Genomic DNA, 576,716 nt, shown 5'->3' with positions numbered 1-576,716 from the left:
TTTATTTCAGTTTCGCTTCAACTAAGGCAACCATTATGTTACCATCTTGTACGTCTATCTCACTAGAGATTCATGAATGTAAAAATTGGAGAGCATTTCTTCACACAAGCCATTCGCGACTGGAACAGCGAAAAAGGGAAATGGCAGTGGTGCACAAAGTATCCTCCGCCAAACATCAGGCAAGAAAGTGTGTTAATATTGCAATGTCATCTATTTCTGAGCTATGTTGAAAGTTTCAAGTCGCTAGCTCATTGAGAAATAGCACTGGTAAGCAAAGTACTCTCCTCGACACAACAGACAAGAAACTAAGTTAATACTACATTGGCATCTAGTTCAGAGCTATGTTAAAAGTGTCAAGTCCCTAGCTCATTGGGAAGTTAATTTGAAATCAATAAAAAAAAATTGTACTAAACAGACAATCAAGAAAATGACCTAATAAGAAAGTTATTAAAAATTAACCGAATGTCGAATGTGAACGTATTAGCAGAGCCAGAATGTAAAAGGTCCACTTTAATTGACAAACACCAGTAATTTGTCGGCTTAATTCTGAGAACCATGTTAAGGTTATTAAACACACTATGTGCTTTTTTACTCTTTTGTTTTTGGTCATTTTCGTGTGTCGTAGTCACTAGCAGCCCTAAATACAAAAACTCGCCGGCTGGTTATATGCTTCGTTGTTAATTTGTACCTATCAATGACTTGAATTTTTTTATAGCTGACTTTTCAGGGCTACGTATATAGTACTTCCTGTACCTGAAGAATTTTACAAGCAATAGAGGTAAACGGCACACTGTTATCAGAAACACTGTGGTTGCCCACATATGTTCAGTTAATCCATGCACCTACCTTATTTCCCATATTCGGGAGGACGACGGTTCAAGCCCGTCTTCGGCCATCCTGATTTAGGTTTTCCGTGATTTACCTAAATCGTTTCAGGCAAATGCCAGGATGGTTCCTTTGAAAGGGCTCGGCCGGTTTCCTTCCAAATCCTTCCCTAATCCGAGCTTTTGCTCAGTCTCTAATGGCCTCGTTGTTGACGAGACGTTAAACACTAATCTCCTCCTCACTCCTCCTTATTTCCCAGTTTAAGAGCCGGAAAACTCTCTACTGCGCTGCCGAGAATAGTTTTTGAGGTATGCAGTCTCCTTTCCCAACTTTTTTCAATTCCGAATTTCCCGGTATCCTAATGAACTCTACTGGAAGCTGTTACATTTATGTACATAAGCTTCGGAATATCATTGTAGGTTGAATCTGTGCCTGTTTCTTAAGGATTGTTAATTGAGATTTAGTTTAAACTGACGTACATACTCTTGTACCATATACACTTATGAAACTAATTTTTTCCTTAGTGTGATTAAATTGTTTTGATATGGTTGGCGATGGTTTTATAATTTATACAGAGGAAGCTAATATGTTTATAGTTTTATGTCTTATCTGTCTATTTGCTTGTGAAACAGAACAGCATAGTTTCAGTTCTGTGGTATTCTATTTCTCCTTAAATAAATTTGTAAGTTCCTTTTCAGTTTATTGACTATTTGTGTTGAACAGCATAATATTTTTGCCTTATTCATACCTCGAATGGCTTCATACAACTTAGCTGGCATTGCTTCCAGCAAGTCATTATTTTCATTGTTAATTTTCTGATGTTCTGAGTTGCTTCTTTAACTATACAATAACTGAAGAATTCTTTAAGTCCTTGTACAGTTTTTCTCTTAGCTCATAAGCTTATAGCCTAATTACTACCCTTTTACTATTTCGTGTTGGCACGAAACGCCTGTAAAAGGCTTTATATCTTCTAAATATCACGTCGTCCATAAAGAGCCCCAGGCATGTTCGATAGGGTTCATGTCTGAGAACATGCTGGCCACTCTAGTCAAGCGATGTCGTTATCCTGAAGGAACCCATTCACAAGATGTGCACGATGGGGCTCCAATTGTCGTCCATGAAGACGAATGCCTCGCCAATATGCTGCCAATATGGTAGCACTATCGGTCGGGGGATAGCATTCACGTATTGTACAGCCGTTACGGCGCCTTCTATGACCACCAGCAGCGTACGTCGGTCCCACATAATGCCACCCCAAAACAGCAGGGAACCCCCACCGTGCTGCACTCGCTGGACAGTGTGTACAAGGCGTTCAGCCTGGTCAGTTTGCCTCAAAACACGTCTCCGACGATTGTCTGGTTGAAGGCATATGCGACACTCATCGGTGAAGAGAACGTAATGCCAATCCTGAGCGGTCCATTCGGCATGTTGTTGGGCCCATCTGTACCGCGCTGCATGGTATTGTGATTGCAAAGATGGACCTCGCCATGTACGTCGGGAGTGAATTTGCGCAACCTGCAGCCTATTGCGCAGAGTTTGAGTCGTAACACGACGTCCTGTGGCTGCACGAAAAGCATTATTCAACATGGTGGCGTCGCTGTCAGGGTTCCTCCGAGTCATAATCTGTAGGTAGCAATCATCCACTGCAGTAGTGGTATCCTCTGGGCGCCCTTAGCGAGGCATGTCATCGACAGCTCCTGTCTCTCAGTATCTCCGCCATGTCCGAACAACATCGATTTGGTTCACTCCAAGACGACCGTACACTTCCCCTGTTGACAGCCCTTCCTGGCACAAGGTGACAATGGGGGCGCAATCGAACCGCGGTATTGACCGTCTAGTCATGGTTGAACTGCATACAAACACGAGCCATGTACCTCCTTCCTGGTGGAACGACTGGAACTGATCGGCTGTCGAACCCCCTCCGTGCAATAGGCGCTGCTCATGCATGGTTGTTTACATTTTTGGGCGGGATTAGTGACATCTCTGAACAGTCAAAGGTACTGTGTCTGTGATGCAATATCCACAGTTCTGGGAACCGGGGTGATGCAAAACCTTTTGTGATGTGTATAGATTGAATCACCCAAGTAGTAATTCTACTTCATTTTTCGAGTCTGTATCTTTTAATAAATCTACATTGAAATCTCCACAAACTACCAACAGTTTCCTCTTATCTGACAGCTAGTTCATTAATGCATCTGGGTTTCTCATTTGTAGCTGGAAGTTTTCTAGAGGGGATCTGTAGACAGTTACAATTATCAGTGACGTAATCTGCAGTAGCAACTCACTAATATACAATTATAGCTTCTGATCAACACAACAATTATTTGATTCAATATTTCTGACTTTTGTCTCCAGGTGCAAGTCTATTATTCTTGATATTTAAGTTATCTATCTCAGTGGTTAAACTTTGATGAGACACGGACAGAGCATCTATCACTTCAAAATTTCTATGCATCTTCCAGGCCCACAAGAAGTTCATCTATCTTGTTTTTCAACCCTCTAACGTTCTGATGAAACAAATCAATTTTATTCTTGTGGAAACTGTTAACATACATTATGATCATGTTCTGCACTATTTTCTGTCAATACTGCCTGTCTTTAACATGATGATAACGTAGAAAGTGACTCTTTTCACTCCAGCAATCACAGGGATTTTGCGTTGTGTGCTTGTGGACCCCCACTACACTTTCTGCAAGATGCTCAGCCAGTCTTTCCTTCCCCTGCTATCCACCTGCAAAGGATGAATACAGTTAGCAGTTCAAATATATGTAGATTGCAATAGTTATTCGGAGATGAAGAGCCTGCGCAGGATAGAGTAACGTGGAGAGCTGCAGCAAACCAGTATTCAGACTGAAGGCAATAACAACGATAACAACAACAACGATTTTACTTGCAGAAAGTATGATTTATAAAATTCTGTGCGATTGTAGACGCAAGGTAACAGAAAATAATTAAAATATGGATTCAGGTGTAAGTACTCGTAAATCTATGAATGGAAACATCTTAGAAGACATTAAAAATGAGACTGGGCAAGAAACATGTGTTATTCGACAATTAAACTCAATTCTTGGGAGTATATTGGCCATAAATAAAACGAAAACAACGTTAGAATGAATACGTGTATATATGGATGAGAAGTTTGGGCAAAAAGAAAGAGACAGAAAGATCAACTGCTATCCGTTGAAATGGATTACTAGAGAGAGAGCTCTGGAATCTCATGTTAGACCACATCAGAAATGAAGAAATCAGAAAAATTACAGAAGTGGAGGAAAATGAAGTGAACGCTATTCACAGGAAGAGGTTATTTAAAATAAGTGGATGATGATATATGGCCAGAAAACGTAAGCATAAGGATCCGAGAGGGCAAAAAGAAAATTTCGTCTACCGGCTCGAAGATGGGTGACAGTTGTTGAAGAAGTTATAGACGCAGGGAATCTCCAAGAAGGGACTGGGAAGACCACAAATAATGGGGACTGAAAACAAGAAACGGCATTAACTGTAAACAGCTCGAAAAAATGTATAAAGTATATGAGTAACAGCGGTCGTCAGGGAATTGCTTCTACCGCCTTTCTTGGTCTAGAGGATGATGTTGTCAGCTAGTACCTTAAGGGTTCCATTATTTAAATTTATTACAGTATATCAAATTTTTACTCTTTGTGGTAGAATCCGACTGCAAATTCCAGTGCTGGTACTTGCACTTTGACAACATAGAGCTTGTGCACTAGGAAGCAAAGTCCATTAGTGACTATTCAACGCTCGGTAATTTTCCACACATCATATACAGACAGTACCCAAAATGTATATAAATATGTCCAGCTTAGTACGGTCTGAATGTTTAAATTAACCGGAGACTATGGAGATAGGACAAGGCTCTAACGGTTCACGTTTCATCGTTTACCGAGACTGTGAAATAACGTAGAATATAACGTAGGATGATTAACAGCTACACATACTAAGAGTTTCTATCGTTTTGCACAGCATGATGTCTCAGTGAATTATAGTCGCTTCATTATCATATGTTCACTGTCTTAAATGAGTCTCTTCAGAGGATTAATCAGTAAAATGCTTGTGTACAAATAGATAAAGACATAAAATAAAATAAAAAGTAAACATTCTAACGCATAAGTATTTCTCATTGTGATAAAACTTCTCTATTACACCATAGATGTACGAAAAATAAAAGAAGCAAACCGATGGATCTATTGTGAAAACACATACAGTTAATTCAGCTGCTGCTGTTAACAAGTGATTTGCTTGAATGCGAAATGTAACTGTGCACCAAGGATGTGGGAATTTTTCGCATGGTGAGAAAAACCTAAAAGTAACGGACGTGACTCCTGTACAGATCAGATTGAGATAACAATAAGAGAATCTCTTTGTCTGCGCCTCGTCTTCAGAGACATTTATTTAGTGTGTAACAGGGAGATATTAGTATTCACATGATAATACAAACAACTAATAACTTAATATTGTGTATATGATGCTGAAGGATTTTGTTTCTAAGTTTTATTTCAAATCGCAGCCATAAAAATGAGCAGATTAAATTTTTCTCCTTCACGGAAGACTCAGAGGCAAAGTAATTCACTCATTTCTTGAGAAATTCGTCCAAGAAAAGATATGGACCGGAAGAACGTAATCAGTGGGAACGATAATTAGCATCACCAATAGAACATCAATAAAAATTTTCTGTTACGCTCAGTAGTCATACGTAATTGCACCTAGAGATTAATCAGCGTATTATCAATACGAATATTTCAGTGCACAATTATATTATAGCTACTTTACAGCTATATGAAGAAGAGACCATGAATCATTTATTTCACTGAAAAAATACGGCAACCAGCCACTTTTTAATGCGTTTTTTATTTACGCCAATATGCATTTCGGGTTTGTACCCATCTTCAGCTGGCAAATTACATGGATCTTCAGTTACTACAGTAGTACAATCTCGACAGCAGTTTGGATGCTGCAGCAGGCCTGTGCAAAAGCAACAACTCCAATCATTTACTTCAATTTCGCGAGTTTAAAGTCACACACTATCAGCTGTTCATTTTACTTACATTCTCCTCTCCTTGTTTTTTCCTGGCTTTTCTTCTTTTTTGCAACAACACAAACACTTTTTATCACGTATTTTGCACATCCGCACTGCGTTATCCGCCATGTTGTCGACTGACAGTTTTTGTTTACATACAAATGGTTTATCTATGGACAGAGTTATATTTTTACGAAAGTTTTGAGGTTCTAAGATAAGCTATTGTTTTCTAAATATTGACTTGGCTGATAGAAGTATTCTAACATAACACATTTATGCAAAGCAGTAATTCATACATTTACAATATAAAAAGATAGAATTAAGATATTAGAATTAAGATTTTTATGTTTTATATTATTACATGCATTTGTTGGGTTTATAATAGATTATGTTATTTCTTGATTGTGCTTAGTAAGTGGTTTGATAAGTAGAGTGTGGAAGTTTTTTAGAAATATTCGGTTTGGCAGCTCTGTTTGGTCGTTAAGTATGTCAGAAGGGGATGCATGTTTATGTGAATAAATTTCGATTTCTTCTAGGAGGTTCATTCTTTTTCCTTTGTTGGAAAACTTGTAGGTTATGGGATATGTCTGTTACTTGATGTTCTTCTTCTGCTACATGTTGGGCGAATGTGGATTTATTTAAGTTTTTTAAACGAAGAGCACCCATGTGTTCTCGAAACCGTATGCTGAAGTTTCGCATCCAAACTGCTGTCGAGATTGTACTACTGTAGTAACTGAAGATCCATGTAATTTGCCAGCTGAAGATGGGTGCAAACCCGAAATGCATATTGGCGTAAATAAAAAACGCATTAAAAAGTGGCTGGTTGCCGTATTTTTTCAGTGAAATATCATTATCCACGGCCACGGAGCTCAACAGTCCAAATAAAATGGACAAATTGTTATGAATCATTTAAAAAAAGATGAACGGCTGTTAATATTTGAAAACGGATTCTTTGATTTTAGGACTGTTGCGTGGTTGCTTGATACGGAGAAAGAATCAAGGGTTCTGTGGCATGCTTAATCGTCCACAAAATGTACAAAGAGACCAAACAGCATAAGCGACATTTCGCGCTTTGATTTTAAAGACTGATAAGTCCAAGAGGTCGAACAAAGAAAAGGTAACAGGATCGTATTCTGGAAAACCTGGCACTGTTTGTCTGCGAAAACCGATTAGAAGCAGCACAATTTCGTGGTTGCCGTTGACCAAATTTTAAAGTGGCCGTTTGATATACAGGGACGTTGATAATCAGACGTGTACGTTTGTGGGCAAGCAGTTAGTTGAAATTCGATACTGCCTCCCTCGCAAGACTAAAGCTGAGTTGAGACCTGAATTGCTTCCAAAACACGCATTATACAGTAGCAGGAACACCATGAAAGAAGTATCCTTGAAGGACACTGTACTAACGCGCACATAAAAACATGGCGTTTTCGAGCTGCATTATTTACGCTGGAAGTACAGTAACCATAGCGAGAGTCTAGAGGTATTCGTGTTATGAGAAAACTAAGTTGGATATTTAACAGAAGTGTTAATTTGTTGGAATAGTCCATTTGTACTTTTACCACTTAATATTAGAAAGGCGACGTGTGGAACTCGCAGGTTTCCATTCGCTGGCTAATTTCCGTAACATTCGCAACGCTTTTAGAAATTACGCGCCACATTAAGAAACAGCTTCCGTTCTGCGATCGTAACTTCGGTGGGTCATACTCCCCCCACCATACGAGGTTACGCCTCACACACATAGCCGAAAACTTGTTGAAAGAAGAAAGAAGGGGAATAAATTACTGTCATTGCAGCGAAAAAGTGTTCATCACAAAGACGCTCCCAGAGGAAATATGAGACTAACTGGAGACCACGTAATATTGTTCATAATGTTTTAGAGATAGTTGGATCCGAGATACTAAATGCTCACATCCTTTAGTATTAATAGTAGGATGTAACACCACCGCTTAAAATACAATCGGCGGACACGAATATCTGGGAGTAATTCAGAAAATGGAATATCAGAACGCTGGGAGTTTGAGGCTCCCTTGTTACGCGACCGCCTCAATGTAGAATTTTGTCCAAATGTGGTAGCTCAAAATAATATGGTCGCCGTGATACAAAGATCTCATTTCCGTATCTTATACGCTAACTTTTGTAACGCATTTCCGATACCTTTTGGTTTTCACTTGCAATATACCATTTCTGGAAATATTATGATCCACATCTAGGATTCTCACCATTTTGATGTCGTGGTGGTAACGTCACGTCGCACCTCACAGAATATTTAGCGAGGCAAACTGCAGGTGCCCATTTAGTTGATTCATCACTGATAAAATGCGAAATCCAATAATAGCATCTAGATCAGTTCTATGTCTAGTGCAATGATACCACACCTTGCTCAGAACTGTCTCTTCTAATTTCAGTACCGATACTGGAACTAAGTTTATCGACAGTGCCAGAAGAACATTAGGCTCTGTAACCATTAGCAGCCCACTGACACTAAAATGACCACAAGGATTAATACGGGTCTCGAGAACAGATTGTTAACGAAAACCGTTTAACAGAAATGGCAGAATAAATTTTTTTTCTTGGCACGTTGCTACTGTAGAACTTCAGGTGAATGCAAAAAACAGGCTTCAGTTCTCCAAGGAGTGTTTAACATGGAGCACTGACAAAAGAAATCATTTAATGTGAATCGGAGAATCTACCTTCACGCTGTCCCTTTCCTTAGATAGTGGTTACGGATGGAACACAAACGTAAGAGTACCATTCAGACTGCCTTTCTGGAAACTCTCAAACATTGTAGTAGTTCTGTAGTATTTGACGTTGTGTGTCGAGGTTTTCAGTAGTCCATATGGTGACTACTTATTTCGGAGAAACAGTTTCAGGTGAAAACGTGTTTTCAATGGCTCAGCAGTTGCCTGCTGCAGTCGATTGTGTGTACTTTCCAAGATGATGATGTCTCCCTTCAGACAACTGTAAATGCCCAAGACTGGCTTGATAGCTTGAGACTGAAACAATACTTCTTTGATATCCACAATCACCATATGGAACCATATGTAGCAGGAGAAGGCCTTCTGCGACAGGCCGGCTTGTCAACACTTTGAAGTAGTGAACATAAAGGCCATTAAAGTTGCCACAACAGAGGGTGAAATTGATATCACAAATGTGGGTTTTTATATTTAGTACAGAATCGTTGCCATATCGTATTTTCAGAAGCTAGTGTGAGATTTTGGTCGGAACTCTACACATTGTTAGATTCACGTCCAAGTCTTGCATACCACGCTGGTTTACATCAGTCTTACAACTGAAAACCTGTTACTAACGGGAAAGACTGACCGTTTAGGTAATCATAAACTGTACGTCCATGTAATAATATTCCTGGGTAAACACTTGGGCCAAGAGAAAAGTATTTCCTAAAAGGCTATGGAAAAAAACTTGGGCATATCTAGCACCCCGGGGTTGAGCTCTAGCTTGTTGGAATATGGCGCTAAACAAGCTATGAAAGGCGTGATGGGCACGACTCACAAGGGGAAGGCCTGAGACACGGCCAGCCGATTCGGCTCAGATTTGGAAGGTCACTTGTGTACAACATAAAATGAAGGACTCTAACATATTTTGGCTCAACACTCCAACGTTTTTGTGAAAATTACCCATAAGGGTTGTGATGAGCGATCGATTCAAAATTGGTAGGATCGACAAATAATTGTAATTAAGCACTTTTCATCATCAGGGATGGCGTCCGCAAACGCATACTTTTCCAGAAATCGTGGAAAGAAACTTTTACAACTGCCGCTTATGTACCCACAGGGTAAACGCTTTTCGCCGAGAGCGCCGATAGCACAACACCCAAGGTAACGTCGGCTCCCGTCCGAGTTGTGAAGAGGACGTGCGCGGGGCTCTGTGCGGCGCTCCGCAAGCGGGCCATTGTTTACTCGCACGAGTAGTGGTATTGCAGTGCAAACAGATCGCCTCGAACGGCGATGACGATTTTTTTTTTTTTTACACTATGGGACTTAACATCTGTGGTCATCAGTCCCCTGACTACTTAAACCTAACTAACCTAAGGACATCACACACATCCATGCCCGAGGCAGGATTCGAACCTGCTACCGTAGCGGTCGCGCGGTTCCAGGCTGTAGCGCCTAGAACCTCTCGGCCACCCGGGCCGGCCAGGTTTCCGCGCCCAGGACGACGCTTCCTCCATCGGAACCATTGCCGTGCGCGACAGCAGCGACCACGTCTGCACCCCAGCCGTGTGAGGAAGGAGAGCATCAGCAAATCGATACGAGCTGGGGCACAGTCTGTCGTGATCTACAGGACGAGGACACTCGTTCTCGCAAGCGGAAGTCGCCCAAGCCACGAAAGAAGAGGAGGCTGTCTGCAAGAAATGATTCGAAAGATGGTGACACGTTGCAGGAGAATGAGGAAAATCCATCTGCGGCCAGAGCTGTGGACCTCACACCAACGGTTCGTAGTTCGCTGCTGGCAACGTCCGCTCAAGGACAAAGGCAAGTTGACGATACTCAGCTCACCGACGAGCCCCCTAACCGCCGCCTAACGTACCACATCTCCAGTGATTGGGCGTCCGAGACAAAAAGAATTATATTAGACTCGAGTGACAACCAGATGCCCGCCACCGGCGGATTGTCGACGGACATCTTGTCTCAGACGATCAATAACATACAAGGTGCAGGTGACAGGGACGGTCGGACGGACGAGGTGGTGCATACTGGCTTAAATGACTGCAGGATACGTCATAGTACTATCAGATGACCCAGGTGTATCGGATAGGTACAGTAAATGTCAACGGCATTAGTTCCAATATCAAAACTCAGTTGATAAAGGACATGATTCGGACGGCGGACATTGATTTCGCGTTTCTTCAAGAGGTACGGGCTAATCTGCGCCTGGATATTTATGGATACGTGTCTTACGTCATCCCAACTTGCGACGGTGGTGGTGGTACGTCCATGCTACTACACGATGGCATCGAACGAACGGATATTCAGTTTTTGCCATCAGCGAGAGACATTGCGCTCACCATCGGCGCAGTCCGCCTTGTGAATCTGTATTCCCCGTCTGGTACTGCGAAGCGTCGAGAGCGAACACACTATTACTCCACTGAGGTAGCTCCATTGTTTCAAGGTTCTACAGATCACCTAGTGGTGGGCGTGGACTTTGACAGGGTCTTACGCCATGAGGATCAGATCCCTCACCATGCCCCATGTTCAGCCCTTCGTGCTATGGTCAGAGATCTCGCTTTGCATGATACGTGGACGCAAATCGACGGTGACCGACGCGGATATACACATTTCACCAGCCACTTGGCCAGCATGTTGGACAGAATTCATGTAAAAACAGAAAAAGGTTCAAATGGCTCTAAGCACTATGGGACTTAACATCTGTGGTTCAAATGGCTCTGAGCACTATGGGACTTAACATCTGTGGTTCAAATGGCTCTGAGCACCATGGGACTCAACTTCTGAGGTCATCAGTCCCCTTGAACTTAGAACTACTTAAACCTAACTATCCTAAGGACATCATGCCCGAGGCAGGATTAGAACTTCCGACCGTAGCAGCAGCGCGATCTGGACTGAAGTAGCTAGAACCGCTCGGCCACAACGACCGGTTCGATTTATATCTCCCGGGGCCTTCGGGCAGCAACTGTCGGTGCTGAGCTGTGGCCCACTGTATTCACCAACCATCAAGCCTTCACATGCGCCGTGACTCTGCCACAACAGACGAGCAGTAGTAGAGGACCTTGGACTCTTAACGTTAACATTCTTTGGGAAGAGGCTTGCCGTGTAGCCGTCAATGATACCTGGCATAAATGTGAGAGACGGCGTCATACTGCACCAAACCAGCTCTTCGCCGCACGCTCATGGCGTATGGACGAGACAGGGCGCTTTGGCTCCGATCCACCTCTGAGTTTTACTACGCGGTCTTACGGGAACTAGCGTCGCAACAACCTTCGCCAGAGCGCCAAATACATCTACATCTACATGACTACTCTGCAATTCACATTTAAGTGCTTGGCAGAGGGTTCATCGAACCACAATCATACTATCTCTCTACTATTCCACTCCCGAACAGCGAGCGGGAAAAACGAACACCTAAACCTTTCTGTTCGAGCTCTGATTTCTCTTATTTTATTTTGATGATCATTCCTACCTGTGTAGGTTGGGCTCAACAAAATATTTTCGCATTCGGAAGAGAAAGTTGGTGACTGAAATTTCGTAAAAAGGTCTCGCCGCGACGAAAAACGTCTATGCTGTAATGACTTCCATCCCAACTCGTGTATCATATCTGCCACACTCTCTCCCCTATAACGCGATAATACAAAACGAGCTGCCCTTCTTTGCACCCTCTCGATGGCCTCCGTCAATCCCACCTGGTAAGGATCCCACACCGCGCAGCAATATTCTAACAGAGGACGAACGAGTGTAGTGTAAGCTGTCTCTTTAGTGGACTTGTTGCATCTTCTAAGTGTCCTGCCAATGAAACGCAACCTCTGGCTCGCCTTCCCGACAATATTATCTATGTGGTCCTTCCAACTGAAGTTGTTTGTAATTTTAACACCCAGGTACTTAGTTGAATTGACAGCCTTGAGAATTGTACTATTTATCGAGTAATCGAATTCCAACGGATTTCTTTTGGAACTCATGTGGATCATCTCACACTTTTCGTTATTTAGCGTCAACTGCCACCTGACACACCATACAGCAATCTTTTCTAAATCGCTTTGTAGCTGATACTGGTCTTCGGATGACATAACTAGACGGTAAATTACAGCATCATCTGCGAACAACCTAAGAGAACTGCTCAGATTGTCACCCAGGTCATTTATATAGATCAGGAACAGTAGAGGTCCCAGGACGCTTCCCTGGGGAACACCTGATATCACTTCAGTTTTACTCGATGATTTGCCGTCTATTACTACGAACTGCGACCTTCCTGACAGGAAATCACGAATCCAGTCGCACAACTGAGACGATACCCCATAGCTCCGCAGCTTGATTAGAAGTCGCTTGTGAGGAACGGTGTCAAAAGCTTTCCGGAAATCTAGAAATACGGAATCAACTTGAGATCCCCTGTCGATAGCGGCCATTACTTCGTGCGAATAAAGAGCTAGCTGCGTTGCACAAGAGCGATGTTTTCTGAAGCCATGCTGATTACGTGTCAATAGAACGTTCCCTTCGAGGTGATTCATAATGTTTGAATACAGTATATGCTCCAAAACCCTACTGCAAACCGACGTCAATGATATAGGTCTGTAGTTAAATGGATTACTCCTACTACCCTTCTTGAACACTGGTGCGACCTGCGCAGTTTTCCAATCTGTAGGTACAGATCTATCGGTGAGCGAGCGGTTGTATATGAGTGCTAAGTAGGGAGCTATAGTATCAGCGTAATCTGAAAGGAACCTAATCGGTATACAATCTGGACCTGAAGACTTGCCCGTATCAAGCGATTTGAGTTGCTTCGCAACCCCTAAGGTATCTACTTCTAAGAAACTCATGCTAGCAGATGTTCGTGTTTCAAATTCTGGAATATTCCATTCGTCTTCCCTGGTGAAGGAATTTCGGAAAACTGCGTTCAATAACTCCGCTTTAGCGGCGCAGTCGTCGATAACGGTACCATCGGCACTGCGCAGCGAAGGTATTGACTGCGTCTTGCCGCTTGTGTACTTTACATACGACCAGAATTTCTTCGGATTTTCTACCAAATTTCGAGACAATGTTTCGTTGTGGAACCTATTAAAGGCATCTCGCATCGAAGTACGTGCCAAATTTCGCGCGTCTGTAAATTTTAGCCCATCTTCAGGATTTCGCGTTCTTCTGAACTTCGCATGCTTTTTCCGTTGCCTCTGCAACAGCGTTCGGACCTTTTTTGTGTACCACGGGGGATCCGTTCCATCTCTTACCAATTTATGAGGTATAAATATCTCAATTGCTGTTGCTACTATATCTTTGAATTTGAGCCACATCTCGTCTACATTCGCATAGTCAGTTCGGAAGGAATGGAAATTGTCTTTTAGGAAGGCTTCTAGTGGTACTTTATCCGCTTTTTTAAATAAAATTATTTTGCGTTTGTTTCTGATGGATTTGGAAGAAATGGTATTGAGCCTAGCTACAATGACCTTGTGATCACTAATCCCTGTAACAGTCATGATGCTCTCTATCAGCTCTGGATTGTTTGTGGCCAAGAGGTCAAGTGTGTTTTCGCAACCATTTACAATTCGCGTGGGTTCGTGGACTAACTGCTCTAAATAATTTTCGGAGAATGCATTTAGGACAATCTCGGAAGACGTTTTGTGCCTACCACCGGTTTTGAACAAGTATTTTTGCCAACATACCGAGGGTAGGTTGAAGTCCCCACCAACTATAACCGTATGAGTGGGGTATTTATTTGTTACGAGACTCAAACTTTCTCTGAACTGTTCCGCAACTGTATCATCGGAGTCTGGGGGTCGGTAGAAGGAGCCAATTATTAACTTAATTCGGCTGTTAAGTATAACCTCCACCCACACCAATTCGCACAGAGTATCTACTTCGACTTCACTACAAGATAAACCACTACTGACAGACACCAACACTCCACCACCAATTCTGCCTAATCTATCTTTCCTGAACACCGTCTGAGACTTAGTAAAAATTTCTGCAGAACTTATTTCAGGCTTTAGCCAGCTTTCTGTACCTATAACGATATCCGCTTCTGTGCTTTCTATTAGCGCTTGAAGCTCAGGGACTTTTCCAGCGCAACTACAACAGTTTACAACTATAATTCCGACTGTTCCTTGATAGCCGTCCACAGAACGCAGGCACGGCTTTTGCAGATCACGACTGACAGATTGGACGCCACGCGGGTTCGATTGAGACTGCAAGATTCCATCCTAGAGGAACGTGTCTCTCTTTATCACATCGTCGGAGAACGGAGACACCGTAAGAGACGACTCCTCGCGGCAATTATTTCTGCGGACGGGCAACGCGCAGAGACAAACAACGCCATCTCCAATGCCCTCACAGATTATTATTGCACTCTCTATCTTGCAGAACAACGGCGTGACAATGACATTGAGGACGTCCTGTGACCTTCGGGTAGGGCGCAAGGTGGCGCCACATTCTTGGGGGATGTCACGCGGAAAGAAATACTCATGGCCCTCTCGCGGGGCGCTTCAATTTTATAGCACCTTTCCTGACCTGATGGGGGAAAATTGGCGGCAGATGTGCTGCTAACTCCTGGATCCGGACATCTGCGTCCCTCCCCCCCCCCCCCCCTCCCGAAATTTTGGAGGGCATGATCATCCTTGTGCCAAAACCAAACCGGAGGGGGGGGGGGGGTGCATGCTTACGGCCGTTGACGTTATTGAATTCGGATTACAGGCTGTTCGCTCGCATTCTTCGTGCTCTTCTCCTCGCTATTGTCAAAGATGCCATTCATGCCGACCAAACATATCTGGGAGGTGGCGATAATATACACACGGCGTTAAGCTCTCATAGAAATGTGGTGGCGCTCATGTCGGCATGCCGCTTAGAAGGCACCCTCGTGGGCGTTGACTTAGACCACGCATTTGACCGAGTTGAGCACCATTTCTTGCAGGCTGTCTTAGAGAAGATGGAACTGTCTCCAATATCGGCAGGTGTGGTTCTCTGCCTCATCCACGGAGCCCCTTCCACAGTGCTGGTCAATGGCTACCGCTCGCCATTGTTTTCTATTGAGCGCTCAGTGCGACAAGGATGTCCCCTGCCAGCCTTTCACTTCGATGTCGCCCTCGAGCCTGCTCTTCATGGTCTACGACAGCGTTTGGAGGGCATTCGCCTCCGCGATGTGCATTTTAAATGTTGTGCCTGTGCGGACGATGTAGTATTCATGGCGAGGTCAGCAGAAGATATATGTACGACGATCGCGTGGCTTCAGCAATACGGAGAGGTGGCCGGGAGCCGTATCAACCTGCGAAAGTCGCACTACATGGATGTGGACAGACGATTGCATAAGAGTACGCCAGAGCCCATTACCAGAATCCTGGCGATGAAGTGTTTGGGAGTGACGTTCCATGGGAACGTGCAGCGTACAGCAGCAGCAACGTATCGCAGACTACGTAATGTGATCCGCACGCAAGTTCGTCTCCATAACTTTCGAACACTCGACTTGATCATGCGGGTACATTTTGTCAACGTCTACCTCTCTCCGAAACTTAATCATTACACACACGTTCTTCCGATGGCCGCTACGCTAACAGCCAAGTTCCAGGCGGCCTTCGGTTATTTTGTCAGCGAGAATAGGGTGTTCAAGAACCGTTACGAGACGCTAACGTTGCCCTCATATGCAGGTGGCATTGGAATGATAAACGTGTACAACAGGGCGCGCGCTCTCTTTCTGCGGATGATGCATCGCCTGCGTACTTCGGACAAGGACACCCTCCCTGGTACACTGATTCAGAAGGTGTTGCCTCAGTCCCTCCGGTCGCACTGTGTCACATTCGCACCTACCTGTTCGAAATGAGTTATCTGTTGAATGTCTTACCGACCACGCGGGATCCTAGAACCAAGGACTTCTACCGCTACTCTCAACGGACGCTGCCTGCTAATGTGGTTGAACGCCGACATCCAGCCGTTGGCTGGAGGCAGGTGTGAAGTAACATACACTCGCCTTTCCTTCCCACCACGGTCAGGGCGCTGTGGTATGTGATAACGACGGAAATTCCCCACCCGACAACGTTTACACATGATCCATCTTGCCGAGGATCCTCTCTGCCCCAGATGCGTCGCTGTCGACACCGACATGCATCGTTTCATTTGTGGTAAGGCTATCGACTGCTGGCTCCTGACACGGCGCATGTTGGCATTGTTGCTGCGACGGACGCCTCAGTCAGCAGAGCCCACCGAACTGATCCATCCCGACGTCACTTACTTCCCTGATACTCGTCATAGCGCCACGGTGTGGTTAAGGGCATGGCATTGTCATACTTTTTTTAATGAGAGCGTTGCAGGTTTGTTAGATTACCTACATTATTGAACGAGTAACTACACGATTTTACGGCTCAAAGTGTCGTATGGTACGCTCTTTGGGAATTACTAGGCGTCGTTCTTATGCGCTCTCCAGACAATTGGGGTGTACCGGGTGTGAGAAGAGACTGAGATATTGCACATGATGGACTGAAGAGAAACATAAACAGTAATTATAGGGTGTTTCCCCCTCGCTGAACGAGAAGACGACCAGGACGTCCCGTCGTCTGGCTGCTGTGGAGACCCCAGAGAAAACAACAGGATGGAAAAAAAGAAATACAAATAAAACATAAGAACAAAATGAACAACAAATGCCGGCCGGTGTGACTGTACGGTTCTAGGCACTTCAGTCTGTAACCGCGTGACCGCTACAGTCGCAGGTTCGAATCCTGCCTCGGGTATGGATGTGTGTGATGTCCTTAGGTTAGTTAGGTTTAAGTAGTTCTAAGTTCTAGGGGACTGATGACCACAGATTTCAAGTCCCATAGTGCTCAGAGCCATTTGAACCATTTTTTTGAACAACAAATAACATATAATAAAATATTGTGCCCCTTCCTTTATCCTTTTTTTATTAAAATGGCATATTTAATTTTTGTTCGTGGGCGGAGCCTGTAGTGGTGGAGTATGACCGTCCTACTTAGCTTTAGGGCGAAAGTGGCGGTGGCACTAGCGTTGTTTTTGTTTTTAGGTTAGATAGGTTTTTGGGAGTAGTATGGGTGACAGGGGCCAACACCTGAAGTGGAGGAGGTCTAAACAGCGCATTAAAATCTAATAAGTTTTAAAAAAGAAGAAACACAAAAGAAAAATAATAATTTTTCTTACTTAAAAAAAGTGGTCAGCGCATCTCCCTAAAAAGCAGGAGATGCGGGTTCCAAAAAAAAAAAATAATAATAATAAAAAGGTAAGTGGCTGGGAAGCTGAGCAACCGGGTTCGAACCTCGAGAAAATTGTACGGTTTTCATTTTTTAAATTGTAGTTTTTCGTATCAGATGACGTAGGAATAGGAGGGTTAATAAGGTACGCAACTCAACACGAAATAGTAATAGTAATGAGGTAGGCAAACTGATTTTCCAAACGACGTGATTTAGTAAAGAATTAAACTTTTAACCTTTGTCACATGAAAACAACTCCGAGTAAGAGTGCTGCGAATTCCTCACGAGGGACCACAGATCATCACCCGCGTGAAGATTGTTTACAGCGAAGCACGGGACAGGATGCAAGCGGGGAGAGTTATGTTGCCCCGGCTGCCTCTTCGTCGTATCATAGTGGTGTGTCCAGCAAGAACCTTAAAGAAGTCAATCGGAAAGAGTTGTGTTTCCGTCATTAGGCTGTCGCGAACCTCGCGGGTACATGTAATGATATTTCATCGTTAATCCGCCGAATAAAATATGTTTTGTGAAAGAATACAGTGATCTTCCGTAAGTAACATATGTCTTGTACTGTATGTAGTTTGTAGTAATTAGCTTCTCTCTTTATACTGCAGTAGCTAGCTGCTGTTTGTTGTCTTATAACTTTCAGTTGCATAATCTGAATAATGGAGGATGGACACCCTTCGACCAGCGCTGAAATAGATACATAGAAGCCTGTAGCAGACGACGGCAAGCGGGAAGTTACCGATTTTGCGTTTTGGTTTGTAAAACTGTTGCAAGAAAGATGTATTATCATTGCACTACCGGAAGCAGACAGTTCTTTCTCGACGTTCCAGATTGATAGGAGCGGCTATCGCCAAGCGATTTGTGGACTGACGAACGAAATGACTTTTGTTGATACTGAAGAATTGTACCGTGAAGGCAAAGCAGAAGGTGATTCAGTGGTAGATATCATGACTGTCGGCCGGTGTGATCGAGCGGTTCTAGGCGCTTCAGTCCGGAACCACGCGACTGCTACGGTCGCAGGTTCGAATCCTGCTTCAGGAATGAATGTGTTTGATGTCCTTAGTTAGGTTTACGTAGTTCTGAGTTCTAGGGGTCTGATGACCTCAGATGTTAAGTCCCATAGTGCTCAGAGCCATTTGAACCATTTTTTGATATCATGACTAGTGAAACGCAAAATGGTCGTAATACTTGGGAAATGTCCACATCGCAGGCAGTCTGTGCTTCATCTGTTTCCCTATGAATATTACGGACCGGTTACTAAATGACTCAACTACGGCGCTATACCGCTTGAAGTAAAAATAAATGCGGTAGCGTTAGACAGGAATCATCCAAACTGGAGCCCATAAACACTGCAAAAGAATGGAGCAACAACAGCTCTGAGAAGGAAGATGGGCTTAAATTATGGAAAAATGATATCGTTAAAGGAGGGACAAGATACGACAATTACTACGCGGTAAATAAGTGGACATTCGACCGATTTGTCGAATCTCTTCGTCGTAACGAGACTGTAACAACAAGAATACTCCAAAGTGGGCTGCAGGTGCAGCGCTTCAGCATACGACGATCAAGGATTTTACGTTTGCTGCATCATTATCTTGGGCAAGGAATTGCAAATCGCAATATAATATTGGTCAACGGCACGTCACTAAATACGTCTCCACAAGGAGGTAAATAATATAGAAGACATACAGAAAGTGGCGGCTCTTTTCAGCACGCAAACGGTGTCACTTATGAGCGGTTGTAATCGTAATTACGTGATCATCAAACAGGATGCGAGTATCGGGTGAACATTCGACGCACGTTATCGCATAAAGGAGAAAAAAAACCTAACACATTCGTACACGGCGCAATAAGCCATCACAACCTCCGGAAAAGTGTTGCCTAAGGTTTTCCTTTGTTTACAAGAAACGAATGTTCATTTTGTCCTCGGGTTATAGAAGAGGTCAATCGCTTAGCCGACTCGTTGAAAACTGTTTACACTACTTTGCTCCAAATCAGGGAATTTGGCAGATGCGATTTACAGAACTTTTCTTGAGAATGTTTTAAAACCATACGTTGCTGATAACAAATTTTGTGTAATATTGGATTCCTGGGGTGGACAAACCAATACTCTAAAGTATCACACGATGTTTATAGATGACGAGGATCAACCGACGTGAACAGCAAAATTAATACAGCAAAACTGCACACCTGTGTGCCAGTCGTGTGATGCTTATTTCTGTCGCCAGGTTAAAAACTTTGTTTCGAGGCTTCAGAATAACAGTGTGCTTCTGGAAGCCCAGCGGTAATTACGCAACCGCACGGATGAAATAGCTATTCACGGCATAATTCAGTACCAACTTTCAGCGTCGATTTTTGAGACAATGATATCGTAAGCGTGGTACACATCAAAATTAATTCCCGAAAGAGACATATTTTAAAATGTAAACCAAGTCTGTTTTCCGCCGACTCTTCGGAAGGTACAGTGTACACAGCTGTCGAAAGATTGCATTCATTAGATGTTCTTGGTGCCGCGAGTATATTTATTTCGAATGTTTGTATGACAAGACCGTCCATCTAGTAGTCCGAAGAAAAGTGAGGAGACGTGACAGTGACTGGAAGAACCATTGTAAAGTGACTTGGAGTAACATTTTAGTTGTTTACTATCCCAAATGGTTTGAGAAATTTATTTCCCTACCTTTTTATCATCCCTTATTGATTTACTTACCTGATTAACCCCTCTACCCCTATCAGTTAAGATATGGGAAAATACGAATAATAAAATCCACTAGGCTTCCTCAAGAGTCGAACCCGGGTTATCCGCTTCCCAGCATGTTACATTTTATTAAATCTCATTTTGTTCGTTATAGTTCGTTGCATTTGTTCAGGACGGACGTCCCATGACACCCCTGGAAGTTCATTTTAGATCTATTCACTCAGTTTTCTTTGTTATAGAGGGGAACTAATACTCTGACCGAACACGCTGAGCTACCGTGTCGGTGTTACCTTGGCCGTTGCGCTATCGGCGCTCTCGGTGAAAAGCTTTTACCATGTGGGCAGTTGTAAAAGATTTTTCCTCAATTAATGGAAAAGTATGTATTTGTTGACCCTGTGCCTGATGACGAAAAATGCTCTGTTTACACTTATCTGTCGACCCTGCCAATTTTGCGTCTATTACTCGTCATAAACTTTAGAGATAATTAGGCTGTACACCAGCGGCGAGCCAAATTGGAGACGAACCGGTTGGCCGCGCCTGATGCCTTCCCCTTGTCAGCCTCTCCCGGTTCCCGGAAGTAGGGGTGACGGGTGGGGGTACTCGCACTTCGCACCACTCACGACAGTCCACGATAACCCATTGTTCGCCTAGCGTTAAGTACGACGCTGCCCGATAGGTGGTTACTCTTATCCTTCAGCGCCTACAGCGTGTCTTATCGACTCAGGAACGAGTAAACGGCCGACCACACTATTAAGTTACGAGTTGGCAACGTCGCTGAACAGTACTTTCTTCCCAGACCAGCCGTCCGTGACACAAAGTGCGCGCCGTAGTCACCCCTACAGCATTCCGCCACATTTTTAGAATTTAACCGAGCCTGAAGATACTTTAAACTTTTTAAGGTTGTCTCCTGATCTAATAGACTGACATATGATGAACTGAACAATGCAAATGTAAGTGTCGTGTGGGACACGATGTGGGTTCACCGCTTGTCGGAAAGGCTGTTCTTGTGCCGCGCACGTTAGGCCCCTTTTCTTGCGGGTTTGTGACAGTTGTGTCCTATGTGTATTTGTAGAGTGTGGATGAGTGCAATAGCTGCACGTATAGCGTTATGTTACCTCCCAGTTCAGTGGCGCCCGGGCAGGGGGCGGTCCCATGTGAGCTGCCCCTACTGTGAATTCATTTAGTTTACGAATATGAAGCGGACCTGTAACTGCAGGACCTGGATTTTTATGACCTAATAAACCGAAAATTATCAATAAAATGACCTGAAAATATCTATACAATGGCGTAAAAATTATATGGTAAATATGTAATCTGAGTTATAAAACAGAGTAATTATAAGATTTAAAGGAGTTTGGAACCGAAATTACAGAAAGAATAATTGGTTTAAAATTACACTTAATGAATTTCATTCGTCGCAGATGTGCGAATATTGTTGTAGAGCCACCTTTAGAGTTACTGCAATGTATGGTAGTCAGCATGCAGAGGTCATCGAAAGTGAGGGAATTTGTCGTCATATAACTTTCAACATTTTTTAAAACAACTGAATCTTGCATTTTCATATTTTCCTTTAATTTCGAATATGCATGTAAAATATCGATATTTCAGAAATAGATATTCTGTTTGATAAAGTACCAATATAATACACTCCTGGAAATGGAAAAAAGAACACATTGACACCGGTGTGTCAGACCCACCATACTTGCTCCGGACGCTGCGAGAGGGCTGTACAAGCAATGATCACACGCACGGCACAGCGGACACACCAGGAACCGCGGTCTTGGCCGTCGAATGGCGCTAGCTGCGCAGCATTTGTGCACCGCCGCCGTCAGTGTCAGCCAGTTTGCCGTGGCATACGGAGCTCCATCGCAGTCTTTAACACTGGTAGCATGCCACGACAGCGTGGACGTGAACCGTATGTGCAGTTGACGGACTTTGAGCTAGGGCGTATAGTGGGCATGCGAGAGGCCGGGTGGACGTACCGCCGAAATGCTCAACACGTGGGGCGTGAGGTCTCCACAATACATCGATGTTGTCGCCAGTGGTCGGCGGAAGGTGCACGTGCCCGTCGACCTGGGACCGGACGGCAGCGACGCACGGATGCACGCCAAGACCGTAGGATCCTACGCAGTGCCGTAGGGGACCGCACCGCCACTTCCCAACAAATTAGGGACACTGTTGCTCCTGGAGTATCGGCGAGGACCATTCGCAACCGTCTCCATGAAGCTGGGCTACGGTCCCGCACACTGTTAGGCCGTCTTCCGCTCACGCCCCAACATCGTGCAGCCCGCCTCCAGTGGTGTCGCGACAGGCGTGAATGGAGGGACGAATGGAGACGTGTCGTCTTCAGCGATGAGAGTCGCTTCTGCCTTGGTGCCAATGATGGTCGTATGTGTGTTTGGCGCCGTTCAGGTGAGCGCCACAATCAGGACTGCATACGACCGAGGCACACAGGGCCAACACCCGGCATCATGGTGTGGGGAGCGATCTCCTACACTGGCCGTACACCTCTGGTGATCGTCGAGGGGACACTGAATAGTGCACGGTACATCCAAACCGTCATCGAACCCATCGTTCTACCATTCCTAGACCGGCAAGGGAACTTGCTGTTCCAACAGGACAATGCACGTCCGCATGTATCCCGTGCCACCCAACGTGCTGTAGAAGGTGTCTACGATCGTCTCCATGGGAGAATAGCAGCCTGCATTGCTGCGAAAGGTGGATATACACTGTACTAGTGCCGACATTGTGCATGCTCTGTTGCCTGTGTCTATGTGCCTGTGGTTCTGTCATTGTGATCATGTGATGTATCTGACCCCAGGAATGTGTCAATAAAGTTTCCCCTTCCTGGGACAATGAATTCACGGTGTTCTTATTTCAATTTCCAGGAGTGTATATCGATAATTAGTTTATATACTCATATCTGGTACTAATATAGAAAATAAGCAGATTAACTACCTATTTATTTTCAACGTGCACAAATGCATTCTTGGGCAACATTGTTGCCTTTTTCCTAGAGGCACAAGCATGTTCGTTCTTTCCGACGTTAAAAGAATGAATTGTTGTGCCATAAATGGATGTTAAACACAAACATGCAAAAAATAGAAAAGAATCTTAAAAATGACGTCTTTGAAAAATTAAGTACAGTATGATACCTATAGAACGAAAACTTCAAAATTCAATTTGCACTTTATAGTCTAGAACTGCTGAACAGTGCGTAGCTCATATGGAAAGAAGGATTACATGTCAACAAACTCACTATAAGCTATAATAAAATGTAAAGAAGCTGGCGATCGATTGAGTGACGAAACTACTGCATGTGTCCTATGGAGCCAGGTGACACTTTTGATGACCAGAAGTAAGATTTTTCCCATGGTTTATTTCGTATTGCCAGTGAACGCATTTGAGGTCGATGTAGCGGCGGCAGAATACCACACACAGTGTGACACAGTCACTTTTTATGACACTGTCCTTACCGGTTTCGGTCTGGATTGGTCCACTCCATGAAGATGGCCAGTGTGGACCTAAACCGGTTACTACTGTGTTACAAAATGTGACTGTGCCAGAAATAAGAAGGAATTCATACACAGTGCGACAGTTCTATGTGTCAGTGCCGTTGCATCATCAGTGGATTTGTTTTACATACTTTAAGAACATAAGTTACACTGAGGAACAAGTACATATGTAAGTCCATATAGGAGTTCATTTCACCGCAAATAATCACATTTCTTTATTGTGTCTCTAGAATATGCCTACCAGCTTAACTTAGAGTTTTTAGTTCATGAGATTCTGAAGACACTAGAACACGTTTGGAGTGACAGAAAGGTAAAAACTGTCATTTGGACCGGATCCTTAAGTACTCTACACTTATTCAGGCGAAAAATAAAGACTAACAGAGAAACACCTTTCTTCGCGCGACTGAATGGAAGTAAAGTCAAGAGCCCAAATCTTAATCCCTGTTTACTTTTTAGTTTTCAAAAAAATTATGTTGGTAGATGTTAACTTTCGAACTCGTACTGCTAAACAGCGGTACAATCATCAGAATTATAACACAGGCAAACGCTGGCAATCTATTCAGTCACTTCACTGCTGTGTAAAAGGGCTAACTGAGTGGCTGGAAGTACAGAACAACAGTGTAGCGGTGTGCACATTCAGGACACGGTGTGAAATTGACAGGAGTATGTGTTACGGAATTGATATAAGAATGTTACATTAGTTTTACATTAATGAGTCATTGAATTTACAAGAGCATCAATACTTTGGATGTCTTGCATAGTGCATATTTATAGCAAAATTGGCGTCAACTAAGAAGAACATTTTCTGTTGCAGTATGGATAGGAGATTAAGGAAAACGTTGGTTAAGGGTTTCGTCTGGAACTTCCTAATATATAACGACGAAAGTTGGATTATGTGGAAGAAAGACAGGAAGTTGTTTGACACTTTCTGAATTGTCGACATAGCAGGAAACTGATGCTGAAAATCTATATATACAATTTTTACCTACATCTCTATATCGTCGAATATAAGCGTGGAGGATAAGGTCACAAACGACGTAAAAAACATTAAAATCAATTTCGGATTCGTGATGAAAAAAATTCTATAAGCTGGAAATACCTTGGAAAAACTTCGAAGGCTTCGCTGATATTATGCCGTGACAAAAAGATGGTACTTTTGCAACTCAGATTTGAGACCAATTTTGTCAGTTACAATAATCCGAAATTTCGGTAGTTAATATTTGTCACTAACCGGAAATTGTGGCATGCATTTTATACATTGCTAGAAAGTCATTTAATTGCCAGCTTTTCTTTTTTATCGTTCTTATCCAGCTGTGTAGGAAATAGAGACGTGGCCTGGAGAAAACAAGAGGCAGAAATACTATAGCAGAAGAAAGTGAATTATGTAAGTTAGGAAACAAGCTGATTTATGGGACCGCAGCTGACAGAGAAGAAGAACATAGATAAAAATACAAAGGAACACGCTGTTGAAAATAAAGGCGTTTAACTCGAAACGCGACTGCGAAGATGTTGGCATGTAAATGGAGCATGAAGCCGAGGGCAAGCTACTTAGCTGATAGTTTTTCACCACCGATAGCGATTTCCACTTAAAAATATTGAATATAAACTGATAACGATTCTTCTTCACTCAGGTGCATGTCACGTCTACTAGGGTCACTCACGCTGATGGTTTATACGTGAGGTGACGAGAGTCACGGGGTACTTCCTAATACAGCGTGTGATCTCCATCTGCCCTGTTTAATGCAGCAACCCGACATGGCATGGACTCGAAAGTCGTTGGAAGTCCTTTGTAGAAATATCGATCCATGCTTCGCCTATAGCCGACTTAAACTGCGAAAGTCTTGCCGGTGTTGGATGTGCATTCTCACGACTTGTACAGAATGTCCTTCAAATCAATGTGAACTGTTGTGGCCCGGTGACATGCCATCTTCAATTGGGCACATGAATTTCTGCAAATCGTCTCCAAGTAGACAAACATAACCATTTCTAGTCAATGTTTGATTCAGTTGGAGTAGAGGACCCATTCCATTCCTCGTAAACACAGCCCACAACATTATGGAGCCACCGCCAGCTTGCACATTGCCTTGTTGACTAATTGGATCCATAGTTTCATGGGATCTGTGCCACACTCGAACCTTACCATCAGCTCTTACGAACTGAAAACGGGGCTCATATGATCAGACCATGGTTTTCCAGTCGCCTAGGGTCAAACAGATATGGTTATGAGCGCAGAAGAGGCACTGCAGGCGATGTCGAGCTGTTAGAAAAGGTAACCGCGTCGGTCGTCTGCTGCCATAATCCATTAACGATAAATTTCGCTTCACTCTTATAGCAGATACGTTCGTTGTACGTCCAACATTGATTTGTGCGGTTATTTCACGCATTGTTGTTTATGTGTTAGCACTGACGTCTGTAAGCAAACGCCGCTGCTCTCGGTCGTTAAGTGAATACCATCTGCCACTGCGTTGTCCATGGTAAGGGGTAATGACTAAAATGAATTTCGGATTACTGAATTCCCTAACGATCTCCGAAATGGAATGTCCCAAGCGTCTCCTATTCCGCGACGAAAATTTGTTAATTTCCTCAGTGCTGTTACAACCACATCGGAAACCTTTCCACACGAATCTCCTTTTATACCTTGTGTACGTGATACTACCGCCACATGTATGATGTATGTGTGCATATCGGTATACCATGACTTTTGTCACCTCGTTGTCGTTTAGTATAAAGCGAATGATCTGACATGGACATAGCCATGCGTAGGCTATCGTATGCTATAGAACCGTTATCCGTATCCATAACCCATCCGTACTACGAGAGGTGCTAATAAGTAATGCAACACTTTTTTTCAGAAAGCAGGTCGGTTTTATTAGGGATTCCAATACATCATATTATTCACCACTCTTTTGGCTACGTAATGCTATTTTTCAAAATAATCTCCACTCAATGAGGACATTAGGCCACCTTACTGGGAGGACACGTATGCCGCGTGGTGCCACTCTGCTGGTCGACTTTAGAGCGAACGTCTTGCTGCATCAACAACCTCCCCATCATCCACGTTCTGCTTCCGAGGAGTCCATTCTTCATTGGGACAAACTGATGGATGTCGGAAGGCGTGAGATTCGGGCTGTAGGGCGACTGAGGAACAACTGTTCAATGTTGTTGTCAGGAGTTTGAATGTGAGCCGTCGATCACTTTAATGAGAGTGTCCGTACGTTCAAAGACTGCTGGAGTCACAGCTGTGTGCTGGCCGGCACGCGGGAAATGGGACATCTTTGCACCACCTTGTTGCGATGAAGATAGATGCCTCGCCTAACGACTCACCGTGTTTCTGCTCACTGCTAGGTCTCCATAGACATTCTGGAAGCGGCTGAGAATATTTATGATGATACGGTTTTCCGCCAAAAGAAGCTCAATGACAGTTTTCTGCGTGGAACACACCTCTGTTACAGATGCCAGTCTACGTATAGCGCCGCCACGTAACGGAACTTCATGAAACTAAACGGACTGAAGGAGGAATATTCCTCGATGCCCCACAACAACTTCCAAATTTTCTCAACGGAAATTGGCCGAGAAAAAAAATTCGGCTGTAGACCATGTGTAGGCTATCTTATGCTACAGAATCATTATCCGTATTCAATACCCATCCAAACTACAAGGGGCGTTCAATAAGTAATGCAACACTTTTTTCTGAGAGCAGGTTACATTACTTATTGAACGTCGGTGGTATATTCGATACCAAAGATTGTCCCGTCATTTACCATGCTAGATGCTGATACAGCAAGATGTTAGGGCGAGATTTATCTGGAAAATTTCTTTACCTTTCTTGTCGTTCCTATATGCAGAAACCATAAACCTGTCCTCCTGTTCTGCACGCTAAAACGTTATTTCTTAGAAACGCGGTATATTTCTATTATCCATGAGTGTACAGTTACTGAATTTTTTTCTTCTGACTACGTTTCCTCTAATTTGTTTCTGTTTGGTCAAATTTATTGGCATTGTGCTGTAATGTTGTCTGTTGTTATTTCTTAAAACTTTAGAACGAGCCTGCTTTATTGATTGTCGAAGTGTATAATTGAGCACACAGTCACCCAAAACGTTGCTGTGAGTAACGTGATAATTGTATGGTTGGCAAAGGATGTATATCCATAATACGACCACTCCGCGTTTTCCTCACGTACACTTTTTTCATTAACATTGATAGATTTGTCGTATCCCCTGTGTACAGTCTACCCGTTCACGACAAAGCACACTGAAAATTTCTTTTTCAACAAAAACTTCGCTGAGTGACCACGACTGAACAACATACGCAATGACGTAGATTTAATAAAAGCGTTTCTTGTGGCTTGTTTACGAGAGGTTGTCATAGAGTTTTCATTACCTCATCGAAGAAATGAGGCTACGAATTCATCTTTATTTTGTTTTTAGGTAAATGTCCGGATTTATAGAATCCCACTCTACAGCAGGGTGGCATACCGCTACACGAACTGAAAAAAATGACATTCTACGTCTTTATTCTTCATGTTTATACATTTGTAGCCCCTAAAGGGCTCCAAACTGTAACATGTAGCACGGCAGTGTATAACGTAACTGCGCTTGTGTGTGAGAAACAGCGCCGTGTAACCGAATGCACGAAGTCGAAGAGTTCGTCCACACGTGGCGCACCCTCTCCTTAAGCAGGACGATGCCAGACCACACACAGGCGCTGCGACATCTGCGACAACCCGCACCTTGGCTTCACAGTCATCGATCATCCTCCATACAGTTCCGACTTGGCCACAACCGATTTTCATCTGTTCCAAAACTTAAAGAACATCGTCGAGGACTTCACTTTGATAGTGATGAAGCGGACCAAGCAGAGGTGTGGTTGTGGCTCCGTCATGTAAGTCAAACACTATACAGTGACGGTATCAACAAACTGGTCTCTCGCTGGGGGAAATGCGTTCGTCGCCAGGGTGACTATGTCGACAAATAAATATGTAAACATGAAGAATAAATATGTAGAACGTTTATAACGTTTGTTTTGTTTAAAAAGCTTTAAGAGTTCTTATATAAAAAATGGAGCCATTACTTTTCAGCAGGCCCTCGGGGTTCAATACGTAAGTCACAGTCACTGCTCAAGAGACGGAGAAGTACAGGATACAATTCACTGATGACACGAACTTTAACAGCTTGAAATGTAAGACTGAAATACTTTCAAGTGAGCTGAAGTTATCGAGTTTTGTCGAAAAACCCTACACGGAAATGGTAGAGTCTACACAGGATGACAGCTGAACGACATGCACAGAAGAAAGATCTTCTGGAACTTACCAAAAACGATAAGAAGTGTAAGTAATAAATAATCCGAAGAATTCCAGACAGTTACTTGGGGTATGCCGAGGGCAAGAAAACGGTTGAAAAGTTGTGCAATTCACTAACTCAAACTTTTTAGCGGAAAGGTACAGCTAATGAATTTTTGTCATGAAAGACTGAGTTGCCATGAAGTTTAACGTGAATGACGATAGTCTTGAAAATCTGTTTTTGACGCCTAATAAGTCAATATTTGAGTTGAAAGCATCGGATGCTAATATTAAAGAAACTGATACGGCGTGCAGTTTGTTACTAACAATGCCTCTAGCATACGAAGTTTTCGCTGCTCTGGAACTTGTCTGGTGAGCAACAGAAACTTAATTTTGTAAATCGTAGGCTATTAGATGAAGAAAGAAAAGTAATAATTCTAAAGGTCACAAAAGGATAGTAAATGAACCGTCTTCGTCGACAACATTTGTCTCGCAGCAAGATGAAAGGAAATATCAAGTAACAAACAGGTCTCAATGTCTGTATGATAACAAACCTCGATATATCACCACACCATGTTAGGGCACAATGCAAAGTTAAATAGTTACGAAAGCATAAAAGTGACAGTTCTACAACAGTAACGAAAAAATTGTAACAAACAGATGTAATTTTTGAAGAAGATAAGTTAATGTTTGAAGTAGTGATGATTGGATCTGGAAGAAGAGTATTCAAATGGACAACATAATGCACAACATAGCATAAAATTAAGGACATCAGAATAAAAGTAACTTAGACAAAACCGAACAGAGTGTTGAAGATAACCCAGAGCCCGTGACTTCAGAAGAAATGAAGGAAGCAGGACCCCTGCGGAAAAACAGTAGAATAAAAAGAAAACCTAGTCACTTGGAGGATTATGCATTGTTAGCCTTGAATTCAGAACCATTTGTGGAAAACTTCCCCAGATTTTTGAAGATGTGAAGGGTTGGAATGATAATGAAGAATGAACAAAAGAAATAAAGGGAGAACTGGACTCTCTGTCAGTAATAGGGCTTGCATCTGTGCACTGCTTCCAGCAAATAATAGAGCTATTGACAGTAATTGGGTGTTCAAAGTAAAAAGGGATGCATCTGGAAATAATGAAAAGTATAAGCCACATTTAGTTATTAAAGGTTGTGTTCAGGTAAAACGATATAACTATGAGGAAACGTATGCCCCGGTTCCTTGACTCGCCACATTGAGAACTCTTCGTAGTGTGGTGAATGAACACGATGTATTTATGGAATAAAATGATGTACAAAATGCATTCGTGCATGGAAAACTGGTTGAAAGAATTTATATGAAAGCAGAGGTGAAAAGATTCAGAAAGGACTTGTATACAGACTTAATGATGATATAAGGACTAGAGCAGGCTTCGAACTCTACATTTTACATTTTTATGAAGGAAATCGGATTTCGACAATCCGAAGTTGATGAATGTGTCTATTTCTAAAGCACTGATGATTGTAATACTGATTTGACACTGTATGTAGGTGGTATACTAATTACTGCTAACCATAAAACAAAATCACCAATATTAAGAAGAAATTAAAATTAAAATTTCAAATGCGAGAACTTGTAGAAACTAAATCATTCCTTAGAATAAATATACAGAGGACTAAAGTCAAAATTTTTCTTAGTCAACGCGATTGTCTTGAAAACTTATTGAAAAAATTGAAGGCGGAAAATTGTAAAGTCTTTGGAACGCAGATGGAAGTTAGACCCAGTGAAGACGGTTGTGGTGACACGATGGAAATAAACCATACAGAGAGGCCGGCCGGAGTGACCAAGCGGTTCTAGGCGCTTCAGTCTGGAACCGCGCGTCCGCTTGGGTCGCAGGTTCGAATCCTGCCTCGGGCAGGGATGTGTGTGATGTCCTTAGGTTAGCTAGGTTTAAGTAGTTCTAAGTTCTAGGGGACTGATGACCTCAGATGTTAAGTCCCATAGTGCTCACAGCCATTTGAACCAAGCCATACAGAGAATTAATAGGCAGTTGAATGTATGTAATTACAGCTGTAAGACCAGACATAAGTGCATCAGTTAACTATTTTAGTAGACATCAAAGTAAACCAAGAGAATTCTACTGTGATATTTCTGTGGGTTTCTGGTCATGTCGGTCTGCCAGGAAATGAGACTGCAGACGCTGCTGCCAAAGCTGCAGTCCTCCTACCTCAGCCCGCTAGTTCCTATATTCCCTCCGATGATCTCTATGTTACCGTCTGTCAGGAGGTAGTATCACTTTGGCATCGCCATTGGTCCTCCCTTCATGGGAAGAAGCTCCGGATTATTAAGCGTCTCCCAGGGGCTTGGACGACCTCCTTTCGGCCCTCCCGCCGGGAGGGGGTCATTCTAACTAGGCTGCATATTGAGCACTGAATTTTTAACCATAGCCATTTGCTAAGTGACGCTCCTCCACCACTTTGCACCCAAATTCTAACTGTCCGCCACATCCTGACGGAATGCCCATTTTTTAACCGTTTACGTTCGCACTTGGGTTTGCCGTCTGAGTTATCAGCCATTTTAACAAATGACGCGCAGGCTGTCGACCCTGTTTTACTTTTTATCCGCCAAAGCAAAATGGCGAAGGCCATTGTATTTTAGTTTTTGACCTCCGTTTCTGTATGGTGTCTTTTTTACCCCTTTCTCCATGTCCCTGTTTTAGCTGTCTTCTCTTATGTCAGTTGGGACTGACGTAGTCTTTTTTTAACTCCTCTCTGTATTCGTGTTCTATAGTTTTGATATGCGGCGTTTAACGTCCCGTCGACAACGAGGTCGTTAAGGATGAAGCTCAAACTCGGGCAATGCAGAGCTCTTGCTCTAACATACACTGGACATCTCTGCATGTACTATCTGGGTGACGAGGAAGTATACTGCATGACTTAGGGTTTTACTTCACAGTACGTCCAAGCCGTGAGTCTTAGCAAGGATCTGGGTACCACATAAACGTGCACTTAAAATGATGTGGAAAACCGCATAAACACTGGTACAACATCGTCCCCTACAGGCTTTCGACCCGTGACTTGAGTAAGCACGTGCCATCAGGGAAAATAATTCTCGTCTCACCCCAGACCAGCCACGTGTGGCGTATTTCGTGCCGTACTGTATTAAACAGCAGGCTCGGGTTCGATTCCCCGCCGGGTTGCAGATTTTCTCCTCTCGTGGACGACGTTGTGTTATCATCATCCTTTCATCATCACCACCGACACGCAAGCCGCCCAATGTGGCGTCGCCTGAAATAAGGGTTGCAACACGGCGGGCGAACTTCCCCGAATGTGGCCTGCCAGCCAAACGATCATTTCATTATTTTTTTTCTTTTGTATTAAACATCGACGCAATCAGGGAACAGCTGAAGTTGTGACATGTCATGTGACTTCTAGATACGAGTAGTTTATTTCATGTTCCGGTTATCATTTCGACGTTTAATCATAATGATGTGGAACACATCATTTCATATTCACATTATACGTTCATATATAAATATGGCTACATGCTGACCATTCACAAACTTCTTTATTTTTATGCAGATATAAACTTAATTCCTACTCTGCACCTTGTACGTATTATAAATACAGAATTTCTTCTACGGAATATGAGAAATTCTCAACGAGAAACTTTTTCACTTCGTCTTCAAATTTAACTTGGGTGTCTATCACACGTTTCATATCATTGTGTAGGTTATCAGAACTTCGCATGGCAGCATTGTGCCTTCCTTTATGGTTAAAGTCAACGCTAATGAGACATGTGGAATATAATTTTTGTTCCTGGTATTGTAATTATGTGCACCTTTGTTATTCACAACAAACTTATTCAGGAAATACCTATATACACTATGAAGCGAGTAAATAAATCACATAGATTTTATTATTTCTTCCATTTCCGCTTAATACTATCGAATATTTGGCATTACGTTACAATAATTTTATTCCTTGGATCCTATAGGTTGGTATTTTCGGCATATGGAATGGACTTACGCTCTGAGCACTATGGGACTCAACATCTTAGGTCATAAGTCCCCTAGAACTTAGAACTAATTAAACCTAACTAACCTAAGGACATCACACACACCCATGCCCGAGGCAGGATTCGAACCTGCGACCGTAGCAGCCCCGCGGTTCCGGACTGCAGCGCCAGAACCGCACGGCCACCGCGGCCGGCGAATGGACTTAGAATGTACGCTTCATTTAAGAATGAAACAATGAAATGGCTTAGCATTGTGAACCATCACTATATTAAAATGTTAATTTTAGGTATAGTCACGTAATGAAACCAAATACGTTAATTTTAAGAGTTCCTGGGAATATATTCTTCAACGGGCTAGAAGACGGTGTTACTTTTTAAATTTATTCTTAGTGCTCATTGTATTATTTGCAAGAAATTCAATACGCTCTTATGAGTTAGTGAATACAAGGGTATCCATATATTTACATTCCGTACCAACGTTGAGCCTTGAAGACTTCGTAGATGTCGCATTTGGTCCTATAATGATATTAATGCTTTGCTCTGTTTTTTGAGAAAAGAGAAATATTCACAGTGACGAAGAACATTAAGGAATTTATGTAATGTGAAATACTTGTTAGAATGTCAAGTTTTTTGTATTGGTCTATGCAGAATGTCCTAATACAAAGACCAATGTGTGGATTTTCAAAATGTCTGTGGCGTATGTGTAGTCTCGAGAATGTTCCACACTGTTTCATGTATTTTGTTGGTACGGTGTACTATTTTAAGTGGTTGTAGATTTCTATGGGAAGTACTGAACTACGTTTACTGAGTCTTGCCAAAATTTAGTAATAATTCATTTGGCTTAAATATCTTCTGATTCATTAGAATATTTTCAGTAAGAGAAATGCTGCTACATTTAATTCCTAAACCTATACCATCGCATAAAAGCCTTTAATAGACTTGTCATTTGTTATCAGTACGTGCTCGTTTGTGCAGAGTTCCGCCATTTTTAACAATTAGCGGATGTTAATTATTCTATGTTTTTCTACAGGACATACTATATAATCTTATTAAGGACTGAATTCCCATAGCCATAGTTCTATATTGAGCTTGTATTTCGTGATTCCACTGCGAAGTTGAACGGCAGAGGGACGATACGCCGTTGGTTCGCTGCTCTCCTCCTCCGAAATCTTTTAGCTTAGTAAAACTTTCCAGAGGCGTTGTTCTTAGCGAAACTCTTCAACCTGCTGTTGTTTAGTTAATGACTACATAGACGGTGTCAAGTAGAGGAGCGTAGGAAATCTTTACTATCCTGTTACTGTGCAGATCGCAATTATCATGTACTTAACTACGTCAAGCATCTGAAAATGGCTTTCATTAAGATGTAGGTGGACAAGCGCTTAAGAGGACCTGCACGCCGTGGCCTGTGGTCTTTACTGGTATTTTGAAATTTAATAGCTCATAAATTTTAAGAGACACTGGAGTCAAACTTTAACCAAATATTTAGCGTATTGTGACCTTAATGTGAAACGAATTTTAACAGTGGAAAATATACCAGAGTGAATATTTATTTTTATCTTACATATTGAATTCCACGTAATTTTTATTTTAGGTACACTGTACTTCCATACTATTCAAAATCAAAAATCAAAACAAATTTTATTCCTTTCATTACTAACTTGTTGAAACAATAAATAAGTAATATGTATCAATTTTGGTGTTTTGTGTATTTTTAAAAAGAATGTTTTCACAAGTAAATTTTTTCTCCTTATAATTTAAGAATATATGACATGCTTCAGCTTAAAATATTTGATACATTGCAGATTAATGTGGTTCTCTGCGTAGACAAAAAGTATATTACTGTTCAAGCAAAATTTTGTTTTTGTAGCTTTAATACTGGATGAGATAATGATACCTAAGTAGGCAAAAACGTTGATTGCTGGAAACAGAAACTCAAGATTTGCATGTCATTTTCTTCTCGATGATAACATGTCAAAACATTCCAGATCTATAATCTTGTTGATTCTGGGTGACCTTTCCATCTTCTTTAGTTTCTTTTCTTTTCTTTGTCATTCTGGCTGGCCTCCTTTGTCACGCTTTCAGCAGCCTGCCCGTCCTCCCGCAGCAGCCCACTCCTCGCGTTGCCGCCAGGTTTGATGCCTAGTCTGCTTATGGTTTTTAATCTGGTAGTTACTCCATTATTGAAACATATTATTGCATCAATCACACCAATCTGGAAAGCGTTCCCAAATAGCAGCTATTGAAGCTTTAATTCAGATTCTGTATTTTCCATGTAAACATTTTTCCAGAAGTTTAGAATCTGAAAAATCTATATATTGCCTTTAGTTCTACCATAACATTTTCTGTCATGGGGTGTGCATGTGTATGTTCTTATCCATTAGCTTCACACCTATTGTACTTGCACCATGAAGTATTTCCTTTTGGGCAGAGGCCCTGCTATGGATGCTCAACAGTGGATGTTCTGTGAAAGGGCGTTGGCCAAACTACATTTCTCGTCTTACTGACATTTTCGCTGTTTCTCCCAATGGTTAGACCGCATATTTTGTGAGGTTTTCTATTTCTAATTTGGTGACTGCCTTGTCCACCAATTCCTTTGCCATCTTAGAGTTTCTTCCTGTCATATCCTTGCAGAGTTTCGTAAGTCTTGTCCCCATTCTCTTCTGCACATACCCTATACATATAATTTCTTTTTTAAAAAAAATTTCAGTTTCTCTGTATGATTTAGCAACCACAATACTTCTGAAGCCTCTATAGTCACAATCACCAAGTTAGCGAGTGTATCGTACACTACATCTAGCAATTAACCTACTAAAAGTAGAGACTGTCCTCTTGTTTTCCTTACCACCACTGACACCTTCAAAGTTTTTATCTCATTTGTGTTCATTTGCCTTATTGGAACAACCTAGGCAGTGTTCTGTCAGACATTCACAGTCCAGCACCATCCCTGTATCTACAGAGGCAACTATGACAACTCCATTGAACGATATATGGTCTCTGTTCTACTGGAAACCGTCCAATGCAGCAACATTATCAGCATTTTAACAAATATCTACAGCGTCTATCGCTGTCATCTGCATAGATGATTCACTGACTTCTGTTAGGGCAGTACGCGAACGTTTACAGTGCCTCTCAAATCCCACAGGTGGCGGCGGGAGATCCATCATAACACAGAATAGCTGGGCTGCTTTTCTTCCCTTTCCAGTACACCTTATAGCATAAGCAAGGCGAATATTCACTTCACTATATTTTGTGCATTTTAGAAGGGATGTCATTGTACATTTCGTTCGTTTGCAAACCTGACATTGTCCCACAATTTTGCTGTATAGGCCTCTTCTCCTACGTATGTCCTCAGTAAATTAAAGGCTTTTTCACAATTACAGCATTTACATTTGCAATAGACAAAAGCGATCCTAAAAGCTTGAATTTACTAATTAAAATGTAACCGTTTATTTCACCATTTACAACACCAATATCTTCTGACTTTCGGTAAGATGTTTTGAAGCACTGCCTGGCGAACACTTATACTCACTTGGCTGCGGCGTAACAATGTCTTCATTTTTACAATATCCAATATCATACCTGTGTTGATCACCATAAAATTTACTACTGCAATTAAATTTCTTCTTTTTGGCATTTTGTGGTGTAAAATTGTTGAAATGTGCAGTCAGAGCAACAAATTTATAATACAAACTCCGGCTAAAAACATAAGTAAACTCATACGATATCGCAGTGAAAGATTTACCCGAACTGCGATGTAAAGTTCCTCCGAACACGCATGTCGGAAGAAACTATGCATCGTAATTCGGAATAACACTTTCAGTGCAATATCGTATTTATCCGCCGACACCTGGCAAGCGACTTTCAAGTAAAATATTTCTCCTGTGTAGGAGTTTGCATAATGGAAGTACGAGTACAAGTTGTAGACACATGGTTGACGACATATGGAAGTTTGGATGTGGTATGAGTCGCGCTCGGATAGCCTAATGGTAAGGCGACCGCTCGCGATAAGCGGGAAATCCGGGTTTGAGTCCCACTCAGGTACAAGTTTTCATTGTCGTCATTCGATTGTACAGCTGATGAGTGCCGATATTCGCAACTGTGAATACGTTTCTTATAAGTAAACTAAATCTACATGTATCGACAGAAAGATCGATTGCAATTAATCCCTGCTCTTAGTACAGTCGATGTGTTCTTCAAGGATATTTCACAAACGACATGCAGTGGAAATAGTGGTGCTAAAATTAACTATGAGATACTGTAGGCAAGGTTTCTGTTTGGCAGTAGTGTGACAGCTAGGCATTTAAACACGAAAATACGTAAAGTATATATTTTTAGATTCTGGAAGAACTACAGAATTTTATTAAATAAAAAACATTTCTGTTTTTGGGCCCTCATGACGTCCAGGACTCCTTAAATTTTATTTATACTGCTGGTTCCACTGACTGATTGCTGTGAAAGCAATTCGATTGAAAGTACGTCTTTCATACAAGGAAGCTTATGATACTCAAAAGCAGTAAAGGTTGCCATACAACAAATGTCAAACAATTTCAACTAAACGTATCTGCTAAAATGCCGTGCTACACACAATAATGTAGGGATATGTTGCATCAAGAATTTCAATTACCATTTGCACAAATTTTTCGACAGATTGACACAAATATTAGAAAATAATGGAACAAAAATGGGTTAAGCTGAATGTAGCATCTATTTAATTTGTCAGCATCTGTTTAATTTGTGATTCACAGTGGTGTGAAACTGTGGTTTTTAAAATTGTGTAGACAGTAATACTGAAACGATTAAGCTTAGTTAGCTTTCATGTGATTTATATGAATTTGTCTTACATATATGAATTTAGTTTACGTATAAAACAGTGACACTACAAATATCTTTGTTGATATCTTCTAGTCCTTTACTAAGTGCTAGAGATATACTACATCTTTCCGCCCATTATGTTGCCCCAGATATCGCCAGAGTTTTCAAATGGTAGTTCACGAAATATATTTTGTGTATGACTAATTATATGTGAATGAAAACAGAATTTTAGTAAATAAAAAGATTCAATATTTGTGCCCAGATGGGTTCTAGGCGCTTCAGTCCAGAAGGACTGGAACGGGGTGCACTCAGACTCGTGATGACAATAAAGGAGCTGCTTGAGTGAGAAGTAGCAGCTCCAAGGTCTGAGAAACCGACAACGGCCGGGACAGCCGTGTGCTGACCCAATACCCCTTCACACAGCATATATTTCGAGCAGTTAATTCATGAGCCCACGCGAATAGTAAACGGTTGTGAAAACACACTTGACCTCTTAGCAACAAATAATCCTGGGCTAATATCAAGCATCAAAACGGATACAGGTATTAGTGACCACAGGGATGTTGTAGCGAGACTGAATATTGTAATCCCAAAATCCTCCAAAAATAAACGAAAGACATACCTATTCAAAAAAGCAGGTAAAGATTCACTTGACTCCTTCCTGAGAGACAATCCAAACTCATTCCAAATTAACAAAATAAGTTTAAACCAGATGTGGCTTGAATTCAAAGAAACAGTATCAGCATTTATTGAGAGATTTATACCAAAAAAATTAACAAACGACGGAGCTGATCCTATTTGGTACACGAAACAGGTCAGAACGCTGTTGCAGAAACAACGAAAAATAGATACCGAATTTAAACAGACGTAAAATATCCAAGATTGGCAATCTTTTACAGAAGCCCGAAATTTAGCGTGGACTTCAATGCGAGATGCTTATAATAGTTTCCACAACGAAACTTTGTCTCGAAACCGGCCAGAAAATCCAAAGAAATTCTGGTCGTGTGTGAAGTATGCTAGCGGCAAGAAACAATCAATGTTTTCTCTGCGGCCGGCCGGTGTGACCGAGCGGTTCGAGGCGCTTCAGTCTGGAACCGCGCGACTGCTACGGTCGCAGGTTCGAATCCTGCCTCGGGCACGGATGTGTGCGATGTCCTTAGGCTAGTTAGGTTTAAGTAGTTATAAGTTCTAGTGGACTGATGACCTCAGATGTTAAGTCCCATAGTGCTCAGAACCATTTGAACCATTTGCTTTCTCTGCGCGATAGCGATGGAAATACTACAGACGACAGTGCTGCCAGAGCAGAGTTACTAAACACAGCCTTCCGAAATTCCTTCACCAAAGAAGTCAGAGTAAATATTCCAGAATTCGAATCAAGATCAGGTGCCAACATGAGTAACCTAGAAGGTAGATCTCATCGGAGTAGTGAAGCAACGTAAATCATTTTACAAAAGCAAGTCTTTAGGTCCAGAGTGTATACCAGTTAGGTTCCCTTCAGAGTACGCTGATACTAAAGCTGCATACTCAACAATGGTATATAACCACTCGCTCGACGAATCATACGTACCCAAAGACTGGAAAGCTGCACAGGTCAGACCAGTATTCAAGAAAAGTAGTAGGAGTAATCCACTAAATTACAGGTCCATATCATTAAAATCTATATGCAGCAGGATTTTGTAACATATATTGTGTTCGAACATTATGAATAAAATTACAAGATACATTGTGTAAAGTTTAACGTCTAGATGTTGTTCCTGCTGCTACTGGTGGACACACAGAGAGTTTGTAATAGCATAGCTAAAACTATAAGATTTTGTGTTTTGCAATCAATCCCGTGTTTGTAGTATGTTTTTATCAATAAATATGGAGTTCTGAAAGTACGTCATTCGTTTCGAAACACCCTATATATGCGCAATTAATCTCAAAGCGTCGACAGTACGATGAGTTTCCTTTATTCACCTCTGTTCTTATTTACTGCAACGTCGCAGCGCATTTCCGATAACAGTCAAGTGCAATGATATCGTGGTTAAGTAGTGTAATACCTTTTGTATTGGCGCGTGCGGCTAACATATCAGTTGGATATTCATGGTGCATCGGGTGGAGGGTATATTGAACGCTATTTTGTGAAAGGGTAACTTTTATCTTAATCATAACTGTAAAATCTGACGGTTCTTTTGAAAATAAAAACTTCGTATTCCTTCCACGTAAGTTAAAAATTCACTTCAAGTTGATGTTTTCATTTATGTTGAAGATACAGTCTTGTGAAATTGGAGAAATCTTTTTGAAGCACCTTGTACAGGGTGTTTCAAAATGAATGTACGGGTTTTAAGGCTTTGTGGCACATATTACATTAACCTTACAATTATAAACAATACACTGAATGAAAGAGAAACACAAAGTTTTGCTTACAATTATTCATTGTCAACACCGATCAAACATCGAGTTGGTGGGCGAGTTGTTTCGAAACCTTGATCAGTGTGTTAGGAGTAACTGTTGCAATAACACTGTTTCTAAACTCGGGTAGATCAGCTGGTATCGGAGGCACATACGCATGATCGCGTCAGATCGTGTATGAGCGTGGAGGTCATGCACAAAGTGCTGTGGCAACCGGCCCTTTGCGCCAAATCCACCGTCGGAGTACAACGTCGTTTAAACAGTCGCGTACTGAGTTATGCCAGCGAGGCGGCGCACCATCTTGCTCCCAAATAAAGATGTGTTGTTCAGCTTCTTTCCATTGAGGCACGGGTCATAGCTGTAGAACATTAAGATAAGAAACATTACAGTTGAATCCTCGAAAAAGAAAGGCCCATAAACTCTCTGCGGGGATTTTTCTTGGGTATAGGAGTGGAAGACTCGCACCCGTTCAACACGTTTTTCGTCATTCCATACTCTTCCCATTGCGCACAGGTATACTAAGAAAACAGTCTGAGCTGCTCTTTCATTTGGTGTATTGTTTACAATTGTAAGTTGAACGTAATAAATGCTACAACGCCTTAAAACCGATATGTTCATTTTGAAACACCCTGTATTTCCCGAAAGCACTGAAGAGAGACTGGTATCTTAAAAGAGCATCAACGGGGATGAGGGGTGCTCTTGCAGCTGCCAAGACGCAGCGAATCAGAGGGTATTCCGCGGCACAGCCTTGGCGCGCTCTCCGCTTTCCCGTGACTCAGCCCCTTCTGCGAGGTACGGCGCGCTCCGGCCGCCTCTGCCAGCAGTGAATGAAGGCGCCGTGCCAGCGTTACGTCACACACAGCCACTTTGCCGCGCCGGTGTAGCTGTTCGCGGGTTGCGGACCATCCAGCTTCCCGCTGTTGCCTGCAGCGGAGCAATAACCTGCCGCTCGTATCTACGGCCCACGCACGCGAGGCCGGTCCATCGGCAGCCCGGCCGCCACACCACAACCTGCGAGACCACGCAGCCACCTACATAACCGGATCGAACGAGGGGCGCACTGATCTCTCAAGTTGGAGGACAGAGACTCAAATCCTCGTGCGAACATCTACACTGTGCAACACAATTAAAAGATCGCTTTTTTGAAATTGTCTCCCATTGCGGCGTAATAGTTGAAATTTGGCTCAAAAATAGCTACAATTTTTCTCTGTAATGATGCAAAGGCGTGGCGTCATGTGAAGTCACTCCCGGACTTTGCGACGCTTCAAACAGCAAGGTGTCGAAATGTACGCACACCGCACGTAAGGGTTGTCAAACCGTCAGGCACTAGACCATCAGCGAGGCTATATTGGTGCCGTTGTTTCTGGCACGCACATTTTTAAAATGCTCATCAAAGATGTGTGGCTGGCATAAAGGGTATTTCTGAACTGTGGGTGCTTAGAGGAACCCTTTGTCGTTTTACTCACGCGTATGCTAATATTGAATCCTCCCCCCCACCCCGACCTCGCAGGTCCCCGCCCCCAAGTGATCACACCACAGAACTCAAAACGGGAGAGCTGAAAAAGAATGAACACCTTTGCTGCGTCGGATCTCGCTAAAATTTTGTCGAATGGTTTTGAATGGTGCCTAGTGGATCCACCTGCAAACCAGAGAAAAAACTGCAGTACCACTACACTCCAAACAGCTCATATCACGGTTGAAAGCCCCAGAAGATGGCAGCATTGTCGAACCTTGTGCCGCACTTTGTCCTGTTGTTCATCGCACCGCGAACTTTCGGTTTCGAACGATAAGTGTGTGGGAATCCACGCCCCAAGGGAAGGAGTGGTTTCATTGACGGTGTGTGTGATTCCTCTTAAGGGATTTTCGCGTCGATTCTGAGCAGGGGTGTGTTTTAAATGCCTGGGGCCGCGATTCTGATCTCAATAGACGTTAAAGTAACCTCTGGCGTGCCACAGGGGAGCGTTATGAGATCATTGCTTTCCACAATATATATACATGACCTAGTAGATAGTGTCGGAAGTTCCATGCAGCTTCTCGCGGATGATGCTGTAGTATACAGACAAGTTGCAGCATTAGAAAATTGTAGCGAAATGCAGGAAGATCTGCAGCGGATAGGCACTTGGTGCAGGGAGTGGCAACTAACCCTTAACACAGACAAATGTAATGTATTGCGAATACATAGAAAGAAGGATCTCTTATTGTATGATTATATGATAGCGGAACAAACACTGGTAGCAGTTACTTCTGTAAAATATCTGGGAGTATGCGTACGGAACGATTATAAGTGGAATGATCATATAAAATCAATTGTTGGTAAGGCGTGTGCGAGGTTGAGATTCATTGGGACAGTCCTTAGAAAATGTAGTCCATCAACAAAGGAGGTGGCTTACAAAACACTCGTTCGACCTATACTTGAGTATTGCTCATTAGTGTGGGATCTGTACCAGGTCGGGTTGACAGAGGAGATAGAGAAGATCCAAAGAAGAGAGGCGCATTTTATCACAGGGTTATTTGGTAAGCGTGATAGCGTTACGGAGATGTTTAGCAAACTCAAGTGGCAGACTCTGCAAGAGAGGCGCTCTGCATCGCGGTGAAGCTTGCTGCCCAGGTTTCGAGAGGGTGCGTTTCTGAATGAGGTATCGAGTATATTTCTTCGCCCTACTTACACGTCCCGAGGAGATCGCGATGTAACATTAGAGAGATTCGAGAGCGCACGGGCGTTTCTGAATGAGGTATCGAGTATATTTCTTCGCCCTACTTACACGTCTCGAGGAGATCGCGATGTAACATTAGAGAGATTCGAGAGCGCACGGAGGCTTTCAGACAGTCGTTCTTCCCGCGAACCATACGTGACTGGAACAGGAAAGGGAGGTAATGATGACAGTGGCACGTAAAGTGCCCTCCGCCACACACCGTTGGCTGGCTTGCGGAGTATAAATGTAGATGTAAAATAGCAGACGCGTCAAAAGAAGGTGTGAAATGTGGGTAAGGGAGGGTGTGACAACCCACCCATCGGGTGACAACTCCACGGTGGCATTGGGCAGAATTGTGATGAAATTTGGTGGCAATTTGACATCCAATGACCAGCGAGGACGTATTTGGAGACGTTCCGGACGGCAGCGGAACAGCGATCTGACTTTCGGCCACCATACGGCCCCATAACCAGAAGTGAGGTTCTGGCGTGCCGTTTCTTTTCATAGCAGGACCCGTTTGGTCTTTATCCGCGGTATCTTACAGCGCAGCATTACGTCTACGATATTATAAGCGCCGTTTCATTGACCTTCATGGTAAGCCATCCTCGGGTTACATTTCAGCAAGTAATGCCCGCCCGCATAAGGCGAGAGTTTCTAATGCTAGTCTTCGTGCTTGCCAAGCCCTAGCTGGCCGTCCAACGTCCCCGGATCTATCTCCAATTGAGAACTTCTGGAGCATTATGGCCAGGGCTCTCCCACCATCTCGGTATTTTGACTATATAATGCGCCAAATGGACAGAATTTGGCACAATAGCCCTCAGGACATCCAACAACTCTATCAATCAATGCCAAACCGAATAACTGCTTGCATAAAGGCCAGAGGTGGACCAAAGTGTATTTTACTTACTCTCTTTGTAAAGCTCATTCTCTTGAATAAATCATCCGAAATAATTGAAATTTCAGTCATTTGTTTCTCTGTACATGTACATCACACCTACTCATGTCCTTCCCATTAGGATATTTCCTTCATGGTGCGTCGTTTTGTTTGTGTTAGATTGTATGTTACACGGAAACACGGCAACTGATGAAGCCCGCGGAGGAGCACATGCTGTAAACATATCTGCCGGCCGGAGTGGCCGTGCGGTTCTAGGCGCTACAGTCTGGAACCGAGCGACCGCTACGGTCGCAGGATCGAACCCTGCCTCGGGCATGGATGTGTGTGATGTCCTTAGGTTAGTTAGGTTTAATTAGTTTTAAGTTCTAGCCGACTGATGACCTCAGAAGTCGCACAGTTCTCAGAGCCATTTGAACCATTTTTTTTTTTTTTTTTGTACACATATCTGCGCTCTGGTTGTTGAGAATGAGGACTGCAGTTGACTATGTGGTAATGAAAAGTTGTTGGGGTTCGTGAAAGATATGTTTGGTTCCATCCAAAAATGCAACTCACTCTTCTCTGGTGAGCCTATCCTCTGTTTTGATGTGGGAGTCCACCTCAGCTTGCTGTCGGCTTTTGAACTACGTTATGGACGAAACGTTGTCTACCTGCCTTGGCTACAATATGAGAACGCAGGCATGCGCACGCCAGTTGCATTCCAGTTTTCTCAAACGGTTTTAGAGACTATTCGGTGAAAACATTTGATCCTCTTGCATCACGTAGCTTTATTTCTCAGCTTCGTGATTAAGTGCCTGTCATTTCTTTACTGGTTATAGTTACTGCGACAGTCCTGCAAGATACCATGGGCAATCGGAATAGTTAGCAATGAAATATAAGGGTTCCTATGATAAGGTGTTTGTTGGATGTTAGAGCACTCACTGGTACGAACGAAATGTTGGAAATTTGAGGTAAGGTCTTATGGGACCAAACTGCAGAGGTCATTTGTCCCTAAGCCTACACACTACTTAATCTAACTTAAACTAACTTACACTATGGACAACACACATACCCATGTCCGTTGGAGGACTCGAACCTCCGACGGGGGGAGCCGCACGGACCGTGACAAGGCGCCCAAGACCGGGCGGCTACCCGGCGCTGCACGAAATGTTGATAATATATTAAATTTTTCTTTAAACTTGAGACGAGATGTATAACTTAGTCTCGATAATATAGACTGTATGCTGTGCTCCCACTTATGATCACGCCCACAAATGATAAAGTGGAACTTTAATATTCATAACATTCCTCATGTCTCATAAAAGGCTCGAGATATCAAAAAGAGTCTTTGGAGAATGAAAGCAAGCGAAGAAAAGAGTATTTTGCGTTATAGGTAACATGTAAAACTTTCTCATCTACAGCAGTATATGAGTAACTATAGATGTTTCAATGAAATACTGAAATCATTTTAATGACCATCGGTAATTGATAACATGGCAGTATTTCTAATAAGATAAAGGAAAAATCAGACGTTTATTTTAATACTTATCATGAGGTTTTCGTAAGCTATCGACTTGACTTGTCCTCAGGTGTTTATTTAGTAATAGACTGTGCAGTTGCAAATGCATTAGCGATAGTGAGGTGAAATCACGCTTTATTTTGCCAAAGAAGCTAATTTTAACATACTAACAAGAGAAAGTCAGCAGGAAATAATTCGTTTTTTTGTTGCGATTTCGGCATAATCCTGTGCACAATGTGTTTTAATAATAAACGATTTCTCGAATTGTTTGTCATCCTGGCATGACATGTTAATACAATTGCTTGCAGACTCTCCAGCTGTAGCCTAGAAGTTCCGCTAGGTAGGCGTTTGTGTTGAGGGTTATGCCGTACAACTACACCTCTCCTACCACGCTGGATTGGCTAAACACAGCTGGTGGTGGCGTCTTTGTTGCTGTTGGAAGTAGTTTGTCTTGTAGCGAAATTGAAGTAGGTAGTTCTTATGAGTAGGTATGAGTAGATGCCGTTCGTGGCAACTGGAATAAAATAATAATTGAATACTTTTACCGACCTCCCAACTAGGATGATACAGTTGTCGAAAGGTTCAAATAACTCTATATCTAACTACAAACACGTACTCTACTCATAGAATTGTAGTTGGTGGTGACTTCAGTTTACCCTCCATATTTTTGTGAAAATACATGTTTAAGTTCGGAAGTACGCATAAAACAACAATAGAAATTGTGCTTAACGCATTCTATGAAAATAATTTCTAGCAATTAGTTCACGACCCCACTCGAATAGTAAACGGCTGTGAAAAACACATGACTCCTTGGTAACAAATAATCCTGAGCTAATAACGAGCATCAAAACCGATACAGGGTTTAATGAACACAGGATTGTCGTAGAAAAACTGAATACCGTAAATTCCGAATCCTCCAAAAATAAACGAAAACGTACCTATTCAAAAATGGAGATAAAAAGTCGTTTGAATCCTTCCTAAGAGACGATGTCCATGCCTTCAAAATTAACAATATAAGTGTAGACCAGATGTGGCTTGAATTCAAAGAAGTAATACTGACAACAATTTAGAGATTTCTACCAAATAAATTAAAAAACGACGGAGCTGATCCCCCTTGGCACATAAAACAAGTCAGAATACTGTTTCAGAAAGAACGAAAGAAAGCATGCCGAATTTAAATGGAAGCAAAATCCCCAAGAATTTCGATCCTTCACAGAGTCTCGAAATTTAGCGCGGACTTCAATATACGAAATGCTTATAATAGTTTCCATAACGAAACTTTGTCTCGAAACCTGGGAGAAAATCCAAGGAGATTCTGGTCGTATGTAAAGTACGTTAGCGGCAAGACACAATCAATGCCTTTTATGCACGACAACAGTGGAAATACTATCGATGAAATTGCTGCTACAGCAGATTTACTATACGCAGCCACCTGAAATTCTTTCACCAAAGACGACGACGTAAATATTGCAGGATTCGAATCATGAACAACTACCAACATGAGTAACTTGGACGAGAGTATCCTCGGAGCAGTGAAGCAACTTAAATCATTTAATAAAAGTAAGTCTTCCGGTACAGACGTATATAAATTAGGTTCCTTTCAGAGTATGCTGATGCAATAACTCCATACTTTTAACAATCAAATACAATCTCTCGCTCGACGAATAAGTCATACCCAGAGACTGGAAAGTTGTACAGGTCGCACCAGCATTCAAGAAAGGCAGTGAGAATAACTGACTAACTTACAGACCCATATCATTGTGCCGATATGCATCAGGATTTTGGAACATATGTTGTATTCGAACGTTACGAGTGAGGCCAACCTCGAAAAGAACGGTCCTCTGACACACAGTCAATACCGATTTAGAAAACATCGTTCTTGTGAAACACAACTAGCTCCTTACTCAGACGAAGTGTTGAGTACTATTGACAACGGATATGAAATTGATTCCGTAATTCTAGATTTCCAAAAAGCTTTTGACATTGTGCCCCTTAAGTGGCTTGTAATCAAATTGCGTGCTTACGGAATATCGTCTCTTATATGCGACTGGATTCGTGACTTCCTGTCAGGGAGGTGACAGTTCTTAGTAAACGAAGGGAAGTCATCAAGGTCAACAGAAGTGATTTCCGATGTTCCGCATGGTAGTGTTATCTATATAAAAGATTTAGGAGACAATGTGAGCAGTCTTCTTAGGTTGTTAGCAGACAATGCTCACGCTTATCATCTAGTAAAGTCGTCAGAAGATCAAGACAAAGTTGCAAAAAGATTTAGAAAATATATCTGTGTGGTGCGAAAACTGGTAACGGGCCCTAAATAATAAAGAATGTGAGAACCACTAGAGTGCTAAAAGAAATTCCTTAAACTTCGGTTACAAATAAATTAATCAAATCTCTCTTTTCTATGTCCGTCGCTTTCTCCCTCCTCTCTCTGCCCATCTCCTCCTTTACCCTGCCTTAATCATCTTCTCCCACTCTCTCTGTCCATCTCCTCCTCCCTCACTCTCTGTCCACCTCCTCCTACCCCAGTCTGTGTCCACCACCTCCTACCCCAGTCTTTGTCCATCTCCTCCCCCCCCCCCCCCCCATCTCTGTCTTACTCCCCCTATCACTGACCATAAACTCCTATAGCAGTCACTCTCCTCCTCCCCCAGTCTGTGTCCACCACCTCTTACCCCAATCTCTGTCCAGCTCCTCATCCCCCAGTCTGTACCCACCACCTCATCCCCCAGCCCTTTATCCACCACCTCCTTCCCCACCCTCTGTACATCCTGCTCCCCAAGGCTCCACCAATCTCCTCCTCCGCCAGTCTGTCCATCTCCTCCTCCTACAGCAACTGCCCATCTCCTCCTCCCCAAGTCTCTGTCCACCACCTACTCCCTTGTCCCCTCCTCACCCAGTCTCTGTCAACCACCTTCTCCCCCAGTCCCTGTCCACCAACTAACCCCCAGGCCCTGACCTCCACCTCGCCCCAGGCTCTGTCCACCACCACCTCCCCCAGTTCGTTACCTCCTGCCCAAGGCTCTGTCCACCTCCTCCTCCCTCAGTCTCTGTCCATCTCCTCCTGCCCCAGTCTGTCCATTTCCTCCTCCTACAATCTCTACCCATCTCCTCCTCCCCCAGTCTTTGTCAACCACCTCCTCCCTGGGCTGTGTCCAACACCTTCTACCCCAGTCTGTAACATTCACCTCCTTCCCCAGTCTCTGTCCACCACATCCTCACCGAGTCTCTGTCCTTCTCCTCCTTACCCAGTCTCTGACCACCTCTTCCTCCCCCAGTCTCGGTCCATCTCCTCCTGCCCCAGTCTCGGTCCACCTCCTCCTCCCTCAGTCTCTGTCCATCTCCTCCTGCCCCAGTCTGTCCATTTCTTCCTCCTACAATCTTTGCCCATCTCCTCCTCCCCCAGTCTTTGTCAACCACCTCCTCCCAAGGCTGTGTCCAACACCTTCTACCCTAGTCTGTGACATTCACCTCCTTCCCCAGTCTCTGTCCACCACATCCTCACCCAGTCTCTGTCCTTCTCCTCCTTACCCAGTCTCCTTCCATTTCCTCCTCCACCAGTCTCTGACCACCTCTTCCACATCTCTCCATCTCCCAGTCTATCTTCTCCTTCCCCACCATCCTCTGTTGATCACCTCCATCCCAATTGGAAGTTGCTGGTTCTTAGCCCCATAGTATTATTTCCAGACTGTAAGTAACATGTGTACCAAGTTTGGTTGAAACAGATCCAGGGGTCACCCAAATACGCACTTATCACATATATTTCACATATTTCACACACTTGCGCACATATTTCATCTGTACCTATAGCGAATTTTGCCTTGCCGTTTTGATTTCAAGCAGCTCGATGTTTGCAACGTCCTATCTGTTGAACTATGTGTCGTACAATGATATAATTTTGCATGTACATCGAGTATCAGTCTGTATAATGTGTCGCGAATATAGTTAGTACATAGTAGAGAAGTAATAAATTAAACCATCACGCTTGCTGCGGCAGCTTTGCTGTGTGAACAGCGAAAATTTATTTTTCCACTCATCATTTTGTGGGGAGAAAACTTTCGTCAAGGTTAGAAATTGTGTGTAAAGTTTATTGCAAATGACGAAGTGTTCTCGTTCTCAAACACTGATAAATAAATGCTGAGTAATTGCGTTTCGCGGGATAAACTTCTTTTTCATACCCAATCTCAGCCCTTTAATATCAAGGCTGTTCTCATTCTCGCAGTGTTTCTTGCCAGATGGTAAATGATATATGTACCATGTTTGATTCAAATTGATCTTGTAGTCCAGAAGAAGATGTGGAACATACATATGTACATAAATTCATAGATATATACATAAATATGTACATCACTATAGTCTGAGGTGATAAAAGTCATGGGATAGCGATTTGCACATATACAAATGACGGTAGTATAGCGTACACAAGGTATAAAATGGCAGTGCATTGGCCAAACTGTCATTTGTACTGAGTTGGTTCATATGAATAGGTTACCGGCATGATTATGGCCGCACGACATGAATGAATAGACTTTGGACGCAGAAATGTAGTTGCAGCTAGACGTATGGGACATTCCATCTCGGAAATCGTTAGGGAATTCAACACTCCAATATGAACAGTGTTAAGAGTGTGCCGAGAATACCAAATTTCAGGCATTACCTCTCGCCACCGATGATGCATTGGATGACAGCCTTCACTCGACGAATCAGAGCACAGACGTTTGCATAGAGTTGCCATTGCTAACAGACAAGGAACACTGCGCGAAATGCACCAGAAATCAATGTGGGACTACGACGAACGTATCAGTTAGGAAAGTACGTCGAAATTTGGCGTTAATGAGCTGTGGCAGCAAGCGACCGTCGCGAGTGACTATCCTAACAGCTCGACTTCGCCGGCACCCGCCTCTCCTGGGCTCGTGACCATATATGATGCGTGGAATACCGTGGTCTGGTCAGATGGTGCGTCGACCATATATCACAAAACCGTTGTCTGGTTAGATGGTGCGTGCTCTGGTCCAACAGAACCGACCGTTGACTGGAAATGGTTATAGTCGTCTAGCTGAAGAACATTTGCAGCCATTCATGGACTTGATGTTTCCCAACAATGACTGAATTTTTATTGACGACAATGTGTCATAGTTCGCGATTGGTTTGAAGAACATTCTGGGCAATTCAAGCGAATGACTTGATCACCCACATCACCTGACGTGAATCCTATCGAATATTTGTGGGAGATAATCGAGAGATCAGTTGATGCACAAAATCCTGCGCTTGCAACACTTTCGCAATTATGGACGTCTATAGAGACAGCATGGCTCAATATTTCTGCAGTGGACTCCTAACGACTTGTTGAGTCTATGCCACGTCGGGCTGCTGCACTACGGCGTGCAAAACAAGGGTCGAGACGATCCTAGGAGGTATGCAATGAGTTTTGTCAGTCCAGTGTACGTCGGTTTTGGCAGTGTTAGTGGCCCGAGGCCAACACTCCGCCTGGAAAGGAATTCGCGTGCCCCACCTGTCTGTGTCTAATGTAGATCTCACTTTCAAGTGTGGCACTGTTTTTAAATGATTGCGTAGTGTGTATCTAAAAGCATGGGAACCAACCCCCTTATTTGGCTAGCTGGATGTGGGAAATCGCCTAAGAACCACATCCAGGGCGGCGCTGGCTTCGTCATTAATCAGTGAGGCAGTTTCGATCCTGGGTAGGCTGACTTGGCTGTCCATAACCCAGAAGCATGCAAATTAGCGCTCTCGGACATCCGGCCTATGTTGGCAAATTTATCATTTTTTTAGCTTTGTGGCAAGTCATTGTTATCGCCATGGTCGTCAGAGAGAATTCGTGTTCACCATCTGTCTGTGAATCGTGTAAACGTCGTTCTGTGTTTGATCGTTTTCCTACTTTGTCTTTTGAGCTGGAGATTGGCACCAGCCCAGCTTTTTCCTAAACACTGGTTGAAACCTGAATGAAAACAACGCATTGGCCGTTAATGCCCCTCGTGGATCCGACCTGTGTCTGGCTGACATCCCCGTTTCATAAGTCAGCGCGCTGCTCTTTAAGCTATGCCAGCAAGTCGCTTGTTCAAAATTGGTACAGGCAAAAAAGACTAACGGGTTTTAAATACATTCATCAATTTGGTAGCTTGTGGATGTTTCGCAACAAATATACCTTAACCTACACCTACCGCTATGCTGTTCACAATAGGGAGACATAGGCCCAAGTTAAAATATCTCTGAATAGACATGAAAAAAAAAATTAGATAAGACTGTTAATAATGAAGATACATACAAACCGCAACGCAGATAACAACGATAACTCTGTAAACCAGTTTACTAATGTGAAGCGCAATATAGTGAGGTGATGCAGGGAGACCTGCCAATGACCGACGTCTGGCGTAAGAAAGAGAACAAAGGGGAATATAGTCCGCGTCAGCAGTTGGCAAGATCCCGTATTTTCCGTCTACCTCGCCACTAAGCATCACAGAAATCCTTCACGGTGGTTTAGTAACGTATTCGAAGAGATTTCAGGTGAAAAGGTCACAGAAAGTATACCCAAAAGAACTCGCTTATAAAACACTAGTCTTGTTATTTTTTGGGAACTTATATTTTGAAGCCATCGCGATTTTCAACTACTATTCCGCAAGGGGTTTTGTTTGATCAAAGTTACAGTTTAGATTTTGAACATAAATGACCACATTTGGCGGCCGAAGGCTTCCTACGTAAAGAGTCATCTTCTCTACTATAACAGTGGCGCAAACAGAGGTTCAAGGCATTCTGTAGCCCTGAAGAGCAAGGGGAGGGGGGGGGGGGGACCTCTAATGGCAGACGAATGAGAATGACTGCGACTGTTGATCAGAATGAAATGAGTAAATTTTTCTGGGTCAGTCATGAAGTTTTACTGTATCCACTGTGCATATCGATGGTTAACCATCATCATTTCTAAGGTGTCCTTCATACGTTTGCACAAAATCGCCAATGCTTACCACTAATAACGATGTAAAGGACGCCGTCCATTTGACAATGATGGTTAACCATGGGAACGCGTAGTGTATGAGACGGAACTCCATGACGAACGTGGAAGTACCTTTATACTGCACTTCTTTCATTCATCACTTATTTTATTTAAGTCAAAATGTTGCCCTGAAAGGAATGCCATTCACTTCTTTTATTGAGCTCGTAAGTTCGCGACATAGGCTGTACCCAACCACTCTCCTATTAGCACTTAAGTATAGATTTAGTTCTGCTTCCACGCTGGTTTTTGCGTTACTGTATTGTTTTTGCGGGTTGAGTTATCACACTATGAAAATTCATGGCAGTCTCAATAAACTGTTCTAATAATACAGCCCACCAATGGCTACTACTGACTAAGAATCACGATTTGTCGACTATTTTCGTGTGTTATTAGGCTCCCTTCATAAATAAACTGATTTATCACTCACTATTGCCCTACCACTCGACAGAAAACTCCCAAACTAGTACATCAACAACAACTGCAAATTGTTCACATTTTTTGGTGAAACTCGACAGCATTCGACCGTTCCACGCGAAAGACGGACAACGACATCCGGCCGCGGTGGCCGAGCGGTTTTAGGCGCTTGAGTCTCGAACCGCGTGGCTGCTACGGTCGCAGGTTCGAATCCTGCCTCGGGCATGGATGTGTGTGATGTCCTTAGGTTAGTTAGGTTTAAGTAGTTCTAAGTTCTAGGGGACTGATGACCTCAGATGTTGTCCCATAGTGCTAAGAGCCGTTTTTAAACGAACAACGACTGTCTTCGTCTAGCGTAAAGGTTCGTCTTGGGGATTGTTGAATGAAACCACAAGACGATGACGCCTCCTGCCAGGAAAAACGCGCTCAGTTCTGCATGTTCCAGAGAACCAGCGATTCGTAATGGGTACTACTGACCACGTCGTGCCACCAAAATACAACATACATCCTTCTTTATCGACACATTACGTTTTAATTATTCCCAGCCATGAATAAGAAAAATGACAATAGCGCTGTTTTCCATAAGCACTTAGTCTCTCTTCTCGAACCACTTCTTCCCTCTCTCTCTCTCTTTATCGCATCTCGACACCACCGAGACAAATTCTCAGGTGGTTCCTGTGAAAACGACCCAGCCGATTGCCTTCGGTGTCCTTGTCCTGTTGTAGGTTTCGCGTTATGTACTTTCTCCAATGTCTGTGTTACTTTTAAGCAGTAGATTTCGTGTGTGTTTGATGACTGCTGTTGATATACATTTTATTCTGTAAGTTTAACTCAGATCGTATTAGTGTTACCCTAAAACTCGCACACGTTTCCATTAGCTACGTCTGTAGCGGCAATGTAGAAATGTAAATCAAACACATGGGCACTCACACTTTGATGCAGTATTAATACCTGGACTTTCCTGCATCTGATAGTCTGTTTCCACCAGACAATGGTTAACCAGACGCTATGATTTGGATTTCATGTGTACATTAGTGAAACAAGTAAATATTTTTGCGACGTGGGGGTACCGTGTTTACGGTTCACATGCACAAAGGATAAACAACAGAAGATTCACAGCCAAGTCTGCAGCAATGTGTGCATAAGATTGTTGTAAGATGCTCCCTAAATAGAGTGTAGTCTAGTCTCGCGTTTCAGGTGGATCAATGTACGTATCTTGGTTTGAAATGCCTGGCCCGTCCGTGTCGAAGTACATCTTATCATCTTATCGCCTTATTTGCCGAGATTAAATTTCCTTATTGTTACTGAGTGTCTGTTTAATTTTAACGCGAAAAACGAAAGTTTTACGGTAATATTGAATACGATGCAATGAATGACAGCCCTTGAGGAAGACACGTTGAATATTTCTTAAAGCTGCGTGTCCTCCACATGATTTAAGTGCATTACCTAACGTAATGTGCTATCCGTGACTCAGTGTGTGGAGTCACCACAACTTCTGTATGATTGCCTTGGGAACTGACGTCGGTATACGAAGCTTCGCTGCGATATTCCTAGTCTGGGTCCATGATTGCGCCGATTATGAGCATCCGTACAAGCTGCAGACGCCAAGTGATTCGGGCACAAAAGACTATAAAACCTTTTCGCTCTCTTTCAGTTCGTCGTAGACAGTTTTCCAGACGAGACATCTGTGTTACGTATGAGCGAGTTACATACTCTGTTACTTCTTAGTAAAGACGATAATTTTGTCAAAACACTGCAGGCAAGAAGAACGAAAAGTTAACGAGGTAGGGTAGCGGTAATGATAACTACTTCTACAAAATGCTCGTGACATTGAAGGTTACCTCTTTTAGGTTATATTAATACACAGAAGGTAGTTAGTACTTGTATTTAGTTTTACTGAAAACAGAATTTCTTAGGTTAGTTTTGAAACCGGAATTTCTTAGGTTAGTTTTGAAACCGCAAAGCTGTTTAATTCTCAACGAGTAAGACCACTGAACCATCTCCACTACATCTTCAGGTGCAAATGTGGCCAATAGGAGAGAAAAACTTCTTTAGTAGAATGTATATAATACCATGAAGTCAGGAAGCAGTACCCTACAACGGAACAAGCAACGAAAGCTGAGACAGAAAGGATTAATGTGTCTATTATTGAAGCAATACGCTATGAAACCGTAAGCATAGCACCGATTAGCTGAGAGACTGCTATGTACAGCTGGAATCGGCAATAAATGCACGTGAGTGCCAGAAGGCGTACCTTAATTTCCTGTGTGAGGTGGAACTTAAGTCATGACTTTCTTGATACTTTGATTCCATTAAGGGGTAACATCACACGTAATGGCCAAAAAAGCGTTTTTTGAGAATTTTTTAATTTACTATTATTATTATTATTATGAAATGGTCATTATCATTATTATTGGTGAGAGGGAAGGTGATAGAGCAATAATTCTTGAGGTTGATATTGAGCATATATTTAAGCATATTACAAAAAAAAAAAAAAAAAGAAAAAGAAAATTCATCGGTAAATATTGCAGAATGGCAACACTGCAGCAAGCCTCCCGAGACAAATTGAATTTGAGATTATCTATGACACGTGCTGTAACTGCTGTCAGTTTGAATCTGGAAAAATGAAAAATCTATGTAACGTACATGAGTGTAGCTAGTGAACCACATAGGGGATTTACGAAATATTGATTTTTGTGTAATTAGCGAGTATTTGAATAAAGTCATCCAATTTGCACCAAAAAAGGACAGTCCTTTGTTAATAAATACTGTCTAAAGTAACTAATGGAAAATCCTCTAATTGATTCACTTTGAAATGTTATTTCAAAGTTGTTGTCAAATTAAAAATTGTGGTTCAATTTCCAATTAAAAATACTGAAAATTGTTGGAGCTATGATGCATGCCGTTCCAATAATTAATATTCCGAGAAAAATAATTCTACTTGTACAAAGCTCTTAGCAGTAATCTGCTATCGCAGGACAAGGCCCGTCGTACTGATGCCGTTGCAATCGAAATCATATCCGCTAGTTTATCATAGAACGATTGAAATATCGGTAGTGGTAATTCCATGAACTCACAAAACTTTACAATTCTGTTTAGCCATACCCCAAGCAGGCACGTTGCTAGAACGATTCGACGCTTGATTTAATATAATGGTATAACAAATTCTGGGCAGGTCGGACAAGCAATAAGTAACGTGAAACCTAAGCCTCGGGGACTTAGTTATTGCAACGTGATGTCTACATTGCACGTTTTACATTTTGTCTGTTGAGAAGTAACAAAGCAAACGGCACGAAAATTTATAATCCTATAGTTCAATCCGTAATTCACTTCAGAATCCTGTTCACCGTCTTTTAATTTCTTAGCAGAGTCATTGACTCGTTTCTAAATGCTCTCAGACTCATATATGGATGCTTTGTGACGTAGTACTTCGTCGCTGGGTTTGATACGATGTTTCCGTACCTTTTGTGCCAGCGTACACTACCTACCGCGCATTCTTACTTGAAAGACGAAACTGTATATTATAAGATCACAAACTATGAAAAATCAGTAATGCACACAAAAATCAATATTCGACACGCAAAGATTTTCTTTCTTGTACACGTACTGACGCTTGCAGACGCCAAACTAACGTTTTATTGTTTTGAAATGCTTCTGTACCTAGACGGTTCAGCCAATATCGAGTTAGTGAAGGTACACTGCTTCAGGTCATCTGAAGCGCTAGAGAAGGAGCCTGGAATTCCATAGAATATTCTTTTTACGGATTAGACTTTTTTCTTCATATTTTAAAACTTTCAAAGCATCTTTTAAGACAACAAAAATTATTTTTTGAAAATTCTACAGCAATGTTACCCCTTAAGTCGACAGCTGTAGACCATAGCGGTCAGGAGAGGTAGTTTTAAATTGCGGAGAATTAGAGTGTAACAACAACAACAACGTTCTCTTGGGAGGGCCAGAGTGTTTTGGTGTGGTCTAGGAGGTATTATCAGTCGTCGGCGTTCTTGTGTTTAGTTTTTGTCTTAATAACGAACTGGAAAAGGTTTTGTTGAAAGAAGATAAACCGAATATTTTTATGCAAACGAAAATATTTGACTGCGTCTAAAACTCGTATTTTCTGCTATCATCCAGAGACTACGTCTATGACATTTGAAGAACGCTGCAAATATTCAAACTATTGTTTTCAAACCTGTAGTCTGATCTTGAAGTTTACTGAGTGGCGAAAGACTAAAATCAGTGTTGTAGTTGTTGGGTCTAACCCATATTTAATCAAGTTTACATGTATAAGAGTGTGAAGTCAACCGTGGTCCAACGATAAGCGTTTTCTTTTTCGTGAGCGGCGAAATTAGTTACTACGTCGTGAAGTGAATTCGATTGCGTCACTCATCGCGTATTTGTGACGTCACTATGGTTGCACAATGGCCTCTTAAAAGCTAACTAAAGAAGGTCCAAATCACAGGAGCTGTATTTGCTTCTTTAACGAGATTCGTAGTTATCGATGCGCAAGGGCAGATACCATGCAACGGTCGGGATACAAGTAGTTTATTGAAAGATAGGAAAAGCTTACTGTTTCCACGTCAATTAATCGTGAAAGACACCAGACATTCCGTCTCTCATATAATTTTGGTCGCTTTTGGCTATTGAGTTCGGCAATGTATCTTTTGTCTGCCTACATTTGGTCGTATTTTCCATGCTCATACTTTCCATGCCAGGGAGGAATATCACGCTGGGAAACTGAATTTTTGTGTCTTCATTCTCATTTTAATAACAGTTGAGACTCAGCTCAACATACACAATCTTTGACATTAAACCTGGCCGGCGATAGTCCAACGAGATCTGAAACCAACAACAGATCACGAGACGAGACGATCATGGCACCACGGAACAAACATGACACTGCTTTCTTTACCTCTTTGTCGTTGCTTTGGTGGTGGGTAGTGCAGATATGTTACAACATCATATAAAAAACCATTTGAAATTTGAGCGTAGAATATTATTCCAAGGACTGCAAAACTAAATTTACGATCTCGAAGTCACATAAACGCTATGGTTATTCTGACTACTTCATCAATATGAAAAGAGAATATTACGAGTATTTAGCAGGATCCCTCAGCACCAAACCCGAAAGTTAGTGAACGATCACAAGGTGCTAAATATCGTCAGCGGTACTGCCAAGTCTCAACTCCACGGGTAGCTCACAGTGTCCTCAGTGCTACGCAGAGCCTGTTCCAGGCAGCAGTCAGTGGAGCTGCGCTAGTACGCTACCAGATGCCGGTCTGCGGGTAGGCTTCAAACCGACAGCAGCAGATAACACCATAACAAAAAGAAATTGGTTGCAGACTTACTCTGTTTGGCTTGCAATGAAAGATTATTGCAACAAAACTTAAAAATGTGCGCAAAACGATCTTGTCTAGAATGTTTACAAACACCAAGGTACAACGCACTTCTGACCTCAAACGGACTGTATCTACATCCTGTATTGTGTCATAAGTAACTAATTTCAGCAATACCACCAGCATGTGGAGATATTATGGAGGACAGATTAATTAATTGGTGTCATAGAGTAATAAATCGTTTCATGCATCAGCTATCCCTACTCTCACGTTTCACGTTGCAAGCTATGTGCCTCAGCTACAATTACGGCGATGAGAGTTTTACTGCAGATGTGCCTTCTCCACATAGTTGCAAACCGCTCACTTTCTAAGACGGTAGCGACTTTCAAAATCAGTTCCAATTTTACTGAGAAAGCTGTATTTTATCAATTCCTTTCACTACTACTTTAAGTGAGCTCGTAACTGTCACAAGTAAGTGACAAATTTTAACCGTCCATGTAACATGTCTCCTGGCAACCCCATAGGAGTAGCCGCAGTCGTCTGCTTCGCGAATACCAACTTACATCACCAACGAAATGAGAGAAAATCGCTGCACAGATTCGAAGCAACTGTTACTGACAACAATCTGCATTTTGTTCATAACCTCGGTGTCAAACAAGACGGAATAAATCATTGAATCAATGAACGAAGTTGTCAGTGTGCGTTGCTTGTCGTAGGGGTGGACGGGTAAAACCTGTGAAAGCTTCAGACAGGAGGAATTCAAGATTAAATCCAGTTGAATATCTTAAATACAGATAGCCTGAAAGGTGATGTTACTTAGTATCAGGAGATAACACTACACAAAAATCAAATGCGCTCACGTGGAGAGCCCATATGAGACGGGAACAACAAGTATTTCGGTATACTGCTGCACCTTCCACACCTAAGACGTCGCAACGTAGATGCAAATACTCGGCAACTGTGTGACAGAGCATTTATTTTCGCATGTGGTCCTGAACCGTTCCGCTATATTCACTTGGTATTCTCTTTCCTCTTCGATGACTTATGCTACTTAATATTCATGTAGGAAGAGACGCTGAGACAGAAATTTTAAATTTTGGGTTATAGGAATGCTGTACTTCACGTAAGTAACATTTGTTCTAATCTTTAACTTCGCGTTATAAGGCTCACCGTCCAATATTACGATGAGGAAAATCAGCTCTCAGCAGCAATGTTTCGTTAGCGATGTGGTTCCACACATGTTTTGTGATGCATGTGGGAAAGGAGGGGAGGAGGGGGGGGGAGAATCTTCAGTTCTGATCGAGGTGTAGTGGAGGTGCAAATTGTTAGAATAAATTCTGTAACAAAATCTGAAGAAAACCTTCACATATTAAGTATTTTTACAAGTTTGACTAGGTAGGCTGTGTTAATGGTCAAAGACATCTGACATATGTATACCACGCTTCTTCAGAATATGACTTTCTCTGAAGAACTTCGACTCGACCGCCAGCGACACAAATTTGAGTTTCATTCGTCATATGCTACCCGTATGTATGAATGTAGTTCCTCCATGTTAAATCCGTTTAATGTCAATAAGGCACTCTTGTAGACGTTTGCCGACACTCCTTCCAGTCTGGATAGCTTAAAAAAGGAACAGTTTGGTGGTTAATTCTAATTCATTACCTTAAATATCACTTTCCATCAGCATTAAGTTATCCACGAATCCATACATGGGCCTCAAAATCTGCAGTCTGTCTGTATTGCTGTAAAGCATGGGAAATCAAACAAAGAGAGTAAAACTCATTACGATAAGGTTACTCATTGCGGTTTGAAGAAAACATACGAATTCCTCACGAAAAATTGCATGAAGAATCGCCTCTAAAAGGAAAGGAATCGATATACGAAGCATTGATAATACACACATCAAACAAGTTTTGAATCATGCCGATTCCCAGAACTCCTGAAGATAGACGTTGACTGTGGATGTTCTATCACAGACTCAGTCTCTTTGACTGTTCAGAGATGTCATTAAATCCGCCCAAAGACGTAAACAACCGTGAATGAGCAGCGCGTATGAGACGGAGGGGGTTCGACAGTCGATCAATTCCAGTCATTCCACAAGGAAGGGAGGTACACGGCTTGTGTTGCCTGTAGTTCAACCATGCCTAGACGGTCAATACCGCGGTTCGATCGCGTCCGCATTGTTACTTGGTGCCAGGAAGGGCTCTCAACAACGCGTCTCGGTGCGATCCAAAGCGATGTTGTTCGGACATGGAGGAGATACAGAGAGACAGACAGAATTGTCGATGACATGCCTCGCTGACGCCGCCCAAGGGCTACTACTGCAGTAGACGACCGCTACCTACGGATTATGGCTCGGAAGAACCCCGACACCAACACCTCCGTGTTGAATAATGATTTTCATGCAGGACATCGTGTCACGACTCAAACTGCGCGCAATAGGCTGCAAGATGCACAACTTCCCTCCTGACGTCAACGGCGAGGTCCATCTTTGCAACCACGACACCATGCGGCGCGGTAGAGATGGGCCCAACAACATGCCGAATGGACCGCTCAGGATTGGCATCACGTTCTCTCCACCGATGAGTGTCGCATATGCTTTCAACCAAACAATAGTCGGAGACGTGTTTGGCGGCAACCCGGTCAAGCTGAACGCCTTAGACAGTAAGGTCGAGGTTGTTGTTTGTAGGTGGCATTTTGTGGGGACAACGTACGCCGTTGGTGGTCATGGAAGGCGCCTTAACGGCTGTACGATGAATGCCGTCCCCCTACCGATAGTGCAACCATATCGGTAGCATACTGGCGAGGCATTTGTCTTCATGGACGACAATTCGCGCCCCTATCGTGCACATCTCGTGAATGACTTCCATCAGGATAACGACATCGCTCGACTAGAGTGACCAGCATGTTCTCCAGACATGAATCCTATTGAATATGCCTGAGATGGATTGAAAGGGCTATTTATGGACGATGTGTCCCACCAACCATTGTGAGAGATCTACGACGTATCGCCGTTTAGGAGTGGTACTAACAGTGCCTTGATGAACTTGTGGATAGTATGACACGACGAATACAGGCAGGCATCAATGCAAGAGGACCTGCTACTGGGTATTAGAGGTACCGGTGTGTAAAGCAATCTGGACCACCACCTCTAAAGGTCTCCCTGTATGGTGGTACAACATGCAATGTGTGGTTTTCGCGGATCACAAACTATATAATTAATTTTGAGCCATACTCATGTCTTACATATTAGTCTAATAAAGCACTCGTAAAATAAAAATGGGTCGTCTGCCTCCGTTTGCTATCGAGCGTGAAATGCAGATCATATCCATTTTCTGTGGAGCGTCACTCAGCAACAGTAAAGCAATTTATACTCTCCAAAGTGATGAGCTGTAGCCGACGCTTTCGACACAGTGAGGGAGCGCAGCTCCACCGCCTCAGCCGCTGCCGGCTGCTAGCATGTTAGCCCTGGAGAGACCTGGCATATGTTGCTTTCAGAGGCAGACAACCTGCCGAGAAATCTGTCGCAAAAATGTTATTGGACGGAACTGTTATTACCGGTGTGTAAGAAAGTGGACGTTCTGCTTACTGCTAGACCACGTGCGGAGACCCAGTATAGTACCTCGAACACGAGACAAGACTTTCTCCAGGACCAGCCGCAGCCTACAGAGTTGCCAGATTGTGCAGATAGCCAGACTTTCGAGTACTAACAGCGTGACCACATAATATGTCCCATGTTGTGATCGGCGCGAACTTAGACTTTGCAGTAGCCGGCAGCCGTCGAGATTTTATGTAAAAGAATGTATCTACAACTGCCTGTCCCAAACATGGATGCTCACTCATTTTCTGTGAATGTGGGAGTACTAACAAACGTATGTAAGCATGGGAATTCAGATGGGCTATTGGTTTGGCATTGCAGTAGCAGTCCGGGAAGGCAGTTGAACGGTATTTTCGAAGCTTGAAACACCCCTCTTTCTAAAAGAAGCGTTTGGCGGATGCAGAGGCGACGCAGTTTAAATTAATGGGGCGTAGCAGCGCAACAAGCAGTCGCTGCTCCATAATCACATAACTGGTGATGTTGAATGGTAATTTACTTTAGATTTCAAGTTCGGTTTCTCTAGACGACGCAATACTCGCGACTGACGATTTCAGTGTCGTTTTACATCAATTCAGATGGAACCGAATTCGTTGTCTGGTCAGTCATGAAGTACTACGTGCAATGTACTCGTGTCCAGTTGACAATCGTCATTCTTTCCGCTGTGAGTCACAAGCTGGCTTTGATAGTTCAGTAAGTATGGAAAGTGATGAATTTTGCTTTCGAAACTTTATGTGTGAGTAACTGCGCGTCCGTATTGCACTCCCTTTATCCGCTCACCTCTTGCCTGATAAATGATTGGTTTGTTAGAATTACTTGCTGGTATGGAAACATAGGTTTACTATTTTTATATATGTTCCATATAAATTTAATCTCAGTAGAACGTTGGTTGGTTGGTTTAAAAATGTGGGAGGGGGGTGGGGGAGGAACCAAACTGCTAGGTAATCGGTCCCTCATTCCGATTAAAATAATTCCACAATAATGACAGGAGGGCAACAAATGGACAAAATCAGACAAGAAAACCACAGAGAGACGCGAGAAACGTGTAGAAGAGATCAAAACAAGAGAGCAGATTTCCATGGCTGACTCACCATAAGAAAAAAACAAGGAGAAGCCAGCCACTCTGCAACACATTAAAACCTCCACTCTAAAAGCACTGGGGTGGAGGACATAGAGGGACAAAGGACATGCGCTAAAGCTTAGATCAAATGATAAAACCCACCCTCAGGAAAAAAAGTATAACTAAAGCTGCTGTTGAGGCATTGTCGCCCATCACCGAAGGTAGGGTGCTGAGAAAGTTAAAAGTTCGTCACAGAGTGGCTGAAAGTTGGCATTACAGCAAGAGGTGAACGACCGTCATTGGTGAGCCACAGCGACACCGAGGTGGGTCCTCGTAACGGAGGTTATAACCTTGCGTTAGCCACGTATGGCCAATGCGGGGCCGGCAGAGGACAACTGATTCCCTGCGAGAGAACCGTATGGAACACTTCCACACATTCGTAGTCTCCGTAATTACACGCAATTTGTTGTGCGTACTGCTATCCTATTCCGTCTCCCAAAGCCGAAAAACCCTGCAGTGTAAGACAGAATAAAGGTCAGTTTCGGAGATGCCCATCGCCAGAAGCAGTTTCTGCGTAGCCTGTTTGGCAAACCTGTCGGCAAGTTCGTTGCCTGCGATTACGTGTCCTGGGGTCCACACGAACATCACTGAACGATGGGACCGTTCCAGGGCATAGATGAACTCCTGAATGGACGGTACCAAAGGATGGCGAGGGTAGCACTGGCCGATAGCTTGTAGATTGCTCAAGGTGTCAGTACACAGGAGAAATGATTCGCCAGGGCATGAGTAGATGTGCTCAAGAGCACGAGATACGGCCGCCAGCTCTGCAGTGAAAACACTGCAGCCATCTTGCAAGGAGTGCTGTTGAATATGTGCTCCATGAACATACGCAAAGCCTACGTGACCATCAGCCATCTAGCCGTAGGAGTAAACCACTTCATGGCCCTGGTACATGCCAAGGATCGAGAGGAAGTGATAGCAGAGAGCCGCAGTGTTAACGGATTCCTTAGGGCCATGCGAAAGGTCCAGAAGAATCATTGGCCTAGGTGTACACAATGGAGGTGTACTTGAATGGATTTCGAAGAGAGGTGGTAACTGGAAGGACTCCAATCAGAATGGATCGGACGCGAACCTCAATCGTAAGCCCTGACCCGGGCCGCCGATGCGGGAGATGAATCGCCGTGGGTGGCAAAAGGTGACGGTAATTCGGATGCGCAGGAAAACTACGAACTTGTGCTACGTAACTGGCCAGCAGTTGGGCACGCCCAACCTTCAATGGAGGGTCTTCGGCCTCCTCCAGGACACTGGTCACTGGACTCGTTCTAAAAGCTCCCGTCGCTAGGCGAGCGCCACAGTGGTGCACAAGGTCGAGTAAACGCAACGCTGAGGGCGCCACCGAACCCTAAACCAGATTCCCATAGTCAAGGAGGGATTGAACAAGGACTATGTAGAGCTGCAGCAGCGTAGAGTGATCTGCACCCCAGTTGGAGTTGCTCAGGCAGCAGAGGGCACTGAGGTGCTGCCAGCAATTCGGCTTAAGCTGATGAAGGTGAGGTAGCCAAGTCAATCGGGTGTCAAAAATCAATCCTAAGAATCGATATGTCCACTACAGTGAATGGATCGTCAATAAGGTAAAGTTCTGGTTCTGGATGAACGGTGCTACGCCGACAGAAATGCATGACGCACGACTTTCCAGCTGAAAACTGGAAGCCGTGGGCTAGAGCCCATGACTGCGCCTTGTGAATGGCTCCCTGTAGGCACCGCTCAGCAACACCAGTACTGGAGGAGCATTACGAAATGCAGAAGTCATCCGCATACAGAGAAGGTGAGACTGACGTCCCTGCAGCTGCTGCTAGACCGTTAATAGCCACTAAAAGTAGAGGGGTACTATGGGAGGCACCGACGTCGACATGGAAAGTACGGAGCGACAGGAAGTTCTGGAAAAAATTTGAAGCGGGCCCAGAGGCTTCACTCATATAGTGTGGCAAGGATATGATGTCGCCAGGTCGTGTCGTATGCTTTATGTAAGTCAAACTAGACGACAACCAGAAGTTGGCGTCTGTAAAAGGCTGTTCTGATGGAAGACTCGAGGGACACAAGACTATCAGTGGTAAAGCGACCCTGGCGGAAGCCGCCCTGACATGGAGCCAGTAGGCCACGTGACTCCAGGATCCAACACAACTGCCGACGCACCATACGTTCCAGCAGCTTACAAAGAAAATTGGTGAGGCTGATGGGCCGGTAGCTATCCACATCAAGCGGGTTTTGAGCGGGTCTGAGCACTGGAATGATAGTGCTCTCCCACCACTGCGATGGGAAAACGCCATCGCACCAGATCCGGTTGAAGATGACGAGGAGATGTCGCTTGTAGTCAGACGAGAGATGTTTAATCATCTGACTGTGGATCCGATCTGGCCCAGGAGCTATGTCAGGGCAATGTGCAAGGGCACTGAGATGCTCCCACCCTGAAAATGTGGCGTTATAGGTTTCACTGCGGCATGTGGTGAACGAGAGGACTTTCCATCCGCCGTTTGCGGGTGCGAAAGGCTGGGGTGTAGTTCTCCGACGCAGAAGCTCGAGCATAGCTCTCAGCAAAGTGCTCGGCAATTTCTTTTGCGTCTGTAGCTAACACACCATTGATGTTAATACGAGGGACACCTGTTGGAGTCTCGTACAAAAAAGACGTCTGATCTTCGCCCAGACTTGGGAAGCTGACGTATGGTACCCAATGGTCGACACGTACCTCTCACAACACTCCTGTTTCCGTCGCTTTGTGAGCTGGTAATGAGGGCACGGAGGCTATTATTGCTCTAGGGAAGGTGCCGCTTATGTCGCTATAGAGCTCACCGACGCTCTTTAATTGCCTCAGTGACTTCCGGCGACCACCAAGGGACTGTCTTTTGCTGGGGGCACCCTAAAGAATGAGGGATCGCATTTTCGGTCGTTGTGGTGACCTGCTCAACTACAATATCGGTGACACTATGTGGGGGAGATTCACAGGTGACAGCAGAAGTAAAGGATTCCCAGTATATCTTGTTTAAAGCCCATCTGGGTAGGCATCCGTGAGGATGGCGTGGGGGAGTGACAGAAAGGTGGGGAAGTGGTCACTACCACACAGGTTGTCGTGTGCTCTCCAGTGGATAGGTGGGAGAAGGCCAGGGCTGCAAACTGTGGGATCAATGGCCGAATATGTTCCATATGCCACACTGAAATGTGTGGGGGCTCCTGTATTGAAGAGACAGAGGTCGAGTTGTGACAGTAAGTTTTCGACCTCCCTACCTCGGCCACTAAGCATGGCGCCACCCCACGTGTGTTGAAATCTCCCAATAGTAGGAAAGGTTTTGGGAGTTGATCAATCAGTGCAGCCAATACGTTCAAGGGTACTGCACCATCTGGAGGAAGATATACATTGCAGACAGTTATTTCCTGCATCGTCCTTATCCTGACAGCCACGGCTTCAGGAGGGGTTTGAAGGGGCACAAATTCACTACATACTGAGTTCAAAATGGTTCAAATGGCTCTGAGCACTATGTGACTTAACATCTTAGGTCATCAGTCCCCTAGAACTTAGAACTACTTAAACCTAACTAACCTAAGGACATCACACACATCCATGCCCGAGGCAGGATTCGAACCTGTGACCGTAGCAGTTCCGCGGTTCCGGACTGCAGCGCCTAGAACCGCACGGCCACCGCGGCCGGCTACTGAGTTCAGGTCATAGACACAAACTCCACCTGACACTCTATGATAGTCGCTCCAGTTCCTGTAATATCCCTTATAGCTGGTGAGGGCAAGGGGCTGCATTACCGGGAACCAAGTTTCCTGAAGGGCAATGTAGAGGGCAGGTGTAAAGCTTAACAGTGGTGAGAAAAACCACCGCAATTCCACTGGAGGATTATGTGATCGTGAGACTGGGAAGGAATGATACACTCAATGAGGCAGTCTACGCCTCATGGTCACCTGCTCCCACCAATTGAATACCTGTGTGATCGACGTCCATAGCGCCCGAGGACCCAGCGATTTCTAGGTCCTCAGCGGACAACAGAATCTCCACCTCATTCTCAGACACAGAGCTTGTAGGTAGTGGTGGTGTGGGTGCCACCGCCGTACCTTGGTTCTTGGGGGTCTTTTTCTTTTTATGGTTCTCTCGCTTCTCCTTAGGTTTGTCCAGCTGGGTAGGCTTCACTGATTCAATCTCAGGGACTGAGGAGGACCATGGAGCCATACGACCAGCTACCTGTGGTTGCTTCACCACTTGTGGGTGTCAGCGTTGTCACTGGTAGGAACCTGGGAAGGGAGTGACCCAAGGGACCCCTTCCTGGTGAGAGGATCCAAAGAAGACTGATGCTTCTCCGACTGAGAAGTGGGAAATGACACTCCCTGATGGTTGGAGGGTTGTTGCTCCTGAAGTAGTTTGTGCAGGAGAAACAGGGAGGGAAGTGCCCCCACCATCAAGTGGGCAGGTGGAGTCTGACAGCTCTGAGAGCCAACTGTACATGGTGGAACGGAAGATGGTAGAACCATTGTCGTAGCGGCAGCATGGGTTGAGGTCAAAGGCATAGGATGTAGCCTTTCATATTTTCTCTTAGCCTCAGTGTAGGTCAGTCGGTCCAGGGTCTTGTATACAATTATTTTTCTTTGTTTCTGGAGAATCCTGCAGCCTGGCGAGCAAGTTGAATGGTGCTCCATCTCTGTGTTCGGTGACCTCGTTGCCGCCGGCCGGAGTGGCCGAGCGGTTCTAGGCGCTACAGTCCGGAACCGCGCGACCGCTACGGTCGCTGGTTCGAATCCTGCCTCGGGCATGGATGTGTGTGATGCCCTTAGGTTAGTTAGGTTTAAGTAGTTCTAAGTTCTAAGGAACTGATGACCTCAGCAGTTAAGACCCATAGAGCTCAGAGCCATTTGAACCATTTTTGAACCTCGTTGCCAGAGTGGATTTGTTTCCACCCAGTAGTGTGCGTTTTGGAGATTGACTCCTCCCATTTTGTCGAAGTTTGCCTCGTCTGTAAAGAGAGTGCGTGCGAAGAAACAGGGATCACGACGTATTTGCGTATCGGCCTTTCGACTAAATGCTAGGCATCTGTCAGGAACCCTAGGCTCAATTGCGTGGGTGATATGTAAGCGGTACGGGTGGAATTTAAAATATCTTAAAACACGAGATACCGTTGATCGAGGCACGCCATGCATTCGCTGAATCTGACGAGTCGAAAGGTGTGGTTCTTCAGCGACGACAGCATGAACTCTCACAGCAATCGCCTCTCTCGGGCCCGTCTTTCGTCTCTGCTGTTTCAAGGTCCCTCATTCAGCTCTTCTTACTAGAGACCTAACTGCAAAATTCGTGGCGTGGCGGGCATCGGGATACCTCTTGGCATACAATCTTTGCGCGGCTGCATAATTGTCACGACACTCGCCAACAATTTTTATCATTCTAACTACTTCTAACGACGTGTAATCAGCCATTTCGGACATAATAGAGTCGAAAATAAATTGTACTGGTTACTTTTACTATTATTGGTTTTCTTAAGTTTTCCTTCTACGAAACATCCGGCCAGTGTGTTGACTTATTACAGTGTAGCGACCCGTTTGTTTACAAATGCTTGCTGTTGTTTACGCCACAACTTGAAGCCAAAACATATAGTATTCAAGTGCGCTCCTTCATAAAATTACTTAGGTGTCTAGCGGATGTGTGTCTTTCAAGAGGGCATATTTACACATCTCGATATTGACGTACATAATAAAGTAATGATATACCCCATGGTAATGCATCTTTTCAAATATGGAGAGAAGGTAGAAAGGAAAGACGGGCCCGAGATAGTCGACTGCGGGACAAGGTGACTCAGATAAATTTTTCTCTTATGGGCTCGAAACATTCGCGTTGAGACTAATTTTGCTTGTACGGATTTGGAAAAATTTCACTTCGTAGGAATTCATTAGCGTCTCGCGAGACGATATTGTTCTGAGTACCAAGAGGCGAAATTCATGAGTTCGACGAGCTGAAATTGTTTTAAATCTCTTGACACACATTTTTTCTAAGTCCATAAGGGAAAATCTAATGAGAGTCGCCCCATTCAAGAATAATTCTAAGTGAGCACAGCCGAGAAATTTTCAGAGTCTCCAAAGATAAAATTTCTCTGAACCTCAGTCATGACTTCAAATTCCCCGACAATGACGCCTGTTAGCCTCAAAGCTCCACCCTTCTCTTCTCTGATTGTGCCGGCACAAGCACAATGCTGGTCTCTGATTCGGCACCCTCCAAGTGGTTCAAAATGGTTCAAATGGCTCTGAGCACTATGGGACTTAACATCTGTAGTCATCAGTCCCCTAGAACTTAGTACTACTTAAACCTAAGTAACCTAAGGACATCACACACATCCATGCCCGAGACAGGATTCGAACCCGCGACCGTAGCGGTCACGCGGTTCCAGACTGAAGCACCTAGAACCGCTTGGTCACACCGGCCGGCTCCTCCAAGTGGTGCACATTGGTTTCTGCTAATGTCGATGGTATTTGCATTCAGGTTAATCTCTACTGAAGAATTTCAAGGCCATTTGAAATTCAGAAACCATACAAGATTTTCAATGAAAATTTTTCCCGATCTCACTTGGTTCTCGGAATACTGGTAACCTGTGAAAGTTACAATGAAGTCCCCCCTGGAGAAAATACAACTGGTTTTTCGAAAAGAATGTTCCCTACAAACAATGTTTTTTTTTCAAATAGAATACGAATATGGAGTTAAAAAATAGGGGTTACCATTTTGCAAAAATGAATTTGACCTTGGTTTGACCTTGAAAACAAGGTTCAATGTCCTTTCGAGGTAAGCATTCCATGACCCCCTTCAAACCTTCCAACTTTTACTAGAGATTTTTTTTGCAGAATTGTGCTGCTCCAGAGATATAGGCCCGTATAGATTAAAATGGGGCACCCTATATATGTATATAAAAAATATCGTTTATCAAATAAAGTTATTTAATCAGCAACTGTTTACGGTCCTCACACATGACTTTTACAAATACCGACGGGTTGAGGGGTACTACGCCCACAAAATACATTGAGACTGACGGTTTACAAGTTTATGGACACCAACTAAACAGTGAGCAACGAAATCTGCTGTTGACACCTAACGAAGGCAACCAGGAAAGTTGAAAAAATATCGTACAAAAATTCAATGACCACTGCAAATCGAAGAAGTCTTTTACTTTTATAAATCAACTTTTCCTTAAAGTTAAAATGTTCCCTAGTGTACTGCAGCAGTCTGACGTCAGAAATAAACCAGTAATGAAGAAAACTAATTCTAGGTATGGTAGTGTGGCGTAAACAAAAATAAAACGAAATGCAGATGAGAAGAAATTTGCATATACTACCAACAGAAACACAACGTAGCTCCACCTACATGAAAACAGAACTCTCGAAACAAATATCTGACACGTTGTTTTGTTTCGAAAGTTTAGTGTGCTGGTGAGTGAAATCATATATTATCTCTTTTGTTAGTGCATGTGGTTTACTTCTAACTTTTACTTCCTTTTGTTGTGTCTACAGTATCCAATGAAGGTAGCGCATCTCATATGAAATGTCAAGCGATCTAATCGGTAACAATTTATTTTCCCAGAAAGGTGACACAGATTGCTCGTATCTGTTCATTTCAGTCTTCTTATAAATGTAAGGAACATTGATACAAGGGCGTGCTGAAAGGTAATGACTCCGGAAAAAAAATGTTGTTAACACTCTACTTCTTTATTCTTCACGTCTATGTATCTAGTCATCCGACGCCAGAGGGCTTCGAATTGTAACGTGCGACATGGCGGTGTGTAACGTTACTATGTAGGTGCGTGAGAAACAGCATGCTGTAATCGAGTATGTAACCGCAGAAAGAGTACGTCCAGACATGGAGCAGCCTCTCCTCCTTCAGTATGACAACACCAGACCACACACGAGCGTTGCGATATGTGAAACAATCCGACGCCTTGGGCTCACTGTCATGGATCATCCTCCATGTAGTCCCGACTTGGCCCCATCCGATTTTCGCATTTTTCCAAGACTTAAATAACACGTTCAAGGGCTTCACTTTGACAGTGGTGAAGTGGCGCAAGCAGAAGTTACGTTGCGTCTCCCCCAACAAGTAAGCATTCTGCAGTGACGTTATCAACAGACTGGTCTCTCGGTGGGAGAAATGTGATCAGGGGTGACTATGTTGAGAAATATATACTAGGGATGAAGATCAAATACGTAGAATGTTGATAAAGTTCGTCAATTTAAAAAGCGCTGAGAATTTTCACATAAAATCGGAGGCATCACATTTCAGCACGCCTTCGCATTCTGTGTCACCTGCTTCTCCTTTCTAAGCTAGCGATTACCAATAACTTTTAGCAGATAAACGATCCAGCTCCGCAGTGCTAGAATCTAAAAGTAAAATATCAATACTCCAGTGTATAGCACTGTACGAAAGAATGATATTGGATCTAACATATTTCTATGTTGTTAATGATGGTCATTACAGGCCTATGGAGTAATTCAATTCCTTAGGCTTCCAACAGTTGAAAGTGAGCCAGTTTGGCATGTGTTGTCATTTAAGCTGTCCGATGTCAGCGGTGCGAGCAGGTTGATTTTGTTGACTGCAGAACGGTGCTGAGGAGTAACTTTCGTGTCGGGCTGACCGCCGACCCTCGGACTGGCTGTTGCTTGATAGCGTGGGTGGAGGGGGGGGGGGGCTACGGAAGAGGGGTCGCCGGCGGTCCCGTATTGATCACCCCTGGCTCTGGCCGCAGACGCGCCGAGCTTCGCCCCAGTTTGGATACCGTAGCGCAGCCGCTCACCCAAAGCAGTTCACTACACGGCAATCTGACCTCAGTAAACACTTAGCTGTGGAGTTCCAAACAAGACGTCTTGCAGTTAGTTAAAGTTACGAACTTCGTACAACTCTTCGAAACTTTCTGTTAGCAAATTAATTAATTTAGTGCATAAAAATGCATTTTTTTATTTAGGCACACTAAACTTCCGAGAGGGGCTGTTTATTAAACGACGCCGTGACTGCTTGCGACTCGGAATTATAATTTCTAGTTGACAGCTGATAATTTTTGTTGATAGTTACCGTCGGGTTTGGAGTTACTTTAAATATTTCTAGCAATTGTAGACCCACGATTAAAGAAAAATAATTGTCATTAAGGTAAAAAAAGTCTGCCAGCATTCCAAAGCAAATTAACGTATACATAACTAATTGGATTTTATTTACTTAGTTGCTGATTTATTTATACGTTTATTTGAAGTCGCAAATCAGGTCTTTTAGTAACTTTCTCATAAAATAACATCAGTGTCAAATGGGTATATGCTACGGTCGCAGGTTCGAATCCTGCCTCGGGCATGGATGTGTGTGATGTCCTTAGGTTAGTTAGGTCACTCCGGCCGGTACGTATGCTGAGGGTTATAAATAAAGCTTTAGTATCCTCTTTAATCCAACGAGCTTTTTGGACATCGTCCTCTTTAATGCAACGAGCTTTTTTGGACATCGTATATTTAATGAGCGAGGTGACGCAGTTGATAAGGAATTGGGCTGAGATTTGGAAGGTCCTGTATCAAACCCCGTGCGACTGCACAGGAATAAATTTGGTGTGTTTTCCCTAAATCACTATCGCGATGGTGAAAGACAACCCAAAGGGCACACTATTGTTATTTTGTCGCTTGGTAACTGACAGTTCTGACGAACATTTATTGCTCGCTTCAAAGGCTTCAAATAGCAGAGTTATTAGCTACGACCAACATTTCTATTTTTGTGAATCTCACTTTATTTAAGACATAATCACATTCTATGACACAGTCGTAATCGGTTTCGGCCTACAATGGTCATCTTCAGATGCTACTGTTCATGGGCGACATTTGCGCTGTCGGACTAAACTTGAAGTCGAAACCGGTTATCGGTGAGTCTTGCAATAGGATTCCGCCACAAATAAAACAAGTTTATGACACGTCAATCAATGATTTCCTTCGAGGAAATGTCTTTTTTTAAATATCTTTCTTTCAAAGCAGGCAACCTAGACTAAACCTTATACTTTGCTGCAGAATGTGGTCTCAAAGCAGTAAAATCTTTATGTCGAATCCAGGCACAAATCTTTGTTTTTCCGATTACGGTCTGAGATCTGTGCCATCATGACCCTGTTCGCGACACGGCGGCATATTTCGGCCTGGTGTAACGATACAAAGACTAACAAGAGTCAGATAAGATTCGAGTGAGCTTTAATAAAAGACATGCAAGTTCATGAAGAAAGCACAAGATCATTAAAAATAATAAAGTTCATGCTTTCTATCTGCGACAGAAAACAGCATTTTTTATATAAAAACGAGAGCTTATTTTCAATCTGCAAGGCAGAAAAGGGGAAGAAAAAAGCTGAATTTATGTTTTCTCCCTGAAACTTGACACCTCTTCTGTGATACCATTTTCTTCCGTTTGAGCGAATCTTCTTTTCAGTAATTAGTTTCAAATCTTACCCAATGTGGATGTCAATAATTAAGTATCTGAGAAGCGACCTGTTTCCCTTCACGATGGTTTATAGCTGCTCGCTCTGATAAGTGCATCCAAATATGATTACCATATCATATGACAATTTTCTGATATATTCAAACCTGGCAGACAAACGTGTGTAAAATACAGGTACACCTATTACACTGTATTTACAATTCATCTCTGAATCACACTGACTCTCCTACTTTTATTTGCATTTGATTTGATATCAGTTCAACATTTACTGAAAAAGCTGATGTAATGAAAGAAACCTTGCCTTCCAAATTTTTAAATCTGCGGATCTTGCGTTAAAGTTAGGCTTACAAATCTTTCACCTTATTTATAATACAATACAGATTCACTTGAAGTGGATTTATTTGTGTTATACATCTGCGTCAAATATTCATTCTTGGAATATTTTTCCCAAAGAACTAGTTCATTTCTGAATGCCACAGTTTGTTGACACATGTTCTAAATATTCTGATCTTTTCCTTACAGTTTATATTTTTTTTTAGTTTAGTGGTAAGTACTATGGTACCAAACTGCTGAGTTCATCGGTCCCTAAGCACTACTTCATCTAACTTAAACTAACTCACGCTAAAGACAACACACACCCATGTCCGAGGGAGGACTCGAACCTCCGACGAGGGGAGCCGCGCGAACTGTAACAAGGCGCCCTCGACCGCACACCTATCCCGCGCGGCTTTAAATTTAAATTGCGCAAGATAATTTGAGATATTAATCGTGAAGAATAAATATTTCAACCCTAAATAGTATAAAATCCTTTGTCTTCAGGTTTTCATTATTAAGAAACGAATCATTTCTTCTTTCTAATCCCAAAAAACGCATCGCTTGTCGACTGCATGGCAGGGCCATAAAAATATTATTCGCGTATCGCATGCGGCACAAGGGCAGCAAGTTTGGCACCCACGGTCTTTAAGTAAGTGTCTAGTCCTTATCGAAATTCGAGAGAGGCTATCTTGCACACTTTGGTCAACTAGCACGTCTCTAACAAACGATATGACAAAGAATTGCTTCGCTGTAATATTTGCTGACAGGATCAAAATTCACTCTACCGTGGAGTTGCACTGAGACTACAAATAGGTTACAAAAGTGTCTCAGAGAATAATTCGAAACTTGAATATCAGTTTTCGCTTTTGATCGGCCTGTGTTACACAGTCCAATTGCTTCCATAATGGAAAGGCCAATTTATGAATTCAATTTTAAATTTGGCACACAGTTCTAAATTGTTTCGGCGTTTAACGAGAGAAGTCTTTGGCTTACATTTAACTTGAGAAAATAATTACATTAACTGCAATTACTAATTGCTTCCACTTTGCGTGAGAATCCCAACACTTAGTGGCATGTCCGGTTTTAGGATCCTGGATGCACCCTTGTTGCCTCATAGCATATTCACGAGTTCCAACACGCAAAAGAAATTCATATGAGGTTTGTTCTTGAAAAGTGTGAACACGCCGACCGAACTGGCGATGCCTCCTTGCTGTCACAATGATATGCATCGGCTGGACTTTCCGAGAGCAGGATCGCCCCCGTTGAATCAGATGCGGTAATGAATACTGCCATGCATTAGAATAACGAGATGAAAAGGTGTCTTGACACATGGTTATTTCAAAAAGCATTAATAATCTCAATAAAAGAGGGTTCATCAATCTGCTGAAATAAAGTGTCGGTTCAAAATTGACCCCAGTTTATTACAAAATCTCTATGCCAAGTACATAACACGAATTTTCATACTAAATTATACCGAGAGTGATACACAGTCCACTCACATTAATATGGGCATCGCCCGTTCGAAATGGTTCAAATGGCTCTGAGCACTATGGGACTTAACATCTGTGCTCATCAGTCCCCTAGAACTTAGAACTACTTAAACCTAACTAACCTAAGGACATCACACAACACCCAGCCACCACGAGGCAGAGAAAAATCCCTGACCCCGCCGGGAATCGAACCCGGGAACCCGGGCGTCGGTAGCGAGAGCGTTACCGCACGACCACGAGATGCGGGCGGCAGCGCCCGTGTTCGACGTCAAGATGCCTTAACCACTCACAGACGGCAGGTGGAACAGACGGCAGGTGGGAGCACTAACAGTGTAGCGTATGTGAAGCGTGCCGGGGAGACTCGGAAAACAGTGGAGCCGTCGTCGTAATGCGGAAACGGAGCGATTGTTTTGACGCCCGAAAGGGCATGATTATTAAGCTTTTGGATCAAGCATGGAAGCATTTTCGATTCAATTTGTACGCTGATTGTGTGAAACTGTGGTTAAAGTCACTTTTTCTGGCAAAATGGCACTAACCAAAACCAGACCCGAGGAAACTGTCGTCCACCACAGGCCGTAGATCACGCAGGTGAATGACGACGGCTTTAGAGATGTGTACGGGCGAATAGACGTGCAGATGTTGACCAACTGTCCACCTAGGTGAACCAAGAGGCTGCCAACAGTGTCTCAACGACCGTTCAGCGAATGAATGTTGCTGCATATGGACCTCCACAGCAGGCGTCTGGTTCATGCACCTGTGTTATCGTTCATCGGCGACGAAGGCTGGAATTTGCACGCGAGTGCCATAACGGACGTCCACGGAGTGACGACAGGTGGCCTGTTCAGATCTGAATCACGTTTTCTGCTCCATCTGACCGCTGGCCGGTGACATCCACGGCGCGGAACGTCTGAAATCAAACGAACTGCAACAAGGGCGAAGCCTTATGGGCTGGGGAATGTTTTCGTAGTATTCCCTGGGTGATATCGTTATTCTGGAAGGCGAAATGGATTAATACAAGTATGCATCTATCCTTTATGACCGTGTACACTCCTACATTCCTTTTACCTCGGAACATTGGCACCTACCAGTAGGAAAATGCAACCTGTGACAAAGCTCGCAGTGTACATGAGTGGTTGGAAGAGCAGCAGGATGAGTTAATCGTCTCCTCAGATTTAAATCCAATCTAGAATCGGGCTGTTCTTGCCAGGGATCCTCAACCGGAAAACCTTGGCACAGCTGACCGTGTCACGAAACTTGGCATTGCTCCTGAGCCCCGGTGCTTATTCAGGCTTTTGGGAGGTGGTCACATTAAAGTGGCTGGATAGTGTACTCGTAGAAGGAAGGGTAACACGTGGTCGCTGAGGACATTGAAATAACATCCGCTTTTATGTTCACAATGAGCGGACCAAGTCACGGTGTCAAATACAAACCCCAAAACATTACACAAGCATCTTCAGCCTGAATTATACCCTCCATATGCTCTGTATTAAACGCCTCATTGGGCAGCACACACCTTGCATCACTGGCCGGCCGCGGTAGTCTCGCGGCTCTAGGCGCGCAGTCCGGAACCGTGTGACTGCTACGGTCGCAGGTTCGATCCTGCCTCGGGCATGGATGTGTGTGATGTCCTTAGGTTAGTTAGGTTTAAGTAGTTCTAAGTTATAGGGGACTGATGACCACAGCAGTTGAGTCCCATAGTGCTCAGAGCAATTTGAACCATTTTGCATCACTGGAAAGAAGCGAATACAACACCTTATTTTACATGCGACGCATCTAATGATTAAAAGAAATTAAGCAAAGACGTGCACAAAACATAACAACACACATCATGATAACAGAAAAAAATCAATCCTTCTAGGTTATTGAAAGAAATAAGGTAACGAATAGCACGTATACACCAATTTCTTTCGGAAATGAAATTGCTACACAACGCAGCAATAGTCCAAATGGCAGCTTTTACGTTAAGATTACAGCAATAACTTGAGTTGCTATCACCTGATATTTTGGAAGAAAGACGTAGGCACTGACAATTCAATTCATGTACGAGGAGCGTTCAGTAAGCAAAGCAACACATTTATTCCTCTGTCAGTTTCGGTTGAAAAAAAAGTGAAATTTCTTGTGTGACATCGAGGAATATTCCCGCCTCACTCCATACAGTTGTATGAAGTTCCGATCGGTCGCGGCGCTACGTGTAGCCTTGAACATGGGGTCAGTAGTCGAGGTGTGCACCAATCAGAAAGCTGTCATTGACATTCCTTTGGCTGAAAGAGCAGAACATCGCGGATGTTCATAGGCGCTTGCAGCATGTCTACGGCAGTGAACAAAAGCATGGTGAGTCGTTGGGCGCAGTGGCTGTCATAATCGAACAAGGTCGCGCACACCTGTGTGATCTTCTGCCTCACACAGATGTGGCACCTGCATTTTTGGAACGTGCGAACACTCTCATTCTAGGTGATCGACGGAACACAATTGGATACCTCGGTGCTCAGATGGACATCTCTGTTGGTAGTGCTGACGCTCTCTCCCACCAGCTGGAGTACTCAAAGGTGTGTAGCCGCTGGATTCCTCATTCACCCTAGCGCTCAGATCTCGCACCTTCCGACTTCCATCTGTTTGTCCCGAAGGATGCACTCCGCGGGAAACAGTATGTGGATGATGGGGACGTTATTCATGCATGAAGACATTGGTTCCGACGTCGACCTGTAGAGTGGTACCATGCAGGTCCTCCCAGTACGGTGGCGTAAGGCCGTTGCAGTGAATGGAGATTACATTGAAAACCAGGGCTTTGTTGCCAAAAGTGTGGGGAATAATATAGAGATTGGAATCTCGAATAAAACCAACCTGCTTTAAGGGGGAAAAATGTCTTACATTACTTATTGGACCCCCCTCGTATGATTCACTGCGGTGCAGTGCGGTAGACGATATGTATTTACCTGGTTTTTGGAACTCACTATACACAGCAATTTTTAACTTTGATGTGCAACATCAAGGGTTGGAACGATTGAAACGAAGCTAACAGGAAGCTGAATACTAGTCTAGATCTATGTGAAAAGCTGCTAATAACAAAATTCAACAATCCTTGACATCTGCGTCTAATTACACTGCGGTGACGAAAGCCATGGGATAGTGATATGCACATACACATAAGGCGGTGGTATTGAGTATGCAAGGTATAAAAAGTCAGTGCATTGCCGGAACGGTCATTAGTACTCCGGCGATGCATGTCAGAAGGTTTTAGAAGTGATTATGGCCACACGACGGGAATTAACAGACTTTGAACACGGAATTGTGATTGGAGTTAGACACATGTAACATCCCATATCGCAAATCGTTAGGGAATTCACCCCTATTCCGAGATCCACAGCCTCAATAGTCTGCCAAGAGTAGCATATCCGAGGCGTTATCTCTCACCACTTTCAACTCAGTGGCCGATGGTCTTCTCTTAACGACCGAAAACAACGGCGTTTGCGTAGAGTTGTCAGTGCTAACAGACAAGCAACACTGCGTGAAATGCTACGTTGTGGTCTTCAGTCCAAAGACTGGTTTGATGCTACTGTATCCCGTGCTAGCCTCTTCATCTCCAAAGAACTACTGCAACCCACATCCTTCTGAATCTGCCTACTGTATTCATTTCATATACTACCCATACTTCCCTCCCAGCACTAAATTGTCTTATCAACTGAGCCCTTGTTTTGGTCAAGTTGTGCCACAAAATTCTTGTCTCCCCAATCCTATTCAGTACCTTTTAATTAGTTACACGATCGACCAATGTAATGTTCAACATTCTTCTGTAGCAACACATTTCACAAGCTTCTGTTCTCTTTTTGTCTGAACTCTTTGTCGTCCACGATTCATTTCCATACATGTCTACACTATAGACAAATACCTTTCTAACACGTAAATCTATACTCGATGTTAACAAATTTCTCTTATTAAGCAGTGCTTGTCTTACCATTGGCAATCTACATTTTATATTGTCTATCCTTCGGCCATCAGTTATTTTGCTGCCCAAATAACAAAACTCATCTACCGCTTTAAATATCTCGTTTCCTAATCTGTTTACCTTAGCATCACCTGATTTAATTCGACTCCATTATCCTCGTTTTCCTTCTTTTATGTTCATTCTTTATCCTTCTTCCAAGACACTGCCCATTCCGTTCAAGTGGAGTAAATACTAATGGAAGGCAAAAGCCCCAGTTACAAGTCCCAGCCCGGCACACACTCTTAATCTGCCAGGATGTTTCAATTCGAATTTAATTACTGTACTCGGCTGTTGGCCTCCCTCTACAACTTTCATCCCTCCTTCCAATCCGTCTAGTACCAAACTGATTATTCTTTTATGTCTCAGAGTGCGTCCTATCAACCGATCACTTCACTTAGCCAAGTTACGCAACAAACTTCTTTTCTCCCCATTTCTAATCAGTACTTCCTCATTAGTTAATCGATCCACCCATATAATAGTCAGCATTTTTCTGTAGCACCTCATTTCAAAAGTTTTATTCTCTTCTTGTTTGAATTGTCTGCGTTTCATTTCCTTACAAGGCTACACTCCAGGCAGATGCCGTCAGAAAAGACTTCCTAACACTTACATTTACATTCGGTGTTAACAAATTTCTCTCCTTCACAAACATTTTTCTTGTCATTCCCGGTCAATATTTTATATCCATTCTACTTCGGCCGTTATCAGTTACTTTACTGCCCAAGTAACAAGCCTCATCTACAGCTTTTAGTGCCTCATTTGTTGAGCTAATTCCCTCAACATCGTCTGATTTCATTACATTTTTTCCATTCCACTCAAGTACTCTTCCAAGTCCCTTGCCGTCTCTGACAGAACTACAGTGTCATCGGCAAATCTCAGAGTTGGTGGTTTTTTTTTTTTTTTTTGTTCCTCCCGGACTTTAATTCCTACTCCAAATTTTTCTTTTGTTTCCTCTACTTCTTGCTCAATATACAGATTGAATAACATCGGGGATAAGCTACAACCCTGTCTTACTCCCTTCTTGACCACTGCTTCCATTTCACGCCCCTCGACGCTTATAACTCTCATCTGGTTTCTGTACAAGTTGCAAATACATTTTCGCTCTCGACATTTTAACCCTGCTACCTACAGAGTTTCAAAGAGAGTATTCCATTCAACATTCTCAAAAGTTTGCTCTATGTCTACAAATGCTATAAACATAGCTTTGCTTTCCCTTACCTATCTTCCATGAAAACCGTTCAGTGTTGCTTCGTGTGTTCCTACTTTCCTCTTGAATCCAAACTGATGTTCCCCAATGTTGGCTTCTATGAGTTTTTCCATTCTTCTGTAAGGAACTCATGTTGTTATTTTCCAGCCCTGACTTATTAAACTGATATTTCTGTAATTTTCACACCTGTCAGCATCTGCTTTCTTTGAAATTGGAATTATTATATTCTTCTTGAAGTCTGAGGATATTTCGCCTGTCTCATACATCTTGCACACCTGATGGAGAGTTTTGTCGTGGCTGGCTCTCCCAAGGCTGTCAGTAGTTGCGAAGGAATATTGTCTACCCCTGGAGTCTTGTTTCCACTTAGATCTTTCAGAGCTTCGTCAAATTCTTCTCGCAATATCATATCTCACATCTCATCTTCACTTACGTCCACTTTCCTTTCTAAAATAATGCTTTCAAGTTCATCACCCTTGCATAGACTCTATATACTCCTTCCATTTTTCAGCTTTCCCTTATTTGCTTAGGGCTGGTATACCATCTGAGCTGCTGATGTTCGTATAAATGCTTCTTTTTTTCTGTAGGCGGTATCTATCTTTCCCCTAATGGAATATGCTTCTAAGTCCTTACATTTTTCCTCTAGCCGTTCTTGCTTAGCAATTTTGCATATCCTTTCAATCTCATTTGTTAAACGTTTGTATTCCCTTTCGCCTGCTTCATTTGCTGCATTTTTTAATTTTCTCCCTTCATCAATTAAATGCAATGTATGTTGTGTTATCCAAGAGTTTTTACTTATCCTTATCTTTTTACCTATATGGTCCTCTGCCTTCAGTATTCCTTTCCCCTGTTCCAGTGAACCGTTGCCAAATGCTGCCTCTGAAACTCTCAGCAACCCCCGCTTCTTACAATTTATCCAGGTCCCAACTCCCTAGTTTCCTACTTTTTCCAATTTCTTCAGTTTTTATCTACAGTTCATAACCAATAAATTGAGGTCAGAGTCCACATCTGCTCTTGGATATGTCTTACAATTTAAAATATGGCTTCTAAATCAAAGTCTAATAATTATGTATTCATTCTGAAACGTTCCGGTGTCTCCAGGTCTGTTCCACGTATACAACCTTCTTTTATGATTCTTAAACCAAGTGTTACTAATGACTAAATTATGATCTGTGCAGAATTCTACCAGCCGGCTGGGTTCCTCTTTCATTCCTTTCCCAGAGTCCATATTCACATACTATTTTTCCTTCTTTTCCTTTCCCTAATATCTACTTCCAGTCTTTCATCGCAATTAAATTTTCGTGCCCTTAACTCTCTGAATAATTTCTTTCATCTCATTATATGTTTCTTCAATCTCTTCATCATCTGAGAATCTAGTTGGCATGTAAACTTGTGCTACTGTGGCAGGCGTAGTCTTAGAGTCTATCTTGGCTACGATAATGCGTTCACTATCCTGTTCATAGTAGCTTACCCCGCATTCCTATTTTCTTATTCATTATAAAACCCATTCCTGCATTACTCCTATTTGACCTTGTATTTATAACCTTGTATTTACCTGACCAGAAGTCCTGCTCCTCATCCCACCGAACTTCTCTAATTCCCACTATATCTAACTTTAACCTATCCATTTCCCTTTTTAAATTTTCTAACATATCTACTTGATTAAGGGATCCACCATTCTACTCTCCGATCCGTAGAATGTCAGTTTAGTTTCTCCTGATGACGACATCCTCCTGAGTAGGCCCCACCCAGAGATCCGAATGGGGGATTACTTTACCTCTGAAATATTTTACTCAATAGGACAGTAGGTCTGCAGCTCCTCGGGAAATAACGGCTGCAGTTTCCCCTTACTTTCAGCCGTTCGCAGAACCAGCACACCAAGATCGTTTTTGTTGATGTTACATTGCCATATCTGTCAATCATCCATACTGTTGCCTCTGCAACTATTGAAAAGGCTGCTGCCCCTCTTCAGGAACCACACGTTTATCTGGCGACTCAACAGATACCCCTCCGCCGTGGTTGTACCTACGATAAGGCTATCTGTATCGCTGAGGCACTCAACCGCACCACCGATGGCAGGGTCCTCGGTTCAAGGGGGGAGAATGGGGAGGGGGAGGACTGCGTGAAATAATTATCGCAGAAATGAATGTGAGACGTCCGACGAAAGTAACCGGTAGGATAGTGTGGTGCCATTTGGCGTTAATGGGCCACAGCAGCAGGCAATCAACCGAGGTGTCTTTTCTAACAGCACGACATGACCTGCAACGTTTCTCCTGGGCTCATGACCATATCGATTGGATAGTAGACGACTGGAAAACCGTGGCCGTGTCGTATGAGTCTCGATTACAGTCGGTAAGAGTTGATGGTAGTTTCAAGTGTGGCACAGACCCCACGAAGCCATGGACACAAGTTGGGTCAACAAGGCACCTTGCAAGTTGGTGGCACCTCCATAGCGTTGCGGGCTGTGTTTAAATGGTATTGACTGGGTCATCTGGTCCAACTGAACCGATCATTGACTGGAAATGGTTATATTCGGCTACCTGAAAACCCATTTGCAGTCATTCGTGGAGTAAATTTTCCCAAATAACAAAGGAATTTTTATGGATGACAGTGTACCTCGTCACCGGTCCACAACTGCTCGCTATTGGTCTGACGAAAATTCTGGACAGTTCGAGCCAATGATTTGGCTACTCAGATCGCCCAATACGAATCCCATCGAACACATGTGGGACATATTCGAGAGGTCTGTTGGCGCACCAAATGATTCACCGGCAACACTTTCGCAGTTATAGTCGGCTAGAAAGGCAGCATGGCTCAATATTTCCGTAGGGGACTTCCAGGGACTTCTTGAGTACATGTCACATCGAGCCGCTACACTACGCCGCGCAATCGAAGGTCCGACACGATGTTAGGAAGTCTCCCATGACTTCCGTGTCGTCAGTGTAATGTGGTCTATAGCTGCACCGAAACATAAAAAACTGATGCAGTTAGACGAATCTGTCCAAAAGGTAAAAAAAGGGGAACATAAAGCTTTAAAAAGCAACATACACGCACGGTATGTTTGCCAAACATTTTCGGAATTTTCTGGAGAAACTCTCCCTGTGACCTCCACATGAGCGATAAAAGAGCAGTAGTTTTTGGTACCTTCCTTCATCAAGCTTTTAACCATGAAGATAGGCTCGAGTGTTCGAATTATTTCTCAATCTCTGACTGCCCGACGCAACTTGACCTACCGAAGACTCTGTCATCTACATGTACTCCTTGGTCTTCAGCCTTGTCTTCATGACCTGTTAAAATGTGGTAATTTAGGAATTCGAACCAAGATTCATTCGATAATTTCTACTGATGTTTAATTTGATCAGCTGTGGAATACGTTCATTGGTTTGTACTTTTCATGCAGAAGGCTGACACAGCTCCTGATCCAAGATATTTCCGAACCGGGGAAAAACTTGATAGTGAACCCCCCCTCCCACTCGAGGGTTTGAGATACATCAAAAACTTTTAAAAAATCGATTTTTCAAAAATTTGTTCATTTTATAGTGCACATCTTTCTGAAGAGTTTCGTACGTAAAATACATATCTTCGAGGAAATGTAAGACATGTTATTTGGTCTTAAGTGTGTCAAAGCGTAGAGCCATGCATCTTCACACAGCTTTCTTCTATCACACGTCACTTTATTGCGCCCTGTGGAGTTCAAATGTGTTTATTTTGTAATCATCATTCCTATATTCAGGACAGTGGAAATCAAAATGTCCTGTGGCCTTCTCCCACTCCCACTCGGCCGGTTTGACATCCTACCCACCTAAAAAAAATATTTTTTTTTAAAAAAACCTGACAATACTGAGTGGGAATATTTGTGATCGGGAGAAGCAGAATTCTTCAGAAAATCTGAACTCTTTATTGCTAATAACTTTTTGTGTGAGATAAAATTAAATATAGGAAACATAAAACCAGTAAACACAAGAGGCATGCAAGACATTACACATTTCTTCACTTCTAGGTCACAACATTTTTTTCTCTCTAATCTTGCTACTGTTTTAAATGGCGTGTTTTCCTTTCTCCGAAAGAATCTATTGTCTCATCAAACGTTTTGCTACACGAGGAATCAAATAGTCGTTGTCTACTACTGAAGAAGCTATTAATACGAATCGTACACAAGAGTCGTGGTGTTTCTCGATTTGATTACGTCTATTTTGTCCCTGTCTGCTACGTAAAACGAACAGTTCCTTATGATATTGCAGCAATTGTAACATACACGAAATAAGCGAGACTGTTTTGGCACAAATTATCATTTTTATCTACCTCATTTACATAAATAACACGAAAGAATATAAATCAAGAAGTACCAATATCTAATGCCTATTAGGCCTACTACAAGCAAATAGTTTCATTTTAGGAAATAGTTTCACGTTTAATACATATGTTCCAGTTCCTCAAGCGTGGGATCGAAACGCAGTTGTAGTACGAAATTTTTGTATAAATTTGGAATCGCCACATTCTTCCATATAATTTGTGTGATGTCTCCGTTTCTTCTCGTTTGTCGTTCCAACAATCTCGACTCACAAATTCTGTAAATGTTCCTGACGTTGTCGAAACTTAATCTCCGGTTAACTTCACTAACCCTACCAGAATCACCGGTTTAGTTATCCAGCGTTTACTCTCCGATTAGGTGTTATTACGTGTACGAACAACCCGTTTTCCTCTCTATTCCGAGAATAGAACGTAAGCGGATATTAACCAGCGACTGTACAACTAGCCCTTAGTAGGCTAGCGATCTGGCAAAAATTTTCTGTCGAGATCACCGGGAAGATAATGTGTAATCTTTCGTACCTGGAGGAGGAGGACATTAGTGTTTAACGTCCCGTCGACAACGAGGTCATTAGAGACGGAGCGCAAGCTCGGGTGAGGGAAGGATGGGGAAGGAAATCGGCCGTGCCCTTTCAAAGGAACCATCCCGGCATTTGCCTGAAGCGATTTAGGGAAATCACGGAAAACCTAAATCAGGATGGCCGGAGACGGGAGTGAACCGTCGTCCTCCCGAATGCGAGTCCAGTGTGCTAACCACTGCGCCACCTCGCTCGGTTTTCGTACCTGCTGTTCCTATTAGTCGTTTATTTCCACTCTGGTAGTCTGACTATGGATTTCGCTAATAATTATAACAACGCTTATCATTCGCACACCCAGTCAACCACATAAACGAACAACGATTCTTATTCATCCGTTCGGGTTTTTTCGTCTCAGCTCGTACAGCCCCGTCCCCTTTTGTCTGCAGCACAGTATTTTATTTCTTGATGCGGCGGGGATTCCGCTGGCACAGACATAATGTACACTGTGATAGCATTCAAAAATCAAGTTATGATTCCTTCAGAAATCAACATACAATGCGTTCAAAAATGTTCAGAAACCACCAGGGGTGCGTTTCAAAACTATTCGACTATTCGATAGACTAACATGCACTGCATGCCACGCGCTTCAAGAATATGAATTTGGCGGCCTCTGACACGACCGAGGCAGACACTCTAGTTTGCCCTCCCAGCCCGCCGCTCCCTCGCTAGATCTGTGTCTGGACCGCCATAACGAAGATTCGGATTAAACTGCCGGTGCTGCCAGGACTTTTTCCTTGTGGGAAGAGCAGAAAGGCCCCTACTCAGCCTCGTGGTGCCGGCTGAGAACTTACCTGAATGAGAAGTAGCTGTTACAAGGTCTGCAAAGTCGGAAATGGCCGAGAGAGCGGTGTTTTCACCTCGCGTCCCTACATACCGCATCCAAATGACACCACTAGCCGCGGATGAAACGGCTGTCGCTCGGTCCTGATTGGCCCGTCTGCGGCCAGAGCGGTGGAGCTATGCTTTTTGACGTGTTTCTACTAGTTAGATTTCTTGTCTCTCTGTGCGGTAGAAACTTTGCTGTTGATTTTAAACTAACACTCAGATGAGACAGACACATGAAACTTTTAACGTAGCTCAGAATTGGATGATATTACAATATTAACTCACTTTCGTGCCTGGTGTGTGGCGGAGGGTACTTCGTTTCTCTGTCCGACTGCCAGTTCGGTATAAATTTTGGGGATTACAGATGCGTCCCATTCCATCCGGCCGCTTTGACCCATGATGTCCTCAATATGGCGGAAATGGCCATTCTGAGCGTCTCCAATATGTCGCCTATGACGCCACTACACACACTAGGCAACAAACACGAAAATACTTATAAATAAGTCTGTAAGATCTCCCTCCAAAAATACAATCAAACTAACGGGACAACTGCGAGAAATTGGGGCTGCTAGGGTGGGAACAAGCTAAATATAACAGTAAAAAAAACACACACCATGATCCCAAAACACACAAAAATGACGAAAAAAATAACATTCCGTTACACCGACAAAATCTACAGGAATCGGACACTTCCATTGACCTAGCTCAATCGCAGCTGTGGATACCACAGAAACAACACCTACAACTATGAAAGTCGGAATCGGGCATTTCTCTTGACCTATATATAGGCCAACCACAGCTGGCGATAGCAAAACACCAACGCCCACAACTAAAACGACGGAAATTGGAATCGGACATTTACTTTGGCCTAGGTCAACCACAACTATTGATATAAAAAAAAACATCACCGAGTACGAAAAATAAAATCAAAAGTACAACACCTCAAAAACCCAAAAATCAAATACCCTTACATGAATTAAAGCACAATCAATACACAGTAAGTACACAAAACATCGCAAGCCGAGAAGAATAGACCAAAAAAAAAAAAAAAAACAATTACTTACCACCAACAAATTCCGGCGCTGCAAACTAGGTCGGCCGCCCTCTATAATGGTTTCGTGTAGCAAATAGTGAACATAAAAGCCCATCGACCTTCTGTATATTTATTTTTAGGTTTTACTTCCGATACTTTTCGGAAATGAAATCTAAAAACCGAAATATCGACATCCAATGGTCGTAATTCATAAAACATACTTACTTCATAGTTACGTGTTAAGAAAATCCTGCCTACATCTAAACCCTCTGCTATTAAGAGCAAAGTGCAGGGCTTTTTTTTACAGGTCGAACACTAGCTAAATCCTTCATTTCTAATGTGTTTGTTGTTGAATTTATTGGACGATGTGCGCCATCCCCATGTCTAGTCTATTACTTTAAATCAGAAACGATTTTCTTTGATTTACTTGTCATACTTTATGCTACATATGTAAATAGATTAATAAGGTTTACGTGAACGTCTTTCTTTATTTTTCTTTGCCATTACTTCTTCAGTCAACTATAACTCACGTTGCAGGATGCAGGAATCGTTTTAGTTCATAACTGAGAAGATACAACGGCACTCAATCTGAGGTCCTCTTAACTTCTGTCAGTACCTAAAAATCGTCATGTTGATAGCAGTCTCTTTTCGCAGCTTACAGCAAACTTTTTCGTTAAGAATAGTTTAATGATCTTCAGCAGATCCTAAGTTCATGACACATCCGTTCTTAGATAATTACCGAAATCATCGGCTCCCAGCTGCTTACGGGGATGAATTTCTTTTTTTGTATTAGCCACTTCTTTGCCCACTGCTTTTTCTCGGCTTTTTTGTGGCCTTGTTACCTCTAAAACAGGCAAGCGAATCCCCAGTTTTTGTTTCTGCGTAAAACTAAGCGTAGAATATAAACTCAATGAATCGGAGATAAACAAGTTATAACAACTGAGCGGGAGTAATCGCTGAGTGCTGTATCTCGGGACGTGTGCAGGCCGGTCGGTCGGCCGAGAAATTGGTGTATATTTAGGGGCTTTAAATACTTCCCATGTAGCTCAGGGATATCGAAATCTACTAGCGATCGGTCTGAAAATATACCAAAGGACATTCCCGTAATCAGCACGGAAAAATACGTAATCCAAATGAAGGATGACTGAATCCACAAATACTTTTCAAAATTAACAAAAGTATGTCTATTACAGACTCCTGCATACAAAACTGGGGAACCTTTTATAAATATTTTTAGAACCAAAGTTTTCAATTACTTTTCATAAATGTTTACCCTCCTCCGGACTCTCAACAGTTGCCCATATGGTAATGAAACTCATACAATATTTTTGTAAGCTTGTCTGGAATTACTGGACTTGCTATACGGAGTCACAGTTGGAAGGGCAGGCACATAGGCGGGGTCTTTCTCAAAACCTACAGAAAAATGTCGCATATCGTGAGATCAGGTGATGTAGGCGGCCAACGATGCAGTGCTAAGTCTGTACTCCCCTCACGGCCGATCCATCCTTTAAGCAGCTCACTGTTGGAAAGTGCGGTTGCTAGGGAGGTGGCATTCTGTCCTGTCGAAAAATTAAATTTTCAGCGTTTTCTAGCTAATGAGTTATCGCTTTCTAGACCCGATACGCACTGGGTAATGAATGAGCGGGAGACTTAGTTTCACCAGGAGGTTCCCCTACCAGCATCTTGCCACTGGCGTCACTGTAAACTTTGTAATTTCGGGACGTAAGTTAAAAGTCTCACCAAGTTTCTATCTACTTGAAGCTGAATGAATTTTTGTTAACATTCCGTTTTTGTATACCGCTCTTCCATGATACATGATTAGCCTACTAGTAAGTTGGAACCTTAACACGGTGACTCATCTATATAAGTGAGCCTGAAATGTACGTATTGGAATACGTCGAACGCTGTCTGGTACTCCTGTGGGTAATTACAGGGTATAGGTTCTTGTAGACTTCTATTTATTTACTCGATGGGCATTTACGAGGCGAAATATTAATCTAGGACATTGCACCATTAAAATGACACATTCAGCATTACTTAATTACATAATACAAAATACAAAATTTTATACAATATGATTTAACGTTTTAAACCATTCAATGACATTGTCCGTAAGGTCATGTGTATCCTCCAGTTCACCATAAAAGCCATACACACAACACTCGATCAAGTGGGCCATTGACTGGTTGACTCCACATTCGCACTGACGGTGGTCGTTCACGAGGCCCCATGTTTCCATCATCTCCATGAATCTTCCGACACCCGCCCTCACACGGTTCAGCGTAGTCCACACTCTTCTGGAAAGCTTTAAGCCCTCTACTGGTCTGCTTGTGTCAGTAACCAGTTTTCTGTTCTTTACTGTGCTTCTACTCCACAAACTTTTCCATTCATTTCCTGGGTCGAAGGGAAACACCTCTTCACCTTTTTGGCATAGAGGTTCAAAAATGGCTCTGAGCACTATGGGACTTAACTTCTGCGCTCATCAGTCCCCTAGTACTTAGAACTACTTAAACCTAACTAACCTAAGGACTTCACACACATCCATGCCCTAGGCAGGATTCGAACCTGCGACCGTAGCAGTCCCGCGGTTCCGGACTGCACACCTAGAACCACTAGACCACCGCGGCCGGCGCATAGAGGTGACGATCTCAGGCTTTTTTTTTTGTTAGGTCCTGGTGTATGGGAAGATTTGGGTCTGCCAGTATTTTGTAATATTGTGTTCATAGTAGCTGATTTCTTCTGATTTTAGGTGGGTAGCCCATCTATAGGTGTAAGTTTAAGTGCTCCCAATATTATTCTCATTGCTTCTCTTAGCTGGATATCGATTTTTGAAATGTATGCACACTTCTGGCCCATACAGCAGCACAACACTCGGCCACGCTCTGTACCATTGCCAGGGCTAAAGTTCTCAAGGTATTTGCATCACATAGCCAGGTGGTTCCGGTGAGTGTGGCAAGAATGGCATTTCCAGATTTCAGTTATTGTTTTGTATCCTTTAAATGGGCTCTCTACATTGGGGTGGTGCGGGGTGGCCGCGCGGGTAGAGGCGCCATGTCGCTGACTGCGCGGCCCCTCCTGCCGGAGGTTCGAGTCCTCCCTCGAGTATGGGTGTGTGTGTTGTTCTTAGCACGAGTTAGTTTAAGTAGTATAAGTCTAGGGACCGATGACCTCAGCAGTTTGGTCCCTTAGAAATTCACACACATTTGAACATTTCTGTACATTAGGGTCCGTCTCCGTAGGGCAGCGGTGGCGTTGCCGCCTACCACGCAAGGGGGCTTGGGTTCGATTTCCGGCAGGGGACTGGGTGTTGTGTGTCATTCATTGACACGCAAGTCGCCGAAGTGGCGTCAACTAAAAAGACTTGCAATACGGCGGCCGAACCCCGAAGGGGATATCCCGCCAGTAAATGCCATACGATCATTTCATTTCATTTGTACATTAGGGACCGGAGATTATTTTCGTGTTTAGTGGTCTGGTTATTCATGCATATGTTCAGCTTTCTCTTAGCTTCTCTGTTATTGAGATGAATGTTTGCACTTACTGCCATGTCTGGATTCGGTTGTAGATGCCATTTGGTGATGTATAGATGCACCAGATTTAAGTGTTCATTCAATTTCTGCTCTATTAAAAAAAAATGCTTTGATAAGCTATTGCCATATCGTCAGCGTGTATAAACTTACCGGACATTGTTCTTGGGATATCCGCAGTGTACAAGTTAAACAATAAGGGGGCAAGTACCGTGCCTTGTGGGAGTCCGTTGTTGAGCGCTATGCATCTGCTGGTTTTGCCATTAAGAGTTACTCTAATTTTTCTTCTGGTTAAAATGTTATTCATAAGTTTATAGGTCTGGCTGCTCTGAGTTTTTTCTATCAATTTATAAAATAGGCCATCCTTCTATACTGTAATATGCTGAAGTTAGGTCCAACCGAGCAACGCCAATTTCCTTCTTATCCTGACAGCAATTTTCGCTAAAGATTCTGAGGGCAAGGACTTAATCACAGCAATTTCGTTTGGGCCTAAAACCTGCTTGCTCCATTGATAGGGAGGGTTCTATACATGGGGAGAGTCTGGTCATCAGAATTCTCTCAAATAATTTATACACAGCGTATAAAAGAGAAACTGGTCTAAAATGTTTGCAGTTGTCCCCATCTTACTGGGTTTCAGGACAGCGACTACCCTGGCTTCTTTCCATATAGTAGATTTTTTTCCTGCTTGGTGCATTCAGAGAAAAGTTTTGCTAGCCAGTTTATTCCTACCAGTTCTAGATTTTTAAGGAATTCTGGTAGGATATCAAAAAAGTTTATGTAAGTTCCAGTGCAGAAGAACTTGCTTTTTGTTAACAGCACAAATACATGTCGATATATTGAAAGGAACTGTATCTTCATCCTTTCATGACGAGTGTGTATCAAATGCAAAAATACACATTTAAAGAAACGATTGAGATGCAATACAACTGATCGTTCATTGTGTATTCAAATTGCTATAACGGAATAATAAGTTTCACGACTCGAAAAATAGTTGCAACGCTATGAACAAATTGGGACGAAGCATAAAGTTTCTGATGCAGATTGCAAATCAGAATGTAGCTAACCAAGTAGAGTTTCATAATATTGGAGTTACAAAGCTACCAAGAAAGATGCTCAATCATCCCCAGCTGCTTCATCCCTTGTTAAGATACAGTTTGTGTTCGTGGGATGTTACGTAACGTCTTAATTAGATGAAAGGGTTAATTTTAATAGTAATAATTTCTCCAGTGCTTTAAACATGTACCAGAGCACCCTAGCTGGTAAGTATTCGGTTCACGACATACTTGTTCAATAGGTGAAACACATAAGAAACGGTATTTTCTTTGCAGAGAGGGAGGCTTCATCATTTTCGGTAATACTTAGTTTACGTCAGTGATGAGGTGGTTGCACTATGATGATGGAATTGTAGCCTACGATTGTCCATGTAATTAGCCCTGTTAAAACATTCAGGCACCAACCCGTCCCAGTACACGAGAAAAACGAAAAAAAATGTAATTTAAATAATTTTGATAATTGTTCGTGGAGAGGTGCAATAGAATTCTATCCAACCTCTCAGAAGCACACAGATTCCTAAAAACACTGCACGAGCTACTATGTGAGCAGTAGATAACCGCATGCTTGATAAAATTGGTAATTCTACCTCCCAGAACTTTAGCACCCTTTTCATTAAATGGACCACTCGAGAGGACCATCAACATTCAACAGAGCGAATGCACAAGCCAACTCACTGCTAATGAAGCGTCTTTCTTGTAAAGAATTCTCGCAGTATATGTATAATATGTGTACTTAAGTTAGCAATAACTAAAATACTTCGTCTCGCATTAATATACGATCTTCAGTGACGGTTAAGACTTAAATATTTATATACTATCAATTACTTACAAATCCCAAAAGTGTTGATAAGTGACACAAGTAAAATATTTTCGTAATTGAATCTGACATCTAAATCCAGAAATATAAACTGTTACTAAGACAACGTAAATAAACTTCTTTAAACATCACCTCTGATTATCTGTCCCGGTACTAAAGAATATTTAGCATTAATCGTAATGTTTCCATGCCAACCTCTTACGAAATTGTTTTAATGTCTTAAGCTTTAAGCCACTAGTTTTTGAAAATGATCATCTTTGGTTTTAACGATTCTCTGGCTTGATCGTGCGTATGCTACTTTCAAAATGTCAGCACTGTAACTTTTATTTCCTTTTTAAACTCTTTCCTTTCTTACAATCATTTATTGAAAGTTCGTTGTGGATAAATAAAAACTCTGGGAGTAAAAGTTATTTTTACGAATGAAGGTCTATTTTCCTTCCTTTTTTAAATGGAAATGCTTTACAATGATCAAGTGTCAATTGTGATGAGTGACTGCAGAAAACTAATAACTTCACACTAAACGAGATGAACAATACGAAAAAGACTCAAAATAAATCCTAGGTGGCACCAACTCTTTATATCTGAACTTAAAGTTAAGATTTTCCAAATATAAGCCTCTTCAGGCATTGGCCTCCCGCGTAATTGTCACTCATCACTCTACTACAGAAATAATGGTAGCAGTTGGAATTTCCGCTTTGAAATGGTTCAACTATGGCAGTTTAGTCTCAATGGTTACGTCACTAACAATACGTCCGGGCAAAATACGCTATCTGTAATAATTTATCTCCTATCCGTATGTTACTATACTTGATTCGCCAATCAAGAAAAGTTGGGGGAATAACGCTCGATAAGCATTTACTCAACATACACAATAACGTTACTACCGCGCAGTACAACTCTATATTCAAAAAATTACACCCACGACTGACACTCAACTACCTTAGTGTGTGCCTTCGTAAATCTACGTTAACCATTTGCTACATCCAAATCAAACAGCGTGTGCACCAACTAATATGACGGGCAACACAACACGGATCACTTCAGACAAAATAACTGAAATCTAAACGTTAGTGTCGTTGTATTTTATAGACTCTCGAATTCTACTATCAAGTACTGTCACAGCATATAAACCACTCTTAACTAAGGCCGTATCAGCTTAAAATAACTTGACCTTTCCTAAAATGTCACACAAAATACTTTCCTGACTCTGACAAGATTCAGAAAATGAGTATACGAGTACTCATCATGCCCTAGATTCGTTACTGTATTCTTCAGACCTCGCATTCCAAACACAACTCAGCCATAGAACAACTTCCTATACTTTTTCAACAAACTCGCCGAAAACTTCACATTGCTCCAGGCTGATATCGATCACGACATTTGTAAACGTGGCCTAACTCACAAACAGTAACACATATGTCGTCTTACTGACTCAAGCTCACTATCTTCTCAGCTCTTCAATCGTTACTGAACCATTAATTAAGACCAATGTATGGCATTACCATTCTTCCTTAACAATTAAAATAGAGAATCCCATGGCCGCCGAGGATGATCGCTGACTCGGCCAAACTCTGCTGCTGGCTAACAATGCTTGGATGATCTACGCCGTGGCTGTACAACTACTTGCATGGCTGAACACACTACAGATTTTTTCTAGAACATTTTCAACAACATAAGACTTCATTTGCAATAAAATAATAAATATCACATCCTTTTCCTTGACTTTCACACTTTTTGACTGTTATTACAGCAGATTGAAACGATATATTTAAATCGTGACGACACAAAAATCGATAAAATAACTTTGATCAGTCATATGCTGTTGCCGTGCGGATTAGATTAGGGTTCATAGGTCACGGTACTGACTTCTCTGTGAGCTTTTGAAAGTGTTGATAAGTAAGATTGTCCATACATTTCTAATCGGAGAAATCTTAGTCCAGACAGAAACCATGGAAGGAAAGGAATCTGTTGAGTAACGAAAAATGTTTGGAAATTTCGGGCAACAGGGGTCGAAAGTTTTCGTGTCTATAAACATGTTATAGGATGAAAGTGAGTTTGCGATCTATGACTTCTCTGGCGTTGCAACAGAAGGTTTTACTGTTCCACAAAGTGGGTTGTATGAGTGTAGTTTTCAGGTGCCAATCTGCAGCCCTTATTATTAATGTGGGTGTCTTAATATTATGGCACTGCAAATGCGTTGTGGTGTGTTAAGTATGAAGAAGAGAAGTGGTGAGACAACAACAGTGAAGTGTTAATAATTACTGTTATATCTCGCATGCCGAGATGACAACATCCATGAAAATGCTCGGACGAGCGCGAAGCAGAAGGACGCGGGGCGCCCGCAATGAACACCGAGTGTCAACCCAACCGGCGAGCGGAGGGTCCGAAAGCAGTCACGGACAAACTCGGAGTTACTGCCTCACCGTGACATTACTGCGCTTTGTCTCCTCTGTCCGTAATCGGTAACGTTACAGTAAACAAGCACGGTGGTGAGTGAGGAAAACACATGGCACTGTGAATGCTTTCAGGACAGTTGTGGATATACTATCAATGTTTCAGCGTGGTCTCGTTAAATATCATGATAAAAAAAAACACGTGATAAACCGACCGAAGCGCCCCGACTCTAAGGTGCAATAACATCGTGGTCACTTATGAGAGCGCGACAACCGAAGAATTCGCTACATGACTGCAAGCTTGTGAAAGCCAAATAAACAAGAATCCGAGATACCGACTTCGGAATGCACGTGGTCTCACGAGGAAGGCTATGATTCCAAAGGCAGTACCCGATGTACGAGATGCTCACGGCTCTAACGCTGGAATCACGACACACTCCGATTCTCGACCGCGCACAACTCCTCGTTTGACATACAGGAGTCTGGTGGGGACACCCAAATACTGTACACAAATGATAAACTTCTCAGCTGCGATAAGCCTAAAGATAATTACAGCGTGTTGTAGTAACTTGGGTCAGAAACTTCTCTTAATCAATAAAACTAAAAATCACTCCAAGTTGCAAATATTTTATTTTTCATTCGATGATTAGTTTCAGACCAAGACCCATTTTCAAATAAACATAAAAAAGTCGAAAATGGCATTTACGAAGATGTCAAAAATGTGTAATGTACATTTACAGTCCATACAGTTATCTGTATGAATAGTAAATGTACATCACACATTTTTTGACGCTTTCGGAAATGCCATTTTCGACTTTTTATGTTGATTTGAAAATGGGTCTCGGTCCGAAATTTGTCATCGAATGTACATGATTGCTGGGAATGGTGACCACGAGAACGTACGATCGCAAAAAGACCGAGCTCCGGACGGACACGCGGGGCTACCGAGAGGGAAGACCATCGTGTTCGGAGTATGGTTCTGGCGCATCGTACTGCATCTGCAGCTGCAATTTGAGCACCAGTTGGCACCACAGTGACACAACGAACTCTAAAAAATCGGTTACTTCAAGGATAGCTCCGAGGCAGACACACTGTAACGTGTGCTCCACTGCCACCAAACCACCATTATTTGCGACTTTAGCAGTGTCAGGCGAAAGCTCAATAGTATCAAACGAGAGCTCGTTGTGTTTTTTTTTTATGAAAGCTGTTGCTGCTTCTGTGGTAATGATGCCTGTGTGTTGGTTAGAAGGAGACCAGTGTAGAGCTTGCAACTATCCTGTCTGTGTGCTAGACAGACTGGACCTACATATGGAGTTATGGTCTGAGGTGCGATTTCGTGTGACAGAAGGAGCACTCTTAGGGATATTCCACTTTAAATTTGTACGTCAATCTGACAGTTCGACCTGTCATGCTACCATTAATGAACAGCATTCCACGGGGAGTTTTCCAACAGGATAACGCTTGCCCACATACCGCTGTTGTAATCCAACATGCTCTACAGAGTGTCCTTATGTTGCCTTGCCGTGATCGATCACCAGATCTGCCTCCAATCGAGCACATATGGGATATCATCGGGCGACACTTACCGCGTCATCCAGACACAGCGTTAACCATAGCTGTATTGACTGACGAAGTGCAACGGACATGGAAGATCAACTGACAAACTGACATCCGGCGCCTGTTCAACACAAGGCATGTACGTTTGCATGCTTGCATTGAATATTCTGGCGGTTAAACATGTTACGAATCAATTAGAATTTCACATTTGCCTGGGCACATCCTCGCGCTTACATTATCCTGTGATCTTACAATGTTAATGATTTATACTGGGTGGTCCATTGATAGTGACCAGGCCAAATATCTCACTAAATAAGCGTGAAACTAGAAAACTACAAAGAACGAAACTCGTCTAGCTTGAAGGGGGAAACCAGATGGCGTTACAGTTCGCCCGCTAGATGGCGCTGCCATAGGTCAAATAGATATCAACTGGGTTTTTTAAAATATGAACCCCCATTTTTATTACACATTCTTGTAGTACGTAAAGAAATATGGATGTTTTAGTTGGACCACTTTTATCGTTTTGTGACAGATGGCGCTGTAGTAGTCACAAACGTACAAGTACGTGGTATCACGTAACATTCCGCCAGTGCGGACGGTATTTGCTTCGGGATACATTACCCATGTTAAAATGGACCGTTTACCAATTGCGGAAAAGGTCGATATCGTGTTGATGTATGGCTATTGTGATGAAAATGGCCAACGGGCGTGTGATATGTATGCTGCTCGGTATCCTGGACGACATCCTCCAAGTGTCCGGACCGTTCGCCGGATAGTTACGTTATTTAAGGAAACAGGAAGTGTTCAGCCACATGTGAAACGTCAATCACGACCTGCAACAAATGTTTTAGCTGCTGTCGTAGCTAATCCGCACATCTTTAACAGACAAATTGCGCGAGAATCGGGAATCTCAAAAACGTCGGTGTTGAGAATGCTACATCAACATCGATTGCACCCGTACCATATTTCTATGCACCTGGAATTGCATGGTGACGACTCTGAACGTCGTGTACAGCTCTGTCACTGGGCACAAGAAAAATTACGGGACGATGAAAGATTTTTTGCACGCGTTCTATTTATCGACAAAGCATCATTCACCAACAGCGGTAACGTAACCGGCATAATATGCACTATTGGGCAACGGAAAATCCACGGTGGCTGCGACAAGTGGAACATCAGCGAGCTTGACGGGTTAATGTATGGTGGGGCATTATGGGAGGAATGATAACTGGCTCCCATTTTATCGATGACAATCTAAATGATGCCATGTATGCTGATTTCCTACGTAATGTTCTATCGATGTAACTACAACACGTTTCACTGCATGACAGAATGGCGATGTACTTGCAACATGATGGATGTCGCGTGCGGTAGAAGCGGTATTGAATAGCATATATTTCATGAGAGGTGGATTGGTCGTCGAAGCACGTTCACCGGATTTCTTTCTGTGGCGAAAATTGAAGGATATTTGCTATCGTGATCCACTGACAACACCTGACTACATGCGTCAGCGCATTGTCAATACATGTGAGAACATTACGGAAGGCGAACTAGTCGCTATTGAGAGGAATGTCGTTACACGTATTGCCAAATGCATTGAGATTGACGGACATCATTTTGGGCATTTATTGCATTAATGTGGTATTTAGAGGTAATCACGCTGTAACAGCATGCGTTCTCAGAAACGATAAGTTCACAAAGGTACATGTATCACATTGGAAAAACCGAAATAAAATGTTCAAACATACCTACGTTCTGTATTTTAATTTAAAAAACCTACCTGTTAGCAACTGTTCATCTAAAATTGTGAGCCATATGTATGTGGCTACTACAGCGCCATCTATCACAAAGCGAAAAAAGTGGTCCAACTAAAACATTCATATTTCTGTACGTACTACACGAAGATGTAATAAAAATGGGGGTTCCCATTTTGAAAACCGCAGTTGATATCCGTTTGACCTATGGCAGCGCCATCTAGCGGACCAACCATAGCGCCATCTGGTTTCTCCGTTGAAGCTAGACAAGTTTCGTTCTTTGAAGTTTTTTCGACTGACGCTAATTTCGTGAGATATTTGGCCGGTCACGATCAATGGACCACCCTGTATATGTTAACTGGATAAATGTACTCCGGAAATTTCATTAGTCTACATTAAGTACTTTTGGTGTTGGGATTTTCTTCCGTCAGTATATTTTTGCTAAGTCTTTACGTAAATATACCGCGTGATAAAAATGTCAGTATAAATTTGAAAACTTAATAAACCACGGAATAATGTAGATAGAGAGGTAAAAATTGACACACATGCTTGGAATGACATGGGGTTTTATTAGAACCAAAAAAAGTATTGTGAGACGCGTGAAAGCTCTCATGCGCGCGTCGTTTGGTGATGATCGTGTGCTCAGCCGCCACTTTCGTCATTCTTGGCCTCCTAGGTCCCCAGACCTCAGTCCGTGCGATTATTGGCTTTGGAGTTACCTGAAGTCACAAGTGTATCGTGATCGACCTACATCTCTAGGGATGCTGAAAGACAACATCCGACGCCAATGCCGCACCATAACATCGGACATGCTTTACAGTGCGGTTCACAACATTCCTCGACTACAGCTATTGTTCAGGAATGATAGTAGACATATCGAGTATTTCCTGTAAAGAACATCATCTTTGTTTTGTATTACTTTCGTATGCTAATTATTGCTGTTCTGATCAGATGAAGCGCCATCTGTCGGCCATTTTTTGAACATTTTTGTTTTTTGGTTCTAATAAAACCTCATGTCATTCCAAGCATGCGTGTCAATTTGTACCTCTCTATCTACATTATTCCGTGATTTATTCAGTTTTCAAATTTACACTGACTTTTTGACCACCCGGTAGATGAAATCGGTGATGACGAACAGACGCAGTCCACTTGTAAGAGAGTTTCATTTTAAGATGTACACAGTCGACCTGCCAGATATGAGCGGAATCGGTGGGCCGTGCGTCAAGCCTAGAGAGTGATGCACCTGCGAGGAAGCCCGACAGATCGTTTGACCTACTTAACGGAGAGGCAATAGGCCCCGCGAGCGCGCGGGCAGCCGTTGCTGCCTCGCCGCCGACGTAAACAGTGGCTCGCAGCCCTTCCGGTAGGCTGACCGCGGCGGCGAGGGGTCGGCCGAGTATCGATTACGGCGTCGCGGCGTCGCGTGGCGTCCCACCCCCGGCGGCGGCGCCAGCGTCGGAGGTGGAGGTGGAGGCGGCGGCGGTGGTGGGGGCTGCGTGTCCGGCGCCTCCGCCGCACTCGAGCCGCGGCGCCGCAGCCCGACGGTCGCTCCGGCGCAGCTCCCGCCAGCCTCTACAGGTACGTGCGCTGCTCGCCGCTCGCCGCTCGCAGCTGGCCGGCGCGCAGCACCTGGAGCTCCACCTCTTCTGCAGACCTCTATTCCGCACTCTAAGAGTTTTATTGGTGAGGTTCGGCACGACAAGCCGGCTACCGCTCGCGACGGCAGCGGACGCGGCAGGCGGCACAGGTCCTGCGCGGTGCGCGGCCGGCATTAGCACACAATGCGAGCGGCCACGCCTTCCACTCAGCTGGCGGTCTGGCCCGGACAGCGCCGGCGAGCGGTGGCGCCTGGCGTCTCCGCAAAGTGGCCGACACGGCGCCGGCACGCGGCACAGCGAACAACAGTACACGCCGCCGGAACTGTCGCAACTGTTGCCGCACGCACCCCGTCGCGTTTTCCCTTTCGATTGTGCTCCCACGTTTAATTCCAGCCTCGCAACACTCGTACGCTCTGTACTGTGGACGCGTTTACACAGTCGTTCTGACACCCATTCCCTTTCGGTGACCATCTCCGCATGCTGCGTACACTTCCTCGCTTCGCGTGTGGCTTCAGTTGTACGAACGGTTCGCAGTGTCGACTATGGATGTCATTACAGCGAGTTCCTGTGGCAGTTTCTCTGACGACAACTTGATAAGGAATTCCGTGTACCATTTTTATTGTCCCCGTGTACATTTGCAAGCAATAGCTTCATCATCAGGGCTCTCTACTGGTATGTAAGAACCCTTCATGGGAATGTGAACACTCCAAAAAGGCATATATATGAATTTTGTTGTTTCCTTTTGTTTCTGACCGCAGTGACATCCTCAGATACGCGTTTCTAGTGTGGTGACATCATAAATAAAAGATCATATCTGTAGTACATATATTACGATGCGTTATCTAGCTAATAAAGAACAGACCTTACAACTGAATTTTAACATAACAACTCTATGCTTTTGTGGCTTAGATTTACTGTTAGAACCACTTTTATTGATACAGTTAACCCCCTCTTACAAGCCCTTATAATTTTAATTAATATTGTGTTTATACTGGTTGCTGGTGACGAGGAAAGTTAGTTATTAGTGTTTTATTAATGATCTCATTCATAAGCAGCCATGTCACAGTCATCACAGTCGCTCAACAAAATTATAATTAAGCTTCACTTGTTTAATCAGAATCGGACGATGACTCTCGTTGTCGGCAGTCTCGATGATTCGAAGCGATCTGCAATCCTGTGTAAATAAAATGTCTTGGTTTTCTTGCGTTGCGTAGTCAATCGGGAAACCTCAGATAGAGCGGAAAGTTTGTTTTGATAGAATTTAAGTATCCGATGAAATAATGGAGTTCTTGGATCTAATAATTGCAGGTTCGTTTCCAGTTCATCGGAAGTTCCTTTCTGATTACCAACGAAACGACACCTCAGTGCAAATTTCCAATTAGAGAATACATATATAATGAAATTCCTTACACACCTTTGATGTAAATGCTCAGTATATATTTTCTTGAGTAGCATACAACATATTTTCAATCTCTTTCTTCCAGGAATCTCGATAGCAAAATTACAATTATTCAATGCGGCTGTTCGGCACGGAGAAGATCCTAGAAGTCCCCTCAACACACCAGAGAGAATATTACAAAGAGTAATTATGCACTCATGGAATAGTAATAGTACTGTACTACTTTGCGCATCGATTCTGCGACTATATAGATGGTCAAGTAGGAAACGTAATTCACTCTTAGAATTGTGCACGGATAATTAGTAGAATATAAGGAGATATTACACCCTCTGTAGGGGCGCCAGTACCCTTCCCTAACTACGGCGAAGTGGACAGCTTTTACTATCAGCGAAACCACTCGTTAATGCCAAAATTTGTCATAAGTTTTATTCCAAGTACAAATGAACACAATAATTACTGTACAGGTAAAACATGCCTACAAAAGCCCTTCTTTAAGTGCATCGTCCTCCATGATCAGCAGCGAGACCTGCTGTTTGTCCACGGCTTTTCTGAACGCCGATTCTGTGCTCAGTCTATCCACTGACTTAACTTCCTTAGCCAGGATGATCTTATACGTCGTGGACCAAGTCTGCCTAGAAGTATTAATTGCAACAGGTGGTACCTGTCGCTACGCATTATGTGGCCAAAGTATTCGCGTTATTTTCTTTTGGTGGTAATGAGAATTTCTAAATCTGTGTTCATACGCTGCAGTAGTGACACATTTGTGACTTTATCTGTAAGTGGTATCCTTAATGTTTCCGCCTCCTTAATTGAGTGCTCAGCTCGTCTGACAGGGATGGAGCGGGCCCGGGTTCAATTCCGGGACGGCTCGGAGATTTTCTCCGCTCGGTAACTGAATGTTGTGTTGCCTTCATCATCATTTCAGTATCATCGCTACGTTAGTGGTCCAATGTGGTGTCACGTGGAAAGTCCAATCTCTTGCCTACAATTATCATAGGTGTCAACAACTCAGTTGCATAGAGTTGCACACTAAATATGTAGAATTGAAGTAGCTTAATGCAAAATGTAATGCTTATGTCACGAATAGTCAGAACTTTCTTCATTCCTCTTTAAAGAACTTCTGGACTGTCAAAATCTTCAGAGAATTTCTTGAGAGAACTCGCAGTTATCGTTGATTTGACACCCCAAATACTTTTATGGCACAATACTTTCGATATTACTATTAATAAGTCAGTAATTCCATGGACGTGAGATGACTGGACATCTCGTTTAAACTTAGCAACACAACAAAAGCTGTAGACCAAATTTATTATTACGTTTTTAATTTACTTCACTCATTCACTTTGCCACAAATAGCCACTGTTGCTATAATGGAAAAAATAATATTCCGAATGACGTTATTTTCGACGTGTACTGTTATTAACTGTGTTCATTTTCGACCGTTCACATGTGTACAATGTCCTCTCACGAAGAGCTAACATGCACTGATGTACTTCATAGTGAGCTATTAAGGCTCTTCCAGAGTGGTAAAATAGTCAAAATCGTGCGAGTCTCTTTGTGACGTTTCCCTTTTTATGACAAACGTCATAAGCTACGCAAGCTTTCTTCCTTTGCTTGTGTTTTCAGTTGTTTGCATAGTCCGGAGCTTCGAATTTTGGCCACGATTACAGAGAGCTTTTCACACACTTTCTCTTTCGGTCATAAATTACTAGTCTGTGCACGATTATCAATCTGCGAATGGCTTGATCTACTGTTTCAACAGTGCATCTTTTGCAACTCTTCGGGAGTTTTGGCCATATTATTGCAATATCACAATATTTTCCGCCTGGACCTTTAGTATTAATTTCCTTATTGACGGTGTTCTCTTATGAGGGATGAACTCAACCATTGATGCGCTTCATACCGTGTTATCGTGGCTCTTTGAGAGTGGCGCAATAATCAACATCGCAGTCGTAAATGAATACGTTGAATACCATTCCAGGCGTCATTTTCAAAACACTGCAGGGCTGTGAGCACAAGTTAACATAAAATAATTTTACTGGAAATTTATTTGCGCATGATACGAGAGGTTGTATCTACGTAAGTGTGTACTGCGTTGCAAGTAAAGCGAAAAATAAGATCATAAAGTTGTCTCCAACTTACAGAGACGTCCTACACGGCCTTTTTGGCAACTAAAAATCTACTATTCGTTTCTAGGTAAGAGGATCACTCAAATCAGCAATTATTAAAAATGCTGATGTGCAGCATTTTGCTCAGTTATTTACAATTTACACGTTATGATTATTACTTATGTCTCGGATGATAACCATGTATGACATGCTACTTAAAGCAATCAATTAAAAGTTAAAGAACGTAGGGACACACATCGAGAAGAGAGTGAGTTAGATGTTCCCATTATTATTAGTCGATACTAAACGTTAGATTTTAGAATTCATCATTTTCTGTGGAATTAAAGCACCGTTTTTCAGAATCGTATTTAGTCAGTTCTTGCATGCTTAAAGTACGGTTTTGAATTCGTCTATGTCCGTATGTACACAAATATCTGAGCAAAAAGAGTGCACCAACAAAAACGGGAAATTTATTTCTGATAGGTGGAGGGTCCTATATGAAGTTATGTCCAGCGTGCTAACTACGTATTTACATAAAATGATTTTGAAAACGACCGTTCTGAAAGCGGTTCCAGTGTTAATGTGTTGATAGCTTTGAGCAGCATCATGTTCTTGGTAGAAACTGACACCATGTGTTACTTTCGATGGCTGTTGCTGGATGAGTTTCACGTAATCTTTTCATTGTGCTTTATGCGGTCACGGTTTTACTTTCATCCTCTAGAGAAGCAGTAGGAGCCGAGTTTGTTCCCTGCACTATTTATGCAGTTGTTTTAACTATTGTGCAGTTACTTTTTCATTTGCGGCTTGAGGTGCACCATATTATTACTTTTGCTTGCAGTGTGCAGATGAACTGTCATAATGGACTACTGGAGGAATCTAATTTATAGAGAATAGAGCTGAAGTACTTTCAAAGAGACAGCGTTAATTTATTTCATATTGAGTATTATTCACACGACAATAATCTTCATTCATTTGCCATTGATGACGTTCCTCCTTCCAAGACATAACACAATCATTATTTCGTTAAGTCTGCTGCGAATAAATTCTACTTCAGATATCCATTTTCTTTTTGGTCATTTCAGTGACCAAATAAAATATATCTGGTAGAGTAGTCTATTAAGAGCATCACTAGCGTTCAGCATCCATAGCACTCCTATCCATGTTTCGTTGAAATGTTCGGTGTAAATTATTTCACCGATAGTACAAAACTAAAACTATAACAGAAACATGTTGGTGGGTAGAAAAAGCTGAACTAGTAGCTAGGAATTTCTAGTTCTTTCTAGATAAAGTTATTTCTATTACTTGCTCTCCTACGTGGTGATTCGGACATTGTCTTAACGCTCACCGCTGTTTAAGTTGATCATTCACAAATTAATTCGCATTTTTGGAAGTAAGGACGATATCAGCGTTATTGATTATCGCATTTATACCAGTAAGAGGGAACCGACATTTGCTAACAAAAGGAATAAAGGTAAGGATTTAACGTCTCGTCGAGGATGACGCAATTAGTGATGGGTCATGAACTACTATAGGACAAAGATGAGAGAAGAAATCAACTGTGCCCTTCTCAAAGGCACAACACCGGCATTAGCCTTGACAGATATCGTTAAAACATTGAAAACCTAAATCTGGATCTTGAGATGGAGTGTTGTATGCCATTCCTAGATGCGAGTGCAGTGCCGTGCTCATTGAGCGACCTTGGATTAGTTTGTTTATGAACTTAATCTACCTACGACGAGAAACATAAATCAAAATGACTGAACATGGAGTACAGACTAACCCTGCACCACACATCTTATGTGATGGCGTTTGCGCCAGCTTGCTACGTTTGGTTAAACAAACATACAGCGTCATTTTGTCGACAGAAACGTGGGTGATACTCAAATGGTTCAAATGGCTCTGAGCACTATGGGACTTAACTTCTGAGGTCATCAGTCCCCTATAACTTAGAACTACTTAAACCTAACTACTCTAAGGACATCACACACATCCATGCCCGCGGCAGGATTCGAACCTGCGACCGTAGTGGTCGCGCGGTTCCAGACTGAAGCGCCTAGAACCGCTTGGCCACACCGGCCGGCGCGGTGATACTCCCTCTTGCATGTACTGCCTATGTTCTCGCAGTTTGGCGTATCCGTGCCACAAGGGTTCGACGGTCATTTACGGTTTTTTTTTTATTTATACAGATTGGTCCATTGATAGTGACGGGCGAAATATCTCACGCAATAATCATTAAATGAAAAAACTACAAAGAACGAAACTTGTCTAGCTTGAAGGGGGAAACCAGATGGCGCTACGGTTGGCCCGATAAATGGCGCTGCCACAGGTCAAACGGATATCAACTGCGTTTTTTTAAAATAGGAACCCCCATTTTTTATTACATATTCGTGTAGTACGTAAAGAAATATGAATGTTTTAGTTGGTCCACTTTTTTCGCTTTGTGGTAGATGGCGCTGTAATAGTCACAAACTTATAAGTATGTGGTATCACGTAATATTCCGCCAGTTCGGACGGTATTTGCTTCGTGATACATCACCCGTGTAAAAATGGACCGTTTACCAATTGCGAAAAAGGTCGATACCGTGTTGATGTATGCCTATTGTGATCAAAGTGCCCAACTGGTTTGTGCTATGTATGCTGCTCGGTATCCTGGACGACATCATCCAAGTGTCCGGACCTTTCGCCGGATAGTTACGTTATTTAAGGAAACAGAAAGTGTTAGATCACATGTGAAACGTCAACCACGACCTGCAACAAATGATGATGCCCAAGTAGGTGTTTTAGCTGCTGTCGCGGCTAACCTGCACATCAGTAGCAGACAAATTGCGCGACAAAGGGAAAACTCAAAAACGTCGGTGTTGAGAATGCTACATCAACATCGATTGCACCCGTACCATTTTTCTATGAACCAGGAATTGCATGGCGACGACTTTGAACGTCGTGTACAGTTGTGCCACTGGGGACAGGAGAAATTACGGGAAGATGACAGATTTTTTGCACGCGTTCTATTTAGCGACGAAGCGTCATTCACCAACAGCGGTAACGTAAACTGTCTTAATATGCACTATTGGGCAACGGAAAATCCACGATGGCTGCGACAAGTGGAACATCAGCGACCTTGACGGGTTAATGTATGGTGCGGCATTATGGGAGGAATGATAATTGGCTCCAATTTTATCGATGGCAAACTAAATGGTGCAATGTATGCTGATTTCCTACGTAATATTCTACCGATATTACTACAAGATGTTTCACTGCATGACTTAATGGCGATGTACTTCCAACATGATGGATGCCCGGCGGTTGAAGCTGTACTGAAAACTATATTTCATGACAGGTGGATTGGTCGTCGAAGAACCATACCATGGCCAGCACGTTCACCGGATCTGACGTCCCCGGATTTCTTTCTGTGGGGAAAGTTGAAGGATATTTGCTATCGTGATCCACCGACAACGCCTGACAACATGCGTCAGCGCATTTTCAATGCATGTGTGAACATTACGGAAGGCGAACTACTCACTGTTGAGAGGAATGTCGTTACACGTATTGCCAAATGCATTGAGGTTGACGGACATCATTTTGAGCATTTATTGCATGAATGTGGTATTTACAGGTAATCACGATGTAACAGCATTCGTTCTTAGAAATGATAAGTTCACAAAAGTACATGTATCACTTTGAAACAACCGAAATAAAATGTTCATACGTACCAACGTTCTGTATTTTAATTTAAAAAACCTACCTGTTAGCAACTATTTGTCTAAAACTGTGAGCCATATGTTTGTGACTACTACAGCGCCATCTATCACAAAGCGAAAAAAGTGGTCCAACCAAAACATTACTATTTCTGTACGTACTACACGAATATGTAATAAAAATGGGGGTTCTCATTTTAAAAAACGCAGTTGATATACGGTCGACCTATGGCAGCGCTATGTAGCGGGCCAACCATAGCGCCATCTGGTTTCCCCCTTCATGCTAGACAAGTTTCGTTCTTTGTAGCTTTTTCGTTTGACGCTTATTTCGTGAGATATTTGGCCCGGTCACGATCAAGGCACCACCCTGTGTATCGTGTATGTCTTGCTTACATTCTCTTCTAGAAAGTATGTTACCACTGTTCACTCTAATAACTGTGATATCCCTTAAACTAAAGAGCTGGCATAGAAAATGTCTAAATAGTCTTTTATGTCGTAAAGAAGGTGAGCGTTGTCGTCGCTATAAAACGTTTCCTAAAGAACTGTATACTGGTAACTTTCTCGTTTTACTCACGCTCTGAAACGTCAATGAAACTAAGACGAATTATTCTACTGGAATTAAATGTGTTGTCGGTAATATGTATGAGCTAATCTGACGACCAAATTATTTTTATTTATCTATGTTGCATGATTTCTGGTATCTGTTTTGTAACGCTGTGTTCTTTTCGTGGAGTCGGTTACGAAGCCATTTGTTTATTCCAATGAAAGGAAATTTCCTACCAGCTGAATTTTTTATTTTTTTATGTTTATCTCATGTATGTACAGCCGACTTCAAAACAATGCTGTCTACTCTTCAGGTACCAGTTAGGCGTGCTTGATGTGTCGAATGCCGTAAGTACCGTAACTGTTGTTCCGTCAAGGAAGGCATCCATAATTCGTCTCCCACACAGTTTGGTGAGTCATGTCGAATGCCGTCCACTCTGACACAGAGTTTTATTTCCATTCGGATAAAGACATTTCCTTTATTTGGGGATACGCTTTTCCGATTACTTACTACTAATTGTGTTTTTCGTTGTGTAGTTGAGGTAAATTGGCACTGGAAGCCATTTAGCGTGACATAAATCGAGAAGACAAACAATGCACTTTTGTTCAACGTGAATCTACGTTTGATTTCGTATAAGTACGGCTCGCACAGCAGTGTCCATTAAGTCATGTGCAGTTTTTCCTTTTTTCTGTTTTGTGTTGGGATGATCGATTTATGTTCCTCATCCTATATATTAATATTTACACGGATTCTTGTCTACCTGTCTATTTACCTATCAATGTAACCATCAGTCTACCATTTGCCAGGCACTTAATTGTGAATTACAGAGTAGCCGCGCAGATTTAGATGTTTCCTTATACTCAATTAATTCTAGCAGCCTTTTGGCTACTACATGTGTTTTTTTGTCATTTTATTATAATAAATCATACCTAGAGTAGCTTATATCCGTATCACGCACTCTACAAAGTGTATAAAAACAACCAAATACGGAGTTTAGCTCAGTAGGGCGTAATAAAAGTTCTGGCGATACAAACCTGATGTTGCATCTCATTGGCCACATTCCTTTCCACGAGACAAAAACCTGACGTGGCATATCTTCCTTTCACCCCTCGCATTGTAATGGAACGTGGTTACCCACGCTGTGACTTCACCAGCTCCTCGTCCATCAACGTTTTCACATCGCTTGGGAGGACGCTTTTAGTGATCTCGGCTGCACAGGCAGGTTGACGAGAAATGTTTAGACTCACCGCTTGTCAGTAACTTGTCTTGTTGAGTCGACGGATCCGAAACGAGTTGCAGCAGATCACGTATGAGCAGATACTATTTATTGCTGTCAAGGTCAGTGTTCTATCTACCAGACCGAAAACGACTTGTCGAATTAAACACATGTCAAACTACCTTCGACCCAGAAAGTTATTTCACGTGACTTTCCACCGTCCTCTGTGTTAATCTTGGGCGACATCCAAGTTTCTTCTCGACTAGTGCAAAGTCGAATACGAGCAACAAGCGTTTTGCTTCAGCTAAGCTTAAACCTTCCTCTGCTATCATGCGTGACACTTTGCAGTGGCAGCGTGTAGAATAAGTTAGACACAAACTAAAGCCGCCGCTGACAACTCGGTGTAACGTGATGTCAAACACACAAAACAAAATGAAGTGAGGACCGGAGTAAACGAAGCCTTCTGCTTTTAAACTTAATCATAGTCAATATTCACTTTTCTGACTACCTACAGGGGAAGATGTAGATTTCTAACATATTATTCCCTCACCTGTGGAAGCCCAGTAACGACAATTTAAAAAGAAGGATAGCAGTAAGAACAAGTCTATGGCTAAAATATTCTCGGGACGAGAAGAAGATAGTCTTACATTTTAACGGCTCAGCTATGTTAAAGTCTCTTTTAATTAATAGAGGAAACAGCCGCTTCCATTATCAGTAGCTTGTCTCCTTAACGCCTCAATAATGAAACCAAAAAAAGATAAAAGTAACAATAATCTCCATCATGGACTAATCTGGTGTCATAATAGTGATGAAAGGAAAAAGACAGCTGTAGGCATTAAAAAACCAGCAAATTGAATGTATTTATTTACACTCGAAGGCCACGATACGAGAAATAACCAAACACTTGGTCGCTGTTATAAGAAAAACACGTAGAGCAGAACGTCTATGGATTGAGCATCCCGTATCATGCACGTATTCAACATCGAACTGGGATTGTTACATGACTTTCGTGTTACGCTGTTTGCTTACATTTTGTGGTACAACCGAAACTGTAGTGTTGCGCGCACTTTTCATGTTCGTACATAATTATTTATTAGTATCAGCAACGGTGAATAAATGCAGTTGCTATGGTTGCAAAGCGAAATAGGTCAAACGAGGAAAAGTGAGTTGCCGCAGGTACAAAAGTGTAATTCCAGTTTTCAAATCACAAGGAGACGATGTGGTGAAATTATTGGCAATAATTGTAATGAAGAGATTATATCGTAGGTCTAATTTACGACTATATGGTTATATGATTATGAGACGAGGGTTAGATAACTTTGGTTTTGTTTGCTGTCAGCCAATCCGTTGAAAGTACACTTAGATCGAGTAATCTTCACTTCCAGATAACATTTATGACGACAGATTGAGTCGTTATCTTCCGGTTTCACAGGTCTCCAACACTTTTTGCTTATTTTAAAGTACTCATTATAGGAAGCCATTGTACTCGTACGTGGGTCACGGACGATGAATGTGCACGATTAATTATTTAGTTCCCGAAAAATCGAAAAAAACAGAAGAATTCGTCCCTAAAAGTATTTCAGTGCATGATAAATCGCCAATTGTCACAGGTCATAGCTCAAAATACTATTTTTTCGGATGATTCTCTTTTTGTTACGCAAGGAAGCCATTTCACAATGTTAGTGAAACATAATTTACGAAAATGGAGACTCGGAAATACGGTGAAGTGCAATACCAAACGTAAAAAAATATCGGTGGGTCTTTTACTCCAACAACAACAATAATAATAACATATGATCTTTGACGCTGAGTAGCGATTTGTTCCTGCACTTTCCCTTCAATGTTTTGAGCCACGTTCATCCCAGATATCAAGTGCACAACGTTAAGATGCCTATAAAACTCGTTAAAAAGTCCACGTTATTTTGAGCTCTACCTGTGTGAGCTAGCAATGTAATAGCGTTCAAAATTTGCCGAGTGCGCTTGAGCAAACCATACTCCACAACATAGTTCCTTGACTTTTTGTTCCTCACGCTTGAATTCTCACTCCGTATATTTTCTAATATTGCGTTTACCCTACTAATGACGTTTAAGTTGAAAGAATCGTCAGATGCTGGGGAGATCCTGTTTATTCTACGTCGCCTGTCTTGTCATTTCAACATAATTCATTCTTGACCAGCAGTACATCAGTAAAATGGCGGCCTATGTTAATTAATATTGTTGCTCTATTTGCTTTGTTTCTCCATTGCTCTTTCTACAATTATTTAGATAAGTGGACAACACGGAAACAATAAATAGTACAGTACGAAAGAAGACGATCAATAATCATACGACAATGTACGGCTTCATTTGTATATCATTACATGTCAAAAAAAATTGATCAGAATTTCGAAACGTTTTGGTACGATCGACTTTCATACGTAATGTGGGACTTCTCTTATATACAGGGCGTCACAGGAGGAATGGTAATTAATCAACGCTGTGACGGAAACGATCATTCGAAGCATGTTAGAACATATTAGAGCCCATATTCATTTTTTTTTTTCGTCCAAACTACCACCTCCCAAAATATGGAAAGCAAAGGGCGTGCAGTACAAGAGATTTGTTTCACAATATCGAAGAAGAAGAAGTGCTTGTAGTCCTTAAGCTGTGTATTTTAGAATCCATGTTTGCTGGACGTTTTTGCTTCGAACGATGGTTCCTGTCATATCTCTGAATACTGACAATTACTCTGGGTGCACACTGTATTTTGCATCAATGATAAGACGACTTTGTCACGAAATTATTGTTTGATAAATTTTGAGTTTATAGTTTGTGTAATTGTTTTTAATAACACGCAAGGAAAATATGATCGATTTGGCTGAAGAAGACAGCATGCGTCACGAGGGACAGACAGCGACGCCTCCCACTAGAGGGTGTTTTCCGTTAAGATCGGTTTTCTTATCGCTAATACACTTTGCTTCCCAGTTACGCTTCTCTGAAACGTACAACTCTTTCAAACACTCTGAATCGCTCTATGATACTGTTAAACGCCTGCAGAAAGCTTGAAACGTGATACAGATTGACTGAGATTTTTTCTGTTTCTGCAAAGATTCCATGCGTCGTTTCTCTGAAGATCTTGTTGAAATGTGAGAACGTCTGCTGTTGCAATTATTTATAGCAACCATCCCATTCTCATTTTCATGTTGAAACGAAACAGAAATTCGGACACCAGACGCTATCGGGCATTTAACTGATTTCAGTGGCGACAACTGGAAATTTTTGCCAGACCTTCACGCGAACCCGGAATTTTCGCTTCAGAGTGGACAAGGCTAGAAACCCGAGGCCTGGTCACAGTGTCCACCTCACCACCACCGAGTGCATGGGCCACAGAAAAGTGAGACACACAGGAATCAACAGAAGCGGAAGGCTTTGATGTTGTTTATTTATTTTTGTTTCTTTTGTTGTGGTTTTTACTATTATTAGGAAGTTATTTGGAACAGGCATCATCCACACGGAAAAAAGTGACTGGGAGAAAGGAAAGAAAAATATGTAAAATCTACGTATTTACGGCGCGCTCTCCCATCCGCGGAGGTTGGAGGTAGAATCGATCATAGGCGGCTTAAACTCAGACACCGTCGGGATGGGGGGGGGGGGGGGGGGGAGGGAGGGAGGTGCCCTCAGCTCCAGGGACTCCCTAACTACGTGGAGATCTAACAAAGACCCCTTGAAGATCGTTGGCAAATAATGTTCGGTAACGTGGCGTATTTTCGAGCGCTGCGTGTGCTGTTTGTGAACAGGAGCAGAAGTGGAGGCGAGATTTTGGTTCCTCGCATCGGCTGTTAGAGCACGTTTCTTGTCCAACCCAAATTCCAAACTTGTCACACACTACTTATACAGCGTCCCCTGTCAACCTCACTCATTGCTCGCAACCTCACGCTGATATCCAGAAGAGTTCGGGAGAAGAGTGCACCCGCACGGAAATGATATTAATTGCCGCCAAGGCGTATATTCTTATACAGAGTGTTAGGGGTATAAGAGCAGATGTTTCTTTTGATGACTGAGGACAATTTACTGAATAACAATGCGTCAGTATTTACTACAATTGCAGAATAATAATTATAGCTATTACGAGTAGCGTGTTCTTAAGTTGGTTAGTATCTCAAAGTACGCGTGATCCAGGAAAGCCATTAATATTGATTTTCTCCTGGGCACGAAGTCGGGTATTGAAGTAAGGATGTGTAGAAACGAAACTCATAGTCTGCACTAGCAGGGATAGTCCTCTTGGCGGTGCATTTACTACCTTGCAGAAAACATCAGTCAGTAAGTTATGTGATGCGTTTGCGGTAAGACTGTTCGACGCAGAGAAAAAAATGACTAACGCTGGAGTGATTACATATTAAGGCACCAATCTTCACAATATCTGTACCTATATCATCTATATGTGCGATACCTGGTCTTTCAGACATGTCAGAAAGAACAAGCATCACACACATGTAAATTCTCATTTTCATAGTTTATAGGCCCATTCGACACAGTAATTGTTACTGTATGAACGGAATTTCGCTTACCCTGTAAGTGTGGAGGATTCGAGTAACAGAACCCTGACTCGTTTTAAATTCAAGAATCGGTATTGATGTTACCACCATTCAAATTATAAGGTCATCTTCTAGACGTTTTGGAAACGCTTGTGGGCGAATAGGGGGCTGTTTGTCACCTCTATATGATCCATTTCTACATAAGGGGACTGGCGTAGTCGTTAGTTAATCCTGATTAAACAGCACCTTTAACAATATTTGGGCTGATTAGCGAATTCCGAGACGAATTAATCAAGAACCGAATGACGACATTTAACTGGATAAAGTCGTCTTTTATTCTCACACAGCTACGATCAGGGATCTCATAAATCACACAGAACTTTGCGATGTTCATCCTATATTATGTGGTTGAAATAGGTGTCTCTGAAAAAAAAAGGTTGGCAATGGGCATACAGTTGTCGCGGTAACGTCTACTTTTCTAATACTAGTAACATCTTTTCATGATAGTTATAAACCTGCCGAGACCTATCAAATATTAATAGTTGTCCCATTGCTGTCGTCATAGTATGCGCAAAAATAAACTCATGTAAATGAAATAAATCCGATGACGCTACAATACACATCGGAGTAATTATCGAAAAACGTTTTACATTTTTGAAGGAAAAGACGATGTTCCGAAAATATATAAATGTCAGAATAATATTGACAGCATAACAAAAAAAAATGTTACTAAATGAGTTTTCTATTTTAAATTTTACTGAAATGTGAGACTCTGCGATGTAATTAAAATTATAGGGTAATAGGAATCACTCGACACTAAATAACGTGTGATTTGTATTAAAAAATGATCATTTCGATCATAGTATGGAAATGCGTTTAATCTGGGAACGAGATAAACATAAACAACAGAAACTTCACACTGGCTATGTGTGGGAGCATAGAATACTCGTAAATATGCTATTGCTGTTGTGAGGACAAACCGGAAGTTAAAACAATGGGTCGGTAGAGAAGAGTGGAAATGGGACACCCTAGAGATTTAAGTTTTTCCGTGTTAGAAGTCACTTCGTTTATGCTCTTTCTTATTATGGAAAGATGAATATCAAACAAATAATTTCAGTTTGGTGAAGAGTAATGGAACTGTGAATTACTAAAGAAAGCGGTTGTCATGGTGTCTACAAGTAGCGCTTACTTATGAACGTAAATATAAGCGTAACTGAGACAAAGCCGAATGCATACATGGTTTCATCATCGTTACATGACCTGATTTGTAGTAATTCAGCTTTCCACGACGCTTTGCAAGAATGCCATTGCATTTGCGTTTTCCTTTTTTATAACAGGAAATGCCGGCCGCTGTGGCCTAGCGGTTCTAGGCGCTTCAGTCCGGAACCGCGCGACTGCTACGGTCGCAGGTTCGAATCCTGCTCGGGCATGGATGTGTGTGATGTCCTTAGGTTAGTTAGGTTTAAGTAGTTCTAAGTTCTAGGCGACTGATGACCTCCCACGTTAAGTCCCATAGTGCTCAGAGCCATTTGAACCATATAACAGGAAATGGCATTACATAAGTAACACGTATTATGGAGTAAAATTAGATATAATTGTCAACTAAGCAGATCCATCTGAAGAGGACCGGACTACCTTTAGCCGGGATACACGACGCTAAATGAAAGTCACAGAGTGACTGCTGCGGTCCTTTTAGTATATTCCCAGTGTTATGTCATTCAGTGTTGTGAATAATTGTTTATAGCCCAAACTAGGTTGACGTCAGCGAGAACAAGGAAATTCGACATGTGGAATGTAAACGTACCACCCAGGAAGCGTGTTAGGCAAGGGAGGAGTGGAACCGTTTATCGTCGAGATAAGCAGAGTTCGTTGTTACCGGCCAGAAGGAACAGGGCTTGCTGTCGCAGGCCGGTAGGGAGACGGGTGGCCACGCCGGCGACGGAAGACGTACAACCGCGGGCGGTCGCGCCGGCTCATTAGCCAGCCTGCCGGCACTCCTGTTCAATCCGTCGGAGCACCGCGGGCAACACGACATCCCATCTGTTCTTCAGGACAAACGGCAGGAGGCTCTTTTTAATTTTAATGCGTGAGGCGTTCGCCGTCATATTCTCGGCGCGCTCATGTCAATTAATTACAAAAATAACAGTAAGTCTGGTGACCATTCAGCAGTTGTTAGAATCGCGTTTTTTTAAAAAATTTTAAGTCTTTTAAGTTATCGTTACATTATAAAATAAATACATAAATGATTTGACGGACACGTGGAGCAGCAATCTGCGGCTGTTTGCTGATGATACTGCGGTGTACGGGACGATGTCGGCGTTGAGTGGCTACAGCAGGATACAAGATGACTTAGACAAAGTTTGTAGTTGATATGAAATTGGCAGCTGGCTCGAATATAGCACTAGTAATGTCTTAGTTGACACAGTCAGGTCCATTCAATACGATCGGCGTTCTATACTAAATCAAAACATTGTTTTTGAAAGTAGGTTGGTTTTATTAATGACTCTAATAGACAATATTATGCCCCAATCTTTTAGCTACAGTCGTTTTTCCCTTGTACTGCTTGCGATCGGAACAGGGAGGGAAATGATTAGTAGCGGTACAACACACCCTCCGCCGTGAACCGTACTGTGGCTTGCGATTTATGTATGTAGATGTTGATGTAGATGTAGAATTGCAAATGTAATATATTATTCGTTATTCTTCACATCTATCTACTAACATACTTGGAAAACCATTGATGCGCATCACAGAAGATGTCTATCGTTGTAAAACTGGTTAGAATTTCTTCCCACTCCAATTGTTTATGGAGAGCTTAACAACGACTGATTAAAGGTCTCAGTGCACTCTGTAATTAGCATGGAAGTATAATAAGGGGAGCTGCGATGACGTCACACACTTGAAGCCTATGTCCGGCATGTTAGTAGTGCCAAACACTAGCTTATGGTGTAAGAGTATTGGTAAAAAATGCCAGCTTGCTCCATTTAAAGGTGTAGTAATCGTTCTGATTATAATCTGAAGTGTAAAGGAATCGTATTGCATTCATAAGTGTACTCACTCAAGCGAAATTTTCTTTATAAACACGAATTTTTGTTGCGCTGGTTACTTTTAGTATAGTGGTTTTATTTCCATCATTTGATTTTAAGCTTTCTATCAGTACTACTCGAAGAGCGCCAAAATATGTTCTCATCATTTTGGGAAGAACACATAGACAGAGTATTAGTTGTTAAGGAAAGTGCTGGTTTATAATAGTGGCCTTTTCACATCACATACTTCGCTTCTTGGCTATTTGAAACACGTAATAAAAAATAAAGTAACAATAATGTGGCCGAATGCGTTGTGTAACTGGATGCCTTTATGACCAGAAAAACATCTGAGAATGCCTTCCTCACGCCGTGTTACTCACGAAGGCACTGTAATTTTTTTCCGTTTAAAACAACTGTTGTATGAACACGAAAGACATCAAGAAGAGGAAGCAGTTGTGAACAGTAACCTGCTAATGCTTGGGGGCTACTAATATGGCGGCGCAAGCTTCAAAGCAATGCACAACGATAAGTGTGTAGTGCCAGCTCCCCTTATTATACGTCGACGGTAATTAGCCTACTCTTACCTTCGCGGTCCTTTGGGGAGCGGTACATACGGGGCTGAAGCGTGCCAGGCAGCACTTCTGCCTAGCGCTCCGAGAGCTGCGGGCTGACGACGGACAGGAAAATGAAGGCTGCAGCGGACGCCGCTCCACCGAGACCGCCTTGTCTGGCGCCGAGCAGTTTTCTGACGCCACTACTTGAATTAAACTAGATCTGCGTTCTGTATTAGGAATACGAGTACTATGACCTCTACGTACTTGTCCAAAAAAGAAAAAGTGGAAAAGCCACATCCTTTGATGTCGGATGGGAATTATATTACTTTTCATAGCGTTTAAGAGGCACGCAAAGTGCTGAGTATACCATCGCACTAATGTACTGTAACCTCATTACACCACCAGCCGCGAAGACAAATATGATGCACTTGTTTTCTGACAGACGACAGTGAATAACGGAATAACGGAAAAACAGATTTAAGAGTAAGCAGAGTGGTGATAAAATCTCTTATGGTCGACGTCACCAATTCTCTGAGTTCATTAAATACCTTATTCTAAGGAGACAATCATTTGGTAAGAGCTATGGCAGACAAGATTTATGCTATGAAACAAAAAGTAATCCTTTGGAAACATCAGATTCAAGCCCATGTCATGCAGCATCTACATCGTACTCGACAAGCAACCTAACGGTGTGCCATAAAGGGTATTTTTGGTACCTCTAACTGATCCCCTGCTCGCTGTTCCACTCCACTCGCGAATGGCGCGTGGAAAGGCGCCTTGCCACGGCTCGCTCGGCTACCCCCGTCGCAGGTTTGAGTCCTCCCTCGGGCATGGGTGTGTGTGTGGTGTCGTTAGCGTAAGTTAGTTTAAATTAGATTAACTAGTGTATAAGCCTAGGGACCGATGACCTTACCAGTTTGGTCCCATAGGAACTTACCACAAATTTCCAAATTTCTAATATATTGTCGACTCTTCCTGGAAAGTGCTCACTCAAAAAGTCAGTATTAAACCTCTCTGTGAGTCCCAGCGCCCCTCTCGTAACGCCTACCACTAGAGTTCGTTGGGCATCTCCGTAACGCTTGTACTGTTTCTCCTGGGTGGATATGAATGTGAAATGTATAGATTACATGTTTTTACGATAAGTATTGTATGAGTAACTTGCGAGTTTTACCAAGGAACAATATATTATGCTACAATGTATGCCTATTCCATGGAAATGAGATTCCGCGTTTGAGCTCTGACCTCTTTTGTCGTTACTATACTTCCTCTTGTCTTACGATCTGGACGCGAACCGTAAGGAGCGTTTAACGAAGGTTCATTTTGCTGTATCAGCCAATGTAAGTTATTAACAAAACTGAAAATACAGTTGTTTGTGACTTAAAAATTGTGTCCGTGTTGAAATCATTTGTAATCCTAAATCCTTGCTTGTCTAGAGTAGACACTAGCCTTAACAGAAATTCTTCATTGTTAGGCGCCATCTTAAAAAATAATTAAGAACTTTCTTTTAGCTCATCGTCGAGACGTGTCGCCGGATGGAGAACTAAACCTTTCTCTCAGATTCCTCGAGCCTGGCGGCCGCTGCAAATAATTTAGTAAGATTCACTTTCAGATATTCTCAAAGTTTCTAGATAACATCCCAAGCAGCAAGGCATGGTCATAGGATTCTAATCCTGGTATAAGATTTCATTTGCAAAAGCTACGCTTGTCATCTTATATTGGGAATCAAGACGAAACCTCGATTTTGAGTTACGGAATTTATTGTTGTACAGTGAACGGACTGGTGAAATATTCTTTGGTGCTATAAGCACATGACTTTTAACTTCACGTCGACTAGGCATATTGAAGAATATCTGCGTTGTTTTAATAGTTAAACAAATGAGTATTTACAATTCTGTAACCCTCTGAGAAATTAGCTACTTTATTGAGTGCTTATACGCGTCGGGCTAAATTAAACAACATATTACACTGTTAATAATATTGCTACATTAGTTATTTCTCTTTCTTGGTAAGCCATTGCATTAATGTGTGTTTCTTTTTTATATAAGTCACGGCTCATATTCACTCTATTACATTACACAGATAGTAAAGAAAAAGAGTCACAACTATCACAACTATTTTTATTTTATTACATTACACGCTGTCGTGCCGACTAAACGATCCCATGACGAAAAGTGCTGCTCTTCGTTGTATCTTCTCTATCTCTTCTACTAGTCTTATCTGGTAGGGGACCCAGACTCAAGACTCAGTCGAAAACGTGCCTTGTAAGCCACGTCTTTCGTGAATGAGTCACACTACCAGAAGATTCTTCCTATGAATCTCAGTCTCACATCTGCGTTTCCTACCATTTGCTTTATGTGGTCATTCCGCTTCAGACGGCTTTGGATAGTTTCTCCTAGATATTCTACGGTAGAAACTGTTTCTAGCATTTTGTCATCAATAGTGTAGTTGTGCAGTAGTGGGCTTTTTTCCTGTGTACGCGCAATATGTTACATTTATTTACGTTCGAGGACAACTGCCAGAGCCCCCATCTTTCAGCAATCCTCTGCAGGTCACTCTGCAAATCGACACTGTTTTCTCGCGTTGCTACTTTCTTACAGGTAACCACAACATCTACGAACAGTCGCTTCTTTGCGGACCAGATATAACTGTGTTTTAGTAATTGAAGCATTTTATATGAGTTCTCATAGAGATTCCAAGACGGTGCACAACTGAACACGGATGGTCAGACCATTCGCCCTTTTGGCTGCTAATGCATCTCATTACTTGCAGATTGAGCTGATAGACGTGCTGTGTAGCACCCTGCTCGACCATCTATTTGTCCAATCCAGGAATTTACAATAAATACATAAAAGTTATCTCAACAGCAGTATCCTCGACTGCACAGGCAAACTGCTAAAGCTGGTTGAATGTTTGATTCAATACACATGTGCGAAGGGTTTTTCTGTTACGAATTTGACGAAGTCTCGCCAACGTTCAGATTTAACATATTTTAATCTGCGTAATTCCATGCGTCTGATCTCATCGCGAACCATAGTCACAGATATATTACATACTCTAAAATCGGAACCAGCATAAGTCAATTACCATCACATCTTAATGTAAAACGTCTATACGTAAAACGTTTTATATTTCTGCTCGCCGTATTAGCGCTATTTAATCTATCTATTTTACCGAGTCATAAAAGTTATTACTTTGCCAGAAAAGTAAAAAGCTGGAAATAAACACACTTGTTAAACTTTTTCTTATAATAGTACGCTGCAATATTTCCTTGTGTAATGTGTCCCTCAAAAAAATAGTCATTGTGAAAGAAAATAATTGAAATTCAATCCTCCGAAAGCTAATTATTCAGATTCGGGATACATCACACAGTTATCACAGGAGGAATACAATAAAGAAATATATAACACTAGAATATGAGTGTTCATTAATGTCAAACATCCTACTCTTCCAAAACGGATCTGTTACCTGCTATTATAATTTTTTCTTTGGTATCAGGTGCACAGTCGTCCCTGGGGAGTAGAAAAGCTTGACGACGGCGCGCTTGATAATATGACGTATAATGTACAACTGTGTTTAGCATTAGACAAAAATCAGTAATCGGACTTCGTGACAAGAAAGTTAGAGTGCAAGGTTAGACTTACAAAGAATGCAAATACCCTAATAGCGTGCGTATGACGCGAAATCGACACATAACCAAACCATTCGCTTCCCAACGTTACTGAAGTGCTGAAACATATACAAAGCCTTTACATATTATTACTAGAGGATATTAGCACCTTTTCTAAAACACAACACATATCTCAGCTTAATTATCATTATTATTATTATACAAAAATTACATAGAGCAAGGAAAATGGCTTGCTTACATGCTATAAGGCGTAAGGGAAAGGGTGAAGAGCACGAGATGTTTTGTGCTCTGTTATTTAAAGAAAAATGAGAGACGAAATTACTCAAACGATTATATGCATTAGTAGTAGTATAGGTTACAACTCGATCTCTGATTTTGAAGAGACGTTAACTGTTACACCTCTTAGAAGTAGTTTCGCTGTTTTGCAAACACTTCTTCCTAAGTTTCCCACAGTGCAGCCTTTGCACGTAACCGTCTCTTTGGCGAACCTGCTCTGAATAGCGCAGTGGTGGGGGAATCCAAAGCCTAAGCAGACTCCGCTGCGCTCTGGGAGCGCGTGTCTTGGCCAGGTGTTATCCTGATTCTCTGCTTAATACTAGTTATTGAAACTTTGTAAGTAGCTTTCTCAGTGATAACTGGAGGTCTATCTTCAAGCATCTACCAATTCAGGATTTTCAGCATCTCCGTGGCACTCTCATGTGAACCAAACAAAGCTGTGACCATTCCTGCTGCCCTTCTTTGTGTACGTTCAAAGTTCCCCGTTAGATCTGTTTGTTATAGCTCCCACACACTTGAGATGCGACGCAAAGGGGTTTTGTTAGCAATCTCCTTTGTAACTTCCCAGCATTCTGTAAATGAATCGACGTCTGCCACCTACTTTACTGACGACTGTGTTTATGTGATCACTCCATATTTATATGAATTCATCTACTCCAACAGTGACTAGTTAATGTTACAGTCATAGAATACAACTGATTTTCTGTATTTGTAAAGTGGTCAGTTTCACATTTTTGTACATCTAAATCAAAAGTTTTGTACAACTTTGAAATCTTACCAAGATCTGATTGGTTAGTTGTGAAGCTTTAATCAAAAAGCACTACGTTACAGGCAATATGATTATCTACAAAACGCCTCAGGTTATCCTGAATATTGTCTGCTAAATCATTAATATAACACATGAACATCAGAGTTCCTAAACACTTCCACGGGGCACACCTTAAGTTATTTCCATTGACTCCAATAAAGAAGCACTCTGCCTCCTCCTTACCAAGAAATTCTTTCAATTCAATCATGAATTTCGTCTCCTACACCATATAATTGCACTTTTGTTAACGAACGTTCGTGTGGTACCGACACAAAAGCTTTTCGGAAGTCAAGAAATGCTGCTTTTACCTCTCTGATTTGACCCGTGATTTTCAGGCTGTAGTCTGAGAAAAGCGCGACTTGCGTTTGGTATGACCACTGTTGCCATGGAAGAGATTTTTTTGTCCTAGATATCTAATTAAGATTGAGTCCACGCGTGTTCTGGGATTCTACAACACAACAGACAGTCGTTGACTTTTGTCAAATATTTATCGTTTCTTACGTAAGTACAATACATTTCGGAGATAAAACTCCATTTACAACGTCTACACTCTGGTTGGAGGGAAGAAATGCAAAATGACTGTCTACGAAAGGCTGTGATTGATTATACATACAGCTGATTAAAAATTTTATATTAGTTTGATCGAATATTAGTACCGTCTTTTTCCGCTGCTGCTGCCTTACAAATTAACCCATTGTTCGAAGTTAGGCCTGACCTTTTGTACACTATTTAGATGCAGAAATTATCGATGAAAATTCTGGATGAAAACTATAAATACTATATTAATATTTATTCTGTGGATTCAGTTAATATTAGAACGGCAATATTAGCAGCGCAAACGCGGTGAAAAAACTGTCGTGACTTACTAAACCTCATGAGCGAAACAGAATTACACGAAATGAGGACCCAACGTCCTCATACGAGCAGTCTTTTACGGGAAGTAAATGAATCTGATACCATAAAGATTAGCTAAGATAAACAATAATGTGAAACCAAAGTTTGTATATAAGTCGCGTTTCAGTTACGAATTTTCAAAGTACGTCAAATTTTGTCTCCTGTTTGTCTGCTCCACAGGTATGGCAGTGAATAAAAATATGCTAGGTTTATATTATTACCATGCCATTAAGATGAATAAGTAGTTCCGCTCTTACTTTCGTCATAATATAACATCGTACATTAGAAGCGACTATCCATCTCACATCACATTTGCAGTCTGCGTCTACAACGAGACTTTAGACTTTATTCTAAACTTTAATTCAAAGACGTATTAGAGAAAATTATCCTGCCCTGAATAATAAACATGAATTACGAAGTCATTGTTCTTGCGAAACTCATTTTCTGCTCTTCAAACATTATGTCAGAAAAGCAAAGGGACAAAGTACTTCCATGGTATTTCAGTTTCGAAAAAGCTTCTATCTAGTAAGACAACCGACAGCTATTACTGGCGTATTTAGTGTATGTACGACGTGCGCCCAGGAAGTAAGTTCCGTTTGGCAACAAAAACAAAACGAGTACAGACAAAATACGAATCTTAAACTATCTTTCTACTTGAGTCCTACTGCTCTGTGCGCCCTTATCATAGCTTGACACGAGTTTTTCTATGCCTCCCGCGTAGAACGTAGCCTCTCTTACGTCAACCACTTACGGTTACCCTTTACGAGTTCTTCATCTGGACAAGGCAGCTCTTCATTAATCATCAAATGGTTCAAATGGCTGTGTGCACTATGGGACTTAACATCTCAGGTCATCAGTCCCCTAGAATTTAGAAATGCTTAAACCTAACTAACCTAAGGACATTACACACATCCATGCCCGAGGCAGGATTCTAACCTGCGATCGTAGTGGTCGCACGGTTCCGAACTGAAGCGCCTAGAACCGCTCGGCCACACCGTCCGGCTGATTAACCACCATTCATTGACTACTTCGCTCGTCGTCGTACAATTTATCGCGTCATGAAATGTTGTACACCTCTCCTTACCACTGAATGACTAATCGCATTTTCTCCGCCAGCCTCGCAAATCAGTTGATGAATACTGACTGGTTTATTGTTCTTCACGTTCATGAAACTTATTACAAGTTTAATCTCAGAGGTGACAGGATTTTCAGTCAGTTTCGCCATTATAAAAAGCACTATGCAACATAAAAGACACACAGAGAACTCAAAAAGGTTTGGCCTCCCACGCCTTGAGTAATAGAAACTGTCGCGTATGCTCCGAACTGCGACTGTAGCGCTGCCACGGAAATAAAAACGAACGGAACTTCCCGCTCCCTGTATTAGGTTGAAGATTTCTCGAAAGAAAAAAAGTGGCTCTTTATGTTGTGAAGAGACGCATGAACAAAATACCATCTTTGGATGTCCCTCAGCGAACTATTAAGATAATTTCTCTTCATGTTATACGCTAACGAATTGTCGGAGACATTAGGTGTAGCCTCAGATATTCCACTGGTCATGCTTATCCAACAAAAGCGGAGTATTCAGTGTCATTCGTGAGTCACGGCTGAAACTATTGCGTTACTTTCGCAATAGAACCCTTGTCGCCAATATTGCCAGTCATGCAGCAAGTAAATCTAAATGTGCTGAACAACAGACGTAAGCCTAGTGTAACAGCGACCGCAACAGCTGTGTTGTCAGCCAGAGCTGAGGAGTGGCGGTGCTCAGTCCTCAGTGGATGTCCTCTGGCTAGGCGAACCACGGCAGCCGCTGCTCGCCTGCCTCGTGAACAATGGTCTTGGGAAGCATTCAGCCCAGTAATTGCGCCCGCCTTGAACTTCGCAGTGCACACGTTCACCTTCACCCCATTGGTGGGCTGGCACCGGATGCCGGCGACAGTTGGGTGCGCTGCTCTCAGGCCCAGACTGGCGCGACTGCTTTTGGGTCGCCCTGTCCACATCCCGGAGCTGCAACTCCGAAAACAAGTTTAATCATTTCCTACCATTACCATAAATGATAGAGGTGAAATATATCAAGTGCAAGACGCGGTAAATCTATTCAGATTAACCTTCATCTCCTCTTCTTAATGAATCTGACTCGTAATTGGTGACAGCTTTGTTTTCAAAAAGAATTTTAACCCATGTAGTTTTCAGAATGAATCTTTGATTCTGCAGCGTAATGTGAACTGTACTGAAATTTCCTGGCACATTCAAACAGCGTATCGGATTAGGACTCGAACCCGGAGCCTTGAAGTTTTGTCGGTAGGAGAGAATTACTGGGGGAAGAAAAGCTGTGACGCCAGGAGTCGAGTCGTGCCTATACAGCTCAGTGGCGAAGAGTAGTTCTCGGTAAAGTCATGGTCCCGTGTTAGACTACTGGTCTGGCACACAGTTTTAATCTGCCAGCAGGTTTCAATGCAACAACTCGTTCAGGTTGTCTAGGAAATATCTTCTGTAAATTCACTGCCAGGCTTTTTTGCGACGTATAATTCTACACCGATAGTGCAGCGTTCCATCAGCATAACATGCCCCTCTTCCTGGTGATGTTCTATGTACAGGGATTGGACAAAAATGAGAAATTCATGCTTGAGCATAGACGCAAGTGCTAGCCAGATCTGTAGGTTGCGGTCTTGTATTTGACCAAGCACGGCACATTTTCAGTGTCTTTAACAGCGTCAGTCATGGCCAGAAACAGTGTTCTGTGTAGTTGAGGGTGCATTGTATCGGAGTTAACTGAATTCTAAAGTAATAAAATTGTTGGTGCTCTTATGGTGGCAGCTTTAGTAATCAAGGTAGCCGAAGTGTTTGGTTTTCCAAGAGCTCACTATAGTGAAGATTTATATCCCTTACAGAGAAAGCAGAAAAACATCATCCGCTAGGTCACAACCTGGACGAAAGTGTGTGTTGAGTGATCGTGACAGAGAGTCATTAAAGAGAATTATGACGCAAAGTAAGAGGACGACAACTGAAAAAGTTACTGCAGAAGTGAATGTCGCCCTAGTGAATCCTGTCAGCGCCCAACAATACGAAGCGAGTTCGGTAAGCAGGTCATTGCACAGAATGCTGGAATTGCAAAACCATTCATCAGCGATGCAAATGCCAGTCACAGGAAAACGTGGTACTGAAGATATACAACCTGGGCTGTGGAGCAATGAAAGAAAGTCATCTGGTCGGATGTGTCTTGTTTCACAATGTTCCCAATTTCTGACCGAGTGGAACATGGCAGAGTATTCTATTGGCCCCGTGGTTACTCTGCAACGTTACATTATTGCCAAGGATTATGTGAACATTTTGTTTGATCATGTCTATCCTGTGATAGTAAAATGTTTGTTCTCCAGCGGCGAAGCTCGATTCCAAGACGGCAGGGCTCCTGTTAATACAGCTCGCATCATCGAGGACAGGTTTTGTGGGGACGAGGATGGACTGATCCTGGCAACCAGTCAGCAGATCTTAATATTACTGAATCCTCCTGGTGTATTATGGAGAAGAGGTGGGTGATCACTATCTACCTACATCCTCATTACCTGAACGTGCCACTATTTTGGTGGAAGAATGGTTGAAAACCAAATAGAGCTTCCATTTATCCATTCCGAGACGACTGAGAGGTGTTTTGAATGCCAACGGTTTTCCTGTACGGTATCAGGCGTGGTAATGTACTGTCTTTTAGGTGTTTATATATCTGTGTCCACAACTATATATCCATTATCTTTATAAGTCGTTGGAGCTAGCTACTGTTACTAAGGAAGAAGAACAACCTCAGTTGAAATACACTATGTGATCAAAAATATCAGGACACACAGCTGAAAATCACTTAGAAATTCGTGGCGTCCTCCATCGCTAATGGTGGAATTCAATATGGTATTAGCCCAACCTTAGCCTCGATGACAGCTTCCACTCTCGCAGGCACACGTTCAATCAGGTGCTGGAAGGTTTCTTGGGGAATGGCAGCCCATTCTTCACGGAGTGCTGCACAGCGGCGAGGTATCGATTTCGGTCGGTGAAGCCTGGCACGGATTCGGAGTCTCAAAACATCCCAAAGGTGGTCTATAGGATTCAGGTCAGGACTCTGTACAGGCCAGTCCATTACAGAGATGTTATTGTTGTGTAACCACTTCGCCACAGGCTGTGAATTATGAACAGGTGCACGATCGTGTTGAAAGATGCAATCGCGATCCCCGAGTTGCTCTTCAACAGTGTGAAGCAAGAAGGTGCTTAAAACATCAATGTATGCCTGTGTAGTGATAGTGCCAGGTTAAACAACAAGGGGAACAAGCCCATTCCATGAAGAACACGACCACACCATGACACCACCGCCTCCGAATTTTACTGTTGGCACTACACACGCTGACACATGACGTTCACCGGGCATTCGCCATACACACACACTGTCACTGGATCGCCACATTGTGTACCGTCATTCGTCACTCCACACAACGTTTTCCACAGTTCAGTCATCCAATGTTTAGGCTCCTTACACCAAGCGAGGCGTCGTTTGGCATTTACCGGCATGATGTGTGGCTTATGAGCAGCCGCTCGACCATGAAATCCAAGTTTTCTCACCTCCTGCCTAACTGTCATAATACTTGCAGTGGATCATGATGAACGTAATACTTGCAGTGGATCATGATGAAATCTGGAATTCGTGTGTGATGGTCTGGATAGAAGTCTGCCTACTGCACATTACGACCCTCTTCAAATGTCGGCGGTCCCTGCCAGTCAACAGACGAGGTCGGCCTGTACGCTTTTGTGCTGTACGTGCCCCTTCACTTCACTATCACATCGGAAGCAGTGGACCTAGGGATGTTTAGGAGTGTGGAAATCGCATATAGGGACGTATGACACAAGTGGCACCCAATCACCTGACCACGTTCGAAGTCCGTGAGTTCCGCAGAGCGCCCCATCCTGCTCTCTCACGATGTTTAATGACTACTGACGTCGCTGATGTGGAGTACCTGGCAGTATGTGGCAGAACAATGCACCTAATATGAAAAACGTATGTTTTTGGGGTGTCCGGTTACTTTTGATCACGTAGTCTATATTGGAACAATTATCAATCTGGTCTGAAATAGTAACTTTCTCCCGGCCGGAGACGGTCGCTTCAACTCTTAAGACCTAATGTGCTACGTGCTCTGGCGTACGCTATGGGGCCCGTATACCTCGTTGTCCCCGTCTGTGAGCGAGGCCTACGAGGAAGACAGACCCCGGCGCGTACAGCGCGAATGTAGAGCATGAAAACTGCGTTTCTACACCTGTTAAACGAGACTTGCCTCTGCTACTGGAATCCATTATTATGGAATCTTACTGTTTTTAGTCCTACAATGATGGAAAGTACCTATGCCCGCTAATAATTTGTTACGGCTGTACTGGGGTACAATAAAATTAAAATCATATCGGAATGATTATCATTTGCATAAGGCACTGTATCTTGTATTAAATGAGTACTGTTACGCAGAAAAGACTACATGCTACAAACAAGCCCTTATACCACTTACGTCGAGAACTGGCCTTAAATTTCGTTGCACGACTAGTAATCAGTAAGACTTCACTGTACCATGTTACAGTAGAAGACGCAATTCTCGTTAGTATGTACACACCCAGTTGCGAGTTAGAAACTGATGTTGTCTGCTGAGTTTAAAGCGAGCGAGCGAGCTCAGGCCTACCTTCGTGACGTACGCGCCGTGACCTGTCTTTCTCGTGGACCTCGGTCTATGAGGGATTGACGTCACATTCGTCCATCACACACTTGTGGTCGCCCTGTGCGGCGGTTTACCCGTGTGGAAGCACTGTTCAAATGGTTCAAATGGCTCTGAGCACTAGGGGACTTAACATCTGATGTCATCAGTCCCCTAGAAGTTAGAACTACTTAAACCTAACTAACCTAAGGACATCACACGCATCCATGACCGAGGCAGGATTCGAACCTGCGACCGTAGCAGCAGCTCGGTTCCAGACTAAAGCGATTAACACCGCTCGGCCACAGATGCCGGCTCAGATAAATGTCTAAGAAACGATTGTACTTCTAGGGTCGACGAGGACTTTGCAAATAAGTTTCCAGATCGGCCCATCGGCCGCTGGGGAGAACAGCCACGGCGCTCGTTCGCCTGCTAGCTATGAAATAATAAAAGTATCTAATTTTTTATAAGAAGCTGTCGTGTATCCTTTGCAATCCCTTCCTGGAAATTTACTTTCGATTCCAAATTTTGCTTTGCCTTTCATTTTCATGCCTTTTATGCAACTATTAATAAATACATTGAGCAGTACCTCGGTTTACTTGCGGTGCAAGTAATCTAAAAATTGAAAATACAAAATGGAAAAAGAAACTTTTGCGTGGGGGACTCGATCCCACGACCCACGAATTATCATTATACACTGTTCCTGAAGCGCCAAGCGCGGACTGGAAACTAGGTTAATGTAAGTGACTCATGTCTCGCACGACCAGCGCCAGAAATGCTGTTTTTTTTCTTTTTTTGACCATCTGGAGTTTCCACTTCTGTCACTTCCATTTATGGACAAGCCCCGCCTACACTCCAAATTTGGACGAAACAGGTGATGACTAGTAGACGCCGTTCCCTTGTCAGTTTCTGGCGGAATTTTCCTTGTATGTTTATTTTTTCTTTATACGAGGGTGAGCCAAATGAAAACCTTAAATTTGTAAAAACAAATAGAAATTTCACGATGTTATCCTGTAAGTTGGTAAGCGTGCTACAAACAGCTTTCAGAATGGCCTGTAGGTGGTAGCATAGTGCAGATGCACACATGCCGTCGCAGTATCAGTGTAAAGATGGCCGACCCACTTGTGACTTGCACCAGGGAAGAACAGCGTTCTGTTATTCGGTTTTTGCGTAGTTAAGGTGTGAAACCTATTGAAATTCATCGACGAATGAAGGTTCAGTACTTTTATGCATGTTTGTCACAGCAGCAAGTCTACGAATGGATGCTCCTTGTCCAGGTGAGTCACAACAAACTGTGACACCGCAGAACATTGCAGTAGTTGAAGCCATAGTAAAGAAAAACAGCCGAGTGACATTGCAGCATGTTTACAGATTAGTCATGGGTCAGCACACCACATTGTGCATGATGTTCTCCAGTTTTTCTATTATGTTGAAAAGTGATACAGCTTTGTACCACTTCTGCACAATAAATAATATTTTAAAAAATATTTAAGGTTTTCATTTGACTCACCCTCGTATTTATAATTGATATTATTTACGTTACCTGAATTGTGTGAATTTGCTTATGTCTAGATGTTCTACATGTATATTTTCTGTTGTACGGGCTGAGAGGTTTAAATGCGTGTAAAATCAGAGGTACAGACAGTTGAAGAACAGTGATTAGAGAGACAGCAATGGTGTTAGATTCTCTGGACGTTAAATGTAAGAAAAATAAAAATATGAGCGACTGAAGGACAAACAGTTAGTTAAATAGGTGTATAAGGTACGTGTGATTCAAAGTGATTAAAACTGTTGAAGGTCTCCAAGCAAATTATTAACATAGATAAACAGATGTATGAGCTATACATGACGTAAGAAAGTAGACTTTTACTGAATACCGGCGAGGAACGATTGATTTCTTAAGGACAGTTTTGTGAAGGCGCAGCACGTATAATTGGTTCATGTATCTTTTCTGTATATTAAAGGATCACGCTCGTCCAAGCTCTAAATCGGCCGTGTGATCAAATATTGAAAATTGGAGATTGATTTACTCACAAAGATATTAGTTCTATGTGGATGTTCGCCGGCCATGGTGGACGAGCGGTTCTAGGCGCTACAGTCTGGAACCGCGCGACCGCTACGGTCGCAGGTTCGAATCCTGCCTCGGGCATGGATGTGTGTGATGTCCTTAGGTTAGTTAGGTTTACGTAGTTCTAAGTTCTAGGGTTACTGATGACCTCAGAAGTTAAGTCCCATAATGCTCAGAGCCATTTGAATTTTTATGTGGATGTTCCTTCAGATAAACTACTGCTCCGAATTTATTTGTAGTTTCAAGAAAAGTTGTTTGACTCAGATCATTTCGTCGTCCAAGAATGTGAAGAATCATTTTAATGCACGAGTATATTCACATTACATCAAGAAACGCTCCACGCCACGTTACCAATATCAGCGAAGGCAGAGACTGTAGCATCAATCGCCGTCGTCTTTCTACGTTTGGAGGTAGGAGAGACTTTCTGTATAAATTTTTTGAGCATTTATCAAAGAAAAAAAAAACGAAAGTTCCTACTGTTATGTAAGAAAAAAAGTGTTATTTAGAAACAATCTCGCAGACAAATATAACTAGGCATCTGACATATTCGTATTTAATAGGTAAGTAATAATCTGAGTTAAAAATTACCATGGTGCCTTGAATTTATTTATTAGGTTTTGATGGGGGGCAGGTGTTTGATAAGCAACAATCAGATTTAATAACTGCACAACACTTCGTAGCTAGCGATGTGTTAAAGGATAAAATATTTTGTCCCTAGTAATAAAGTTATTAGAAAGTATAGCATATCAGTTCTACTGGTAAAACTGTTCAATATTATGAATATGCTATAAATTTTGAAATTGTGTATTTGCTAATATATCGGGTGGTTATAATTAAACTTTCCGTATTTAACACGTTATAACACGGAGTACTAAACTTTGTAGCATTAATGTCAAGGACATGGGGAAGAGAAATAATGCAAAATCAATTCAACTGAAACACTTTTAATGTGCTGCTACGGTACTTCATACCATTATGTACCGGTACCATTACTGCTACAAAAGGGGCTCAATATGGCGTCCATCAGTGTCCAGAAGGGTCTGAAAGCTCAGAATTCCATTCTGCATAGCCGAACGAAGCACGTTCGTAGGTAAGCTGGCTACCTCTCTTGATATGCTGCGCTCCACATCAGCACATGAGTATATGTTCCCCTGGTAAACCTTGTCCTTCAGGTAGCCCCACAAGTAGAACTCACAGGGAGTGAGATCAGATGATCGCGCCGGAGAAGCATCTGGAAACTTTCGGCTGATAATCTGAACATTTCCAAATGTGTTTCGGTGAAGCATGTGAACTTCACGAGCGATGTGCGGTGGGGCCCCATCTTGCATGAAAACTGTTGAGTTCAATGCGTCTCTCTCTGTAGGGCGGGTATGACATGCTGGTGAAGCATATCGCAGTGACGCTGGTCAGTCACACTGCACATCTTTGGTGCTTGAGTGCCAACCTGTTCAGAAAAGAATGGGACAATGATGAACGTAGCCGTGAAGCCACACCATACCGTGACACATTCACCGTACAGAGGAACTTCATGCACAGTGACTGGAGGTGAAGATCCCTACACTCGGCAATTCTGTGTGTTCACCTCACCCGTCAGAGAAAAATCGTCTGTGCACAAGATGGTCCAGGGCGAGCTCTCGCCAACTTCAGTCCTCGAGGGAAAGTGGAGAGCGAAGTCAGCACGTCGCTGTGCGTCCTGTGGCACAAGCTGCTGTACGATATGGATCTTGCACGGATACCATTTGAGAACGGTTCGAAGCACCTTCCGTACAGTAGTACAGTGGATGTTCAACTGTCGTGACACAGCACGCGCACTGCCTGACAATTGGGAATTGCGCGCAGTGTGGTCTGCCACAGCAACAGCGACTTCATCAACAACCGGTGGTGCAATCCGTTGTCGACCTCTTTCCGGAGCGACGTCCAATTCTGCAGTTGATTTGATCTTCATCATGGTTCCACGCAGAACAGGGGGGGGGGGGGGGGGGGAGGAGGAGGACACTTCCATAATCCCTTCAGCCGGCGATATTCTCGAAGTACAGCTGCAGCATTACTGTTGTTTCGATAATAGAGTTTCATCAGTCATGCCCCGTTCCTTTTGTCGAAGCTCATGTTGACAAGTCGACAATTGCACTGCGGCTGGTCAGGTGTGTGAGGCAATGAATCAGTACGACTGATCACGGCACCCGATGACCACAGTTGGAACTTGACGGTGGAGCTGTGACGCATGGAAGTCATGCACAGCATACTCTGATATTAACAGTACCAACTATGGTATTCGTATGGTAATTAGTTTCCGTGTTGGAACGTGTTAAGGAGGCTAGGACATCAAACGGGCTGACTTGGAGCAGGAGAGGCATCACAGAACATTTTAATAACTAGTGTCTAAACTTTTACAAATAAATTCATAAAACTTTTAAAGCCTCACCAGGAAGGATTCACGATTCACACTCATTGCAGAGGAAGGTCGAAAATATAACAAAATAATTTTTTTACGTGTGAAATTTCATCATTTTTCTAATTTTTTTACGTGTGAAATTTCATCATTTTTCTCACTTACTAATGGCAGCATTTGTTGCTATAGGTACACTTTTCTTCATAAGTTAGAGAGATTCTTCGATGAATTTTGCACAGCATACATACCATATTTACAGGTGTATGAAACTCTAGAATTTATTTAATTCATGAAAAAACGAATGAGCTGTTATATTTTAAACTTCATGATTAGAAAAAACACATTTTATAGGTATTTACCTCAATTTTTACCACAGTTTTTAATAGATTTGGAAAATTCTAGAGTTTCATACACCTTAAAGTATGGTTTGTATGCTGTGCAAAATTCATCGAAGGATATCTCTTACTTATGAAGAAAAGTGTACCTATAGCAACAAAGTTTAATTACAGCCACCCGGCATGTGTTTTGAATACAATCTTTCCACCGGAATTAAGCTGAATATAGCGAGACTATTACTAAGAAAATAAAATGAAGAAAAAGACCGATATAGTCATAAGTTTACTTTGCAAACGCTGGCTTGTGTAATGCAGTGATCGTCACTCTTTCATAAGGCGTAAAGTCTTAACGCTAGGTTGAAATATATGTGTGCTGATTGTGGACGGAAAAAAAACTAGAAAGATTCGTGGTTGACTTGAAAGGTAACAGCGTGGCCTAAAAACAATTGCCGTGTGGGAAAACTAATAAAAGTAAGAGAAACTAGTTGCGCGTTTCGTCGTAACGTCCAGCGACACTGTCACTCTAGTTGTGAACCAATTTAATGATGTTAATAGGTAATCGTCGAAGTAGGGAGGATATAAAATGTAGACTGGCAATGGCAAGGAAAGCGTTTCTGAAGAAGAGAAATTTGTTAACATCGAATATAGATTAAAGTGTCAGTAAGTCGTTTCTGAAAGTATTTGTATGGAGTGTAGCCAGGTATGGAAGTGAAACGTGGACGATAAATAGTTTGGACAAGAAGAGAATAGAAGCTTTCGAAATGTGGTGCTACAGAAGGATGCTGAAGATTAGGTGGGTAGATCACATAACTAATGAGGAGGTATTGAATAGGATTGGGGAGGAGTTTGTGCCACAACTTGACTAGAAGAAGGGACCGGGTGGTAGGACATGTACTGAGGCATCAAGGGATCACCAATTTAGCATTGGAGGGCAGTGTGGAGGGTAAAAATCGTAGAGGGAGACCAAGAGATGAATACACTAAGTAGATTCAAGAGGATGTAGGTCGCAGTAAGTAGTGGGAGCTGAAGAAGATTGCACAGGATGAGCTGCATCAAACCAGTCTCAGGACTGAAGACAACAACAACAACAACAACAGGTAATCGTGAACATTTGCGCAACCATTTCAACTGGAAAGTGTGTGCGCCTAGCGACGTGACTAGGTGAATGATGGAGCAGCAAGTAGAAGCCACCTCTGGAGCCATTCTGCGCTACACAGAAGAGGAGCGCGCGCGTGCCTCCTTTGCGCCGAGCGGGTCACGGCGGGCGGCGAGGGTGGGGCGCCGGCTGTACGTAGCGTGGCGGCCGTACTCGCGGGCGGCGGGCCGCGACCGGCCTTGCGCGCCGCCGATCAAGCGGGCAGCCTCCGTACAGCCTCCAGAGGCCCCTCCCGAGCTGCGCCGCACATCGCGAGCAGTACTCAGACATCTGCACTACTAAACGGCTAACCCGAATAATGGCAAGCGATTCCAGCTGCAGCCTGCCTATCTAAACCAATTTAAAACGCTGTTATAATCTACTCGTTAAGAGGTATAATCTTATACACTACTGGCCATTAAAATTGCTACACCAACAAGAAATGCAGATGATAAACGGGTATTCATTGGACAAATGTATTGTACTAGAACCGACATGTGATTACATTTTCAAGCAATTTGGGTGCACAGATCCTGAGAAATCAGTACCCAGAACAACCACCTCTGGCCGTAATAACGGCCTTAATACGCCTGGGCATTGAGTCAAACAGAGCTTGGATGGCGTGTACAGGTACAGCTGCCCATGCAGCTTCAACACTATACCACAGTTCATCAAGACTAGTGACTGGTGTATTGTGACGAACCAGTTGCTCGGCCACCATTGACCAGACGTTTTCAGTTGGTGAGAGATCTGGAGATTGTGGTGGCCAGGGCAGCAGTCGAACATTTTCTGTATCGAGGAAGGCCCGTACAGGACCTGCAACATGTGGTCGTGCATTATCCTGCTGAAATGTAGGGTTTAGCACGGATCGAATGAAGGGTAGAGCCACGGGTCGTAACACATCTGAAATGTAACTCCACTGTTCAAAGTGCCGACAGTGCGAACAAGAGGTGGCCGAGACGTGTAACCAATGGCCCTCCATACCATCACGCAGGGTGATACGCCAGTATGACGGTGACGAATACACGCTTCCAATGTGGGTCCACCGCGATGTCGCCAAACACGGAAGCGACCATCATGATGCTGTAAACAGAACCTGGATTCATCCGAAAAAATGACGTTTTGCCATTCGTGCAGCCAGGTTCGTCGTTGAGTACACCATCGCAGGTCCTCCTGTAAGTGTTGCAGCGTCAAGGGTAACCACAGCCATGGTCTCCGAGCTGATAGTCCATGCTGCTGCAAACGTCGTCGAACTGTTCGTGCAGATGGTTGTTGTCTTGCAAACGTCCCCATTGCGGATAAGATGACTGTCATCTCGACTGCTAGTGATACGACACCCTTGGTATCCAGCACGGTGTTCCGTATTACCCTCGTGAACCCACCGATTCCATATTCTTCTAACAGTCATTGGATCTCGACCAACGCGAGCAGCAATGTCGCGATACGATAAACCGCAATCGCAATAGGCTACAATCCCACCTTTATCAAAGTCGGAAACGTGATGGTACACATTTCTTCTCCTTACACGAGGCATCATAACAACGTTTCACCGGGCAACGCCGGTCAACTGCTGTTTGTGTAAGAGAAATCGGTTGGAAACTTTCCTCATGTCAGAGCGTTGTAGCTGTCGGCACCGGCGCCAACCTTGTGTGAATGCTCAGAAAAGCTAATCATGTGCATATTACAGCATCTTCTTGCTGTCGGTTAAATTTCGCGTCTGAAGCACGTCATCTTCGTGGTGTAGCAATTTTAATGGCCAGCAGTGTATGTTAAGTACTGAATACAGTTAGATAAATATTACAGTTAGAAACTGAGTTTATGTCTTGAGGCAGAGCAACTTACGGTGCGCACATATCCGGACGTTACTCATACAGTATTTGAGAATGAGACCACTTAGCGACTTCCAATAAACATCACACAAAAATAACTTCAAACCTTCAAGAAACATTTTCCAGCTCAGCTGTCCTCAAACTGGGAGACTGGGGGAGCGGCTTTACCCCCTGGGGGGAGAATAATGGCGTGGGGGCCCCAACTTTAAAACTGAAAAATTAGTATTTAATATTATGTAAGAAAAAGAGTTCCGGTCAACAAATGTTGCTAGCCTCAGATTCTTATTTCCACGAAAAAAGTTAAGAAACTCCCAATCATTAATTTGCTGTCTTATTTCACAAGAACTAACCGCCTGATCCTGTCAGCAGGAATGCAGAAAAATACAATAATAATAATATCATCACGCGGCTCCTGTTAGCCATCACCAGCAGTCTTAGCTACTTACCAATCATTTAACTACTAATAATCAACACAAGTCAATTTTTTCCGCAACGGCTTCAACCAAGGCGAAACATGGGTCTTAACTGCAGCTGGGAAAGAGTCTCATAGTCGATGTTTCAAAGATACTACCAAGAACGGATCTGTTGTCTTCACAAATTAAAGCACTCGCATCACACAAAGTGTAGAAAATGTAAGAATATTTCCGAATTTTGAACCGTGTGCATTTTTATTCTTGTTTATTTCTTTCTTGAATGATCAGTTTGAAAATAACGATTTTCAAATTGGCATTTAAATGTTGGCTATCGTTCTTCCGTCATTTGTACGTTGTGAACTGAAAGGAATATAGATTGAAACAGTTAAATTTTAACTAACTAATTTGCGAACTAATTTCTAAAAAATATATATATGTAGTGAAATACACATACATGCTTAGTTTCAATGATTGCACTAGTTGTATTTTTTACCTTTCACTACCTTTGAAAAAATGTTTACCTCCTATGTGCTCAAAGGATAATCTTTAATTGTTGCTATTGTTGTAACTAATAGTTGCAATTGAAGCACTACCGTGAGTACGCTTCATGAACGCAAATCATACCTCAGTTGAATAAATCCCAGTAGAGGGACATCGGAAGTCAATCAGCTGATTGCAGCCCGACCACATGATCCTCATTCGTAAGTCTATAATCCAACCAATGGACACGGAGAAAGGCTGCTAAGTGTCTTATTGCGATTACTTTTTCAGTGTGTCACACTTTTCCATCCTCTGCGTATTTTTCCAATATGTATGAGGGGATGCGGTGTAAACGCGTTCGACTTAGAAAAGAGAAGGGCTGTTTAAAAGAGTGTCAGAAGATGCAGTAGGGCTTCTCAAAAGAGAAACTAGGGCGGTTACACACAGGGATTGCTTGAAAGAATTCAGAAAGATCGTTTCAAAGGAGTGTAGAGGGCAGAAGCTGGCCTTCAGCCGTTAGGAAAGTGATAATGCGAACAAGGGCCGGGTGTGGTGGGTCGGTAGCGTGGGTTGGGGTTGGTAGCAGTAACGTGTTGAGGTGAGCACACAGTTTGGAGGTGCTCCGTCTAGAAGGTGGTAAGATGTGAAATGCAATATATCGTGGTAGGTACAGTTCGCGAACCAACAATTATATGCTCAGGCATCTCTGTGGGTAGCTTCCCAGCCCTGTACGATTGCTCTTTTGCATTAATTTATGTAATAGTGGCATCTTGCGTAGTGCTTTGCGGTGTATGGTACTTCAGCGCGTCGGCCCACGGAATGGTTGTGGCCTAGTGTGTGATAATGAATTCCCTTTGGCCTCTCTACAGTGTGACAATTAATAGGTTAATGATACGAGACCAATTAGATATTTCAGTACTTACCAGCACCGATAGAACTGCAGGCCAATGGTTCCAGATTATGTTAAACTATGCCATCTTAATTGGTAACAAAATTTCCGTCACGTGAAATCAGTGTTGGAATTTCCAGGCGATTACTTCCCGTATCTCAATTGATTATTATCAAGGTCAAATTCATAATTATTAAAGAGTAAGAACCCCCTTATTACTTTATTAAATAGTGCCAAATCAACTAGCCTTCCCCCCTCTTGATAACCCAGCAGGAATATGAGCGTAGGCCTGAATAATGCTAGAGGTTACCGCCTACGTTAACGAGTGCGTTGGTTTTACATGTGTGTCGCGTTAGCCGTTGGGTGCAGTAGTGTTTTGTCAATAATTAAAAATCAGGATCTTGTTAGTAATCACACGACGAAATTCTCACGCCCACTCAACCACAGCACACAGTAGAGAAGAAATATATACAAGAATACAGTGGCATACTAGTGAATGTGCACCAAAAAAGCAGTCAAGCAACACAGGCAAGCACGTACGAAAAGACAGTCACCACGCACCATAATTATATAGAAGTAAATAGATTTCGTGGGACGTTTTTGTAGCAAGTATGAGAAGTGCCGAGGAAGGAAAGTATAGGGGTTGGCAAAACAATATATGTTTCAGAAAGTGGTCGCAACGGAAAAGCTTTCAGGACCTCTGTGGTTGGTAATATCCCCCACTGAAACGATGAAAGGAAAAAAAGTTGATCGCTTGGTACATTTTCGCTGTCCATGCAATGAAACTTCAGCAACAGGGCCAATGCTTTAAACTATTCCTTCTTTACTAGTAACTGTATTCGTAGCACATTTTGCAGACAGTATACACAATACACTACTTAATGCAGCTCCAAAATTTTATCACCGCGCGACCACGCTTCAGATGTGACCTCGTAAACACTGAGATGCGTGGAAAACTAGCTTTTGCTTAAAACGGACCGCAAATTATCCCTCTATATTCATCCTGCGTTTGATAATGAAAGCACTTAGCGATTTCCAAAAAACTTTAAAAATAATCCTAAGACTTTTCTAAGCTTTTTTTCACTTACATGCCTAAGGTCAACTATTTAACACAGTAAATCATTTGCAAAGTAATCAAAATTTGGAAGCTGTTTTACATGGGAGAATTCGATTCTTCAAAGTTCGATTCTGGGTTTATTGGTTCTACCTAAACTTGTAATGACATTGGCTCTGACGAGATTAAACTTCACGCCTTTTTACTCAAGAACTCTAAGTATGCTGAGTAAACTAATGAACTTTAACAATGAATGTGCCTACATATTTTACCCGGAACTGTAATGAATTAATATTGATTCACTTGAGAACTGGAATAACCCATTGCTACACCGAAGTTACTGAACATGTCACAAACACAATAAGTAAACAATACCACCCAAAAAAATTAAATCACCGAAATCCCATGTGCACCTGATGTTTACAGCACAGCTACCTCAGAAAACAGCCAATCAGAGAAAGCGTTTGTTCTCACCTTCTGTGTTGCGCACATTTACTACGGGTAGCTGCTCTGCTGTTTCAGCTGTCGGTTACCAGTTAGAGGGGCACAACTGCCGTCTATAAGGGAATTATTGTCACTTGTTCTTAAATCCTACCGTCCTCAGTGCGTTATCTTCTTTCATAGGGTCTCCGAATATAATTGTGAAACTGCGGAAGAAATTGATAAAATTATTCTGTTCTGCAAAGCGAACTCAATACTACACTTTAACGGGGAACGTATTCAGCAATACGGAACCGTACAAGTTTGCATTCTCGTTTGCATTTGCACTGCGGTAACAATTGTGTCACGTTATACAATTACTACGCTCAAGTTTTTAAAGTGTTTAGAATGTTGTCAACTACCACGTTCTACTTTTCTGGAGGAGAGAAAACTGTACTGTGTCTCAACAAGCCCAAGAAAACTTTCTCAGTTTCCCTATATCTTCTAAAAACTCTAATGTGACAGCCTAATCAGGACATTGATTACGATTTATTTCAACTTTGCTTTACTCGTTCACGTCGTCATCGTGCAAAACGACGTGCGAGATGCAATAAAGCCTGATAAACTTGGTATTAACGAAACCTTTAAGTAATAGCAAGTGTGCCAAACAATGCAGACGACTATAGAATAAAGTGTAAATCGTTCGCTCAGCTACGCTACTACTTTTAATACAAACTGCAATTGAACCACTGCAGGACGTAGAAGTCGATTTAACATGTTAAAGGGGCCTATTTCACACTCTTCCTATTAAAGTGATACATTGCTTGCTAGCATTTACGTAGACATTCAGTGTCATAGATATACGTCAGCAGCTGTAAGCATTTCTCTCAAACGGAAATTAAATGGTGCGAGAGAGAAGTCTCTATCAGGCTGCATATAACGAATTTCTGGAACAGTGTTACTAATTCTTGTCAATGTTCTCAAGGATACACACAGTTAATGCCCCTCGCCACTTTAATTTAACTAGTTTGTCGTAATTTTCTATTTCCAGTATTTAGAAGAAAATCACAGGAGTGTTAGTAAAGTTCTGAGCATATGTGAAGGAACAAATGGTTCTGGGTATTTGGCGGATATACGGTACGTAGACTATGTGATCAGAAGTATTCGGACAAACACAAAAACATATGTTTTTCATATTAGGTGCGTTGTGCTGCCACCTACTGCCAGGTACTCCATATCAGCCTCAGTAGTCATTAGACATCGTGAGAGAGCAGAATGGGGCGCTCTGTGGAACTCACGGACGTCGAACGTGGTCAGGTGATTGGATGTCACTTGTGTCATACGTCTATACGCTGTATTTCCACACTCCTAAACATTCCAGGGTCCACTGTTTCCGATGTGAAAGTGAAGTGGAAACGTGAAGGGACACCACAGGACAAAAGCGTACAGAGCGACCTCGTCTGTTGACTGATACAGATAGCCGACAGTTGAAGAGGGTAGCACTGTGTAATAGGCAGAAATCTATCCAGACCATCACACAGGAATTCCAGACTGCATCAGGATACACTGCAAGTATTATGACAGTTAGCAGGGAGGTGAGAAAACTTGGATTTCACGGTCGAGCTGCTGCCCGTAAGCCACAAATCACGCCGATAAATGCCAAAAGACGCCTCGCTTGGTGTAAGGAGTGTAAAAATTAGACGATTGAACAGTGGATAAACTTTGTGTGGAATGACGAATCACGGTACACAATGTGGCGTTCTGATGTCAGAGTGTGTGTATGGCGAATGCCCGGTGAAAGTCATCTGCCAACGTGTGTAGTGCCAACAGAAAAATTCGGATGCGGTGGTGTTATGGTGTGGTCGTGTTTTTCATGGAGGGGGCTTGCACCCTTTGTTGTTTTGCGTGGCACTATCACAGCACTGACCTACATTGATGTTTTAAGCACCTTCTTGCTTTCCCCTGTAGAAGAGCAATTCGGGGGTGGCGATTGAATCTTTCAATACGATCGAGCACCTGTTCGTAATACACAGCCTGTGGCGAAGTGGTTACACGAGAATAACATCCCTATAATGGACTGGCCTCACAGAGACCTGACCTGAATCCTATAGAATACCTTTGGGATGTTTTGGAAAGCCAACTTCGTGGCAGGCCTCAGCGACCGACATCGATACCTGTCCTCAATGCAGCACTCCGTGAAGAATGGGTCGCCATTCCCCAAGAAACCTTCCAGCACCTGACTGAAGGTATGCCTGCATGAGTGGAAGTTTTATCAAGGCTAAGGGTGGGCCAACACCACACTGATTTCCAGCATTAGCGATGGAGGGCGCCACGAACTTGTAAGTCATTTTCAGACAGGTGTCCGGATACTTCATATAGTGTATAATGAAGCATTGGAATCTTTTGCTGCTCTAGCAGTTCCCTGCTTCAGATTTATAGCCAGTCACTTAAGTAAAAAAGTCCGGTTAACTGCCAGAGGATTCGGCTACCGAGGGTTCCGTAAAAGCTTAATTATGAATACAGATAGTTCATCGATCCCTGTATCAGTGGATCTCGACAATTTTCGCCTGTTATCGATATCAATACTGGCAAGGTAACGTTCTCGGAATTTGAAGACTTTAGAGAATGACAAAAAAATTTTTATATAAATACAAATTAGCTATTTCCGAATTTTTTCCTTTACTTTCCCTGTAAATCCTTGCTTCTTGACAAATTTCATGTTTCTTGGTCAGCGAGAAGTACCCCACAGCTTTCATAGGAGAGTTTGTGAGTATCGAAATGAGTGAGTTAAATGGCCGTGTCTTTTCATTACACTGACTTAGAAGCTTAAATTTTTAACATCCCCAAGGGACAATATACCTAGTTATGTGACACAAACTTCAGTTTGGTACGTCTAGGTCAACGGGAAGTAGCCTGTGAGTTTGAATGTGTGAGTTTGCGAGAGCTAAACTATGTGACACAAGTGGCCGTACCTTTTGATAGCATTGACTTAGGAACCTACGATTTTTACACCATCAAGGGGCGATAGACATTAGTATGTGACATAAATCTCAGCTTCATACGCCTACCTGTTCCTGAGAAACGATTTTTAACAGACAGACAAGCAGACAGACAAAAAGTAATCCTATAAGGGTTCCGTTTCCACCGATTGAGGTACAGCACCGTAAAACATCTTTAATACATACAGATGACTGGAACTTTTTACCTTAAAAGTAATATCGTCGGCCTTGCAGACAGGTATGTGCAGACAGACGGAAGTTATTACTCCAACAGCGGAGTTGTCCGTCTGGTCTTTGGAGGCATTGCTGGTCATACCGCACAAGTTGCGCTGATTTCTTCCTATGATGCTGTCCTTGGTCTCGTTACACGACGGGAAGCGTGTTCCGCCAGCTACCGTCACCTCGCACATCGTTTCCGTTGCTGACCCTGGCTTGTTAGCCCTTAGCAGTGGTCGCTGTCAATGTTAGCACGAACTGGAACTCGGTTACCGGCCTTCGGATGCGGCAGCTGACAGGAAATTTTGTAAATCAAGTTCTGTGCACATGTGCACGCGTACCCAGTTGACATATAAATGTTCTGAGTCAAGAACTTCGTCATTGTCTAAGACGTACTAACGATTCGATCAGTACTGCAAGTGGCGCTCCTGAAGATGTATCATGTAGTGACAGAAACTGAGAAGACCAGTTCCAGTAAATACCGAACCGATGGTTTGTTTTAGAGCTTGAAGCGGCAACGGGTCCAGAAGTATTTGCCAGCAACATATTCTGTACAGTTTCATATCGGTTTGTTTCTCAATGGTTAAAAGAGCGAAATTAGCAGAGCACCAGTGCGGCTGGAGCGGGTGCTAAGCCCGTTGGTTTGTTTCTGCAGTGTGTAACTGAATATATTTGAAAAACTAATGTATAAAGAAGTCACAAGAACGTTGCCTATATCATATGATATATTTGAAAAAACTAGATGTTTCATAGTGTTATTGGCTGTAAAACCCCTTGGAGGTTATCCGTCTTAATGGAAAGATTTTCTTTTTTCGCCTGTACTGTCATCATTTCATTTTTATCCATGTTTCGAGTGTAACTGTTTCCTGTACGTAACAGGTTGTGATACAGCAATCATACCGTGACCAAGCTGCAGACGTTCTGAAAGAACGCAGAGACCAATATGTGAAGACCTGGAAGGTATGGCAAATCGCTGCCATGTGCAAACAGGCATCAGTATCTCTTCATGTCCTACAAAAACATAAAAAGCTCTTTCCTCTTGACCTGAAAAAGAAACTTGTACAAACACTTACACTTTCAGTTATTCCTTACAGCGATGTTATCCTGCAAGGTCTTTCTCCAGTAAGCTCACGGCGTCTGGAAGTAGTTATGAATTCCTGTGTTCGTTATATCTGTGTTGTTTGACTGTTTAATCATATTTCACCATCATATGCACAGCTGCCGTGGCTGAGTGCAAGTAAGCGCGGAGATTTCCATTCCCTCTGCCTTCTCTACCGTCTTATCAACGTATACTGTCCCGCCCATCTCTCCTCGACCTTAATGCCCTTGTCTAAACAACTTGACAGAAACACTTGCTCCCATTACAGTAAAATCCTTTTTGTCCCACTTTCTCGAAGTCCTTCTCAGCAGCAGGTATCCGACTCTGGAATATACTCCCGCAGTATACTGAAGAACTGGATAACATTTCAAGCTTCAGAAGACAGTTAATAACATACCTGCTAAAGCAACACAAGGATTACCATTATTCCTGTACACACTCGTTACCCTTGTGCATCCTCTTTCCAACCAGATCTTCTTCATTTCCCGGTATCCCTATCCTGTAGTCTCACCAAATTTCCTTTTTCTGGAACTCGCTGTATCAGAAAACATTTACTCTGTACACCTATAAATTCTTTTCATGTCTGCCACTGTCATTATTATTATTGTCACCACTAATAGCAGCAGTAGTACATATACTACAAGTATTATTTTTATTAGTTCATTGCCACTTTTACCTGCTCACATTTTCACTGTAGACTCTCAAATAGTTTTAATAGCATTTGCCATGTTAGAATTGTTATTTCTTAGGTAAATATGATGTAAAAAAAGGTACTGTGTAGGTGAAACCTTGGTACAGTGTAAGAGAGGGCCTGATGGCAGTAATAAGATCGAGTTAAATAAATACATAAAAGCGTTTGTTGTAGGGCCAACGTGAGAACAATGTAGAACCATAGATGGAGCACAGCCTGCCTCTGGAGTGATTCGTTAACACAGAGAGCGATGACTACCTGTGAAAGGGATCTCCGACTAAGTGAACCACCAGGGAGTTGGCAGCAAAGTTCTTGTACTTGTCAGATGTTAGAGTTGTGAATCCATGGGCTGCCAAATTTTCTATATGGTGTGATAGACTTGGAGATACACTTGCATTCACTGTCAAAGGGGCTGCTCGTGGCCAATAATCGGTATCTGATTCAGCCAGTGCTATGACCCTTGCATTAAAACTAGTAGTATCATATTCAAGGTTAGCTGATCTTGTGTTATTAATACAATATCCTGGCTCCAGTATTCCGCTCCAGTCGTTACAGTTGGGCAATTAATAATTCTGGTTCTGTGGCACGACTCAGCTCCCTATGGATTTTCGTTTCTACATTTGATATCTCGAAACGAATAATTTTTTGGTTGCCAACAGGAGCTACGGTACACCTTTGAATGGGAGACTGTAATGCTTTCTGATGACGATCAGGATGCAAGCCCTGAGCTAGTACTCAGACGGGAAAGTGAAAAGTATTCAGACTCAAACATAGCTTGCAATCTTCCATTAATTCTTTCCATTAAGCCGGCCGCGGTGGTCTAGCGGTTCAGGCGCTCAGTCCGGAACCGCGAGACTGCTACGGTCGCAGGTTCGAATCCTGCCTCGGGCATGGATGTGTGTGATGTCCTTAGGTTAGTTAGGTTTAAGTAGTTCTAAGTTCTAGGGGACTGATGACCACAGATGTTAAGTCCCTCAGAGCCATTTGAACCATTTTTTTCTTTCCATTAACGAAATATTTAGTTTTACGCTATTTTATTTTCTGAAGTTAAGTGAGTAATATAGGAATTGGCGTGCACTGGCCACTCCAAATATTATGCACTGCCCACGACGAGGCCGACTGCCAGCTTGTTGTAGCGTTGTGAGCATGTGGAGCGGTAAGGAGAGTACACTGGTGTGCGACCCTCAAGGGCGAAAGTAACTTTTGCATGATGTGTCACTGTCAAGTGACATGGCTCGATGAAATTTGGACCACACGTAGACAGAACTGCTGTAGTATAGTAAAGAAGGAAACTGTAAGAAATACTCAACGAGGTGATAAGAAATGACACTCTAACTCAAAGTCAATAACTACACTGATGCCACTGTGATCCATGATGATCCTAGACGTTACAGAAGGCGAGACATGGTTCGTAATATTATGTATGAATTCCACGGATGTCCGTGCATGTCAGGTAATGTCCTCCCATGCTGGCTACGAGGTTGATAAGGAGTTCTTGTGGTAGGGCGTTCCATTCCTGCACCAGAGCAGGTGGCAGCTGTTGGAACGATCGTTGGTGCACGTGAACGTCCTTCAGTACGTGTGCCCAACGCATCTCACTCGTGCTTATCTACATCTACATCTACATCTACATTTATACTCCGCAAGCCACCCAACGGTGTGTGGCGGAGGGCACTTTACGTGCCACTGTCATTACCTCCCTTTCCTGTTCCAGTCGCGTATGGTTCGCGGGAAGAACGACTGTCTGAAAGCCTCCGTGCGCGCTCGAATCTCTCTAATTTTACATTCGTGATCTCCACGGGAGGTATAAGTAGGGGGAAGCAACATATTCGATACCTCATCTAGAGACGCACCCTCTCGAAACCTGGCTACACCGCGATGCAGAGCGCCTCTCTTGCAGAGTCTGCCACTTGAGTTTGTTAAGCATCTCCGTAACTCTATCACGGTTACTAAATAACCCTGTGACGAAACGCGCCGCTCTTCTTTGGATCTTCTCTATCTCCTCCGTCAACCCGATCTTGTACGGATCCCACACTGATTAGCAATACTCAAGTGTAGGTCGAACGAGTGTTTTGTAAGCCACCTCCTTCGTTGATGGACTACATTTTCTAAGGACTCTCCCAAAGAATCTCAACCTGGTACCCGTCTTACCAACAATTAATTTTATATGATCATTCCAAATCGTTCCGCACGCATACTCCCAGATATTTTACAGAAGTAACTGCTACCAGTGTTTGTTCCGCTATCATATAATCATACAGTAAAGGATCCTTCTTTCTATGTATTCGCAATACATTACATTTGTCTATCTCAATTCTACAACAGATCGACGTCAGAGATATAGGTCTCTAGTTTTGCGCATCTGCTCAACGACTCTTCTTGAAGACTGGGACTACCTGTGCTCTTTTCCAATCATTTCGAACCTTCCGTTCCTCTACAGACTTGCGGTACACGGCTGTTAGAAGGCGGGCAAGTTCTTTCCCGTACTCTGTGTAGAATCGAATTGGTATCCCGTCAGGTCCAGTGGACGTTCCTCTGTTGAGTGATTCCAGTTCCTTTTCTATTCCTTAGACACTTATTTCGATGTCAGCCATTTTTTCGTTTGTGCGAGGATTTAGAGAAGGAACGGCAATGTGGTCTTCCTCTGTGAAACAGCTTTGGAAAAAGGTGTTTAGTATTTCAGCTTTACGCCTGTCACCCTCTGTTTCAATGCCATCATCATCCCGGTGTATCTGGATATGCTGTTTCGAGCCACTTACTGATTTAACGTAAGACCAGAACTTTCTAGGATTTTCTGTCAAGTCGCTACATAGAATTTTACTCAGTGGAATTTAATTCGGAAGAACGGAGAGCCCAATCAGTTCGACGAAGACCCTCTCGTCCCAAGAGCTCCTCCACTTGCTTTTTTTGAGGTCGCCCGTTGTCGTCTACACAAATAGGACAGGAGCGAGCAGCACTCGCGCTCTGAGGATTTCGTACAAACATAACTGTGTGTATAGATATTTCGTCTACAGTTTTAACAAGATAGTTTGGAGTGTCAAAATACGTGATATAAATAACCGTACCTTTTGATTGATATTGACTTAAAAGCTTAATTTTTTCACATCGCTAATTAACCGCAGGCCTTAGTATTTGACATAAATTTCAACTTGATACCTTTACCTGTTGCTCAGATAAAGAGATCTTAACAGACGGACGCACAACAAAGTGATCCTGCGAAGGTTCCGCATTTTCCTCCCCACACCTTAACACCTGGACCAGCAAAACGAACATATTCGACAGTGTTTCTGGGTGCATTACATCTTCGCACCTCTCGCCATATAACGATCCGTAATGCATCCAGGAACATTATGAGGCGTGATCGTTTTGATACTCCAGATATGCGGAGTGGCATAATGTTGCATGGGCGTATTGACTTCCAAACCTTTGAACCGGTCAGCGCTCTTTCTGACCCGGTACTCCTCTCCTGTGTTTTTTCATTTAGGGGTGTATTCGGCCCTGTGTTCATTTTTATCGATGGCAATGCGTGTTGAACAATGCAGGTGGAGGTTTTCTTCGCGGCGAATGCATTGGGCTGCCCGTTCTCCCTGTTTAAATCCCATCGAGCGGCTTTGGGAAGCGTTGAGCGGACGTATTGATGCGTGTCCACACGCACCAACGACCATCCGCCTGTTGTCAACCGCGCAGGTGGAGGAATGGAACGGCCTGCCACAAGAATTCACAAGAACTCTTTATCAACCTCGTAGCCAGCATGGGAGCACGTTGCGAAGTATATGTTGTCATCCGTGGTGATCACAGATCCTATTACAAACCGTGTCCCGCCTTCTACAACGTCCAGACGACCATAATGGATCACAGTGACTTCGGTGCATTATTGTCTTTGAATAGAAATGTCATTTCTGTTCGTCTCATTACGTATTTCTTTCAGTTACATTCTGTTGCTTTCATCGCATGCTGAGACAATGGCGTTGTCAATTACAATTAGGCGCGAAGGAAAGTATGTAAGCGGAGAAGAGACGAACTGAAAATAATTCGTTCGTAGATACGGGCCGAAATCCACTGACATACTCGATTTTCACAAAGGACAGATTGTTATGACCCTGCACCTGGGAACGAGCATCTCGGAAACATCGAAAATGGACATTGTATCGGTGGAAACGTGACGCCTGCTCAGATGAAAAACGTTTCTGATAAAAATACATGGTCGATGGCCGTGTCCGGACCTTTTGTGATTAAATCACATCTGCTGGATACATGAGCCGCGCCGCGGATGCAGGGCGGTGGGAGAATGCTATGGTGTACGTTCATCTGGTCCTTCATGGGACCTATGGTAGTAATCTGAGCACGGCGATGGCTATGGACAACGTGTACGTTATTACAGACCATCTGTTTCTGTCCACGTTTCACATCTTCCCGGAAGGCGATGGCATGTTCCAGCGAGATACCTCCTCGTATCACAAGGCCAGAATCGTGCTACGGTTGATTGAGGGGCTTGACAATGAAGTTACGTTGTTATCTTGGCCACTACATTCGCCTGATGTGAACCTGATGGAACACAGTGTCCGTAGACCACTAGCCTGTAATTTATGGAATTGCGTGACCTATGCGTAGACATGTCGAGCAACATAACTCCGGAAATCGACCAAGAACATGTCGAATCTATGCCACACGGAATCGCTACTCTGTTGCATTCGAGGAATGGACCAAGACGCTATTAAGCAGGCGATCATCAGCGAGTGTAAAAATATAGACGCTTGTAGAAAAACGCCCCTCATGACACCTCCAGTTCCTCTAACCCGACCAACGTCACCAGACCGCGCCTGCGAGTAATGTAAGAAGAGAGCGGAGAGCAGCGGGCGAGGCTTCACTGCCAGCACGTGCGGGAGAACGGCCTCTCTCGGCGCCGCCAGCTGGTGAGTGAGCCGGCGGCACGCACGACCCACGCGAACCGCACGACCGGTCTGCGCGAGCCCACCTGATGCTACGACCTGGGGTCGAGGTTAACGCGCTGAGCCAGCGAGCTGTGCGGACCGGCCAGCTGTTAGCGGCGCCGACGGGTCACCGCTAGCCGCAGTACCTTCTTGCGCGTAGAGGGTCAAGGTGTTAGTTACAGAGGTTTACCGACAATCATTCTTCTCTCGCGTCATTCGTGAATGGAACAGGTAAGACGAAGTGCGGATCAGTTAGTGTTACCAGAGTTATTCTTCGCCACGCACCGTCAGGTGGTTTGCGAGTTGTCGATGTAGGCGTTAGCACTAGCACGTGGTATTGCCATGTCTACAGTCGAGGTAGTTTCAACGGGATTCGTACCAACACTACATACGCTAACGGAAATGTAAAGTGTTAGAGGAGAGTCGTGCATTATCGGCCAGCCTACGTTTTTTGACTTCACTGCGTAAGTATGACGGTTAACTGAAATACTGATATACTTTTCTCTTACCTCAAGAGGTGTTCTATAAATACATTTTATAATGATTTTTATTTGTAGTATTTAATTACATGGAAAGTGAAAGAGCTACAATTACAGAGCTCCTGGAAAGTGCCTTGCAGTGTCCGCCAATGTCTTTTCTATGATAATAACGCTTGTTAATCATATGCAGCTTTAATACGTATTCAATAATAACACAACACATGAGTACGAGAATTTATTGTTACTACACATATCAAAATAAGTTTTGCATCACCTCGGTTCCGAAATTTCCGGAACCTGTACAGAAAATTGGAATAGAGATCAACATAAACCATATGGCGAGACCTTCAGAGATGGTGGTCCTGGTTCCTGTACATACCGGCACCTCTAATACTCAGTAGCACGTCCTCTTGCATTGATGTATGCCTGTATTCGTCGTGGCATACTGTACACAAGTTCATCAAGGCACTGTTGGTCCAGATTGCCCCATTGCTCAACGACGATTCGGCGTAGATCCCTCACAGTCGTTGGTGGGTCGCGTCGTCTATAAACAGCCCTTTTCAGTCTATCCCACGCATGTTCGATAGGGTTCATGTATGGACGAACGATGTCGTTATCCTGAAGGAAGTCATTCACAAGATGTGTACGATGGGGGCGTGAATTGTCGTCCATGAAGGCGAATGCCTCGCCGATATACTGCCAATATGGTTGCACTATCGGTCGGAGGGTGGCATTCACGTATCGTACAGCCGTTAAGGCGCGTTCCATGACCACCAGCGGCGTATGACGGCCCCACATAATGCCACCCTAAACAGCAGTGAACCTCCACCTTGCTGCACTCGCTGGATATTGTGTCTAAGGCCTTCAGCCTGACTAGGTTGGCTCCAAACACGTGTCCAACGATTGTCTGGTTTCACTCATCGGTGAAAAATGTTCAAATGTTTATGAATTCCTAAGGGAGCAAACTGCTGAGGTCATCGGTCGCGAGACTTACACACTACTTAAACTAACTCATCCTAAGAACAACACACACACCCATGCCCAAGAGAGGACTCGAACCTCCGGCGGGAGGGGCCGCGCAGTCCGTGACATGACGCCTCAAACCGCACGGCCACACCGCGCGGCCTCATCGGTGAAGATAACGTGAGCCAATTCTGAGCAGTCCATTCGGCATATTGTTGGTCCCATTTGTACAGCGATGCATGCTGTCGTGGTTGCAAAGATGGACCTCGCCATGAACGTCCGGAGTGAAGTTGCGGATCATGCAGCCTATTGCGCAGTTTGAGTCGTGACACGACGTCGTGTGGCTGCACGAAAAGCTTTATTCAACGTGGTGGCGTTGCTCTCAGGGATCGTCCGAGCCATAATCCGTAGGTAGCGGTCATCCACTGCAGTAGTCCTTGAGCTGGCTGAGCGAGGCATGTAATGCGAAACTTTCATTGATGTGTATATTTTAGCTCAGCCGCTTGTCAATGTTTAGCTCTTTGTTTGACTGAGATTGCGTTTAAAATACACAATATTCTTATGATCCACACATCCAACATAAGCCCAGCCTCTGTTCTTGGTACACGGCACCCACTCTTCTTCAAATGACCCTAAACACATTGTATACTTTTCAGTTTCGCCTGTTAAACCTTTATTTTCAGTAAATCCCAATTTATTCTTTACATTACAAGCCACCCTTTACGTTTTTATTATGTTTTGAATCGTCTGACTTAAATTTAGTTTTCTTCAACTTTCTTTCAGACTTAATTTTTTCTGCTTTTAATCTCTTCTCTTCGGTGGCGATCTTTTTCTTTTCTAATTGTTAGATATAGCCTGATTCACAGGCATTTTCATACACTCCTCATTTCACTTTCATCTTACTTTCTTCTCATTTTCTGCTATTTCAGTCTGAAAACAAGTAACAAGAAGAACATATAATACAAAAATTAATGTTATTTACTGAAAGACAATCAAGTGGCCGGTACTGCACGACAAACACGCAGTAGTATCCAGTCATATTATATGTTCTTTTAACGAAACTATCGTACGTAAGAATTGATACCACAGGCCTCAAAATATCTTCCCTGCGGTAAGAGCTACACCAACATCATCAAGCATTCAGAGCAGACAGAACACTGGAGAGAGGAAGAAGACATCCGACTCCAGTCCACATGGATCCACAAGCTTGCTTCTACTAACTATACACTTCTGAAACAGCGTCCGCAGCTCGTGGTCTTGGGGTAGCGTTCTCGCTTGCAGCGCACGGGGCCCCGGGTTCGATTCCCGGCGGGGTCAGGGATTTTTCTCTCCATCGTGATGACTGGGTGTGTCTTTCATCATCATTTCATCATCATTGACGCGCAAGTCGCCGAAGTGGCGTCAACTAAAGAGGACTTGAAATACGGCGGCCGAACTTCCCCGCATGGGGCCTCCCGGCCAACAGTGACATAAAAAAAAAAAAAACACCTTCTGAAATAGCAATGCATGTTTCCCACACACCGATAGTGATGGAGTGGAGATCCGGCGGATCCAATGATGCGAGTCCACCATGCCATGCCTTCAGTGGTTCCGACTACGAGAGTCCTCTGCCCCCGCGATGTAGGATGGCAGGCGGCAGCTACACGGCCCCGTCTCAGTCGCAATCTTCAGCCTTACAAGGAGAGGTTCCCAGTAGTGGAATCAACTTTTTTTAAACCTTCTATACTGTTATGTAGTTTAAAAATTCGAGAATCTGTCTCAGACTCAACAGTGTTAAAAAACTTGCAACAAGTAGTCTGGTTGCGTGGTGTCATGGATGGGATAGTAGCTTTACATGAAAGAGGTCATGGGTTAGAATCTCGTGAGGTGTAATATTTTCTTTTAATTTTTAAATCTTTATCAAAACGACTTTGATCATCACTTTATTCAGTTAATTGATTTAAATGTAATTTTCTATTTCTATCTCTTTGTCACATCATGTTAATCATAATATCAACTTCTTCACTTGCTCTCATTTTTCTTCCTATCATTTTTGCACTTGAAATCTTTGTTCGTGTGTTTGTAATTAATTTTATTTATTAATTTCAATTTAAGTTCCTTTGTTTTATCACCATGTCTTTTAGTTCACATTAGTGCGATCATTATCTCTACTTATCATTTTGTTTGGAATTCGTCATACTTATAATCCATTCTTTCATTAAATCTTCATCTGCTTTATTTTGTCTATAGTGCAATACGAATTTAGGTTATGTTCTAAACGTCTGCATGACGATACCATGCAAAAAAATTGAGCACCTGGTAACGAAAAATACATTTTTCTCACCACTGCACAGTCAATATAAAAGATTATATGGTCTGTTGCTTTTTAACTGATAGGTCAGAATTTTCAAACAATTGAATATTTTGATAGGTAAATATAATTAAATTTATATTCACGAAAATTACGACTGGAAAAAGATTGATATAAATTTTTTTTAATGAAAATAAGTTCATGCTGTGATTAAAATAATGTGACAAAGGAATAGAAATAAAAAATTACATTTAAACCAATTAATCGAAGAAAAATAATGATCAAACTTATTTCGATGTAGATTGAAAACTAAAAAAAAATTACTTCGTCAGAAGAGATTCGAATCCACAATCTCTTGCATGTGGAGTTATTATCCTAGCCACTACACCACGTAACCAGGCAACGGGATTCGAATTTTTAATATTATTGAGCATCACGCCAAATTCCGAATTTTTTTCGTCAGTTATCCGAAAAACGAGGGTAAACGAGAGCGAATAGCTGCAGGGTGTGATAACTGGGGTTTTAATGTACTTCACCGTACATCTGGTTTCAAAAAGTCGATCCTAGCGCTGGGGAGCTCTCCTTGTTAGTCGGCCTTCGATATCTTGCTCGTCCATTAGTAGCTGAGTAGCTGAAGCCACACACTACACGTGATGACTGGGTGTTGTGTTATGTCCTTAGGTTAGTTAGGTTTAAGTAGTTCTAACCTTCTAGGGGACTGATGACCATAGATGTTAAGTCCCATAGTGCTCAGAGTCATTTGAACCATTTGAACCACACACTACACGACGCTTTAGTTGCTTCTTGTAACAGCTGTATTGCTTTTTGTTCTGCTGTCAAGTTTTTTCGCAATGCTCGGAGACAACTACAAGTTAAGTAAAATTTGTGTTTGCTGTATTTGCGTGTTCGCTAAACATTGCTGCTCCTGTCCAGCTTCCCTACGATGCCAGCTGCTGCACCACTCTGCGGCCCACGTCTGTTTACAGTTGTGTACGAAGTAGTGCACAACAAAGAGATTCTGATGGTCAGCAGTAATTTTCGCCTAGTCCACAGCAGTCATTGCACCCTCATTTATTCATTAATTTTCTTTATTGTTTATTATCTTGACTGGATTAGAGCTCTGTCTTACATCATACTGGGGACAGCACAGACCAAAAAAGATTACAAAATATATCTCAATTTCTGTTTACACTTGTGTGTCATTTAAGTACATCTGTCAAATTATTATGAGACCAATTATAATTACCAATACAAATAATAACAGTGTGAGTAATAATTCGCACAAATAATAATACAGGGCATTCAGAGTAACAACAATGTTGATTAGTTTATCACATTTGAATCTGTGTTTAGTATCATGAGAAGCAGAAGGGATAATGGAGTCCGATGTCCACATTCCCCATGAAAGCCGGGACGAATGTCTCCCTCCCATAGCATAATACTGCGTCTATGATGAGGTGCATCTTCCGAACATCCTTTCCTCTCAATGACGGCGCATCTGGACACGATCATCGACCTGATGTAACCAGAAATGCGATTCATCCCGCCAGCAGTCACGTTTCCATTGATCCACGGTAGTCCCATGTCACTGCAGTTATAATTTGAAGATGTCGTTGGGTCAAAATGGGAACATTAAGGGTCGTCTGGTGCCGAACCATATGTTCACATTGTGCACCGGATGATGGGCTCTGACTTGCGCATACAATTTCCTTAGGTTTTATATAAAATAAACTTAATTTAATTTACAGCAGTAATAACAAAAAAGGTAAGCGAAAACAATAAGAATACATTTAAAACATTTAAAAGAAGATGCAGAACACTAATCTTAAAATGAATCACTTCGTGTCACAAAAACTTGGTGAACCTACGCTAGGAAAGCCTGTTGTTGAGAGGGGAAAAAGATAGGTGTTGAGTAGGATAGGAGGGTGGGGGTATAAGTATGTAGGATGTAGTATCGATGGAGAAGACTTGGATGCTGGGAGAAAGGAAGGGAGAATTAGTTAGGGTGTGGGTAAGGCCATAATGTGTCGGGGAAACTGGTTAGGGAAAGAGGGGCAAGGGGTGGAAGAGGTTACGGATGCCTGGGCATGGAAAAAAACCACGATGAGCTGGAATGGATGGGGTGGATTATAGTTGGTTAGTTGGGTGTAAGGGCGGAGTTCGTGATCTTGGAGAGGGAGACGACTGAAATTTTGTTGAGAGTGTGGAGGTGAATGGTTGGTAGGACAGGTTGGTAGAGGAGCAGCAGCGTACTGTACCTGGAAGTTAGGGGACACACAATAGGAATATTGGAGTTGAGTTTGCGGATGATTTAGGTTGTTCGAAAGCATTCATTCTAGGTGAGGAGAGGTGAGAATCTGACGAGATGGCAGAACATTCCATGTGGGGGGAAGGTAAACAGATGTGGAAACCGAGTTAGAGTGTATGGCGTTTAAACAACGTGGTGGACTTATAGAACGTAGTTGAAGCGGATATCCGTGCAACTTTTGCATAGGAGAGGATGGGTGAGATCAAGATTTTGTATATGTGGAGGACAACGTAAGGGTGCAATTCGCAAGAGTGGCCAGTTAGAAGTTCAGTCTATTATGAGCTTTCTGTTAGGTTGTTAGTAGATGGTTCTGGTCGATATTTAGTCCAAAATATTTTAATGTGTAAGCTATTTGGACAGGACAATCGTGAATGGTAAGGTATAAAACATGGAGGCCGATGGTGCGGTTGGTTCAGTCTATAATTACTGGTTGGGTTTTGGAGCAAGTTATTTTGAGGAGCCATTGATCACGCCAGGAGGTAAACTACTGAGGTGGAGTTCGAGGGATCTTGGGGATTTCTGGAGCGTAGGACAGAGAGCGAGGAAGTGCGTGTAACAACTTGTCAATTGCTCGTGGTTTTAGCGACCTTCAGTTACTTCCTATAGATCCTCATGACAGTAACAAGCGAACAGCCGACCACCTCCGCCGTTTTAGATGTGCTCGTCCCTGGCGCCGTGCCCTAAGAATCGTCGAGTTACCTGCACGTCGACGAGGCACTAGACTATTACATTACTTCACAGATGACAAAGGGAAGGAAGAATGAAAGGAGTGTCGTCGCGGCGCTGTAAAACAAAACAGAAATATTCGTCAATCCCATAAGAATGTTTTTATCACGTCGCTGGGAAGGAGAACATCAGCGTTCGCAGCTCGCCTGGGTATCTGCCACTGGCGCGGCGCCGCAGATTGTAAGCGGCGTCGCGGGCTGCCGGCAGCGGCGCCTTACAAGGCAGGCGGCTGGGCTTTCTCCTCGGGCCGCTGGCTGGCTAATTACGCCGGAAGCTGGACCGACAGGTCGGGTTCTGCTTTTGGCGTCCACTGCACGGCAGCCCATCATGTATGCGGTGAGGCATGCGCTCATCCGCTGCCTATTATGAAGAAGCGAGATCGGTCTCTAGCTACTGGGCCGTGAAATTAAAAATTACATTATTCACTTAGTGAGCGTCCTAATAATCTTGAACACCCCAAATAACTTTTTGTCCAGAAGCAAAATAAAAAAAAATATGTATCAAGTGAATAAAGTTTAGCTACATGGGTGACATCAACAAGCAAAATTGCTTTCTTGTAATTTTTTTTGTTACGGAGATATGAACAGCAGTACATAATTTTTTGATTCGATAATGCAGTTCCTTCCTCAAGACCTGTTAAAAACATACCACAGTGTACCATTCAAGTAATCATGACATTATTAAAAGTGTAACACAAAACTGTCTTTGATCCTCCTTCAGTAGTACATAGTACCCAGTGTAACGTAACACGTCCACTTGCTGGAATTGATGGTTAACAAATAAAAATACAGGGATATTCATACCGGTCATGGAATCGACCCTCTTCAATTGAATAGTTGTGTCGGAACAATCCACACCAATGAACAAAAGGCAGAAATGCTCATCTATGAAAAAAAAGTTTGCAGAACAGTAATTGAGTTTTCACATTTGACCACAGCTTATATTCGACGTCAACGTGCAATATCCAGTCAGAGACGGCATTTGGCAGCACTAGCTATGGAAAAAAAAAATGTTCAAATGTGTGTGAAATCTTAGTGTGAACTGTAAGTTGATCAGTCCCTAAGCTTACACACTACTTAACCTAAATTATCCTAAGGACAAACACACACACCCAGGCCAGAGGGAGGTCTCGAACCTCCGCCGGGACCAGCCGCACAGTCCACGACTGCAGCGCCTAAGACCGCTCGGCTAATCCCGCGCGGCCTAGCTATAGAGACGGTGTGATTTATCTGACGCAAAAAAAGGCATGATCATTGCTTTTCGGGGTAAGAGTGGAAGCATTTCTGACAGGGTTAAGTTTTCAAGCTGTCCGAGTACCGCCATGGTTGAAGTATACCATGGATAACAAAACGACGGTATCCAAAACCAGTGCCGAGGAAACAGTGGTGCACCAGGGGCCATAGATGATATGAGTGAACGACGGCTGCGGAGACGTGTACAGGCGAACAGACGTACAGCTGTTGAGCAACTGACTGACCAGATGAACCAAGGGGCTGCCAACAGTGACTCCTCAGCCACCATTCAGCGAACGTTGCTGCGTACCTCCGCAGCAGGCCCATAGTTCATGCACCAATGCTAACTGCTGTTTGCTAGCGAGAAACGCTGGAATTTGCACACCAGTACCGCAACTGGATGTCCACTGACAGACAAGAGGTGGCCTTTTCAGATGACAGATGCCTGTTGGCGTATACGACGTGAAACGTCTGTAAGAAAACACCCTGCAACAGTTGCTGAAAGGGCCCAGATCGCAGGAGGAAGTGTCATGGTTAGTAATTTTTTCGTAGCATTTCCCGGGTGATCTCATCATTGTGGAAGGCACAATGGATCAAGAAAAGTACGCTCGTACCCTTGTGGTCCATGTTCACTTCACATGCAGTGTGTCTTTCCTCGGCACAGTGGCATCTACCAGCAGGACAATGGAACGTGTCACACAGATTGAAGCTCCCATGCGTTCTTGTAAGAGCGCCAGGATGCGTTTACTGTACTATCCTGGCCACCAACCGAGACTCTGTGGGACCACCTCGATCAGGTTTTCAAGAAACCTAGACCAGCTGGCCACGCCTCTGAATTCGGCGAGGTTCTACATCCCTGTCAATACCCTCCAGAACCTCACAGACTCTCTTCCTTTACGTTTGGCCGCGGTCCGCACTGTAAAAGCACATGTGGACACTGTAATTTGCAATTACAAAATGCGTGTTATCACTTACTTTGATGTTTCCTATTCTTTTGGTATGCTTATTGGTTCTCGTGTAGGTACTAGATGAATACTAGTTTTTAATTAATTTGTTGTTACAATTAGGCAATTCATTGAACGTAGCCTTGGCTGCTCTTACTCTCGAGTCACTACTTATCGTTACGTAAAAATAATTTGGAAATAACTTGGATCTGAATTCAACAAAAAGTGTGAACAAAATTTACTTGATTCCAAGAGCTGAAAGGTTATGTAACAGTAAGAAGTTTCTTGCAATCTGAGAGATCTTCCTTCTCCGTGCTGAAAACAGCACGTGACAGTTATGTGATTACATTACCAGCCTTAGCCCAGCTTCAGTCTGTTTGAGTCCATCTGGTGTGTGTATGGCATAAGGGTTTCCTATTTTCTAAATAAGTTAGTAATTACTTAGAAATACATTTGTAATGGAAACGTAACGTATCGCCGAAGATGATTTTATTATTATCCACTTGTTGCTGCGTCATAATGCATTCAACAAATGTCCTCCGAGCAAATGGACAAACATGGTCAAAAATCGCAGCTATTCAAACTGCATAGAGCGACATTATTTCGACTGCAGAGGTTTCACTGCTATTGGGATCATCCACAAGGTTGACCACAAACCAAAAATTGCGTAGAAATTTTTCGGAGGGCTTCTGAAGCTCACTATAGAACCCGTTTCTTCATATCAATAAATCATGTTAGGCGAAATTGCCTCATATGTTGATCAAAGCACGAAGACATCACATTTAGTCTGTGTGTTCTTGTAATGGTCTGGTACGTAGCCAAGGTCGCTAACGGCGCTTGTGCGCTGGGGTAGCCGTTTGAATCCTGATTGTGGACGAAATTTATGTGGACAGTATTTCCTCGGCAAGAGGGGGAGAGATGGTGGCGTAACGTTCCTGGGCTCTCTGTACTGTCTCATGGATTCAGGGCGTGTGATATTGTTGATAGTGCTATTTAATAGTAGGTAACAGGTTTTAACTTGCCATTCCCCATAATAACTCAAATTGATAACAGTACAAGAAATAATCACAGTTCTCCACACGACACAGAATACGCGACACTTCATAACAGGTCGGAAGAAGGAAACAGAAAAACACCTCCACCTTCCACAAGATAGCAGTGCGGGAATCCCGAATCTGCCTGCATCCCTAATTTTCTTAACGTGGAGCTGACTAAATTTTTTGAGTTTATTCTTGTTATGCGTGTTCAGTATCAACACTCGTCTCATAGCTGTAATTCATGCTATCTAATAAACTTTCATTTACTGCTATGTTATTATCCAATTGCTGTCTTATTATCCAGTTGATATGAGTCCACTAAATCATTTCTAAGCGTTTATTTATTGTCTACAGCTAAGATATTTTAATAAATAAATCACTAACGTATTAAAACTAAGTATCAGATACTGTAATGTAACTTTACCTAGTTGTGCCGTTTTGCATAGGAATTCTGAGAAAGTGTTTCTGAAACTTCTGATGCTCCGACAGACACAGCGTATAGTAAATCATTCAGAGATAACAAATGATGACTATAAGAGCGTAGAACTTTGCAGCCACAATGTACTTAACAACATTCTTCTGTGCGTGTGTCTATATGTATGTATGTGTGTGTGTGTGTGTGTGTGTGTGTGTGTGTTTGTGTGTGTGTGCGTGTGTGTATGACCGTGGCTTGATATGATGCAGCTAGCGACTCTTTGGCTGCTATTACAGACACCGTGATTAAATTGCCTGCAATTGTAGCCAAAACGTCGGTAGTTGTACCACATCAAACGTCGGTTGTTGTATCACATAATGATGCGGTCACACATCTAGAAGTATTTTAATGGAAAAAATATCAGTACTCTCTGCAACTATAGACTACGTTACTACAGTGACATTAATGTCGAATTCTTTGATCAGTGTTACATTATCCAAACTGTGTCGTTAGAAAACTGTCGCATAGAATGTATCATGTGGGTGCCCCTACACCATCGAGTGCACATTTGTTTCACAACTGCGTGGTGCTGGCATCCAACACCGCATTATTACTGGACCTGTCAGCAGATATTTCATCTGGGATCTCCAAGGAGAACATGGAAGCCGACGCCCCGTTGCTCTTCCTTAAAGAGACTCTCAGAAATCCTCTACTATGAAGATTTATTTGTCCCTGTTATTCCGTTAATCCTAGGCTATTGGCATCGTTTAAAGCACCACTTACTGGTCGTGTCATAAAACCTATTCATGCAGCTCATTATTGGCGGTCTGTCTTTCCTAATGAACTCTTTCGACTACTATTGATTTTTACCCTCTTGCCAAAGATATTTTGCATTTTGTTACTCTGATAATTTAGCCTTACATACCGGTAGCTCAGTGGGCAATCCAAACTACAATGTGATTTGGTGTGCCCGTTGAACTTTAGGTCCCCTGTAATTGCCTGGATAAGTTAGTTCAAAGGTCGGAAGGTAGAAAAGGCGTACCCGCTATAATAGGACCACGCCTGGCAAATAATTGCGGTTTTCAAAGCAACTTACGGACTGAAAAGCTGCCAATTTTCCTCACTGCAAAACCTCACGATACACGCTATAGAACCCCCATCCTTCCTGGAGTTGTAAGTACAAAGTTTGTCAAAGTTAATCAGGAACAACTTTAAGTTCCCAAGCTCTATTAATTTCACTCTGTTTGTGGATTTCACCCAGATCACAGAGCAGTCGGTGCTGCCATCACACTTTATCTTCTTTCATAACTGACATAAATTAATTGTAGAAATATTTTATTTCTCACTCTATCGTAATATAGTACACCCAAACAAATCAAGAATCGGGCTTCCATTGAGGTGTCTAGATGCGTACCCCGTCATTCGTTCGAAAGTGTTTTGAAACACTAATACCTTTAGTTTTGCCCGCTTGTAAACGTTACTCGTCTGCAAAGGGAACTGGAAACATGCGTCCGTCGTATCTGTTACCAAGGAAAGCGTGTGATTTACGACCTGTGGAAGAATGTCCGGTTTTATGAGTCAGGCAACACGAAATACGACGGACGACTTTTTGTCCTTCACAACAAAAACGATAAGGACACTCCAGTGTCACACCGTTCTTTTTTACAGGCGTCTAGGGTGACGACATGTTTTCCCCGTATTGTTCGCGGTGGTGTTTACAACTTCCGTAGCAGGTAGCCGCCCAACCGCTGTCAGTGAACAAACATCGATGCCTCATATGGTGTTCATATACAGAGTGAAACTGAGAAACGAGGGAAACAGTTTCAGTAAGAACATGCATTACGTGATAATTATGTCCGAAGATACGTGATATTTCAGGACGAAAATATTGTTTGTAGGGCTGAGTATGAAAAATTTCTTTTGTAAATATGGCTTCACTAATCCATAAACGCTATGAAGTATTGATGTATAATTGTCCAGAAAAAAAATGGCTTCACCAAAGCCCTCGCTTTACAGATAAGTGGACATATTGTCTATTCACAAGTGCACATGACGTATTGTGTCCACAATGACTGTCTAAAAACCGTGTGTGAACGAGTACATTACGATGCTCAGAGTTCACAATGAAAAGTATAGAAAGTAATCACGGGAGAGAACGCAGGAAATGTAATCAAATCGCTAATCAATTTATATTTAAAGAGCGGAATACTTTGCTTCAGATCTGAAGGTTTATTAGAGAGAATTTACTTCATTTACGTTCATTTACGTTCGTTATAACTATGACTATTTCGCACATAATTCATATTATCTCCTTTATTCAATTTCTCTGTGATTTATTACCGTTTGTATACCTTAAAATCTTCTTACTACAAGACAGCCGCCTAATTTTCTTTTACGAACTACACTCTGTAACGCAGAAAGTTGAACACACCTGAAGGTCGCTGATACTTTAAATATGTAGGATCTCTTTTTATAAAAGAAATACAGTGTGTTAGAAACGACTGGTAATTTAATAGTCGTGATTGACAGAATGAGTGAGTCCATCACAGCAAACAGGACTGATTGGTTTACTGAACATAATAATTTAATTTAGAGAGAATATCCTGCTGTCAAAAACAGGCTGCATTCTGTCGGGCGTAACAGTACGCGATATCCTGGAGGCGGGAAATCGTAGTGGTCCGAGTATTACAGGTGCATTGTCTGAAAAATAAGTGACATCCTTGACAAGCGCGGTTGTGAGGGCAGCGTCAGGTATGTTAACGTATTCAGACTTATTAGAAAAGATCTCGGAACTGTCTACATCTACATCTTCACAGATGCTCGGCAAGCCACCGTATAATACGTGGCGGAGAGTAACTTGTACCACTAACATACATGTAACACGTTGAGTTTACATAGGAAAAGAAATCCACTACTGTGCAACTACACTATTCATGACAAAGTGCTAAAAACAATATCTACCGTAAAATATCTAGAAGTAACTATCCGGAGCAGCCTTACGTGAAATGACTAAATAAAACAAATAGTGGAAAAACCACAAGCCAGACGGATTTATGGGAAGAACCTTAAGGATATATAATTCACCTGCGAAAGAAGCGGTTTAAAAGGCGTTTGACCGACTCTAGAGTAATGTTCATCAATATGGGACTCTTACTAGACAGGACTAATAGAAGAGAGAGAGGTACAACGAAGAGCGGAGCGTTTCGCTAAGGGATCATTTAATCGGCATGAGAGCGTTACAGAGATGATCAGCAAACTCCAGTGGCATGCGCTGCAAGAGAGGCGTTGATAATGACCAAAGGGTTTACTATTGAATTTCCTGGCGGGTATTTACCGGAAAAGTGTGGGGGCAACCTCTTCATAACTCTCTCCAAATGACCACAAGGAGGGAATCTTTTACCGACAATCACTCTTTTCACGATCGCGAATTGAACAGGCAAAGGCGGCATCAATTAGTACTACCAGAGGTATCCAGTGTCACACACCCAAGGTGGACTTCGGAGCACAGATGGAGATTTGGAGAGAAGCCCTATCTCGCAGTGCTGGCGGCGAATAAGTTGTTGCTATTTCGCGGACCTGGAATTAGCGGAGCGTGCCCTCCCGCACGCTGGGCCTCGCCCCACGCTGACGCACGCGAATAAACCCGCGCGAAAGCGGCAATAAATAGCCGCGCCGCGCCACGCCGGCGCCTGTACCGGGCGACCCGGCGCGCTCTTCCGTGCGGCTGGTTGCCTACAGAGGCTAGCTGCAGCGGGAGGCGGCCGACTGCTTTGACGCGAGGCGCGACGCGCAAACACAGAGCACACTAGGCGCACGCTGCCGATAACGCAGCTCAGCATCCCAGCTGCAACAACAGGAAAAGTGTTCGCACCCGACGATGTCCATTGGCCACAGCGAAATCACGAGTTTCATTGTAGAATCATGTTACTCCAACTTGGTACTTCTTTCCTGGGGTCTCCACAAAAATCGTAGTCGCTCTTTGGCCTTGCCAATCATCCTTCACCGTCTTTTTAGGCCCACGTGTTTTTCTCCAGCTTGTTCCGTAGTTCTCATAACCTCTGTAATCCCTTCAATTCATCTCAACCGTGACTGTAACATCTGACATCTTCCTTCATCGCCTGCCTGGTGATCTGCCTTTCTTTGACCCATTACTTGCCCATATCACCTCAGTTCTCCTGTGTTTAATAACAAACGCGCTTTGTACAACTCCTTTAGTTCCTCCGGCCTCTATCCTTCACTGCTCCAAAAATGTGTCTCAGAACTTTCTATCTATCTGTTGGATCGGAGTCCAGGTCTCTGCTCCTTATAGGGCCTGGGTTCTATTATAATCTTGTAGATTCTAATCTTCGTGTATCTCGATGGAATCCGGAACTTTAGTAGTTTTCCGAGTGTAAACAGTGATCTGTTTCCTGCTTCAATCTTGGCCATTCTTTCCTGGCCTGGCTCATTCCTTTCGCTGATTACTGCCCCAAGATGTATGACCTCGATATATGCTCATAAGGTGGTGTACCACAGCTCGTAAATATTTGGAGAACGCTATGATTACCGCCAGAAGTTGCTCATGAAATTACTTTATTTAACAAGAATTTTCGGTCCACGGACCATCATCAGGCCCATAAAAGCTTTTACATCATATCACGCGATAAAATACCATTGGCAGCAGCTAATAAAAACCACGAATTCGTCACTGCTGTCACATAGTAACATTTTATTGGTGGTTGCAATATCCGTGTTTATACAGTGTCTGTTTCTTCACATTACAATGCCCTTCAGACGTGAATGCACGTCTGAACGAACAGACTCTGTTCTGACGAATTCTTGTGAATTAGACCACTTACGTAAATACAGTCACGTGTACGTAACTCGAACACACATGCCCACTGCCTCCCGCCGCTGAAGCCAGACAGTATGGCTTCAGCAGCCAGAGACAGTCGTCATGGGTGTGTAAGTTGTGTTTGCGTGAATCTTTGTATGTGTGTGTATGGGGTATAATTCAGAAGAAGGCCTTTTGGCCGAAAGCTTACGTGTTTGGTAGTCTTTTTGCTGTGCCTGTCTTCGACTCGGCATCTCCACCATGTGATGAGTAGCGGTCTACCATTTTCAAAATACTGTCATATTTTAACGTCTCTATGATTTTATTTCATAACATGCAGAAACTTTTGATACAGCCTATTGTGTCTTCATGAACTACTGCCTGAGATGTGGTTGGATTCATCTGAAACTTGAGTAAGATACCTATATCGATGTTAGTCATTTATGCCACTGTTTTCATACTTTACCGTCTCTTCGTGTTGCTGCTGACTTTGTTTCAGCTACGTAATGAATGCTGAATGCCTGTCGTTGCACAAACTAAGTGCTTACAGAAAATACTTATTATTATGACGTGAAAATCATCACGGACGAATTTGTAGCAGTTCTGAAGCGAATGCCCTGAAGTGTTTCCTTCAGTTTAGAAATCGACTTGAACTCACGCGGGCTTAATTCAGGGGAGTGCAGTAGGTGGTACAGCACTTAGCAGACACATCAGTCAAACAAATCAGTTATAGCTTACACTGTACATACTTGAATATTGTCCTGCAAAATGATGGTCGGGTCCTGCAGAAAGTGTCATCACTTCACTCTCTGTAAGGTTCATTTTTAGAATACAACCTACGACCAGCTTAGAAGTGATGACACTTTCTGCAGGACCCGACCATCATTTTGCAGGACAATTTTCAAGCACGTACAGCGCAAGCTATAGCTGATTTGTTTGACTGATGGGGCTGCTTAGTGCTGTACCACCTACTGCACTCCCCTTAATTAAGCCGTCGTACGTTCAACTCGATTTCTAAACTGAAGGAAACACTTCACGGCATTCGCTTTAGAACTACTACAAAATTCATCGGGCAATAGACTGCGCCGCTCGAACTGTCAACACAACTGGCACTTCTAAGAGTATCCTACGAATTCCACATCGCTGGCAACGGATTGTACACAATGCTGGTGACTACTTTTGAAGGTCAGTAAAGCTTTGAAACACGTACATATTTTGTACATATAGATGTCACCATTAAAGTTCCTACCCTCGAATATCACTGTTCATACGTTTACTTTCCAGTAACTTCCATAATTTTTTTATTTCCTTTTCATTACTGTTACCATACAAAGCTACGCTCTTCAGTATCTACTGCAGACGTTGTGTTCTGTTTGAGCTTGTGTACCCTTCCTTTCCGCTGACCTTTTCATCGTACTAGAGGGAGCTGTAGAGGAAGACAGAGATTTGAATACATACAGCAAATAGTTAAAGGTGTAGGTTTCAAGAGCTACTCTGAGATGAAGATGTTGGAACAGGAGAGGAATTCGGGGCGGGCCGCATCAAACCAGTCAGAAGACTGATAACTCAAAAAAAGGAAAAGAAAAAGAGAGAGAGAGAGAATCTGAGACTCTGATGTTCTGGTGTTCTGTATAGCACCTGCAGTCATGTTTATTCATGAAAACTCAATGGGTATAATTCTTTACCTATCACAGTTCGAGCTCAAACATACCATGACTGTATAATCCGAAGATAATACTGACGAGTGCACGGATTATAAATTACACTCACTTAAGTAGCTACTATATCCCTAAACACACAGCTCTTCTCGGTTAGAAAATAAATGAAGCACAGAACATTTCCTTTTTCTATAACCGTCTTCGTTCTGTCATACCGTGCACACAGAGTCTTTAAGATCGTACTTGTTGCAACTGTTTCCACTCTTCACTCGTTGCACATACTGTTCTTGGGAGGCAGCTGTGTGAAACGTGATAAACATTCGCAGAACTACCAAGTGTCTTGGAAAGATCTTCTTGTTCCTCTTTAGTGACATTGCTTCTCCTTTCACCAGTTTGTGAAATTGCTGTCAAGTGTACAGGTATTGCATTTGGCAGTAGTAGTGATTCGTTATCGCTTACGTGCGACGTAGTAACGCTATCGTGTTTATGCTTAACTTTCACGCAATGTTCAGATAATAACGATCCCGACAGTTTCGTGAATCAGATCGTCTGCTATACGCTTAGGAACCACGTTACTGAGACGTGGGTGGAACTCTGTGTTAAAGTAACTGCCTGTCAATACAGTGTACGAAGTCAAGCTAAGGAAAGAATGGAAGAATGGCAGCCATATAGTTGTGATCCTGTCGGTCGTCTACAAACCACAACGGCTTCCTGTGAGAGCTTATTCAATTAGCATGCTGTTGTAACGACTAGGATAACCCATAGAATGGACGAACAAGTTTAAAGACAGACACTCTATAGCAGTTTTTTAACTATTCGACTCATAAACAAATAAAATACACAGTAATTTTCATTAAAAACAGGTGAAAGATAGAATTATCAAACTACGCTACTGCAGACTAATATCACGCAACTACAGCTGCGCTCGGAATCGCAAGCAGAGGAGCTCCTCCTGTGCAAGATGCAGAGCATAGCAGACAACCCACTAGATGCTGTATGGTCTGTAGTTCTCCACAGTCGCAGTTGCGGGTATCCATAGGGAAGTGCCATTTCTAGAGATTATTCCTGGATCTTCCAACTCCAGAACGAAGACGGTTGAGTGACCTCCACACCATCCAATACTGTTCATAACCAGGTGAGACTGTTCCCGACTGGAGAGGCGAAGGAGAGCCGAGACGATTCAAGTTGCGTACTCAATGCCCAAAACTCTGTCGTACACGAGGAACATGTAGCTTTAGTTCGATCTGAGAGGAATTCGGTTGGTTCCGTCACTACCCAGAGTCTAAACGGCCCGTAATATATGTTGGTAATCAATAAGTGAGTCATTAGTCATGTCTATAGGCAGATCCACAAACCGCCTCAGAAACTAGTCTATTCCACCTGCTGTGCAAGATAAATATGACAGGCGAAATAACCACTGACTTCAAGAAGCATGTAATAGCCCCTACTCTACAGAAGGCAGCTGCTGGCATATGTGAATATTAGGAACCATCAACTTAATGAGTCATGGTAGAAAAATACTGTGACGAATTATCTGCAGAAGAGTGTATAAAATGTAGGAGCCAATCTCAGGGAAGATAAGTTGAGGTTCCAATGAAATGTAGGAACACGTGAAGCAGTAACGCCATTACGTCTAATAAAACAGGTTGAAAAAAAGTAAACCCACTTTTTTAGTATTCGTAAATTTAAAGTTAACTTCTGAGGATGGCGACTGGACTACATTCTTTGAAATTCTGAAGGTAACGACTACAAAATACAGGGAGCGAAAGGTTTTCCACAACTTGTGCAGAAACAAGACTTCAGTTATAATACTCGAGGCACGTAAAAAGAAAACAGTAATTGAGAAGAGAATAAGACAAGATTTAGTCTATCCCCAATGTTATTTAATCTCATCATTGAACAAGCAGTAAAGGAAACCAAGGAGAAAATTGCAAGGGGATTTCCAGTTCAGGGAGAAGAAATAAAAACCTTGAGATTTTCCGTTGACGAAAAAAGACGTAGAAGAGCAACTGAATGGAATGGATAATGAAAGTTATTGTAAGGAAGCATCAACAAAAGTAAAACAAGGGTAATGGAATTTAGTGGAATTATTTCAGCCGATGCTGATAGATGAAATTTGCTATCTGGGAACCAAAGTAACTGACGATGACTGAATTAAGGAGAATGTAATGGAAGGAAACAGTCTCTAAAAAAAAAAGTTGAAGACGAATGTTATTTAAAATGTTAATAAGTCTCTTCTGAAGGTGTTTGTGTGGAGTGTAGGATGGTGTGAAAGTGAAATGTGGACTATTAACAACGATGTGGTGCTACAGAAGAATGCTGAAGATTAAGTGGGTACATCGAATAACTACACTACTGGCCACTAGAATTGCTACACCAACAATAAATGCAGATGATAAACGGATATTCATTGGACAAATATATTACACTGGAACTGACATGTGATTACATTTTCACGCAATTTGGGTGCATAGATCCTGAGAAATCAGTACTCAGAACAACCACCTGTAGCCGTAATAACGGTCTTAATACCCCTGGGCATTGAGTCGAACAGAGTTTGGATGGCGTGTACAGGTAAAGCTGCCCAAGCAGCTTCAACACGATACCACAGTTCATCAAGAGTAGCGACAGGCGTATTGTGACGAGCCAGTTGCTCGGCCACCATTGACCAGACGTCCTCAATTGGTGAGATAACTGGAGAATGTTCTGGCCAGGGCAGCAGTCGAACATTTTCTGTATCCAGAAAGGCCCGTACAGGACCTGCAATTTGCGGTCGTGCACTATCCTGCTGAAATGTAGGGTTTCGCAGGGATCGAATGAAGTGTAGAGTCACGGGTGGTAACACATCTGAAACGTAACGTCCACTGTACAAAGTGCCGTCAATGCGAACAAGAGGTGCCCGAAACTTGTAAACAATGTCACCCCATACCATCACACCGTGTTATACGCCAGTATGGCGATGACGAATACACGCTTCCAATGTGCGTCCACCGCGATGTCATTAAACACGTATGCGACCATCATGATACTGTAAACAGAACCTGGATTCATCCGAAAAATGACGTTTTGCCATTCGTGCACCCAGGTTCGTCGTTGAGTACACCATCGCAGGCGCTCCTGTCTGTGATGCAGTGTCAAGGGTAAAAGCAGCCATGGTCTCTGAGCTGATAGTACATGCTTCTGCAAACGGCGTCGAACTATTCGTGGAGATGGTTGTTGTCTTGCAAACATCCTCAAATGCTGACTCATGGACCGAGACGTGGGTGCACGATCCGTTACAGTCATGCGGATAAGATGCCTATCATCTCGACTGCTAGTGATACGAGGCCGTTGGGATCCAGCACGGCGTTCCGTATTAGCCTCCTGAACCCACCGATTCCATATTCTGCTAACAGTCATTGGATCTCGACGAACGCGACCAGCAATGTAGCGATACGATAAACCGCAATCGCGATAGGCTACAATCCGACCTTTATCAAAGTCGGAAACGTGATGGTAAGCATTTCTCCTCCTTACATGAGGCATCACAACAATGTTTACTCAGGCAACGCCGGTCAACTGCTGTTTATGTATGAGAAATCGGTTGTAAACTTTCGTCATATCAGCACGTTGTAGGTGTCGCCACCGGCGCCAACCTTGTGTGAATACTCTGAAAAGCTAATCTTTTTCATATGACAGCATCTTCTTTCTGTCGGTTAAATTTCGCGTCTGTAGCACGTAATGGCCAGTAGTCTAACAACGATGTGTTGAATTGAATTGGGGAAAACAGAAATTTATTGCTCAATTTTACAAAAATTAGGAATCAATTGATAGGACACCTACAGAGATATCAAGAAATATTCAATTTGGCAATGGAAGGAAGTGTGGGGAGCAAAGATTGTACAGGAAGACCGAGATCTGAATACAGTAAGCAGGCTCAAATGGAGTTAGGTCGCAGCAGTTATTCAGAGATGAAGCGGCTTGCACCGAATAGGTTAATGCGGGCTTCAAATCAGTCTTTACACTGAAGACTACAGCTACACAATTTCGACGTAGTACAAATCAAGCACCCATGAAGCGAATTAAGAGTACTCCCTCGTCGTAGGATGACGTTACTGAAAATAACATCATAAGAATCCACTGACTTGTAGAAGCAATCACTTAATACACAACGTCAGGGAGTGATATTTAGAACGTTACAGTTAGAGGCAAGGCGTGCAGCAGTCCAGTAGCATTGCAGATGCCGTGGATGGAATGTCCAGAGTCCACAGCCTGGGTGGCGAGTTGTCACGCTTGGCGTTTTGACCTGCTAGAACAGCCCCTCTGTCTTTGGTGCGGTGGGTTGCACTCATTGTCAGCTCCCAGGCCTGCTGGACAGCTGCCTGAGGCCATACGGGCCAGCGAGCGACACAGGGGCTGTGTGGTCCGAAACCTGCCCCGTGCATAACTACATCTACATCTACATAGATACTCCGCTAACCACCGTTTGGCTGGTGGCGGAGGATATCCCGTACAACTACTAGTCATTTCCTTTCTTGTTCCACTCTCAGATTGACCTACAGAAAAACGACTATCTATATGCCTCCGTATGAGCCGTATTTTCTCGTATCTTATCTTTGTGATCCTTCCACGCAGTGTATGTTGACGGCAATAGAATCGTTCGGCAGTCAGCTTCAAATGCCGGTTCTCTAAATTCTCTCAATAGAGAATGACACCTTACCTCCAGGGTTTCCCATTTGAGTTCGCGAAGCACATTTGTAACACTTGCATATTGTTCGAACCTAACAGTAACAGCTCTAGCAGCACGTCTTTGAATTGCTTCGATGTCTTCGTTTAATCTGACCTGGTAGGGATCCCAAACACCCGAGCAGTACCCAAGAATAGGTCGTCGTAGCGTCCTAAAAGCGGTCTCCTTTACAGATGAACCACTCTTTCCTAACAGCTCTAGCAGCACGTCTTTGAATTGCTTCGATGTCTTCGTTTAATCTGACCTGGTAGGGCTCCCAAACACCCGAGCAGTACCTGAGAATAGGTCGTCGTAGCGTCCTAAAAGCGGTCTCCTTTACAGATGAACCACTCTTTCCTACAAGTCTCCCAATAAACCGAAGTCGACCATTCGCCTTCCTTACCACACTCCTCACTTACTCGTTCCATTTCATATCGCTTTGCAACGTTACGCTCGGATATTTAAACGACTTTGTGTCAAGCTGGACGCTCGTACTGCTGTTTCCAAAGATTTTCTTTTTCCTTCTCATCCACATTAATTTACATTAGAGCTATGTGCTATTCATCACATCAATTACAAATTTTGCCGCGCGGGACTAGCCGAGCGTTGTAATGCGCTGCAGTCATGGACTATGCGGCTGGTCCCGGCGAAGGCTCGAGTCCTCTCTCAGGCATGGGTGTGTGTGTGTGTGTTTGTCCTTAAGACAATTTAGGTTAAGTAGTACGTAAGGTTAGGGACTGATGACCTTAGCAGTTAAGTTCCAAAAGATTTCACACACATTTGAACTACAAATTTTGCTCAAATTTTTCAAATGGCTATAAGCACTAAGGGACTTAACATATGAGGTCATCAGTCCCCTTGTTAGAACTACTTAAAACTAACTAACCAAAGGACACACATCTATGGCCGAGGCAGATTTCGAACCTGCGACCGTAGCACCAGCGCTCTTCCCGACTGGAGCGCCTACAACCGCTCGGCCACAGCGGCCGGCGACAAATTTAGTCAAAGTCATCTTGCATTCTCCTAGAGTCACCCAAATACGGCACCCTACCGTACTACACAGCAAACAACCGCAGGTTGCTGCCCACCCAGTCTGCCGTATCATTTATGTATGTACAGAATAATAGCGGTTCTATCACACTTCCCTGGGGCTCTCCCGACGATACCCTTGTCTCTCATGAACAATCACCGTGAAAGATAACATACTGGTTTCTGTAACTTGTGAAGTCTTCGAACCACTCATGCCGGGTTATCACAAAGTCAGTATAAATTTGAAAACTGAATAAGCGATGGAATAATGTAGAGAGAGAGAGGTACAAATTGACACACATGCTTGGAATGACATGGGGTTTTATTAGAACCAAAAAAATACAAACGTTCAAAAAATGTCCGAGAGATGGCGCTTCATCTGAGCAGAACAGCAATAATTAGCATAACAAAGTAAGACAAAGCAAAGATGATGTTCTTTACACGAAATGCTCAATATGTTCACCATCATTCGTCAACAATAGCTGTAGTAGAGGAATAATGTTGTGAACAGCACTGTAAAGCATGTCCGGAGTTATGGTGAGGCATTGGCGTCGGATGTTGTCTTTCAGCATGTCGATCGATCGCGATACACTTGCGACTTCAGGTAACCCCAAAGCCAATAATCGCATAGACTGAGGTCTAGGGACCTGGGAGTCTAAGCATGACTAAAGTGGCAGCTGAGCACGCGATCATCACCAAACGAAGCGCGCAAGAGATCTTTCATGCGTCTAGCAATATGAGGTGTTTTTTTTTTTTTTGTTCTAATAAAACCCCATGTCATTCCAAGCATGTGTGTCAATTTGTACCTCTCTATCTACATTATTCCGTGGTTTATTAAGTTTTCAAATTCATACTTTTTTATCACCCGGTATATCTGCGAACCAAATCAGTAGGCTCGTGCCTCCTTTAACAGCCTGAATGAGGCATCGTGTCAAGCGCTTTCCGGGGATCTAGAAATAAGGAATCTGCCTGTTGCCCTTCATCCGTAGTGCTCAAGAATTCTGCAGCAAACCGATGTTACGGGTACCGGCCTGTAATTTTGCGGGTCCGTTCTTTTACCATACTGATATGCAGGAGTTTTTCCAGATCATTCTATTGAAAGGAATGAAGGGACGATATAATTATGCTACCGAGGATAGAAGAGCTTTGCAATACTACCGTGGGGAAGAGGAGAAATTTTTCGTCCGGTGACCTCAGCGTTCGCCTTTCGCCATAGGCAGGAAGGCGTGAGTGGCAGAGTGGAGAAGGCAGCTCCCCGCGAGATAAGAGTCTGCGCGCGGTGCGTAGGACAGGTGCGGCGTCCCACTGCCAAGGACCCCCGCTGCGCGCCGCGCCGCGCCGCGCCTCTGTTTACAAACGCGAGCACGCGGCCGCGATAGCGGCGCAGCGCGGCGCAGCGCTTATCGCGGCAGATGCCGTCCAGCGGCGGCGCCCGCCTGACTCACCGCCACGACCCGAAATCGATTACGCGTCTGCCGGCAGAACGATTGCTGCAGTCTCATCACAGATGATAATCGCCTTGTGGTTCATCCCCACACTTGACAGCGTGCACTTTCGCAATTGGATGTGAAAGACAGTGATGTGATCCAACGTCAAACTTACGGAGGGGGGTATTGCAACAAGAGTTTCGTAAGCGGCTGCAGTTTCAGCTATTGACGCTGAAACTCGTAGTAACCGCTGGGATATTGTTCTCTTCTGCCGGTCTCTGACTGAGATCAATTAATGTTTCACGCCACCGGCTGCGCTTACACGGCGAGCTGAAATAATTCCAGAAGATACTTTCATCAGATTAATGAAGTTCCAGCATTCCTGTGGAAGAGTAATCCAGCACATTTATAGAAACAGAAATCCTCTGGATCAACGGGTGTCGGTTCGATCCTACTTGCAGAGTTGGACAGCAACATTGAGAGTGTGGAACTAATCCAGAGCAGCAAAATAAGTAGGGCAGGCAAAACACACTTTTTTTCCTCAACAGGTTATAAAAAAGAATTTATAAACACAGCAAAACTGATAGCAACTGCATTTATTCTTAATGGTTTTCAATGAAGAGGCTATAATGATACCAGCCGGAGTGGCCGAGCGGTTCTAGACGCTACAGTTTAGAACCGCGCAACCGCTACGGTCGCAGGTTCGAATCCTGCCTCGGGCATGGACGTGTGTGACGTCCTTAGGTTAGATACGTTTAAGTAGTTCTAAGTTCTGGGGGATTGATGACCACAGCAGTTAAATCCCATAGTGCTCAGAACCATTTGAACCGCCGGGCGCGGTGGTCTCGCGGTTCTAGGCGCTCAGTCCGGAACCGCGCGACTGCTACGGTTGCAAGTTCGAATCCTGCCTCGGGCATGGATGTGTGTGACGTCCTTAGGTTAGTTAGGTTTAATTAGTTCTAAGTTCTAGGCGACTGATGAACACAGATGTTAAGTCGCATAGTGCCCAGAGCCATTTTTAGCCATTTGAACCATTTGAGCTATAATGATAAAAGCGCACAGAAATCCGATGTGCATGGAAGGAAACAGATACGCCACTCATACAAATGCAATCGGCGGTGATTTCTATCTACCACCAGTATGTCGGCGAAAATTCGGGTTTAAAGCGAGTGATAGGTATAATGCATCGTCAGAAGTTGTTCTAAATGGTGTCTCCGACAATTATTTTGAGCTATTAGTTAAGCAGTCCTTTCAAAGCGTAACTGGTTGCGGAAACATATAGAACCATTTAGCAACAAATAATCATCAGCAGATAGGGAGCACCGTGACGGATACACGGATTAGTGAACACAAGGTGCCGCGCGGGATTTGCCGAGCGGCCTGAAGGCGCTGCGGCCATGGACTGTGCGGCTGATCCCGGCGGAGGTTCGAGTCCTCCCTCGGGCATGGGAGTGTGTGCTTGTCCTTAGGATAATTTAGGTTAAGTATAGTGTAAGCTTAGGGGCTGATGACCTTAGCAATTAAGTACCGTAAGATTTCACACACATTTACACAATTTTGAACACAACGTTGTTGTATCGAGACTGTCCACCGCAATATCAAATGATTCAAATGGCTCTGAGAACTATGGGACTCTAATCTGTTGTCATCAGTCCCCTAGAACTTAGAACTAATTAAACCTAACTGACGTAAGGAATCACACACATCCATGCCCGAGGCAGGACTCGAACCTGCGAACGGAGCGGTCACGCGGTTCCAGACTGACGCTCCTAGAACCGCAATATCCAAATTCACCAAACGTAAACGCAACATATGTCCATTTAAAAAAATTAGATAAAAATTCGATTGACGTCTTCCTAAGAGAAAATCTCCATTTCTCCCTAACCAACTGTGTGAGTGTAGACCAGATGTGGCTTAAGTTCAAAGAAATAATATGTGACGCAATTGAGGGATTTATAACGAAAAAGTTAATAATAGATGGTACTGATTCCCCATGGTACGCAAAACAGATCAGAACACAGTTGCAGAAGCAACGGAAGCCGAATTTCAAAGAACAAAACTGGCAATGCTTTACACCTGTGCCAACACACAATCAATACCATCAGTGCGTAATACCAGTGGTAATATTACACATGACAGCGCCCTTAAGGTGGAATTATTAGACACAGTTGCGAAATTCCATCACCAAAGATGACGAAACAAATATTCCAGAATTCGAAAGTAAATATCATCTGTGCAGCGAAGCAGCTTAAAGCACTTAATAAAGGCAAGACCGCCATCCCAGGTAGCATACCAATTACGTTCTTTCAGAGTACGCTAATACAACAACTCCACACTTAGCAGTCGTATAACAACCACTCCCTCGACGAAAGGTCCCTACCAAAAGACTAAAAAGTTGCACAGGTCTCAGTAATACTCAAGAAAGCAATTTCAGACCCATATCACTAACGTCGATTTGCAGTAGGATTTTTGGAACATATACTGTGTTCGAACATTATGAATTACTTCGAAGGTAACACAGTCCGTTGTGAAACTCAACCAGCTCTTTATTCATATGAAGTAATGAGTGCTACCGACAGGAGCTCTCAAATTCATTCCATATTTCTAAACTTCTACAGGGCTTTTGGCACCGTTTATGGTAAGAGACTTGTAATCAAATTCCGTGCCTATGGAAAATCGCTTCAGTTCCGCGGATGGATTCGTGATTTCCTGTCAGAAACGTCACAGTTCGTAAAAATCGAGAAAGTCACCGAGTAAAAGAGAAGTGATATCCGGAATTCCCCGGGGAAGTGTAATAGGACTTCTGCTGTTCCTGTTCTACATAAACGACTGAAGAGACAATCTGAGCAGCCCTCTTAGATTGTTTGCAGACGATGCTAGTAAAGTCATCAAAAGGTCAAAATCAATTTCAAAATGACTTAGACACGGTATCCGTATGGTGAGAAAAGTACCAATTGCGTCCGAATAAGGAAAAGTGTGCGGTCATCGATAACAGTACCTAAAAAGAAATCCGTTACATTTCGGTCACTTGATAAACCATACAAATTTAATGGCCATCAATTAAGAACATCTTAAACTAGAACGATCACATATGGGTTGTGGGGAAAGGAAACCACAGATTGCATTTTATTGTCAGAACGCTTAGAAAATGCGACAGGTTTACTAAAGAGACTGCCTACACTACGCCTGTTGGTCCTTTGCCGTCTGAAGGCGGTTCTAAGAACCCTCTGCCAGGCACTTAACTGTGAACTGCAGAGTAGTCACGTAGATATAGGTAATTTACGCCAGTGCTTTGTTATGCACGTAAAGCTTACCGTCATGCTGTAACATGGGTCGTTCATCTTAATGCCTCACGGAACCGGCGTCGGAAGCGGAGACTCATATGTCATGTAGGCGGCAACACGACACATCTTCTACGTAACGCTGTCCGTCTACAAGTCGGCTCTTGTAAATCTCCGAAAGTCGTCGGCCTATCTTTGGAGGTTGACTTCATAGAATTTACTAGACTGGCCAAACCAGCTAGAATAGACACCCTCCTCGACACAGGAACAACACAGAGATTTGTGTCTGTTAAGCTTCTGGTAAGGTCAATTTTGCACGCAGCCTGAGACTGTCAATATCTCTTTCTTCTTCACTGAGCTTTAACGAAACGGCCTCGGTCTCATTTCCTGTCCAAACCAACCACCAAAATGCAAAATCGTCCCGAAACGCAATTGTGTCTCATCAAACGCGCACCACGCTGTTATTCTGCCATCTCCCCCAATGACATCACTCACAATTTATACATTTGCGATTACGAATCAAAATATTTGTGTCAGTTCAGTATCTCTGACAGACCGGACAGAAATTGGTAAATGTGTGAATTAAGTTTGCCACGCTGTAGAGTGCAGACTATATAATTCACTGATATGACTATATGCTTTCTTTTCACCAAAAAGGTCAGTTTAAATTGCATATGATTTGTCGGAGAGATACATCCGACTTGACAAGACTAGCATACATCCTCCACAAGAACGAAGAAAGATGCTTGGGGTGGATTTTTAGCTTACTCAAAGTTTTTGTTTTGAAAAGAACCATCTGATTTTACAACAGTGGACACATTCACATGGATACACACGCAGTCTTGCGGTACCTATTACATTTGTGTTCATCTCAATGCTTTCGTTTATCTTCCACCAACGTTCAATGTGGCCCTCAACGGACGCACGACAGCCATCCAGACGAGAGTCAAACTGACCCCCATACATTTGCGAACATGTTTGGACTTAGTGAATTCGCTGCAGTTGCTACGCAGTGCCACATATCACCAAACGTTGTTGGAAGGAGAGGCACACAGATAGAGTCTTTCACAAGCACCCCCTACTTGGGCAGCAGACGTTCTTTAAATCCAGTGACGCAATGCGAGGTTCGGACTCCCCTTGCAGCTGATCTATCGGTGAGGCACCTCACTGTTAAGATATGGTCTTAGTTGCAGATCCTTCGACGAGGCACCTCACTTTTAATACACTCCTGGAAATTGAAATAAGAACACCGTGAATTCATTGTCCCAGGAAGGGGAAACTTTATTGACACATACCTGGGGTCAGATACATCACATGATCACACTGACAGAACCACAGGCACATAGACGCAACAGAGCATGCACAATGTCGGCACTAGTACAGTGTATATCCACCTTTCGCAGCAATGCAGGCTGCTATTCTCCCATGGTGACGATCGTAGAGATGCTGGATGTAGTCCTGTGGAACGGCTTGCCATGCCATTTCCACCTGGCGCCTCAGTTGGACCAGCGTTCGTGCTGGACGTGCAGACCGCGTGAGACGACGCTTCATCCAGTCCCAAACATGCTCAATGGGGGACAGATCCGGAGATCTTGCTGGCCAGGGTAGTTGACTTACACCTTCTAGAGCACGTTGGGTGGCACGGGATACATGCGGACGTGCATTGTCCTGTTGGAACAGCAAGTTCCCTTGCCGGTCTAGGAATGGTAGAACGATGGGTTCGATGACGGTTTGGATGTACCGTGCACTATTCAGTGTCCCCTCGACGATCACCAGAGGTGTACGGCCAGTGTAGGAGATCGCTCCCCACACCATGATGCCGGGTGTTGGCCCTGTGTGCCTCGGTCGTATGCAGTCCTGATTGTGGCGCTCACCTGCACAGCGCCAAACACGCATACCACCATCATTGGCACCAAGGCAGAAGCGACTCTCATCGCTGAAGACGACAAGTCTCCATTCGTCCCTCCATTCACGCCTGTCGCGACACCACTGGAGGCGGGCTGCACGATGTTGTGGCGTGAGCGGAAGACGGCCTAACGGTGTGCGGGACCGTAGCCCAGCTTCATGGAGACGGTTGCGAATGGTTCTCGCCGATACCCCAGGAGCAACAGTGTCCCTAATTTGCTGGGAAGTGGCGGTGCGGTCCCCTACGGCACTGCGTAGGATCCTACGGTCTTGGCGTGCATCCGTGCGTCGCTGCGATCCGGTCCCAGGTCGACGGGCACGTGCACCTTCCGCCGACCACTGGCGACAACATCGATGTACTGTGGAGACCTCACGCCCCACGTGTTGAGCAATTCGGCGGTACGTCCACCCGGCCTCCCGCATGCCCACTATACGCCCTCGCTCAAAGTCCGTCAACTGCACATACGTTTCACTTCCACGCTGTCGCGGCATGCTACCAGTGTTAAAGACTGCGATGGAGCTCCGTATGCCACGGCAAACTGGCTGACACTGACGGCGGCGGTGCACAAATCCTGCGCAGCTAGCGCCATTCGACGGCCAACACCGCAGTTCCTGGTGTGTCCGCTGTGCCATGCGTGTGATCATTGCTTGTACAGCCCTCTCGCAGTGTCCGGAGCAAGTATGGTGGGTCTGACACACCGGTGTCAATGTGTTCTTTTTTCCATTTCCAGGAGTGTAAATGGCTTACATGCTGGTATCAGTGCGGAAAAGTTCCGTCCTATTGAAAAGTGAAATTTTCGCCGTGTCACCGCAATTGTGTAACGAACAAGCGAGTGAGCGAGCTAGCTCCATCAGGGAATTCCCTACCGGCCAACTACACGAGCCAGCAACTTACAACTAACGCCAAGGTAAGATTTTATTGTCGAAGCGTAACTTAGAATTCACTCCAAGTGTCTATATTCATTCATCTAGAAGAAACCGTCTCGTAAATAGGATGATGATTTTTGAAGCATCCTTACTTCCACTATTATAGCATATCGTCAATACGTGTAAAGTTAGTTCAGAATCGTAGCAATCGCCTATGCTGAATGTGTAATCTAGGATAAAACGTCGTAGACTCTGTAAAACTATGCCAGGGAGAACATTGTTTTCTGGAGTGTCGGAGCTGATGATCTGACCAGTTAATCGTTATGGTGCACAGGACTTTCTAGACATTCCCGTTGACGTTGAAAATATTACTACACGGTACACACCTTTTCTGCCCCGTCGATTTCCAACCATCAGTCGGCAGAAATCAGGGGACTGCACTCACTCAGAGCCTTTTCTACCTTCTTTTTCCGGCCACTGTCAACTTTTGGGGTGAAACAGTGCTGCACTACTTCAGTAGGTGTATAAGAATGTCTAGTTGGGCTATGTTTAATTATTACGCCATAACGTGTGTTGCAGCAGCTCCCGTGCCAATGCAGGCCTGCATGGCCGGTGATCACTTCCGTTAAAATTTCCGGACTGGGAGGCTGTGCCCCAAGTATAATGCTACACTCTAGGGATGGCGGTTATCACTGAAACAACCAGTTTTCGGCTATATCAGGTTCTTTCCACTGAAGTTTAACCTCAGTGCTTAAATAGCCGATTTTCAGTTTTTATTTCTATTATTTCCTGTAATAATGTAGAAATCGAACAAAGATTTAAAAAATTTGACTCACTCAATTTCAAAATACATATAATCAAAAGACGAGTATTAAATTAAATAGGCATATGAAACAAAACTTAGTTCGCTGCGTTTCTTGAAAAGTGATAAGTATTTCAATGCTACGAGAAAATCGCAAGTATTCTCCTGTTGATTCTAATGTTTTGAAACTCTGTTCAAAAATCGTGTTGTAATCGGGGATCGTATTACTATTTCAGCATCACGAATAGTGAAAACTGAAGTTGAAGAACTCTGTTTTTCGTGCTAATTTGTCCGTTTTCAAGGACTACAAACAGATAAAGGCATATTATGTAAATACAGGCAGAAGAAGAGCTACTTTCTATTTTAATTTATACTATGAATGAACTACTGTTATGTTTTTAATTTATTACTGTTACCGTAGTTTCATTCCTGTTTTACTATTTCAAAGAAATCGCAGACAAATCTGTAGACTTTTAAAGCATATAAACCGCTGTACTTCACTGCTATGTCACTTCTTAAAAATATTTCCACACTATGGTTGGTGCCGTTCTGCAATAGAACGGATGTCCGGCGACGGCAGCGAAAAACTACCGTAAAGACCCGGCGCGGGCCAAGTCTTGCACACTACACGTACACGGCTGCCTTAAGCCACGACACGCGGCGACAGGAATGCTGTGCCAACTCTTACGCCACGTCTCTGCTGCTCAATTCTTCCAGCATTGTTATCAAAATAGGATTAATCGCTTTTCCCACTTTCGTATTTCGAACAAATACAAATTTTGCGAATAAAAATTATTCTTTTTTAGGCTTACTTAAAAAGGAAAAATTTTAGCTCTGTTGCTATGACTAACTGATATTTCGGTTTTTTATTTAGTTATCACACAAAAATTTAAAATACCTGTTATAACGGAGACAAAACAAATATCGAAAAATACTGGTTAATGAGAATTAAAATTCCGGTATATGTTTTAACCGGTCGGTTTTTCCAATAACTAGCATTCACTGACGTTTCGCCTCCATTAGAAAGTGACATCTTCAGAGATACATCGGCGGTTGCATCCAAAGCTCAAGGAGTCCCCAAATTGATAGGCCCATTAATAGCTGTGTGGAGGGAATCATCGTAAGTCCACACGGCTCTGCTTGCTATATTTGCCGAAAGCCTCGTCTCGATATTTTGAACCAATCACGGAATAACAGGTCTGTTACCCCTTACGCGGCTCACGGTGCATACCACTGAACTTAGCGCTACCGCAGTGGCTTACAGAAGCGGCGGGCACTGTGCGCTCCAGTGGCTGCAGACTGCGCCGGTGACGCCAGCGGCCGGAGAGCCACCGTGGCGTCATCCGGCTGTTTCGCGGTCGATCCCCCAGGGACCTCCCATAGGCGGCGCAGCCTTATCGCCGCTCTTCGGCTTCACTCGGAACGCCTCGTGGAACACCGACGATATCAACAACGTGCGCCTTGTGCAAAGGCTTATCGGTCATGAGCCATCTGTCAGCCGGCGTCATCCAGCCAACGTTCTAGGGTCGTTACCTGGCTTTACAAGACACGATCGTCAACATAAGCTGTTTGAAATGACCAAAGCTGGACACTTTGACCCGTCGCGCCACTTTCTACATTGTATTCGACTTTGTTTGTAGGGTTCCGTATCCACCTCGATAAAAATGGAACCTTTGCAGGAGTGTTTTGTTGTCTGTCTGTCCTTCTTTTAATACCACTTTTTCTCAGGAACAGGCAGGAGCATCAAGTTCAATTTTACGTGGCATACTAAGGTTATGGATCCTTGGTGGTGTAAAGAAATTAAGCTTCTAAATCAAATCAATCAAAAGATACGGTCATGTGTGTAACATGATTTGACACTCGCAAAACCACTCATCAAAATCTATAGAGTACATACCGTTGACCCTGAATCGTGAAATTTGCCGAGAAGCAAGACTTCACAGTAGAAGCAAGGGAAACCACTGAATATTGTTAATTATATCACACGAAAAAGAAAGCTTTTTGTCATCTGTTATTGGACTGTCTGTCCGCCTGTTGAGACCCCTGCTTCTCAGGAATGGACAGATGTATCAAGCTCAAATATATGTAACGTACTACTTACAGTCCCTATATATAAGTTTCTGCTACGATGAAGTCAAAATATACGATCATTTGTGTCACATGTTTTGATATAAAATCATAAAATTACAATATCAAAGCAAAATTACACAAGGAATTTAAGTTTAAACTTGATATTAAAATATTCCGAAAATCTAGAATTCCCGCCAGTGTCGATATCGACAGCAAACAAAAGTCGTCGAGATTCTCGAGTCCCAGGTCGGATGAACTGTCTATATACACTGATGAGCCAAAAAACTATGACCATCTGCTTAATAGCTTGCTTGTTGGTAGGTTTGTGGAGGTATGTGGCATAAGAAGTCTACGCACAGGTCATCTAATTCGCGTAAATAACGGGCCGCTGATTTGTGTACGCGTGATGCAGCCCGATAGCGACCTAGCGACTCCGTAGAATTTATATCACGTGAATTAGGTCAGTGAGACATTAACGTAAGTTCGATATAATGCTCCTCAAACCACCGTAGCACCATGGCTCCGATACAAGGACAATCATATTGCTGAAACATGACATCGCGGTCGGCGAAGAACCAAGCACAAAGGAATGCAGGTGGCTGCCGACTGCCAGCATGTCTTTGATTACTACCACAGGTCCCATGCAAGCGCAGGAAAAGGTCTTCCATTGCATAATATTGCTTCCACCAGGCTGCATTTGTGGCCGCTGCGCGTTAGCTCGATGACGGCATTTGTGGAGACAACCATTGACTTAGTGTAGCAAAAATGTGATTCATCCGAGGATCCGACACATCCCCGTTGATCGACCGTCGAATCCCGATGGTTCCGTGCCCACTGCAATCGTAACTGACTGTGTCGTTGGGTCAACAAGTGAACGTGTATGGATGGTCTGCTGCGGAGCTCCACGCCCAACAATGTACAATAAAAGATGTAGTGCTCTTTTCAAAAAAATGTTCAAATGCGTGTGAAATCTTGTGGTATTTAACAGCTAAGGTCATCAGTCCCTAAGCCTACGCACTACTTAACCTAAATTATCCTAATGACAAACACACCCACCCATGCCCGTGGGAGGACTCGAACCTCCTCCGGGACCAGCCGCACAGTCCGTGACTGCAGCTCCTTAGACCGCTCGGCTGTGCTCTTTTCGGTAGAGCAGATAAGCCTCGAAACTCCACGTTCTGTGAGGAGTAGTGGACGTCCAACCATTTAGCGCCTAGTGGTAGTTTCACTGTCTTCCTGCCTCTTTCCGTAGATTCACACGTCATAGCACGTGAACAGGGGAAAAAAAGCGGTTCAAATGGCTCTGAGCACTATGGAACTTAACTTCTTAGGTCGTCAGTCCCCGAGAACTTAGAACTACTTAAACCTAACTAACCTAATGACATCACACACATCCATGCCCGAGGCAGGATTCGAACCTGCGACCGTAGTGGTCGACGGGTCCAGACTGTAGCGCCTAGAACCGCTCGGCCACGCCGGCCGGCGCACGTGAACATTTGACCAGCTTCGTGTTTTGGGGATACTCGTTCACAGGCTCTGCGTCATAATAATCTGCCCTTTGTCAAAGTCCATTATCTTGATGGATTTCCCCGTTTGCAGCCCATATCTTCGTTAGGGTGATCCCCCGTCCGTGTCTGCTCCGCTTACAGTTACACACTTTTGTTACCGCATCGCGTGCTCCCAACGCCTCCAGACGGCATCCAATGTCGCGGTGGGTAGTGGTCATAATATAGAAAAAAACACTTACACCCTATATCAGCATTACTTTCTGAACGCACAAGAAACTACAGTGCTCACATAGACAAAGGACATTCTTATTTACAATCACCATGAAGCTGCAAAAAGGTGTATTGTTCTGCATCTACTTTCCACAGTATGCCGTCACCTTACAGACGAATCACGTTTTAAAGTGACACATACCATAGTTCTATGATCATAAAATATTCTGTTTCTATTTACCACTATATACACAGTGTGGTTTTCGTAAGAGCCATCAGGCGCATTTTCTCTGGTGTTTCGGCAGATATTTGCAGTTTAGTTTTTGCAGTGGAATCGGTCCAAACAAACACTGCTTATCACACGTTTCATTGAGGCGCCCAGTATAAACGGAGAGCGTCGGCCTGTCTCCCATTACATACAAAACGCTTCTTAAGCGGAATTTTATGTGCCCATTCGAAAGAGCGGCCCCCAATTTGTCTAGTGCGACACTCGTTTTATCGATTTGTGTTAGAAGGGACAGTAAAACATTAAGAATACCATAACTCTAGCAGCGGTTGAATAGCGCTGCTGCGCGGCGGAAGCAATCACTGCGGGCCATGGCGGTTCTGTCATTGATCGAGTACTAGCTATCCTTTGTGCTTTACTGTCCTTGTTAACACCCATCGATGAAACAAATGTCACGTGAATGTGTTTTTGTTTGGAGTGACCTCACCTACACACTCCAAAAGCGAAAATGCATATCTCTGACGAAACACCCAAGAAAAGGCAATGGAAGACTCTTAGAAGAGACATCTAGTATATTTTAAAATTACGTAGACGTGATATACACTACTGGTTTGAAAAAAAAAAGAAACAAAGTTTTCGAGTCTATCAAAAGGAGTTGCTTGAGTAGATATATTTTAGCATCTTTGTGGTGGTTAGACATAAAATGTCATTTATAATACTGTGGGGTGCAACACAAAGCATATTGAGCCATAACATGCACATACAGCACAAAACTATAGTGATTAGCGTGATTTGGATAACTATCAAATGGTTCAAATGGCTCTGAGCACTATGTGACTGAACTGCTGTGATCATCAGTCCCCTAGAACTTAGAACTACTTCAACCTAACTAACATAAGGACATCACACACATCCATGTCCGAGGCAGGATTCGAACCTGCGACCGTAGCAATCGCACGGTTCCGGACTGTGCGCCTAGAACCGCGAGACCACCGCGGCCGGCGGATAACTATCAGAAAGAGTTACTCAAAATCTGCCACGCAGAGCACTGGCCACCAGTTCCATAATATAAGTCGCGATTTTCAGATACATATTACATTAAATCGGTATAAAGTGGACTTACATAAAGAACTACAATATTAGTTATAATAGAAATTCTCAAAGCTAATTTTCTCAAAAATTTCGTCACAGTCGAATGCTTGCTTCATTAATAGCAAGAGTACTCTGAAATACTTAGTACTTCTAACAAAATGGTGTGATTTAATTAATATTCTTGAATACCTATGTAATATGAGGTATGTGCCCTTAGTACAGAATGCTGGCAGCCTAAAAAACACTGATCCTTTGCATCCACTACATTTTAAAAGTAAATATAAAGAATAATTATGAAGCGATTTTCTTGTCAGCGTTTTTGTATTCATTGCGTCGGATATAGCGTACATGCTCCCATAGAGGATTATCTGTTTTTCTCTCTAAAAATATGAAGTGACTATGAGCACCACACGACACGGGTCTTGCTATACTATGATCAGAAATGAAAAGTCTGAAGTTGCGTAAAGTTGATAGTTATTGCCTTCACCATTCGTAGCGTTAGCTGCCTTTCTCTTCCCTAGGCCTTGATTCAAACTCAATTCTGTTGTCACATACTTGACGTCCCGCTTTTCATTTCAGCACCGATGGAAACCACAGCGTTAGAACAATGGAATTTTCACACTTGTCACTGACGGTGTGGTCACAATGCGGAGAAACGTGTAATGTAAATGTCTAGGAGAACTCGAAGGCCGTTGCCGCCGCCTTTCGCCGACTGACGCTCAGTGGCTGTCGGGGACTCAAGTCTTCAGACCGTGACGGAAAGACGGGACATGCCAAATCATTTCCATCGATTACACAAAAAGAGCGCGGAGCCGCTACTGTACGCGAAGAAGGTCATGGCTGAACGCGGGTGGCGGACGATTTCTCCTCCCGCGGCTGTAATATGTCACACCTCAAAACAGTTTCATTGCTGGGATTGGGGTGCGAAAGACGACGTAAGTATGCCTCAAATGTTCTTTTGAGCGTATGAATGTAGGTTTTCCTTCGTTTCTCTAAAGTATGTCGTACAAATGTGGGGATGGTTTCTTCAAAAAGACCACAGAGGAGTAACTACGCAGAATGACCTGGAAGTGGAAAGGCCTCACAAAACAAACAGTAGGAGAATCAGTTCCCGGACTGAGATTCATTGGAAGAATCTTGAAATGTGATTCATCCACGAAGGATGTGGCTTGTAAGGCTCTTGTTCGACCGAGTCCCGAGTACTGTTCATGAATCTGGGCTCCTTTCCAGTGAGGGTCGGTGGAAGACATAGATAAGATCCAACGCAGAGGGCGGCTTTTCGTCACGGGATCGTTTTGTCAGCACAAGAGCGTCACAAACTCCCGTGGCAGACGTAACAAGAGAGGAGTTGTGCATCGCAGCTGGGTTTACTATTCAAATTTTCGAGAGAGGACTTTCCGTTAAGAGTCGGGAAACATTTTACTTCCTCCCACACACATCTCGCGAAATGACCACGACGAGATAATTAGAGAAATTAGAGTTCATACAGAGACTTACCGACAATCATTCTTCCCATGCGCAATTCTCGAGTAGAACAGGGGAGGGAGGAGGCAGTTAGTGATACGAGTAGTACCCACCGCCACTTTCCGTCATGTGTCTTGCGGCGTATGATGTAGATTATGCTAATGTGTACTCACAAGGGAACCTCCCCATCGTACCCCCTCAGATTTAGTTATAAGTTGGTACAGTGGAAAGGCCTTGAAAAACTGAACACAGATCAATCGAGAAAACAGTAAGAAGTTGAGTGGAACTATGAAAAAATAAGCAAAATATACAAACTGAGTAGTCCATGTGCAAGATAGGCACATCAAGGATAGTGTGAACTAAGGAGCGCCGTGGTCCCGTGGTTAGCGTGAGCAGCTGTGGAATGAGAGGTACTTGGTTCAAGTCTTCACTCGCGTGAGAAGTTTAATTTTTTATTTTCAGTCAATTATTATCTGTCCGTCCGTCCGTCCGATGCGAGGTAATTGCGCCGTAGCATGGGGACGCTACACCTAAACAAACGTCGAAACAAAACATATGTTTTGACAGAGTACAGGGAAAACTGCGCGACTGTGAAACTGTTGCATTCATTTTTTGCAGTTTATGTGACAAACTCTTATGTTTTCATCACTGTATTGGGAGTGATTATCACATCCACAAGAAAACCTAAATCGGGCAAGGTAGAAGAATCTTTTTACCATTCGCCAAGTGTACAAGATAGGTGGGTCGACAACATATTCCTTTTATGTGACGCACATGCCGTCACAGTGTCGTAAGGAATATCAGCGCGCGGGACTAGCCGAGCGGTCTAAGGCGCTGCAGTTATGGACTGTGCGGTTGGTCCCGGTGGAGGTTCGAGTCCTCCCTCGGACATGGGTGTGTGTGTTTGTCCTTAGGATAATTTAGGTTCAGTAGTGTGTAAGCTTAGGGACTGATGACCTAAGCAGTTGAGTCCCATAGGATTTCACACATATTTGAACATATATTTTTTAGAGTATATCAGACGTGTTTTCCTGTGGAGGAACCGGTTGACCTATGACCTTGCGATCAAATGTTTTCGGTTCCCATTGGAGAGGCACGTTCTTTCGTCTACTAATCGCACGGTTTTGCGGTGCGGTCGCAAAACACAGACACTAAACTTATTACAGTGAACAGAGACGTCAATGAACGAACGGACAGATCATAACTTTGCGAAAATAAACTTTTCACTCGAGTGAAGACTTGAACCAAGGATCTCACGTTCCGCAGCTGCCCACGCTAACCATGGGACCACGGCGCTCGGGAGCTCACACTCTCCTTAATGTTGCTTATCTTTCGTATGGACTACTCAGTTTGTATATTTTGCTTATTTTTTTCATAGTTCAACACAACTTCTTCCTGACTTCTCGATTGATATGTGTTCAGTTTTTCAAGGCCTATCCACTGTGCCAACTTATAACTAAATCCGAGGGGGGTGCGATGGGGATGTTCCCTTGTCAGCAGCTTGACGCCTGCATGCGATTCGTTTAATTTTTTATTTGTTATTAACTTTTCTGATGTAATTTCAAATACTGACTCGTTCCATGACAATGGAGACTTGCTCCTCAATTTGGTCATAAGGAAAGTAAACTAATAAATAAATATCTACATAAACATAACGTCTAAGATCTAGGACACGTAGGCGTTTCCGCTCGTAGAAAGTACTTTAGAAGAGCTTCGATTTGCTATCCGGTTTTTACTTTCGGCAAGTGTACAACCGTCACAAATATTCTCTCAGATGAACAAACAGTTGGGTCAGTAGTTGCATGGGCCGTGCGAGCCTTTACGCGTACGTGGGAAAGTTTAAAACTGGCAATAAAAGCATAACCGACGAACGCCTCTTTAGTCATACTGCAGTAATTTCGACCTCGGCGTTGGAATTTCGTACTTATTCAGGAAGATCGATGACTTACAGTTGAAGAAATAGCTGCAAAATATCCAATGAGTATTGGCACAACTCCTCGTTCTTCGCGTACAGTGCTGTTGCCAACTGTGCTCTCTAAGGCTCATAACCCGACTTCATTGACTGACTGCAGCCAGTACCTGTCTCTAACTTTGCAAACTTGGAAAAGTAAACGAAATTCCCAACACTGGAAATGATTGCCATCAGGCTTGCTCGCATACATAAACACTCTGCAAGCTAGTTTGCGAGACATTGACGAGTGCGAGGCACGAATCGTCTGTTGGTCTGGTGCACCGGCCACTCGATTGCAGTTTTTCAGCTGTTTTCCAGTGTTCACAAGATCCACAGGCAGATGGCCCACGCGAGTTCCCCCAAAAAATCGTCCTCTCAGGGGCCGCGGATTCGAAAGTCTACGTGCAACCGGACGAGTTTCTGACGTCAGAGCATGGAAATTGAACGTTGCAGAGCCTTTCAGAACGCGCAGAGCTATGCCATGCATATCAGATATTCTGAAAACGCACCAGAACGTGACCAATGAAATGGAAGAACGCCATCTACGTGAAAAGAAGATCTCTTCCCGCACGTCATGCCTGCTATGATACGGGTAGAATTGTGTGCTGATAGACGCTTCTAAGCAACAGTGGCTACACAAAGTCATAACTACAAATTATCACAGTAAGCTCTCTTACGCGTAGGCTCTATCTTGTATCTTTGACAAAGTCGAAAGCTAAGTTATAATTCTCCCATTCTCAGAACTCGCCTACGTCGCCTGCAGCTACGAATTGCTGCTAGGGTCGCTGCGGTCGCGTATGATCACGTTCCGCGACACTTACGGCATTTATAAGCCTGGTCGTTCCGTTAGGGGCGTTGCATTAGTATGTATACGTCACTGATCAAAAAGTATTCCACAAGAATCGAAGTACTGTTTCATAGCTCGCGCAGTACGTGCCTTGCACGACAGTTTTCATATCCTCCCAGCTTCTTACCCTCAGCGAATTCGAAGTAACGGAAACGTCCCATAGTCGCCTGTCTTCTATCCCGCCATTTCGTACCGACTCGGTAGAAAACATTTTGTCACTCGCCATGTTGTCTTTCCCACATACCATTTTGCCCGACTTGGTCAGGGTCGGCAGTATGCGCAACTCTGCTGTTGCCTCGTTTCGCTCGCTACGAATTTCACTGTACGGCAAATCACTGGCTTTTCAATAGTCCGTAGCATTAAACAGGGACTGTTAACATGAGTCTGGCAAGTGACCGGTACAGAGCTGCTGCCGTCTGGCGATCGTATGTCGCCGCTCGTTGTCATAGCAGAATTCGCCGGATTGTCTGTTTGTGGCCTTCGTGATGCAGTGGCTTGGTGTTTCTGTTTACGATTGAAAATGAAGTGCTCGTATGACATTATGTGTCGGGAGACCCCTTCTCGAATTTTTCGAACTCCTATGCAAGTCTTTGTAAATGACGCCACTTCGGCGACTTGCGCATCGAAGATGATAAGATGAAATGATAAGAACAACACAAACATATAGCTCTGGAGCGAAAAAAAATATTTTACCCTGCTCGGAATCGAACCCCCACTATCTAGAAGCAGCAACACTAACCAATAAACCACGAGAGGGACATGACAACGATTTCGACTACTGAAACTTCAGCTGTTACCATTAGTGCCAGCACAGATACGATGACTTCATCAGTACATACTAAAGAGACATCTGATGAGGAAACAGAAAGCACTCAGTGGCTTATTCAAGAACACAGTTACACTCAGAAGTTGATAGGATAACAAAAAGTATTTATGCGTAGTGGCTACATCAGTAACGTTGTTTAGTAACTAAGGTAACGAGTACGTAACGAATGCTTTGTGATAGTTACGGTTTCGACAACACCCAATACAAACAGAGGATGCAAAAAAAATATGAAATATCACAACACATTACCATATCTAACACAGTTTAGTAAAACCATTGGCATTCAAAACAGCATCCAGTCTCCAGCCTCCGAATGGGTAAGTACAGGTCCTGCATGGCTTTCAAGGGCATCTTATACCATTCTTCCTGCAAAATAGCGGCAAGTTCAGAGATAACGATTATAGGTGTGGATAGCGACACACAATCTTGTATCCAAAGTAAACCCTAAAGGCTCAATAGTATTCAGGTCTGGTGACGTGGTAGCCACACTAGACGGGACAAGTTATCATTGTGCTCAGAGACTCAGTCCTGAACGATGTGACCTTGGCGAACATGGGTCTTGTCTTCGAGCACAGCATCACCTTCGAGAAAGAAACATTGTAGCATGGGGTAGATCTGATCATCCACAATGGCTACATAACCCTTGACAGTAGTGTGACCTCGCGGAGTACCCATGCAGCTCATGGAATACCACGATATGGCTACAAATCGTCACCAAATGCACGCCATGTTTCACTATTGGGAAGTAAACTCAGCGATAAGTTGGAAACAGTGTGCAGAAAGACTCGTCCTATAAAGTGACTTCCTTATAATCCAGTTTTTATGGCTTCGGACCCAAGTTTGTTTTCCAGTTACGTGGATTTACATCACTGACGAGTGGCTTGTAATTCCAGCGCGTCGTGCAGTTCTCAGCTTATAGAGCTCCCTTCTCGTTAGTTTGGTGCTGATGTGATTCGCGAATGATTCATTCAGTTCTGCAGTGACTTTTGCAGCTGTCATTCTCTTGTTTTTCGTCACAATCCTCTTCAATGTCGTCTCTGATGATCTCTCATCACACACTTTCGTCCGCGTTGTGACTTTGTGGATAAAGTTTTTCCGCTGTCCCTGCATACGAAGTAAATCTTTGATATTGTGCTTCTCGAAACAACATACCCTTCAGCTACCTTGCTTCCGGAAGCACTAACCACACGAAGAGCACCAACAGATGGTTCAAATGGCTCTAAGCACTATGGGACTTAACATATGAGGTCATCAGTCTCCTAGAGTTTACTTAAACCTAACTAACCTAAGGACACCACACACATCCACGCCCGAGGCAGAATTCGAACCTGCGATCGTAACAGCAGCGCGATTCTGGACTGAAGCGCCTAGAACCGCTCGGCCACAGCGGCCTGCGAGCACCAACAATTTGTCTACATTCGAATTCACTTTGCTCAGACACAATGCACTGAAAGCTACATAGAACACTGTTCTAACCACGACTAATACTTCCAGCGTATTTAGTGAATTGCACAGATGCCGTTCAGGGTCAGATACAACGCTTGGCTAGCATCTGCATGTATGTTGGAGCATGTATTTCTTGCAGTATTTCCATATTTATGTCCAACCGCTGTATCGTACAAATTTTAATCGTTACATTTACAGCCCCAGTTTCTGGTCGAGACCACGTCAGTTCTCTGCACACGTTCCAACTTTAGGTTAGTTGCCGACTGCCGCGGACGGAGACGCATCCGTCCACGAGGTTAAAATAAAATTAATTTTCCAAATCACGGACTGAGCGCACGGTGTACGGCGGGATAAGCTAAGAAGAGAGAGAGCTGAAGTGACTGTCATCGGATCGTCGTTGGCGGAAACCCAGCAGCCCCGCGTGGAACTGATCTCGTCCCGGCTCAACCACTGCGCGGCCACTATCGCCCCGGCCCGGCAGAGAACAGGTTTTTTCGTCAATGGCGCGGTGAACCGGCTGCGGCCCGTGGTAGTGGCGGCCGGGCCTGACCGCGATCTGGCCGCTATTTCGGGACGTGACCTCAGGGCGCCGTGCCGCATTGTTGGCATTCCCCCTGTCGAGAGCGCCGCTCGCTCTCGGAGTCGCTTCGTTTGCGCTGCAGGTCGGGCGCGCCGGGTCGCGCACGGACCCCCTCCTCCAGCGGGCCCAGCCTGCCGGTGGCACAGCGCAGCCGACGCGACGAGTCACTGCGCCGTACCTCGCGTGGCGCCAACGGAACAGCACAGTTGTAAACAATGACTGGCCTTTGTGCCGCATCGTCTACTGCAGTTAATATTAAGGAGTGCGCAACGCCAGCAGGCTACAGTTGAGAGGCAGCAAGTGACGGGTCCTCCCTAAGTCATCTACAAGCGTCAGATGTAGAAACAAGTTCAGGTGTGCCCCAAGGAACTGTATTCGGACCATCGTTTTTCGTCTTGTATATGAATGACCTTGCTGGCAATATCTATAATAACTTTTGTAAACCTTCGTCGCCAGTTTTGTAAAGGCCTCATCGCAACCGCTGTGGAGGCCAAGTTACCACTATAGTTACGGTAGGCCAAGTTTGTGAGTTCGTGAAACGGCTTCTGGTGCAGTACACCACTCCGTCTTCAGGCCACGAGTGGTCTACCGGGACCATCCGACCGCCGTGTCATCCTCAGTGGAGGATGCGGAAAGGAGGGGCGTGGGGTCAGCAAACCACTCTACCGGTCGTTATGATGGTATTCTTGACCGAAGCCGCTACTATTTGGTCGAGCAGCTACTCAATTGGCATCACGATGCTGAGTGCACCCCGAAAAATGGAAACAGCGCATGGCGGCCTGGATGGTCACCCATCCAAGTGCCGACCACACCCGACAGCGCTTAACTGCGGGGATCTCACGGGAACCGGTATATCCACTGCGGCAAGGCGGTTGCAGGTGCGGTACACTGCTAAAACGATATCTCCCTGCCACTATTACACAGCTATGCCCCAGGGTCAGGTAACCGGATGGGAGAACGAAGATTCTACAACACTCCAACAAATTAGTAACAAAGTCACACAACTGAGTTAAAAAGTTCACTTATCTTCGTGAATAATTGAATAATAAAGTCTGCAACATTGCTAGTAATACAACACAGAGAAGGCTCTCAACACCCAAGTGCAAATAATTGTAGGTAAACTTCACTGTACATAGCAAATGCAATCTACAATAACTGTCTGTTCACCACTAGGAGTTCACTAATCGACGTTCCCTATCTAAGTCTGCCCAGGACGATGATCTATAACCAAATGGGCGAGAGCTGCTCCGCTCTCTTCCCAGTAGGCTGTAAGTAGGCTGTTTAGGTTTTTATGTTGGTAACGCCACGTAGCGCTCTGTATGAAAATCACTGACTGTGCTGTGTGCAGTCTGTGGCTGGTTGGCATTGTTGGAATATTCGCTATTGTAGTGTTCGACAGTTAGATGCGAACGGTGCGTAGCGTTGTGCAGCTGGAGGTGAGCCGCCAGCAGTCGTGGATGTGGGGAGAGAGATGGCAGAATTTTGAGAGCGGACGATCTGGACGTGTGTTCATCAGAAAGAGTAAAGAGTAAATTTGTAATACTGTATATCATGAACTGATATATATAAGATGACTTTTGAATATTAATAAGGTTTGTTCTCTATCAAAACCTTTCATTTGCTAACTATGCCTATCAGTAGTTAGTGCCTTCAGTAGTTAGAATCTTTTATTTAGCTGGCAGTATTGGCGCTCGCTGTATTGCAGTAGTTCGAGTAACGAAGGTTTTTGTGAGGTAAGTGATTTATGAAAGTTATAGGTTATTGTTAGTCGGGGCCTTTCCTTTGTAGGGATTGTTGAAAGTCAGATTGTGTTTCGCTAAAAATATTGTGTGTCTAGTGTTGATCAGAATAAGTAAAGAGACAAATGTCTGAGTACGTTCAGTTCTGATCAGCTGTTTGAAAGTCAAATAACGTAAGAGGTTTATCACCACAGTAATTCATTAATTTTTCTAAGGGGACGTTTCAAGACTTCTGTCCGTTGTCTTCCAGTCATTGGCGAATTGTACTTGGCCGAGGTGAAGTCGATATCTCCATCCTCAGCGCCGCCCGTGGCGCTGGTAGAACTCGCCCAAATGGCGAGTCTCCACTGCACTGGCGCCAGCTCGCATCTTTGCTCCAGTGGCGCTTTTACCCTGGCTGTGACTTGTTCGGACGTCACAGCGGTAACCTCATACTTTTCAGAGATGATGCATTGCTCTATAATGAAGTGCTATCTGAAAGATACTGCACAAATATTCATTCAGATCTTGGTGAGATTTCAAAGTGGTCCAAAGATTTGCAGCTTGCTTTAAACGCTCGGAAATATAAAATTGTGCACTTTACAGAACGAGAAAACGTAATATTCTATGACTACAGTATCAGCGAGTCACAATTGGAATCGATAAACTCATAAAAATTCCTACATGTAACACTTTGCAGACATATGACATTTGCCGCAGGGGAGTATCATAGGACCGTTGCTATTCACAATATACATAAATACCTGATGGATGACATCGGAAGTTCACTGAGGCTTTTTGCAGATGATGCTGCGGTGTATCGAGAGGTTGCAACACTGGAAAATTGTACTGAAATTCAGCAGGATCTGCAGCGAATTGACGCATGGTGCACGGAATGGCAATTGAATCTCAATGTAGACAAGTGTAATGTGATGCGAATACATAGAAAGATAGGTCCCTTATCATTTAGCTACAAAATAGCAGGTCAGCAACTGGAAGCAGTTCATTCCATAAATTATCTGGGAGTACGCATTAGGAGTGATTTAAAATGGAATGATCATATAAAGTTGATCGTCGGTAAAGCAGATGCCAGACTGAGATTCATTGGAAGAATCCTAAGGAAATGCAATCCTACAACAAAGGAAGTAGGTTACAGTACGCTTGTTCGCCCACTGCTTGAATACAGCTCAGCAGTGTGGGATCCGCACCAGATAGGGTTGATAGAAGAGATAGAGAAGATCCAACGGAGAGCAGCGCGCTTCGTTACAGGATCATTTAGTAATCGCGAAAGCGTTACGGAGATGATAGATAAACTCCAGTGGAAGACTCTGCAGGAGAGACGCTCAGTAGCTCGGTACGGGCTTTTGTTAAAGTTTCGAGAACATACCTCACCGAAGAGTCAAGCAATATATTGCTCCCTCCTACGTATATCTCGCGAAGAGACCATGAGGATAAAATCAGAGAGATTAGAGCCCACACAGAAGCATACCGACAATCCTTCTTTCCACGTACAATACGAGACTGGAATAGAAGAGAGAACCGATAGAGGTACTCAGGGTACCCTCCGCCACACACCGTCAGGTGGCTTGCGGAGTATGGATGTAGATGTAGAACGATCACAAGGACATAGTTGTAGATAGAGCAGATGGGAGACGTCCGTTTATTGGTAAAATCCTAGGGGCGTGCAGTTGTTCTACAAAAGAGATTGCTAACAAATGACTCGTGCGACCCATCCAAGAATATTTGTCAGTGTGCAGGACCCATACCGAATAGGACTAAGAGAGGATATTAAAAGGATACAGACAAAGGAAGCACGAATGATCACAGGTTTGTTTGACCCATGGGAGACTATCCGGATGATACTGAAGAAACTCAACTTGCAGACTCTTGATGATAGATGTGAACCATCTCGAAAAGTTTCAAGAACCTATTTCAAATGATGACTCTGGGAATATACTACAACCATCTACCTATCGCCCCCGTACGGATCGCGAGGATAAAATTAGATTAATCACAGCGCTCACGGAGACATTTACACAGTTATTTCTCACGTGAATGTGACGAGAAGAAACCCTAACAACTGGTACAACGGATCATGCCTTCTACCAAGGAGAATGTAGCGCATTATATATGTAGATGCAGATCCGTTGCAACAGATGCCGTTAGCTGAGCATGGTCAGTGCTGGATGGTGATTCGCGTGGGAAAATTAGTTCAAGCTACAAACGAGACGGAAGAGTTCTCTTGTAGTTTGAGTGCCAAAAAGCAGTACTTTGATAACTGTCGACATGTCAAACAAAACAGTAAACGGCTACAGACTAGAACAAGGGAAGAATTTTCTGTTTTGATTCAGATTTTAATTACCCGAAAAGTAAATGTTTTATGAAACAATTGCCAGTGTATTGTCGTGCCGGAAACAACGGAAGGGAAGGGTGGGGGGATGGAGACTCTTGAAATTCCAGTACTGAAATTTAACGCCCTAAGAACTCAGCCTTGGCTCTGCTTTGACACATCATATATCGTTTATAATTTATTTGTGAGTACACTTTGATTTTGTGTGTCACTACGTTAGTTGCTACTGACTTTAGAGATGAGTCACACGATGAATGATTTTTGGTACAGTACACACAGCTGGAGTAACGCCAGGCACAGGTAAAGTGATAGAATTTTGCACGAGTTGTTTAATACAAGAGGACAGTGCATCAGTTAATGGGAGCCCAATTTATTATTCAGGATGGCTACACCACAAACCTGCAGGTATATGGTTCACTACTTACGAATACAGTTAGTTTCCTCGAATAAGCGCTAGTCTGTGAGGACAAAGGAGTAACAACTGGACGCTACCTATTTTCTAGATGCCACACAGACGTCAGTTTTGTGGAGCATTCAAATGTGGCAGTAGCGTGATGCTGGAGTGCCTGGGAACATGAGGGTAGACATACTTGGGGTTAAGGTTCCGGTCGACCGCTTCTGACCACCACAATAGAGAATCGCAGTACATGTACCAGTTACATTGAAACCACTTCACATCTGCTGCTGGCAAGTTAGAACAAGTAATGAACTGTCTGTAACATTCTGCATCGTTCTGCACCATTTGTCAGATGCTAACAGCACTCGGACGAGGCGTAGTTGCCGTAACGTCACAACACCAATGGCTGAGTTTGTAGTGATGCCGTGACGGGAACCATGGGCTGATGTTGAATGACATCACATTGTGGTCAGCGATGAATCGCGATACTGCCTGGACAACCATCTTTAGCGAGTACGACAGCGACCTAGGTCGAGGACCTTTTCTTCCAATATTTTGAAGAACCTCAGTGGTGTTACTCTTCGCTCCACGGTGTGCAGAACTATCGGGTATGGTTTCAGGTCGTGGCTGGTAGTGAGTGAGGGGAGTGTGATGGAAGAAAGGTTCGTCTCGTACATCCTGCGTCCTCATGTGTTACCTCTCATGCGACAGTATCGCAATCCCATTTTCCACAGGATAGTGTTCGTCCGCATGTGTCACGTGTCTCTATGAACTGTGTGCCTGATGCGGACAAGCTAATGTGGTCAACAAATTTTCCTCTACAGGGAGATTTTCTCCGCCGTGTAGCAACACTAGGCATCGATCAGAGGATACGGAACAAAAAAAGGTCTAACGAACTTATGTCCGGAAATGCGTGGATTCCATGCCAGAGATCATTTATTCAGTCATACTTTGCTACAGAGACTGCGGTCTGATACCTGCTGTACCAAGCAGCCACAGTTACAGTATGCATAGTTTCTTCCTCGAGGGTGATACTGTTTATCATACGTAATGCCCTAGCGGCCTTTCCTGCGGTAGTAATTGGTAATGTTGTGTCCGATTCATTTCTCTTGCTGCCTCACCTTGTAGTGGATGTGATACAGCGTTGTACACAATGGTTTCGTATTCAAATCGAGAGCTTGCCGAGTGGTGTTTACTTACGGAAAGGCAAATGGCAACGGACTGCGGGCAGCATGGATGTGTCAGGAGAACTATCCCTGCCGACAACAGCCACAGCACTCAATGTCTGCCGTTTGTCTGAGACAGCTTCGTTTCAGGAAACAGGAAATCATTATGGACTTATCCGAAATGTTAGGACAGCAGACTTGGAGGAAAATGTGATTAACACTGTCAAAGGCGACCGCCTTGTGAGCACCGGGCAGTTGGCCCGCCAGTACAGGGTAAGCGAGACGACAGTGTGGAACATTCCCCATAACAAGTTTTATTGCCCTTATCACTTACGGCGTATCCAGGGCTTACTAACGACAAATTTTCCACATTGGGAGCATTTTTGTCATTGGTTTCTTCACAAGGCTACCACGATTCCGGGATCTGTGTAGTCCAACCTATTCACAGATAACGCCACCTTTACGCGGAGTGTTATCTTCAACTTTCACAACACTCGTGTGTGGGATAGTATGCAGAACCCCCATGGTAGGTGCAGCCCGAATGTGTGGGCCGGGAAAATTGGTGACCGTATTTTGGGACTAGTCTTCCCTCCATTTCGCCTAAATATCGGCGTTTCTTGTGGGTGACTTTGCCTCCGCTGCTGGAAGAAGTACCATTGATGACTGGAAGGATAATGTAGTTGCTACATTATGGTGCTCCAATCCACTTCGCCATTAACACCCGAACGAATATCAATCGTGTCTTCCCTGGTCGACGGATCGGACGAAGGAGTCCAGTTGCATGGTCTGCTCGTTCACCGGATCTCAATCATTTCTGGTTATGGGGCCATCTCAAAAGTATCGTGTATGCAGAGCCCATTCCAGATGTGGAGACACAGGAACAACGTATTCATGCTGCCTTCGACTCTGTTCGGATGCAGCCTGGCCGATGTGAACGTGTGAAACAGAACATGCTACAGCGCTTACACGCATGCGCTGAAGCAGACGGAAACCATTTTCCATACATACTGTAACTGCGGCTGCATGGAACAGAGCATATTAGACCGCAGTCTCTGTAACAATGAGGATACATGGTCTGTAGCATGGAAACCATGCACTTCCGGAAATAAGTTGATTGACTTTTTTTTTTTTTTGTTCCGTATCCTCTCATAGATCAATTCCTAGAGTTTGTATACGATGGAAAAAATCACCCCGTATAAAGTGTTTTGGACCAGCTCAGACATCATCTCCAGGGTATCACGGACTAGTTGTAACAGTTGTAGACCAGTTTGCATCAGGAGAGGACACAACGCCTTTATGACATTTTTCGCGACTGAATCAGTGGAACACCCAGGCCAGAAGGGGTGCAACGTCAAATTGATAAGTGGACTCATACTGTCACATCCTTCGTAAACTGGAATCGATATTTCAATCACCGAAATAGCGTCACATATCCTGTCAAGCCGTGACGTTTCGTTTCCTTCTCCAATCTTGAGTGCTTCACCTTTTTGTCAGGCAGAGTACATGACGACCATGGAGGTAGCTCGCAATGTGTCCTTTAGTGTTTCAGGTTATTTTAGGAATGTATAAAGGTACAGAACTGATTGCTTCCTGTAGGAAAGCTGTATTAAATTCAGTGGATACTTGATGGCGCTCAAGTCATTTACCCTTAGTCAAGATTAAATATACAATTTCCTATTTCCCAAAGTCAATTTATGTTTCTTATATGATTTCACCCTTTATCATACAACGTACCTGAAGGCCACCTGATTTACACGGACCATGAAAGTTGCATATTGTTGCCAGTATGGCCAGGAAAAAATAGTAGTAAGTGATTAAACTTTTATTCCATTCGTAGCTGATGTGTTTAAGCTCGCATAAGGATGAAATTTTAATCAACATATCTGACAGAATGGACGTGCTGGTAGGGTTGGCCAAGGTGTTCATGGAGTAACACTTCCCATTTCCGTCATTCATAAGTATTGGGATGTCTTACCTTGAAGTTCACTGCATAATGTGCTATATTTATGATCAAACTGGATACAGCTGACTTCATTTCCTGTTTCGCGTTAATTTTCCCACGATCATACCATGCCACGCACCTCTCACAACAGTTCACGAAGACGAGTCAACGTATTTTTAGTTATCCTCTCTGAACCCGTTACTGTTACGGAAGGTGTCTAATATTGGAAAATTTTCGTGGCCCCCTTTAGCACAGACACGGAAAGTGTCGCAGCCAATGTTCGAGAATTTAAGTTGTGAGCTGTTTAAAACCTTTCACAGAAATATGATAAAACACCATTTATGTAGAAACAATCGACATATCTTTCCGAAAATTTTATCTGTTAGGTACAATATTATCAGTCGAAGTTGGCTACAATTTTAGTCCCCTCGGGGAGAGCTGTTTTATTCGTTTCAAGCAGTAGCGTGCGGTGTTCGATTTACAAAACTATTACATGCTCCACGGTCTTACGGAGCATCGTGCCATCCAGATAGCAAACTATTTCACGAATTTCCGTTGTTTCTGCGAGCCGTCATGCAGTTTGCCGCCACGGCGAGACTTCCTGTCCGGTAGGCGCAGCTCTGGCAAAAAGCTGCAGGTGGCAGGTGGACGAGAACCTGCACACACACAATGGCGCGGGCTAAGCAGGCGAGCTTCCTGCGCCAACTTTGTCTACCAGAGAGAAACAGCTGTTAGCTGTACAACACTTAGGATACGTGACGTTGTGATCGTGTTAACAGAACCATCGTGTCCTCCGATAACTGCTCACGACTCATTCAGTAACGATAATGAGAAGGACATTGCCCTAGGCATGATGCGAGTCGGTCCACCATGTTGCTTGCTGATGAATACTTGCCGTCAAGCAAGCCTTGTAGGCGGTATTACGAAAGAGAATGACAAGACCTGCCACTCCATAGTCGTTGGTTTCAATCGCGCCGCCACGGTTTGCGCGGCTCCCGTCGTCGGAGGTTCGAGTCCTCCCTCGGGCATGGGTGTGTATGTTGTCCTTAGCGTAAGTTACTTTAAGTTACATTAAGTAGTGCCTAAGTCTAGGGACAGATGACCTCAGCAGTTTGGTACCATAGGAACTTACCACAAACTTCCAATTTTCCAATCGCGCGTACTCTACATTCTTCCAAACGTTAGATCAAACCAGTGGGCAAAACGCTAGGAGATTAATGCATTATTCACGCATAAGAGCACATACACAGTGTGAATAACATATGCAGATAAACTTGCAAAAAAATTGTTGTCTTTGTTTACGGTAATGATTGATCAGCAGTGACACACAAATTGTGCTTGTGTCATGACACTGGCTTATGAAGTTCATATGTTTAGCCACCGAAACTCTATTTCCCATGGTTCGCATCATTTAATATTTCGTCCTTGTACTTCATAGTCTTCAGTGCAGTTTACTGTTTTCGTCGGATCATTAAACTTCTGCTATAAGCTACGCCGACAAGAATGCTAACAGTGAATACATCCGAGAATTTCTGTGCTATTCGATGAACAAAGGTTGTGCGACAATATGTGTTTTAGGTGGAGGGTCGCCTACGTAACACAAAGTAGTTTCGGGCCCACAGAACGTATCAAAACAAGGTTTTCTATATGTAACAGTACAAGTTACATTAAATGTTGCTGAGGGGCTTTGAAAATAAAATACATAGTAATAGAGTGGTTATTATAGTTTTCACTGAAATCTTTGTGAGAATATCCCCGGTTTGTGACAAATATGAAGACCAAGGCTCATTTCGTTTGCGCCTTAAAGTCCGTTAAGAGGTCGGAATATTGCACTGTGCCTTCACACACACCACGTTTCCCGCCTATTGTCTGAAAAAGTATACGAATGTTGAGGACAAATTGCTGACATCGTTACATGTAAGAAATGTTACACAAAGCTTTATACGTAAATATTTGGTTTAGTGTTGTATGCACAGAAATTAACCAAAATACATATTCACTGTTCTTTCTACTAATGACTGGATTCGCTTTATTCTTAGGTCAAATGAATAGTGCTTCCGTTTGAGTTAGCATCAACTGGCACGTTGACCCAATCACTTGCGCGATTCAATCGCAATATGACGAACGTATATGAAAGTAGTCCACAGTTCGTCATGGCAAAATTTTAAATTTGTAAAACTATTGTAGCGCGACGTTTTGTACACTTAACCGGTCATGAGAGCTTTCGGGATACGTGTTCAGATAACATTTCCTACTCATTTCGATGTCAGCAACCCAGTCTTTCAGGCAGTGTTAGACGTAATTTAACAATGGATAGGTTTACTGACGAAGAATAGACCGATATACATCTCGTCTATGGGTTCAGTGAACGCAATAGAAAAGCGACACGACGAGGCTATGCTCAGCTGTTCCCGGAGCAACGGCGACCATATCGCAGAAGTTTTGGATCCGTACGTAGGCGCTCAAGAACAACCGGCTCATGCCGTGCTACACGTTTTGGTAATCGCGTACTACAGGTTTTTCTCACTGTTGTGAAAGTATTTTCATAGAAACGAAGGTAATTCTGGTAAAAAAAGAGGAATAAATCACGACTGCATTATTGCTCTGTAACGAAACGCATGACACCACGCATCTTTTATGCCAAAATACTCAGAAAACATACCTGAAAAACCTTTCAAAATTTAACCGCTGCAGTTCTGGATCACCCTGTATATAGTAAATTCTGAGGCAAGATAAACCACGCTCCATGAACGAATGGGCCGGAAACCGATAGTACCAGTTCATCACAATTATGGGATCTCGGTCTTCAGTCCTCTTTATCGAAGAAGAAACCTGTACCAGAAGTGGCATCATGTGTCTGCATCCCATAAAGGCCACTTGGAACATGTCACGAGGATGCAATGCAGCTCTGTACTGTGTTTCGGGACAACTTGTTGTTGCACGCAAACAGCCCGTTTCCGGACGCATATCCATAGGACGTTTTTGCCTCCATTTACGGTTAGGATTCCGTCCCTGCAGTTTGTCGGTTTTATTAATATTCGCCCTATGTGCATAGGGAGTTCAACAATTCATGTTACACACTTCTGGAGATTGCACAGGGAACTTACTAGATCAAGTTTTACATAGGAATCCATGTCCAGAAACGGTTCACTTCCTGTTATAAGGGAAACAAGAGCTACTCAGTCGTGTGGTAGATGTTACTTACGCAGTTCGTCTATTACGGTAGGCTACCCACATTCATGATTGGTACGATGACGCTATGTCACGTGATGTCTTCTGTTTCCATTTGCCTTGTTGTTATACTTTCTGGTGGTGCGTTAGTTGACAATACGGTGACTAGTACTGCAGTAACAGGATGTCTGACTACACATTCGCAGGGCATACCGATATGTCGTTAATTTACGGCGAAGCTTACCGGAATGGAAGAGAAGCTCAACGTCTCTACCACTAGTACTTTCCATATCATGTAAATCCATCTCATCCCATGTTTACCATAGCAGAACAACGACTGCGGAAAGTGGGAAATTCACAGGCGATAGAACAAACTGTGGTGCTTCAAGATGGCGACGCACTGTTGTCTTCGAAGAGGGAGTGCTGCTTCAAGTTAAAGAGGACCCATCGATGAGTGAGCCATTTCATGTGACTTGTATGTGTCTCTCTCGTCTGTATGGCGTGTTTTGCACTAGCAGAAACTCCATCTTATCACCCTCAGAAGGTACCAGCCATGCACAGTGAATTTTGTGCGACATACCGATTTCTGTACTTGATTTTTACACCGTTGTGTGGATTTTTCTCAGTTTCCAAGGTGACTTTTTGCTCACCGATGAAGCGCATTTCAATAGGAAAAGTGTTTTGAACGCTAGAAATAACCACATTTGGAGTCAAGAAAACTCCAAAGCAACGTTTACACGAATATTTCTGCACACCTTCGGCATCAGTGCCTGTGCAGGCATCTCCATTGGTCCTGTGATTGGGCCGCACATCCTTTTTCCCCCGCTAACAGGTGCCAGGTGCTTGTATTCCTGCTACAAGTGGTGGTGGAGTTTAATGAAGATGTGCCACTGGACATTCGGCACGAATTGTGGTTCCAGCAAGATGGCGCGGCAGTACATTTTGCAGTCGTCTCCGGAGACATGCGGATCGGTCGAGGTGGGCCACATGTTTGGCCATCAAGATCCAAAGATGTAACCCCTTTGGACTTTTTCTTGTGGGGCTGTATATATACCGTAAAAACACACATCTCTTCTCATCAGGATAAATGGATTAGCGTTTAAATGAACTGTTGAGATACAAACACGGAGGTTCCACAGCAAGTCCGTATGAGCCTCTGAAGAGTATCTCGAGTGACGACAGCTCCGTGGACGAGGGCGGGTAAAGACAGAGCAGGGGGAGGGCGAGACCAGGTGGCGACAGCGCGCGCGACTCGTGACCCACTTGCAAATCCGCGGCAGGTGCGGCCAGCCAGCCTCTTCCTGTTTCCGCCGCGCGCTCTCCCACCCTCCCCGCGCAGAAAATTCGCCTCGAGGACGACTCGTACGCTTTTATTTTTCCTCCTCCCGCTGCCGTCTGGCTCTCGTTGTGCCGCCGCAACGGCGGACACGCCAAACGTTTTTCTGCTTTCCGCCGACCGCCGGGTACAGTGCGGTGTGCACCGGATCCTTACGTTACGACGTCAGTACTCTCAACGTCTTGTTTGTTCCAATCTACTGTGAAACGCATTTCTAATCATCACAGATTTTCCTACTCTCCAACCTAATCAATATCCGTTCTCTGTATTTCATATACAGTATGATTTTTAAAAAATTGCCCGATTGTACAAGAATATATTTTTTACGTGAATGAAAACAGAAACAAAAAGTTAATCTTGCCGGCAGCTGTGAGTTTCCGGTTTACGTGGGAATTGGTAGGCGCACATATTGCGGAAAGGGAAACTGCTATTGATGTGCAGTGTTCACAGAATAGATTCATAGTCAGGAGGCTCGTATTGTTATCGAATAAATAGATTGCAATCACACTTTTAAACTGTATTTTTTGTGCAAACATACACTATATAAATGGTACAATGCGTAGTGACTTTAACTAAAGTAGGGTAAATTAGAATGTCATTGGTGTTTGCTCCAGCATTCTACTGCGAATCGTTTACGATATGCCGTATTTTGAAAAGTTCCCACTCCGACAATTGTACAATACCTGTGGTACCACAAACTAAAGAACAAGTGCATACACTAGTTATGTGGATCTTGACTAGTAACGAAAAAAATGACCGTCATAGGCTGTGATCAAAGCGACCACCGGCAGCGGCAATACACGTTTCCAATCTGATACGAAACGAATGCTCCACACGTGCTAGCATTTCAGTGGAGATGTCCGAGAAGGCTGGAGTAATAGTCATTGCATATCATCGGGTGTAGCTGGTGTGTCCTTATAGACAGTCTCTCCCAACTTTCCTCACAGAAAAAAGTCTACAGGCATAAAATCCGGCGAACGGACTGGTCGAGGTACAGGTCCTCTGGGTCCAATCCAATGACTTGAAAACAATTCGTGAAGTTATGCTGTAGTACTTTCTGCACTATGGGCTAGATAGCTATCATATTGGTACCACATGCTGATCCTAGTCTGCAGAGGAACGTCTTCTAGTATCCGTGGAAGAAGATCTGTTAGAAGGCAGTGATACTTGAGTGCGTCCAATTTTCTGTCTATGAAAATCCGCCTTATGGCCTGATAATTCACAGTCCCACACCATACGTTTGCACTCCATGGACGCTGACGTTCCACCTGACCACCTGACGAAGCCAATGGGGATCGACAACAGACAAATGTATCGGCGGCTTATCTGGCCACAATTGATGAATGTGGTTTCAGCACCAAAAAGGATACATGATACCTCTGGATTATCCTGTCTTAATGCCAATGAACAAAAGTTAACACGATTCTCATAACCGTTTCCATGCAGCTCTTGATGGAGAGAGATGTGATAGGTCCGACACCTATGTCGATGGAGAATGCGTACGATACTTGCCTGACTCATGCAACTTCCTCGCGCGATTGTGCGAGAGCTAACATGCGATCAATTGCAACAGCAGCAAGAACATTAATTTTACGCTCTTCTGTCGTTACTTGTTTCCCTCTGTTACGTTGTCTAGGTGTCACATTACAACTTTCACGTAGCTGGCTGAAGAGGTTGATAAATAATTGCTGCGATGGTCTATTAGGATTTTTGTCGCGTACACCGTACAAGAACGAACTGCACTATTCCTACACTCTTCATACAACATGAGCATGTTGGCTTTTACGGGAATGGCAACAGACCTGAAAAGTTACGAAATTCAGGCATACATTATCTGTTCAAAGATGGCAACAACATTCCACATATTTGATGAGAATTATGCTAAATTTAAAGACAAATGAAAACTTTGTTTTAAAACTTAAATGTAAAAAGTGCTTCAAGGTGAGTGCTTAAAAATGGTCCAAATGGCTCTGAGCACTACGGGACTTAACATCGGAGGTCATCAGTCCCCTAGAACTGGGAACTAATTAAACCTAACTAACCTAAGGACATCACACACATCCATGTCAGAGGCAGGATTCGAACCTGCGCCCGTAGCGGTCGCGCTGTTCTTAGGTTAGTTAGGTTTAAGTAGTTCTAAGTTGTAGGGGACTAATGACCTCAGATGTTAAGTCCCATGGTGCTCAGAGCCACATTAATTTGTCCACCTATCAAAAGCCCGAATAACGGCTTTCTGCAGCGCGGATCGGTGTGGGAAGCGCAGGAAAGGGTTCAAATGGCTCTGAGCACTATGGGACTCAACTGCTGTGGTCATCAGTCCGCTAGAACTTAGAACTACTTAAACCTAACTAACCTAAAGACATTACACACATCCATGCCCGAAGCAGGATTCGAACCTGCGACAGTAGCAGTCCCGCGGTTCCGGACTGAGCGCCTAGAACCGGAAGCGCAGGAAGGTTTAGGGAGGTACCGACAGGGATGTGCAGCTATGGTGGCTCCGGTCCCTTCGTCAACTGCGCTGGTCTCGTTTGAGGATCCATGGTGTATGAAGCCCAATCGAGGCGGTCCTACAGATTATCAACTGGGTTGAAATCAGAGGAGTCTGGTGGCCAGAGGGCACGGTAAACTCATTCTGGTGCCCTTCGGGCTATGTGACGCGTTGCGTTGTCCTGCTGGTAGATGACATAGTGCCGTGCAAAAATAAACTGCACGTAAGGGTGGGCTTAGTCCCCAAGGATAGATGCCTACTTGCGTTACTCCACTGTGCCTTCCAGAGTGAGAAGATCACCCAGGAAATGCCACATAACACTTCCCAGACAGTAACTCTCCCTCCTCCGGCCTAGATTCTCCCGACAATTGTTGCAGTGTTTACTTTCTGACGTTTCGCGTCATACACGTCAACGGCCTACTGTCTGATGGTGCATAAAATGTGATTCATCTGAAAAAGCCACCTGTCGTCACTTAGTAGACATCAAATTGCGGTACAAATTGCAGCCTTCATAGCTGTTGAACAGCAGTTTATATGGCTGCACAAACGAGGTGCCTGCCGAGGAGGCCAAAACTCAGCAATGTTCGCTAAATGCTAGCTGCGGAGACACTGTTTGTAGCTAACTGTAGTAGTCAGTTACTCAACAGCTACACGTCAATTTGACCATTCACGTCTCTGCAGTCTTCGTTCACCCCTGTCATCTACGGCCCACAGAGCTTTACGGTTGTCTCGGAGCCAGTTTTTGATAGCGACATTTTGCCATGCACGGTATACTTTGACCACGGTTGCACGCGAACAGTTTACAAACTTAGTCGTTTCGGAAATGTTTCCACCCTTGACCTGAAAGCCAATGATCACATCCTTTTGGACGTCACATAAATCTCTCCGTTTCCGAGTCACTCCGACACACTTAGCGTGCGCATCACTGCTAGTGCTGATAACTGCCATCTGTGAGTGCTTCGTGCATCTAGGCGTTGGACACATTAATGTGACTGGACAGTGTATTTTTATTGGTTAATGTTGCGACCGGTTTGAAGGATGCTCTTAAGCACTTCATCTCTGCAATCCTTCTCAAGCCAGAGTACTCGATAATTTGTGTTGCACTTTCTGTCTTCGTATACATTAAAGCTCTCCAGTATCTGATTGTACATTTACCACTAATCTCTCACCTCATGTAGTAAAAATTTTCCGAGAGTTCGGTCGGGTTACCTTTCTTTTTGATGTGACAACGGATTTATTAATTTTTAGGCTTAATAAAGAAGGACAGCGTTTTCTATCGCAGCCCACGGTAACTGCACACCATAAATTACATACTGCTGAGCTATTTCCGAGACAGGAGGGTGAGATAAGGACACTCATAACAGTTTTCTGCCATGTGGGAAGGACGGGCCACGAGCCTATAGCTGCACTTCGTTCACTGAGTTTTCTTTGCCGGACTCACAGATTGATTAAAAGTTTCGGTATGCTGTTAGGGCTAGATTTTTCCTGATCTCAACATTAGGAGGTTAGGATGTTATTCCCTGTACACGAGGAGGTTTCAACAGTTGGTTTTTCTATGTCTGCTTCAGTCATTTAATCTGTGAACAGGATATTGACTACTGGTTTATTGAACACTGAACTACCATACAGTATATGTGATCTTGCAGTCGCCAAATTCATCAATACATTTAGGACTTTAGGTTATTTGAACCTCTGTATGCCTTTGGAGTAACAGAAAGTTTTTCCTTTACTGATGTCAAACAGTCGAATATTCGTGTCAGATGATCTTCCTTCAGTATCAAAAACAAAAGTATCGCTCAGACGTATCAACTGTGCCTGTAACTCAGTACACGACCATGAATCACATTGCAGGTTTCTAGCACTTCATCAACAAAAATGGAATTTAAAAAATGGAATTAAATATATTCGTCAATATCTTGATCTTTAAACGGAGTTCCATGTAATTGTATTGTGATTTAGGAAAAACTGTAACCATTGTGTAGTTACAGGAAGTATCCTAGATTTTTTAGTACGTTACACATTTCTGCTTCCAGCCAGTGAAAACTGGTTTTTCTCGTTTCCTATGACAATGTGGTTCCAAGAACAACGAGAATCTAGATATACCTGAAAAAAAAAACGCAGCCAGGCTCACTGTTAAAATATCGTCATAGGTAACTATATTTATGTCTTTTTTTAATGACTGTCATTCATAAGCAGATCTTCGATTCATTGCAGTAAAGTTTACGAACCTCTGCCAGTAGAAATATGAAATTCGGAGCATTCTCTAGGGATGATGCAAAGCTTTTAGTTAAATCAGATAAATTTGTTATTTCTACAAGAGTAGATTTAGATATAGATGTATATGAAAGAATCCATAAGAATATTAAACATAAAACTTGTATGACATTTAAGTCATTGCTGCGAAAAGCGTTGAGAAAAGGAACCGAATGAGTATTTGGAACTAACGTTTCATTGCACATTCTCCGGCGTGTACATGTGAATGACCGCCATGACACCTTTGGATATAATAAGAAGGAGTTTCGGAAAAATTATAGAGTGTCTTGATACTAAAATCAAATGAAATGTGTTTACATGTGACAGATGCTTTCAAATGTTTTGTAAGTTGGTTGCCATTTAGGTTGTTCGATTTGCTGTAATAGTTTGTTAATTATCATCATTTAAAGATTTTATGAAGACCGAATAATGAATCTAACTAGGAAACTTTCCAGGGCATAATTTTTGCAGTTGTTTAATCCTCATTGCCGCCTAAGTGATGTGTAGATCGGCTTAGTAATTAATTTGGCGAAGGAGCCCTATCTAATTTAACAATTTATAATTGGTACAGCGAATTTAAAAGAGATCGGATTTTTCTTCACGATGAATTTCGTGAAAGAGGCCCAAGAACTGATGTTACCGACGAAAATATCGCCGCTGTTCGAGTAATACTTGAAAAAGCTCGACAAACATGTCATACGCAATGGTATGAATCAAATCCAAAACATTTTACATTAATACTAAGACATGAGAAAACTTTATTGCAGATGGATTCCACATAAACTGGCTCCCGATTAAAGACAACAATGGCATTGATTGATGCGGAAAAACTCTGAAAAAATTCAGAAAGGCACCGTAAAGTTGGTTTCGAATATAGTAACTGTTGGTGAATCTTGGACTCTTTGTTGTTATCGTGAAATGTCTGTTTACCGCTAAGTTTAGAAAAAAGTTCTAAAAAACACCCCAAAAGTAAAATTAATTTAACATTACGACAACAATTCATCGCATACTGCAAAGCTTACAACTGGGTATGTGGATGCCCAAAAGGTCAGCACCACTGACCTTCCACCGCACAGCACTGATCTAGCACCTTGTGATTTCCTTTTATTTCAAAAAATTGTAGATGAAATTCTTGAGTTCAGATTTTCGTCATCAGATGAAGCAATGGACCACGGTTATGAAGTACATGAGGAAGAGTGGCCCATTAGTTTAAGGACTGTGTTCATTAACTGCAAAATTCATTGATGTTAAAATGGAAATTTTTGAAGAAGAATAATTTTTTTTGTTGTCATCGTATTAGGCCGATAGCAGGCACCGGCGTTCCGCCCAGAAGGGACAATTTACAGACTCTGTCGGACTTTAAACTTCAGTATACAAGGGATGGAACTTGAGAAACAAGCGGGTCGTTAGAGCGTATACTCAGCGACGGAAGTCGGCAGGTGAAAAGAGCGGCGCAGAAGAAGCGTACGAGAGCACCATTCGCGAAACACCCCCGCGGGCCGTGCTTTATGTGCGAACAAGCGTTCGTTAGGCGCGCCGGGCCCGCCTTATCGACCAGATGCCTCCGCTGGCGCTGCCGGCGCTGTTGCCGCCCGCTGTCTGCTCGCCGCGCCACGGCACGCCGGAAGCGACGCGGCCAGCTTCTTATCGGCCACATGACGCCGAGCCGCCGCCGCCGCCGTCGCCGTCGCTTCCTCCACTGGCGCACGACGGCGCGGCGCAGAGGCGTCGCCAAACGCCAGCGGTCAGCAGAGCCCGGCCTGTGTCCGACTGCTGCTGCTTCTGCTAGAGCCGCTCGCACCCACGTGCTCCACGTCAGTGGGAGCTCGCTGGCAGGCGAGACGCGCCATCGAGGTTCCGTTACATTCCAGGGCCGCAAGAGCTGTCCCACGTTGGTACACCAGAAATGTAATCTGTTGTTGTTGCTGTGGTCTTCAGTCCGAAGACTGGTTTGGTGCAGTTCTCCATGCTACTCAATCCCGTGCGAGCCTCTTCATCTCCGAATAACTAGTCTTAACATACTTCCTTCTGAATCTGCTTACTGTATTTATATATTAATCTTCCTCTAGGATTTTTACCCAGCATGCTTCCCTCTAATACTACACTGCTGGCCATTAAAATTGTTACACCAGGAAGATGACGTGCTACAGATGCGAAATTTAACCGACAGGAAGAAGATGCTGTGATATGCAAATGATTAGCTTTTCAGAGCATTCACACAAGGTTGGCGCCAGTGGTGGCACCTACAACGTGCTGACATAAGGAAAGTTTCCAACCGATTTTTCATACGCTAACAGCAGTTGCCGGCGTTGCCTGGTGAAACGTTGTTGTGATGCCTCGTGTAAGAAGGAGAAATGCGTAACATCACGTTTCCAACTTTGATAATGGTCGGATTGTAGCCTATCGCGATTGCGGTTTATCGTATCGCTACATTGCTGGTCGCGTTCGTCGAGATCCAATGACTGTTAGCAGAATATGGAATCGGTGGGTTCAGGAGGCTAATATGGAACGCCGTGCTGGATCCCAACGGCCTCGTATCACTAGCAGTTGAGATGTTAGGCATCTTATCCGCGTGGCTGTAACGGATCGTGCAGCCACGTCTCGGTCCCTAAGTCAGCATTTGAGGACGTTTGCAAGACAACAACCATCTCCACGAACAGTTCGACGACGTTTGCAGCAGCATGTACTATCAGCTCAGAGACCATGGCTGCTTTTACCCTTGACGCTGCATCACAGACAGGAGCGCCTGCGATGGTGTACTCAACGACGAACCTGGGTGCACGAATGGCAAAACGTCATTTTTTTCGGATGAATGCAGGTCGCATCCGTGTCTGATGACATCGCGGTGAACGCACATTCGAAGCGTGTATTCGTCATCGCCATACTAGCGTATCACCCGGCGTGATGGTATGGGGTGCCATTGGTTACCAGTTTCGGTCACCTCTTGTTCGCATTGTCGGCACTTTGAACGGAGAACGTTACCTCAGATGCATTACGACCCGTGGCTCTACCCTTCATTCGATCCCTACGAAACCTTACATTTCAGCAGGATAATGCACGACCGCATGTTGCAGGTCCTGTACTTGCCATTCTGGATACACAAAATATTCGACTGTTCCTCTGGCCAGCACATTCTCCAAATCTCTCAGCTATTGAAAACGTCTGGTCAATGGTGGCCGAGCAACTGGCTCGTCACAATACGCCAGTCACTACTCTTGCTGAACTGTGGTATCGTGTTGAAGCAGCATGGGTAGCTCTACCTGTACACGCCATCCAAGCTCTGTTTTACTCAATTCCCAGGCGTATCAAAGCCGTTATTAGGGCCAGAGGTGGTTGTTCTGGGTACTGATTTCTCAGGATCTATGTGCCCAAATTGCGTGGAAATGTAATCACATGTCAGTTCTAGTATAACATATTTGTCCAATGAATACCCGTTTATCATCTGCATTTTATTCTTGGTGTGGGAATTTTAATGGCCAGTAGTGTACTTTTGCCGGCCGGAGTGGCTGAGCGGTTCTAGGCGCTACAGTCTGGAACCGCGGGACCGCTACTGTCGCAGGTTCGAATCCTGCCTCGGGCATGGATGTGTGTGATGTACTTAGGTTAGTTAGGTTTAAGTAGTTCTAAGTTCTAGGGGACTAATGACCTTAGAAGTTAAGTCCCATAGTGCTCAGAGCCATTTGAACCCAGCCAGTAGTGTACTTCCTTCTGAATGTGCTTACAGTATTCATATCTTGATCTTCCTCTATGATTTATACCCCAGAACACTTCCCTCAAATACTAAATTGGTGTCTCCTGATGTCTCAGAATGTGGTCTATCAACCGAACCTTCCTTTTGGTCAAATTGTGTCACAAATTTCTTTTCTCCCCAATTCTACTCATTAGTTACGTGACATACACATATTATCTACAAATTTCTTCTGTAGCTCAACATTTCAAAACCTTATATTCTCTATCTGCCTAAACTGTTTATCGTCTATGTTTCATTTACATCCATGGAGACACTCCAGACAAATAACTTCAGAAAAGATTTCCTAACAGTTGAATCTATATTTGATGATAACAAATTTCTTTTCTTCAGACATGTGTTTCTTGTCATTGACAGTCGAAATTTTATATCCTCTATACTTCTGCCATCATCAGTTATTTTCCTGCCCAAAGAGCAAAGCATCTAGTTTAAGCGTCTCGTTTCCTAATCTAATTCCCTTAGCATCACCTGATTTAATTCGACTATGATTCATTATCCTTATTTTGCTTCTGTTGATAGTCGTCTTATATCGTCCTTTCGAGAGACAGTCCATTTTGTTCAACTGCTCCTCCTAGTACTTTGCTGTCTCTGATACAGTTATAGTGACATCAGCAAACCTCAAAGTTTTTATTTCATCATTCTGAACTTTAATTCTTATTCCAGATTTTTCTTTCGTTTTCTTTACTGCTCGCTCAGTGTACCTATTAAATACAATCAGCGATAGGCTACAACTCTGTCACTCCTTTCTCAACCACTGCTTCTCTTTCATGCCACTCAAATGTTATAACTGCTGTCTGGTGCCTGTGCTAGTTGAAAATAGCGTTTCGCTCCCGTATTTTATCGCTGCTACCTTCAGAACTTAAAAGAGGGTATTCCACTGAACTTTGTCAAAAGCTTTCTCTAAGTCTATAAATGCTATAAATGTAGGTTTGCCTTTCCTTAACCTATATTCTAAGATACGTCGTAGGGTCAGTATTGCCTCGCGTGTTCCTACATTTCTTCAGAATCCAAATCGATGTTTCTCGATCTCGGCTTCTTACAGTTTTTTTCTGTTCTTCGGTAAACAATTCGTGTTACTATTTTGCAGCCATGACTTATTAAACTGTTAGTTCGGTAATATTCACACCTTCAACACCTGCTTTCTTTTATATTGGAGTTATTATATTCTTCTTGAAGTCTGAGGATATTTCGCCCATGTCATACATAGTGCACACCTGATTGAGTTTTGTCACGGCTGGTTCTCCAAAGGCTATCAGTAGTTCTGGCAGAATATCGTCTTCTCCAAGGACCTTTTTTCGACTTAGATCTTTCATAGCTCTGGCAGATTGTTCTCGTGGTACCCTATCTCCTGTCTCATCTCCATCTACATCCTCTTCCATCCTTCCCTTCAAGTTTATCTCCGCTGTATAGACCTTCTGTACACTCCTTCTGCTTTTCATCTTTCTCTCTTTTGCTTAGGACTGGATTTCCATCTGAGTTGCTTCTGTTTTTCTCACAAGCCTCTTTAATTTTCCTGTGCACCTTATCTATCTTCCCCTGTTGTTTACAGTTGTGAGCAGGCTCTGTTAAGTAGTGGAGCTGCGACCATAGTGTGTCAACGGTGTTGTGCCACAAGTCGCAATGCAGCAGCGTCTCTGAATCAAGTTCAAGGCAGTCTCCAGCATGTTTTGAAGAAGATAAAAGAGCGTGCACAGTTTGTACCACACACCTTGACTACCGAATAAAAATGACACCGTGTGAACGCCTGCTGCATCTTGGTTGAAATGCAAAACACGGACAGTTTTTTCCTGGAAAACATCATCACATTGACGAGACTTCGTGGTATCAACTCCATCCTAAAAAAAAACTGACATTAAAGCTGATTTCTCAACATCTTTCCAAAGAAGGACTTTCCTCGATGTTTCACATGGTTCTACAAACGTTCCCTGCTTTGCACTCAAGTGGTGGGAGACTGTGTAGAACATCTCAGGCTTCAAAATCATCACCTTCTCTTTGCTCTATTTTTTATTAAGAAAGCCTACATACATTTGGACTGATGGGTAATGTGTCAGTCTGTTGTACGGAATCAGCACAGTAAGATGGGTCAAGATGGAGACGACAGAATCTCAGACAGCAGCTATCCTGTGTGGACGTGCGCATAGCCATACCATCATTGACATTGCCCGATTTCTTGATGTACCGACGCGGATCGTCTAGCTTACCATTTAGGAATGGTGTACCACTAGGAGCCACGTAATGCGGTTTAAGACAATGGGTCGAGAACAGACCCTAAGCGACAGGGACTGCAGGCGTGTATCATGGCTTGTCAGTGACAATACTGATATCAAACCCGATAGCAAGTGCTGCCGTCAGTGAAGGAGATCCATCTCAACCAGCTTCCGACCGAACAATGTGAAAGTACCTGCATGCAGTGGGCATTTGGAGTCGCGTACCTCGCGAATCACCATTGTCCGCAGTGTATGACGCCACGGGACGAGATCAACGTCCAGCATCGGTAGTTCCTTTTGATCCCACATAGCTACACTTCTTCAATGAGCCAAATAACACATGGACCACACTCCAGGCAACTGGAGGCGTGTAGTGTGGTCCGACGAGTCTCGATTTAGCCTCTTTACGAATGATGCAAATCATCGAATATGCCGACGACACAATGAGACCTTCACCAGTAGTACGGTGGAAGTTCTAATTAAGGCCGCAGGTGATTTTATGATGCCATTGGGGTGTCCTTCGTACCATGATTTGGGATCACGTGAATGAACTCAGATGTTAATTTCGACATTCTCTATAATCAATTGTTGTAAGAATATGTTGTGGACACTCACGTCTCCAAAATGATGATAGCAATCTTCACAGGGCAGCAAGCATACGTTCCGGGTATTACTAACACTATGACGAAAATCACATATCTACTTACCAGGTAAATCACTCGATCTTGATCCTGTAGGAAGGTGTCAGGGACTATTTGGAACAGCGGGTGAAAAGCAACAATCCATATACATGTAAGGTGGTAGATCCAAGTGAACCAGTGATCAGCCAGGGGTTTCATCAGGACATGGCATACTTGGATAAACGAATTGAGGTCATTGTCAAGAGGCGATGTTTCGCGCCATACCCTGGAGGTGAGTAATTTTTGGTCTGTTGTGCTTAGCCTGCTTTTAGCAATGAGAACGTTGATACGGGTATTATTAGCATGTTCCATCAAGCGAATATACGGGGCGTGCCACGTTACTGGGCAATTACAGTATTCCGCAAACTGTTCGAATATCGCAACACGATACTCTGTTAGTGATCATAGGGATTATAATAAAATTTATACCATATAGTTAATGCTTTGAAACTCTTTTACCTACCAACGCATTTACGCTCTTTTATGGAGTGATATATTATTTTAAACGCCGGTCAGCACTCGCGAGAAGAACTGAATACAGATATACAGATAAGCACGCGTCGACAGCCCAAGCCAAAAGTTTCACAAAAATGGCTGTAAAAAGCTTTAAATCTTAGACCGATATACATCTGTCGAAAAATCGAGTACACTGTTCTGCGCTGGCAGATTTCAGCCTATATGCGTTCGCCGTGAACCTAAAAAAAAGTTCACAGCTCATGATCTTTTTCGTTATCACGAATCATTCTACAGCTTCAAGGCTACATAGCACGTTCGCACGCCGAAAACAGTGGTTAGCGGTGTCATGAAATTCAGCAAAGCTAAACCTCTACACAGTCTCATTCCCGCATGTATTCGGGTAACAATAAATTTATGTTTTTTTCATCATTTTCGCATACTTACAATTTTATCTATGAATTCGATCTGTGTTAGAAATGAAAGATCTTAGCTCGCAGCTTTTCCTCGTTCATGCTCGCTACCGTTCCGGTACACATATCGGCAACATTGCTTGTCAGTGGCCTGAACTCCAGCGCACTTTTTTTTTTAAATTGATAAATATATTTTTATTGTAACAATCGTAGTCTCATTTTAAGCATAACTTCAGACTACAATAAAACTGAAGAACGTATAGTTAACTGATACTAGCAGCTGCTATTTGTTTCTCTGCAAATGTGACGTAGTAAGGGGTGAAAGTGATATTCGAAGCAATTAATATGGCGAGGCACAATGTTCACAAACATTGCCAGTTAGCAGTACCGAAAACAGGTGTCTTTACAACTTGATCACATTGGTCTGGAAGTTACTTCAGAACAACATACATCCAAATACATACTACGAATACCACTGTACAGCGCTTAAAGAAGGATGCTTCACACCAGTATCAGTCACTTCCTGTCCGTTCACATACGGAGGACGGCAAACATGTTCTAATCTCTTTCACGGTGCTCTCGAGATTTACTAGAGATATAGTACTGCGGCGGCCTACCTCTAAAACAGTAAATTTATATTTGTTCTACTTAGTTTCCCGAAAACAAGTTTGTTGTTCTTCTCACGTAGCACTTTTAATCCCCGATCTATCTCTGTTACACCATTTACCGTGAAAGAACACAAAAATTGAATGAATTCAATGAAAACTGGGAAAGCAGCTAGAATCGATGGTATGTGTGTGGAACAGATCAAACACTTCGTCCCTGGTGGCAAACAGTCTATTTTACACCTCTTTAACCACTGCCTAAATCGTCCAAGATCCCAAATATGTTCAGGAAATCAGAGATGTTAGAACTATTGAAACCTAGGGAGGATGCAGACCAACCGAAGAACTACCGCCTAATAGTGCTCCTATGCCATCCGTATAAGCTGTACGAAGTAATGATCTTAAACCGCATAGCGAATATCGCAGACCACAAGCTCATTCCCCAAGAGCCTGGATTCGGGCCAGGGAAATAGTGCACCTGTCAAATCCTGCCCCTTAGAGAACATGTAGAGGAAGGGCTTGAAAACAAGGAAACAACAACTGGTAAACTTAAAGACTTTGCATACGACACCTTCAACCTCATGAAAAAACACCTACAACATATTTAAGGATCATTAGCTCCTACAAGTTCTATTATCTCTGTTACAAAACAGTTTTACTTATTTATTTAACCTGATTTATTTATTTAACCCTTTTTACATACCAGTTACCTAAAAAGTGACAACTTTAACAGTACTAGAATGATTTGAGTGTCTATACTGACAATGTGAGTAAATAAAATTGATTATGAGCTAATGAAGTTAATATCGACAGTACTTCTACTAATGCTGCTGCTTCCACTAATAATGATAGTAATAATAATAATACCAATAATAATAATAGGGGAAGAGAATATCAACAACAATAACAAAAATGATAGTGGCAGATACTGTAAGAGGTCCATGACTAAAGAATTTGTTGCTAGCGCAGTCGAGCAGTGTATTTTCGATGGATTGCTCACGCGCTGCCTGCGATATGTGAGCTATAAGAGAATCGCAGACCAAAGAGCAGTGTTGACTGCAATAGGAACTGCGTAGCAGTTGGAGTAAGTAGTTGCTAGCAGTCTGTTGTATGGAGCTGGCCGGGGCGGTGCTGGGGAGCGATGGCAGAGCCTGAGCGTTGTAGTATAAGGTAAAAGCAGCGTCGCGCATATGTAGTATTGTTATATCAAGTCCCATGTAAATGTTTTAAAAGAAATCTGTTAATAATAATCTTTCTCATAAAAAGTAACTTTTGACAATCATTCATCTCAATTTAAAGAATTCACTAATTTCTCCAATCCATGGTCATCCCGATTATTGTAAAGAAAAATCAGTTGCTTCTTTTTATACATGACAAATCTACCGGCCAGCATTGCATTGGGCTGTGCCAGAAAAGTTTAGTTTCATATAGGAGCAGATATATATGCGTTATCCGGCGACTAGACTGAGGTAAGAATTTTCAATTTATTCAGTATGATCTTTCAGGGCCATGACGCAGCACTGCTGACGTCCAAAATTTACCAGGTTAAATTGACAGTCAATTATTGAAAGGTTATCTACGAGTCACATTTTTTATTATTGAGAGATTAGTCACATTTTATTATTGATAGATTACGCAATTTTTCTGTTGGTAGATTATACTGAATGTGAACGACATAATTATATTTTTTACTGTTGGGAGGTTTAGGAATTTTTCTGTTGGGAGGTTACACTAAATGTGAATATTATTTATATTATTTTATTTTGTGGGGAGGTTACAATACAAATAGAATTTACAGGTGTACAAAGCAGATGTTTTCTGATACAGCAAGTTCTCGGGTAAGAAAAATTAATGAGACTGCATCAGCCGTGACTACTGGAAAATGAGGAATATCTGGGTGGAAAGAAGGATGTACAACAGTAAAGAGTGTGTAAAGGCACAATGGCAATCATTATTGTTGCTTTAGTAGATATGTTATTAACTGTCTTCTGAAGCAGGAGATGATATTCAGTTCCCTAGTATAATGCTAGAGATTATTCTAGAGTCGGGTTCCTGCTATTGAGAAGGACTTCGAGAAATTGGCTGAACGATGGAGTGGGATGGAAAGGATTTTGTTCTGATGGGAACGGGTGTTTCGGACAAGGGCGTTAACGTCGAGGAGAGATTCGAGGGGCAGTGTTGGTTGACAAGACAGTAGAAAAGACAGAGAGTATGTAAATCTCTTTGCCTGTCTGCACACGGACGGGATAGCTGTACATATGGTGGTGAAATATGATCGCAGATGACCGTCACAGATATAACGAACACAGCCGTTTATAAGCAGTTCCAGGAGCCCTGAGGTTTCCTGAGAAAGACCTTGCAGGATAACATCGCTGTAATCAATAAGTGGAAGTATAAGTGCGTGTAAAAGTTTTAGAGGGAAGAGCCTTTTTATATTTTTGTAACGCTGGAGGGCAGGTCCCCGTGCAAAAGTAATCAACTAACATCAGTCCGTAATGCCCATTTCTTGTATGTTGATAATCCGGCTGTTACTTCACAAGAAAATAGCCTTCAGGAAGTAGAAGGGCAAAATGTAAATGTCGTTAAATATCTTTCTGAATATTACTGAGAGAAGTCCCTCAAACTAAGCCCCTCGACGACACAAGCTAGTGCTCTCCACTGTCGCTCAAAACAGGCAAACACGAAGCTGAACTTCACCTGGAATGGCCACAACCTGGAACACGCAGACACACCAGCATACCTGGGTGTTGTGCTGGGCACATCACTGACAAACAGATGTCATAGCGACAAGGCACGATATTGGTTGCTGTCGGGAACAACATTTTGAGGTAAGTAGCGAACAGTAAACGGGGAGCCAGACCAACTTTATTAAGAATAACTGCGCAAGCAATTTGCTTTTCCACAAAGGAATAAGCATGCGCCGTATGCTCCAGATCCAAAAATGACAAAAAGTTAACTCAAGCCTAAGTGACACAGGTATGCTAACAAAAGATGTATGAAATCCTCACCACTTGGATATCTATAAAAAGCGGCCGGACTCTCAGATCCTGAATCTCGAAGAAATGCACATGAGCGCAAAGAAAAATTTAAATAGTTTTTCATTGAGCGGGACCCTGTACATGGTGATTCATGTACACTTAAATCCTGCAAGAGATTCCTAAACAGCGAGCTAAATGATCCCCCGAAGGATTACGTTGCCTCACAAGGGATGTCCAGAGGCAATACATGAGGCTGGAAGATTTTCAGAGCCCTGAATCGCGTCAGAACTGGTGTAGTGCCATTCCAAACAAATCTACTTCAGTCATCATCATCAGCAATGTGCTACCATAGGGGAGGTTTCACACGTAGCTCTCCATGAAGTCCTGTCATTTGCTACCCTCTTCGTTTCCTCATAATTGTTTTCTGTCCCTATACTACCCACCATCTGTTTATGTTCTGCGTCCTACTCCTCCTCCTCCCCCTTATCATCATCATCTTCTTCTTCTTCTTCCATTTACCGTTTCTTCTGTAGCATTCATTAGCAATCAGTCTCTTCTCATCAAATGTGTCCAACCCAATTGTGTTTCCTCTTCCTGATTATCTTTAAAATTTTCCTCTTCCGCCACTCTTCTACACACCTCCTCATTTCTCACTTTTTAGACGAAGCAGACAACAAATGCGGCAATGGTGAATTCCAGGACATGTAAAATCTTCTATAGTGCTCAACTGTCTCACGAGATAAGCAAGTCTATTGCACTATGATGCAAGCTATACCTACTTGTTAGGATTCTGACAGCCGCCCTTTAATTCCTCCACCCTCCTCCACCATGCAACATGAAAAGGTCCGGAAACAATGGGTCAGTACTGTAGGATAGGACACAGTAGAGGCTTGTATTCGATTTTCTCAGCAGAGACAATGTACTTTTTCAGAATCCTCCCAACTAGTCTACGTTTCCATTCGTCTTTCCTACCACCGTTTTGATGTGTTCTTTTTGTTTTATGTCGCTTCGTGGTATTACCGCTAGGTATCTAAACGGTACGACATGCGCTGGAAGTTTACTACTAACGCAGTAACCTGACACTATCGGGATCTGTGCCGCATTAATTCCGCTGACTCAGAGAGCGGCGCATTCCAGAGACACGAGGCCAGCAGGCACGCTGGCCACAGGTATGCCGAGCCGATTCGCTTGTTTTCCTCCCACGCGTCTGCAGAACGCGTCCAGTACTGCCTCACTTGATAGAAACTGCCAATCCCTCAGTCCGCTTCACTTTCTAGCTACCCCGCTCTCCGACTGCAACAAATTGTATTCAACTTCCAAGATAACATTATGTTGCCGCTCAGTCACGATTAGCCTTGTATTATGTTTGTTTATCTCAAGCTTCAAGCTCCGACAGTTCTAAACCAAAGTTTCTCAACAACTCTAGTGTACTCTAGTGTACAATGTTAGGCTGAAGTCTAGGAAGGGTTATTCTGCCCTACATACATCAGCCGAGGAAGCCATAGAAAAACAGTAGGCAGGCAAAATAAGTCAACTCTAAGCAGGGTTAAAGCCAGCGGAATGCTTACCAGTCGGATACAAGCTAGACTGGACCACATGGAGATCACTGTACAGGCTACGCACGGGTGTTGGAAAAACTATGGACAACACCATGAAGCGGAGATATGTACGAGGACCGACATTGTGTGAATGTGGAGAAGTATAGACAACAAAATATCTGTGTCAGTGTTTATATTGCCATGATTCCTGCAACGAGTAGGGCCGGGGGGGGGGGGGAGAGGGGGAGGGGAGTTCCGGATACCGCGGGCGGGAGTAGAGGGAGGGAGGGATGGGGAAAGACTGTTTAAGGCGCAAGAAAATATCGGGGAAAAGACAGTTTGATTTCAGTCTTGTATATGTGATACATGGAGTTACGAAACTCCCTCTACAAACTTCTAGAACTCGTTGAGGGGAATGAGTACGTGATATTTCTGATGGGACCCATGTCCGCCAGCGTACCGTTTCCGTGCTGCAAGCGTTTGGAAACATGTTTGTTAGATAAGTATTAAATAGAGGCGGTGGGTACATCGGATCGGCTGATGTCATTTAACGTTTGTCCTACCTCTCTGACCTAATTCGAGCCTCATTCAAGAGTCTCTGAACGTTGGAGCGAAATGGTTGAGTACACGTTTGCAAAATACACCGACATGATCCCTCTGAAGGCGAAGCGCACGGTAAATGAAGAACTGCTCGTCGCCTTTATCAAGATCGTTCCCCAGAACGTCCGATCCCATTGCATACCCTTTTCGCCACAAATACGCAACGGCTTCGAGAAAGGATACCTTCACCGTCAGTAGGCGTGATTGTGGTGTTCCAGGGAGACTCCGTACACCCGAAATGGAAGAGACTGCGAAGTGGCCAAGCGGTTCTAGGCGCTACAGTCTGGAACCGCGCGACCGCTAGTCTCAGGTTCGAATCCTGCCTGGGGCATGGACGTGTGATGTCTTAGGTTAGTTAGGTTTAAGTAGTTCTAAGTTCTAGGGGACTGATGCCCTCATAAGTTAAATCCCATAGTGCTCAGAGCCATTTGAACCTTTTGGAAGAGACTGCAGTAGTGCATCACGTTGAACAGAACCCATCAGCGATACACGCACAGTTCCTTTGGCTATTAATGAGTGGAACTGTAAAGTAAGTGATGTACAGGGTCATGTCTAATCAATTACCCGAAAATTGGTCACGTTGCAAACATGTGTTGGGTTCCAGTTCAAAATTACTCCCCTCTACAAGTCCTAGAAGTTTGAAATAGGAATTTCCGAACACCCTGTATGTATAAATTCATCCTATTTCCTCATCTGAAATTGCAGATTTATAGAATCCTATGCGTGTGCTTCTGACTCGATTAAATAAATAAAAAAATGTTAAAATGTATACTCATCACCTTTCACTATGCAAAAGCATTAAAAACTGACACGTTTTGAAGGAGCTAGTCATCATCATCATCATCATCATAATCAGAATTATTCTACAAGACTATTATAACAGCGATAAAGATGAAAACATAAATAAAAATATCAGAAATTAATTTTCACTTTCCTTCTAACTGTGTTTCCTAAGGTATACTTCAACACCACTCGCCCAATCGGTATCATAAACTAAAATTAACAGGCATATGCAGTCCGTGAATACACCAGGAAGTGTCACAGCAACAGCTACTCGCGTGCACGATCCGTACACCTCCAAGAGCAATATATCCAGCTGCAAAAACATCCAGATGCAAACTCGCGATTAGCGCGACTGAAGACTTCGTGTGGATAATCAAAAAATTAAGGACGCCCGCCAATGATCAAAGACAGTGCACACCCATAAGGAGTCGTCTGGGACTTCGAATCTCGACGCGCGCAAAATGTCAACAATATTACTGTAATTAAAGTAGTTACTCACAGACTGTTATTTAGCACATCGACACTTTTTTTTAAAAAAAAGTCGTTTGCATCATCTTTAATCTGTTCATTTAATGCGTTTTCATTTTTACCAATATTTATCGTAATCTCAAACTGTTTTAGTTGAATCAGTTTTCTATCCTTATTCTGTATGTGCATAACTGTGAGGTGTTCTTCAACTCCAAGCAAAGGGCGACCAGCTTCATGGATGTTCATGGCGACGGCTGACTTTTCGAAACTATTAAACCGAAATATTTCTCTCTGTTCTTTGCACCTCAACTTGAAGGATCAACCTGTTTGACCGATGTAGTTAGCACTATAACTGACTGAATATTGTAGATACCATCTTTGTCATATTTATCGATCTCTTGTTCCAAATTACCTCTTAATTTATATCTTACATGTCGTTGCTTTTCAAAGCAGCTTCATCTAGAAACGACTTACAAATGTTAGCTACTTTCTGAGATTCTTAACCGAAATACGGAATCATAACGCTCTTAACATTCTGTGTGGCATTTCCATTTACCTTCTTGCATTATTTTATTCGCTAAGGTGTTATGGTATCCATTAGCTTTGGCTGGCTTTCTTATAGTATACAGCTCAGTCCTACTATCCTGTTAACTCATCGAGACTAAACGTTCTACCTATCAGACAAAGAATGACGGGAAATCTTAAGCCATTTTCAAGGACACGGGTTGTTATGTATCAAAATATCCGTTATCCTCGGCATCCTGTACACTTTCAAGGCCTGCCTACCAACCTGCTTGATAATATTTAGATCAAGAAACTGCAGTTCACGGTTTATTTATTGTTTGATAGGGAATTCAATTTTACTTTGCACAACATTAAATCAAAAGCAGTGCAAATGAGTAGCAAACATGTCCGCTATAGTTCCAGATATGCTAAAGCCCTTAGCCAGACAGTCTTTTTGGATGTAAAATTTATTGCTAAAACAGAAGCAGTTATACTTAAGAACAACCTGCATTGGTTCAGTACATTCAACAGTTTCTTATTAAGACAGTCTCTTATATTTGGTACAGTCCGCACTATACAGCAGGGCGATTTACAACATCGCCCTTGGAAATCCTGTCGTATTTCTCGACGCAGTTCCTACAATGTGTCGCAACACATGAAAGCTTTGCGGTGAAAGCTTTACCTTGAAGCATGAAATCCGCTAACAATAAACCTAATCCTTCAGGAAAGCTCTATACACATTACTTCCATGTCGCAAAGAGTGTCTTGGTTTCGTATTTTTTGGCGATTTCGAGTGTGTCAGTGATTTTTAGGGCGCTATGTCTGATGGAATTGAGATCCCCTCAACAACCAATCAATCACATTCATCAATACGATGATTGCGAAGGTACTTATCCATTCGTGTCAAAATCATCAGTACAAAGAAACACACGAAAATTACAGAAGTAACGTAATGTAGACGTGTCATGATGTAAGCGCATGGAAGACTGTACCATAGATTACCAAGAGCGTTTGAAGCTGCTTGGAGTAGATCTTCCTCGGTACGAGACGCGGAACATAGTTGGCACCAGAGCAAACTTTTCATGGTTTGCAATTCTCTGTAATCACAGTTGGTAGTGGCGACTAGAAATCTCCATTTTTAGAGATTACATCTGGATGTTCCATCTCTAGAGCGCAGGCCATTGAGTACACGCCACGTTTGTAGTACATTCCTCTCGGTGGCAAGGATGACGATTTTCAGGTCGTTGGAGCCAATTAGCATCACATACAACTTTTACTTTCCACACTTACAATCTTCCTGTGGATGGAGCTGTTCGGAAGATTTTTCTGGTTTTTATAATCTTTTAGTGGATTTCAGTCTCAGGACGGATAGCGCATTATGATGTAATCGACGGCTAGGCTAGGTGACAAGGTTTGTTCTTTCCTCATTGTCGTCAACCTCTCAACGAATGTAGGGAGGAGCAGTACATGCCAATGATCTATCTCGGCAATTGGTGTAGTCGGCACATATCTAGTAACGGGCCTGTACATCTTATTCCGTGCCTTATCGACCTCTTTGGTGACCAGACAGAGCATGCGCATTCTATACAGGAGTAACAAACTGAAAATGCAGTTGTTGTTGAAGTTCGTGACATAAACTCCCCTGTGCACCGATTATCTTCCTTAGGACGTTAGTCCTTGCTTCTACTTTCAACCCTTGACATGGCAGTGAGAAGTTGCGATCAAGTGTCACAGATATTTTGGATACGGTGTAGCGTCCAGTTGTATTCCTTGCCACGAGACAATGAGCTTATGATGTACCTGACTGTGTTTAAAAAGAAAAGCACACAATTTAGTTTTACCTGGATTCGGGATGATGTTGATTGTTACCACGGTAAAAAGTGATCTTCTTCAAAATATCTGTAACGTGAAATTCCTCTTTTTCAAACGAGTAAGCCTAATCTGCGATAGCTACACTTCATGCAAATTGTTCGACTAATTTGTAGAAAAATATATCTTTGACAAGACGGTAGTTCGAGGCGGAACACATCTTCAATGGAACCGCCCTAGTCTACATCTTTTCTGAAAATCTACTAGTTTCCGCATAACTGCGTAATCCTCAATAGCTAGTGATTCACTAATTTTCTCAATTCTGTAAAGTACGCAGATTGGACGAAAAATGTCTGATTCTGAATTTATGCACTTCGTCACGAATTCAGAAACGCCTGTCGCGGCCACAATTAATGTAAATGACGTATATCCCTTGAAAACAGGACAAACTTCGCGTTTTGCATCTGCAAAACGGTATCCGCACCGACTGTTACCAGAATTCTGCGAGGTTGGTTGCTATGCTGGTCACCTAGCATACATTCCTTCTGATGCTGTCAGCTTCAGTTTCTACGGAGTTACACGGACGTATGAGGAAGAACAAAAGGCCCATGATCGTAAGCAGGTACCAGTCGAGGTCGCAGGCACTTTTGGTCGAGGGTCATCTTCAGTTAATAGAAGATCGTTTTCGAATCGCAAAAACCATTTGTAATACTGCATTAAACCTAAAATTTTACACTGCACCGTTGGTCCCATAATCGCGAACTCTTTACCACCTCTAGCTCAAACAGCAGCAGCTCGAAAAATAGTCCATGTATCACCCACGTAAAACATTTCGGTATTGGAGACTCTGAAAGGCACAATGCTGCCTGCAGAATGGCGCCGGAACGATTTCTTGTCGCGTCTTGCATCTTAAACCTGTCTGGTACAATACCACCTTCTCCTACTGTTTCATGGGCACAGTTTTCACTCAGAATCACAATTCACGTTCCACCCTCCAAGAACGCTATTGTCTCATTAGGTATGCTAAAATGCAGCTTAAGCGAATGGAAATTGCAGCATGCAGATGCGTCCACATGACTTGTCTCGTAAGCGTGGTTCGGATGCGAACGCCAGGTAGCCCTCAGTACGTCCTTTATGCTACTTCCCGTACTGCATTACTGGAATCACTAATGCACACAAGTAAATCTACCACCTGACGGCCAGCTCGGAAGTTAGCAGATGGAACAATGCTGTTGTAAAGAAGAAATCAATTTCTGAAGAGGCATGTCTCTCGAACACTTCCTTTAGCTTCTTATGCGGTGGTTTTAATTACCACCTCGAAAAAAATCGAGCTGTAGCCATTAAAGTTGGTGGTGATGTCAGCCCTCTACTACATGCTCAATCTTCAATGTGGCACGTTTTCCCAACGACGGATGGCTTGGCGAAGACCTTGGTTCTACAAGTCTGCGTCCTTGCTGTTCAGGAAATTTTAAGCTGCGAAAATCACTTAGCAGTCATTGCGGAAATGACTGCGACTCAATGCTTGCTTCATGAGAGGAATGAGGAAGTAAATCAGCAGACGAACTGTCAGGAGAATTTATTTATTTATTGTTTGTTTAGCCTGATCAGGTTAGGGCCTTACCTTAAGGCCCTCTTTTACATCTGACCAGGAACAAAGTACACAAAGATATTACAAATCACTCCCTATAACTATAATAAATGAGGTTGATAACAATACACCCACATCTACATCTGCATGCTAACTCTGCAGTTCACAGTTAAGTGCCTGACAGAGGGTTCATCGAACTACCTTCAAGCTATTTCTCCATCGCTCCACTCTCGAACGGCGCGGAGGAAAAACGAGCACTTAAATCTTTCTGTGCGGGCTCTGAGTTCTCTTATTTTATCACGATAAGAATTTCACCTTATGTAGGTGGGCGTCAACAGAATATTTTCGCAGTCGAAGGAGAAAGTTGGGGATTTGAAATTTCACGAGAAGATCCAGCCCCAACGAAAACCGACTTTGTTTTAATGATTATCACCCCAGTTCGCGTATCATGTCCAACAGATTTCGAGACAGTTTCGTTGTGGTAGCTACTAAAAGCATCTCTCGCCAAGTCCACGCAAAGTTTAGAGCTTCAGTGAAACATCGGCATTCTTTGAAATTTTGAGTTCTTTTAAATTTGGCATTTTTTTTTTTGTTATTTCTGCAACGGTCTTCTGACCCATTTTATATGCCATGGGGAATAAGTACTATCCTTGCTAATTTATTTGGTGTGTATCTCTCAACTGCAGTCTGTACTGTTTCTTGGAATTGAAACCACATTTGGTTCACGCTTACGTAGATCCGAAGGATTGGAGACTATATCTTAGAAAGGCGCCAGGAGAAATTTTATCTGATTTTTTAAATAAATGACCTTTGCGCTAATTTTTGGTTGTTTGGGATATTACGGTATTCAGTCTCGTTACAACAGTCTTCTGGTTTGCTCAGAATTATTTGTTGCTAAGACGTCAACTATGTCTTGGCAACCATTTACATTTCGAGTGGGCTCCTGAACTAATTTTTCAAATTAATTTTCTGAGAAAGCATTCAGTACAATAATAATAGTAAAGGGCATTTGGAATGATATATACATTAGCTTAGCATGTTTCAGTCATGTTTAGTATTATCAGAAGTGCAAGGTATACAAGAAGAGGGGGAGACTGAAATGACAGTGACAGGAAAGAGTAGAACATAAATAGAGAACTTTAGCAACAAAGGGGAGGGAAAAATTGTGGAAGAGGGGGACGGACGAGAGCGAGCTGCACAGAATATGGGAAAGAAGACTAATATAATAATGGACCATTAGCTGTCTTTTGAAGTTTGGAAGAAATTTAATTTCTCTGATGCTTTTAGGGAGATTGTCCCGAAGTTGGGTTCCTGATTCGCAAAATTATTTAATGAAGTGGTAGAGTTGTGTGATGGTACACGGGGAATGTTACATTGTTGAGAACGAGTATTTCTGCTGTACTGCTCAGATAGTAGAGTAAGAGTTGAAGCAAGAAGAAGGAGTTTTCAATGGCCAACTTCGAACTTAATCATTTGCCTTTGCTTAACATCGACTGTTAGTATTAGTCTGGCTTGCATTCTAACAGCTGTATCTCTGTAATCAATAAAAATGGATACGTTTTGTGTGGAAAGTTTTATTCGAATTTGTCTAACTACCGCCTCCTAAAATATTTAGCATTCGTCGTGTTCTGCTGGCAGGAGTTGCGCCTGCGATTGCGCGTAGGAAGAGCCGTCGCACGTGAGCAGCGGGTGGAAAGCGCTGCCCCGTTCCCACGTGTGACCTTGCGGCTCGCGCCTCGCGAGCGCAGCGCCTGGGAGACGCGGCCAGCACTGCGTAACGCGCCACCAGCCGGCCAACTCCGTCGTCTTTCCTAGTGGTGGGGCAACACACTGGTCCCACTGACCGATTGGCCACTCGACTGCTTTTGCGTTTAATCGATTTTATCAGGTTTAATGAAACAACCGAACGACAGTCTCTGTGACCAAGTCAGCTATGCGAATGTTTTCACTCAGTCTCCCGGTTTGACTGGTTTTTCACTTAATGTGATAGAACAGACTGACACAACTCTCTAACAGTTACGGCATACGCGGCCGAGTCACATTAATGTGTGCAGCGCGGACGTGCAGAAACAGAGGCAATGACGTTCTGGAAGGCGCTGACAGGAATGTGCAGCCACGCGGACTCCAGAGCCTGGCCAACTGCGATAGCTTTCACGGTGGAGGATCCGTGGCTCGAGCGAGGTAGTCACACAGATTCTCGATATAGTTTAAATTCGGATAGTGTAGTGGCCAGGGAGTACGCTAACTCATCTTGGTGGTTTTCGAACTACGCACATGCACTGCCAGCTGTGCGATACGTTGCATTGTCCTGCTGGTAGATGTCATCGTGACGAGCAAAAAATAAACTTCATGTACGGTGGGCATAGTTCTCATTCTTTGTGTTCGCATTCGGTTCAAATGGCTCTGACCACTATGGGACTTAACTGCTGAGGTCATCAGTCCCCTAGAACTTAGAACTACTTAAACCTAACTAACCTAAGGACATCACACACATCCATACCCGAGGCAGGATTCGAACCTGCGACCGTGGCGGTCGCGCGGTTCCAGACTGTAGCGCTTGGCCACTCCGGCCGGCGTTCGCATTCAGGAGGACGACGGTTCAAACCCGCGTCCAGCCATCAAGATTAAGGTTTTCAGTGATTTTACTAAATCGCTCCAGGCAAATGCCGGGATGGTCCTTTGAAAGGGCATGGCCGATTTCCTTCCCCATCCTTGAAACACACCGAGCTTGTGCTCCATATCTAATGACCTCGATGTGACGGACGTTAAACGCGGTCTTCCTTCCTTCGTTCTTCTTCCACACTTGTGTTGGTCCATTATGCCATCCAGGACGACGATATCACCCAGTGAATGCCACGAAAATATTCCCCAGACTATAATGCTCCCTCCTGCGCCCTGCTCCATTCCGACGATTGTTGCAAGGCCGTACTACTTGCCAACGGCAATCTATCCGAAGGAGTATGCAAACTGATCCGTCTGAAAAAGCCACATGTCGCAACTCGCTGCACGTCCAGTTGCGGTACTAGCGTACAGATTCCTGCCTTCGTCGCCAATGAACAGCAGTCAACATAAATGCATGATCCAGGCGCCTGCAACAGAGGCCCATACGCAACAACATTCGCTGAACGGTCGTTGAGGAGACACTGTCGGTAGCTGCTTGACTCATTTGGGATGTTCAGTTGCTCAACAATTGCACGTGTCTGCAGCTGTCATTCAACCTTGTCATCTATGACATATGGTGCATCACATCTGCCTCGGCGCCGATTTTTGATGGCGCCATTTTGCCACGCTCGATGTACTTTAACCATGGACGCACACGAACAGTTTACAAACTTAGCCGCTCCGTAAATGCTTCCACGCTTCGCCCGAAAGCCAATGATAATGGCCTTTTGAACGTCAGATAAATTTATCCGTTTCCGCACTACAATAACGACTGCAGTGTTTTTTCGCCCCCCCCCCCCGGCACGCCCTACCACACCCCTCCGACACGCTTCATAGACCTTCCATTACTAGCGCCGCCACGTGCCGTCCGCGAGTGGTTATAGCACGTCAATGGCGAGAGAACATTCGGAGAGTAATGATCATGCCCCACCAACCGTCATACGATTTTCACGACCTAACGCGCCAGCTGAACATAACTTGGCACGATATCGCTAAGGAGGACGTCCAACAACTACGCTACTGGCCATTAAAATTGCTACACCAAGAAGAAATTCAGATGATAAACGAGTATTCATTGGACAAATATATTATACTAGAACTGATATGTGATTACATTTTCACGCAATTTGGGTGAAATCAGTAGCCAGAATAACCACCTCTGGCCGTAATAACGGCCTTGATACACTTGGGCATTAAGTCAAACAGAGCTTGGATGGCGAGTACACGTACAGCTGCCCATGCAGCTGCACACGATACCACAGTTCATCAAGAGTAGTGACTGGCATATTGTTAAGAACCAGTTGCTAGGCCACCATTGACCAGACGTTTTCAATTGGTGAGAGATTTGGAGACTGTGGTGGCCAGGGCTCCAGTCGAACATTTTCTGTATCCAGAAATGTCCGTACAGGACCTGCAACATGCGGTCGTGCATTATCCTGCTGAAATGTAGGGTCTCGCAGGGATCGAATGAAGGTTAGAACCACGGGTCGTAACACATCTGAAATGTAACGTCCACTGTTGAAAGTGCCGACAGTGCGAACAAGAGGTGGCCGAGACGTGTAACCAATGGCCCCCCATACCATCACGCAGGGTGATACGCCAGTATGACGGTGACGAATACACGCTTCCAATGTGCTTAAGCCGCGATGTCGCCAAACACGGATGCGACCATTATGATGCTGTAAACAGATCCTGGATTCATCCGAAGAAAAATGACGTTTTTCCATTCGTGCACGCAGGTTCCTCGTTGAGTACACCATCGCAGGCGGTCCTGTCTGTGATGCAGCGTCAAGGGTAACCGCAGCCATGGTCTCCCAGCTGATAGTCCATGCTGCTGCAAAAGTCGTCGAACTGTTCCTGCAGATGGTTGTCGTCTTGCAAACGTCCCCATCTGTTGACTCAGGGGTCGAGACGTGGCTGCACGATCCGTTACAGCAATGCGGATAAGATGCCTGTCATCTCAACTGCTAGTTATTCGAGGCCGTTGGGATCCAGCACGGCGTTCCGTATCACCCTCCTGAACCCACCGATTCCATACTCTGCTAACAATCATTGGATCTCGACCAACGCGAACAGCAACGTCGTGATACGATAATCCGCAATCGCGGTAGGCTACAATCCGACCTTTATCAAAGTCGGGAACGTGATGGTACGCATTTCTTCTCCTTACACGAGGCATCACAACAACGTTTCACCAGGCAACGCCGGTCAGCTGCTGTTTGTGTATGAGAAATCGGTTGGATACTTTCCTCATGTCAGCACGTTGTAGGTGTCGCGACCGACACCAACCTTGTGTGAATGCTCTGCAAAGCTAATCATTTGCATATCACAGCATCTTCTTCGTGTCGGTTAAATTTCGCGTCTGTAGCACGTCATCTTCGTGGTGTAGCAATTTTAATGGCCAGTAGTGTATGTCAGCGTTAATCATCGCCGAACTAAGTATATTCTCTCACAAAGCCTAGAGGTTAATCAGTGCGTTATTGACGTGCTCAGTTTGTGAAGCTCTTTCTTTTGAATAAATCATCAAGATTTCCTGAAACTGTAATCATTAGTTTCTCTGTACATCTAAATCACGTCTACCGATTTCCCTCCCATTCGGATAATTCCTTCGCGGTGCGTCCGTTTTTTAAATATTTTTAGAGCGTATTTCTGATCCGAAGAAACATTACTTGATGACAGGATTGTGTTATTCAGGTTGTTTCGAATGATTATTCAGTGAAACAAAGTTTCTGAACTTTGCAACAACTGTATTCACTAATACTTGCGCACACTCATTTGTTAACGAAAGATACTCCTGTTTTCAGCACATTATACAACACATTACTATCATTTACAATGGCTCTTCCACCAAAAGAACAGAGTTATAATACAAAATCAAAAAGTTTGCAAATTTGTCTATAATTGTCACTGGCATATCTTTGAAACTAGAAAATGAATATACAGAAATTTAAATAAATGCTTCAACATTAAATCATACATGTTTAATAGGAATATTTAAGTATGAAACAACTAATTTTTCATGAAAAAGTATACATACAATGTTCTTTACGTCCCGCTGGAGATATGGTATGTTTTGTATAATGCTACTGATTTGATCGCGCTGATCAGGGATTTTTCCTTGGTGGGAGAACTGGAACGCCTCGTGATGCCATCTGAGGGTATACTGAATGAGAAGCAGCGGCTCCAAGGTCTGGAACGCTGACAACGGGCAGGAGAGCTGTGTGCTGACCCCACGCCCCGCTTTACCACGCCGGAGAATGACACGGCGGCAGGTAGGTACGTTTTACTGAGCTCGCTTATTGAAACTCAGCTGAGCAGAGAAAGGGTGGGATACCTTGGTGATCACGTATCAACACCGTCGCGACTTGGTGAAAGGCCTGGCTAGGTTTGTTTGATGTTCTCGGCCGCTGGTCCATTGGAACGTGCAAGAATTCCGTACACATCCTATACAAACTTTGACAACTGATTCCGATGGAATTAGCACGCACACTGCACCCAGCGAAGGTCGCCAAATCGCCTTTTGTTGGCTATCAGTGAAGCTTTCAGTAGTTCGCCATTACGGTTCCACCGAAAGAGGTAGCGCAGTTATTAGCACAGTGGATCACATTCGGAAGGACGACAGTCCAAACCGGCGTCCGCCATCTTGCTTCACGTTTTCTCTGCCTTTCGTACATCGTTTAAGGAAAAGTCGGGGTCGGATGGTTCCTTTGAAAGGGCACGGCTGATTTTCTTCCCCATCCCGTCCTAATACGAGCTTGTGCTCCGTCTGTAATGATCAAAATGTCGACGGGAGGTTAGACACTAATCTTCCTTCCTTTTTTTCATTACAGTTATACTTAACGAAGCTGGTTTTTTGTTTTTATTTCACTTACGAACTTCTCTCTAGGTGTTGTGCACTTGGTTCGCGACAGCTTTGGCTTGTTTCTGATTTTCAGTTTTCCTACCGATCTGTATCAGCAGTCTACTTGCTGACTGGACTGCTCCAGTGGCGGCACCTCGTGCTACCACTGGTTCACATCTTGAGCTCGTGACTTCCACAAATTCGCTACTCTACGTAATTCATGATTGTTTCTTTAGTTAATGATAAGACGATATATCAACGATACTAAACCACGTGTTAAATAAGAGACAAAAGTGAAAACTTCTGTAAACGAAAATGCAAAGATATTCACTCGTATCCACGTACGAGATTTGTGACATTTGTTGATTTCGTAGTGGCAAGTTATCACTTTTTTCCATTACGGTGACGATATGTGCTTTCCCAGAAGAAGGTCCTACTTTTTCAGTCCATGTTCTCGTAGCAATGATTGGGAGTGGACACCGGTGAGAAACGCTCTCCCATTTTCCATCTGATTTTGGTCAACATACAGGCGAGTTCATAAAACATTTGAAGTTGTCCATATTATTTCAAAATCAGCCCTTATTACCATTGCCTACGTTTGGAGCTCAACATTTCGAAAGCAGAAACGAAGTGCACATTTAAGATTTGAGAAGTGAGAGAGAGATTGAGACGTTTTAAATTATATTGTATCTGAGAACTGTGCGTCATTGCTTGATGGTAGTATGTAAAGGCATTCTGTTGGATGAGCGCAACAGGAGACGCTTCACATTCACCTCACTTTCTGTGTTTGCAGCAAGGGATGAGTTATTTCTGATATACACGAAAAATACCTTCACCGGATGACGTCACGAGCGTGACATTGCTTTTTATGGTCCCGACGCTGCGGTACGGGCAGTGGCGGGGCAGAGCTTTCCTGTGCCGTTGCGCCACTGCAGCATGAGATATACGTATACTACAGCGGGCTTGCGCAGGGCCTCACGACCCGTTAGCTGCGCGGCCCACGACGAAAGTGAGCCCCAGCTCCGCAGATGCGTATCTCGGCGTCGGCAAACTCTCGGCGGATCCCACGGCGTAAGGCCGAGCCGCTAGCAGCACAGCTCGCAGGCGCCCACGTGGTCGACTCACTGCGGCCGGCTGCTGCTCCGAAACCTGCCGACGCCTCTACTTCGCTTCCTGCCGATTTGGTTAAATCTACCACTCATTTCTTCATATATTAAGAAGCAGCTGGAAAATTTTCTTCTTTATACTCAACAACAAGGAATCGAAAACAGCGTCGAAGGAAATTAGTATTTAAAACTTTTGTACGAGTCCACAAACAAAAGGAGCTCACTATTACTAGTTCCCCCTCGTTTTTCCTTAATACGTCCACATAGGCAGCGACAAGCAAGAGCGTCCCCCTGACGATGATGGTGTTTCCGGATTGCGTCCGCCAATTAGAGCAAAATTCTAAAACTGTCGTTAGACGTGAAGTCTTTCTTCGATTTTCGCTTGCAGGGACACCTTACGAACTGGTGCTTTTGAATTTTCTTCGTACTTACAGAATTTGAACCTTAGTGTCCGGACATCGGTATCCTAAAGGAGAATCATCATGCAAGTCACGCAAGGGAAAAAAAAAAAAAAACTTTTAACATTAGAAGATTTCCGAGCGCGTCTTGAGTACAAAGTACCAAGCGAGTGAAAAGAAAACAGCAGCTGATTCCTGCGTATAAAAAGGGTAAAAGAACGGACCTGCAATTTACAGGCCAATATCCTTGACATCGGTTTGCTGCAGGATTCTCGAATGTATTCTCATTTCGAATATTAGAAATGTCCTTGAGACGGTAAAGCTTCTGTCTAGGAATCAGCATGGATTTAGAAAGCATCACTCGCACGGATCTCAGCTTGCCCTTTTCTCACATGATACCCTGAAAACCATGGATGAACGGCAATACGCGGATTCCGTATTCCTAGATTTCCGGAAAGCGTTTGAGGCGCTGAGCCACTGCAGGCTCTTAACGAAGGTCCGAACACACAGGTTAGCTTTCCAGATTCGTTAGTGGCTCGAAGAGTTCTTAAGTAATACAACCCATGCGTTGTCCTCGACGGTGAGTGTTCAACTGTCTTTAGGTTATCGTCAGTAGTTCCCCGGGGAAGCCTGCAGTAGCGCTCTTACATAAATGATATGTCAGTAGCAGCCTGCGATAGTTTCCTGATGCTGTGGCGTACAGGAAACTGTCGTCGTTGAGTGACTGTACGAGGATACAAGAAGACAAAATTCCTACTTCCTATGATGAATGGCACCCTGCTATAATGTAGGAAACTTTAAGTTAATGCAGACGAATGGGAAAAACAATCTCGGAATTTTTGAACACAACATTAGTAGTGTACTGTTTGAAAAAGTCAGGGCAATTAAGTATGTAGGTGTAAAGTTCCAAAACAATATGAAATGCAACGTGGGAACAACGACGGTAGTAAGTAAGAACAATGCTCTACGTTGATTTACTAGTAGAATTTTAGGAAAGTTAGTGTAGCTTTTTCATGCCAAATTATAAATTAGCGTGTGTGTGATTAGCAATTAAAAATAAAGAACTGCGTCGTACAGCCCGTCAGGAAATTAATATCCGGTACTGAGCGTCCGGGCCGGTCGGTCCTCCAGTTCGCGTCACCTGTTGCCAACGCAAAACAAAGTTTAACTGCGTCTGGATTACACATTGATTGACTCAAAAGTTTCCTCTTTTTACGTTACCTTCTCATTTTTACTTCACACATTTGTTGCATTCCTTACTTAGTTAAGAACTGACGACATTGTGACTATGAATAACAAGAAACAAAATTACTGCTGAGGGACTAATCTGGGGCTCTGCACTGTAACCAAGCCTCAGTTGCAGGTTGCCAGTCTCACGGCTTACAGGGGCAACAAAAACCTGATTTCCAGTATTTCATATAATTATTGACCAAATATAATATGCTGTCATAATTTACTTATTAAGAGATATAGTTCTATGTTAAAGGTTTAGCACAGTGAAAGAAGTATTACAGCTATAAAATATCTACACTGTGACTTGTTAATACTGTAGATGTTGAAACGGCCCCTTAGAAAAATTATTGAATTACTGTGCTGATAAACCTCTTACATTATTTGATTTTCAAGCAGCTGAGCAGAACTGAACGTACTCAGACATTTCGCTCTTTACCTATTCTGATCAACACTAAACTGAGGCACAATATTTTTAGCGCAACGCAATCTGACTTTCAAAAATCCCTACAAAATAATGGCCCCGACTAACAATAATCTATACCTTTCAATGTATTTAGTTTATATACCTTATGTCTTCCTTTTAAACTTTAGTGTTTTATAATAGAGATGCTCTTTCAAAATTTTGCTTTGTAAATATAAAAGACTATTCAGATTTTTATATTCTCATTTGGATCAACCTTTGTATAATTTCATTGTAATCATCTATGTGGATTTTTATTTGTGCTTAGGCTTTATATGAAACGCTGAACTTCAGCTTGTTACTACTGTGGTGCCACGTGGTGGCTGACTATAATAACTACCATGTTTACCACCAAATCCCAGTTTGTATGCGACTTTTAACCGTGCGTGAGCATGTACACTGAGATGACAAAAGTCGTGGGATAGCGACATGCACATACACTCCTGGAAATTGAAATAAGAACACCGTGAATTCATTGTCCCAGGAAGGGGACCTTCCGCCGACCACTGGCGACAACATCGATGTACTGTGGAGACCTCACGCCCCACGTGTTGAGCAATTCGGCGGTACGTCCACCCGGCCTCCCGCATGCCCACTATACGCCATCGCTCAAAGTCCGTCAACTGCACATACGGTTCACGTCCACGCTGTCGCGGCATGCTACCAGTGTTAAAGACTGCGATGGAGCTCCGTATGCCACGGCAAACTGGCTGACACTGACGGCGGCGGTGCACAAATTCTGCGCAGCTAGCGCCATTCGACGGCCAACACCGCGGTTCCTGGTGTGTCCGCTGTGCCATGCGTGTGATCATTGCTTGTACAGCCCTCTCGCAGTGTCCGGAGCAAGTATGGTGGGTCTGACACACCGGTGTCAATGTGTTCTTTTTTCCATTTCCAGGAGTGTATAAAGATGGCGGCAGTATCGCGTACACGGGGAGCACCGTAAGACGGCAGTGCGGTGGCGGAGCTGTCATTTGTACTCAGTCGATTCGTGTGAAAAGGTATCCGGCGTGGTTATTGCAGCACTCCGCGATTTAACAGAAAATATGGTTCAAATGGCTCTGAGGACTATGGGACTCAACTGCTATGGTCACCAGTCCCCTAGAACGTAGAACTACTTAAACCTAACTAACCTAAGGACATCACACACATCCATGCCCAAGGCAGGATTCGAACCTGCGACCGTAGCAGTCGCACGGTTCCGGACTGCGCGCCTAGAACCGCGAGACCACCGCGGCCGGCGATTTAACAGACTCTGAGCGCGAAATGATAGTTGGAGAGACAAGCTTGAGACACTTCATTTCTGAAATCTTTAGGGAATTCAATATTCCGAGGTCTACATTGTCAAAAGTGTGACAAGAATACCAAAATTCAGGAATTACCTATAGCCACGGACAACGCAGTGGCCGACGGCCTTTACGTAACGACTGAGAGCAGAGGTTTTTGCTTGGAGTTCTAAGTGCTAACAGACAAACAACACAGCCATGGATCCAAGCTATCAACAAGGGACTGCACAAACTGGTGGTGGCTCCACAGTGGTGTGGGCTGTGCTTACATGGAATGGACTGGACCGTCTGGTCTAAATGAACCGATCATTGTCTGGGAATGGTTATGTTTGTCTACTTGCACGCCATTTGCTTCTATTTATGGACTTCATGTTTCGAAACAACGATGGAACTATAATGGATGACAATGCGCCAAGTCACCGGGCCACAACTGTTCGCCGTTGGTTTGAAGAACATTCTCGACAGTTTGAGCGAACGATTTGACCATCCAAATCACCCGACATGAATCCCATCTAACGTTTGTGGGAGGTAATCAAGAGGTCAGTTTCTACATATAATCCTACACTGGCAACACTTTCGCAACTATAGAGGGAGCATGGCTCAGTATTTCTACAGAGGACTTTCAACGACTTGACTCCATCCCACATCGAGTTACCGCAATACGCCAGGAAAATGGAGGTTCGAGGCAAATGGAGGAGGTATCCCACGATTTTTGTCATCTCGATGTACATTCGGTACACTGTGTTTGATAGCTGTATGATTCCTTTATCTTTGACATGCCAATATACAATGCACTTCTGTTTTTGGAATGTTTATTTATTATGTGCACGCAAATTATTGTACACATAGACGTGGTGGCTTAAAGAGTAGTTCATAAGGTACGTTGCGTAGATGTCTCACAGCCAGTTTTAGTGCTTTACAAATCCAAAGAAGGTAACATAGTTTTTCCGAAACCGATAATCTCAATGAATACTAGGTTAAGCCGATCGCGACATTTTGAAGTTTTTTACTTCTACACTCGCGGTTCTAGGCGCGCAGTCCGGAACCGTGCGACTGCTACGGTCGCAGGTTCGAATCCTGGCTTGGGCATGGATATGTGTGATGTCCTTAGGTTAGTTAGGTTTAAGTAGTTCTACGTTCTAGGGGACTGGTGACCATAGCAGTTGAGTCCCATAGTCCTCAGAGCCATTTGAACCATATTTTCTGTTAAATCGCGTAGTGCTGCAATACCCACGCCGGATACCTTTTCACACGAATCGACTGAGTACAAATGACAGCTCCGCCACCGCACTGCCGTCTTACGGTGCTCCCCGTGTACGCGATACTGCCGCCATCTTTATACACTCCTGGAAATGGAAAAAAGAACACATTGACACCGGTGTGTCAGACCCACCATACTTGCTCCGGACACTGCGAGAGGGCTGTACAAGCAATGATCACACGCACGACACAGCGGACACACCAGGAACCGCGGTGTTGGCCGTCGAATGGCGCTAGCTGCGCAGAATTTGTGCACCGCCGCCGTCAGTGTCAGCCAGTTTGCCGTGGCATACGGAGCTCCATCGCAGTCTTTGACACTGGTAGCATGCCGCGACAGCGTGGAAGTGAACCGTATGTGCAGTTGACGGACTTTGAGCGAGGGCGTATAGTGGGCATGCGGGAGGCCGGGTGGACGTACCGCCGAATTGCTCAACACGTGGGGCGTGAGGTCTCCACAGTACATCGAGGTTGTCGCCAGTGGTCGGCGGAAGGTGCACGTGCCCGTCGACCTGGGACCGGACCGCAGCGACGCACGGATGCACGCCAAGACCGTAGGATCCTACGCAGTGCCGTAGGGGACCGCACCGCCACTTCCCAGCAAATTAGGGACACTGTTGCTCCTGGGGTATCGGCGAGGACCATTCGCAACCGTCTCCATGAAGCTGGGCTACGGTCCCGCACACCGTTAGGCCATCTTCCACTCACGCCTCAACATCGTGCAGCCCGCCTCCAGTGGTGTCGCGACAGGCGTGAATGGAGGGACGAATGGAGACATGTCGTCTTCAGCGATGAGAGTCGCTTCTGCCTTGGTGCCAATGATGGTCGTATGCGTGTTTGGCACTGTGCAGGTAAGCGCCACAATCAGGACTGCATACGACCGAGGCACACAGGGCCAACACCCGGCATCACGGTGTGGGGAGCGATCTCCTACACTGGCCGTACACCTCTGGTGATCGTCGAGGGGACACTGAATAGTGCACGGTACATCCAAACCGTGATCGAACCCATCGTTCTACCATTCCTAGACCGGCAAGGGAACTTGCTGTTCCAACAGGACAATGCACGTCCGCATGTATCCCGTGCCACCCAACGTGCTCTAGAAGGTGTAAGTCAACTACCCTGGCCAGCAAGATCTCCGGATCTGTCCCCCATTGAGCATGTTTGGGACTGGATGAAGCGTCGTCTCACGCGGTCTGCACGTCCAGCACGAACGCTGGTCCAGCTGAGGCGCCAGGTGGAAATGGCATGGCAAGCCGTTCCACAGGACTACATCCAGCATCTCTACGATCGTCTCCATGGGAGAATAGCAGCCAGCATTGCTGCGAAAGGTGGATATACACTGTACTAGTGCCGACATTGTGCATGCTCTGTTGCCTGTGTCTATGTGCCTGTGGTTCTGTCAGTGTGATCATGTGATGTATCTTACCCCAGGAATGTGTCAATAAAGTTTCCCCTTCCTGGGACAATGAATTCACGGTGTTCTTATTTCAATTTCCAGGAGTGTATTTTCATTTCAGTTATAAATTAGCTAAATCTGATTTTAGAGTTTTATCATAAATAATTTCAGTATGAGTACATCATCAGTTCTATACGTACTATAGTTTTCGAGATATGGGTACAATTGTATTTACAAGGTTCACGATTGAGAGATTTAGACACTTCATAGAGGGTACACATAAAATCTTTATTTTGCGCACATAATGAAAATTTTCTCAGTGCAGTTGTTACTAGTAGCTATTCCATTCACTGATTATTGATTACAGAACTTAATCAATATCTAATTAGAACACGCAATGGTGGAAAATGAAAAAAATAAAGGATTTAACGGCTATAATTCAGCACGCTATGTTGTGAACGGAATAAGAACCATTCAGTAATCGTCGAAACGATGACACGATAACAGTTGTGTATCTGTATGCTCTAATATCGCGCCACTCCAGAGGGACATGAGAGTGGCGAAGGGACGGAGATATTATTTGTACGCAGCCGCAAATGTAGGTGTCGCTGCAAATGTTGATATGCCTGTTACACCCCCATCGCAGAAAAGTATCCGGAATGACAAGCGGGTCGAAAAGTTCGTATTTCGTGGTTGAAGCCATATCTAAGGAGCGAAAAAAAAGTTTTCGTTCGATAACCGTGCAGTCTAGAATCGATATGCCAATCGGTGCGAGCGTTGAGGCAGTGGTCCCACCGATGCACCAGGTTGAAGATACCCGTTTGGTAAAACACCAGCCGGCCGCTTTGACCGAGCGGTTCTAGGCGCTTCAGTCCGGAACCGCGCTGCTGCTATGATCGCAGGTTCGAATCCTTAGTTAGCTTTAAGTAGTTCTAAGTCTAGGGGACCCAACAGAAATTGTCGACTTTTCAAGGCCTTTTTTAAGGGGGCGAAGGCGTGATAGTCGCATGGAGAGAGATCAGGACTATACCGTGGATGCTCGGGTGCCTCCCTCTTGTCCATAATGGACGAGGCTGGCGTGCCAGGTCGATTGACGTCATTTGTCGAATCGCGACTAGCACCCAATTTGGCGGACTATTCCACAATGGTGGTTGTCGACAGATATGCTACCGCATACACATTCTTCATTCTCCGATCGATTTTTAACGGTGTTTGTCCTTTGGCAGCAAATGAAATAATGACGGCATGTTGGTGCAGTTGGGACGGATTTTGTAATAATATCGCCACAGTTCACGTCTCCGTATTTTCCGCACACACCTCGGAAAAACACGAAGGCCGCACTGATCCCTTGCCTACATGTTGGTCCTTATGTGGCAGTATAGGAATCGTGTCATGTTGCATATACGCTGCAGCAACGCCCTCTAATGCAAACTATTTGAGCATCCCTTACACCTATACCACTTGTAGAATGTAGCTATTACCTCGCTTTCTGGAATTAAACTTCGATTCGGATCTGTGCTTAGTATGTGTTGTTGTATAAAGCGATTCTGGCTTTCATTCCTCGGCTCTGATTATCGTCCACGTTGGCGCAGCTCATTGTCGAATGGTTAACGTCGCTGGCTGTTGACTGTGCAGTGCTGCGTTTCGGAGATATCCTTCGCTCGGAGAGTAGGTGTTTGTGTTGTCCTAATCATTTCAGGTCACCTTCATCACAAAGACGCGCAAGTCACCCAGCTGACGCTAAATTGAAAGACATGCACCAGGCGGGTGAATAATCCGTCAGTAATGACACACGATCATGTCATTTCTTTTATCGTTCGCGTTACTTGCAGTTGTAACATTCGCTCTTACTGTGTTATCAGCTATCGAACTAGCCTCAATATCGGTTTCCACGTACTACTTGATCCATGGCAGTGCCTGCCTAGTTACTGTCTAGTTTCAACGCTTAATTTGCCTTGCTAATACAGAACTTGGCTGTCTCGAGCTTCTAAATGGGTCAGTGAACATTGTAAACACGCCAGCTCAAAGTCAACTAGAGCAGTTCGTCCAATTAAATGAATTTCAGTGACATAATTGCAGCGTACTCACCCGCTTACGCACCTCTGGCAAGCCTTGGGTAAGTGTGAGACTGGTGTTGCGCCACTCAGTTATCTGTAAGAGGAGCAACATTAACTGTACTGCATAGCGACGCTGCTCTCAGCCGCGCCTCCTAAAGTTTAAAACTAGATAAAAGAGGTAGTTCAAAGAGGAATACATGTTTTAGATATGCATGTACCGTAATGGCAACAATTTATTTGTATTATTATATAGGTTCTTCCTAAATGTAGAGTCACAATGTCATTTGGCTACCCTAATGGAGGCCATCACAGCAAGTTGTTGGCTTCAGGTACCGGTACAAAATTAACTGAAAAGGGATCTCACCTCACCCACGGTAGAAAGAAAAAATAATTCCCCGAACTGAGTTATTGCCATGTAATTTAATTAATATAATCACAAAACAGAAAACACGGTAATCCAAGTTTGGCTAGAGAGCACAGATTTACGCACGCAATTCTCGACTATCAGGTCATTACCAAAAACATGAGAGTTCTGAAAAACGAGCGTTACAGCTGTTTCTCACCATTTAGTGATGAAGTCCGTAGTAGGCTCCAGGTGTTTATTGTCCTCATCTCATTTATTGGTGGAAAACCAGGGACGGACGATTTGATTTGATTTATTTATTCATCTCATAATGATGTAGGACTTGTCATCATAATACAGTGAAATAAAAAGCTCAGAATATGGCTACATACATAACAGATACATTTTTACGAGGCTAGAGTAGGTGGTCGGCCGTGGCCTTAACGAAGGAACCGACCTGGAATTTGTCTGAAATGGTTTAGTGATGCCACGAAAAACCTATCTCAGCATGATCGGTCGGGGCAAACTTCAGTCTCCCTAATATAAGGCCAGTGTCTTAACAACTGCAATCCCTCATTCGCTGGACCCCTATTACACAATAATCTTCGATTTACACACTATTAGCATTAGATAACTTATAATACGAAAATAGCTTTGCATTCCATCATGGCAAGCGCTAAGGACACGCACTGGTGCTTCCTGGACTACAAACACACTACTATGCCCTTTACACTAGCTGTAATCTGTTCGGAAAACTTAGTTTAGGCCTGCAAACACGCAACTACGCATGCGGAGACGTAACACGGCTGACTTGTTCGTTCTCCCCTCTGTCTGTTGCTGTGGTAGCTTATGTTGCCACTCTGGCCCTTTGCCACATTCATGTTCTTTCCTTTTTTTATTTTTCTTTGAACATTTAATAGTTTGTCCAAAATCTTCTTCTAACTGGAGAGATCCTTTTTGTAAGCGAAGCATTCTGTCATTTTTCATGGAGATCATGCGAGAAATAGATGGCACTTTTTCGAGACACAGGACGACCTCATCCTTCCCAGAGGGTGTTGTAGCAGAGGAACGACGCAGTATGTTTCTCTTCCTCCGCACTGGGCCTTCAGTGAAAGATTACAGAACGCTAAACTCGTCATGTTGACTGATTGTTTTCTCACCGTCCCATATCAACTGAGTAATGGAAGTTGGCCACCAAACAATGGATTTCAGTCTCCACTTACTCATTAAAAGGGCTTTCTCTAATGAGATATCGATTTAAAATTAAGTTAGATCTCACATTAGAATTTATCTGCCTGGAGAGTGAATGAATGAAAAGTTTGGTTAAAAAATAACAATATCTGTGACTTCGTAGACTTCCCTGCGTAAAATTCTTAGTATTCTCCTCGGATTTGCTGCCAGATCCTAAAATCAAAATGAACTGATATTTCGATAACTTGATATTTCAATAAATCAGCGGTAGCAGAACATTGCCTAAACGAGGGACATGGAATGAAGTTTGACGAGGAGTTGATAGTTGCAAGTATTTCCGACTTTTGGAACAGACTTGGCATTTCAAATTAGGGAGACAAACATTTCGATTAGTAACATGACATTGCTCGGTGCTGTTAGCTCGAGCGTTTTAAATTAGTCTTTGAGCGCGATACATCGCTTGCGCTAGTATTCTACTACGGGCGGCGCCACCAACTTAGTGTGATGCAACCTTGGCATCAGTTTTCAACGGGACTCAAAAGCAGAAGAATTGGACGGCTTGATCGCCTAAACATCTAATCATGTTGATTTTAGGATGCGGCATCAAATCCGAGAAGATAACAACAACTATTAGATTACGTCACAAATATCGTGGGCCCACGGGAGGCTGAATCGATTTTCTGGACAGCGCAATACACTGGACATGAGCTGTCAACTGCGTAGCATTGTTCGTGGGGGTGATCTAAGGAAGATGCACTTACTCGTCATCCTGGTTCCGGTCGGTAGCTGTTTATGAAATCATTGGTTGACCGACGCATCATGCGGGGCACCCGTTGTTGATGCCCAGGTGACAGTAGCACGGTCTGGTAGCGGTGCCATAGCCAGAATGTCTCCTAGGAGCGCTAGATGCCATTGGCTGAAAGCTGGTACATGTGCAAATGTATCACTTCCCCACGGTTCTGTCCCTCGTCGTCAGTGCAGGTCTCGTCTCTGATGGTGTAGCGAAAGATTCAACCAGAGGGATGAGTGGTGCACTGTGCCAGCAGTGACCTATTCGTAGATGAATAACTCTGGCTAGCTAGGTGTGAAAAGCTGGACCTGCAATGATCGCATACATACATCTGCAGCATACGTCTTTCTGTATCTTCTTCAACAACGCCCAGGAGACATTCTCTTCCAGCAAAACAGTATCAGTGCCCAATCTCTCCACCTTACCCTCTCTCTAATAGTAATTCTTCAACTTCCTCAGCCAGAATACTCACCTATATCATTAAGAATGTGTGGGTCACGATAGAACAGCGCCTCATCCTGTACGTATTACCGGGAACATTCATTAACTGACTTTCACAACCTGTGAAAATCCCTGGAAGGTTATCTTCCAAGATGAAATCAGCGCCTCTCTTGTAGCAGAGATGAACAATTGCGGAAGTTCGTTGCAACAATAGCAGGCTTTACCAGCTACTGAGACTTTTGCCTAAGACACTCTGTCGATATGTCCTTTAGATATTCAGCATGAATCAGAGCTCCACGGACGAACTTTCAGAGTTTGTTCAGGAATACCTCTAAGTATTTTGATAAAAGGGACTCAGAATCACCGGCGGCTCGTTACAAAGTAACAATGTAATTATGTTCAAATAATTTACGGGTTTGCTGCCGGGTGATGTCGTCGGCCACCGGCAATATTTCGACGGGAGCACACACTGCCATTATCAAGGCACAACTGCGAAAAAGGAAAAAGTTAAGGTCTCACAATGTAATTATGTTTTATTCGGGCTGTTACCGCATTCACCTTTTTTTCTGCAGAAACGCGTTCACGACAATGAAGAAGCTCGCTAATCTGCAATAACCAAAACGTACAGCACACGACGCAGAGTTATCCAACAAACCTCAGACAAAATATGTACACTTTCATGGGGAAGCGTTCAGTGTGTTCTCTCAGGTTTCAGTGCAACACCTACGAAATGCATAACTGTTCCCTTACAAGTACTGTTCAAAATATCGACCACCATTATCACGACAGAGTGTACAGCGACCCACCATCGACTGTCTTACACGTTCAACAATTCCAGAATTTTGGCGGCTGCGATAATCCTACCAATCAGGTCAGCGCGAGAATCGACTGGAGTTTCGTAAACTTGGCTCTCCTCCACATGTTCTCAGAAGAAGTTCATTGGTGTCATGTCTGGTGACCGATCTGACCATGGAACAGAACCACCGCGATCAATCCATTGTCGCCCAAACAGCACTACAAAGTGGCTCCTAACATCGAGAACGAAGTGTGTAGGTACCATCAGCGAATGGTATCAACACGCAAAGCGCATACCATCGGGCACTATTTTGAATGCAGTACACGTACAAAGCTGATTGGATCAAGAAACCAAACGACATGTAGTAACTATGTAACACCAAAATACTCAGAAGGTATACCTGAAAAACGTACGAAAGTTTGTCCGTGGAGTTCTGGTCCACCGTGTATAAGCGATATATCAGACAGGATCAGTAGAAGTCTTAAATTGCCTGCTGACGATGTTGTTGCCTGCACGTAGAGTTGCTGGATGACTGCAAGGAAATGCAAAACGAATCAGTCAGTATACTGGTGAAATGAATAAATTGCAGCTCTCTTTAAATGTGGATAAGTACAACATAATGCCCCTAACAATGACAAAGAACCCGATGGCATCCGATTACAGCATTATTTATAATTTTCTGGAGCCGAACAAATAAAATTAGTGGTAGGAAAGACAAATGGGAGACTAAAAGAGTTTTTCGAGAATTCTTGGAATGAGCGGTGCACCTGTAAATAAAACCACTTACAAAAATCAGTGCACCCGTTTTGATGGTTCAAATGGTTCAAATGGCTCTGAGCACTATGGGACTTAACATCTATAGTCATCCGTCCCCTAGAACTTAGAACTACTTAAACCTAACTAACCTAAGGACATCACACACATCCATGCCCGAGGCAACCCATTTTGAGATCAGACATTTGGATATCTCATCAAGTAGGCATTAAAGAAGGCACAGAACCGATTTAGGGATGCAAAATGGCAATCGAAATGAAACTGAGCTCTTTGAAAGAAAGAAGAAGTCGTTCTCGAGCAACTAGAGAACTTCAGGGTACCCGTGGTTGTCCAAGGATCGGTACATTGACGGTTGACTAGAAACTGCTGCAACATGCTTAAAAATATTTTATGGAAGTAGTAAAAACCTCGCCTGTTACAATTAAAATTAAAAATATTAACGCTCTGGCTGAATACTTTTACCATCTTTCCGACTGTTTGTAGATGAGAATGACGGTGCACGTTGCAAGCTTATGTAAAATAGTTACCACTTTTAGTATCGTCTCATTTCGGCCTATTGTTGGACATCTCTTGCAATTCTGCATTCATTTGATAAATAAGTTCGACAATTACAGCAAAATTTGTATGCTATATTCTGCCAAGGCAATAAATCAACGGAAGGCATGTGTCTGGTAAAAAATATAATTCTGATGGTTCGGGAAACGAGTCTTTATTTGTGATATTATTAACTGGTTATGAAAAACATACTAAATATAATGAAGTGAAAACACATATGTGCAATTCTAAATGGGTGTGAGGAATATAACACGTTTGATATCTAAGCAGAAATATGTTAGGTCATCGATGGGAATTAATAATCATTTCACTAAAGTACAAAAAGTTATTTCCATGTACAATGAATAGTATTGACTATACTGACGTAAATCAAGGCCGGCCGCCGTGGCCGAGCGGATCTAGGCGCTTCAGTCCGGAATCGCGCGACTGCTATGGTCGCAGGTTCGAAACCTGCCTCGGGTATGGATGTGTGTGGTGTCCATAGCTTATTTAGGTTTAAGTAGTTCTAAGTTCTAGGGGACTGATGACCTCAGATGTTAAGTCCCATAGTGCTCAAAGCCATTTGAACCATTTTGTAAATCAAGACAGATACGTTAGCGATGAGCTTCGCTGGTCTGTGGTTAGCTACATGGTTGGAGAACAATGATCGTAAAAATTTGAGCTTTAAGGTCAGGCACTTTGCACTTTTTTAAGCAAAATGAAAATTTATTTATTTTATATGCATTTTACATCATGGACTTACGATCATAGTAGCAGGTTAAAAGAATATCTTGGTTATTATATCTTGTGGAACTGCTATGGGTCTTTCATAAGAACTTGCAACAACCAAACCATTATGCGGTTGCCTAATTCAGCTCGCAATATCTGCCACACGTCGAGAGGCTCTGAAATTCGTTTCTCTTGTTTCAGGTGAGTGCTGATCGGTACTTCTGAGTGAAAATGAAAACTATTTTCTACAGAAATCACTTATTTGTCAATAAGGTAAGTGAATATTCATTCTAGATTCTACTTATTCTTTTGCTGAAGCACAGTGATATTTGAATTAACGCATGTCACTAAAAAGCCATGGGCACATTCTTCAGCTGGGTGAAATTTGACTCTCTTTAACCGCCTACCCACAACTAAGAATTAAAAAAGAACCAAATAGATATGCATAAGTTCTAGCCACTAATGCGTGCTCCCAGAGGATATTTAAAATACCTTACAGTTTGGTTGTTGTAAACGTAATGAGATGGCCAATTTTGCTATATTGATCTACTACTGATCGTCGAATACCTTCCCGCTCTCTGATACGTACTGATTATTCGTTAGGCCCTCTCCAATTTACTTACCGCTCTGAGTGTAATAGTGACCCTCCGTATCAAAAGTCTCTTCTCAACATTCACCCAGCGCAAGACTATACCAGAATATCAGTCGTTCTGTAGCGCTAGTAAGACCACCTGGTGCTCAGTGACTTTCTTACGTATCAAATACTATTTATATAAGACGAATAGTAGAACGTGACAGGTCATAACGAATGTTCACTGCCATGAAAAATTAATTTTGTAAGATTCCTAACAATTTACTGCGTTTGTCGATTCACAATTTACAGAAAATCCTGGAAAAATGAACGCCTTGATACTACTAATTGAATCTCATTGTACTGCAGAACTCTCACGGCATGTAGTTCTGTGTTCAGATTAGTTCTCCGTTCATCAGTTAAAATACATTTTCTGCGATAAATTAGGATAGGACCCCAAAGCAGCATTACCTTGGGTAAACATACAATAATTGATAACGAAGTCGGCTAGTTTGTTATCATAGCAGCACTGCTTTAAACTGGCATGTGCAAATTAGCGACGCAGCAATCTGCTGGCGTCATTTGCAGATACTACACGACTATAAGTTTTAGACTGGGAGGGTGGTTGAGAGGGGGGAGTGGGTGGAGTGGGAGGGAGGAGACAAGTGAAATCCCACCTTGTTCGGATGGCGTCGAAACATTATCTGATAAATAAACGAATGTGTAGGGTGAACGGAAGACTGCAGCTCATTGGCATATTGTTAAAACTAAGACATAGGCGGCTAGAAGGGAAAATGTTCGTTCCTCTGTTGTTACCATGCTCCGTTTATCGTAAGTTTAACACGGAGATAAACATCGCGCCATGTATTTCTCCATGTTCGTTGTGACCTCATCAGAGTTGCTTTCCCGCAGTAAGTAACTCACAGACAATCGATTGCAGTCGCGTAGGTGCGATTTTTTCGTTGCGTTTGTGTTGCAGCCTCCAGGCTCTCACATCGCCTTAACGTCCCATTTAACACGCAGCTGTGAAAAAACAAAATGTAAAACGCCCTACATATATGTGTGATCCGTGAAAACGACGAGAAACAGGCAAATTCCACACGATCCAGTCACATTCGTAAGACCATCGCCTATGTTCCACGTTAATATGCAAATAACCCCTCAAAGACGGTAGGTGCCAGCACTAGCTGCTGGGTTTATGTATAGTGTGTCGAGCGGACACGGCAAATAGTGCAGTCGTTATAGTATTAGTTGAAAACAGCCTTGGTTGCAATTTTAGCTTTTTTATTGATCAACTACGCGTTTCATCCTATTTAGGCATCTTCAGGCTGATCTTAATTTGGTATTTCTTAGGGCTATGTTTTAGACAGAGTAGTTAAAGGGCGTCGTCGAGTACATCAGGCCAACATCGCCTCCTTTAACCTTAGCAAATACTTTCTAGATGGTCATGAGTGACTCCAAGACCTTCATAACGCGTACACGTTTACAGTAGCAAATAATATTAACTGCATATCGCGTACACGTTCACAATAGCAAATAATATTATTTTCTCCTGTGAACGTGTACGAGTTATGCAGGTTTTGGAGTCACTCATGTCCATCTAGCGGTATCTACTGAGATGTTGGTCTGATGTACTCGACGATGCCCTTTAACTACACTCTCTAAAACATCATCCTAATAAATACCAAATTAAGGTCAGCCTGAAGATACCTAAATAAGATGAAACGCATAGTTAATAAATAAAAAAGCTAAAATTGCAACCAAGACTGTTTTCAACTAATACTATTAAACACTGGTTTGCTGATTCATGCCACAGCCATCTGCTGTCGTTGTTGTAATACGGAAACGGAGAGATTTATCTGACACCCAAAGCGGTATTATCACTGCCTTTCGGTCCAAAGGTGGGAGGGTTTCCAAAATGGTCAAGTTTGTGAACTGTTCCCGTACCGCCATGATTAAAGAATACCTTGCATGGTAAAATGGCGCTGTCCAAAACTGGAGCCGAGGCAGCTGTCATGTACCACGGGCCACAAACGACAGGGGTGAACATGGCTGCGAAGCTGCGTAGGGGAGAATAGACGTGCAACTGTTGAGCAGCTGACGGCGCAGATGAACCAAGGCGCTACCAACAGTGTCTCCTCAACGGTCGTTCAGCGAATATTGCTGCGTATCGGCCGCTACAGCAGGCGTCTGTTCCATGCACCCATGCTGACTGCTGTTTCGATGACTGAATTTGCTCGCCAACACCGCAACTGGACGTGCACTGAGTGCCGTCAGGTGACATTTTCAGAAGACTCACATTTCACGTTCCGTGGGACAGATGGCCGTTCGCGTGTATGGAGTGAAACGTCTGAAAGGAAACACTGTGCAACAATCGTCGAAAGAGTCCAGGCCAGAGGAGAGATCGTTGTGATGTGTAGAATGTCTTCGTAGCATTCCCTGTGTAATCTTCTCATTCCTGAAGTCACATGGATCAATTAGATGTATCCGTGTACACTTGGGAACCACGTCCACCTCTGCATGTAGTTGGTTTTTCCTCGGCACGATGGCACCTACCAGCAGGACAACACAGTGTGTCGCACAGCTCGCAGTGTAGTGCGCTTTCGAAACCTCCAGGATGAGTTTATACCGTGTACCCCTGCCACTACACTTCCTGGATAAAAGCTCAATTGAGAATCTGTGGCACAACCGGGATCGGCCCGTTCGCGCCTAGCCCGGCTGGCCACGGCACTGGAGTCGAGATGGCTCCAGATCCCTGTGGGTATCTTCCAGAACCTCATTGACTCTCTTCCTGCACGTCTCGCAGCTAACTGCGCTGCAAAGGGTGGTTTTACAGGCTTTTGACAGATGATGATGAGATCCCATACTCCGAGGAGCGTAGGGGACGATGCGGGAGACCCGTACCGCTGTACTAGGCAAGGTCTTAGTGGAGGTGGTTTGCCATTGGCTTCCCCCGACCGTAATGGGGATGAATGATGATGATGATGATGCAGACGACACAAAAACATCCAGAAATCACGAAGGAGGAAAAATCCCTGACCCCGTTGGGAATCGAACCTGGGACCCCGTGCGTGGGAAGCGAGAACGCTGCCGCAAGACCACGAGCTGTAGACGCTTTTGACACGAGATCATGTTAATGGGACAGGACAGTGAATTTGGTACAGTTTGTAAGATCGGTAACATAATACACCGTGAAACTGCGTAATAAGCTTCACAAGGGATCAAGTAGAAAGTGAAATTTACGAGAGGGAACAATCAACAGATAAACCTGTTGAAAAATAGGATTTCTATCAGCGTTTGGTACCTGTAATGTAAAACCGAATTGTCCAGATTTCTGCGTATAGCCAAATACTAAAGAAACAGAAGACAATACTTATAGTCAGTCTTTGGTAAACTCTCAACGCTCTTCCATTCCAGGATCCATGAAGGTGGTCATTTCCCACGCTTAGCCCTCCGATTGCATTGCACGATTCACAAAATGCTCAATTCCCCTGTAGTCTTCTCGTCTTGCAGGGAACAGACTCTTTCCCAGTATTCTGTTTTTCTTTCCGTGAACCTAATACACAAAAACTTTGGGAAACTCAGGGGTTATTTCTGAAATCTTCCGTATCGCTAACGACGTATATTTTTCTAGAAACTTCTCGAAGAAATCCAGTACAATATATGTCTTACTGTCTTGTAACTGGTTTCACTACAAGACACGAAGCGGATCTCATGAGCGGAACAGAGAAAGCGCACGTACAACGAAATTTGAAAGAACTTCTACACAAGTAAGTTGTTTACCGCATGCTTCAGACTGCCTTATATTGTATTATTCACACTCGATTAACAATGCATAAGTAAAAGGGCGAAAGATTTATTCGTCTTGAAGGGAAACAAGAGTGCATAAGTAGGGTCTGTTTCAAGTGGCGTCACTTTTGATGTAGGTGTACTATGCCCTACGACCAATGCTGAGGGTGATCACATCGAGAGTGCGTTTATTCACATGAGCGTAGATCAAAGGATAACTACATGTTCTGCGAAGTTCATCCAGTCACGTTCCAAGACCGAAGGCACCAATGGATGTGTTTATTGTTATGCACTCAATGGAACACTAATGAAATGCCGTTGCAACTACATACACTGCCTGACGATATTGTAGAGAAGTGTGCGCTGTAGACAGCATGAAAATGGTACGTATGCTGTTTAGCGGATAGAATAGTCAGACCTAGACAATTTAGCATCCTGATGGAAAACTTGGTTATTGGGTATTAATCTAGGGAAATGGGTAGTTGGTCACTTTCACGGGATAATAAATGCAATGATCTTTTACTGCAGTATTAATGAGGTACTTCTACAGAGAACAATGTCGTACATACACTGCCTGACAAGACACGGTCGGATGTCAATCTAACGTAGTACCCCTACACATCGTCGGCAGATGAGTTGCAATTCTCTGTGACAGGTAGAACGACCACCAGGATGCATGACCGTTATTCGTGTTCCTTGTTGTTACCAGACCTGGTAGGGTAGATAAGGAACGGGAACAGCGGTAAATGTTATGTGAATCCTGTAAAGGACACGGATGTCCCGTGTCTCATGTTAGACAGTACGTCATGGTTTCTGAAAGAGGCCTCATTGTGGATCTCTATTTGGCCATTTGGTAGAATCATTGTGCATCCAGACATTTGAGGAATATACGCGTGAAAATGTTGGACTATATGGCAAAGTGAGGGTAGGCATTCTCGTCGTCAAGATTCTGTTCGACAACGGCTGTCCACTACCAGGCAGTAAGGCCGCCTTGTGGATCAAGCATATCGTAACCCTTGCACATCCATGCCTGCTATTCGATAATTCGATAACATGCCTGCTATTCGATAATGCGATAACATGTAACTGACTCCCGCAACATTCTGCGCCATTCCACACCATGTATCGGAAACTGGCAGCAGCCGGACTAGGGAATCACCGTCTCTGCTGCTAACACCACAATACAAACCGCTACATTTGAAGCGGAACTATGACCCGGAAGGGTTGCTTGTTGATGAACGGCGTCACATTGTGTTCAGCGATCAATTGAGGTTCTGCACTGACCCGGGTGGTCATCATCGGTGAGTATGGCGGCTACCTGGAGAGAGATCCCAATCTTCCAATAAGAGCCACAGTGGTTTTATGCCAAACGTCATTGTCTATGGAGCCATCGGGTATGACTTCAGGTCACAGCTAGTAGTAATTGAAGGAACTGACAGCACAAAGCTACATCACAGACATTTTGCGTCCTCATGTGGCAATATCATAGTGCCATTTTTAACAGGGAAATGCTCATCCATGTGTAGCACGTTTCTCGATGAACTGCCTGAATGATGTTGAGGCACTCCTGTGCCAGCAAGATCCCAAATCAGTCCTTCAGTCCCCTATAGAACAGATGTCAGACAATCTCGGATGCCAACTCTGATCCATTACCAGAATCTAGGATATGAAGAACGATTTACAACACTTGTGAGCCAGCTTGCCTCAGTAGAGGGTATCAGTGACAGTACACAGGCCAAAGGGGATGCAGCGTCAAACTGCTAAGTGAGTTCATACTGCCATGTTCTTTGTAAATATGACTCGATTTTCTAATCGTGGATGTAACATCATGTACCAATCCGAACAAATTCATTTCGTTTCCTCCTCCCTTCCTACATGCTTCGATTCTTTTGTCAGGCAGTGTAAATGTACGTGGGAGTAAGAATATGTGGCGATACGAAGTAGAATTATCATATACCGTAGGTTCAATTTCTGTAGAAGTTAAATAAAGGGATCCGATTTATTGATGGGACACACAGAAATTTAAACTGTGAAATAAATACTTATACGTCTTCTCCTGGAATATTGTTGATGTGTGATGATTGGAGAAACAAAGAGCAGTCCGAATAAGCACTTGCTAGTTGGTTTCGAAGGAGAGAGTAAATGAACTGCTGAAAAATCCCAGTTGGCAGATATTCGATGGATGTCCCAAGATGTCTCGCGAAAACCTACTTCGGTATTTTCGCAAAATTGGTTTTCAGATGTTCGACCACGCATCGTGCCTGTGGCGACTGTGAAGATAAAATTGTATTAATATAGGCATGCACAAGGAACGAGCAGAAACCTTAAATAGGGCAAGAAAAGAACATTTTGTAGAGTTTTTTGTGTTCTGTGTGATCTAAATAGTGAGGACACGTTACGGAAGACAATGCTTGAGAAAGAAAAAGGAACAAGTAATGTTTATTGAGTATAGCGGAGGAGCATGTTTTCTACACGAAGGTCATTTTATTCGCACCATGCTGCACCGTGTAAGCACATCTCACTGGGTGACACATCATCATGTCGCTTGGAGGGTATGTCTGAAGTGGCTAACACTGGCTTCGAAGAATGCACATAAATGTCACAGTGTTGACTGTCGCATTCGTTTATATGCACCACCCTCAATCCGAATAGCACCACAGACGAAATGAATACGTTGTTCCAATGCCTGCATGCCTGCATGACGTCTCGCATCCAGGCGGAACATGCAGCTTGACTGTCTCGTCTCATCCATTGCCCGGCGAAGATATTGCCGAGATACCATTCCGAGGTAACTTGAAGAAAGTCTGTAGCTTCATTGTGTAAACCTCATAATCTTTTGAATCCAAAAGGGACTTCTCAAAGCAGAGAAGTTGCTAAGTCCTGCAGGCGGTACAAGTATTCCTCACTTGTGAGACGTCTCGGAACGCCCACTGAGACTAAACACTTACCGGTGGTTCATCAGTATCATGCCAACAGCAATCTGCACAGCCCAGATATAGATATTGCAAAGAGGGGCGAAAACTTTCTGGCAAAAGCTGTGAAAAGGATGCACGATTTGAAGCTAAAAGTGGTGGCGAAATGGAGAACATATTAATGCCAAAACTTGTTTAACTTACTTCACTCTTCAAGACTCGTATTATTTAATTTGACACTATCGATTCCAGTTTCACTCAACTTCGAATCGGTTTGTGGTGCGGCGATGGGGGAGTAGAGTTTCTACGTTGTTATGACATTGCGAGGCTTTCAGTCTAATGTCTGTGAATGATGACAAGATATATAGAAGGATTCCCACAGTAGACATACCTTTTCCGATGGATGTACTTGTCTTTTCAACCACATCGGTAGATGTGACATTATATTTCGAAATACTCTATATCATATGAACTAAAATCCATACATATCATAAAAATGTGTTTGTGTGTGTGCCTTTCACTTTTCCTCCTATAGCACTTCACCTATTTCAACCAAACTTGTCACACATGTACCTTACTTTCAGGTAAGAAGCCATGTCTGTATGTCTAAGAAGCTCTGTCTGTATGTCTGTCCAACTGCTAAGAACCCTTTTTCTCAGGAACGGTAGAGGTATCAAGTTATAATTTAAGTCACATATTAAGGTTTATGTTCCCTTGGAGGTGTAAAAATTTTAAGTTTCTAAGTCAATAAAATTTATGTAACATAATTTTATATTCGAGACTCACTCATCAAAACCTACAGGGTGCTTTTTGTTTACTTAGAGTCATGAAATTTGGCAAGTAGCAAGGTTTTCGTAGCTCAAATAACATCCGAAAACTGCTACTTTGCAATTAAAGCGTACGAAACAATTTTTTTTCTTTTTTTTTATCCATCTGTCTGTCTGTACGTTTATTAAGATCCTTTTCCTCTGGGAGATTTGGGCATGAATATTTAAAATTTATGTCACTTACTAAGATATGTGGTACCTTGGCGGACAAATAATTACAAGATTCTCAGTGTGTGCAGTCAAAAGACACGGCCATTTATGTCACATACTTTCATACTCGTAAACTCACTCATCAAAATCTATAGGGCGCTTCCCGTTGACATAGAATTATAAAACTCGGCAAGAAGCAACGTTTCATGACACAAGTAAAGTGAAAAAACTGAAACTTATTAAACTGTAACTACACTACCGGCCATTAAAATTGCTACACCAAGAAGAAATGCAGCTGATAAACGAGTATTCGTTGGACAAATATATTATACTAGAACTGACATGTGATTACATTTTCAAGCAGCTTGGGAGCATTGACCCTGAAAAATCAGTACCCAGAACAACCACCTATGGCCGTAATAACGACCTTGATACGCCTGGGCACTGAGTCAAACAGAGCTTGGATGGCGTGGACAGGTACAGCTGCCCATGAAGCCTCAGCACGATACCACAGTTCATCAAGAGTAGTGACTGGCCTATTGTGACGAGCCAGTTGCTCGGCCACCATTGACCAGACGTTTTCAGTTGGTGAGAGATCTGGAGAATGTGCTGGCCAGGGCAGCAGTCGAACATTTTCTGTATCCAGGAAGGCCCGTACAGGACCTGCAACATGCGGTCGTACATTATCCTGCTAAAATGTAGGGTTTAGCACGGATCGAATGAAGGGTAGAGCCACGGGTCTTAACACATCTGAAATGTAACGTCCACTGTTCAAAGTACCGTCAATGCGAACAAGAGGTGACCGAGACGTGTAACCAATGGCACCCCATACCATCACGCCTGGTGATACACCAGTATGGCGAGGATGAATACACTCTTCCAATTTGCGTTCACCGCCATGTCGCCAAACACGGATGCGACCATCGTGGTGCTGTAAACAGAACCCGGATTCATCCGAAAAAAATGACGTTTTTCCATTCGTGCACGCAGGTTCCTCGTTGAGTACACCATCGCAGGCGGTCCTGTCTGTGATGCAGCGTCTAGGGTAACCGAGGCCGTTGGGCTCCAGCACGGTGTTCCGTATTACCCTCCTGAACCCACCGATTCCATATTCTGCTAACAGTCATTGGATCTCGACCAACGCGAGTAGCAATGTCGCGATACGATAAACTGCATTCGCGATTGGCTACAAACTGACCTTTATCAAAGTTGGAAACGTGATGGTACGCATTTCTCCTCCTTACACGATGCGTGACAACAAGGTTTACCAGGCAACGTTGTAGGTGTCGCCACCGTCGCCAACCTTGTGTGAATGCTCTGAAAAACTAATGATTTGCATATCACAGCATCTTCTTCCTGTTGGTTAAATTTCGCGTCTGTAGCACGTCATCTTTATGGTGTAGCAATTTTTAAGGCCGGTAGTGTATATCACGAAAAATATCCTTTCCCATTTCAACATACATGGCGTTCATCATCTGTCAAAAGAATAAGTAAGGGATATTACTGCATAAAAACACAAATGTATCTTGTAGTCATGTTTTAGTAAGTAAAGAAAAATGGTCTTATTAAATGTTCACTCTCCACATATATAAACTGAAGTCCCCATTTCGCTTCTCTTTGTATGTCCGGGCTAGTATAATATTAGTATAATATATAACAATTTGTATGGAACCGAACTCGCACTTGGCTATTATTTTTATTTTGATCAGCCAGTGCAACTCGTTCCATTGTTTAACACCATCCGGTCGACGAACATTCGTGCAGCTTTACAAGCTGAAAACGATATCTGCGTGACTGTTTTGTACGTGGAGCGACCTCTCCTGAGAGTTGGGAAGCAGGTCGCTGTGTCCAAGGCAGCGCCCTTCAGCCGCTTCTGGGATGCAGGTGCAGGGCGAAGCGCGGCCATACGGGCTGAATGCCACCGCCCCACTACCCCCCCCCTCCACCCCCCCCCCCCCCACACACACACACCCATACACACACTCACATACAACAACGGCCTCCTCTGACGACAAAACAGCAGCAGCTCGCTCGCCAGCTTCATCTTCATTCGCGGCGACTTTTGTTTTTCGAGTGCTCCCGGCTTCTTACTTACGGCTGTGTTCGCTAAATGGCTCGTGAGGCTACCGTCCTAATGTGGCGCACTCTATCAGCCGGTCGCCCTGTACGGAATGTGTGCCAGCGCTGCGTTGTAGAAAGCTTCTGCGAAATGAAATGAAGAGATATCGATAGAAGAGTGAAAAAAATTAAGCCTCACTGACTCATCTGTCACCAGCGAGCGACGTGGCTTAGTGATTAACGTCGTAGACTCGTGCATGTGGTAGGCGGCTGCTGCCATTCCGTGATTTTCCTGATTCTTCAATAAACTCGAGCTGTTTATTTCCCCAATGTTTTATAAGCGAGCTACTCTTTTTTATTACGATTTTTACTGACATTTGCTCCATAAGACCTTACATTCATCCCAGTTTCTTACTGACAGCTGCACATTGGAATTACTTCCTATACATACTGTAAAGGAACTGAAAATATTGTGATTTAATCGCAGAGGTGCTGAAAAATTGTTCCAGTGACACACCAGAGAAATATCTGGTAAACTTTTTATCTTTGAGAGACATAGGAACAATTTCGCCCTTTGTTTTTTTATTTCTTGTATGAACGACTACTTTTTGTTCTGATGGGCTGGTGGGATGTCGTACCGTCCAATTACTAGTGTGTGTGTGTGTGTGGTAAATGAATGGGTTAAAAGACGCAAGATGTGTTTTATATTATTTTCATCGCACAACAAGCCTTATTCCCATGCCTATGGAGTATTTATGTTAAGCAGAGAAGGCGAGTTTTAGATGGAACCGAAGATCTTCAAAACGGCGCTGCTCAACAATAGAGGTACGTGATTGTGCTCTCTACTTTCCTTTCGTGGCCGCTAAAATTACTTCCGATTCGTTTTGCCGAGACATTCAGAACCTGCAATCTTCTTTTTCTTATAAAAATACTAGTCCGATGCAAAAGAAATACTCTTAGATTTAAATAATTGCCATTCTTTTACCCAGGCCACGGGCAATGATAGAACGTACGTGCCTCTACTCTGAATGAACGTTCGCAATCTCCGAGTGTGTTACGACGAAATTATTTCACAATGAAAATTTCTCATCAGACCGCAACCACTCGCACGCGAATGTACGTACCCTCTGAATGTATCTAGTCAGTCACGCGCGTTGTTCAAAAGCTTTACTTTTAATATTCAGTGGATTACATTTCCGAAATTAATTTTTGTTTATGCTGCAAATCGTACTTCACGCGAAGTATTTATTACGTAAGTTTCAGGCTCAATTTAATAAAAAAAAAAGATTCCGAATAATAGAAATAAAGAATAACAATCAAACAAATCAAACCTAAATAAACAGAAAGAGGGAACGTTACAATACGCTATTAAATTTAAGAAAGATTTTCTATCACACTACATGTCCTATAGTTTTATGCAGAGGCACCGCGAATATGTTCGCCGCCCCTTGTCGAAGTGATTTTAACATACTCTAACACAAGAAAAACGAGCACCACGAAGGAATTATCCGAATGGGACAGGAACCGGTAGGTGTAATGTACATGAGAGGTCTTGAACGAACGGTGACAAAAGCCCAAACAATAGGGGTTGACGTGCTAGGACATGCACTGATATACTATGAAATAGTGCACTGATAATGGCAAAGTACTAGCCGAAATCCAGTTCTGCCTAATAAAACCTGAAAGAAAAGGTCGACTGACTGCTGTGCTCGATCATTGAAAGTCATATCACAGTCGTTGAGTGTACCCGCATTCCTAATGGAAGGTAAGCTGATGAACAAATGATTACAGCTTCAGAAATATTGGATGATTTATTCAAAAGAAAGAGCTTTATAAATTGAATAAGTCATTAACGAATTGGTCCACCCCAAGGCCCTATGCAAGGAATTTTTCGGCTTCGCACTGAATAGATAGAATCTTTGGATGTCCTCCTGAGGGATATCGTGCCGTTTCTGCCCAAATTGCGTGTTAGATAATCAGAGTCGGAGATGGTTGGAGGCCCCTGCCCGTGGTGCTCCTAATGTGCTCAGTTGGTTGGAGATCCGGCGACCTTGCTAGCGAAGGCAAGCTCGAAGACAAGCAGTCTACTGCTCTCACCGTGTGGAGGAGGGCATTATACTGCTGGAATGTAAATTAAGAATGAGTTCCCATGGAAGGCAACAAAACGGATCGAGGAATATCGTCGACTTATCGGTAAGCTGTATGGGTGCAGAAAGGAGACGCACATAATGAAAGTTTTTAAGACACGCAAATCAGTACATACTATAAAGATGTGTGTTTGTATGTTCCACGTCTCCTCCTAAACCACTGGACCGACTTCAACCAAACTTGCTACAAATATCGCTTATTGTCAGGCAACAATCGGTGTAGTGGATAAGAACCATCCATCAATCGTAGTTCAACACATGTCGTCATGAACAGTGGGAAGCTCGAAAAACTGCCGCACCATCCATGACGTTTAAATTTATTACTTCTTCGCTACTAACTCTGTTTCCAACATATTTCGGTGACAGTATTGACATGTGCCGCTTAATGTATCTACAAAAATATCTCATTGTAAGACACACAGTTCAAGTAATGAGACGCCATAAACACTGAGATACGTGAAAAAATCCCACATTATGCATGGAGTTTTAATACGTTTATTCTTTACTATTTAGACACTCCTGCAGTCGATATACCTCAAAGTAATGCCTGACACCTGGAAGTGTTGATGACAGCTTTCAACTGCGAAGTCTGTAGGCGGGAACGTTAGCCGTCTACAGATCTATGAAATAGTGTTGCCACTACGACGTTTACGAAATCGGGCTGTAGGCAACCGAAGCAGCTGCGCCCAGTCTACAGAAAGTGTCCGGGATTATGAATCTTAATCTAGATGATGTACTTATACGTTTGTACATTACTCATATTTCTTTGTAAGTCTGTTTCATAATCTCAAAGCTATTTTCAAGAATACATGGAAACGAAATACACTACTGGTCATTAAAATTGCTACACCACGAAGATGACGTGCTACAGACCCGAAATTTAACCGACAGGAAGAACATGCTGTGATATGCAGATGACTAGCTTTTCAGAGCATTGGCGACACCTGCAACGTGCTGACATCAGGAAAGTTTCCATACGATTTCTCATACATAAACAGCAGTTGACCGGCGTTCCCTGAGTAAACATTGTTGTGATGCCTCTTCTAAGGAGGAGAAATGCGTACCATCACGTTTCCGACTTTGATAAAGGTCAGTAGCCTATCGCGAATGCGAATGCGAATGCGAATGCGGTTTATCGTATCGCGACATTGCTGCTCACGTTGGTCGAGATCCAATGACTGTTAGCAGAATATGGAATCGGTGGGTTCAGGAGGGTAATACGGAACGCCGTGCTGGAGCCCAACGGCCTCGTATCACTAGCAGTCGAGATGACAGGCATCTTATCCGCATGGCTCTAACGGATCGTGCAGCCACGTCTCGATCCCTGAGCCAACAGATGGGGACGTTTGCAAGACAACAACCATCTGCACGAACTGCTCGACGACGTTTGCAGCAGCATGGACTATCAGCTCGGAGACCATGGCTGCGGTTACTCTTGACGCTGCATTACAGACAGGAGCGCCTGCGATGGTGTACTCGACGACGAACCTGCGTGCACGAATGGCAAAACGTCATTTTTTTTTCGGATGAATCCAGGTTCTGTTTACAGCATCATGATGGTCGCATCCGTGTTTGGCGACATCGCGGTGAACGCACATTTGAAGCGTGTATTCATCATCGCCATACTGGCTTATTACCCGACGTGATGGTATGGGGTGCCATTGGTTACACGCCTCGGTCACCTCTTGTTGGCATTGACGGTACTTTGAACAGTGGACGTTACATTTCAGATGTGTTACGACCCGTGGTTCTACCCTTCATTCGATCCCTGAGAAACACTACATTTCAGCAGGATAGTGCTCGACCGCATGTTGCAGGTCTTGTACGGGCCTTTCTGGATACAAAAAATGTTCGACTGCTGCCCTGGCCAGCACATTCTCCAGATCTCTCACCAATTGAAAACTTCTGGTCAATGGTGGCCGAACAACTGGTTCTTCACAATATGCCAGTCACTACTCTTGATGAACTGTGGTATCGTGTGAAGCTGCATGGCCAGCTGTACCTCTACACGCAATCCAAGCTCTTTTTGACTCAATGCCCAGGCGTATCAAGGCCGTTATTACGGCCAGAGGTGGTTGTTCTGGATACTGATTTCTCAGCATCTATGCACCCAAATTGCGTGAAAATGTAATCACATGTCTGTTCTAGTATAACATATCTGTCCAAAGATTACCCGTTTATCATCTGAATTTCTTCTTGGTGTAGCAATTTTAATGGACAGTAGTGTATTTTTGATACTTCACTTCAGAAAAAGTTCATTATTTTTCGTTTCAAATAGAAAGTTGGAAAAATCATAGCGGGACAGTCCCAGATTTGTCAGCTAGCATTTATTATATAACAAAGCAGGTTTTTGACTATAGGTATTTACTAGTCCAAGGTATCGACTATACATAACCAGGTGAATAGCTGGTGGCAAAAAATGCTATCTCCAGGATCATTCCAGAAGATGATGACGCGTCCTAGAGTCCTAGTGGCCAAGACGGATGTTGGCCCCAGCCGGATGAGAAAGAAATCGCAACTAATATTTTTTTTTCTGGGAACTGGTTTCAGTCAGACGTGACCGTCTTCAGAAGAGTAGTGCAGCTTGGAACGGCGCAGGCAGAGGTCGGGCACGAGGAGCACGCTACACGGCAGCGCACGTGTAGCGCGTCACCCGCAGTGGGGCAGGTGTACGGAGGCAGGCGAGCTGGGGTGAGGCTGGGCAGCCTCGGCGGACCCGTTAGCGCCATGCGGGCGGCCTTCACCCCGTGACCGTGGGGCCCGCGACCTTGCAGCACTTCCCGACCTGCGCTTCGGCCCGCGGGCGCCCGCCGGTCTCAGGAATACCGTGCCAGCACTCAGCGCAGGCGGACCATGCCGCGAACAGCTACTGGTAGCCCAATACGTTTAACTGACACTCTTCCCATTTCGAGTCGTTAAAAAAAAGGTGTTTATTCGAGGGTAAATACGTCGAGTTACATTGTTACGATTACATCGTACGAGGACGTGCTGAGAAGAAATGCCTCCGAATGTTTTTATGTAAGAGCTCTTAAAACTTTCAAATAAAACAAACTTTATTAACGTTCTAAATCTTAATTCTTCCTGTGCACATACATTCATGTCCAGAAGGAAACAAACAGAACACCTTGAAAGATTGGAGATAGGATGTTCATATTCGCAGGACATGTAAATTAGTTTCTTCTGCAGATATGATTAGCATTTGAACCATCTAGGACAGCAGGTTCAAGGTCAGCGTCGATATCGCAACGCAACACCATCTACCGGTAAAAAGTGCCTGCGCCTCTCGTTGCAGACGTGCCGGATGCCTCGTAGACGTATACGCGAACCGTGCCGTCAAATCAATGAGCATTGTTTGCATGACAGAATGTGATACATCCAGGAGGGAAACTGCTGCCCCTGTGGGACAAAGCGTTTCAGCAGTGCAACGGGTGTGTGAAGAATGGTTCATAGAAGGCCGTAGAACACGACGAGATGAGTCGGGTCGCATTATCCAGACCACCCCCACAGAAGATCGACATCTCATCCGAATGGCATTGCAGTACAGATCTCCGTCCTCCTCAACTCTGGCGCAACCACGTAGCGCATCGTACACTATCATGGGTGACAGCCCGTCGCCGTTAATCACGGAATGGGTAGCATGAGCGTCGTCCACTTCTCCTCCTTTGACAAGCGTGCGGAAACATCCTTGACGGAATTGGTGTATGGAACGACATCAGTGGGACAGGAATGCATGAGAAAGTATTTTCGGACGAGTCCAGGTTTGTTTGAAAACGATGCCCGCTTTTTGTTTCACCGCAGACAGGGGAATGGGCATCACAGGGAATACATTCGCATAAGGCACTCAGAGCCAACTCAAGGCCTTGCTGTGATGGGGTGCTACTGACTACAACCAAGAATCACAGCTGGTGCGTGTCCAGGGCACTGTGACCAGTGTGACCTACTTGAATGACGTACCGTCACGTGTAGCCATATCCTTTCTGCACAACACCCCAGACGCCATTTTTCAGCAAGGCAATGCACGACCACATGTTACTGCACGAACACTCGCCTTCTTCGTGTCACAGGATGTTAACCTTTTGCCCCGGCTCACCAGATCACCAGACTTGTTGTCAATCGAAAATGTGTGGTGTATAGTGAAAGGAGACGTGTCGCGCTGTGACCCAATGCCAACCACCACAGATGAACTTTGGAGCCAGGTGAATGCAGCATGAATGTCTATACAACAGGACGCCATTCGCGCCTTATACGGGTCGATGCCCTCAAGCCATCACGCCCCATCAGGGCCCATGACGGACCCTCTACCTATTAGGCAATAAGACACATGCTGAACCGAGGTGACTGAAATGTTAATTATTTCTGCAGAACATACTAATGTACATGTCCTGTGAATATGAACGTCTTATCTCTAGTTGTTCAAGCTGTCCTGTTTTTTTCTGAAAATGAGTGTATTTATTTGTCAGCAGAGTCACCCTGGTGACGAACAGGTTTCTCCCAACGAGAGATCAGTTTGTTGATACCGTCACTGTAGAATGTCTAACTTTGTTGACGGAGCCACAAGCAAACTTCTGCTTCCACCACTTCATCACTATCCAAGAGAAGTCCTCGAAGGAGTTCTTTTCGAAAACAAATGAAAATCGGATGGGGCCAAGTCGGGACTGAATGGACAGTGATCAATGACAGTGAACCTAAGGCGTCGGATTGTTGTAGATGTCGCAGCCGTTGTGTGTGGTCTGGTATTGTCACGCTTTAAGGGTGCTCCACGTACGGACGAACTCTTCGAATTCGTACTTACAGTTTTTAGGGCCTCACAGTACCTTGCAGGGTTCATGGTGGCGTCTGTTGGCGTGAATTCCAGATGCATCACAGCTTGAAAGTCCCAGATCACTGTGAGTATGACTTTGCCTGTTGACAGCATTGTCTTGAACTTTTTCGCAAATTGTAACCGTTTGTCGTGGAACTTCTTTGATGCTCGCGTGTTTTCGGGGTCAAAATGATGAAGCCGGCTTTCATCCCAACGTTGCCCATTACTGACTTCGATACAATCATCGCCGTGCACATCTTCTATTCATTTACGGATTTCAGTTGGAGTCACGTTTTCTGGTGCTCGAAAACAGATGTGGCACGGTGTTTCTCACTCACCGACACAGTTACGTTACACACCACCACTCCGAGCTCTCTAGCAACAGAGAGTTGCATCTTACGGTCTTACATGACATGTAGTACCCCAATTTCATAAGTTCTACACATTAACTTGAATAATCGTTTCGTTGCCACTTCCTCAAAGGTTTTAGAAATTCGAAAGGAATGTTATCTATTCATTCCACCTTCTTTGACCGAAAATACGCCAAAGCTCTGTGAAATTCTGTCTCTAGTATAGTATCTCCTATGTCTTCTAAATCGACAGCCATTGCTTCTTCTATCACGTTGGTAAACAGTTCCTCCACTTCGTAGAAGTCTTCAGTGTGCTCCTTCCATCCATCCTCCGCAGTCTTATGTCGCTGTTCATCGCTGGTTCTTCAGCCAGGCATTTTCCCATCACCCTCTTTTGCTCGACCATATTTGCCAATTAGCGCTACCAGCCGGGTCCAGAGAGAGTTTAAAGTTAAGACCTGCATTCACGTCGTTCACTAGTTTAACTTTTCGTACATTTCGCGACCAATTGTGATGCTTTTATACGAAATATTTCCATGAGAGCATTATAATGAAGTAATTTTTTGTAGTATTTATTTAGTTTTATCTTCTTGTTTGTCGTTTGTGAGCTGCAGGAAAGTAGCGTGAAAAAATTTACATGACCTTTCTATTCGATCCAGTATTTTCTGCGCGTCGTTTGGTTTTCCAAACACATCGATAAGTCACCCATGTACAGGAGGTAGCTCACATACTTCCTACACTCATTTCAGATATTGCTGTGGTGACTAAAAGAACTACACTCCTGGAAATGGAAAAAAGAACACATTGACACCGGTGTGTTAGACCCACCATACTTGCTCCGGACACTGCGAGAGGGCTGTACAAGCAATGATCACACGCACGGCACAGCGGACACACCAGGAACCGCGGTGTTGGCCGTCGAATGGCGCTAGCTGCGCAGCATTTGTGCACCGCCGCCGCCAGTGTCAGCCAGTTTGCCGTGGCATACGGAGCTCCATCGCAGTCTTTAACACTGGTAGCATGCCGCGACAGCGTGGACGTGAACCGTATGTGCAGTTGACGGACTTTGAGCGAGGGCGTATAGTGGGCATGCGGGAGGCCAGGTGGACGTACCGCCGAATTGCTCAACACGTGGGGCGTGAGGTCTCCACAGTACATCGATGTTGTCGCCAGTGGTCGGCGGAAGGTGCACGTGCCCGTCGACCTGGGACCGGACCGCAACGACGCACGGATGCACCCCAAGACCGTAGGATCCTAAGCAGTGCCGTAGGGGACCGCACCGCCACTTTCCAGCAAATTAGGGACACTGTTGCTCCTGGGGTATCGGCGTGGACCATTCGCAACCGTCTCCATAAAGCTGGGCTACGGTCCCGCACACCGTTAGGCCGTCTTCCGCTCACGCACCAACATCGTGCAGCCCGCCTCCAGTGGTGTCGCTACAGGCGTGAATGGAGGGACGAATGGAGACGTGTCGTCTTCAGCGATGAGAGTCGCTTCTCCCTTGGTGCCAATGATGGTCGTATGCGTGTTTGGCGCCGTGCAGGTGAGCGCCACAATCAGGACTGCATACGACCGAGGCACACAGGGCCAACACCCGGCATCATGGTGTGGGGAGCGATCTCCTACACTGGCCGTACACCTCTGGTGATCGTCGAGGGGACACTGAATAGTGCACGGTACATCCAAACCGTCATCGAACCCATCGTTCTACCATTCCTAGACCGGCAAGGGAACTTGCTGTTCCAACAGGACAATGCACGTCCGCATGTATCCCGTACCACCCAAAGTGCTCTAGAAGGTGTAAATCAACTACCCTGGCCAGCAAGATCTCCGGATCTGTCCCCCATTGAGCATGTTTGGGACTGGATGAAGCGTCGTCTCACGCGGTCTGCACGTCCAGCACGAACGCCGGTCCAACTGAGGCGCCAGATGCAAATGGCATGGCAAGCCGTTCCACAGGACTACATCCAGCATCTCTACGATCGTCTCCATGGGAGAATAGCAGCCTGCATTGCTGCGAAAGGTGGATATACACTGTACTAGTGCCGACATTGTGCATGCTCTGTTGCCTGTGTCTATGTGCCTGTGGTTCTGTCAGTGTGATCATGTGATGTATCTGACCTCAGGAATGTGTCAATAAAGTTTCCCCTTCCTGGGACAATGAATTCACGGTGTTCTTATTTCAATTTCCAGGAGTGTAGTTTATGTCAAGCATTTGATACCATTTCATAGCTTTCAGGAAACGGCAAAGAATGTTCCTGAAACAGTAACGTCGATGAATTATTCGCATTCCACTGTCGTGAAAGCGTGCCGTGATTGGTTAAGCAGTACCAAGGAGCCCAATGCCAGGCGAAACTGTTTTGTTCTGTGAGCCATTGGATTCCCGGCGGGGTCAGGGATTTTCTCTGCCTCGTGATGGCTGGGTGTTGTGTGATGTCCTTAGGTTAGTTAGGTTTAAGTAGTTCTAAGTTCTAGGGGAGTGATGACCGTCGATGTTAAGTCCCATAGTGCTCAGAGCCATTTGATTCCTTGGAGCACGATGTCGACTACGAGTGGGATTAAAAACCAACTGACGTCCTACTGAAGAACAGCATACAGTTCAAATTAACCAGCGTGTCATGTCTACCACAACGTGCCACTGAATCGTGCCTTTTATGACGCCCTTAAGCAGGGAGATGTCGTCGGCACTCATGATAAAGACGTTGTAACGATGAAAGAATTTGATTTGGCTCGAAAGGGTCGGTAGTATGCTAGGAACACTTCTCCAGGACTTGACTTTTTCTGCTTCGTAGGAGGGCGTGTCCTGCAACTGATGCTGAAGGCCAATCGACACGCAACAAGCATGGAAAAACAGAAGGAGGGATGAATATACGGGTTTCAAGCTTTTTAGTGGCACTCTCTACCAGAGTTAATCGTTGTGACGACCATCGCTGAACGATTCACTTCCCTACTCGTCCTCTTAGATCACTTGCATCCCTGCATGATGTAGGACCTAGCACATGTCAGCAGTTCGGATCATTGACGACTACGAGACTGACCTTGACAGGGTTGTTAAAAGCATTTCAAAACTACAGTTCCTGTAAACTTAGCATTGTTAACTGCTTGCACTTGACCCATACTGTCCAGTTGCATATAAGTTTTCTTTAATAGAAATTTCATTTTCTAGTGCTGTTTATTAAGAATTTTAATACATTACATGGTCTAAGATATCTCCCATTTTACACAGGAGCCTTATTGCTGAAATGATCAGTTGACGTAAGTTATCCATGAATTTTATGTGTGCACCGTGTATAAGGTTCAGCATATTTCAAAATCGATGGTCACGTCGTTTTTGAAGCCGATGGTCACCACAAAACACTGCATTCGCTTCATTCGGACATGGTGATCATGGTGGTAACAGGTTCTCTGAAGATGTGTGAATTTTGAGTTCCTTTGTTTGAGAGACCAATGACAACAGGTTTAAAAATTGTTAGTGAAAGTCCCGACGACGTAGACGTAGACGTTCATTGGATGGGGATGGTATAAAAAAACCATTCGCGTTCCGTTTGACTAACAATTCCGGGAAATTTTAATTAGAATATATAGATTTTACTGCACCAACGTTCTGGGTTACACTCTTCCGGTAAAAAGGAGCAAGACGAACCGGCCAGTTAGTGGCAAAGACTGCCCTCCTTTTCCTAGGAATGCTGAAGTGCCCTCTTAACAATAGAAAGAGACTTCATATAAGAAACCTTGGTTCAAATAAAGGCTTTGCTCTAATTTCTTGCAAAACACATGATGTGTTGTTCGTTATTGTACAAGGTTGTTAACAGGTTAACGGTCAACTACAACTGACAAGTTTAGATAGATTGAGTTGCCCTCAGTGGGAAAGTTCCTTAGTCGCTGATGCAGTGAAAACTGAGAATATGTGAAGTGGTACAAGAATCATTGCAGAGCACATGTGAGTGACATAAATACAACACTGCCTATTCAAATGACAACATCAATAACAAATGCAAATAATGAAATTTGGTGTATTGTGCATATACATTAGTAGGAAGAACAGGGATCAAAATAATGGAGACGGAAAGTTCTCCGAAGTAACAGTGAGCATAGGGCTAGAAGAGGTCACAGAGAGATGTTCTGAAAAGAGAAGTCATAGTCATGTGAAGCCAATAACGGTCTAGAAGCGCGGCATATGGACAGAATACTCTTCCCCTCTACCCATCCTATTGAAAGCTACGAAATACGAGTGTAAATTAGAGCCAACAAGAAGGCAATATGTCTTCAGAACCACGTCATGTCAGAGGCAGAGAGGAGAAACATCGAACATAACTAGAGTGCAAAGCGATCCTCGGATTTTGGACACGGGTTTCCATCTGCAGTTTATTTTTTTTTTTTTTTTGTGTGCACCGAAGCACAATGGAGGTTTTAGAGGGCTCCAGGTTAAAAATAAACTGCAGATGGGAAACTATGTCCGAATACGACATCCACAGAGGCTACAGAGCATCACAGCAGCTAGCTGCATCTACGCAGCAGCTATCTGCATGTTCTCCACTGGTGATAGTGGCAAACAATCGCGATTACTGAATAATAAACAACTTTGCGACGTGTTCCGCCTGCAGTCCGTCAGCGTACGATGTCACGTTTGCTGCCGAGAGGGAGGCCTAGTGGCAGGCGTAGGTGCCTATAACTTCGACCCTCTGTGGCGCCTTATGTGACATTTCCGTACACGGCTTCCTATACTCTATTTGTTCCCCATAATACCCTCTACAACACCTCGATGTATGCTGGAATTTTTTTGTATTGCCCTAGATATTGCATTTCTCCTAGTTACCTTGTGGAGTTGTGATAAAATGTTAATTGTTTGACGTTCGTTGCATGCCAGCTTTATGATGTCGCCATTTTAATCGCCGTATGTGTAAAAATGTCATATTGGATTATCTTGCTGGTGCTGTTTCTCAGAAATCGATTTTGACATAAGACTCACCGCCGCCATAACGCGTTTACAGCCAAAATGTATGCGAATGACAGTCGAAATCTGTTATGTTCGGGTTGCTGAGTGGTCTATGGTAATCACTGGAAGCCGCTATTAGCGTACTTCAGTGAAAGAAGAATCTCTGTGCTCCCCCCGATGAGCGCCCAACAAGCTCCTGAACCACTCTCGTTAGAGGGGACAGGAAGGTAAGACTGGCCGTTGCAGGCCGACAGCTGTGGAAGCGGACAGGTTTACGCGACGGAAGTGAGGCGGCGGCTGTGGCAGCCGCAGCCTCCGCATCCGGCCGCCGCGCGGCGCCCGCGAGGTAGAAAGCCAGCCGTCTCAGCGGCTGCGGCTGCGGCTGCCCGGCTGGCCGTTCTCCGGCGCGTGGACGGTGTCTGCTGCACACGGCAGCCGCTCCACAACTGCGTTCCGGAGCGCGCTGGCGTTCACTGTCTGCCAGCAGTCAGAACGGCCTCCGGGACTTGCCTGTGACAACCACAAGAAATGTGTCTCGACTTATAAATGATCTCGAAAAAGACCATTTGTTGACAAATAAACCAACACTGATTAGGAAAATATCATTCTTGTGAAACACAACTAGCTCTTTATTCTCACGAAGTATCGTGTGCTATTAGCGAGGAATGTCAAACTGTTTCAATATTACTAGATTTCCAGAAGGCTTTTGATACTGTTCCTCACCAGCGACTTCTAATCAGCTTGCTTGCCTATGGAGTGTCATCTCACAAGAGGACCCGCCATACTGTAAATCACAGATTTTGATGAGCTTCAAATATGTTGTAGAGGCAGTTACCTTGAGTAAGGTTTTTTAGCGACGGGCCTTGGGTTTTGAGAAAATCGATCATGAACTTCATTGTGTGGTTAGTATACCAGTAACATTATATGCATTCCGAGCAAGTCAGCATAGCACAATGGTAAAGGTTCACGGCTACCGCGCTGCAAGTACCGTGTTCGAATTCCTGCTCCCATTTGTTTTTTTTTAATTTGATCCTAACTTTCAAAAACGAGTAGACGAATTAACTGAGAAACACAGAAGTGTAGTCGTGGCCTGCGCGAAATGTGGGAAGTTCACGAAACTGGTGTACGAAGAATTTTTACGTTCTCTAATAATTCCGTATGTGGGACAGAAGTTTTTTTGTAGATTATCTATTCGTGGGGAGGGCTAACCGATTCAGCTTTAAACGATATTCACTGATGAAAGGAAAGCGAGGACCTGAACACTACAAGTGGTCCCACCAAAGTGCACTCCTTAGCGCCAGCCCTGCGATGTTTATTTTTGCAGGTGCAAATCTTCACGAGAATTATTCAGAATGCTGCCGACTTGATCAAAGACAATAGAGAGATCGCTTCTAGGGAAGATTCAATAAAATTACTTTCGCTAATCCTACATCAATTCAGCGCTCCTAATTTTGAAAGCATGGTTAGATACGCATGGTTCGCATCGAAATTAGCGGATGAAAGAGAAATCTTTTTGAATACAAAAGAATTGTACTTCCCGGTATCGCTCATGAAGAAACCGTGCGCCTGCAAAACGGTTGCTTTCTTAAAATGCGCCTGGTGCTGCGAAAATTTGTGCTTCGGTCGTTTCTATGATAAGTATCACCCGCAATATTATTCTGGCACATCAAGTAATGCGGACGGTGAAAAATAAGATTTTGTAATACTGTATGACGGAAAATACTAATAACTGGATATATCTTTATGATTTCGCACACCTTACACTGTTTGTTGATATTCTTTGAAAAATGCGGTCGATTTTGAAAAAAAAAGTACACAAGCGGGATTCGAACATGGTACATCCAGCGCAGTGGCTGGGAACCTTTACCGCTACGCTACGCTGAATTGCTCGGAATATATGTTATGTTACGGATATAAGCAGCACGCAATGAACTGCAAAATCGATTTTCTCAAAAGCCCGTTGCTAAAAAACCGGATATCCAGGTACTCGGGGTAAGTGCCTCTACAACATATTTGAAGCGCATCAAAATCCGTGGTTTACAGTATGGAGGGTCCCCTTGTCAGTTGTACGACTGGATTCATGATTTCTTGTCAGGAAGATCACGTTCGTTACAACTGACAGCATGTCATTGAGTAAAACGTAACTAATATCCGGCGTTCTCCAAAGAAATGTTATAAGCCATTTGCTGTTCCTGATCTACATAAATGATTTAGGAGACAATCTGAGCTGTTCTTTTAGCCTGTTTGCAAAAGATGCTGTCGTTTACCGTCTCGTAAAGTCATCAGTTGATCAAAACCAATTGTAAAGGATTTAGACAAAACATATGTATGGTGCGAAAAGTGGCAATTGACTCTAAATAATGAAAAGTGTGAAGTCATCCACATGAGAACTAAAAGGAATCGGCTAAATTTCGGTTACACGGTAAGTCCCATACATCTAAAGGCTGTCAATTCAACTAAATTCTTAGGGACCGAATACGAATAACTTAAACTGAAACGAACACATAGACAAGGCTGTGGATAAAACAAGCCAAAACCTGCGATTTACTGGGAGAATGCTTAGAAAGTGCAACAGGTCTACTGTAGGTACTGCTTGTAACACGCTTGTCCGCCCTATTCTGGAGTACTGCTGTGCGATGTGGGACCCGCATCAGCTGGAACTAACGCAGGATATAGAAAAAGTTCGAAGTTCGTTTTGTATTGTCGCGAAATAGGAGAGGGAGTGTCACGGATATGATAAGCAAATAAGGGTGGTAGTCATCAGAACAAAGGCATTTTTCGCTGCGGCAGGATCTTTTCACGAAATTTCTATCACCGATTTTCTCCTCCAAAAGTGAAAATATTTTGTTGGCACCCACATACAGAGGGACGGAAGGATTTGTGTGTTCGTTTTTCTCGAGCGTTGTTCGAATGTGTAAGGACAGAGAAATAGCTTGATGGTGGTTCGATGAACCATTTGGCAGTCACCTGATCTTAAGTTGCAGAGTATTCATGTAGGTGTGGATGAAATATCTCTACGTTAATCATTTTTGACATTTCAAAACTGTCACGTCGAACCGGGACTCGAACCACAACACCAACATTTCGCAGGCAGTGCTGCTCCAACTGAGACACCAGTGGCGTCCTGGAATTAAAAAGAAAGAGTAAGAGCGTAGAGCAGGTTGAAGCAAATAAGTACGTTTTTGAAAGGTACCGTAGATGAGGGGGGGGGGGGGGGGGGGATAGAAGCTCCATCATTCCTGCGATGGATAAGTCCACTGTTTCGAATCATGGTCGTGCACGAATTGTAACATGACACACATAACAATAGTTGTGGTAACACTCTATGATAAAATTATTCCACCTCGCATGCAAGATGTGTGACACCGGGGAAGTATCCTGAGACTTGAAGGGAAAAGTAGTAACCCAGTTACAAAAAATTCTGGTGCTGACGGGTGTGAATCTCATCAAACCATCAGTTTAATAAGTCATTTAAAATACCGGCAGCAGTTATTTGCAGAAGAACGGAAAAACTGGCAGAAGTGGCGGCCTCACTAGTTTCAGTTTACGTTGTGGAAAAGTCTAGGAGCACGTGAGGAGACTCTGACCCTACTACTTATCTTAGAATATAGACTGAAAAATGGCAAACGTACGTTCACAGTATTTTTAAATTAAAAGAGAGTAGTTGACAATGTGCACTGGAAAACACTCTTTAAAATTCTATATGTTGTTGTTGTTGTCTTCAGTCCTGAGACTGGTTTGATGCAGCTCTCCATGCTACTCTATCCTGTGCAAGCTGCTTCATCTCCCAGTACCTACTGCAACCCACATCCTTCTGAATCTGCTTAGTGTACTCATCTCTCGGTCTCCCTCTACGATTTTTACCCTCCACGCTGCCATCCAATGCTAAATTTGTGATCCCTTGATGCCTCAAAACATGTCCTACCAACCGATCCCTTCTTCTAGTCAAGTTGTGCCACAAACTTCTCTTCTCTCCAATCCTATTCAATACCTCCTCATTAGTTATGTGATCTACCCATCTAATCTTCAGCATTCTTCTGTAGCACCACATTTCAAAAGCTTCTATTCTCTTCTTGTCCAAACTAGTTATCGTCCATGTTTCACTTCCATACATGGCTACACTCCAAACAAATACTTTCAGAAACGACTTCCTGATACATAAATCTATATTCGATGTTAACAAATTTCTCTTCTTCAGAAACGCTTTCCTTGCCATTGCCAGTCTACATTTTATATCCTCCCTACTTCGACCATCATCAGTTATTTTACTTCCTAAATAGCAAAACTCCTTCACTACTTTAAGTGTCTCATTTCCTAATCTAATTCCCTCAGCATCACCTGATTTAATTTGACTACATTCAATTATCCTAGTTTTGCTTTTGTTGATGTTCATCTTATATCCTCTTTTCAAGACACTGTCCATTCCGTTCAACTGCTCTTCCAAATCCTTTGCCGTCTCTGACAGAATTACAATGTCATCGGCGAACCTCAAAGTTTTTACTTCTTCTCCATGAATTTTAATACCTCCTCCAAATTTTTCTTTTGTTTCCTTTACTGCTTGCTCAATATACAGATTGAATAACATCGGGGAGAGGCTACAACCCTGTCTCACTCCTTTCCCAACCACTGCTTCCCTTTCATGCCCCTCGACTTTAATAACTGCCATCTGGTTTCTGTACAAATTGTAAATAGCCTTTCGCTCCCTGTATTTTACCCCTGCCACCTTTAGAATTTGAAAGAGAGTATTCCAGTCAACATTGTCAAAAGCTTTCTCTAAGTCTACAAATGCTAGAAACGTAGGTTTGCCTTTTCTTAATCTTTCTTCTAAGATAAGTCGTAAGGTCAGTATTGCCTCACGTGTTCCAACATTTCGACGGAATCCAAACTGATCCTCCCCGAGGTCTGCATCTACCAGTTTTTCCATTCGTCTGTAAAGAATTCGCGTTAGTATTTTGCAGCCGTGGCTTATTAAACTGATAGTTCGGTAATTTTCACATCTGTCAGCACCTGCTTTCTTTGGGATTGGAATTATTATATTCTTCTTGAAGTCTGAGGGTATTTCGCCTGTCTCATACATCTTGCTCACTAGCTGGTAGAGTTTTGTCAGGACTGGTTCTCCCAAGGCCGTCAGTAGTTCTAATGGAATGTTGTCTACTCCGGGGGCCTTGTTTCGACTAAGGTCTTTCAGTGCTCTGTCAAACTCTTCACGCAGTATCGTATCTCCCATTTCGTCTTTATCTACATCTTCTTCCATTTCCATAATATTGTCCTCAAGTACATCGCCCTTGTATAAACCTTCTATATACTCCTTCCACCTTTCTGCCTTCCCTTCTTTGCTTAGAACTGGGCTGCCATCTGAGCTCTTGATATTGATACCCATGGTTCTCTTCTCTCCAAAGGTCTCTTTAATTTTCCTGTAGGCAGTATCTATCTTACCCCTAGTGAGATAAGCTTCTACATCCTTACATTTGTCCTCTAGCCATCCCTGTTTAGCCATTTTGCACTTCCTGTTGATCTCATTTTTGAGACGTTTGTATTCCTTTTTGCCTGCTTCATTTACTGCATTTTTATATTTTCTCCTTTCATCAATTAAATTCAATATTTCTTCTGTTACCCAAGGATTTCTAGCAGCCCTCGTCTTTGTACCTACTTTATCCTCTGCTGCCTTCACTACTACATCCCTCAGAGCTACCCATTCTTCTTCTACTGTATTTCTTTCCCCTATTCCTGTCAATTGTTCCCTTATGCTCTCCCTGAAACTCTGTACAACCTCTGGTTCTTTCAGTTTATCCAGGTCCCATCTCCTTAATTTCCCACATTTTTGCAGTTTCTTCAGTTTTAATCTACAGGTCATAACCAATAGATTGTGGTCAGAGTCCACATCTGCCCCTGGAAATGTCTTACAACTTAAAACCTGGTTCCTAAATCTCTGTCTTACCATTATATAATCTATCTGATACCTTTTAGTATCTCCAGGGTTCTTCCACGTATACAACCTTCTTTCATGATTCTTAAACCAAGTGTTAGCTATGATTAAGTTGTGCTCTGTGCAAAATTCTACTAGGCGGCTTCCTCTTTCATTTCTTAGTCCCAATCCATACTCACCTACTATGTTTCCTTCTCTCCCTTTTCCTACACTCGAATTCCAGTCACCCATTACTATTAAATTTTCGTCTCCCTTCACTATCTGAATAATTTCTTTTATATCATCGTACATTTCTTCAATTTCTTCATCATCTGCAGAGCTAGTTGGCATATAAACTTGTACTACTGTAGTAGGTGTGGGCTTCGTATCTATCTTGGCCACAACAATGCGTTCACTATGCTGTTTGTAGTAGCTTACCCGCATTCCTATTTTCCTATTCATTATTAAACCTACTCCTGCATTACCCCTATTTGATCTTGTGTTTATAACCCTGCAGTCACCTGACCAGAAGTCCTGTTCCTCCTGCCACCGAACTTCACTAATTCCCACTATATCTAACTTCAACCTATCCATTTCCCTTTTTAAATTTTCTCACCTACCTGCCCGATTAAGGGATCTGACATTCCACGCTCCGATCCGTAGAACGCCAGTTTTCTTTCTTCTGATAACGACATCCTCCTGAGTAGTCCCCGCCCGGAGATCCGAATGGGGGACTATTTTACCTCCGGAATATTTTACCCAAGAGGATGCCATCATCATTTAATCATACAGTAAAGCTGCATGTCCTCGGGAAAAATTACGGCTGTAGTTTCCCGTTGCTTTCAGCCGTTCGCAGTACCAGCACAGCAAGGCCGTTTTGGTTAATGTTGCAAGGCCAGATCAGTCAATCATCCAGACTGTTGCCCCTGCAACTACTGAAAAGGCTGCTGCCCCTCTTCAGGAACCACACGTTTGTCTGGCCTCTCAACAGATACCCCTCCGTTGTAGTTGCACCTACGGTACGGCCATCTGTATCGCTGAGGCACGCAAGCCTCCCCACCAACGGCAAGGTCCATGGTTCATGGGGGGAGAGATAAAATGCAGAAAGCGAAAGGCATTCGTGACTTGTACAGAAACCAGATTGCATTTATAAGAGTTTGACACGAAAAAAAAGCACTGGTCGAGGAGGGAGTGAGAAAATGTTGCAGCTTACTGCCGATGTTCCTCAGTCTGTACATTAAACAAGCAGTAAGGCAATCCGAGCAGAAATTTCGAGAAGAAATTAAAGTAAGAAGAAATAAAAACTTCGACGTTGGACCATGGCATTGTTATCCTGTCAAAGACAACAAGAAATAAGTTCTTTGCCGTCTTTGACCAGTCGAACGGTATGGATAGTGTCTTGACAAGAGGTTAGACGATCAAAATTAAGTATTAGTCTTGTACTGAAGTGAGACGTAGACGATGAACAGTTCAAGAAGAAAATAGAAATGCATTGCTTCATCAGAATGCTGATTAAACTGATAGATAGTACAAATAATGTGGTGATATGCAATCAAATTGAGGACTAAAGAAAGGGATCAGCTGACAGCATATAAACTGAACCGTCTAAAAATAGTGAATTTTGTAATGGTGGGAAGTGTGTTTATGGGAAGGGTGAGGGGGGGGGGGGAGGTGAAATTACAGGTGCAGATCCAAATGGAGCTATGCAAGGATGAAGACGCTTGCACAGGATAGCCTAGCGTGGAGAGCTGCTTCAAACCTGTCTTCGGGCTGCAGACTACAACACTATCAACGCAACAGGCTTTCGAATACATGGTCGTTAATGGCTGATAGAGCGGTAGCCACGAACTGCAAGTTGCCACTTCGAATACACCTAGTGTAAGATTTGTTCATCACCAGGACTTCGCCATCAAGGGAGGAAGGGTCCTTACCATAACGTTTCTGACCACAAGTCAATGTGACAAGATCCTGGGTTAAATCACAAAAGTGGCAGCAGTGCTCGAAAAGAAAGGGCATGAGACACTATTTACAGTGACCGGCATGTCGTGTGGAGGACTTCAAACTCGAACGCCGCCGAGCCTCTATCGTCGTCTCCGCATTTCTTCATCTGCTTTCCTCTCTCTCGTTGATGTCCACAACACGTACACAACACAAGACTCCATAGACACTTGTGACGCCAACTACACGAAATATCTACACTTCAAGCTCAGAATGCGTAATTCGCACAGGAAAGGACCCAAATGGGCAAAAAAAATAATAAACAAAATAATAATAAAATGGTCTCCGGTGGCAGAATCCACACAGCTCTTCCCAGCTAAGAATATTGTATAGTACGTACTTTTTAATGCAGCATGTACTATGCCCAGTGTAAAATGATGTCATTTAAAATACCATTATATTTACCATGAATTCTTGAATGTAGCACTGAAATTCCAAAATAAGAGTTGCTCCGTTGAAACATAATGCTTTACAATTTTATGTCCAGTATATAGTAGCCCTAACAATATATTGTCACATTAAAGACTTGGCATCTGTTTTACATAAATAGGGTAGTTTGTAAGTGGTTCATCACTTAGTGGACAACTCAAGAGGCGAGTATTTATGGAAGAGTATGTACGTTTGTCTCAGTAGGATCACGCTAAAGACATAGCAAAATGTAATGCAGACCTATTGATATGATCACCTGTCAAAATCCTGAACGATCATCTTTTGCAGCGCAGACCGTGCGACACGTGCGAGAACAGAGTCAGTGAGGTTCTGGAAAGTACCGACAAGGATGTAGAGCCATGCCGACACCAGTCACGAGGCCAGCTGTGCTAGGTTTCTCGGTTGAGGATGCATGGCACGAACAGCCCGATAGAGTTGGTCCCATATATCTCGACATGTTTTAAACCTGGGGCATTTGGTCGCCATGGGAGTACGGTAAACTCGTTCTGGTGGTCCTCGAATCAAGCAAGTACACTTCGAGCTGTGTGACGCGTCGCATTGTCCTGCTGGTTGATGCTATCCTGCCGAGGAAAAGCAAACCGCAGGTGGTGTTGAACTGGTCCCCAAGGATAGATGCAAACTTGTGTTGATCCACTGTGCCTTCGATAATGATGAGATCACCCAGGGAATACTACGGAAACATTCCCCACGCCATAACGCTCCGCCTCCGGCCTAGATCCTTCCAGCTATTGTTGCAGAGTGTTTGCTTTCAGACGTCTCACGCCTACGGCCATCTGTCCGATGGAGCATAAAACGTGATTCATCTGAAGAAGCCACCTGTCGCCACTCAGTGGACGTCTAGCCGCGATACTGGTGTGCAAAGTCCAGCCTTCGTCACCGATGAACACCAGTAAGCATGGGCGCATCAACCAGGAGCCTGCTGCCGAGGCCCATTAGCAACGGCGTTCGTTGAACAGTCATTAAGGGAACAGTGTTGGTATCGCCTTGGTTCATCTGGGCGTTTAGTAGTTGCATGCCTGTTGTCTCGTACACATAGCGCCATTTTGCCACGCACGGTATACTTTAATCACGACGGCAAACAGTTTACAAACTTAGCCGTTTCGGGAATGCTTTCAACCTTGACCTAAAAGCCAATGATCATGCCTTTTTGCTAGTGCGCTAGTGCTGCCACCCGCCATCTGTGAGAGGTTACTGAACGTTGACGCCGAACGTAGCTTCTGGCTACATTAATGTGACTGGACCACGTTTACCTTAAATATCTTCCTGTCTCCTAGACGGTGACACCATCGGAAAACGAAACATGAAGTAGATATTGAAGATAGCAAACAAGTAACACAGAGCACAAAATCAGTTAGCTTTTGTATATATTAAACGAGACACAGAAAAGAAATAAGAAAGAGCTCTTTACAGAGGGGGTAAACACCAATCCACAATGTTGGGTTGTCAGTGTTAATTGCTTGAAAAAGAAACGTGCAAAAGATGGATAGTAAGTTCGTCCAGCACCCAACTGGTGGGAAACAGCTCTGAGAGAAAGAGGGGAACTATTGGTTGATCGCGAGGGCGAATGGAATTCGAGTGAAAATGGCAGCATGTGCGGTAACTCTTACCAAAGGAGCATCGGCGTGTGGTATGCAGCCCGCTCGCAGTGCAGACTGCTTGCGCCGTAATTTTGGGGATCACGGTAGCCGTGTGCAATCGTATATCCTCTCACGACGCGACTAGATTCCTACCGTGGTTATTCTATGCACGGCTGACTGTAACCTGATGGAGGTCAGAACATGCGGCAGACTTCCGCGCCAGTCTCCACAAACTGACCATAACGAAACGGATGAGACAAGAGACTGCATAAGAATGGCCTGGAGAGCGTATGTCCGTTAGCTTTTTTGCCTGGGTGGATTGCCTCCACCAGTAAACCACAGCTCGCGAAGACAACTTTACAGGGGAGAGTCCGCTGGCCTGTCTAACTGCCTTTTTTGTGGTGGGTCGGAAATGACTTCCAGGCTCTTAGGCTGGCCGTGCTAAGGTGGTACACTCAAGGACACCTAGGAGAAAGGTGTTCCTCCGCGGCAACGTGGTCGCGAAGCAAATTTGACCAGACCGGCTCTTGTTCCTTTAACTGTCCACGGTTATCTTGGAACTTCTTCAATGCGCATTTCAGGAATCCCTACAAAAACTCGTTTTGTAGGGTATACTTACATATTAAATTTTTCCCAGCCCATTTAATTTGCACTCAGTCGATTCTTTATTGCACTTACTGGATCTGTAATTTCCCTTCTGTCTGAATCTGTAATTGGATTTCATATCAGCTGAACAATTCTCTACTCTTTTCTCGAAAGGCTTGACGAAACTGTTGCTATGACCTCTCTCTGTGTTTGGGAAACACATACAAGAAGTTCCTGTTTTTTTAACGCCACTTCGGTAGAAATTCTACATATCGCGTAAAGAAGTTCTTTAAACTCTCATTCAAAGTTGTGATACATACACAAAAGATGTTACGTTGTTAAGATCTAAATTTTGAAATTAAGTTTTAATTGCTTGTTGGGAGACCTTAAAAGCATTCTAGACTCACACGGCACTTCAGCTCAAAGTTCTGTGAAAAAAATTTTGAACTGCTGTTTTTCTTTGTTGAATTTCATTTTGCGGAATGCAGTACGACTATTATTGATTTACTACTATTTTTTCGAAATCGAATTGTATTTCATAAGCACTGTAACTCCATTAAAGATCGATTTTGACTTATACTTTGGAACCTCATCATAATTTTGTGGAAAATAGCATGACTATGACATGAATTCCTTACCTCTTTAAAGAAGGGTTACGAGTTTACATTATCGATGTTGCAGGGCATGTGATTGTGTACTGATAGAACATAAATAAGGTTATTGCTACCAGTCGTTTATGAAACATTTGTTTATTTCTGTAAACTAGTTTCCGATACTTTTCGCGCTCAATCTTCAGATGGGGTATGCGGAAGCCACATGTTTATTTTCGTAGCGTTATGCTGGGCACTAGATCTGTGACAGTGAGCTAACGAACCTTTTAATTTATCGCCATGAGTGGTAGTTATATGCATGTTATACAGAAAAAAAATTCTTTGCTTACTACAACTGTTTTGACAGCATGGTTGTTATCTACTTGGCAGTCTCCTTTTTCACTGCCTATTAGCCATAATGAGAACGGAAGCTGGCCGTGATTATTAACAGCAAGGTCCAATAGGGTCGGGGAACATTAAAGAAATATACGACCACTGTCACTACTGCATCCCATCCAGTTTTAGAACGGACTCCACTGTTTACGTCTGTCAGCAGCTGGTGATGCATGACCACCTGAATCGCTTGCAAGTAAATTCACTGATTTCCCTACGGCTTCGTCGGTATATCGCTTAGAATTATTTTCCTATGTTGCGGTGTCCGCATATTTACACTCTTAAACAACTGACCTCTACGTAAGGCTTTATGTTCGATGTGTTTCATACTCGAGCTCTGCGTGGCGTTGTTTACAAATTTCTGCATCAAATTATGCTGAGAACCGATCTTTCACAAACGATTAGCTGTACCAAAACGAATAAAATTGTCCAGGTAATAATACTTCCAGCAAATTAAGAACTCTTCGGTGCATACTTGGTGATGATCAGTTTTGAAACATTCGAATTCACTTATAATGCAAATTTCCTTATTATTAAAGTAACGCTAAAGTCTGTTAGAAGGAACAGATCAATATGACGCTTTTTCGGATTGATAAACAAACAGCTGTAATATTCAGGATCAAGAGAATAATTTCTTGCCTGTGCTGCCTATTTTTGTAACAACTGTAATTCCAATTATGGTGCAAGCTGTCCGCACCTTCCATGATGGCAGTTCTTAGGTGAAAGTCAGTACTCTTGAGTTCAGTTCGTCAAGAGTGGCCAGTGATTCAATATCAGCTGTATAGTTACATAGTTACAAGGAAATGCAGTAAAATTTTCAAGTACAGTGTTGGCAACCGAACGCCGAACGGTGAAAATATTAAAATATTCTGCAATAGATTGTATAACTCTCAGTGAGAAGGACTAGCGCCAAAGTGAATCAATATTAACTTGCAGACGAGCGGCGCTCTGACAGAAAGAGACGTGACGCAGAGGAAAATGTGAGGTTTATGTAGAACATAGTCAAGCACGATTGTTTTCTGACATTGCGCGGCGTTGCAAAACACTTAGGAATGTCAGACAAAGATGTGCATACCATTACCTGCGATGAGCCGTGCATACTTAAGATTCACATAATGAGTGTCCGAGTATGTGACATTGGGAGGCTACGTAGTAGCTGGGAGTTCAGCTGCAGACAGACGCGTGACATTGCAAGCGTGCTGTCGCAGCACAATACACAGTGCCACGAGCGTGAGTAAGAACGAGAACCGTCTTTAGGTATAAACAATACTTGTCCAAGAAGTGTGAATGGTATTCGAATCGTTCTTGACAGATTACACTGTTTGCAATATGCAAATATAACCTGCGGTATTTTGCAATTTTCAAGAAGCCTTTGACTTTATTTTTTCCTCGACTACCAATCAAATATGTTTAACCTAACTATTTTAGGAATTTTCAGTAATTACAAAAAAATTGCAAATACAAATTCTTCATTTTGGCCATTACTTCTAGCGTTTCGTTTTATGCTTAATGATTACTTTCTTAGATGTTACCGCATTGTTGACTAGGAGTCAGTATGTAACAAACAAGCTGTTTTAGGACATTGCCTACAAACTTAGAGCAGCAGTAATTCATACACAGAGGAGTACTTTTTGTTAAAGAAAATTTTTACTTTCTTCCTAATACAATATTTGTGCTTTATGTGCGTAAGATGTCAAATGGTTCAAATGGCTCTGAGCACTATGGGACTTAACATCTGAGGTCGTCAGTCCCCTAGACTTAGAACTGCTTAAACCTAACCAACCTAAGGACATCACACACATACACGCCCGAGGCAGGATTCGAACCTGCGACCGTAGCAGCCGCGAGGTTCCGCCTTGGGCGCCTAGAACCGCTCGGCCACCGCGACCGGCCTCTAAGACGTCATTAAGATGCTAGGAATAGTAACAAACGTACACAAAATAAATTATTTAATGACATGTTCCAACAAAAGTCTCCTTATTTACTTTGGCACAACTCTCAGGTAAAGCCTGCATTACATTCACTGTACAGAATTACTCTGTCGTATGATAGAAATAATACCAGGCCAAGATGTGAAAGACTTAGGTTTGTTTGCTTTTAGAACTGATCAGTTTATGACAATGTGTCGTATCTAAATTAACTTGGTCAAAAATTCACTTTACGCCAGATAGCAAAATTTGCAGGAAAATGCATAAGAATTTTGTGGATTAGCGAGATTATCAAAGCTAGTCGTAAGGTATTATTGATATCGAGTTTGGGGTCAGGCAAGGAGATTGAATCTCGTCTCTGATTCTCAACTGCGTTTTCGACAGTGTGATTCAGGAGTTACCAAGTCTTGAAAATGGGGTCAGGTTCGAGAAAGATGAAAATGACAGTTGACAGCCTGTTCTTAACAGATGACCTTGCATTTTCTTGTGATTCGATACACAGTTGCAAAGCACGTCAGTGAGCAGAAGACAAAAACAGCAAAGGCGGCACTCCAGATCTCCTTTTAGGAAACTAAATTTGTTAAAACGTCAGATCACCATCAAGTGCACTAGGGTATAAGATGGAAAAATGAAACGGACGGGGATGTTTAACTATCCAGGTAAGTGGATAGAATCAAGCACATCCGAGGAAGAAGACTTTGTTTCACAGATCATTAAAATGTAAACAGCATATTAACTAACTAAAAACGTCTATAAGAAGTAATCAGTAGTAATTAACACCAAGATACGAGAGTGCAACACAGTAGTACTACCGTAGGCGCTATATGCCGCATAACGCCTTGCTATGAATAGGTGAGGTCTGCTCGAGAAATTAGGAACAAGAGGAACACAGATTTTGAAGATAACCCTAGGTCCAATCAAAAAGAATGGCGAACTGAGGAGAGGAAACAACACTAAACTGTATACAGGGCGGTCCATTGATAGTGATCGGGCCAAATATCTCACGAAATAAGCGTCAAACGAAAAAACTACAAAGAACGAAACTTCTATAGCTTGAAGGGGGAAGCCAGATGGCGCTATGGTTAGCCCGCTAGATGGCGCTGCCTATGGCAACCATAACGGGCCAACTTTAGCGCCATCTGGCTTCCCCCTTCAAGCTATAGAAGTTTCGTTTTTTGTAGTTTTTTCGTTTGACGCTTATTTCGTGAGATATTTGGCCCGGCCACGATCAATGGACCACCCCGTCTACATGTAGAAAAGATCGCAGGCACCATTCATAGTAGGATTGTTTTCTATTTCCACGACATTCTCCAATAGGATCTTCCAGTACTCTCGCAATAAGAAAACCAACGAGGGTTGGTTTACCGAGGTACGAAAATTCCTGCGAGAAGTAAGGATAACATTGCAAGATAGCCAGAATAGCATTCCGCTGAAGAAGAAACTCCAAGAGCAGCTTGCTTTCCAAGGAATGCCAAAACTAAAAAATTGGCAGAACGTGGAGTGAAGCAAGGGTTGAAGCAAACGCTGAAGTAAGTTAAGGCTTAGTTGCAAGGAAAAGGAAAAGTACCGTTAAAATAGCGCGGTGCTGATTGTGAGATTGCCAATACGCAAAGAAGAAGAAAAAGAATGAAAAAATTGTTATCAACTGTGTTTCCTTCATGACTGGAGAAAACTAGGTAAATTCAGTTGCAAAGTAAACCTTAATTCCGCTAGAACAGCAAATCTATGAAGAGAATAGCATGTCGCATCATCCGATCAGGTGCTGAGATTCATCTTATTAACTTGTGGAAGTTTTACAGAAATCTCCATAACCTAAAGGAGCAGTTTGTTTTAATGAGACTGCGCTCTTCAGTAAATAGCGCTAGACGGTGTAAACGTGCGTCACACCCACTGCTCGTTTCTTTCACTCGATACGCTTGGCGGTTGCCGGAGGTGGTGCAGCTATCAGGGCGCTGCGTCACCGGCCGACCTGACTCAGCCGGCCGCGGTGCCAGTGCACTTTGCAAGTGTCGCCTTCATCAAAGCCCGCCGGCCCTCACGTACGCCGGGACACCACTAACACGTACGTCGTGTCCAGCCTGTCCTATCTGGAATCCTATATTCCTCAGGCTGGTTTCTGGAAGCCCGTCCAGCGACCGCACAACAGCTATTTGCGATGTCACTGGTGTCGTCGAATCCATCGTACAAATCACGGTATAGCTGAAACTTGACACTGGAAGTATTCAGGACAAAATGGTCTACGTGGTCCAGGGAGCATGAGGGATATCTAAAAGTCTCAGTTGATACCGCTGAGTGTGCAATGGGTGGGTAATACAATACCTTTCAATCATTATTGAAGATTTATGCATTATCAATTTTCCGTTCCTTACGTAGTGGCAGTTTGTTAAATATTTTTATGTCAAAAAATAAACTTGGTTCTGAACATTTCAAAATATTTCCTTTTTTTGTTCTTTGTGTCTAGTCGATTTTCGTTATTGAACTAACGCATGCGCAAGCCTTGTATTTGTCAATTTGTAATAATGACGTGCTAGTCCTAAATTCACTTCCATTGAAATTTATCTACGTCCCCATCATATTCCGAAAGTGACCTGACCGTCTGTGGTGGAGGGTACTTTCAGTACCAGTAAACGATCCCCCTTACCTCCGGGTGGGAAGAATGATTGTCAGTAAGCCTCTGTATTAGCTCTAATTGGCCGGTCGGGTGGCCGAGCGCTTCTAGGTGCTACAGTCTGGAACCACGCGACCGCTACGGGCGCAGGTTCTAATCCTGCCTCGGGCAGGGATGTGTGTGATGTCCTTAGGTTAGTTAGGTTTAAGTAGTTCTAAGTACTAGGGGACTGATGACCTCAGAAGTTAAGTCCCATAATGCTCAGAGCCATTTGAACCATTGTTTTAGCTCTAATTTCTCGAGTTCCTCGTCGTGGTCCCTTTGTGAGGCTTACGTGAGAGAAAGTAATACGTCATCCGACTCTTCCTGGAAAGTGCACACTCGAAATTTCAATCACAAAATTCTTCGTGATGCGCACCTTCTCCCTTGTAACGTTTACTTCTGGAGTTTTCTGAGCATCTCTGTTATGCTCTCGCGTCGACTGAACGAATCTTTGACGAAAAGCGCTGTTCTTCGTTGGATCTGTGTTCCTCTATCATACCTACCTGATATTTAAATCAGACTGATGAACAATACTCAAGAATCGGTCGAACAAGAGCCTTGTACGCCACTCCCTTGTGGATGAGTACCATTTCCTGTTCTGGTTGTTGTAATGTTTTGATATCGAATTAACTCTCGCGAAGGATAATTAATGAGTTGCAATTGGTGAAAGTCGAACATTAAAAATTATTTTACTTTCGTTTATCCAAAAAAGGATATCGCTACTAATCATTTATTAATTCATTCTACACAACTTCTAAGATTCGTTGCGACATATTGCTCTTCTTGTAGTCATCTGTATAGGGTGTTCCATTGATAATCACCGGGTCAAATATCTCACGAAATAAGCATCAAACGAAAAATCTACAAAGAATGAAACTCGTCTAGCTTGAAGGGGGAAACCAGATAGCGCTATGGTTGGCCCGCTATATGGCGCTGCCATAGGTCAAACGGATATCAACTGCGTTTTTTTTTTTCAAATAGGAACCCCATTCTTATTACATATTCGTGTAGTACGTAAATAAATATGAATGTTTTAGTTGGACCACGTTTTTCCCTTTGTGACAGATGGCGCTGTAATAGTCACAAACGTATAAGTACGTGGTATCACGTGCCTTTCCGCCAGTGCCGACAGTATTTGCTTCGTGATACATTACCCGTGTTAAAATGGACCGTTTACCAATTGCGGAAAAGGTCGATATCGTGTTGATGTATGGCTACTGCGGTCAAAATGCCCAACGGGCGCGTGCTATGTATGCTGCTCAGTATCCTGGACGACATCATCTAAATATCCGGAACGTTCGCCGGATACTAACGCTGTTTAAGGAAATAGGAAGTGTTCAGCCCCACGTGGAACGTCAACCACGACCTGCAACAAATGATGATGCCCAAGTAGGTGCTTTAGCTGCTTCCGCGGTTAATCCACACATCAGTAGCAGACAAACTGCGCGAGAATCGGGAATCTCAAAAACGTCGGTGTTGAGAATGTTACATCAACATCGATTGCACCCGTACCATATTTCTATGCACCAGGGATTGCAAGACGACGACTTTGAACGTCGTGTACAGTTCTGCCACTCGGCATATGATAAATTACAGGACGATGACAGATTTTTTGCACGCGTGCTATTTAGCGACGAAGCGTCATTCTCCAACAGCGTTAACGTAAACCGGCATAATATGTGCTTTTCGGCAACAGAAAATCCACGATGGCTGCGATAAGTGGAAAATCAGTGACCTTGGCGGGTTAATGTATGGTGCGGCATTATAGGAAGAAGGATAAATGGTCCCCATTTTATCGGTGGCAATCTAAATGGTGCAATGTATGCTGATTTCCTACGTAATGTTCTATCCATGTTACTACAAGATGTTTCACTGCATGACGAATGGCGATGTACTTCCAACATGACGGATGTCCGGCACATAGCTCGCGTGTGATTGAAGCGGTATTGAACAGCATATTTCATGACAGGTGTATTGGGCATCGAAGCGGCATACCATGGCCCGCAGGTTCACCGGATCTGACGTCCCCGGATTTCTTTCTGTGGGGAAAGTTGAAGGATATTTGCTATCGTGATCCACTAACAACGCCTGACAGCATGCGTCAGCGCATTGTCAATGCATGTGCGAACATTACGGAAGACGAAATACTCGCTGTTGAGAGGAATGTCGTAAAATGTAATAAAAATGGGGGTTCCTATTTGAAAAAAAAACGCAGTTGATATCCGTTTGACCTATGGCAGCGCCATCCAGCGGGCCAGCCATAGCGCCATCTGGTTTCCCCCTTCAAGCTAGACAAGTTTCGTTCTTTGTAATTTTTTCGTTTGACGCTTATTTCGTGAGATATTTGCCCCGCTCACGATCAATGGTCTGCCCTGTATATAGACCCTTCCATATCTAAATTCTTGACAATCGTTACATAGTCAAGGAGTGATATAGTTGGAGAACACACTGACCATCTTGTAAACGAAACTGCAGTATGAGGGAAAATGTGTTCATGTTGTAAATGTCCCGTCAGCAGTACTTCGACGAGTTACTACACTGTGGGATCGAAAGTATCCCAACACTACTATCCAATGCGTAATAGATCAGAAGATGTCACAAGAGGCCGACCCGCCAGTCAAGAAGTTTAGTGCTGTCACTATGGCAGCAGTAACACAAGAATGGGTGGGTGATCAGCGACTTCGAAAGTGGACTACTCATCGTATGTCACCTGAGTAACAAATCCATGAGGGACATTTCCATCCTTCTAAAGCTGCCAAAGTCGATTGCTGCATTTGTTGTGACTGTAAAGTTGAAACGCGAAAGAACAACCAGAAGTAAACCAAGAACAAGCAGACGTCATGAACTGACAGGCAGGGACCATTGCGGAGGATTGTTGTAAAAAACCGCACAAAATCATCTGAAGGAATCACTCGTGAGTCCCAAAGTGCTACCAATCGTCCAGCTCGTACAATGACTGTGCACAGCGAGTTAAAAATAAAGGGGTAGAATCGTCGGGAACGTCTCCACAAGGCACATTTTTCCGCAGCCAGTGCTAAGCGACGCTGGAGATGGAGTTAAGAGCAACATCACTGGACGGTTTACGATTGGATACGAGTCATTTGGAGTGATGAGTCACGCTCTATCCTGTGTAATGCCAACGGTGCAGTACAGAGATGGTGTTACGGTATGCAGGTGTTTTTCGTGGTTACGGCGAGGTCCTCTTAGTGCATTTCAGAAAACGCCTATTGCGGAAAGATATGTATACGTTTTACAAAAGGAACAGTTCGGGGACGGTGATTGAGTGTATCACCATGGCAACATACCCCATCATAAAGCAGCATCTGTGAGGTGATAACGTTCACGAAATGGGCTGTCCTGCCCAGAGTCCCGACCCGACAACTTTGGGATGAGGTGGAACGCCGATATCGCTCCCGACTCCAGCGTCCAACGTCATACCGGCTTATGTTGTGGCTGTCACTGAGAAATCGATTGGCATTCCTCCACAGTCATTTAGACACACCATTGAAACTGTTACCAACAGAGTTTAAACCGCATAAGGAGATGAACAGAAACATCCCTATACTAATGCCCCTTAATACGTGTCCGAATACTTTTGATCAAATATCATATGTAACGTATTCAAATGCGAGTATTGGTTTACATATGTTAGTGTGATTTTCTACTTAAATTTCCTACTTTTTTACTGTACATCTCTCTTTTTTATGCCACTACAACTCAAGGACGAGTCACGGTACGATCCAGGGAGTTATACGGTGCGGTAGCCCTCTATCCTCCATCCATGAAGGAGGGAGTGCTTTTGAAGATACAAGGACTGGGAAGTTTCGCCCTCTCGACAATTCTAGAACATTCCAGAACATTAGATAGTATTCGAGAACATTCCAGAACATTCGAGAGTGTTCCACAACATTTCAGAATGCTCCTGAATATTCGACAATGATCCGGGATGTTATGGAATGCTCAGGAATAGTCTAACATTCGTGAAGATTCTAGAATGTTCGGGAACACCCAAGGTTATTACGGAACATTCCAGAACACTCTCTAATACAATACTGGCCAGTAAAATTGCTACACCAAGAAGAAATGCAGATGATGAAAGGGTATTCATTGGACAAATATATTATACTAGAACAGACATGTGATTACATGTTCACGCAATTTGGGTGCACAGATCCTGAGGCATCAGTACCCAGAACAACCACCTGTGGCCGTAATAACGGCCTTGATACGCCTGGGCATTGAGTCAAACAGAGCTTGGATGGCGTGTAGAGGTACAGCTGCCCATGCAGCTTCAACACGATACCACAGTTCATCAAGAATAGTGACTGGCGTATTGTGACAAGCCAGTTGCTCGTACACCATTGACCAGACGTTTTCAATTGGTGAGAGATCTGGAGAATGTGCTGGCCAGGGCAGCAGTCGAACATTTTATGTAACCAGAAAGGGCCGTACAGGACCTGCAACATGCGATCAAGCATTATCCTGCTGAAATGTGCGGTTTCGCAGGGATCGAATGAAGGGTAGAGCCACGGGTCGTAACACATCTGAAATGTAACGTCCACTGCTCAAAGTGCCGTCAGTGCGAACAAGAGGTGACCGAGACATGTAACCAATGGCACCCCATACCATCACGCCGGGTGATACATCAGTATAACGATGACGAATAGACGCTTCCAATGTGCGTTCACAGCGATGTCGCAAACACGGATGCTACCATCATGATGCTGTAAACAGAACCCGGACTCATCCGAAAAAATGACGTTTTGCCATTCGTGCACCCAGGTTCGTCGTTGAGTACACCATCGCAGGCGCTTCTGTCTGTGATGCAGCGTCAAGGGTAACCGCAGCCATGGCCTCCGAGCTGATAGTCCATGCTGCTGCATACGTCGTTGAACTGTTCGTGCAGATGCAAACGTCCCCATCTGTTGCCTCAGGGATCAAGACGTAGCTAAACGATGCCTGTCATCTCGACTGTTTGTGGTACGAGGCCGTTGGGATCCAGCATGGCGTTCCGTATTACTCTCCTGAACTCACCGTTTCCATAATCTGCTAACAGTCATTGGATCTCGAGCAACGCGGGCAGTAATGTCGCGATACAATAAACCGCAATCGCGATAGGCTACAATCCGACCTTTATCAAAGTCGGAAACGTGATGGTTTCTCCTCCTTACACGAGGCATTACAACAATGTTTCACCAGGCAACGCCAGTCAACTGCTGTTTTTGTACGAGAAATCGGTTTCAAACTTCCCTGATGTCAGCACGTTGTAGGTGTCGCCACCGGCGCCAACCTTGTGTGAATGCTCTGAAGCTAATCATTTGCATATCACAGTATCTTCTTCGTGTCGGTTAAATTTCGCGTCTGTAACACATGATCTTCGTGGTGTAGCAATTTTAATGGCCAGTAGTGTATTATGGAATGTGCTGGAACATTATGGACAATTCGAAGCTCTTTTGGTACGTTACTGAAAACATGGAAAGGAGTAACAACCACTTGCCTCCTATCTGGGTGGTAGAGAGATGGGGGAAGAGGAGATAAGCAGACAGAGTGGGAGTTGGAAATGCACAGAGAAACGGAAGAGCAGAAGATGGAACGAGACAGGAGGACATGGACACAGAAACGAAAGGAAAGGAGATGTACTGGGAGAGAGGAGGAGGAGTCAGAATTAAAGAGTGGAGGAGAAGATGGATAGAGAATGGGAGGTGGAAGAGGTCGACAGAGAGAGTGGTGGAAGTGGACAGAGAGAAGTAGGTGTGGACGTGTTGGACAGGATAACGGGGATGAATAGGGAGAGGATGAGTGGAGCGAGGTGGGAGGAGGGGGTGGATGGAGGACGGGGGAGGAGGGGATAGACAGAGAGAGGGTGGAGGGGTCAAAGGGGGAGAGAGAGGGAAGGAAGAGACGGACAGAGAGAGGAAGGAGGAGGATATGGACTAACAGAAGATTGGAATAAATAAATATCCGGACAACGCCGGGTTTCTCGACTAAATATACTATAAAAAATTCATTTGACATTAGGCCACTCGAGTTTTCTGTATACTAAATATTTTACATTTTTCATTTGTGTCTTTAATATCAGCTTTACATTGTGATTTCCAATAATGCCTCCGATTTACCTGAAGGTAGATATGTTATAGAGTGTGTATACACAGATCTTCTATCTTAAGTTCTGTAATGGTTTTGGTTTATAGTAATTCTTAAATATGGTTACCATTATACTTGTCCCTTCTTTGTTTTCATTAACTCTTTTATATCATGTTCCCCAGTATTCTCTTAGATATGTTCCCAACAAGCAGTTAGGTATCCTGTACAATATGGTATCCGCACATCTCCAAAATTCTGCATGACTCATGTAACTTTTCCAGTTGACAAATTCCCATGCTCGATTTTCTAATATTTTAATTATTCTCTTTTTGCGCCTTCGGCGTTGACTCAGTTTTATGTTCTTCTTCCCCTGTACCATCTTGTCCAAAAAATTGTTTTTTTCTTCCATCTCATTCTACAGTGTGAAATGAGACTAAAGTTAAGTGTTGAGATATTGTAAAAAGATATTAAATCTTTTTCAATTATGCTATTTTTTTAAGATAAACGTCAGTAAAGTGGTCAGAGGAGTACACTAAAGTACGAAATGTAAAAAAAGTCGGGAAGCAGAAATAGGTGGATGCTGATATCACTGTGGAAGGAAGTGAAGGAAAGTTACAGTTTAAATACCGCCTCTGCGAAAGTCAAAGAGGAAACGAGCATTAACGATGAGGAGAACCTACCTAGGGAAGGTGGTGGACTTAAATTTCACTTTATGTTACCCTGACATTAGAAGGAACAATAAGAAACCAGAGTGAAAAGTTCAGCTACTTGTAGATCTGAAGTACTGGTAGTAAAACAAAAGTAAATATTACGAATAAAGAGCATAGTGAACAGCTGCAGTGATGTGAACTTACGTCACAAGATAAAATCAGGACAGAAATGTTATCAAGAGACATAAATCACTCCATAAAAAAACAGCTGCTACCGCGATTCGATCGCATGAGGTCGTTATTTGTGGAAATGTTGCCACAAAAGATCTTCGGAGTGGTCTCCTGCAAGGGCAAGATGAAAAACTGAATAAATAAGTAAAGAATGAGTAGAGAAATTTGAAGGAAGTCATGGTGAGAACAGATTAAAAGAAGGAAGATACAGTGTTGACATCGGGCATCTCGGATGTTCAAACGGCTGGTGAAAGTGCAAATTCTCGCCAGATGATGGGCAAAAATGGGAAGTTCCCCGGCGAGCACACCGAGCGCACACGACAACATTCCAAGCGGCGGGATCGCGCCGTGTACCATACGCGGCGTTGCAGGAAGTTCCGCCCACACCGCCTTCAGGACCGGCCACGGTCTGTAATAACGGTCTGCTCGCAACAAGTTTCGCGAGCTCCGCTGCCCAGGGAGCGGCTACGCCGTTAAGTGATGGGGATACGCTTCGTTGCTCTCGCCGGCTGCTCTCGCGTTCCTTGTAGCGGGGGCACGCTGGCCAGCGGCACGCCGCCACTTGCAACTAGAGAGTATTTCAGTGCCTTGTCATGCAATGTCGTGCCTTCCGTTTGTTGGCAGCGTTGGTTTCTGTACACTGCTTGACAACTGCTAAGGAACGGAGACACTGTTGTTCAGGAATAATAACAGGCACTCATAGACGACATGAAACACGGTGAATACGTAAAAGAGGTGGAGTGGTAATTTTATAACGAAAAATGACACAGGTTTCCCCAGATAGCAAAGCAAGGTAAGAGACACAAACAATGTTCATGTTTGACACAGCTCAGACTCCCAACATAAAAGTCGATATCAGACTCTCGTTAAGGAGAATGCCCCCCACGGGCAATAATGCATGTTTTGCACCTGTTACTCATGCTGGCTACCAAACTGTTGAGAGGTCCTTGTGGGATATTTTCCCACTCAACTCTCAAGGTGGTGTGTTCGTTAAAAACGTCTGCTAAGAGCATCCCAGGCGTGATCTGTTGGGTTTAGGTTCGGTTAGCAAGCAGGCCGTTACACACGTTCAATATCTTCTCTTTCCAATGTGTCCGACATCTCAACTGTCCTGTGTGGGCGGGCATTGTCGTCCATAAACAGAAATTTTGAACCTGCGGCACCCCTAAACAGACAGACATGATCCACAATAATTTATCTGCAGTATCGATGTGCTGTAACCGTACCACGCGCGAAGGTATGCTGTAGTGTTCGGCCATTATACATAATGCTTGCCCACACCGCAACGCTTAGGCACTACTGATGACGTTCATAAACTTTCCTTGGCGTGTAACGTCTTCCCCTCTCTGTCTCCACACAACCTGGTGTCCAGAGTCACTTGCCACAATCAAGCTGTATTCGCCGGAGAACATCACTCTGGACCACTGTTGCTTACCCCAATCAATATATTCGCCACTCCAACGAACTCTTTCTCGAAGATGACGTAATTGAAATGGGATGTACTTAACAGGCTTCTGCGCATACAAACCAGCCTGATTTAATCGCCGAAAAATGGTTCTGGCAGACACATGTGTTCCGGAAACGGTTTCAAAGTTTGCAGCGATTTGCCTAGGAGTGAGAGTCTGTTACTTTTCGCCACTAGGGCAACGTATCGATCATCTTACAGTGTGGTGGCCCACCTACGACCCCAGCATGCTTTCGCCTAGCAATTACACTTCCAGCGACCTTTATTAATCTCGAGATGACGCTTTTGGACATAGCCATTGCTGTGGCAACCGTACTGACTCTTTGACGGGCTGCAAGGTGTCCAACAGCTCATCCACGAAAGTAAGCACTTAAATTATGTCTTGCAGACATGTTTCCGTACCATACGGAATGTCACACTAATCGGTTCCACAACAGTCATCGTCAAACATTGTACCACGTGAATTGTCAACTACATTCAGACGCTACGTGCACAGGCTTCCTTGCAGTTGACACGCTCCGCTCTCTACATTTCACTATCACTGGTCGAGTGTTCCGCTGCAGCTGTCTATTGTTTCTTAGCAATTAGCAGTTGCTTCTTGGCAAGTGTCATTTGTTCCTTAGCAACAGCCGGCCGCGGTGGTCTCCCGGTTCTAGGCGCGCAGTCCGGAACCGTTGCGACTGCTACGGTCGCAGGTTCGAATCCTGCCTCGGGCATGGATGTGTGTGATGTCCTTAGGTTAGTTAGGTTTAAGTAGTTCTCACTTCTAGGGGACTGATGACCACAGCAGTTGAGTCCCATAGTGCTCAGAGCCATTTGAACCATTTGAACCTTAGCAACAGTCAAGCTGATTAAAATAATACCAATATTTTGTTCGGCGCGGAAGCATGACGATGAGTGTGCAAAGTCTGTAACATCTCGTTTGCCAAGGAACTGGGGATGCTAATTACTGCTTCTCGTTATAATTACTCCTTAATGAAATCTGTCTTAAGTTATATATCTTTTATTTAAACGAACAGCTCAGTTCATGAAATCAGTACTAGAAATTAAAATAACCTTCATAAATACATTTCCTGACAAAAACGTGAAGAAACCAGAAGACATGGTCGGATGACAAAGTAACGTCGTACTGATACACACCATTGGTGGATACGTTAATGATTAAAGTCGCAATTTTTTGTGACTCCACCGGAGTGCATTAGTATTGCTCGTGTTCAATGTAGTTACCAGACGTACTAGGGCACATAAACGTAACTCCTCCCGAACAGGCCATGAAGGCCCAACGGTACTGATCGGCATCCGTGTCATCCTCACCCCACAGGCGTCACTGGATGCGGTTATGGAGGGGCATGTGGTCAGAACCCCACTCTCCCCGTCGTATGCCAGTTTCCGAGACCGGAGCCGCTACTTCTCAATCAAGTAGCTTCTCAGTTTGCCTCACAAGGGCTGACTGCACCCACTTGCCAACAGCGCTCGGCAGACCGGATGGTCACCCATCCAAGTGCTAGCCCAGTCAGACAGCGCTTAAATTCGGTGATCTGACGGGAAGCAGTGTTGCCACTGCAGCAAGGAGTAGGGCATATAAGGGGCCCGAAAAGCTTTGGCACTGAGCGATCACTGTGGAGGACACAAAGATGTCACATACTCGTCTGAAACAGTATTATCATCACCTGATGGATTTTGAAAGGGGTCTCATTGTGGTATACAAATTATTGGGGCGTTTGGATGTGACGGAAGCTGTATGTTGGACTGTGTAGGAACATAAGGGCAGGCACATTCGTCACCAAGTTTCCGATTCATCGTGTCCGACAACCACAAGGGAGGGTTGCCGCATCGCGTAACAAGCACACCGCAACTTCTCTCACATCCACGCCTGCTATCCGAGAACAAGTAATGGACTTCCTGCAATATCCTGTGTCGTCCTGCACCATTCATCGGAGGCTAGCAGCATTGTTTTCAGCGATGAATCGCCGCTAGGCATAAACCTGGATGTCCATCGTCGGTGAGACGGCGCCGACCTGAGGACAGGTCCCAGTTTTCCAGTGTTTTAGAGACGTTTAGAGAGCGCTGTTACTTTTCGCGTCACGGTGTTTGGAGCCATCATGTATATCTTCAGATCACAGCTGTCAGTAATTGAGGGAAATCTGACGATAAAACGGTACGCTGTGGACATCCTGCGTCATGCGGCAGCATCGTGGTCCAATTTTTTTAGCTAGATAAGGCTCCTTACACATGGCACGCGTCTCTGTGAACTGTCTGCGTGGTTCTGACATACGTCCGTAGCCAGAAAAATCCCCGGATGGGACGTGTGTGAAACCAGCTCGAACTTCATCTCAGTCCCAGTGGCAGCGTGCAGCGTGCAGCAGTTACAGGCAAGCCTGCCTCACGAGAGGGTAGTCAGTTGGTTTGGATCAAAAAGATGTCTATTATTCAGAAACACACATTGATGAACCAAAACATTATGACCACCTGCTTAATACACTACTTGCCATTAAAATTGCTACACCAAGAAGAAATGCAGATGATGAAAGGGTATTCATTGGACAAATATATTATACTAGAACAGACATGTGATTACATATTCACGCAATTTGGGTGCACAGATCCTGAGGCATCAGTACCCAGAACAACCACCTCTGGCCATAATAACGGCCTTGCTACGCCTGGGCATTGAGTCAAACAGAGCTTGGATAGCGTGTACAGGTACAGCTGCCCATGCAGCTTCAACACGATACCACAGTTCATCAAGACTAGTGACTGGCGTATTGTGACGAGCCAGTTGCTCACCCACCATTGACCAGACGTTTTCATTTGCTGAGAGATCTGGAGAATGTGCTGGCCAGAGCAGCAGTCGAACATTTTCTGTATCCAGAAAGGCCCGTATAGGACCTGCAACATGCGGTCGTGCATTATCCTGCTGATATGTAGGGTTTCGCATGGATCGAAGGAAGCGTAAAGCCACGGGTCGTAACACATCTGAAATTTAACGTCCACTGTTCAAAGTGCCGTCAATGCTAACAAGAGGTGACCGAAACGTGTAATCAATGGCGCCAGAATGATGATGACGAATACACACTTCCAATGTGCGTTCACCGCGATAAGGCCAAACACGGATGCGACCATCATGATGCTGTAAACAGAACCTGGATTCATCCGAAAAAATGACGTTTTGCCATTCGTGCAACCAGGTTCATCGTTGAGTACAGAATCGCAGGCGCTCCTGTCTGTGACGCAGCGTCAAGGGTAACCGCAGATATGGTCTCCGGACTGATAGTCCATGCTGCTGCAAATGTCGTCAAACTGTTCGTGCAGATGGTTGTTGTCTTGCAAACGTCCCCATCTGTTGACTCAGGGATCGAGACGTGGCTGCACAATCCGTTACAGCCATGCGGATAAGATGCATGTCATCTCAACTGCTAGTGATACGAGGCCGTTGGGATCCAGCACGGCGTTCCGTATTGCCCTCCTGAACCCACCGATTCCATATTCTGCTAACAGTCATTGGATGTCGACCAACGCGAGCAGCAAGTCGAGATGCGATAAACCGCAATCGCGATAGGCTACAATCCGACCTTTATCAAAGTCGGAAACGTGATGGTACGCATTTCTCCTCCTTACACGAGGCATCACAACAACGTTTCACGGGGCAACGCCGGTCAACTGCTGTTTGTGTATGAGAAATCGGTTGGAAACTTTCCTCATGTCAGCATGTTGTAGGTGTCGGCACCGGCGCTAACCTTGTGTGAATGCTCTGAAAAGCTAATCATTTTCATATCACAGCATCTTTCTGTCGGTTAAATTTCGCGTTTGTAGCACGTCATCTTCGTGGTGCAGCAATTTTAATGGCCAGTAGTGTAGCTTGTTCGTCCGTCTTTGCAACGATATACATCACCCGTTCCGCGTATCAGGGATCCGACAGATTGTTGATAGCTTTGTGAAGGTAGGCCTATAGATATAGGCATAGGTCACGTAATTCGCGTAAATAACGGCCCATTATCAGCGTACGCGGTGATGGCGCCCGGCAGCGACCCAGATGTGTCCATAGTATTTACATTAGAGGAATTTGGTTGCCGAGACATCATCATGAGTTCACTATAATGCTTTTCAAACCACTGTAGAACTGTTCTGGCTCTTAAACACCGACAATTATACTGTTGAAAGATGACAACACCGTCGACGAAGAGTCAAGCATAAAGGAATGCAGGTGGTTCCCGCCTGTCGGCGTGTCCTCGTTTACTAACACAGGTCCCATGCAAGCACAAAAGAATGTCTCGCATAGCATAATACTGCACCCACCAGCCTGTGTTTGGGCAGGCTGCGTGTTTCGAGCCGCCGTCCACCTCGATGACGACCATTGACCTACGATAGCAAAAATGTGATTCACCCGAACATCCAACACATCGATGGTCGAATCCTGATGATCTCTTGCACACTACAGTCGCAACTGACGATGTCGTTGGATCAACATGTGAACGCGTCGGGCTGGTCTGTTGCAGAGCTCCATGTTCAACAATCTACGATGCTCCGAAACACTTGAGCAAGCATCCGCTTTGTGTTATTTCGGCAGAGATTCCACAGATCACCATTTATCCTACATTACAGAGCAGACAAGTCTCCAAATCCCACGTTCTGTGAAGAGTGGTGGACATAAAACCATTTTGGGCCTAATGGTAGTTTCACGATCCTTCTATCTCTTTCCGTAGTTGCTCATGACAGTAGCACGTGAACATTCGACCAGTTTCGGCCTTTCGAGATACTTATTCACAGGCTGTGTGTTATAATAATCAGCTCTTTGTCAAAGTCATTTATCTCAATGGATTTCCTCATTTGCAGCCCATATCTTTGCTAAGAGGATCCCTCGACAGTATCTGCTCCGCTAACATACTTTTGTAAAATAAATTTAATACATGTTGCCAATACATCATACATGTAATGGGGGCGACCGTGTGAGGTGGCGCAATGATAAGCACACTGGACTCGTATTCGGGACGGTGACTGTTCCATCGCGCGTTCAGATTCAGATCTTCCGTGATTTCCCTAAATCATTTCAGACAAATGCTGGGTTGGATCCTTCAAAATGGCACGGCCAATTTCCTTTCCCATCCTTCTCTAATCCAAGCTTGAGCTCCGTCTCTAATGACCTCGTTGTCGGCGGGACGTTAAACACTAATCTCCTCCTCCTCCACGTAAGGAGGGCGCTATAGACTGGTATGAGGTACACCGAAGCCATCTGTTTTTTAAATGTAAGCTGTTGTCTCAATGTGAACTCATCTTGTGACGTGCATAGTCCAGTTGAGGCTATGTGCAAATACAAATGGTTTTAACTTTTTAACTTACATTTACTGGTACATATTTAATGACTGACCTACATTCAAAGTTTATGCAACTGCACATTTAATACTGTATGCATGTCACCATATTGTAACTGGTTCTTTACATGTATTTAGCACTGAAAATGGCGACACAGTGACCGAAATCTAGATATGCAATAAACATCATTTGCGACTGATTGCTGTACCCTTTACTATTTGATAGTTTACTCCTGTCCACGAACCTTTTTATCAGTCGAAATATTTTTAGACACATAAACAGTTGCTTAAGAAGCATTGGTGGCTAACCACAAATGTAGGAAACTTCCAGAGCTGCAACTTATAAACCGATCAGGGTTATTTGGTAACCGTGATAGCGTTACGGAGATGTTTAGCAAACTCAAGTGGCAGACTCTGCAAGAGAGGCGCTCTGCATCGCGGTGTAGCTTGCTCGCCAGGTTTCGAGAGGGTGCGTTTCTGGATGAGGTATGATTATATTGCTTCCCCCCCCCCCCTACTTATACCTCCCGAGGAGATCACGAATGTAAAATTAGAGAGATTCGAGCGCGCACGGAGGCTTTCGGACAGTCGTTCTTCCCGCGAACCATACGCGACTGGAACAGAAAAGGGAGGTAATGACAGTGGCACCTAAAGTGCCCTCTGCTACACAAAGTTGGGTGGCTTGCGGAGTACAAATGTAGATGTAGATGTAGATCAGTAATGTACAAAGAACCAAAAAATTTTGAAATGGTAATTTCTCACCATCGTGCGAAATATCATCAAACTTTTCATCGAACTTCGAGAATACTGTAGTAACCCCAGTACCAATGAAGTCAGGTGCTCACAGGTTTATTAGCGAACCAGCAGTTTAATAAGTTATGATTGCAAGATATTATCCACAGAAGAATGGAAAGGCCGATACGAACAGACCAGGGGGAGGTAAATTTTGGTTCCGGAGAAATGTTGCTACCGCGAGGCAGTACTAACCTTACGACATACCATAAAATACAGAGTGACGAAGGATGAATCTGCACCGATGGCGTTTGTAGATTTAGAAAGAGCTTTACACATTGTTGACTGAAATACACTCATTGAAATTCTGAAGGTAGCGAAAGGCAATCTACATCTTGTATAGGAACCATACTTTGGTCATCAGAGTCAAAAGCAATTAAAGGGAGATAGCACTTAAAAAAGGAGTGAGACAGAGTTACAGCCTCTCTCTGTGTTATTCAACTGTACTCAGATTAAGCTGTATAGGAAACCAGGAGAGCTATGGAAAAGGAAGTTCAAAGACAATAAACAAAGATTTTTGATGTTTGTAATTCTATGAGAGGCGGCAAAGGACTTGAAACTGTTAGTATGGGAACTTTCTTACATTTAGAAAATATTCATGATATTTCATTTTAAGTAGATCTAGAATTCGACAGGGCAGGACAACGTCTTTGTTTATGAGTTTCAGCTTGAGATGAATCAGTTGATGCTGCCCAACTCATCGCATCCTTTTAGTACTTTGTGCATGGCTGAGGAGAGATAAAAATTTTAACATCAGCGTTATCTCTACAAGTAAGGATAAAACGTTACGACTACAAGATAACCTTTGCGATCCTCAAATAGTGAGTCGCGTCGGTCATTTGTTGGGTAAGAAAGCAAACAAGAGTTTATCAGATGAGATTACGTAAAATTTCTCGCTCGTTGTGGTGTAAGCGAACGTTCCTGAGTTTATTCTCTATTTACTGTCCGCACGAATCGACCTACAATATCTTGTCTACGGGTGATACCAGCTGTTTAAAGGTAGGTTCAAGAGTGAGGCACTGTAGAGTAAACGGCCGATCTTATTTGGTCTGAGAAGACAGATCAAATATTTATTTCTATTTCCGCTGCAGTTTTTTATCTCTTCAACTGGAGGTTTCCAGCATGTGTGTACCTTGTAAAGGTCGTCAAAATTAAATACCTGTGGTCTGTGTTATAAGAGCAAGTCGACGTCAGAGGGAGCAAGGTTCCTGGCAGGACGAAATGATGTGTGATTCTAATACGGCCAAAAAGAAATATTTTGAAGCCCGTGATTTAAGGTTATTTTGAAGGGAAAGATGGTCTTGGAGTAAACCGTAAATAGACAGTTGCAGATACCCAGCGATAAGTATGTCTGGTTTGCGAACCAGCCGCCATTAATGACAGCAGGGAAAACGATGGTGCTGTCATCTGACAGATGGTCAGTTCAGTGCGCAAGACAAAAACGACAGGCTTCAGCAAGTGCTGCCTGACACGTCTAAGCAAGACACTGAACAGAAACGTAACAGAAAACTCATGCAAGAAGCTAAACGGAAATGACTGTCCACACTCTGGGGATAGTTTGCAGCTGACGCAAACTGTGCCATACGAAACTTTCCACCAGTGTCCAGCGAACATTCGTGTTAGACTGAAAATGGCTGAACAGTAGTACTGGATATGCCGAAGAGTTAATGCGAACTTTTGAACAGAGTTGGAAATGTCGGTGATTGTTGACAAATTTATGTGACCTCGCAGGCTTCCGGGACCGATGGCTCTTTTGTTAAAATTTCTGCTGGGAAAGCCACTATGATAGGATCTGTCAAGTGTATCACATTATGACGAGAAGGATTTTAAAACAGTTATTGATATTCTTGTTTCACTTAACTGTTAATCGGAGCATTTTTCGGATTTTTCCTTGTATTTGTAATACTCTGAAAAGTGAAAGTATCGGATTTGAAGAACCCGCCAAGATTTCATTCGCATTTCACTATCGAAAATCGTTCTAGATTATTATCAATTATTGAAACATCCTCACCAGACAATCCAACTTATCTCTGCTGTGTTTCGATATCCATTTCACTGTGCCATCGGAACTGAATCGTCATAGTCTTATTTGTGGAAACTGTGAATGATACGACCATTTTTATTTGTCCTTGATGTATCACATTATCGATCATTACCATCGTTTAGAAGTTCGATTCTATCAGTGATATTCTTAGTTACTCTTAACTTATTCCCCTTGAAAATGGGATTTTCAACCTGAAGTCTAACTGAATTGCACTACTTATTAACTGAAATTGTTAGACATAAAAGTGTTTAAGTTACCGTATTTTGACACTTTGTCAAATATTAAGAATTTAAGGGGAAAAAATAGATCGGTAATGGGCTGAAAGTAAGCGGAAGCAAAAGTTATGGTCGCAGATCAAACAACACATTTCATGATAAATGACAAACATACTTGTTCCCGATCCATATTTATTTATAATACTGGTTGTATCTTCAAATTAAATGTTTTTTGCCTGATAAAGCATTAATCGCATATGCTGAATTTTACGAGAGACTTCTATATCAAGGAATTTTAAAGATTAAGGGGAAAAAAACCTTCCAATGTAGTAACGATATACATAGAAATGGAGGTGGCATAGCGTCTCATTCGCACTTGGGTTAGACCAAAGTGGGAATTCTGTAAGTGTTGTGTGTTGCACTGGCAATTTTTTTTTTTTTTTTTTTTTTTTTTTGTAAGGAAGTCTAATTCATTCAGAATTCAAAAAGACAAACGACTGGTTGTAAAAATGCAAATAACAGTTTAGATATCTATTATGAAAAACGGACAACAAAACGAACATATAAATATTACATTTTCAGAATTATGGTCGCAACCTCCCTAACTGAGAGGCTTTTGCTTTGGGGCAAACATCAGAGGGGTGGTCACCAGCCGTTTGACTGGTTTGATGCGGGCCGCCACGACTTCTTCTGTGATATTCACTTTAATGTTTACTGTCAGATTATTCCGATATTTAATTTGATAGCACGGTGTCAGAATAAACAGCAATACGAAACTTCTTGTTACAAAGGCGGTGGAGTAAGCTAGTGTGAAGTATAATTATTGCGCGTTAAAGACAGAAGTTGTTAGATCATGTGTTATCCACTCCTTCCTTTATCAGAGAAACAGAACAATTACCGGTGGAATGCGGAAAAAAATATCATTAGAGTTTCGCAAAGTATGCCGTACTCAATGAAGAGATACGAATGTAGACGTACCGTACGGTACGCTCGATATCAAAGAAGTCGAAAATACCGTCGGAAGCTGTCAGAGGTTTTTCAGCGACGATAGAGTTTTCCGTCATTATAAAAGTGTTGTGAAATGTAGATTGTCAAGATATAATAGTTTACAAAGTCCGACATCTGACCCTAACATAAGAAAAATCGCGTAATGTAATGCGTGTAAATAATCGTGTAGATCTGACGGAATAAGACTAAGTCACTGCCAATCAATAACTGGAATCATTCTTTCCCGTCATTTACCAAACGTTATCTGTTAAGTATGGGTCTTAGGTTGAATGATTATATGAATTTATACTGAACTTTGTAAACGGTGCGAGAAGTCTACCACCAATAAGTGAGTCACCTCTCAGAGCGGTGGAGGCCTCTTTTACTTCACTGGAAAGGTCAGTGTTACACCAGTTCAGCCGTTAAACGAAGCTTGAAACGTAGAGGCAAGTGCTATAATGTACTGACGCAGAATGGTGCAATACCAGCATGGCAAATTCGAACGCGGAAGAAAGATTTTTCGCCGGGTAACGGGATAGTCATGCCGCTGTGTTTTGGCGCATACAAGGCACGGCATTACGAAAGTGGAACCGACGGACAAAATGAGCTCGTACAGCCAAGATAGTACGGTTCCACGCACCGTCATCACAGCACATTAGTTTTCTCCCCATAGTAGTGGTAGTGCGGGTAACTTAATTTACTTTACCCATCACATACAGGCACAACTTTCTCTTCGCTTTTGCTTGTGTTTATCACGTGGCTACAGGTCCGTTGTTTTCATAATACTGCAAATATATTTTATTTTAAATCTGTAACCGATTGCACTACCTATCGCCACACTTGCCATTTACCCAACGTTTAGGGGAGTCTTGTGTGTCATCTATATGCGAATAGCGTAAACTTTAGTCCGTGGGTTAACATACTTTCACTTTTTGTGTATCGTAATTTCAAAGGCAGAGCTTGGGTACCGACCTTATATTTGCCTAAACGAGCGTAGAAGAACGCCAAAAAGCCACGCTCAGGCTGGTCAATATACCACACCAACGGTATCCAATCCATCGCATGGATTCTATCGGGGTCTGGCTCACATACTTGATTCCCAAGCAAGCGTGTTATGCATTACGTTGGTCGAGCAGGTTCAGATGCTGTTTCCTATGTAATGGAAAAAAGTAAGAAATTCAAAGGAGCTTTATCGAATGATCATTCACATGTTAAACCAGGGAGAAAATATCAAGTCAAGGAACATCCAGCGAATGACGCTGCAAGAATAGTCTTATGCATCAAGTAAAGGCTAATTTTTAAATATCTGATAATCTACAGAGAGTCCAAGAAATCTGTTACTTCTTCATCCAGACATAATTGATCTTGACGGTAAAATTAGAAGCGATGTTGCAGTGCTTGTATTGTTCAGTCGTACGATGCAATTCAAGCATGCCCGAAGGAATAAGCATTGCAGCGACTATAGCCGCTGTGAAAATCATGAAATGTATTCGCAGTTGTGAAATGGACAACCATCAGCTGTATAATGGAATGCCAAAAATCAAAATTTGCGCCGGACTGGGAATGGAACCCGGATTTCCCGCTTATTGGTGAGTGGGAAATTCGGGATCGAGTCCCGGTCTGTCACTCCATTATGCACCTTCTCCTTGTCCATATTCGTAACTGTGAATATGTTTCATGTAAAATTCGTAGTGTTGTATTGTTAAAAGTTTTATATAATCGCACAATGTTGAACTATGGTTCCTCTCCTATCCTGCATATAAAATGATCGTCCACTTAACAATCACCAGCCATAAATGGTACTTTCTGTAGACGATACTAATGTTATAACAAATATCATTAGAGAGAAAGCAGCAGAAGACATTATTAATAACGTTTTCGAAAGAATTATTCTGTAGTTCTCTGAAAATGAACATCCCCTTGATTTTGAGAAAATATACTACAATTAATTTTGTACAACAGATAGAGTTATACCAACAGTTGATGTAGCGCATGAACAGGAGACAGTAAACATAGCAGAACACTCCAAATTATCGGCTGTACTAATTGATAAAAACTTTAACTGAAGGAAACACAGTATTGATCTACTCAGACAATCAAATTCAGTCACTCTTGCTCTTCGTATAACTGCTAGTCTTGGAAACAAACGAATTTACCTCCTGACATACTTTGCATGTTTCTACTCAGTAACGTCGTAGGAAATAATTTTTGAATGGCCGAGATAAAGACGTAAATGTTTCTCAACAAAAATTTCGATCATTTGCCAAATAATATAAAACATCTGTCAGGTAGCGAAGCTCGATCTAAGGATAAGCTAAAATCATTTCTTCTGGACAATTCATTTTATTCCATAGACGAATTTTTATTTAAAAACTGATAATCTGTAAATAAGTCTGAAACTTATCATGTACATAAGTACTGTTTACTTACTCGTTCCACATAATTTCGATCATAATAGCACTATTAAATAGGAAACATTTCCCAACGTTCTGCAAAATTACTCGTATATTTGTTTGGTCACAATCTGGCTTTCGGCTTCTTAACCATAGTCAGATGGTAAAAGAATGTCGCAAACACGGAAAAAATTGGTTGAGGCTTACGCAGATATTACGAGTATTTATACAGAAGATAGAAGATTGATAACATTTAGAGTTTTTACATAGGAAATTGTTACATTGTCATGTCAAGCAGACTTACTTTAAGTTAAATAAGGAAAAATAAAGTTTTTATGTGGAAATACATTAAACAACAGATAAAAAGTAATGTAGTATTTGTATACTTAATAACTTACTTTAACAGAGAGGAAAAGGAAATTGAGGTCGTTCATTTAATACTAAACTAGCAATTTGTGTCATGTGTTTGGTGATTTATGGTGTTTTTATTAGAGACATCTTTTTGATTCCCTTAACAGAATGTAAAACTTCACCCTCTAGATCACATGAGTGGTTTTCCATAAAAAGATCTTCGGGGAAGGTGGAAGGTAGTATCTTTCTCCTGCTTCTCTCATGTTCAGATAATCTAATTGCCATAGCTCTGCCTGACTAACCAGCATATATTTTTCCACAGAACTTGTATGTAATTTTACACACAGCACTTTGTGCTAAATGTGCAGTTTGTCTTTACTATTTAATAAAAATTTCGATATGCTCTTGGTATTACACAAGTCTATAGTTGCGAGACTTTAACTTATCTGCAAGGTTACGTAAAATTATTGCCAACATATGGGTTGATGCATCAGTTTTTATAACTATTGACTGGTTTCTCCCGAGCGTACACAAGTGTAATATTACGCATTTCCTTTTTTCGCATCACGTGATAAATCAGGTCAAACGTGTAGCCATTTTTGAAATAGGTGTGTTCGGTGGTCTGCCGCTCTGTTTGAAAAGCAGATTCAGGTAATAGTACAGATATGAGACAATGCGCCATAAAATGGGAAGCTGCGTGAATGTGGCTGTGTGGGTGCAGGGAAATTGCAGCTGTCACCGTACCTATAGTTTTTTCTGCAAATGCTAAATTAGCGCCATATTCTGCTTAAATCTATCTTTAGGTCCCAGAAAATTTTGGAAGAGTCTCCCATCTCCTTTGTGAACTGAATTTTTATTCTTCTACGAGTTTAAACGTTGTGGTAATGTATCTAATTGTCTAGCGTTACCGGTCGAGATAAATACGGCATATCAGCCACATATCTGAACCAGTATTTAGTTTTTCAGCTCAGTGGCTGTTACAGTAAGACAACTTATTCTAAGATGTCCATGAATATTTCAGATAGTATAGGACTAAGAGGCGAATACATAGCTGGGTCCTCAGGCTGACTACAACCCGCCTTCTAAAATTGCATACTTGTGTAGTTACGATTATGTAGTGTAATTCTGCACAATTTACTTTAGATTTATGTAAAAAATTTGTCAATGTGTTTATACATTCATCAACTAATCTTAGTGGATAACTGGTACGTACATACTGCGATAAATTAATGTACTACGGTCTGTCAGAGACCAAATTGTTCTCTCAATCGCTGATAATATTTAACGTAGTTTCTTTAACAACGTTTCTCATTTTTTTAAACATTGTAAAGAGTAAAGTCTTTTCCATATTACCCTTTTATCTCGAGACTGTCTTCATGTAATGCGATTTTACAGTGCACGTCTTGTTCAGAAGAACGACGCAAATTTCCTTCGGACATGGATGTGTGGCCAAAGGAACAGACTCTGCGACGACAGCAATCGTTATGAATTACATGAAATGTAATCGCAGTTACGAATAGGGACACCCATCAGCTGTATAACGGAATGAAGACAGCGAAAATTTATGCCAGACCGGGAGTCGAACCCAGATTTCACTCTCGAATCCCGGTCCAGCACAAGCAAGAGGGGAAGGAGCAGATCATGTAAAAAAAACCAATAACCACAGAAGCTGTTTTGTAAATAAAAGCGAAACGCGCCTGGTGTAATTATTTTTAATCAGACTGCAGTCAGGTCAAGAGAGATACCCTATATGTAGTGACAGAGCACAAATTGTCATTGTCGTCATTCCGTTATACAGCTGATGCTTGTTCATATTCGCAACTGCAAATATATTTCATGTCTTCATGGAAGGAAGCGTTTTCTTATTACTTGCAACTTTAATAATAATAGTGTTCAAGAAGTCTCTCCACAGTGGCGTATGATTGTTAGCCGCGCGTGCCGTATGTCGCAGTGAATAAACCGAAATGAAACTGAGCGAAATACAATTTATTAATTTATTAAATATTCATTTTTACTTACAAATTTTCACATTAAATGTTGAAAGTATCCTCTCTGTTGAATAGACAATTCAGTTCGTCTAATCATGTTTCCAAACACAGGCTGTAACATTTCTTCTGTAACAGAAGCAGTGAAAGTGGATATTGCAGTTTTCAATTCATCGATGCATTTTGGACGGTTTTTATAGACAGTTGCTTTCGCTACACCCAGAAGCAAAGGTCAGGTGGTGTTACGTCAGGCGATCGTGGAGGTCAGAGTCTCTGTGAAATTATGGCATCACCAAAAACATCAGCAAGCAGTGACATTGCAACGCGAGCTGTATGCGCGGTTGCACCATCTTGTTGAAAATAACCGATCAGTATTTCACTTATCAGAAGTTCTCTTATGAATGGGTACAGAATATCACTGCAGTGTCGTTGTGCGTTTATTGTTGCGTTTAAAAATATGGGACCACTTCAAGGGAAGTAACCCAGGCAGGCTAACAATCATACGACACTGCGAAGCGACTTTTTGAACACCCCGTAATACTGATATTTAAGTTCACTTATGCTCTTATTAAGTAGGTCGAAATGCCGTTACTCTTGATGTATTAAGAATTTGGTTACCTTTCAGGTATTTAACTACATTAGTCAGCGATAGGTTTGGTTAGGTGTCGACTGGGAGCCGTCAGCGTGCCATCCTGCAATCTAAATTCCTTGTCACGAGGTTCAATTACTGGTTTTGTTTTATGCAAATCGTTTGGTCCATTGTACTCCATATTATCAAGGTCTGCCGTCACCATGCTATGCTGTTCCTCAATGACGACTCTCCACCTGACAGTAACCAAAATCGAAAAATGACGAACAAAGGAGCCGTCTTTGACAGATATGAGTTATAGTACCATTTAATACTCACATTTTATTTACTCATGATTTTTAATGTGTTCCTGCTATGCTCACTCATGTATCCACTTCCGAGATATTAGCTTTCGGAAGATTTAAAATTTCAGTAGTTCTACCTGCCTTGTGTACCATGGGGGATCCATACCATCTCTTAGCAGTTTATTTGGTATACAGGGTGGACCATTGATAGTGACCGGGACAAATATCTCACGAAATAAGCATCAAACGAAAAAACTACAAAGAACGAAACTCGTCTAGCTTGATGGGAGAAACCAGATGGCACTATAGTTGGCCCGCTAGAAGGCGCTACCACGGGTCAACGGATATCAACTGCGTTTTTTTCAAATAGGAACCTCCATTTTTATTACATTTTCGTGTAGTACGTAAAGAAATATGAATGTTTTAGTAGAACTACTGTTTTTGCTTTGTGATAGATGGCGCTGTAATAGTCACAAACGTATAAGTACGTGGTATCACGTAACATTCCGCCAGTGCCGACGGTATTTGCTTCGTGATACATTACCCGTGTTGAAATGGACCGTTTAAAAATTGCGGAAAAGGCGATATCATGTTGATGTATGGCTATAGTGACAAAAATGCCCAACAGGCGTGTGCTATGTATGCTGCTCGGTATCCTGGACGACATCATCCAAGTGTCCAGATCGTACACCGGATAGTTACGTTATTTAAGGAAACAGGAAGTGTTGAGCCACATGTGAAACGTCAACCACGACCTGCAACAAATGATGATGCCCAAGTAGGTGTTTTAGCTGCTGTCGCGGCTAATCCACACATCAGTAGCAGTCAAATTGCGAGAGAATCGGGAATCTCAAAAACGTCGGTGTTGAGAATGTTACATCAACATCGATTGCACCCGTACCATATTTCTATGCACCAGGAATTGCATGGCGACGACTTTGAAAGTTGTGTACAGTTCTGCCACTGGGCACAAGAGAAATTACGGGATGATGACAGAGTTTTTGCACGCGTTCTATTTAGCGACGAAGCGTCATTCACCAACAGTGGTAACGTAAACCGGCATAATATGCATTACTGGGCAACTGAAAATCCACGATAGCGGCGACAAGTGGAACATAAGCGACCTTGGTGGATTAATGTATGGTGCGGCGTTATGAGAGGAAGGATGATTGGCCCCCATTTTATCGATGGCAATCTAAATGGTGCAATGTATGCTGATTTCCTACGTAATGTTCTACCGATGTTACTACAAGATGTTTCACTGCATGACAGAATGGTGATGTATTTCCAACATGATGGATATCCGGCACACAGCGGTATTGAATACCATATTTCATGACACGTGGATTGGCCGTCGAAGCAATACACCATGGCCCGCACGTTCACCAGATGTGACGTCCCAGGATTTCTTTCTGTGGGGAAAGTTAGGGATACTTGCTATCGTGATCCACCGACAACGCCTGACAACATGCGTCAGCGCATTGTCAATGCATGTGCGAACATTACGGAAGGCGGACTACTCGCTGTTGAGAGGAATGTCTTTACACGTATTGCCAAATGCATTGAGGTTGACGGACATAATTTTGAGCATTTATTGCATTAATGTGGCACTTACAGGGAATCACTGTGTAACAGCATGCGTTCTCAGGAATGATAAGTTCACAAAGGTACATGTATCACACTGGAACAACCGAAATAAAATGTTCAAACGTACCTACGTTCTGTATTTTAATTTAAGAAACCTACGTGTTACCAACTGTTCGTCTAAAATTGTGAGCCATATGTTTGTGACTATTAAAGCGCCGTCTATCACAAAGCGAAAAAAGTGGTCCAACTAAAACATTCATATTTCTTTATGTACTACATGAATACGTAATAAAAAATGGAGGTTCCTATTAAAAAAAACGCAGTTGATATCCGTTTGACCAATGGCAGCGCCATCTAGCGGGCCAACCATAGCGCAGGCTGGTTTCCCCGTTCAAGCTAGACTAGTTTCGTTCTTTGTAATTTTTTCGTTTGACGCTTATTTCGTGAGATATTTGGCCTGGTGACGATCAATGGACCACCATTTATATCTCTCAACTGTCGTAATAGAACTCCTTTGTATTGAAACCACATCTGGTCTGCTGTTTCAGGGATGTAGATGTAACAGAGTTTCCAGAGCCCATAGTTAATTTTGTTGCGTAGGAGTACCAGCTATCAAAAGGGCTTCTGCTGGGATCAGTTCCCTAGCAACGGCCCGCCAGTGTTTGTTTGTACTTGCTCTTGACGGCCGCAGCAGCGGGGGCGGTCGTTCTCCGCTGAGTGGGGGCGCTGACGGCAGCCAGCCTCCGCCGCCAAGACTTACGTGACAGCCCAGCCCAGCCCGGCCCAGCGCAGCCCGGCCGTTCCGCCTTATCGCCGGGGCCGGGCTGGCCCGAGCGCTCGCAACTCACGGGCCACTGCCCGCCGCAGTCCTCCCACAAGGCCCGCACTGTCCTCTGCGCCCCCGTCGTTTGTTTCTACGGCCACGCGACAGGCAATGGGATTGTCTTTTCTTCCCACCGCCACTCAGCATCTTCTCTTTGCAGACGCAGTAAACAAAGCCATAAACCTGATGTGCAGTGATGGTTGTGATCATGACGCGTTCTCAACAGGAAAGGAAGAGAGGGGGGAGGGCGGGAAGCAATCTAGATCCTGGAAATCATTATGTGCACGTGATAAGGATGGCACTAAGGGACGCGTTAGAATAAACCATTAAGAATGACTTTCTCTTTTCAAAATATACTACAACCCCGTACGTATCGCCCCCAAAGGGATCATCAGGGCAAGATTAGATTAATTACGGGGCGCACAGAGGCATTTAACTCTAGAGCAGCGAAGAGGAGAAAATTTTACCTTACTACTACACCACCTTTCGCGGAGTGTTCAATAAAGTAATGCAGCCACTTTGCTTATCGATCAATTTCGGTTGGAAATTTGACTCTAAAGCACTGAAGGGGAGAAAAGTTTACCTTACTACTAAACCATCGAACGAGGAGCATTCAATAAGTAATGCAGTCATAAAGATGAGCACGTGTCCTTACAACGTAATGATGTGAAATTGAAGAGTTTTTCACTATCATTCCGTTTTAAGGACATGTGCTCATCTTTTATTCACCAACGCAAGCCTGTTTGTACTGAATATGATGTGCACCCACTATTATTTACTAATCTGTTTCAAGATGGTGATTTTACATCTGGAATTTTGAGGGGAGCCAATATTTTATTAATTTACGGCCAGCTTTGAGCTTGACAACATATTAAGAGGCCTGCAACGTATGTTAAAGACATAAAATCAAATACTTGAAAATGACATAAAAGGACTAAACCTGCGTTTTACTTAAATAAACAATAAAACAGTCAAATAGCGGTGCGTTCCTTAAAAAAATATTGTATGACTGCTGGTCAGCAACATCAAAAACTGTATAATTCTTATTCGATTTGCCCCCAAACACAGTCTACGCTCTTCGTCAGCCTCATTGACTCGACGTTCATGCAGTTGGCTTGCGTTCCATGTACGTCGACCAATACTTCGACGTCTTACTGGTGCTTCTGGACAAAAAGAGTTGGTGTGGTCCACATAAGTGGTATGCCCTGTATAATGGATACTGACTGTTAGAAAGTGTATCCATAATCATTTGTGGTAAAATCTCAGAACTGCCCCCCCCCCCCCCCCCCTTTTTCCCCTAACGTCCTGAATATGCTCTTGCTTGTGGCTGCGACTTTCGGTCTGCGAAACAAAAGTGCGCTGCCACTACTGATGCTTGCAAGGATTTCAGTGTAAGGGTGTCTCGTGAGGAAAGATGACAGAAAATGCCACTGAAGCAACAATTTCATATAGACATTTGCTATATTTCCACACAAAAATCCTTGCGATTCAAGAAACACGATTTACAGACGAAAATCATTTTGATTCAAGAAATTTCAGAATCTACAAAGGAAAACCTGTAGTCCAGCTGAACAAGTGATCCAAACAATTTGGCACAGCTTTTTTTGTGCACAAATCAGTTATAGACTCAATAATAAACAACCATTCAACATCAGAATCTCGAAAATCTCAGTAAAATCTGGAAACAAGACTTACACACTGATAAATGCATATGCCCCACAAATGATTTCAATAGAAAAGATTCACAGGCAATAGATGACTTCTGCGAACTACTGGAGGAAACCTTAAATAAAATGCCTACTCATCAACTGAAAATTATATTAGGAGATTTCAATGGACAACTCGGCAATGAGAAAAATTTCAGGAAAACAACGGAAATTCATACAGCTCACAAGAGAACAAATAAAAACGGCGAGAGACATAAACTTCTGCGAAAAGTTTGATCTTAAAATCATGTCTGCACAATTCCTTAAACCCGTAAACAAACTAACAACATGGAAATCACCAAATTCAACTTTGGGTGAATTTCAGATAGGCCATGTTGCCATATCTAATAAGAATACCAAAGCAACATACCAACAAGAAAGGGATTTTTTGAGTCAGACCACCATCTGCTGCAAATAAACATTAGATTTCAACCTAACAGAAAGAAACCACTAATGAACAAAATTGTTAGAACTGATCCTTAAACTTAACAAGAGGGAAATTGTCCAGGAAATTGGGCAATCAAACGCAACGAACTGGCAAGAACTTGCAGAAGTACTGGAAAACGCTATGAAACTTGGCAAACCCACAAGAAAGAGAAAACACAATTGGTGGAGCAGTACCTGTGATCAAGCAACGGAAGAATGAATACAAGCTTGGAAAACTTTCAGTAGCAACAAAACTACAGTGAAATTGCAAGAATTTTTAAGAATACAGAAGAGTTCATCCAAGGCAATACGAAGAGAAACACATAGATATGTTATAATCCGGCTTAAAGAAACTGAACGAGAATTTATCAAGAACACACCAGAAATTTTTACAAAATTTTGAAAGAAAACCTAACATGGTATCAAACACCTAATCTGTGCTTGCCCCGGTCCGATGGACCACTGGAAACCAATCCTAAAAAGGAATGTCAGATTTAAGGTAAGTATTTTCACTCACTTCTCAACTGCGAGCCTCTGACAGAACAACTAGATTTCGAAAAACCCACATTCAATCGCGATTCAAATCTACCATCGCTTAAAGAGGTAAAGGAAATAATCAGTTCGTTGAAGAACAACAAGTCTCCAGGGGAAGACGGAACCATAGCAGAAGTATGGAAATTAAATGACAACAATCTCACACAAGCAACCCACAGAATTATATCAAATATTTGGGAAACTGAACAAATACCTGCAGAGTGGAAATATGCATTAATTTACCCTCTCCACAAAAAAGGTGCAAAACGGATCCAAATAATTAAAGGGAAATTTCACTGCTCCCTGTAATATACAAAATTCTTTAAAAGGCCCTGTTAAACAGACTAGAAGAACAAGCGGACCAGTTAATAGGGGAGTATCAGGAGGGTTTCGCAAAGGTCGATCTTGCATCGAACAGATATGGAACTTAAAAACAATTTTGCAAATGAGAAAGTGTAGAAATACTGTGGTAACTTTTGTCGATTTTAAAAAGGCTTACGATTCAATAGATAGACAAACATTGTTCCACACTTTAGAGGAGTTCAGGATTGACAGGAAAACAAGGTCAATTATTCAACAGGCATTAACAGATACAACCTCCAAAGTTAAATTCATTAGAGAAACATCAGTAGCATTTCATATCCATACTGGTGTTCGCCAAGGAGATAGAATGTCCCCCCTTCTATTTAACATTGTTCTGGAAAAAATTGTGAGGACATAGGAAAAGGAAATAAAAGGAATTCAGCTTGGGATTAAAAAAGAGCTGAGAATCAGGGTGAAGTGTCTGGCTTTCGCGGACGATCTTGCCATTCTGAAGAACAATAGAGAGGAAGCCAAGCTTGGACTGGAAAAACTACACGAAATCTCACAGAAAACTGGGCTACAAATCTCCTACGAGAAAACACAGTACATGTAAATCAAACCTGTAGGTAATCTCCCCATTAATAATCAATACGGGAAAGTGGCACAAGTTGCCCACTTCAGATATCTGGGAGATATAATCCAACCATCAGGACTGAACTCAACAGCCAATAAAGATAGACTCTTCAGATTACAATGAGCATATAAGCTCACTTGGAATCACTATAATAAGAAATCTATTTCTGTCAATGCGAAACTAAGGCATTACTACACAGTAGTCCTACCAGAAGCAGCTTATGCTGCAGAAACTACAGTGATTCATGGTCATACGAAGATCAGAGAGATTGAAAAGCAGGAAAGAAAAATTCCGAGGAAAATACATGGACCAGTGTTTCGGGAAGGAATTTGGATGAAGAGGCCAACTAGAGAGATTTACAAAGACATAGAGTCAATAACAGACACCATTAGAAAGAGGAGGATGAACTTTTATGGACATATCAGCAGGATGGATAAAAGCAGGCTCACAAGGGAAACCTTTGGGATAGTAAACAAGAGGAAAAACAAAACAAAGTGGATCGCTGAAACAAAAGAAGACATTAAAGAACTGGGGATCACACAGGAGAACATAAAAAACACAGAACAGTTTAGAAACGGCATAAAGAACCACACACTTAAACAAGAACACGCGGGGAACAGACGGGAAAAAGATGGTCGGAAGAATGCAAGAGAGAACACAGTGACGTATGAAGAGAATTTGAGAAGAAGGAAGAAGAAGTCATGACTACTCAAGTTCAATCGCTCTCTTAAAAGGGAATGATCGAAAATTATAATAATTAGCTATATTGTGAATCGTTTCCTCGATCTAACACAACGAATGTACCATTGGCGTTTACGCTGTTTGCGCATTATTTCTGCATCGACCACGTATCCTCTTTGCTCTAAATGAGCTCGTGTACTCCGAATAACTCACTCAGCATGAAACGATCAACCGATCACAGTTTCGAAATGACAGTAACATTCATAAATGTAATTCTGGAAGGGAAATGGTTCAGACTCGGACTCAGTATGGTGTTTTAAGAACTCACGTCCTACCCAGTGACGTAAAGTGTTTGACCGATAGTAAAAGTAACTGCAAACACGAACTAATATCACATCTGACTGACAACTCCTTTTAACCCACAGTAGAATTTCTAAACCTGTAGTAGTATGGTGAGCGCGGGAGCGTTTGTGTGTGTAAATCCGATTGCATATTCGTGTTGTGTTTGTGTTTGTGTGTGTGTGTGTGTGTGTGTGTGTGTGTGTGTGTGTGTGTTTAAGAGAGGAAAAGAATGACTTACCATGGTTAAATATGAATCACTCTATACACGTTAAAAAATAGGAGCAGAGAGATTGAGTTAAAGCAGTGTACGTGTAGAAAAAAATATAACCTGACGAACCATGTGCATGGTCAGCATTTGCCACAGTTTTCGCTGAGTAGGTTACTCGTTCCACATCATAGCGACCGTAATTATGATGAACAGAACACACAAATTCCTAACTAAGAACGAACGAAACAACTCCATCGAAATCACTTCTGACTTTGAGTGATTATTACTGCATGAGGTAGAAGCATCGTAAGTCTCTAATTGTACAACGGTAGCTAAAATTACAATATATTGTTTTTATTAATAGATCTTGTGAAAGCTGTAGGTTTCCCGGGGCGTATGTTACATGTGCGCTGAAGCAAAATATTAACATCGTTCAGAACAGTTTTACGCCTCTTCCATTACCTCCATTATTTTCGAATAGGAATTTGATTTGTGAGTCCGCAGCTAATAAACTATTTTCTGAAAACAGCATTAACACAGCCACACTTTGTCTACTTATTTAGATTTCATTCTTTGGACCAGTTCCGGCGTCGCAGCCGCCATCTCAATCGTTTTTGTGCTAAAAACTACAAACAGATTGTGTCTCAGCGTAAATATAGAGATTTTGGTAAATTACATTAAAACAGCATTATACTGCCATCAATTTAGATAGTAAAAAACAGCAGATTAACTTTTGTGCAGTATCTCTTTGACAATAAGGCTGCGACCCAGAAACTGGCCACAAAAATGTGAAATATATAGAGACATAACATAAAAGTAACATAGTGTTGCTATGGAAGTGCTACTTCCGGAGAAATGCTTCTGCAACTATCTATTGATGATTTGCTCTACATCTCGATATTCTAAGAACATGTGCGTGACGTACATGCAGAAATTTTGTATTCATTTCACGTGCTGGTTAAATGCCAACCTTTATGAACTTATGTAAATATTACTTAACAATGCGACCTCATTTATACAAAATGTAACGAAAACACACTTAATAACTGTCTATGGTCGCAGGAGAAAACACACCATAAAGCTAGAATAAATTTCCTAGTTCTTTTCTTTTCAGTATTCAGCGTAGCGAGTGAGGTGGGGCAGTGACCAAACATTGGACCCGTATTCGAAACGAAGGCGATTCAAATTCCCGTCCGACCATCCATACTTAGATTTCAGCTATTTACCCTAAATTCCATGAGGTGAATGCCAGACTACCTACTTCGCAATGAAACTGCCTATTTCCTTCCGCATCCTTCCGTAATCTTAGCTGGTGGTGCGTGTCTAATGACCCCGTCGTCGACCCTTATCTTATTTCCTTCCGCCTTGACATGTGCTACAGAGCGGTCGGTGATACGCTCATAGAATCATGGTATTTTGTAGGAACGGTTAACAAGATGCTATTACTCAGATTTCTTACATTTTTAGTAAATATATTAATTCAAAAACTTTTGCCGTCCAGTTGCCCACAATGACTACAATGTACTTCTATCGAGATGAAGTCATTTCAGATTCTGCTATGAGTGCGCCATAACTTCCCGACTTTTTTTTCTCTAACCAGTGGATTGATCGCTGTAGCGCCATTATTTAAACACCAATATCTGCAAATCGAACTACATCAGTTCCCAGTTTACGGGCGTAGGAAGAAACCACAGTACTGCTAGTTAATAACAATAATCACAATTTTGCATATTATAACACATCGAGTACTTTATTTAAATATATTTAATTTTATCACAAATAAAGGGCATACACAGCATATGAATTTCAGGACGTTGAACATCAGTGTTATCTTTCAAGATATTTGAGCAATTAAGTTGTTTTTACGAAATAAAGTAGCTATTCAGCAACACTCACGAGTCTCTGAAATGAGAACAGTAATATGACGCTTACTTTTATTTTTTGATGAGCTAAGTATGTCATTCATACTAGCCTAAGCTGTTCGCTAAAAGTACGAAGAAATAACTGTTATCACAAAGTGAAACCGATCAAGAATGTTTACAGATCAAACTAGAATAAATGGTGAAAATGTTAATGACGGTATATCCTAAAATTCATTGATGCATTTGTTTGGCTACAAATTAAATATAACGGATGCTAAATTAAAGTTCATACTCTTTGAACGATTATAACAAGAATTCAGATCAACGGGGCGAGATATTCGGTTATGTAGCAACGGCTGTAGTTAGAAAACCTCGTGTAGAACGGAATGAAATAGAGAGAAAATATAGCAATGATATCATTACTATTTTCTGTATTATGCTATGTTCTTCAGAGTGCGAATAAAAATGAAATGGATGAAATCTGGAAAGATCTATTGGCGCTCAACAGGTGCTTGTCTTGTTATCCACTTTCATCAGTTGTTACGCTGTACGCACTCAGTACGAAAAGTTTCGAGACTAGACTAAAAGAGAGAAAGAGACAGACACAGAGATAGAGAGAGAAATCAGATGGTGTTTTTAATCATTCTGATGTTCTTGATGTTCAATATAGTCTCTCCTCACTTCGTTACAATGTATACACTATTCATACAGTAATGTGAAATTGTCAGAAACGTTGCTCTTTGCGATGTTGTTCAACTAGTGCGTCACATTGGTCTGAATGTCGGTTATGTAGTCAAAGCGTGACACTTCAAGGAAATTTCTGCAGTTTGTCGATTTGAGGTAGGTTCGTTTTGATAAGATCAGCTGATTTTTTTCGGAGGTTTGTCTGCGTTTTGCATTTCATTCAGGTCGCACAGACGTCCACGAGTCGTGGTTTTTGTTCGGGGTTCAAGGTTCGTCGGACAAATTGTCACACACTTTTGTCTTCTTCAAAACATTCGGGAGAATGTCCCGAATACTTGATTTAAAGATGTTTCTCCATGGCGATTTGTTACATTATGGTTGCATGTCCACTGCTTAACACTCTCTGCTCACAGCTGACTGGTCAAGTGCACATTTTTTGCTTACAGCTGTTATCTCAAGATGCCACCGTAGTTACTGCTCTGATGTCGCTTGTACGGCAGGAATAAAATCAGCCTCGCAAGTTTTTTTTATGGACGGAGATACCATGATAGTGCAGAGGTCATCTAGAAAGAACAACATTTATTATCTTGTTCCTTCGATGTTACAGGAAACTGAAGATTTCATATGTGAATTATTTTGAATAGGGAAACTATTTCATCCTAGTTTTCCGCTCAGCTGTGTTCATTGTTTACTTAAATTGCAATAAATTTTGAAATCTTTTATATTTTCACCTTCAGGCAGTTGTTGAGATCGTGTACCCATGCAAGTATATCCTTTTTTGTGTACAATAGCATCTTCTAATGCGGTAAATGTGGCATCATAGATCGATTCCATCCACGGACATCTCACAGTTGGCAACGGAAAGGCACGCTTCCGACAGACGCCAACAGTGCTCGCGCGGGGACCCAGCGGATCCAGTGATGTGCGCCCGCTAAGCCACTTCAGTGTCTCCGACTATGAGCACCCTCTACTGCCGCGATGTAGGATGGGAGACTTCAGCTACACCTCCCAGTCTCAGTAGCAGTCTTCTACAGTCCTCAGTCTTAGTCAACTTTTGACAGTTTGCCCCTGTATTAGTAATGGGAGCCTCACACTGCACGACGTTCTTTAGTTTGCTTCTTGTAATGGGTGGACTTTATTGTGGTGTTTTTTTGTTGAGGTTTCTTCGCGACACTTGGAGAAAGCTACAAGTTAAAGCTTCTGATTACTTCGCTACTCATTTCTGCTCCTGTCTAGCTTCGCTAGAACGACAGCTACCGCACCATTCTGCAGCCCACCTCTCCTTGCCATTGTAGACGAAGTAGTACACAACAATAAATGTAAGACTCATTATTTATGTGCTAAACTGTGATGAACAAATGACACAATGTTACGCTTTCCTTATATCTTCAAACACTAATACCGTGTTGTCTATTACATAGATTTAAAGAGCGTCGTCTTCTGATATATTCTCTACAATCTGAGTCCTACAGGCGTTTTAATTAATATTTATCAAGTATCAAATATGCCTTCTCAGTGTACGTCCGAGTAAATATTTCTACGTTTCTCGATGCATACGAATATTTTATACGGAACCATCAAATATTTAGAGTTTGACGAAAACAAAGTCTAGATCACGTTCTTTTCATTTTTTAACTGTAATTAGTGGTTTTGGCAGAACGAGCTATAACGACCAGCACCAGTTGACACCGGTGAGGAGACCAAGAGGTGAATACACTAAGCAGATTCGGAAGGATGTAGGTTGCAGTAAGTACTGGGAGATGAAGAAGCTTGCACAGGATAGAGTAGCATGGAGAGCTGCATCAAACCAGTCTCAGGACTGAAGACCACAACAACAACAGATATCCTGTATCGACCATAACCGGCAGTTAAAGTAAAAAAGCGGTCTAGACTATTTTATTCAGAAAAGATCACTGTTATCTCATGTGGTACTGAAGACTGTTATCTAAATTAACGAGCTACATACACACCTGTATTCCTCGTGAGACCATACAGTGCATTTCGGAGGGTACCTTGTACTTGTTGCTAGCCATTCTCGTTCCCTTTCCACTCTCTATCAACAAAGGAGCTGGCTTACAAAACACTCGTTCGACCTGTACTTGAGTATTGCTCATCAGTGTGTGATCCGTACCAGGTCGGGTTGACAGAGGAGATAGAGAAGATCCAAAGAACAGCGGCGCGTTTCGTTACAGGGTTATTTGGTAAGCGTGGTAGCGTAACGGAGATGTTTAGCAAACTCAAGTGGCAGACTCTGCAAGAGAGGCGCTCTGCATCGCGGTGTAGCCTTCTTTCCAGGTTTCGAGAGGGTGCGTTTCTGGATGAGGTATCGAATATATTGCTTCCCCCTACTTATACCTCCCGAGGAGATCACGAATGCAAAATTAGAGAGATTCGAGCACACACGGAGGCTTTCCTGCAGTCGTTCTTCCCGCGAACCATACGCGACAAGAACAAAAAGGGAGGTAATGACAGTGGCACGTTAAGTGCCCTCCGCCACACACCGTTGGGTGGCATGCGGAGTATAACTGTAGATGTAGATGCAGACTCTCAAACGAAGTAAGGAGAAAACGTCCATTTATATAATTCCGCAAGAGACCTAATTTCTCCGATTTTGTCTTCACGGTCTCTGCGCGAGATATGTGTTGGTACCAGTAGGATCGTTCTAAAGTATGACGCAAATGCAAGGGCGTCTAAAACTATCTCAATAATGTTTCATGAAAATAACGTATTCTTCCTTCCTGCGCTTCACGTAGCGTTTCATCAGTAATTGATCGAACATTCCGGTAGCGAATCTAGCAGAACGCCTGTGACTTGCATCGATGTCTTCCTTTAATCCGACGTGGTGGGGATCTCAAACAATCGAGCAGTACTCAAGAATATTTCGCACAAGTGTTATGTACATGGACTGCATTACACATGAGCAACACTTTCCTACAAGTCTCCTAATACAACGGAGTTGACCCTTCGCCATCCCTACAATCAGTCTTACGTGCTCGTTCCATTTCAAGTCGCTTTGCAACGTTACGGCTAGATATTTACTCCATGTCACTGTATCGTGATAGAAACAACAGCAGCAAATACTTCTTTCCTCTGTTTAATGGACTTGGTGCATTTCGGTGCAAAAATAACGCACATTAGTTATAATGTGGCTCTGTAGATCTCAGTATGAGCTCAAGTTAAAGCGTGTTGCAGTCACTGAGAAAACATTATTAGCCCACTTCAGTGATATATTTACCGAAATATCTTGAAACCCTTAAGTTAACAGCCAGTGTACAGTACTCGAAGAATTACCTGCTATCATATTGATGTAACAGACGTCTCTGTTTGCCATCATTATCTCATACAAATATTTGATCACTGGTCGGGGAAGAAATACGTCGGATCGATTTTTCTGTGTGCAGTCGAACGCAACTTTGAGACTACACACTATTAACATCTGTAAGTGAGCCAGATATAAATAGAAGATAAAACAGCGTAACGCAAATATTTATCTCTACTGCCTGACGTCTTATATAAGTGAAATGTAAATGGCTGCGTTGTAAGTTAGGATTAAAATCATCTTTGGAAAAATGTCACGAGATGCGGGTTCGTAAACGTAATTAAATGAATAATCAAGGAGTGAGCATCCAAAGTCTCGATTGGTTTTATCGTCAGACAGACACACAACTATTACACCCACTAATACCTGCAAGTCCTTCATAAAGCAGAGGAAAAATACGTCGGGTCCGTCACGGGAATGGCATGGCTTTCAAATAAGATGTACTTAGCCAGTTTGGATTAAAATTATTTCTGTTTGTGATTATACATACTATATGTTGGGTAATTAATTGTTTCATTTATGTTTTGAAGATAGCGTCGCCCATATGTTGGCCGTCTACATTTGTGCGTGATCGGAGCTGGTCCCGAAAACTTCGAATGGCGTAACCAACATCTGACGGGGAATACGAACGATTTCATCCTGCACGCCCTCTTCAATGCAGGCTTATGAACATGTCATCGTGACTTGCGATTTTCCCACGAAAAGAAGTCACATAAGCTTAGATCATGGGAACGAAAAGGCCAGTGAAGATTGGCACGTTTGAAAACCGATCCCGTAAGACAGCCGTTGAATTCAAACTGTGTGTGCAGTTGCACAATCTTTTGAAACCACTGCTCGTCCCCTACTTTGAAGTTCTGGGAAGAAGAAGGTTTGGAGCATCGTAATGGATCACTCTGAATTAACAGTAAGCCTCAAAAAATGATGGGGCAATAATAGTCCTCTCTCCAACTGCACAACATACTGTTACTTTTGGGATGCGTTGAGGGATTCATGTAACATCTGAGATTTTGCATTACACCTGTATTTATAGTTTTGTTTGTTAACGAACCCATTTGATTACAGCTGGCATCATTGCTCGCTAGAAAAATAATATTTTCACTATTGACCATAGTTTCGAAGCACAATTACGCACAAGATGCGACGCTATTTACCGGGTGATCAAAAAGTCAGTATAAATTTGAAAACTGAATAAATCACGGAATAATGTAGATAGAGAGGTACAAATTGACACACATACTTGGAATGCATGAGGTTTTATTAGAACCAAAAAAATACAAACGTTCAAAAAATGTCCGACAGATGGCGCTTCAACTGATTAGAATAGCAGTAATTAGCATAACAAAGTAAGACAAAGCAAAGATGATGTTCCTTACAGGAAATGCTCAATATGTCCGCCATCATTCCTCAACTACAGCTGTAGTCGAGGAATAATGTTGTGAACATCACAGTAAAGCATGTCCGTAGTTATGGTGAGGCATTGGCGTCGGGTGTTATCTTTCAGCATCCCTAGGGATGTCGGTCGATCACGATACACTTGTGACTTCAGGTAACCCCAAAGCCAATAATCGCACGGAATGAGGTCTGGGGACCTGGGAGGCGAAGCATGACGAAAGTGGCGGCTGAGCACACGTTCATCACCAAACGACGAGATCTTTCACACGTCTAGCAATACTTTTTTTTCTTTTTTGTTCTAGTAAAATCCCACGTCATTCCAAGCATGTGTGTCAATTTTTACCTCTACATTATTCCGTGGTTTATTAAGTTTTCAAATTTATATTGACTTTTTGATCACCCGATATAATCAGCTTCACTTAGCAGGTAAAATATCTGAATTTTGTATGAGGGATAATGGAGATCCCTGATCAGAATCCTTCGCTCTGTTTATTCGTTAATCCCTAAACTCGCAGCACATAAGAGAAATGCTTAACTCGCTCTATGTTTTCGGGTTGTGTAGACAGGGAAAGATGGTTTCTTCCTCATTACAGAGCCAGCTGTATTGAAGTTATCAAAATGGTGTTATTTTCTGGAATACGTCGGAGGACCGGAATATTAAAGTGGATGCGAAAGCAACGTTGTGTCTGCATAACGCTCTCACAGTTTACAAAAAATCGTTGAACTAACGTATGATGCTCCGAGTCCCACGACATCGTTACAACTAAAGCCCGTTTTACACGGGACGTGCGACAAGAGTCGCTCAAGAAAGTCATCGTCTGCTACAGCGCTCTACGTGATGGAGCATTGAGCTACAAGAATGCGTTTACACGGTACGTGTCTGTCTAGTCGTCTGCTGTGTTTGTTGTCATCTTCCAACAAGTGAATCGACGGCTCAAGACTAAGTCCTTTTTTAACGATTGCTTCTTTTAGTTGTACTTTAGACGGCCACTGTGATGCTGCATTAAATGTTTTAATGTAGTTTGCGTGAAACTCAGTGTCGCTTTCTCCTGGTACAGTCCAATTAGTAGTTTAAACGATCTTTTATTACACTCTATTTCTAGAAAATACAAATGTACACGCCTGCATCTCGTGGTCGTGCGGTAGCGTTCTCGCTTCCCACGCCCGGGTTCCCGGGTTCGATTCCCGGCGGGGTCAGGGATTTTCTCTGCCTCGTGATGGCTGGGTGTTGTGTGATGTCCTTAGGTTAGTTAGGTTTAAGTAGTTTTAAGTTCTAGGGTACTGATGACCATAGATGTTAAGTCCCATAGTGCTCAGTGCCAACAAATGTACACAACAAATAAACATCATTAACTCACAATGAAGCGGAACAACTTTCTATGAAGGTCTGTTTACGCGTAGACCTCTAACTGAGATAAAGCTCCAGATACTGCTCACCGAAAATACCACGTGTTTCACCTGTTAACTAGTTGTGAGAAGAACAAACTACATTTCGCTGAGCAGGAGGTTCACAAAAAACTTCACGCTCTTTGTCAGCCGGACTCCCCACTCCGTTTTCTGGGCATGCACGAAGCACCTTTATAGGATCCATCCTACTCCGTATAGATGCGATGGTACGCGTGGATCTTGTGCAAGTGGCTAGTCTACATGCTAGATGCCGGTGGAACCGGTGCATCGTGGGTAATCTTGCAAGCTCACACGTTGGGTGTAGAAGAGGCTTAAACTACGCACACTAACGGACAAATCGAGGCCATCCCCCACTCTCTGAGGCCAACTGCTCGGCCGTATCATCCAATAAATAACAAGCGATTTCCGTGAGTGACCCAGTACATTAATATTGAATCAGGTTAGTGAAATAATAAGAATGATCATTGATTTATCTAGCTCATCGGTTAAGACAGGTTATTTACTTGTGCAATGCAAATTACAGCACAGTGTAATAGGCACCAATCTCATATGCAGGGTGGTCAAAGTCTGAAAAGTTTGTATGGCTGTTGCAGGGTAGGTTGTGCTGAAAAATACTTGTTAAGAAACAAATTCGGCACGTTGCGCTGTTTTCGGACCACTTAGTACTGAAGTTAGCTAATCTCGCCGTTGCGCGTGCAAATTCAAGCAGTCCGTCACATACATTTAGTGTCAATTATTCTGATAGGTAATAGCAGACGAGAGTGCTCAGCCTTTGGTTCGAGTTCGATCCTTTTTACCTTCCCATGTCCAGTTTTTGTTATAACTTTCTTATTAAGTTCTAGTGAAACAAACGTTTGGTGACACCGGCTCTGACAGGCTGGTTGAATTTGAGCGCACAATAGTCTGACTGACTAACTCCAATTCTAATTAACCCAAAAACGGCGCAACGTATCGAATTTATTTCCGAACAATTATTTTTCAGCATAATCTAGCATGCAACGCCATTACAAGCTTTTTCAGGCTGTTTCTGACTAGGTCTCAAAGACAAAATGGACGTTTACCTCAGATAACATTTACTTTCATATCTTACATAACGGAGTGAGGGAAAAAGAGAAGGGTGACAAAGATTCAACAACTTGTGGACAGGGCGTCCATAGACTATCGCTTTTATCAGAGATTATTACTGTCGTAAGATTCTGATATTTAACTCAAAGGAAATAACAACGGGAAAATAGAGCAGGTGGATCGTAACTCGGAAAGAGAGACTGAGGACATGCGGTGAGAGAGGTGGAAGGTAGAAAGAGAGAGCAAAACGACTACTGATCCTTTCTTTGGATCTGATCACAGTGAATTTTGTTTTCCTAAGAGATGACAGGTGTGAGAGTTCTGGACTGTACTATGGAAAGCTTAGCAATAAAATGTTCAAATGTGTGTGAAATCTTATGGGACTTAACTGCTAAGGTCATCAGTCTCTAAGCTTATACACTAATTAACCTAAATTATCCTAAGGACAAACACACACACCCATGCCCGAGGGAGCACTCGAAACACCGCCGGGACCAGCCGCACAGGCCATGAATGCAGCGCCTTAGATCGCTCGGCTAATTCCGAAGCTTAGCAATAACTACAGTAGCTTCCGAACACAACTGCTATGATCAACCAGTAAAGCTAAACAAGACACTTATTCACCCAAGAAATGTTGAAATATTTTCCAAACGTTCTCAGAGACCATAGGACGATTTAGCTGACTACTCGATCAATCATTATCGCTATGAACTGATGCGTCGTCCCATTTTGAAGAAATAGTATATGTGGCGGGCGAACGTTGAAGCCACATGCAGCGTATGGTGCGTGTGTAGACGTAACATCTGAGCAGACGGGTACAGCACGTCGCAAGTTACCGACGTTGAACGTGGGATAATAATCGATGCAAGACGAATGGGTCCTTAGTACATCGGAGGTTATACAAGGATTTGGCTTTTCGAGGTTAACTGTCTAGCATCGATCTCCAGTACCGCAGAGGCGATGTTTCCACGCCCGTGATCCGCCGCGCAGGGCGACCAGAAGTGGTGCACGAACGTTCGTGACGTCGCCTCCGTAGGTCCATACGACGCGATCAGTGGTCTATTAGTGGGATCGTCGCAGATTTGAATGTGGGCATCAGGAAGCCATTTCTACAAGGAGTCTGTCATGTTCAAAATGTCGTGCAAGATGCCAAAAAGTTATCCCCGTGATTTCCCCGCTTTTATAGTTCCGAAGCTCAATTGGTAAAAATGGAACTCATACAGGGTTGCTTTGTTGTCCTTTTGTCTGTCTGTCTGTTTGTCTGGCCGACTGTTAAGAATCTTTTCCTCAGGAACAGAAAGATGCACCAAGTTCAAATTTATATCGCGTACTAGGGTCTACGGTTCCTTGGCGGTTTAAAAAATTGAAGCTTCTAAGTCAATGCACTCAAAAGATACGGTCGTTTACGTTACATATTTTGATACTCGAAATGGTTCAAATGGCTCTGACCACTATGGGACTTAACTTCTGAGGTCATGAGTCCCCTAGAACTTAGAACTACTTAAACCTAACTGACCTAAGGACGTCACTCACATCCATGCCCGAGGCAGGATTCGAACTTGCGACCGTAACGGTCGCGCGGTTCCAGACTGTAGCGCGTAGAACCGCTCGGCCACCCTGGCCGGCGCAAATAAAGGAAAAAATCCGAAAATTGTTAATTTGTAATTATGTCACAAGAAACAATTTTTTTGTTATTTGTTCTCCGTCTGCAAGTCAGCCCGTCTGTCAACACCCTTTTTTCTCAGGATAGGAAGAACTATCAAGTTGTAATTTATGTCACATACTAAGATCTATGGTCTCTTTGTGGTGTTAAATATTTAAGTTTCTAAGTCAGTGCAATCAAAAGATACGGCCATTTATGTCACACATTTTGATACTCGCAAACTCACTCATCAAAATCTATAGCGTACTTCCCATTGACCCAGAATCATAAAATTTGTCATGAAGTTTTCGCAATACAAGTAAGGAGGAAAATACGGAATTTGTTACACTGTTACTAAAATATAAAAAAATATTATTTGACATTACAGATTTACATAGCACTCGTAATCTGTCAAAAATCTCAGAAACTACTGTAGTGATTTCGATTTGGTGTTCAGTAAAAGGTGGAGTGATTCACGACGAAGGTTTATGTGTATGACTTACAAATATGTCGTGCTAATTGGCTGAGCTACGTCGACGTGAAAACAATGCCGTTATCATCTAGCGGTGATAGACATAAGGATGCCCGACTACCGCCTGACTGACAGTCAGGGTTACGACACGTACAGCATCTGTAATGTTTCAAAGCAAAATACTGCTAACTGGTGCAACATTGCATTGTTTGGTATGGGATTCCGATATACCACAAAGTAGCCACTGAAGCTTTCACAGAACAATTTAACATTTGCGAAACAACAGTAGGTCTATGATCGGCGCTACCGTTTTCTTCTCCAGAGACTTCTGCCAAAAGATGCCAGTAATCGCAACAGGGACGAGAGCAGACGAAGCCAACGCAGTTTTATTAGAAACTTTTGTAGCTGCAAAAAAACCCCTTTTTTTTCAAATGACTGCCCCCTCAATTCGTGTATCAAGTGCGTGTCACTCTCTCCCTTGTTTCGCTGTACTACAGAACGAACTGCCCTTCTTTGAACTTTTTCGATATACTCCATCAATTCTATCTGATACGGCTTCTACACCGCACAGCAATACATCAGCAGAGGACGAAAAAGCGAAGTGTAAGAAGTCAATCTCTTTAATAGACCTGCTACATTTTCTAAGTGTTCTGCCAATAAATCGTAGTCTTCGGTTCGCTTTCACCATAACATTATCTGTGCGATCGTTCTGGCTTAAGCTATTCGTTATTGTAATCCCTAAGTTTTTAGTTGAGTTCACAGCCTTTAGATTTATGTGATATATCGTGTAACCGAAATTCAGTAGATTACTTTTAGTACTCAGGTGGATGACTCCATGTGGATGACTTCACATTTTTCATTATTTAGAGTCAATTTTTGTACCACACTGATTTCTTGTCTAAATCAGTTTGTAATTCGAATTGATCTATGATGTGTTTACAAGGCGGTAGATGACAGTATCATCTGCAAACAATCTAAGAGGTCTGCTCAGTTTATCTCCTGTGTCGTTTATGTAGATCAGAAGTAACAGAGGTATACAATAATTCCTTGGGGAACGCCAAATCTAAATTCTGCTTTGCTCGAAGATTTTCCGTCAGTTGTTAAGAACTGTGGCGTTTCGGACAGGAACTAGCGAATCCAGGTATGATACTCCAATGTCAGGTTGCACTAACATGCAAAAGCTGAATAAATACAGTTGTGTTGAACTTCGTACATCTTCTCAGTGAATGTAAAGAAAAGCTGAAACATTATTTTCTGTGTTTACAAAATGACTTGACAGCTTCTACTTCAAACACGCTCATCAATGAAATGAGAAAGAAGAAAAGAGAATCGAATTTCATGTCAGTTATTCTGGATAAAGGAGCTGATGTGTGTAATTTGTCGCAAGTCTCCTTAGTAGTTTCCTATGTCACAGGTGTTGGTCAAGACCATGGAAGGATTTTAGTATTAATGGACATGCCTGGAGTGACCAAGGAGGTCTATTTACGTCTCATCATTTGAATAGATGCTAACGCCCTTGTCACGTTGGATACACCAGCTTTCTCATGAATACCAAAGCTAAGCAACATCGGGACTAATTAGTACGTGTATGAGTAACCACCTGGGAACACCGAGTGCCGTTGCCTCAGGGTCGCCCAAGCCGCCAGTTGAAATATTTGCACCAAGCCGTTAATCTGTACAACATTATTATTATTATTATTGTTATTATTATCATTATTATTATTATTATTATTAATTGAATCGAATGCAATCAAGAGTGAAAATCACTTTTCCTTCCGTTCACCGTTTCGCTCGTCGACTCAATACAGTTCTGTGCAAGCCGTGTCGAAGATCAGAAAATGCAGAATTTTGTCCCTCACTCTGAGTAGCCTTGCAACAAAAGGAACCTGAGCTCTAGATAAGGAATTAAAGAAACGACTGCTTAAGATGTCAGTCACCCTGATGAATTCTGCATACTGTTTTGCACAATCTTTATACTGCAGTAGACAGGTTTTGATTTTCAGGAGTGTCCCGTAAAGAGTGACGGCTACACCGCTGCTCTTGGATTTGGAAACACTAAAAATTTTCTGGTAATTTCCTGTGGGACCAAACTGCTGAGGTCATCGGTCCCTAGGCTTACACACTATTTAATCTCACTTAAACTAACTTACGCTAAGGACAACACACACACCCATGCCCGAGGGAGGACTCAACATCCGACGGGGGCAGCCGGGCGAAACGTGGCAAGGCGCATAAGACCGCGCGGCTATTCCGCACGGCTGAAATCACGATGCAAGATACCAGTTTCCGTTTTGTTCCTCACACTTTTCAAAATACTTTCGCCTCTAACTGACGCCTTATTCGGTATATTGCAAGTTGAACTTTACGACTTAAGCTAACATATTAAAAAAAAATTAATGACTTCCAAGAAGCTACGTGAAGGATCTGAAAGAGTCATTTGTGAGCAAGAGTCATGGCAAAGTCATTGGTGACCAAAATATCTATGAAACAGTAACTAATCATTCTATTAATGATGTTGCAGTCAGTTTGGAAACAAACTTTAGATGTATCTGCTACAAAATTTTGGACGCAATGATGGCATCGTTACAAGATGGATTAAGTAACTTGGACACTTTGTTATTTTCGGAACTTTTAAATGAACATAGCATCAATATAAACACTGTTCACCTGAATTTGCATTGTTGTTGTGGTGGTATTCAGTCCAGAGACTGGTTTGATGCATCTCTCCATGCTACTCTATCCTGTGCAAGTTTCTTCATCTACGAGTAACTACAGCAACCTACATCCTTCTTAATCTGCTTAGTGTATTCATCTCTCGGTCTCCCTCTATGAATTTTACCCTCTAAGCTTGTCTCAAATACTACATTGTGGTCCTTTGATGCCTCAGATCGTGTCCTACCAACCGATCTCTTCTTCTAATCAAGTTGCGCCACGAATTCCTCGTCTCCTCAGTTCTATTCAGTATCTTCTCGTTAGTTACTTGATCTTCTCATGTAATATTCAGCATTCTTTTCTAGCAACACATTTCAAAACCTTTTACTCTCTTCTTGTCTACACTATTTATTGTCCATGTTTCACTTCCATACAAATACTTTCAGAAAAGACTTCCTGACACTTACATCTATACTCGGTGTTAACAAATTTCTCTTCTTCAGAAACGCTTTCCTTGCCATAACTAGCATAGATTTAATATCCTCTCTACTTCGACCAGCATCAGTTTTTCTGCTCCAAAAACAGCTAAACTCATCTACTACTAGCACTACAATCACTAAAGGACTGCTATGGATATTTCATTCTGTTGAAGATCACAGAAAGTGATTGTGCATGTTTCCGGAGAAATGCGTCAAAAAATATAGGTGGTCTGTAGAAGTTTCTTGTCAAGTGAAATTGTTAAACTCTTTGAACTTATTTTCACTTTTCCTGCATCCAGAGCCTCAACTGAGAGAAACTTTTCAGTTATGAAAAAGACAAAAACAACTGTGTATATCGTTCACAGACATCTCTATTACGCAAAATGCATTTTCTCTCTGCAACAGATTGTGTGCTGATTTGAAACATCCTGGTGGATTCATAACGTGTGCGCCAGACCGGATCTCGAATCTAGGACCTTGCCTATCGATGGCAAGTGATCTACCGAGCGAGCTACCTAAGCACGTCGTGAGTAGTGCTTGGATAACTCGGTCGGTAGATGATGCCGTCGAAAATCAAAGTTCACAGGTTCGATTCCCAGTCTAGAGTAGACAATTTTAATGTGCAAACAAGAGTCGGCTCAATTATCTGTTAAGAAGGATCTCCTGCAGCACCAGAGGTCAAACTTCACGACGCGGTGATCAACTAAATGGCCATAAAGGTATTTTAATATTTAAAAATGACGTTTCATTCTTTTGTATGTTCTTACCTTAACGAAAAATTCAGTACAATCCGCTGTTCGATACGATACTTGCTATAAGGTGTTGAAAAGCATTGAATAATACAGTATCGGTGTCAAGATGAAATTGTTCGATACTAATGGCCGAGTGCATCATCCTCGGTCAAAAAGCAAGACAACCAAGATCTCGTGATCTCGGTTAAAAGTAAACTCCGCGGTGCACCAACTGTAATCGCTGGTCAGCAAACCGTTGTTGGCCAACAGGCTTAGCTCCCTGTATTGTAATGGAAGGCGCCATAGAAATTCAAAGTTGTTAATAGAGGTATGAATTTGCGCACGCCAGCCTACATATATGTTTTCTAGACAATTATTTGTGAGTGACGTCATTCTCACATGCTCTCACTTCCTTCAACTAGCTGAAGTGTGGTTATACCTCGCTACTAGACCTTTCGTTTATGTTTAGTGAAATGGAAAACAAAGGATGGACACCAAATTTTTCGAAGGACGATATGGATATACGTCTCAATTGGTCGGTGTGAATGCATCAGTTCTATAAAACAAAGAAACTGACGGCTGCACAATAAGAGAAGAAAAGTATGTGTCTCTTTTCGGTCATTAATTTTTCGTTTTTTCCATTCTACTCAAATACCTACCCCTTTTAAATATGAAATACATCAAATATATGGTAATTAACACGTCTAACTGTAATTTTTATAAGAATAAACTTCTTCTTATTTCTAACCATAGTATACTGCATACAGAAATCTACTTTTCATTGCAAACAAGAATTCTTTATTACCAATGTTTCACAGAAGATTGTTACTCATGATCGTATGATTAAAAATCTACAAATTAGATTTTTTGATACTTTTATTTTTTATGCTTCATTTAAATACTTGTAGAACATTAAACTTTGTATCTACCCGGAATCGAACACATTCCCATCATACAGCGAGCAAGCACGCTACCGCGGAACCACACTGCTTATCGAGAAAAACTTACCTTATATATTAAATATTGTTGGAAAACTTAGAAGTCAGTTTTCTGGAGAATTTTTGAGAGTTGCATCGAGCTAATTTGGAAGAGTTATGAACTTCACATACAATAATTACAAAAAAATTCTGGAGTGCTACTGTCGTGTTGCTCCCTTGTTAGAGAAAAACAGACAGTAGGGTCACATGTGGAGGTGCAATGTAATTCTACTCTTAGTAAACTTGATCGATCAATTAATAAATCATCTGGACTCATTTTACGTATAGGGTACAGTATACGATGACTTGAGCCTGTCCCAGTACATAGAAACGCGCTGCCATCTTAATACCGTAGAAAAATGGTACAAATGGCTCTGAGCACAATGGGACTTAACTACTGAGGTCATCAGTCCCCTAGAACTTAGAACTACTTAAACCTAACTAACCTAAGGACATCACACACATCCATGTCCGAGACAGGATTCGAACCTGCGACCGTAGCGGTCGCGCGATTCCAGACTGTAGCGCCTAGAACCGCTCGGCCACTTCGGCCGGCAATACCGTAGACTTATAACCCTGGTCATCTCGAGAAAACCGCGTGTGAGAGACAGTCAAATTTAAAAGTGGTCAGCTCCCTCGTTTAACTTTGACCGAGGACGTTGCACCAGAGGTTTTCGTTGAGAAGGGTTAAATGCTGACTTTATCGCGCTTAACTTCTAATCGATATTGGTGCATTCCTCTGTAAGACGTAACGCTACTGTTTCCGTGTCCCTACGCACCCTACTTTAAACTAAAACGAGCTCTTGGGTAGTCACTTAACGAAGTTGGTTGCTGTTGTGACCGGAACCTTCCAGTAGCGTGCGCTGCTTATGGCGGCGTCTCGCCTGCCCGGAGTCTCTGACCCTGGCGTTATCTGTCTGCTGGGCTGGGCTGGGCAAGCTTTGCGCAGGCGCAGCTGGTGCACGCCGGACGGCTCCGGTGTTTACAGTCGATGGCCGCGTCTCGCCGCGCCGGACAGTATTTTTAGCGGCTGGACTGACGCCAGGCGCCTGCTCTCGCCCGCTGACGGTGCTTCGTACCCCACACAACACTGTCGCTTTCTGTGTCTCGGAAAAATCACCTCACTACTACTCAACCTGTGTCAACGCACACAGGTTTACGTATGTTACCTTACCGGGTAAAATACGAATCACCTCGTTAAACAGCACGCCGGTCGCTTTGGCGAGCTGTATTTTACCCACAATAGGTACCCACAGAGTATAAATGTCCATGGAGTAGCCATTCGGATGCGCAGAACGAGAATTCTGCCCTCAACATCTCCTGCGGGTCAATTCTCATGACTCTGGGAAGGCGCATTTTAGCCCGAATAGAACTTAGCGAATTTTGAGTGTTATTAATGCACTTATACACATTATCGAATCTCTGTTCTAATTAAAACTCTAATTGACACTGCTTATGAAACTGATTCGCGCAGAAATACTCTGACACGCACAAGGCGCTTAGAAACTGCCTAGACTGGAGGTAATTAATGAGACTGTCATGCGTAAATTTGAGCTGCATATGAACATACCAGCAAAATGTGAACACTGACTGGAAGAGTACTCAGCTGCGTCTGCATATTTATTTAGCATTTGTGACGTAAACGCACGGCCATGAAATCGCAGATATTGTGTCTGCAATACAAGACTTTATGACACTGTGTCTCGATATTTTTAATATATAAAGTGTCCCATATCAATACGACATTTACAATTATGCACCTGTTCTACATGCCATATGTTTGTGACTATTACAGCGCCATCTACCAAAAAGCGAAAAAAGTGGTCCAACTAAAACATTCATATTTCTTTACGTACTACACGAATATGTAAGAAAAAATAGGGGTTCCTATTTTTAAAAAAACGCAGTTGATATCCGTTTGACCTATGGCAGCCCCATCGAGTGGGCCAACCACAGCGCCATCTGGTTTCCCCCTGCAAGCTAGACGAGTTTCGTTCTTTGTAGTTTTGTTTGATGTTTATCTCGTGAGATATTTGGCCCGGTCACGATCAATGGACCACCCTGTATATGTGCTCTGTGTTGGTACCAGGCGATAATGTGACTCTCCACCGCTGGCTTGAGTTATGGGAGTGAGGTAGTGTGTGTGTGCGAATCGGTTGTATAAAAATAGCGATGTGAAACGAATCGCCGTGGAGGCGTGAAACAATGGCACAAATCAGCTATTGCGCTTGGATAAAACCACGACAACGCCGTAACTGAGGTATCCCGGTTTGTTGGTGTTACAACGTTAGCTTTGTAACATGTCTACAAAAAATGGGGCACCAGTCACACCACATAACACGGCGTAAGAACAGTCGTCGTCGAAAGATCCTAATCGACATGGATCGAAGACGAGGGACACACCTTGACGCTGACAACTGGTTTCAATACCGACAGGAGCTGCTGCTGTCAGTAAATTTACGTCCATCTCAACCAATTTCCGAGCCAACATTGGACATCTGGAGTCGGGCATCTCACAAAAGGTTATTGTTCACAGCGGCACATATCTGCAATTGGCCAATCAAAACAGAAACTGGACTGTACCTACCTGGAAACGCGAAGCGCTGTCCGGCGAGCCAGGATTTTGCTTCTTTTCAAACGATGCGTCGAGTACCCGACAGCCCACCGAGGTGCTGAACCTGCAGGTTTGGCTGTAGACTCTTCACTCCTTATTTTTTCAAAGGAAGTCATAATTTATGGATTATGCACTAGCTGGTTACAATTATAATGTGTACTTCTGGCTGGAGGTGGTTGTGCGAGGTTCTGTGTGAGTGTTTTTCGTAGCATGACTTTGGCCCAGTCTTTCAGGTTCCCTCGAACGTGAACAAAGTTGTGCGATTCCACATTCTCGATGGCCAAGTGTTGGCCTTTATTCTACATCCTGATGACGACTTGGCTGTAGACTCTTCACTCCTTATTTTATTCAAAGGAAGTCATAATTTATGGATTATGCACTAGCTGGTTACAATTATAATGTCTTCAATGGTACGTCACACATAAAATAAGTACAAAATGTCCTTTTTTTACATCCTGTACTGACAATTCTGGATTTTCTGGAACCGCGAGGGGAAGACTTGTAGAGGATCGGTGCCTAGTGCAAGGACTTGCAGCACACAGTGTAAATAAATGTAAAGTATCGCATGTAAATAGGCGAAGAGATTCATCGCTGTACGATTACACAAATGTTTATAAATCGAACAGAGACAGTAACATGAATGAAGTACTTGAATAATCACTTGGAGTGAGAAGAGTAGAGAAGATCCATCGAAGAGTGGCTTTCGCCACTGGTTCGTTTAGTAAGCGGAAGAGAGTTACGGATATGCTCATCAGACTCCAATGGCACACGCTACAAAAGAGTCGTTGTGCAGTACGCGGAATTCACTGTTGAAATATTGAGACAGTAGGTCCCAACGTATCGCAACCCAGCAAGAGCAGTGACCCGATTCAAAAATCCAGTACTTGAGAAAATCGACTCCAAGAATTCTATAAAACTTACGGAAATACACACACCAAAAAAAGTGTTGCAGCAACCCTGTTTCCAGAACTCCTGAAGATAGACGTTGACAGTGGACATTGCATCACAGACACAGTCCCTTTGACTATTCAGAGATGTCGCTAAACCCGCCAAAAGATGTAAACAACCATGCACGAGCAGCGGCTATTATACGGACGGGGTCCGATAGCCGATCACTTCCAGTCATTCCACTAGGAAGGAGATAAACGACTCGTGTTGTCTGTATTTCAACCATGTCTAGACAGTCAATACCGCGGTTCGATGGCGTCCGCATCGTTACTTTGTGCCAGGAAGGGCTCTCAACAAGGGAAGTGTCCAGGCGTCTCTGAGTGAACCAAAGCGACCTTTTTCGGACATGGATGAGATGCACAGAGACAGGAACTGTCAATGACATGTCTCACTCAGACCGCCCAAGGGCTCCTACTGCAATGGGTGACCGCTACCTACGGATTATGACTCGGAGTAACTCTGAAAGCAACGCCACCATGTTGAATAATGCTTTTCGTGCAGCCACAGGACGTCGTGTTACGACTCAAACTGTGCACAATAGGTTGCATGATACGCAGCTTCACTCCCGACGTCCAAGGCGATGTCCATCTTTGCAACCACAACACCATACAGCGAGGTACAGATGGGCCCAACAACATGCTGAATGGACCGCTCGGGATTGGCATCACCTTCTCTTCACCGATGAGTGTCGCTTATGCCTACAATCAGACAATCGTCGGAGACATGTTTGGAAGCAATCCGCCTTAGACAAACTGTCCATGAAGTGCAGCAAGGTGAGGTTCCCTACTGATTTGGGGTGGAATTATGTGGGGCCGAAGTACGCCGCTGGTGGTCATGGAAGGCGCCGTAACGGCTGTACGATACGTGACTGCCATCTTCCGACCTATAGTGCAACCATATTGGCACCATATTGATGAGGCATTCATCTTCATCTTCATCGACGACAATTCGCACGCCCATCGTGCTCATCTTGTGAATGACTTCCCTCAGGATAACGGCATCGCCCGACTAGAGTGGCCAGCATGTTCTCCAGACATAAACCCTATCCAATATGGCTGGGATAGATTGGAAACGGTTGCTTATGGAAGACGTGACCCACCAACCACTCTGAGGGATCTACGTCGAGTCGCCGTTGAGGAATGAGACAATCTGGACCAACCAGTACCTTGATGAACTTGTGGATAGTATGCCACGACGAATACAGGCACGCATCACAGCAAGAGGACGTGCTGCTGGGTATTAGAGGTACCGCTGTGTACAGCAGTCTGGACAACCACCTCTGAAGGTCTTCCTGTATGGTGGTACAACACGCAATGTGTAGTTTTCATGAGCAATAAAAAGGGCGGAAATGATGTTTATGTTGATCTCTGTTCCAATTTTCTGTAGAGGTTCCGGAACTCTCGGAACCGAGGTGATGAAAAACTCTTTTTAATGTGTGTAATTTGTGAAAACGTGCTATACGATCTGAGATCACTGTTTATCAGGCCTCTCGTTTTCCTTTTAGTGTAGTTGTAAATAGCTGCAGCTATTACTTCCATGGTATTCGGAGAAAATGTGTCGCTTGAGTATATAGAGTACAGGTTTAAATGTGAGTGATGACAATGAAACAGAGAGAACATATGATAAAATACATGAAATAATAAATACATGTCGAAAGATAAGGTTTTCAGTGACAAGTGGTGAAGAACGTAGAAGTCAGTAAAATTTCAACTATGTCAAAAAATCGACCGAACTGCACAAACATTTCGAAATTAGATTCTAAACCGCCAAGCATACCCAAATACGGATGCAGATAAGGCCAAGATAAGTGGGCTTGGCTTATGTAATCCAGGAATACTTTTCCCGAGAAAAAGATTCAGTATGAATTTCCTTTATAGCATTAATTCCCTTTTTTTTCTTTTTCGTACGTTGCAACGTATGACATTTCGTAATTTTTACAATAGTTGAAATCTTCAAAACAGTGTCTGAAGGGCATTGTAATGTAAGATACAGACACTGTATAAACCCCGACGTTGTAAAAAAAATGCCTCTAAGCACTATTGGACTTAACATCTGAGGTCATCAGTCCCCTAGACTTAGAACTAGTTAAACCTAACTAACCTAAGGACATCACACACATCCATGCCGGAGACAGGATTCGAACCTGCGACCCTAGCAGCAGCTCGGATCCGGAGTGAAGCGCCTAGAACTGCTCGGCCACAGCGGCCGGCACAGACATTGTAATAATCAGTTATATTAAAAATTACATTCAACCATGAACGGTTCGTTCTTAAGGGTCAGAGGGACCTACCCCACCAGAAACTTGTGATATAGTTTTATTCTGAGTATTTTTTTCAGTAATACATCAAACAGTTTGAGTATGACATGATTCTGGCGTAGTACGGGTGACTGATGCCAGAGGTAATCAGGCGCAGTTTCCATTGATTCGTTGCAGAAACACACGATCTTCCTCTGAGCTGCCAGTAGCGGGGCCAAGTCTTCCGCTACTCCTCCCTCACCTCTCCTCATAGCCCATCATTCCGCAGAGAAGGACCTGTTTTCGTTCCCCCACTTCATTCAGCCGAGGGACGAGGGCCAGCACCTCGTGGCCCATACTCTCTCCATACCATAGCCCCGCCTCGGTAAATTGCAGTCCGTGGCCTACGAATCATTGGCCTCGCTACAGCCCGGGGCCAACGAACCTGCAACGAACTTGTGACGTCACACCAGTCGGCTTCGAAGCCTACGAGAAAGACAGGTTGCGGCTAGTACGTCACGAAGGTAGGCCTGCGCTTGCTTGCTCGCTCGACTCAGCAGACAAAATACGTTTCTGCACTTGTTAACTCGTAACTAGGTGTGTACGAACAAGCGAGAACTGCATCTTCTACTGAAATCCGCTATTATGGAGTCTTACTGTTATTAGTCCTACAATGATCGGAAGTCAATAGGCCTACTTACAATCTGTTACGGCCGTACTGGGGTACAAATGTTCAAAAATGTTCAAATGTGTGTAAAATCTTATGGGACTTAACTGCTAAGGTCATCAGTCCCGAAGCTCACACACTACTTAACCTAAATTATTCTAATGACAAACACACACACTCCTGCCCGAGGGATGACTCGAACCTCCGCCGGGACCATCCGCACAGTCCATGACTGCAGCGCCCTAGACCCCTCGGCTAATCCCGCGCGGCTGGGGTACAATAAAATTTAAATCATGCCAATATGATTATCAATTGCATAAGGCACAACGTCTTGTATGAAAGGAGGACTGTTAAGCGGAAGAGAAAATGTGTGTGTTCAAATGTGTGTGAACTCCTAAGGGACCTAACTGCTGAAGTCATCGGTCCCTAGACTTACACACTACTTAAACTAACTTTATACTAAGAACAACACACACACACCCATGCCCGAGGGAGGATTCGAACCTCCGGCGGGAGGGGCAGAAGCGGAAGAGACCAAATGCTATAAACAAGCCGTTATACCATTTATATCGAGTATTGATCTTAAATTAAATTTTGTTGTTGGTTGGTTCGTGAGATTGAAGGGAACAGATTGCTACGGTCGTCGGTCCCTTAAATTTTGTTGTAGTACTGTTAATCAGTAAATAAACAGTTTTTTCAGCCTTCAGTTGCAAGGTAATTTTTACTCATTTACCTAGGTTTCCAGTAATGGAATCGAAACCTAGGTAAACGAGTAAAAATTACCTTGCAACTGAAGGCTGAAAAAATTGTTTATTTCTGTACATTTTAAGGTTGCTGACGTGCTGCATTATGTTAAAGATTTGTTAATCAGTAAGGCTGCATAATAGCAGATTCCAGTAAAAGATGCAGTTCTCGTTAGTGCGTACACACCCGGCTGTGAGTTAACAGGTTTAGAAACGCATTTTGTCTGCTGAGCTGAGCGAGCGAGCGAGCGAGTTCAGGACTACCTTCGTTACGTACGCGCCGCGGCCTGTCTTCGTGGACCCTGGGTCGCCTTACCCGCCATTCTTCGCGAACGCTCGGCTCCGTGCAGAGCCCACGTGGAATCAATATTTAGCTGAAAAGGTAGCCACTAAAGGTCTTAATTTTGTTGTGTGCTATCGACAACTTGCATGCCTTTAAACACAGAGTCAATAATTATTAAACTCGGTTGAAATAGTAACTCGCTCCACGCCGGAGGCTGCTGCTGCTAGCATGTCACGTGCTGTGACGTATGCGCATCGGCCTGTCTTTCACGTGGGCCTCGGCCGTTTCCCTTCCTCCGCTTCGCCCTAGGCGAACCTCGGGCGCGTCCTGCTGACGGACCGACTCACGCACACCCCTCTTTCCCCACACTCCAGGGAACGCTGCTGTTTCCGTCATGTTACCGCCCTCCCATCCGTTCGCACCGGTACACAGTGTCTGGACCAAATGGCTTGGGCCCGTAACCCGAATTGTCACCTACGTCACTTTAGGAACCTTTCTCTAGGCCAACTGGAAATGTTTGAGACTGCAAAAGTGATCATTTTCTGTCGTGTTCCGTATTTTGAGACTTGCGCCTTAGTAAATATGAAAGAGAAACTAGAAATCAGGCGGTCATGTGAACATCAACCAAAATGTTTCTTAATGTCTTAGCCGGATGGAAGAAAGAACCCAACTTTCTGCAAAACATGATTCTGCAAAAAGCAGCGGTTAACAGTGAGTGAAAAGATAGAAAAGTTATTTTGGTGGTGAAGGATTGTGGACAACATTCGGCTGTTTAGATCTAATGCATTTAAGTGAACGGATCAAGATACGTGGGGAAAGCAGACTGCATGTAGAAAATGCTACTAAATATAAAATGTTTGGCACTATTAACATTGCTACTCACATTCATTTAGCTTATCAAATGGCAGACCAGAAACATACTGAATTACTTACGTAGAGAAGACGCATATTAAACCGAGTAGTAGAGTGCTTAATTTTTTGTGGAACTCATGGGTTAGCACTAAGGCTTCAGCTAACTGCAGCAATTTCTTAGATTTCTTGTCTCTTCAAGGAAATAGTGACCCAATGTTTTACATGACCACTTAGACAGCTCTTGCATTTCCATCTGCAACTACGAGTATATGTTTTAAAAAATGGTTCAAATGGTTCTGAGCACTATGGGACTTAACATCTGTGGTCATCAGTCCCCTAGAACTTAGAACTACTTAAACCTAACTAACCTAAGGACTTCTCACACATCCATGCCCGAGGCAGGATTCGAACCTGCGACCATAGCAGTCGCGCGGTTCCGGACTGGGTGCCTAGAACCGCTGGACCACCGCGGCCGGTAACTATATGTCACACCATATACAAAGTGAACTTTTAGGCTGTATGTATCAAGACTACATTATAGAAATGGTTGAAGACGTTAATGCTGCCGCTTTTTTTTCTGTGCAGGCAGATGAAACAACACACATTACTTGCAAAAGTCAGTTGGTCATTATACTTCAGTACATTAAGAGGAAATAACCTGTTGAAAGATTCCTTTATTCTGACATAAATGGCAGATATGAAGGTTTTATAGCAACAGTTCGGAACCATTCCGTTACAAAGTTTATTGGCTTTGTATCTGAGCTCACCAACGAAAATGAGCACCAGTCGCCACTGCTTTCAACTTACCTAATACATGAAAAGTTTCGCAACTCACAATGTGACACTCTTCTTGAATGACCCATGCACACCTCCCAGCAGCAACGCTGAAGAGACACTTCTTGCCATGGCAACAAAACTGATGCAAACGTCCTAAAGTGGACAAATTGCGAGACAGAGCTGTGATGTTTTTCGTGAGTGTTGGGGCACTTCACACGTAGCTTTCAGTGACAAAAACTAAAAATGGTGGCTTTTTGACTTGTGTCACTTTTCTTGCCCGGATGCGATATTATGTCCTCACATATATTGTACATCTCGCGAAATGGTCAGTCTAGGGAATTAAAGTATATCATTTTTCGTGATACCTTCCAGTTTGAATAGAAATAACGATTCACATTCGATTGGGAATTACACATTTGAACAGGAAAGGAAAAAAAAAGTCTCACAAGCAGGGCACGTAGAACCCCGCACTTAAGTTCCAAGTAAACATTGAGACAAATTTGATTGTGTTAAGGTTGGAGAAGAATGGAATGGGCAGTGTTTCTATACATACACACTGGACTCGCATTGAGGAGGACGACGGTTCAAACCATCGTCCTGACATCCTCCTCCTTCTCTTGCACCTACCTCTTGTGTGGAAATTAATTACGAAAGAAATATGAGAGACATGGCGTACGGGAAGTACTAGGCGCCGAGAGCTGATATATTGTTGTATATTATTCGGCGGAGTATCTTACAAGTTGAAAAGCCGGTTGTACTTGTTACAACCATAACCTCATCTGGTGTGACTACTCCAGCAGACACTATGTCATATATTATATATCCCCCTTAGCGTACTGTCTAAAGAACAAATCATCTTCAAGCTACTAATTACTGATACGGCTATTGCAAGAACCAGTGCCGCTGCATTTAAGTGCATCTGACGCCAGGTTCGACTGCTTGACGTGGTCAATCGCGCTGGCCTCGACGCATGACGCGGGTCTAATTCAGAACAGCCACCTAAACAACACCGGTCGGAGTGACGTCACCTTAGTCTAAAATACTTCCACTCTGCTCCCATTTCCCCTCTGCTACTTTCTTATGGAAATGTTATTCGCACAGTCTAAATAACCGTCGAAACTCTTACAGAAGCTCAGTTGCACGGTACATAGGACGTGTATAAGCGTGTTCGCTTATTTAATAATTAATAGCATTTTTCATTCAACGATTGCACAGTCGAAAAATATGCGTTATATATATTTCACTTTATTATCTCCCAATGAAAAAGAATCGAAATAAACCTACTAATTTTGCTTGTTGTGTCAAAATTAGTTGAAGTTTAATATTGGAAGTGGGTAGGAATGTATGTTATGGTAACACTAAATGTTGGATTGCTCTGTCAGGCTGTACTCACTCAATTCCAATGCGTACAAGTTGTTTTTGACGTAGTATTGACATATGGCACAGAGTTCTTAAACTGCAAGGAGACTCTGTTTCACATAGCTACCGCTGTATTCACATTTGCAAGAAGAGTTGTTATAACAGAAACTCTATGACCAAAACTGTTCTTAATGGGCAAAACGTTTCTTTGATTTCCCTAGGCCTAGAAGCACACCTTTAGCTCTGGTTGCTTCACAAAATACACAGTCTTTAATTTTGTTCATAGTCGGCTTAGAATGAAAATCTTGCATCTTAGAAAACTCGTACGTGATTTTCTCACTTAATATGCTTGCCTAAAAATTACGTAGGTTCTTTTTTTCCTCATTAGGGCGCAGCACATAGTTCATTTCGTCTCATTGGCTTACTAACAGTTGAGATTCGAGATTTGTTGCCTAATAATAATTACTTTATTTTATTTTTAAGATATGTGTTTTTCATTCCAAGCTGACGTCATTCTGTGTTGGATGAACGGTCAGAATCTTTTTTTTTTTAAGTTATTCACTTCAAAATATCAACTTAATTTTTTAACACTTGATCCATGAGTGATGTATCCTTGTCTATCAATGCGTCGACCACAGTTGGGCGACATGAGGAAAACCGATCCCATTTCGGTTCAATTCAGGAAGGGACAGCTTCCGTTATACAGAATTTAAAAGCCAACCTATTACACCTGTTTAAATTGTAACGATAATACAGAAAAGGGCAGTTTTCCTCCCTCACTATAACACTTTAAACGTAATGTTAGGAAGCACATTATTGCGACAGAGTATTTGATAGTTTGCTTTCGTGCAATTCAATATTTGTGTACTGCTTGGATTTATACTAAGGTTTTTTTTACGTATGTGATTAATTTCGGTAACATTACATTGTCCCTTTCGTTTGATCACAACTTAATTTCTACTTAACGGAAGGAAGTGTTTGAGTATCAAACGCAATAAAATTTTAGATTTGTAAATATGGAAACTTTTCAAAACAGAAAAGTCACCACGTCCAGACAGTCTTTGAACACATTACAATATCCTTGTATCAATTACCCCTGTCTGTTTTGTACAATTGACTAACGATTCCCGAGTTAATTTCTCGCTTTTTACGGAGTGTAGCTATCTTTGGACGACTTTCTATGGATTACAGTCGTTGGTGAGAACTGAAGCGGGAAAGTGGAGCCAACTCTAGACTGGCTAGCTTGGCATACGAGGAAAAAGTATCGTTGTCTGGGGACACAAGCACATCTCGTGTCGCCGCGACTGAAATGCGTCACGTTGATTCCACGTTCACAGGATGCTTACACAATCACGTGGGTATTTGTAGCGAGGGAACAGTGTAACTGTACGTGAGACGGGGAAGCAGTAAGCCGGCGAGCGGATGTTTGCAAGAGACCGGTTTCGCTTCCCGCCACTTGTTCCAATTTGGGTTTTAAGGACGTTCTCTGCGGCCCAGTAAGCGGAAAGTGAGGAAGGTTTCAAAGATTAAAGGGTCCAAGTAATGAAGCCGCATGTAACCATTTTAATTAAATGTTATGTCTCAAAAATAAATTCTAATATTTGCTACGCCGATGATTAACACTGGGTAGCGGAGAGGAGGAGAAACAATTTTAATTATATTTTTGTGCAGCAAGAAGGCCTCCTACTAAACTAAACTCCATCAGGTCTCTGGACTTAACAGTTCTGGCCGACCGCCGTGTCATCCTTAGCCTTTAAGCGTCATTGGATGCGGATATGGAGGGGCGGTTCGTTAGCACACCGCACCCCCGGCCATTGTCAGTTTTCATGACAGGCGCCGCTACTTCCCAATCAAGTAGCTCCTCAATTTGCCTCACATGGGCTGAGTGCACCCCACTTGCCAACAGAACTCGGCTGACCGGACGAAGACCCATCCAATTGTGCAACAAGAAACAAATCCATATAGTCGATGAAGCTCCTTTTTCTCCTTGTTTGGTTTCAAATAATAACTAAGGAAACAGGGTTCTGCCTCAAGCAAAGACAACTTTCTTCTTTAACATCCATAGATGTTTCTTGTAAGTTACACCATCGTCAATAGGTTAATTTTATTTTCTGTCGAATAATAAGTAAGAATTTTGCATTTAAATACACACGGCATTAGGAGATATGGTACTTATATTCATAACACTACTAACAAAATATATACTTTCATATCACTCACTGATGATCGTGTCTGCCTGCCTGTTGGTCTGTCGCTTGTTGTACAGTACATGCCACAGTACAGTTTGCCATGTGCAGCTAATCAGGATGTCTCAACAGTGTCAAAACATAAAACAAGATGACGGAACAGGTGAATATTTCGTAACGAGTGATACAGTGCTTATTAACAAGTGCAGCATAGAAGCATGACGGTGTAGAAACAACAAAAAGTAAATACGAATAAATTACATACACTCCGCCCCGCCCTCCACATAAACGCACAAAATAACTAATTTACGAAGCCCATCACAAGTAACAAGTCCTCACAACATTTTCGAAAACTATTTCATTAATCTAGCAAACTGTAGTTAAAAAGTAGTTAACAAATCAGTATTTACAGCATAACGTCGTATAAATAATTGCGATTTTATAATGTAACATTAAAAAGCGCAAAAACGAATAGTCTGATTGTAAGTCTAAGATTTCGGCAAATATATGTAACGTACTATTGACAAATCACGATTTGTTGCACTGTTGCCAAATACAAGCTGTAATGCAGACGACCAAAAGGTCGTGAACATCAGCATGTAATATTAAGGTACCGTATACAATAGTTAATAATGTTATGGATAGAAGTAACATAATTCCAAAACTGAGTATATTATCGTGAAAAACTTTTACCTGTGGTCTGAGGCGTCTTGTCAGGGTCCGCGCGGCCTCCCCCGTCGGAGATTCGAATCCTCCCTCGGGCATGGGTGTGTGTGTCGTCCTTAGCTTAAGTTAGTTTAAGTTAGATTAAGTAGTGTGTAGGCTTTGGGACCGATAACCTCAGCATTTTGGTCCCATAAGACCTTACCACAAATTTCCAAATTTTTTTTTCCTGTGACTTGAATGAAAATAAACTCACTAACGATGATGAAACTTCACCGAAACATGTATGGGTTTTAAAACGGAAAATTGTGTTTGCTTACAGCAGGACAGCGTTTCTGTAATTGTACTAAAAACTTTTAGTTTGTGAAAATTTTTGGAAATTTCTGGTAAGGTTCTATGGGACCAAACTGCTGAAGTCATCGGTCCCTAGGGTTACACACTAATTAAACTTCGCTAAGGACAACACATACACCCATTACGGAGGGAGGAATCGAACCTCCGACAGGGGAAGCCGCGCTCGTTTGTGAAGATTGTACAGATGCTTATAGAAACATTTATTGTTTGTCGCGATCGAAATTTTCTATTTCTTCACAAGCTATTTCGGCAATGAACAGCAATGGTCATCTCCTTTGATTATATATGTAGCGTGTCAGCTTCTGAATATCTGCAGCATGTACAGAACGGATGTAGATAATAAGGAAATCGACACTTTTTATCTAATTAGTGTAATATAGGGCTAATGATGACTGCACACAGCCCAAAAACGTCCACGAAGAAGTGTCACCCAAGGATCTAAATTAGGAACACAGGTACAGTAAAAGTGTAATAAGAGAGCTTTGTTGCCTCCAAGAGACATTGTGCCAAGGCGTTGTGATACTGAAGACACAGGATTATCTTTAAGGTGGGGTTAGTGAAGACATGACCACCAGTAACTGTAACACCACCCATGTACATTTTGAGACTGTCTTCAATAGGAGATCATTGTAGTTCGTACTAAGCAACCGTTCTATGAACTACACACTATCACTTCGAGAAATATCAAAACATGGCTGAGCCGGCCGCTGTGGACGAGCGGTTCTAGCCGCTTCAGCCTGGCACCGCGCGACCGCTACGACCGCAGGTTCGAATTCTGCCTCGGGCATGGATGTGTGTGATGTCCTTAGGTTAGTTAGGTTCAAGTAGTTCTAAGGGGACTGATGACCTCAGATGTTAAGTCCCATAGTGCTCAGAGTCATTTGAACCATTTGAAAACATGGCTGAAGGTAACTCAGCCTATTTGAACATCAACGCAGACAACACACTCTTAAAAGAACTGTGACAGGGCACTAACTGTCATTCTAGTACGTTTCTGCAGCAATTGAGGACGAATGTCTTTTAGGAATCGCTTCCTACGTTCATTGATGAAGCCTCCAAATTATTTAGAAGTATGGCAGCAATTCGACTGCTGCCAACCACTGAGACAATATACTGAACGTTATATGTTTATCAGAAGCAGATATTCAGCATTAACATTGGAGGTCGCATTACCTGTATGATTAAGATGTATACGCTTTGGATGAATTAACCACACCAATCATACATTTACACATTTAGTATCTCAAGGTCTATTAACGTTAGAGACATTTCAAAAACGAATGCTGAAATCGAGGCTTAATAATGGCATGATCTAGAAAATTACGTTTTAACGTAAGTACACCAATATTTAAAAAACAGACAACGCACTTAGAAAATCTATTATTGTATTTTGCAGTTATTGCTGAAATTTGAGAAACAGACAATTGACTTCGAGTACTAAATCATAATATATTTACGTAATGCAAATCACCAAACGCATTGTGGGTTCGTGCGATAGCGTTCTCGTTTCCCACGCTCGGGTTCCCGGGTTCGATTCCCGGCGAGGTCAGGGATTTTCTCTGCCTCGTGATGGCTGGGTGTTGTGTGATGTCCTTAGGTTAGTTAGGTTTAAGTAGTTCTAAGTTCTAGGGGACTGATGACCATACATGTTAAGTCCCATAGTGCTCAGAGCCATTTGAACCATTTTTTTGCATTGTGGGTGAAAATAAAGCAGATATTTAAGAACTGAAAGAATTAGCAAGATGGCGCAGTGGTTAAGACGCTCGAGCTGTATTAGAGTAGATCAATGTCCGAGTCTAATTACCGTCATGCAGATTTACTAAATTTCTTAGATCACTTCAAGCGAATAACAGTAAACTTTCCTCAACACAGTCTTATCCGATTTCCTTTTCTTCCCTATCCAGTCCTATTGAGCTAATACTTCCTTTCTCATCTGACTCACTCTTTACATTACGAAAAAATAACAAATTTGCTAAGCGATGAACTAATCCAAAGTCATTCCTTTTTCCATTTACACTCTTTTACAACCACTTCACCTCGGAAAAGCCTCCTCACGGATATGCAAATTCTTGCATCACCTTGCATATCACTCAGTATTGCAGCCATCTTTTTCTTTTGTACAATAACAGAGCTATCAAGCGTCTAAATTTCTAACCGTATGAATGAGCCATAAAAGACATCAGTGCGATTCAACGATGTAACAATACATTTACGAATTGGTATTACAACAAGAAAAGCATCTTTTTGTGCGTTCTTTGTAATTTTTTGACTTTCAAATCCATGTAATTATTACGAAACAGAATTTTTCTTTCCTAATATTCGCAGTAATAAAGGAAATTATAAAACTCTGTTTCATACACGTAGCTGCCGCCCGTTAAAAGACACGAACGTCTAACATTTACGCGAGTTATCTTAAATCGAAATCCGAGGCTGCTAATAGACAAATTGCCCAATGGAGGAGCCTTTCGCTGGACGCGGGAGAGACCGGCGTCCGGAACAAAAAGCTGTCTCGCCATTGCGGCACAGGTTGCCTTTCCCAGCCTCACTTCTCTTAATAAACCCCACTGCGGTGGCCTACTTCGCGCCTTACATCTGCTCAACCGTAAATTCCGATGAGTCACAAACTACTTTCGTAGTTGGCTACTTCATTGCTCACTACAATGACGTTTACGGCTTTTGTTGGCACAACATATTTTCTCTTGCGTCGCGCGTGCAGCCGCAGCAGACTTCTGTCTCACTGCTGAGGGCCGAACGTCCCAGGGGTATCAGCTAGAACGAAGCCGCAACTGCAAAGGTGGAAACGCCTGAAGGCTTAAACCTTTATCCGCTTGATTTGCTGTAAGTTATTCTTCGAATTTGTTCCTAGATATCAGTATTCTGATTCCTCTTTTTTGACGGAGCGAATGATGTTAACGAAATGTGGAGTGAAGCCCTACGGAGACAATGGCTTTCTCCACTTCTGTTTGACGATGGTAACTGACGACACATCCCAACTGGTACTGCATGCTAGCTGTTTAATCCTGACATCGGAACTAAGTAACAGAAACACGAAAAATAGCTTCGACTTAGATTCTTAACTTACGTATTTTGTTAGTGTGCACAGCTTTATATTTGTCAAATCGAATTCTTGGTAAAATGAGAAAATGCAATGTACCGCAGACTCTGGGAGACATAATTTGCTGTACCATTTCATTCTAACACTTTACGCTCTTCCTTAGCATGTGCCTTAACAACTTCAACAAATGCCCGTACCGAGTTACTGAGCATCTCTCCTGCAGAGTCTTCCACTGGAGTTTATCTGTCATCTCCGTAACGCTTTCGCGATTACTAAATGATCCTGTAACGAAGCGCGCTGCTCTCCGTTGGATCTTCTCTATCTCTTCTATCAACCCTATCTGGTACGGATCCCACACTGTTGAGCAATATTCAAGCAGTGGGCGAACAAGCGTACTGTAACCTACTTCCTTTGTTGTCGGATTGCATTTCCTTAGGATTCTTCCACTGAATCTCAGTGTGGCATCTGCTTTACTGACGATTAACTTATTATGATCATTCCATTTTAAATCATTCCTAACGCCTTCTCCCAGATAATTTATGGAATTAACTGCTTCCAGTTGCTGACCTGCTATATTATAGCTAAATGATAAAGGATCTTTCTTTCTATGTATTCGCAGCACATTACACTTGTTTACATTGAGATTCAATTGCCGTTCCCTGCACCATGCGTCAATTCGTTGCAGATCCTCCCGCTTGTACAATTTTCCATTGTTACAAACTCTCTATATACTACAGCATCATCAGCAAAAAGCCTCAGTGAACTTCCTATGTTATCCACAAGGTCATTTATGTATATCGTGAATAGCAACGGTCCTACGACACTCCCCTGCGGCACACCTGAAATCACTCTTACTTCGGAAGACTTCTCTCCATTGAGAATGACATCCTGCGTTCGGTTAGCTAGGAACTCTTCAATTTAATCACGCAATTGGTATGATAGTCCATATGCTCTTACTTTGTTCATTAAACGACTGTGGGGAACTGTTTCGAACGCCTTGCGGAAGTGAAGAAACACGGCATCTACCTGGGAACCCGTGTCTATGGCCCTCTGACTCTCGTGGACGAATAGCACGAGCTGAGTTTCACACAATCGTCTTTTTCGAAACCCATGCTGATTCCTACAGGGTAGATTTCTAGTCTCCAGAAAAGTCATTATACTCGGACATAATACGTGTTCCAAAATTCTACAACTGATCGACGTTAGAGATATACCTCTATAGTTCTGCACATCTGTTCGACGTCCCTTCTTGAAAACGGGGGTGACCTGTGCCCTTTTCCAATCCTTTGGAACACCACGCTCTTCTCGAGAGCTACTGTACACCGTATTTCTTTTCTTCCAAGAAAGTCCCAAAGAACAGACCTATTCAGTATACTGAACACAGTTTGTACTTGGCCCTCACTTAGTGTAAGTATGTTGAAACTGTATCTAATTTTCTACTAGTTTACAAAAAAATGTTCATTCCGCGAGACTTCTGGAGTAGATTACCTGTGTGTTTATTTGATTATTATGTATCTTTACTTTAGTACAGTGTGGTCATAGGCGATTACTGATTTCTAAACGTTGATCATCCGAACGAAAAAATTCCCAACTATCTACGGAAATAATTAGGTTAACGCAAAATAAATAATAGAAGAAAGGGAAAAAATAAAACAGTGAGCTATATGTAAATAGCCTCGTACTACCAGCAAAGATCAAATGTTTCAAGAAAACAATCTCTTTCTGGTAGAAATGCAAATAAAACCGGTATTTAAAACTACACTGGGTTTTCCGCAAAAACTTACAACATTGTTTCTCATTTGGAATTTCCTATTAAAACCATACGCATATTTCCTATGAATGTCTTGAATAGTGGTGTTTCTGTCGAGCGACTTCTAAGCTAACGTAACAGATTTTAGAAAGTATCTGTCATGTAAGAAAGTTAATTTATCAGATAAATAGTACTGGTGATTCTGCGAAATAATGAAATTATTGCTCCTGCGCAGCTGGTGTTAAAATGCTCTACAAAAACAGCGCGGTAGCTCGTGTATTCTGTATTAAATAAATACACTGGGCTTAATATCTTATGTTTTTCTCGTGATCTGTATTAACCTGCTGCATGCTAAATCATTTTTTCATACTTTGTTGTTGTTTTATTTTTTAAAACCAAAACGATACGCCTCGCTACATCAGCTTAGCTCGTGTGCATTAATATCTGTTAAGCCTTTTGCAAAATACACGGTGTCGTCTGAAGACAATGAAACACACGTTACACAGGCTTATCAGCATTAAATTACTCGCTTTTATGGTTTGTTTCACTTTTGTCCTAATCTCCTCCTTGCTGAAAACGTCGAGTCCTGTCCAAACATTGTTATCGTACTCGTACTACAAGCTTAGAGAACACAGACTACATTGCTAACTATAGCAAACCATTGCGCCTGAATCGTATCTGGCCTAAGATAGTTCAGTGTTTATTCGTATCAGTTTTCTGTTTGAGAAAGGAAACTTTAACTTAGCAGATCACTATAACATACAGAAATAATCATATTTGCTGAGAAAAGTGTATCACACATTCGTAGAGTAGCAAAAAACAAATTCAACTTCTTTGTAATTTAAGTCGGAAAGAAGCCGACTAAATGCAAACGTGTTGCTTACAGATATTTTTGTTCGTGTATTGTTCCCTCCAGCAACGTAATCAGCATCTAACAATGACGACTTTAACTTTGCTCTATAGTCTCATAACGATGAATATTTTCGAGTCATCAGACCTCGCCTATAGCGTCAACGTGCGGAACGACGCACGTTCATGTGAAACGAACCTCGATAGTGAAAAGTTATCCAAGTGTTTCTCAAATATGCCAACAACTGTGTTGGGCAACTACATTAAGTCTTACTGTATGCACGCAAAGTGCTTCTGAGTCCAGATAAATGTAATTGTTAAGGCCTGCCAATGGTTCTCCTACGAGTTATGTAGGTTAATACTGCCTTTGATGACTGTAGTAAAGGTCTTGTTAAGACCATAAGGATTTCGCTTTATTTTAGAGAGTCTTCAATGATCAAGTTTTTTTTTTTCCTGCTCGCATCATTCTTAACATTCTTCTACACACATGTGTTAGTTTTCTGTACGAAATATGGACTGTTGTACAAAACTTTAGGACGAAAGTAGCTTTCGTGTGATATGTCACTGCCATGTAAGATAGCTCGATAAAACTTGACCCATACATATAAGAACTTTACAAAACTGTACGGAAGATAACTGAATGTGGCACGAACAGAAGCGACACTTTCTTTTCAAAGACAATAATGAGGCTGGTCACCGCGAATTATGATCGTTCTTTGGACATTACCGAAGGCGGGATCGTGTTCGACAATGTTCATAGTTGCGTTACGTGTTACATCAGTCGCCATATGAAGGTATGTCCAGCATTGTCGAACACGATCGTTTCGATGATACAATTTTTATAGTATAAGGTGGGGGGCGTAACCTGGCACGGGTGTTCTGACCTCCACATCTTTGGTCAAGTTACACTCACGAAACAACGTTATTGTGAGACTGTATTCTTTCCCCACGTGCATCTGTTCGGAGGTGTATTCGGCCCTGACTTCATTTTTATGGATGTCTGCGCGAAAGCAGCGAACTGCGCAGATGGAGAAGTTCTTGAAACGAGAGGAAATTCGACAAATGGACTGGACTGCCCTTAGATGCCATCAAGCACGTGTGGAACGCGTTGGGGAAATGTCTTGTAGCATGACCACATGCACCAACGACAGTACAGCAGTTGTCAACGGAGCTGGTGGATGAATGGAGGGGCCTACCGAAAGAACTCCTTACCAACATTGTGACCACCATGGGAGCCCGTGGTACGGCATTTGTTGACGTTCGTACTGATCGCACATCCCATCAAGAACCATGTCAGGCCTTTTGCATTGTCCAGAGGACCATCATAAATAGCGTTGACTTCAGTGTAATTACTGTCTTTCTACGAGGCTGTTTAAATTTAAAATTTTAAAAGTGCTGTAATATTTTTAACTGTAACAAAGAAGAAAAAACTTACATGTAATTTTTGACATAATCTCTCTGGCGGTGAATGCACTTATCCCACCATCTTCAGAGATGCATAGATACCACGGTGAAAGAATTCTTTTCGTCATGTCTGTAGTCAGTCCTGCACCACGGTTTCCACCTCTTCGTCACTTCTGGAACGCCTGCTCCCATGCTTCTTTGAGTGCACCGAACTGATCCAAGTCAATAGGAGCTAGGTCTGGTGAATAAGGAGGATATCCTGACATTCTGAATAGTCTCAGATGTCTTACAGGCTGTACGCAGACGGGCGTCGTCATGCTGCAGCAACACTCCCGTGATCAGAAGTCCTCGTCACTTAATCCAGATTGCAGAACAATGTTGAGTTTTCAGCATGCCTGAATAAGATGTACATGTTGACAGCGGTGTGACCATCTTCTTGTGGACAATGCTGCGTTGTAGCATCACTCGGCAACATGTCGGTCACTTTCTGAACCTCAGAGAATACTTCTACCAGCTACAATTACACAACTTTTTGAAATTATATAAGACTTTTAACGTTTTATTTGAATCACCCTTGTATGAAAGTGTCATTTCTGTTCGTCTCATTGCCTGTTTCTTGGAGGGTTAGGTTGTTTTTAGGGAAGGAGAGCGAGGTCATCGGTCTCATCAGATTAGGGAAGGATGGGGAAGGAAGTCAGCCGTGCCCTTTGAAAGGAACTATCCCGACATTTGCCTGGAGTGATTTAGGGAAATCACGGAAAACCTAAATCAGGATGACCGGTCGCAGGATTGAACCGTCGTCATCCTGAATGCGAGTCCAGTGTGCTAACCACTGCGCCACCTCGCTCGGTCCTGTTTCTTAGAGTTTCCTTCTGTACTGTACTGCAGCAGTTCTTTCTACAAGTGGTCCAGGTTTCATTCAGCTGTGTTACCTCATGAAAAAGTTATTTTTGGGCTTGAATTTTGCATACCAGCGGGTTTGCGTTTTTATTTTGTGTAGGTTCACTGCTGTCTAGCCATTTCATGTACTTACTACAAATGGTGTGTTATAATTCTGTAATATTAACGTTGATTAATCCTTTATAGATCAGTTTATACTCTGTATTTTGATCTTATCAAAGTTAAAAGGTTCATTTTTTCGCTTTCATTGAATGGTGGATGAACTGTTTTGCTGTACTGTCTCTACATGGGTTTAACTATCATCATCGCAGCAGTTCATACGCGGCAAAAAGATAACGACAGTTTTGGAGGAATAAGTAACGTGAGGACTCAGGACACGTTGGATACAATAACTGTGAAGTCGGAACGGACAAGAATGCCTAAACCATTAACTGGAGAAGAAGATGATGAAGAAAGCTAGTAATGCTCGTCGTATGTAAGCATCAGCGTATCAGAGAAATATTTTCGGTGACACAAAAGAAATTTACCATGGCTTCATCATAGTAATTAAGCGAGACATGTTCTAACCGTGTTCGTGGACTAAGACGCTTATAACGTTTTTCACAGGAGAATGCTATGATAATAAAAGCAGACCAGTTCCCGAGAGTCGAGTAATCCGACTGTAAGGACACGAAAAGTTTGCATTCAGTTGCGAGAAAGTTCAATACTTAGGTCTGAAATGATCGAGGTTGATACATCGTATCAGTACGTTGCTTTACAGCGCGTATCCAAGTTTAACAAGCCGGAAACTTCAGGGGCTTGATTCAAAATGCAGAAATGTGTAACATAATTCCCTTCTAGTCTTCCGCTTGGATGGAAACCAACCTTGTTAAGCCGATTTTTTTGTATTCGTATTGGATAACAGAGCGAGAGAGAAATAGAGAGAGAGAGAGAGAGAGAGGAGTGGAGGTGAGTTTCCTCGTGTCCTCCCTGCTCGCGCGGATAGGAGCTGCCTAACGCTTTCAGGCATTTGTTTCATCTTTAACGTGTTTCCTGCTTTCTGATGAGAAGTATACCTCATCTGAAGACAATCAGTACTCCTCAGCAGCGTGATCAAAACGAAAGAGAATGGGATAGAGCCTAAGAGGAAAAGGGGGTGTGCTGTACGCCGGGTGCGGGCGTAATGCCTCCTTTCAACTATTTACACACAAGGGAACTTAGGTTACACTCCACCTTTAGAAGAGTGAGTTCGAATTTCTGTAAAATGACGGCCTTACATTTTTATTTTTGTATTCATCGAACTTTTTACATCATCCATGCCGTTAAAACAAACTCTTCATGACTAATTTAAACAGGGCATTCATTATCCACTGGATGAATGAGACACATGCGATTTTTGGGCTTAACTTCTACATTAACGTCTACATTCCGCAGGCCACCTTAAGGTGTGTGGTGGAGGATGCTTTGTGTATTAGTGCTACGTCCCCCTTTTCCGATTCCAGCCTCCGATATTCGCGGGGAGAACGAATGCTGGTAAGTCTCCGTGTGCACTCGAATTTGTCTAATTTTGTCTTCATAGTCTTTCCGGGAGATATACGTAGGAGGAAGCAAAAAATTGGTTGACTCTACTAGGAGCGTAAGCTCTCAGAACATTAACAGTAGATCATACCGTGGTGCAGAACCCCTCTTTTGCATTATATGCTACTGGAGTTGGTTGATCATCTCCGCGACACTTTCGCGCTTATTAAATGAACCTTTAATGAAACGTGCTGCTCTTCTATGGCTCTTCTCTATTTCTTCTATCATCCTATCACCCCAAATTAACATAAATTATTCAAGTATTTGTCGAGCTAGTGTTTAGTAAGCCACTTCCTCTGTTGACTGACTATATTTGATAAGGATTCTTCGAATGAATCAGTCCGACATCTGTCCTACCAGCGATTAATTTTATGTAGTTGTTCTACTTCAAATCATTCTTTAGCATATTCCTAGATATTCTGTGGAAGTAACTACTTTCAGTGATTGTTCTTTCCCTCTGCCAGGCACTTAAATGTTATTTGCAGAGTATCCATGTAGACGTAGGTGTAATCATATTGTAAAGGTTCTTTCTGTCTCTGTATTCGCAATACGTTACATTTTCTTATGTTGAGTGTGAACTGCCAATCCCCTGCACAAAACATCAATCCTCTGCAGATCATCCTGAGTGTCGCTACAATTTTCTAGCGTTGCGACTTTTATGTGTACAACAGAAATCTGATGGAGCTTCCTTCCTTGGGACACATTCGAAGTTACTTTTGCAGCTGAGACTTGCCTTCATTGAGAATGACATACTGTGTCCTGTTTTCTAGAAATTCTTCACTGCAGTCACACAGTTAGTCTGATACTCCAAACGCTCGTATTTTGTTAATTAGATGTCTGTGCGGAACTGTATCGAACGTTTTCCGGAAATCAAGGAACTCTGCATGTATCTGGACGCTTTTATCTACTGTTTTCTAGGTCCCGTGGACGTACAGAGCGAGATGGGTTTCACACGGTCGTTGTTTTCGGAACCCATGTTGATTCCTACAGAACAGATTTTCGATCTCCAGAAATGTCATAATACGCTAGCATGAAACACGTTCAAAAATTCTACAACTGGCCGGCGTCAGAGATATAGGCCTATAGCTTTGTGCGACTGTTCGGCGACCCTTCTTGTAAATGAGTGTGGCCTGTGCTTGTTTCCAATCATTAGGGACGCTTCGCTTCTCGAGAGATCCACGATACACTGCTGCTAGAAGAGGAGCAAGTTCTTTGGCATACTCTGTGTAGAATGGAGCTGGTATCTCGCCAGGTCCAGTGGCTTTCCCTCTTTTGAGAGATTCTAGTTAATTTTCTATCTCTTGGTCACTTATTCCAACATCTGTCATTTTGTCCTTCGCGCGGTGGTTTAAAGGAGGAGCTACATTGCGATCTTCCTCTGGGAAGCAGCTTTGAAAAAGACTTTTATTATTTCGGCCGTTTATGTATTGTCCTCTGTTTCAGTGCCATTATGGTCACAGAGTATCGGGACAGATAGCTTCGATCCGTTTATTGATTCAACTTAACATCAAAACTTCTTAGGATTTTCTGTCAAATCTAAACTAGTTCAATGCACGATCTCCTCTATGATTCTTTGAGAGCTAAACAGCCCCTTGCGTTCTTAGGAGTGACAGTTGCAGTGCCTGTGAATGGACAAGACGGAATTTTCCTGATATTGTGTATTGCAAGTCTGTTGGATGGTGGCAGTTTTTTACTAAACTGAGCTTCATATGATCGATAAGAAAACCAGCACTTCTGTAGTGTCTTTCAAGTGATCCCTCGCAGCTTTCTTCCATTGGTGTGCTACAAGATTCAGTCATTACGGCGGGACCACGTATGTCTAAATGGTGGGTGTCTTTCGTATCAAAGAAGGCTTCACTTTCAAACAATTCACAATATGTTGATTCAAAATTTTCATCACTTGTGCTAACTGTTGGCGATGTTCTTTTTCTTCTAACAGACAATATGGAATCCATGCCTTAAGTAAAAGGTAAAAGTATCCTGCAAAACCATTCTGTTTATGAAACAAAACATATGTTCACCTGAAACAGTTTTGGCGTAAATACTGTTACGTTTAAAAGAAATTCTCAGTTGTCACTTTCACAGTTCTTCTGTCTTTACAACTGTTTATATGAAGACAGTAACTGTTCTCGAAATAACAGAATACTGTTGATGACCGTGCAGCTTTTCCCTGGAATAAATGATGACTAACTGAAACCTTTAGTTGCCGACATGTGTTGTTGATATACCTCGATGTGGACAGCTGAAAATGTGTGTCCCGACCGGGACTCGAAGTTAGGCTACCCAGCCATTGACCTTCGTCTGTGCGAATGCGCACATGTTGTCCAAACTCTTACGGGAATCGCCAAAGCGGGCGCGAGTAATTAGTGAATGGGCAAATGTCTATAAGGCACATTACATATATAGAATTGTGGGCAGTTGGGAATGTGAGTCTCACGGGATGCGTGCAAGGGATACGTCCCTCCACTCGCTCTATTCATCTGTGTCCTCGGTGGCTCAGATGGATAGAGCGTCTGCCGGGTTCGAGTCCCGGTCGGGGCACACATTTTCAGTTGTCCACATCGAGGTATATCAACAACACCTGTCGGCAGCTAAAGGTTTCAGTTAGTCATCATGTATTTACAACTATTAATGTAGCTGTGTCCAACTGCAAATTGCTGTCAGTAATCTTGTCACAATAACACACCATCCATGCTAAAGCGCCTAAAGGAGCACTGTCATGCATTACAACTGATAAAGAAGTTAATTAATTTGATTTTTACCAAATAATATTTTTCCTAAAGAACGTCAATTCTATTTACAAGGACTACGCAGATCATAATCTGAAATTAACCATTTTTAGGACAGTTCATTGATAAAACGAAATGTTTTCGGGTCCAAAAGTCTCCTGTTAAAGTTCGGAGGGTTAATTTGAGTCTGTAAAATATCCATCTTTTTTCTTCTTGCGTTCACTTACGACATTTCTTGAACACGAGATAGCTGCAGCAGGAACCCTTAGTACATGGCTCACCCACCTGTTGTTCTAGCTTGGCTGGAATTTCATAAACTTCTCTTTTAGGCTGTTGTTTGTTATTCTTCATCAGTTGGTTCTTTAACTATCCACTCATTTTAACAGCGTACTGCAACGCCGCAATGCACATGCTTTCAGCATCTGGTCGTCCAATTCTCACGCTATTCACATATCACAAGTAGATATTAGCCAGCGAGGAGGCAATTTGGTTGAGGCAATGGAGTCTTTCTCAAGAGCGGTGGTGTTCAACTCTCCGTTTGCCGATCCTGATTTTCGTTACCTCTAGTTTCCAAAACTTATCCTTGCTGAATTGTGGCATTACTCTTTGAAAATCTCTACGGTCAAGTTACTTCTCCATTCTTGTCCTATTCCAACTTGTCTTCTGCATCTAATAGAGTATCGTCACTCCTTTTTGTAAAATTAGTAGCCCATTTATGCTTGCATTTCAGTTTGATGTCCATGTTTATTTACGTACATCTTATTTTACTTTCTTGGAAGCGTCTTCTAAGTCCATAAATGCTTCAAAGATGTTTTGGCGTTTCCTATTCTCCCTACCGTTTCCATCGACGAGGTACGAATCAACGCATGGACATCATTACATTTCTCAGCATAAACTACTTACCGCACGATATCACTGCGATTTCTTTTTTTCTGACGCACTGTTTGGTGCACTCGACAATTTTCAACCGGCAAAAGCTAGACTACAGAGCAGCAGATCTCACATTTATCTAATCTGGCTTCCTTCAGTAGTGGAGTCATCGCGTTTTTTCAAGAACAATAAGCACAAGACTTCTGTTCACAAATTTTGAGCAGTGGATTAACTTACTTTTAGTTCCTACAGCCTAAATTCATTTTAGTGGGTTCGACCACACAGTGTACGAACAAACTGTTATCGCTGTATTCCACAAACTAAGCCTCTAATATCAACACACTTCAATTATATTCGTACACTCCTGGAAATTGAAATAAGAACACCGTGAATTCATTGTCCCAGGAAGGGGAAACTTTATTGACACATTCCTGGGGTCAGATACATCACATGATCACACTGACAGAACCGCAGGCACATAGACACAGGCAACAGAGCATGCACAATGTCGGCACCAGTACAGTGAATATCCACCTTTCGCAGCAACGCAGGCTGCTATTCTCCCATGGAGACGATCGTAGAGATGCTGGATGTAGTCCTGTGGAACGGTTTGCCATGCCATTTCCACCTGGCGCCTCAGTTGGACCAGCGTTCGTGCTGGACGTGCAGACCGCGTGAGACGACGCTTCATCCAGTCCCAAACATGTTCAATGGGGGACAGATCCGGAGATCTTGCTGGCCAGGGTAGTTGACTTACACCTTCTAGAGCACGTTGGGTGGCACGGGATACATGCGGACGTGCATTGTCCTGTTGGAACAGCAAGTTCCCTTGCCGGTCTTGGAATGGTAGAACGATGGGTTCGATGACGGTTTGGATGTACCGTGCACTATTCAGTGTCCCCTCGACGATCACCAGAGGTGTACGGCCAGTGTAGGAGATCGCTCCCCACACCATGATGCCGGGTGTTGGCCCTGTGTGCCTCGGTCGTATGCAGTCCTGATTGTGGCGCTCACCTGCACGGCGCCAAACACGCATACGACCATTATTGGCACCAAGGCAGAAGCGACTCTCATCGCTGAAGACGACACGTCTCCATTCGTCCCTCCATTCACGCCTGTCGCGACACCACTGGAGGCGGGCTGCACGATGTTGGGGCGTGAGCGGAAGACGGCCTAACGGTGTGCGGAACCGTAGCCCAGCTTCATGGAGACGGTTGCGAATGGTCCTCGCCGATACCCCAGGAGCAACAGTGTCCCTAATTTGCTGGGAAGTGGCGGTGCAGTCCCCTACGGCACTGCGTAGGATCCTACGGTCGTGGCGTGCATCCGTGCGTCGCTGCGGTCCGGTCCCAAGTCGACGGGCACGTGCACCTTCCGCCGACCACTGGCGACAACATCGATGTACTGTGGAGACCTCACGCCCCACGTGTTGAGCAATTCGGCGGTACGTCCACCCGGCCTCCCGCATGCCCACTATACGCCCTCGCTCAAAGTCCGTCAACTGCACATACGGTTCACGTCCACGCTGTCGCGGCATGCTACCAGTGTTAAAGACTGCGATGGAGCTCCGTATGAGACGGCAAACTGGCTGACACTGACGGCGGCGGTGCACAAATGCTGCGCAGCTAGCGCCATTCGACGGCCAACACCGCGGTTCCTGGTGTGTCCGCTGTGCCGTGCGTGTGATCATTGCTTGTACAGCCCTCTCGCAGTGTCCGGAGCAAGTATGGTGAGTCTGACACACCGGTGTCAATGTGTTCTTTTTTCCATTTCCAGGAGTGTATTACATACTCTCCTAGTAAGTGCTTACATTACTCTATAGGTTTCTAAACTTTTTTATACATGTCCAGCTGATATCTTCTTATGTGTTAAGTTTCACCACGTATACTTTCCTCTCTTGTCGTTTTTGAAAGTCTTATACGCCCACGTACACTAACAAGCCAAAACATTATGACCACTGCCCAACGCGACGTTGGTTGCCGCCTTATTACGTGACGAGGCAACAGAAGTATGTAGCGGAGCAGACACAGACGGGGGATCACCCTAGCGAAGATGGGGGCTGCAAATGGGAAAATCCATTGTGATAATCGACTTTCACAAAGGACAGATTATTATTACGCGGAGTCTGTGAACGAGTATCTCGAAATCGGCGAAGCTGGTCTATGGTTCACGTGCTACTGTTGTGAGCTTCTACGGAAAGAGGTTGGACAGTGAAGCTACCACTAGGCGATAATGGTTGGGCGTCCACGACTCTTCATAGAAGGTAGGGTTCCCAGGCTTGTTTGCTCTGTGAAGTATGATAGATGGTGATCTGTGGCATCTACGCTGAAACGGTACAATGCTGGTGCACACACAAGTGTTTCGAAGCACATCGTTCATCGTTCATTGTTTAGACCACTGCTACGTGTTCACATGTTGACCTAACGACATCGTCAGTTACGATTGCAGTAGGCAAAGGACCATCGGGATTCGACCGTGTCGGCTCTTCGGATGAATCACATTTTTACTATCTCGGTCGATGGTCGTCTCCACAAGCGCCGTCATCGAAGTGAACGGCGGTTCGAAACTTACAGAACGCCACGGACACAAGCTGGTGGGTGCAGTATTACGCTATGGGAGACATTCTCCTGCGCTTGCATGGGACCTGTGATTGTAATAGAAGACACGCTGACAACCGGGAACCACCTACATTTCTTCATGCTTGATACTCCCCGATGGCGATGTCATCTTTCAGCAGTATAATTGTCCGTGTCTCGGAGCCAGAGCCATGCTACAGTGGTATGAGGAGCATTTTGATGAACTCACTTCGATGTCTCGGCGACCAAATTCGCCTGGTGTAAATCCTATGAAACTCACTATCGAGTGCCATCATCGAACCCAGATCAGCGGCCCGTTATTTATGCAAATTATATGTCCTGTGCGTAGATATCTAATGCCATATACCTCCACAAACCTACCAAAAAACTGTCGTATCACTGATACGCAGAATAAGTGATGTATTTCGTCCTAAACACGGACAAACAAGCTATTAAGCAGGTGGTCATAATGTTTTGGCTCATCAGTGAACATTCATTCACTCAAATATTTCCACACATTTTCTCGTTGTTGTATCGCAATTGACATGCATGATTCTCGTACAGAACTGTATCGTACGTACTCTGGCGCCATATTTCTCCAAATACCGCGCGAACTGTGCTAGCATTCTCTAGCTATAACTTCACAAAAGAAACTGCAGAGGTCTAGTAAATAGTGATCTTAGATGAATTAGCTCCATCTCACGAGACACGATCTCCTTTGACAGATATTTTTATCTAATTCTCAACTGGTAGCACCCCATGTTATACTATAATATGTAATTCAGCTTTTAGAATTTGGAGACCTTCTTTAGAAACCATCCCCGAGAAACTACAAGTCAAATATGTATAAACGCAGTATTTACTTGAAGTATTAACTAACTGCAACTGCACAAATTTCATTTCTGTTTGAGAATACAGTAGTTCTGTTTCCCAGAAATACGATCTCACAATGTCAGTGACTGATGCTGAAGACGTCATTTACATACAACTATGAGCAATTTGTTTTATCACTATATGATGTTTCAGTTATTGTGGTACCGTGAACGCCCAAGCTTAGGCAATGGCGCCCGAGGGAGTAGTGACCATGCCTTCACGGGTCATGGCTACGTCCTGGGAGTGTCAGGTGTAGCCCTCCTTGAAAAGTGAATACTAGTCGTCTTCAAGGCATGGGACATGATTATAGCACTGTGTAGGTTTCACTGACTTCACTCTTTCTGATCAGAACTTATCAACCTGACAAAACGAGAGTAATGTCGTCGAACGAATCTATCCGTCGGTGCCGGCCTCGGTGACCGAGTAGTTCTAGACGCTTCAGTCCGGAACCACACGGCTGCTGCGTCCGAAGGTTCGAATCCTGCCTCGGGCATGGATGTGTGTGATGTCCTTAGGTTAGTTAGGTTTAAGTAGTTCTAGGTCTATGGGACTGATGACCTCAGATGTTAAGTCCCGTTGTGCTTAAAGCCATTTTATCCGTCGGTTAAGGAAGCTGCGCTAGTCATAAAAAAGAATTTCAGCCGACATGAGCTGTGTATTTGTTGTGAACACTGTCCTATCATGAAGTCACTTATTCTCGCATTGTATTTCGAAGATTATACCTTGATGAAATAAGAATGAGTAAATCATTTCATTACCATATGGATGTAGTTACTATGAAATACCTTCAAAGGGCACACTGAAAACTTTGATTCATGTTGAGTGTGATATGCTGCGTGTCGTACTTTATTTCGTCCTAAAAAAAACTCTGCAAACTGATGTTCTACACAATTAGAGAAAACTTTCTACTTTAATAAAGGATCCTCAGGGCCTCAGACTAAGTGTTCTCATGAGGGCTAAGAATGACTGTGTAGTCTTTCCTACACGTTATACAATTTACTTAGTTAACTGGATGCAGGATTTAAGGTACTGTAATAATGGTCCCTCTAAGTGTTCCAGTACGAAACCTTTTTCCTTTTTTTTTTTTTTTTTTTTTTTTTTTGAGTCATCAGTCTTCTGACTGGTTTGATGCCGCCCGCCACGAATTTCTCTTCTGTGCCAACCTGTTCATGTCAGAATAGCACTAGGAACCTACGTCCTCAATAATTTGCTGGATATATACGAATCTCTTTCTCACTCTACACTTTTTGCCCTCTACAGCTCCCTCTAGTATTCCCTGATGTCTTAACAGATGTCCTATCATCCTATCCTTTCTTATTGTCAATGTTTTCATATATCCCTTTCCTCTCCTATTCCGCACAGTACCTCCTCATTCCTTACCTTACCAGTCCACCAAACATTTAACATTCATCTGTGGCATCACACCTCAAATGCTTCGATCCTCTTCTGTTCCGGCTTTCCCAGAGTCTATGTTTCACTATCATACAATACCGTGCACCAAACGCTCATTCTCAGAAATTTCTTCCTCAGATTAAGGCCTACATTTGATGCTAGTAAACTTCTCTTCAAAAGCAACGCCCTTTTTTGCCAGTAGGCCTACTAGTCTGCTCCTGGTGTCCTCCTTGTTCTGTACGTTGTGGGTTATGAATTTCGTAACTTCATCTAATTCATGACCATCAGTTCTGTTGTTAAGTTTACATTTCTGGTGCTTTTCATTACTTTCGTTTTTCTGTGATTTATTCTCATCCTTCGATTTACCCATTTCTTAGCTCTTCCATTATGTCAGCAGATAATTCCCTGCCGCCGTAGAGGCTCTCAAAAAGATCTTTTCTCCTATTCACTCTTTCCTCTGCAATTAAAAGAAATATTTCCTTTACACACATAAAGTTGACAGATTTGCTTTTAAAGCTTTTTTCCATAGACTGAAGCCTCACAATATTTTTTTTTTACTTTCTTCCTGTGCCTTTTCGCCCTAGCTTCTCTGCTCTCTCTATTGAATTCCTTTCTAACCGACTTGTTTTCCAGACCATTTTAAGATTTCGTTCTTTCGTAGATTAGCTAAAACATTTCTTTTGCTATCGAAGTTTTCATCGCAGTTAACTTCCTTGTATCTCCATTTCCCCGTCCATCTTCCATGTTTGCTTTTTGTAAGGCACGTCGACTGGTCTTTAAACGAAATAGCTACTGTGCTATTCACTATCGATTTATCCACGGCTCAAACACAATTAATCAATACTCACTGCTTCAGTATGTCGCTTCTTTACACACTGATTCTTCCTGATGATTGTCTCAATCTTCAGCCTACTCTTAACCATTACTAAATTGTGATCTGTGTCTGTATCTGCTCCTGGGTACTTCTTACAACCCAGTGTTTGATTTCGGAATCTGTGTCTAACCAAGACGTAAGCCAAATGCTCTCTTCCTGTACTCTAGATTTTTTACAAGTATATCTTCTCTTACCGTGGTTGTTGAACAATGTGTTTCTCTTACTAACTGCAATTCATTGCAAAACTGAAGGAGTGTTTTCTGTCTGTCATTCTTCCTATCGGGCCAGAATTCTCCCGTATCTCGATCTTTTGTCCTCCTCCTATTAAAGATTATCAGTGAATTGTGTTTAAGAGATCCTGTAGTTACATTATCGTACTTATAGATTATGCACTTTGATTGTACACTTCGTTTTCCTGGTTTCGTGAACGTACAGGCAGAGGCAATGGCGACTATGAAATAATAGTGTGGTCTATACATGTCATGACAAGAATGTTTGCTTTTTGATGTCATTCGCTGCAGGATATGCAGTTGGTCTCATTGGCGCCATCTTTCCACCTGACAGCAGCTCGATCAGACAATGACCACAGCTGACAACTGATCATTAGTCTTCTCCCTCTTGATTTTTAATGTCTAAATATCGATTGTGGTGCCGCGTTGGATTCACTGGTTCAGAGTTTATGTGCCTAATAAAGGCAGAGTATCGAAGTTGGAATAAAGTTTTTCATCGCTTCGGCAAGCTGCACCAATCATAAAAATAATTCGAAGTCGACTTTATCTCTGTTTGTTGTGGAACTTTCTCTGTCAATCAGTCATTCATACATGCACTGTTATTTGAAGATTCATCTTAACTGTACATACATTATAGTCGTGTCTACAGCCTCAGAGAACATCAAACGCACATCACCATTTCTAAATATTGCAGTACCCCACTTCTTTACACATTGATTCTTCTTTATGACTCGCTTAAACTCAACCTTATTTTCATCATTACCGAACTGTGCCCTGATTACGTATCTGCTCCTAGACGCAATCCAGTATCTTATTTCGGAATCTGGTTTCTTCCCACGTCTCCAGGTCTTTCAAGCTATACCTTTTCTTCATTCTTGAATTGTGTTTTTACTATTGCTGTCTCAATTTTGCTGAAAAACGTAAGAAGTCTTTCAGCTCTCTGTTCGTACTACTGTGATCGTATTCTCTTGTAGCTGTTTCTTCTCTTCTTTGCCGTACTAACATAACAGTCCCTCTTGATTATTAAGTTACCGTCTGCAGTTACGTATTGACTTACTCATTCATTGCCCCATGCAGTTCTTCCACATCTTCATCTTCTGCTTATGACGTCGGAATGCAAACCTTCGCTGTTGATTTTGGCGTTGACTTGCTGCCGATTCTGGTGAGAAAATTCTGTCAGTGCATTGTTCGCTGTAGCTAACTGCTTGTCTTACCTTCTTGTACAGAACGAATCTTTCTCGCGTCATTAGGCTCCTGTTGCTGTTGATGTCCCTTATATGCTTATGAACCAGACATAATTTCCTTTCCACTTCACTTTACTGTCTCCCACTGCATCTAGACTCGCTTTTGCATTTTATTTTTCAGACCTGTTACATTCCCTACTCTAGCTCGTAGGATTGATTTTTCACTCTTTTTCTCATGCTCATCTCGTCATAGCAGTTCCCTTCAGAATTTTTTGAGGGTTCAGAGATGTTTACGGAACTTTTTTCAATTACAATCCACATGTCCTGCGGAGACACACTGTGTGTCATTAATGCAGCGGTTTCCTTTGTCTTCTGCACTCCCATACCGTTCATAATATCTGATTCTCTCACCTCTTTAGGGTTAGTTCCCATCCCTAAAGACAGAAAGAAACTCTGAACCGCTTTCCGCTTTTCCACTCTGTTTGCATATCTGTTGGCAGAATGAGGGTGACTCCTTATGCCCGAAATCAACGACTGCCATTGCTAACGGTTTTTTTTAAACTGTAACGAGTGTCCAGGATCGAACTAATGATGCTGGAATTTTTTATTAATAAGCAAAAACTATTTCTAGAACACCTTCTATTTATAAATTTATTCATGGTTCTCTCTCAGTCAGCGCAATTTGGATTTGTGGAAAATGTCAGCTACTTATTCCCTTATGCTGCTGACGATCTCTGCTGTATATCCTTTCGTCTTTAATCAGCTGAAGTTTTTTGATGTGCCATTCTCTCTTCTGCTTTTTCTGTAATGGTGAAAATCGCTACACCTTTCATTACTTCTTTATTTCCTATCTACCCCTTCTCGTCTACCAAAATGCTTTTCTTAGCCATGTGAACATTGTCCCAGTGAATTGAGAACGCCATGTCATTTCTCAGTATTTTGGCGCACCTTACTCTTCACCGTTTCCACTTCTGATTTTTGCTGAAGTTCTATCGTGTCCTTATCTGCATCCGTATTTGGGTATGATTTGCGGTTTAGAATCTAATTTCGAAATGTTTGTGCAGTTCGGTCGATTTTTTGACATAATTGAAATTTTACTTCTACGTTCTTCACCACTTCAAACTGAGAACCTTATCTTTCGACATGTATTTATTATTTCATGTATTTCATCGTATGTTCTCTCTGTTTCATTGTCATCATTCAGATTTAAACATCTACTCATTATACTCAAGCGACACTTTTTTCCGAATACCATGGAAGTAATAGCTGCAGCTATTTACAACTACACTAAAAGGAAAACGAGAGGCCTACTAACCAGTGATGTCAGATCGTATAGCACGTCTTCGCAAAATACACACATCAAAAAGAGTTTTGCATCACCTCGGTTCCGAGAGTTCCGGAACCTGTACGTAAAATTGGATTAGAGATCAACATAAACATCATTTCTGCCCTTCTATACTCCAATACCCAGTAGCACGTCCTCTTGCACTGATGCGTGCCTGTATTCGTCGTGGCATACTACCCTCAAGTTCATCAAGGTACTGGTTGGTCCAGATTGTCTCACTCCTCAACGGCGATTCGGTGTAGATCCCTCAGAGTGGTCAGTGGGTCACGTCGTCCATAACAGCCCTTTTCAATCGATCCCAGGCATGTTCGATAGGATTTATGTTTGGAGAACCTGCTGGCCACTCTAGGCGAGCGATGTCATTATCGTGAAGGAAGATGTGCAAGATGTGCAAGATGGCGGCGCGAATTGTCGTCCATGAAGACTAGTGCCTCGCCAATATGCAGCCGATACGGTTGCACTATCGGTCGGAGGATGGCATTCACGTATCGTACAGCCGTTACGGCACCTTCCATGACCACCAGCGGCGTAAGCCGGCTCCACATAACGCCACCCCAAAACAGCAAGGAATTTCCACCTTGCACCACTTGCTGGACAGTGTGTCTAAAGCGTTCAGCCTGACCAGTTTGCCTCCAAACACGTCTCCGACGATTGTCTGGTTGAAGGCATATGCGACACTCATCGGTGAAGAGAACGTGATGCCAATCCTGAGCGGTCCTTTCGGCAAGTTGTTGGGCCCATCTGTACCGCGCTGCATGGTGTCGTGGTTGCAAAGATGGACCTCACCATGGACGTCGGGAGTGAAGTTGAGTATAATGCAGCCTATTGCGCGCAGTTTGAGTCGTAACACAAAGTCCTGTGACCGCACGAAAAGCATTATTGGTGGCGTTGCTGTCAAGAGTTACTCCGAGCCATAATCCGTAGGCAGCGGTCATCCACTCCAGTAGCAACCCATGGGGGGCCTGAGCGAGGCATGTCATCAACAGTCCTGTCTCTTTATCTCCTCCATGTCCGAACAACATCGCTTTGGTTTACTCCGAGATGCCTGGACACTTCCCTTTGTTGAGAGCCTTCCTGGCACAAAGTAACAATGCGGACGCGGTCGAACGGCGGTATTGACCGTCTAGGCATGGTTGAACTTCAGACAACACGAGCCGTGTGCCTCCTTCCTGGTGGAATGACTGGAAGTGATCGGCTGTCGGACCTCATCCGCCTAATAGGTGCTGCTCATGCATGGTGTTTACATCTTTGGGCGGGTTTAGCGACATCTCTGCAGAGTCAGACGGACTGTGTCTGTGATAGAATATCCACAGTGAATGTCTATCTTCAGGAGGTCTGGGAACCGAGGTGATGCAGGTTTATGATGTGTGTATAATCTCGACCACAGACTTATTTGTCTAATTATTAACTGATAACAGCTCCTTACAAACTGTAACATTTAATCGCCTTTTTAGAATTTTAAATAACCAAATTCTTCCCTTGTGAATCCCCGTAATTGTGTAAAAGACAGCATTTAATGGAAGAACATTTTATTAGTGAACAAAACCATTTCATAAATGTAATATTTTCATTTGACGATAATACGCTTACACATTGCTGATGGATGCTATTTATGAAGTCCTTAATGTACGCTATCCCATATTATCGGATTTATCAGCAGTGTCTACGGAAACTTAGTTTTGTGACTAAACTGTGTTTCAATTTTGCTTTTTTCATTGACGGAAAAGCGAAGGCAACTATGGCCGAGTGTGTCATGACATGTTCGCGGCGAATGCCAGCACGTTGATACCAGTCGCAGCATGACATGCAGTAGGGCTCACCGGCGTCATCTTCCCTGTTGTCAGTCGCTCTACTCTTGGCTGGCCATAGCTGGTAAATGATCACCATTCAGCTCTCTCTTGAACCTGAGTTACCATGCTCATCGTAGATTATGGTGACGGGTTGGTTTCCTTGGGCAACCCTCTTTCAGTTCTCACCTAAACTACATAAGAGTAGAGTATCAAAAGACGAATACATGTGTCCGTCACTTCAGGCAGCAGCACGAGTCATAAAATAATTCCAAGACGATTTGGGCTGCGTATTTGTCGCGGACACTGCTCGATGATTCACTCATTCATTCACGCATTCTCACGCATTCTTTTTCGGAGACGCTGTCTTTGGGAAAAACCCAGAGGATATGCGAAGAGTCATACTTGTATTACCCCGGAAATGGAGTTGTGATCAAATACTTCAGTAAAGTATGTCAAAAACTCTGGTTGAAGTTAAGTGGTTTATACTGCAGTTCAGTCTCTACTTGACTCTTAAAAAGGTTCCAAATTATCTTACTCTACTACCAAGAGTTACTACTTCTTAAAAGGTTCCTGACAAAATATTTAAAGGAGGGGAAATGACTTTCTATGTAAATTCTCCATTTTATTATTTTTGAAACTCTGTGCCATTATCAGTCGTGTCTTTTTCCACTTTTGTGAAGTTGGTGCAGGAGTTAAGATCCTGGACTCAAATAGGCGAGAAGCGAAGCGTTAATTCTCGACCGCCATGCAGATTTGGCTTTTCCGTGCGCTCCCTCAATTATTTAAGCCGAATTTCAAAACAAAAGAAGAAAGGAAAATTATCTCTTAAGGTGAAATCAATGAGACGGAACACAAGGTCGGTTTGGGAAGGATGGAGAATGTAATCGACCATGTCGTTTTCAAAGGAGTTGTCCCCGCATTTTCGTTATGCAATTTAGGGAAACCACAGGAAAGCTAAACCTTTGTGTCTGGATGAGCGTTTGAACTGTCGTTTTCCGTAAAGCCAGTCTCTAAGGAGTAACGCTCTCCAGAAGTTTCCTAGATGACGCGCATGGCTGCTGCATAGCAGGTGAGGGTGACCGCTATTTCGCCTGCTGAACTCCTCACACGGTGTGTGATTCGGCGTGGAACTCCGCGAGCAGCAGGGCGCGCGAGCAGGCCACGGTGTAGTCTTTCTCAAACGACTGAAACGAAACTATTCCATAAAAAAATTTGATACTCTCACATCTTACAGCTTCATGATGAACTGCCTGTTATGTTGTTAATGATGTTATTTATTGTCGTATTAGGATAGGTTTGTACATGTTAGTGTCACATACATTCTAATGCAGTTGAAATTGCGACAGCATCATGGAGTAGCAAGTGATGGAAATGCAAACCTGTAATTTATAAAAATGCTCACTCTCGGTATAAAAGTAAATTGAAATTTCCTCACATATGTTGTACCAAATCCACAGTAATTCTCGTTTCGCCAGCTATCGATGCCGCTTAAATATTACAGTTTTTCATTGAAAAAAATTGTAGTTGCTTGAATATCGCCGTAGATATGGGAGTTTCGCATATTAAAGATATAGCGAAATACTTTCCTCTTTGCGTACTATCATTTGACGAAATCTTGTTTCAATGTCTGACGCCATTTACGACATACGATGAATTTTGTGAATATTTCGTTCTGGTTTTTCCGTTGGCGCACGAGTTCGGGACGAAGTGCTTTATATGCGAGCCACTTTCTCGAGATTGGTAAGATAGCAATATCCTTCAAAGTTTAAAGAAAAATGCAGTAGGTAAGCTACATTTCATAACAGCAGAATATAGCCTACCATGCACCAAACACAAATTCATGGGGACCTCTATTTTTCAGTGCAAACTTTCCGAAATTCTTGCAATAGTTTACTTAATCCTAAAATATCAGAGTAAACATGACCATTAACGAAATGATTGGCAGTTCGTTATGAAGCTGATGAATGAAGTTATAAAATATGTGAGAATCAATTTTTTTTTTAAATAGTGGGTTCCTTACGAACGTTCGGGAAAGATGGTAGGTCGGCAAACGGAAGCATGACACTCTGTTTGGTCTCGATGGTTAACTGGCGTTGTCTGCGAGTTCCCGCACTGTAGGCTATGACGTCAGTCGTCAAACAGGAGTCCTCATTGGCCAGCTCAGTTAGCATTCAGGGAACCCTGCTAGGCCTCACAAGAAAAATAGCACCGGACCCATCATGTGAAACATGCACAGATCGCCGCACGGCAGCCGGCTAGCAGACGACAGAGCTCGCTTGGGAGCCGTCACCTGAGCCAGCAAGTGAGCTCGCGGCGAATTCTAACTCTGTGCGAGACAGACTTAAAGCGAGTGCCATGTGTCAGCCACTGCGTCCCTTGCTCGATGTGAATGAGAGTGTGTTTGGTCACCACAGATTGCCTTCCTCATCATTAATCAGTACGCAGTCTGTGCCCCATCGCTGATGACTTCGCTGTCGACGGGAAAGTGTGGGAAAAACTTCTTTCCTACGTGCACAAGCTTCAGTGGCCATAACCTTATAAAGGCCACCACGATTAGTGACCGAAACGCTGCGTCGATTCACTACAAGACGCCGTCATGCGGTCAGAAGATTTTTAATGTCTTCATAACTGATTAAATGGGTACACAAACGTATTTTTGAGAAATACATCCAATGTAATGGCTCTGACAATTATTGTTTGCACTGTTCGAAAGAAATAAAACTTGGAAGCATAATCACTGAAGATTTGAGTTGTCATCAGGAGATGAAAACTCGCATTGCTATAGATAAGGAGGCATTTAATACAAAATTGATATTATTATGCGGAAACTACAAAGACTACTAGGAAAGTAAGGTCTAGTCGGGTGCGAAATGGAAATCACAGTGAAAATCCGATGAAGCTTTGCACGGATGTGTTAGGCAGTACCTCTAGTATGCTCGTCGATCAGGTTGGTTGGTTGGTTGATTTGGGGGAAGGGATCAAACGGCGAGGCCATCGGTCCCGTCGGACTTGGGAAGGATTTGAAAGGAAGTTGGCGGTGCCCTTTCTAAATAACCATCACGGTCGATCACGCCACATCGCTCTTTTCAGTTATGAACGCGCACAGTGAACTCATGGAGATCCCTAGAAACTAGTGTCTCGTACCAAGTATGAGGGCCTGGTGAAATATTTCGTCTGATGTCGCGCAGCCCACATAACATTACGGTCGTGCGTTTTCTCTTCTTCATGACAATTTTCGTCTGCACTCTTAAGGGGCAATGAAGATGTTCCTGCAGTGTTTTCGACGGGAAGTGTTTGATCACACACAATACAGCCCGTAATTGCCTCCCCCTGAGTTTCAACTCTGCTAACATAAACCGCTAGCTATGATGACAACATTTTGGCACAGATAATGAGCTGTAGACCAGCGTAGAGAATTGGTGGAAAGCCTTCTATGACGAGTGTATTGGAAATGTCTAAGACGGAGCGGCGACTACGTAAGAAGTAGCTGGAAAGTGTAGCTAACTGTTGCAATTAAAATGTTTATCATTTTCACAGTGGCTTCCATTTTTCGATCGATTGGACCCTACATTCCGAGCAGTCATCACAGTTTTTTGTGTTTTGTCTGGAATGTGCCACCCTATGGAGCAGAAATATGGGCACTGAGACAAGAGGATGAAAAAGGGCAAGAAGCATTTGTAATATGAATATGGATGGGATTAAAGAGCCTTGGCAGGATGGAAAGAATGGGGAGCTGAAGAGAGTTGAAAGAGATGATGAGAGGAGCAGACCGCTGCATGTTGCTAACAGACACTTTGGAGGACTAGCTTGTGGGAGAAGATTGAGACGAAGGAGGGGATACAAGATGTTACACTACATAAAGGGAAGCTGAAATTACACGGACCTAAAGAGCATGGCCGAAGACTAAAGAGCGTGGATAATTACATTTGAAAACCAGCCTTTGGACGGAACACTAATGATGACGACGAGTTCGAAAGATGTTAAAGCGAACAGGGATCTAGCTCTAGGAACGGTAATCTTTGGTTAGAAATGACCAGCTAGATAGCAGCCTTCCTTTTGCGGTGACGTCAAGAGGAGATACGAGGTTGCAAGACGGTACAGGGAAACAGCACTCAGTGCCGAATATGGTGTCTTTGCAGCCCCACTGCAAACTTGAACGCATGCAGGGCACGGTGTAGGTTTGATGTTTCAGCCCCTTGCTGGAGTTACGGTAAAGTAAGTACACAATTCAGGCATCTTTTTCGGATGAATGGATGTCCACGGTACGTGTGAAGGCATATCTCAATTTGTGACAGATATGAGAAATAATTTCTCTGTAACACATTTTCGACTTACAATTTAATGGCCGGCTTCTAGGTGTCACGTCTATTGGTAATGGCAGATCTCATGTCGTGGTCACTGGTGAAGTAAGTTCGTAAGGGGCTGACTGTCTCTAGAAATTACCCTCACTGCTGTTGCGGCTGAATGACGATATTCTTCACTGACGAAGAATATAGTGGCTATGACCTCGCGACCTAAAATAGTAATGTTTCTGAAGTGGTGCGGCCTGTTAATTCCTCTGGCCACTATGATGAAAGTGTATCGAGAATGTTACACCAAGTAATCGGATGCACAGTAGAGTATGGTTCCGTACATGATTCATTTGTCTGCATTGTATTCTACAGTTAAGTAAGAGCGTGGTTGGCATTACACAGTGATGGTAAAAGGTACCGCCATAGTTCTTTCACGGCCAAATAGAGGGAGCCTATGTCCTTCATGCAATGTCCGTAAAGTTTTCGTTTACTTTGACCTTTTGACTGAGATATGGAAAAAAGAGACATGATTGTAGCAAATTGTCAATGTAATCCAAATTTCTAACCAATTTATAGCGCATTACTTTTTTTACAAATGACTTGATTTCTTCATACATTCAGACGTCGAGGGTGACTCATTTTTGAATCTTTGGGGTGGTCACAGAGAAACTCCATCTCAGAACGCGACGTGTACACTGCACTTACGTCTCCTCTTGTGTGCCTCAGTCACGAATTCAAAGTAAAAGAATGCTTTATGGACATTGTATGAAGGATAAAGCTTCCTTCTGTTGGGCTGCGAAAGAACTAAGGCGATATCTCATACCATCTGTGTGTAATGGCGACCATGCTTTTGCTTTAGACTGTATATCACTTACGGCAAAACCTCTCAGTCATCCTTTAAATTTCCTTTAAAGATATGCACAGATTAATAAAATTTAGTCACACTGTAGCTGTATACCTAATTAGTTACTTTTTATTAACAATTACTGCATTTATGTGACATCGTGATAAACTACGATCATCTTTATGAAGTATTTGAAAATTGTTTCAATAAAGCTAGTTCGATCGCGTGAACGTTGTATATTTCGCTTAGTGACAGGTTTCGATCTTTTATGAGACCCTCAGTAGACCATGTTTTACTCTTTGGTGACAGCAGGAACCAGTGGGGGTGGAGGGTCTCTGGAGCTAGTGTTCCACACGCTTCCAGAGCGGCCTGCTGCACGCCACGGAATGCTGCTGCCCCCAAGGAGTAGAAGACGGTCTGGAAATGGTCTTATAAAAAACCGAAACCGATCACCAAACGAAATATACAAAATATATGCGATCGCGACAGTTTTCTCGAAATAATCTTAATATTATTTTACCAGTCTCTGTTTTTAGTTAGGACAATGTTGCAGATAATTTTTATGAAATATCTATGAATAATTTGGACTGTCAAGTCCGTGGGAGAAAACACTAGTCACAGCTTTCAAAGCACACTAGTCACCACGAAGTGCTGTAAATGGTGCAGAACTGGTACAAGGGGGTCATATGACCCTCCACTGCATATTTAAATACTGGCAGTGAAGTTTTGTGTACGTGACAATCGGCTGTATGAAATCCGTGCTATGACATGGTCCGACGAGGATGGCAGAAGGGAGCCGCCACGTTTGGCCTGCCCGTGCCGACATAGTGAGTGAAGTTGTCCAGCCGGCCGGCGTGGCCGAGCGGTTCTACGCGCTACAGTCTGGAACCCCGCGACCGCTACGGTCGCAGGTTCGAATCCTGCCTCGGGCATGGATGTGTGTGATGTCCTTAAGTTAGTTAGGTTTAAGTAGTTCTAAGTTCTAGGGGACTGAAGACCTCAGAAGTTAAGTCCTATAGTGCTCAGAGCCATTTGAACCATTTTGAAGTTGTCCGATTTCTTGATGTGTCAACACGGACTCTCCAAAGTGTCTAAAAGTAACAATTTACTACTCGCAGTCATCCTATCCTGAGTTTGAACAGTGCTCAAGATCCTAACCGACAGGAATCAGGGGCAATCGCTTTCAGTCCCGACAGGAAAAAAACTTGCTGACAAAGAATATAAGTCCATGTGAACCAGTTTCAGCACCTACATTGCTAAGGGATCTGAATGCAACGGACATCTGCCGTCGGGTGCCTCGCAAAGGTCCATTGCGCATATTGACATATAAAGCTGCACGTTTTCAACTTTACCAAACAACAGAGAAACTGGATGGTTCAAATGGGTCTGAGCACTATGGGACTCAACATCTGTGGCCATAAGTCCTCTAGAACTTAGAACTACTTGAACCTAACTAACCTAAGGACATCACACACATCCATGCCCGAGGCAGGATTCGAACCTGCGACCGTAGCGGCCGCGCGGTTCCGGACTGAGCGCCTAGAACCGCTAGACCACCGCGGCCAGAAAATCTGGAGAAGAGCTGACTGCAGGCATGTAGTGTGGTCACGATTTTACCTGTTTCCAAATGATGCACAGTGTTGACTTCTCTGACGACTCAGTGAAAAGTTTAACCCGCACTGTGTAAAGGGCGAACATCAGGCCGCAGGTGACTGTGTGATGTTTCTGGGGTGCTTTTCGTACCTGAACTGGGACCCACTCTTTCAGACTAGTGTACATATAACCCATATTTGATCTTCATGATGGGTATGCTGTGGACTCTCCCGTCTTCCATGATGACAACTACCATATTCACAGGGCAGAACGCCTACGCTCCTGGTTTGACGAACACTCAGGCACTCTGTCGCACTCGACTGCCCCGTAAACGGCCAGACCTGAATCTGTTATTATTTGTAACAGCAGGTGATACGTAACAATGAACATTCCCGTAATATGATAGTTCGACGGGACCTAATACTTAATTACTGGTTTCACGTGGATATGATGTACCTGACGTAACTTGGAGACTCTTTTTCCTCACAAAAGTGAGGCTATTATCACGGCCAGAGGCGATGTTACATGGTATCAGCATGATATCTCTGATAGGTAACAGAATTGTACAATAGAACCAAATTATGCAATCACCTATTTCATCAAAATCAGTTAGCGACAGTTGACTAGTAAGTTACTAAAGATGTATTCTCGCGCTCTATCGGTAAATAATATGTGCAACTAAGTTGTTTGCATATAGGGTGCCGCAGCCACAAAATTTGATAAAATACAATCCTTTTTCCGCCTGGGCTGCTATTTAATCACTGTCAACTATACCACAGGATCAGCTGATTTCGGCACGTGCTATTTCCAAGGACTACTCCTACGATTGTAATTTTACACCATCGTCCTTTGTGGTTGTCTACATATGTGCATCTATCATTTGACTATATAACCGCTATCTTAGTAGTCTCGAGTGAGAATGGCATTCCCTACTCGTCAGCAATTTAAAATAACGATGTTCTCGCTCGAATCAAAATCTAAATCTAAATCTAAATGCAGCAGCCCATTACAAACAGTATTGTAAGGTGCTTAAAAATGTTATTATGATGGCAAAAAGTATGTGGTATGCAGATAGAATAGCTAAGTCTCAGGATAAAATTAAAACCATATGGTCAGTCGTAAAGGAAGTGGCTGGTCTGCAGAGACACGTCGAGGATATAGAATCAGTGCGTAGTGGGAATGTCCCTGTTACTGATAAGTCGTATATATGTACAGTATTTAATAATCACTTTCTGAATACAGCAGGTGAACTAAATAGAAACCTAGTCCCAACAGGGAATCATATAGCGCTCTTAGAAAAAAGTGTTCCGAGGCTGTTACCTGACATGCTCCTTCATGACACTCACACGAGGCAGATTCAGTTAATAATTAAATCACTAAAGACCAAGAACTCTCATGGATATGACGGGGTATCTAACAGAATACTGAAGTATTGTTCTATGTATGTTAGCCCAGTACTTAGCCATATCTGTAACTTTTCCTTTAGGAGTGGTCGGTTTCCTGACCGATTAAAGTACTCGGTAGTGAAGTCACTTTATAAAAAGGGAGACAGGGATAATGTTGACAATTATAGACCTATTTCTATGCCATCGGTGTTCGATAAAGTTATCGAGAAGGTTGTATATACAAGGTTACTGGAGCATTTAAATTCACATAATTTGCTGTCAAATGTTCAGTTTGGTTTTAGAAATGGTTTAACAACTGAAAATGCTATATTCTCTTTTCTCTGTGAGGTTTTGGACGGATTAAATAAAAGATTGCGAACGCTAGGTGTTTTCTTTGATTTAAAGAAGGCTTTTGACGTGTTGACCACAAAATATTACTGCAGAAGTTGGACCATTATGGAGTAAGGGGAGTAGCTTACAATTGGTTCGCCTCTTACTTTAAGAACAGAAAGCAGAAGTTAATTCTCCGCAATATTGAGAGTGGTAGTGATGTTCAGTCCCAATGGGGCACTGTTATGTGGGGCATTCCCCAAGGGTCGGTGCTGGGGCCACTGCTGTTTCTTATTTATTTAAATGATATGCCTTCTAGTATTACAGGTGATTCAAAAATATTTCTGTTTGCTGATGACACCAGCTTGATAGTGAAGGATCTTGTGTGTAATATTGAAACAGTATCAAATAACGTAGTTCATGAAATAAGTTCGTGGCTTGTGGAAAATAATTTGATGCTAAATCACAGTAAGACTCAGTTTTTACAGTTTCTAACTCACAATTCAACAAGAACTGATATTTTGATCAGAGAGAATAGGCATATTATAAGCGAGACGGAACAGTTCAAGTTCCTAGGAGTTCGGATAGATAGTAAGCTGTTGTGGAAAGCCCATGTTCAGGATCTTGTTCAGAAACTAAATGCTGCTTTATTTACCGTTAGAACAGTATCTGAAATAAGTGACACTTCAACACGAAAAGTAATCCATTTCGCATATTTTCATACGCTTATGTCGTATGGTATTATTTTTGGGGGTAATTCTTCTGATTCAAAAAGGCTATTTTTGGCTCAAAACGGGCTGTTCGAGCTATATGTGGTGTAAGTTCGAGAACCTTTTGTCGACCCCTATTCAATAGTCTGGGAATTCTGACATTGCCCTCACAGTATATTTTTTCTTTAATGTTTCTGTTAGCAATATTAGCCTATTCCCAAGAGTTAGCAGCTTTCTCTCAGTTAATACTAGGCACAAATCCAATATACATGTGGAATGCACTTCCTTGACTCTTGTGCAGAAAGGAGTGCATCCATTTTCAATAAGCTACCACAAGAACTCAAAAATCTTAGCAGTAGCCCAAACTCTTTTAAGTCTAAACTGAAGAGTTTCCTCATGGCTCACTCCTTCTATTCTGTCGAGGAGCTCCTGGAAGGGCTAAAAAATTAAGCAAATTCCAGTGTTACATTTTTTATTTTCTTTATTTAAACTCACGACTTGTCAGCTGAATCTGTTTTTTTTTTATATTTCATTTTATCTGTTTCTAACATCGTGTTATAATTTCATGTATTGACTTGTCCCATGAACATGGAGACTTCTCCTTAATTTGGTCCCACGGAACAATAAATAAATAAAATAAAATCTATTTCGACAACGGCTATACAGGATGGTCAGGACAACCTGAAAAGCTTGTAAGGGTGTTGCAGGGTAAGTTGTGCAGGGAAGTAATTGTTCCAACAATATTTCGGTACGTTGGGCCGTCTCCGATTTAATTAAGTTTGAAGTTACCCAATCCGGTCGTAGAGCTCGCAGTCTGCCAGAGACAGTGTCACCAACAGAGTTCTTCGTTTGTCTTCCTCGAACCGGACAAATGTAGCTTTTGCTCAACTAGCTTAAATTTATCACATACAAAAAAGAATCGTTTTAACTGGTATTTACCATCTGAAAAATCTCACGGACCCCCAGATGTTTGTGCACTACCGAATTTTAGCGCGTGCAAATGCTTGAATCTGTGCGCTAAACGGGTTGATTAGTTAACTTCGGTGCTAACCGGAAATGGCGCAACGTATCGTTTTTTTTTAACAGTTATTTTTCAGCACAACCTACCCTCCAACACCCTTACAAGCTTTTCATACTATCCCCGACCACCTTGTAGAATTAAGTGTCAGCCGCAGATTTGTATACACCACCGAAGGATGACGGCGTAAAATTGCGATGATAGAGTAGCTTTTCAAAATGACACATGGCCAAAATCGGCTGAGGAGTGTAATAGCGGTTGTATAACAACCAAAGCAGAAACTAGAATATTGTCTTTTAATGTGTGCGAGGTCTGCCTCCAGAGAACCGGACATGCTGCTGCCGATCTGCGTGCTTACTAGATGCAGCGATGGCCGCCTTCAAAGTAGGACGCATTTGGGTCTACAAATGTATGCATCTGTTTCATCCACTGCTCAGACTATATCTGCTTGTCACTTTCTGTAAGACTGTACAGAGCTTCTGCCGTTTCCGCCTTTCGGTGGAGCGCAAGCGCGCGCCTTTATCAAACCGCTCGTTCACAGCCAATTAATCGGTCGAGCAAGCTGAAACTTGTCCCAACCTAACGACAGCGTTCAAGGTCCAAAACCAGCCGCACACTAATACTCCACGACAAGCAGTTCTTTTGCAATGCGAGCAGTCTTTTTTATGTCAGATATCGTTTACTTATGACAGACTCTAATAATAGCTGGTGATTAGTTGGTACTGTTAAAGTAATTATTGTAATTACGAAGAGGTTTGATAACCAGAATAGTAAGTAACATTTTGTCTAGCTGTAACTGTATGCCTAATAAGTTAATTTTAATTACGTTCTAACTGGTAGAATGGAATGAACTGTATTTGTCTAATAGTGCTAAATCACACACAAATCACTTTTACATTTTTAAGATGACTATATATATTGAATCAAAAGAATGAAAGAGGAATTTAACGGAAGCATGACCCACCGTCAGGTGGCTTGCGGAGTACGGATGTAGATGTAGATGAATTATGAAAATTTCTTATTTCGATTTTCCTTACATTCCTCTATAAAATAACGTATACAACATGTATTATAAGTATATTTTCATATTTTCTAAAAATATTATGAAAGATTTTTCGCGATATTTTCCCTGACAAAATCTGTGAGTCATACTCTTCAGTAATTTCACAGACAACATATTGTAGAACGTGTTTCTGCAGTTGGCTAACATGGCACTGGAGGTAGTTGTTTCCGTTTTAGATGATGAATCTGAAGAAAAATGTTATATCTTTGTTGTAGCTTCGTGAATTATGTGGTTAATTCAGTGTAAACATGCCACCTTCTCAGTAATTGAGTTTTTAAAACGTAGATGTCTCCAAGGAGGCACTAAAGTAACAGAATAACGACAGTTTCTTGTGATAATGCTAACAGTGATATTTGGAGTAGCGATGTTGTATGTGAGTATACAAGATACTTCCTGAACCTGGAGACCAGAATACTTTCATCCTGGTTTTGTGTACGACCGTGATTCATATCATCGATATCTCATTATCAGTCATATCTTTAAAAATTTCCTCGATGACAGAGTTTGGTAGACTATGGTTATGAGTAAAAGCATTCTTAATATCTGTTGTATTCGCACGAAATGTTTGGTACCTTTCGATATAACCCACGTAAATCTTCATGATCTATAGGTGCTGTATATTATACATTCTTCCCTTTGGCTTACATGATGCTGTTACCATATACAACAAAAACAAAATGTTATGAACTGACATTTACCCGAGAAAATACATCATCAGTGCTACGTCATTCATAGCCAAAGAGAATTTGTGGAAACACCACGCTTTGGAGAGGCAAGACAGACAAAGGGCGAAAGGTAGCAAAGGAATATACAAATGAAGATTTGTTCAGTGATAGAAAATCCTTTCTAACGGATGGTACTTCGTGTTGTTGAAATTTCAACCGCTCTTTCCCTGTAATGTGTTTCTTTCTTTTTCTTTTGCCACGTAAGGAATATACTGAACTATATGAAATAAAAAACTTTTCTGTGTTTATGCAGCATATCAGTTTACACGTTTTGTCATCACCTTTTCATAACGTGTCAATAATAGATCATTACCAACAGAATTTGGTTATGTGTAAATTGAAGGGGGATCACTGCTAATAGCTTCGGCGGGACATTAAGGGGAATCATCGATTCGAACCCGGGATCTGCTGCATACTGCACCACGCATTCATATAACAGAATTTGGTTGAAAAGTCATTTTAATTTCTGCAGCTATAAAAATGTTATCTCAAAAATAATTGACATACATTACGGTGGAGTTCCATGGTGTTGATCCAAAACGCGCCACCACCCTCATTTTAATGGTAAAAGACTCGATGGGAATTTTCAGGTCCTCATCGGCAGGGAAATATTACATGGCTGAGCTCGACTGGTGTCCCCGTTGAAGTGGTACGCCGCTAGTTCTGATCCCGAAGGCGGTGAACGGATACGGCAGTTCTTCACAGCGGCGGCTCTAGGCTGGCTCAAGCTATGCACTGTGCTCGCGAGTGTCTAACATGAACAAAGGCTTTGCCTAGACATTCCATAACACTATAGACAAAAAAATCACATTGAAAGTGGATTGTTTCGTTTTCATAGACAGTGAAAAGCGACATAAAAATATTACGCAACTGTTAAAAGGTTAGTCCGTCGCTGCTCGGTAGCATAACTTCATAATGATAAGCAATTTATTCTGATGATATATTTTTGGCTTGCAAGGCCGTCACAAGACAATGACTGATTATTGTCGTCGAAGAGGATGTAGTAGTACTGGTGAACAACATAGAAAGAGATATTACACATGATTAGTGAGGTGCAAACATGAAATAATAGTTACCTTTGACAGTATAACAGTAACGTAACTGAAAATGTTAAAGCTACAGAGTGAAGAAATGTAAGGAAATGTAAACAAGAAATTGTGTGTGTCTGTGTGTGTGTGTGTGTGTGTGTGTGTGTGTGTGTGAGTGTGTGTTCGTGAGGATGAGGTGGAAGAGGAAGACAACGTGAGAAAATTATTACACTCAATAAAAGAGAAGAAACGCATGTTGTGAAACAACAGAATAACCTATTTAATAATTTCAATTAAATTAACAGTCCTGGTAGAAATATAGTACACTGCACTACACTTTAAAGAGTCACTTTTTTTGAAAACCCCTGATATTCTTCTGAAATCTGGTTTCGCGGGGCAGAACGGATCAGGTTGTGGAAAGGGGCCAAGATTGGTTACTGTTAGTTACACAAGAACACTCAACTTTATTCCTCAAAAACTAATGCACAGTTTTCTCTTAAAAACAACAAGGATCACGGCTGAGAGCCCAAGTAACTCCTGAATAATAAAGTTTAAATAATTCCTTTTAAAACACAAGGATTTAGAGAAAAGGCTGAAGGCCTTACGTAAGTAAAATTAAAATATCCTTAAATAATGCCTTTTAAGGCACCAGCATTTAGACAAACGGCTGAAGGCCTTACTTAAGTAAAATTAAAATATCTTCTCGGCTAAAGGCCCAAATAATATTTCAGATCAGCAAAGGAAATTCTATAAAAGGCAAGCATTTATAAGTAGCGGCTAAAAGCCATATTAAGGAAAATTTAAGTTAATTCTTCGGCTGAAACATAATAAAAGGCAACCTCTAATGACAAGCATTTACACAGTACAACAGAAAATCATCTTAAGAAAACTTGAAATATCTTGACGGCTAAAGGCCCAAACAATTATTCAAAATAATTAAAGACAGACCTTATGGTTCAAATGGTTCTGAGCACTATGGGACTTAACATCTATGGTCATCAGTCCCCTAGAACTTAGAATTACTTAAACCTAACTAACCTGAGGACATCACACAACACCCAGCCATCACGAGGCAGAGAAAATCCCTGACCCCGTCGGGAATCGAACCCGGGAACTCGGGCGTAGGAAGCGAGAGACAAACCTTAGGATAAGCATTTACACAGTACGGCTGAAAGCCATTTTAAGAATTCAAGGTAATTAAAGGCAAACCTTACAGACAGGAATTTACGCATTACAGCTGAAAGCCACAGATTTTAAAACAAACGCGGCTGAAGGCCTAAATACGGAGCAAACAAGAATTAAAAAAAAAAAAAAACACACAGCTGAAGGCTTAATCTTAAAATACTTCACATAGGGTTCGACTGAAGGCCATATACTGAACGTAGAACAGACAAAACTAATACATGGCTGAAGGCCTGGTACAGTACTTGCGACAAAAGAAAATCGCAAACAGCAGAACAGTGGTGCTCAGAAGTATTCCAAGTGTCGGCCTGGAGAATAAACTAACAACAGGTTAGGTGAGACAGGCAGCCAAGCGTAACAGTAAATAATAGGGTGGGTGCGCGATCTAAGAGCGGCTGAAGAACCAACGAACAAACTAATCAATTCCCCCCGTGAACAACCCCCGGCCTCACCACACGCCGCGGAGACTTCCTCGCTGCTCTGTTGCAACCGACCGCCTACCTTCTCCAGTACACAGACAGCGTTCATAACTGCTCAGTGGAAATCCCAGAAGCTACACAGAGTTCCACGTAAACACTTGCACCAAGAACTCCGACAATCCTATAACTAATCACCGTGGAACGACAAGGCGAAATGACAAGTCACACATACAGAGATTTTCCATAAGCGGTCGGAGACCAAATACACGTCGTGCGATGAGACAATCGACCGAACTACCAAGGTCGTCCACACTCAAGTTATGAGTGTCGGCAACGGTTGAGAGAGTCTTGGCTGTCCGTAGCTCACTGCAGCTCCAATCCGACTCAACTCGATGTCTGTTCAGAACTCGGAGACACGGCGACCCGGGCACTCTTGCCCATCAGCGACGACATCTCCGCACGAGGAAGGAACCGACCCACGTCCGGATAGATCACCAACTGACGAGGCCCAGAAACGGTGTAAAGACCAAATACACTTCGCCCAATAAGACGGCCGACCGAACGACCAACCAACGGTCGTTCCCGCTTGAGTCTGCTTCCGTCGGACAGTACATCTGTATCGCCAGCGGTCGGCGAGTACTGGCTGTCCGCGCTTCACTGGAGCTCCGTCCCGACCACTGAACTCCAGACACACGACGACCCAGAAATACTGGCGTTCGCTCCAGAGATAGTACGACATGCACTGTCGTACATCGATAAGCGCTGCTGCTACCACTTACGGGCAAGCAAGCCAGCAACAGTGACGCCAGTGATTAAAAGAGAAACGAGGCGACAGAACCACAAAAACAAGATGGCGAGCAATAAACGGCATAACCAGGAGCAGCGCACGGCTCATCTTCATTGCGACGGATAAGTTAGAAATTTAGCTCGAAGGTGCCTACAACCTTCCTCTGTAGTAGACACTGTCGCACTCCCCTATGCTCATGCCACAGAAGGGCGTGATATGTGAGGGCTACAAAGGCAGTAAATACTCTTTCACGTTCAAATTTCGTCGAATGGTTTTGAACGGACCCTAGTTGTTCACCCCATATACCAGAACAAAAACTGCGCTTGCGCTCCACTCGAAAGGAGTCAAATTATGTTCAATGATCTTCCAGCCCCACGATGTCCATAAAGAGGGGGTTGAATTGTTTGGGGGTGGGGAGGGGGGGCGCGGTGTCAGCAGTGTCTAAGGTAATCAAGAACGCTATTGTGTTGGACATCGCACTGCAAAATGTTTGTTTTTGATCACGATTTTTTTAAATTAACACCGCAGTGGAAGGGGTCATTTCATTGACACCATCAGTGTCACCTCCTCGACTCTGAGTGGCGGTGTGTCCGAAAGGTTTTCTTTGGCTATTCTTAGAAAAACCGCGTGATTTCAACGCTGGACGTCGCGGTTCTGACCTTCATCGTAGAGGCGTCAAGAGAAGGAGTGAGATGTGGGGAAGTGTGTGATGGTCTCCATGTTGCGTGACACGTCCATTGAGGTGAAATTTGGTACCAAGTTACATTATTAACCCGCCGTACACTTCACATGAACTTTTGAGCTCTGGCTATTTTTCCGCATGTGTCGACATCTTGCTGTCTGAAGATTCGCCGAGTCGGAGGGTGACGTCGCAGGGCAGAGGAAGGTTGTAGGCACCTTTCGAACTTGTGTGATGCACTGGAGAAAGTGAACGGGTTTCTAAAAAGTTACTCTTTCATTGTGTTACTCAGCATCAATGCAAGACAAGATTATTTCAGAATAGCTCTATAAAGTATTACATATGGAGAGTGATAATGGAATTTACTTTGCGTTTGCGTTTCACTAGCTACGTTTAATACCTTTTTCAATGTTTTTCACAAGTACAGTGTCTCTATTATGATTATGGTGAATTATAGGCTGATGATGTGTTTGCAAATCAGCCCGCCAGGGAAGCCAAGCGCACTGAAGCGCTGCTTCCTGGACTCGGGTAGGCGCGCCGGCCCCGAATCGAATCCGCCCGGCGAATTAACGACGAGTCCCGGTGTGCCGGCCAGCCTGGATGTGGTTTTTAGGTGGTTTTCCATATCCCACTAGGTGAATACTGGGCTGGTCCCCACGTTTCGCCTCAGTTACACGCGTCGCAGATATTTGAAACACGTCTGCACTATTTCACGATTTACGCTAGACACAGACAGTTGGGGTACAGTGATTCCGTCATGGGGGTACGGGGTGGCGACAGAAGGGCGTCCGGCCATCCATAACACTAACACTGTAAAATCCGTTGTAACCACGCCGACCCTGCGATCGCTGCGGGACTATGGCGAAAGCGAAAGAAAGAAAGAGAGATTACAAATCGGAAACCTGTTAAAGGAATAAACTGATACCGTATAGCGTCCACAACTTAGCGCTTTTCGTTTACGGTGTAGAGAATTCAGTTGCAGTTTACAAATGTTTACTTGCTGCCCTCGAAAGTTGTTTGTGCTTTGACTTTAATAGTAACAGTATCGATTGTGCGTCTCGAGCGAGTACAAGAGAAGTGTCTGTGATACTCAAGTGTGCAGATCAGCTGCCCGTCAGGCTGCGTACTATCAGCACACGCCAGTACGTTGTCAGCTGCTAAGCTGCCCACCGCACAGGTGCCTCGTGCGCGGCTCCCGGTATGTGCTGCGTCGTCCAGTGCCGTGCCGATAACGCTCCCTGCTGCCATTGACTAAAATCAGTATCATGCCTTCACGTTTTCCTTGTCTGTACCGTGATAAAACTAACTGATCACTGAAATTGATTTATTACCTTACGAAGAAAAATAGCAACACCAAAAATGAATTGATGTAAAGTAATGAAATTTCGGGAATATATTTGTCGAAGTAAGGAATTTTAGTGATTACCATTGCAAGGTCACAGGCTAATGTAAGCGTGAGATAAGCCACTGGTATTGTGAAATGCTGGTACGTTAATAACAGGTGTAACCGCCACAATGTTGAATGCAAGCATGCTAATGTCCCTACTTTGAGTTGTGCAGGTGCCGAATTTGAGTTTGTCAATGCTGTGGCGGTTAATGCTGGTGGCTGACGCTGAAGTTATCAGACGATGTCCCATCCGTGCTCGATTGGAGACAAAAATGGCTCTAAGCACTATGGGACTTATCTTCTAAGGTCATCGGTCCCCTAGAACTTATAACTACTTAAACCTAACTAACCTAAGGACATCACACACATCCATGCTCGAGGCAAGATTCGAACCTGCGACCGTAGCGGTCGCGCGGTTCCAGACTGTAGCGCCTAGAACCGCTCGGCCACCCCGGCCGGCGATTGGAGACAAATCTGGTGATCGTGAAGGCCAAGCCAACATGTCGACTACCTATAGAGCACGTTGGGTTGCAACAGCGGTATGAGGGCGGGCGTTGTCCTGTTGGCAAACACCCACCGGAACAGTGTTCAGCACAAGAGACCGAATCAACAGACTGACTTACAAATTCGCTGTCACAGTTCGTGTCATAATCACCGGAGTGCTCCTACTGTCATACGAAATATCACCCCCCAAACTGTAACTCCAAGTGTAGATCCAGTGTGTCTAGCACACAACAGATTGGTTGCAGACCACGAACTGGCCGCCTTCTAACCAACACACGGCCGTCACTGGCACCGAGGCAGAACCAGATTTTATCAGAAAACACAACACGCCTCCGCCCTGCCCGCCAGTGAGCTCTCGTTTGACACCACCGAAGCCGCAAATGGCCGTGAAATGCACGCTACAGAGCGTCTGGCTCGGAGCTGTCCTTGAAGTAACTGCTTTGCAACAGTTTGTTATGTCACTATGGTACTAACTGCAGCTCAAATTTTTGCTACAGATGCGGTACCGTGTGCTAGAGATGTACGCCGAACATTATGATCTTCTCTGCCGACATGGTCCTCTGGAGTCCGGTCTTCCTGCGACCGCACATTTACCGGCAGCGTTACGGAGATGATAGATAAACTCCAGTGGAATACTCTGCAGGAGAGACGCTCAGTAGCTCGGTGCGGGCTTTTGTTAAAGTTTCGAGAACATACCTTCACCGAAGAGTCAAGCAGTATATTGCTCCCTCCTACGTATATCTCGCGAAGAGACCATGAGGATAAAATCAGAGAGATTAGAGCCCACACAGAAGCATACCGACAATCCTTCTTTCCACGTACAATACGAGACTGGAATAGAAGGGAGAACCGATAGAGGTACTCAGGGTACCCTCCACCACACACCGTCAGGTGGCTTGCGGAGTATGGATGTAGATGTAGATGTAGAAGCTCGTACAGTGAGTACATTCCTGCCAAGTCCTTCTGCAGTGTCGCAGAAGGAACACCCAGCTTCTCGTAGCCCTATTTACACGACCTCGTTCAAACTCAGTGAGGTGTTGGTAATAGCGTCTTTGTCGCCTCAAAGATATTCTTGACTAACACCAAATTAGCACGTCCAATCTGAAAAGATAACTAACGCTCAAAACCGTTACAGCGTGTATTTGAAGCAAACCTGACTTGAACAGATCATTTTTCAGATGTCGAAGCACGCCTACCAACATTCGTTTATATCGCAGAAATCTTTCTTGGTCTTGAGAGTATTTTCGATCATTGTAGTTGATGCCTTTAAATTCTATTCTTCCTTGCTGACTTGCAAATATCGACACTGATGGAAACAAGAAACTTAAATCAAATGCCTTCCAGCAAGATAGCGAAGAAGGTCGATTGGCTTGACCAGATCACAACCAGTCGCAGTTGTTTTGACAGCGAAGGCCCTAAAGAGAAAGAGAAAAAATTGGAACAGGAATTAAAGTTCAGAGAGCACATACAAACTTTTCAACGTTTGCTGATGACTCTGCAATTGTGTGACACATTGCAAAGGACATGGAGAATCAGTTGAACACGATGGAAAGTGCGTTGGAAAGATGCAGTGAAAACGAGCGTAGTGGTGTGTGCTCGAGTTAAAGTAACCGATTTTGAAAGAATTGGATTAGCAAATGAGACAATAAAAGTGCTAGATTAGTTTTGCTATTTGGACAGCAAAATAACTGAATATGGGCGAGCTAGAGAGGATATAATATGCGGACTGGAAATGTCAAGAAAATAATATCTGAAAAAAGATCTGCTTTGACATCTAAGGTACGTGTAAAAGTTCAGAAGCCTTTTTCTGTAGGTATTTGTCTGCAGTGTAGTGAAACGTGGACGATTTACAGTAGCGACAATAAGAGAAAAGAAGATCTCGAGGCGTGGGTGCTACAGAAAAATACTGAAGATTATATGTGTAGATACAATAAGTAATGAGGAGGTACTGGATCGAATTGGGGAGAAAAGAAATTTATGGCACGACTTGTTGACTGTACACGACCGTGGCATAGAGGAAGAATTTGGAAATGGAGAGAAGTAAGGAGGAGGATAGTAAAAGTAGTAAAGGGAGACCACTGATTGACTGCACTAAGCAGCTACAAATGGATGTTGACTGCGCCAGTCGCTGACTGCAACAAGCACTTTCAAATGGATGTTAGCTGCAGACGTTATGCAAAGACGAAGGGTCTTGCACAGGATAGATTATCGTGGTGAGCTGTTTCAAACCAGTCTTCCCACTGAAGACTACAACAACAAAATTTCTAACGCTGTCATAAGTAATTGTAGTTATGTAACACTTATTTACAGGCGAGTTACATGCAGTATTTTATGTTACTCTTTGATTTCTCCTACGTGACCATCTATGTTGTTACATTATTCCGTTTGAACATGATCCACAGCACCCCTGTCTGGCAATTCTTAGACTACCTTATCGATAGAGATGAAATTTGATATGCATATGAAACATATTTATAGACTGCTTACTCAGGAATTAATCACAGAAGTTAAGAAAGAGATTGTGAGGAGATATTGTGAGCCAATTGCTCTCCAGATAAGATAACCTCCTCTACTGTTCTCAAAATAAACAGCAGTCAGCTGTTTTGCCTGTTTACAACCTGATTCACAATCAGATGCCACTTGACATTGCTTTGTGTCATTTCAAGGTTTCTGTGGATTTGCTCTCAGTGGCATTCCGAAGATGCTAATAAATTACATGAGTGTATCACTACTGACTGAACTACAACTAATTTCAGCGAACATTGCTGACGACGTTTGCACATTTCGACACACTAAGATTAATTTAGTTTCTCATTATTATAGTTACTATTATTATGAGTTAATAAAGAACGGCTGACTTATGTTAATCAAAACGTAAATAACTATGGTCAAAATATGTGTTTGACCGATACTTCAAACTAATGTGGGGTTCTTATTACTCTTCGATTCGGTACTAATCTGTACCTTTTTCTAGAATCAGACGCAATCGGAAGAAATTGGCAGTCCTCAAAGTAAAAAAGCGAATAATAGGTATGCTGAGGATCATGTCTCTTGACGAACTGTGTACCTGTCTGAACATGCTGATCGTTTTCCCTTCAGGGAGGAGTTCGTTTCTTAATGCTGTTTTTGTCCTGAAATATTATTATGTAGTGAGTAATCCACAAAATGTCATAATTTACCTTATGTTCTTCTTTATATTTCCTTTTCAACTTGTATGAGATCCAAGTGTCTCCATTCACTACATATTCCACTGCAAAAATAAGCATTTAAAACGGAAGAAGGCTGAACTTTGTTGTGTATTCAGTAGGAAATATTTCATTAATGCACTTACAATGCACATTACATTTATTAATAATTACTAGTATATTGTCGTAGTTGTATCGTTAAGCCTTTTTGATGGGTAGATGCTTCAAGTACATTTCAATGTTCACGGACGGAGGCACATGTTACAACTGTTCAAAACTTCGCTTTCATTTCATGATGTTTGCTTCTGTACCTCAAACATCAATAACTTATCGAAGATATAATGATGAAGCGGTAACTAGTTATAAGGCGCATCCAATTTGAGACCAGTTAACACTTCAGTTTATATGCACATGTACGTCTGTTGATCAAAGTGTATCACTGAAGACCTCATGTTCTAAGATTTTACATTATAAATGAGAACATCTTTCAAGTTATTTCAAACGCGCCTCTGATACACCTTACATTTATCCAGAATTGTGTCAACGTGCTGTATAACAAAAATATTAGTTGTATGTTTAGCTGAAGGTAGGGTGAGTACTACTACTGGGTTAGAGATAGGAAAGTCAGATTAATTTTTCTTTCAAATGGTTTTATAATATCATCTAGTCTGTTACTGCAGCTTGCCTTCTCTGTCACCAAGGTTTTTTTTTCACTATTTAAGCCACAGATAACGTTTGTTTCCATAGCGAGAGACACTAATATCGTAAAACTAAGGATAATAAAGGTATATGCCCACATTTCGCGTACACAGTGCCGGAAGGCCTATAGAAAAAGGTTAAACTTGTAATGGAACGGAGCACGTATGGAAGGAGACAAAAAGTTTAATTTAAATGTTGTGGTTGCGCTCAAAAATGTCATGGTGAATGCAGGAGTGGACAGGTGGGCAGCGAGGCTAGCTGAGGATTTCAAGAGACACAGCAGCCCTTTGCGGAAGGGCACATGGAATGCCAGCTCATGGATTTCGCCGAGGGGGCGGCGCCAGGAGAAACCATTGATCGCTGTGAGATGGGAGTCAATCGCCCAGTTAGCCTTGCGTAACTAAGAAGTAATCAAGACCGCTGAAACCTAAGCCAACGAATCACAGCCCTGCATTTAAACTGTGTATGTCCTATCTAATATATAAAAAAATGTTTAAAAAATTCATGACATAAGGAAAGAGGGCCGGTGTCCCACCAATGAATCTAGAAAAATTAAACTTTTTCTCAAAACTGCAGTCACTGTGAAATGAGAGTAAGAGGTGAAGATTGTGGTTGGAATTAACTACCGCTGATTGCCTGGCACAAACATTCGTTGTGCGAGCCACACTGGAGACGATACAGCTAGAAAAAAAATGTGTGCCGGACCGAGACTCGAACTCGGGACCTTTGTCTTTCGCGGGCAACTGAGCTACCCAAGCACGACTCACGCCCCGTCCTCACAGCTCTACTTCCGCCAGTACCTCGTCTCCTACTTTCGAAACAATCTGCCAGGAAGTTTCATATAAGCGCACACTCCGCTGCGGAGTGAAAATCTCATTCTGGAAAAATGTACTTCGTCCCGGGCACTCGTGAGCGGCGGACGCGAAAGGCTTCTTCATCGACACTGGTGGATAGATTTGTTTATAATGATGCACACATTGGTGAAATGTTGTGTATCTGTTACTCTGCTTCATTCGCGTTGGTTTTCCCTATGCAGGGATAATTCGTGTCCCAGACATTTTCTTATAGACATCTAACGTAAAATATAAATAGTGCCTCCGAAAAAAATTGATCATAAGTATATTGTCGTTGAGATGTTGACAGTTGTAATAGGAAACATTATTATCCTGGACTTCGTTTTCCTCATGGCAAGCTTGGATGCTGAACGGACCGCCCACAGTCACTCGCCTTTAGCTTATGATGCTGACCTGTTAAAGTTCTCACAGTCAGCGTCACTGAACAAAGGAAGCGTTCTGTGGACTGTTCAACCTCCTTGGCCACTAAGGTGCACCAGACGTGGCTAAACAGGGGACTGCGCGAAGGCGCGACACTGATGGTCTGATGGCGCCTGAACCGCTAACACGCTCCTCTCCCACTCCTCCATGCCATCAGTTGCATTTTGGTCTTAGTGGCCACCTCCCTACTTCCCGAGGTGCCAGCAGTGTATACCCTTTCCTGAAATAAACCACTTTTGGGAGTCAATTTTAGCACTGAATAATATTGTCATTTAATCGACCACATTGATCCTGACTGCTAATGGCACCTAGTACAGCTCCTGTGATGTTATTGCACACCCTGCAGGTAGAGTGTTGGGAGTGTACATTGGCGATACGGCACGCAGAAGATGGTATACGTGCGGTCAATTGTGCTTCAGCAAAGCAAAGCAGATGTCGATCCGCTAGATTTCACAGGTTACGGATTCCGCACTCAGAAGCACAATACGACATCCTGTTAAGCAACTGAAGCACAAGACTTACAACATCACAAAATTCGTTACACGATATTTTGCACCCAACTATGAGGAGAATATGCGATTAGTAAAGTTGTAAAAACATTTGTATAAAACAAAGACTACCGGAAAATCTTTTCCACAGCAACGCTACAATTAAATGAGAACGTAGTTACCCATTGTCCAGCGACGCGGTCCGGGAGCTCTACTGGCAGCTGATCCTATAGACCACCAGGGAAGAGGTCTGGAAGAGCCGCGCCCTGCTCATTGACGGGCTACAGTTCCTCACTTTACCGACTTCCAAACATGCTTGCTGGAATTCAGACCCTGTGATCAGATTGATCAAGCCGTATGATGGATATCTTCACCTTCAAGAAATTCAAATACGAGGACAGTACAATAACAGATGAGTGTAGTCGTCCACGAAGAGTAAGTGTGGGCAACTGCAGTTATGTACCGTCACCTATCTGGTTGCAGTACTTCATCTCTGTACTCCTAGATGTTGTCAGAATTTATCATGATATCAACTTAGATGCAAAGCTCCGTACGCCTTTCCATCACGATGCTTCATCAGTATCAACCCGGTCTCTTTCCACGATGTTCCTGCGATTGAGCTTGCTGATACAGTCCGTCCAGCTGAATCTGCGACAACCCACTTTCCAAACTGAATCTAAGAAGAGATCTACTTTTCATCGCTTAATTCATGGTCCAGTCTTGATTTGCTAACTCCACAGCACGTATGGTCTCTGCACTGCCCATGCTCACTGTTGTGGTTGGCAGGAGACCCAACCGTGTTAGTAAAGGAGGCCGAAATGCACGCGTTTTAGCTCACGCAGGCTGGCGTGAGGTCTGGAACATGACAAGGGAATTAGAGTTGAGAAAAACGGACGTAGCTGGTGGAATACTTAACTTTAATCCATTAATGACGAACGTCGCTCTTGACGATACATGGTTAACAATATCAATAGTACTGTCTATGGCGCCTTGCTAGGTCGTAGCAAATAACGTAGCTGAAGGCTATGCTAACTATCGTCTCGGCAAATGAGAGCGTAGAAGTCAGTGAACCATCGCTAGCAAAGTCGGCTGTGCAACTGGGGCGAGTGCTAGGAAGTCTCTCTAGACCTGCCGTGTGGCGGCGCTCGGTCTGCAATCATTGATAGTGGCGACACGCGGGTCCGACGTATACTACCGGACCGCGGCCGATTTAAAGGCTACCACCTAGCAAGTGTGGTGTCTGGCGGTGACACCACATTCACATTAAACATTGTGCGGCCATACGTGCACGTTGAGTGCCATAATACGTAAAACACATGATAAGATCAATTTATGCCACCTATGACACCCACACTCATTTGCGCAATGTGGGTAGTCTCTGTTTTAATACACAGAGATAGAAGGACCTGCATGGTATTTTCCATAAATGATTTTTTTGTTTTTACCTTTTTGTAAATATACTTGATAATGGTCTAAGGCCAAAATTATGCAAAAACACAACGAATTAAGGAAAAACTGACAGCTGGAGGTGGCATTGCATCTTTTAAACAATAGAGAAGAGTGCTTTCAGAGAGAGGCTATAGATTTAGAAGAAGGGGAAGAAGAAGAAAAAGAAAAAGATAGTGTTGATAATGATGAACCCGATGTTGATGATCGTGGTGGTAAAAATGATGACGGCGAAAAAAATTAGAGTATTTCTATGCAATTCTTTCTCACTACAGAGCCAATTATCTGGCCGCACTCGTGATGGCAACAAGAGCCAGTCTCTGGGAACAATATTTCAATGCAAATGACAAATGCCTTAACGCTGCTTTAAATGTTCAAATACTAAGATTATTTATTAATATTTGTCGCTAAGCAAGCTAAGATCTACATGTTCTAAATATAAAACAAACAGAAAAAAGTACTTACAATTCATACAGTTTACAAAGAAAATTAAGCTAATATTAATACAAACCACAAATTATACATAAAAAATTTCCTTTGACGCACCATTACACATCCACCAATCAATACCAATATTCGAAAATGAAATTAAAAGCTTCAGTTGTAGCTTCCAGGACATCACTCCATTCAAATGGTTCAAATGGCTCTGAGCACTACAGGACTTAACATCTTAGGTCATGAGTCCCCTAGAACTTAGAACTACTTAAACCTAACTAACCTAAGGAAATTACACACATCCATGCCCAAGGCAGGATTCGAACTTTCGACCGTAGCAGTCGCGCGGTTCAGGACTGAAGCGCCTAGAACCTCTCGGCCACCGCGGCCGGCGTCACTCCATTCCCTATAGTATCATCTCTGGGATCACTATTTGACAATGTGCATTACAGTCTGCTCTGCAAAAACAGACATAAAGTCTGATGGGATACCGCCATCACTGGTTATACAAAGTTACTTATAATCCGTCTTGAATGCAAAAAATGTTTATTCACATGACCGGTTTCGGTTCCTCTAGAACCATCTTCAGATCTGCAATTTCGGTTACAGTAGTAACCCGTCGACTCACAGCAACCTTCACATCAGACGTGAAGGTTGCTGTGTGTGGACGGGTTACTACTGTAACCGAAATTGCAGATCTGAAGATGGTTCTAGAGGAACCGAAACCGGTCATGTGAATAAACATTTTTGCAATCAAGACGGATTATAAGTGACACAGTTTGCTCTGCTGCTACAAAGTCACATTATCAACTATATAGGGTAGCCCTACTTTTGGCGTGGCCAGTTCGGATCCTCTTTAGACCAAATCTTCCTGGTTATAGTTCAGACCCCTGCTCCGGTTTGGTGGAGTTTTCACAGCTGCTACGATGGAAACATCTGTAAGACTCCGTGCGTGTTGAATCATGCCAGAACCGTCCCGCATGCCTAGGCGGGCAGATGATGGGCCTGGTCTGTGACCTCAAAACTGAGAGAAATTAGATGTTATAAGGAACACACATTGTTCTATGCTCGCTTTACGTCTTCTTACTAAATGAATAGGGAATGTTCCTGGCTTATGCGCATGATAACGTGACAGAGAGAGAGATAGGAGTTTCCTCAGAGCTCTATTCATACACTCTCACGAGCAAGGACTTTCCAAGTGTGGACTTCCTCCCTTCCGCGTGTCTCTGAATCGCAGATAACAAGCAAAAAACATAGGTCCGGAGGTAGGCGTAACGGCGGAAACCGTGAGCAGTGTAATGACAAGCAAGTCCCGGCGTGTCCTCGGCCGGCGCACGCGCTCCATTCAGCGGCGATCAGCACGCCGTGCTGCACTCCGTGTGCTGCACCGGCGCGGCGAGTCGCTCGCCTTGAGGCCGCAGCAGCGGCAGCCGCGCCCGCAGCCGTCGGCGAGGTATGCTGCACCGGCACTTCCTCATTCACTCAGCGCCGACACTCGCTGCCGAAACGCCACTGCTGTATAACAAAGGCCAGAAACGCATTCACATACGTCCCGTCCAGCTCGGGGACGGTCGCCGTCTTTGCGTCAGAACGTCTGCGGTGCACTGCAACCGGGAGAGCGGTTTGCCGTCACAAGAAGTGACGGCAGAAGTGGTTCGGGCAATTCTCTTCCGTATACGAGTTACGCATCTGCTGACAAGTTTCTCAACGTTTTAACACATTACCGTAAGCGTGCGAACAAGGTACCAGAGAACGCGTCTGACCCTTCGAGCAGGCGCGAAAACAAGGTAGTGGAGAGGGGTGGGGGGGTGGGGAGGGAGGGGGATGGGAAGCTACGTCGCGCCCCAAAAACGTCTTAGTAAACGCGTTCATATTGTATACAGGATGTCTATCCCATTAGTCTCTAGACGCATGTCCTCCGGCATTTCGGCAGTTATTTGCAATTTCGTTTTTGTAATGTGTAGGCGGAGTCAGCCCACACACTGTTAATCCAATCTCTCGTGCCACGCACAGTGTCAACGGAAAGCTTTGGCCTATTTCCAGTTACAAACAAAATTACTTTTTAAGCGAAAATTCAAGTGATCATTCGATAGGGCAATCCCAATTTGGTCTATATCTATATGACTACTCAACAATTCACACATAAGTGCCTGGCAGAGGTTTCGCAGAACCACCTACAGACTCTTCCCCTATCGTTCCAATCTCGAGCAGCGCCTTGGTAAAAACTACGCTTAGACTTTTCATTATGAGCTCTGGTGTATTTCATTACAATGACCATTTCTCCCTCTGTAGTTTGGCGCCAGTAGAATGTTTTCGCATTCGGTCCAGAAAGTTGTAATTGAAGTTTCGTGAAAAAGTTTCGCCGCAACGAAAAATGACTTTGTTTCAATGACTGTCACTCGAGTATCATATCTGCGAATCTATTCCCCTCCCCCCCCCCTCCCCCGGTCCCATATCACGATAATACAAAACCGACTGTTCTTCTTTAAATTTTCTCGATGTCCTCCGTCCACCCTATGAGGTAAGGATCCCATACCTTGCAGCAGTACTCCAGAAGACAGGCTTGGTATGGACAGTCTCTTTAGTAGATGCAACACCCCAAGAAACCCGAAAACCCATATAACAATGTCACGATAATTTAAAGAACAGTGCTATCCGTACAGATAAGTCAACTTTGACAATAATATAACACCTTAAAGTTTTGATGAACACCAGTTTCAATAATTACTGAGTATGTCATGATATAAAAGTAGAAAGTTCGCACTATTATATATTTATTGTATTGTCGTTAAGGTGACCATTTCTAAAACTCTAAAACTAGTACAGTTGAAACAGCACAGAATACAGTTTTATTTCTACTTGTCTTTATCTCTCTTTTAAATTTAAGATAAAGAATGTCATAAATGTACTTCTTTTACTTAGATAGTAAAATTAATTTCCCAAACAAAATAAATATTTGATATTTAAATGCTTCTTACGTTTTTTTTATTTCACAACTATACTGGTTTTATTTTATAACTAACTAAGACAATAACCACAGTACCATTATAGAACAGGTAAAACCAGAACGAATGGCCACTTTAAGAATAACTGGTCACCTTAATTATCATCGTTTGTTCTTTTTACTTCCTAGTATTACTTTGGTTGGGGTAAACGTATCATATCTGAGGGGGGTGCGCTGTTCTAAGAAAATGGAAGAGAAGCCTAGGGCACGATCATTGAAGACTTTAACAAAACAATGCCCAAGATTGTCATCTCAGAGGTTTGAAAGCCAAACATCCTATCGCGAAGCTTGGAACACAAATGGTTCAAATAGCTCTAATCACTATGGGACTTAACATCTGAGGTCGTCAGTCCCCTAGACTTAGAGCTACTTAAACCTGACTAACCCAAGAACATGACACACATCCATCCCCGAGGCAGGATTCGAACCTGCGACAGTAGCAGCAGCGCGGTTCCGGACTGAAGCGCCTAGAACCGCTCGGCCAGCTTGTAACACAAACGTATGATGAAGACAATATGAAGTATTGGGCAGCGACATTCACCTACAAAGTCAGGCTTCAGTGATCGATATATGCAGTTTGACTTCAAAAATAAAACTATTTAGCAACACGCCTACCATGAGTACATGGAGCCGCTCACACATCACAGCTTCGAATTCAAAACTTCTGACACCACGAACTTACCAGGAACTTTCATATCCCCTCCAGGAGTGAAACCTGTGAAGGCTAAGGACGTATTAAAACATGCCGAATACTTCGAATATCATGCAAGCAAAGAGTATTGTTCAAGCCTGTTTGGCACTGCTGCATCAGCAGTTATGACTATGAGACACTGATGACGATAGTGATGGCTGTGAATATTAATGATATTAGATGTCATTTTATGCAGTATATCACAATTTTCATCCTATTTCTTTAATGTATAATCGTTTAACAAATACAAGTCGTAAGATATTACTTCATTTTGACAACAACATCTACATGGTATATTACTATAATATTAATGTGCACTATATTAGTAGGACTTCTATTGAATTGCGCAAAACTCCAACTAGTCCGATCTGTTTTCCTTCTCCACACCTAGAGAATATAATGTGGTCTCACTCAAATAGTTCCGATAACTTCCCTGATGCCTACAGAGTATTTAGATAAAACAAAAACAAAATGAGCTTTATGGAACGAAGACATGCGGTTTTTATCGTTTTCCCAACAGTGTGATTTTCTGACTAGTGGGGTTTTTGCCGGCAACCTCTCAATTGTAAGATGTACACGAGAATTTCATATCTAAATTTAGTTACTTTAATTGTTTTACTGTTGGTGATTTACATGTGCTAGGGTAATATTCATCGTAAAAACAGGGAAAGCAGTAATTTTCTCGGCATCGTGCCGACGTTAAAAACGCTGCCTTTTACGATTACAGGCTTGTTTAAATTTTCTAATAAAAAATAAACTTGGTTTACATTCACAAAAGGTATTCTCTCGTCTCACAGTTTGGTAGTAAACCACGGGTAAACCATCATGTCGCCAAATATTGGTGTGGATAGCTTGTGATATAGTTTGGAATGCACTTTGATGCGGTCATCTCGGGATGTTACTAATTTTTCTCTCTCGACGCGATAAGAGCAATTCTGAAGCTGTCTGATCAAATTCTTTAGCTGACGATAAAAATAGATACCACAGGGTAGCACTAGCGGAGTGTATTTAGAGGGAATCGCCTTAACACTGCTTCTTCATCGTGAAAGTTCTTTTCTACAATGCCTGGGCATCTGTAGCTCCCACTTTTGTCATTTCGTTTCTGTCCGTGACCTGGATATGCCACAAATTTGAACGAAATCGGTGATGACGAGTAGATGTTGTCCCCTTGTAACAGGGAATCTGATTAGAATTAGTTTGTGAGGAACGGTGTCAAAAGGTTTCTGGAAAACTAGAAATATTGAATCAGTATGAGATCTCCTGTCGATAGCTTTAATTACTTCTTGTGAATAAAGAACTAGTTGTGTTTCACAAGAACGATATTTTCTGAATACGTGTCAAAGTGTTGCGATATTCATTAGCCGCATATTCCTGTGAATCTGCGAGTATTTTAGTTGTCCTCTTGTCTCACACGTGTTTTAGTTGAAAGTGGGTGATGACTTCTGACCATTTTCAGTGCTATCTAACAAGGCGTGTACTAGTATGGTGGTGTGGGTGATGATGGGTGACATTACGAGAGACTGGGCGCAGTTTTATGTCAGATTGCTTTTTCTTTCTATTATCGTATTTCCTACTTCTTGTTGTTGTTGTGGTCTTCAGTCCAGAGACTGGTTTGATGCAGCTCTCCATGCTACTCTATCCTGTGCAAGCTTCTTCATCTCCCAGTACCTACGGCAACCTACATCCTTCTGAATCTGTTTACTGTATTCATCTCGTGGTCTCCCTCTACGATTTTTACCCTCCACGCTGCCCTCCAATACTAAATTGGTGATCCCTTGATGCCTCAGAACATGTCCTACCAACCGATCACTTCTTCTGGTCAAGTGGTGCCACAAATTTCTCTTCTCTCCAATTCTATTCAATACTTTCTCATTAGCATTCTTCTGTAACGCCACATTTCAAAAGCTTCTATCTCTTCTTGTCTAAACTATTTATCGTTCACGTTTCACTTCCATACATGTCTACACTCCATACAAATACTTAAATCTATACTCGATGTAAACAAATTTCTTTTCTTCAGAAATAGTTTCCTTGCCATTGCTAGTCTACATTTTATATCCTCTCTACTTCGACCATCATCAGTTACTTTGCTCCCCAAATAACAAATCTCATTTACTACTTTAAGCGTCTCATTTCCTAATCTAATTCCCGCAGCATCACTTGATTTAATTCGACTATATGCGATTATTCCCGTTTTGCTTTGTTGATGTTCATCTTATATCCTCCTTTCAAGACACTTTCCATTCTGTTCAGCTGCTCTGACAGAATTACAGTGTCATCGGCGAACCTCAAAGTTTTTATTTCTTCTCCATGGATTTTAATTCCTACTCCAAATTTTTCTTTTGTTTCCTTTACTGCTTGCTCAATATACAGATTGAATAAAATCGGAGAGAGTCTACAACCCTGTCTCACTCCCTTCCCAACCACTGCTTCCCTTTCATGTCCCTCGACTCTTAGAACTGCCATTTGGATTCTGTACAAATTCCCTGTATTTTACCCCTGCCACCTTCAGAATTTGAAAGAGAGTATTCCAGTCAATATTGTCAAAAGCTTTCTCTAAATCTACAAATGCTAGAAACGTAGGTTTGCCTTTCCTTAATCTATTTTCTAAGATAAGTCGTAGAGTCAGTATTCTAGTTCTTAACTACATTCATTTCCGTTAATTTTCGCATAGCCGCTGATACCCTCGAGGTTGAGCGCCCTTATCCCACGAACCGCCACCAACACATCGATGCGTATTAACAGGGACAGTACAACACGAAGAACAGCCAGTGCTCCAGCAGTGACTGAGCAGCGCTGATGCATGGCGGCAGAAGTCAGCTCGGGCCTGGGCGGCAAGTAAGTCGCTGCTAGAGTGGTGGTTATTCATCGTGTTTTGCTATCCCTGTTTATACATGTCGTTAAAACGAATGTCTCACTAGACTAAGTTAGGACCGTTCTATCGAGTGAGCACGTAGAATTCCGCTTTATAAATAAGTTTGTTCGTAGCGGACACTGGGCGTAGCATGAAATACTTGATAAGCAGTATTTGTTTTGGGTTGACTCCAACTACATGTTGCGAAAACCCAGACTGCAAATATCTGCTGAGACGTCAGATATAATGCGCCTGACGACTCTTAGGAGAAACTGCCGGTGCAAATTTCCAAGGCAATGGATTCTAGAAAATTACAACGGGGATGGGCTTGTGTCCGGACCGCCTGCGGAGGTCATTCCAATTAGGTGAAGACCCACATTTATAGGCTGACTAGACGTACTGGCGACAACAAATCCGACACGGTGGGAGAGTCAACTGGTAGGACGGTAAGCCACATAAAGTTAAACCAAGACAGAAATTGAGAGAATCCCGCTCAAGGAAACATCACCAACTTGACCTCATATTTTAAGGAGAAAAAAGCACCCCTTCAAGAATCAACTGCAGAAATCTTGGCTGCGCCGAAATTTGGACCGTAAATATGACAGTACGCAGTTATGACTTTCTGAAAGTGCAGTTTTTAAACTTTGGCATGCTCCAGTTGTTTGTCACTCGCTCCGCCCTACTGCAGCCGCGTAACTCTCAACTACTATACAATGAAGTAACAGCCAGAGCCCTGCTTTTCGCGAGGTGTTGAAGGTGAGGAAAGACGAGTGCTGGAAGTGGGCACATAGGGGCACATGGCCCAAAATGCTTTAAAATATCTTTCGAGAACACACGCTATCCCGCGTGAAGAATATTAAAATGAGTAGATAATATTTGAAACTGACGCACATGTGCGTTCAATATTATTTTAAAAAATATTCTCGTAATGATATTCTGCAGCTATATATACCCCTCAAAATCAATATATGTAAAGTAAAGCAACTGCTATCAGAAAAAAGGATTTTCCGGAATCGCAGCTTTTAAGAATGAGAAAATTCGAAACACTTTACATTCTGTAGTACATAATTACTTTTTCTGAAAATAATGTTAACTTTTATTCGCGTCTCATTATCATATGTGGGTAGCAAACTGATTCGCGATATTGTATGCATCGATGTGAGCAGTAGCCAGGCGACAGTGTCCTCGCGTTGCCTGTATAGATGTACCCAAATTTCAAGGAAATACCTGACGCATTGCACTGTATTTTTCAAAGTTCGCTTGCCTTCCGTTACAAAAACCATTGGTATTCCGAGGAAATAAATGAGTGATTTTAAAATGAAAATATCAGAACATGACTCACTGAGGTACATGACCAGCAGTTTACTTGCCTTGTATCGTATATTGCCACGGAGGGATTTCTTGCTTCCTGGAGAAGTAGGTGTCATATCTGGATTCTGATGCCTCCAAATGTGCTACTATCATTTCTATTTTTCCCCTTCTCTTGTTGCTTTTTTATGTTCTCTTCTTTTTGCGAAACCACCTAATAACCAGACAGAAATAATTCTGGTATTCGTTAATTTTCTTAGAAGTGTACCTTGCAGTCAGACAAGAAAAGAACCACTAGCTGTGGAAGGTGCCGACATACTGGAAAGCAACAGAGTTGAACGCAATGGCCCAGGTTCGCCTGACGCTAGTTGGTTTATGCAACACTGCACGGCAGACGCAATGCCATCGGCGTTAACCAAATGGAATTTTGAGCTCAGATCCCGTGCTTGCCGAAAATAATAATGGATTAAGGATGCGTCCGCCTTTTTGCAAGTACACAATTATTGTTAAAGAAAAGGAATAATTTGTACTTTCAAAAAGATGGGCCCAAATTTACTCCGTTATTGTTAACCAAATATAACTCTAAGCACTGCCAGCAGGACACTCTGAATTATCATGTATTCTGGAATCACAACCATTATTATTTTCATCGCTGGAACTGCTTGTCCCTTTCAATTAAGCTGCATATAGTTTCACATTGATTACCCCCCTAATGTTACACTGTACATGTCGCACTTGCCTTTCATACTTACAGTGGTTACAAGTATACAGTGAAAACGAAGAAACATCACGTGAATGGCCCATCTGCCCGTGTGAAACATTATACCATGATAACATCGTAATCTGCTAGCCAGAGAGAGTCAATTGGAAACTGTAATGTCTATAAGATGAGAAGAGGCTGCATAGTAAAATTTACAGCAGCCTTTTATCGATAGAATCCTATTCTTTTTAGTAGTGTCACCGGAAGAAGAGCGTGAGATATTACTGACTGTCACGGTTTGTCACCATTTCACTTTACCGGCCGCGGTGGCCGAGCGGTTCTAGGTGCTTCAGTCCGGAACCACGCGACTGCTACGGTCGCAGGCTCGAATCCTGCCTCGGGCATGGATGTGTGTGATGTCCTTAGGTTAGTTAGGTTTAAGTAATTCTAAGTTCTAGGGGACTGATGACCTCAGATGTTAAGTCCCATAGTGCTCAGAGCCATTTGAGCCCTTCATCTGCGCGCCTTCTACCACATTCTTATCAGGTCGCTGTATTGTCTGATATTTATTTTTGAAACACCCTGTATAATTCATATTAACACGTAATATTAAAAGTCTATTGTCTATTGTCTCTCAAATAACATATTCACCTCTGACTTCTTTCCACATCACAGTGACTCCCCTCCGCGGGATGCAGGAAACATGACAGTGTTGCTCTTACGTTTACGAACGTCACTGAGAGTCTGTTCCTGAAACAGCGACCCAGTGATCAGGAGATCAGCCGTCAGTACACTGCCGGTGCCTTCAGCTGTATAGGTGCCTACCTTTCTGTTCGCAGGTACACCAAAAGCACGGCCGCCGGGCTCGACGACGAGCTGCGAGGGCCATGACGCAGACCGCAGCTTCCTGCTAGGCGCAGAGGTGAGTTTTCACTGGCGTTCTATTTATTACCTGCCTTACTCTTCTGTCGCACCACGTGGAAACTAAACATACGCTTCGTCATGTCGGGCTATGCACCCGGTGGCATACTAGGCGAGACGTAATTTGTGGTAATCTCAAAGACGTGTTTCCTTTGACGGGAATGTAGGAACGGACTTGAGTCAGCTCAAATCGAACATAACTACTGTGATTAAAAAATGTGGTAATTCCGTTGATAGTCTTACAGGAATTACGTCTTCCCAGATCTACTGTTACTCAGGTAGAATGGACATTTGCCTTAGGGAAACACAGTGATCGCCTTGTCATATTTTTTATTATTATTATTGTATATAGGTTGATTTTGTTAAAGGGGGAAATGCACAGGAAGCGATCAGTAATCTCCAAGGGGGGAAAAGGGTAATGTGAACATATGGCAACGAATGCGTTCCATTAGAGGTACACCGTCTTGAAGGTCGAAAGTGTAGGTTTCATTGATTGAAAGCACACTTGACAGTACATCGGGCTAGTCGGAGTGTTCTGTCTGCACTAGCGTTGTAGCTCGACACTCAAGAGGGTAGTGAGCCGGAGCATCATCATGTGGTAGCCACATCACCCTACGTACCAGAAAAGCCACGTCATCCAGCAACGGAGACAGGAACCGCAGACACGCCTTGTCTGTGAAGCGTTGTGGAAGGTGACTAGTCCCACGAGGCGGTCGCCAATAATCTCCGGCTGAACTGATGCTGAAGGTCCGCTACCACCATACCACGTGAATTCTCTGTAACAGACAGATGTGTGTTCTGAAGGTTGACGACACCGCCCCTCGTAAAGGTACTTCCATTTTAGTGTACAGTGGATGACAAAAATCGCAGCACCGTAGTGCCTTGTTGGACAAACTGTCGCCGCGGGCACAAGTCTGTAGGTAATAAGGCCTGCCCGCATTGTAAGTGATACGTAGAGTGGTAGTTGTTGTGAGGAATGTTCCACACGGTCGTCTGGTATAGCCCATGCCGGCGGGCCACCTTCCTCTTGCTGATACCGGGGTCAGTGTCAAAGATCTTTTACCTCCACCTTGCTGTACCTCCCTCGGAATGTATTCCCGGCGACATTTCCATATGACGTATATGCTACTTACCCTCTCAGGGGACGTTTTCTCCACTTTTTCCTGAATTAGCGAACTCATCCTGTACAGGGTGATTTTTTCCACAATGTACAAACTCTAGGGATTGATCGATGAGAGGATACCGAACAAAAAAAGGACTAATAAACTCGTGTCCGGGAACGCATAATTTCCATGCTAGAGACCCTTTATTCAATCATACTTTGTTACAGAGACTACGGTCTGATACGCGCTGTACCATGCAGCCACAGTTATACGAGTAGTATGCATGGTTTCCTCCTAGAGGGTGGTACTGTTCCTCATACGTCATGCCTTAGCGCCCTCTCCTGACTAGTAATTGGTAATTTTGTGTCGATTCACTTCTCTTGCTGACTCACCGTGTAGTGGATGTAATACAGCGTTGTACACAATGGTTCCGTATTCGAATCGAGAGCTTGCCGACATGGTGTTTACTTACAGAAAGGCAAACGGCAACGGGCGGCGGGTAGCGATGTTTTATCAGGAGACCCATCCCCGCCAACAACAACCACAGCATTCAGTGTTTGCAACTGTGTTTCGCCGTTTGTCTGAGACCGGGTCGTTTCAGGAGGCAGAAAATCGTGAAGGACGTACCCCAAATGTTCGGACACCAGACATGGAGGAAAATGTGATTAACACTGTGGAAGGCGACCGCCGTGTCAGTACCAGGCAGTTGGCTCGCCAGTACAGGGTAAGCCAGACCACCATGTGCAACATCCTCCATGACAATTGTTACTAACCTTATCACTTACAGCGTTTGCAGGGCTTACTAGCGACAGATTTTCCACATCGGGAGCAGTTTTGTCAATGGTTTCTTCACCAGGCAACTACGATTCCGGGATTTGTGTCATCCATTTCCAAATGAGGCCACGTTTACGCGGAGTGGCATCTTCAACTTTCAAAACAGTCATCTGTGGGATAGTATACAGAACCCCCACGGTACAGTGACAGCGAACCATCAGCATCGGTGCAACCGGAACGTGTGGGCTGGGATATTTGGCGACCGTCGCCTAACAGGCCGGATCTATCGGCGTTTCTTGCGTGTGACTTGGCTTCCCATGCTGGAATAAGTGCTATTGATGATTCGAAGGGTTATGTGGGTGCTACGTGATGGCGCACCAGCCCACTTCGCCGTTAACGTCCGGACGCTTTTCAATCGTGTCTTCCCTGATCAACGAATCGGGGTCCAATAGTATGGCCTGCTAATTTACCGGATCTCAACCCGTGCGATTTCTGGTTACGGGGCCATCTCAAAAGTATCGTGAATGCAGAGCTATTCCAGATGTGGAGACACTGGAGCGACGTATTGATGCTGCCTTTGTCACTGTTCGGATGCAGCCTGACCGATCTGAACGTGTGAGACAGAATATGCTACGGCGCGTACGCGCATACACTGACGCAATTGGAAACCAGTTTCAACACTTACTGTAACTGTGGCTGCATGGTACATTGCATATTAGACCACAGCCTCTGTAACAATGCACGATTGAATAAATGATCTCTAGCATGAAAACCATGCATTTCCGTACATAAGTTCATTAGATCTTTTTTCTTCCTTATCCTCTCATCTGCCAATCCTTAGAGTTTATACAAGGTGAAAAAAATCACCTCGTATATAGGGTTGATACACTACTGGCCATTAAAATTGCTACACCACGAAGATGACGAGCTACAGACGCGAAATTTAACCGACAGGAAGAAGATGCTGTGATATGCAAATTATTAGCTTTTCAGAGCATTCACACAAGGTTGGTGCCGGTGGCGACACCTACAACGTGCTGACATGAGGGAAGTTTCCAACCGCTTTCTCATACATAGCAGTTTACCGGCGCTGCCTGGTGAAACGTTGTCGTGATTCCTCGTATAAGGAGGAGAAATGCGTATCGTCACATTTCCAACTTTGATAAAGGTCGGATTGTAGCCTATCACGATTACGGTTTATCGTATCGCGACATTGCTGCTCGCGTTGGTCGAGATCCAATGACTGTTAGCAGAAAATGGAATCGGTGGGTTTAGGAGGGCAATACGGAACGCCCTGCTGGATCCCAACGGCCTCATATCACTAGCAGTCGAGATGACAGCCACGTCTCGATTCCTGAGTCAACTGATGGGGACGTTTGCAAGACAACAATCATCTGCACGAACAGTTCGACGACGTTTGCAGCAGCATGGACTATCAGCTCGGAGACCATGGCTGCGGTTACCCTTGACGCTGCATCACAGACAGGAGCGCCTGCTATGGTGTACTCAACGGCGAACCTGGGTGCACGAATGGCAAAACGTTATTTTTTCGGATGAATTCAGGTTCTCTTTACAGCATCATGATGGTCGCATCCGAGTTTGGCGACATCGCGGTGAACGCACATTGGAAGCGTGTATTCGTCATCGCCATACTGGTGTATCACCTGGGGTGATGGTATGGGGTGCCATTGGTTACACGTCTCGGTCACCTCTTGTTCACATTGACGGCACTTTGAACAGTGGAAGTTACATTTCAGATGTATTACGACACTTGGCTCTACCCTTCATTTGACCCTGCGAAACCCTACAGTTCAGCAGGATAATGCACGACAGCATGTTGCAGGTCCTGTACGGGTCTTTCTGGATACAGAAAATGTTCGACTGCTCCCCTGGCCAGCACATTCTCCAGACCCCTCACCAACTGAAAACGTCTGATCAATGGTGGCCGAGCAACTGGCTCGTCACAATACGCCAGTCACTACTCTTGATGAACTGTGATATCGTGTTGAAGCTGCATGGGCAGCGGTACCTGTACACGCCATAGAGCTCTGTTTGACTCATTGCCCGGGCATATCAAGGCCGTGATTACGGCCAGAGGTGGTTGTTCTGGGTACTGATTTCTCAGGATCTATGCACCCAAATTGCGTGAAAATGTAATCACATGTCAGTTCTAGATAATATATTTGTCCAATGAATACCCGTTTATCATCTGCATTTCTTCTTGGTGTAGCAATTTTAATGGCCAATAAAGTACTAATAAAGCTGTCAAACTGCAGGGAAGGATTCCTGACTGGAAATAGTAGAAAAAGTGTCCTACGAACGGGTATCCGGAAATGCACCGTTATGATGGTAGATGGCGCTGACGATGAAAGTTTCACTGACTACTTGCGGTGTGTTCCTAGCGTGTTGCAGGCTGTGTAATTGAAGAAGCATGCGGTATTCGTGTAGGGAACAAACCCAGATGGTGTTGTGTTCGGCCAATCAGATGGAAACTGTCGAGAGGCAGCACGAATATACCCTCATAGACACCAACGTCATCACACAACCTTTCACGCCCTTTTTGGGCGATTGTGTGATCATGGATGCTTTCAGGCAGACCGAACGTGCAGGATGTGGCGAACTGTGCGCACACCAGATCTGGGGGCAGATATTGGGACCAAAACTAATACATGCTCCAGGCAAGTGGCCCGCTAACATGATGTAAGCGAAAGTACTGTTATGTGTTTCCTGCATGACATTGTATGCCTTGGAGGCCAATTTGAACATTCCTTATAACATGTCTGCTCTGCAGCTCTGTATTGTGTTCCAGGACGATTTGTTGTCGTCGCCCGCACAGCGTTCATTTCCGGACAAATGTTCATAGGACCATATTTCCTCCATTTCCAGTCAGGAATCCGTCCCTCCAGTTTGTCGGTTTTATTAATGTGCACCCTGTATTGCAGCTACAGTTCGCACAATTGGTATCATTATCGATGTAGAACTATTACCACGTGAGCATCAGATGATCTCTTTAAACGGAAAGGAAGAGGCGTGCGGATGAAATAGTAAAATACTAGGAAACTAAATTATAGATCAAAATTCTATACATATGTACACGAGCTTGAAAACGTTATTTAGGAGCTCGGCAACCGAAGAGACTTGTAGAGCGTCCACAATTTTAACATGTCTGCACTCTGATTGTTGAGATTGAAGGTCGCGGTTAATCACGTAGTAATATAATTCGCAAATGTAGTATTAAAAGTGAACACAATGTAAAATTTATTAAGCCTCCTCAAAGTGAATACTAGTAATTAATTGCTTAACTGCTGCTGTATCCAAGTTAGACATGTGGTAGAAGCAGGACGCGGTCCGCGAGTAGCAAGCAATTAGCTATTTTTCGCAAATGCATATCAAACTGCTTGCGAGAAAGAACTGATAGATGAATCTACTATTACTGAAGTCCGAGCTGGCAGGAAAAGAAACGGCAATGAAGTGAAAAGAGGAAAAAACAGAGAAAAAAATTATTATACAAATCAGAAAACCATTTTGTTACTTAAGTCGCTTTGTTCATTCAATAACAGCAGTGGATATTTCATAAAAATTAGTAAAAATTTCAAGCTCTTGAAGTGTATCCATATACCATCATGTAGGAACATAATGACAGATGTCGAGATGTTGACCTATGGAGTACCTTATTCTGCATTTTTCAAAATGGGACATGTAAGACGTTTTGCTGTATTACTAGCTTGGTTGCAATACTCTCTAAACATCTTTTTCTGTTTTTCCTGGCCTCTGCCCCATATGTTCACGTCGTTGGCCTGTTAATTGTTAGAAGAGCGTAGCGTTCCAAAGGATTGGAAAAGGGCACAGGTCATCCCCGTTTTCAAGTAGGGACGTCGAACAGATGTGCAGAACTATAGACCTATATCTCTAACGTCGATCAGTTGTAGAACTTTGGAGCACGCATTGTGTTCGAGCATAATGACTTTTCTGGAGACTAGAAATCTACCCTGTAGGAATCAGCATGGGTTTCGAAAAAGACCATCGTGTGAAACCCAACTCGTGTTATTCGTCCACGAGAGTCAGAGGGCCATAGACACGGGTTCCCAGGTAGATGCCGTGTTTCTTGACTTCCGCAAGGCGTTCGATACAGTTCCCCACAGTCGTTTAATGAACAAAGTTAGAGCATATGGACTATCAGACCAATTGTGTGATTGGATTGAAGAGTTCCTAGATAACATATCGCAGAATGTCATTCTCAATGGAGAGAAGTCTTCCGAAGTAAGAGTGATTTCAGGTGTGCCGCAGGGGAGTGTCGTAGGACCGTTGCTATTCACAATATACATAAATGATCTTGTGGATAACATCGGAAGTTCACTGAGGCTTTTTGCGTATGATGCTGTAGTATATCGACAGGTTGTAACAATGGGAAATTTTACTAAAATGCAGGAGGATCTGCAGCGAATTGACTCATGGTGCAAGGAATGGCAATTGAATCTCAATGTAGACAAGTGTAATGTGCTGCGAATACATAGAAAGAAATATCTTTTATCATTTAACTACAATATAGCAGGTCAGCAACTGGAAGCAGTTAATTCCATAAATTATCTGGGAGTACGCATTAGGAGTGATTTAAAATGGAATGATCATATAAAGTTGATCGTCGGTGAAGCAGATGCCAGTCTGAGATTCATTGGAAGAATCCTAAGGAAATGCAATCCGAAAACAAAGGAAATAGGTTACAGTACACTTGTTCGCCCACTGCTTGAATATTGCTCAACAGTGTGGGAACCGTACCAGATACGGTTGACAGAAGAGATAGAGAAGATCCAACGGAGAGCAGCGTGCTTCGTTACAGGATCATTTAGTAATCGCGAAAGCGTTACGGAGATGATAGGTAAACTCCAGTGGAAGACTCTACAGGAGAGACGCTCAGTAGCTCGGTACGGGCTTTTGTTCAATTTTCGAGAACATACCTTCACCGAGAAGTGAAGCGGTATATTGGTCCCTCCTGCGTATATCTCGCGAAGAGACCATGAGGATAAAATCAGAGAGATCAGAGCCCACACAGAGGCGTACCGACAATCTTCCTCTCCACGAACAACACGAGACTGGAATAGAAGGGAGAACCGATAGAGGTACTCAAAGTACCCTCCGGCACACACCGTCAGGTGGCTTGTGGAGTATGGATGTAGATGTAGATAGATTTGGCAATGTTAGTGGCAAAGCGTGGCTGGATTCTCTTCCTATCGGCAACACTTCCCGATCCCGACCCTCTCGGAACAGAATTTGTGCTTCTTTTCTAGCTTCCAAGGAAAATGGAAGTTGTCTTGCACACCTTGTGGGACCACGACTGTTGGGAGGAAGGACAAGATGGGGGACTTGTTCCAGAATATCTGCGCTCTGCAGCGGACTGTGCGCTGTTTTGAAGGAGCCTAAACAATTTCTCTGCAACACTTGTACTAGCACACCCGGCATCCGACGCAGAGCATCACCTCCCGGCCGCCTGGCCAGATGAGCAGTGCGGGAGAGAGCGGCGCTGGTGTCGGGTATCCGGCGGCGCCGCAGGTGGCCCGCGTGTCCGGATAAGGCCGCCGCGACGTCCGAAATAACGCGCGCCGAGCCACACCAGGCCAGCTTCCGGCTGCACCGCATTCCTCCAGCCGGCGGACACGCCCCCTGCTACACGTGCTGCCTCCGCGCTTCCAGACCCAGCCCCGACGCCGGCAACCGTCCTGCCAAAATGTTTTGTTAATTACTCGTAAGAAATCGTTTCATCGAGGTAGCGTTTTCACGTGCAGAAGTGGACATAAACAATCCAAGAGCACTGGAATGAGAAATCTGTGTGCCTGCGGGAGAGGCTATGGATTGGAGACTAACATATATAGATGTGCGATGTCGGGTAATCATCGATGCTGAGTTAGATTTCATCACTTACGTCTAAACGTCTATGGACGATAATAGTCGATCCCAAATATTATTAAGTTATGAATATATACTATGGCGTAAAGTCGTTAGATGACATGTAGCTGCTGCGACTTTGTTGGGTTATAACTCACTCAAATGTACTGAAAATGGCTATTTATAGCTGAAATCTGGATGTGCAAGTATAATAAAAGACCAGTGGGATCACGACTACCTGCTGTGTTACTATCCTTCCTTATCATAGTCTGCGGTCGCTCTGCAGTCACAGTCACTGTGTACATCAGCTCCTTGTGGAATCCAAGGCGGTTAATATAAAATATATTTAACATTTCTTACTTCCAGTCCTCTAGAGGATTGAATATTCCATCATTTTTCGGGAGTACATTCGGAATTATTATTAACTCTTGTACCGACATGTCGACTGAAAACCTTTCAGCCATTCTCAAAGTGAATTGCTTGCAAGATTTTAAAAAAAACTTTACTCTGTGGAGTAAACGTGCACGCGTCAAAGATACCGTTGTTGGTAACAAGAAGGCCTGTCACAGATAAAACTTTACGCCTCTAAAAAAAATGTAAGTGCAGAATCAGTGAATACACATTGCTTACAAAGTATGTGGTTGATTATTATGGATAGCATGTTGGACTGACGGGCAATGAAGACCTATAATATTATTTCCTTTGCGAACGCAGACGTGAAATAAGGTGTTTCCATGATTTTTCGAGCTGGATATTCTCTTCTCGCTTGAGCAGGTTGTCTGCTAATTGTATTTCCACAGCTTCCTTGACCACTGAATCGCAGTCGGATTATACTGGTGGCCAGTATCTTAGCTCTCCCGTAATCCATTTCACTGCCTGGCATTCCAACCAATGCCATCTATAGTAATTAACGAAATACTAAGCACTGTGGATTTGCTGACTCTGCACTTGCTTTGTTTTACTCCTAGACGCATCAAATTTAACCTATGACTTACCCTCTTGTTGGCAACATTGTTATCTTTGACGCACCCATTTTTGTTCCACAATGTAAAGTGCCTTAAAAATCTTGAAAATGACGCGCCTTGAGAATGGCTGAAAGACTGACATCCGAAATACCGGTACAAGAGAATAATATCCCGGATGCACTCCCGAAAAATTATGATATATATGTGACATATTTTATAGTGTTGGCAGAAGATCCAACACCGTGTTACTAGAGGAGGCCGAAATGCACGCGTTTTAGCTCACTCAGGCTGGCGTGAGGAGGGAAGAACTATACTGACGTGAGGCCTGGAACATGACAAGGAATTAGAATTCAGAAAGCGGACGTAGCTAGTTTGGTACTTAACTTTAATCCGTTAATGATGAACGTCGCTCTTGACGGTACATGATTCACAATACTATCAGTTCAGAATACATTCTCGAAGAATATGGAGCCTTGCTAGGTCCTAGCAAATGACGTACCTGAAGGCTATGCTAAAACTGTCGTCTCTGCAAATGAGGGCGTATGTAGGCAGTGAACCATCGCTACCAAAGTCGGCTGTACAACTGAGCGAGTGCTAGGGTGTCTCTCTAGACTAGACCTGCCGTGTGGCGGCGCTCGGTCTGCAATCATGCGGGTCCGACGTATACTAATGGACCGCGGCTGATTTAAAGGCTACCACCTAGCAAGTGTGGTGTCTGGCGGTGACACCACATATTTATTGACCAGTAGCCGGCCGTGGTAACCGAGCGGTTCTAGGCGCTTCAGTCCGGAATCGAGCGACTGCTACGGTCATAGGTTCGAATCCTGCCTCGGGCATGGATGTGTGTAATAACCTAGGTTAGTTAGGTTTAAGTAGTTCTAGGGGACTGATGAGCTTAGATGTTAAGTCACATAGTGCTCAGAGCCATTTCAACCATTTTTTGATCAGTAAACATTGCAGTAATTAACATTATATATCCTCACTGTTTGTCTGTAGACTATAATGTTTTTATTGCCTGTTGGTAGATCAAGTAATAATTCAGATACAAATTAATTCTTACTACTTACTACACGTTTAAAGTAACGCGAGATTCTCCTCCACTTGCTTGATGCGTTTCGCAACTATGTAAACGATAAACAAAAGTAAAGTATCAAGAGTAGTTGACTCCGGCGCATTTTTTGGTGAGCATATAGGGCGTTTCAAAATTTGACTCTTCCTGGAAACACTTGGCGTCCTTCCGTCATGCCCCAGAGAGGCGAAAGTGCTTAGGCAGTTTACGGCGTTATAAATTGTGTATTGTCTATAATCCAGTCATCTGATCGGAATGAAAGGCGGTAGGCCCAGCAAAATTAAAATTCCTGATTCACTTCTAAAACACGGTTTTCTGCTTAGAGACACACATTCGTAAGGTTTTCTTGCTGAAAGTCACTCTGTCACTTTACTTCACCCTATTACTTGCGTGAAATCTCGTCGTCACAGTGCTGGCGATTACTAAAGGACGTCGCCCCTTAGTGTCACCGAACATTTGTCTCTAAAAAAACTCTGTCGTCATGGCGTGACCCATCACACTCAGATGTTTGATGAAAGACTGTTAAACACCTTGTACATGTACTGTACCGTGCCCGTGATGTGGTACACAAGCTTAGTCAGCAGCATCTATACACAGCTTCACCAGGAAGACACACGCTTGTGTGTGTGTGCCCAAAACTGTGGAATTGTTATTTACGTCCTTTACACTTATTAGCAGTTGCCTGTTCTCAGATGCCACAAACTTGTATCCTGGCAACCTTCCTCCAACAGACCTCTCTTCCTTGCCTTTGGCTATTATCACTCTCCGTCTTGAACTCGGCCTCCCTCGGCTCCTTCTCCTTCGCGGAGACCAGTTGAGCAAACACTGCATCCATTGTTGTTCCTCCATCCGTCGGACACGTCCATTTATACAAGCTTAACCACAACACTCCGTTTAATAGCAACGTCCAATACATTCTACTACGAGGGCGTTCAATGAGTAATGAAACACTTTTTTTTCTCGGACTGTTTCGGTTGAGAAAATGCAGCATTTGTTGCGGGACATCGTGAAATATTCCCGCTTCAGACCCTCCAGTTTCATGAAGTTCTGATAGGCTGTGCCGCTATACGCAGTCTTCAAAATCGTGTCTGCAACGGTAGTGCATTCCGAGAAAAGAGTTGTCATTGAATTTCTTTTGGCGGAAAACCAGAGCATCGCAGATATTCATAGGAGCTTGCAGAATGTCTACGGAGACCTATCAGGGAACAAAAGCACGATGAGTCGTTGGGCGTGGCGACTGTCATCATCGCAACAAGATCGCGCTGACCTCTCGCGTTCCCTCAGGGCGCACACTGATGTGACTGCTGCAGTGTGTTCGCGCCACAAAAATGCGAACGAACTTCTCCTTCTCTACGACAATGCAAGGCCCCACACAAGTCTGCGCACCCGAGAGGAGCTCACGAAACTTCATTGGATTGTTCTTCCTCAACCGCTATACAACTCGGATCATGCACTTACCGACTTCCAACTGTTTGTCCCAATGAAGAAAGCACTCCATTGAGAGTAGAAGTGTATGGAGGTTATTGACGCAGTATGACGGTGGTTCCGACGTCGGCCACTAGAATGCTACCACGCAGGCATACAGGACCTCCCAATACGGTGGCATAAGGCCGTCATATTGAAGGGAGATTATGTTGACAAATAGGGTTTCGTAGCCAAAAGGGTGGAAAATACGAGTAATATGGTTTCTTGGAATCCTGAATAAACCTAATAAACCTAACCAGCTTTCAGAAAAAAATTGTTCCACCCCCCACCCTACCCCCCCCCCCCACACACACACACACACACACCGTATCATCTCATTTACTTCCTTCCACCGCTTAGCCTTCATCATCTCGTCATTTGCGTTCTTTCAGTTTCTTATTTTCATAACCACTAGCTCGCTTCGATATGATTTTTATTTTTCCTTTCGTCTCCCTCATCTAAATGTCAATAGACTAACTGTAACCTTGAGAGTAATCATATTATCTATTATTATTATTATTATGTCCAAAAGCGGAAAAATTCCTTTAAGTTCTTGATTACACTATTACTAAATAAAATGATTACATTAACGTACAAATCCTTTCATATTGTAATCTGATATAACAGAGGATGGCAGTATTCACAATTAGTGAGATAATACTACTCTGTCAATAGAAGACTGCTCTAGTGGTCAATGGACCTTGAGTATGACCACTGCTCATCCGAGTACATTCCTAGTATCCGTATCTGTTAAGTAGTATATCTACTTGAGGAAGTGAAAAGAATTGTCCTGGTTTATTTATCTTTATTCGAGAGATGACTCTTAGAATAGAGCTGTTATCATGCCTGGGGTACACTCGAAGCAATCAAGTTGTAACCCGCGCTGCAGATAAGAGTAGCATCTGCCGGCACACGTGATGTAGTCATGCACGCGTGATAAAGCAAGACCGTTATCGTTCTCTTGTAATTCGATCATGGATCTGCACCAGAAACTGTAAAGTTCGCAGTTTCCAACTATAAACAAACACTTACCAGCATCAGAAGTTTAATAAGAGGGCCGTTCAATAACTAATTCAACATTTTTTTTCTGAAAGCAGATTAGGTTTATTCAGGATTCCAGTACACCAGATTATCCACCACTCTTTTGTGAATCACTGGTGACGCACTTGAAGACATGCCCCGGGTTTTTTCCCGCACAGAGTGCCTTAACACTACATGGTATACAGATATGAATTTCTATTAATACTAACACAAGAAACCATAACGACAGACACTACGCAAATCTCTGCACACTGTTCTACACAGCTAGAGAGGAAATTAATTTTAGTCATCCTGTACGGCAGATGTAGAGTTCTTCTGAGAACGGCAACTTCCTCAAAACGCGTGCTGCTCAGTTTTTAATTTATAAACAGACTATATCTCCCCGTTATTTCCTGTCCAATTCTGTCGCTGAGTAGATAAAATAACTTCACTGAGATCTTGTTTAAATAGCAGAGTTATTCTTAGTTAACAGGGTACGTATTTGCAGTTGTTAAGTGAGCTATTATGCAAAAGAAGCTCTAGAGCTGGAGCTGTCAAGTGTCTGCCACACGCAGGAGCCTGCTCCCCATGTAACATGCTGCCAGTATGTATTCCAGAAGATCGATTTCATTGGCTCCACTATCAATGGCTAGAAAACTTTTCGCAGCTTGTGGGTATCAAACGCTTCACCCCAGCCTCGACTCTCCTGACATCTTAAGGGGTCCACAAACTTAAGTTCGCCGCCCTTTAACGGCAGTAGAGTACCCAGGCGTTATGGAACAGCAGATATCTCAACACAAATCAGTCAATGCACCACAGCTGATAACTGTTGTAGAGTTAAACATGAACAGTCCTATTTCATCCGGCATATTCACAAGCGCCTTGCAAGATATGCTGTGGTTGTGTGGTAAGCGGCTCCGCTCATTGCAGTCCACTCTACAAGTGCAGTTCCAGAATGGAAGAGATCTGTACCTTCTACCAGCGACAGAATTAATAGTATGGTAAATGTAGTAACTTACTGGTCATTCATTAATACATCACCAAGTGGCTGCAACACGGTTACACGCCGTTACAATATGCTGTCAACGACAGACCGCAGCAAGATGTCACATTTACCAGTCTAGTCCCTTCTCCTCCAACACTACATGTATCACTGACAATACCACACGATATTGCCGAAATGGAAGTGTCATTAATGTGCGGGTATCACAGAATGGATTGATAGTCATGGGCTCGTATTGTAATAATACTTAGAAAGTTTATTTTTGTGCAAACATACACTTGGTTGTGCCATTCAACCTGCGTAGATGCTAGGAACGATGTTGTTACGTTTCCGTCCAGTGTGCTTGTGTGTTACTTCAGTCCATTGCGACATGTTAGTCAGTGTGACAGTCCAAACAATGGAGTATGAGTGGACGATGTGTTTTACCAGTGCAGGAAAAGCCGACATACTCATGGTATATGGAGAGTGTACGAAGAATGCATTTCATTCTTTTACGGTATATGCGGCAAGATATCCCAATAGACGTCAACCAACTCGGCAGTTAGTTACCAACTTCTTCAAACAGTTACGTGAAAGTGGTAGTGTAACACCTACGCAACGTAACAGAAGGAAACAAGTGGCGACGGGAGAGGGGAAAATCAACGTTCTTGCTGCTGTTGCAGCTGATCCGCACGTCATCTCCCGCGCAATCGCACGAGGAATGGTAGCATGGGTCAGACAAGTGTGCTACACATTCTCCATCGACATAGTTTCCATCCCTATCACATCTCTGCATGGCAACGATTACGAGAATCGTGTTAACTTCTGTACATGGGCGTTAAGACAGGATATTCCAGATGTATCACATACCTTGTTTAGTGATGAAGCCACATTTACCAATCATGGCCAGGTAAACTGCCGACATATGCGCTACTGGTCTCTTGACAAGCCCCGTTGGCTTCGTCAGGTGAAACGTCAGCGTCCATGGAGTGTAAACGTGTGGTGTGGGATAGTGAACCAGCAGCTCATAGACAGAATACTGAATCAAAAGTGTCGCAGCAGCCTCCTACCAGACCATCTACCACGATGCTAGAAGACGGTCCTCTGCAGACCAGAAGGAACCTGCGGTACCAACGTGATGGCTGTCCAGCCCATAGGGTATAGAGCACGAATTACTACAGCATGTCTTCAAGAATTGCTTGCAAATCGTTGGACTGGATGCAGAGGACCTGTACCTTGGGAGGCCCGTTCCCAGGATTAGATCCCAGTCAACTTTTTTTCTGCGGGGGAAAGCTGAAAGACGCTGTCTACGAGCACATACCTACTACATCCGATGATATGCAACGAAGTATTACTGCAGCCTGCTCGAACATCTCTGCTGACATGCTACCACGTGTGCAGCAGTCGGTGTGGGAACTTCTCAAAATACGATATCTTGTGAACAATTCGCTTTAGAATCCCGCAATAAACACCACTGACGTTCTAATTCACCTACTTTCAGTGCGTTAATTTAAAAAAAATATTATTCTATTTAAAATATACACGAAAAATACACTTTCTAAGTATTATTACAATCTGTTGATTGGCTAACAGTACGAGCCCCTAACTACCAAACCAATCTGTCAACGGCGCACAAAAATAGAACTTCCCATTTCTGCAACATTTTCGATGCTAGTTTTAGGTGATTCACACTGCACAGTTCTCAGCCTTTGGTTATAGGAACGTATTTCACGTAAAGGTCCCTTAACAACTGGAAACTAGCACTCAATTAATAACCTGAAAATAAGTCCACTATATAAACATAATATCAGTGAAGTTATTTGGTCTATTTCCATAAGAGAACGGAAGAGGAAATGCTGGAGAAGTATCGTTTGTCTGTAAACTGCAAAGAGAGCAGCCCTCGTGGTGGGAGAAGTTGCCTTTCCTGGAAGATCGCTACGGCTGCCGTACAGGATGACTAAGAATCAATTTCCCCTCAAGCTGCGTAGAAGAGTGCGCAGGGATTTACATAGAATCCATCCGTATGGTTCTCTGGCTGCACTATTATAAATACACTTAATTGCATTCAGCGTAGTTTTAACACGCTTTATGGAAAATAAATCCCTCCTTTGGGAGTGTCTGCACACGACGTTGTCAGTGATTCATTACGCGGGCTGCGGAACGGTCGTTTTAACCTCGAGAAATAACTGCAGCGGTTTTTTGTATCGTAGTGTGTTGGGGAGATTGGTAAATCGCTTGCTTACTCTTCAGTTCGCAGGCCTACAAAGGAGAAAAGTGATTCACGACTACAATCTGGCAACCTGACTACCCTCACGCGTCTATTCCCCCCTCCCCCCCCTCGCTCCAGTCCGTAACAACACCAGAACACAATTCATCCATTAATACTGTTTTCTAATTCACTTATATGTGGTATACACATTTAATATTTGTGGTTACCCCACTCCATTTAAAAACAGTTTTGCACCATTGAAACACAGTTTTTAATACTCTGCGATCTTTATAATATTACTTGAAAATACAGCTCTTCGGTTGCACAGGTAAAAATTTCCAACTTTACCTAGGTTTCAACTGCTCTAAGGCAGCCTTCATCAGAAGTAAAAAAAAAAATTACATTACAGAGACCAAATAGTTATGAAATGGTTTAGAGCAACAGTGCTCACGTTAAAGATAAAAATTTATTTGTACATTATAAAATATTCCTAGGAATGCAACTTGATTAAGACGCGCCGCTAAGGGTCGCGTGTGCGGCCGGCACTGTAAGCAGCTTCAGACGATCTTTTCTGTAGGACTAACAGTGCCCTATTTTTATAGACTGACGAGTATATGATAACAGTGCATTATTCATGGCTTTATTACCTGACGATAATGATTTTATATTTCGTCCAATATGATGCTGCGAATACTTTTATGAACCTGATGACAGACGACTGAAAGTGGTTGCATGCATACAGTATTTCATCGGCAGTTCAAGGCGATAATGTGACATTTCTCAAATATATAAGAGCTATGGGGCACCACCTCCTGGAAATACGTTTATTGTTGTTGCTTTTTTTATCCAATCTGGACCTCAAGATAATCTGAAACGCCGATACAAACCGATAGTTAGTACTATCAAGTTGTGATCCAGACAGTGTTTATTTATTATACTCGTAGCTTCATCAGGAAATGCAGCCATACTTGTCACTGCTATTCTGCAGCCAACACTGCCATAAAAACAAATCCGAGACCGAATCGAGCAGTACTAAATGTAAACTCGATAACTAAGAGCCAACAAGTGTTGCCAACAGCAAATACCACCAATGCATGTAATAAGTTTATTTCCGTAGAAGGCACGTAGCGTATAGCTCTGAATTTGCTCTGTCGTGCAGATGTTTTCATTGCTATACTGACAAAAAGACAAAAGGGAGCAAACAACTCATAAGAAAAGCACTTACTCTGTAATAAATCACCGGAAACCACGAGCCTATCATACCAAAATACTTAGGAAATGCCCTTGAATAACCTCCGAAATTCGGGTTCGTGCTGTAAGCTTATCGTATCGCTTGTTGCAAAGGCTGTTAGCACATTTAGTATGGGTGTGTTGCTTAGTACTAGCAACCATTTGCATCTCACTTCATCTCTTGTAATAATGAGTTCTGATTATAAGGGGCTGTCAAATGAAAACGAGACAAACGGGAAAAAAGTAAGTAAACTGTTGATTGTTTCAAAAGTAATCGCCATAACTGTGAGACAGGATGGTCGATGTCTTCACGGAGAAATGTTTGCGATTGCCTAAGGAACCATGATTGTACCCATGAGTGCACCTGTAAGCCCGGTGCAAATTGACGACAACGGATGCCTTTCTCCAAGGCTCCAAAGTTATTAAAATCGCAGTAGATGAGACAGGGAGTGCATGGAGGATGTGTAATGCCTTCCCAGCGAAACTTCTGTAGCGTACTCGAAACAACCTTGGCAACATGCAGGCGAGTTTTATCTTGCAACAGAATGATGCCTTCCGTCATCATTCCCGGGCGTTTGATTTAGCGGTGCGCTTCAATTTTTGCAAAAAACCCGCATGTCCTGGGTACAATAATGTTTCAGTACGCAACCGAAAACTCTTCTAAATGAAGATGGTTACCCTATTGACTCACATTGGTCTAAACTGATTAACAGTTATAAAGTTAACTTTTGAAATAATAAATAGTTTACTTACTTTATTTCTATCTGTCTCGTTTTCATTTGACTTTCCCTTATACGTCACGTGTTTGTGAGATATGAGGAGTTATATCGTGCCCTGAAAAATGATGTAGAGAAAGAAGACTAGTGGGGACCACTATTCAAGATTAAATAAATTAACACTAACTATTTATTGTTAGGAACATTTTGATGCAAATGTTGTAGATGAAGCTCATTTTTAACCGCGTCTGCTTTAAGATATATAATTATGGAAATAGGTTTCTGCCTTTACCAAACACAATTTTCTCCTTTCTGACGATGGTGAAACTTCACTGAAACATGTGGGATGATAAACAAAATTGTTTTTCCTCAAGTCGGAACACTGTCTCCATAACTACATTGATGCAAAAAATTAAACTGAAAGTGTTAAGAAAAAACAGTAATTAAAAATGAAATAAATATGCATAATAAATTGAAGAAGAGTCTTTCGTGTTGAAAGATTGTTGCGTCTAATTTTGCGAAATATGGTGCATTTTGTGAATCTTCTTCATGTAGTAATCAGAGTGACATTTCTCGATAATCTAGATCACACACGGCGTGGCTTGTGACATGAAACACTAGGTGTAAAGATTCCGTTCAAAAGTATGGAAAACTCGGGTCGTTACGGATGTGCCACGCTGTTCCTGTGAACAATGCGATAAGATGCCGCGGGCGATAGCGCGTGTGTGCGGCTTCCGTTCCGCTGTGGGCTACGAGCCTGGCGTGTGTAGACGCGTCGTGGCCAGACACTTCACGTCCTGTGTGGACTGCTACGCTTTTCTTTCCGACTGTCAGTTCACTTCAGTCAGCAGAAATTCCATACGTCTCAGCTGTGCCCAAAACTGAACACTTCTCATATGAATAATTGGCCGCGATATTCTCCGAATCTCAACACCTGCGGCTCCCTTTTTTGGGTTATATAAATGACAAGGTGTACAGCAAAAACCCCAGAACAATTCCTGAGCTGAAAACAGCCATTCAGGACATCATAGACAGCATCGAGGTTTCGACGCTTTAGAGGGTCATGCAAAATTTCGCTACTCGTCTGCTCCACATCATCGCCAATTAGGGCAGGCATATCGAACATGTCGTAATCTAAATCCGAATACCTATAGTGACATTTAGATGTTGAATAAAGTGTGTGCACACCGTAGCTTCTAACTGATTTACGTTTCTTTTTTCTTGTAGACCAATAATTGTCACCCTATATACACTACTGGCCTTTAAAATTGCTACACCACGAAGATGACGTGCTACAGACGCGAAATTTAACCGACAGCAAGAAGATGCTGTGATATGCAAATTATTAGCTTTTCAGAGCATTCACATAATGTTGGTGACACCTACAACGTGCTGACACGAGGAAAGTTTCCAACCGATTTTTCATACACAAACAGCAGTTGACCGGCGTTGCCTGGTCAAACGTTGTTGTGATGCCTCGTGTAAGGAGGAGGAATGGGTACCATCACGTTTCCCACTTTGATAAAGGTCGGATTGTAGCCTATTGCGATTGCGGTTTATCGTATCGCGACATTGCTGCTCGCATTGGTCGAGATCCAATGACTGTTAGCATAATATGGAATCGGTGGGTTCAGGAGGGTAATACGAAACGCCGTGCTGGATCCCAACGGCCTCGTATCACTAGCAGTCGAGATGACAGGCACCTTATCCGCATGGTTGTAACGGATCGTGCTGTCACGTCTCGATCCCTGAGTCAACAGATGGGGACGTTTGCAAGACAACAACCATCTGCACGAACAGTTCGGCGACGTTTGTAACAGCATGGACTATCAGCTCGGAGACCATGGCTGTGGCTACCCTTGACGCTGCATCGCAGACAGGACCGCCTGCGATGCTGTACTCAACGACGAACCTGGGTGCACGAATGGAAAAACGTCATTTTGTCAGATGAATCCAGGTTCTCTTTACAGCATCATGATGGTCGCATCCGTGTTTGGCGACATCGCGGTGAACGCACATTGGAAGCGTGTATTCGTCATCGCCGTACTGGCGTATCACCCGGCGTGATGGTATAGGGTACCATTGGTTACACGTCTCGGTCACCTCTTGTTCGCACTGACGGCACTTTGAACAGTGGACGTTACATTTCAGATGTGTTACGACCCATGGCTCTACCCTTCATTCGATCCCTGTGAAACCCTACGTTTCAGCAGAATACTGCACGACCGAATGTTGCAGGTCCTGTACGGGCTTTTCTGGGTACAGAAAATGTTCGACTGCTGCCCCTGCCCAGCACATTCTACAGATCTCTCACAAATTGAAAACGTCTGGTCAATGGTGGCGGAGCAACTGGCTCGTCACAATACGCCAGTCACTACTCTTGATGAACTGTGGTATCTTGTTGAAGCTGCATGGGCAGCTGTACCTGTACACGCCATCCAAGCTGTGTTTGACTCAATACCTAGGCGTAGCAAGGCCGTTATCACAGCCAGAGATGGTTTTTCTGGGTACTGTTTTCTCAGGATCTATTCACTCAAATTACGTGAAAATGTAATCACAAGTCAGTTCTAGTATAATATATTTGTCCAACGAATACCCGTTTATCATCTGCATTTCTTCTTGGTGTAGATATTTGAATGGCCAGTAGTCTATGCAATACGTTTCACACATTTACTTTCGGAAACAACCGCCAGTCATTGCACGGAGTGTCTATTCTGTGCAAGTATTTTCTAATATTGCAACCAACCTACAGACAACATCAACGTGCGAGAACGGCCTCTCGGAGTTTTCTATGTTACTCACTAGATCATATTTTTTATACTTACTGCAAACAGTAACGTCTCTATAACACTCCTTCATAGTACTTCCCAAGTTACTTTTACATCTGCCGATATCGTTCGGTTCGGAGCGAAGTTTTGAGTTTTATCTGCTAAGTAGTCTTGAATCTACTAAGAATTCTGGTCTAATAGTCGATAAGCTCGTATTTTGTTCACTAAACCACCTCGCGGAGTTGTATCGAATACCTTCCAGAAGTTATGGAATACGACATCGACGTGAGTGGCGTTGCCTGCGACGCTCTGAATCTCATGGACAAACAGTTACGATTCTGAATACGTCTCTTCATTAAGATCGATGTACTGAGATTTTTCTAGAAGTCTTCAGTCCAGTCACATACATACATTCCGTGAGGTTTCTCTTTGTTTGCTACGCGTATGTGTTGAAGATTTTCAGTCAATAAGTAAGCGTTCCCGCTCGACGCGGCTATCTACAGCCCTCTGGATCTTGTGAAGTGACAGAGCAAGTGGGGATTCATATGATGGAAGCTTGTTGAATTCTACAAAGAAGCTATTCTGTCCCCAAACAAAAGTTGTTATTCATACAGATAAATGTGTTAGATAGTTTTATTACAGTATAACTCCTAAACAGAGAGGAAGTTTCTGTAATGTTATACAGTGACGGAAATGGAGGGGGTTACACCATGACAATCTTCCCGATCGCTGCCAAAATGACATTCCAGTATATCCATGTCCATGGGACATAATGATTGAAATTTAATCCTTCTGCTAGCTTATTTTCAGTATAGATAAATGCCGTTCCTACTGATGAAGAATAGTGTGAATAAATAATGGATATTGGGAGTGCCTACCGTTACTGGAACTTTTCAGTTGGAGATCGCAAAACAGTATGCACAGAGGACGTTCGCATGCTACTTATCGTCTTGTGTCGGATTGTAAGGAAGGTCGAATAATTGGAGGACAAGGGAGCATCATACCGACAGATCGCATAGACAGTTAGTTGTAGTGCAGTGACTGCAAGACGAGCGTTGACGAGATGGGATCAGGGCAGGGCACCAGCTTGGCAGGAAGACTAGCACTACATCACGAGAAAGTTGTAAGAATATTTGAGTGGGTGTGGCGAACAGACTGTTGTCAGTAGCCAACGGTCGATAAGATGCTACCGGCAGTGTGTCGCTATGAACCGTCGGAAAGAGGTTACTGGAATATGTGGAAGATGAACTTTGATCTTGAGTCGTTATGCGTCGTTTCTGTGATGTCATACTGCAGACGACAGAAACTTGCGTGGTGTAGAGTAAGAGAGAACTGAGATACCTACTGACGTTCAGTGGTGTTCAGCGCTTAGTTTCGCTTCGATTTGTGGCTGCCAGGTCGACGCCGAGGTGAAAGTTTACACGAGATATCTAGGATATCTCTCCCACATCTGGAACCATGGTGTGGGGAGTATTGAGCATATCGATGATAGTTGTTGAACGGAGATCGAATGCTCACCAGAATGTGGTGAGAATTGTAACATCTGTTGTCAAATCCTTCACGAACAGGCTACGAAATGGTACATTACAGAAGGGTAACGCACGACCTCCAGCTGTAAACAACTCCAGAAATGTCTTGAGAGACCTAAAGATCCTTCGCCGACCCTGCCGATCCCTTGATTTGTCATTCATATAACACGCCTGGGATTCGACGGGGAGACATGTACTTTCTTTGCGACTTCCTCTGAGCGAGGTGTCGCAGTGATCAGCAAACCGGTCTCAAATTCAGAGGACGAAGGTTCAAATCCGCGTCCAGCTGTACTCAATTAGATTTACTGTGATTTCCCTAAATCGCTCCTTTGAAAGTGCACAGACGATTTCTTTCCCCGACCTTGAAACATTTCGAGCTTATGCTCCGTCTCTAATGATCTTGATGTCGAAAGGACGTTAAACCGTTTTCCGCCTGTAGGGGTGGCGAGTGGAGACACCTCTACGTTGTCAGGATAGTATCATGGAACTGTAGAGCGTCATTTGGCGCTAATAAAACATGATAAGAAATTTAACATTTTTTAAAATTCAGATTTAGAGGTAGGCTCTGAGACCCAGATGTGCCTGGACCTCTCACCCAGCATCGACGATGATGTTAGTGTGATAAGGACAGTGAGATGTAGTGATGTTGGAAGACCCTCAGTCCCTCCATCAGCGATATGGTAGGCTGCCAATGTGAAGTCCCATCAGCGGCAGGTCGTGGTTACTTGGATGCTGTCATCGCGGGAGAGGCTAGCAACATGCTCACGAGAAGTGCTGTAATATCTAATACGCAGATGTCACTATGCCGTAATAATCACTGCATAGAGTGTACCTGAGGCCGCACCAAGACATAATACAGCGTGTTTCAAAAATGACCGGTACATTTGAAACGGCAATAAAAACTAAACGAGCAGCGATAGAAATACACCGTTTGTTGCAATATGCTTGGGACAACAGTACATTTCCAGGCGGACAAACTTTCGAAATTACAGTAGTTACAATTTTCAACAACAGATGGCGCTGCAAGTGATGTGAAATATATAAAAGACAACGCAGTCTGTGGGTGCGCCATTCTGTACGTCGTCTTTCTGCTGTAAGCGTGTGCTGTTCACAACGTGCAAGTGTGCTGTGGACAACATAGTTTATTCCTTAGAACAGAGGATTTTTCTGGTGTTGGAATTCCACCGCCTAGAACACAGTGTTGTTGCAACAAGACGAAGTTTTCAACGGAGGTTTAATGTAACCAAAGGACCGAAAAGCGATACAATAAAGGATCTGTTTGAAAAATTTCAACGGACTGGGAACGTGACGGATGAACGTGCTGAAAAGGTAGGGCGACCGCGTACGGCAACCACAGAGGGCAACATGCAGCTAGTGCAGCAGGTGATCCAACAGCAGCCTCGGGTTTCCGTTCGCCGTGTTGCAGCTGCGGTCCAAATGACGCCAACGTCCACGTATCGTCTCATGCGCCAGAGTTTACACCTCTATCCATACAAAATTCAAACGCGGCAACCCCTCAGCGCCACTACCATTGCTGCACGAGAGACATTCGCTAACGATATAGTGCACAGGATTGATGACGGCGATATGCATGTGGGCAGCATTTGGTTTACTGACGAAGCTTGTTTTTACCTGGACGGCTTCGTCAATAAACAGAACTGGCGCATATGGGGAACCGAAAAGCCATTTCTTCCAAAGGAATCATTGGCCCATTTTTCAGATCCAAAACGATTACTGCATCACGCTATCAGGACATTCTTCGTGAATTTGTGGCGGTACAAACTGCCTTAGACGACACTGCGAACACCTCGTGGTTTATGCAAGATCGTGCCCGGCCACATCGCACTGCCGACGTCTTTAATTTCCTGAATGGATATTTCGATGATCGTGTGATTGCTTTGGGCTATCCGAAACATACAGGAGGCGGCGTGGATTGACCTCCCTATTCGCCAGACATGAACCCCTGTGACTTCTTTCTGTGGGGACACTTGAAAGACCAGGTGTACCGCCAGAATCCAGAAACAATTGAACAGCTGAAGCAGTACATCTCATCTGCATGTGAAGCCATTCCGCCAGACACGTTGTCAAAGGTTTCGGGTAATTTCATTCAGAGACTACGCCATATTAATGCTACGCATGGTGGATATGTGGAAAATATCGTACTATAGAGTTTCCCAGACCGCAGCGCCATCTGTTGTTGACAATTGTAACTACTGTAATTTCGAAAGTTTGTCTGCCTGAAAATGTACTGTTGTCCCAAGCATATTGCAACAAACGGTGTATTTCTATCGCTGCTCGTTTAGTTTGTATTGCCGTTTCAAATATACCGGTCATTTTTGAAACACCCTGTACAAACAACCAGATGCCGGCCTGTGGATATAAAAGTCTGAGCTTCACCATTTCACGACAGTCATTTTTCGCGCCTGACGATGATGATGGAGGCAGTCATAGAAAGCTTCGAATTTATCCGAATTTGACACAGCAAGCATACCGAGAATCTTGTCAGTATTGAATCGAGTGCCTCGGTACGAACATCATCGATCCTAATGACCAAATGATTTCAGAGCTGGAGGACTGCGGTATTTATGGAGACGGGCGGGAGGTAATGACGTGAAGCTCTGTTCATTATGACCAAATATGGCCTGCTTCTCTACTAGTGGTCAGCAATCCCCGTTCCACTGTGTTTGTCTAACAATGTGTTACAAGGTATTAACTGCACTCTGAAGTCTGTGATAGATGTTACTGCACCCGAGAAATAGCTTGTTCCTCCATGTAACAAAAGCTAGCTCATACAAGGTGACTGAGTTTCCCCCAACTATGTGTTTCGTGCCTCGTGCAACGCCTTCATAAACCATACACGATTTTTCTTACTCTTTCGGCCCTACACGGAAACTATTATTCCTATATAAAAAATTAACAGCACCTTTCTTTTTTTTTAGAAAATTTAATGTAATTAAATCTTGTGCTGGGATACGTTCTCGCTGGGGCCACAGATTTGGAGCCTTTGGATAAAAACGTGTTTTAAGACTACTTTTGTACGTTTTTAGGGAATAATTAGATAATTTAGGCCTCTACCGAAAACATATCCCAGGTACAAAATTTAATTACATTAAATGTCCTACAAGAAGGTCTGGTCATTTTTCTGTAGGACTAATAGTAGGAGTGTAGCAAGCGAGACCATGAAAATCTTTCACGTTGTGGTAATTGAAGGAGTTGCAGGTTGCAGAAAACAAAAAGCTAGCGGCAGCTGAATCGCCCTGTGATTTATGTTTGTCTCTCTCTCTCTCTCTCTCTCTCTCTCTCACTCACTCACTCACACTCTCTCTCTCTCTCTCTCAATGGATGTTCTGTTGAATTTGTAATTTGTGTCTGGGTATTAGTGCCTATGCGGCAACTTGTGCTCCTGTCCTCGACCGACTTACAGTGTTGGTTGTTTCTTTCTGCTACATAGCTACACTACGAGGTGCATTCAAGTTCTAAGGCCTCCGATTTTTTTTTTTCTAATTAACTACTCACCCGAAATCGATGAAACTGGCGTTACTTCTCGACATAATCGCCCTGCAGACGTACACATTTTCCACAACGCTGACGCCATGATTCCATGGCAGCGGCGAAGGCTTCTTTAGGAGTCTGTTTTGACCACTGGAAAATCGCTGAGGCAATAGCAGCACGGCTGGTCAATGTGCGACCACAGAGAGTGTCTTTCATTGTTGGAAAAAGCCAAAAGTCAATAGGAGCCAGGTCAGGTGAGTAGGGAGCATGAGGAATCACTTCAAAGTTGTTATCACGAAGAAACTGTTGTGTAACATTAGCTCGATGTGCGGGTGCGTTGTCTTGGTGAAACAGCACACGCGCAGCCCTTCCCGGACATTTTTGTTGCAGTGCAGGAAGGAATTTGTTCTTCAAAACATTTTCGTAGGATTCACCTGTTACCGTAGTGTCCTTTGGAAAGCAATGGGTAAGGATTACGCCCTCGCTGTCCCAGAACATGGACACCATCATTTTTTCAGCACTGGCGGTTACCCGAAATTTTTTTGGTGGCGGTGAATCTGTGTGCTTCCATTGAGCTGACTGGCGCTTTGTTTCTGGATTGAAAAATGGCATCCACGTCTCATCCATTGTCACAACCGACGAAAAGAAAGTCCCATTCATGCTGTCGTTGCGCGTCAACATTGCTTGGCAACATGCCACACAGGCAGCCATGTGATCGTGGCACCCACTTGGGTGACACTTTTCGCATTTTCAGGTCGTCATGCAGGATTGTGTGCACAGAACCCACATAAATGCCAACTCTGGAGGCGACCTGTTCAACAGTCATTCGGCGATCCCCCAAAACAATTCTCTCCACTTTCTCGATCATGTCGTCAGACCGGCTTGTGCGAGCCCGAGGTTGTTTCGGTTTGTTGTCACACGATGTTCTGCCTTCATTAAACTGTCGCACCCACGAACGCACTTTCCACACATCCATAACTCCATCATCACATGTCTCCTTCAACTGTCGATGAATTTCAATTGGTTTCACACCACGCAAATTCAGAAAACGAATGATTGCACTCCGTTCAAGTAAGGAAAACGTCGCCATTTTAAGTATTTAAAACAGTTCTCATTCTCGCCACTGGCGGTAAAATTCCATCTGCCGTACGGTGCTGAAATCTCTGCGACGTATTGACAATGAACGTGGCCTCATTTTAAAACAATCCGCATGTTTCTATCTCTTTCCAGTCCGGAGAAAAAAAATCAGAGGCCTTAGAACTTGAATGCACCTCGTACTGGCCATTAAAACTGCTACACAACGAAGATAACGTGCTACATACGCGAAATTTAACCGAAAGGAAGAAGATGCTGTGATATGCTAATGATTAGCTTTTCGGAGCATTCACACAAGGCTGGCGCCGGTGGCGACACCTACGAAGTGCTGACATGAGGAAAGTTTCCAACCCATTTCTCATACACAAACAGCAGTTGACTGGCGTTGTCTGGTGAAACGTTGTTGTAATGCCTCGTATAAGGAGGAGAAATGCGTACCATCACGTTTCCGACTTCGATAAAGGTCGGATTGTAGCTTATCGCTATTGCGGTTTATTGTATCGCGACATTGCTGCTCGCGTTGGTCGAGACCCAATGACTGTTAGCAGAACATGGAATCGGTGGGTTCAGGAGGGTAATACGGAACGCCGTGCTGGATCCCAATGGCCTCGTATCACTAGCAGTCGAGATCACAGGCATCTTATTCGCATGGCTGTAACAGATCATGCAGCCACGTCTCGACCCCTGAGTCAACAAATGGGGACGTTTGCACGAACAGTTCGACGACGTTCGCAGTAGCATGGACTATCAGCTTGGAGATCATGGCAGCGGTTACCCTTGACGCTGCATCACAGACAGGACCGCCTGCGATGCTGTACTCAACGACGAACCTGGGTGCACGAATGGCAAAACGTCATTTTGTCGGATGAAACCAGGCTCTCTTTACAGCATCATGATGGTTGCATCCGTGTTTGGGGACATCGAGGTGAACGCACATTGGAAGCGTGTATTCGTCATCGCCGTACTGGCGTATCACCCGGCGTGATGGTATAGGGTACCATTGGTTACACGTCTCGGTCACCTCTTGCTCGCATTGACGGCACTTTGAACAGTGGACGTTACATTTCATATGCGTTACGACCCGTGGCTCTACCCTTCATTCGATCCCTGTGAAACCATAAATTTCAGCAGGGTAATGCACGACCGCATGTTGCAGGTCCTGTACGGGCCTTTCTGGATACAGAAAATGTTCGACTGCTGCCCTGGCCAGCACATTCTCCAGATCTTTTACCAATTGAAAACGTCTGGTCAATGGTGGCGGAGCAACTGGCTCGTCACAATACGCCAGTCACTACTCTTGATGAACTGTGGTATCGTGTTGAAGCTGCATGGGCAGCTGTACCTGTACACGCCATCCAAACTCTGTTTGACTCAATGCCCAGGCGTATCAAGACCGTTATTGCGGCCATAGGTGGTTGTTCTGGGTACTGATTTCTCACGATCTATGCACCCAAATTACGTGAAAATGTAATCACATGTCAGTTCTAGTATAATATAATTGTCCAATGAATAGCCGTTCATCATCTGCATTTCTTGTTGGTGTAGCAATTTTAATGGCCAGTAGTGTGTGTCACCACCTCTGCCTTGTGTCACCTTAGGGCTGTGTTAGCGTGAACTTAAGAAAACTGTCGATTTCTTCCCCCCTTCTACTCTGTGGCGTAACATTTCCTTCCTTCCAACGTCCTGCCAGCGATCTTCGGCAACTAACACGTCAAGTGTTCCAGGCATGGCAAAGAATCCCTCAAGGCGACGTTCAGAGGCGGTTTGGTTTCACGCCACAACGAAGGCAAGAGTATATTGGTGCTCTTTTGGAATCGTGGCTGATACTGATGCTGATAGACGTCAGTTCCGTATGAAATGAAAGTTTCATCACTTAATACCCGGTATGTGAAGAACGCCTCCACAAAGTTTCATAAATATCTGACCTGTGCTTCGTGGTGTAACTGACCCCAGTAGCTTCTAAATTGAGCATAAGGCAGGGGAAGTGCCGTTCGGTACGCTTCTCTTCCAGGGAACTCGCCGCGTCGCAGGTGTGACTCAGAGCGGGCGGTTTACAGCGGGCAGTTCGCAACAAACGGCGGCCGGACTTCAAAGGGCTGCGAGGCGTGTTTATCCAGCGCAGCCCCTCCCTGACCTTGCTGTGGTGCTCAACGCGCGTGCGTCGACTGCCTCGTCACTTTGGGCTGCGGACACCATCGACGTATATTTACAGCAGGCCTTTCGAACATATACTGTGTTCCGACATTATGAATTACCTCGAAAATAACGGTCCATTGGCACGCAGTCAGCACGGATTCAGGAAATATCGTACTTGTGAAACTCAACTAGCTCGTTATTCGCTCCTAGTAATGAGTAACAGTTCACAGTAAGCGACGGAAAATCGAGTAAAACACAAATGATACCTGGCGCTCCCCAAAGAAGTGTTGCAGGACCTCTGCTACTCCTAATCTACATAAATGGCCTTGGAGACAATCTGAGCACCCCTCTTAGATTGTGTGTAGGTGATGCTACCATTTACAATCTTGTGAAGTCTCCAAAAGATTAAAAACACTTTGAAAATGACTTGGGCACGATATCTGCACGACGCGAAAAGTGGCAATTGTCTGTGAATGAGGAAAAGTGTGGGGTCATCTGCATGACTACGAAAAGAATTCCGTTAAATTTTGGTTACACGATTAATGACATAAATTTAAAAACTGTCAGTTCGACTAAATACCTATGAATTACAATTACTGACAACTTAAACTGGAACGATCTCATAGATAATGTTATAGTGAAGGCAGACCAAAACCTATGTTTTACTGGCAGACACTTAGAAGATGCACTAGGTTTATTAAAGAGACTGTTTACACAACTCTCGTTCGTCGTCTCCTTGAGTGCTGCTGTGCGGTATGGTATCGTTATCAGATGGAACTGACGGAGGACTTCGAAAAAGTCCAAAGAAGGGCAACTCGTTTTGTATTATGGCAAAATAAGGGAGGGAGTGTCACGGATGTGGTAAGCGAGTTGGGGTGGAAGTCATCAGAACGAAGGAGTTTCTCGTTGATCTTTTCACACAATTTCAATCACTAAATTCCTCCTCTAAATATGAAAATACTATATCGTCACCAACCTACATAGGGAAAAATTGTCATCGTAATAAAATAAGGGAAATCAGAGATGGTACAGTAAGATTTAATTGTTCAATTTATCCACGCTGTGTTAAAGACTGGAACGGTACAGAAACAGTCTGAAGATGGTTCAAAGAATCCTCTGCCAGGCACTGAAGTGTGTGTGCTGCTCACCGGTTTCGACATGCCGCCAAAATATTACTCTACTTCACCAACGTGAAGCTACTGAGTTAGACTCTGTTCCTAGGGAGACGCAGGGTGTAGATTTTCGTCAACCAGTCCAGTTTTAGGTCTCCTGTAGTTTCCCTAAAGCAGCAAAAATGAATACCAAAATGGTTCCTACTACACCTGCGGCAATACTCCGAAAGCCATCTTACGGTGTATGGCAGCTACCGGCATTTTTTCACGACATTCCTGTTCCATTCACGAACGGCGGTAAGGCACCATATGACATGTAATTCCTGTGATTTTTTTTTATTCGCGATTATTTCGCGAGACGTGTGTCGGCCGTCACTGCTTGGAACGTACGCTCTTTAATTTCAACGGTAAACCTCGCCTGGCGCTCAACGTCCCTCTTGTAGCGTCGGCCCCTTAAGTTAGTTAAGCACTTCCGTAACGATCTCCCGCAGAGTAGTCTGGTGGCGAAACGCTCTTCCTTGGATTTCCTGAATCTCTTATATTAATCCTTCTTGGTAAGTGTCTCACACTGAGGAACAATAAGAATCGTGCGAACGAGTGTTTTGCAACCCACTTCTTTCGTGGATCGATTACATTTCCTTAAGGTTCTCCCAATGAAAATCAAACTGGCACATGCTTTTTCTACAATTTGTTTTATAAAACCGATTCTAGTTTATTTCATTCTAGATGATTACTTCTCGATATTTTACTACAGTTACCAGTAGCGTAATCAACCAGAATCCTCCAGGTCACCACCAACTTCGTATTCCATCCTTGTCTATTCCCATCTAGCACTAGCCGCCACAGATTTTCTCGATCTAAACAGTCAGTTTAAACCTGTCCTCTATGCACCTCCAGAAACTGCAGAAAACAAGCTATGGGTAGCCTTCATCAAACTGCGGAGTTAATAACACCTGCACTTGTGTAGAGGAGTGCCGATATATTGTAGCTAGTGTCCACATTCTTCTTTAATGTGTAAGCAAACATTTAAAACACGAGCTTCCTGTTTGTCCGATATTAGCACTGCCACCCGCCCTCACAGTTTTACTTCCGCCAGTACTGCTTGCCCTTTCTTCCCAACCCGACAGAAGTTTTCCCGTATACTTTGCGGGTCTAGTACTCCTGGCAGAAAGTATACTGCGGAGAAATGGCTTAGCAACAGCCTAGAGCAAGCATGGGCAATTTTTTGACCCCCCTGGCCTGACTCACATATTTACTTAAGCTCGTAGGCCGTATCGTCACGTGATACGTCAACAGCGCTCATAGCAACTAAAGTGAAAACCTATAGCGTCCGTGACGTTTATGTTGACGGGGTAGCGCACCGTCCCCACACGCCAACAATTTAGCCCCTTTATACACTCATTTTTTGAGAGTACATTGACTTTATGTTCACCCCATCTTCGGATGTTTACATTTAATTACTCAGCGTGATCATTGTTTCTTTAATTATGACGTTTTACAGTAATTTTCTCAAGAACGTCCGTTGTAAAAACGACTGAAGTAAGGTTGGCGCGTATCATGAATGGCACCATGAGAAAATAAACGCCTACAAAAGCAGCTGGTTGCAGCTGATTCTTTTTAAATTACCTTCAGTTTCAACAGTCGCAGTGTTCTATTACGTCCACAACGGACAAGAAGTTTTTACTAATGTTAATCCGAGGAAGAATAGAAAAACAAAATATGTCAGTGAGATAGGCAACTCAGCTGACAGATAATTGGGGGTAACTTTGTGTTTGTTGGCCACAGACAGGTCATTCGAGTGTTTGACATTTAGTGTGTTAGTACATACAAACACTATTAGCAACAATTTATGAAATATTTGTGCAAAAATACTTTTGCTGACTGGTCACATAGGCATGGATTTTTTCTATAACACTAAATAAATTAAGCCAATCATTTCTTCGTTCATTTTAAAAAGTTTAAAAATCTAAATCGCTTGAACTTTGCTTACGTCGGTTGTATTATGAAGAAGCCAAACTAGATAAACGCAAAATTGCACTGGTCTGCGTCGTGGGATGCAAATCCCAGCCGAGCTGAGCGTTGGCTGAAATACCTGAAAATGTGTCCCGGGCAGAGTGCAATGCGAACGCTTGCTGCATCTCACACGAATTTCTGCCGTGGGCGGGACCCGGCCCGAGGGCTGCCGGTTGCCCTCCCGTGACTTAGGCAGTCATTGGCAGAACTAATTTTAACTCGGCATCGGAGTGCGCACTGATTTGAAATTTGGGAGGGTAAGAGGCGAGCTACTGGCAGAGCTATAACTTTGATGGCGGGTCGTAAGTTGTGCTTGAGTAACTCAATCGGCAGAGAACGTATCCACGGAAGGCAAAGGCCCAGATTCTAGTCCCGATATTGCAAATTTTTAATCTGTGAGGAAATTTCAGATCAGCGCACACTCCGCTTCAGAGTGAAAATTCATAACAGCCTAGTGCAGAAACATCCGGTGACCTTGGTACCGTCGGAATTAAACCGCTACGGCTGCAGGATACGTTTCGCTAAGGTAATAGTACACTTTTCCTGAAGAATGATTGGAGTTACACTCACGTTGCGAGCTCGTATCAGTCCTTGTTGCCTAATGATGTCCTAGATTTCTGGCAACAGATTCTACTGGAACTGTTTCCTTAAAACAGTTGCCGACCAAATCTGGTCCAATGAGCCGCGTATTCACGATACCGCACCACACATTAACTGAGTGAATTGCGACAGTTCCTGATTATGTTTCGGATAAACATTGATTCATAAATAATCTTAATCCATTACATTAGTTCACTGATAGTAATTACTCCTTCACACATATTGCGCCGCGTATTTGTAGATTCTTCCTCATGTTGCAGCCCACACTAGTGGTGATCAGGTTCTTTAAAATTATCTGCATCTATGTAGATGCTCCACAGGTCCTCATTCGGAGCTTGCCTCAGGGCACCCTACACCACAGCTAGTCATTCCTTTCCTGGTTCACTCGCAGATGGAGCGAGGAAAAAACGACTTTCTCTAAGCTTCCGTACGAACCCTGTTATCTATTGTCTTCACGGTTCTTACACTAGATGTATGGAGGGAGGTAGGAACAGGATCATTCTGCAGTCTGTCGGAAATTTGGGTTCTCTAAATTTTCCCTACAGTGCTACGGGGCAGGAAAGCCTTCATCTTTCCAGAGACACCCATTTGAGATCACGCAGCATTTCCATAATACCCGTGTGTTGATCGAACTCACCGGTAACAAATCTAGGAGCAGTCCTCTGTATTTGCTACGACGTCTTCCTTTAAGTAGAGCCATTGGGAACCGCAAACATTCGGTCATACTCAAGAATTAGTTGCAAAAGTGTTCTGTACTTTTCTAGAATTCACCTTTACTATAATCTACCTTATGTATTCGTTCCATTTGATGTAGCTTGGTATCGTTGTGCCTAGATATTTAATCGGCATGACGGTCTCAAACTGCACACTTCTAGTAATGTATTTGAACATTCCCACTCATCTGCATTAACTTACATTTTTTCCACATTTCGAGCAGGATGCCGTTCACCGCGCCAAATAGAAATTCTAACCAAGTCATTCCGTATCCTCCTACAGTCAACCAACGACGACCATTTCCCGTACACTACAGCATCATCGCCAAACAGTCGCAGATGCTGTTCACTTTTGTTCTGTGTGCCGTACTCACACGTACGGTGTATTCAACTGCAGCGAAATTATCTTGCAGATGCTTATATGTGCACAATGTGAAACGTCCCCTTAGAAAAATTTTACACGACTGGTCTATATGAAACGTCCACTTAGAACAATTATACAAGACTGTGCTTAAACTGAAACACAATATTTTTTAGCGCAACGCAATCTGACTTTCAAAAATCCCTACAAAAGAATGGCTCTCACTATCATTAACCTATACATTCCAAAAATCACTTACCTCACAAAAATCTTCGTTACTCAAGCTACTGCAATACAGCGAGCGCCACTACTGCCAGCTAAATAAAAGATTCAACTACGGAAGGCACTAACTACTGATAGGCACAGTTAGCAAATGAAAGATTTTAATAGAGAACAAACAATGTATTTACCTTTATAGTCATAATATATATATCAGTTCATGACAACAATTCTTACAAATTTCAAAACTCCGCCATCTCTCTCCCCACGTCCACCACTGCTGGCGGCTCACCTCCAACTGCGCACGCAACGCTACGCGCTGTTAGCATCCAGCTGCCGCTGCCCAACACTACAATGGCAGACAACAATGCAAACTAAACACAGACTGCGCACAGCACAGCCAGTGATTTTTCATACCGAGCGCTAAGCGGCGTTACCAATAAGAAAACCTAAACAGCCTACTTACATAGCCCCCATGCTCCCCACAAAAAAATTTACAAATTGTTTTGGGCAGTGGCCAATACAGATTTGAAAATTTTTTTCATAATTACAATAACAAAGATATCAAACGCACACACTTATTGATACAATGTTGGTCAAAAGCTAAAGTTTTCTCACAGTCCATAAAGACAGTCCTGATCGTTCATCACAGTAAATAAAATTGCAGTGTTTTTCTCAGAGTCTGAGCAATAAAAGAAATTGCACTTGGAAGTAGTGGATTTCTAAGCAGTCTTGAAGAAGTAGTGTTGTCCTTCCAACTCTTGACATGCAGACAGGTAATGGGCCACAACAGAGCAAACCCACAGCAGAGTCAATCGACGTTGAAGACTATCGGTAGGTAATGACAACAATTCTTACAAATTTCAAAACTCCGCCATCTCTCTCCCCACGTCCACCACTGCTGGCGGCTCACCTCCAACTGCGCAACGCTATGCGCTGTTAGCGTCCCATCACGCATGGTTTTTTACTCCGGCGGGAGGACCCCCCAATCTGCAGTGCTTGTGGCGTCCAGATTACTGTCCGCCACATTTTACTTGACTGTCTTTTATTCTCTGACCAGAGGGCGGTGGTTTCTTTGCCTCCGGATTTGCCCTCTATTTTGCAAGACGACGCAGCGACAGTGGTTAAGGTCTTACGGTTTTGTGTCCTGTCCAATCTGTTGCCTCGGATTTTAGGGAGAAGGTTTTAATGTGCTGCTGGGTGACTGGCTCACCCAGGTTTTAGGTAAGAGGTCCGCCAGTCACGATTACCTCCTTGTTTCCCTTCGGTATCTGTTCTCTTTTCCTTGTGTTTCCTTTCCTTTTTTTAGTGTGTTTCTTATCCTCTTGTTTTGCCTCTGTATGTGCGCATTTGGAACTGCGTCAGGCCTGTGTCTTTTAGCCGTTCTCCTTGTTCGGCGTCCGTCTTCGTCCCTTCACCGCTTGTGTTCCTGTTTCTATGCGTTTGGGCGCTGATGACCACGCTGTTTAGCGCCCGTAAACCTCAAACACACACACACACACACTCCAGCTGCCGCTGCCCAACACTACAATGGCAGACAACAATGCAAACTAAACACAGACTGCGCACAGCACAGCCAGTGATTTTTCATACCGAGCGCCAAGCGGCGTTACCAATAAGAAAACCTAAACAGCCTACTTACAAATGGTTTTTCCGATTTTGAATCCTATCTGGGTTTCTGTCTTTTGTGGGCAGCACGCTTTGTAAAACAGATTCAACTTGCCATAAGATTCCCTTTTCATTTTACATGTCGCATATCAACAGAGAGCAAACGAATTTGCCTCTCCATTTTAAAGGTATTCGTTGCGGTCGTTTCGATTGCTCGAAAAATGTTTTTTACTTTCTTAGCGCTATACCATGTTGTTCTTGCCTTTACTCATACAACCATTCCAAATATGCAGCCAACCGGAGTGGCTGGGCGATTCTAGGCGCTGCAGTCTGTAACCACGCGACCGATACCGTCGCAGGTTCGAATCCTGCTTCGGGCATGATGTGTGTGGTGTTCTTAGGTTAGTTAGGTTTACCTAGTTCTAATTTCTAGGGGACTGATGGCCTCAAAATTTAAGTCCCGTAGTGCTCAGAGCCACTTGAAGAATTGGAACCAAATACGCAACGTCTTAGAAAGTTAAAAAAAACTTCATTGCAAGTTGTATAATACTAATAACGAAATATACGTCTGAGAATAATATTGAAATGAGTACATCGGTCCCTCAGTTAATAGATTTCAGATAGTGACAAAGAACATTTTTACAAACACACGCACACAACTCGACAAAAACCCAAACATAAGTTACAATTTAAATCCAACTTTTAAAACAAATGCTACTAATAATTTATAAATATCTAAATTCTTCATGAAAAAGGAGATTAATACACGAAAAGGAAGTGGTTGATGCATACGGACCAGCTCCGTATTCAGCCAGTTGGATTCTCTTCTGTATCGAGAGCAACCGAACAAGATGTGATTAATGTTCTGGAGGTCCCCACAGCCGCAATATGGAGGTTATCTGAGGTGAATCCCAAAATATGTTGTCGATTGCAGCCGTAGCTCAATTTCAATCTACCACCGACCTTCGCAAACTGTTCCGTGATCTCTAAGTTCACAGTCCCCTGTATAGCATACCACAGGGCCTTTGGTAAATGTGGATGAATTCGCCTGTGCCAGGTGCTCTCGTGTAGATATTCACTCTCATGCCTCGTTCAGGTCACTTTTGGTCTAGCGTCTTTCCACAGAAATGAGATCTTCCGCGGGAATGCGTCGATCTGGTATGCCAGCCGTCGTCGCGCCCCTGGCCAATTGACCGACATTTTCGTTCTTCACAATCCTAGCATGGCCTTGATCCGCACAGGAGACCCCCTTACCGGTTCGGCAGCAGCAGCTATTTGGTGAGGTACCCACTTTGTCCTTACCAATTAAAGTAAGTGGTTTCAGCGCTAATAGCGAGTCCGTGAATACGACATGTTCAGCCACTATGGTCATGTCGTAACTTAGCGCTCTGTCAATGGCTACGACACCTCTTTCGATAGACGAAATAGCTCACTCTGCTCATTTTTAATATCAACGTAGGCACACCCGACGGGGCCCTTGTTTTTACATCCGTCGGTATATACACACGTGGCGCCTCGCCAGCTCTCACTAAATGTTAGTGACTACAGGGTTCTCAGAATAGTACATGCTACTGTGTATGTCTGGTACTTGGTAAGTTCGTACTTTTGTTCGAAGTAGGATAGCGGTAGCGTTCTTTGAATGAGGTGTTGGTACTTGCTTAGCGTTGAAAATGTCTTCACAAGAGGTCGTTTTGATTTATTTATCCAATGACGGTCGGTGTAGCATCGTCAAAGCGTTTTAGGTGTTTCAGATTAGATTTTCTACTGCGGTATTGTCTCCTTGGGCCAACGGCCTTGCCGCAGTGGTAACACCGGTTCCCGTCAGATCACCGAAGTTAAGCGCTGTCTGGCTGGGCTAGCACTTGGATGGGTGACCATCCGGTCTGCCGAGCGCTGTTGGCAAGCGGAGTGCACTCAGTCCCAGTGAGGCAAACTGTGGAGCTACTTGATTGAGACGTAGCGTCTCCGGTCTCGTAAACTGACATACGGCCGGGAGAGCGGTGTGATGACCACATGCCCCTCCATATCCGCGTCTAGTGACGCCTGTGGGCTGAGGATGACTCGGCGGCCGGTCGGAGCCGTTGGGCCTTCCAAGGCCTGTTCGGACGGAGATTAGTTTAAATTGTCTCATTGGTGATAATGGTGCTTCCACTGTTTCAACTGTGTGGATCCAATATCTCCTATCGTAATCGCAGAACTTTGTATTGATACCTGTCAAGTGTCTGCGGCTGTTGCCTGCAGGCCCTGCCGTACAGCAATCAGGCTTAATGCAGGGAGGTCGCAGCAGCTCTCGATACCTGTGTAAGGATATTGCGAGATCCATACCCTCCCTGTGTTTCTCGTCGCGACACGGATTGTATCCAGAGCGTTTTCATATTTATCTTTGGTATAGTCTATAAGGCGGAACTATCGATGCTTATTCTTTACATAAAAGCCTTGATATTTAACGCATCCTTTAAAGGGAATCTGGATATCGCGTAGTCACATGGCTTCAGTAGTTTTAAATCTGTGTCAAGAGTGTATACAGCCAGATGACTTACTGGGTGTAACGGCAAGTCTGTTCTCCTGTAACCCGTGTTCCAAGTGTTGTATTGTTTCGCTCAAGTTATTTCTAACGGTCTCCAGGGAAGATCAAGTATGATAAATACGCACATCGTCAGCATGCAGGAGTATGCTAATTCTACCTGATAAGATACAAAGGAGGTCACTGGTATAAATCTTAAATAACAAGGGGGAGATAACTGATCCTTTTGCCAGGCCCGAACGTGTCGCCCTCTGTCCAGTAATGCTCTGATACAAAGTGATAAAATGTCTTGTTAAGTCACACAATAAATCCAGCGTTTAAAATCTCAAAACCTTTTGTTATCTCATGATAGAATGACTAAAGTATTTTATCAACCGATGAACAATGCTTAGGTTCAAACTGTTAATAAATTACGGTTCCTAAAATAAGAACCCACTGCGCTGTATACCACCTTTTAGAAGATTTTCATGAAACAGATAATAATGATATTTACATATACATCAACATCTGTTCTCCTCGACCAATCGTAAGGAATGTTACGTTAGATACGTGTTGCACCACTATCACATCCCATTCGCGTATCACTTGCGGGAAGAAAAACTGTCGGTGTCCCTCTGCAAGGGTCTGAATTTCTGTCAGTTTAGGTTCGCGGTCATTATGCGACGTGTATTGGAGGGCGTGGTACGTGATCTCGGAATCAGGCTGCTTGCGATGAATAGCATCTGTCTTATGGCGTCTCTCACAGTACTTTGTAGAGCAAAAAATGATTTTGTTGACGTATTCTACATCTTCTAAAACTTGGTAAATAACTTTAAAACTCCGTAAGCTGCTGTTTTTGAAATACGGGAAGCTTTGGCAGGCGGAAGTGGTTCAGTTTACAGAACTTCCACAATTGATCTTACAACTATTTCATTGTAACGGAAAAATCTACAAGCAAAATAAAGACTTAGCTGTGGGTTGTAGCCTGGCGTGCGTATTAGGTAAAAATTTTCTTGATTATATAGAACATTAGCTTTTTATAGAATGCTAGTTGAAAAGATAGTATATAATAGCTGCTACGTAGATGACACTGCCATTTCGTTCAGTGGAACAGAAGAGGTGCCATCCACACTTCATCAGATATTCAGTGAATTGCACAAAAATATACACTCCACCATTGAATGTAAAAAAAAGATTATTGATGTTTCCCGAAAAGCGACCAGAGGAAACCGTTCACAATGTCTCATGTCATTACTTGATGGATAAAAAAGCGTTTTTGTTTGCCATATTAAACTGAACAGTATTCTTATCACTATATGATAAGAACAATGAAATAGAACTGAATACGTTCAGACAGACAGCTATGGAAAATGGATAAAATCATGAAACAGTGAATTAGGTCTATAGAGAATAGAAAAATAAGAACTATAACTAGAAGATAAATAAAGTTCATAAACTAAGAAAAAAATAAAAAATAAAATAAGACTATATCAGTCATGTCCTCCTCCCCATTCTGTCTCCTCATCTCATCCTCCCCTCTCGTTGTTCATTTCCTCTATCTCTCTGAACCTCTCTTTTTGTTCATTTCCTCTACCTCTCTAAACCTATATTCCTCTCCCTTTCAATCTCCGCCTCCCCATCTATTTTTCCATATCCTCTCTCCTTTGTCCACCTGTCCACCAGCCCTCTACATCCTCCACCTGCCTCATGCATCACCCCCTCCTCCCCTCTTTCTGTCCACTTCCTCTCCCCCTCACTTCGTCCATCCCCTCCTCTATCCATTTCAACATGTCGCCAGTCATGCTCATTGGCATGTGTAGCCCCTTCAGTACAGTTCAGTAAAGCAGGGCGATACTATTTGCACAACATGTCCGTCATGCATTGAAGACTACATGTCAGCGCGTGGTAAACCTTTTATTGCTCCTGAAATGTAGGCTTCCCTTCAAAGCAGGTTGATTTGTCAGGATGATACTGTTCTCGCACAACATGCTTGTCATAAAGGGCAGCCTAATCACCAGAGACTGGAGAAAAAAAAAACAATTTTTGGCCGTACTTCTGCTCATATTAGAAATAGAAGGTTGTAAATCCTACAGTGTTGATACTCATGAGGCTCGCTGTTTCTGAGCCAGATTTGGTTGACATCAATCCAAGGGTTTGGGAGGAGATCCTGGATGTACGCATATACACTCTGTTTTACATATACTGGGTGTCTCTCCTTTGGGTCGTCAGTCTGATTTTCTCTGGTGTTTCAGCAGATATTTGCAATTTCGTTCTTGCAATGCATAGTTGGAGTCAGTTCAAAGAAGTACTGCGCTTTGGTCAGTATCTCTCATGCAATGGTCAGTATCGACTAAAAGCGTCGGTTTTTTTGCTATTACAACTAAAATGATTTTTTAAATCGAAATTTTATGTGCCCATTCAACATAGCGGTCTCAAATTAGTCTAGTGCGATGTTTGTTTTATCAGTATGTATTAACAGGGACATAAAAACACGGAGACCCACCTATTACTCCAGCAGCAACTGAGCGGCATGTCTGCTGTCTGTCGACAGCAGTCAGTGTGGGCCAGGGCAGTGCTGTAACTGCTGGAATACTGGTGTCCTTCGTGTTTTGCTGCTCTTGTTAATACATGTCGATAAAACGAATTCGCACTAGACTAATTTGGGAGCACTCTGTAAAATGGGCGCGTAAAATGCCGATTTAAAAATAATTTTCTTTGTAATGTGTAAGAAACTGACGCTTTCTGTTGACGATGAGCCTTGTATGAAAGATTGAGACGAGTAGTATTAGTTTGGACTGCCGACTTCAGCACTTCGAAAAAACTAAGCTGCGAATATCTGCCGAAACACCGGAGAAATTAAGCCTGATGATTCTTATGAGAGACACACTATGTAACAGACATAAAGAATATACACTGCCTGAAAAAGAAAATTAAGCACCCAGAAGTCTGTATGGGATGTGAATGTAACTTCGTACACATACACGACGCTTGTGTGAAGGATAAGATTTATAATTCTATGTGATCGGTAGAATGGCCACCAACCTTGAGTAGCGATAATCGTGTTTAGTCTTCTTATAATGCCTGGTATGTTCGAGAACGGCATTAAATGTTGTGTGATCACTGTGAGATGGTGAAAGGCAGCATTTTCAGTAATTGTCAGAGTTTGAAAGGGGGCTCATTGTGATTGTCCATTTGTCCATCTGGTCGAATCGTCCAGTATCTTAATTTGTGAGTGACAATGGCCCAGTACTGGACTGCATGGAACACGAAGGCAGGCATACTCTTCATTAAGCTTCCGATCAGCTATGTCTGTCCACAACAATCGGAAACCGCCGTATTGTGCGCCCAGCACGTCTTAACCCTTTCACATCAACACTTGCCATTTGAGAATAAATAATGGAGATTCTGTGCCTTCTCGCATCACTGGTCAGGTGCTAGGAGCAGCTGGACTAGGCAATTACCATCCAACGCATAGTCCGTTATTATCAACACAACACGGACGTCTACCCTTCGCGTGATATCTTTACTGGGGAGTATGGACTGGTGATGAATGGCGTGGCATTGTGTTCAGTGATGAATTTCGGTTCTGCACTATCCTGGGTGACCACCGAGGGTGAGTGTTGAGACGACCTGGTGAGAGGTCTCATTCTTCCACTCCTTTGGAGAGGCACAGTGATGTTATTCCTGGAGCCATGGTGTTTTGGTGACTCACTGGGTGTAACTTCAGTTCATGGGACTCTGACGGCACCGTGGTTTGTCACGGACATCGTGCATTCTTATGTGTTAGCTCTCATGCGACAGTATCGTGGTGACATTTTTCAATAGGACAATGGTCGTCCACACTTGACTTTTGTCTCTATGACCTGTCTGCGTGATGGTAAAGTACTCCCGTGGGCAGGAAGATCCCCAGATCTGTCTCCAATAGAACATCTGTGAGTCCGGCTATGACGTCAACTCTGTCCCAGTGCAAATATCTGGTACATCAAAGACCAGTTACAAGAGTTCAGGGGCAGCTAGCCGCAGGGTAGAATGCATCGACTATGTGACCTACCGCCCCAACTGAACCGGTACATGCATCCAGGTCAGGAGAGGTACAACATCATACTGCTAAGTGGTCTCACACTGACAATTTCTGTGTAAAGTTGACTCTGATCTGTAATCACAGAAATGTCGTCATATAATTTCTCAACCCGTGAAGTTTCACTTAGTTTCCTTCTTTAAATGAAACAATTTGTATGTATGTGTTGTGTTACGATTTTTTGTAGGAAATCGGGGGACTGTCTCCAGTGGTCACAGGTTCCTTTCACAGTCGTAACACATCACATGTATACCGTCGTATACGTGACCACTGGAGACACGGCCACAACTTACTCCAAAAAATCGTAACACAACACACACACAAATATCATATTAACAAAAGTAAATCCACCTGATGATGGAGGTTTAAACGTTTGAAACGCGTCGTGGAGATAAATAAACAGTGAATGGCAACAGTAAACTTGTTGTTTCATTTAATGTCAATAACAGTCGCGGTAAAGCCTAACCTAAAATGTTCGCATTAAAAAAAATTCCTTCTTCCTTTCTTTTTCTTTATGGCCAGGTAATGTAATTTATCGTTCTCAAGCAATCACTTTGTGAAGTCTCGGTTATCAGAAACAATCAACGTGGGCCGAACGTATGTCTGCTCTGTTTGTGTGTTCAGTCAAACACTTTATGTCATACTGGAGTTCGTGTAGCCGTCGAAGCTTTGCCACGAGTGCTAAAACGGGCTCACTAACAGCCCGAGCACGTATCGAGCACCCCAGCAAGGCGAAGGTCTGGCCGTGCCGGGAAGGTCGTGACAGTGGCGGCGGCGGCGGCGGCGGCAGCTGAACTTCCAAGGAAACGCGCGCCCGCACGTGAGCCAAGCTAGCGCGCCGGTCATCGCGCTGCTGCCACTGACGCGACGCGCTCGCCTCACTCCACCACTCGCCGCTTCAGGAAAACAAAGACTGACGCCTTGGTGCGACTGTATTCTAAAGGAAACGCTTATAAAAACTGCCCTCTGTTCTTTAGATTTTCCCATTCGCAACTATTTGAGGCTCCGGGTTTTTCCAACGCCGGCCAACTGAATTTGCCCACCATTTCTGCAAAAACATAACAACCGCCTTGGAAAAGAGAAGGAGTGATGGGTTTCGCCGTTCTTGATTGTCGCATTTAGGCTGTTTGAGGTGATTTATTAGTGTGATTCGTATTCTGCGCTACAATACTACGATTATTTATACGTCAAACGACCATAAAACGGCGCAGGTCATTTGCAAAACTGGTCGTTGGACAGATGAATGCAACTATCGACTTATTTTACTGACGTCAAACTTTTGTAGAATTACTTAATATTTTTTGTGCTCATGCATTATGAACTTTCTGGAGAACGTAAATCCCATGCACGGTAGGGGTCTTCTGTGATGAGTTCCGGTTCGAACTCAGCCTCGATGACCAGCGAAGACGTGTCTGGAGAGACCCCGAACAGCGATGATAAATCTCACCTACAAAAATCTTGTGAAACATCCGTAAATCTCATCTACAAAAATCTTGTGAAATCCTTCTAGCTTTCTTCGTCCTTGAGATTCATAGCGACCAGGCTGGCACCGTTAATTTAAAATGTGCTTGTGTGATACTGCTATTCATAGCATGTGTGACTAGTTTTGGGCTCATAGCAAGGACATTCATTCCCTTAACTGTCACCGTATTGACATTTCGTATTTCTGATATGCACTCTAAAACAAGAAAAAAAGCACCACGGAGCAATGTTGAAAATTGGTGACAAACTAATATTCATAAGGTACCGGCGGAAAATGCAAAATTGTAAACTTCAGTGGCCCATGGACCAATATGGCCGGGCGGAGTGGCCGCGCGGTTTGAGGCGCCACGTCACTGACTGCGTGGCCCCTCCCGCCGGAGGTTCGAATCCTCCCTCGGGCATGGTTGTACGTGTTGTTCTTAGCATAAGTTAGTTTAAGTAGTGTGACAGTCTAGGGATCGATAACCTAAGCAGTTTGGTCCCTTAGAAACTCACACACATTTGAACATTTGGACCGATATGTGACGCTGTAGCGCAATTTCACAGCGCAGCTGGCAAAGATAGTAAACAGGGGACATGTCAGGACAGGGCATAAACTGTTTGTGAATTTCGCGTACTTAGTTGGACAGTAATTATGCCTCGTAAAAGCACGTGAAAGATATATATATAGATATCACAGTTTTAGAGAGGACGTGAAGTTGGACTGAAAGAAGCCGGATGCAGTAACTGGCGAATTGCTCGGCATTTGAATAGAAGCGATGCCTCTATTCGACAGTGTTGGCAGAAATAGGTGTACAATGGCCGAACACGGCACCAAGAAGAAAACGGCCTATCCAGAGAAACGACAGAGCGAGAGCACCGAGCAGTCGTCAGAGAGGCACTCAGATACTCGGATTCATTATTACCATTGATCCGACGTGCAACTGGAGCTTAAGTAACCACAAAGACCATTAATAGGCAGCTCACAGAAAGGGGTCTGAGCTCACGGCGCAGCTTGTACCGAGTGGTTTCAGTTCATAGCAGGACCGCTTTGCTTGTCTTCCGCGGCATTCTTACAGTACAGCGGTGCGTCGACGATTTGTTTTGTTGCCCTTCTTGGCAAGCCATCGTAGGCTTACATTTTAGCAAGATAATGCTCCCCAGCACAACGCGTGGGTTTCTGCTGCTTGTCTTCGGGCTTGCTAAACCCTACCTTGGCCAACAAGATCGCTGGATCTACATCTACAGACCGAGCGAGGTGCCGCAGCGATTAGACACTGGACTCGCATTCGGGAGGACGACGGTTCAATCCCGCGTCCGGCCATCCTGATTTAGGTTTTCCGTGATTTCCCTAAATCTCTCTAGGCAATTGCCGGGATGGTTCCTTTCAAAGGGCAAGGCCGACTTCCTTCCCCATTCTTCCCTAATCCGATGAGACCGATGACCTCGCTGTTTGGTCTCCCTCCCCCAAAAAAACAACAATCTACATCTACATCTACGTAGATACTCCATAAGCCACCGCATTGTGCGTGGCGGAGGGTACCCTGCACCACTAGTAGTCATTTCCTTTACTGTTCCACTCGCAAATAGAGTGAGGGAAAACGACTGTGTGTATATGCCTCCCTATGAGCCCTGATTTCTCGTATCTTATCTTCGTTGTCATTACGCACAGTTTTATGTTGGCGGCAGCAGAACCGTTAGGCACTCAACTTCAAATCCCGGTTCTCTAAATTTTCTCAGTAATGTTCCTGAAGCTACTCCGTAGCATTTACGCATTGTTCGAACCTACCGTTCATAAATCCAGTAGCCTGCCTCTGAATTGGCTCAATGTCTTCCTTCAGTCCGACCTGGTACGGATCCCAAACACTCGAGCAGTACCCAAGAATGTCGCACCAACGTCCTGTATGCGGTCTCCTTTACAGGTGAACCACTCTTTCCTAAAATCTTCCCTATAAACCGTAGTCGACCATTCGCTTTCCCTACCACAGTTCTCACATGCTCGTTCCATCTCATATCGCTCTGCAGTGTTACGCCGAGATATTTAAACGACATGACTCTGTCAATCAGGACACTAGTAATACTGTAGGTTTTATCTTTCTATTCATCCGCACTACCTTAGATTTTTCCACATTTAGGTCTAGCTGCCATTCATCCATTTATCACACCAACTTGTATCTTCCTACAGTCACTTCGACACCTTACCGTACACCACAGCATCATCAGCAAGCAACTGCAGACTGCTCCCCAACATGTTCACCAAGCATTTATGCATACAGGGAACAACAGCGGTCCTACCACACTTCCCTGGGGCACTCCTGCCGGTACCCTTGTCTCCGATGAACATTCACCGTCTAGGACAACGAACTGGGTTCTATTATTTAAGAAGTCTTCGAGTCAGTCACATATCTGTGAACTTATTTCATACACTCGTATGTTCGTTAACAGCCTTCAATGGGGCATAGTGTCAAGTGCTTCCCGGAAATCTAGAAATATGAAATCTGCTATTGCCCTTCATCCATAGCTCACAGTATATCATATGAGAAAAGGGCAAGCTGAGTTTCGCATTAGCGATGCTTTCTAAATCTATGGTAATTCGTGGGCATAAGCTTCTCAGTCTCAAGAAAATTTCTTATATTCGATCTGAAAATATGTTCAAGAATTCTGAAGCAAACAGAAGTTAAGAACATTGGTCTGTAATTTTGCGGGTCCGTTCTTTTATCCTTCTTATTTATTGGAGTCACCTGCGCCTTCTTCCAATCTCTTGAGGCTTCGTGCTGGGCAAGAGATTCACGATAAATGCAAGCTAGGTAAGGGGCCAATGCCGTAGAGTACTATTTGTAATATAGAACTGGGATTCCATCCCGACCTGGTGGTTTATTTACTTTCAAACCTTTCAGTTGTTCCTCCACGCCAGGGACACTTATTACTAGGTCGTCCATACGGGAATCTGTCCGGTGATCAACTGACGGTGTGTTCGTACGAATCTCCTGTGTGAACGATTTCTTGAACGTAAAATTTAGACCTTCGGCTTTCGTTTTGCTATCTTCAACTGCTACACGATACTGGTAAACATGGGTGTGAATGGAAGCTTTAGACCCACTTAGCGATTTTACGTACGACTAGAATTTTCTCGTGTTCTCTGCCAGATCTTTTGCTACGGTGTGGTAGTTGTATACATCGCACATATATCTTTTCACAGACACGCGAATCTCTACAAACCTCCGCTTGTCGTCATTTGTGCGCCCCGTTTTAAACCTAGAGTGCACAGCCTCTGCTTCCTCAGCATCTTACGAATTTCTTTATTAAACCATGGTGGGTCTTTTCAATCGTCTATCCAGTTACGTAGCTCTCTAACTTAAACAACCCACAATTGCGCGTCATAAGTATTCCGCTACCGAAGTAGCTGCCGGCCGGTGTGGCCGTGCGGTTCTAGGCGCTTCAGTCTAGACCGCGTGACCGCTACGGTCGCAAGTTCGAATCCTGCTTCGAGCATGGATGTGTTTGATGTCCTTAGCTTAGTAGGTTTAAGTAGTTCTAAGGTTTAAGGGACTGATGACCACAGATGTTGAGTCCTATGGTGCTCAGAGCCATTTGAACCGAAGTGGCTACGAGGGCGCGATGAAAAGTAATGGCTTCGGATTTTTTAATTGAACATTTCCAAAGCTTTTTAAATAAAATTAAATTTACTAACATTCACATCTTTATTCTTAATGTCTACGTATTTATTTCTCAACATAGTAATCCTGGCGACGAACCCGTTTCTCCCAGCGAGAGACTAGTTTGTTGCTATCGTAACTGTAGATTATCAAGGAAATTCAGGAATACAGAAATCCTAGTCACGTAGGAATGTTCTGTGCAGCTAAGGCAAAATGGCTGCATGAAAAAAGTTAATAAATCGAAAAAGAATTGACTGTCGGAAAGACCGATTCAGGAAGTAGAAAAGGTTAAACAAGCTTCGTTAAATAAACGCAAAGGAGAAAGCTAACAGGTAGAAAGAGCACATCGAAGGTCTCTATGGAGGGGGGGGGAAGGACATGTCTGATGACGTGATAGAAGAAGGAACAGGTCTATAGAGATGAGATATGGGATCCAATACTAGAGTCAAAATTTAAAAGAGCTGTGGAAGATTTAAGACCAAATAAGGCAAAACGGATAGACAACATTCCATCGGAATTTTTTAAGTCATTGGAGAAGAGCCAAGAAAACAACTATTCACGTTGGTGTTTACAATAAGGCTCTCGGGAAAACATTATCCACAAAATTCTGAAGATTGAAGGAGCTGACAAGTGCGAGAGTTATTTCACAGTCAGTTCAACAGCACATGCATCCAAGTTGCTGTCAAGAATAATATACAGAAGAATGGAAAAGGAAACTGAGGACCTATTAGATGACGAACAATTTAACTTTAGAAAAGCTGAAAGCACCAGACAGGCTGTACTGACGTTGCGGTTGAGAATGGAAACAAAATTAAAGAAAATTTAGGACACTTTTATAAGATCTGGGGACCTGGAAAAAGCATTCCACAATGTCAGATGATGAAAGACGTTCGAAATTTTGAGGGAAATAGGGGTAAGCTATGGGGAAATATGGCTAATACACAACCTGTACCGAGCCAAGAGGGTAAAATTAGAGTGAAAGACGAAGAACGAAGTGCTCGGATTAAAAAGGATGTAAAGCAGGAATGTAGTATTTCTCCCCTACTGTTCGATCTATACATCGAAGAAACAACGATGGAAGTGAAAGAAAGGCTCAACAGTTGGATTAAAATTCAAGATAAAAGGATACCTGTGATAAGACATTGCTATCCTCAGTGAAAGCGAAGAAGAATTACAGGATCTGTTGAATGGAATGAACAGTTTAATGAGTACAGTATAGGGATTGAGAGCAAATCGAAGAAAGACGAAAGTAAGGAATGAGAATCAGAAGCAAATTAAGTTAAGGAATTCAGCCACTTAGGCAGAAAAATAGCCCACGACGGACGGAGCAAGTACATAAAAAGCAGACTAGCACTGGAAAAAAAAAGGGCAATCCTGGCCCAGCAGATAAGTCTACTGGTATCAAAAAAATGGCTCTGAGCACTATGGGACTCAACATCTGAGATCATCAGTCCCCTAGAACTTAGCACTACTTAAACCTATCTAACCTAAGGACATCACACACATCCATGCCCAAGGCAGGATTCGAACCTGCGACCGTAGCAGTCGCGCTGTTCCGGTCTGAAGCGCCTAGAAACGCTCGGCCACCGTGGCCGGCTACTGGTATCAAACAAAGTCCTCAGTATGAGGGAGAGATTTCTGAGAATGTACGTTTTGAGCACAGTATTGTACAGTATTGAAAAAATGACTGTCGGAAAATGGAAACAGAAGAGAATCGAAGAATTGTGAGGTGTGGTGCTACACAAGAACGTTGAAAATTAAGTGGAGTGATAACGTAAGGAATGAGGAGATTACTCGCTGAATCGACGAGGAAAGAAATATGCCGAAAACACAGATAAGAAGAAGGAATAGGAAGGGATATATGACAAAAAAAAGAAAGTTTTTCACTTTGTTGACGGAGGCACAACCTCACCACTGCTTGCACAGTTTCACCACTGTCAAAATGAAGTTCTCAAAAAATTTCTTTAAAAGTTTTCGCATCCGATATTCGGAACAGCGTAAAAATTCGACGTACTTTTCAGCAAGCTCTCGTACTTTCTGCTTGTAGTATCTTTTCTCGTAGTTATCAACCAAAAAACTTGGCAGGTAGATTTATTTCACAGCCTGATTCCTATAATGTTTACTTGACTTGACCCTCTGGCACTGAAAGTAGAATACATCCGCATTTTAAAATATTAACCGAAGTGTGAGTATATTTTCTTCACTAATGAGGATACAATAAAAAATAAATCAAATTTGATCTTATTTGATTCTTCCTTCACTTCTTGGCAGATCTTCGTAGTTATAAATAAAAGCAGAACAATGTGTATGTTCTACAGAATCAATTTATACTGTTAACCGGTTTGCGGCTTACCACTCCATCGTCTGTCTTTACCTGTTGTCGTCAAGGAGGGTATAATATTCATGAACAACATAAAACAAGGAACACATCGAAAGTGAGATACAAACACACAGTAAAAATGGCTCTGAGCACTATGGGACTTAACATCTATGGTCATCAGACCCCTAGAACTTAGAACCACTTAAACCTAACTAACCTAAGGACATCACACAACACCCAGCCATCACGAGGCAGAGAAAATCCCTGACCGCGCCGGGACTCGAACCCGGGAACCCGTGCGTGGGAAGCGAGAACGCTACCGCACGACCACGAGATGCGGGCGCAAACACATAGTAAATATCACTTTTGACAGCGCCGTGGTAATGTAATTAAAAATGCTAAAACTGAGTAAATAAATATAAAGGTAACAAAAAAGCATTATCACTAAACTTCGAAAATTTTCTGACTATATTACAATTTAAATTAAATTAATGACTACAATAAAATAAAATTACTATAAATTGTTACATTAGGACTGCTTTTTCGATGTTCAGTGTCACTATTTATCTTCTTTCCTCGCCTTATATTTATTTACTCTCCAACATTTTTATTTACATCACTATCAAAGATGACATTTATTCTGTGTTCGTATCTTGCTATTGATGTGTGAAGTCTATAAATGTTCTTCCCGAATATTGTACTCTCAATGACGGCGTTTGGCAGGTTAAAGTCTAGTGCTGGCCTTGTAAGCCGAAATAGGACATAGACAACATTGTGCTTTTCGCTCTGTAAAACAAATTAACCTACTGTGCATAAATAAGAGGGAAGGACCGTTACTGATAGCCAATAGGATTGGTGATCAACCATTCAAAACAATAAACAGTAAAAAAGCTGGCATTAACATCGTAGTGCTTTACTAGGCGAGGTCCCGTAGGAAGGGGTAGGACCTTGTTTCTCTCCAACTTGAAAACTCACTTACCCAACCGCTTTAGGTGGACTAACAGTCTGGCATGAACTCTGAACCGTTGTGCAGCATGGAATCTTTCACATAACACTGCCAGAAGTGAAAAAAGATGTAAGTGGCACAAATAGCCGATAGGGATTCAAACCCTGCACCTCTAGGTTTGTAGCCTAGAACCTGTCCAATAGCCTATGAAAGATACTGAAAACAGTAACAGCCCTAAAATATCAAAGAATATACAATGAGGTGACAAAAGTCATGGAATACCGCAATATATAGTGTCCGACCTCCTTTTGCCCGGCGTACTGCACCAACTCTACGTGGCTGGACTCAACAAATCGTTGGAAATCCCCTGCAGAAATATTGAGCAATGCCGCCTCTATGACCGTCCATAATTGCGAAAGTGTTGTCGGTGCAGGATTTTGTGCACGAACTGACCTCTCGATCATACCTCACAAATGTTCGACGGGTTTCATTTCGAGCAATCTGTGGGGTCAAATCATTCGCTCGATCTGTCCACGAAGTTCTTCAAACAAATCACGAACGATTGTGGCCTGGTGGCATGACATCGTCGGTTGGGAACATTAAATCCATGAATGGCTACAAATGGTCCCGAAGTAGCCGAACATAACCGTTTCCAGTCCATGATCGGTTCAGCTGGACCAGAGGACACAGTGCGTTTCAAGTAAACACAGCCCACACCGTTGCAGAGCTACCATGAGCTTGCAAAGTGCCTTGCTGACAATTTGGGTCCATGGCTCAGTGGGGTCTGCACCACACTCGAACCCTACCATTAGCTCTGATATCGGAACTCATCTGACGAGGCCACGGTTTTCCAGTCGTCCAGGGTCCAAACCGATACATCACGAGGCCAGAAGAGGCGCTGCAGGCAATGCCGTGCTGTTAGCAAAGGCACAGCGTCGGTCGTCTGCTTCCATAGCCCATTAACGCCAAATTTCGACCCACTGCCCTAATGGATACGTTCGCTGTACGTTCCACATTGATGTATGCAGTTGTTTCGTGCAGTGTTGCTTGTCTGTGAGAACTAACAACTCTGCGCAAACGCCCCTGCTCTCGATCGTTAGGTGAAGGTTGTCTACCACTGTGTTGCCCGTGGTGAGGGAGAATGCCTGAAATTTGGAACTCTCGGCACCGTGAATCTCAGAATGTTGAATTCCCTAACTATTCCCGAAATGGAATGCCCCATGCCTCTAGCTCCAACTACCATTCTGCGTTCAAAGTTTGTTAATTGCCGTAGTGCGGCCATAATCACGTCGGAAACCTTTTCACATGGATCACCTGAGTATAAATGATAGCTCCGCCAATTGACTGCCCTTTTATATCCTGTATACGCGATGCTACCGCCAATTGTATATGTGCATGTCATTATCCCATGACTTTTGTCACCTCAGTGCACGTTATGAGGGTCCTTATTGATAAGAGGAGAGAAAAATAAACATTTGAAAGGCAGATACTAGTGACAGAATCTTTAGATGACGTTATGCGGCCACGAGAGAGGTAGCTTACAAATTCGTTGTTCAAACGACTCTTGAAAATTGCTCGTCATATTGAACGCTTACCAATCAGGGTTAATACAACATATTCTAAGAAGACCGGCGTGTTACGTCATAGTTTCGTTTAGCGAGCGCTAGAACAACACGGAGATGCTTAACAAACTCCGGCAACGTATTCAACAACGGAGGTGTTGTGAATCACGAAGGGATTTACGCTTAAAATTGCGAAAGTGTATGTTCCAAGGATTGAGACAACATATTACTTCCTGTCTCGCATAACGAATATGACGGTAACTCATACGAAGGCTTACCGAAGGCCGCTCTTCCAAGTATTCGCGAACAGCAAAGGGAGATATATGATAGTGTTACCAGAGCTACTCTCCGACGCACACCGTAAAGATGGCTTGCGCAGCGAAGATGCAAATGTAGACTTTGCTTTTACTTTGAATAATGGAATCTCAATGATTTATTGACGTCACGTCAGGCATTTTCTTATGCAGCAGGAGTACGCTAGGGATTTGATGAAGTCCGTATTTGCTAATCGTTACTTTTGCTCAATCTTCGCGTATTCTCACCGCCCATGTACGCAAAACAGGATCGAATGATGACTACAAGCCTCTTAATTAATTTTTTGCTTGTAACTTTGTAACGTACTTTCCAGAATTTCGTGAAGTTTAGATGCAAATGGAATCCGTTAAGGTCTTCGAGCTACAGAATTCCTACACGGTCGTCAGTTTTTCAGTGTTCCCTTGTGTGTTGTCTCTATATCAGATTTTTGCACCCCAAATTCATCTTTAGTTAATGGGTTTTGGGTTGATCTCTACGCAGCAGAGACAGCAAGAAAATCAATAATTTTAACCTCGTATACCAAATGCTAGAAACAATACAGGGAACGCACAAGAAGTGCAGACTAACCCTTATAACTATGGAAAGTCAACCGCATGAAGTCACTAGCAGCTGTGATTTTCGATGAACTGTGAGCATTGGCTGCGTCTGACCTCACCGAAGCGCGGCGGACAGCCCAGTGACCACTGCTCTCTCTGCTCCATTGATTCTCTCCTCCACCCCCACTCCCTTTCTCACCTTCTCCACTCTCTGAAGAACAGTGTTCTGTTGAGACAACGGAAGAGATTTCTCCTGGAAATATTCCACTCACATCGATGCGGGAATAGGATCGCACAGTTTTTACGCAGAGAAGTGATCACTAGATGTTAAATAGATAGCTCTCACATTTCTACACAGTTTATGGGGAAGGAAAGCAATCTCCCTTTCATCGAGTGGAGTTAGTAGTGTGTTTGATGCCGGGCGACTCGAAAGGAGGAAAAGATAGGTTGGAATTGACGCCCGCAGGACGACGACATAAAAGCGAAACACATTTTGTCACTGGTGAAGCATGAGAAAGAAAACTGCCAGTGGCCTTTTCAATAAAACGTTCCCGATATTCGCCTTTAGCAATTTCGGAACATCACGGTAAACCTAATTTTGGGTAGTCTGACGGTGGTATGAACTCTTCTTCTCCCATAATGCAAATGTCCAGTGCGTTGACCAGTACGACGTCTCGCTCAGAGTAATTGGTTTTCCTACGCGGAAGCCAGTGGGCGATGAAATGTTGGTGAAATGGGTGTCATGTTCAAATGGAACATCTGCAAATTGCTGACAATGTCCTTCGCAAAGTAGCTGCGTACGGTTGATCCTGCAACTAACTACAATAATGTACAGGCTTCCTTTCTTTCATAACAGCTTCTACTGTGCAGTATTTCCTAAACGGCAGAATTGCACTGTGATGGAATCGCTGCAGAAGAAACCTACAACAGCAGACTGGTACAGTAATCCGGAAATCTCTTATATTTCAAGGAAATGTTGTTTGATGCAGACGAACAGACAATGACTGAAATCTGCGCGTCTCAGAATGCTTTCAGAAACATACAGGAAATGCTGTTACCTAATTGTCGAATACTAATACCATTACTCTATAAGTTTAGAAGAGTTAAAAGTTGTTAAGAAACAGAATTCGAGTCATTTATAATGTTGGTCTCAGAATCCGAAAATAAGGCTTAAATTTACTTAGTGACTCTCATTTTTAGAAAATATCTGTTTTCTGCATTCCATAAGCAAAGATAAAACATGTATGAAGTATTTTAAGCGTTCATCTTGGTAGCCCACCTCTGGTACTGCGTTGCAGCATCATTCCGTTTCGCCATCCAGCACCAAATACTTATCAGGGCAGCACTCCGTCGCCCTCCACACCTTTACTCTGTCAATGAAAGATCCTTTTGAAAGAGCTCTCCAAGCTCACGGCTCCTGTCCTCAAGTTGGCGGGTGGAATGCCAGTTCTTATTGTAAAAACTGCATTTTTAGTGACAACTGTTGCTTTTTCCTGCGTAGAGCCTCATTTTACTCGTAGGGAGGACGACGATACAGAAATGTTAGTCAGTAGCATGTTTGACGGGCTTCCTTCAAATCACAGGCAGACCAAATTACATACGACCGTTTCTCATTCATTCATGGATAAGTTTAGGGAAACACGTAGCAAACATATACATGCTACGCATTTCTTGTTTCGGTCCGCTATCTTACGACAAAATACAAGAAATATACTTCCTTGAATCAGAAGTCATTTCACTGCAAATATACCTCACATTATCTTAATTATTTACGTAACATTGTTATATGTGCCTGTCAATATAAATATATGTAGTGGATTGCCGTATGTGAGTACATCACAACACAATTCCCTCTACATTTCGACATTTATCAAAACCCGGCCATTTTATTGCAACAGCTCTTAAGGACTGGAACCTTTAGCTCACAACGATGCTGCTGACTGCGTGACGAAAGCATGTAGTGCATGTATAATGGAACCATGCTGTGAAAATTACATCATGCTCAAGCAATGGTACCAACTGCTAATAGAGAAGACTCGACATTTAGTGGAAAAGTGATATTTCCGGTAATGGCTCCATATAGAAAGTTAAAGCCAGTACGCAAGTCTAAACGTCAAATCGAATTAGTGATACCAGATTAAAATGTTTAGTTGATTTCATTTCCATTTTATGCATGCAGTAGTGTAAGAATTTTCATAACTACGGTTGTGTATTGAAATGACATATGGAAGTATCATACAATATTAATAATAATAATACAGTTAACCAGCGTAAGAACCTTAAAATAATGTTCGGTAACAAGGAAATAACGAGGTGCCTTGAACTGCAAACATGGTAGCACAAAATTGTACAAGATACAGAATGACACTCCTCTGTACCCACCACTCTACTAGCAACTCCGACAAGATCAGACTGTTGCACAGATACGATGTACAGTTAACGATATATTACGCCTCTGAATGATGATTAGCGCATCTATTTTCGGTCATGTACATCGACGTACTATTCTTTAAATTTTCGCTGCTGATGTTTGTGTATCATGAGCCGTCGACTGTTTCATATGTGCCTTCACATTCTTTTGTAAATATTCCTTCAAACAATGTTCCATCCTTTGATGCGTTATTTACGCACGGTATATGGTCATCTAGACACATTTTAATTGTACAAACCCATACAAACTCATTCTATTTAGCGTGAAACTTTCTACAGCGGCAACTGTAGGTTTCGCCATCTGTTCGGTATACAATATACAAGCCCTAAGTTAACAATTTATTCAAAAATGTGTGTGAAATCTTATGGTACTTAACTGCTAAGGTCATCAGTCCCTAAGCTTACAGACTACTTAACCTAAATTATCCTAATGACAAACACACACACCATGCCCGAGGGAAGACTCGAACATCCGCCGGGATCAGCCGCACAGTCCAAACAGTTTATTGATTCGCTTTTAATATTCATCTGTTGGTACAATTACCTATTTCACTGTCACAGGGGCCGCAAATTTTAGTTAAAAAATTTCTAACTCCTACCAGTGTATTGCAATTTATTGTGTTCAGCTTCAAATTATACATTCCTTTGCAAGTGGACAGACAAGTCAGCTCACAGGTCAGAAGAATGCATCGACATAGTACAATGAATAATACCGTGTAGAATACAGCGTTGTACTGCTAAAAGTCGACTGTGTATTTGTGATTGTTTTATTTTATCCTATTTAACACTGCGATAAAACTGAATGTTCGGTAGACGAAAACAAAAACAAACCTAAAAGGGCACCACTAGATTTAACGTCATCATGAGCACCTTCGATCAGCTGCAAAATTTCACTATACATAAACAACAGGTTTCAGTGCAACAGCGCCAAAATCTGATTTGATTTTACTGAATGAACAGCTGAACTAGTGAAATGAGGGCTTACAGTGAAAGTTAGTAGCTGTTACCAGTACTGAATAGATCTTCGCGGGTAAGTAAATTACATAAGATAATTTTGTCCGTAAATTTTTCGTCATCTCGAAGCAGAAACAATTCAGCACCTCTGGTTCTACAGCGGCAGTTTTCCGGAAGATGGTGCTTAATCAGTAATTAGCGTCATATTTGCCGACGTTCACTGGTTAGAACAGCAACAACTTATTTTGCAGGTGCATGGGCTTTCTGGATATCTTCAGATAGAAAAGCCATCGAGCATCTACTCTTCGAAGGAAATAGGTTAAGAGAAGTTGTCGGCCGAATGTAAATTACTATATGATAAAGATTTTACTAACAGAATGTCTTTGTAGTATAGATGTGTTCCGTCCGGTCCAGATCGCGAGAATATGGAGGACAATACATGAACAGCAGTTCACTATCACACTCCTCAAATTGCTGTAGCACGATTCTGTCCTTGTGAGACTGAAAGTTATCCTGCTGGAAAATGCCATCTTCGACGGAGAGGAAATAAGGCATTAAGAGACGCAGGCATTCCGCAGTAATGTTTAGGTGGTCCATGCCTGGCTGGTGCCTTAGATTCCTACCACAGGTGCCGTGATGAGAGCGAGAGTCGTCCAAACATCAATCTCAACACGGCGCCCAGCTGTAGCCCCAAGAAGTTTTCGTTAACTATATCGGACGCTTTAGGTGGGCAATCAGCGGCCATGTCAGACGGAAGTTAAGTGCCCCTCACACGTGCAATATTATAATCAATACATCAATGCAAAGGCCGTCTGAGAGTGAATATTGTCTTATTGTCAGTACTAGAAGTATTGGCGAACAGTATCAATGCCAAGCAAAATACCAATGTGTGCTGAGCATATGAGGGCGAGTACTATCAGTCTGACAATTGCCCATGTTTTTAATATTGGCTCCTGTATAACACAGCCGACATATGCCATTTCAAGATATTTAAACTTCTTGAAACGAACAAAGAAGTGATGGCTTAATTTATTTAGCGGTACGGAAACAAGATGTGCCAGTGCAGTTAGTTAACAGAAGAATTTTTGGACGTATATTTAAAAACACGCTTCTTAATATTTTTTATGGATATTAACAACCTAAATTTCAAACACTCGAATGACGTGCTTGTCGCCAACAAACGCAAAATTACTCCTTATTGCTTGTCACAGAAGATTGCCTATCTCTTTCATTGCTGTATTTTGTTTCTTTTTTTTCTGGTGTTAACATTAATAAATAATTCTTGTCCGCTGTGAACATGTTATAGAAGTGCAATTGTTGAAACTGACGGTAATTTATAGTGATTTAGCTAAAACCAGTTACATTCATAGGCTTTTTTTTCACGATGGCACTTCAAAATGCCTCGCCTTCAGATGTTTATATTTATTTACATCTTCTTGAACATTGTTTCTTCACTATGGGCGTTGCAAAATTTTGCAACTGAATTTTTAAGACGACTATTGTGAAACGTCGTAAGTAAATAAACAGTGCCCTGACGGGAAGATAAATGTAAACAAATTAAAACAGGATGTACTCAGAAACAATTGTTTTGACACATAATTTCTTGGCGTGGCTTGTCGTGGAAACGGTGCCATCCATATCGCTGCTTTACCCCGTAAACGTTAACGACACGAACGCTGTACATAGTTTGGACTTTATGCGGTAGGGGCGCTGCTGTCGCCTCACGCAGACGGCGATCTTGAAGTATGTAAAGCAGACTGGCAGGTCATCAAACATTGCCTATGCCTACTTTAAGCAGAAGAGGAAAAGGACTTAGAAGCCAAAGGACACACAATTCCTATTTAATAAAGAGCTCTTTTCATACTTATACTCGTGTAAAATAATTTTTCATTGCAATCACACGCTCTACAAATTTTTATAGTTCATAACGAAGTCATATTATGGGAAAACTGTAGTCGATAGAAAAAAAACTGAAGTTATATGTAGACACGATACGACCTTGACATTGAGCTTTTACCTAACAGAAAGTAATAAAAAAATACATTTTCATTGGTTTGTGTTATGAGATGTAGCACATGGCAACTTTGATGCTTTGCGGATCTTTCCATGAAAAACTTCAGTACTTTTTTCCCGAAAGAAAAGTTGTGTCGGAAACTAGAACAATGTTTATCAACAATGAAACGTACCTGCAAGTGACAGATCACTATATCCATGCTACTTGTGTCTTGCGAATACACTTTTACGTTTAATTCGGCAGAGCAAACGAAATACGCACAGTGAACTGGAAGTCATCTCTACCTTCCACACGCACACCATGTTATCAATATCCATTACGAGGTAGCCAGTGAAGCACCCGTGATACGCAATTCCCCGCTCATTCACACACGCAGTAAAACATTTCGAGGCGTAGAAAGCCACACAAGTGGGAGAACTGATCGAACATACGTAGCCGCTCACGTGATGCTTAGAAGGAGACACATCATGCAAAATCCCGTGCTGGAAACAAAGACGTACACACTTCCCTCCTCTCGACTCCCACCACACCTGCTTGGAGGGAAGCGCGCCCGGCATCTGCTTGTCCCGGATGACGTGTCGGCGGCGGCTCTCGGTTACTTTCCACCGTTCCCCTTTCTTGTTCCTTCCTTTTCTTTCCCGACCGCTCCAGCTTTCACGTTCCTCCAGTGACGCGTCCCGCGGGAATATTCCGCTCCTCCAGACGGGCAGCGAAGGATAGTGCGACTAATGCGGGAAACACGGCGTGCCTCTGCAGGAAAGGTGGGGGCAACGCGTCAGGCCCGGCGCCCAAGGTCGGCGACCGCAGCTGCAGGCAGACGGCCCGTCTCGCGGCGGTCCAGCGCTCTGTTGATAAACAAGAGCTGCAACCACAACACCACCAGTTTTCCAGGGGCGCTGTTTCGTACCAAAATAATTGCTTCTGACAATTACAGGATATGGTCAAAATTATGGAAACACAAAAACACAACAGATTACAGAGCCGAAAACGGCGTAAATACACCGTTGGCATTCAAAACAACTTCCAGTCTACATCTACGTGATTACTCTGCTATTCACAATGAAGTGCCTGGCAGGGGGTTCAGTTAACCACCTTCAAACTGTCTCTCTTCCGTTCCATTCCCCAACGGCGCGCGAGAAAAACGAGCACTTAAATTTTATCTGTGCGAGTCCTGATTTCTATTATTTTATCGTGATGATGTAGGTGGGCGCCAATAGAATGTTTTCGCAATCGGAGGAGAAAACTGGTGATTGAAATATCATGAGAATACCCCGTCGCAACGAAAAACGCCTTTGTTTTAATGATTGCCGCTCCAATTCACGTATCATGTCTCCGGCACTACCTCCCCTATTTCGCGATACTACAGAACGAGTCGCCCTTCTTTGTACTTTTTCGATGTCATTCGTCAGTCCCACCTGATACGGATCCCACACCGCACAGTAAAACTCCAGAATATGGTGGACAAGCGCGGTGTAAGCAGTCTCTTTAGAAGACCTGTTGCACCTTCTAAGTGTTCTGCCAATGAATCGCACTCTTTGGTTTGCTCTACCCGGAACATTACCTATGTGATCGTTCCAATTTAGGTTATTTATAATTGTAATCCCTAAGTATTTACATCTACATCTACATTTATACTCCTGAAGCCACTCAACGGTGTGTGGCGGAGGGCACTTTACGTGCCACTGTCATTACCTCCCTTTCCTGTTCCAGTCGCGTATGGTTCGGGGGGAAGAACGACTGCCGGAAAGCCTCCGTGCGCGCTCGAATCTCTCTAATTTTACATTCGTGATCTCTTCGGGAGGTATAAGTAGGGAGAAGCAAAATATTCGATACCTCATCCAGAAACGCACCTTCCCGAAACCTGGATAGCAAGCTACTCCGCGATGCAGAGCACCTCTCTTGCAGAGTCTTCCACTTGAGTTTGCTAAACATCTCCGAAACGCTATCACGCTTACCAAATAACCCTGTGACGAAACGCGCCGCTCTTCTTTGTATCTTCTCTATCTCCTCCGTCAACCCGACCTAGTACAGATCCCCCACTGATGAGAAATACTCAAGTATAGGTCGAACGAGTGTTTTGTAAGCCACCTCCTTTTTTGATGGACTGCATTTTCTAAGGACTCTCCCAATGAATCTCAACCCGCCTTACCAACAATTAATTTTATATGATCATTCCACTTCAAATCGTTCCGCACGCATACTCCCAGATATTTTACAGAAATAACTGCCACCAGTGTTTGTTCCGCTATCATATAATCATACAATAAAGGATCCTTCTTTCTATGTATTCGCAATATATTACATTTGTCTATGTTAAGGGCCAGTTGCCACTCCCTGCACTAAGTGCCTATCCGCTGCAGATCTTCCTGCATTTCGCTGCAATTTTCTAATGCTGCAACTTCTCTGTATACTACAGCATCATACGCGAAAAGCCGCATTTAGTTGTATTTACAATCTTAATATTTGTGTGACATACCGCGTAATCGAAATTTAGCGTATTTCTTTTCGTACTCATGTGAATTGCTTCACACTTTTCTTTATTCATGGTCAACTGCCACTTTTCGCACCATACAGATATCTTATCTAAATCATTTTGCAATTCGTTTTTGTCATCTGATGACTTAACAAGACTGTAAATGACAGCATCATCCGCAAACAATCTAATAGCGCTATTCAGATTTCTCTTATGTCGTTAATCTAGATCAGGAACAATACAGGGCCTATAACACTTCCTTAGGGAACGCCGGATACTACTTCTCTTTCACTTGATGACTTTCCGTCTATTACTACGAACTGTGACCTTTCCGACAGGAAATCACAACTGAGGCGATATTCCATAGGCACGCAGTTTGGTTAGAGAACGCTTGTGAGGAACGGTGTCGAAAGCCTTCTGGAAATCTAAAAATATGGAATCAATTTGTCATCCCCTGTCGATAGCAGTCATTACTTCATGAGCATAAAGAGCTAGTTGTGTTTCACAAGAACGATATTTTCTGAATCCGTGCTGACTAAGTGTCAATAAAACGTTTTCTTCGAGGTACTTCATAAACTTCGAATACAGTATATGTCCCACAACCCTACTGTAAATCGACGTTAGTGATATGGACCTGTTATTCAGCAGATTACTCCTATTTCCCTTTTTGGGCATTGGTGTGACTTGAGCAATTTTCCAGTCTTTAGGGACGGAACTTTCTGCGAGCGAGCGGTTGTATATAATTGCTAAATATAGGGCTATTGTATCAGTATACTCTGAAAGGAATCTGAATGCTATACAATCTGGATCGGTGGCCTTGCCTTTACTAAGTGATTTAAACTGATTTGCTACACCGAGGATATCTACTTCTGTGTTTCTCATCTTAGCAGTTGTTCTTGATTGTAATGGTCCTGTAGTGCTGTCAAGGGAATCTTATACAATTCTTAATGCAAAATAGTGGTAGGTTCAGGTTATCATGATATAGGTGGATAGCGATCATGCATCCTTCTCTCCAAAATAGACCACAAAGGTTCAATAATACTGAAATATGATGGTTGGGGTGGCCGTGGAAGATGCGACAATTCATCCTCTTGCTCACAAACCCAGTCCTGGAGGGTGCGAGCTACGTGGACAGGGTATCTGTCGCCTCGGAACCCGGCATAACCGTTGGGAAACAAACATTGTACATGGGATGAATCTGATCACCCAAAAACATTCACAGAAATGAGACATTGCAGAGTAACCATTGGATCAGAGGGATACCACGATACGGATTCCCAAAATCATCATCAAACCCCACCATTTTCCGCTCTTGGGATGTAAACTCGGCCAGACTCGTCCAACCAAATGACATTCTTCCATCGTTCCACAGACCAGGTTTTCCTGATACGGGCATTTTCATTACTGGTGAATGATTTTCGAATTTCAGCTTGCACTTCAGTTCCCTGCTTACGGGGCTCCTTATGTGTTTTACAGTCACTTTCGCAGCTGTCGTTCTCTTTATTTTTCGTCACAGCTCAATGACCGGCCGTCACAATCACTCAACACACACTTTCGTCAGCGTTGTGACTTCTACAGCTACATATACATTTATACTCCGCAAGCCACCCAACGGTGTGTGGCGGAGGGCACTTTACGTGCCACTGTCATCACCTCCTTTTCCTGTTCCAGTCGAGTATGGTTCGCGGGAAGAACGACTGTCGGAAACCCTCCGTGCGCGCTCGAACCCCTCTAATTTTACATTCGTGATCTGCACGGGAGGTATAAGTAGGGGGAAGCAAAATATTCGATACCTCATTCAGAAACGCACCCTCTCGAAACCTGGACAGCAAGCTACACCGCGATGCAGAGCGCCTCTCTTGCAGAGTCTGCTACTTGAGTTTGCTAAACATCTCCATAACGCTATCACGCTTACCAAATAACCATGTGACGAAACGCGCCGCTCTTCTTTGTATCTTCTCTATCTCCTCTGTCAACCCGACCTGGTACGGATCCTACACTGATGAGCAATACGCGAGTATAGGTCGAACGAGTGTTTTGTAAGCCATCTCCTTTGTTGATGGACTACATTTTCTAAGGACTCTCCCAATGAATCTCAACCCGCCTTACCAACAATTGATTTTATATGATCATTCCACTTCAAATCGTTCCGCACGCATACTCCCAGATATTTTACAGAAGTAACTGCTACCAGTGTTTGTTCCGCTGTCATATAATCATACAGTAAAGGATCCTTCTTTCTATGTAATCGCAATACATTGCATTTGTCTATATTAAGGGTCAGTTGCCACTCCCTGCACCAAGTGCCTATCAGCTGCATATCTTCCTGCATTTCGCTGCAATTTTCTAATGCTGCAACGTCTCTATATACGAGAGCATCATCCGCGGAAATCCCCATGGAACTTCCGACACTATCTACTAGGTCATTTATATATATTGTGAAAAGCAATTATCCAATCCCCAACACTCCCCTGTGGCTCGCCAGAGGTTACTTTAACGTCTGTAGATGTCTCTGCATTGAGAACAACATGCTGTGTTCTGTTTGCTAAAAACTCTTCAATCCAGCCACACAGCTGCTCTGATATTCCGTAGGCTCTTACTTTGTTTATGAGGGGAAAGTGCAGAGCTGTATCGAACGCCTTCCGGAAGTCAAGGAAAATGGCATCTACCTGGGAGCCTGTATCTAATATTTTATGGGTCTCATGAACAAATAAAGCGAGTTGGGTCTCACACGACTTACCGGATGACGTCTTTCCGCTTTCTCTGTATGCGCGAAATATCTTCGATATTGCCCTTCTTGCAACGCCAAACACTTAAGCTACTTCGGTTACGGAAGCACTCACCATACGAACACCAACAATTTGCCCAAGTTCGAATTCACTTAGCTCGGACATTTTCCACTCACTACTATAAAGAACACTGCTCTGACCACGAGTGACATGTTGATGACATTGCACAGTTGCCATTGAGGTCAGCTATAACAGTGCACTGCAGGCTTGGCTGCATTTATATTCAAACACCCATTTCTCGCCGCGTTTCCACATTTTTGTCCAGTCTCTCTGTTTTCATATCTGACGGTTGAAATGCCCATAGTTCTAAATACGTTGCCAACTGACCACAGATCAAAACACAGCGTCTGGGTAATCAATTCAGAGTAATTATAATATTTACGGACATTTGTTTGCAAGGAACAAAAGTAGGCAACGTCACACGGTCTTGTGATCAAGAACGTAACGCGCCCACTTCTCCTCTCCTTCTCGGTCAAATATTAGTTACTAAAATTTCTTCCACCACCAGGATTTTAACCGGTTAACCGGTTTACCTCTGAGTCAAACACCACCGCAAAAGCGTGCATATTTACTTCGGCTACGGAGGTCGGTGTATAGTGAGACAGCAAAAGCAGCGTAATTCCCCCCAACACAGTCCTGTGAGTTCTACATTACTCTGTCCTTGTTGTGGTCTTCAGTCTGATGCTGATCTGATGCATGTCTTCAAGCTACACTATCTTCGTCTCCGATTAATTACTGCAACATACACCTTTCTGAACCTGCTTACTGTATTTACGTTTTTTTGTCTTCCTCTACAATCTTCACTCCTCATACTTCCCTCTAACACTAATTTGTTAGTCAAGTTATCCACAAATATCGTTTTTCTCGAATTCTGTTCAGCATCTCGTCATTAGTTACGCGATCTACCCATCTAATATTCAGCATTCTTCTGTACATTTCAAAATGCTCTATTCTTTTCTTATCTGACGTGCTATCGTCCACGTTTCTCTTCCACATATAGCTATACGGACATTAAATCCAGAGCTTTTGTAAGGGCTCTCTCAATGGAGTCAAAAGCACATTCTTGGGTCCCAGTTGCCAGATAATCGATTTAAGCAAACCGGCCAATGCATCTGGAACAGATCTGTTATTTGAATCTACGATGAAGAGAATGTGTACCAGCACACTGCCCTGTGGAAGGCAATATTTTTCGTTCGCCGTCGTCTGTGCTGGCCTTGAAAGTCAAAAACAATATACCTGTTGGTTTGACGAAGGGTTCTTTTGTCCTTATTACTGTGAAGAGATTTGCGTAATGACAGTTTCTGCAATGTGACTGCGTCATTAATTTTGTCAGAAGCCACTCTTAGGACCACAAACGCAACCTCCGTCATCTTCTTTTTTCGCAACCATCCTTCCGTGAGTGTTTGGATGTATCAATTTATTCCAATAAAAGGCAGACTGTGCAAGTTGAAGGCTGCTAAATTCCGCATAATTTTCAAGAACTGCACTTTTATGCGTACTTTAAAGATAACTGGAATTTCTGTTATTATAGGTTATCTGTCTTGAGCTGACTGCAATGTAATTAAAAAGAATTACGGCAGACGAGTTTTGCTTTTATTTACAAAGCATCTTACCTGGCATTTTGTAAATTGGATACACACGTTTGTACCTAAAAGAATCAAAAAATAAATGTACAAACGTCTGTATCCAATTAACAGAATACCACGAAAGATGCTTTGTAAATGAAAGCGAAACACGTCTGGTGTATTTTTTATTTATTATTACAGTGCAGTCAGCTTAAGACAGATAACCTATAATAACAGATGTTAACAGCTGCTGCGGAAGATGGCCACACAAGCAAACGTATTATAACTGGAAGTCAATACTTCTTGTGTATTGTGTATTCAGTTCCTCTACAATCTCATGATTTCCATCATAACATATGTAAATTTTATGCAAAATTCATTATAATTCGCATAGAATATCACTTTCCAACAGAAATTAAGGTTTTGTTACATACACGCATCAAAAATAGTTTTTCATCACCCTATTTCTCAGAACTCCTGAAGATAGACGTTGACTTGTGGATATTGTATCACAGACACAGTCGCTTTGACTGTTCGGAGATGTCACTGAACCTATTAGACGGAGGGGATCCTACAGCCGATCAGTTCCACTCATTCCACCAGGAAGGAGGTACACGGCTCGTGTTGTCTGTAGTTCAACCATGCCTAGACGGTCAATGCCACGGTTCGATCGCGTCTGCATTGTTACTTTATGTCAGGAACGGCTCTCAACAAGGGAAATGTCCAGGCGTCTCGGAGTGAACCAAAGCGATGTTTTCCGGACGTGGAGGAGATACACAGAGACAGGAACTGTCGATGACATGCGACGCTGAGGCCGCTCAAGGGCTACTACTGCATTGAATGACCGCTACCTACGGATTATGGCTCAGAGGAACCCTGACAGCAACGCCACCATGTTCCATAATGCTTTTCGTGCAGCCACAGGACGTCCTGTTACGACTCAAACTATGCGCAATAGGTTGCATGGTGCGCAACTTCACTCCCGACGTCCACGGCGAGGTCCATCTTTGCAACCATGACACCATGCGGCGCGGTACAGATGGGCCCAACAACATGCCGAATGGACCGCTCAGGATTGGCATCACGTTCTTTCCACCGCTGAGTGTCGCATATACCTTCAACCAGAAAATCGTCGGAGACGTATTTGGAGGCAATCTGTTCAGGCTGAACGCCTTAGACACACTGGCCAGCGAGTGCAGCAAGGTGGAGATTCCCTGCTGTTTTTGGGGTGGCAATATGTGGAGCCAACGTACGCCGCTCGTGGCCATGGAAGGCGCCGTAACAGCTGTACGATACATGAATGCCATCCTCCGACCGACAGTGCAACCATATCGGAGCATATTGGGGAGATATTCGTCTTCATGGACGACAATTCGCACCCCAGTGTGCACATCTCGTGAATGACTTCCTTCAGGATAACGACATCGCTCACCTAGAGTGGCCAGCATGTTCTCCAGTCATGAACCCTATCGATCATGCCTGGAATAGACTGAAAAGGGCGGTTTATGGGCGACGTGACCCACCAACCACTCTGAGGGATCTACGCCGAATCGCCGTTGAGGAGTGAGACAATCTGGATCAACAGTGCCTTGATGAACTTCTGGATAGTATGCCACGACGAATACAGGCATGCATCAATGCAAGAGGACGCGCTACTGGGTATTAGAGGTACCCGTGTGTACAGCAATCTGGACCACCACCTTTGAAACTCTCGCTGTATGGTGGTACAACATGCAGTTTATGGTTTTCATGAGCAATAAAAAGGGCGGAAATAATGTTTATGTTGATCTCTATTCAATTTTTCTGAACAGGATCCGGAACTCCCGGAACCGAGGTGATGCAAAAATCTTTTTGATATGTGTATAAAACCGACGCCTGTCTGCTGGATGCTGCAGGTCTTAATAATCGTGCGACTCGAGGGAAAACTGGAAGGAAGTTGACAGAGAAACGGCTTGTCGAAGTCTTTAAATAGTTCTCCCAGATAGACGGGGATGAAGAAAGTATGTGATGATAGCCTGTTTAAAACACCATAGCTACAAGCGACTGCAGTGTTTTAAGGAAGCCACGAACAATTTAAGCCACAGTGGCAGAACCGGGAATGGAACCCGAGTCTTTCTGAAATAGAATCGTCAACTGTGCCACGTCAGTCCATCGCTGGACCATTCTTCAAGCTGTAAGTGGCTCACCGATTATTTGCTCAATATCTGACAGATAGCAAGCAGATTTTAAATCTAACCTGAAATTATTTCTCCTAAACAATACCTTATATTCCATGGGCAGTTCTATTTAAAAACTGGTAGCCTGTAGAAAAATATGTATTCAGACACTTATAAGTACACTGACAGCTTCTTTGTAAGTCTTTGGAACAAAATACCTCACTTATTCTGTGTATCAGGGATCCAACATTGTGTTGAAACGTTTGTGGAGGTACGTGGCGTTAGATGTCTATGCACGTATCAAGTAATTCGCGTAAATAACGGACCGCTGATTTGCGTACGCGATAATGGCGCTCGATAGTGACCCAGATGAGTTCCTTAGGAATTACATCAGGCGAATTCGGTCACCGAGACATCAACGTGAGTTCACTATAAAGCTCCTCAAACCACTGAAACACGGTTCTGGCTTCAAGACACGCACAATTACACTGCTGAAAGATGACATCGCCGAAGGGGAAGACATCAATCACAAGCGCGGACGGGCTGAAAAGCGATCTGCTATAATGTCATATCCTCGCAGGGTGTTGTAAATACCGAGAACGGCCCCACATTGAAGTAAGGTAGCCATATAATTGATGCATGGAAGACGGATCGTTCTTATATGCCGTGGAAACATTATTACAACGACCATCTGTACATAATACAGGTATTTTCCCACAAAACAGCTTGAGGCATGCCTTTGAAACGTCCCCTTAGAAAAATTATACATGACTGTGCTTAAACTGACACACAATATTTTTAGCGCAACGCAATCTGACTTTCAATAATCCCTACAAAAGAATGACCCTGACTAACATCAACCTATACCTTTCACAAGTCACTTACCTCACAAAAATCTTCGTTACTCAAACTACTGCAATACAGCGTGCGCCAATACTGCCAGCTGAATAAAAGATTCTAACTACTGAAGGCAATAACTACTGATAGGCATAGTTAGCAAATGAAAGATTTTGATAGAGAACAAACAATGTATTTACCTTAATAGTGTTCAAAGATCATAATATATATAGCAGTTTATGACATCCAATCTTACAAATGTACTGTCTCTGATGGACACACGTCCAGATCATCCGCTCTCAAAACTCCGTCATTTCTCTCCCCACATCCACCACTGTTGGTGGATCACCTCCAACTGCGCAACGCTACGCGCTGTTACAGCCAACTGCCCAACACTACAATAGCAAATTCCAACAATGCAATCCAGCCACAGGCTGCAAACAGCACAGTCAGTGATTTTCATATAGAGCGCTACATGGCATTACCAACATAAAAACCTAAACAGCCTACTTATACAATGCTCCACACGACGGACTAAATGTAATAAAAGCATCTTTGCATCTTTCGTAGAAGTTATGACGATTTTATTTCATGTAATTCAGTAATTGTCACCCTGTATCTACAGACATTTCGGATCAAAGGTAACACGTTAATGTGTTAGAATCGTTTTCTCTTTTGTAAATGTATACCAAGGCTCCTTCCCCGTTCCTTAAAGAAGCCTAAAAAACACGACGAATGAGTGAAAAAGACGTGGAGATACTTATTATGATTCACATGTTTGCGCATAGTGGGTGGGACAAAATTTGCGAGCGGCCCGTCATTTAGTAGACTCTGAACAACTATATATTTAAAGCTATCTCCGTGCTGAGGATGTAGACAGCTGTGTTGATGTTTCTCGGAGATGTAGATTATACGTCAACGGCGTCTTCACTTTCTGTTGATCTCTCTCCTCCAGTAAATGAATTCGTAAATAAACACAGTGCTGTAACATATTCCTGACGAAGGAACCAATATCTGCACTGAATCTATAGGTACCATTGTGAATAAGTCGTAGTAAAGTGTCGTAGATGTCCATTTTTGCACACACAGATACTAGGAGCTGCTAATTAGCGGAACTGCTTCTGAGCGTTTCACTTCATAGCCAACATACGTCTCGTTCTTCACGCTGCATCTCGATGTAATATCAGCAACGCAAATCATTCCTTCATGTCTGTACTGACACTGATTGTAGGACAAAATCACTTACTAAGAACGCTTTTTATCATTAAATGTAAGTTGCGTTCAGCTTATTCTGCAATAGAACGTATGGACCAATTGATAAAGCACATTTCAGATTAGCCTTTTCATTTCAGATAAGCTCGATACTATTTTTTTCATCCTTTACGAATAAATAGATTGACTCTCCAGTTTTCATTTCCATGAACATTACTCAGAGATACGTGATCGATCATGTATAAGACACTTGTATTCGAGAAGACGGTGGTTCATACACCCTCCCGGTCACACGGTGTTAGCTTTTTTGTGGATTCCTTATTCGCTTAAGACAAATTTAAAACTATTCAGTCGATTTCTTTCCTCATTCTTCCCCAACCCAAATCTGAGACCTACTTCTTATGACTCTGCCGTTGACAGGACGTTATCTCCAATCATCATTCTTTTTCGATCACATGCGTGCTGTATTATCTCCTTGTCTTTCAAATGCTTAACTCGTACAAGGGAAAAATTACACATTTATTGAATCCGAAACATAACATTATCAATAGATACAGGTAGTTCCTCGGATTAACACAGTATGCAACTTTTCTCGTATACACATTAAGCTCTGCTGCTACAATGGACACTTTTATAGTCTTTTACGTGAATAATCTACAGCTAATAGAAGTATTAACATTGATCATTGATATTTTAATTCGAAAAATCTTCTATATCACATACCCCTTCACGATTTATATTTCCCGTACTACTTAACTCTTTTCTCAAGAACGTAAGGGAGTTACAAACATCTTCGTAAAGAATATAGTACAGCGTCTTATACTACGGGTGTTCAATAACTGATTAAACACATTTTTTCCTGAAAGCAAGTTGGTTCTATTCACGATTCCAATACACCATACTATCCCCCACTCTTCTGGACGCAGAACCCCGTTTTACAACATTGTTCAATGCGATGACCTTACGCCACCTTACTGGGAGGGCCTGTTTGCCCGCTTGATACCACTCTACTGGTCGACGTCGGAGCCAACGTCTTCCTGAATCAACAACCTCCCCACCATCCACGTACTGATTCGTGCGGAGTGCATCCTTCATTGCGCCCAACAGGCGGAATTTGGAAGCTATGAGATACAGGTTGTGGGGTGGGATTGTGTGAGGCCTTTCTTTGTCATGGAGAAGGGGAAGTTCGTTTGCACTTTTATAGCGACGAAAACGGTGGAGTCGGTTCTTCAGTTTCCTGAGGGTAGCGCAGTACACTTAAGTGTTGATCGGTGCACCTTGAGGGAGGACATCAAACAGAACAACTCCTTGAGAGTCCCAGAAGAGCGCCGCCATGACTTTAGCGGCTGAGGGTGCGGCTTTTGAACTTTTTCTTCGGAGGAGAGGTGGTGTGGTTTCACTCCGTGGATTGCCACAAGTGGTGGGCGAGTGTGTCAACACAGACGTACAGTTGCGCAGCGAGGTGTTTGGCTGTGATCCGTCGATCATGTGGAATCAGAGCTTCCGCACGTCCTAATGTTGCAGGAATCACTGTTGTGTGCTGCCGGCCGCCACGCGGGAGATAGGACGGCTCGCCCAATGACTCACCTGCTTTTTTTCACTACCAGGCCTCCATAAACATACTGTAAGCGGCTATGCTCCGGTTTTCCGTCAATATAAACTCATTGACGCCTCTCTGCTTGGAACGCATCTCCTTCACAGACGCCATTTTGAAAGCTACGTATAGCGCCGCCATCTCCTGGAACTCCATGAAACTACAGAGCTGAAGCAGGAATATACCACGATGTCCCACACCAGATTCCGCGTTTGTTTTTTTTTCTACCGAAATTGACCGACAAAAAGTACGTTGCATTACTTACTGAACACCCGCCGTAGAACGTAATCATATCAGCCTCGAAAGTTTTCTGCGGAATAAAAAGGACAGCCACTTGGGGAGAGAATCGCGTTTGATGAAAGCTATGTGTTTGCATGTAATTCACACCCCCATAATAGCTGCGTTTTGTCTTCTGTTTTTGGAAATTTATAAATCTTTCCCCCTCGGGAGTTGTTTTTCTCTCGTACCTAGCACCTAGCGTTGTCTAGCGATCCTTTTCTTGTAGACCACACTACACACTGACGCACTGCATGGCTTTAATGGTAATGTAGCAAAGAATACGCTAGCCGCCTCAGTACATGACACAGATGAAGGGCGCGCACATTAAAATCCACAAGCTGTTTCTTACAAACTGATGTCACAAATAGGACCCTTTTGCAATTCCCAGCCGCAACGATCATTGTAAGTCAGTAAAGATCATTAACGAGATATGTTTCAAGCCCCAATACTCCTACTGAAGCATCTCGTAGGACACCATGACTTCACAGCATGCGACCACTTAGCACAGTTCCTCTGACCGATGCAGTTATTTCACACTTCCTGTTAGGCAGCACTCAGCAGACACTTGATGTAGTGTTTGTTTTTAAGAAAATCTCGTAATGTTTCCAGTGGCATCAGTTGGTTCAAGTCCCATTAGCTGTGGGCCGAGTACTTCCTGGTAATTGTTATTGGTAACCAACGACTCGTTATCTGCTACTTTAATTTCTGCAGACGTATGTCATATGTGATCGAACACTTTTCTCTTGAAAAATAACTCCACGATATTGTAGCTCGAAAGATTACACATGAGGATGCATAATGTCCGTGACATATCGTTGTGGTTCAGAGTTCCCTCAGTCACGAGCAACCGTAACCTGACCTCCCACACCATGAGATTAGGAGTAATACCAATGTGCCTCTACAGAACGTTGGAAGAATGGTACCTCTTCCCAGGTTGCCGCCATACTCGCTGACGTCGGTCACCCGGAGTAGTTGAAAACTGTGATTCATCGCTGAACCCAGGGCGATGTCATTCACGAGCAATCCATACTTCCCAATCACGACATCACTCCAAAAGCAGCCGTTTGTGTTTTCGCGTTAACACCGGCCTACGCATGGGACGTTAATCCCCTAGTACGGCTGCTGCTAGCCTCTCACCATTACTTCTTTTCTGACGAATTCGCTTACGTGAAGAGTTATGATGTGCTTGGTGTACAATACGGATGTCATCCCTTATAGTGGCAAGACGAGTATGCGTGCCATCACTTTCTCATGAAGTCCAATATCGAGCCACTGTCAAATTCATTTGACCTACAGATCTTGATTTTGCATAATTAAACCAGACGGCAAAATGGAGACCAGTAATGAGTAGTAGTATTCCGGAGTAGTACAACCATAATCCTAGACCAACTACGGTATGCCCTTGATACATATCAGTGGGCTGTTTATCAGAAAGGACCAGCAGCATTGTAAGACAGTTCGCTGGCAATTGTGTACCTGAAAGTACAGGATATGGACAAAGATTTGCAAACACCAGAAAATGCATGCTTGAACACAAATATAGATGCTAACCAAACCTGCAGATTGCACCGTTGTATTTGACGAAGAACGGCATCTGTGCGACGTGCTTAATACGTTGCAAGTGTCAGACGTGGTCAGAACAGTGTTCTGCATTGTTGTGAGTGCGTTATGGAGGAGCTGAGTGAATTCGAGCGTGGGCAGATTGTTGGCGCTCGTAAGGTGGGTCCTTCCATAACCAAGGTAGCTGGAGTGCTATGTTTTTCAAGAGGCGCCATATCGAAGATTTGTTCCGCTAATTCACATCGCGGGCGAAAGTGTGTACTGAGTGATCGTAACAGACCGTAATTAAAGAGAACTGCCTTAAAAAGTAAGCGGTTGACAGTTTCAAAAGTCACTGCAGAATTGAATGTCGCACACGCGAAACTTATCAACAGCAAATCAATACAAAGTGAGCTCCATAAGCAGAGAATAACAGGACGAACTGGAATTCAAAAACCACTTATCCTTTATTCAAACGTGGCCGAGCGGTTCTAGACGCTACAGTCTGGAACCGCGCGACCGCTACGGTCGCAGGTTCGAATTCTGCCTCGGGCATGGATGTGTGTGATGTCCTTAGGTTAATTAGGTTTAAGTAGTTCTAAGTTCTAGGGGACTGATGACCTCAGAAGTTAAGTCCCATAGTACTCAGAGCCATTTGAACCATTTTTGTCATTCAAACACCGGTAACAGTAAAATGTGCTGCCGAAGCCATAAAACCTGGGAGCAATGGAAGAATCTCATTTTGGTCGGATCAGTCTTGTATCGCTCTGGTTCCAACGTCTGGCCGAGTTTACATCCCAAGAGAATTCCGTAATGATTTGGGCGGTCATATCATGGTATTCCATGGGTCCCACGGTTACTCTCCAAGGCAGCATTGCTATGCTACCATGGGTTTTGTCATCATTTTGGTTGCTCAAATCCATCCCGTGAGTCAGTGTTTGTGCCCAAACGGCGATGCTGTGTTCCAAAACGGCAATATGACTGTTTACACAGATCGCATCGTCCAGCACAGGTTTTTTGTGAACGAGGAAGTCGCCAGATCTCAATATTATTGAGCCTTTCTGCATTGAAGAGAGGAGTGCTCGACTTCTATCCACCCCTATCATCGTTACCTGAACTTGTTGCTGTTTTGTACGAATAATTGTCTGATATTCTTTTGAAAACCACACAGGGCCTTTATTTATCCATTACGTGAAGACCGGAAGCTTTTTTCAATACCATCGTCGTTGCTACATTGTACATGTTTTAGGCATGCTAACGTGTTTCTTGTGTTTCCTTATTTTTGTCCACACTCTATACAGTAGTCGTTGAGCGGTCGTACGGAAGTGCTATGAAAGTCTCGGATATGATTTCCGCTTATTGTAATAAATAAGAATTTTCTTTAAATCTGGCCAAACGCAATGTAATATATATAACCAAAAGAAGAACCACATAATATCCCATTATACTCTCTTTTAGATTCTGAAAGTGGCAGGGGTAAAATACAGGGAGCGAAAGACTACTTACAATTTGTATAGAAACCAGATGGCAGTTATAAGAGTCGAGGGACATGAAAGGGAAGCAGTGGTTGGGAAGGGAGTGAGACTGGGTTGTAGCCTCTCACCGATGTTATTCAATCTGTATATTGAGCAAGCAGTAAAGGAAACAAAAGAAAAATTCGCAGTAGGTATTAAAATCCATGGAGAAGAAATAAAAACTTTGAGGTTCGCCGATGACATTGTAGTTCTGTCAGAGACAACAAAGGACTTGGAAGAGCAGTTGAACGCAATGGACAGTGTCTTGAAAGGAGGGTATAAGATGAACATCAACAAAAGCAAAACAAAGATAATGGAATGTAGCCTAATTAAATCAGGTGATGCTGAGGAATTAGATTAGGAAATGAAACCTTTAAAGTGGTAGATGAGTTTTGTTATTTGCGGAGCAAAATAACTGATGATGGTTGAAGTAGGAGGGATATAAAATGTAGACTGGCTATGGCAAGGAAAGTGTTTCTGAAGAAATTTGTTAACATCATGTATAGATTTAAATGTCAGGAAGTCGTTTCTGAAAGTATTTGTATGAAGTGCAGGCATGTACGGAAGTGAAACATGGACGATAAATAATTTGGACAGGAAGAGATTAGAAGCTTTCGAAATGTGGTGCTACAGAAGAATGCTGAAGCTTAGATGGGTAGACATAACTAATGAGAAGGTAATGAATAAAATTGGGGAGAAGAGAAATTTGTGGCACAAATTGACTAGAAGAAGGGATCGGTTGGTAGGACATGTTCTGAGGCATCAAGGGATTTCCAATTTAGTATTGAAGGGCAGCGTGGAGGGTAAAAATCGTAGAGGGAGACCAAGAGATAAATACAGCAGATTCAGAAGGATGTAGGCTGCAGTACGTACTGGGAGGTGAAGAAACTTGCACAGGATAGAGTAGCGTGGAGAGCTGCATCAAACCAGTCTCAGGACTGAAGACCACAACAACAACAACAATAACAGCTGATAGAAGTCAGTTCCGTATGAAACTAAAGGTATATCAATACTCGGTATGTGAGGAACAACTCCACAGCGTTTCATAAATATCGGATCTGTGCTTCAACAACAAAACAAGATTCGTGGTGAAAATTTTGCATTTTGAGCACGTTTCACTGCGTAAGTATCTGTAGGTAATATTAAGAAGAAATGTGGTAATCACGTGAAATCAGTACCAGAAAAGGCGAATGAAAGACTTTGATTTATTGGAAGGCTTTGGAGAAGTGCAGAGCATCTGTAAAGTAAATAGCATAAAAGAAGTTAGTCCTACCAAATCTACAGTCAGGAGTTTAGCGTGAAACAGGTTTGGAAAGAATACTGTAAAACGTTCCTGGGAGGGCAACAGGTCAGTATAACCCTTGTGAAACTGTAGCACGTAATGCTCGTTAAAGTCAAATGGAATCCTTTGAATAATGACAAGGTAATTGTCGCGAAATTCTGTTGGGTAAGTTTAGTGAACCATTACTTGAAGAAAACTGTGCAACCATTATGATGCCACCGTCGTATAACTCGTCAAGGCGTCATGAGAGCAGCATATCTGGGTACTATTGAATATCGCAGTCATTTTTCCCTCGATCAGTACAAGAAGGGAATGGAACTGGGGATCTCTAATATTGGAAAGAAGTACCTTCCATTCTGCACTGTACGTTGGCATCTGGCGTGTGTGCGAAAATATAGCTTTACATAGAAATCTGTAGGAAAGAAATTCTTAATACTTTTATACACCAGAAAGTTGGTTCATTTAAGGATGGTTTTCTCCTGCAGCGCTTCGCCAGATCATAAGGGGCTCGTCTGATAAATCAGTATGTTCAGCATCGTTCAGGAGCGTGAGAAAGACAATTTGATTTCCTCATTCCGTTTGGGACACTCGAAGACAAGGAAATACTTTCTCAGTCGTCCGTCCTCCTCCATTGTAGCGCTGAGTGTAGCTGTGAGAGAAAGGCAATACTCGCTTCCTGTGGAGGTCATAAATAGCAGAATTAAAATGTATCACACATGTGGCTACGGAATCATTCACGATGGAGTCCTTGGATAAAAAGGTTAACTTGCGGCATCAAATTCGGATGAAATACCAAGCTTTCGATGATTGCCTCTATTGTCGCCGTCAGGAGCCAAGTCTGTCGTGAACCTGGCGAAGTTCCTACATATATGATCAGAGGACAGCATTAGGACATTGATTAGATTACTTCACGGAGATGGTTCATGCCATCTACGTCCATAGACCACTTTTGTGCTCCCTGTCCAGAGTTGCGTGCAGCGTCATTACTTAAGTCAGGCAATAAAGTCTTTCTCTGTACTGCACTCTTTCCTTATCAAACTCACGCTTCCATGCACTGGTAAGTGCACAACCGGTATCTCTACTGAAGTTTTTATCACACAGTCTAATTACCACTAATGTAGTCCCAATAGTTCGATGCATAAGCCAGAATTCTCGTTTGTTTAAACATAATGGCTCAAATGGCTCTTAACATCTGAGGTCATCAGTCCCCTAGACTTAGAATTATTTAAACCTAACTAACCTAAGGACATCACACACATCCATACCCGAGGCGGGATTCGAACCTGCGACCATAGCAGCTGCGCGGTTCCAGACTGAAGCGTCTAGAACCGCTCGGCCACAACGGCCGGCCGCAAACATAATCTCGTGTTTATTTAATAGGCTGTACTCAGCCTCCGTTTAAAAGGAACACCACTGAAGTTGTCGTTTTAGCATCTCGTAACCTCCCTGGACCCCTTTCTGCAGCAGTCCTCAATCCAGTTTGAACTGTTCTCCTCATCGTCCCTTATACATTACCTCATCATCATGCATGTCATCCCAGTTCCGTCCAAAATTTATCCAAGACTATTCTTGAACCAACTGGAATGCCTGCCAGGAATCCCCAGTATCCATATTGGCAGCACCCACCAATCTTACAGCAACCTGATGATGTTTCTCATACCATGTCCTTCCTGTATCAGAGTTTTTCAGACGTCATATCCACCCACAGTCCTACCAAGACCGTACACTACCACCACCCTACCCTTCCCTTGCAAGCCTTACTCCTCCTCCGAGAATCTCGTCGCTTATACCGCTCCTTCCTAGAGACTCGTGACTGGGATACACTAGCATCCTACTGGGAAATTCGGGGACACATCAGGAATTTATTGAATATTTAAAAAAACGCCGGAACTGGTGCCAAAAATGAAGCAGACTCGGTACTATACTCCCCATTAATTCTCCTACGTGTTGGGCAGCATTTCATCTACTCACCAGCAGTAATTCCATTCCTCACTACCCGCTTCTCCACAACAACCATTCCCTACCTAAAAACTGGCCAAATGTGACCACTTTGCATCATGTCTTTGCGACATCTTCTCAGCTCCTGACGGCCCTCATTTTGATTACTCCCTCTTCCATACAACACAGGAACGCACACTGTCACACCCCTGGCTCGCAGCTTCCAACGCTTGGACAGCTTCTATAAAAAGAATTGCATACACGAATTACAGCACACCACATAAAAAATTACTTTACGAAAAACGCAACACTTCCCATAGTCACGACCGCGTTGCCTCTCGTCACCGAAATGAATGTCCCTTCTCCTTTCCAGTCTTCTTTACCATCCTTTATAGCACAATCCTCTCCACAGGTTACTATCTTGAGCTGCGAAAAACCTCCGCAATCGTATTTTTCCTCAAGCTGCGTAGAACCTCTGATGGCACTTCCTCTTACCACCACGTCAGCCTCACCTCAATGTTTAACAAGGTATTCGAATCCATTCTTTCCAAAAAAATCCATCAATACCTGAACCGACATAACTTCCTCCTAGTTCACAACGTTGGCTTCCATCGCAACTTTTCATCTGAGAAACAAATCACATAGCACATTCATCTTCTATCCCCTCCAGCTCAACAACCAAAAATCCGCAATTTTCGTATTCCTCGACCTGTTCATTGAATTCCGGTCCCCTTTTGAAACTCCAGACATATCCACTTCCCAGTAACTATGTTTTTCCTATCTAATCGTCCATTCTTTCTCATTATTAGCAATACAAATTCTCATCTCCCATCTCACTGCAGCCATACCCCAAGGCTCTATCCTCTCTTTTCTTTTTTATCTCCTCCACCTTGCTAACATGCCCAAACCGCCTTCACCAGTCCCTCTCCTTCAATATGTTCATGACACCATTATCCTAACCTTCTACCCTACATTTCAGAAATCCCAATGATCTTTCTAAATCTGTCTCTATCAATTCACATCGTGATGCAACTATGGTCCCTCAAAACAACCTTTCCAAATCCCAAGCAACAATAAGATGACGAACCACCCGTAATTTCCAATCCCGCAACTTTTACCTTATCATTTACGAACGTCCTACCCAGTTAACTAAAACACTACAATACCTCGGACTAACACTTAATCACCAATTAACAAGGAAACTCCATCTATTAACCGTTCTACAAGAACACTACAACAGACTAAAACTGCTAACCGATAGGCCGCGGGGATTACACTGTTCCACAATCCTCCACATCTATAACTCCCTGATCTGACCGATCTCCTGTTACGCAAATGTTACATGGATTTCCGCTCCTCCAAATTTCTATCACTCTCTACGATCCTAGATTGCCAAACGCTCCGCCCAGCCTTTCGGACCTGCTTGCCCTCCCCTACACGAATCAACTATCAAATTACACTTCTCTCCCACACTCAACACCAACGAATATCCTGTGTTACCCGCAAACTTGACAGTACCCACCGCCTAGTCGTCCTCCTGCTGTCCGATCCTAGTACTCTGCGGCGCCTATAGACCAGCACATTCCTTCCAACACTACACCTAAACTCTCACCACACCCTCTCGCAATGCAACTGTAATCACTTTCACTTACCTGACCACGAAATTCGCCCCTGATATCTACTTGTCCTACCAGATGTAGCAATGCCCACACTTCCTACTACACGCCACAAAAATACTTTTCATTTACTTATTTTTACGTTATCAGCTTTATGACTTGTATGATATGGCCTGCCACGAATTCCTCTCCAGCGCACCCTACGTCCTCAATTATGTGTTGGAGTATTCCAATCTGTGTCTTCCTCTACAGTTTTTACCCTATTCCGCTCCCTCTAGCACCTTGGAGACTATTCCCTGATATCTTAACACTTTCTGTCCCCGCTTCTAGTCAATGTTTTCCGTGTGTTCCTTTCTTCGCCTCATTCCTTACCTTTGTCAGTCTACGTAATTTTCAACATTCTTACGTAGCACCACATCTCAAATACATCGATTCTCTTCTGTTCAGATTTTCCACAGTTCATGTTTCATCAACATACAATGCTGTGCTTCAAAACGTACATTCTCAGAATTTCTTCCTCGAACTAAGCGCTATGTTCGATACTTCTCTTGGCCAAGATTGCCCTCTTTGCTTGTGCTAGCCTGTTTTTCATGCTCTTCTCGCTTAGTCTGCCACGCATTATTATTCTTCCAAGTTAGCAAAATTCGTTAACTCATCATCATCAATTTTGATGTTGAGTTTCTCGTTATTCCATTTCTGCTGCTTCTCATTACTTTCGCCTTTCTTCAATTTAGTCTCAATTCATATTCTTTGCTCATTAAACTGTTCATTCCATTCAACAAGTCCTGTAATTCTTCTTCACTCTCATTGAGGATAGTACTGCCATCAACAAACCTTATCATTGATATCCTTTTACTCTGACTTTTATTCCCATTAATGAACTTTTCTTTTATTTCTGGCATTGCTTCTTCGATGTACAGGGTGGGCAGTAGGGGCGAAAGACTGCATCCTTGCGTTACACCCTATTTTATCCGATCACTTCGTTCTTGGTCTTCCAGTCTTGTTTTTTTCTCTTGTACATATTGTATATTCGCCATTTTTCCCAATAGTTTATTCTCTTACTACTATTTTTCTCAGGATTTCGAACATCTTGCACTATTTCGAACACTTTTTCGGTTCGAGAAATTCCGTGAACGCCTGGTGTCTTTACCTTTCCTAAAGCCAAACAGATCGTCATCTAACAGATCTGCACCTACGTACATACTCTGCAGGCCACCGAACAGCTTCCACTCGCGAATAGAGCGATGCAAAAAGACTGTCTATATGCCTCCATATGAGCCCTAATTTCTGATATATTATCTTCGTGTCCTTAAGCACAATATATGTTGGCGGCTGTAGAATCGTTTTGCAGTCAGCTTCAAAAGTCGGGTCTCTAAATTTTCTCAATAGTTTTCCTCTAAGAGAACTTCACCTTACCTCCAGGGATCCCCATTTTTCTTCCCGAAGCACCTTCGTAACACTTGCGTGTTGTGCGAAACTACCGGTAGCAAATCTGGCAGCGCGCCCCTGTATTGCTTCGATGAATCCCTTATTCAACCTGGTATGGATCCCAAACACTCGAGCAGTACTCAAGAATAGGTTGCACTAGCGTCCTACATGCGGTCCCCTTTACAGATGAACCACGCTTTCCCAAAATTTTGTTAATAAACCGAAGTCGACCATTCGCTTTCCCTACCACACTCCTCAGATGTTAGTTCCATTTCATATCGCTTTGCAAAGTTACGCCCAGATATTTAAACGATGTAACTGTTTCAAGCCGGACACTAGTAATGCAGTATCCAAACATTACTGGTTTGTTTTTCCTATTCATCCGCATTAACTTATATTTAGAGCTATCTGCCATTCATCAACCAACTAGATATTTTTTCTTCGGACATACATAGTTGTAATGGACGATAGTGGGACGTCTGCTGGTATAAATTTATATTAAAAATGAAGAAATTCCTCCAGCTATATTTTATTTTGGCAACTAGCTTCAACGTTGTAACAACTTCATCTTCTGGCCCTATAAAATATACCATACATACAACAACCAATGTGACATCAGTAATCTATGAGTTATTATGTAAACAAATATATTATAGACATATTACATAATGGACTAATTCAATAAAATTAATTACATTTTGGCCATTTTCATTAAATGAGGTCATTCTGGAAATTAACAATTTATGTGGTACAACTAAGTACAATGTGGTACAAATAAGTACAAATAACCTAATCAACCTTTGACTAGATCACATTTACAATACGAATGTTATACGCTGAATACTTTACTGTGTGTCTTCGTACTGATAAGTGTTTATTAGAGGAAGTGCAACTATTTTACAGGTGTGACGAATTGTTTCGACAGACAATACCCAGTTACTTCTTTTGGATTATTTCTATGAACTTGATCGTTGTATTGACCATGTAAGTATACAAGAATTACACTAATTGTGACCAGGGTTACTGCCGTTATGAGACAAAGATGTTGCAATAGAGTTTTTCAGCGACATGTTAACTTACATTTTTATTCGAATGAGTATGTTTTAGATTGATTAGTATGTATTTAACACCATAGACTACCTTTTATTAACTAGGTTCCATATTCGTTTTTCTGGTTGCTTATTATTCGTTTTCCGACGTTATGATTGACGTTGTTTAAGTAACTCGCTTCACTATCACTTTAGTATGATGCCAATGCAGTGTTATGCAAACATAACTCTATTTCTACCTTTCCCTCCCATTATTATTCTGTAATGATGGATCTTACCCTACATATGTCTGATTAGCAATGTATATTCTCTTTAGCACTGTTTATTATCCGCAAGCGTAACGACTTGTCACCTAAGTTTTTTTATATACACTCCCATCTCATTTACTGCTTGACATTGATCTGTAATAAACACGATGACGTATATATAATTTCATTTGTACTTATTTGTACCACATGTATTGTTAATTCCCAGAATGACTGCGTTTAATGAAAACGTCCAAAATTTAATTGATTTTATTGAGTTCGTCCACTATATAACATTTCTATAATTTATTTGTTTACACAATAACTCATAGATTACTGATGTCACATTGGTTGTTGTATGTATGGTATATTTTATAGGGCCTGAAGATGACGTTGTTACAACGTTGAAACTAGTTGCCAAAATAAAATACAGCTGGAGGAATTTCTTTATTTTTAATATAAACTAGATATTTTGTCAAAATGATCTTGAATCCAGAATGAAATTTCCACTCTGCAGCGGAGTGTGCACTGACATGAAAGTACCTGGCAGATTAAAACTGTGTGCCGGACTGATACTCGAACTAGGGACTAGCGGAATTAGAGCTGTGAGCACGAGTCGAGAGTCGCGCTTGGGTATCTCAGATGGTATAGCAGTTGCCCGCGAAAGGCACAGGTTCCGAGTTCGAGTCTCCGTCTAGCACACAGTTGTAATCTGCCAGGAAGTTTGATCTTGTATCCTCGACTTCCTTTTCCATTCCCCTGTGTATTATTCTTGTGAGCTAGGATGCATGAACTATCAAGCCGAGTGAGCGATAGGTCTCGTACTTATCTGCCCTATCTTCGGAACTGTGTGGATAATGCTTTTCCCTGAAAGTCCGTTTGTACATGCCAACTAGAACAGTTGTTTGGTTGCCACTTCTCCCAATCATTTTAGAAATTCCGTTAGAATGGTATCTATGCTTCTGCCTTACATTTTCATGTAAACTCTTTAAAGCTCTTGATCCCCTACCTCTTCCATATCGACTTCAACTTCTCCGTTGCTGCCTCTGGATCACGGGGTCCCGGGTTCGATTCCCACCGGGGATTGCGAATTTGTACGGGCGCTATAACCACGCAGCTGAGCGCCCCGCAAACCAAACATCATCATCTAACGTCTTCTTCTGTGACGTCATCGGACAATTCCTCCACCTGATAGAGATCTTCGATGTATTCTTTCCATCTCTCCGCTCTCTTCTCTGAGGCTAATACTGGATTTTACACTGCTATCTTAATTTTACCTTCCATGCCTTTTTCATCTAAGGTTGTTTTGACTTTTCCGTATGATGAGTTAGCCCTCCCGACAATCATTCCTTTTTCTATTACTTCACATTTTTCCTGTTGCCTTTTCGCCTTGACTTCCCAGCACATCCTGTTTATTTCATTCCTACCTGATCTATGTTGTTGTATTCCTGACTTCCCCTGAACATTTTTGTACTTCCTTCTTTCGTCATCCAGTTGAAGTGTTCGTTCCGTTACCAAATGTTTCCTCCCAGTTACGTTCCTTGTTCCTGTGTTTTTCTTTCCAGCATCTGTGATTTCTCTTTTTAAATATGTCCACTCCCTTTCAGCTTAAGTGCCTACTGTGCTATTCTTTATCGTGTTTCAAACCCACCTCATTATTCCTCAGTTCTTTAGTATCCCATTTCCTTCCACAAAGATTGTTCCGTACAATTGTCACTAAATTGTGATCTGAGCCTATATCTGTTCTTGGGTACGCCTTACAAACGAATATCTTATTTCGGAATCTCTGTCTGGCCATGACGTTGGCCAGCAGGAATCTTCGCGTGGCTCTAGGAATTTCCCGTGCATACATTCTCCCCTTGTGGTTCTTGAACGGAGTAGTTGCTATTTATAGCTGAAATTTGTTGCAGAATTCAATTAGTGCTTCCCCTTTCTCATCCCTATTACAGAGCACATATTTTCCGTAACACTTTCTTCTACTCCTCCTCTACAACCGCACTCTAATCCACCATGGTCATTAGATTTTCATCTCTCTTTATATACTAAATTAATCAAATACCTATAACGCCTGCAATACGCCTTACCCCTCGTACTCTACATAAACTCTCCACTTCATTCATCTGCGTATATCTTTTAGACAATCAAGAAATCAGCTTTTTTATCACTTAACCAACGCACTACTATCCGTATGTTAGTTTGTGGAAACATTCATGTAAAAACAGTGATATATTTTGAATTTTTAAAATCGTTTGGCTAAAGTGCGGGGATTGTAGGCACATACAGCTCACACATGCCTATGAACAACTATAAAATCCACCGCTGACTTTTTGAAATTCTTGTATTTAAGATGACGTTGATGTTCAGCACAGCAATTGGCAGTAGATAATATAGATTGTCCCATATAAAGGGTGTCACACAGGTAGGAAATATTACAGGGATCACACTCTTTGTGTATGCTGTATTGGTGCTTCGAACATTCGCATGTCTCATTGACTACATTCGTGTATCAAACTGGGAAAACCATTTTGTACATTTTAAACATGTTATGGGCTCCGACATGTTTGTTTGCTCTGAAGAGTATCATTATATTTTATTCATTCTGTGATTCTGTACCACTTATTCTACACTTTGTTTAAGTTTCATGTCGGTTCCTACACACATTATGCTTGCAATTATTATATTTGGTTTATAGAAACTGTTTTACGTTCATTTACGTATGTTGTGAACACAACAAGGAACTGTTGTGGAAAATCAAATTAAAATACCTATTTGCGTTTAACTGGGTAGCTTCAGTTAAATCATTTCGAGCAGCACAGGTTTGGACGCGCCAGTGATTTCGGAATTTGAATACGGTTGTGCAGGCAAGAATCTGTTACCTCTAGTGCGCAGCGCGAGCGACTGGCAAGCGGCGACTGCTCCGACTTAAAATAATTTCTCCGTGTGTGATTCTCTGGGAGCTGCAGTTAAATAATTCGTGTAGCCACAGATTTGGACTGGACGGTGATTTCGGAATCAGGTCAAGGTCGTGAAACTCATTACAGTCGAGAATTTACAGTTCTTCTGGCGTGCAGCCTGAATAAAGCGGTTTGCAGAAGCTGTGCCAAAGCAAGCCGTGTGCGGTTAACTGGGAGTTTCAACTGAGTGATTTCGACCAGGCCACAGGTTTGGACAGGACATTGATTTAGGAATCAGCGAATGGTTGTGAATGGCGCTACAGGCGAGAATCTGCTACTACACCGGCGCGCAGCGTAAACGAACTGGTGTGCGGAAACTTGCGAAACTGGGCGACCTCGCCGTTAACTGCTGGCAAAAGACAGAAAACGCGCCCGCTTCGCTGAACCGCGGCTTACTCACCGGCCGGCGCGTATCGCGTCGCGACGCGTTGTGTTGTCGTCGTCGTCGTCATCATCGACGGCGCGTATAGGAGGAAGGAGAGGGAGGAGTGCGGGAGGGGGAGGACGAGCGCGCCCATTGGAGGGAACCTGCACGGCGTTCCCTTATAATCGAACCGGTGCCACGCGCTCCGATTAAAACAGTGCCAACCCGCTGCATGGCAAGGAAGATTCGGATTTCATGTACCACCGACGATGAGGCCGTTAGAGAAGCTGCTGAATAGGTGAGTACGGGCCTATTGCTGCACTGCTCACAACCGAGCTTTATTTACTGGTGTGCGGAACCACGAAATTCCGGCCTCGTTGGTAGAGCGCTTTAGAATCTATGACACTGAAGCAAAATTCGGATCGTAGGGACAGCCACAACTACGACGCTTGTGTTCTCTTCTTGCTCATTTGTTCTGCCGAAGTGTTTGTGCTCCTCACAACATCACACTTGCTTATTAACATAACAAACATTGGAAACATGTAATCATATTGGCTAACTGTGCTCATGTTAACAATCTGCTCAATCGTAGCATACGATAATATGTTGAATGCAAGGTTTGTCTTATGTAAAACACAAGTTTGTTTACGTCCATCGAAACAAGTATCACAATTGTAGGCGCAGAATCATATTTTACTTTCTTTTGCACAATTTGGAAATATTAATATCTGTTGAAGATTATTGAATTCTTATCGTTATTGCTGTTGTCTTCAGTCCAAAAACTAATTTGATGCAACTGTCCGTGCTAGTCTGTCCTGTGTATGCCTCTTCATCTTCGCATAATTATTGCAACCAGCATTCACTGCGTAAAGCCTTGGTATCTCTTCACAATCCCCCCCCCCCCTCTCCACCCCCACAGATTGATTTCAGTTACCAAATTGGCTATTACTTGTTGCCTCAGCCTATGTGCTACAGACCGGTCCCTTCAGTGCCATAAATTTATTTTCTCACCAATTCGATTCTTTATCTCATCCTTAGCAATTCGATTTTCCCAGCCTATCTTCAGCAATCTTGTGTAGCATCAAAACATCTAAGCCTTCTATTCGATCCTCGTTTGAGCTGTTTATCGTCCAAGTTTCACCGCAGTAAAACACTTTCAGAAAAGACTTCCCGCATTTAAATTTATATTCAATGATAGTAAAATTCTCTTCTTCTGAAACTCTTTCTTGGCTACCGCCAGTCTACATTTTATACCATTTATACTACGACCATTGTCAATTTTTTTCCAAACAATAAAACATATCTAATACATTTAGTGTTTGATTTCCAAATACTATTCCCCCAGTATCGTCTGTTTCAATTCGACTATATTCCATTACGCGTGTTTTACTTTTTTGATATTCGACGTATAATCTCTCATCAAAGTGTTACAGACTTCAGCCAGTGACAGAATTATTATGTCATCAACAACCCTCATAGTTTTTCTTTCATCCCATGAGCTTTCCAAATTTTTCTTTGTTTTTCTTTTCGGTTTCGTATGTGTACATACTAAATAACATCTGGGATAGGCTGTAGCCCTGTCAGTTTATTGACATGGTTTCAGTGACAAGCGACTACTTTGTTTGGCAGAATGCGTGTTTTCTTTTTTATTATTGATTTAATTAGATGTAGCTGCATGTTGGAGAATATCTGCTGTAGCTGCTCCTGGAGATATAAAAACGTACCAAGGGTGATGGCGGGAGTACTTTGCTTCGAACCCCAGTTCGGTTGTCGTGATCAACTTTTACTGTGGTGTTCCTAATCAGCTTCAGACGTGACAATCTCTTCTTCCATTCCTTCTCTAGCTGACCAAGTGCAAAACTCTATATTTCTTTTAAACAAGATACTGTTAATGCTAATGAAAATCAATTAGGTAAGGTAAAATATTAAGTACAGATAAAATAACATTCTTCACTAGATGTCTGATCATTTAACATATGTAAGAAGTCTAAACACATGCATGAAGTGTCAGTTGAATTTACACGAGTTTGAAATTTTAAGTAGCACAGTAATGCTAGTGATTTCTTGAACAAACTACCCTTTGCCAATTTTTTCAGTATTTTACCTGATTCTACAGGACGTATTTAATAACTTTTGTCTCAGGGTGGAAAGGGTTATCTTCTTCTTCTTCTTCACTGGTGGGTTGTTTTAAGAAAGCTATCGACTGGAAGCTTTCTGCTTGCGACCGTTCTGTACTTCGTCCTTAATCCACTGCGAACTTTGTCAACTTTTAATGTCATTCAGCAGTCTCAGCCTTCTCCTTCCTCCCCCTGTCTTCACTGGAATCTTTCCTTCAATGCATCTTCCTTCCTTACAGGCAGTTTCGTTGCAATCCATATCCCATTCAAGATGTTCTCTCATTCTTAGATTTTCCACTAGTTTTCTCTCTTCTTCTATTCTCATAAGTATTTCTCCATTCGTCGTTATGTAGTCCATTTAACTTTTAGTATTTTTTGCCAATCCAAACTTCATAATCATCCAAGTATTCTTCTTCTTTCTTTCTGACTGTCCGCGATTCGCTTCCATATAACACTAGATTCCAGACAAACACTTAGCCAATCCCTTTCTTAATACTACCGGAACTCATTTTGCTGTCAACAAACTTTTTCGCCTCTTTAGTCCATTTTCTGTCATCAAGTATCCCAAGTATAAAAAAAAAAATTATTCTTCCATTGTCTTTCCTTCCAATGATATTTTGAAGGGACCTTCATGTTTTATAATTCTCATCACTTTGTTCGTTCCTATGTTTATCGGCATTTCATACTCTGCTTCTACCTTTACAAGCCATTTCAAAAATTGTAATTATTCCCTTGATTGAGCTAATACTACTCGATCGTCTGCGTATGTATTTATCTTTATCCTTTCTTTTAGTTTTATATCACTTCCTTTTTATAATGTGTTGTCTGCTAGTTTCTCAGAGCGAATAGCGAAAACTGTTCCTGAAAGATAACAACCTGTCTCAATACCTCTTCCAACACCTGCCCTTTCAGTTTTCTCACAGCTAATCCTTACTTCCACTTCCTGTCTCGTGTAGGGTACCTCCATACGTCTTCTGTCCTTCCAGCCTACACCTACATTGTTCACGGTTTTCAGGAAGATACTCCAGTCAACTCTGTTAATCGCTTTATCCCAGTCAATATAAAGTGTGTACATATCTATCATCCTCAAACATACAGTAGCATCTCATATTTTTTCCTTACCTGTATACAAACTAAATCTTCCCCATGTTGTCTTGCATTTTTCTTTTCAATCGTCTAAGTCAAAGGCTACAAATGGCCTTTGTAATGCGGTATAATATGAAATTAATTGTCCCGTAATCTTTGCGTTTTTTCACGCTGTATCCTTGCTAAAAGACTCGGATAGCTATAAGTGCATTTTCAGGCCAAATGCCTTCGTCACATATCGATGAGATCGGTAGATCAGGATACTGCGCTATTTCCGAATGCCTTTGAGCTTCACGTAGTATTTTATCACAACTCACTGTTTTCCTCCTTCTGAGAACTTTAATGTTCTCCACATCACATCTGCTTTGGTTCATATACATGTCATCACATTCCAGTTTTACTCACCTACAAATTCCTTGTGTTTCAAATAATTACTCAGCATGTTCCTTCCTGATCTATTTTTTTCTTCTATGTATGCTACCATATTTCCACTTTTGGATAGTGTACTCATTTTGCTTACTTTTCTTGGATCTTTATTTTTTATGTTCTTAATTATTCCGCACATTGCTTCTAATTTAATTCCCTTTTCCAGTTCTTCAGTCTCCTCACACTGACTTTTCATACACTCCTTTCCAGCCTCGTCATTTGATCTTCTCAGTATACTGTTCAGCTTTCTATACTGTTGCTTTCCTTTTACACAACAGTCATTCTCAAATTTCCTACGTTTATCCAATTTATCTGACGTATTTGATGTGATCAAGTCTTTCCTATTCTTTCCCTTCTTTACTTCTGCAATCTCTTGCCCTAAGGCTTTCAGAATTAAATTTTTAATCGTATTCCATTCCTCCGTTACCCTGATCCTTTCTGCTGAATTTTCCAGTTATTCTTCAGCGATTTGAGTTAGCGCCTGGATTGTTCTGGTTCTAGCTTACTCATATCCTATTACCTTACCAGTTGTTTTTGGTTTAACATGCTTCAGTCTTGTTCGTAGGCTTGCCAACATCAAGCTGTGATCAGTAACAGTATCTGTTCCAGAGAAGGTTTTCGTCATTTTGATACTGTTTTTGAATCTTTAGTTAGTAATAATAAAATCTGTCTGGAATTTGGATTATTACTAGGGGCTTTCCATGCGCACAGCCTTCGTTGATTGTTCTTAAACAAAGCTTTTGTCATCCAGAGATTGAAAGCGTTCACAGAAGGCTATTACACTGACATCCTCTTCATTTATGTTTCAAGTTAGAATCCTGCCACTATATTGTTCTGTTTACTTTTCCCTACTATGTCGTTGCAGTCTCCAATTATCATCCTTTTTTCTTGAGGCTTTTCATTACCTTCATAGAATTTCAGGATTTGTTTCTATATGTGTCCTGAACTTGTTTGACGCGTTGATTAAAAGGTATAAGAACGTGACAATATAGCTGGTCGACAACAACATCAAATTTACGCTAGGCTGCGACGCCTATTGTGTGAATACAGTACAGAATTCACCTTGGTTTCTGTATCCAAATAATATTCCAGCAGTAAGAGTTTAAATGATGTGTGGTGAAACTTCAAACAGTACTAATGAATTAATGGCGAGTGAGCATCTAACTTAGAATGTTTCCACTTTCGTCCACCATTTTTTGATAGTTCGCACTGTTTCAGCCAGAATTACTATTTAGTTTGCGCTGTAAGAAATGATGTGTGGTTCTAGTTTCTTGTGACAATCATTCGGAAAATTACACTTACGTTTGCACACCAGTTTATACTGACAGATCTTTCCTGTCACATTTTATTTCCTATCTTGTGCTTTTGTGAATGTGAAGTGTTTCGCACGTAGCACAAGCCACCACAGAAAACAACTGCACCATCAGTCATGCTGTTCTGGATTTATGTCTCACATATTAAATACTAATTGGTAACAACACGAAGAATATGAAGTCTAATGAACATAGCAAAACGACTGTACAGACATCAAACTATTCAATGCAACATTTCTGTTTGGGTGTATTCAACTGTGGAGGAAGGGCACACAGAGTTTTCCGTCAACAAAGGTCTCGGTCGGTTGACTCGTCAGCACCATTCGAGCATCCAAGATCCATTCAACAAAAGAGTGAAGAAAAAGCTCAGAACAATTCAAAGCGCTGTCAAAGATTTTTAGTTGTTCGGATTAAATAATACAACAGTAACAATCCGATTTCTGTGATTTCAAATGGGATAGGCTGACGCGGAATGCTCTTACGTGGATATTGAAAAAGAGCTAACTTTTATTATACAGTCTTTCGCACAGTATAAATAAAAGGGTATGAACGTTGAAACGTTATGTAGATATTTTTATATGATTCCTTTCAGGAAGTGATGTTAAAATAATGTGGACAGAACCTTGCTAACAATGAACAACGTCCTACACTGATAATCTCGAACGTTACGGTCACCCACCTAATAGCATGATGGCTTACTTTTGCTACCAAAAATCAACTGCAGTTCATCATAGCATGACTTCCACAAGTTCTCAACAAAAACGGAAGGTAGATGAGAGGAAATGTACCTTTACACATCACCAAATCCGGTGGATTACAGGGATGTAATGCGTAATATCTGGACTGGTTTTCGATGACACCGTGCATCTAGGTAATCTGCATAACAAAATGTCAACTGCAGTTTGTGATCATGCTCCATAAACAACTGTACTACGGGTACTGCTTTGTGACGTGGACAGTTCTCCTGTCACGGATCGCTACAACTCGTAAGGAAGTGTTAGTCGTGAAGGGATGCAAATGGTCAGCCATGATACCGACGCATTCAGCAGTTAATAGTGTCCCCTGTGACAGTCATGGCTATGCGGGAACATCAAGTAAATGCTCTAATTGCAAATTAGATATGCGATCCGTGCATAAGTAGCCACCAGACGTTGACCAAAAAGAGAACGCATGCTGCCCTGTTATACACATGACGTGACATGAAGCATAACTCATCTGATCAAGCAACGTCTTTAAATTGTTCCGTAATCCGAACACACAGTTCCCGTGGCCTCTGAAATCACTGTTTCGTTAACAAGAACACATGCTACCACGCATTTTGCAGGGTCTCATCTGCAGTAACTTGGTTGGAAGCACTTGTAGTTTCCACGGTATTGCACTCTGTCACCAGGCACGTCCACATTTACGGCCTATTCAGCCCTACAGAGCTGGCAAGTGTCCAACACATGCTTGATGTTTTATTGCCAGGAAATATATCAGTTATTCGTCCATTTTAAGAAAATACTACCACTGCAGAAACAAGTATCGCCGATTATGTAATTATCGCTTCCAAAAACCGACCATTCCAATATGTCCTCTTCCTAAAGCCGCTGAAATCAACAGCTTCTCATTCTGTATTCCAAACACTTGTTGTATACGTTTCGTGCCTCCACGTCTTAGTTACGTGACCTAAGCGTGCACACTGGCGAAGCTGAGGTGTGGCTGATCAGTGTAGTCGTAAATGTGCTATAACCAGCAACAGCACAGCCCCTCTAAAATCGAAGAGACGACAAATTGCTCAATGTATCACATGAAATGGAAAGAAGAAGCCACAACTGTGAAAAAAACCTTCAAACTGAAAACAAAGCAACCAAAACAGCTATCGTTATCGTGGTTGTACAAGTGTAATGTACTTCGCGACATCAAGACAAACGCATTTAATCTGCTCATCAGTCAGGGCTTTAAGAAAGTAGATGGTGTAATTGTGTACAAAGAGGGGAAGACGGAGATTTCATTTCGAGTGGTCGATCAGGCAGTTATCTCTCTCTCTCTCCCTCCCTCTCTCTCCCTCTCTCTCTCTCTCTCTCTCTCTCTCGTGTGTGTGTGTGTGTGTGTGTGTGTGTGTTTATAAACAGCATACACAAAAAAGGAGAAAAAATAAATTCCTAGACTGTCAAGTTAGACATTACTTTGCAAGATCTAGCGGAATTGTTGAACTGAGTCACGTATTGGTTTCGATAATTTATATTCTTACTTTCATAGCTAAGGGTGTAAAAATATGGAAATACACGTCTTCACAATAAGTGTAAGTATACGACGTCTAGGAAAGGAACAACATAGTCACTAACCAATTAATATTCAAAAGAGTTGCGTTTTGTGGATAATACACCAACGTGGGTATAAGAAATTGTGTATTCCACACACAGTTTCCAGTTTTTTATTTCATAAGTTCATTATACACTCACAATTTGTACCTTAAAAGCCCAGTGAAAACTACACAGAAATATGATGACATCGATGGATCGGAGTTTAATTTAAAGTCAAAAAACCTGAAATTAGTGTAATTTGTAATACAGATGAATATAAAGAAAACTAAATGTAATGAGACATAACAGCGAAATAGAAAGTGGATAAACCTGCTTAAGACAACATGGTTATTTGCAACTACGACAGTACCTATATGTGTCTTTTACCAGCAATCAGTCATTTCAACAAAATGTTCTCTTCATTCTGAGCTTTATGCTGATGAAAAGTTCTTTAGCACAATGTTTTCATAGTCGTACTGTTGGAATTTCAGGTCACAAACAAGAAAAACGAAACAGTCTGCAATAACTATTTTACGTAACAGCGAAAGTAGCATATAATAAAACTGACCAGTGTCTGGTAGTGGAGTAGTACTTTCTGATCTATGATGCAGAGACATTGCTGCATTGCGAATTTTCTGAGCTATAGAGAACACACCATCTTAGGAAACCGACTGCTCGTTAGAAAAACAACAGCATCGGCCATGACGATGGAGGGTTTCATAAAACGGTTTTTGTTTCTGAACCTTGCAAATGTTCTAAAAGTAATGTTAAACAGTACAGCTAATTTGTCAACGATGTGCTTCTCTCCCTAAAAATATTACCGCATTACCCTGAACTCTACCGGGCATTACTAAGCGCATTGTGTGTTTGTAGTTTAGGGGCACTCATCTACAAGGTTATCAACGCCCGAACGAAAATTAATAGAAAAGAATGTAGTTAAAACCTATAAAATACGATAAAAGAAGTAAGAAGCAATCTGAGCTAAAACTGCACTCACTCTCTCCCAGTCGCACGCATTATCACCCATACTGTCACACTAGCTCATATCCCGTAAGACAGAATTAAAATGATCAGATCTGCAAAAACTGTCAATTAAAACACAAGTAAGACAAGAGAAAAACTAAAATACATTTACAGGATTATGTGGCTCACTGGTCATTAACAAAGAACACGGATGAGCCAGCCACCCTAACAACACATTAAAAAGGTCGCCGTAAAATTTTAAGGAAAAAGTCGGACATTTTCAAAACCTTAAAAGGCATACCACGCTCCCGTCATTGTCAGTTACAATAGAGGGCAAATCCGTCGACAAATTAGCTGCTGCCCTCTTGTCTGAACACAAAATACAGTCTATTAAAATGTGCTCCACCGTGATCTGCACACCACAAGCATCACACGTTGGAAAACCCTCATGCTTCCGAGAGCTGCGTGCAATGCAGGACCTCATACCGTCTGCGTGGCTGGAAGGAGGTACGCCAGGTCGCGTCTGTAATTTCGGGTGTAGTAGAATACGACATGCCCTTCACTTCCTTCATTCGGAGGACTAGCTCGTCCATCTAGTAGCGGGGCGGAGTAAGCTGAGAAACTATACTTTAACCTACAGTGGATATGTCCACTTGCAGTGGATACATAATAATGGTCGCTTCTTTGGAATTTTCAATCAGTCCTGAGCCTGCAAATGTTTGCAGGGCACAGGACCAGTAGGGAGTGTTCTCTGGAGTGGACTGCGTGCATTTGTAGTCTCAGGACTGGTTGAAAACGCCAAAGAAGCGACCATTAACATCTGCCCACTGCAGTGGACATGTGCACCATAGGGAAAATTCAAAGGCAGAGCTACTGTGGTACTTGTCACTGTACACACACACACACACACACACACACACACACACACACACATACAGTTTTTCGAGCATAAAAATCGCGTTATGCATCGAGAATATGCTGGGACCACGTAAGAATCAAACTGAACATTTACATTAATAATCTGACCGTTACACCAACTGGCTTAATGATTAGAGGGCCAAAAGCAAATTGGTATGACACGCCATAGCTTGTCATAAACCACTGACACAGTGAAGTCCAGCCAACCAAATGGCAGAATACAATTTCAGGTACGCATTGCAATCTGCAGTAAGTGGCTCGACGTCTTGTACATTAGGTGTAATTTTGGTAGTCTATGTTCTCTAACGGTACATGAAATAAATTTACAAGAACTATCAGAATACTGAGAAGTGCAATTCACATTCAAAGTAGATTTTGAAATATACAGTACATACGGCCAGAGATCGATGTCAAACAGAGATGAAAGCGAGTTCAGTAACGTGCCTGTCTTGCTCTTTTCAGAAAACAAAACAACCAAGCGCATTTTCTGGAACACTAAATTACGTATTTAGTAGCGTAGAAGGTGCCAGTTTTTCGGCCTTTCGCCACAAGATCAAAAGTGAAAAGCCAAAAATTAAATGAATAAATTTAATGGAACGCCGTTATTCATCACATAAGCTCACTTACGAGCAATATCAAACCAGCAGAAAGGTTTTTTCATGTAAACTACCAACATGGTTCAGTGGCATGCCCACGAGAGTGGACGTTCACGAAACCGATGGGTTATTCGTCGTCATCGGTCAGTAGTGAGTTCACACTCTCCAGATAGAAATATACGTAGAAATTCAGTCTAAACACCGCCAAGTCTCTTCTGTCTAAGTAATTATGCTTGTGACAAGTCTGTCTTTTCTTCGGTAGCCGGCCGCTGTGGGCGAGCGGTTCTAGCCCGGAACTGTGCTGCTGCTATGGTCGCAGGTTCGAATCCTGCCTCGGGCATGGATGTGTATGATGTACTTAGGTTAATTAGGTTTAAGTAGTTTTAAGTCTAGGGGACAGATGACTTCAGATGTTAAGTCAAATAGTGCTTAGAGCCATTTGAACCATTTTTTTCTTCGGTATTTTTCAGTTCGCTATTTCGTATATGAAGGTTAATGCCAAGAAGCGATATTAAACGAAGAGATCACCTAAATTTAATGTTAGGGGGGCGAATGAAAGATTTGGATTTTTTTGTTTAAATGAGAAAGTGCAATGCACCTGTTCTGGTAATGCATACAAGATCAATTTTAGAGCATTCTTTCATTATTTGGGGTCCTTATCAAGTAGGCGCGGGAACGGCATCGAACGAAATCAGACACGGGCTGCCAGGGTCGCAACAGGGCAGTAAGGGCCACACGAAGGTGCAAAAGAAATGCTCGGGGAGCTACATGGAAATAATGTAGTTCTTTCGAAGCGCTGTTGAGTAAATTTATCTTCAAAGAAGACAGCGACCATTATGTTTCCAGCATGCATATCTCGCTTGGGCACTATGAGAATGAGATGAACGAGACTAGGGTACCTATAGAGGCAGACGCACAGTGATTTTTACCTCGCTCCATATGGGTTTTTTATATAGTAGTAGGGACATTGGCGAAGTACTGTGCCCAATGCACGTCTGTTAACAGATGGAGACCAGAGATAAACTGTGGATGACGGTAGTCCCACAAGATACGGGATGTTTTTGTTTGGTACATTTCCCGGAAGCAGAGACCACAACATGTGGCGAAACACGCGACGTGGATGGTCAGCTAACTACAGTCCATCGCGCTTGCAACTTCCTCGTATCGCTGATCATGTGGAGACTGCGTTTCACTCCCTGCTAGTAGTATTCAGTAAATGCATTTCTCTGCTGAGCTATATGTTTCGATGTATTGTACCAAGAATTCCAGACCTAGCTATGCAGGCACTGTGTACCAAAAATGAACCTTACCCCCGCTGTTCACCTTCCTCCCCCCCCCCCCCCCCCGCTCCTCCTCCTCCTCCTCCTCCTCTCTCTCTCTCTCTCTCTCTCTCTCTCTCTCTCTCTCTCTCTCTCTCTCTATGTCTAGTCAGATGTCCAGAAGTAAAATTTTTTCTCCCTTCAGTATTCCTTAGCGATTTTCGGCTTTTAATAATTCTATGGGCAATGACGACTTCTCTTTCGTTAATATTTTTAGCACTTTAGTTCATTTTTCGCATTCCAAGAAAACATTACATTCCGCCGCCTACGGCCTTCTTTTAATTATCTTCTCAGGCTTCTTCACTGTGTTACTGGAATTGTATATGATCTGAAAATTTTGAGAGCAAACTAGGAATTTGTGACGAATCAAAACGGAAATTAGATATTTCAAAAATCTTGAGTCACCAAGAGAGCAACACAGTATTTCACTTTATAAGTAAATGACAAGATACGGGTGAAGGAAATCAGAAGTTATATTAATCTATCTCACGCATGCACGATTGGTAAATGTGCAGGTCTAAACACTGCCCTAGACAGTTCATTTTATGTAGGTGGTAACCTAGAGCGTGCAAATATTCAAAGAAGCGTCATTATCAGCAGGCTGTTCTGTTGATAGAATAAAAAGGTTTTATTAAATATTGTTGTTGTTGTTACTGTTTAGTCAAAAGATTGTTCTGATACAGCTCTTCCTGCGCACGCTTCCTCATGTCTGAATTACTACTGCAAGATACATTCATTTGAACCTGATTACTGTACCGTTGCCTTGATCTCCCTAAACAATTTTTAACCCCCACCCTATCCTTCATTACCAAATTGACTTTATTGACTACCAGTTTCTATTACACAAACTCCCAATCACAAAATATAAATCCAGTGTATTCTGCTGAGGTATTGCAGTGACGTTGACAGTAAATTTTAATCTGAGTGATTCCTAGTAACCATTTCCCCCGACCATTATACACGTGATGTTTCAGAGTCCTTCCATCAAACATGTAGTACTGTTGGATCATGTCATAAGGAACAACTTTTGTTAGAGACAAAATGTTTGCTCACACTGCTCCCGGGATGACGAGATTTCACCGAACTAGAAGAGTCCACTAAGCAAATGTGCTGCATACCATCTACCCCAATATAAGAAGAAATGTTACTAAGCGGAGAAAGAGATTTTCGAAGCGACACAGGAGCTTTGATTGACTCAGCTACCCCCTTTCACCCGTTTATAGCCAACACCCATTGCATACACACGATGCAGAGCGCCTACACCCTGCCACCTCTCAAGTGCATAACCAATACAACAGGACTTCTACAGTCGCCGGGAAGCGTCAGCGAACATTTTATCTCTAACAAAAGTAGTTGCCCATGATGTGATCTATCACTCCTTGACATTTGATGCAAATATTTTGAAATATTTGAAATATTATATGTACTCGTACGGTCTTCTTTTTTTATTGTGCCTTTGTTTCGCATCAGCACAGGTTCGGCATGGTTATGCAAGGATCTAGCGTGGTTAATTTTTAAAAGGTGGCCGGATGCCTTTTGTATCGCCATCCCGTTACTCCCCTGAGACAGGATGTGTGTCATGTGATTCATGAGAAAGAGTGCTAAAGGTTTTTAAATGTTTGCGAATCATGTAACTGTGACGGGCTTGGGTGCCAACGACGCGATTTTCAGTCAGAAGGCATGACTGAAAAGAACCGCTAAGATTACAATTTATTATTGATGCCTTAATATTACCTATGATAAGCACGCAGGCTTGATTTTTTATGGACCTCATGAAATCGAAATGGGCAGTCAATAAAAAGCTTTTATTCAAATTTCAGCTGCTCCTGGTGATAGTGATATTATCTGAACATTACACAATAGTCTGAAGATGCTGACTTTTACAGTACGCCAGAGTCAGACAACGAGAGAAACGTTACTCAATTATGATGTATTTTGCTACTTATTTAAAAGGTAAAGTACTTTTCACTTAAACACCTTTAAGCTACATGGATAGCCTGCGTATGAAAAACTCGGTAATCCTTCAGACTTCCTGCAACAACGTTTTTAATAAGTAAACGCCATTTGATATAATCATGCCGTCTCCCATACAGCAATAAATCCACTATTAGCTCTCTTTTGTTAATATATTGCCTAATCACATACAATCAGTCGCGTGAGTTCTGAAATTTCATTCGAAATGATCTCGGCTAGTTTCTTCTTAAGCCAACTCCCACTACGATAAAATTATTGTGTGTTACTTCTTATTCTGTAGACGAGATGTTAAACTGACGCATTTGCGGTCGAAGGAACCGTGAACTGAATCCGAGCGCTGTCGGGATTTAGCTAATCGATGATTAAACTTCGAGCAACATTTAACAAACTTCCATTTGCCGCGCATCAATGGGAAAGAAATTTCAGAGTGACTGTTGTTGTACATTCGAGCGATAAATGAACAGCGTCTCTTTGCGGCACAGCGTGAGTACTTGTATGCTGATGGCCATCTGCTACTTGAATGGAAGAGAGTTCTTTTTTTTTTCCTTCTCCATACCATTGGGCTGTCTTACCGCTTATTAACGGAGCCTTACGGACGGACTGAAATCAAGATTACATCATCTTTCAAGAAGCAATAGTCTGAAGATGCTGACTTTTACAGTACGCCCGCAGTCAGACAACAAGAGAAACGTTACTCAATTACAATGTATTTTGCTACTTATTTGAAAGGTAAGATACCTTTCACTTACACGCCTTTATGCTGCATATGGGAAACTCGTTAATTCTTCAGATTTCCTGATGCCTTAATATTACCTTTGATAAGCACAAAGAAGTTCTAACCTTTCGGCCACATTACAGTAGCAACGATTAACTTTATATCTTCTAAAAGAAATGTAAACATTAAAAACTGGTCTGAATGTGGCAAAAAAGCTAACTGAGATAAAAGTAATTTTTTCAAATTCTGAACTAACACTGTCTCACAAATGGCATAAAATTATGCTTTACAGGAGTGTTTCTGGTACCGTGACATCGAATCAGAGATATGGTGGATGGATGGATGTGGGAAGTACAAGATGTGTACGTCAGAGTCCATAGTTCACTGAAGACGATTGCAGGAGGATATGTATGGGCCATTTGGCATTTTCTGTGGAATGTTAGTCTGTGATATACTTGGTACGAGACACATTTGAAAAGTAAGCGCTGTTTGCTTATAATTAAATGCCAGCAGCTCAGAACAAAGTTTTGCATATGCAAAGTCTTCTAAATATTATTTAAAATCTATAGAAGTTTTCGTGTTGACTCACTAGTCATTTGACTCTGTGTAAAATCAAACAACAGTCGCTTCGAAAATCGCGGCTCCCGTCAATTGCGACGTCCCTTTTCGAATTCGGTTTTTCATTGCAAAAGGTTCAATAGCTGCTAAAATTCGTCCGGAGTTGAGCCTTGTTTATGTGTATGATAAAGAGCGGATTGGCATGTCCAATATCCAGGCCGATGAAATACAGCAACGAGTGGACCGGATATTGATATATGATCGACACTTGACGGTTTGTACTCTGCCTGATAAAGTGGCTGGTGAAGAAAATGGATGCGCCATTATTTATACATTGTCAAGGAAAGCTCAGATATCACAAATTTTGTGCAGTATGATACCGGAGGAGCTTACCGATCAATACGGAGCAAAGAATTTCGAGCAGGCGTGCGATGCTGGACCGCCATCCACAAGATGTAGATGAATTTTTTCGAGACGTTGATATCCTACATCAACGCAGAATGGAAATAGCACTCAATGCAGTGGCGTCATTCAGCTTCAGCAAAGCAGGAAAAAATTTAGTCAATGTCCTTAGTCGAATCGCAAAATGATGACTGTTCATTTTTTGAGGCAAAAAGGATGTCTTTTTTGTTGATTTCATGGGAAATAGATAATGGTAAAGGAAGATAAGATACCAACAGGAACTGAGACTCACGTTCATCCAAAATACAGATTACCCAAAAGGTAATAACACGCCTACCGCCCTACGCACCAGCACAGAAAACAATGAAAATTGACAGCAGGCTGTGGCTTTCAACGTTTCCCGCGATAAATCGGAATCTGACGATAGCTAAATACACAGTAAAAGATTTGGAGCTCATGACCGTGTTTCAGACTGCATTTCAAATTGTCGGGCTGAAAACGTAAGCTGCTTGGAGTTGATTTCTGGCGACGTAAGTGTGAATAGCGGTTAGTTTTGATTCCATCATAACATCGGGAAAGTTGTAGTGTATGAAAAGATGTCGTTCTTATTGGACTCGTTATTGGTCATTATACTGTATTCCAAACAGATGATATCCAACCACTGGCGGTATTGAATTTCGACGGCTACTTAAGATCACTTCTTTGCTCTACATCGACACGTATGTCAATGACCGCATGTATATGATCAATAAAGCCTTCCAAGAGTTCGACGAATTGTAGACTTTGACCTACGCAGCGTTAGTTCGCAATGTACTGTACCTCCAGGCGGTATTTTCTTCAATTCAGTGTCCAACCCATAGGACCTGTCACTATAGTTCATGATAACATGAAGTATGCGGTAGAAGTATACCTTAACTTGGTCTGAAACGTTGAACAGTAGTTTTGCTCCCGCTTGACAATCAATGACGTAAGCTTTATGCTTTCCTTCTGGTTTTATGATTTAATAATTTCTCTTTTTTGCTGGTATTATCCATCATTACTTTATTTTGGAAGTGAATAGTGTCAAAGTAAATTTTTAAAATATTTGCAATTAAAACAAATTACTTTCACAACCGCCGAAGTTGCACGAAATAAACATACTAACGTTAACAGTGTAGCTCGTAAATAATGCACTATACTCATCATACTGCAACCTTTTGAAGTTTAACTTCGGCATTTCCGTATGAATTTTATGCGTCACGTATGCATAATGGTTCGAAAGGCTCTCAGTGGAACATGCGAAGTTCTCTGATTGTCCAAACTTCTCTGCTAATGTAAGTCATCGTTTTATTACATCCGTAATATGCAGTTCACCGCAGAAGGCATGACTGAATGTAAATTTAAAAATGTGAAGATTTCATCCACGCTACTATATCACGCTGGACCATACAGAAAAAAAACCGTCATGCATTTGCTCCTCCTGTTTCTTGAAACGTAAATTAGCATCTGTAAGTACCCAACAAGGATTCCTAAATGTTTAAAAAACTCAAGGTAACTAGGCTCACGGCTTTGATTCCTACCCTGTCAATGCCGTGCTTCTTGATCCCGGAAAGCCTTCGGATACAGTTCCGCATTGTTATTCCAGGCGGTAACCAGTTTTACACGCCACTCGTCACTGCGACAGAAAACAATGCCGGACACTGACGGTGAGATCCTCACAACTTCTGTAATAGCCCGTCCCCACTTTTTTCCTCCTTCATTCTCTAATTTCCGATCAATAATCCGCAGATTAGCAGTGTGTTTTGCATCGGATGATATGTGCAACGATGGACACACTACTGTATTTCATGCAGTAAGATAAGCCTGGTTCGTGGGAGATAAAGGACCACGATAGATGACGACACGAACACGTGCATGTCTCTGCCGTATTCAATTTCCGACAATAATGCAGTTTTTTAAACCTAATTGCCAAAGGAAGGAAGGAAGGAAGGTTAGAGTTTAACGCCCCGTCGACATTGCGGCATTAGAGACGAAGGACAGGCTCGAAATATTTCAAGGATGGAGAAGGAAGGCGGCCTTGCCCTTTCAAAGAATCCAACCCAGCCTTTTCCTGGAGCTATTTAGGGAAATCGCGGAGACCCTAAACCAGACTAGCCGAACGCGGATTTGAATCGTCGTCTTCCCAAATGCGAGTCCCGTGTGCTAACCGCTGCGCCACCGCGATCGGTCCTAATTCCCAAGGTTTCAGTTAGTATAGGATAGTGTTTCAAAACGACACATCCGAATTTACAAAACTATATCTTACACGTGAAGGAAGATAGAACATGAGGGAAAAAATCAACTTACGCATTAGGCCGTAAAGTTTTATGGTCAAACGAACCATCTGCTTTTACGAGGGTATATCTTTCACGTGCACGCACATATGTACAATCTTAGGGTACTGTTTATAACTTCGTTTAGGATCAAAGTTTTCACTTGACTTTAAAAATGTTCAATGTGCCCTCCGCCGAACGTATGACAAACATCCAGATGATAGTCAAACTCGTCCCATACTTTCGCGAACATGTCTTGAGCCTCTGCATTTACTGCTGTCGCCATCCGGCGACGCAGATCACGCAAAATTATTGGAAGGGTAGCCACATGGATAGAGACTTTTATATAAACCGTGAGAGCAGACGATCTTGGAGGCCAATGGTACAATGCAAAATCCATAAGGCTTAGCGGCCGATCAATCATTCAGGCTTTGTTTTTTTTTAAAAAAAAAAAAGTAATACACCGCCGCTTGACTGTATACTACTACATTTTTCTCCTGTACAATCTAGATTTCGGCTTTCAAGCCATTATCTAGAACAGTGGTTTTAGACTATTAACATCATGTTGCTGTGTACTGAACGGGATGACAAATACACAGTTCAACACATTTGCGTAACCTTGTTACAAATGCTACAAAATTAATCTCTTACAGGAATACAAGACATTCTTGTACAAGGACGTCCTACATAGCAAAATGTGACCAAAGCAGGTAAAGATAAGAATAGCACATTTTAAAGGCATGTGGTAGTCTTATGTTTACTTGCTTAGGGCTGATTTCGTTAGATATAACGTTCTTGTACAACATTGTCCTGTATTACTACAAGACATTAATTTTGTACCATATATATCAGCGCTAAGCAAATGTGCTGAGTTGTGTATTGGTCATCCTGCACAGTACACAGCAAAATGATGTTAATTGCCTGAGAACATAGTATTTGATAATGGTGTGAAAGCTGAAGAAAGATATTGTAATGTACAGTCATATGACGATGTGTTCTTTCAAAAAATACTGTATGACTGTAGCTCAGCAGCGTCGAAAACTTTTTATCATTCAGGTGTCAGCAGGAGGTGCTCTTCTGGTTAACAATGCTGACTGACGATCACGGACGGCGCCCTGGGTTCGATTTCCGGTCGAGGCGGGGATTTTTGTCCTTCGGGACTGTATGTGTTTTCCTCGTCATAATCGACGCGCAAGTCGCCGAGATGGCGTAAAATAATAATATTTGCACCAGGCGGTCGAACCCTCAGGAAGGGACTCCTAGCCAAATATGCTACAGGCGCATTTCGCTCTTCATCGTGAAAGCAGCTTATTGTTAATCCATGCAGGTTCTCCGCCCTGTTTTCAGGATGTTCTCGCATTTGCGGGAGAAGCCATATCTCCAACATAATAAGGAAGAGAGCGACCTAGCTCCACCAGGGAGACCCTACTGGTAACCGCATAAGCCCCAACTTACAACTGGTGCTAAGGCTAATTTTTAATTTCAATGGGGAAGTTAGAATTCATCCTAAGTTTCTGTCTTCATTCACGAGGAGACACACTATTGTGCAATTAAGCAGCCTGTACTCTCCCATGCGAACGGTTGTTGAACTGGTGCAATAGTTTGTCAGATGTCATAAAAGTAGAAACAACTTTTAAAGATTATTGAGTACAAGAAAACGCGTTATTAATCTATTTTCTGACTGCCTACAGCTATTAGCCAGATTTGATTCTAGAGACTAGTAACAGTTAAGAAGGGATGCGATATAGATTTTAGCAATTCCCAAGTGATCAGCTGTTGGGCCTGTTTTATTTTTTATTTTTAATGCGAAGTATGAAATGATGTCAATGACAAGATTCATTGATGACGCAGTAGTCCTCAGTGAAACTCAAGAAGAATTACACAGAGACAACAGAAGTCGTAGAATAGCTATATGATCGTATAGGCAGGCCTACAGATGTTGGTTATATCGCATACGCAAGTCACTAAAGGGCAGTGCGGTCGTTTATACTCGGGCGACTCATGTGAAAAAGTTTCCGACGTAATTAGAGCTGCACTACGGGAATTAACAGTCTTTGAATGGAAATTGGAGCTAGGAGCATGGAATATTCACTTTTGGAAATCGTTACGGAATTCTTGTTGTGAAATCTACAGCTTCAAGAGTGTCTCGAGTAAACCAGAGTTCAGGCATTACCTCTCACCACGGACAACTTAACGACCGAGAGCAGTGGCGTTTGCACAGAGTTATCAATGCTAATAGACAAGCAACATTGCGTGAAATAGTTGCAGGAATCAATGTGGAACGTACGACGAACGTAGCCGTTAGGACAGAGCGGCGAAATTTGGCGTCAAGGGCCTATGGCAGCAGACAACCGACGGGAGTTCCTTTGTTGACAGCACGGCATCACCTACAGCGCATCTCCTGGGCTCGTGACCACGTCGGCTGGACCCTAGTCGACTGGATAACGATGGCTTCGTCAGATGAGTCCCGATTTCAACTGGTAAGAGCTGATGATAGGTTTCGAGTGTGGCGCAGGCCCCAAGGAGCTGTGGATCAAAGTTGTCAACAAGTCACTCTGCAAGATGGAGGTGACTGCATATTGGCGTGGGCTGTGTTTACATTGAATGTCTGGGTTCTTTGGTCCTTCTGAACCGATCATGGACTGAAAATGTTTATGTTCGGCTACTTGGTGACCATTTTCAGCCATTCATGGATTTCATTTTTATGAATGACAATGTGCCACGTACCGGGTCACGATTGTTCGTGGTTGGTTTGAAGAACATTCTGGAGAATTCGAGAAAATAATTTAACCATCCACATCGTCCGACATTAATTACATCGAACATTTATGGGACATAACGTAATCTAGAGATCAGTTGTTGAATCCGTGCTACGTCAATTGCTGCACTGCGTCGGGTAAAAGGAGGTCCGACTCGATATTAGCAGGAATCCCCTGACTTTTGTCACCTCAGTGTACAAGACGTGCTGAATGGATTGAGCAGTGTAATGAGTACAGGATATGAATTGAGAGTAAACCAGAGAAAGGTGAAATTAATGACGAGTAGGAGAAATTATGTTACCACCACTCTGGGACCTTTACATCGTAAGACTAATAGGAGAGATAAAGAAGATCCGACGAAGAACAATGCGTTTCGTCACACGGTCGTTGTCACCGCGAAAGCCTTACGTGTTGTGCATCGCGGGGTAGTTCACTATTGGAATTCCGAGAGAGTGCATTCCGGGAAGAATCGGACAACACGTTAACACCTTCCACATACGTGTCGCGAACTGACCACCATGATAAAATACGAGAAATTAGAGCTGATACAGAGGTTTATCGGCAGTCATTCTACACACACCCGATTCGCAAATGGAACAAGGAAGGAGGGATGAGATAGTGGTGCCAAAAGTTCCCTCTGCGACACACCGTCATGTGGCATGCGGAGTTTTTATGTAGATGTTGTAGTAGCGAACAAAAATAAAATTATATCGCCGTACTTCGTACAGAAGAAATGAAACTTGTAAATAACGTGATAGTTTGTGATTTATTTAGAGAAATAAAGTCAAAGGTTTCTTCTTAAGGTGTTCAGGTTGGCACAGCTTCAGTACCAAATTGTTGAAATAGCTCTGAGCACTATGGGACTTAACATCTGAGGTCATCAGTCCCCTAGGACTTAGAACTACTTCAACCTAACTAACCTAAGGACATCACACACATCCATGCCCGAGGCAGGATTCGAGCCTGCGACCGTAGCGGTGGCGCGGTTCCAGACTGTAGTGCCTAGAACCACTCTGCCACCCCTGCCGGCGCTTCAGTACCCCTTAGAAATTAGCATTCTCAGTCATCACAGCCCTTCTCGACAGTGCTTCAGTCTGCCTCCTCTGAATCAGTGCTAAGGCACAATACGGAGTTGACGCGAAGCTCGACCTACACAGGATATTTTCCGCAGGCACAACGGCGATATCTGTTTCACGGAGACGCGGAAACGAGCCGGCTAAGTGGTGCCAGGGGCGGCTGTGACGTAATTCGCACATCGTCACTGTCCGAGGTCGCGCCCGCCCCGCCGGTGACCGCTTCCTTATAACTGGAAGCTCAGATCGCTGGACTGACTTCGCGCACCATTACAGTCGTCCACATTTAACAGACACATTTACTCACACAACTATCGTATGTGGAGGAGGAAAAGTGACTGCGGGCGCAGAAGACAGGGAAAACCTTTCCAATTACGCGGATGAACCTGTGCTTCGGCGTCTCCCAACCATTCATGCCGTAGGACTTTACATTCACGTTCCAGTTAAACGCGTATATCATGTGGACAGCTTGCTTGCGCCGAAGAACAACGGATGGAATATCATTTTCCCCATAACTTCAATTGTCGAGGTTCTGGGAGAATTGATATTTTGCTGTACCAAAATATTAAAGATTGCAATCACATTTCGGCGTTGTCGTTGAATAATAGCTCAGACAACGCTGTAAGTGAAAACAGTATACCATATTACTAGCACTGCTATGGAGCAAAGGTGGTTTAAAAAAAGGAAGGGCATCAGAGACAGAGCATGAACCCTGTCGAAAGCCTTGGAGCTATAGTCTTTGTACAAGTTATTTCATTACGTGTCACATGGAACGTAAAAATGTGAATCGCGTATCTGAATGACTTTAAATGATTTTAGAGTCTTGATCTGTTGATTTTTATCGCTTTGTTGACAATAATGTTTAGTGCATAAACAAAAGATCTGAAGGAACTATTAGAAACACTGAAAGAAAAGACTCTATTCCTGTACTCTTCTGTTGTAGTGTTAGTAGCTTTATTATAGCGTTTTTCTGTCCTTGAAAACATATAAACCCCACTAGAAACATGTTATGTTTGATGGTATCTTTTGTCTGAAGCGTCAAAAGTTTTTAACCAATATGCTTCTGGCTTCTAGGTATTTGGAGACGTCGTCATTAAAGAAATATAATAATCTTATTATACACAAATATTAGTCTCTTACCACGCACAAAACCTCTGTTAGAAACTTACTGATTATTGTGATTATTGAGTTCTATGATTACGCAAACTAAAATATTATGTGATGTAGTCAGTTACTGTACAGTATGTCGGTGGTACGGGTTACCTAACTTAGTTATATTCTGAAGTGTTATCAGTGCGAATTTTCCGGCTATTGTTCTACATAGTTACTGGCTAATTACATATTATATGTCCTCTGCTGTTAACTTCTTTCCATCGTACTGTACGTTGTTTAGCATGTGTAACCGTAGAACTCAAAGTTCACAATAATCAGTACGTTGCCGACAGAGGTTCGCTTACGGCAAAAGACCAACATCTGTACTGAATACGATTACTATATGACGGCGACTCAAAATACACAGAAGCAAGACTATATTGGTTGAAATATTATGCTTTTCAAAGAAGGGTGCCCTCAAAGACAACATGTTTATAGTGCGATCGTTATAATTTCGTGCAAGTATCGAATATTATTGTCATGATTCATGTTCCTTCACCTATAATAGAATTTCTTATTTGTTTTTTGTTTTGTTTTAACGCCTGCGAACAGAAATTCAACAAACATGGGTATTCCTTATCGCACTAAGTACTCAGAAGTGAACCGACTCACACAACAAGATCGAAACGACTTTGCCACTTAGTCAGAAGACTCACTAGACAATTAAACAAGCAGTGAACAATGTTGTGTAGCGTATACAACTCGTGTAGCTTGACAAATGTTCTCATTAAGCTCGTCAAACTGAGAAGAAACCGTTCCAATCAGATGTGGTGAGTCCTTGTCAGTTGAATACTCCACATCACAGTTCGAAAACCCTTTGGCTCTGAACATTTCCAACACTTAACGTCGTTGTGGGTAGTGAACGTGCAAGGATGCACTCGGGCGTTGATTTATGTTGCACTTTAAGCATTAAGTCCTCTTGAAAGTTGCTGAGGGAACCTTTTCAAAGTCCAGAAGACGAAAAGAAGATGGCACTTCCTATTTTTACTATTATTATTATTATTATTATTATTTTAACCACACATGTTTTATCTAACTGTATTAGGCATCTTTAGTGGCCTGCAAAGAAGTAAAAGAGAATAGAGGTTTCCAGAAATTACTGTAACCAATCAACTTTTGCTTTATTCTTCAATTTTTATTTCCCATTATCGCTTTCAAATCGCGTAGCGAATCATCATCAGATGGTACATGTTTATTGCATATTGTGTAGGTCATGTAGCTGAAGCGAAATATAAAAACGAAACATGTAAGCCACTTCCACGTCCTTTACAAAAAGTAAATAACAAATTTTATTTTCGTTTTTTAAAGCACGTGGAAGTTGTTACCCGAGGCTAAATTTGTAATTTTTGTGAAATTTTATTTGCGTTTTGCAAAGCGCGTGGAAGTTTTTACCTATGGTCAAGTTTGTGAAGTGTTGTACGATTACCCTCACTGGAAAACATACGTTGTGTTTTCCAGAACAATGGTGCACTAAGAACAAATCAACAGATACTAATAACTGTTAATTAACACAACTAAATCGGTCCATAATGTGAATAACTCTCGCCACATTCAGTACTTACATCTTTCGTTTTTACATTTTGCCAGAGCTAATACGAACCCCATAATGCTGCAAATACGCAATTCGAAACTGGTAATGGAAAATAAAAACTGAAGAATAAAACAAAATGCGACTTTTTGCAGTAATTTCTGGAAACCTTTATTCATCACAGTAGCAGTGTTACACTTCCATAATGGATAAATGTTTGAATAAAAGAGAATATTGTTTGCTGGACCATAATTATTACATTTTTGGGATATGTAGTGTTTCATGACAGCACTTTTAGATGATTACCTTAATGTTTACATTACTTACAAAAGCTGGATTGTAAATGTTAATGTAATCTAAACGTGCTGCCATGAAACACTTCATCTCTCAAAAATTTATGTTCAAACAAACAGTTACCTCTTTTGTATCTTTATAGGTAATTGAAGATGCCTAACAGAATCAAATGAATGGTATCTGGTTAGTAACCAAACAAAAATTTAATTTGTGAAATATGAGTAATAATTAAATTTTTCTGCAAGATAAACAGCATTACAAGAAAATATCCTTTTCAGAGAACTCACTTGCTTATAAAAGTTGACAACGAAATCTGCTGGTGGCTAACTTAAATACATATTCTGTTTATTTTATGATTTGTACTTTTCCTTCCACGTAATTGTTTTACCCATTTGTTTTCCTTTTTCGTTACAGAAAGCTACATCGTTACGTGAATCACCCGGCAAGGACTGAAGCAAAATTTCTCACAAGCAAGATGTGTTCCGCCATTTCAACAACACCTCTTCTGGCTAAGAGGTAAGTTCTTGCATCCGCAGTAATCGAAGACATCGTACCGTTGGAATGTCACTATATCACTTAGAAAGCGTAACTATTACAAAGTGTGCCTAGTAGCAATTAGCAGACTTAAATATGTTATTTCACGTCAGTTTCATCATTCTTCACACATTCTCACTCTCCGCAAGTTAAGCACCCGTGCACGCCGTATCGAGCTGAAAGCACGCATTGATGAACCTTAAGAGCCACCAAATTGAGGGACTGTTGATAGCCACGCTTCACCCGCTCTTCCAAATGTGGCATTAAGATCGAGTTTCGACAGGATGCCTACGTATTCAACAAGCTAAGAACGTTTTCCCTGCAAACTTGTTGCCATCTTAGAGGACGGAAGTGTCCACAACACGCTCATCATAAAGATGTACAAGAAATGGTAACACTTGGTGTCCGAGAATGGTAAAATATACATCTCTGTTGATGTTGATAGTAACATCAATGCATGGGCTCAAGACATGGCATGAGAACACGTTCAAAACATCACGGAATCACCTCCCTGTAGAATTACTACCTGTGTGTAATGTGGGTTAAACGCCTCATTGGGCCATCCGTGATCTCGACGTGTTGCATGTTTCGAAAAAGAAGAAACATCGTGAGTCATCGGACCACATTATACACCTTCAATCAGATACTGACTAGTCTGTGTTCTTTGGCTCACTGAAGTCATGCAGCTAAGACACACACCGCTGAAAGCAATTGCCTTTTGTTTGGTACCCAACTCCAAGTGCCCGGTTCAAGCAGTTCCCGTTGCAATGTTTTCTCGAAGCCTGGTTGTAGGTGTACCTATATTCACTGATAGCGACAGTTCCTGTTGAGTTTGAAACCGGCTGTCATTGTCACGGTGTGACACTTGTCTCTGGTCCATGTTCGTTAGGGTCTCCTCACGACCGCGTTGTTACGTCCTGTTACACGGCTGTGAATGGTAAACCGAAGTCGGACAGTCTTCGCTGATATAGTAACAAATAGAGTAAATTCATAGGTGTTTAGAAATGGGCACGTCCAAACTCGATAGCTCCGTCGTGTCTCCACATCGATCCATTTCAGAGCGCCGATTCGATACAACTGAGTGGCACGTATAGTTTGTTCACGGCATCCTGACCGAGTTTTCAGGGGGAGCGAGGAGAGGAGGAACAAAGCTGCGCCTACCGAAACCCAGCACACAGACAGCCAGGAGGAGAGAAGCTGGGTGCAGGAACCAGGCCGCGATTTCCTCTGGCAATACACATGTGCCTATTGGTTTGGCTCGGTACGGCGCTACAGTAACTTGATTCAACTACGGTACATATAGGTACGGTATCGCCAATGTTGGCAACTGCCAAACATAAAACACTCGTGGCTCCTAAGTGAACCGACTTCTAGCGTCTTCAGCCCACCCAGGACTACAAAGCCCTCTTTGGCGACATTAGGAACAAACTATACACTTCCACTGCTGTGACTTATGAGACTGGTAAATGGTCACGTGACAGTATAGAAACAGTTATACACTATCTACAAAGGGTTAAGTTTTACTTATCATCTTAGGAAAAGTAAAGTAACGCAATTAAATTTTAGTTTTATTTGCAGTCACACGCCTGCAGTCTCGCTACACATTGGAATCCCCTGCACCTTGCGCAGCCTGTGTCTATTTCGTCGACTGCACCGGGTTAGGCTCCTTCAGCGGCGTGCTACAGTGCTGTAGCGCTGAGGATTCCAATCTATAACAGGAACGCAGACGTATACTTGCAAATAAAACCAAAATTTAATTACATTACTTTACTTATTATAGGTGATAATTACTACCGTTCGTGAAGCGCTCCAAAGCGAGCAATGTATTTTTTAGGGGTAACTAACACATTCTAAGACAAAAAAGGGAAACGATGCACCAAGAAGGATTTATTCGAATGGGATGGAAATCCGTAGATGCGATGTATAGACAAACAAATGGTTAAAATTTCAGAAAATTGGAAATTTGTGGTAAGTTCTTATGAGATCAAACTCCTGAGGTAATTGGTCCCTAAGCTTACACACTACTTAATCTAACAAACTTACGCTAAGAACGACACACACACACCCATGCCCGAGGGATGACTCGAACCTCCGACGGGGGAAGCCGTGCGGAATTTCAGAAAAAATGGACGATTTATTCTAGAGAAGCAACTTAACAATTTGAGCTCTTTAATAATGCATTGGTCCACTTCTGTTCCCTGCGAAAGCTGTTATTCGGCTTGGCATCGATTGACAGAGTAGTTGCATTCCCTCCTGAGGGATATCGTGCCAAATTCTGTCTAAGTGGCACTTTAGATGATCGGAATCGAGAAATAGTTGGAGGGTCCTGCATATAATGCTCCAAACGTTCTCAATTGAGGGGAGATCTGGCGACCTTGCTGCCCAAGGCAGTGTTTGACAAGCATAAAGAGAAGCAGTAGACACTCTCGCCACGTGCGAGAGGGCATTATCTAGCTGAAGTGTGAGCCCAGCATGGCTTGTCATGAAAGTCAACAAAATGGAGTGTTGAATATAGTCGACGTACCGCTGTGCTGTAAGAGTGTAGTGGATGACAACCAAAGGTGTCCTGCCATGAAAAGAAATGGCACCTCAGGCCTTTATTCCTGGTTGTTAGGCCGTATGGCTGGCGACAGGCAGGCTGGTACCCCAGCACTGTCGAAGGCATCTCCAGACACGTCTTTGCTGGTCATTGGGGGGTCAGTTCGAAATGGGAATCATCACTGAAGACGTTTCTAATCTATTCCATGAGATTTTAGGCCATACGGCGCAACAATAAGGAGTGATAGTCTGAAGTGCCATTTCTCTTCATAACAGCTCTCCTTTGGGTGTTATCAGCTGCACCCTTACAGCACAGTGGTGCGTCGATGAAGTTCTACGCCCCGTTTTGTTGCCCTTCATGGCAAGCCTGTTTGGGTTTACACTTGAGCAAATTAATGCCCGCCGTCATACGGCGAAAGTTTGTACTGCTAATGCTAAAGCCTGTTTTGGCCAGCAAGGCCGGCAGATCTCTCCCCAATTGAGAACGTTTGGAACATTATCGGTTGTGGCCTCCAACAAGCTCGGGATTTTGACGGTGTAATGTGCCAGTTGACCAGAATTTAGTGCGATTTCCTTCGGGAAGATTCTCAATTTGTTAAGCTCTTTCTCTTGAATAAGTCATACAGCTGTTTTTTTTTTTTTTTTTTAATTGTAACAATTTGTTTGTCTGTTCATGTACACCACATCTACCGATTTTCATTTCGTTCAGATAATTCCTTCGGGGTGCGTCACTTTTTTTCTTTTTTTCCTTTGAGTGTATTTTCTCCAGTAAGCTTATTTTTCAAACCACAGCGTTCCGAGTGGGGTGGGGGGGGGGGGGCAGTGGATGGTGTTATTAGGCCCGTACACGTGATTAGCCGTAACGGAACAGATCGAGTTTGTGGAGCATGCGCGGTACCTGTGCCTAAGCTGGTCCTAGCTGCAGCGGCGCGCCCTGTGGAGAGCGGCGTGGTGACGGTGTGGGTGTTGCCCCTGCGGCAGGTGCGAGTCGACGCTGCCGAACGAGGCGGACAGCGACGTGACGTTCCTGGTGGGGCCGGACGGGTGCCGCGTGCCGGGCCACCGCAGCGTGCTGGCCGCCGCCAACCCCGTCTTCCGCTGCATGTTCGAGGGCCCGCTCGCCTGCGGACACTCCGTCACCGTGCCGGACGTCCCGTGGAGGGGCTTCGCCAACCTGCTCAGGTGAGCCGCAGACTCACTCTCGCAACATGCTCTTCACAATGAACGCAAGTCACTGGGGGCAGTATTGTGCTATGGGGGTGGGCTGGGGGAGGGGGCATTCAACTGAGCTTCCATTAAACTGTGATAGTATTCGAAGGCACTGTGACAGCTATGGACTATGTGAATAGTACCTTAGGCGCCCGCCTCGATAGCTGAGTGGTCAACGGGACCAAAAGCTGTGCAAAGGGGCCCGGGTTCGATTCCCGGCTGTGCTGGAAATTCGACGCACAAGTCACCAAAGTGGTATCAACTCGAAATGCTTACACCACCTGCATCTCCTCGCGCTTGATTTCTGCGCCGATGGCATCTCCCAGCAGAATAACTGTCTGTGTCACAATCACACTGAATTGATTTTAAGAGCAAGATAGTTGATGTTTTGGACAACAAATTCGTGTGATCTCAACCTGATGGAACAAATCTGGAGCACTATTGGGCGCCATTTCTGCTTTCACAGACTACCGTCCTGTAATTTACGGGAACTTCGAGATCTGTGGGTAGACATATCATAGCACGTACCTTCGTAAAAATACCAAGCATTTGTCGAACGTATATCACGCCGAACTGCTCCTGTATTGGGTTACAAAGGGGGATCAACACACTATTAAGCAGTTAAATGAAATCAAATGATCGTGTAGCATTCTTGGCCGTGAGGTCCCATCCGGGAAAGTTCAGCTGTCGGATGGAAGTCTTATTCCAGGTGACGCGACACTGGGCGACTTGGGCATAAGTGATGATGAGATGATGATGAGGAAAACACAACACCCAATCGACGGGCGGAGAAAATCTCTAATCCAGCTGTGAATGGAACCCAGGCCTGCTGCATGGTAGGCAAGCACGCTACTAGTCAGCTAAGCAGGCGGACATTAAGCATGTGTTCATAATAGTTTGAGTCATCAATGTATGTATTATGCCCCCACTGTCGATAATACACTGTTCAAAAGAATTAGCGGAACACATCCGGTATGTTAAATCTGATCTGATACAACCAGTACCTGTGCTCTTTTAGCATGAATTGAGATCTTCGCTTTCAATGTAGGTAACAATTAAAATCATTCGTCGCCAATCGGCTGTGTTACGCACTACAACGTCAGGTGTCGCCTCAGAAGGAAGTGAGTACCGGTGTCCCAGTATTTTCTAATGAGTTACGCAGATGGCAGTTACTAATATGTGGACGTTGTATACAGCCAAGCACATGAAATGCAATGTAAGTTGCAAGGGCGATCTGCTTGATCCAAAAAGGATGGACTTTCGGTCGTGTTGATCCAATGCCTCGCCATGTGTCATCCACAGCTTGTGGATACGCTACAGCGAGACACGTCAGTACACATGGTGGGTTGGAAAGATCGCTGACGCATTACAACCCTATGTGAAAACCGATATCTCTCCATCTCTGCGTTGCGGCGTCGTACGAATACTGCCAGAGCAGTCCAAAATGATCTCAGAAGAGCCATTGGAGTCGCTGTGTCTGAGTAGAGTCAGACTGTAACAAAGAGGTTACGAGAAAGGACCCAGATGTCTTCTTCAAGTATGCCACTTGACACGAGAACAGTTTGCAGCTCGTCTTATACCTTCCCATATCAACTGGCAGCTTTGTCACTGGTGAAACGCGTTATTCACAGCTGAGTCCAGATATCCTCTCACGAAAAATGACGGCCATGTTCGTGTGCGGAGACTTGTGTTGAGCAGTACCTGCTGAAAGTTGTCCAGGAAATCGACAGATTTCCACGATTGTAAGATACTGTAGGGAGACTTCAGTGGTGTCAGTCATACAGACCCTGTCGTTATTCGTGGTCACCTTACTGCCAGGCAGTACGTCGAACAGATCCTGTCGGGCGTTGTGGTGGTTGGAGCATCAGGTGGTGGTCGTGTATTGCTTGTAATGCCAGGGCCCATGCGGCGGGAGTCAACAGCTATGTCTTGCAAAGCCTGGAAATTGAAGTAATGGAATGACCCAATATAAGCTCCATCGTGCGTGTGTGGGACATGCAGACGTGTTCGTGCTCGTCCTGTTCCACCACAGGCTCTCCATGAAGTCCCCAGGGCTCTCATTGAAGAATGGAAACGGATACCACAGGGCGACATATATAGACTTATGCAGAGCATGCTACGTAGGTGTCACGCTCTGATAAATGCTCACGTAAAAGTCCAATGAAGGGATTAATGATTGTTGGCACTTCATTTTCGGCACCTGTCTTACATTTCATTTCTTTTTATATAAACCATCGAGAATATATTGATGTTTTCTTGTGTACTTAATTTGTGACAAGTAAAGGCATAATTTGGTAACATACGCAGTCCTCAATTAATGCTGAATACAGTATGGCAGACGCCCAAAATCATGTTCCCCTAGGTCTTTTGAGCAGTGTATTATTGACTCCCCTCCTCCTCTCACGCAGAGGAAACGCTTGCGGAATGTTCATAGTGTTCTGGAGTGTTATGTAACTGCGGATGATTGCGGCACGTTATTTAGGCAGCTCTAGCAGAAGCCGGCGCAACTGCCGACGCCCATTGACTGTTGCTGCTGCGTGTGCTCCGCTAAATGTACGCGTGCCGCTGACTGCGGATTGCTGCTGGCCGTGTGCGTAGGTTCCTGTACCAGGAGCCGGTGCAGCTGCCCACGGTGCAGACGGCGCTGGCGACGCTGTACGCGGCGCACAAGTACCAGTGCCACGGGCTGCAGCTGCTCTGCACCCAGCACCTGGCCGCCAGCCTCGACGCCTCCTGCGTGCTCGAAGTCTTCTCCAACGTGCGCGTCTACTGCGACAGCTTCGGCTGCGTCACGAAGGCAGGTCAGTTGCCACGCAAGCCACGGCTTACTCCAGTACCTGTGCCTCGACCGCCAGGGAGCCACATGGGCAAACGATAGATACTATTATTCTGAAGAAGGTTGGTTTATCCCGACTGAAACCTAGGTAAATTCAAGGTAAACGGTGCAACTGAGGCTGTTCATTATTAAAATTAAAATTAATTCTCAACAGATACCCCTCCGTTGTGGTTGTACCTACAGTACGGCTATCTGTATCGCCGAGGCACGCAAGCCTCCCCACCAACGGCAAGCCATGTTTCATGGAGGGAGGCCTCTAGGCTTACACACTACTTAATCTAACTAACTTACGCTAAGGACACCACACACACCCATACCCAAGGGAGGACTCGAACCTCCGACGGGGGTCGGGGGTAGCCACGCGAGCCGTGGCAAGGCGGCCCTAGCAGTTGAAACGTCCCCTTAGAACAGTTACACGTGACTGTGCTTAAACAGCATATATTATTTTTAGCGCAACGCAATCTGACTTTCAAAAATCCCTACGACGAATGGCCCTGATTAACATTAACCTATACCTTTCCCAAATCACTTACCTCATCAAAAATCTTCGTTACTCGAACCACTCCAATACAGCGAGCGCCACTACTGCCAGCTAAATAAAAGATTCGAACTACGGAAGGCACCAACAACTGATAGGCATAGTTAGCGAATGAAAGATTTTAATATCATCAAAAGTCATAATATACACTCCTGGAAATTGAAATAAGAACACCGTGAATTCATTGTCCCAGGAAGGGGAAACTTTATTGACACATTCCTGGGGTCAGATACACCACTTGATCACACTGACAGAACCACAGGCACATAGACACAGGCAACAGAGCATGCACAATGTCGGCACTAGTACAGTGTATATCCACCCTTCGCAGCAATACAGGCTGCTATTCTCCCATGGAGGCGATCGTAGAGATGCTGGATATAGTCCTGTGGAACGGCTTGCCATGCCATTTCCACCTGGCGCCTCAGTTGGACCAGCGTTCGTGCTGGACGTGCAGACCGCGTGAGACGACGCTTCATCCAGTCCCAAACATGCTCAATGGGGGACAGATCCGGAGATCTTGCTGGCCAGGGTAGTTGACTTACACCTTCTAGAGCACGTTGGGTGGCACGGGATACATGCGGACGTGCATTCTCCTGTTGGATCAGCAAGTTCCCTTGCCGGTCTAGGAATGGTAGAACGATGGGTTCGATGACGGTTTGGATGTACCGTACACTATTCAGTGTCCCCTCGACGATCACCAGAGGTGTACGGCCAGTGTAGGAGATCGCTCCCCACACCATGATGCCAGGTGTTGGCCCTGTGTGCCTCGGTCGTATGCAGTCCTGATTGTGGCGCTCACCTGCACGGCGCCAAACACGCATACGACCATCACCAAGGCAAAAGCGACTCTCATCGCTGAAGACGACACGTCTCCATTCGTTCCTCCATTCACGCCTGTCGCGACACCACTGGAGGCGGGCTGCACGATGTTGGGGCGTGAGCGGAAGACGGCCTAACGGTGTGCGGGACCGTAGCCCAGCATCATGGAGACGGTTGCGAATGGTCCTCGCCGATACCCCAGGAGCAACAGTGTCCCTAATTTGCTGGGAAGTGGCGGTACGGTCCCCTACTGCACTGCGTAGGATCCTACGGTCTTGGCGTGCATCCGTGCGTCGCTGCGGTCCGGTCCCAGGTCGACGGGCACGTGCACCTTCCGCCGACCACTGGCGACAACATCGATGTACTGTGGAGACCTCACGCCCCACGTGTTGAGCAATTCGGCGGTACGTCCACCCGGCCTCCCGCATGCCCACTATGCGCCCTCGCTCAAAGTCCGTCAACTGCACATACGGTTCACTTCCACGCTGTCGCGACATGCTACCAGTGTTAAAGACTGCGATGGAGCTCCGTATGCCACGGCAAACTGGCTGACACTGACGGCGGCGGTGCACAAATGCTGCGCAGCTAGCGCCATTCGACGGCCAACACCGCGGTTCCTGGTGTGTCCGCTGTGCTGTGCGTGTGACCATTGCTTGTACAGCCCTCTCGCAGTGTCCGGAGCAAGTATGGTGGGTCTGACACACCGGTGTCAATGTGTTCTTTTTTTTCCATTTCCAGGAGTGTATATAGCAGTTCATGACATCCAGTCTTACAAATTTCAAATCTCCGCCATCTCTCTCCCCACATCCACCACGTCTGGCGGCTCACCTCCAACTGCGCAACGCTATGCGCTGTTAACAGCCAACAGCCCAACACTACAATGGCGAATATTACAACAATGCCACCCAGCCACAGACTGCACACAGCACAGCCAGTGATTTTCATATAGAGCGCTACATGGCGCTACCAATATAAAAACCTGAACAGCCTACTTACACAGTCAACAGTTGTGGCGCTGATAATTACGTAAGCCTATCCACCACGGTAAGCTCGTACGACATCGGATGGGAAAAATCGGTTTTCAATTGCCAGAAACCGCATAAAAAGCAAAATGATATAGGTTTTTAATTGTCATGGGGCCAAAAACCGCATCAAGAGCAAAATGACATGGTTTCTAACTCCCGTGAGACTAGCTCAAGGCATGTTCAGTATGTAGTCCACCGTTTTCTGTCGCAAGTTGAAATCGAAAAACAGATTGTTCCATAACAGACCGGAGTGTTTTGGAGATCACGTTTATAACGCTTTGCACAATGCATGTCTTCAATTCAGCTACGTTTGTAATTAGATCTTTCAGATAACGCCACAGCCAGAAGTCATGCAGATCAGGTGATCTTGACGGCCAGGCTGTAGCATATGACGGTTAACATTACTAGCATTTCCGAAATGTCTCTACAGCAGCCACTTCACTGACTGCGCAACGCGAGGAGGAGCGCCATCTTCCATAAAAATTATCCTATCAAACATCCACGCTGTTGAAGGGTTGGAATGACGTTGGCACTCAAAAGACTCTAATAGCGCTTACCACTGTCGGTACAAGTAGCAAAACCCGCAGGACTCATCTCCTCGAAAAAACGCTGTCCTGCGCTAAACGATGCCTTAACCCACACCACAATTAAGTGGTACCGGTTAATGTGCTTGATTTTCCGTTGTTCATATCGTACAATTTTTCTTATTGACAACCCCTGGCGATGGAAATGGGCTTCTTCTGTCCACAGAATATTCGATGACTATTCATTGTACTCTTCCATACGAGCAAGAAACTCCAGAGCGAACGTTTGCCTTGCTGGCAGGTCAGCAGGAAGCAACTCCTAAACATGGGTGATTTTTGTATGGATAGCACTGCAGAATGTTTCGTAGTATTTTATGCACATGCTCGCAGGCATGTTCAACGATCGGGCAATTACCCATGCACTGAGTGTTTGGACACAACCTCTCCTGCATTGCTGTGCCCACATCTTCCACAGACGTCGGATCAACAGCTATCCTCCCCCTGTCACATTCCACTTCAAAAGAACCCGTCTTTTTTTAATTTTGTAGTCATTTGCTCCAGGCCTTTAGCAAACTTCGAACCATTGTCTCTTTACATACCCTAGAGTGCCTGGAACTTCTGCAGGACTACTGGTGCACAGTCAACGTTCTTGTAAAAGATCTGTACCAGTAGCGCGATCCTTCATGGAGACAGTCATGCTGGGCGTCGCGGATGCAACTGAGGAACAGCCGTGAGCCGCGCGTTTGCTGGTGTGCATATTCTGACACTTACAGCGCCATCTATTGGTCAAATTTTCATTAACATTTTTTTCCATGATGTTCCCCCTGTATCAGTACTTTGCTGCTTAGTTTTGACATCGTTCCGAACAGTGGTTCTGTTTCTACAGCGTTTTGAAACTTGAAGTTTAATTATGGTCCCTTGTACTAGTTTCTTTGATTATCTGAAACGAGTAACAAAAGTAACGTCACGTTAAAGAGGAGAAATGCATCGCATTACTGAATGAAATGTGCATTTAAAAGCAGAAAGACGTCTTGAAATGTGTTCGTAAGGCTGTATTTTTCCCGAAAGCACTCAAGCTTAAAACAACAGTTGCGCGCACTCGTCAGAAATTAAGAACAAGAAGCAATCGTAAACAGTTGTCTGCTAATGCTTTGGGGGTATCTAACATTACAGAGCCGAGTCTAAGCAACGTACAGCTTAAGTCTATAGCGCTGACTGCGTTACGTGGCCGGCCGGAGTGACCGAGCGGTACTTGGCGCTACAGTCTGGATCCGCGCGACCGCTACGGTCGAAGGTTCGAATCCTGCCTCGGGCATGGACGTGTGTGATGTCCTTACGTTAGTTAGGTTTAAGTAGTTCTAAGTTCTAGGGGACTGATAACCTCAGCATTAAGACCCATAGTGCTCAGAGCCATTTTTTTCCGTTACGTGGTTTGCAAAAACTGTGTTTGTTAAAGTGGGGGTTGAAACTACCGCTTCAGTTGTAAGGCTTTTTTTAGACCATGAACATTTTCGGGCTAGTACATGCTCATCATCAGGTGTGATGATTTTGGGCTGTGACCGCGAACGCCGCGATTGAGAGTATAGGACGCGGTGTGCCACAAGTGGGATAAGTGTTCGCTCTTTGGTGCTAAACCACATCCCCTACTCCCTATCGCGGCGCTCGTGGTCACAGCCAAAAACCTAGTGAGGGGCATGTATTAGTCCGAAACCGGTCATGGTCTAAGCACTCAAAAATAAAAAAATAAAAAGCTCTTACAACTGAAGCGGTATTTTCAACCTCTAGTGTGATGCTCAGTTGCCTGTGTTCCTCTGGCAGTATTCTTCGCGTTCGTTAAAAGTAAAGGACATTGAGCTGACCGCGACTGTCACGATTGTGCAGCCCCGGAAGGTGACGAGTGGGCGCCCTCTGCGCCGCCGTCAGACGGCGACGAGCAGACGTCGCTGGCGGCGGAGGCAGGGCAGGCGGCCGGGCTCGAGGCGGTCGTGGCGGGCTACGCGGCGCTGCGCCGGCGCTGCCTGCAGTTCTGCGACGAGCGCGCCGACGACGTTCTGTCGCTGGAGCAGCTGGAGGACCTGTCGCGCGACGAGCTGCTCGAGGTGGTGACACGCGACTCCTTCGCGCCCTCATCGGAGGCGCTGCTGTTCGCCGCGGTGGTGCGCTGGGCGCGCTGCCGCTGCCTCTGCTCGCAGCGGCCGCTGTGCGCCGACGACCTGCGCGACGAGGCGGGTGACGCGCTGCTGTACGCCGTGCGCTACCCCTTCATGTCGCTGCAAGACTTCGTCGACGGGCCGATGCGCAGCGGCCTCATCTCCGGGGAGGACGCCGTCTTCTTCCTGGACCGCATCAACCGGCCGGGGGCACCGCCCGCGGGGCCGCCGCCCAAGCACCTGGAGGCCCACCTGGACAAGATGTCCGCCCCGAGGGTGGGCGGCGGCCGGGGCAGGCGCAAGAGCTCCAGCCCCGTGGGGCGCCACGCGGGCGCCACCGCCACCGGCTGCCTGCAGAGGAAGAAGACTGCCAAGAAGGACAAGAAGCACAAGGGCAAGGACACGGACGCCGACGGCTTCTCCTTCTACTTCCTCAGCTGCCTGTCGTGCATACTCGACTGAGACGACGCCCTTCTGGAGTGCCTCGCTGGGCGGACTCACTCTTCCTTCGTGCTTCTTCACTGAAGTTCCTGGGACAAGCGACACTGGCAGCCAGAGGGAGTCGAAGCTCCTCTTTGTAAATGAGGAGCGGCTGCAGAACGACAGACGAGTGCAGTATAGACTGAACTACTTCGTGTGACGCAGTTTTCCTCGTCGAGAGTTCCGAACATTGTAAATTACAACTTGAGAGCTGTAGTGTCGTCTGTGCAGTGTGTCTTTCAAGAGACACTACGTGATCAAAAGTATCGATATATACCAAAAATTGTTGTACTAGTTAGCCCAGTCAATTAAAATCGAACCTCTTTGAATCAAATCTCTGCGGTTGATAAATCTCGTCATCGGGAACAACTTCTGTCGGAGATAACGTATTCGCTGTCACTTCCTGGTCACTTTAGACATCCTTTAGCATTCGTCATCCCTCGGACGACGAGATTTCACCGCAAGCAGAACCTGCTAACCAGATGCACTGTGTACTACACATCCCAGTTTACTGAAAGAGTGATTTTCAACAAGAAAACCTTAAGAAGACTTTCTCGAAATGAATAGAGACATTTTAGAAGCTAATGAGGAACTTTAATTTCGTTTGGCCAACTCCCTTTCATACAGAGAAAATGACTGGGGCATAACCAATACAAATGACGTCTACCATCACTCTTAAGCGTCAACGAATATTTTCTCTCTGGCAGAAGTTGTCCCGCTTGCCGTGATGTATCACCCTAGACCTCTGATGCAAAGACTTTTGAAACACCCTGTTTATCTATCGCCTCGTGTTGATCTTAGATTGTCAAAAAGAGGAGAGAATTAAACTCAATTATATCACTGTAATACAGTCTCTGCAAAGAACTTCAGTAGTGATAGCTGCTGTTGTGGATCTATCTAATTTCCAATAGTTTCGGATGGTATTTCAACAGTTCGCTCTACTGCACCTCAAGAAGTCACTTACGACAGTAATCGTAATAATACCCAGAAAATTGGTAAATCCAGTGAGACAACCGTAAATAAATCTTCCATTGATCTGTGTACACCGTCATGTAACCTGTGTCTCGAAGAATCCCGTGAATGTTCCATCAGCTCGCAGTAGAGCAGTGGGCAGTGCAAGTGCTTCAGTGATATCACTCCCCTACAGTACAGTGTAATGAGATGGGAGCTCTGTTACTTTGATGCACTCAGTCTAACTTCCAAGTTTGTCTCCGTTCGTAGGCAGTAAATAAAAAGTAAGATCAATCTTGCAACACTCTTCTGACACATCGGCGTACGGAGCAAACAAGCAGATCCAGCTGTCTCGCCCATACTTTAGTCCCTTGGTTACACGAAGTTCGTGATATATTTTCTTCAACATTGTCCAAATACTTTTGATCACATAGTGTACACTTTCCTAATAAAGCTGCCCCTAGCAGGCGAACTCACACACTCATGTCACCACACAAATGATCTCATGCACTCGTCAAGATCGTATTCTCTGTGTCATTGTTTCCGGTTGACTTTCTAGTCCACCCGTCGGGTGAAGGCGGCTTCCGTCTGTTAATCTCGACAGTTTCGTATTATTTAGTTCCCATGCCTTATACCTTCATGAAGATTCCTTGCTTTCATAAATCGATTCGGCATTTTTAAAAGTATATATTTCAGTTTTATGAAATGATTGTTATATGTAGTATCTACAGCAATAGGCACTGATCATTCACACAAAATGAAAGATTGTACCTAATAATTTAATAACTGTGTGGCTAAGAACTACAATAGCAAAAAAAATCGCTATTGAACAGAAGAAATTCATTTCTTGGGCTTCTGTCATACTGTATGTACTCACAGACTGAAACGACAGAAAGATAATTATCCAATCATATTTTGAAGTTATGTCCTTCAAAAGATCTATACAAAAGAAATTATTTTTTTTATATTGTCTTGATTATTAACGTATGTATTCCAATTAAATGCCATAATGCCGTGGCACGAGTGTTAGTTATTCGAAAATGACTATTTTCACTACTCCCTCGGTGCTTTTCGAGAGCTGATTTACTCTCAGATGTAATTATATCTCCTTCTTTTGTAATGGTTGCTGCAATCTAATTGACGCACATCGTTACAAAATTCTTTACTCGCCTTTATTTACTGAGTACAACTTTGCATCATAACAATAAATTTATATTTTAAATGCCATTTGGAGCTGTGATTAAAGTACTTCAGATAATGCTTTCGTCTGCATTAGCCTTTATATGTTACCATTTAATGCTTACAATAAAGAAATGTTACTCTATTATAGAACTTGTTTGCACCTGTCAACTGTTTATTGATAAATTCTTGTGACTCTTGCTGAAGAATTGGTGGTGCTTTGTGTTTTAGGAATGTCAATGATCGTTGCGAATTTTACGTTTTTAGTCTTATTGTACTGTGAGCAAAGTATGTGAAACAGGCCACATACCTACAGCAAGAGTTCAACAGTATAGATTGTTATATTATGAATGTTGAATAATTGATGATCACTACATGATATTGGTAATTTATATTTTAGTGAACCAGTAATCAGAGAAACTATGCATAAATTGTATTTTTGTGTCGAATGATGACCTGACAAATACTTGCAATGTCCAAATTTGAGAACAAAATTGTATTTTTCTACATTATTCGCAGCCAACTTGTGTCTTCACCTATTTTAGTCAGGTCAAATTTGATGATTTGTTGAGTAGTTCCTCTCTTTCAAAGAACATCGTTCAATGTTTTTAAGATATAAACAAAATATTGTTGCAACTCCTGCCCAAATATAACACTGCCTAAAATGCTTGCACCAAATAGGCAAACCATTGTTTTATGATTTTGTAATTTATATGTGGTACCTGTATAGTCCCAAACTGTTTAAATCGATAACACAACAGGAGAAACAAACTTAAAATATGTACTACTTTTCTTGTAAATTTGTGTTTGATTCTCCTGCAATTAATGCTAGTCCACACCCTCTATGAGGGAAAATAGAAAATATTAGAATCCTATGCCATATTTATAGTAGAATATATAATGCTAAAGAGCAAAATATTATGAATGTCTTATTGATGTAATAAATGTTGAACCTGCTATTTTTATTTTTTTTAACCCAGAAAATGATTAAAAAGTTCTGCAGCACAGACTGTAAATCTTACTAGAATCAGTGTTGGTTTTTGTTTAGATTGAAGCATAATTCTTGGTTGCTGCAATATTTATCAGAATCAGTACTTCATACAAAATGAGATTCATTGAATAGTTGATTAACTCTGTTCGAGTGGGCACTTTCCACAATGGCTGTATAAAGAGTATTTTGCAAACATAATTCTCTTTGTGTACTTTAATGCTGAAATTTATTACACCATACTTTTTGTGCCTAAAATACGATAGCCTCGTCAGTGGATGCTCTGAAATTTCATATCGTTTTTGTTTTATATGTGTTACTTATAGGTTTAAAACATTTCATAGCCTGATTTTTACATGAAATTGGATGGTATCTGCAAGCAATCTGTGGCCACATGAAGTGAAAAATCTAAAATCATCGGGACTGAAGACCTAACTGTATCACTTCACTTTATTTACAGGATATTTCACTTTATTTACAAGATATGCTTAAACTTGCTGTTAATACGTCTTCAACCAAAAACTTCCCAATATTTCGGAATACCAACTAATAATACCTCTTGTATTATAGGCAATATGATTATGGTATAATAGATTTCAACTTTTAGAGTGCAAAACGTGTTCTGCGTATAAACTAACTTCTATGCTGATTAATCCGCTATATCTCACTACTACAAGTTGTGTGCTGTGACATAACACGACGTATGTAATGAGGCAATTCTGGAGACAGCCTCTAACAAAAAGCTTAACTAGATAATTGCAGTAGGCGGAAAATGTATAAATTATTCAGTAAAATAAAACTTTTGCACTTATTTGCAATCTTTAATTCAGTGAATACACTGAACAATGATCTGATTAAAAATTCATTGTTTCTAAACATTAGTTTTCATTACTCTGACACAGTATAACTTAGAGTTTTTATCGTACATACTACTTCGATTTTTTAAATTCTGCTGATTGCCAGTTGAAATAGCTTTACAGTTATTTTGTTTTGAGTATATGACATACAGAAAGAGCATACAAAGGTCATATACAGTCTTATCTAAAAAAAAAATTAGTGTTTTCAAAAGTTTTTTCTGTCTTTAATACGAACTGCTGACATCAGTTCCATTAGCATTATAATCATAAAAGATGAAATTATCCTCAACAACATTGAACAGAGGAAGTTTAAAGTATAACAATTCACAAACAGGAGTATCACTCATACTCAACAGGCCAGATGACGATTCTTTTAATAGCAATAGTGTACCACATCCCAAGAAGGATAAATAAAATAACAGTTTCATTTTACAGAAAAGCACACAGTTGAATTGTGAATGGTGCAATGATTCTCGGTATTTTAGAGTGTCTTCCACATGTGTACTCTATTTCAAATAATACTGTCCAGAGTAGTGCAAAAACCCACTGAATTTTCAATAGTGACGTTTCCATCCACTGAAATCCGGTCTCAAATTTAAGGATTTTCTTACAAATGCCTAACACCACTTGAGACCTGGTAGTCAAAGAAGGCAGTAATCGGTTATGGCTATGGACAGAGCTGTAATCAGTTACTATTGGTTCCCTTTTGCAATTACACACATTTATTTGAAAACGGTAATTCCAGACTCAGCAATAAATAAAGGTATCACACATTATTAACGATGGAATAAACGTGTAATTAATAGTGGTTCAGTGCGTTACAATTTACCAAATGAGCGTAAACTACAGACACAGCAAATAATGTTTTAAAAACAAGCCAATGTGATTCCAATTAGAATTTTAAGGCAAGTAACCACAGTCACGGCTAAATGCCTTTAACGCCAAGAACGAAAAGCATAAAAAATATAACAAACATACTGTAAAACAGCAATGCAATAGCAAAGGTTAATTAAAAAAGACAGGCAACTAATCGCCAAACGAGTGAACAAAATGATAGCAAACTTGGTAGTCCAATCATTTAAACCAGCTTTAACGCCCAGAATGGTATTATATAAAAGAATTAGAAACATACAATAAAACAGCAAATACAATAATAAAACACAAGGGCCAGTCACAGACACTGCACCAACAATAGACCTCTGAGTAGGTCCAGCAAAAGAAAACACTTCCGCGACCGATGAGATATGCAGCCAAGAGTTGCATTCACTTCACGAGATGGTAACTCAGACTAGAGGCAGTCTAACGAATAACTAATGATAATCTTGCTGAGGCTACCTGACGTCCAATAAGCCAAATGCAAAGATATAAAAATACGCCAAAGCCGGAACTGGCAGTCTAGACTCCGTCCGTAGAATACTGTGCTTAGAGCGCCAGGAACGAGAAAGGAATTACTACCACCAGAGTAGAAGAATCGCCAACCAACCTACAATCAAGAAAGATGTCAAAACTACACGCCTCAGTGGACAGCAGCGTCAAGACAAGGAAACGTACACTGCCGTTACATACACTAACCCCCAGCGCAGGTAACTGGGGCGTTGGCGGCCACGAGACAGGAAAAATACCACTGGTTGCACTTAACAAATAGTAACAATCTGAACCCAATAAATAGTAATTAGAAGTTCAGGAAAGCTAATCAAATCCGCCTTCCCCAAGCACTCCACTCGCTGCTCTTCGCCTCGGCAACACTACGAGCAGCAACACAAACCCAGGTCATTGGAAACTCGCAAGATCTCACAAATGGTGGAGGTTTCTCTAATTGAATCCAAATGCACTCAACTTCAAGCTTGCAGGATCCGGTTTACGACGAGGTCGTGCAGCCACGTGACCACAGTCCTTCGATCTGACAGTCCATGTGGGCAGCCAGCGGTGCCAGTGTGTTCTCGCACTGCGAGGACCTGACTCCTCCTGAGTCCTGCAACCAAAAGTGCACACTGGCATGACCCGGAAGAACAACAACGTCGCCCCAAAGATAGGGCCACAGTTACCACATATCGATAACCGCCGCTGCTGCCACCAGCGGACAGGCAATGCTTGAGGAACCAAGTGGTGCCAGTCAGCACGAGAAGAAGACAAACAACCGCAACCATGTCAACTAAACAATCCGGTCTGGCCTCCAACAGAGGACTGAACCCTACAAACAGTACCAACGCAAGCCTCAGCACAGCTCACCATTATTAATACGAGATGTCGCTACCTACACATCTTTTGTTACTTTGAGTAACTTCAGTTATAATGATTGATCTTGAATAATGTCATGTATGGTGATGTCTTGTGATAAGGTACGTGCCTGGAAATCGGAAGGTCGCGGAATGGAATCCCAGTCGGATCATGAAATCTTCAGTCTGCCTACAATCAATGGTGTGGAGATCCGTCAGGAATGACACGTGGTCCACATTCCACGTTAAACTGGAGGTCCCGTTTCGCTGCTGGGATCTCTGTTGTGGATCAGGGACACGCAGCAGCTCACTGAGCCATCCGGAATTGTTGTTATTAGTTTGAATAATATCTACTATTTTTATTTTTGTATTATCAGTGAGGAGCATACATAATAAAATAAAGTATCTCTCTCATACATAAAGCAATTCCTCGTTTGTAAGTTACGTGCTCGTAAAATCAGGTACCAGAGTAACAGCTTTTCAGAACTCACCGCACCATACGCACTACGCTGGATGACCTAGTGGCACAGGGTGAACTGCAGTCTATTAGGAACTAATTGTACGATATTCCTTCGTCAGTCACTCTCATAGACAGTTTCTTCCAGTTAGCGGTCGACATAAAAAAAATAGTTCAAATGGCTCTGAGCACTATGGGACTTAACATCTGAGGTCATCGGTCCCCTAGAACTTAGAACTACTTAAACCTAACTAACCTAAGGACATCACACACATCCATGCCCGAGGCAGGATTCGAACCTGCGACGTAGCGGTCGCACGGTTCCACTTCGGCCGGCTGGTCGACATCAGCTCCACTGCTTTCTGCAGCCTGGCTATGCATGAAATCATTCAAACAGGTTGTTTTTCCTTAAGAATGTGGAGAAACTTTCCTGCGAATGATGTAAACTGAGTACTAAGTATTGTAGTTATTTAGCATCACATCCTGTGCAAGTGTCCACAAAAGTTCAAACGCTAGTGGCAGAAATCAACAAACCACCTGGTAATGTTACAAAAAAAACTAAATTACAAAGTGTTACAAGACCTGCGACTGTAGTTTATTACTGCATTACACATTTAACGTTGCTCATTGCATTATGAATTACTACCATACAAAGGGCAGATGTATCTGCAGGATCCTGTCTGAACCATGATTCTCCACGTGTGTTAGTCCATACTACGCACTCCAAACTTGCTTAAAAGCTCATAAGTCTTTGTGTATATTCGCGAATGAGCATTTCATATTGCAATAGTCAATTCTCCTAGTTAATGATGATATAACAACGTTTGAATAATATAAGGGCCTGTCAAAAAGTTTCCGTTCGAAGGCCGTACAGTTCGAGACAATTATCTAATGCACGCAACTGTTTGAAGACACCCGTTTGGTAAAACACCGTATCCTGTTGTGTGATAAAGGCCGTAGCTGCCTGCTGCACATCTTCACGTCTTAGGACCTTTTTGAAGCGACCGAGGATGTGGTAATCAGATGGTAGGTGCTCAAGTGTTCTCGCTTCTCTGTAACGGATGAGGCTGGCTTCCCAGTTTGACCGGCATCTTGCATCGAACCGCGACCAGCATGGAACCTGGTGCACCAACTCAAAATGGTGATTTCTGACAGTCATGCTGCCCCTCCCACAATCTCCATTCCTCTACGTTTTTCTTTTCTTTATTGGATTTCTATCCCCCCTTCCCCCCCCCCCCCCCTCCAAGGGGGGAGGGCTGGCAGCAGCACAATACGCCGCTCTGCAGCCTACAGAAAAGTTAAAAAACAGAATTAGGAGATATAACAATAAAAGCAGGCGACAAAACAGTGACTATTAAAAACTGAAACAAGACTAAAAAGTTGCGAATATAAAAACAAAAGGCAGGTGATGCTTATTAAAACACATAGTAAGTAGACAGACACAATTAAAAAACACGGTGACAGTCTGTTTTCTGTTCGCAACAGTTATAAACGCACCCAGAAACAGTATGGTGGTTGGTAGCAACACTGACAGGGGACACACAACATTGAAACTCACTTTAAACAGCACTATAGAGGCGACATGTCAGCAGATGGGGGAGAACCTGGGCCGATGAGGGGGAAAAAAGGGTGAAGGAGAGGAAAAGAAAATACAAAGAAAATAGGGGGACCAATGGAGGGAGAGGATATAGAAAAAAGAGGATGCAGGGCACAAGCAAAAGGAGTGGGGAAGGTATTGGAGGGGAGTCACAGTGAGGATAGGTGGAAAATAAAACAGGATGGAAGGGGGAAGAGGGAGCCTGGGTAAAGGAAAGAGGGAGGGAGGATCAGAGTTGATGGGAGGGATAAATGGAGGAAGAGTGGGCATCATCTGGGAGGGGGAGTTGATGGAAGCCACCTTGGAAAAGGAGATGAAGGGTGTATATGTGCATGGTAGATGGGAAACAACAGTGAAGGTGTAGCAGAGAGCGAAGATTGGGGAGGAGAGGAGCAAGCAGGAGATGAGGGGGATAAAGCCGTCAGGAGGTGTAGAGGGCGTGGATACGTTCTAGGAAAAGGAGCAGATGGGGGAAAGGAATCAGGTCATAGAGGATCCATGTGGAGGCGCGAGGGGGGGGGGGGGGGCAGGAGGTGTATATGGAAGGCGATGTGGAGTGCATCGTGCTCAAGGAACTGGAGGGACTTATAGTATTTGGGTGGGGGGGGGGGACGGATATCCAGGCGGGATTGGCATAACAGAGGATGGGGCAGATTAAGGATTTGTAGGTGTGGAGAAAGAGAGAGGGGTTTAACCCCCATGTACGGCCAGAGAGGAGTTTAAGGAGTAAGAGATGGCTCTGGATTTAGGATTGGATAGAGCGAAGGTGAGGGATCAAGGTGAGGTGAGGGTCAATGGTGAGGACAAGGTAGGTGAGGGTGAGGGAGAGGCGGACAGGAAGACGCCCGCATCTCGTGGTCGTGAGGTAGCGTTCTCGCTTCCCACGTCAAGGTTCCCAGGTTCGATTCCCGGCGGGGTCAGGGATTTTCTCTGCCTCGTGATGGCTGGGTGTTGTGTGATGTCCTTAGGTTAGTTAGGTTTAAATAGTTCTAAGTTCTAGGGGACTGATGACCATAGATGTTAAGTCCCATAGTGCTCAGAGCCATTTGAACCATTTTTTTCGAACAGGACGGATGCAGATGGTAGGGGAAAATCAAGGAGACGGAAGGAGCGAGTTGTACGACCTACTATGATTGCCGGGTCTTGAAAGAATTGATTTTCAGGAGCCATTGGTTACACCATGCAGCAGAAAGGTCAAGGTAATTCTGGAGAACGCGTTGGGACCGTTGAAGGGTAGGAATGAGGGCAAGGAAGGAGGTGGCATCGGCACATTGCAGGAGGTGTGCTGGAGGGGGGAGGGGGTTGGGGCATATCTGCCGTGTACAGGAGGTAGAGGAGAGGAGAGATAACAGAGCCCTGGGGCACACCTGCGGAGGTATATAAGATGCGAGAATCGATGTTATGGACGGTAAAGTAGGAGGGGCGGCAGGAGAGGAAGGAGGCAATCAGACAGACATAGTTGATAGGAAGGGCGTAGGTCTGTAGTTTAAATAGGAGACCGGGATGCCATTCACTGTCGTAGGCCTTCGTAGGCCTTTTCGAGGTCGAGGGATTCTCCATAGGATGTCTACCGGTGTTTGTCCTTCAGCAGCCAAGAACAGACTAAGAGCATGTTGGTCCTATTTGGACATTATTGTGATAATGATGCCATACTTCACGTTCATTTACCGCACACACTTCAGAAAGACACGAATGCCACACTTATCTCTTGTCTACATGCGGATGCTTTGTATATGTGCTTCAGAGTCACGCTATGTTGCATATACACTGCCCTCAGGCGGAAACTTTTTGATCGTCCTTATGCTACAGTATTTTCAATAACATTCTCTGTCTTGTATGGCTAATGGCTTTAGTTAATAACAAGTACTGGCGGTCTGAGACTACATCTGTAGCTCATTCTAGCCGTAGCATGTTGAACATCCGTTCTCGTATTTTCAGCTATACCCCTCCGCTATCAATCTGAGCGTTCCCACCTGTCACTCAACTGAACCACATGCTCTCTCCATCGTGATCTATATCTGTACTCTGAATACCACTGTGAAGTGCATCATACGATTCTATTCATGTAAGGAGCCCAGGAAGAATGATTGCTTAAATACCTCTGTACGCGATCCCTTCGGCAGGGTTGAAGTATGTTACTAGATTCCTCACTTACAGCTGGTACTTAAAAGGCTTTGACGGAATAGTATACCTCTGTATTCAAGCGTTTGCCAGGTCAGTTGTTTCAGCATCTCCGTAACGCTCTCTCACTGGTAAAACAAACCTCTAGGCATACGCGCTGCTCTTCTTTGTACACAATGAAAATCCCCCATCATCCTACTCTCCTTTGGAGAGTGACTGTATTTACAAAGTATCCTCCCCATGAACCAAATTCTGCCACCTGTGTGTAGCTAGGACTGAGCCTATGTGGTTATTCCATTTCACATTGTTGCACTCAGGTATTCGTATGAGTTGACCGATTTAGATTGTGATTCAGTGATACTGGGTAATAGGAAACTACGATTCTTTGATTTGCGAAGTGCACGATTTTACATTTTTGAACATTTAAAACAAGGTGCCATTCTTTGCAATCTTTTGAAATCTTATCAATATCTGTCTGAAGATCTATACAGCTTTTCGCATAGTATTTCACTTTCCTGTCGCAAGTGACCGAACGAAAGTAATGCTCCTAAAGAGTCGGCTACTTGTGTTCTTTACTAACATTTTATCTAATAGGTAAAATGTGTGTCTCCTTAGAAGTCCTGTTAAAATGAACTGATTAAAATAAAGGAACAAAAACGAGTTAGTACTGTAACGGAGACGTAAAACATTCCCGTCATACACATTTTGTTTCAAATACAAGGTTTTTAGGACAAAAAAATCTGTCTGGTAAAGATTCGAATCTTGAATCACTTGTGATCTCAAATTCCATTATTACAATCGAGTTCTTCGTTGAAATTAAATTTCCCAATTTCCAACTGTCATTTAAAGAAATTATTTATTGTATTTTCTCTTCAGCTTGCATTTACTACCGTCATCTGCCCTTTGTGGTCAATGTTCATGCCACTGATATACAATACAGCGTACTTTACGAATATGCTCTACAAAAAAGCACGAATACTTTACTACTATGTCCTTTTTACATTTCTTGTTAATCGTAACATCAGATGAATTGATTGATAGGGCATCCTAGGGCATCAAACAATTGTCAATTTGGCAAACGAGGGACGTGTAGGGGATAAAAATTGTCGGAAGAGCCCAAAGGTTGACAGCAGTAAGCAGTTACAGATGCATGTCAGTTGCACCAGCTATGCAGAGATGAGGCGGCCTGCGCAGGATACACTAGCGTGGAGGGGTGGATGAACTCAGTCTTAGAGCTGAAAACCACAACAACTACATTGTCAGTTAGATCTATGATAGTTTCTTCAACTACAAAAAATTCTTTATAATATCATTCACGCAAGACAATAAACTTTCGCAGTAACAAGTATACATTTGTAAATCGTCTTATTAAAAAAACACATCCACATTTGAAAATGCAAATTAATCTGGGACGAAAGAAGCACATAAACATAGAAAAATTTAATTTGTTTTATATATCAGAAGCACAGACATTTATACCATACAAGTCAGCTTTTTAATGTTTTGAAAGTTTATGTTTTAATATTACCATTTTGAAGATTAGAAAAAATTATTTGGATGTACACTGGTTTTGTGCCAAAAAGTTGTGCATAAAATAAATGCCTTTTTTATTTGTAAAAGCAAAGCTGGTTTCTGTTTGTGGGATTTCCTGCCCTACAGAGTGGTCCGTAGTTGTGGAGCCACCCTTGTAAACAAAAGCCAGATAGATTAAAAAGAAATTAGCTTCTAGTAACGTGGTCATTCAATAATCACCACATTAGATGCAACTTGTAACTCATATATGGAAATGGGGTCATGTAACATATCTAACAAATAGATACTTACACGAGAAAAACATGTGTGTCTTTAATTTGAGCATATAGTAAACCAGTGTCCCTTTGAGCCAATTTTTACTAGAGAGATAATCCCAGATACATTTTTAATGTTTTTCAAAGACGCGTACCATTAGCCAAGAAAGATATTAAAGATAATGCATTACCTGTTGCTATGGTACAATTTAAAAAAAGTGACCCAGTGCTCGGTGCTACTGTGACCCACTCCGTCATTACTTCATGAAAAAGTGATAATATAATGTTGGGACAAAGTAAACGCAATGAGTATCTCTGGGGCAGACATTCAGGAGCATGTGGAACAAATAAACCACTAAGTTAAAGAACTTAATTCAGAAAGTGATACAGTAAATATATAAGTTATTGAGGCGTAATGGGTACTGAAATATTTTTGATCAGCATTGTGTCCAGTGCTGTCAGCACAATATTACTTGATGGAACTCACAACCATCTACATCGTTCTTCGCACATTGTGAACATACACAGCCTTGTTTACCCTACAGTAATGATGTAAACTTAGCAGGTAAAAAAATTTAAAACTTTATCAGTCCAGTGGACCATAGCTACCCATAAAAGGGTAAAATAACCTCAGCTTACGGTAGTTTTATTCATTCTAGAGTTGTGCTGCATTTTGTACAGAGCAAGACAAATGCTGGTAACATCATGAAGGTTGAGTATGTCCTCGATGTGCTCTCTAGCACGTTGTAAGATTGTTATTAATCGTGTCATCCATTCCTCATGACATAAACCAACATGAGTACCAGAATGCCATCACAAGCAGCAATTCGCTCTCTGAGGTGTGCAGTTTCTGAGCTTCACTGCATAAGCAATTGCCTTCACATCTCCCTGCAGTTAAAAAACTAATCAACTTTGAATCGCCGACCGGAGTGGCCGAGCGGTTTTAGGCACTACAGTCTCGAACCGCGCGACCGCTACGGTCGTAGGTTCGAATCCTGCCTCGGGCATGGGTGTGTGTGTTGTCCTTAGGTTACTTAGGTTTAAGTAGGTCTACGTTCTAGCGGACTGATGACCTCAGAATTTGAGTCCCATAGTGCTCAGAGCCATTTTTTTAAACTTTGAATCCGAAGAATGTAGCGCTCATTCCTCCAGACGTCTTCAGCTAAACTGGATGTTCAGCTACAGCCGGAAAGTAATTTCTTAATTGGTGAAAAAAAGTTGAAAACGTCCCGTCCTCAGACATCAGCGACGGCGACATATTTTCCTCTAAAAACTATTAGTTGCCGCCATGTGTCCTCAAAGATATACGTCTAATTGAATGTTGTAAGTTCAACAGTGATACTTCTGAAAACTTCCAAGTTCCGCTACGTGATAATCTGCTGAAAAACAATAGTCTGCAGCATAGGGACCTTATTGTAGTTGCCAAGTTAGTAACGACAGCAACACCCACAAGAGTAGCAGTTTATATGCCTATGACCTCAACATATGATGAAAAGATTGAAAGAATGTACAGTAAGATAAAAGAAGTTATTCAAATTGTTATGGCAAATGAAAATTTAATTGTTTTCATGGACTGGAATTAGTACGAAAACGACGAGAAGGGAAAATAGTAGAACATGGGCTGGGAAAGAAATAAAATGGCAAACAGCTGGTTTGATGCTGCTGTATAACCTGTGAGAGCATCTTCGTCTTTGCATAACTGCTGTAACCTGTATTCCACAGAGCACAATTGAAGTACTGCTAACACTGAATTTACAAAGTGTGAAAGAATCTGAAAATCCTGTAAGTTTTCAAATACGTTCCACATTGATAAGACAGAGAATTCGAAACTGTATTTTAATCTACAACATATTTTCCGGGACAGATGTGAACTCTGACAATAATTTATTTTTTATGAACTGCAGATTAAAGCTGAAGAAATTGCTGAAAGCCGGGAAATTAAGGAGATGGTACTTGGACAAGCTAAAACAACAGTAGGTTACTGGCAGTTTCTAAGGCAGCATTAAGTAACGACTGATTGAAACAGAGGGAAGGAACACAGTAGAAGATAAAAATGGGTAGCCTTGACAGATGAGATAATGAGGGGAGCAAGAGATTAAATACGCAATACGACAAGTCCAGTAGAAGTCCTAGGATACCGCACGAGATACTGAATAGAACTGACGAAAGGATAAAGTACAAAACTGCTGCAAATAAAGCTCACAAAAAGAGAATACAGACGTTTAAAAAATGAGAACAATAGGAAGTGCAAACCGGGAAAGCAGGAATGGCTAGACGAGAAATTTAAAGCTGTAGATGCGGGCATGACTTTGGGAAAGGTCGATGCAGCCTGAAGAAAACTTAAAGAGAGTTTTGGATGAAAGAGAGTCACCTGTATGAATATGAACAACACAGATGGCAAGCTCTTGTTAATCAAATAAAAGAAGCCAGAATGGTGGAAGGAATACATATTGGATCAATACAAGGAAAACATATCAGAAGACAGTGTCATAGGAATAGAAGAAGAAAAAGTAAATTTGGATAGGACGGGAGATACGATACTACGAGAAGAATTTAATAGAATTATGAATGATTTAAGTCGAAACACGTTCCTTAGCTACATGAAATTACTCCAAAAGTATTGAGATCCTTAAGACAGCCCGCCAGGACACAACTATTCTGCGTGGTGCGTAAGCTACAGAAAATACACTGAAGAAAGCCAAACCTAAGTGTGTAGCATTTGTAGATTTAGAGAAAGTTTTTGCCAAGTTCCAAAATGAATTTCTTCTCTATAGCGGAGTGTGCGCTCAAATGAAAGTACCTGACAGGTTAAAACTGTTTGACAGACCGGGAATCAGACCTAGGACCTTTCCCATACACAGGAAAGTGCTCGTCTAATGAGCTATCCAAGCACCACTCACTATCCGCCCTCACAGCTTTACTACCACTAGTACCTAATCTCCTATCAAACTTCACAGTTCTCCTTCATATATTGAAGGGCTAGCACCGCTGGAATACAGTTGTAACGTACTCTGAAATTCTGAAGATAGTAGGGGTAAAACACAGGGTACGAAAGTTGTCTACAGCTTGTACAGAAAATATTGCATTTGTCAGGGGGGTAGGATATGAAAGGAAAGAAAAAGCTGAGAAGGAAGCGAGACAGGATTGTAACCTCTCCCTGATGTTATTCAACTTGTGCACTGAACAAACTGTAAAGGAAACAAAGTGGAAATCTGGAAAAGGAATTAAAGTTCAGGGAGAAGTAATAAGAGCTTTACAGTTTTCTGATGGCGTGGTAATTCTATCTGAGACAGTGAATGACTTGCAGGAGCAGTGGAATGGAATGGATCGTTGTTCACAAGAGGTTATAAGATGAATAGTAACAAAAGTAAAACGAAGGTAATGGAATGTAGCCGAATTAAACCAAGTGATGCTGATACAATTAAATTAGAAGTGACACTTGGAAAGAATGAACATCTAATGAAAATTTAAGAGGTAAAAGGTCCTTTCTGGATGTATTTATATGTAATGTATGATTTTACGGCAGTGAAACTTGGACGAGAAGTAGTTCATACAAGAAGAGAATAGAATCTTTTGACATGTGGAGCTACAGAAGAATGCTGAAGGTTGGATTGGATGATTAAGTAACTAATGAGCAAGAACTGCATCGAATCAGCAAAACAAATTATGGTACAAGTTGGCTACAATAAGGAATCAGTTGATAGGACACATCTTGAGGTATCATGGAACTGTCAGTCTGGTAATGGAAGGGAGGGGGGGCGTATGAGGGGAAGGGGTAAAAATTGAAGTGAGACACCGAGGATTGCATACAGTAGGCAGCTTCAAATGGATATAGGTTACAGTAGTTATGCAAAGATGAAACAGCTTGCACAGGTTAGAAAGCACCATCAAACCAATCTTTAGACTGAAGACCACAACAACAACAATCAACTCACAAATTTCGCAGCTAACTTTAAGAGAATAAAGTAGCGTGGAAACTAAACTATCTTCAATAAAGCAAGGATTTCTAGCAACTGTAAGCTATGTTTAACATAGGATGCTTTTCAGTTGCTTGCGTGGTGTCCTGCGCACACGGACGGCGGCCTGAACAGCAGCGTTTCAGCCAGATATAGGCCCATATGCACATGTAGACCTACCAACTGTCGACAACAGATACACGAGCAGAACTGGCAAACAACAGGAAGCTGAATAAGGAAATACTCTCCATTAAAAAAAAAAAAAGAATAAAACACTTTCAGAGAATAGGGGAATAGGACTGAAAGAAACATCATTCCCCTCTGCACAACATACTTGTCGTGCAAAGCAGCCTATATGTGAGGAGCTGAAAACCCTTTTCACCCGTATCTCCACTGCTAATTGGAACAAGGAGGTTCTAACCTCGACACTGATGATTTCCAGATAGCAAGTAGTATGTTTAGCAAATTTTGTTGAAATCGAGGCTGTGATTTAGGAGCAGAAGCTGAATGCACACCCAGACACTCATACTTGCAATTTTATATAGATTTGTAGATTACAAGTTTTTTCTCCATGGTTTCACCAACACAGGCATTTGACACATATATACAATTCCTCCTCCCCCTTTCTATGTCCACCTCTTCATGGCCATTTTTCTGTGACAGAGACATGGAGTGTTTGTTTATTTCAAACTGTAATTGTTAGTGAAAAAATTAGAACTGTCTTTTCAGCGCCATATCGTGATAATGTCATCTCCATGTAACTGAGAGTGCCTCGTAGAAATTACGAAGTATTCACAGAGAGAATTATGCAAATTGAAGAGAAGATCTGTAGCTACTTCATCCGCATTAAGGAAATTAGCAAGCAATGTACACAATTGACTGTACTCATAATATGTATTTAACTTAAGACCTGAGTGTCTCCAAAGTTTTTCGTTACACCTCCAGGCGATAGGATATAGAAGTAAGCGACGAATAGATGTCCATTGGAGAAACACAGATATGACAAATACACTGCACATTATGTAATAGATTGCCCATCTGCCTTAGTTATGGTAATAGAAAATACAGGTCGCACAGAAAATTGCGGACTCCAGAAGGTGAGGGGCATATCTGCTGGAATAAGCAGTATTCGTGGGATGTACATAGCTTCACATTTTCCCTTTCCTGTTAAGATGGCAGCCTCACTCTTATTCGTATTCTTATCCCCAATCCCATTGTGGCAGCAGTGTAAGGTGAATATGGACACCACCGCTCGTTGCCTGCCTCACTATATCAGGAGAAGCGATTACGAGGTCTGTTCAAATAATTAAGGAACTTTGTCCACAGTTTACTTATTGTGCATGGTCGCCTTCGAAATATTCTCCTGCAGAACTGATAAAGCGCTGCCAACTCCCTTCTGGAAGCAGTCTTGGTACAGCTCTTGCTGGATGGCGCGGAGCACCATCTGCGAGTTTTCTTTTATTTCGTCTAGCATTCAAATCTTCGTCTTCGCAACACGATTTCGATAGTACTATCAGCAGTTTGCCCCCGTGGCATGAATTCATGATGAAGTTTCTGACATGCACGTCGCCCGTAGACGCAGACGTCGAAGGGCGTCCTGAACGAAGGCCATTTTTAACTTCCGTCCGGCCATTTTAAAACCGTGTGAACCATTCGTACCACTGGGTACGGCTTAATCACTCATCGTCGTAGGCTTTCTCCATCATTTAGTGTGTCTTTGTAAAAGTTTTCTTGAGTTTCACGTTAAATTTGATGCAGAAGCTCTTCTAACTCCGTCATCTCGAAATTTGAAAACTGTTGAGACACGACGCTCTACTCAATACAGCACTGAACAATAGCTAACAGACATACAACAATGAAGCTTCTGCCAGTCACACATTAAGGATACAGGGTACTTTTCCGGCTCCATTTCTTTCAGGCACTGTTTATAATGTATATGTTTTACGTATTTTTGGTTGATATCAGGTGATGCAGCACACTTTCTAAGTATTTTCAATATTTTTGAACTCAAATTGAGGTACCATTTAATCCAATGTTATACAGTTGAAGGAGACCAAGTTTTGGCCATATATGCATGACATGATGGCTGAGGTACTAGACCTATTTAATTCCACCTATTATGTATATTTCAAGGATAAAGGAATATCACATCTTCCATTTTAATTTTTATAATTTTTTTCCTAATAAAAATGTTATTTTTTCTATAATTTAGTTGATTCTGCAAAAATTCTTAGGTCTACGACATAAGTATGGATTATTGAAAGATACAGAAAAAATTAGAGCATGCTTTATAAATTTTAGGAAAGATTTGTATATGAATTCTGAAAAATACAACTTGTGCGAAATTGCGAATGAAGATATGAGTACAATTAAACGGTGCCTCAGGACATTCCTGAAGCATAGTCTTCATCCTGCAGCATTTCTTCATCTTCAAGCTTCCTCTTGGGATTCCTTTTAGCACTTCTTGTTTCTTTCGTCACTTGAAGAGCTAATTTTTCAGCTTCATGCACTTGTCTGTTACACACAAGCAATTGATTTTCCATATTAGAGCCACATTTTGTGCCTAAATTTCTCAGGACTTCCAACCTTCCTATTACTCTATCATTGAAACATATCAGTGCATCTAGTATACCAACTTTTATTGTATTTAGTCCTACAAAAACATTCTTGGGTAATCTTTCCCATATGCAATGGTTGAAACTTTCATTTGTAATTTGAGTGCCCCCCTGAAGACATTTACTAAGAAAATCAGGGTCACTCAGGTCTCTAAAAATTGGTTTTATTTCATTCATAACAGGCTCAGGAAGAGAATGACCACTTTCTTTTGCTTTTTGGTAACCACACCAAGAATCTGCTCCTTTAGGGCAAAGTCCGTGAACAGGGTGTACATCTGTGGACAACTTATGAAAGTAGGTGGCCCATGCAGCTTTTCTCATTGCTGTAGCACCATTCAGAGGTGCAGTTCGTCTGAAGAAAGTCTGTTTCAGTTTCTGTTAATCTGCCTCGATCAGACAGAGATTTTTCATCAGATAGCAACTTTCCTTTCATTTCTCTTCGTAGCTTCCTCAATCTTGCACCCATCCTCTTTCGACATGTCCACAACACTCCAGTTTTGTTACTAAGGTATCACCATAAACATTGAACTCATTAATTTTATTAAAACCTTTGAAGCCTCCATCGCCTAGGTACTTCGTATATCTACTGTTATAAACGGGCACCGAACTCTGAAATATTTTTACACCTCCACTATAACCATCATAATTCTTAGAACACTGATGTTCAATATATCCTTGAGTGTTACCATGGCCGGTGTGGCAGTACTTAGATAAGCACTCAACATCAGCAACTTTACCATTCTCCAGAGAAGTAGCACTTACAACATCATTCAAGGAACGATGTCCTCGACGTTGCCATGTTCCATCAAATGCAACAGCAATGTCCCTCGTTCCACTAATATTTACAGTTTCTTCTATGTTTCATAGATGCTTTAGACACAACCGTCAAGACACCTAAAAGTATTTTATGTACTTTCTGAACCTACTGGGAGGAGGAGGAAGGTCCATCATACCACAAAACGTTTGAGCAGCCTTTTTCCTTTACCTATTGCACGCATTGCATACACTAACTTCAAATTCACATCATATGAATTATGCACAATATTCGAAGTCATTTTCGAGGTAGATTTATTGCAGGATCTACACAGAAAAACTAATTTTGTCGCTAAACTCTTTCTGATACATTGTTGTTCAGTTATTTCTAGACAGCCTGCACCATCACATTGTTTACATTTCACCACCTCCTTTATCAAAGAAGATCAGATGCCCACAGCAACAACAAAAAAGCCACTACAAGCAGCGTCATTGTTAACACAATTATTTGAACCACCAGGAGGCGTGCCATGTGGGAGTTTCTTCCCTGAAGAACTGATACATAGGTCACTTTCAACAGTGTGGCTTGCTTTCTTTGTGAATTGATTACCACGGAATTTCGTTTCACTGAATTTCTTGACGCGTGGCATAGTTCGTATTTAATGCGCACTAAAGTATATATGTTCTTCCACAAATATAGGTAGCACTTGGGCAACAAACATTTAGCAACACATGAACAAACTGCTTCAGCGAAACAAAGGTAAATACTAGCAAAGATAATCATTTACAGACACTAGAAACCTGCACTGTCACCATCATATACAATGTATCATACGTACAATCGCTGGAAACAGAAAGTTCACAGTTCTTTTCGAAATAATACTGGTTTCTGTAATAAAGGGGGCGTGGCGGAATACATGACTGTAGCTTTGAAATTTGGTATATGTAGGACATTTTTCATTTGAAACCCTGTAATGTGTACATCAATGTAATCAGGAAAGTCATTTAAAAAATTCGATTTTTCCACCATTTATAAATACCCTGTATCCTTAAAAACAGGCTTGTGCGGGGATGCCAACCGCATTTCGCTCGAACATACGACTGGAGCGAAATTATGAATGTTTTGGAAATTTTTGAGCAGACCTCATATTTGTGAACGTCTCAGTCGAAACGACTCAGTGTTCTGGCGCTGCGCTGACGGTGCTATGGAAGCACTTCAGTGTTGTTGATGCTATGTTGACAGATATTATTTTGATGTTGCAGTCGATGGAAATCTAAAGTTGAAAGCTGTCTTCAGCGCTCCCAGCTGTGAGCAACTTCATTGTGCTGTATCGACTACTAGAGCGCATTGTCGTCACGGTATATCTTCCGTGGCCTATTTAATGTATGTACCATATGTCGGCCGATTTTCTCTACCCAAGTCTCTTTCTGTCCATCTCTTCCACCCTCATCTCTCTGGATTTTGTGACATGTTGGTCCGAAGACATTTTAAAAACAAGATATAAAAACATCTGAAGTAATAACAATTGATAAAACTGTTTAATTTACCATTGATGTTCCATCGTCATTGCAGTACACAATCCGGTACTACTGAGCCCGGCTGCTACCTGCTGGGATCGTTGAGAATGTGAACCAAGTGACAGACGGCAAGCGCGCAACCTATATAGCATACGGTATCAGCGGCTCACCTCGCCAGGGTCAACGCACGACGAAGCAAAAAGTAAGAACGTGTCTTACCATATATGATGCCAAAGCACGCTGGAGGATAGTGCAAACCTGAAAAAAATGGAAATGCAGCTTCAGTTCCAAGTAGTGTCTTAGACCAGTTCTGAAGGCATTTGACAAATTTATGTCAAGTTCCATTTGCATGTAGCGTGTAAAATAGCAGAGAATTTTGAGATGAGAAAAGTGAAGACAATAAAATAATGCTATGCGCTTAAATATAAGACAGCAATCAACTTATTAAGTTTAGTTAATGAGAGAATCAACAGTCTTGTGAGACCATTGGCAATGTCCTCTGCCATATACCACCACAGTACTTTATTGCCGTATATTCAGTAGCTTACTGCGTATTTCCTCCCCCCATGAACCATGGACCTTGCCGTTGGTTGGGAGGCTTGCGTGCCTCAGCGATACAGATAGTCGTACCGTAGGTGCAACCACTACGGAGGGGTATCTGTTGAGAGGCCAGACAAATGTGTGCTTCCTGAAGAGGGGCAGCAGCCTTTTCAGTAGTTGCAAGGGCAACAGTCTGGATGACTGAATGATCTGACCTTGTAACAATAACCAAAACGGCCATGCTGTGCTGGTACTGCGAACGGCTGAAAGCAAGGGGAAACTACGGCCGTAATTTTTCCCGAGGGCATGCAGCTTTACTGTATCATCAAATGATGATGGCGTCCTCTTGGGTAAAATATTCCAGAGGTAAAATAGTCCCCCATTCGGATCTACGGGTGGGGATTACTCAAGAGGATGTCGTTATCAGGAGAAAAAAACTGGCGTTCTACGGATCGGAGCGTGGAATGTCAGATCACTTAATCGGGCAGGTAGGTTAGAAAATTTAAGAAGGGAAATGGATAGGTTAAAATTAGATATAGTGGGAATTAATGAAGTTCGGTGGCAGGAGGAACTAGACTTCTGGTCAGATGACTACAGGGTTATAAACACAAAATCAAATAGGGGTAATGTAGGAGTAGGTTTAATAATGAATAGGAAAATAGGAATGCGTGTAAGCTACTACAAACAGCATAGTGAACGCATTACTGTGGCCAAGATAGATACGAAGCCTACACCTACTACAGCAGTACAAGTTTATATGCCAACTAGCTCAACAGATGACGAAGAAATTGAAGAAATGTATGATGAAATAAAAGAAATTCAGATAGAGAAGGATGACGAAAATTTAATAGTCATGGGTGACTGGAATTCGGCAGTAGGAAAAGGGAGAGAAGGAAACGTAGTAGGTGAATATGGATTGGGGCTAAGAAATGAAAGAGGAAGCCACCTGGTAGAATTTTGCACAAAGCACAAAACATATCTAACACTTGGTTTAAGAATCATGAAAGAAGGTTGTATATATGGAAGAACCCTGGAGATACTAAAAGGTATTAGATAGATTATATAATGGTAAGACAGAGATTTAGGAACCAGGTTTTAAATTGTGATACATTTCCAGGGGCAGATGTGGACTCTGACCACAATCTATTGGTTATGACCTGTAGATTAAAACTGAAGAAACTGCAAACAAGTGAGAATTTAAGGAGATGGGACCTGGATAAACTGAAAGAACCAGAGGTTGTACAGAGTTTTAGGGAGAGTATAAGGGAACAATTGACAGGAATGGGGGAAAGAAATACAGTAGAAGAAGAATGGGTAGCTAAGCAGGGATGGCTAGAGGACAAATGTAAAGATGTAGAGGCTTATCGCCCGCATCTCATGGTCGTGCGGTAGAGTTCTCGCTTCCCACGCCCGGGTTCCCGGGTTCGATTCTCGGCGGGGTCAGGGATTTTCTCTGCCTCATGATGGCTGGGTGTTGTGTGACGTCCTTAGGTTAGTTAGGTTTAAGTAGTTCTAAGTTCTAGGGGACTGATGACCATAGATGTTAAGTCCCATAGTGCTCAGAGCCGTGTAGAGGCTTATCTCACGAGGGGTAAGATAGATACTGCCTACAGGAAAATTAAAAAGACCTTTGGAGATAAGAGAACCACTTGTATGAACATCAAGATGGAAACCCAGTTCTAGCAAAGAAGGGAAAGCAGAAAGGTGAAGGAGTATATAGAGGGTCTATACAAGGGCGATGTACTTGAGGGCAATATAATGGAAATGGAAGAGGATGTAGATGAAGATGATATGGGAGATACGATACTGCGTGAAGAGTTTGACAGAGCACTGAAAGACCTGAGTCGAAACAAGGCCCCTAGAGTAGACAACATTCCATTCGAACTACTGTCGGCCTTGGGAGAGCCAGTCCTGATAAAATCCTACCATCTGGTGAGCAAGATGTATGAGACAGGCGAAATACCCTCAGACTTCAAGAAGAATATAATAATTAAAATCCCAAAGATGTGAAAATTACCGCAGTATCAGTTTAATAAGCCACAGCTGCAAAATACTAACACGAGTTCTTTACAGACGAATGGAAAAACTAGTAGAAGCCGACCTCGGGGAAGATCAGTTTGGATTCCGTAGAAATACTGGAACGCCTGAGGCAATACTAACCTTACGACTTATCTTAGAAGAACGAATAAGGAAAGGCAAACCTACGTTTCTAGCATTTGTAGACTCAGAGAAAGCTTTTGACAATGTTGACTGGAATACTCTCTTTCAAATTCTAAAGGTGGCAGGGGTAAAATACAGGGAGCGAAAGGCTATTTACAATTTGTACAGAAACCAGATGGCAGTTATAAGAGTCGAGGGACATGAAAGGGAAGCAGTGGTTGGGAAGGGAGTAAGACAGGGTTGTAACCTCTCCTCGATGTTATTCAATCTGTATATTGAGCAAGCAGTAAAGGAAACAAAAGAAAAATTCTGAGTAGGTATTAAAATCCATGGAGAAGAAATAAAAACTTTGAGGTTCGCCGATGACATTGTAATTCTGTCAGAGACAGCAAAGGACTTGGAAGAACATTTGAACGGAATGGACAGTGTCTTGAAAGGAGGATATAAGATGAACATCAACAAAAGCAAAACGAGGATAATGGAATGTAGTCAAATTAAATCGGGTGATGCTGAGGGAATTAGATTACGAAATGAGACACTGAAAGTAGTAAAGGAGTTTTGCTATTTGGGGAGCAAAATATCTGATGATGGTAGAAGTAGAGAGGATATAAAATGTAGACTGGCAATGGCAAGGAATGCGTTTCCGAAGAAGAGAAATTTGTTAACGTCGAGTATATACACTCCTGGAAATTGAAATAAGAACACCGTGAATTCATTGTCCCAGGAAGGGGAAACTTTATTGACACATTCCTGGTGTCAGATACATCACATGATCACACTGACAGAACCACAGGCACATAGACACAGGCAACAGAGCATGCACAATGTCGGCACTAGTACAGTGTATATCCACCTTTCGCAGCAATGCAGGCTGCTAATCTCCCATGGAGACGATCGTAGAGATGCTGGATGTAGTCCTGTGGAACGGCTTGCCATGCCATTTCCACATGGCGCCTCAGTTGGACCAGCGTTCGTGCTGGACGTGCAGACCGCGTGAGACGACGCTTCATCCAGTCCCAAACATGCTCAATGGGGGACAGATCCGGAGATCTTGCTGGCCAGGGTAGTTGACTTACACCTTCTAGAGAACGTTGGGTGGCACGGGATACATGCGGACGTGCATTGTCCTGTTGGAACAGCAAGTTCCCTTGCCGGTCTAGGAATGGTAGAACGATGGGTTCGATGTCGGTTTGGATGTACTGTGCACTATTCAGTGTCCCCTCGACGATCACCAGAGGTGTACGGCCAGTGTAGGAGATCGCTACCCATACCATGATGCCGGGTGTTGACCCTGTGTGCCTCGGTCGTATGCAGTCCTGATTGTGGCGCTCACCTGCACGGCGCCAAACACGCATACGACCATCATTGGCACCAAGGCAGAAGCGACTCTCATCGCTGAAGACGCCACATCTCCATTCGTCCCTCCATTCACGCCTGTCGCGACACCACTGGAGGCGGGCTGCACGATGTTGGGGTGTGAGCGGAAGACGGCCTAACGGTGTGCGGGACCGTAGCCCAGCTTCATGGAGACGGTTGCGAATGGTCCTCGCCGATATCCCAGGAGCAACAGTGTCCCTAATTTGCTGGGAAGTGGCGGTGCGGTCCCCTACGGCACTGCGTAGGATCCTACGGTCATGGCGTGCATCCGTGCATCGCTGCGGTCCGGTCCCAGGTCGACGGGCACGTGCACCTTCCGCCGACCACTGGCGACAACATCGATGTACTGTGGAGACCTCACGCCCCACGTGTTGAGCAATTCGGCGGCACGTCCACCCGGCCTCCCGCATGCCCACTATACGCCCTCGCTCAAAGTCCGTCAACTGCACATACGGTTCACGTCCACGCTGTCGCGGCATGCTACCAGTGTTAAAGACTGCGATGGAGCTCCGTATGCCACGGCAAACTGGCTGACACTGACGGCGGTGGTGCACAAATGCTGCGCAGCTAGCGCCATTCGACGGCCAACACCGCGGTTCCTGGTGTGTCCGCTGTGCCGTGCGTGTGATCATTGCTTGTACAGCCCCCTCGCAGTGTCCGGAGCAAGTATGGTGGGTCTGACACACCGGTGTCAATGTGTTCTTTTTTCCATTTCCAGGAGTGTATTTAAGTGTCAGGAAGTCATTTCTAAAAGTATTTGTATGGAGTGTAGCCATGTATGGAAGTGAAACATGGACGATAAATAGTTTCGAGAAGAAGAGAATAGAAGCTTTCGAAATGTGGTGCTACAGAAGAATGCTGAAGATTAGATGGGTAGATCACATAACTAATGAGGATGTATTGAATAGGATTGGGGAGAAGAGAAGTTTGTGGCACAACTTGACCAGAAGAAGGGATCGGTTGATAGGACATGTTCTGAGGCATCAAGGTATCACCAATTTAGTATTGGAGGGCAGCATGGAGGGTAAAAATCGTAGAGGGAGACCAAAAGATGAATACACTAAGCAGATTCAGAAGGATGTAGGTTGCAGTAGGTACTGGGAGATGAAGAAGCTTGCACAGGATAGAGTAGCATGGAGAGCTGCATCAAACCAGTCTCAGGACTGAAGACCACAACAACAACAACGTTGCGTATTCCTGCCTCCATCTTCTGTTTCTTCTTCCAGAAAACCGTGGTGTGTCGAACGCATGTATAAAAAGTAAATCGGTCTTAGACATGACACCTAACCAGCCAAAGGGCCGAATGCACTGATTTGGCCGGGCGGGATTAGCCGAGCGGTTTTGGGCGCTGCAGTTATGGACTGTGCGGCTGGTCTCGGCGCAGGTTCGAGTCCTCCATCGGGCATGGGTGTGTGTGTTTGTCCTTAGGATAATTTAGGTTAAGTAGTGTGTAAGCTTAGGGACTGATGACCTTAGCAATTAAGTCCCATAAGATATCACACACATCTGAACATTTTTTGCATTGATTTGGCCGGACAACATCCTGAGCTATGGACACGGTGCTGTCGCGCGATAACGTGGCGTACAAGAAGGTGCGACGATCTGTAGCAGATATACGCATACAGTGGACACCTAGCCTTAGGCGGTTCTTTCCACAATGCCACAAACGCTTCTCGCAGATTGAACGGAAAGGAGCGAGACAAGCGAAGCTTGGGGGTATGCAGTTGTGTCCATGAGGCAACATGAAGACTTCGTGGGGCGATTTTTTTATCGAAATTATGCGGAACGAGTCAGTTCACAAGATATGTATTTATGATTACCATTAAATTAATGAACAAATTTTCATTTTATTCCCACTCACATAACTACAATTAAAAACTAAACAGTCTTGGTATGAAACCACATACATACAAGGAGAACCAGCTCATCTGACAACATGAGTATCTGCTGCAACATGCAAGAAAACAACTTCTGATGTGAGGGACCAGCCTCACTTCATGACCGGTAACATTTCTGCATTTCAGGAGGTGCCAAAGTCATCTGTCACATCATCAAAGTATTCTGAGGCGAGAAACGCGTGTATTGTCACTTCATTTCTCATGCATCATCATACATTGGAGAAATATAGGAAGCAATAGTGAAGTCGTTGAAATACCGCTTGCGACAAACAATGGGAATCGTATATCCAACATTCGAAAAGATGACATCCACGACTTACCAAATTGAGGCTTGCTTGAACTCTTGTCGTCTCAAGCCACTATCTTGCGATCCCAGTGATTCCTCACGTCCACTCCACAGGTCAGTTCCTGGTTGGAACACAATCACAAATATCCATCAGCCAGATTAGGTACAGCAAAACTGAGATTGTTTTCAATGGGGAATTACTGCAGCAAGGCTTCCAGAGTTTTGGCGGTTCTCCCTACCTGCATCATCTGCAGCAGCGAGCCAAATGCTCGGTCCCAAATCAGAAGATGCAGCCTGGTGCATTGGTCGTAGTAAAGGAATCCGACCTGCCACCCTTATGCTCGAAAATCGTCATAATTGAAGTAGTACACCTTGGGCACAACGGCATGGTGTGAGTGGGCACCATCTGCACACCACAACGAGTTTTCAAGATACCAGTCAGCAAGCTATGTCCTTTACAGAGTGAATTAATACAAAAGTGAAGGGTGTATTAGTGGTTTTTATCCTTACGTTATCTTTTTTCTGTTCTCTCTGTACCTTGCATCAAAAGACGCAGTGTATTTCATTATTTTTATGTTTCAGTGTGTTATTTGGATATGTAATTGTGATTTTCAGCGCCAGTTAAAACTCTGTCTCTTAAGAGAACAGCTGATTGAAAGATACAACGATATGCGTAGTCCCATGAGTTCTCTTTCATGCTTTAGCAGTGGCCGAGCTGTTATAGGCGCTTCAGTCTGCAACCGCGCGACCTCTACGGTCGCAGGTTCGAATCCTACCTCTGGCATGGCTGTGTGTGATGTCCTTAGGTTAGTTAGGTTTAAGTAGTTCTAAGTTCTCGGGGACTGATGACCTCAGATATTGAGTCCCATAGTGCTCAGAGCCATTTGAACCATTTTTTTAATATTGTGTAATACAGGTCGTCTTTCATTGCAATCCGACTGGATCCGAATCATTGTACAGTCCTAATTTCCATGTTCTCCGGTAACATTTACAGTTTTCATTTTCGTCTGTGGACGCTAACAAAGACGATGTTTTGTCTCTAAAAGACAGGATTCTCTCTCTCTCAGATGCTGACATCTGCGTATATTGTTCATGCGTCTGTCTTCGAGGCTTGGTTACTGTCCAACAGAGTACACGGCATTAATTTCGCAAAGTATTTATGCCCTAGTATCAACAGGTCCCTTGTTTACTACCCTCGCCTGTTGCGATATGAAACTGCACTGCACCGTCACAAATGCATCCATCTGCGTCCAAAGTTCACAATTTCGCATATTCTGTCGATACCTGTATGAATATCAATTTGAGACCAATCCGCATAAATCACTGGTGTCCACAGCTCGTGGTCTTGCGGTAGCGTTCTCGTTTCCCGTGCACGGTGTCTCGGGTTCGATTCCCGGCTGGGTCTGGGATTTTCTCTGCGTCGTGATGAATGGGTGTTGTGTGTTCTTCATCAGCATTGACGCAAGCAAGTCGCCGAAATGGCATCAACTAAAAAGAACTTGCGATACGGCGGCCGAACTTCCCCGCGTGGGGCCTCCCGGCCAACAATGCCATACGATCATTTCATTTCATTTCATTTCAAATCCTTGATTATGCGTCTATCTTGTTCTTGTTCTTCTTCGAGTGTATTTCCTCCCCAGGGCAGCGCGGAGTGGCCGCGTGGTTTGAAGCTCCATGTCACGGATTGCGCGGGCCCTCCCGCCGGAGGTTCGAGTCCTCCCTCGGACATGGGTGTATGTGTTGATGTGTTGTTTTTAGCATAAGTTAGTTTAAGTAGTGTGTAAGTCTAGGGACCGATGACCTCAACCGTTTGGTCCCTTAGGAATTCACACACATTTTGCTCCTCAGGACTAGTAGCAGTTACACTCCTGGAAATTGAAATAAGAACACCGTGAATTCATTGTCCCAGGAAGGGGAAACTTTATTGACACATTCCTGGTGTCAGATACATCACATGATCACACTGACAGAACCACAGGCACATAGACACAGGCAACAGAGCATGCACAATGTCGGCACTAGTACAGTGTATATCCACCTTTCGCAGCAATGCAGGCTGCTAATCTCCCATGGAGACGATCGTAGAGATGCTGGATGTAGTCCTGTGGAACGGCTTGCCATGCCATTTCCACCTGGCGCCTCAGTTGGACCAGCGTTCGTGCTGGACGTGCAGACCGCGTGAGACGACGCTTCATCCAGTCCCAAACATGCTCAATGGGGGACAGATCCGGAGATCTTGCTGGCCAGGGTAGTTGACTTACACCTTCTAGAGAACGTTGGGTGGCACGGGATACATGCGGACGTGCATTGTCCTGTTGGAACAGCAAGTTCCCTTGCCGGTCTAGGAATGGTAGAACGATGGGTTCGATGTCGGTTTGGATGTACTGTGCACTATTCAGTGTCCCCTCGACGATCACCAGAGGTGTACGGCCAGTGTAGGAGATCGCTCCCCATACCATGATGCCGGGTGTTGACCCTGTGTACCTCGGTCGTATGCAGTCCTGATTGTGGCGCTCACCTGCACGGCGCCAAACACGCATACGACCATCATTGGCACCAAGGCAGAAGCGACTCTCATCGCTGAAGACGCCACATCTCCATTCGTCCCTCCATTCACGCCTGTCGCGACACCACTGGAGGCGGGCTGCACGATGTTGGGGTGTGAGCGGAAGACGGCCTAACGGTGTGCGGGACCGTAGCCCAGCTTCATGGAGACGGTTGCGAATGGTCCTCGCCGATATCCCAGGAGCAACAGTGTCCCTAATTTGCTGGGAAGTGGCGGTGCGGTCCCCTACGGCACTGCGTAGGATCCTACGGTCATGGCGTGCATCCGTGCATCGCTGCGGTCCGGTCCCAGGTCGACGGGCACGTGCACCTTCCGCCGACCACTGGCGACAACATCGATGTACTGTGGAGACCTCACGCCCCACGTGTTGAGCAATTCGGCGGCACGTCCACCCGGCCTCCCGCATGCCCACTATACGCCCTCGCTCAAAGTCCGTCAACTGCACATACGGTTCACGTCCACGCTGTCGCGGCATGCTACCAGTGTTAAAGACTGCGATGGAGCTCCGTATGCCACGGCAAACTGGCTGACACTGACGGCGGTGGTGCACAAATGCTGCGCAGCTAGCGCCATTCGACGGCCAACACCGCGGTTCCTGGTGTGTCCGCTGTGCCGTGCGTGTGATCATTGCTTGTACAGCCCCCTCGCAGTGTCCGGAGCAAGTATGGTGGGTCTGACACACCGGTGTCAATGTGTTCTTTTTTCCATTTCCAGGAGTGTAGTTGGAAATACAACATGCCACTTAGATGTTGCCAGAAGATTTTATTGCGATTACTGACGAAGAGATACGGGGGTGGACAAAATATGAAAACACCAGAAACGTAACACATTACCATGGCATTTAAAACAGCTACAGTCGTCTCGAAATAGATAAATACATGACTTGTATTGATTTCGAGGTAATCTTATGCAATTGTTCCTGCAAAACAGTGGCAGGTTCAGAGAACGGCCATAAAGCTGGATGGTCGCACCGCACCCTTCTGTTCAGAGGCTCAATATTATTGAGATCTGGTGGCTATGACGGCCAGGGGAATGCGAAATTTCATCCTCGTGCTCACAAACCCAGGCCTGCACGATGCGACCTGTTTGAATAGGTGCCTCGTCGTCTTGGAACGCAGAGCATCACCATTGGGGAACAAACATCGTACCATGGGCTGGACTGATCAGCCAAAATGGTCACATAATCCTTGGCAGTAATGCGATCTTGCAGAGTAACCAGCGGCCCATGGAATACCACGATATGGCTGCCCAAATCACCGCTAAGCCCCTGCCATGTTTCATTCTTGGGACTCAAACTCACCCAGAAGTTGCAAAGAGCGTGAAACGAGACTCGACCTACCAAATCACATAGTTCAGGTTTTATGGCTTCGGCACCACGCTTCTCCCTTACGGGCATTTACATCACCGATGACTGATTTTCGAATTCCAGCTTGCACTGCAGTTCCCGTCTTATGGGGATCTCTTCGTGTTGTTTTGATGCGGACAGGATTCGCGAGTGCGACGTACAGTTCTGAAGTGATTTTTGTACCTGTCGTCTGCTTATTTTTCGTCACAATCCTCTTCAATGATCGTCTGCCACGATCAGTCAGCGTTCACTTTCGTCCACGCTGTGACTTAATGGATGATGTTTCCCCTCTTTCCCTGTACGCAGTATAAATATTCGATACTGTGCGTCTTGAACACCAAACACTTCGGCTTTCTTGGTTACGGGAGCATCTGCCACACGAGCGCGAACAATGTGGCCACCTTCGAATTCACTTAGCTCCGACATAATGCATTCGCAACTACGTGGAACACTGTTCTGACACGACTGACGCTTACAATATGTTGAGGACAGTGCACAGGTGCCGTTCGTGGTCAAATACAAACGGCATAACGCACAGGCTTGGTTAGCATCCTCATTTATGTTCAAACATGCATTTCTCGAGGTGTTTCCATATTTCTGTCCAACCCCTGTACCTCAAAATGTGGTGGACACTGTACAGTAAGGTAGAGCGAAAGGCTTTCTTTTCCAATGACACGTTAAATGAAGACGTATTCTATACGGCAAACCTTGCAAGGCCGCACTGATGCCCCCACATGGTGCCTTCTATTTCGTGATGGGCCTGTTCGACTGAGAAGAGCTAAGTCGGAAGACCTACTGTCGTTGCCTAAGTTCATTCCCCTAGTTCATCATGTTAGCTAGACGAGTTTAAGACAACTCGAGAACGAACTAGAAAATCTGCCTTCTACCTCCTGTGGTCGGCGACGTGGCCATCCACGTGGTTGTGACTGAAGATGACCACCAGCTTCCTTCAGAACTGTAAGCAGCCTCGAAAAAGAGCAAGATCACTTGGTGACATACATCAAAGCGGCAAACTAATCATTTAACATAATGGGCCTTGTACACTATTTGAAGTTCATTTTCTTTAGATGCAAAACGATATGATTCGTATTTCAGAGACCCTATTTTAAATCGTAAGAGTTCAAGAGACTTATCTAACTCTTGTAGATGATCTTGTTTCAAACTTATTTTTTTCTAACGCCTACTTTATTCTATAATGTACACTAAATGTAGTATTCGATACCTGATATTAATACTGACTTCGTATCGTCCTTCAAATCTTTCAACGCTTAATCCTCACAACACCTATGCTACCAATACCGATACGGTTTTCACTTCTTCAGTTTCATTTCTCGTATCATCCCAGGGTGTCTGTACTCTAACTGCGGTACCATTGAGACCCTTTAGATATATTTGTTTTATCTTTGGGTTTTATGAGAGCTCATTTGATAAGATTCTGCTACAGTAGTCGTTAAAGTGTGACGCACTGTCCTTTTGACAGCCTTTCATTTAGCACCTATCTGTTTATCCTCCTATGCTTTGTTTCACACCTGTTGCGCAGTAGTCTCTGTTTCTTTAGAAGTTTCTTTTCAGAGGCTGTGTAACATGCTAGGTCCCTCCCATCACGAACTATTCTACTAGATACATATGTATCCAGTGTTTAGTTAACTATTATTTCAAACTTGCGCTAGAATTCCTCTACATACCCCTGTTCCGAGTTTCTGTTTCAGACATGGCAGCCTACTGCTTTATCACTTTGATGAACATGTAAATCATTACAATTGTTTTAGCTGAACTTAGAATTTTGAAATCATTATTTCTACAACCGCTCCATAATCATCATCATCATCCTTTTTTTCTTCTTCTTCTTCGTATCCTTCCAGTGAAGCGGGTGACATGTTTATGAAGAATTTGCCTCCATTTCGCTCTATCTTGATATACTTCTTGTCTTGATACGGTTTCCCAGTTTTCTCGTGTAATTTTTAGATCTTCCTTAAACTGATCTGCTGTCTTTTTCTGGGCAATCCTCTAGGTCTTTCCCCCTGCACAATTCTGTTCAGGTACTGTTTTGGCAGGTGGTTATCCTTCATCCTCTTCGCATGTCCAAACCACCTGAGCTGTGCAGTATTCAGTCTTGGAGCATCGTCAGATCCACTTACATCTGTCTTCTAATCTCTTTATTCCTAATTTTATCTCATCTAGTCTTCTGCAGACCTGATTGCAGAACTTAATTTTCCATGCTCGAAGCTTGCTGAAATATGCCTTGTTAGCTATACAGCACTTTAAGCCATAGGACACAATCGACGTGAGATACGTTTAAAACAGGGTTCGTTTGACTCTCACTGGAGCTCCTTGTCTCACAATAAGTTCCGCATGAGATGAAAAAAACTTGAACTCTTTATTACTCTGCTTTGTAGTTCTACTTTGGCAGTTCCATTTCTGATATTATACTTCCCAAACAATTGAAAGCTTCCACATTTTCAGTCTACTCTCCATCTAACGTCACGTTGCCCTTGGCAGATGCCTTGCACATAATCATTGCTATAGGTTTGCTCTTACTTACAGTTGTCTGGTACTCTTTAAACTTGGAGTCCCAGTCATCTAAGCTTTGCTATACCTCTAGTTCTGTTTACAGGTTCCAGTAGGATAAAATTATGTAGCTTCTGGTCCTGCAGACCACTCGCCCACCTTATTCTTCTAAGTGTAAACGTACTGATATTACTCAAGTTTACTACAATGAGTAACTGAGAAGTTTCATGTAACGTACAGGTTTATTCCCGTATTTCAGATATATAAATCTTTTCGACTTTCATACTACTGACTTTCTTTCCTAGCCAAAATAACTCACTCTTTTTAGATCACTGTTAACATTTTCCCAAGCAAGGCCTCTGCCTTGACGTACGGCACTGGGGTCTCTCCGCCACTCTTGCACTGATGCCACAGCATGCATCGCTGCTGTATCCACAACTTTGCACAAAACCCAATGAATACCTCAAACAGGAATTACATGACACAAGTAGAAACTTAATCTCTTACGTGTTGCCTAAATAAATCTTTGATTATCACAATGGGAACTTTATTTAATTGTTGTTCATAGTATGTTATACTTACATTATATATTTATTAATTTATTAATTTTATCAATTAATTAATTTGCATACAGCTTACAAGCTATGTGGGGAAAAAATTAAACATTCAAGGTAACAAACACTAAAAGGCTTGTGCATGAAGCAATAGACAGCATGCCCCTTCATCTTGGGCACACTGTGTGTGTCATGCTGAAAAGTTTCAGAAGTAAGACTTTTGCTGGGAGGTGAAAGTGGATAACAGCCTTGAACGTATTATCCTACATTTACAATCAGATGGTTCAGACATGGACTCGATAGCACATGTAGATTTTGAAACATAGAAAAGTAATTATCTTTCTTGGTTTTACAGACTCATGGTTTGAAAACGTTTTTGTCAGCATACCAATTGCATACAGTGTACATGATAACTTTGTAGCTTTCATTGATTGGGAATATGTAGTCTGTGAAATATTCAGTCTATAATGTTCAACATATTTCCCAATGAGAGGTTAAGCTTTTCCCAGCCTGTTGAATTAATCGCGAGAATGCAGCACGAATCGGAAAATTCCTTAAAATGAAATGGAGGGTTACCTGTCGAGACATCCATAGTTTTCGATATTATCAGTCAGCATTCCGTTGCGTTATTCACAGAAGGTGGTTAATTGTCAGAGTGTTCAATGAATAATAAGTGCATCCTCCCACTGTAATGTTGAAAGAGTTCGTTTAAACTCATAATGTCTGTTGCCACTGAAGAATATGATAACACACTGACAATTCCGCACTTTGTAGATATATAAAATTTTATATCCTTTTTCTATAGCTTTTTTACTTCATCAGTTGCGCAAGTTCCAGTGAAACTTCTTTCATCATCATTGTGATGACATTTATTTATTCTTTCTTCTGAAGATTTTGCACATAAAAGAGAACAACAGTTCCACAGTTTTATAAATCATCGTTCATACAGGTAAAACAGGATGATACAATCCTCTAGGAGCCACTACTTTGGATTTTATAATCCTGTAACATTTTTTACAATAACATCTTGGCTTATATAATTTTGTTGGATGACCTACTGGATAACAATCATTATATTGTATAGTTTGGATAAAGATTATACACATCAAAAACCTTACTTTGTGTTAACACTATCTACTTTAGATCTTACTTGTATTGTACTTGTACTGCCTCCATAAAAAGCATCTCTTGGATTCAGTGGTATGATAACTTCAAGTAATTGTTTTAATTTCTTTTGCTTTTCATACACTCCTGAATTGATCCAATTAAATTATGTCCACAGTTTCATATTTCTGTAGATCTTGTTAATGCCTTTCGATATAAATCATCCATTGATTCTCGATTTTTGTTGTTATTGTTTCAGTCTTAAAACATTTTTATGACTCTGCCAAAAGCAGCCATAGTGCTGATAATCAGTATTGGTTTCATTCTCAGAGCCATCTACTTATATTTACTTCACTGCCATGAAGAATGTGTTGAATATTATTATTATTTAAGCTATTTAACTGAGCTATAGATTTTTTACTATAAGTTTCCTTCTGTTCTTTACCCAATACAGCTATTTTTCCATTAGGTAATCATTTATATCTGTACATATGAAGCCAGCAGTTGTTCAACAAAAGAATGGATCAATATTAGCTATTTCTAGGAATTATGTTCTCAGTTCTGAACAACCTCTTCTTAATATGCCTATATAAGAGTTACATTATTCATTACTTCCTTTCTTCATATCGAACACTTGATTTTCTATAACTTTTTGACTATCCCATTTGAGAAATATGTCCATATATTTCAGTTTCATAGTATCAGCACAATAATATTTCATATCAGGGATTGCTCCTATGTAATTTTCATTTGGCTGTGTATTGAATAAATATGGGAAGTAACCTTTCTTTAACTCTTTAAAATCAAATACTTCTGGAAATTTAATAAGTTTTCCTTGTCTAAAACTGTTGCTATCTATAATTTTTTAGCATAATTGATCTCCAATAACATTAATTTATCTTCTGTATAGATAGTATATGGCTTCATTATATTTTCAACACAGTACTTCAGAATGAATTGTGAATCACAATCTTTAATATAATGGGTTATAAATATGTAATTATTATGTTTGATAGATATCAACCACCCACAGAATTCATCATTTGTTTTAAATTTATGAGCAGTATCGCCTTTAAAACTGTGAATTATTACGAGATCTGGAATATATATTCCTGTTTTTTGTTGAGTTTTACAATCAAACCACACATATTGTTCAGTAAATATAGAATATATTTCTCTGAGTCTCGTTCATTAGTTTTCCATTAACATAACATTTTTTCTACATTTTTGACAACTTTCTTCACTAACAGTTCTTTACAAACTCCATCCTTTGTATTTTGTATTGCATGTAACATATATGATTTTTAATTTATACTTTGACATTTTTCAAAGCCACAAGTATGTTTGTTAGATCGCAAACAAATTCTGTTATATTCTCCTCATTTATATGTGTATCACAACCTCATTGTTGATTGTGTAAGTATTCTTCATTATAACAGTACCTATTAGTTTTTACACAATATATCTTATTTTCGGCAGTAATGTGTTCTTTCCCGTTTCATAATATACATATTTTCTTTCTTTCTTGCATTTTAGTTCGAATTTGTTGCTATATGCATTATTACATTTAGCACAAAAACATGATGATCCTAAGAATGCTGGTTTACTGTTAATTAACTCAAAATAGTTGCAATTTTTATACAGATATATTTTATTGCTTTCTCAGGACCATGATAGTCAACTGAATTAAAATGTTCAGCACCCTGTAAAAACATTTTTGAATTTGCAGTTATTATATTCAACATATCTCATTTTCTAATACTGATTCCCTTTTTGATTACTTCTGCCATACAATTATGTGTTTTTGTAATATAATCACTTTACTCACTAATGATATCGAGTTTACAGAACATTAGTATCATTAAATATAATTTTATCGTCAACAGAACAAGCTTTAAATTTTTTCATTAAATTTATGTTTCACTTCTTTAATCTCAAGTAAAACTTTTTCGACAGTTTTTTTTTTTTTTGCTTTCCCTTCTTCAGATAGTTTACAACTGAAGAGATAAATTGAATACAGACTCACTACTTTTTCTCGTCTTGGTGGTGGATGTTTTTTGAATAACATTGTCTTCAAATCTGTAAATAGTTTATGTTGGGTACACATCTTTGTCTTTTTTAATAATTGTCAATGAAATCTAAAATCTTGTTAATTAGTTCCGATTTCTTTCATTTACTACAGCCTCTAATGCCAAGATTTTTAGCATTACTTTTAGGTTCAGCTACTCTAAATATTAGTGAGAGTTCTTAAAGGAATAGGTAAAGTATTTCATACAATTAATTTAATTAGTTCATCTTTTCTTAATCTGTTGTATCTGCAATAATCACTGGCCAATCGGAATTTTCCATTTTAGTCTCTTATTTCATATAAAAATTTGACTAAGAATTTTAAAAAAGGCTCAGCCTGGTTTCTTATTTTTGATATATCCTCGAGTACATTCATTACATCTACTTATATGTTTGTGTTTACACGATGGATTTGAGTAAAACACTTTCATTTGTTTAATCTCTTGATAATCAACACGTTCTTTTGTGTGTTATTGGTTTATGTCTGTTGTTCATCATTTTTCACTGAGAACCATATCTTCAAATGTTCTTCACTTGTAATTCGTTATAAACGATTTTTATAATAACATGCAGAAACATTTTTCCGCACACACAAGGAATTCATTTACTGTGATATAGTCTTATATGATATTCATTCATACATTGTCCTTTAACAATCGTTTGTATATTTCAGTGAAGTAAAATTATCAATTGTCTTCTCAGCTTCGCAATATTTACCCAGTGTAGATTGGATGCAGTTTTTCACTGAAAAATTTATGTTAGCAAACAGTAAAATTTTGTAATTTTGGGAATGTATACAGTATTCATTATTTGAGTTATGAATAATGTTAATAAAAATTAATTTAACTAAAAGGGGACAATCATCAACATCATCAACAAAAATCTTATATATAATAATAAGTAAGTTAAGGATAATTGTTGTTAAGAATATTGTTTTATGCAAGTCAAGTTGGTGTTTTTTTAAGATATGAACATTCCAGGAATGCAATTAAGGATCATGTTAAAGAGAAATATTGTAAAAAATATGAAATTTTCCCTAACACTAATAGAGTGCTACCTAAATAAAAAGATTAATCAATGAGCCTAATCTATATTCTTCAGGTATGAGATCCAAAACGACTCTTGGAGGTAACTTCCAGTGTTGGGGTCATGAAGTAGTTACCTTTAAGTCATAAACATAGAAAATATAAAATTAAAGAGATATATAAAGGTAGATAACTCAATTGGAAAATAAAAACACAATTAAGGATGAGCATATAGGAAATTTGAGTGAAATTGCTGATAATGCTTTAGGAATAGTACAAGAAAGAAACAGCGAAATACATACTTTATTACCTCATGTTGTTCCAATCAGAATTTAGGACCAAATTTTATTCCCTTAAAATTGTTTGATTTAACCTTCGAATATAATTATTATGTCACTAGACACAACTAAAAAAATTACGAAGGCTGTTGTATAAGACGTCCAAGTTGTGAAGATACATTAAGACTTAATTTTGAAGCTAATTCAGTAAATTTATATCAAATAATGAAAATACGAATTGTTTGATGGGCCAATTATTTTAATATTGTGGCTAACTAGACCCAGGAACAGTTGATTAACAATATAATTAACCTTCATGAGGCATAAGTTTTTGGTACTATTTCTACAAATTGGGCGTGTAAAATTATCAGGAACTGCTAACCATTTCTTAAAACATTCTTTATGAAAACCACAATTACATTTAATATTTACAAACCGATAATCTTGATCAATTGCATACAGAACAATCTTTCCTGTAGTAATTAATATTTCATAACGTTTTATTATCTTTTGTATGAATGATCCATATAAGATATATTTTAATAGTTAACTTTAAATCCTGTTATAAAATCATCAGATAATTTTTTACATTGAAACAGAATCCCAATTCAATTTATCCTGAAATTCTCTCATAAACTCATCTGGTACTTCTTGATTTTTATCATATAATATCTCAATCTATCTTGATATTGTCACATTAAGTCTTCAGATAAGTCCTGAAGGCTAATTATTTCAAAATTGATTTGCCTTGAAATTGTTAGACAAGTTTCGGTATGATATAGCATTTCAATGTAATTTGTCATGAAATTCTCCAATCTTGAACTTCTGTCACAAAATCTTCAGATAAGTCTTGGCATATATTAATGTTCTTGTTGTTGTGGTCTTCAGTCCTGAGACTGGTTTGATGCAGCTCTCCATGCTACTCTATCCTGTGCAAGCTTCTTCATCTCAAGGTACCTACTGCAACCTACATCCTTCTGAATCTGCTTAGTGTACTCATCTCTTGGTCTCCCTCTACGATTTTTACCCTCCACGCTGCCCTCCAATACTAAATTGGTGATCCCTTGATGCCTCAGAACATGTCCCACCAACCGATCCCTTCTTCTGGTCAAGTTGTGCCACAAACTTCTCTTCTCCCCAATCCTATTAAACACTTCCTCATTAGTTATGTGATCTACCCATCTAATCTTCAGCATTCTTCTGTAGCACCACATTTCGAAAGCTTCTATTCTCTTCTTCTCGAAACTATTTATCGTCCATGTTTCACTTCCATACATGGCTACACTCCATACAAATACTTTCAGAAACGACTTCCTGACACTTAAATCTATACTCGATGTTAACAAATTTCTCTTCTTCAGAAATGCTTTCCTTGCCATTGCCGGTCTACATTTTATATCCTCTCTACTTCGACCATCATCAGTTATTTTGCTCCCCAAATAGCAAAACTCCTTTACTACTTTAAGTGTCTCATTTCGTAATCTAATTCCCTCAGCATCACCCAACTTAATCCGACTACATTCCATTATCCTCGTTTTGCTTTTGTTGATGTTCATCTTATATCCTCCTTTCAAGACACTGTCCACTCTGTTCAACTGTTCTGCCAAGTCCTTTGCTGTCTCTGACAGAATTACGATGTCATCGGCGAACCTCAAAGTTTTCATTTCTTCTCCATGGATTTTAATACCTACTCCTAATTTTTATTTTGTTTCCTTCACTGCTTGCTCAATATACAGATTGAATAACATCCGGGAGAGACTGCAACCCTGTCTCACTCCCTTCCCAACCACTGCTTCCCTTTCATGTCCCTCGACTCTTATTACTGCCATCTGGTTTCTGTACAAATTGTAAATAGCCTTTCCCTCCCTGTATTTTACCCCTGCCTCCTTCAGAATTTGAAAGAGAGTATTCCATATATTAATATAAATTCCTAATGTCATTTATTTGAAATTCTTTCATAAAATCTTCAGTGATGGCAAAATGCCTTGATATTCATTTTTATTCTGCATTATTATACAGACTATCCTTTTTTTAGTGTAATCAAAAATTTTGTTTTTTTTATGTTTCAGTTGTAGTTGAATGAAATTTATATAATTCCTCAAAAAACACACAAATTTTGAAAATTATAATTAATCAGTGCAGCAAGTTTTTTCTTTTCTAATTTATAATATCATTTACTCCCTAGTTCTGTCTCTTTAGCTTTTATATGAAGTATTTTTCATACTAAAATATAAAACTGACCATTTATTATTTGGAAAACATGTATCGATTATTGACGATAAATTGACATTTAGTTCTCCTAAGGGAATATTTAGGATTACATAGGAATATAAATTTTAGCTCTGGTTGGTATTCCTAACAAGACTGATTTATTCTCCATTTAGATTGTATAAATAATTCACATTCTCATTGGTTAATTGCTCTATGAATGCAGATACATCATCTACAGGATGATGTACAAGTAGAAAACATGAAAGTGTTAATTTTCTCATTCTGTTGTATGTAGCATTCATTTAAAAAATATTTTATGAAACAATTTATAAAATATCATTATCCTTACTCACCCATGTGAATTATCAAACCCCACGTGCTTAACATACACTTTAATCTCCTTTCTTTCTTAAAACTTTCCAGATATAAATATGGATATTTTGTCTTCTGTAGTTCATACTCATAAGAATTTTCTTTTATTTTCCCTCCATCCAGTGCCTTTAATTTATATTTGATTGAAGTAGAATGAACAGCATCTTCAATTTCAAAAGTTTCCATTGACCAGTGAGCTGAATAATCTTTTCCAAAAATTTCCTTAAGTTTGCTGATAAGTTCTCTAAAATTTTCATTATAGACTTCCTTCCATTATAAGTTTACAAATTTCCTGGATATCTCTCACCAAATATTTTATTAAAAACCATCAATTACGTTTTTACTAGACTTATCTTCAACTCGAATAGACTGAGCTTATTTTGAAAAACTACGATTACAATTAATAAATATCTATATACTCTATTTACTTTTGAAATTCCTTTTAATTTGCCAAATTCCATTTCCACTAGATCAGCTTGCCATAAATCAACTGTAACTAGGGTGATTACATTTCTCCTTTTAAAATTTTTTATCAACAGATTATGTAATTTATTGGCAATTTCTTAACAAATACTCAGACAGCGACTGCTGAATCAGTATTCAGACAGTGTCTCATCACCTACAATATTTTTAACGAATTTACTTTTTTCAATTTTACATATTGCACAAATTACTTCTGTTCTTTGTCTTCCATTTTTGGTTGTTGCTCTATTTGGATGTTATGTTTCAGTAAGTTTTTAACACTTTAAGCATCAGATATGGTAATCCATTTATATAAATTAAGATGTTAATAAGTTTAACATACGTCACCAAGTAAAATTATTTTTACAACTAACGGTAGTGCTTTAATCGCATCTTTTTTACATTACAATTACAGTTCTTGGTTTATTTACTAATATTGACCTATTACAATCATTTAATTCATATCGCTTATTACCACGTACTGCAATATAAAAATCATTAAATTTTAACTCTCTGTCTACCTCTATTCCGAAAATATAATTTTTTTCAGTGTGAAAACAGACCGAAATCCAGATTTGTGTACTACATTTTCTAAGTTAAATGTTCATTCAAGCACTTCTATATCATATACCTATCTTTCCAGTACATTGCATCCATTTAAATCATAATTAAGAGCTGTCCTGATGTTATGTATCCTTTTGTAATAATCTTCTGTAGCACAATCGTAAATTGTATTTCTGTTATTGAATTATTTTACAACATTTTTGTATTCACATTGTGTAACAAGATTTTTTAGATCTTCTTTGTTGATGTAGTTGCTGAACTGTGTTAGAATACTTCCTTATTTAGGTGTTGTAATGAGATTAGCTAATTCATTTTCTAAATACTGATTGGTAACTGCATCATGACTGTTGACTGGATCTTTTATATCTACATTGTTGTTTTTATCTAAATTTATTTGCTCATTGGTATCACGCTTTAGACAATGCCTTAGTTTCAAAAATATACATTTAGTAGATTCAAAATATCATTAATTTTATAATTATCTCATAACAGTTCTGAAACAATATAAACAAATAGCCACAAATAAAAAATAAAAGTTTTTACTAGTTCGCTATTATAATAAAACTCGGTTGTGCTAAGCTATTCAACCACTTCTATAAGAATATTTCCTCCATATGAATGAGACGCTATTTTTTATCTTTAATCCTATAATAACAGATCCAATGTGAGCCAGCATGGTGAGATGATCTAAATTAACTATTCAGACTCATATTCTCTAGAATGATTATTGACAGCTGAAGCAGTCTTAGGGCTGTGTCTAGGCAATTCATCAACCATAAAAACACCAAGAAAGTACTTGATTTGTTGTTTAGCTAGTTCTTCTATTACAAAATTAGTTCATGGATTAGGATACAATGGACTATTTTTTCTAATTTTTTAAGTTTTAGCAGCTGCTTCCTTCTACTTTGCTAAACTGTGTCTTGTTTATTCTTCTTAATCTTTATCTTTTTGTTTTTTATGTATTACTGTGTTTGTTACTGTGCTGACTACTGTACAACCAACATCTAAATACGATAGTGCTACCAAAAGTAATGGACTAAATCCTTTTTCATGTTTTTTTAGTCCTGAACCCTCTTTCTTTTCTGCCAGTTATTCAATACTCTTTTTCACAACATGAATACCTAGTTTTATAAATAAATTTCCATCTGTCTTCGTACCCCTCTTCCCTTTCTGTGCATCACTTAAAACACTCAGTAATTTTTCATTACTGAGTTTATTTTTAATTGATTTTGGTTCAGTCTTGCCACTAGGTGGCAAAGTATATTCAGTGCTGAAGTTTCATTTATACAGATAAAAAAATTTATGAGGATTACTATTCTTATAGCACTTAACCATTATCATCAACATCTAAATGCTTACCTAATATTCTCTTTTCATTTATTATTTCTCAAACTGCAGTTGCCGCTAATTTTTCTTAAACTGAATCATCAGAAGCATTCATTCTTTCTTTTGCAGCTAGTTGAAGTTCCTATCTTTTTTCTAAATCCGTATTATCTCCATATGCAACAAGATGTTTTTTGCAAGATTCAACTAGTGGATTTATTTCTTGTTCTCCCCCAGCTAATATATCTTCTAATTTTGTTCCTGGACCTCCATAATTATAACCAGAGTGGTACACTTAGAATAGTAATTTATTAATTATAGTGTTAATTTGCTCTTTTCCACACTTTTCATTTTTCCATAACATATGAGCCCAGTTATTCAAAAATCTAATCAAATATGGAATTTGTGTTTGATTGTTGATGACAAAATCATTAAATTTATTTATTAACTTTTGTGTTATTTCCATTTTTCCATTATGATAATTTTTATTTGCAGTCAATTCTTCTCCATGAACAAGTGCTACTCTGTCAATTAAATATCTAACATCATTCATCCAAATATATTCAATTCTTTTTTCTATATATTCTGATTAAACGCCCATCTAATTTTTGATCTTCTTCTGAAGAGAATCTGTATTTTATAGTAATTGTCTCAATTTTAACAAGTGGTTATCAACAATTTCTCTTATAAGATCATTATAATTAATACTTTCACATAATTTTATTTTATTTGGATTCTTTTCAGAATATAAAGCTCCTGAATGGTATAAAAAATAATAAATCAAAGCCATCAAATTTTTTACAGATATCACATATAGTAATGTGTTTATTAGCCCCCTAAGTCCATTCTATCTTCATATGTCACTAACTGTCAATTTGCTAAAATCAATTTTAATGGTGATTTACCAATATATTTAAGGGTACCCATAGGTCTTACACCAAAAACTGTGTCTTCATAGTGGTTGACACGCCTTAGCATTTTTTCATTTATATTTATATTTCTAACATCACACTCATTTATGTTTTTAACAGCATCTTGAGCTTGTGCTATCTTCTTTCTATCTTTAACCTCTTCATCGGATTTTGTCAATAAATCTTGTATTTCTGATTGACTTATAGGCTAGTCACATTGAGGAGTATCAAACTGTTTAATTTGTAATATATCTCCAATTTCTTCTTGATGATGATGAGCATGAGGAGCAATTTGTCTTTCAGCTTCCTATTTCCTTCAGTAGCTTTCATGATATAATCACTTAATCCTTTAATTCCTTCTTTAACTTTTTTTATTGCATCAGTAACAGATTGTCCTCTTTTCTCATATTTTTCATTTTCCTACTTGGTTGTTTTTTCCAAAACTTGAATCCTCCTTTCAACTCTTCATTTCTTTTTCTATTGTGTTTAGCATTTTTTATAACCTCCGGGTCACAATTCAGAAAATATACTAAGGATAAAAAAACTACTAAAATTTCTTTTTTTATGTATAGGTTTATAAAAATTAATAACAAAATGCATTCTGATATTTACATTCATCAAAAAATAGCAACCACAAGTATCTGATACACAAGTATCTGTATTGTCACAGAAAAAGCTGAGTAGCACTGTGGTGTAGTGGTTGTAATGCTAAACTGTTGTATGGAAAGGTCGTGAGTACAAAACTCACTTCGACTGTACAATTTTAATTTCTATATTCGTTTTGAGTACATTCTAGAAGTATCCACAAATATCAAGAATCGTTGTACTGGAATACTCTGGAGCTGTATATATACTGTATAAGTACTGGCCAGAGGGAGTTCACTCTGCACTCTTGTATGTGCAAGCGCTGAATAAACCTTCTTTAAGTGAAGTAAGTGTTCGTCATTCATCTAGTTACACCTTCTTCTACGTGACATTATTCTGGTGGAGACGCTGGGTATCGGCACTTGTGATAGGGCGCATTATCGACGACACAGTCTTCCTCATCAGGCCACGACAAAGCCGCCGTTTACGCGGCTAGAAACCCGAGTCCGATCCATAATCAACACATCGCGCTCTATCAGAGACGGAAGAAGAAGAGGACGTTACTATGACAAAAACTGTGTGCCACCAAATGAGACATCCGTCCAGGTTCTCTGGTGACAATGGCTAAGAACCAAAGAAGTGGTTGAAGGTATATGAGTGTACAGCCAAAAATACAATTGGAGTGACACAGTGTCTTTGGCTAACGTATTTTTCTATTTGGAGGTCACTGCCAAACATTAGTATGAGAACAACGAGGAGAAGTTCACAAGCTGGGAAGTATTCCAGGCGGAACTGAGCAAGTATTTTGCCGACACACAACGACAGAAGTGCAAGGCTGAAGATAAATTGAAGTGCAGGGCACAGCGTCCAGGAGAAACTACAGCATCCTGCATTCAATACATGTTGGATCTGTGTAAAATAGTGGATACTAGAATGAAGTAGGAACATATGGTTGCACATCTCATGAAGGGTGTCGTTGAGGACATGTAACAAGCCCTACTCCTGACGGAGGTTTCGACAGCAGATAACTTCATAAAATGGTGCCAGTATATCGAGACAATGCAAGAAAAAAGAATTGCATGTAAGAAGTTTGAACAGCTACCAAACGTCGCATCCGTGTCTATGATGGAGGAAGCAGCTGATTTCACAAATGTTATTCTTCAGATTGCAAGAGAGGAAGTTCAGAAGGCTCTTGGATTGCACGGCGAGCAAAAAAGCGAAACGCTTCAAGAGGTCATAAGGGGGGAAGAAGAACAAACATTGAACCCAATCTCTCGTCCTTCATTTCCCTTTAAAACGGCGAAAAAGTCGAGACCCAGGCGGAGTTACGTTCCCACACTGCCGCATGAGGAATCTGTTTGGGCACCAAGGAAGACTGACGTCTGGAGGACCCAGGATAACCAACCAGTACGTTTCCACTGTGGACGACCAGGATATATGACATGCTATTGTCGAGAAAGGCGGCGGATATTTGATGACGTCCGCGCCAGAAGCATCAGACCGATCTCAGCCGACGCCTACTCTGGCACGACGAAGATGAACAAGAAGATATGGGTACAGGACGACTTAGGTCACCAGCGCCGCAAGCTAGCTGCTGGAGAGGACACTCCCCAACACACCGATCAAGATGTTCGCCGTTTAGAAGTTCCAGCCGATCAACTAGTCGCCGCAACCTGGAAAACTAAAGGGCGCGACCTTCCTTGGAGGTGAGGCTGCCGAAAAGAAAAATCCTCCGCCGTCGATCACTACAAAAATGACAGGAAACTACGTCGATATCTTCATGGATGGCCGACCGGCCCAACCTCTTGTGGAAACTGGAGCATCATATTCAGTCATTTCGGACAAATAACGTCCCCAGTTGCAGAAAACCTTATTCGTCGCCAGCAAAACCTCTCTTCTGAAGATGGCTAATGGGAAATAAGTAAAACCTACAGAAAGATGTACCATTCTTGTGGCTATAAGTGGCCATACACAGCCCTTAGAACTCATCATCTTACAAGAGTGTACTCATGACGTCATTCTCAGATGTGACTTTTTGAAAGCTTCTGAGACAATTATAGATTGTGGTCGCTCGACGATTATGCTGGGCGAGATGAGATACTGTGGACAGGAAGATGTGCATCCGGGTGTGTGGAGACTGTGTGCTGGATGAAGTGATCATTCCTGCAGTTAGTGCTAGAAAGGTAACTGTCATATGTCATACCATGCATCAACCCATGGATCTTGTAGCGGAATGTAAGAGAAGCATAACACTCAAGAATAACTTGGTCATCCCAGCCTCTGTCGTCTCGTTTAAGAACGGATTCGGTGAACTGTAGATAGTTAACTGCCGCTGAGAACCGCAGATCCTTCCACGACGCATGTGCTTAGCAAACGCTGAGCCGTTAATTGAAGAACAGCTGATCGTCATCGAAACCTCCCATGCCGAATCTGTGGGCGAAATTAGCGCTACCACTACTGGACAAGATCTTTTAGCTCGACTATCACTAAGGAACAACAGAAGAAGATACTTTCCATTCCTTAAGAGTTCTCTGAATGCTTGAGTCCACAGGTGAAGAGCAAATTAGACAAATCAACGGTGAACCAGCGTATTAGCACTGGAGACCATCAATCAATAAGCCAAAGGGCATACCATATGTCAGCAACGGAACGTCGAATAATTCGCGACGAGGTAGAGAAAATGAGGAAGAATGACATCATTCAGCCTTCGTAGAGCCCATGGTTGTTACCAGTGATCCTCATCAGGAAGAAGGATGGCAGTCGGCGCTTTTGTGTTGATTAAATGAAGCTTAATAAGGTAACTAAAAAGGACATTTGCCCACTTCCATGAATTGACAATACAGTAGATTGTCCGAAGGGGGCTAAGTTTTTCTCAACTATGAACGTGAACTCGGGATACTGGCAAATCAAAGTAGATGAGGCAGATCGTGAGAAAACTGCATTCATCACCCCTGAAGACCTGTATGAGTTTAAGGTAATGCCGTTTGGTTTGTGTAATGTACCAGCAACTTTTGAACGGATGATGGATAATCTTCTATGGCACCTGCAGAGGATGATGTGTGTTTGTTATTTAGATGGCATTATAGTGTTCTCAGAGACATTTGATGAACATATAAAAAGACTGATGGCCGTTCTTAAGTGTCTCCAACAAGGAGGACTGAAACTTAACCCAAAAGAAATAAGAATACTTGGACACCTTGTGTCAAACGAAGGTGTGCGGCCAGTCCCAGAAAAGGTGAGATCTATAACGGAATTTTGTATTCCTAAAAGTGTTAGAGATGTGAAAAGCATCCCCAGATTATGTTCATATTACCGTCGTTTTATCAAAGACTTTTTGTATCAAAGCCAGACCACTCCAAGAGTTGTTAAAAGCTGATGCTAAATTTATCTGGGGTGGTGCTCAACAAGAGTCTTTCGATGCGCTGCGAAATGCTCTAACGACTGACCCTGTACTTGGTCTGTATAATGAGAGAGCACCTACAGAACTGCACACAGATGCCAGCAGGTATGGGATCGGTGCTGTTCTGCTGCGAATTTCGGATGGAAAAGAGAACGTTATAGCCTATTCTTCTACACTCGTGCCCATTAATTAAGGATAATGCTGATACGGAATGGACAGTGTCTTGAAATGAGAATATAAGATGAACATCAACAAAAGCAAAACGAGGACAATGGAATGTAGTCAAATTAAATCGGGTGATGCTGAGGGAATTAGATTACGAAATGAGACACTTAAAGTAGTAAAGGAATTTTGCTATTTGGGGAGCAAAATAACTGATGATGGTCGAAGTAGAGAGGATATAAAATGTAGACTGGCAATGGCAAAGAAAGCGTTTCTGAAGAAGAGAAATTTGTTAA

The 576,716-nt window shown here is 42.9% G+C and overlaps 1 protein-coding gene and 1 pseudogene across 3 annotated transcripts; both read left to right on the top strand.

The window, feature by feature from the left end:
* The first annotated feature begins 99,710 nt into the window (after window positions 1-99,710).
* LOC126356138 (BTB/POZ domain-containing protein 1-like) lies at window positions 99,711-531,656 on the top strand. Of its 3 annotated transcripts, none has more exons than XM_050006848.1 (6): window positions 99,711-99,772; window positions 406,554-406,636; window positions 515,486-515,587; window positions 519,125-519,325; window positions 521,951-522,153; window positions 526,979-531,656. In XM_050006848.1, the coding sequence occupies exons 3-6, from the start codon at window positions 515,547-515,549 to the stop codon at window positions 527,707-527,709; spliced, it is 1,176 nt and encodes a 391-aa protein (XP_049862805.1). In that variant the 5' UTR covers window positions 99,711-99,772; window positions 406,554-406,636; window positions 515,486-515,546; the 3' UTR covers window positions 527,710-531,656. The 3 variants fall into 3 exon arrangements, with proteins under 3 accessions (XP_049862805.1, XP_049862807.1, XP_049862804.1); XM_050006850.1 differs by lacking the exon at window positions 99,711-99,772 and adding an exon at window positions 233,317-233,339; XM_050006847.1 differs by lacking the exons at window positions 99,711-99,772; window positions 406,554-406,636 and adding an exon at window positions 491,520-491,600.
* On the top strand, window positions 443,478-443,595 carry LOC126356563 (5S ribosomal RNA; annotated as a pseudogene).
* Window positions 531,657-576,716: the final 45,060 nt, after the last annotated feature.

This window comes from Schistocerca gregaria, chromosome 3 (assembly GCF_023897955.1).
Source record: "Schistocerca gregaria isolate iqSchGreg1 chromosome 3, iqSchGreg1.2, whole genome shotgun sequence".
NCBI lineage: Eukaryota > Metazoa > Arthropoda > Insecta > Orthoptera > Acrididae > Schistocerca > Schistocerca gregaria.
The sequence above is the reverse complement of the archived record's forward strand: the minus strand, read 5'-3'. Positions and strand labels throughout refer to the sequence as shown.

Excerpts from the sequence above, each read along its gene's own strand:
- LOC126356138 (XM_050006847.1), top strand. The coding sequence starts at position 491,572 with ATGAGGCCGTTAGAGAAGCTGCTGAATAG. Across the intron at positions 519,326-521,950 it reads GGCTTCGCCAACCTGCTCAG|GTTCCTGTACCAGGAGCCGG; the intron begins GTGAGCCGCAGA and ends CCGTGTGCGTAG. Across the intron at positions 522,154-526,978 it reads CGGCTGCGTCACGAAGGCAG|CCCCGGAAGGTGACGAGTGG; the intron begins GTCAGTTGCCAC and ends ACGATTGTGCAG.